The sequence below is a fragment of the Vulpes vulpes genome, chromosome 13, assembly GCF_048418805.1.
Source record: "Vulpes vulpes isolate BD-2025 chromosome 13, VulVul3, whole genome shotgun sequence".
Classification (NCBI taxonomy): domain Eukaryota; kingdom Metazoa; phylum Chordata; class Mammalia; order Carnivora; family Canidae; genus Vulpes; species Vulpes vulpes.
The window spans coordinates 88233789-88810504 of NC_132792.1; the positions used below are offsets into that span (position 1 = coordinate 88233789).

The 576716-nt window shown below is 40.0% G+C and overlaps 4 protein-coding genes and 1 pseudogene across 55 annotated transcripts; 4 read left to right on the forward strand and 1 right to left on the reverse strand.

Moving 5' to 3' along the window:
* Positions 1-92775: 92775 nt before the first annotated feature.
* EPB41L3 (erythrocyte membrane protein band 4.1 like 3) lies at positions 92776-320396 on the forward strand. 50 transcript variants are annotated; one of them, XM_072734943.1, is made up of 27 exons: positions 177089-177255; positions 233088-233287; positions 237532-237729; positions 268764-268868; positions 270029-270071; positions 277694-277769; positions 279860-280078; positions 280898-280985; positions 285812-285964; positions 290050-290147; positions 291007-291182; positions 294267-294487; positions 298205-298768; positions 303696-303749; positions 306278-306313; positions 306496-306561; positions 307053-307244; positions 311718-311792; positions 312170-312268; positions 313272-314003; positions 314515-314637; positions 315298-315690; positions 316472-316603; positions 317085-317183; positions 317611-317691; positions 317966-318082; positions 319269-320396. In XM_072734943.1, the coding sequence occupies exons 2-26, from the start codon at positions 233099-233101 to the stop codon at positions 318074-318076; spliced, it is 4323 nt and encodes a 1440-aa protein (XP_072591044.1). In that variant the 5' UTR covers positions 177089-177255; positions 233088-233098; the 3' UTR covers positions 318077-318082; positions 319269-320396. The 50 variants fall into 50 exon arrangements, with proteins under 50 accessions (XP_072591075.1, XP_072591081.1, XP_072591079.1 ...); XM_072734953.1 differs by lacking the exons at positions 177089-177255; positions 306496-306561 and adding an exon at positions 92795-93090 and having other exon boundaries at positions 233121-233287; positions 294321-294487; XM_072734944.1 differs by lacking the exon at positions 306496-306561.
* A 10278-nt stretch (positions 320397-330674) lies between these two features.
* LOC112925237 (glyceraldehyde-3-phosphate dehydrogenase-like) lies at positions 330675-331665 on the reverse strand (annotated as a pseudogene).
* A 73934-nt stretch (positions 331666-405599) lies between these two features.
* Positions 405600-408880, forward strand: LOC140595109 (uncharacterized). The gene is made up of 4 exons (XM_072733708.1): positions 405600-405621; positions 405749-406351; positions 406596-407718; positions 408750-408880. Exons 1-3 carry the CDS (start codon positions 405600-405602, stop codon positions 407633-407635), a joined length of 1665 nt encoding a protein of 554 aa, XP_072589809.1. The 3' UTR covers positions 407636-407718; positions 408750-408880.
* On the forward strand, positions 406261-413352 carry ZBTB14 (zinc finger and BTB domain containing 14). 2 transcript variants are annotated; one of them, XM_072734992.1, is made up of 3 exons: positions 406261-406590; positions 408935-409018; positions 410126-413352. In XM_072734992.1, the coding sequence occupies exons 2-3, from the start codon at positions 409016-409018 to the stop codon at positions 411470-411472; spliced, it is 1350 nt and encodes a 449-aa protein (XP_072591093.1). In that variant the 5' UTR covers positions 406261-406590; positions 408935-409015; the 3' UTR covers positions 411473-413352. The 2 variants fall into 2 exon arrangements, with proteins under 2 accessions (XP_072591093.1, XP_025861677.2); XM_026005892.2 differs by lacking the exon at positions 406261-406590 and having other exon boundaries at positions 407764-409018.
* Positions 413353-489517: 76165 nt separating this feature from the next.
* On the forward strand, positions 489518-539031 carry AKAIN1 (A-kinase anchor inhibitor 1). Of its 2 annotated transcripts, none has more exons than XM_026005889.2 (2): positions 489518-489681; positions 536961-537260. In XM_026005889.2, the coding sequence occupies exons 1-2, from the start codon at positions 489645-489647 to the stop codon at positions 537152-537154; spliced, it is 231 nt and encodes a 76-aa protein (XP_025861674.1). In that variant the 5' UTR covers positions 489518-489644; the 3' UTR covers positions 537155-537260. The 2 variants fall into 2 exon arrangements, with proteins under 2 accessions (XP_025861674.1, XP_025861673.2); XM_026005888.2 differs by having other exon boundaries at positions 489670-490108; positions 536961-539031.
* The last annotated feature ends 37685 nt before the right edge of the window (positions 539032-576716 follow it).

Sequence of the window (576716 nt, forward strand, 5' to 3'; positions counted from 1 at the left end):
ACTGAATCTATCTGGAAGAGACCCATCCATCATCCATCCATTCATTCATTTGTTCCTTTACAAACATCTATTATGTATTTATCATGTATCAAGCACAAGTGGGTAATAGTTTACCAAATGAATAAAGTGTCTTGCTAGAGTAGAAAAACACATACTTAGAACCAATTGTATGCTGGTAAACAGGCTCTCTGGAGAAAAAAATAATCCTCAATTTTAGTGTTTGCCTCATTCTACGATGTAAATATTCTCTCCGTGTCCAATGTTGAGATACCAGTGTGAAGTCACTGAACAGGAGTTGGGGGAGGATGCGGACTTGGCTCTGCTAAGTGGGCAGGGGTTAGCTCCAACACATCACTGTCTTGAACATATGGTTTTGGTGATGGGAAAAAAAATCCATACTTGGAACAAGATAAAGGCAACATAAACAGTATTGGACCTTCTTATCAATTAATTTAAAAAAAAAGGAATATATAGTCTAGGACTCGGAAAGCCCACATAAAAGGTGTCTCATTCAAGGCTAATAGAGCTAAAAATCAAGAAAGGATTTCCCAAGAAAAAGCAAGGCAAATGGAGTAATCACGGCAGGGCAGTGACTTGGAAGAGTGCCAAAAGGTCTAAGACCCAAATATCTCCCTGCAAAATTTCACCTTGATATGAAATTCCCACGGTTGCATCAGTTTTTTTTTTTTTAATCGCATCAGTCTTTAGAGTTAAATTTTTGTGTGTCAGAAGGGACTTGTCAAGATGCAAGCGTACCTTGAGAGAGGTGGCAAGCTGTGCCCCTGGTAAGCAGGCAGTTGGGAGAAGGGGAAAGAATGCTGACCAAGAGGGCATGGGTCGGCTCCATTCCCGGCCTGTGAATGACAAACTGTGTGACATGTGGTGAGCCCCTCCAGTTTCCAGCCTCCATCTCTTTGTGGACACCATGACATTCTCTCTCCTCGCCCTTGGACATGCTGCAAATCACCTCTGCATCAGGTAGTCCTCTGAGCCTGGACTCGGACAGCAGATGGTCAGTGGCTCTGTGCTAGAAGATCCCACACTTTGACAGTGTTGTCTCTCTGGAACGAGGACACTGGCGGCCGAGAGAGATGTCCATCTACTTCGACAAAGCTCATTTTTGGTAAACAATTTACACTAAATCTACCAGGAAACAGAACCTTCTTAGGGGCTCCTGTGAAGATCACCAGCTCTTTTTAATGCTTTATGGAGGTTTGCGAGATTTCCAAAGAAAGATGTTGTGAGCATCAAACTTTTTGGAGCCTAGGAAGAACATGAACATCGGAAGATTCAGTGCTCCTTGGTGAGTCAAACTAAATGAAGCGTAAGAGAAATACCCAGAATTTTAAATACTGTGAATCCAGGTTAACAGCTGGATTCAAATATTTTAATATAGCAAACTGGGCTTGGATTTTGGGAGGGAGTTTCCTGCCACTCCTTCCAGCACATCCACAGCCCAGGGTGTATATGAGTGTGTTTTTATCATCCTCCTAAGTATCCTAAAAGTTACAGCCTAGTTACCACACATCAGAATTCACTTTGGTCAGCAGTAATTGGCAAGCAAAGCTGCCCTAATTTTATACTGCTCGTCATAACTGTACCCCAACTCCCAACAGAGCCACACAATGCATCAAGCTGAGTTTGGGCAGGCCCAGGCCCTCCAAGTGCCCTTCCCAACCAGGGCCCCAGGTGTCCTAACCCATGCCTGCCGCTGCCATGCCCCTTACCTCCTTTTTGAAGAAACACAAATTTTGACAGATCCTAATTTTTAAACATTTGGAGGTTTTGTTTTGTTTTTTTAAAGCCTCTTGATAGTTTGCTCTTCAGCCATTTGTAGGCACAGAAATGTGTTTTTCAAAATATTTGCTCATTCCTAGTGAGGAGACACTTTTCTGTCAGAGAAAATTTCGTTGGGCTTTAAAACATGAACCAGCTAAAGCTGAGCATGACCCTCTTCATGAGCTGATGTCAGCAGGTCTCTGATAGCCAGTTGGTGTGAGGACCATTCACAGTAAATCGTCAGGGGCAGAGGCCACATGAGGTCTTGCAGCCCTAGCAGCGTCAGAGTTTTTCCAGAGACGGTACAGCATGTGGCTAAGAGGATCCATTAACTGATGGAGAAAATGGGCTTCCACAGGTGGAGAACCTTCTTCATTTAAATGCTTCCATTTGCGTCACATTCCTTTTCCGACTTTGAAAGAAATGCAAGTTTATAAAAATGCAAATGGTAAGAATATGAGAAATAAAAGCAAGTGTTCCCTGTAATCACATATCCCAGAAATAACCAGTTGCTATTTTATGTAGACTTTCCGACTTTCCTGGGTTTTTATGCACACATCAATATCTACATAATTATTACCATTATTTTAAAAAAATGAATCATAGTGTGTGTGTGTGTGTGTGTGTGTGTACTGTTTTACAACTTGTTTTTCCTCTCAGGTATCCTGGACATCTTTTTATCTCAGTCCATGCAGTTCTATGACCTTCTTTTTAAGCTCTGGACACAAAGAACCCTCCTTTAGGATATATGCATCATTGGGCTTTCTCTGGGAGGGAAACATGAGCCAGGCAGTGGGTGTTCCATTTCACAGATGGATAAATGGAGTTGCAGAGAGAATGCCTGCCCTTCTCGGAGTCCAAAACGAGATGCCACCCAAGCATGGCTGAAACCTTTACTCCTTGGGCTCTGAGACCGGCTCCCCTTCCCTAGTGTCAGTCCATTGCTTCCCGCCTCCTGCAATATAAGTTAAAACGATCACTTTTGAACAGGCTAAGCTGCGCTAACCATAGATTGATTTTGCAGGTTGCTGCCAAAAGGGATACTCAAATAATCATTAAACTACAGGGGATGGTCATTCATCCCTGTAAGAACTAAAAATAAACCCACTGGGTTTTCTCTGCTCCATTTTCTAGCAGAAACTCAGCGAACCAATGATACATTGACTTAGAAATGCTTGTGTATATTCCCTTAAGAGAAACAAGCTTTTGGAAATTATAGCTATTTATTGTTTCCTTTTAAGATGTGGAGACCAGGATAAGCCTTCCATTCTTTCTTGACTGGGAAGACAGCTTTCCTTTTGGGTTGGGGGACACTTTGGGCTGCTTCTGTGTGGAAGGGCTGCTGAGCTCTCTTTCTCACCCAGTTGGGGCTCTGGCTATATGACCTCCAGGACATGTGGTCCCCATCCTGCCCCTCCACCTAGAAGGCCTGTCCCTCCCTGTGCACCTGCTGATACACGGTGCATTCTATCAGACTGTTCAAGTCCCTTCTGCCCTTTCCAGCTTTGACCCTCTCCTTCTCCTGCCCAGATTCCCCAGGCTCCAATGGCTCCCATTTGCTCTCCTCCCCTCTTGCTCACCACTGCCATCGGGCTGACTACCTGGGCCTCGTATGTGGGCCAATGTCATCGTGCTCAGGCTTGGAGTCCTGTTGATTCTCCCACTGTGTCGAGCCTGCACTCTGTGCATCATCCCCAGCCCCGCTGCCTATCCCTATGCCCATGCCGTCTTGGCCTCCGTCTCTCTACGACTAGTGCCATGGACACCCACCTTCATGGTTCTCCTCCTTGACACACCACCTGTCCCCTCCTTCAGTACACCTCCAAGAAGCATGCTCCAGTCACACCCTTCCCTCATTCAAAAATGCCAGTAGAATGCCCTCACTTTCTCCATTAGTTCACTCAACGGCTGTTGGTTGGTGCTACGACTGCAGGGGCGCCGTGTCGAGCCCCTCTCCCCCCAGGCACAGTTTCTGGGGCAGTGGGAAGAACTGGCAGGTAAGCCATGGCAGGCCCGGGGGGTAGGGGTGTAGGATGAGTGCAGGAAGCAAGCAGCCCAGGGCTGTGGGGAGCAAAGCTCAGCTTAGGGCTCAGAGAAGCACTGATGAGGGATGACAGATCACAGCAAGTCCTAAGGAGGGATGTAATCGATCATGGTGACACAGGGGGTCACAGCCTTTCACAATCTGTCCTTGGCCAGGCTTCCAACCGCCTCTACCCCATCCAACCTTGGCCCTCCCCTATAGCATGTAGCTCCTATTAAGGCCTCACCTCTCCTCTTGGATTTTCTCTGCTTAGAAATCCTCCTTCAGGGGCACATATGTGGCTCAGTGGTTAAGTGTCTGCCTTTGGGCTCAGGTTATGACCCTGGGGTCCTAGGATCGAGTCCCACATCAGGCTCCCCACAGGGAGCCTGCTTCTCCCTCTTCCTGTGTCTCTGCCTCTCTGTGTGTCTCTCGTGAATAAATAAATAAAATCTTAAAACAACAACAACAAAAAAAAGGAAAACAATAAATCCTCTTTCAGGTGTGCCCGCCCCATCTCTCCCCTTCCAGTCTAACCCCTTGCGCACCACTCACTGGTCATCAACCGTCTATCCACGTGCACCCATGCGTTCATTCTCCAGTTGCAGATGTTCACAGCATGGCTTTGTGTCAGGTATTGAATTACAGGCTGAACATAGACATAAGGGGGGGAAAAAAGACTTAGTCTCGACCCTAGGAAAGCCCGTCTACTGTTTTAAGCAGCTAATTCCCGCACCTGGATGCCATCACCGTATTGCAGGTAAGGAATGCTTTTATGTCACGCTGGTTAAGGTCTGCTTGCTCCTTCCCTTCCTCCCTCTCTCTGTTCTTCTGAATTATGGTTGTAATTCAGGTCTTTATCACTCAGGCATTTGCCACATCATATCTTGTGTTACTGGTCCTCTCATATTGTGTTCTTTGCCTGACTCAGTTGTAAGCTCCTATAGGTCAGAAAATTCTTCTTTTACCTCTTATAATGTCAAGCAACATAAGTCCTCAGTACGTATTTGTTCTAGAGCACTGTAATGTGTAATGTGCTTTCCCAGTTAAGGTTCTTGGTCTCTAGGGTCTCCCGCCAGCAGACGCCGTGCCGCACAAGGCCCTGGCATGGAGAGCCTTGCATGTTATGAGTCACTGAGCCAGGGAACATCAGCACAGCAGTGCACAACCTTGGTCTGACCCCTTCTCACTTCCTGCCCTGGGCCTTCTCTGGATCTTCATCACTGATTGCTCATGGAGATAAGTGCTTCCTTCCTCTGGCACATTCTCCCCCCCCGTAAATGTGCTCTGGCTTTTCTGTTGTTCAAAGGCGGACTCACTAGCACTAGTTATCCACCTAATTCAATAAATGCCTTTTATTACTAAGCCAGAGCTGCAATGATTTATCTCAGAACCTCAAATCATTTCGACTCTAACATATACTTAAATTATAAACCATGTCAGGAAAATATCTTATTTTCCATAAGTGGTAACAGTCAGGTTTAAAAGTTACAGGATACTATTTTATAGAGAAAAAGTTGACCTCTGCCTTTTCCTGCCTAAGCCTGTAATAAGTAACATGAATATAATAGGTTTATTTTTTTTTTATTTTCCAGTGACTTTGGAAAACATAAGTGGGAACCACTTCCTATTCTCTTCACAGATGTAAATTAGGAAATATTTTTCAAAGTCTTCAGTTTGGTTTTGGTTGAGGATTGCTGATAACCTGCTGGAATCATATTTAATTGAAACAGAAATACCAAATTGAATTTCTTCTGGATGCTGTCCTATCTTGCCAAAATTTTAATGAGTTTTATATGTAAAACCTTGAAAGTGGATATAATAATAACTTCAGCCATGGTCATATTTTTCATGGGGAAGAGTTACCAATTCAGTGAATAATGAGAAATGTCCCTGTTACATACATAGTAAGACAAAAAATGAGTTGATAGATAAATCAAGTTGAAATAAAACAAAAACCTAATACTCACTGGGATATTTTGGCAATCCACCCACCCCCCGCCCCCATATGTCTTATTTTGATAATAAAATACTTACAAAATCAACTTCGGCAATTGTTCAAACACAGCAAACGCAAGATTAATGATAGATTCAACTTGCCCTTTACACTTCTTACCTTTACAGCAAAGGTAATTTGAAGAAAGCGGAGTTGCTGTAAGAGAAACATCTGTTTCTCTATTTATAAAGCAATTGAAAAAATAATAAAATCCAGCGGACATTATGCAAAAAATAACCTTTCCTTAAGAAAACATTTCAGTGTACCAATTTTATTTCATTACTAATGGGTCATTTCAACTGCAGAATATTAGAACTCATTTCCCATTATCACTGCTAATCAGAATCCAGAGTCCTACATGCTGATGATTTTGACAAATTTATGTTGCCAGTAAAATGAAAGTCCTGTTTGTTTGCAACCAAATCATAGACTATCACTACCTTCATAACTCGAGAGGTGAATTTCACTCATTTTCAAAACTCTGAAACTCAAAAGCTGGACTTTCTCTGTTCCTGAGGATCCCCATCAGCAGTGGGATAGTTTATATTGATTTGTAACACATCAGGATCACTGAATGCAGTTGGGCGCATGGCGCAAGGTTAATTGGATTGATACATGGCAATAGACAAATGGCCAAATATTTTAGCATTACATTTACTGGAAATCCAGAAGCATTCTTCATTTCCTACCTCTTTCCTAATTGGAAGATATCCTCTAAGTTTTATAGTTTAACCTTGTGAGTCTGACCTCTTCCCTCAAGCGTTTCATAGTCCCATTGCTACTGACCAGGACTCATTCAAATGGAGTAACAGTCTCACTTGGTTTTACGAGAAGAAAGGAGAGAGAGGATACTCCGTAGTGTGGCACTGTTTAATTTGTTTTTCCATGGCTTTTCAAAAGCTCTGTTCTTTTACTGCCCAGGAAAAAGAAAGGTTTATTTCTGTGCCTGACAGAAAAACTCATGTGCGATGGGCAATGCATGCTTCAGGTGCCCACTGGGCACGTCTACCCTCTGAAAACAAGCAGCCCACTACCACCAGGCATCTGCTCATCCAGTTTATGGTTTTGAAGCACGCACAAAGCACCCACCAGGGACAGCTTGCAATGAAAGTCTGGTTCTGAAGCCCACAGCTAAATCCAGGGTTCTCACCCTACCACAGCACTCTGGCCAGCAGACCCTCTTCATCCACATCCATGGAAACTTGCCAGCCCCACGTCCATGTCCTGTCTGAAGTGCGGGGGCCAGACAAGTTATTTTTTTTGCACTTACTGGCCATGCATCGAGTCAACATGTAGGGATGGGATTTAGGTTCCAATTCTGAAGACGCAACTGAACAAGCCCCAACCCCTCCCTTCCAGGAGCTTGCAGTTGGAATCGCTCAGACCAGTAGTACAGACGACATAGCTCTGCTTGTCACTGAGGCCACTGCAGGGTACTGTTCTGATGGGCATGGTGTTCTGGGGAAAGAGAGAGAGAGTGGGAACAGATAAGGAAAAAAATGAAAAGGAGCATAAGTAGCCTGCGGTGGAGTAAGGCAACAGCTGAGCTCCCACATCTTCCCCGGTGCTGGGGCTGAAGGATGACACAAGCCAATACAGTGGCCTCTGAACTGGGAGCTTCAAAGGTTTGATAAGTGGACTGTTATCGCTGTGATCATGTCTCATCTTATATGCCCTGAGTCGCAGAGTAACTGACATTTATTAAATGCTGACTATGCACGCAAGTTACATTACCTAATTTAATCATCAGAACAATTTTTCCAGTTGGTACTGTAATCTCATTTTACAGATTAGAAATAGATAGTTACTTGCCTGTGTCTCATACCTGGTAAATGTGGGAATCAGAATTTGACCCTAATTGTAAGCATTCATTTTTGCCTCTGAGCCGAACTGCCTTCCTGTGAGAACACAGTAGGTTCACAGCAAGCACTGAGCATTTCTGCTTCAGTTTCTGAGCACTGGGACAGCCCTATTTAGCCCTCCTTACCCCTAAGCCAGTGGATCAGCCCATCTGGGGTTTTCCCAAGCCACTCATGGCTGGACCAGTTTTGGTGTTTTGTAGTTGGCTCTTTTCTCTGCCACATGGGTGGGTGTGCTTGGGTTGCTGGGCCATCTGCTCTTCCAGCTTCTGCCAATCTAGAATTTCCCTCCATCTCACTCTAGCCACCCTGGCAGTTCCTAGTCCTCTGTTGCCTTTGACTTTCACTCTAGTGGCCGTTTTCATTTCACATCTTCCCAGAAGGTTGCTGGTTTCTTCAAACAGTAGAAGGCAAGTAGACTTCAAATAGTCTACTTACTTGCCTTCTAAAGGTGAACTTTACCAATATTTTAAGTTCACTGAGAAGTGATGTTTTGGAATCAATAGGTCTACAAATTATATCCCTGCTACTTACTAGCTGAATGTCTTTGGGCAGGGGCTTTACCTCTCTGAGCCTCGATTTCCTCATCTACAGAATGAACATAATAATGCCAATCCAATAGGGTGGTTGCAAAGGCTAAGTAAGCTTGCTTGTGTAAAAACCATAGAGTAACATTTGTCACCAAGGCCACCGTACTTCACAACACCAAGCTAGGATAGGAATAGTGTCTCCTGGTGTAATGCAGTTGTATAGTGCACAACCTGTACAACGGTATCTAACAGTCCTGCCTGGCATACAGTTAATAATTAGTAAACATTGTTGTTCTTTCCTTTGGAAAACAAATTGTAGGCCCTTAAACTCTTTCTTATGGGATTAGGAGAGCAGCTAGAGTCTACAGCATATAAAGTAAAATAGCTACCTCATCCTCCTCATCCATTTAGATGTTTAAGAAAAACTTTCATGTAGAAAAGCAGGTGCTGATAGCTAACTTCTGGTCTGTCTTCCTCCTCCCATAAAGTGAAATGGTTGAGGGCAGAGTCATTCAACCATTTATCTGGCCCAAGGGGAGCATGAAGAGCCTCTTCACAAAGGCATGGACATGGCGGCTCCTGGGTGATCGGCTCTCAGCCCATCTGGCAGACTAGCCGTTTAAACTCAGTGCTTTACTTCTACATACTGCCTTTCAGCAGTCAGTTCTTATATAGTGAATAGATATTGGCACATAAATGTATATTTCCCAGTATGTTTCTCTGAGTTCACTGTAGTGCCACTCTGGGAGTGGCAAAGTCTCCACAAATGGAGATCATTTGAGCCTTTCTCCACCCAAAGCCTCTACATTTCCAACTTAACATTATTATTTCCCTAGCCCATTGCCTGCTAATAAATATTCTTCCGATCTCTTGACCTAGAAATTATTGTTGAGAATTTCTGTCCCTTTCTTACCCTTGTCTTCATAGCCGAACCCCTTAGATACATGATCCATTCCTACTCTCACCATTGTATCTGCTCCCTGTACTTAGCCTCTATAATCTGGCTTCTATCTGTTTTAAGATCCTCTCCTGTCTTGTAAAGGCCCTTCCTTCCTCTTTTCTTGGCATCTCTCCAGACTCCCCATTTTTTTTCCTTTGGGATCACCAATGACTTTTTCCTCATCAAATGCTGGCCTTACTAGGCTCCAAAGAAGTGATGCAATGAAAGAAGTCTTCCCACAGTGGTGTCAGAACAATTGGAAATCAATTTGGGAAAAAAAAGAAACCTTAACTCCTAATTCATGATTGTAACTTTTTAAAAGATTGATTGATTGATTGATTGATTGATTGATTTGAGAGAGAACATGTGTATGAGTTGCAGGGGGAAGAAGGAGAGAGTGAGAATCCTCACGCAGACTCCCCACTGATTGCAGAGTCCTCATAGGGCTCCATCCCAGGACCCCAAGATCATGACCTGAGCTGAAATCAGAGTCAGCTGCTTACCCAACTGAGCCAGGTAGGCACCACATGATTATACCTTTTATACCCTAAGTTAATTAAGACCTAGACATAAAAGCCAAATCTACAGGACTGTAGAAGAAAACATAGGAGTCTTTTGGGCTTGAAGCAAGCAAAGATTTCTTAGACTGGACCTAAAAAGTATAAATTATAGAAGAAAAAATGATAAATTGGACTTAAATTCAAAACTTCTACTCAACAAGAAATAATCATGAAGAAAATGAATTAGCAGGCCCTAAACCATCAGGAAAATATTCCTCTTAGAAATAGTTGACAAAGGAGTTGTATACATAATACATAAAGAACTCATAACAACTTAATAGTAAGATGGAAAAACATCAATAAAATGCCAAAAAAAAAAAAAAAAAAACTTTTGGGAGGAGAATGGCCAACAAGCACAGGAAAAAGTATTTAACTTCATCATCACCAGAGGAATGAAAATTTAGAAGATTGACAATACCAGAGTTGGTAGACACAAAGCAGCCAGAACCCTCACACATTGCTGGTTGAGGTGTAAAATGATACGACCAGTTTCTTATAACAATAAGAATATAAATATTTTATACCCAGCAATGTTGCTTCTAGGTATTGCCCAAGAGAAATAAATAAAATCACGTACCAAAAATTTAAGGAGACTTATATAAGAACGCTCAGAGTGGCTTTCTTAATAGTAGCCAAAACTAGGCCATGAAGTGGCCATGAAAAGAAGAATAAATTTTAAAAGTGCAGTAGAGGGGATCCCTGGGTGGCTCAGCGATTTAGCGCCTGTCTTCAGCCCAGGGCGCAATCTTGGAGTCCCGGGATTGAGTCCCACATTGGGCTCCCTGCATGGAGCCTGCTTCTCCCTCTGCCTGTGTCTCTGCCTCTCTCTCTCTCTCTTTCTCTCTCTCATGAATAAATAAATAAAATATATTTTTTAAAAAGTGCAGTAGAGCTGTACAATGAAATGCCATCCAGACAAAAAAAGAAACAATCCAAATAGCAACATATTTGAGCTCAAAGACCTTCTGTGCTGGGATGCCTGGGTGGCTCAGTGGTTGAGCATCTGCCTTTGGCTCAGGGCATGATCCCAGAGACCCTGGATCGAGTCCCACATTGAACTTCTTGCATAGAGCCTGCTTCTCCTGTCTCTGTCTCTCTCTCTGCCTCTCTCTGTGTCTCTCATGAATAACTAAATAAAATCTTTAAAAAAAAAGACCTGTGGGAAAGAAGGCAAACATAAAAGATGTCAAATATTCTATGTGATTGCATTTATGTAAAGTTCAGGAACAGGAAAAAATGAGTTACAGAGATAGAACCCAGGACAGCAGTGTCCTCTGAGGTGGGGAACGAGATGGAGAGTAGGGATTGACCAGTCAGGGACATGGGGGAGATTTCCTGGGCAGGGGGGATATTCTATATCTTGAGAGGAATGTGATTTCCATGCATGTATACCTTTGTCAAAACTCATTGAACTTGTGCACTTAATATCTGCGATTTCTCTGAAAATCCTAATTCCCTAAAAGCAAACTTTATAAAAAACAAAAATTTCCCCCTTCTTGGCCTTTTTTTATTATCTTGTATCTCTTCAAACTATAACCTCCACTCTGAGGGCCCTGCATCTTTTTCCTACCCCTGGTCTGTGTGCTGCCAAAGAGCCTGTGTTTATTCCTCCACCCTTCTCCTTTGCATTCTCTCATTCATTCATTCATTCATTTACTCCCAGCATCCCCACTGTCAAGACACAATTCAACTAAATTCATAGATTCATTCATCAAGGCTCATTTCTCAGCAAGGTTGGAGAACATTTCCTCTGCAGCCTAAGAGAATGTGCCCTCCGTGATTCACATGCCATCCACCCTCCCCTCCTTTCTGCCCACCACTTCATACCTCCCTCTGAAACCAAACAAAACCAAATTGCTTACCTGGAAATATCATAAGATCCACAAATATCAAAGCCAGCTTGGCACACAGTGCCCCACAAGCCTGTGTCACGATGTCACCCTTGTTTTCCAGAAATAGGCTCCTCCTTCGCTTTGAGTCCTGTCATGCTCAGAGGCCGAATACACTGGAGAGTGACTGTAGCTAATTCTGGTGTCCCAGTGGCATCTAAGTGCAGGGCAGATGTTCGGTGAATATTAATAAGCAATAACAACTATATGCTTGGGTATGGGAGCTGGACCCCAGGCACAATGTGACCAGAGAAACAGAACAACAAATTCCAAAGCTTTCTATGGTCATTAATTAAGATTAGAAAGGTAGCAAAATACATGAGAAAAAAATGAAGTGATTTTTAGAGGCAGGCCTGACAATGCCCAGGATGATTTCATTTTACTGGGTTCTCTTTGTTTTGTTTTCCTTATGTTTGGAAAAGGACCCTGTCTCACTCACACAGCCACAAAGGAAAGACATCAGAGCAACTGAAAACCATATAGCTGCTATTGTCTTAGCCGGACTTTATTAGCCAGCTTAATACTCAGAAATACAGGACGGGGTAAAGGCTTACGGAGAATATGACAAGGGGTCTGGCTGAAATATTCTGTAAAAGAATTATCCAGATCAAAGTAATTTTCTTGTTCCATCTCTTTGTACCAAAGACATTGGATGACTTGTTCCATTTTCTAGGCGTATTTTTGTCTGATTTTCTGAAGCTGGTCCTATATGACTCTGGAGTAAAGTTATAAGGAGATATCAATACTACTAATGCTGGGTATCTGTTAATAGTACCCATTTCATTTTGTGGAACTGAAATCCCCGAGCCACAGGGCAGGTGTTCCTCCAGGCGAAAGGATGCAAATCCTTGGGGTGGGTAAATTATCTTGTAAGTTTAAAGGTGGAAAAAAACTACTTTTAATGGGAGATGGGGAAGAGGAGAGATAAAGATCAGGCAAGGTCTTGTGAAGTGTTTTTGAATTGGACCCAAACAGTGATTAAATCTGATTATGTGTATTGAAGACACATGCCTTGCATAGAAGGGCAAAAGCAGTAAACCTTCAAAAGGCTTTTCATTTTCCTACATTCTTGTAAATGACCTGTCCCTGAGTTCTTCCCCCCTGCTCTACTCTCCCACTTTCTCCTTGTCCACTGAGCTGAATTCACTCCAGCCTTCTCCATTCCTTGACATGAGATTTGTCACTGTCTCTGGAATGCTCTTCTCCCGGATATTTATGAGGTTTTTCCTCTTCACTTGATCATTCAGCCTTCCCTGACTAGCCTAGCTGACCCACTCAGACACTCTATCCTCTCACCCTATGAAGTGGTCTCGATGGCACACATCACTAATTTGCGCCATCTTAGGTATCTTAGCACATCTCCTGTAGGCTCCATGAGGACTATATGTTCTCTATCTTCATTTCTATATCTTCAACCCCTGGAATGATGTCTGCTGTAGACCAAGCACTCATTAAATGAATGAATGGATGGGTGAAGAAAGATGTTCTCATTCCTTGAAATTCCTTGGAAAATGCATGCAATGAATGAGGATTGAGTAACCCACCTTGCTTACAGATTAGGATGCAGGTCAGTGAGCTTGCAAGCTCAGATGGAGGGTGGCACCCAAAACAGGAATGCTACCATAGGCAGCAGTCGAGGCAACTACTACACCAACAGGGAGCAAATGTATGCTTTTGGCCTCAGTGGGGATATGAGCAAAGCCATGTTTAAGGATCAAGCCAGGGCTAGTGTGGAGGATGGATCTGAAGGAGGGCTAGGAAGAGGAAGTGAGAGTAGGGGTGTTCAGAACGACAACAATGACTACACTGTGCTGAGGGCTTCTGGCTGCCGGACCCTTTGCTATACACATTCACTGCACCCCCTTACGTGTGCTGACAGAAAGTTCATGGGATAGGTCTCAGAACTCCCATCTACAGAAAAGAAACTGAGGCGTGAAAAGGCTAAGTAACTTGTCCAAGGTCACACAGCTCAAGAGAGCCAACTGGGAGAAATCTGAGGGGAGTGTTATCTGGAGACGAGGAGAGTAAATGTTAGTGCTCCCAGCAAATATTCTTGGCTGTCATCTTTCCAGTCATTCTCCGAGTGGACTTGGCCATGGGACTTGCTAATGCCAATGGAATATAAGTGAAAGTGCTAAGTGTCACTTTTGGTTGGAGGTCTTGAGAACCAGTGTGCAATTTACCTGAGGTCTCCTTTCTTCTGCCAAAGAGACCAGTGCTGTGACTGTTGGAGGCTGGGTCCTGGAGTATCCCAGGTGGAGCACAGCCCTAGCCAAGCTGTGACCAACCCATGGCACAGGTTGTTTTGGGCCACCGAGGTCTGTATAATCCAGTCTACTCTGAATTCTTTATACAAGGAGAATCACCACAGAGTTCAGCAGGACAGGAACAGAATATCAGCAATTGCCCTGGAAGGACACCTCTGCAGAAGTAGTTTGCATAATAATTGAATCATGCTGAAGATGGGGCTACATCTTCAAATTTTGTCTCCTTTCCACAGCACCCTTTGGTAAAGAAAGTTGAGTTAATCTTCCACCTTCGGTGTTATAACAATCTTCAGTATTATCAACATTGGTTCATACAGGTACTTATTTTATTTTTTCCCCTTCATCCTGATTCCCAAATATAGTTATCTTTAAATGTGCACGTTTTTGTGAGTACGTGTTTTGAATTTACACAATTGGTATTGTGCTATAATTCTCATTCTGCCTCTTAAATTGTCTTAGGGTTATTTTTTTTTTCTGTGTCATTCTCTGCATATAGCTCTAGGCACATTTTGTTTGTTCCTCCTCCAAATTTCAAAGTATTCCATAGTAGGTGCCCATCACCTGTCACCTGTCCACAGCCCTAACGGTGGACACAAGGTAATCATCTACTCACCTTTCCCACCCAATGCCAACATGAAATCCAACACAGAATCCCTTATAAAATCAGCAAGAATTGCTCTGCGATCTGTGGGCAGGAGTCAGATGGCTTGGTCCTAAGTCTGGGCACACTTAATTCCATTAAATACTACCAAAATGCCACACATTTGAAAAGGCCAGTATAAATTTATACTGCTACCAGTGGTGCCAAGGGTCCTGATTTCCCATGTGGTTTCAGTGTTGTTTTTTATCCACATCTGTAAAGTGGTCTGGCCCCATCCTTTGCCTGGCACGTCCTCGGAGCCTGTGAGCTAGCTCTGTGAGGTGCCCTGAAGTCACCACAAGGGGATAAGGCATTTGCAAGGTCAGTTCTCTGGGACTGGTGAGCCCTGCCCAATAAGTGTCGCTGCACTCCTATACTGGTCACCTGGGGCTAGGGACTGAACCTGTGCCTTCTGTCTTGTCCCAGAGCCCAGCCTGGCACACAGCAGGTACTCAAGGAATATTTGCAGCTTTGTTGAATTTGCTGTGAAAGCATCAGTAACTTACTGTTTTAGGACTCCACTAAATTATTCAGTTGGCCTGAAAGCCAGGATAAAACTTCCCAAGATGCCCGAGTCCCTGGGTGAATCTTCTTCACCGAGAAATATAATAAGCCATAGATTTTAATTATTCCAAGGGCACTGCCTGGTCAGTAGCTCTCTGCATCATGCACATGCCCTGAGCCTGGATTATGTTTGCTTTTGGTGTATGAGATTCACCTGTTTCCCATTTCCTCCTTTCTGCCTTCGTTCCTCAGGGGATCTGAACCAAAATACCTCCTTTGCTTTACAAATTAGAAATGAACAAATTTAGTGTTTCAAATGATAAAACAAACAGCAGTAGCAAACAACACAAAGCCAGTCTCCTAGGAACAGAATATCTGACTTTGGGCTCCCTGAGGATGAGCCATCACCAGCATGGGCGGGCAGCCCGACTCTGTCCCCTTCAGTGGCAAAGGGGAGATTTGGAGGCAGCTCACCACAAGTTAAATGTGAGGATGCATGCTTCCCCATCTTGAAAATAACTAGTGCAAATGCCAGGTAAATAATTCTGGAAAGCTAATAGGTGCTGCATTTGGCTTCTTCCCAACCTCTCTTCCACGAGGACCTGCAGAGCCACTGGTTTATGTGCCCAGATCTGTTCAGCTCACAATTCACCCCTGACTTCTCCTCCATATTTGTCAGTGTTACCAGAATGATGCATTTGATTAAAAACAACAAAAACAACAACAACCAGCAAGTCTGGGAGCACAGCAAAAGCTTGATTAAGAATGATGTTTGGGCAATGGGGTAGTTTGATGAATTTTAGGTTCTGAGTAACTGAGAGTTAGGTAAGAAATCCTTTTTGATCCCTGTGACTGAAAACATTTCTGAAATGAACTAGTCCATTCTCCTGTCCTTGTAAGAACAGAGGAATGAACACAGTGGAATCTTTCTTTGAGGACAGGGGGTTCAGCAGGAATTCCTGGCCATCATTCTTAAATGCCAATTATTAGATTATTCAGGTAGATTTAGAAGGTATAGAAGCTGGACATGGACAAATCCTGATACCTTCTAGGAGCTGAGATTTATAAACAAGTCTTTTCCTTTCCTTTTTGTAATTTGCCATTGAGGGCATAAAACAGGTCTGGTTAATGGAGGACCCTGATTAGTTGGAACACAGGTAATTGAAGTTTTGGAGTTTTGTTCAGAATTGTAGTGAACAGTAATTTGATTCATTTTCTAATTAAACTAATACTGTTTTTCAAGTTCTTGAGTCCATAGGCTCATGTTCTTCTGTGGAAGAGAGTATCTCATAAAAATCATAAATGTTATCCAGAGAGAATTAAGTATAATTTTTGTCCAACATTGATTCATATCATACATGAAAGATAATTGTGGCTTTTGAAACAATCGTATTTTTAAAGTACATAACCTTAATTTATCTAAATGTGTTATAAAAACTTCTGTTTTGGGAAGACAGTGTAGTATAGTGAGCTCAGTTCTGGCTTTGAAATCAGACATGACCTGAGTGAAATTTTAGCCCCTGCCGTGTGACTATGAAAAAATTATTTAACCTCTCTGAGCCTGGACTTCCTCCTCCGAGAAATAAAGATAAAAATCGTTCTCTTACAGAGAGGGTCAGGCTGGAGATTAAATGAGAGGATATGTGAAAGTGCCTGATTCCTAGTGGTTGATGAAGAAAGTCAGATTTCCCCCCGATGATTTAAAAAAACAAATTGGGGCCCCTGGATGGCTCAGTTGGTTACACATTTGACTCTTGACTTTGGCTCAGGCCATGATCTCAGGATCATGAGATGGAGCCCCATGTTGGAGTCTGAGTTGCACATGGAACCTGCTTAGGATTTTCCCTCTCCTCTGCCCCTCCCCCTCCCCCTACCAGAATGCTCGCTCTGTCACACACACTCTCTCCCTAACAAACAGGTGACAAAAACAAAACAAAAGAAAACAAATCGTATCATATATTGCCTTGACCAAAACCAAATAATCTAGAAAACCAAATATATCTTAGAAGGGTAACATTGCCTCATCGAGTCATACCAGCTGCAGAATTTATTAATGATGGTTAATTTCATGTGTCACATTGACTGGGCCAAGGGATACCCAGGTGTCTGGTTAAACATTATTTCTGGGTGTGTCTGTGAGGATGTTTCTGGATGAGATTAGCATTTGAGTCTGTGGACTCAGTAGAGCAGATTGCCCTCCCCAGTGTGGGTGGGAACTGTCCAATCCCTGAGTACAAGGAAAGGTGGAAGAAGAGAGAATTTATCCCTTCTCTGTCTGTCTGCTGGACCTCTGACATTGGTTGCCCTCAGGATGGATACTTACACCAATAGCTCTCCTGTTTCCCAGGCCTTCAGACTCAGACTGAACTACACCACTGGCTTTCCTGGGCTCCACCCTGTGGACAGCAGATTGTTAGCTTCCATCATCTCATGAACCAGTTCCTTATGATAAATCTTTTTATATATTTCCTGTTTCTTCTGTTTCTCTGGAGAAGCCTGACAAATGCACCGTTTTCAGGAAGCAGATTCTACCTACTGACCTGAATTACAACTGCTGATTTGGGAAAATTTGAGCCTCCCCAGCCCACTTGTTCATGACTCTCCTCCTGGTTCTTTTAACCAATGTGGAAGCCACCCTCTCCAGAAGTGCCCATGTGGGAATTTTCAAGGTATTTTTACACAAAGTCATCTCATTTTTCCCTTCTCTTTTTCTCTCTTTATCTTTTTGTTTGGTTACCTCCCACAGTGGCAAAACAAAATTTCAATGTGATAGTGGAAACTGCAGTCTATGTTCACACAGGTTGGAAAGAAATAAGCCATGTAAATTATGCCTTTTTTTCTGCAGGTTTTAGAGACAGGTTACCTCATTCGATGTCTGACTACAGAGAGAAATGAGGCTGAACTGCTTTATAAATAGGTTTTAAATCTGTGGCCTTACACAAGTCCTCATGTCTCACTCCCTGCTCTGGATCAGCAAATTGAAGAGGAAGGGAAAAGTGCTCTTTGAGGGCCTTGGCCGCTCCACCGCAGAGGTAAGAATGCTGGCCGAGTCCTGGTGAGAAGCATTACTAGCTGTGAGGATGTACGCAATTTCAACTTTCTTCCTCTGTAAATGGAAAATTAAAATACTCCCTTGGTAGGGTTGTTGTGACATTTAAAGTAAAAATATTTACTAGGCATATAGAAGGCTTCCCATGAATGGCAAGTGTGTTCTTCAGGCACGTGGAGTAAACATAGGAAACAGACTCTCCATTGATCTTTCAAATGGCAGGACTTGGCTTGTCAAGGGTGTGGCACAACTGGAACTGATGACATGTCAAATGGTGTAACCATTTGGGGAAACTCTTTGGGAGTTTCTATAAAGCGAATCATGTACTTACCATATAACCCAGCACTACCACTCCTAGAAATGAATGTGTATGTCCCCAGAACACATTCTGTACAAGAACAACATTCTTGTACAAGAATGTTTACATCAGCTTTATTCACAATAGACAAAAATTTTAAAAGAGACCAAAAGTTCACCAGCTGGTGATTGGATAAACAGACTAGGGGGTGTCCACACCCTGGAATAGTACGGAGCCAGAAAAAGGAAGACACTAGTGATCCATGCGACAAGATGGGTTGATCTGAAAATCACTGAATCAAACAAAGAAAATCAAACACAAGGGAATATATACTATATAATCCCAAAGTTCAAGAATGCTAGTGATAGACGGCAAAGTAGTAGCTACCTGGGAGGGTGGAGTGGTGGTATTGACAGCAAAGGAACGTGACAACTTTCTGAGGTGACAGGCATCACCTAAGTATTCAGTGATGGCTGCACAGATAGGCACAGAATCATCAAGCTGCACCATTAAGATATGTGTGTTTCATATTTGTAAATTAAATCTTAAAAATAGACTGAAATTCCCCTTGGCAATTAATTCCTTGAACAAACCCACAAGCCATCAACGCAGCAATCTACAGGGGTCAGAGAAGCCTAAACACGCCCCGTGGCCCCCCCATTACTCCCCATGGACTCATGTATGGGCATTTCATGCCTCTCTGATAGGAGATATCTTCAGCCACTCAGCAGATATTGATCATATTTCTGCCATATAATGAGATAATGGGAAGAATACAATAGCATGTCTTCCTTCTGAATCTTATAACGTGCTTACCGGAAGTCTCTCATTTGGTATTGGGACAAGGATCAGAACATACATATTTGTAGGTGCATATTTTGGTCCAGCTGGCATTTTCTCTAAAAGCATGAAGAATTCATCTTGTATGACTCAGGGGACAGGAGCCTGGCACCCCCAGAGGAGGCTCTGCTTTACAAAGCAGTCCAAGTACAGCCCCAATCTGCTGGGGAGGGCAAGAAAGTCCTCACACCCTGAAACCCCAAAATGTGACTCAGACAGATTTTTCCTAACACATCATTTCACTCTTTCATCTGCCTTCAGAGTTTGAAAATGTGTTTATGAATTACTTACTTTTGTGGAACCTATTAAATTAGAAGCCTCATTTCTTAATAACAAGTAGATTAAAATGTGAGTAATTTCATGGTCTGCAAAGACAGTGAAATGTTTGTTTAATTCACTGAGGCATGCTATTTGTGTTCACAAAGCAAAAGCATATTTGTTATGAATGGGGAATTACTATCCCCAGGAGGGATGGTGGCTGCAAAGAGGGTGCTGGGGCCCCTGGCCACCCATCATGAGGTGACCTAACACTGCCCACATGCTCTGGGCCCCAGGCAGAAGCTGGTCCTGGCTGAGGGGAGCCAGGTAAGCTCTAAGAGGACGTGCGTCCTGAAGGATCGGAATCATCCAGCATTGAATTTTGCCAAACCTCAGGCGAAGAATACTTTACAACTGCTCCTGGAGAGTAATGAGCATGAGTTACATCTGCACCCTCCTGTGAGCTGGGAATCGCTGGTCACTTCATAAGCCTGATCTTCTTGAATCCTCACAACACCTCTGTGAAACTAAGCCCACTCCTTTAGGAGCTACTATTTAATGAACACATCAAAAGTCCAAGGCACTGGGGCAGCTGGGTGGCTCAGTGGTTGAGCATCTGCCTTTGGGCCAGGGTGTGATCCCTAGTCCCACCTCGGGCTCCCCACAGGGAGCCTACTTCTCCCTCCACCTGTGTTTCTGCCTCTCTCTCTCTGTATCTCTCATGAATAAATAAAATCCAAAAAAAGAAAAAAAGTCCAAGGCATTAATTTAATCCTCACGACAATTCCACGAAGAGAGAACAATCATTCTCTCCACTTTATTGAGGGCAAATTTGAAGTTTAAGAGGCTACACAACACACCTGAAGGTCATGCAGCCCATAAACTGTAGAAGCTGGATGAAAACTTAGTTTTGTCCAACACCAGGGTCTGAGCTCCAACAGCCCCCCTCCCAACCTCAGACCAGGTTTGCACCAGGGTGGGCAACAGGAAAAGGAAAAAACTGTAGTGTGCAAAGGCCAGTTCACTGGGTGTGGAGAAGGCAAGGGCTGGACGAATCTGATCACCCACAGAGACTGGCCCTGGAGGGGAAAAAGAAAAGGAAGTAGCTCAACCCCTAGTAGCCATGTGTGTGCACGTGTGTGTCTGAGTGTGTCCATGTGTGCGTGCATTTGTGATGGTGGCAGTGACTGTGAAGCTGGTGATGCGCCTGGAGGTGAAAAGGCATGTGGGGAGGGCTCCACAGTTTCTGTCCTAATTTTGGAAACAGGTATCCTGTTTCCATGGTGGCCAGTCTCTAATGGAAGTCTAGAGCCAAAGGCAGGTGGCTTTCTTTCCCAGAAAATTGAAGTGTTTGAGCACAAAAACAAAACCTGACCCAATGTCTCAAGATCACGCGGGAAAGTTTTTAACATGGCAATGTAATTTAAATGTTTAATGTTCTCTGTCTGCAGTTATTAAAACTTTCTGTGTGTATAACTTATATCTGCAAATGGAACAGAAGTTATTAGGTGTGTGTGCTGATGCCTGTTAGTGCCCTGCCCCCTTGGCCTCCCTTTCCAAACATCCCTGACCAACACGTAAGGTCCCAATTCTTGGCCTACTTGTGGCTGTCCTCTGACCCCAAGCCTGCCCTGCCTCGGCCACAAATATGGGCAGGAAAAACCCTCACCCACCAGCTGACTAGAGTAAGGCCCAGGTGCCCCCTCCCCAGCCCCCAACCGGGACAGCTTGGAGGCATGTGATGCGCTGTCTGCACGACCCCCCGGTGGAGTTCTGGGGCAGGCAGCCCCAGGTGGTCAGTGGTACAACGTCTATCTTCTTCCTTCCTTCATTTTCTTGCCCCTCATTCCTCTCCCAGGGCTTCCTGAGATCATATCCCACATAAACTCCCTGCTCCAGAAACTTCGCCTCTATTTTCAGCTCCTGGGATGGATTTAAATCTTCTGGCCTCAGCATCCAGATCAGTGATTCCCCAAGTGTGGATGCCAGGCTAGCAGCTTCGCCTTCCCCTGGGAATTTGTTGCAAATGCAAATTCTCAGGCCCTACTCTAGTCCTGCTGAATCAGAAACCTTTGAGGGATGGCCTAGAATTTTGTGATTTAACACATCTTTCAGATGGTACTTTTGTTTCTTTGTCTGTTTCCAGCTTTCTTGAAATATAATTAACATAGAACATTGTAGAAGCTTAAGGTATATAGCACCACGATTTAAGATACGTGTATATTGCAAAATAATCACCACAATAAGGTTAGTTAACACATCCATTGCTTCACACAGCAAAATTGTGTGTGTGTGTGTGTGTGTGTGAGAGAGACAGAGAGACAGAGACAGAGAGATAAGAACTTTTAAGATCTACTCTCTCAGCAACTTTCACATATACAGAACTTATTAATTTTATCACCAGACTGCACATTACGTCCCCATGGCTTATTCATCTTATAACTGGAAGTTTGTGCCTTCTGACCACCTTTCCCCACCTCCCCACCTCTGGGCCACCACCAATATGTTCTTTTTTTCTAGGAGTTCAGCTTTTTTTTAGATTCTCCGCATAAGCAATATCACACAGTGTTTATCTTTCTCTCTCTGACATTTCACTTAGCATAATGCCTTCCAGGTTCATCCATGTTGTCACAAATGACAGACTTTCCTTCTTTTCTTATGGCTGAATAATATTCCATTATGTTTATAAGCCACAACTTCTTTATGCATTTATCTCTCGATGGGAACTAATAATGTCTCTATGTCTTAGCTACTGTGAATAATGCTGCAGTGGCATGAGGGTGCAGATATCTCTTCAGGATTGTGGTTTTGTTTCCTTTGAATATATTCCCAGGAGTGGGATTATCCGTCCAGATGACTCTGTTGCACAGTGAAGTTTGAGAACCATTGACCTCCATGTAAAATAAACATTGGTTTATTGAATGAATGCGAGAGTGAAGGAGGGAAGAGACAGCATTTCAGTCATGACCAGTCAGCGTGAGAATAACACACCTCCAAACCTCACTGCGGTAGCCTGGAGAGCCTTTCAAGCTGGACAAGATAAAGAAGGACTCTGCCTCAAGTCAGACCTTTCCCTTGACTTGCCTGACGCTAGGCCAGTAGTGCAACCACAGTTATCCATGGCCACACTGAAGTGGTCAGCCCCTCCAAACACTCCACTTGATTGAACAAGTTCCCATCTTCACTCAGGAGTAAGTAGCCAACAGTCAAAGCCTGCATTCATTGTTGATTATCTTTTGAAGTTTTACAGTATATTTATAGTTTTCTAGGCATTGAGATCTTCCTTCAGATCTAGAAAATGATGATCCTGTCAGACATCAGGTGTGACTGTTGATTGATGTTAGAGGTGATCACAGATACAGCTCCCCATGATAGGCGGCAGGGGCACCCTGTGGCCACGGGAGCCTAGATGTTGAGTCTAAGATGCATGGTGGATGGTCCTGCGGTTCCCTCTGGCCAGTTTACATTCCCCTACCTTCCCTATCTATCATCCATCACACTAGAAAGAGGAGGTCAGAGCAGATGGTCAGGGCGGGATTTGAAGAGGATGGAGAGAGCTAAATGAAGAGCCCAGAAATAACCGAGAAATTTGGGGAAGAGATGGAGCAGATGAGGCCCATGCCAGTAGGTAACAAAGCCATGAGCAGCAGGATTCAATCACATGCTTCACTCTCATACCAGCAGCGGGCTCCTCTTTCAGAATGCTATCCTAAAAGGGGGGAAAAATTTAATGTGATCCATGCAGAGAGTTTTCTCAGTTGTGCTCATCATCCCATGGTGCCACGAAGTTTGACTGTCTTGCTTAATGGAACTAGCCCCCCGCATTCGTGTGATGTTGGGCAAGTCACCTTCCTCCTTGGACCTCAGAGTTGGGCCAGCAGTCCTCACCATATTCTTGCAGATCAATGATTCTTTACTTCCAGATTCTCTACCGCATAGCCTTCTTTATAAGGTAACACAGGGCAGCAGAACTCCCTGTGTGGCCCAGGGCAAGTTTGAGAATCTGTCTTGAGCTGTGGCTCCATCCCTCTCTATCACACTGCTCTGCTCTTTGGTCTCTGCTGGCCTTGGACCAAGGCCTGAGTGCTGTCATACTGGGATGACCTCCTGATCCTGGGTCTCATGTGTCCTGTAGCCATCAGGGATTATTAGCGACATATCTGCCTGGGAGAGAACCACTCACCCAAACCTCACTCCTTCTGGGACCAGGAGATCAATGATGAGCAGAACCTTGCCCTGAGCTAATGGGCTGATGGGAGAGAGCATTTTGCCTTTGGCTTTCTGACCACAGAGTCTCACATTCATGAGCTGGCCCATCAGTATGCTAACGGAAAGCTATACATTGCGTAAGGCCTACAAAATACATGCAGTGGATAGCCTCATACCTTACTCTTTCTGAACAAAGCCAGCGCTGCCAGGTACTATATATATGTGGCTTCTAGGAGAGGCTGGTGCAGTTGCAGGAAGGCAGTCCCAGGCTGTTATAAATGGAAGCACATTGTTCACTTGGTTTTTGTAAAGATGCCGGGGAGGGCCACCAAAATCCTCAGAGGTTACCTCTATGTGTTTTTCCCTGACCTTTCTTACCAGAAAGCATGTCATCCAAACCCTGTGATCTTCGGGAGGAAGCAGCTTTGGACTGCTCTGTGTTAACCTGAGTGCTTGTCTACTTTGGAGTGTCAAGGGCTGCCTGAGACACTTGAGCCATTTGTAATCCCTTCCCTTCAGAGCTGATCCACAGGAGCACTATGGAAGTCTGCATTTCTATTTCAAATTACAACCTTTGTCACTCCAACTGTCACCAACTCTTATTACCTTTTTCTTTGAAACTGTTCTAAATTCTGACGTACTTTTCTCAAATGCTTTGTTTTGCACAGTGTCTATAGCTGTGAATGTGTCTTTCAGACAAGACACTTAGAGAACAAATGACATACAGCTGTTGGGGTCACGAGAAATGGAAGTAGCAGCACACACAAAGGAGGAACATGTAATCCAATCTGTCTTAAAAGACCAGCAAGGCAGGGGGTTCCATTTGTTGAACAGAACATTATGTACTGTTGAGTCATTGTATTAGTTCATTTATCCTGTTCCAGAAATTTCTCATGACACACTGTACATTTGTTCATTCTAACACTATTCTCTAATTTCAATAAAGAGTGCAGGCCATTGAGTCTACCCGGCCAAGTTCAAATGCTACCCTCATCACTTGGACATACTTGCTCTTCCCGTGATAGCATCATTTCATTAGAAATGATAAGTTTCAATTTGTTGTATTAAAACACAATGGAATTGGAATTCCAAAGTAGTGAGGGGAAATTATGCCAAAGAAAAGTGGTGCCAGAATAACTAACTATTTAAATAAGGTATTTTAATGTGTTAAATATTAAGAAAGAATAAGGAAGAAGATTAACTCAAGAAAACATATTAGCAACATAGCTAGAAAGGAAGCATTTGATAGATTTGGTGATGTAAAAACTTAACTTTATCAAAAAACAAAATTTAAAGATCATTAGGAAAAAAATGACCTTTTCAAATTGGAAGTATAACAAATGCTTGCTATTCTTACAGAAAGAGCACTTCAAATCAGTAAGAAAGCAATGAAAACTCTACTAGGAGATGGACAAAAGAAATTCACAATACAAGTGGCTCAAATGAAAATGAAATCTATGATAAATATTTTATTGCAACAAGAATCAGGAAAATGCAAATTAAAAATAAAAATGAGATGTCTCTTCATATCTATTTAATTTACCGTCTTTACAAAGAACAGTGATAACTTGTATTGGCAGAGGTTTAGGAAAGCAGGCATTCTCATGCACGACTGAAAGGAGCACACATTTAGTAAAGAACTTCAGTTTTAGTACAACTTCAACAAATATTTATTAAGGACATATGATTATGTGCCAGGCATGGGACATAAGTCAGTAAGGTCACGAAGCATCCTACGCTTCTCAGAGGCTTCAATCTAGTTGCAGAAGGTTGAAGGGAAGGAGAAAAAGTATATACAGAGAGTAATTAGAAGATACCTAATATATGCTAGGATAATGATGTAAGAATATTCAAACTTCACAAATTGAATAGTTCTGCATAGCTGCAGAACTCCAGGGGAGATGTCCTACCTATAGTCACCTCCCCCACACATCAGTTTTTTTGGAAGGGAATTCCCAGGAGATTTCTTACATATTCCGGAAAAAAAAAATATTGTCATCAATATCTTTCCATTCCTATCTTCTCGTTTTCCTCCTCTTCTCCTAAACTAGTTGAGCAGCTACTTCACCATTGCCATGGCTACAGTGGCCTCTAAGACAAGCATTCTGCACTGCCCGTGGCATTCTTTCTGACACCTTCAAAGCCATAAAACCAGTTCCAAGGAAGGTTCTGCTCCGTTCAGGCCTTCCTTTCTCAGAGGAGTTGTGCTCTGTTCTATAAAGAAATACAGACCATCAGATTTCTGTGCTCATAAAGTGTCTGATGCTAGCTTTCTTCCCAGGATCGCCCTGAGAAAAGTTATAGAAGCTAGAGGGGGAAGTATAAACTCCAAGAATTTTTAAAACCAAGAAAAGCTCTGTGGCAACTGAAGGTAGTTTTGAACTGATGTAAATGGGGGTGGCGGTGGGGTGGGGCAGGTCACTGGAGGTGTCACCATGGAAAAGGAAGAATTAGGTTCTGCTCTCCTAATTTACTCACTTTCTCCTTGAGATATCCTGAGACAATCCTCGCCTGCTCCTTCTCCAAGTCAGCAGCAACAGTCCAGGACACTGGTATCAACAGGATTCTATCAGGAGTAACAGCTGATAAAAAAAGAGAAAATGGGAGAAAGACAATACCCATTACAACCCACAGCTAGAATTTCAGACAATAGTAACTTGATGGGAGGAATGAGGGAACCAAAGAGATATGAGAATGTGCCCAAATACTTACCAGTTAGTGGGAAAATAGAATATTGTTGAGTTTTTTAAACCAATAGGAGCAAATAACCACGAACAATTTTAGGTTTAAGGACACCTAGGGACAAAAATAGAATGTTTAGCTTTTAAAACATCAGAAGGAAACCCAATCCAAGGGAAAACAGGAAAGGAGAAAACAAGAACAAATAGAGAAAACAAAAATTTGAGTACATGAAGTACAACGGCAGGAACAATTTCTAATATAGTCATCAACAAATATACATGGGGCAAGCACACATAGTAAAGGGCAGAAGTTTTAGGTTGGATTCAACAGACTCAAAAGTTTACCATAAATTATCTGCAAGAGAATGCTTTAAAAAGACACAGAAAAATGATGGGAAAAGTTGAAACAGGTAAATCTGAAGTAGAAGAAATCTTGCTCTCTTGACAATAAAGAATATAAATCAAAAACACCAAAAGGGACAAATGGATGTCTGATAAGTGGAACAATGGGATAGGAAGATGACAGTCATATACACACACATGCCTAACTGTACCCTCCCACCGTATCAAGTAATATTGACAGAACATCAGCAAGAAACAGAGAAATCCACAATTTTCATTTTCAGGGGGGACAGAAAGGTTTTTTCAAAAGGCATTGGCCAAAATTTTCTAAACTGTAAAAACATCAAGCCACAAATTCAAGAATTTCTAAGAACCCTCAAAATAAACACAAAGACCTAATTCAGCTGAACCCTGAAAAGCAAAGAGCAAGAGAACAATCTCTAAACCATCTAGAGAAAAATGACAAAACAACAGCAGTATGATCAACTCCATATTCAGTTGGGAATGCAGGAAGCCAGATGAAAATGCAATGTTTTCATGAAGTGCTGAAAGGTCATAGCCTTCATCTAGAATACCCCACTTGGTGAACATGTCCTATCCAGAGTAAAAGAAAAATAGGCAAAAGATCGAAATAGACCTTTTACCAAAGAAGAGACATAAATGGTCGATAAGCACATGAAAAAAAAATGTTCAATTGTAAATGGGATTATTTATCTCTTTCTGTTACTTCATTACTCGTATATAGAAATGGAACAGATTTCTATAAATTGAATTCTGTATCCTTAAACTATACTGACTTCATTTGTTGGACCCAAACTGACATTTTTCCAAGGACATATAAATGGCCAACACACACAATAAAAAGTGTTCAACATCACTTATTAGGGAAATGCAAATCAAAACCACAATGATATATCACTTCACACCTGTCAAAATGGCTAAAATCAAAAACACAAGAAATAGCAACTGTTGGGGAGGATGTGATGCAAAAGGAACCCTCGTGCTAACTGGTACAGCCACTATGGAAAACAGTATGGAGGTTCCTCAAAAAGTTAAAAATAGAATTAAGTCTTGATCCAGTAATTCCACTCTTGGGTATTTACCCTAAGAAAACCAAAACACTAATTTGAAAAGATATATTCAATCATATGTTTATCGTAGCATTATTTGCAATAGCTAAGACGTGAAAGCAACCCAAGTGTCCATCGATAGATGAATGGATAAAGAAGATGTGATGTATCTAAATACAATGGAGTATTACTCTGCCATAAAAAGGAATGAAATCTTGCCATTTGCAACAACAGGTGGATGAACCTAAAGGGTATAATGCTAAGTGAAACAAGTCAGACAGGGAAAGATAAATACTATATGATTTCATTCATATGTGGAATTTAAGAAACAAAACAAATGAGCAAACAAAGAAAAAAAGATATAAACAGAAAAATAGAATCTTAAATACAGAAGACAATCTGGTGGTTGCCAGAGGACAGGTGGGTGAGGGGACGGGGGAAAAAGACTAAAGGGATTAAGAGTACACTTAATGAGATGAGCACTGACAAATGTATGGAATTGTTGTATCATTATCTTGCATACCTGAAACTAATGCAACACGTTATGTTCAATTAAAAAAAGAAAATGTTCTATGTCATTGGTGATCAAGAAAATGAGAATTAAAACCATAGTTAGATACAACTACACACTGACAGAATGGCTAATTATATTTTTTTAAATGTCAAATGTGTTGAGGTTGTAAAACAGTTGAAACTCATTAATTTTTGGTGGGAAAATAAAATGATACAACTGCTTTGGGAAAAGTTCTGGCAGTTTTTAAAAAACATAAAACTAAACATATAATCACATCTCAGCCTTTCCATATCTAGAGAAATGAAAACATGTGTTCATAGCAGCTTCGACTTAGACAAGAATGTTCATAGCAGCTTTATTCATAAAAGTCCCAAACTGAAAACAGCCCAAAGTGTCCATTAACAAGAGAATGGAAACACAAACACACAAAAACCTCATAAATTCATACAATGGAATAAAACTCTATAATAAAAAGTAATTAATTTTTAGTAGTACTTGCAACACATGGTTGAGTCTCAGAAGACATTATGCTGTGTGAAAGAAGCTTTACACAATATGGTATAACTGTTGATTCTATTATTCTATTTTTTTTTTCACCATGACAAGTCTTGCCCATTTGGAAGTTCTTGTATAAATGGTGTCCTTAAAAGAAAAACTGTAAATAAGCTGATTTCTTTTGGAGGATATTCACACTGAAATATTTATAGAGAAGTGTACTGATTTCTATGATTTACCTTAAAATGCACCCAAAGTGAGATCAATTAAAGTATGGATAAGAAGGATAGATGGATAGATAGATGAGGGGATACATGAGAAAAGGGCAAAATAAGATGTTAGTGGTAAGATCTAAGTGGTGTTTATACAGGTGTTCACTATAAAATTGCAAAAACTTTTCTGTATGCTTGAAAACTTTTCTGAATGCTTGATAAAAACTGGACAAAAATACATGACACCCTTAGGAAGCAGATTTTCAAACTTTACTAAAAGCCATAGAGGATTTTATTACTAAACAGAGAGATGTCCCATGCTTTGTCATGGGATGCTACAATATTGCAAAGATGGAAATTCTCCCCAAATCCATGTACAAATTAAATGTAATCTTTAGAAATTCCCAGTTGTATTTTTTTACCTAACCAACTTAGATTAAACTTTATATGAAGGAATACATATCCAAGAACAGTGAACTCAACTTTGAAAAAGAAAAGAATAAGAACTTGTCTAGCAGATTTCTCAAGATATTATCAAGCCATAATAATAGTAACATGCAGTAGTGGTGCAACAGCAGACAAGTTGGCCAAAGAGGGAGCTCAGAGCAAGAGCCACATGTGTGCACAGGAGCATCATAGATGGCAGGAATAGCCTCACAGGCCAGCTGGGCAAGGATGAGCTATTCAGTGGGTAGTGCTTGGAGACTGGCTCCCTAAATGGGAAATAGAAGATGGAATCCCTTCTGTAACCACATATTAAATGAACACCAGATGAGTGAAACCATAAAATTATTGTCCTTCTCCGATTGACTTTCTTCACTCAGCATCATACCCTCCACTTCCATCCACGTTGAAGCAAATGGTGGGTATTCATCCTTTCTGATGGCTGAGTAGTATTCCATGGAGTACATAGACCACATCCTCTTTATCCATTCATCTGCTGGTGAACACCGAGGCTCCTTCCACAGTTTGGCTGTTGTGAACATTGCTGCTATAAACATTGGGGTCCAGGTGTCTGGTGTTTCACTGCATCTGTATCTTTGGAGTAAATCCACAGTAGTGTTTCACTCATATGGGGAATATAAGAAATAGTGAAAAGGATTATATAAGAAAGGAGGGAAAAATGAGTGGGAAAAGTCAGTGAGGGTGACAAACCATAAGAGACTCCTAACTCTGGGAAACGAACAAAGGGTACTGGAAGAGGAGGTGGGCGGGGGGGTGGGGTGACTGGGTGACGGACACTGAGGGGGGCACTTGACGGGATGAGCACTGGGTGTTACGTTATATGTTGGCAAATTGAACTTCAATAAAAAAATACATATAAAAAAATGAACACCAGATGGATCACTTGCAAAACATAAAAACTATTGTGCTACCAAATGACTATCCAATAAATATTTTGTAACCTAAGGACAGAGGACTTCTTACCCAACTTCAGAGCTTCAAACAGGCACATCCAAGACTCTCAATTTCTCCCAATTTCGTGGTTGGCCCCAGTGCAGTGACTGACTCTTCCCCACTCACATCAGTTCCTGAAAACAGACGCCTGAGGGCCAGATGCCCATCATTTCAATCATCACTCGGACAGCATCCCAGTTCATCATCAGCTAAAATGTGCCATGCCTTCTGCAAAAAAACACAGAATAAAAATATTGTATGAAAATTGTAACATTATATTTAAAAACCACCAAAGAGCAAACGTCCCAGTATAAACAACAGAAATAACAGGTTCATTTTAGTGGCAAGATCTTAAGTCGTTAGTCTTACCTCTGCGCCTTTATAGATTTGACAACATGACTACATTGAGCAGACCTTTGTGATTAGGGGGTAAAACTCATTTTCCCCACAGAGGTCAGGAGATTGGGAGCATTGCTTTGAGTAGGTGTGTGAGCACATTGCTCTAGGGAAAAAAAGGTGTTGCCCGAGGGTGCTCACACAAAGAGAAACACCGAGTCTCAACTTTTTTTTTGCATGCTCCACATTCAAAATCATGCTAAACACTCAAGTACTGAAATGTTTCATCTCATTGACCCTGAAATCACATCCACTGGGGTTACAAAAGATAAACCTATCTGAAAGTGAATGCTTTTACTTTTAAAGTCAAGCAAATACACAGGTAGGAGCATGTACACACACACACACACACTCTCTCTCTCTCTCTCTCTCTCTCTCTCTCTCTCTCTCTGAGTTTGGGAAAGTCTGTGAGCCTGTAAATCTGTCCAGTTGATCTCAAGGTTGAAGGGGGCTTCCGTTTCTATTGTCACTGGCATCTCATTCCGCCAGTTTGCTCCTAGCTGGGGGCAAAGAGAGCATGGTTCTCACTGGGTTGAGAACGTTCCTCTACTTGGACTAGTTTTACACGGTCTCCCTCCTTAATAAATATATTCACATATTTCTGATGAAAATATTGTCAACCTTTGATTTTCAACTCTAAGATCGTGTTTCAAAAGTCCTTGTTATCAGTTGTGAGCTCTGACAAGCAACTTCTAAATTGGTGATGATGTGATTAACACGGGCATGAAATATGCGCTGTGCTAAAGCAGAGGCTCCTTAGCTCTGGAGGCTGTAGGAATGAAGATCATCAGCCCATGCACTGATGAGAAATTTTTTATTAGAGGCTTTGTTTTTTTAGTTTGCATTGGCATCCTTAGAAATCTGCATTTTGGAAGTGAGGCCTGAACAGGTACTTTCTATGTGTGATAAGATGAAGAGAACCAGAAGCAGCAGAAGTTGCATTTGCAACTTTAGAACAGTTTTGCAAGATTGAGTATTTCTGTATATTAATCAAGCATGTATTTTGCATCTATTTGAAGACAAGCACTCTACTAGGCTCTGGATTTCAGGAACATGGCCTCCCTTTCTTTATTTTTTCCTTCCCTCCTCCTCTCCCTTCCTTACCCCATTTCCATCTTCTTTTATCTCTTAACTTCCGCAATTATTTAACTAAGAAACCTCTGTGTGAAGAGCAATTTGCTACCAGTTTTGAGATATAAAGAAAGATCCTCCCCCTTGCTTCCAGGAACATGGAATCAGCCAAAAGCATATGCACTCACAAAGTCAAAACCCAATATAAAAACTTGATGCCTTAAATTACAAAATAGAAAAGATGTTACAAGATAACAGCATAAAACAGATGCAAATGAAATAGATGGTCTGTAGCCAGCCCAGAGGAAAAGGAGATGACATTGCTGGGAAGGCTTTTTTCTCTCAGTTAGGCAAATGAGCATTATGGAACAACTAGAAAGAGACAAATTGTGTTTCTTTGAAATGGGTCACGTCGAATGCCTAGGCAAGGTTAGATCCAAAGTGGAGTACAAAGGAAGGTTTCCATCAAGGTGGAGGTGAGCAGGGAAGGTGCAGGCTCCGGAAAGCAAGCTGTGTGGCTGGGGAAAGGACCATGGCATTCTGACCAGGACAGAAGTTCCTGCAGGGAAATGCAGGAGAAAGGCAGGCTTTCCATCTGCCTCCTCTGTCCCAGTGAATGTGAATTCAGACAGAATTTGGACAGGAGCCCAGAAAAGTGCACTGAAAGAACTCATTTAAAATATGGCCTCAGAGCATACCTGCCAGGCAGTGTTTCCAGGATGTTCGTTGAGGAGCACCTTTCCTGGACCCAACTCAATCGGCCAACAAAATTAAGGGGAAAATAAATCTTAAAGGGATCTGTGTCTGGAGCATGTTGTATGAGGCCAGTTTATTTCACTGGATGTGTATTGGACTCAAGGTTTAAATAGATCCAAACGTTGAGTTCATGTTTTCATCTAATCATATGATTTGCGTCGTTTTTCCATAGTTGATGCAAGTTGAACACAATAATCAGCTAACAGGCAGTATGAGACAATATGCTTTCTCCATGTCTGTACCTTAAATCTTTTTCTAGGGAGCCTAATGGTAGTTTCTGGAAGCTATTAAGTAGCCATGACTCCCTCAAGGAGTTCACTAATTTTAAAAATCTCTCTGGTGTCCTATCTGGCCCCTGCCCCATCTTAATATTGTAAATCAGTGTTGTATAAAATGTTTAATTTTTAAATGAATCTTGGGGGGGGTCACATAAAAATTATCTGCAGACTTGGAATAATTGATGGTCTTTAGATAAACAGAAAAAATCGACATGTGCAGAAGTTCTAGTGAAAGTTTTCCATAGAAGCCACTGGAGACCAGTAAGTACCCGTAAGTGGCCTCCAAAGTATACACAAGATGATATGGCTGCTTCACAGAAACAAGCAGCACCATGAGCTCATAACTGGGCAAAGGAGGCTGAGACCCTTTCCCAACCTATCTGACAAAACCAACAACATACAACAAAATTCATCAGAGGAGGAATGGCAAGTGCCTCACCCACGGAAGATCCTGCTGCTAATGAATCATGGGACTCTTTCTGCTTAGCCTGAATGCAACCTCAGAGTCCTTCTTAACCCAGTGTGTTAACAGGCAGTACCTGTTATTTATACAAGCTGTTTGTTATATGAGAGGGAATCTATTTGTATTCCTGACCTAGACTCATGCCTGCATGACGTGCAGATAATATATCGGCACAGTAAAACCTGAAATAAGAAAACTCCACCCTGTGGAAGACAGCATACCAAGCTTGTGTTACTCATTTTTTTTGTTGCTGTTCATAGACTTGATATATTTCAGCAGAGGACCCACCAAGTGCTGGAGACACAGAAATGAAGAAATGCTCACTACCTGCCCCTCTTAAAGCTTACCTCCTAATAGAATTCCTTGTTACTCTCTACCTACATATCTAATTGCAAATGAAATTACATTACATCTAGTATTTAAAAGGAAAAATCATATCAACAGTGTGGTGATGGGATGAGAGAGTGGTGGGGAGAGTTATTAGGTTAATAACATGAAGCTGCCATTTTTGTAAGTCAAGAAGAGCCAAATATCAACAACTTCATACTGAAGTTGAATCTATAGTTTAACAAGATGGTCAGGCAATCGCCTTCAAGGGGATGGCACGTGAGCTGATTATCCAACAAGAGGAAGATATGAGCATGCAAATACCTGGAATAGAGCTCTCCTGGCAAGAGAAGAGCAGGTGGGAAGGCACCGAAGCAGGAAATACAGAACTGAGGGAGAGGCTGACCAAGTGGCAGAGTCAAGGAGAGCCAAACGGAGCTGGGTGGGAGGCGTGGCTGAAGAGGCAGACAGGAGGCCACGGAGGTTAGAAGGCCAAGGTCTCTGGTAAGGAGTATGGACTTTCTTCTAGTTGGGATGGGGGTTTGCAGCAGGGGAGTCATATGATGTAATCAAAGGAAACTTTAAAAGATTGCTCTGGCTGTTGTATGGGAAAAGGGTAAGAAAGGGTGGAAGCAGGGCAGCCCCGGTGGCTCAGCGATTTAGCGCCGCCTGCAGCCCGGGGCGTGATTCTGGGGACCCTGAATCAAGTCCCACGTCGGGCTGCCTGCATGGAGCCTGCTTCTCCCTCTGCCTGTGTCTCTGCCTCTCTCTCTCTCTCTCTCTCTCTCTCTCTCTCTGTCTCTATGAATAAATAAATAAAAATCTTTAAAAAAAAAAGAAAGAAAGGGTGGAAGCAGAAAACCAGTTCAGAAGGATGTTGATGTGCTCAAGAGGGGGTTGATCAATGGCTTGGACTAGACTGGCAGCAGAGAGGCAAGGAGGCATGGCTAGATTCACATACATTTTGAAAGCAGAGCTGCCCAGCCTCGTGGTAGTAATAATGACAATCACATTAATCATAAGCAAAACCCAACAGTTATTGTCTGTAGAATACTTGCTATGTGCCAGGCCTATTGCTAAGCATTTTTGCTAAGCATTTTGCACACATTCTTTATTTTAATTCACACAAAAAGTCTATAAAGTCTATAAAGTAGAAATTATTATTACCCCCACTCTGCAAATGAGAGAACAACTCAAGAAAGTTAAAGAGCTTGTCCAGGAAACGAAGTGGTGAAACTGGAATATAAAATAAAGGGTCTGATTCCCAAGGTGAAGTTCTAGACTCCTGTAAGTTCTACGCATCAGATCAGAAGTCCACAGGGTGGTAAGCTTATGCAGTTGATGCGTAAGTGGCAGATGAGGTCAGGGAGATTTGCATAGAAGGCATTCCAGCAGAGAAGCAGGAATGGAAGATGGGATAGAGGTGTGGAAAATAACATAAAAGCTTTAGTCAATGACAGCTACCTAAGCTCCAAGATGTGTCTTTTCTTAGCCAACCCTTTGCCACCCTATAAAATGCACTGGCTTGCTAATCAAATGAGTGTATCCTTCACTCAGAGACCGTCTCTCACCCTATCTGCAGCTGGCCCATTTTCTACAATTTTCTACAAGGCTATAAGACTCAGTCACGTCCAAACATGATAGTTTTTTGCCTAGTCCTAACAGAATCTTCAGGAAAAGATGCTAAATTTTCCTAGAAGACAATAATCACCAACAGTGACACCCAGAGACACATCCCAATGACTTGCCTTAAATCTCTCTGTGCATCTACACAGTTCCAGTGGGTTGCACCTAGGATCATTCTGGATGAGTATGTTCCTTCACTCATTAAGAGAAATATTTTGAATTTACGTGAATTTGCAATAAAAAGCTTAAATGCGAAAAAAAGACCACTCGAAATGGGTGGACTAGTTGCAAAGCTAGTTGAACCAAGTTATCAAACGGAATAGTTTTCCTGAAAAAAAAAAAAAAAAAAAAAAAAGCAAGACTCCTTTGCATCAGAGACTTTAGGCCTTCTGAGGGGGAAGCAGAGCAACAAATGCCGAAGGATGCTGAAAACACAGCAGTGGCCAAAGAACATGCTGGAAGTCTATACCTACACAGGGTATGGACAAGATAAGTGCCTCTCCCTCTTGCTTCCTAGTTTCATCTTTGAATTCAAATGACACATTAAGTTTGCTCTCAATAGTCCATCATTGGAATCTATCCTAGGCAAGTCACTCATTGGCACATGCTCTACCCTTTTCATGAGCTGACCCTAGGGCGTGGCTTGCAGGGACACTAAGCGAAGCTTCTGCTAGTACCTGATACTAGTACCTGCTAGTACAGATACCTGGCACCTGACTCTACTCCACAGTCAAAGTAACACAGCAGGTATTTCTCTCCTTTGAGTCACCAGTGTCTTTCTCCTTGAATAAGAATGACCCTCAAGAGTTATATCCATATATAACTAAATACAGTACAACTTTCAGCATTTATCTGCTAGCCCAGTGCCTCTCTACTGGAACTAGAGAGAACTGCTTTGTTAAGTTGCGTCACTGTTGGTATTCTTAATAAAGCTTACTTAGTGTGAAAAATAAGGTGATTGCCAAACACTATCTTCCAATCAAGACTCCAGGCTCCATGTTTTGTATGTTCACATCAGACAGCAAAATTAATTAACTCACAACATTCAGAGGTCTAGAAACTTCATGAGTCAAGGGTCATGGAGAACCCGGGAAAACCCTGATTATAATGAAATGTTAACAGCTAATTATACATCTGAACAGGAAAGATCAATATGACACTGCCAAGCCTCATTCTCTAATTGCCTGCCGGAGCAGCATAACGCTTTGTAAATGAAAAGGTGGTTCACAAACTGATACTGGGAATGTTGGCTCTAAAGGCAATCAGGATGCAGAAGGCAACGTGGGCTGTTGAGCCATGTGGGTTTTTACCTCTGTTCTCCAGCTCAGGCAAGTCATTCGGTGCTGACTTCTTCCCATCAATTTGGTGGTTCGCAACCATCAATTATGGTCGTATTGCAGCAAGACGTTCCTTTCCAGGCTAATAACGAGGCTTCTCTTTCTGTTGTCTATAATGTTTATAAAATCAAAATGAACATTTTGAGTTTGAATCCATGGAAGAATTTGCCTTTTCTCACTTAAGTATTGAAATAGAGGTGGCACCATGACGTTAATCCCGAATAAAGCCTTTCCTCACAGGCAATTGAGATCAATTTGCCTCATGCTTTTCTAAGGATGGGAGTGCAGACTACAGGGAGACCCACTGTAGTAACTGTGATTCCTTAATAGCCGTAGGTACCTGCTTTCTGCCCCAGAGTCGGCTCTGATGCATAGCAACAGAAATGCATGAGGCTATGACAAATGTTTACTGCCTCTAATTGAAGACACTATTCTCATAACAATGCTAAGCTTATTTCAAAGTCTCTGAATAAAATGGATCATTCCAATAAAGCTTGCATAGGTGGGTCTACACAGCAGACCACCAAATCACTGAGAGACCTCAGTTCTGAGTAGAACTCTGTATTGCCAGGCAGGATAAGCTACCCGTTGAAACAAACAGCTCTCAAGTCTCAGTGTCTTCTACACACACACACACACACACACACACAAAGTATTTGTTGCTCTTTTCACAGTTCCATATATATCAGCAGTTGGGTTTGGGAGTGCTCTGTGGGAAGATCCAGGCTCCTTCCGTCTAGTGGCTCCACCATCCGTTATGATAGAGTTTCTCAAACTTAGCACTAGTGACATTTTGGACTGGATCTCTATTTGTCACAGGGGGCTATCCCAGTCATTACAGCATATTTAGCAGAATCCTTGGCTTTGACCCACTAGATGCCAGTAGCTTCTCTTAGTTATGACAACCCGAAATGTCTCCAGATATTGTCAAAGTTCATCTGAAAGCCAAAACTGCCTCCTCCCCTCCTCCCCTTCTGCCCTCCTCCCACCTCACCCTTAGTTAAGACCCATTGCTCTAGAACTTGGCGGCCTTCCACTTCATCCTCTACATTCAGCCAGCTAATAAAAGAAAACAGAGAAGGTGCATCCCCCACTTGGGTTCACATTTCACTGGTGACAACTAATCACGTGTCCCCCTCTAGAGTCAAGGAGGCTGGGAACTATTTGAGTGTCAAAGAAGAAAGGAAGAACTGAAAACTGATGAGTACTAGCTGTCTCTGCTCCTAACTGTCTAATAAAGAGAAATACAGACACAAAGGGGCATGTGGGACACAGAGAAGGTTATGAACAGACAGGTGTTCCCAGACTTTCTCTGCACACAGCCTTGGTTCCTTCACTTCTTTCTCCTCCCTTTGGAGATTTCCATCATGGACAACTGGGTTCTTTGTCTTTCTAGATGCAAAACTGAGGAAAGGGAGGGGGTGTGGGGCTAGAAAAGGAAGAAATAGACAGTCTCGGACGGTGGGAGAAGAAGCAGTTTCCAGGAAGTGGGAGGGAGAGGTCTATGGTATATAAAGAAAGTAGATGTAAGAGATAAAGGGGATTTTAAAAAAGCGTATGTGTCATGACATTTGAGAAATACAATTACAAATTTAATTTATGTTGAAATTACTAGTCGCTAAAACTGTGTTCCCTTGATCTCATGATATGCCTTCAGTAGGATTAGAAATAATTAGGATTTAGGTATATGTAGCTAGGGAAAGAGTTCTATACACTTTCCTAGTAGTGGAATGAAACCAGGGAAGGCTTGGTCTATGATTGGAAATTAATTTGCATTTCTGTGAGGTTACCAAAGAATACCAAGACAGACAATTGTACACCATCTAGGAGGGCAAGAAGACTAGTGCTTCTCAAACTTTCAGATGCATGTGATAGGGATCTCATTTAAAAGAAGATTCTGGTCCATTGTGACTGAGAGAAGGCCCAAGGTTCTGCATTTCTAATGAGCGTGATGCTAATGCTGCTGGTCTACAGACTACATTTGAGTATCAAGGAGGCAGGAAAGCACTATGTACTCAGAAGATATGCATGAAGTTGACCTTGGTGAAAAAAAAAAAGTCATTTACCCAAATAGACTCTGAAACTCCTAGGCCCTTAAGAACTAGCAGGAAGGTTAATTCTGTTTTACAATTTGTGTGTGTATTAGAGGTCATACCAAGGCTTATAAACATCTGAACCTCAAGGTGTCTAAAGGGAAAGGGGGAAGGAGTGGGCACAGAGTCTCCAAGGAGACTCTAGAACAGTGTAAAGCAGCTTAGAGCATTTTTTATGGTTAAGTGCTGATATGAAGTGTTCTCACATTTCCTCTGCCCCACAAAAGCGAGGTGTTATTGTCCCCTATAGCAAGATGGCATTGCTCCTGAACAAGTCCTTCTGCTTCCAGCCCCTATGTCTGAGGACTCACGCAGCCAGATAAGACCCTGGCAATATAAGGAACATTCGATATGGCCACATCTGCACCCTGAATTCTTGCATCGCTGGGACCTGAACCTTTAAAAATTTGCCATTAACGGAAAAATGTGCCCGCCATTTCTAACGTCTTTAACGATTAAAAGGATTTTGAAAAGTTAGAGTTTTTCACAGCTATAGACATTTGCTCAGGTTAATCCTTCTTTAATTAACAAAACTCTATTTAGTTGCAAAACAATTATAAAAGAAACACTGATATCCTTGAGATGTTTTCCCAAATGTACTCTGAAATTGTTCATGTTCAGGACTATTAAGAGAATTTCTGTTGTAAATATTATACTTTTTAAGACGCCAGCTCTTTATTTGCCTCTCGATATCAAGGGTGATGATGCCCAATTCTTCCTCCTATGCTAATAACGGATTGATTTGTGGCCAGGATAAATTGCAATTACTTTTGTTGATACGTTGTTACTGCTGTGCAAACGTCCCTCTTATTTATTTTCGGGTAGTGACAATTGCCTGGACAACATGGATGGGATAATATTGTTGCCACTTACCAGTATCACATAAGGTTAAAAATATGTCTTATAGGGATCCCTGGGTGGCACAGCGGTTTGGCGCCTGCCTTTGGCCCAGGGTGCGATGCTGGAGACCCGGGATCGAATCCCACGTCAGGCTCCCGGTGCATGGAGCCTGCTTCTCCCTCTGCCTGTGACTCTGCCTCTCTCTCTCTCTGTGACTATCATAAATAAATAAAAAATTAAAAAAATATATATGTCTTATAAACTCAGCAGAGTAACCTCCACACAGTTTTCCAGAGTGGCTGCATCATTTCACATTCCCATCAGCAGTGCAAGAGGGTTCCCTTTTCTCCGCATCCTCTCCAACATTTGTGGTTTCCTGCCTTGTTAATTTTCCCCATTCTCACTGGTGTGAGGTGGTGGTATACAATGGAATATTACTCAGCCGTTAGAAATGACAAATACCCGCCATTTGCTTCAACGTGGATGGAACTGGAGGGTATTATGCTGAGTGAAATGAGTCAATTGGAGAAGGACAAACATTATATGATCTCATTCATTTGGGGAATATAAATAAATATAAATAATATATAAATATATAAATAATAGTGAAAGGAAATAGAAGGGAAGGGAGAAGAAATGGGTAGGAAATATCAGAAAGGGGGACAGAACATAAAGACTCCTAACTCTGGGAAACGAACTAGGGGTGGTGGAAGGGGAGGAGGGCGGGGGGTGGGGGTGACTGGGTGACAGGCACTGAGGGGGGCACTTGACGGGATGAGCACTGGGTGTTATTCTTTCTGTATGTTGGCAAATTGAACACCAATAAAAAATAAATTTATTATTTAAAAAAAGAAAACAAAAAAATAAAGTCAGCAGAACACTGAAAATAAAAATTGAGAAGGCCTTACTGAAAAACAGAAATTCAACATTAAGTTCTTGGTGAAAAATGAAAGTGATTAGACACGTTGGAGGCAGATCAGCAACAGCTTGTGCCCTGAGAATGCGCCTCCGGTGTTCTGTGACAGCCATGCAAATAGGCAGGGATTGAGTTGTGTGCACTCTGAAGGGTCAGACCGCTACAGAAATAGCATAAACATACTGATATTTATGTTGAATCCTTGGGCTTCTCCTCCTCTCTCCTTTGATTGCCTTGAAAGATACACATTTGTGGTGGTTCCAGGCCTCCCACCTTGGAGTTACAGAAATCCCACCTTGGGATCCAGAGATGCTTCTCAAATTTGTGCATAGGGGAAATCACAGAGAATTGAGTTCATGTTGGGTTAGCCAACACTTAGAGAACCTTGGCTTTGTGACTGCTTTGCAATATCATCAATAATTTGGAGTCCTAGCTGTCAATGGATACTGATATTCTTGCTATTTACAATTATTATTTTATTTTTATGTTATTGACATGTAATGAACACTTTGGGATAAAGGCACCTAGATCTATAATGACTATAAAATAAGCTCTTAGATTTTTAAATAAATTTTCATATTATCTTAGAGAAATATAATTTGTTTTTTAAATTTAAAAAAATTCCTTAGCTATTTAGGCCCCTACTAAGAAAAATCAATCCCAGGATTTTGTAGTACCTTTAACTTTTGTATATGTAAGTACAATTTAGTCTAAGAAATAAAGTATCATTGTTTAATTTGTTTGCCAAATACATAAAAAGAGAAAGTACAATTAGTACATTATCAGGACAAAGTAAGAACCAAGGCGATCTTTTTGATGAACATAAATAAAAGCATAAGTACCCCGCTTTTGGACAGATTCCGTTTTTATAAGCAGATAAAACCCATAGGAATTTGCATGCTATCAGATGCTCCTCAAGACATCATAGTGCAATTCCAGAATGCTTTAGGAAATTGGGGATTTTGATTATCAAAGCTTTTTCCTATCCAATGTTATATAGACAGATGATAGATGATAAATAGATGATAGATAGATAGATGATAGAATAGATAGAAAAGGGGGGAGTGAGATGGCAGACTGGCAAAAGGAAAGGAGAGAGAGAAAGAAGAAAGAAGGAAAGAAAGAAAGAAAGAAAGAAAGAAAGAAAGAAAGAAAGAAAGAAAAGAAAGAAAGAAAGAAAACGGGGTGCCTGGGGTGGGTCAGTTGGTTAAGCATCTGCCTTTGGCTCAGGTCATGATCCTGGGGTCTTGGGATAGAGCCCCTTGCATGGGACTCCTTGCTCAGTGGGGAGCCTGCTTCTCCCTCTCCCTCTGCCTGCCACCCTCCCTGCTTGCATGCTCTCTCTCTCTGTCAAATAAATAAATAAAATCTTTAAAAAAATTGTTTTTTGAAAAAGACAAAAGGGAGAGGGAGAAAGAGAGGAAGGAAGAAAGGAAGGTAGATGTGCATATGTATTTGTGTGTGACATACATATGTGTATATATAATATATATTTTCTATCTCAGCAAGTTGAGAAGGGCTGCATGGAGGGGGAAAGACAAATAGTTGCAAAACAATTGGCTCAATGAATATTTCGTGATTACATTTGAATGATGGCTCCTTTGAGTGATTTCCATGTATTCCATCCACAATCCTTCTGTCCTCTTTCAGAAAGCAATCCAGTAATAAAGTAAAGAGTAAAGAGTAAAGAAAGCCTCTCTATATTTATTGTTAATACCCTTTACTCTCCTGATTCTGGGCTTCACTATCTTCAGTAAGAAGTCAGGATCTCATGATCTCATCAATTCCAAGACGGTACATAGGTGTGAAGCCATACATGGGGAGAAGTGAAAACTTGGCTCCCATGTTTAAGCTTGCCTGTGCTTCACGTGACCCAGAATACCTTGGCCTCTCAGTGTTCAGTGCTCTGGTGGGAGGGTGAGAAGACGTGCCCTTGACACTCTCCGATGAGCTCCCAGCCTGAGATAGGTAAGGGTGGAGAGCAGTTTTCAGGCACTGGCATCTTGATATAAAACATTATGAAATATTTATTGCATTTTGATGTTGTTGTTCTGGGTCTTCGGGGAGCAACCTCCAGGAGTACACAATCCAAGGAGGGACACGCATAAAATATTTAACTTTTTTTTTTTTTTAACAACTGAGATCTTAACTATAAAAATTTTTTTTTCAGGAAACTTTTCTCATGCCAGTCACAGGTCCTTTATTTCTTTTGGTTGATTCCAGATTACATGTACAGCTAGTGCTTCTTAAATGCCTATACCTGCAATAACCCCTCGAGGCTCCAGGGGTCTGTGAGCCAACAGGAGGCACAGATTTCTTCCTTGGAGTCAAAGGGATCTCTTCAAAGCTCCATCCTCATCAAATCATCTCCTGCTTAAGTCTTCATGGCTCCCTTCTGGCGGTAGGAAAAAAATCTGAACTCTGTTATCAGCCTGGCCTAGAAGAATCTAGGTGACGGACACAAGTCACCTCTTAAAACACCATTCCCACCCTGGATTCTCTACTTTGAGCCATGAGAAGCTTTGTGGAGGTCTCCCAAACCCCAAGGTCTCTGCACTGTGTCCTGAGCCCTCCTGTCTACTAGGAGGCTTGCTTCCCCACCAATCGCCAATCTTCATAGTCTTAGGCCACACCACCCCTCACTTACAACACTCAGGAGTAGCACCTGTCACCTGACCTAACAGCCCTTTTGGTGGCCTGTCCCCTTGCACCTGGGGACCCCTAGGGGCAAGGCTTGCGGTCTCTCTGATGTACAGCTCCCCACGCCCCACGCCCCAGCACAGAATCAGCACTGGTTCATTTGGCAAGTGCTTACTGAGTTGAAGCAAGGAGGTCTCACATACTTTCCCACTTGATGGCAGATGAGCTCATGTAGTAGTAAACGGTGCTGGGTCTGGAGTCAGGAGACCCAGGCTTGATCTTGTCCTGCGTATATGCCTGTGATTCACTCGTGTATGTCAACCTCCCTGAGTCCCATTCGCCCCCAGCCTTTAACACACGGATGGCAACAGTGAAGCGAAGAAAGGGGAAAGCACTTTAGATCTGTAACAGAAAACAAGTGAGTTCCACAGAGACAGCCCCATCAGACCTAAGGCTGTGCTCTGCTTTCTCTTCGGGCCTGATGTACACCCAGAGGGCTGTGTTCAGAGCTGCTGGCCCCTGCTGCCTAAAACTATTAAGAAGCATGGCACACTTGCCCCTCTCTGATCGCCTGTGGGATACATAAAAATAGAAGGAGAAACAGTTGTGGCTTATTTAGAAGGGGCAAGAGAGCATTTGCTGTCTGGAAGACGAACACCCAGAACATCAAGTCCTAGTCATCTAGTCATCCCAACCACCACATACCTTTTAGGCCAGCAAGCTCAGAGCTCTGGAGTCAGGAGGTATTGTGAGTCTGCTCCAGCCTAGGCATTAATTATTTGGTGGATTATTTCCTTTTTCAGCCAGAAGTCATATAGGCCTAGTATAAAGATTTACAATGAAGGTTTGAGATCCCCTTATGCATTTGAATGGGACTGGAAAAGCAATAAGAATGGATCGAGAGATATCTTACCTTGAGTTCATTTTGAGGTCTAGGTTTGGGGGAGTACAGGCCAAGATGGTGGTCATGCTATAAATCCTCAGAGAGTAAAAATAAAACAACGAATCCTCACATCCACGGAGGAGTAACAAGGAAAAGTCAGAAACAACCGAGCTTCGGGTGAAAATCGGGAGAACAGCCAGCTTCTTTCTGCTTTGAATGAGTCCATATCATAATTAGCACAATCAATGCACATTACTTTACAAGACTGGAACTGACATTTTTGGCTGCAAAGTATATCAGGCAGTTTGCGGACTAAATCTGCTCTTCGCTAAGCCAATCTGGGTCTTAGAGGAGCTTGTCTGCTTGGGTGAGTCCCAGTGGGAAAGGAGTCTTGTTAAATAGAAAGTGGTCAGGGCATCATATAACTGCATCCTCAATTCCTTGAGTACCCTGGCAGCTCATACCAAGGAAGCTGCACTGGAGAGCGAGAATGCCCACGTTTGGGTGGCCGTGACTGTCCTGTAAATCTCCCTTGGAACAGAGCTGACTCCAGAAGCACCCATCAGCCCAGGCTTGCTGGCGGAAAACCCTACATTTCGTTTTGATCACACTTCCACTTACGCAAATCTTGGCAATCACTGTCACTCTCTCCCCTGATCTCACATCTCCCAGAGCCTCAAAATTTGTGTTTTGTATGATCAAGTCTTCACAAACTCCATGTTGCCAAATATGTTGATCTGCTTTTTTTGCAAATGGGCTATGTTTGTGAGCTCCCAGATTGTCCAATGATACCCCCTTTCTAGCCTCTTCAAAGGTGAGGTGGCCCTGGGCCCTGCAGAGGCTCAAGGCCCCGAGGCAGGTGCGGGGAGGGCCCCGCGACAGACTGCACGGTGCTCCATGACCCCATCACTGCTCCTCTGAGACAGCCCAGAGCCTCCACAGGTCCGGGGGGAAAGCCCAGAAGCTCCACTGGGAAGAGATTCCTCCCCCAGTGAAGAACTCGGTACTGTGCAGCTGGCGACAAAGCCTCCAATAATCCCCAGATCTAGTCTGGGCCTGAACCCACTCAAGGCCTCTAGGATGAGGACTCTTCATCACCCCCAACCCAAAGAGGTATCATCTGCGCCTGACCCCGAGGTGGAAATGAGGGCAATTGATCTGAAAGGAGAGAGTGAGAGAAAACTTTCTTTTCCTTTTAAAACTGGTCTCCCTTCTCTTTTCCTTTTTTTCTCTTCTCTTTTCCATTTCTCCTCCCTGCCTCCCCTCATGCCTTCTCACCCTCCCTTCCTCCTTTCCTTCCTTCATTTCTCTTCCTTCTCATTTTGTTCTTCCTTTAAGCAGCAGAGCTGTTGATTCAAATAAAATTGCAGTTTTCAAGTAGATACGGAAAATAATCCAACGTAACAGCTCTGATAAACACGGTGAGTGGCACCTGCTCACGTTCCTTCCCTTCTGGTGCCCCCCACTGCAGGGCGCTCACCACACCGGTACACACATGTGGGCATGCACACTTGTGCACACACCCGCACTGACACACACCAGTACGCACATGTGGGCATGCACTCATTGCACATACCTGTACATGTGCACACCCCCACGCTGACACTCACATATGCACATACGTGCACAGACCCACCTGGACACATAGCTGTACATGCACATAGACACACACACATATTCACACATACAAACGTGAACACACACCTGCACACACATGCATGAACATACACACACACACACACATTCACACTGCATTGTGGGCCTTGCAGCTTCTGAAGGCCTGTGGGTTCCTTGACGTCTACTCTGGAAGCCACTGTTTCAGTACATTTCGGAAGCACCATGCAGGGTCATACCCACTGGAATTTTGGAATAAAAATTGTGAATGAACTTGCTGCGAGCCAGAGAGCCTACCCTCCATTCATGAAATCCACTCCCCCCTTAAACTTGAAAAGCAAAACCCCCAGGCTTGGGGAATAGCTGGAGCTATAGGCCCCACTTCCAGACTCCACAGGACGGTTGGCCCTGCACAAAAGCACACAGCCCTGTGATCACCGGCAAGGACTCACCCTTGTGTTGGTTTTCAGGAGTTACCAGTTTGACCGGGGGGGGGGGGGGGAGGATCCCTGGTGGGTTCCAGCAGCGTGCCCTTTCTCCCCCAACCCCATCCTCTCAGACCTGCCCTTGGTGGCCCTGAGCTGGGCAAGGTGGCCGTTGCGGCAGCTCAACTCCGTACCAGACCCGGAAGCGCTGCTGGCCACCTGCTGCACAGGCAAACTGAGTCTCCTTGTTGGTGTTCCAAAGCTCCATCTCTAGCCTGAGACAGATTGTGTAGCATCAAAAATGCCGCATGCAACACACAGTGAAGCTCGGTTCCCTGGGAAAGCTTATAATGTTGTGTTTGGCTCCTTTCCTTCCTCCCCGCAGAGAGAGCTCTGCAGGGACCATCTCTTACATTCTGGCTCAACTGCAGGCAACAGGTAGCCCGATGCCAAAAGGCAAGTTGTATCCTTGTCCAGTTGGCTGTGCTTGAAGACAATTTGCAGAATTTGCAGAAAGGTGACTTAAGGTCTTATTTTCATTTCACAAGAGTAGAGGGCTCTGGACCTGACCTAGCTGAAGGTGCAACCATCATAAAGCAAAGATAAAATTTATGAGGATGACTGAGACGGAGGCAGCAGAGTGGGTCACCCCAAGGGTATCCATCCCAACTGACATCACTAATAGCTCCCACATGACTGCTACCTGAATCTCCACACTTCCAAAACACAGTAGCAACCACCCATCTCTTTGGCTTCCCTCACTCTCGGCTATAGACTACCTATTTCCCTAGTTCACCAACAGACACATCCCTCTGCCCAACTCTGATTCCAGACCCTAGATGGCACAAGCTGGTGATAAGGAAACTGGGTTGGAGCACGGCTGGAGGCAGACTGGAGCCAAAATGCAAGGACACTCCTGGAAGAATCTGCAGGACGTGCACACACCCGCACTGACACACACACATTTTTGGAATAAAAATGGTGAATGAACTTGTTTATTCCAGAAGTGAGAGAGGGCCCGGGGGAGAGATGGGCTTGGGAAGAAGGGGAGAAGGCAGAGAATTAAATAGGCATATACATAAAAAGACTCTTCTTTAAGTTTCTCTCTGCAAAGCCAACATTTAAGAGATAAAATGTAAGAAATAATCAGGGATTATTTCTTGATCGTGGCAAGCATTTTCTGAAGGCTTGTGATGTATAGTGTGGTATACATATATTTTTTTAACTATCCAAGAACCACGAGAGAGGTGCAGGCCAGCACTTAGAGTTGTGACTGCGCCCTGCAGGGACTTAGGCCTTTGGCCTTGGTTTTGAAGAATGGATTCATCAGGGAAGCCAGAGAGTGGGGAGGTCTGTGCATGAAAGAACACCAGAAATCTGGGGAATGCGTTTAGGATACCCAGAGCACAGCATTCAGGGAGGAGGGTAGTGGCAGAAAATATAACTACAATGGTAAGAAAGCTTCTATAATCCTGCTGAGGAATTTGAACTCCTCATGAATGAAGTAGGTCTAATGACCCAGTGTACAGTTTAGAAATATAATCCTTAATAACTATAGAGTAAACATATGAGTAGGAGCAGCCAGTGGGAAGAAGACCATGGAAGAGGCAGCTGGGGAAGGTCATGTGAGGGATGACAAGGGCACAAGTCTAAGGCAATGGCAAGGTGAAGAGGCAAGGTTGTGTCTAAAAGTATCTTGGGAGGGAGAACTGAAAGCCTGTAGGACTTGGTGAGTGGGGGGCTTATGGTGGAGGGGAAGTCAGGAGTGATGAGAAGGCATGTGACTCCTAGGCCCAAGGAAAGGGAACCTGAGGGAGCCCGGTCCCCTTTTGAAAGCCATCACGGCAGGTCGCTCCTCTTGCTCACCCTTCCAGAGAGGGAGACATAAACTCTTTCCAGAACTCTCGAGAGATTCATTATCTTATTCATTCATGATCTTATTTCTAAGTGAGAGGCCAATTTAGGCTGAGGAATTAGCTTTAGTTATATCAGATGAGGATGGCTACCTAGCAAAATATATGTTACGGGCTCAGCCTCCTTCAGCCTATCATTTCATTTATGAGATGAGGGAAATGAACCAGAATCTTTTTCTGCTTGAAATAGGTGCGAGCTCTTCTCTTGGAAAGAGCTGATCAATAAACATTTAAAGATCAAGACTTTGTTCCCATCAATGTTACACCACCGATAAAGTTGGCACTCAGAAGGGACAGGGCCCTTCCTTCTCTGGGAGGCAGGGAGACCACATTTTCCAGTAATGTAGCCCTGTGCAGTGGAATGTGTCCCTTTTTTTGTTTAATTGTATTCTTTGGCCAAGAAATCCCACATTGCCTGGTATAGTCCTGGCTCATCACCAATTACTAATGGATAGTCCTGTGGCTGGGAGCCCATCACTGGCTGGTATGACTGGTCAAATTTTTTAGAGTTGACTTGCAAATAGGTAGAGGGGGATGTTGGGACTTGGGGTATGGACCAAATCAAGCATTATGAGCTATTTCTGTAACAGCACAAATATCTTTTTGGGTGGTTTTGAAAGTCTTTAAATCATTGGTTTGTAAAAATTCTATTAGTCCCTCAACTGTTCCATTTACCACAAACTTCTACATCTAATAAAACCATCTTTCCCATTTAAAAATCACTCTATCGTCTTTCTAGTTCATTATGCAACTCTGGGCTAATAGAATAGAAACATCTGTCTTCAGTAGTTGTGCTCAGAGTTACTCCACATGTGTAGATTTTCCATAAAAATAAGAGGAAATAGAATCTAGACCAATTTTTTCAAGTCTGTTACCTGATTTTTGTTGCACTTAGTCTGGATGTTTTTTAGTGCTGGGGGCATATTTATTTTTATCCATTGCACTGTAATTCTCAGTTATTTGGGAGGAAAAAAGAGCTTTTATATTTAAATTGATCCAGAAGTCATGGCCTGCTACAGTTTTGTGTTTCAATCAGTAAAGCATAGTTTAGATGGCCGTACATGTTTGCAAAAGTCTCTTAGATAATAAATCCTCTTCTCTTAAGAGTTCTGATGTTTTCAAAATGGAACAATCCTACCATGTACTTTTATACAGCCTAGTTAGGATTGCCAGATTTAGCAAGTAAAAACAGGATGTCTTGGGCAGCCCAGGGTGGGGTTCAGTGGTTTAGCACTGCCTTCAGCCCAAGGTGTGGTCCTGGAGCCCCAGGATCGAGTCCCTGCATGGAATGGAGCCTGCTTCTCCCTCTGCCTGTGTCTGTGCCTGTGTGTGTGTGTGTGTGTGTGTGTGTGTGTGTGATGAATAAATAAATCAAATCTTTAAAATAAATTAAAAATAAATAAATAAGTAAATAAAAACAGGATGTCCAATTAGATTTGAATTTCAGGTAAATAACATTTTTTAGTGTAACTATGTTCTATGGACTCTTTGGGACACTCTTACACTAAAAAATAACTCATTATTTATCTGATATTCTCACTGGGTGTCCCTCATCTAATCTGGGAAGCCAAAACCTTTTATAAGCTGAGAGTTAATATACAAACTGAATAACCCTGGCTTCCTTGATATTTCGTGTCTCTGCAGAAGACTATAACCATTGGAATATTTTATTTTGAACAATAGCCCCTCTCTATGTGTATTTACAGAGTGCTTTTGACAGGAAACTGTCATGCTAAATTCTTAGTAAATGAGCATATAGTCTGTCTTTAAGGGATAAAGTCTTTTTTAAAAAGGCAAAAAATGGTAAGGGAAAATAGGAATTTCTGGGTACATGTGGAAAGATGGTTCTCTGCACTTCACTCACAACATGTGAAACGGGATGGAGAGCCAATATTCTGGGTCAGGAGGGAGGTTAGATTTAGGTTTTTACAATCATTCAAATGTTCAGGCATTATTTCACACAATTCTGAAGTGAGGAAGATGCTAGCTGGGTCTGCATCTAGGACTGTTATATGCTCGAAATGCGGTCTTTTTGTAGCCATTTCCCTAAATTGCATTTGACAGAGACAAAGGATTCCACTTATATTCCAATGAAAATTGCTTTACTATTAGACAGACCCTCTTAAGCATGTGTCACTTCACAAGGGGAAGCTAAGGAGAGCACTTAGCATTCTTTTCATGGGTTTCCACATAGAAAAAAGCCTCCTATTTTTTCACTTCTAAATTCCTTTGGAAAGCTCCCAACCTTAATTTCCCCTTCTCTTCCAGGATGAGAAGACTAAGGAAAAACCCCACATGTGCACAAGGCCATTTAAAGATTGAGGACAAAAATAAATAAATAAATAAATAAATAAATAAATAAATAAATAAATAAATATCGAGGACAGCCCAATTAATAAAGATATTATATGGCAACCATGTAAATCCAACCCTTAATTTGCTTCAAGCCTACAATACCTTCCCAGTGGTGGTGAGGATAACTTGCAGGCCTTGGAGATGGAGGACAACCCTGTGCCTTCATAGGTGAGGAAACAAAGACCCAAAGATGGACACATCTTGCCCAAAGCTACACAAATACAAGATACTATTGTATCTCACACTCATGTTCCTTGAATCTTTTCAATCTGCAGTTATTTCTATCTTATCAATTGATATGTACAGGTGAAAAATCATCCCAGTATATTATTGTTTAAAAACAAAGGCCAGTCTACCTACCTTCAGAGCAGCTTTATTCACAATAGCTAAGAGGTGGAAGCAACCCACAAGCCCATAGACAGATGAACAGATAAACAAAATAGGGTCTGTACACCAACAATGGAATACTATTCAGCCTTCAAAGGAGTGAATTTCTGGAATGCCTAGGTGCTCAGCGGTTGAGCATCTACCTTTGGCTCAGGACGTGATCCCAGGGTCCTGAGATTGAGTCCCACATCGAGCTCCATGCACGGAGCCTACTTCCCTCTCTGCCTCTCTCTCTGTGTGTCTCTCATGAATAAATAAATAAAATCTTTTTTAAAAAATTAAAAGGAGTGAATTTCCAATACATGCTGCAACATGTAGCTAAGTACTCGAACTAAGTGAAATGGTCAGTCAGGAAAGGACAAATACTTTATGATTCCACTTCCACAAGGAACCTCCAGGAGTGAAATCCATAGAGACAGAAAGTAGAATGAAGGTTGCCAGGGGTGGGAGGAGGGGGAACCGGAAGTTCTTGTTTTATGGGTACAGAGTTTCAGTTTTCCACCAGATGGAAAGCATTCTGGAGACTGGTTGTCAACAATGTGCATGTACTAAACAAAGAAACAAAAAACCAATGTGCATGTCCGTACACTACTGAGCTGTGCACTTAAAATGGTTAATATGGTCAATTCTATGTTATGTATTATTTTACCACAATAAAAAAGAAGCCTCGTCAAAAAAGGAAATCCGATTCTGTGAGATTCTACAGTGCTGGCTACAACTGCTTTGCCAGTAACAACTGAAAATAGACCTTAAGTATTCAACTATGTAAAGGATACACAAGTGGTAAAAAAACAAAACAAAAAAACACCTAGGTCCAGAGCAGACTTTGGTGACCTTTAGAAGGGAGGAGGCAATGCTTCTCAGGTGGCTGGAGGCGGGTAGGGTAGAGAGCTGTGGGCAAGCTCACAGAGAAGACTGCCCTTCCTAGAGTACCTCCCAGCACTCTGTCATTCCACTCAAGAGATTCACCTTAAATATGCAAATAGCTCCAGAAGAGTTATATTCCAAAACCCTTAACACAACACATTGGCCTTCTTTTCTGGGCTTCCCAACTGGTGTTCACTCTCCAGTGCATTCTCTACACTGGACACCGCCCTGCTTTTGACTTTCTTAGCACCCCAAACTCTCCCCCCAAAGCACTTAGCTAAGGATATGATTTAAGTGCTCTAGTTATTTGCTTAATATCTGTTTACCCCAGCTCCCTGAAGGCAGGTGTGATTTCTCTGTTTCTCTTATGTTCATCTAGCAGAGCGTTTAGTACAGAGCAGGCTCACAATAGGTAATTTTAAGTGTCTGGTCAATCAATAACCAGCCTAGAAGATCAAGTGGCCTGTGAGGTTTACCTAAGCAGTGGCTAGGTGAGGTTGCATAAGCCATCACTGAAGCCCTCCCTCCCATCTGCTCAGCAGTTATAAAAAGGACAGTTCCACCCAGACTCCCAGTATGAAGTATAGTGTGAAGGAAGCACCAAAGATGTAAAATAAACCGAAGGATTAAATTTCCAATTTTTAAGATGGAAAACGGCAAAAAAAAAACAACAAAAATATCTTTTGATCATTCGTTGTTCAATTCTAACTATTTGATAATGGCAAGTAAAACACTGTAAATGCTTTCTCTTTGAAGCTTAGTGAGAATTAGCATTAATTACACAAAACAGAAACAGTATACCTTTCTTCTGGTAATTTAGCTGAATCTAACTGGTATATGTACAAATATGCATATTACAAAACACTCTTTGCCAATACCCTTAGTACTTGGCCTATTAGATATTCTGTTTGCATCTCTGAGCATTAAAATGTCAAATAAAAATCCTTTGTGAAATCTCTCTCTGTGACCACTAATGTCCTGTAGATCTTCTCTGCAGAAAAGACACTGCCAGGAGGAGAGACGGTGGGACTGTGTAAGATCTCAGGGCTGAGTTTTGAGATTCTGCAACAATGTTGTAAGTAATGGTATTATAGATCTGGTGAGCCACTAAAAACTGAATGTAGGCCCACATTGCAACCAAAATTTATTCACCAATGTCTTCCCCTATCCAAAAACAAAACAAGCTAATGGTTTATTGTATCACGAGTGATTTTAACAGAAACATTTTCCATTTGGTCATTTTTCTCCTATGAGAAATCAATTCTAAAGGTCTTCGTCTAAGGGCAAAGTGTTACAAAGTCATTCGAAAAGTCATTAGGTTGTTTTGGAAGTTAGAAGTTGAGATTTTTAAAATAAATATTCACCAGAAACTGAAAAATGTTTCATCCTCTACTTTCTTCTTTTCTGCAGAATAAAATATCCAAGGAGTTAACAAATATTAATACAAACCTAAAATTCCCCTGTAGGTATAGGAAACCGCTGAGGATGGAACCAACCAATCTTTCTTTCATAGGCCATATCTTACTTCAACACTATGATGAAATTTCAGATCAATTTCTGCTTGGAAAAAATAAAATGGTGGGTTTTCATTATCAATTGGCTTCATCCCTGATGGACATTTGGTATTTTCCCCAAGAATTCAAAAAAACTTCCTCTCTATGGACTTTCTGTTTCTGCTCCTTCTCATTACTACATACTTCCCATTTAGGCTATGTGCCACCATGAGACCCCAGGTAGAGCTTCCACTTGGAATTACTCTTGAGAACAAAGTTGGCAGTGCCTTGCCTGGAATATCAAAATTTGATAGCACAATACAAAACTTTCCAGTCTGCTTTTTAAGAAATGAAAGCTAACATCTGCTCTCCTTGGGGTCTAAGCTAATTACTCTTTACTCAGCAAAACTACCTTTTCATTCCTTCTCCCAGATAGCTAGTTTTTATAACTAACAAGGAATACTCATAGCAATATTTGTAAGGCAACAATTTCTTGATTGATGCTAATGATTTCCAGATGTCCTAGTGGCTCCTCTCTTCTTGATGCAGCATTTTAATATTTCTTTCAGCATATTTAGGTTTTTACAACCAAACGTCTTCCATCATGAAGTGACACAAAAATTAAAATTAAAATTAAGGTGGAGCTCAAGTATTGGCATCTAAGCTGGAATCTGGATGGTAGAAACGCAATACGCAATTATATAACTCATTATCAAAGTGAAAAATGGAATAAAATAAAACAAAAATAACTTTTATGAAAAAAGTTTTCCCTCAAATACAGTATGGCAGTTTTCCAAAAAATTAAAAGCAGAATTACCATATGATTCAGCAAGCCTACTTCTGGATATATACCCAAAAGAATTAAAAGCAGGGTCTTGAAGAAATATATGTACACCCATGCCCATAAAAGCAGTATTCACAACAGTCAAGAGGTAAAGGCAACCCAAGTGTCCATCAACAGAAGAATGGATAAACAAAATGCAGCACATACATACAATGGAATATTATTCAGCCTTAAAAAAGGAGAGTTAGGAGAAATCCTAACACATGCTATAGCAGGGATGAGCCTTGGAGACATTATGCTAAGAGAAATGAGCCAGTCACATAAGGAAAAAATGCTGTATGACTCCATTTATATGGAGATCTAGGGTAATCAAATTCATAGACAGAAAGTAGAACAGTCAATACCAGGGGCTGGGGGAAGGGGAGGAACAAGGAGTTTCAGTTTTGCAAAATGAAAAGAGTCTGGAGTTGGGCGGTGATGTTGCTTATGCAACAATGTGAATGCATATAATGCCACTGAACTGTATGTTGAAAAATGGTCAAGATGGTATATTGCCTTATTTTGATGGATATAATTGTACTGTTCCAAGGGAACATGACTGCAGGATGTACTGGGATGGAAGTAGAAGGATGGTAGAGGAAGATGCAGGGCTGGTTTAGGTTGGATCAGGGGAGGATATATCTGTGTGTCCTTGGCCATGGAGGTCAGTACCATCCAAATTGCAAAGTTCAAACTGGTATAGTACACTTAACATTGACACAGCTGTCAACATATAAGGGGATTGGGAGGAGAGAGTGGGACACAGTAGCAGAATTTTGAGATAACAGACAGCCTCAAAGACTGTGTAAGTACTGTGGCTCTGGGGTCTCCAGGTAGTGGCTGGGGCAGGGTTGAGCCCCTAGGAAAGGACTAGGATACGGGAGTATGATTATCAGAACCACTCCTAGCTTGCTGGCGTTGAGAGCTATAGTCCCCCAACAGGAGCTGCATGGAAATCAGGACCCACAACAGAAGTTCACGCAGTTAACATTTCAAATGTTCACTGTCTGCTTTATGTTCCTTGATGTTGTACTTAGCATGTGCCATACATAGTTAATGGTTTTCCACAGACTGGCTCATTTAATACTCATATGATCTGAGAGATAAATCCTATTAATACTATTTTACAAATAAGGAACCTAAAGCATAGGATGGCCATAATTCTGTAGATAGGGAATAGGAACTATGCTTATCTGCATCACAGTTAGAGAAACTGAGTGCTGAAGAGGTTGAGTACATTGAGTACATTGCTCAGGTCACACAGTAACAAGAAGAGTTGAGCTTTAAAGCTAGAATTCTGATTCCAGGAGCTGGATCGTAATCACTGGGCTATCCTGACTCTTGGGCAAACTCCAAGGAGACTCAGAAAATAGCCACAGCTCAATGCCCACAGAGACACCCCAGGGATGCCCCAGCATTGGGCTGATAGCTCCAGAACAAATTCAAGACTTGCCATTGCCATCCTCCCTCTTTACCCACCCAGTCCCCCAGTGGCTTAGAAAGAGTCCGTCTGATTGTGCCAGGACTGGCTCAGCATCTGGACATACTGAGCACACCAAGTGGGGCTGGAGAGATGGAAACTCACCATCACTGCTTAGCACACACAGAAAGAAAGCTGTGCACCTGTTCTCAGTAGATAACAGCATTAACTAGCTGTAGCAACAACATGAACTATCAATCTTACTTTATTCTGATTCCCTTTTCCATCTAGCATTGTATTCTTTCTGGTCTAGAATGGGTTCTTATTCCAGAAAGCAGATGCCTTGAAGCTGGCAGTGTTATACACTTTACTCCACTCATAAATTCTCCAACTTTAAGCACATACCCATCCAGTTGAACTCAGAGCATGAATCAGATGACAGAATATGCTAAATCTTGCTATGAAATCATTTTTAACACTACGTCACATCCTACTGAGCCTTAATGAAATAAGTCTCTGGATCTGGATTTTTGGCTAATCCCATATGATGATGCCTGACTCAGTTTATTGCCATAGAATGTAAGTCAAGGGAAAGCGTTAATGATAAGCAGATAATGCATGGTCAATGTAGAAATGACAAGATGTTCCTCATTTCCCTTATCTAACAACATTCTAAGGGCTATGAGATCAAATCCCTGAGAACTTGTGACCTGAACCCCTCTAACACTGTGATTGAAATTCAGTTTAAACAGAATAAGCTCAATACAGAGAATGTTAGCCGTGTTTAACATTTAGGAGGAATAACTTCTTTTAGTGGACAACAGATAGCAGTTAAAAATATTTTGTTCTGCCTCCCTATGTGTCATGAGTACTGATTTAAAATTAGAAATGCCTCACAAATATCAGATTAACATTGTTAATGTCATTTTGATTATGAAGGACGATAATATCTTGTATTTTGTCATAGATGTTGTCTACAGAGGACTATTAACTATTGTGCCATTAGAATAAAACTCATGGCCTTAAAGACATTAATTCAGCTTCACAAGGTTGTATGCAGATTTTGATAGAAGTTTATATAATATCTTCCAGTATTAGTACTCTACTTCCCCTGGTAACAAATTTACCAGACACTCTTAACACTGGAAAATGTAAGGTTGCTGGGGAAAAGATACAGGCTGAGAAAAAAAACATAAGGTAAGATTTTTTCCATATTATAAAATATTTGAAAGCTGTATCATTCTACACTTATGAAGTTTATGGGAATTATTTGTTTCTGATCTTTTCAGTAATCTTAGCTTTAGAGAATTTTCCAAATACACTACACTGAAAAGTTAATTCATCCATTTCTCAAGCACTGAATGAATATAAGAGATATTAGTCTTTGATGTCATTGGGCAAGAGCTTTGTCAGGCACGATCATTTGCATTGATGACTTTGCTATGGCACTCTATTATAATAAGAGCGACAGAAATTAAAATTTTGGAATATGAGGGCATCATTACTGCCCCTAAGGACATTACCCTTCTTTGTTCCTTGCTTTGCACTTGACTATCTACAAAGGAGCCAGCAACTAAATGCACCAACTCATGTAGCTGGCTCTTATATTCAAAAAACTTCACAGAGTGCTATCCTACAAATGTTTAAACTAAAAATGAGATGCAGGCTCCAGACGAAGAAGATATATGGGAAATAGGTCAAGAGTTGGTGTTCATCTTCATTTTTCACAAGGATTTCTTTCTACCTCTATGACTTTTGTCTGACTGTGATTCAGTTCTTAAGAAGTCTATTTTAGAATCTACCATCATGGCAAGAGCTCTTTCAATAAGCAGAACAAGAACAGCTACAATGGTGACATGATTTCAACCAGAAACTAGATTTGCCTCCAGGGAGTGAAGGCAGCTCTGTGCATATTAAATTCTGTATGTGGTTGAAATCTGCTTCCCATTTACTGGATCTGAAAGGGAATAAAATGCATGTTTGGATTTTTAAGTCCTTTATCTGTCATTAGAAGAATATTTTAATGCATCTTATGTAATTCTTTAAAGATGACACCAAGAATAACCCATAAAACTTATACTCTTAGATTTGCTCTATTTCATTAAATCCAGCATATAGCCTCACTGCATCTATCTTTTATGCCCTGAAACATTCCAAATTTGACTTCAGTGAAACAGTGAACATTCTTCTTTCTTTGGTTTTCTTACCTGTGAGTAACTATTTATTATTGGGTTCATATTGGCAGACTTTTCTTTGCAGTTCCTAAAGGATGTTCATAGAATCCCTGAGAGACCTCTTTAAAAATACAGTTGGTGTTCACATATAAATATATAGTGATATGGTCACTATTATCTATCTATCTATCTATCTATCTATCTATCTATCTATCTAGTTAAATGATTTTTGACAAAGGAGCAAAGGCAAAACAATGGAGCAAAGGCAATCTTTTCAATAAATGATGCTGAAGCAATTGGACATCTACATGCAAAAAAAAAAAAAAGAAAGAAAGAAAGAAAGAAAGAAAGAAAGAAAGAAAGAAAGAAAAAAGAAAAACAGACAAGACCAGTCTAGACAGGACCCTCCACCCTTCACAAAAATTAGCTCAAAATGGATCACAGCTCTGAATGTAAAATGCAAAACTATAAAATTCTTGCAGGACAACATAGGAGAATGCCTAGATGACCTTTGCTGTGGCAATGACTTTTGACATAGAATATTAAAAGCACAGCCCATGAAAGAGAGAATTGACAAACTGAACTTAACAGAAATTTAAAAATTCTGCTCCCTCAAAGACAAAGTTAAGAGAATGAGAAAACAAATCACCAACTGGGAGGAAATATTTGTAAAATACACATCTGATAAAGAACCGTTCCCCAAAATATACATAGAACTTTAAAATCTCAACAGTGGGCCAAACAACCCAGTTTTTTAAAAGATGGGCCAAAGACCTTAATAGACACCTCACCAAAGAATATACAGAGAAGGCAAACAAGCATATGAAAAGATGTGCCACATCATATGTCATGAGGGAATTGCAAATTAAAACAATAATGAGACCCCACTACACACCTATTAGAATGGCCAAGATCCAGAACATCAACACATTAATGCTGGCAAAGATGTGGAACAAGAGAAACTCTCATCTGTTGCTGGTTGGAATGTAAAATGGTATAATCCACTTTGGGTGACAGTTTGGCAGCTTCTTAAAAAAAACAGACATATTCTTAGCATGTGATCTAGCAACCTCTCTCCTTGGTATTTGTCCAAAAAAATTGAAAACCATGTCCACACGTGGATGTTTCTAGCTGCTTTATTCATAATTGCCAACACTTGGGATCAACCAACATGTGCTTCAGAAGGTGAGTGGATAAATAAACCAATATATCTAGACACTGGAATAATTTTCAGTGTTCAGAATAAATAAGATATTAAGCCATGAAGAAGACAAAGAAGAGCCTTAAATGCATATTATTAGGTGAAAGAAACCAAGCTAAAGGGCTCCATAATGTGTGATTCCAACTATAGACATTCTGGACAAGCAAAACTATGGAGACAGTCAAAAAATCAGTGGTTGCCAGATGGAGGGTGGGGTGTTGATGATAGGAATGAATAGATGCAACATAGATGATTTTTAGGGCAGTGAAAATACTCTTTATGACACCAAAATGATGGATACATGCCATTATACACTTGTTCAAATCCATAGAATGTACAACACCAAGAGTGAACCCAAATATAACTATGGACTTTGGGTGATTACAATATGTCAGTGTAGGTTCATTAATTATAACAAATGTATCATTCTGGTGGAATATGTTAACAAGGGAACAGGCTGTGCATGTGGGGGTAGGGAGTAAATGGGAAATCTCTGCACCATCCCCTCAATTTTTCTGTGAACCTAAAACCACTCTAAAAAAGTAAAGTCAATTTAAAAATATTTGAAAATGCATTAGAATGCAACAGATGCCCAAATCCCTCCTTGAGTTCTACGGAATCAGCATCCCTTTAAGTGGAGTTCAGGCCTGTATATTTGAAAAAAGACCCAACATAATTCTGATGAACATCTTGGTTGAAATCATTGGCATCTATAAATACCTGCTAATTAGAGTGCATTTAATAATGAGATTTTTTTAAACCTTAATATGGGTATTAAATGATGGAGATGATGGAAAAATTATAAGATTTTATTTCACCTCTTTCACATAAACCATGCTTCTTCTGCTGGCATGTGAAAATAAACAACAATGTGGGAATTCTATTGCAATCATATATCTGCTTCCTTAAGGTTCTAGTTTGAGATGTGATGCCACTTTTAAAAGCCCAAAACTGCTTTTCAGTATGACTAAATGAACTCTTTTTCACTTGTATCTCCAATGTCTATTTTCCAATTTCTGATTCTGTTTGCAGTTTGAACATACACAATATATTCTTAAAATCTCCTTAAAAAATGTTTCCAGACTCTGAACCAGACCCTGGAGAAATGCTACAAAATGTGAATCACAAGTTCTATACGATATAGATTTTCTTTTTAATTCCATATTACATCACTGGTTTTTGAAGCAGCTATCTTAAAAGAAATACTTTTTCCTTCTCTCATTTCAAATAAACAATGCTTGGAAACTGTCAAAGATGCTCAGAGATCTGGGGAAATAGGAATCATAGGAGCCTTAAGACCCCCAACAGTGTAGACTTTCTTAAAAGTAGAGTAGATAATTCAATTTTTAGAGATATTTAGGCATTGCAGATCACCCCAGTCACCTGTGCACCCCACCACACATGCATAAAATAGAATATTTAGGTTAGAGTACCACAATGAAGGTAAAAAGTATAAAGTGACCTTAATATGTGTACATAATAATTGGAAATTATAAAGTATTTATTGTCTATGTCATACTAAAGGATTAGTAAACTAAGAAAATATTTGCCAGAATTCCCAGTCCTTACAGCATTAAAATGAATTGAAATGAACAATCTTTATGTAAGATAAGGAAATTCTTTATTAAATCTAGTATTTTACAGACTCTGAGTTCTAGCTTCCTTTAATGGTGAAGTAGCTTGATCAGACTTAGCCTCTCCAAGATAACAATTATAAATCAGCACAAATAGAAAAGAAAATAACTATTTGAACTATTTGAAATGACCAAAAGCAGGCAGAAACCAGAAGGGAATCTATCCTTGAGAGAGCAACTACAGTGGTGGTATTTATAAGTTTGTGATTCTTTTGCTTGAATACACTTCTCAATTTCTGTGTACTTAGGCAGCAGAAATCTGCAACATTACTAACTTACGGTGCTAGCGAGCAGACTTAGAGGCTCACGGAGAAGCCAGCAAATTTCCAATTCCTGGAAGAAAGGGAATCTCAGAAGGTAAGCACAAAAATTTGTGTTCAAAAATCTGGTGAAATTCTTGGCAAAATTATAAATGAAACATATACGGAGGACATCACAGGAAGGCCCAAGCAAAAAGAAGTAGAGATTGAAAGGGCTGAGCAGTGGTTTCATCTTCTACCCACCATAGGGAGGTCATTTGGGAATTCAGATCCAGCCACGTCAATGGCCAACTAAAACATTGACACTCTTAGAAGAATGCTACAGGTTCCAGAGTTTCTACAATGTCATTCATAATGTCCACAGAAGAATGGACAGAATGCCACAGAAGCTATTCTTTAGAAGAATGCTACAGAATCCAGAGTTTCTACAATGTCATTCACAATGTCCATTATCTAATCAAAACTCGTCAGTCCTTAGATATACAGGAAAATGTGACACACATTTTTAAAAAGTAATCAATAGAAACAGACACTAAAGTGACCTAGAGATTTCAATTAATAGAGAAGGATGTTAGAGTAGCAAGTACAAATATGTTCAGTCTTCAAGTGAGATTTATCCCTGGGATGCAAGGATGGTTCAACACTTGTAAAGCAATCAATGTGATTGATCATATCAGCAAGAGAAAAAACCAGAACCATATGATCCTCTCAATAGATGCAGAGAAAGCATTTGACAAAATACAGCATCCATTCCTGATCAAAACTCTTCAGAGTGTAGGGATAGAGGGAACATTCCTCAGCATCCTAAAAGCCACCTACAAAAAGCCCACAGAAAATATCATTCTCAATGGGGAAACACGGGGAGCCTTTCCCCTAAGATCAGGAACAAGACAGCAATATCCACTCTCACCACTGCTATTCAACATAGTATTAGAAGTCCTAGCCTCAGCAATCAGGCAACAAAAAGAAATCAAAGGCATTCAAATTGGCAAAGAAGAAGTCAAACTCTCCCTCTTCGCAGATGACATGATGCTGTACATAGAAAACCCAAAGACTCCACCCCAAGATTGCTAGAACTCATATAGCAATTCAGCAGTGTGGCAGGATACAACATCAACGCCCAGAAATCAGTGGCATTTCTCTACACTAACACTGAGACTGAAGAAAGAGAAATTAAGGAGTCAATCCCATTTATAGTTGCACCCAAAAGTATGAGATACCTAGGAATAAACCTAACCAAAGAGGCAAAGGATGTATACCCTAAAAACCACAGAACACTTCTGAAAGAAATTGAGGAAGACACAGAGATGGAAAAATATTGCATGCTCATGGATTGGCAGAATTAATGTTGTGAAAATGTCAATGTTACCCAGGGCAATTTACACGTTTAATGCAATCCTGATCAAAATACCATGGACTTTCTTCAGAGAGTTGGAACAAATCATCTTAAGATTTGTGTGGAATCAGAAAAGACCCTGAATAGCCAGGGGAGTATTAAAAAAGAAAACCATAGCTGGGAACATCACAATATCAGATTTCAGGTTGTACTACAAAGCTGTGATCATCAAGACGGTGTGGTACTGGCACAAAAACAGACACATAGATCAATGGAACAGAATAGAGAACCCAGAAACGGGCCCTCAACTCTATGGTTTACTAATATTCAACAAAGCAGGAAAGACTATCCACTGGAAAAAAGACAGTATTTTCAATAAATGGTGCTGGGAAAATTGGACATCCACATGCAGAAGAATGAAACTAGACCATTCTCTTACATCATACACAAAGATAAACTCAAAATGGATGAAAGATCTTAATGTGAGACAAGAATCCATCAAAGTCCTAGAGGAGAACACAGGCAACACCCTTTTTGAACTTGGCCATAGCAACTTCTTGCAAGATACATCCATGAAGGCAAGAGAAACAAAAGCAAAAATGAATTATTGGGACTTCATCAAAATAAAAAGCTTCTGCACAGCGAAAGAACAGTCAACAAAACTAAAAGACAACCTACAGAATGGGAGAAGATATTTGCAAATGATCCATCAGATAAAGGGCTAGTATCTAAGATCTATAAAGAACTTATTAAACTCAACAGCAAAGAAACAAACAATCCAATCATGAAATGGGCAAAGACATGAGCAGAAATTTCACAGAGGAAGACACAGACATGGCCAACAAGCACATGAGAAAATGCTCCGCATCACTGGCCATCAGGGAAATACAAATCAAATCCACAATGAGATACCACCTCACACCAGTGAGAATGGGGAAATGTCCACAATAGCCAAACTGTGGAAGGAGCCTCGGTGTCCATCAAAAGATGAATGGATAAAGAAGATGTGGTCTATGTATACAATGGAATATTACTCAGCCATTAGAAACGACAAATACCCACCATTTGCTTCGACATGGATGGAACTGGAGGGTATTATGCTGAGTGAAATAAATCAATCGGAGAAGGACAAATATTATATGGTCTCATTCATTTGGGGAATATAAAAATTAATGAAATGGAATAAAGAGAAAGGAGAGAAAATGAGTGAAAATATCAGTGAGGGTGACAAAACATGAGAGACACCTAACTCTGGGAAACGAACAAGGGGTAGTGGAAAGGGGGGTGGGCGGGGGGTTGGAGTGATGGGGTGATGGGCACTGAGGGGGGCACTTGGCGGGATGAGCACTGGGTGTTATGCTATATGTTGGCAAATTGAACTCCAATAAAAAAACAAAACAAAAAAACCAAATATGTTCAGTCTTAAAGGAAGATATATGAGGGGCACCTGGGTAGCTCAGTTGATTAAATGACTCTTGATATCAGCTCAGGTAATGATCTCAGGGTTGTGAGATTGAGCCCCATGTCAGGCTCTGTGCTAGGGATGGAGCCTGCGTAAGATTCTCTTTCTCCCTTTCCTTCTGCACCCCCCACTTGTGCACATTCTCACTCTCTCTAAAAAAAAAAAAAGAAAGAAAGAAAAGTAGAGAAAAGAAAAGAAAAGGAAGATATGTGAATAATGAATAAACAAATGTGGAATCTTAGTAAAGAAATAGAAAGAATATAAAGGAATGAAATGGAAATTCTAGAGATGCAATTAATAACTTAGATAGAAAATTCATTGGATGGACATAATGACAATAAAGGAGCTAATGATTTTGAAAAAGAAATATTCATCATAAGCAACAGAAAGAAAAAGGTTAAAGAATAATGAACAGAATTGCAGAGACCAGTGAGATAATCAAGCACTAGAGAAGGAGAAGACAGAGAGTGATAGTGAAAAAAAAATGTGAGAATATAATGGCCAAAAAATATTCTAAATTTTATAACTGTGTTAAATGACAAATCTAAGAATTTCCACAAACCCTAAACAGGATAAGTACAAAGAAAACTATATTCAGCACATGATCAAACTGCTAACATTCAAACATGAGGAAAAAAACCTTGAGAGTGGGAGGAGAAAAATGACAATGATAGAGATCATAGTGATTTACTGTCAGCAACGATGGAGGTCAGAAATGATGGAAGGAGATCTTTGAGGTATTGAAAGCAAAAAAAAAAAAAGTATTTGTCGTTTCTAATCGCTGAGTAATATTCCATTGTATACATAAACCACATCTTCTTTATCCATTCATCTTTCGGAGGGCGGGTGTTGGAGGGGAATGGGTGACGGGCACTGAGGTGGACACTTGACGGGATGAGCACTGGGTGTTTTTCTGTATGTTGGTAAATTGAACACCAATAAAAATTAATTAAAAAAAAAAAAGGAAACTCATAATTCTATATACAGCAAAACTATCCATCAAAAATGACTATGCGGTAGATATCTTTATATAAAAACTGAGAATTCATTACAGCAGACACCATTGCAAAACATAGTGAAGAAATTTCTTCAGGCTAGAGAAAAATGATACCAGATGGGGATGGAGATTTAAGGAAGGAATAAACGATCATTGTAAATAATCTATATGTGGGTCATAGTAAAATACCATATCTCTATATATCTGTAGCTAAACAAACTTAAAGACACTCCTATTTTTTGTTTCTTTAAAATACATATAAATATGTGCAGCAAGATTTGTGACATGATTTGTTATTTTCTCAGTTGGCTAGATCCAAAGGCTCTTTTCAGAAAGTTTTACAGCATATTAAATGGATGCCATGAAGTTTCTACCTCTAGGTGAGCATTTTGTACTTTGAAATTTGCCATTCATTTGTTGTCCATATATATAGTAGAGTCTCTGAGAGCTAATTCAATTTTTAGTATAAAGAGATGAAAATAAATATTGTGGGTTCTACTTGGGAATTGTTAAAATTGTCAGAACAATTCCTTATGTTTCCAGTCTTAATAGAGAATTGGATGTTCCACACAAATAAGTTTTAAGTAACTGAAACTTTAATTGCACAACAGCAATGTTTCTAAAATATTTTTCTCACCATCCAGATAAGAACATAATGAATACATCTTCATCTTTCCATTACTTACGTTCATCTTTAAGGACATCATGCCAACAGGTATGTATGGTTTTGATCCTTTCAAGTAATGCCATCAGGCTCCTGTGCTTTTTAAGTTCACATATTTCATTCATTTATTCATCCCTCTAATCTACTAATTCATTCACTGAACAAAAATCATTCACTCTGCTAGTTGTTAAAGATAAAATAATGGATAAGAGTTTCCTTGCCTTAGAAAAGCTCACAGTGGAATGAGGAAGATGAACAAATGAAAGCACAGTTTTACTAGACTTTACATGATCTTCACATTTAAAAGAGTTGTGCTATTTTAAAATATGATTTGTCTCTTCTTAACTGTGTGGTCTTGTGTAAGTTATGTATCCTTTCTGAATCCAAGTTTCTTCATCTTTGGAAATGGGAACAGATAGCTCCTTGTAGAATTCTTAGGGCAAAGGTTGGAGCCTGTAACATATTAGACATTTAAAAATGTAGATATTATTATCAAGTATGATAATAACACAGCATACTATAAAAGTACTCAGGATAAACAGAAAATTTCTTAGAGATTGTGAAATTATGTGTTTCTTTGTAACATGTCTGTCCCTCTCTTGGTCAATGGGCAATTCTTATTGCTGTCAATACACTCACCTCTAAAAGCTCATTCTGGCCCTGTCCTTAGGACACCAGTGATATGAGGTACATGAGATTATCAGCATTAACACAGGAGAAAGGAAGCTAAAATCTGTTCTTTCCACTAACACAGGGTGTCTGGTAGTGGCAGGTATTTTCTTGGCCTTCTATAGTTCCAAGAGGCAGAAGAAGCAGAGCTCATAAGAAATCACACCGATAGGTCATGTTTGCAAGTATCATTATCTTCATAAGACTGGAGGAGAATATATTTTCTTTTTTTTTAAGATTTTATTTATTTATTTATGAGAGACCAGAGGCAGAGACAGAGGCAGAGGGAGAAGCAGGCTCCGTGCAGGGAGCCCAATGTGGGACTCGATCCTGGGTCCCCAGGATCACGTCCTGGGCCAAAGGCAGGTGCTAAACTGCTGAGCCACCCAGGGATCCCCGAGAAGATATTTTCTGCATTATCTTTGGGGCTGCCTACATCTATGAGCTTGAGAGAAATACAGGCTGAATGAATATCTCATACAAACAGACACACAACCATGGCCTGGATTCCTCCCCTACACGAACCCAGGGCATATATATGGGTACATACAGTGGTTGAGGATCCTAAGAATCAACCAACCATGGAGAAGCCTCTCCATCTTTAAGTGGAAAAATTGGATTTCATGCTACAGGCAAGTTATAGACACTAGAAGTCTGTGAACAGATCAAAATAATGTTTGAGGAATATTTCTCCCATGGTGGATGATGGAACAACTTAGGAAACTATAAATTGCTGCTGTAATCTTTTTAAAAAGGAGTAGTAAAATGCTCAAGGAAGCAGTATGGCATCACCACATTTCAAGTCAGCTCCGGTGCCAATAAGAGATTTCAACCTTTGGATGATAATACTGGTATTAACAATAGTTAAAAGTTACTGAGTACTAAATATATCCTCACATATATTGTCAAATTATTTTCAACAAGGATGCCAAGACCATTCAAAATGGGAAAGGACAATCTTTTCAAAAAATGGTGTTGAGAAAAGTAGATATCCATGCAAAAGGCTGAAGTTAAAACTTTATCTTAAAACATATACTCTAATTAACTTAAAATGGAACAAAGACCTAAATGTAAGATATCTATATCTATATCTATAAAACTACTACAACAAAACACAAGAGGAAAGCTTTATGAAATCATTTGGTAATGACTTCTTGGATATGACACCGAAAGTACAGGCGCCAAAAGGAAAAATAGATAAATGGGACTACATAAAAACTTAAAACTTCTGTGCATCAAAAGATACAGTTAATAGAGTTTAAAGTCAGCCCTTTTCATCCTGGAAATGGGAGAAAATATTTGCAAATCACATATCTCACAATGTGTTAATATCCAGAATATATAAAGAACTCTTACAATTCAACCACAAAACCTCCCAAATCATGCTTTTTTTAAAATGGTCAAAAAACTTGAATAGAAAAATTATCCAAATAAAACATACAAATGGCCAAGAAGCATGTGAAAAAATGCTCAACATCACAAATGATTAGAGAAATGCCAATCAAAATCACAAAGAGATACCACCTCACAGCCGTTAGGATGGTTACCATAAAAAAAAAAAAAAAAAGAAAGAAAAAAAGAAAATAGGAAGTGTTGGTAAGGATGTGGAGAAATTAGGATCTTTGCGCATCGTTGATGGGAATATAAATGGCTCAGATGCTAAAGAAAACAGTATAGCAATTTCCAAAAAATTGAAAAATAGAATTACCATATAATTCAGCAATTCTGTGTCTGAGGTGTCTGAGTATATACCCAAAAGAACTGAAAGTGGGATCTCAAAGAGATATGTATACACCCATGGTGGAAGCAAGCCAAATGTCCACTGCCATCTAGATGATTGGATAAACAAAATATGGTTTATACATGTAATGGAATATTATTCATCCTTAAAAAGGAAGGGCATCCTAATACTACATGCCACAACATGACCTTTGGAGACATTATGCTTAGTGAAATAAACAAGTCACACACACACACACACACACACACACACACACACACAAGTACTGTAACTTCCACCTATAGGAGATATTTGGAATAGTGAAACTCCTAGAGGCAGAAAGGAGGGTAGTAGCTGCCAGGGACTGAGGAAGGAAGGAATAAGGAATTATAGTTTAATTGGTATAGAGTTTCAGTTGGGGAAAATGCATAAGTTCTGGAAATTGGTTGCACAAAATGAATATATTTAACATTACTGAGCTGTACACTTAAAATGGTTATGATGGTAAATTTCATATTCTGTGCATTATACCACAATTTTAAAAAAAATTAAATAAAGATTAAAGATTGCACGTTTTAGCATAAGCTTGGACTTGCAAACAAAATTTCCATCAGAACACATTTTTTGTTTGACCCAAGTACATGAGTTACAGCCAGTGCCAAGGGAACCCTGTCATTAAATCTCATTACAGAGGGGTGCCTGGGTGGCTCAGATGGTTAAGCGTCTGCCTTTGGCTTAGGTCATGATCTCAGGATCCTGGAATTGAGCCTCCCATTGAGCTCCCAGCTCAGTGGGGAGTCTGCTTCTTCTTCTCCCTCTGCTTGTGCTCATCTCTCTCTCAAATGAATAAATAAAAAAAATTTAAAAATAAGTCCATCGAAAGATGAATGGATAAAGAAGATGTGGTTTATGTATGTAATGGAATATTACTCAGCCATTAGAAATGACAAATACCCACCATTTACTTCAACGTGGATGGAACTGGAGGGTATTATGCTGAGTGAAATAAGTCAATTGGAGAAGGACAAACATTATATGGTCTCATTCATTTGGGGAATATAAAAATAGTGAAAGGGAATAAAGGGGAAAGGAGAAAAATGAGTGGGAAATATCAGAAAGGGAGACAGAACATGAAAGACTACTAACTCTGGGAAACGAACTAGGGGTGGTGGAAGGGGAGGAGGGCAGGGGGTGGGGGTGAATGGGTGACGGGCACTGAGGGGGGCACTTGACGGGATGAGCACTGGGTGTTATTCTGTATGTTGGCAAATTGAACACCAATAAAAAATAAATTTATTATTAAAAAATAAATCTCATTACAGAAACATCCAATCACCCACACTAAAGGATTTAGGAAGAGAGGGGCTGCGGGCATTTTGACTCTCTATATGGCACAGAGAAAAACTCTAAGATGAATTTCTAATGGAAGAACAAAGCTTTATTGTATCTCTCTGAAGATGCAAAATCTATATGCATTTCTGTCTTTTTTTCTTCCTTTCTTACGTGTAAGAAACAGCAGCCAAACTAAGACAAGGAAATAAACACAATACAGCACAGTCCCATCCCCATGCCACACCACCATCACCAACTGGTCTTCAGCTGATAGAATGAGGAAGTTACTGCAGGGCCAGGGATCCAAACCTAGTGTGGACCTGGGAAGTAAACTTTGAGATTCTATTTTCTTTAAAAAGCTGTGGTTTTCAAGGAGGTGATCCAGACCAACAACATTGGCATCACCTAGGATCTGATCAGAAAATCTGAGTGGGACTCTGCAATCTATGTTTTAATAAGCTCTGCTCAAGTTCGAGACCCTGGTAAGTATGAATGCCATTACGACTCATGGAATATGAGTTAATGGAGGAAGTGGGGAGAGGGGTGGAATTTTCAAACAAGAAAGCAAAGTTAAAATTAAATGTTTACTTTTAGTGGCATGAAATGCTAAGTACAAATAAATCCAGGAAACAAAAAACCAGAGCAATAGAAAATTGTTATCTATATATTTTTCTTCAAAATTCATTTTCAAAGAGCATCTAATCCAATTAATATTTATATTTTGTTACTGTTTCAATTAAATTGAATTTTTATTAATTTTTTTTAAAAACTTGCGTTCTAACTATCTTTAGTCCTTTGCAAAAAACACTAAGTACATTATCCTATTCAGGCCTCACAATAACCCACCACTATGGGGATTACAAAACCCCATTTTACAGATGAGAACACAGAGTAAAGAAATGAAGGTATCTTGCCTTTGGCCACAACTAGAGTAAATAGCAAAGCTTTAATTTAAATTTAGTCTATCTAACCCAGAGTCAGAACTTACTCAGCATTTATTCTTCTCTGTTGGGTAGAAGATCCTGACTAATGAATTTGAGGACAAGCTCAGTCCCTCCCCCTGTGACTCACCTTGTCTCATTTAAATACAATCTGCTTTCACTTTCTGTGGTATTTTGACTGAAAATCCCTACCCCGTGCCTCCCTCTCTGTTCAGCCCAGGCTTCACTCAGGCTGGCAAGTGAGCTTTCTTCAAACAGGACTTTCAACCTGTCAGAGGGCAGGTCAGAAACTCCTAAGCATCAAATCTCTTGTCTTTATGTCCTCTGCCCCTCCCGTCTCCCCCTGCAATAATGGATTTGGATGCCTACCCATGCTCACTCTGGCGACAAACTTTGGTCTGTTATTCACTCTATTCTTACATACATTCCCTTCTCCCTAGACTGATCAGGGTCCTTCCAGCCTCAGGAAGGGTCTGTGGTCGCCCCAGCTCCATTCTTCAGCTCCTGTTGTCTTCTGGACTGGAATATTCTCTCTTCTCTCTTATACCGAATCAAATTCCACCCCTCATCACCTCTTGGCCTGAGCCTACATTGACCCTCTCGCTCCTCCCTGTCCTCCTTCAGCTTTCACTGCCTGCTGGAGTGGTCTCTCAACCTTATAGAACAAGGTCCTTCTCAGTCAAATATCTATGCACATAGATTTATACACTATGTAAATGTACTTCTTTATAGATATTGTAAATGTGCAGTTTAAATCTTCACAAAGGGGTGCCTGGGTGGTCCAGTCAGTTAAGCCACTGCCTATGGCTCAGGTCATGGTCCCATAGTCCTGGGATGGAGCTCCACATCCAGCTCCCTGCTCAGTGGGGAGTCTTCTTCTCACTCTCCCTCTGCCACTCCCCTGACTCATACTCTCTGACTCTCTCTATCTCTCTGTCAAATCAATCAATCAATCAATCTTAAAAAAAAAAGGAGAAAGCTTCACAAAAATAGAAATTAAAACATTCTGGTATTTCCTCCTCTCACTTCAAAGATCACCCTGAGGCCATAAGACACAAACCCTCCTCCACTATGAAGTCTCTGTGCCCTCACTCATGTGGCTACTTCATCTAATGCTGCCAGCTTTCCATGTCAGTTTGTTGTGTCCCTCTAATAGGTCTTCTTAAAAAAAATATATTGTATGTTCGTTTTTTAAAAAGGATTTTATTTATTTATTCATGAGAGACACAGAGGGAGAGGGAGAGATGTAGGGAGAGGGAGAAGCAGGCTCCCTATGAGAAGCCCAATGCGGGACTCGATCCCAGGACCACAGGGTAATGACCTGAGCCAAAGGCAGACACTCAACCACTGAGGCATCCAGGTGCTCATATTGTATATTCTTAAGGGGAACAAACTCTGCTCTCACTGACTAAAATGGAATACCACATGGTGGGTGCCCAATTCATTATTGATACAAGTTCATTGATGTTCACTGCACTCCGCTGACATGCTAAGCTTTCAAGACTGCTGGTTATTGTTGGATCATAGCCCCTGGTCATTGTGTAAAACAAGATGCTAGTGGCTTAGGTTTCTCTGACTTCAAAGGAAAGCCAAGCAGTTAATGGGGTCTGGTGTCACTTGGCCAGTTCCTGTGAAACAGGAGATTTCCAAAAGAATAGTCCAACTTGCAGCCCAAGAGAGAATAAAGAATAAAGAATAAAATATTTCACCAAGTCTTGGCAGGTAGAGAATGGTGTGACTTTTTTTAAGATGTAATGTATGTGATACAGTATTAAAAGCTATAATCACCATGCTGTACATCAGATCCTCACGTCTTGTTAATCTTATAACTAATATTTTGTACCTTTTGACCAACATCTCCCCATTGCCTCCATTCTGCAGCTCCTGGTAACTACCACTCTACTCTGTTTCTCTGAGCTCAGCTTTTTTAGATTCCATATATATGTAATATTGTATAATATTTATCTTCTTCTGTCTGTCTTAGTTCACTTAGTATAATGCCCTCAAGATCCATCCAAGTTGTTGCAAAGGGCAGGATTTTACCCTCTCATGGCTGAATAATATTCCATTATGTATATATCACATCTTTATCCATGCATCCATCCATGGATACTTATGTTGTTTCCACGTATTGACTATTGTGACTAATGCTGCAATGAGCATGGGAATGCAATTATCTCTAGAAAACTCTGATTTCAAGTCCTTTGGATATATACTCAGGAGTAAGGTTGTTGAATGATCATATGGAGTTTATTTTCAGGTTTTTGAGGAACCTCCATCCAGTCTTCCATGGTGGCCACACTAACTTACATTCCCACCAGTAGTGCATAAGTGCACTTTTTCTTCCACTTCCTCACCAACACTTATCTTTTTAAAGATTTAATTTATTCATTCACAAGAGACTTATTTATTCATGAGAGACACACAGAGAGAGAGAGAGAGAGAGAGAGAGAGAGGCAGAGACACAGGCAGAGGGAAAAGCAGGCTCCATTCAGGAAGCCTGACGTGGGACTCAATCCCAGAACTCCAAGACCATGCTGTGGGCCGAAGGTGGCACTAAACCGCTGAGCCATCCAGGCATCCCCCTCACCAACTCTTATTATTTCTTCCCTGTCTCCTTTTGAATCCTGCATATATGACCCCGGGGTCCCAGGCAGCATTTCCTGAAGTACCTAGCGAAGTGAAAGGTGACATCATGCACCCTGACCAACATTTAAAGAACAACGCAATGTTTTAAAATCATTCTTTCTCTCTAATAAAACTTTCGGTCTATCACTATTCAGAATAATAACCTTGGTTGGGAAGGGTGGAGCATCCCATTACTAAAATGTTTTTTTTTTAATCTTAAACTATCTTTTTCACAACTTTAAATGTAGTCTTATGTTATTAAAAACTTCTGAAACATGTCTCATTTCTTTCTGTTTTCCCCTCGTCTTTTACACCTTTGTTAATTATATTAGAGATGGAGAAAATAGCACATAAGTGAAATTTGCCAGTGCTGACAGATTAGATAGTTGCAAAGGGTTCAAAGAGAGGGAGGGCAGCTGGGTAGGACATAAAGAGTCACACCATTCTTAATAAGTAATGAGAAAATGTCTAGCCATTGCCATGAGTGATTCATCTGGAGCATTAACACTCTAACTTACACGTGCAATAATACTGGCAGGGAAGACAAAACTCACCAGCCAGACCTATTTCCCATATTCCTTAGGATAGAATGCCAGTAGAATTGCCATGTTTCACTTTCAGTGGAAGGCATTGGATGCTTTTATTGACCTTTGATGAAAGAAATTTCCCAACGAACACTGCGATCTTGCATATGATGTTGGAAGGCAGAGTCTGGCCAGGAAAGAACCACTTGACTGGCCCCTGCAGAGGTGGTCTTGGAGCGATTCCACAGTGTGAGCCCTCCCTGATAATACTCCAGGCTGATGTCATTCTAAGCACGGAGCTCAGCTGCACCTGCAGGACAACGGCAGGATCTCAGGCGATCAAGGCCAAATTGGAGACCTGGATGGCAGTGAAGTTGGTGATGCTTCCCTTTCCTTAGACCTTTGGGGGTCTGTGCAGCATAGAGTGTACAATCATCCTCATTGTAGTTACAGCGATGTGGCTTTTCATTTCCTAACAATCTTCTCTGCAATCACTTATTAATCAATGACATGTGCAGAAACTAAGGCACCTCCTCATGATCACCTGGTGAAGCAGGTACTAGAAAACTATTCCCCAGATGGGGAAATACATTCAGAGAGATGAAGTCATTTGCCCAGATTCCCACAATTAGTAGTAAGTAGACATCAAGACAGCCTGGCTTCGAAACCCAGCCATTTCCATTTCACTGGGCTACGACTTGCCTGCATTGCAGGGTGACTACTAATTATATGCTCATTGTGTATAAACATAGGTCTATGCACACATCTCCCTACATGCTAGCCCGACCCTTCTCATTCTTAAATCACGACCTTTCCTTTCAGTTTTGTTTTTATTGCTGTGACATTTCAGTCTTTTCTGGCTCCCTGTGGCTTCCCCTTCAGCAGCAAGTAGCTTTGATAGCATTTTCCCGAAACACCATCAATGTTCCCCACCCCCACCCTCAATCCCCATTCCTTGCAGAATGAGTGTCCAAGGGAAATATTTTTTTTTCCTTATTTTTACTGGATCTCAAACACAGGGCTCAAATTGCTACAAAGTCTGTCAACTGGACTTCAACACAGAGGTAGAAAGAAGCTTAGTTTTATGCATTTGTATGTATTTCTATACTAGAATTCTTTAACTATAACTGAAGATTCTAGTCTTGACAGAGGACTAACTTTGCGAGATGTAGGAGGTGGGAAAAAATAGACTTAATCTAACTATGAAGAAAGTATCTTCGAGTCAAAAAAAAAAATCTTTTTTTCCAAGCACCTTTCCCACCTACATTCCAAGTCAAGAAGAATGCTACCAAATATCGTTTCCTAAAATACGCCCTTTAGATTCTGTGTAATAGTAATGTTTTAAAAAGTATGAAGATCTTCTTTTAAAAAGATTTATTCTAGGAGAAGTGTCCTCAAAGTGTGATCCTGGGAGCCCTGAGTAGTATGTGAGATCATTGCAGGGGTGCTGCAAAGTTAAAACTCTTTTCACAACAAAATTAAGACATTATGCCTTTTTTACTCTTACTCTGTCATGAGAATACAGTGGGGTTTTCCAGAGGCTATGTGGCAATGGTAATGATACCATTGCTTTGACAACTTTTATTCTGATATTTTAAAAGTCTCCCATTTTTACTTTCTAATACAATAAAGATTAATATAATCTATTTGAGCAAAAGCTCTATGAGATCCCCAATAACTTTAAAGACCATAAAAAAGGATCATGAAACCAAAAAGTCTGAAGGCTATTCCAAGAAATACTTGGTCATCTGAAATTAGTATCACATGAAATATGCAGAAAGAAGGCACCACATTACCAGGATAGTGATGGAAATGGAGGAGGTAACAGGAGGAAAAGAAATGAGTTCCAGTATTCCCAAAGACTGCTCTGAGGACGTCAGGCTGGGACCCACACCTGCAAGCTCTGCATATACAGCAGCAAAACGAAGGTGTAAGAGCAATGACCTAGCTAGCCATGATCTGAGCACTCGTTCAGAATTAACACAGCAGGGGATCCCTGGGTAGCTCAGCGGTTTAGCGCCGCCTTCAGCCCAGGGCGTGATCCTGGAGTCCCAGGATCGAGTCCCACGTCGGGTTCCCTGCATGGAGCCTGCTTCTCCCTCTGCCCGTATCTCTGCCTCTCTCTCTCTCTCTCTCTCTCTCTCTCTCTCTCTCTCTCTCTCATAAATAAATAAATAATAAAAAAAAAGATTTAACACAGCAAAAATGAGTGGATCTAGATGAGGAATTCAACAGAAAAATTCAAGTCAAGATTGGTGTTCCCATCTTGGGTCAACTGCCCGGGTTCATCTGACCAAGCACAAATACATGGACAGCAATTTCAGCCGTGCTGGTCTAATCTACAGTGTCTGCCTGCACCCTTTGAGGAGTACAGAGAGGAAAGCTGAGGTAAGTGCCAGTCTGCTTAGCATGGACTCTCCTTGGATCCAAATGACAGATGCCATTTGGAGGAATGCTGGCTTTACAGAGAGCCCACCTGTTCAGTCTTGTCAAGGATGGCAGTCCCAAACAAGTGATTGGGTGCAGTCTCAAAGCTGCCTCATTGTGGGCCTTGCAAAAGCAGTCTGATTAGTTATTCTTTGTGTAATCAAACCCCACAAATGCTATGTTTTGTGGGTTTTCTCTGCACCCAAGTTTGCAATTATCTGATCACATAAGAAGAAGTAGCACTGATAGCCTTCAGAACTTTGGGAAGTTGAGAGGAATGAAGTGTCCACTTTTCAAAGGCCAAGTTCTGAGAAAGTTATGTCCTGGTTTTGATTGATGTACTTAATACTGGCAGATTTCTACAAAGCTCTATGCTTGTAAGCAATAGCTTTAAAACTCAGAATTATTCTAAACAGTCATTCAAGACAATATCAGGAAGTACTTTACGTAGAATAAAATTTCAAGTATCCACATCCCAGGTACTTCTGATTACTATATGTTCTCATCAGTCACTGCTGAACAGAGAAATGCATCCAAAGAAAAGTATAGTCCATTTTGCTGCTTAACTCAAAAGATCTCAAGCAAAGGATGTACAACAATGTGAATGTCCTTAATGCCACTGAACTATATGTTTAAATACAGTTAAGATGGTCACTTTTATGTTATGTACAGGCATACTTTGGAGATATTGTGGGTTCTGTTCCAGGCTACAGTAAAAAAGTAAATATCCCAATAAAGTGAGTCAAATGAATTTTTTGGTTTCCCACTGCATATAAAAGTTATGTTTACACTATACTGTATTCTACTAAGTATGCAATAGTATTATGCCTAAAAAATGTACATCTTAATCTAATAAAATTATGTTATTGCTAAAAAGTGCTAACCATCATCTGAACTTTGGATGAGTTGTAATCTTTCTGCTGGGGGAGGGTCTTGCTTCATGATGGCTGCTGAAGGTTGGGGTGGCTGTGGCAATTTCCTAAAAGATGACAACAATGAAGTTTGCTGCATCCATTGACTCTTCCTTTCAAGATTGATTTCCCGGTAGCATGAATGCCATCTGAGAGTATTTTGTCCACAGTAGAACTTCTTTCAGTATTGGAGTCAATCCTCTCAAACCCTGCCGCTGCTTTCTCAAACACGTTTAGCTAATATTCTAAATACTTTGCTGTCATTTCAACAATCTCCATAGCATTTTCAGCAGGAGTGGTTTCCATCTCAAGAAATCACTTTCTTTGCTCATCCATAAAAAGTGACTCCTTGTCTGTGAAAGTTTTATCATGAAATTGCTGTAATGAGTCACAACTTCAGCCTCCACTTGGAATTCTAGTTTTTTTTGCTATTTCCACCACATCTGTAGAGACTTCTTCCGCTGAAGTCCTGAACCCCTCAAAGTCAACTGTGAGGGTGGGAATTAACTTCTTCCAAAGTCCTGTTAATGTTGATATTTTGACCTCTTCCCATGAATCATGAATGTTCCTCATGGCACTTAGAATGGCAAATTCTTTCTGGAAGATTTTCTTTTCTTTTCTTTTCTTTTCTTTTCTTTTCTTTTCTTTTCTTTTCTTTTCTTTTCTTTTCTTTTCTTTCTTTTCTTTAAAGATGTATTTATTCGGGGGTGCCTGGGTGGCAAGGTTGTTTAAGCCTCTGACTCCTGGTTTCCGCTCAGGTCATGATCTCAGGATCCTGAGATGGAGCCCCGCATTGGGCTCAGGGCTCAGTGCAGCATCTACTGGAGATTTTCTCCTCTCTCTCTCTCTCTCTGCCCCTCCTGCTCCTGCTCTCTCTCACTCTCTCTCTCAAATAAAATAAATGACAGAGAGAGAGAGAGAGAGAGAGAGAGAGAGAGAGAGAGGGAGAGAGAATAGAATCATCCTGAATTATCCTAGTTATATCTGTTTAACTTGTTGCATTCATTTGCTGTTTGACCTTGCACTTTAATGTCATGGAGAGGCCTTCTTTCCTTAAACCTCATGAGCCTTCACAGAGCTGAAGAGAGTTAGGGTCTTGCTCTGTATTAGGCTTTGGCTCAAGGGCATGTTGTGGCTGGTTTGATCTCATATTCAAACCACTAAACTTTCTCCATACAGCAATGGGGCTGTTTTGCTCTTTTATCATTCATGTATTCACTGGAGTAGCCCTTTTCATTTCTTTTAAGAACTTTCCCTTTGCATTCACAACCTGGCTGTTTGGTGCAAGAGGCCTAGCTTTCAGCCTCTCTTGGCTTTTGACATGCCTTCCTTGCTAAGCTTAATCATTTCTAGCTTTTGATTTAAAGTGAGAGACATGTGACTTCTCCTTTCACTTGAACACTAAGAGGCCTTTGTAAGGTTATTAACTGGCCTGATTTCAATAGTGTCTCAAGAGGTAAGGAGGCCTGTGGAGAAGAGAGACATGAGAACGGGTGACTGCTTGGTAGATAGAACACAAAGGTGTACCCATTGAGTTTGCTGTCTCATATGAGCACAGTTTGCAGTGTCACAAAATAATTACAATAGTAACATCCAAGATCACTGATCACAGATGACTTTAACAGATGTAATAATGGAAACTTTTCAAATGTTCTAAGAACTGCCTGGTGTGACCCAGAGACATGAAGTGAGCAAATGTTGTTGGAAATATGGCACCTATAAACTTGCTCAATGCAGAGTTGCCACAAACCTTCAATTTGTTAACACACACACAAACACACACACACACCACACAATCTGTGAAGCACAATAAAACGAGAATGCCTGTATATAATATCACAATAAAAAAGTGGGTTTGAGAGGGTGTTCGAGCTGCAGTAAGGAAAACCACTCCAACCTTGCTCTGAGCTGTCTAAATCGAGACAATTTCCAGAGTTAGGCAGATAGAATGTGCCAAACTACATTTGATATAGCCTGATCTCAGCAAGTGGGAATCTATACTTGGGCAGTAAAATGGATATACATCTGCACTTTGGACATGAAGATTATTTTAATCACTGCATATGTAGGTGTTATAAAACTGATCAAATTATGAACAACAGACTTTTGCACCCTGGACTGTCCTTGGCTACTGGGGAGCTATTTGCAAAACCTAACGCTTTGCAGAACTAATACTTAGTCTCCATGTTTGACTGAAACATTTGTGCAGTTGTTTGAACTGTTTGGACTCATACCTAGATATTGATTTGCAGAGTCAGTATTTTAGCACTTGAGTCTTTGAGAAATATGACCTCAGAAACAGGGCTATGGTTCTAAAAAATAAGTATAAATTGTACTTACTGAGTGGCAAGATTTTCACAATACTTATTAAGTGAAAAGAATCAGGCTAACAAGCAATATCTGCAATAGGATTCTATTTTTATATTTTATATATATATATATATATATATATATATATATATATATATACACAAGCACAAGCTTGTTAGAAATTTAAAACAGTGGGGGTGCCTGGGTGGCTCAATCCATTAAGCTTTCCCTTCGGCTTAGGTCATGATACCAGGGTTCTAGGATCTAGCCCCATATCTCTCTGCACAGCAGGGAGCCTGCTTCTCCACCTGCCTTTCCCTGCTTGTGCTCTCAATCTCTCTCTCTCTCTCTGTCAAAGAAATAAATAAAATCTCTTTTAAAAATTTTTAAACAGTGAATTAAATAGTAAAATAATCTGGGAATGGGGAGTGGGAAGCTGTAGAAAGATATACAGGCTTATTTTATTTTATTTTATTTTTAAGATTTTATTTATTTGAGAGAGAGAGTGAGAACACAGGTGGGGGGAGGGACAGAGGGAGAGGGAGAAGCAGACTCCCCGATGAGTAGGGGGGAGCCCAATGTGGGGCTTGATCCCAGGACCCTGAGATCATGACCTGAGATGAGGGCAGACATTTAACCAACTGAGCCACCCAGGTGCACCCAAGATATGCTGGCTTATTTGAAATAAGAAATGGAACTTATTGAATAGCAAAGAAAATGGCCTTTAATATAAAATGATTCTATGCATCTAAATTTAGTCTGCCAAGGATAAACCAGCCAACAACTCAAGACATTAATTATGTTCCAATCTTCTAACCAAAATAGGTGTGGGTTTGATTCACTAAATTAAGGTGTAATTTTATGTACAAAAGCCTTTTTAAAACTCAGTAAAACAGGCAACTAACTCATGCCCTGAGAGAATCTGTAAACTATTTGCATTCTAAACAAGAGGATATTTTTCTTCAATATTCAGTGCAAAGTCTACACATACTTATATATGCTTTTTATAAAACAATAAGAAAAATCTATCGAAGATATGGTATGCGATACTGGCACTTACAAAATTCTCTGTTATTTTGCCCAATTCCAAGGTAATAATTACATATCCAAATTATGGCTCAGTATATTATTAGAAAAGCCATTCTAACAAAATAGGCTACATTAGCATCAGGGTCACACTTATTTTTTTCTAAATTTTATGGAGCGCAAGATGATAAATCTGTTGTGTTGAATGATGGGCTAGTATGGAAAATAATCATAAAGATGCAGTGAGCTTAGAAAGAGGCATTACAACCACAGAGAGCTAAGGTTTGAGCAGAAACAAACATTATTTTGCCACTGTTTTTTTTTAAAGCTTTTATTTATTCACTCATAAGAGACACAGAGAGAGAGAGAGAGACAGAGAGAGAGAGAGAGAGACAGAGACAGAGACACAGGCAGAGGGAGAAACAGGCTCCACGCAGGAAGCTCGACCTGGGACTTGATCCTGGGTCTCCAGGATCACACCCTGGGCTGAAGGTGGCACTAAACCGCTGAGCCACCCGGACTGCCCTGTCACTGTTCTTTCAATTCATGTAATGAGTATATTCATTTAAAGAAGAAAGGAAGACCAAACATATAGGTAGCTAATATTACTTGAGGCCAATTTTCCTGATATTGGTCAAGAGGTTGGCAACTCTTACATTTTCTCTATGGTAATATCCCTAATAAATACATCATGATTTTAGTAAAAATTACGGAAAATAGAACAAAATATCTCATTTTTATTTATTTGTTCATGAGAGACATGCACAGAGAGAGGCAGAGACATGGGCAGAGGAAGAAACAGGCTCCCTGCAATGAACCCCATGTGGAACTCAATCCCAGGGCCTGGGAGCATGCCCTGAGCCAAAGACATGTTCAACCGCTGAGCCACCCAGGGGTCCCAAACATCTCATTTTTATTAACACAGATGTTCTGGACCTTTCTTCTATTGTTCCATAAAAAGAAGTGCCAAATTTGGTTTACTGATTTCAAACTTCATTATAAATCTATAATAATCAAAACAACATGGTTACTATCATAAAAACAGACAGACCAATGGGACAAAATTGAGAACTCAGAAATAAACCCATGCATACATGGCCAACTAATATTTGACAAGAAATACAAGAATACTCAACGGAAAAAGTAGTCTCATCAATGAATGGTGGGAAAACTGGATGTCCACATGCAAGAGTGATACTATACCCCTATCTTAGATCACTTACAAAAATTAATTCAAAATAGATTAAGGACATGAATGTAAGACCTGACACCAGAAAACCTCTAGAATAAAAATAAAGGAAAAAATCTTGACATCAGTCTTGGCAATTATTTTTTTTAGATTATTACATTAAAAGCAAAGACAACAAGCAACAATTAATAAATGAGACCACATCAAACTAAAAAGCTGCTGCAAAGGAAAAAAATCAAAAATTAGAAAGCAAACTATGGAATGAGAGAAAGTATTTGTAAAGCATACATCTGATAAGGGGTTGATATTCAAAATATATAAAGAGCTCATACAACTCAAAAGCAAAATTAAACAACTCAGATTAAAATATGGGCAGAGGGCTTGAATTGACATTTCTCCAAAGAAGACATAAAAATGGCCAATGAGTATATGAAGAGGTGCTAAACATAACTCATCATCAGGGAAATACAAATCAAAACCACAACATTACCTCACACCTGTTAGAATGATCAAAAAGATGAAAGATGACAAATGTTGGCCAAGAATATGGAGAAAAAGGAGCCCTTGTGCACTGCTGGGGAGGATGTAAATTGGTGCAGCCACTGTGGAAAACAGTATGGAGGCTTCCTAAAAACTTTCAAATAAAACTACCATACTATCCAGCAATCTTACTTTGAGGTACATATTCAAAGAAAATGAAATTATTATCTTGAAGAGATATCTGCCCTCCTGTGTTCATGGCAGCATTATTCACAATAGCTAAAACATAGAAACAACCTAAGTGACCATTGGCAGATGAATGGATAAATATATAGAATATTATATATATATATATCTCATAATATAAATATATATATTTCATTGTATTCTTATTTGTGACAACATGGACAGACTATGAAGGTATTATGCCAAGTAAGGTAAATGAGACAGAAAGATAAATACGATATGATCTCACTTATATGTGGAATCTAAAAGATTGAACTAATAGAAACAGAGACTAGAATGAGGGTTGCCAGGAGCTGAGGGGTGGGGAAATGGGGTGATGTTGATCAAAGGGTACAAACTTTCAGTTATAAGATGAATAAGTTTTGGGGACCTAAGGCACAGCATGGTAACTATAGTTAGCAATACTGTGTTGTATACTTGAAAGTTGCTATGAGAGTAGAGCTTTAATGTTCTCACCATGACAACAACAAATGGTAATTTTATGAGGTGGAGGATATGTTAACTAATCTTATTGTGGTAAATATTTCACAGCATGTATGGTATCACACCATCATATTATACACTCTAAATTTACACAATTTTATATGTCAATTATATTTTGATAAAGCTTGGGAGAGAAAAAAAAAGTGCCAAATTTGGGATCCTGTATGAGTCATCATTATGGGCCTGGACTGTGAAGGAAAGGCAAAGAAAGTATCAAAAAAATATTCATTTCAACTTATGAATATGCTTATGTTACAGATTTGGCACTTTCAGTATTGTTTGTGATAGCCTTCTTGATGAAGGGACAGTTGTCATTCTTAATTACGTCAAGCGAGATAATTTTATTTTCTCTGTATTGTTTTATATCATTTAAATCAAGGAGGAATTATTCAAAGTGAGGAGGAAATCTGTGACCAAAGCTTTATGAATGAATTAATTCTATCAAAAATATTGAGTGCTTGCTAAAATAACTAACACTGTTTATCATAGAATTTTTCTAGCACTTTACACATATAAACTAAGCAAAGCCTCACAATTTCCCACAATGGTGGGGCATCTGGGTGGCTCAGTGGTGGAGCGTCTGCCCTTGGCTCAGGCCATGATCCTGGGGTCCTGGGATCAAGTCCCCCAACCGGTTCCCTGCAGGGAGCCTGCTTCTTCCTCTGCCTATGTCTCTGCCTCTCACTGTGTGTCTCTCATGAATAAATAAATCTTTAAAAAAAAAATTCCCACAATGGAAAAAAACCTATCAGAATTTCCATTTACAGGGAACAAAATCAATGGAGTAAGTATTTCAGTGGCTCCTTTTTGCTGACGAGGAAGTTGACAAAAAAGGCTGTTGGGTCACTTATCCCAAGTCAGAAGAACAGAGCTAGAATTTACCCCAGGCAATGTGATTCCAGATCTGGGTAATAGAACCACACAGAATAGCTTCTTTCTAGGTTGTACATAGAGACAAGAAAACCCTCCCTGTCCTTTTCTTCAGGGAACTTACAATCTTAGCAGGAAAGCACATCAGATCAATCAAACCTGAATGATAAGTGCCCAGGTGGAGGGGAGAGGCAGTGTCCAGAAGGTTGTGTGGAATCTAATTTAAAAGGAAAGACACAAAGGAAGGCAAGTCTTCTCAGAGAAAGTACATCTTACAATGGAGCTTGCAGGATGAATAAGCCTTAACAAGATGACGGACTGGGAACAGAGGGGTCTCTGAAGTAAAACAGCTTGTGAGGGAGGCCCAGAGGTGGGAGAGCTTAGGCAATCCTGAATCCCAAAGGGAGCCCACCATGGGGGCAAAGCAAAGTGGGAGGCGGTGCAGTTGCTGGGTGGGCAGTGGCAATCCCAGATAAGGTTCCCTGAGGCTTTTTAAACTTTTATCTGAGGTGAATGGAAGGTCATTGAAAAATTTTAAGCAAAGGAGAGATTCTTCTGGTTGGTATGAGAGGAATGTGCTAGAAGGCAGGAGGGCTGGAAACAAAGCAGAACAGCATTTAGGAGGGCTCTGATAGCCCAGGCAAGGGCAGATGTAGGTTTGAAAATGAGAAGTGATGGAAGAGGTGGATGCATTCAAGGTGCATCTGGAGGTAGAGCTGGTCACACTTGGCAGGTGTCCAGGTGACTCAAGACCCCAGAGGACTCTTTGCCATGTGTGCATAAACATGAGTTTACAAGTTAAAACACTGGAAACAATGCCATTTTTGTACACATTTTAAATCCTGGGTTATGCCTTAAAATATGTATTGTTTTTTTATGGTGACATGTGAAACAAGAGAACACTACCAGGTTTGCTTAAAAACTGATGATGGAGCAATTCTCTGGAGCAAATCCTTCCCTTTGAAGTGTCACTTGTACAGTATCTCCTTAGGAACTACTCATAGCCTATGTCCAAAGAAACCCTTCACAGGTCAGAGATGTCTGAGCCACACCTCTACCAAATCCCTTCTTGAGACATCATGGGTCTAGCAAAGTTCTTTGTGAGCTCATACCCTAAGGCATGACCTCACGACCTAAACAACTTGAGTACTAGATCACCAAAGCGAGGGCTAGGCCAGAGACAGAGACTAGCAAGGTTCTGGAGCCACATGAGCAAGCTTATAGAAATTTGTACTATCAACACTGGTCAGCCATTTGCCTTGACCTGAACTGACCCCAATGGTTTTCATGAGAGTATCCTAGAGATGCACTGAATGGGTACTAATTCCACTCATAGAATATCTGCTTTTGATTTACACAAAATCTATCCAACCACAAAGCCCTTGCCTTGGCCATTCTGTTTTGCCAAGCATTTCCTCTTCTCTTCCCCAGACATAACTGGAAGCAGAGGAAGCTCCAGCTGCTGCTTTAAGATAAACTTGGAGGTCCATTAGCCAGGATGGAGTTCCTGAAGACAATCAAAGCAGATACATGTTCATCATAACTCGCAACTCACTTCTTTTAGATTTCAGTAGGACGAGAACATACAGATTCTAACCTTTCAAGCTCTGAGCAGCACAAGGTGGCCAGCAACGGCTGGGATTCCGCCAGCTTCTTGCTCTGGTGCAAGATAGCTGTGTGCTTGCAGGGGTGTGTTCTCCTGGAAGGGATGTCTTTTCCTAGACTTTAGGAAAGGCAGTCTTTGGGTTAGCAGTGGTCTTGCACTCGAACCTCAAACACAATAGATGATAAGATCATTAGCCATCACCTTAACAAAAATGGAGCCCATAGACTCCAAGTTAATTGAACAAAGTGGTCGCTTTCTTTTGAAACTGGGATTCTGTTCTTAGGGTTCAGCTAACTGAAAGACATTTAGTGATCTCTTATAGTAAAAATAAAAATTCACTAAATCTCAGTTAATGAAAATAAATATCCCTACTCATCTACAATATGTGCATCTTCATGGCCAAGAAGATGGCTCTGATTTTAAGGGGAAGAATAGAAATCAGATTAATATTTGTTACAAGCATTGGCTTAAGGTGATAAAGATGTTAACAGCCAACTTTACATCAGTTTTATACTGTTTTGTGAAAGCTTCGTGCTTTGTAAGATTTGGCAAAGAATTCACTTTTCAGATAATTAACTTCTGCTTATTGCTGAATTTGCATGCTTTACCCCAGATCAGAAAATAACCTAAACAGTTTCTTCATCTAGAATGTTCTTTTTCATGGGCTGGCACGCATCAAGCAAAGAACAAGGAAACGTCAAGCCCTAAATCTTTACGATGAGTTTATGATCTGCAGTTATGTAGAAGGTTTATTGATCAGTCATTCTTGTTTGATATTTTGCTGCAAAGGGCAGAGCTTACTCTGGAACTCTCTGCTCTCAGCAACTTCGTTAAACTTTTATTATAATTTAGAGATGTTTTTAAAAAAGAAAAAGAAAGAAAAATCATTCTGGGGTTGGTTCATGCCATGGCAAACCCTAATGAGTTCTGGAGTACAGAGGAATCACTGAAGACTCAATAATTTTAAGAATTAGAACAGGGCTTCTCTTAAGAGAAAGCTGGTTAAAATTAGAGCAGTATCTGAATGTAAAAAAAAAGAAGAAGAAAGAAAAATAAAAGAAAAGAAGGAAAGAAAAGAAAAGGACAGGCTTCACGTCAACACCATTTTTAAATTTCTGCCATCATGCTATGTAAATAGCTTGATGAAGAGAAGGATGGTGGCATTGTCATTCTGATGGATTTTTGTGGTTCTTAAAGCCCTTCTGTCAAATTATTTCATTTAATCCTACCTATTCAATGCCATTCCCAATTTATATAAGGAAATGGAGATTCAGAGAGGTTAATGCTGAGATCACATAGCCAGTAAAGGAACAGCACTGAAGAGGAACTTGGAAGGCATTTCAAGAAATCATAACTTTGACTTTTTGCTTAACATTTTGAAATTTCAGCAGCAGAACAGCAGCAGGAGGAAGAAAAGATTTATGATTGAGAAGAGAAGTCTCCAGGTCGTGCATCAGTAGGCATGGGATGCCAGCAATGGGTTTTGCCAGCCATTGTGTTAGCAATGATGACTCCTTTGAGAAAACATGGAAAGGTCTTCCTTTCAAAAGAAACTTAATGCATAAACCGGATAGCTATTTTTGCAGAGTCCAAAAATTCATTTTGAAGGCTACACACTAATGAGATAAATTTAAGAGAAATAACTCTCTTTCCAACTATCTCATTTTTCTTCCATTCTGGATGAGCTGAAAACTTTTAAAAGTTAGGAAACCTAACATTTCTATTAGAGTTATATATTTCATTCAACTCACTGAGTTTTATGGAAATATCTACCTAGAAATTTGGTTTTTTTTTAACTACCTAGAAATTTGGGGGAAATTTATGGAAAGTGGAAACAATTATTTCTGCAACTCTAACTATAAATCATTATATCTTATGTGCTGTCTCCAAGCTCAGTCATTAAATAATTGTAGGATGGGCCTCAGTGAAACTTGCTTTCTAAAGAGTTCACAAATGTGCAGAACTGTTTCTAAAGCATGCAGAATAAGATGCATTAAAAATATGATGACCAATAGATGCTGAAAGTGTGTCTCATGTGTATGGCTTTCCATTTCATTTTACATAAACATTTTCTAAAGCTTATAAAGGACCAAGCTGGACACAGGGTTTCAATAATACAAGAAGGGGATTTATTTCCCCTGTGAGCCAAATTGCCACTGTAAAAAAAAAAAAAAAAAAGTGCTAAATTTGAACTACCGTGGGCTCCTTTAATTAGTTCTTTTTGTTCTGAGAGGCTTCTCTTTCACAAAAAGTGTCCAAAATCCTTTTTTTATTTTTAATTTTTTAATTATTTTTTAAAGATTTTATTTATGCATTCATGAGTGACACACAGAGAGAGGCAAATACACAGCCAGAGGGAGAAGCAGGCTCCATACAGGAAACCCGAAATGGGACTGGATCCCAGGTCTCCAGGATCACACCCTGGGCTGAAGGCGGCACTAAACCGCTGAGCCACCCTGGCTGCCCCCAAAATCCTTTTAATAGACTACATGATTTTAAAGAATATGTTTGGAAATATTTGCAGAACTTTTCATTTTAAGGCCTAGTGATATGTAATCTAGTCATTTGCTCAACAAATGGTCAACTGAAACCTAACAACACTTTTTTTCCAATTTGCCTACTCTACTTCATAATCATCAAACACAGAGCCTTTTCTCTGTCTTAGTTTTGATAACCCCTTGCTACACTCTGCCTTTATGCCTGTGAAACCTTTTAAGTTAAGCTATTTGGTTTCAATCTTTTCAGTTGTATTGGCAACCACTTAGCATGTGAAGATATCTGTCGTAAATGTATTTATATGTCTTCATCATTTCACCCATTCATTTAAAGAATATTTGTTGAGGGTCTATTGTATACCAGGCTCTGATAGAGGTACTGGAGATGTAGCAGTAAACAAAAGAGGCACAAATGCGCCTCTCCATGGAGCTTATAGTCAAAGGGGAGACTACATATAAATAAAGACAACACATTTATGTTGGATTGTAGTACATGCCATAGAGAAAAAACAAGTAGGGAGAGACAGAAGGTGGGTGGGAAGAAGGAAGTGTGATTTTAAATATGGTATCCTAGGAAGTCTTCATGGAGGAAGACACATTTGTGCAAAGACCTAGAGGTGGTGAGACTTACAGGGATACCTGAGGAAGAGTGTTTCAGGTAGAGGAAAGAGGATGCCTGGCATGCTCCAGGACAAGCATGGAAGCCAGTGTGCCTGGGGTGGAGGCTGAAGGTGGTGAACGGCAGGAGATGTGAAAAGGGAGATATTGAGGTCAAGGGGGCAGATCTGTTAGGATTTGGGCTTTTTATTTCAACAAGGTAGAAGCCACTGAGCAAGGAAGCAAAATACTACTTATATTTTTGAAAGTTATTATTTTGGTTGCTAGGCTGACAGTAGTCTTTAGGAAAGCCAGGACCAACACGGGGGAACCAGTTAGGGATTATTACAATAATTAAGACAGAGACAATGTTGACCTGAGCAGAGTAGTAGTGCAGAGGTAGTGACAAAGAGTTAGATTTTGGACCTCATGAAGGTAGAACAAATAGAATTTACTACAGATTAGATATAGGATGTGAGAGAAAGGGTATTATTAAGGCTGACTTCAGGGATTGACCTGAACAAGTGCAAGGAGAGAAATGTCATTGTACTGGTGAGTTATGGTCAGGAGCTGACAGCAGCACTAGACACCCAGGAGGCTGAGAGAGAAGAGGCTGCAGTGGATCCGAGGTCCCAGGAGGCAGCAAGTGCAGTGGGCAGCAGCTAGGGCAGAAGGGTGGAGGCGGCTGATGTGGTCAGAAGAATGTTACATAAGGCAAGCCGGAGCAAATAAGTCAATATGCTGAGGGTAATGGGAGTCAAGTTTCTCTCTATCAGAGAAGAGATTTATAAATATAGAAAGGACAAAGCCTATAAAGAATCCTGATGTGTTGGGTTAGAATTGGAGGTATTGGTGTGAACTCATGATATATATATATATATACATATATATATGTGTATATATATATATATACACATATATATATACACACAGATATAAATACAGATATAGAGATAGAGGTATGTCTCTATATATTTACATGGATATATATTCATAGATGGATCCATGGAGAAAAAGGTGTATAGACGTACACATAGAAATAGACATAAGTGTGTGTGTGTGTTTGTGTGTGAACATGTATTATTTATTTCCTTGTTCTATCCACTGAGAGAACCTAGAGGCTATGACAGGCTGGTAACAGTGAGCATGTTGGGTGCCCAGGTCTTGTTTCTAAATGTCATCACGACTCCACTAAAAGGAGCTAGGGCTCCTTGGGGAGCTGGATGATTCCAGGGCTGGGGCAGGAAAAGTACAAACTGAGCCTGGAACATTTTGATGTGCCAGAAAGTAAGAAGGTACCCAAGAATAATGGAGACAGAGGGACCTAAGAGCCAGGCTGAATTTACCCTCTGGCTAAATCTGAGGCCCTTTGAGCATCAAAATAAATAATGAAAGTAGCAGAATACAACTCACTGAATAAGATAGGAATCGATGAGTCTACACTGACACAACTAAATAAATGCAGGGAAGGGAAAGATTTCTACAGAAGAATGCCAATTCACAATTGGAATGATGCAAATGGAAGATTATCATTGACAATCATCATAGTGGAAGTTGATTCAAGTGGGAGTCATCAATGTCTCCTCAGACAGTTCAGTGAAGATTCAACAAGGAACAGAATACAGGTGTAGCCTCAGAATATATTCCTACAAAATGCCAAGGGGATTGATTACCAAGGTGAAAATGGTGACTCAAAAAAGGAGCATTCCAGAGCCCGCCAATCCAGGTGATCAAGGTTAACATCTCAATGGTGGGATGGTTTAACACCATTTGCCTTTTATCGGAAATGTAATATGAGCACGGCATCATCGTTTCATTGATATTCCTGACAAGAATGCATGGCCTGATTTGGACTTGAAGGAACATTAGGTGGATCCAGCTTGAGATCCATGAAATCTATAGAATGAAGGTCATATGGTTTTCAAAGCTGTCAGGGGCAAGAAAGACAGGGAAAGACTGCAGAACTGTAGCGGGTTAAAGGAGAGTAAGGACACATGCCAACTAAATGTATTGTGCCATCTTGGATTGGATTCTGAACCAGAAATGAAAAAGAAACATCTTAGGAAAAGTTGGTGAACTTTGAATGGATCCTATGGATTGGTTGCACACATTGTGCTTATGTTGGGAGAGAATCTTGGTTTGGAAGGAATATATACACTGAAGTATTCAAGGATGATGGGAGTCATGTCTACACTTGCTCCTAAATGGCTTAATAAAAGGATATAGATCATGAGTATCTCTCTGTCTTTCAAATGAAGTTGAGAGAGATCAAATGCGAAATGATAACAGTCAGGGAAAATAGGAGAGAAAGACATGGGAGTCCTTTGTACCATTTTCCCATATTTTTGTAGGTTTGGAATTATTTCAAGATAAATCATTAAGAAGTCACTTCATTGGTCGTTGAGTTGAATCTCATCCTAATGGAAAAAGTCAATGACAACATTATGACCCCCAAAGTTCTGAGCAAATAGTAACTGAAAAAAATTTATGAGTTAATCTGAAAATTATGAGTTAATCTGAAAAAAGATTTATGAGTTTTAGTTAATAGGCAACTCAGTAGGTTTCAAAAGTTAATCGCCCATTCGAAACATGTACAGAAGTGCAGGCTATACTACCAGCAGTGCATTGAAAAAAGGGTGCTGATTTTGTGGTTGTTGTTGTTTTCCCCCTGGAAAGACTGGGCTGGAGAGCTGTTCTTATTTTAAAGAGGTCAGAGGCAATTTGGAGAATAAGAGGGTGAAAAATTGTGAAACCCCAGTACTGAGTGGAGAGGCAGAAGGGGAGGGACATGTTTAGCTCAGACAAAAGAAGTCACACAGGGGATCTATTCTTTGTCTTAAGCAATCTGGAGGGCTCTTGTGAAATAGATTTTAGACATTTGTATGACAACCATGGATAAAAACAGAACCAATCAGTGAAAAGAAATGTAAAGTCACTCATCTCATTTTCAAACAAGGAAAATGAAATGAACTTGGTGTGAGTGAGGTTTTTATCACAGGGAATGCACAAGCAGGAGGAGTGCTTGATAGAAATATTCTGTCAAGGGACACCTGGGTGCCTCAGCAAGTGAGCATCTGCCTTTGGTTTAGGGTGTAATCCTGGGGTCCTGGGATTGAGTCCCACATGGGGCTTCTCACAGGGACCCTGCTTCTCCCTCTGCCTATGTCTCTGCCTCTCTCTCTCTGTGTGTGTATATATCTCTCATGAATAAATAAAATCTTTAAAAAAAGAAATATTTATCAGAACCAAATATCAAACGTGTTAGGGGATCCTTGAGGTCTTTTTAAACACCGCTTACAACAATATCTACTATTTATTGAAAGCTTAGGGAGTTGCAGAACATTGTGCCAAGCATTACAGATGCATGATCTCAGTTCATCCATCCTCTCCAGATCTCTATCAGGTAGGCACCCTTACCCCTGTTCATGGTCACACAAGAAGAAAATGAAGCTCAAAGCATGTGTCCCACATGCAAGTCCTGTGAGCAGGGTTCAGCCCTCTGCCTCCTGAAACCGGAAGCTACTGCAGGATCCTCAGCTTCCACACTTACTGCCTGGCAGTCTCAGCAATTCTCTGTTGTCTCCTCCTTCAGAATCTTGAGCCATTGTTATGTCCAATGGACCAGTGCCCATTGATTTCTCTCACTGTCCATAGACTCTCCAATTTTCTCTTTCAATTCTTTCTCATTCCTCTCCTCTTTCCATAATGCTTTCTCATTCACTTGAGTCATAGCTCCTTCCCTACTATTAGGAAAATGCATCTAGTCCAGTTGTTTGTGCTTTACCTGGTGTCAACCCATCAGATAGATATCTGGGTTAAGGACCACTACCTTCCACCCCCCTCAAATCACCACCCCACCCCAATCTTGATCACATAGCCTCCAGTTATTGAGTCAACCTGCACTCATATCTGAGCAAGCCACGCCTCCATTCTACTCCTTGTTTCACCCAGTCCAGGTCAAAGGGCAACTCATTAAGAAAGCACTTAACCTGGAGTATTGAAATATCTCTGTGAATGCTTTGCCTCTGAACTGTGCTACTTGGCCACGGTGGTGGGGGATGGGGGGTGGGGGGTGGTTTGCTATTAGTCCCCAAAGTGGACGCCAGATGTTTGGATCTGGACAGGTGCTATAAAGCCGCATCCCAACTTCCTTAGCAACAGTTGACAGGGAATGGCTTCTTTACTGGTCACAACTGTGCGGGATATGCCTTGTGAAGGAGCCACCTTCCGACTTCCTGTAGTAAAGCCCCTTTCCTCCTGCCTCACCCTGCTGAGGATTCTGCAGAGCACTGTTAGACATGAGATTACATCTGCGTGCTTTGTCACATTTAACGGTGCCACCCTTGCACTCACAAAACAGAGATGTTTCCCTAGTGGGCTATAAAATGTGCTATTTGGGAAGCTAATTTTGAAATGTTGTCAAGCTAATAGGCACTTGGCAATGTACCCCTTTCACATAGATTCACCAGGAGTGAGACGTCACTGGTTGATTGGATGGCTTTCCAGACTGGTACTTTTCATATTTTTATAGTTTTTCTCCTCTGGAAGGCTTTGCCAAATCATCTTTCCGGAAGGAGACTCTGTCTCTCATGAGTAAATAAATAAAATCTAAAAAAAAAAAAAAAAAAAAAAAAAAAAAAGGCCCAAGAAACAGTGGCTTCATACATGCTTCGGCGTGAGTTTTCATCGCGGGTCCTCGCAGCCCCAGGATCAAGCAAGCGCGTGCGGGGCACGCTGGCCCCTCGGGGACTACAGGCCACAGCGGGAGCAGGTGGCTTTTCAGCTGCTGGAACCCGACGGGATTCCAGGACTTACCTTCACACTGTAAGGCTTTGAGCGGGCTTTGTGCGCCGCTTAAGCGAAACAATCCCCAAATCACTTTGTAACTCACATCCCCGCGCACTGATTGCCGCCGTGAGGTTAACTCTTCTCAGAGATTGCACCAATTTCATACCAGCGAGAAAACAAAACCAAAGACCCACATCAGAAACAAGCCAGCAAGGAACCAGGTCCCCTTCAGGCACACGAAGGGCATTTCTCCTCTCCTCTCTCTTTCCTGCAATCCCCAACCTACACAAAATGTGTGTGTGTGTGTGTGTGTGTGTGTGTGTGTGTGTGTTTTCCAGCGTGCGACGCATTCTCGCTCTGTTTGCAAAGCCTGAGCAGCTCCCCAAAGCCGGGGGCTCTGGAGCCGGGGCAGGCCTGCGAGGAGACCCACTGGGCGAGCGGCCGCGCGGCTGCGGGGAGCGGGCGGGGCCGAGCGGGGGGACCGCCCAGGCGCGGGGCGCAGCCAACCAGCGGGCGGGGGGGCGGGCGGCGCGGGCAGAGCGGCGCGGGCTGTCACTGGCGCCCGACGCGCGCTGCAGGTGGCAACTTGGAGGTGCCGCCGCCGCCTTCGCTGCGGGAGGAGCCCGGGTCTGGCGGCCCCCTCCAGCCTCTGCCAGCCCTTTCCCGCCGCCGAACCCGGGCCCGGGCCCGGGAGAACCCGGAGGGAGAAGCCGCCGCGCGAGGACCTGCGCCGCGCTACCCGTCTTCTGCCCTTGCGCTACTTTTTTTCTTGGAGGAAGGTTGTGCCTGGGGGCTGCGGCCGGGCTCCGGAAGGGGCTGGAGAGGAAGGCTGCGGGTGACCCAGGTGAGCGCCTCTCCTTTCCCGTGCCCCGAGCCTTCCGCAGCCGGGCGCAGGCCGGGACAGCGGCTCGCGGGGTGGGCAGGGGCCGGGGCGCGGGCGCCTGCCCTTGGCTCGAGGTCGATGGGGGAGAAAGCGAGGAAGGGGCGAGGCTGGCCCGGCCGGGGGCTGCCTTCCGCGTGCCGCCTCGAATCGGCAGGGACTCTCGGGCGGGCCCCCCGGGGCGAGGGGCAGGCGAAGAGGTGCTCTGAGATGGCCGAGGGCTGTGCACCCCGGCTCGAGCCGGCGGGGGTCGCCCGGGTGCGCGCCGTGCGGGATCTGCGAAGCCCGGGAGAGCGCGCCTTGGGCCGGTCGAGAGCAGGAATCTTCGGTCCCCGGAGCCCAAGGCGCTGGAGGACGTCATCCCTCTCGGCCCGGCAACTCCACCCCTCCGCGCCGGCGGCTCAGCCTCTTCGGAGATTCCGCGCCTCTGCCAACGCGCCAAGCGGCTGCTCTTGTCACTACCCTCCCTGCTCTCACCGGAGTTGGGGCGCCCCGGGGTCCGGCTGCCCGGCCGTGGCCGCCTACTAGTGCTCCGGGGGCGAGCGAGGCCGCCAGCTCTCCGCGCGGAGGGCGAGGTGAGCGCGGGCTCGCTCTCCAGTGCTCCCGCTGTCCATCCCCCCCGCCCCCCGCAGCTTGAACCGCTAGCTCTGGGAGCGGAATCGCAGAAAGCCAGACCTCTTTTGCTCCGGGAAATTGGGGGGGGGGGGGTGGTGGTGGCAGTGGACGGGGAGCCCCTAGGATGGTGCAAGCTTGGAGGAGACGCGAGAGCCTCTGCCTCCATCTGGGCGTTTCAGCCCCTGCCTTAAAGTGGCCAGTGGCTCCGACCTCCGCGTCCCGGCTCGCGGGGTGAGGGTGCTGGAGGCAGAGCGAGAGAGCGAGCGTGTGTGCGTGCGGGCCAGCGTGTGCGATCCTCCGCGAGGCAGAGGCGCCGGAGCCCGCTCCCGCTGCTCAGCCGAGCCGCAGGGCCCTTCAGCCCCGCGCACGAGCGGCGCGCAGCTGCGTCCCGGCGACTCCGCGCTGCTGCCTCCGCTCCTCCCGCCCCAGAGCCCAGGCCCCTCCACCCGGGCGCGTCCCAGGGGGACAATCATCTGGCCAGAGGCTGCGGGTGGAGGATCGAGGGGCTCCCGAGGCGAAAGAAGCGTTTTTTCAAAATCCAGGGGAGCGCCCCTCGCAGGGCGTTTCATTTTCCCGCGGCTGGGCTGCAGGGACTCGGGGTGGAGGCTGGCGGAGGCTGCGCGCGCTCGAGGGAGGGCGTCGTGTCACTTGGGAAGCCGAAGTTGAGGCTGCAGCAGCCGAGCTCCCTTGGGCTCCCCTTGCTGCGAGGAGGGGAGCTCGGCCGGGGGGCTGGGGAGGCGCGCCGCGCGGAGGTGGGTGGCCGGGGACCCGCGGCGGGAGGGCGCGGCGGGGCCGGGGCCGGGGGGGGGGGGGGCAGCCTGCTGGCGCGGAAAGTTGAGGACGGGTCCTCGCTGTGCGGGGACAGCCCTCGCGGCCACTGCGGGCTGGGGAGCCGCAGCCACGCGGCGCGTGCGGCCGCCCCCTCGGCCCGCCTGCTCGGCTTTCGCTTTTCCTTCCGCCTCTGCGCGGGGAGAGCCTGGGGGCTGGTGGCGAAATCGTCTCGGGAGCGAGGGGCGGTGTCCACTACACGCGAGGAGGGGCCACGCCGCGATCCCGCGGCCAGGGCAGAAGTGTAGGTGGCGGCGAGCGCCCACGATGCCGAGGAGAGTCAGGACTGACCTAGTCTGGAGGTTTGCGGAGGGGCCCGCGTACTAGGGCCGCTAGAGCCCCTCCGAGCCCCCGCCCCGGGCTCATGGACAACTCCTGTGTAATTCCTTCCCAAGCGCACTGGATTAAAACTAGGCCGAGAGAGGGCTGAAATCCGCGAGATGAATGAAAGTAGAAATGACTGTAAATCCCAAATCTAATTCCGGTTTAAACCTAAATTCCATTTGATTAGAAACAGACTCTAATCTGGTAGAAAAGGGTCTGAGTGGAAGCCCCTATATTGCATTTCTCGAAATGACAGTTACTAAGGGGCCGAGCAAGATGTGCCCTTCCTGCGCTGGAATGCTGGAATGGTGCTGCTTGTGGAGGTGGGGGTGGGGGTGGGGGTGGGGGTGGGGGTGGGGGTGTATAGAAGTCTACGCTTAGTTATAGCAAGGAAGGGCTCAGGTTCGGGTTGGTTTTGAAGTGACCTTGCAGGCCTCCTTCTTCCCCTTCCTTTATCTGCCATTGGCATTTCCTAGCTGGATCGATTACAGTAGTGAGGAGTGACATCAGAGGGTTAAAGATCCTCTCTCCTAACATTAGTTTCCAGAGAGGACTTTTACATAGGCTTCTTAGAACCAGTCTTAACCCCAGGAAAACATTCTCTGTTCTGAGTAGCACACATAAAAAAATGAAATTATATAACTAGACTGTGACCCCTCAGTCCCAATAACGGAGACATTCCCTTCGCTAGAATGGAAACTATTGAGGGCAAGGCTCTGTATTTCTCATCCTTTTAATCCCTAGGGTCTGGCATAAAGTAGGTGTTCAGTTAACATTTATAGACTGATACTTATAATTGAGAACAATGGCCTGAAGACATTTAATAATTTCTGGGGTCAATCATTATTAACAATTAGAATATTAAGCTAATTGTAATAGCCATTTGAAGACTGGTATGCATTATTCAGTTACATGCATTTTTAAACTGTTTGGGATTGGTTTAATCACTTTAAACAAGAATGTCCTTAAAATATTAGGACATTTAGAAATAACAGAATGACAGCTGCGTGGCTGCAGTCTCTCTATAATAGTCTGGTTACATATGTCTAGAAACAGAGGTCTCACTACTTTGACAAGTATTCTATCTATTTTAGATACATTCATTATTCAAATATTGGGACCATAAAAGTGAACATGATATGGCCTCTGCCTACATATTCTAGTGGGTGGGCCAAAAAGAAAACACGATTTTGTTGCTATTGTATAGGGAGGTGAGAAAGGTAAAAGGTGTCAGCAGAGTGAACCCCAGCTTTGAGCAGCAACAGCAAAAGAAACTTCACTAAAGAGGGGTCCTATGGTTTGGATTTGAAGGAGAAGTTCTCCCTCAGGACTATATATAAACAGACTAATAGGAAGTTCCCTGAAGGACAGCCTGCCTAGCTACTCATCCCTTCCAGCTCCATCTCTTGAGTTATATAACACTCATCTCCCACATGCCCACCATTCTTATTTAAGAAGTCTCCATGTCTCCCTGTTATTCTCGAGGCCAGGGTGGTTGGCTGAGAATGGTTCATTAAAAAGATCCAGGGAGCCGAATGAGTCACAGTCCAAGCTGGGCAGCCACTTCCTCCTCTGGAAGGAGAATAATAATTTTCACCTGCCACACTGTGAGAATTCATTTATGACTTCAGAGTTCTCAGAGGTACTGGGAAGGAAAGTGTGAGACCTAGCACACGGAGCATATAGAATTTTCTGATTCAGAACTAGTTAACCAAGAATTGCAAGACACACAACTAGTTAGAAAGTATAACTTTCAGTGGAGAGCTAGAGGCTAGAAATGTAAGAGCCGCTTTAGCATGATCTCCATAGTAAAGATGGAGAAAGATAGACAGCTGTTAGAAAGCTTATGATTTGTCATTTTACCAGGGAGTCAGGGAAATTGCAATATAGAAATCACCAAATTGCTGAAGAGAAGAAAATTACTTTTAGTTGACTATCATGTGAGGCTTTTTGGGGGAGCATTTGGTGCCATCATGGCATGTTCCATTTAAAAAAGCAGTTTTTCTAGATGTCCAGCATGTGTTCTGAAGTGCTAGGGATCACATAGCCCAAAATTTACCCAAAGGATCATACCCTGGTGGAACTGTGGACAAGACTCAAGACACAGGAGCTGAAGAGTACACTATCTTAGAATCTCTATAATGAGCGAATAAGTAGCTAACTAGGTTAAGTTAGTAGCTAACCAGGTTATAATCCTCATCCAGTGATGGGATGTAGAATAGCACTGAATGTAATTGGGACTAAACGGGAGAGATGACAGACAGTCAAACAGAATGAATGATCAGAAGAGGAGAATAGATCTTAATGGACAAAGGAATGCATGGTAGTACTTATATGGGGAGTACTTTTATTTCAGGGCGAAATAAAAAGGAGGGAAAGAGCTATCACTTCTTAGTGTGGACATGAAACATGCAAACATGGATTCACAAGGATGTGAATCAGAGCTTGGCCACCCCACTGCTGAATCTAGCACATTATATAATGTATGAGCTACAGCATCCCTACCAGTAAAATGGGAATGGGAATGCTTCCTGGGGAGGGGTCAGGAACAGGTAAAACTCTTAGCACCTAGCCTGGCTTTTAGGTTAGCAACATGCCTCTGTTTTCTAGAAGTAGGAGTGGAGGCTGGCTGGATGGAGTAGGACCAGATCTTAACTTTTCAGCATCCGTTAGAAATCTTGTCTTGCATTACCACCTGCCAAGTGGCTATCTTTACCTAGCTGTTCCATTCAATCTGGATGTGTCTAAAATTCACTCATCAGTTTCATACTTTCCTCCCTCATCTCAGGGCAACATATCCTGAGTCAGTGGGCGTGGGGGGCGGCGGCGGGGGCTAGGTCATCATTCCTTGGATTTTCCTTTTCTCATGTTGCTCCTCCACAGACACACGCCACAGAAATGTTAGTGGCCATGTTGTGGTGACTCCCACTGTCACTTCCCACACTTCTGATTGCTACCCATTCTGCCCCAGGCCCTTGTTACCTCCTGCTTGGACTGTTGTGCTAATCAGCCGAACCCTCTCTCCTCCCACCTCCCCTAACTTCTGCTTGCACTTCAGTCCCTTCATAGTACAGCTTTGATTATATCACTCCCCAGCTCCAAACCTCGTCTTTCCTATTTCCTAAAATCCTTAGGTCTGTATTCAAAACCCTACATTCTCTCTCCTCCCTCTATACGTTCAGTGTTATAGCCCACTGGCCCCAATAGGAAACCCATCACACCTGTCATCATGTCTGATGCATCTCTTTAGGCTTTATTTTTTGTGTTCTTTACTCACCCAGTTCCTCCAACTAAAATGCCCCTCCTCACCCTAGACCTTGAAATCCTACCGGTTTTTCAAGGCCCAGCTCAAAGACCAACTTGCTCAGGAAGTTTTTCTTGGTCACGCTCAGGTCTTTCTCCCTCATCCTTGTTTCTGCAGCTCTTTGCTTTTTCCTCTCAATGGCAAATCCCATGTATTTATTCTTCAGTGTATTCCTATTGGTTGGGAGCTTATTCAGCTTTGTATTTGCTGCTAAGGAGTGCCCAAGTGGGGGCTCAATGACTTTTCATTGAGTGAACCATCATATAGGGATGCCTGAGAAAGGAAAAGATGTTCTAAACCCAAGTCAAGGAGGAAGTAGCCAACCCTTGACCAGGTTGGCTGAGAGGCAAAGAGGAGAAGAGGCAGTTGTCTGGAAACTTCATGAACCACCCTCTACCTCATTTTTGTTTTATTACACAAATAATTTAAGCCTTGGCAGGTGGAAGGGTCCATGTAATTCTTAATATTCTTCATGGTAGAGATGAGAGAATGATGAGAAACAGCAGACTTGCATGTGGAGAGCCAAGCTCATAGTAATTGGGCTGAAAGGAAAATGAGGCTTGCTGGGAAAGATGCCCATCAAGTGCTGAGGCATCCAGAAATATGTGGGAGAATTCTTAGTTCTGGGCTTATGAATTTGTCGGATCTAGAATCTCTTGTAGGAAGCTTTTCATCTGATTCCTATCGTGGCTCCTTGATTCACAAAATATAATCATGCCTTGTTAATTAGCCTGGGTAGTTGTTCCAATTCTTCTGATCCAGAAGAATGAAAAGACAGCCATTCCTCTTGTGTATACGACATGTTTGAGGACAGGTGGAGAAACAAATTATTATAAGAAGCTTGCCAGCTTCCATATTCCAGGAACAGAAATGCTTCCAAACAGTCTTTAAATATACAACCTTCAAACTTGAGGGTATAAATCCAACCTCATCAAATAGTTATAAAGTGCCCATGGCCCATGAGGAATGAACCAGGGCATGATGAGGTGCTTTGGGGTTTTGAATAGTTGGGAATTACACATGTTATTGTGATGTGTTAGGATTATATACTCAGATCTCTTCTGGAATATGAGAAATCGGATGGTTCTAAGTGAACAAGGGCTTTTGGGTCTATGTTATGTAGATTTTGACACATCATGTTTAAAAAGTTTACATAAACATGTTTCAAACCGGAAAAGACATTGGTCATCCACTTTGTGAAAACATTTGGCCACAAATGGCCAAATGTGATTCCTTATCAGGGTGGTGTTCCAAACCCAGCTCCTCTGACAGCTTGTTCAGCCTTTCTCAGCCATAGCTTCCTCCCTGGAAAGTGTATATAATAGAGGATAACTATCTCTACATTACACAGAGGATAAAAAAAAACTAAATAATATCGTAAAGCGAGACACAATATTTTCATTACTTGTCTGATAGGTTTTATTTTTTAATCGGCAAATCTCTCCATCTCTTTAAACTTTTCAATATAAAAGTACATCGTGAAAGATTCATGAGAACAAATTCAAATACATTCAAATATTTAACCAGAGACTCATATCCACCTTTACCAAGGGAACTTATTCCCCTCCCTCCCCATGGCCACAAAAATTCTGCAGAGCTAAGTCATCAAGCCAGGAGTCCGTGTGGGCAAAGACCACTTGAATAAGCTAGAGGTCTGATTTAAAACAGATTAAGACACATTTGCATTCCACCTAAAATAGTTGTTTCTTTGGATGCTGGTGCCCTTTTTCATTTGCATTGTAAATAAGAAAATATCTGTACATCATGAGAATGTTTAAAAAGATGTAGCCTGCAAACCCTGAAGAGCAGAACAAACGGTGATAGGATACAATGAGCACAGTAACCTGTAATATGTTCAGTACCCATCCCAATGTGTAAGGAGTCCAAGGGAAGTATCTTTTGGAAGAAAGAGGAAAACGTTCATATGTGGGTAGATGCAGGGGAGGGAACAAATAAAAAGGTTCCATATTTTGCCTATTTTGTTCCTCCATCTCTCCGTGTTTTGCTTTCATGCCAATTTCACAAATTCCCTTTCATCTTGGTCTTAACAATGACTTTTAACCTGGGTCCTTAAAAATTGTTGAAATACTGTCATTTTGGCAGTGCTGTCCCTGCCTTCATCTACCTTTACTCTCCTCTGAGCTAAGCTTCTGTCCCCCAGCCATACACACACGTCAGTGTCTGTGTTGTTTTAGTCTGGATTCTCTTGGAAACAGATCCTGAGATAGGATTTGGGTGCAAGTGGGAGGCATTCAAGCTGCCACAGTCACCCAGCTGCACTCCAGTACCAGTGAGATCTAGCTGAGTGTCTGGGGACAAATCACCTAAGTTTTCTAAGTCTTAATTTCTTCTTCTGTAAAACTAGCTTAGTAATACAACCCAGCCAGGATTGTTATAAGAAGTGGAAATAACATTTATAAAATGTCTGGCACATGGTAAGTGCTCAAACAAACACACTCATTCCTTTGTGTTTTGTGATGTGTATTTTTTAACAATTCAGCGTGAAAATTTATATTTAACCAATTGACTTTTACCGTTAATATTTATGTTTCAAGCTTTTGGTCCTGACTGTATTTGTTTATTTATTTTTAAGCTTAACTTATATAATAATATATAATAATAATAATTTTTAGTAATTAAAAAATAAACCTTAATCCTGAGGGTATTTCAATGTAATTTTCTCTTAGCCACTTTTCAAGTTTTTTTTTTTAATAGTAACCAAAGCAAAATTAGGAAGATAAACCTGATAATCCTACTGCAAAATGTTTCTACATTTCAAAATCAAATAGAAATTATCATTTTGTTAGACTATCCTCTCTATAGCTGTATCATTCATGTTGGAAAAATAATGAGTATCATGAACATTCATTTCTGTCTACACTAAAATAATCTGTGGCGAATTCATTTAGGCTCCTTGATCTTGAAGTGATCTACACTGATCATTTAATTACCAAGATAATTAGGTAAAACTGCTACACTTCATTTTTTTCAAATGGACAGAGCTGATCTGTTTTTTTCTTTTAATTTAAAGAGCACTTTAATTAATAGTGTATACAAGAGTAACCCATGTTTCCAAGGCCAGATAGCTTAATAACTGTAGTACAACTGTATTTCTTTGACTTTGTTACCACCTGCAACAATACTAATTCTGACCATGGTCAGATTTATCCTTACCAGCCTTTAGAAACCCTGGGGAATCCCCTGCTTGCAAAACCAAGCCTCCTCTGTGCTGCCTGAACCCTACTATTTTTACTTGCTCTCATTCTGGCCACCATACTGACATTAAAGATTCCAAAGGCACCAATGGATGCTGCTGAATTTGCTGTGGCCCGAACCTAATATGATGTTACCAGAATTACCAGTGAGTAAGTGATATGTTCCTTGGCCTTCCTGAAGTCTGGACTAGGTGCGAGTTGTGTGGGTCACTGCTCAGTGCACAGTTACCCCTTTGGCCTCATGAGGTCCAGCATTCACCTCTCGCCTTAGCGACACCACCACGCAATGATGCCACTCAGTGGATTTTGTGATTGAAGAGAAGCAGCTCTTTCACCCAGGACTCAGACACAAGCATCTAGGTGCTAGGATGGAGGATGGAGTATTCCATATCACATTCCAAGTCTGCTACAGCTTCTGTGCTTTCATATAAAATGCTTGCTGCATGGTAAATGCTTGAATAAGTATACCCAACTTGTCTGCATGTGAAATTTTGGAAGTTATAAGGTAGGCATTGGGGAAGCAAGGAAGGATTTTATGCAGAGATCCTTGGGGATTTAGATATACAAAGATTACCAGGGCTGCAAGTGGCCAAAGTTTAATGGCACAAGAGGACAGGAAGTTAGATGAGCACCTAGAAGGCTTTTGTACTTAACCAGTACAGCCACACTGACCTTGCACCGTGGTTTGTACCTTGATTCTTTCCTCCCTTGAACTCAATCATTTCTCAGGAGACTCTACTTTTTCTCTTATGGTTAGATATTGGAAAAACAGAAGATCCTATTTTTAAAAGGTTGGATGACTTAGATACTTTTCTGTCACAAAATTTATGAATCCCCGGGAATATTATCATGTTACAACATCATCTGCATTGTATTTATAAAGGATGAGTAATTTGTGCTATTCTGAGCTATTTGAAAAACATATTAAGATGAAAATGAATTAGGTAATGCAACAATGAGTAATGCTGTATGTGTGACCCAGTTGTCAGACCTTTTCACTAAGTAAAAAAGTAACATATTTTGTTTTGTCTTTTGTTTTATGTCCAGTATATTTAACATAAGAATATACTCTTTCTTATTTCATTTATTTTTATTTTTTTTAAAGATTTATTTATTTATTCATGAGAGACACAGAGAAAGGCAGAGACACAGGCAGAGGGAGAAGCAGGCTCCTCACAGGGAGCATGATGTGGGACTCGATCCGGATCCCAGGATCACGCCCTGAGCCAAAGACAGACGCTCAACCACTGAGCCACCCGGGTGTCCCTGAATATACTCTTTTTTTAAAAAAAGATTTTATTTATTTGAGAGAGAGAGAGAGCATGAGCAGGATGGGGGGGGGGGGTGAGGTGCAGAAGGAGAGGGAGACTCAGAAACCCCACTGAGCAAGAAGCCCAACACTGGGCTCAATCCCAGGACCCCAGGATCATGACCTGAGCCAAAGGCAGACCTTTAACCAACTGAACCACCCAGGAGCCCCGCATATGAATATACTCATATGTTTCAGGTTACTTCATGGCCTAATTTTGTCTTCATTTTATTTAATCAAATATATACTTTTTTTAAGTAAGAGAGAGCATGCACACATTGGAGGCATAGGGAGGGGGAGAGAGAGAATCTTAAGCAGACTCAATGCTCAGCACAGAGCCCTAATGCACAGGGCTCAATGCAGGGCTTGATCTCATGATCCTGAGATCATAACCTGAGCCCAAATCAAGAGTTGACTGAGCCACCCAGGTGCCCTGATGTCCTATTTTGTCTTACATGTAGCTTTGCTGTCCCTAAGATACAGTTAGGAGATAACCAGATGTGTTTCAGGAAAATAAGCACTGGTGTACTTTCCCAGATTGTGGGTTGATCGTCACTTAATTTCCCTGGATGACAGTTTACCCATCTTTATGATGGAGTTACAGCTGCTTCAGCTTTCAAATCTCCAACCCTAAACCATTATGATAGATTAAAAACCCTTTGTTTTTTAAACCTGATAGATAACACAGCATAAGCACCAGGATAGTTCCTACAGGTCAGTGTTATTGAAACACAATTTGACCCAAGGGAATGAAAATAGCACTTTGCTATATAAAAATCCTAAAGAATCCTTTAACAAGAAGGATTCATTATTATTAGCATCAAGTAATGTAATTTTCATTCTCTAGATAATTGATAAAGTAACCTGATGACAGTTAACCTGTTTTTCTGAACTGGCTCAGCACTTTGCCTGTTTGACTGTGTTACCTAGAATTTCATTTTATTTTCCTCTTTTCCTCTTCTTTTACTTCTCCTCACAAATTTGGGTGATTTTAAAGATATTCTTGGTAGGTCTTTGTCCCACTCTGTCAGAAAAATCCCAGGGCTGGGAACATGAGGCCTCGGAGTTGTAAGGTGGCCTGGAGGGCCCAGGGGGCTATAATTTGGGTACTCAAGAGAGGGCTGTGGGGAGTAGCAGCAGCCAAGGAATCAGCCAAGAAATCAAACCCTCCTTTTGTTTTTTTCCCCTCTGAACGTTAGCCTCTGCCATTTGCCTGACAACATCTTTCAGATTGCTGGCTGTTAGCAGACAGAGCATGTGCAGAAGAAAGAGGTAGAGCCACTTAAGGGGAAGCACTCCAGGGCCTGGGGCTCAACTCCACGCACAGGTGGGGAAGGACAGGTGGTTTTTAAATGAATAAATAAATGAATATTTAAAGAAATAAAGTTACTCTGAATAAACTTTATAAAGCCTAGCAAGATGCTTTATCTGTGTAGTTTCCATTAAAGTCTATTGATAAGATAAATATAGGCTAACAGCACATTTTTCCAAATGCTTTCTTTCTCCTGGCCTCCATTTGGCATAGGGAAAGGGAGTGTTGGCTATATCTGACTAGCTGTTAGTCTAGTGGAAGATAAAATCCTCCACGCAGGCCTGGAATGTAGCAAGTGGCTTTCACTGTGAGCTGCTTATATGATGCTGCAGAGAACAGCTGGGCTGAACCACCAGTGGCTTTCCATGGGAATGCAGCTAACTTACTACTTTGGAAATGAGTTGATTTGAGAAAAAGTGTCTGACCCATAAAATTACTGCTCTGACCAAAAGTATAATTTCAGCACGATTGAGGAAAAGAGTTGAGAATCTAAAAACAAATGCGAAAGGGAAAAGCATCAGTTCCTCCCATGACATTTCTCGGCGCTGAGTGTAGATGAAAGTGAATGCCGTGTATCATGGGCCTAAGAGAGAGCAAGCTGCATTGTGTTCCCAAAAAATTAATCAGAGTCAAATAAATGTGCTGTTCCTCTTTTTCTACCCATTGCTTCTGAACATCATTCTAGCACCAACCCCCCAAACCCCAAACCCTCTGAATAGCCAAGAGCTGGATTTTGTGACATAGTAGGTGTTCAGCAAATAAAAATAGTTACAGTGGCTTAGCATTATGAACTAGGATGGAAATTAAAACACATCTGTTCGTGGGTTTTCAAACACAGTTTAAGTGTCAGCGTTAATTAGAGTAATATTTTAAAGACTTCTGTTTCTATTAAACCTTTCCCTGTAACCTCCAAACAGAGTGCTGTGAGCATGTGTGTTCTAGCAGGGCTGAAAACACAGAATTCTGTTCCAAATGCACTCTCTTTATGACGGTTGGGTGGTTTTGTTGTTGTAGAGACAAGCTGGATTTGCCCATGTGGGGTTGCTTGCTTGAGATTTATGGTGTACTTCTTACCCACTTTTTGTTGACTCTTCTCCATTCACAAAGAGACACACTGAATTCAGGATGTTGTTTTTAGGTATTGACCTACTAAAGTATCAGTCTGCACGTGGTCTGAAAGCCAGCATCAAAGATGCGGACAGGACCAGGTCAATGACCTCTGAATACTTTGAAGCCTTTTATTTTCCACTGTATTCACATGGGGGTTTCAGGAGTATCTTGTGCCCTTTAGACACAGGTTGAGCAACACTGCTGACATAGTCTTCCTCTTTTTTGAGCCAGTTGTCTTCTTTTAAGCTTCTTACATTTGCCCCACAAGGAATGTATGCCTATCTCATCCTTTGGGAGGTTTGGGCACTCCTTTTCGGAGTTATTTTTCAAAGCAGAAGACAATGATCAAAGAGTAGTTTAATGGATGTTGTGCATTTTGTTTTTAACAGCATGGAAATGCTTCTTTTCTTTAGCCTCTGGCTTTTTCAGCCCTAGGGGTGAAAAGATGGGAGTGATAAAAGGCAGAGACCTACTTTCTGAACACAGGTATTCCCCATTTTACAGCTGAGTCATTTTTCCAAGAGTGTATTTGTCAGTAGTTGTTCAGAATTTTGAGTTCTTTATCCTGAGAGAAAATGTTAAAAATTATGGTTAGATTTCCACACTAGCCCAGACAACTATACTTAATCTATATCATAAAAAAAAAAAAAATTGAAACTATTAGCATCAGTTGTGAGACTTTGGTGCAGAAAGCCACATAGAGAGCCTAAGGTGAAGATCTTTGGATGAGTATAAAGTGCTTTGTGATTCCCTTCCCAAATCTCTTATTTATCTTCTAGTGCCCATTTCTCTGGGCTCTAGTGTCCACATCCTAAGTCACATTTCTTTGCTTATAGTCAAGCTTTCTCCTCTCCTTTCAAATTTATTACCTTCTCAAATGAAACTATAATTTTCTTAGTTCTTCTAATTTAATAGGAAAGCAATCTGATTGAATTAATCATTTTTGTGCAAAGGATTGATACCACCATAATCCTTCCATGCTATTTTCATTAAAAGGCAGAAAGTCTAGTAACTCAAATCAAATACAGGTTGTTGTGTTCATTTCAGTTTGGTATTCATTTATCATTTTTATAAGCATTTTTAAATAACTGATGTAGGCCATGGGAATAAACAGGTGAATAAAATATGATGGTTATAATCTTATCAAGAGATGAGTATTTAAATACCAATAAAGATGGTATAAAGTGTGATAATGATGAGTTTCAAAAGAGAACTTTATGAAAATGCTAAATCTTATACATTGGAGGAAGTTGGGTAAGCTGATACAACAATATTGAAAAACAATTATGCATTATCTTATAAAGGTATATATTGTACTGCTACATAAGTATGATATTAATTTAATATTAAATTGATATGATATGAAATATCTCAATAAACCATGGAAAAATTGTCACATATATGCATTGTGAAATGTTTCAAAAATATCCATAATAGCAAGAGATTGGAAATAGCATAAATGTCTATGGACAGGAGACTGTATAAATAAATCATGGCATATTCACAAAATAAGATATTATGCAGTGACAGAAATGAATAAACTACAGGTGCCAAGCAACCATGTGGATGGATCTTTAACACAGTTGATTTTAAAAATGTTACAGGAGATTGAATGATATTATGCCATTTTTTAAAGTCTCAAAATCATGCAAAATTTAACAGCATTCTTTAGGAAAACCTAGGCGGGGGAGCCAAGAAGACCAAATAGTAGATGCAATGATATTGGTAATATTCTTGTTATTAATATAGGTGACGGGTTCACAGATATGCGTTTTATTATTATGCTTCATAGCTGACCCTGTGTATGACATTATTACATGATGAAACATTTTATGTACATTTTTAAAATGACCACCCCAGTTTCGGGGAAGCAGTTAATTCTGACAGGGAGGAGCCGTTAATTCTGACAAGGAGACTAGGGAGGCTTCACAGGGGAGTTTGTGTTTACCCTGGATTTGAAGGAATAGTAAGGCTTCAGGGATCAGAAAAATGTTGAGTGGTGGAAAGTGATGAGGAAGAGAGAAAGAGGGAGAGGTACGCACATACACAGTGGGCTCCAGCCAGAGCCACGTGGGTGGACTGGGTGGGAACTGCAGGTATAAAGGCTAACTTTAGGAGAGGATGGGGTGAAGAAAGGGAGATGTCACAGTATTTCTATGCAAGGCAAGCAGGTGACCATGATGCCTATCACCCTCCTCAAAAACCTACAAGATTACCCATGCCTGGAATGAAAAAAGAAGCCACAGCTAGAACAGAGGGTTGGGGAGGTTGCTGGGGGAGGGCAGGAAACCCAAGTAAAGAAAACCAGGAAGACCCCTCGAAGGAAGGTTTGAGATACTGGAGGAGAACCAGAGGGCACAGAACCAGGACATCCTGGGCAGAAGGGTTGATTCTGACCGACAGAGGGTAGGATTCCATAGCACAGAAAAGAGGTTGTCTTCTAGCAAAAAGGAAGTAAGGAAAAGCCATCAGAAGAGGAGGGTAAATGAAATCTCAGAAAGATTCTAGACAAACATGAAGATGTCTGTAGAATATACACCTATCCAGTTACCACATCCAGTATCAGACGTCAATGGAGACGGGATTCTATTTTTAATATATTCATTAACTACAGGCATCCATCTTCTCCACTATATACATTTGCTCTCTTTCTGTGTTTCTGTTTGTTAGAAAATATCTTTGTGAATACACAGACATCATTGTTATCTTGGATGCCAGCTGAGATAGGAAGAAGAAAAGGGAAGAGATGAGGAAAAAGAGCTGCCATTTACTGAGCACCTACTGTGTGCCAGGTGTTCTGCTCTAAGGGCTGGCAGTGTCTATATCAGGCTTGCACCACTCGTGTGCAGTGTTAAGACAGCAAAATCCAGGTTTACGCAGGGCCAGTGACCCACCCAAACCAAAGTCGATTCAAAGGAAACAGACTGTCTCTGTGAAATCATAGTTTCCCTCCTTCTTTACAAACCACCCCCACCCCCCGCCACCAAAAAAGAAAAGGGAAGGAAAAAAAAAGGGAGAGAGAGAAACAAAGAAAACAAAAAAAAAGAAGCACCTTTAAAAATTTGTTTGCAATTACATACACTGTAAAGTATAATCCCATGCATTCTTTGCTCAGGTGGCTAGCATTTTTAAAGACCTGCCCCCATGTCTTGATGCTTTCCTGTCCCCCGAGTCTTGATGGAAGTCCAACACCTTATCAGCTGCTACCTTCAAGGTACAGGCTGTCCCCTCAGTCATGCTGTTCTACTAGAAGTCCCTGGAGAATGTACTTTGATAAAATTTTTTGCTGTAACTAGCCTTGTCCCCTGGCTACATTCCACAGTCCCTCTTCACACACATCCCCTTACCTTGACATGGCTCAGATCTGCCTCTTCTCACTGATTTTACTCATATACAATTATTTTCTTGTTATTGAAAATCATAATCACGCCTTCCGTTGCTATTTATTCCTGGAAACTGCATATTAAGATAATTATTTTTATCTTGCCGACACTAAAGTTACAACTCATAAATTTTATAGTCATGGTGCATGGATATTTAACTCCATGGCTTCCTGCCTGTAGCGTCTCAGAGAAGAGAGAAGAGAGGTTGTTTCCTAAGGGTGAATGGAATGCAGAAGGGACTTGACGATGGATAAAGTTCACAAAAACCTCTAAGGGGGGAGATGCAAAAGATCCCTTGAGGCAGAGAAGAGAGGGTTGCAAGCAGCACAGGGGGGCCTCACCATGTTAAAAAGGCCGTCTACCCCCACCCCACAGAGCATCCCCAGAATATGAGCTCTGCCTCTGAGTCTGGCTCCACTGGAATGTGGGCCACCTACCAGTATTGAGAGATAAAAGTACCTCATCTATTAACATTCCCCACTTCTAGATGAATCATAGCCTTGGTTTTAAGTGGTTAAGTGCAGTGTAGACACTGCATCTGACCATGTAGGAAAAATAGTTATTCTTTCAGAAAGCAAACTAGAGATTTGTTATAGGGTGATGAAGTTTTCTGATGGAGCTTTATGAATTCATTTTTTTAGAGAGAATCATGATAGGGTGGAAAAATAACTTGAACAATGAGTAATTCTGTACAACTATCCCAGAGAGAGAAAGGGATGTTAACCACAGCCTCCAATATGTATGGAAGAGCCTGACATTGCCCTCAGATAAAGACCAGAATCCTGCACATCACCACTGGGCTCTGTTCCTGCTCCTTGGTCTGTTCCTGCAGCCTTCTGCAGCCCGCTTCATATCATTTGCCCTCCTGCTATGTGCTCCAGACACAGAGATGCTCAAATAGTTACATCTTAGCACCTCTGTACACTCTTTAAAATGACTGAAGAATGCAAAGAACTTCTGTTGGTGCATGTTATACCTACTGACATGTATTACATTAGAAATGACAGCTGCGGCACTTTTAAATACTTATTTTAATTCACCTAAAAAGAACAATAAAATTAATCCATTACATGTTAACATAAGCATGTTTATGAAAGTTAACTGTATTTCCCAAAACAAAAATAATTTAAAGTAAGGGGACCTGGGTGGCTCAGTCAGCTAAGCATCTGACTATTAGTTTTGGCTCCAGTCATGATCTCATGGGTTGTTAGATCAAGCCCCATGTGGGGCTCAGCTGGGAGTCCGAGATTCTCTCTTCCTCTTCCCCTTCCTCTCCTCCCAAGTGTGTGTGCACACGTGCATGTGCTCTCTCTCTAAAATAAATAAATCTTTTTTTAAAAAAATGAAAAAATAATTTAGGGTAAAGAGTACCACTGCAAACCTGTTTAATGTCTGGCTTAAGACAGGAAAGTAGATTCTTATGTCTGCTTCCGTATGAAAAACTGAGGCTATGTGATATACGTCATGTAGCTTCTGGAAACTTCCACCATTCACTCCTGAGAGAATAAGAGTGAAAAGGCCAATAACGTCTTGGTATGATTAGGAAAAAGGTTTTGACCTCATTAGCCTCCTTTAAGAGTCTTAGAGGCCTCCCAGAGATCCTGGGCTACACCTTAAGAACTACAATTCCAGACTCATGGACCTTCATTTGGTTGGAAATAAGTCAGTAGGGTGACTGCCAGATAACAGAAAATAACTGGCAGCCCCGAGGGGCTCAGTGGTATAGCGCCTGCCTTCAGCCCAGGGCGTGATCCTGGAGGCTCGGGATCGAGTCCCATGTTGGGCTCCCTGCATGGAGTCTACTTCTCCCTTTGCCTGTGTCTCTGCCTCTCTCTCTCTTTCTCTCTGTTTCTCTCATGAATAAATAAACAAAATCTTAAAAAAAAAAATAAGGGTGAAAAATTAAGTTGAGGTGAAAGCATATCCTACCCTATTTGGCCATTCCCTATCTCCTAGGAAGGAACTAAGCATTCCTGCCCCAGAAGCAGACAACAATTAGGGACATCCCAAAATTACACACACACACACACACACACACACACACACACCAATTTACACAGCTTTGTATTTCTCAAAGGTCTTTTTCAAGCACCATTTTGTTTGATCTCTACCGTAACTCTGTAAGGAAACAAACGCAACTGCTAATCTCCTTTTCCACTCAAGTAAAGAGATGTTTAGAGGCTTTCTCAAGGTCACTCAGTTCCTTCAACGACCACTGAACTCATTCTTTGATTCCCTAAGGCCTTCCCTATGTAAGTTGTCTTCCTTCATTGTGAGGTCAACCCATGTACACAGGGGACCAGTGATAGAAATCATGGATAGAAAGTGATTGAAAGCAAATATTTAAGCTTCCTTCTATTATAGTGACTCACAGATGTACCAGCGTATTCTCTTTTCTGATTCTTTAGCAAAGAAAAATAGTTAATGTATGCAGAAGGATCAACTAGATCCTTGGGTTGGTACTATTAAAAAGTGTGCATGTCTACAATGAGAAGAAAATTCACGATTCATTACCAGGACCAGTGGCAGCAGATGAAACAAATGTTATCCACAAGCCAAGTCACTAAACTTTTAAAATACCCAAAGAACATTAGGAAGACCTTGCATGGATTCTTTTCAAAGTGTTCTGGTGCTACGAAAGGGCACTGTGGATTGAGTGCTGACAGGCTGGCTTATCTCTGGTTTTTACTGGACTATCTCATGATTTCTACCATAACTGTGAGAAAACCAGCATCCTTTAAGTAACTACTCTCATCCTACCATCTGCTGAGAGAAAGACCACATTTCTTCAGGTAAAATTGCTTCAGCAGGCTAGGCTGATTTTGTTCTATTACAGATTGCAATCTTATTAACATTCTACACTGAGTGTTGACTTATATCCTTGTATTCATTCTTTCCTTTGAAAATTGGGCCTGTCATTAGAAACTACAAATACCCACCATTTGCTTCGACGTGGATGGAACTGGAGGGTATTATGCTGAGTGAAATAAGTCAATCGGAGAAGGACAAACATTATATGGTCTCATTCATTTGGGGAATATAAAAAATAGTGAAAGGGAATAAAGGGGAAAGGAGAAAAAATGAGTGGGAAATATCAGAAAGGGAGACAGAACATGAGAGACTCCTAACTCTGGGAAACGAACTAGGGGTGGTGGAAGGGGAGGTGGGGGGGTGGGGGTGACTGGGTGGCGGGCACTGAGGTGGGCACTTGACGGGATGAGCACTGGGTGTTATTCTGTATGTTGGCAAATCGAACACCAATAAAAAATAAATTTATTAAATAAAAAAGAAAAAAAAAGAAGAAAAAAAAAAAAAAGAAAATTGGGCCTGCACAGTGTGGCCACGTAGTTTCAAAGAACCATTCTGACACTAGCTTTTTTGTTTTGAATTGTAGTAAAGTGCACATCACCTAAAATGTACCATCTTAACAATATTTAAGTAGGCAGTCCAGTAGTGTTGCACACATTCACATTGTGGTGCAACCAACCTCCAGAACTCTTTTCATCTTCTCCCTAAACAACAACCCTTAATTTCTCCATCACCCCCAATGCCTGGCAACTACCTTTATACTTTCTGTCTCTATGAATTTCACTACTTTAAGTACCTCATATAAGTGGAATCATACAATATTTGTTATCTTGTGCCTGGTCTGGTTTTTTAGCATGATGCCCTCAAGGTTCATCTATGTTGTGGCACGTGTCCGAATTTTATTATTTTTAAAGGCTGAATAGTATTCCACTGTATGGATAGATCACATTTTGTTTATCCATTCATGCGTCTGTGTACATTTGGGTTGCTTCCACTTCTTGGCTATTGTGTATAGTACTGCTATGAACATGGGGTCTACAAATAACTCTTTGAGACCTTGCTTTCAATTCTTTTGACTCAACAGTAGCTTTTGATGGAATGGATTAGTAGTGTAAGGCAGAGGCCCAGGAGGCCCCAAAATACCCAAGGATCACAGAATTCCTCTAGCATGACCTTGGCACAGCCTGGTTTTCCAAGGTGACTGCTCATGTGGAAAGTCTGTGACAGATGAGCTGTTTTAAATGAAGGCTCAGTTTGGGGAGTTCCATCTACTTGAAAATATGTTCTGTGTGGTTTTATACTGTGAAATTTCTTCCCAAATAAAGCAACCGTCATGGCAAATAGGATTGAAAAACATGTATGCTAGAATTTTTATGCCATGTAAAAATTTTTCCTGTGCCTTTATAAAAAGAAATAATTTATTTCCTTGTTCCTTTCTTTGAAGAATTTAAATTCTGTTCCATGGCTCCAACCTGTAGCACATCTAAAATGGGTTATAATTGATATTCTTTGAGAATGTGTAATTAGAATGATTTCAGTCAAATGCTTTTTGGGATGTGTAAATAATTTTACTGGGTTTTCTGATTATGATTTTGAGTCAGCTAAGTCTTTACCTCTCAGCAATCCTCCCCATCCCCCATGCTAATTCAGACTTGCTTTAATTATTTTTGTGTCCCTATATGTTCATACAACTCTTTCTTAGTCTCTTTCTGAAAACATCTATTACATATTCAAAAGTGGCTTGCATGTGTTTTCTCTTATTTGCAACTGCTAAATGAAAATGTTAATGAGAGATCCCTTTGGCTCTCTCATGAATTATCTACCTTGTTTTTCTACAGCAACTTTCTCCTTAATCCTCAGCATCTTGGCAGCGGGGCAGTTTTAGGGAAGGAGGGAACTCTAATTATCATGCTTGGTATGGGGATAAGTTACCAGCGGTTTTTGAATTATTCCTAAACAATTTTTCTTCTTTTTCCTGCCCACCCTTCCTGTCTCACTGCCTCTCGGAACGCGGAACGTGGATCTGCCCATCCATCTGGAAAAATGTTATCTCGGCACCATGGGACACTGATGATGTGGGTGAGTCCTGAAATAATGTTTAAGTTGTTGGTTTCTCTCTTTGTGGAAGAAGAAAACTGCCAAATGAAATTATTTGATGGGGAAATACCTTCAGCATCCCATTGCCCATATGCATGTACCCTGTGTGTGCCTTTATAACTAAAGGTTATAAAGTTAGTCTTCCTGCATTAAAGAGGGAGAAAACATGATGTGTATTATGAGGAGCACCCAAATTCAAATGAAACAAGGATGAATCATATGCAGTGACAAAAGTTGATATTTACATTTTTGCTGTTGCTATTCTTTTTGGAGGGGGTTAAAATAATCTTGAATAATAGCTCTTTATAACAAAGCAATTCAAAAATATCTCACATGGTTTGAAATGGAGTTTTCTAAGGCTCCTGCCCAGTTGTCTCTATAAATCACACACCTCAAATATTCACTGGTACCAATTGTGTCAGATACAAACATATTTATTTTTGTGGTGCTGACATTTCTAATATAAACGCATTGGAAAACAACCCAGTGGAAATTGTTCATTGTTGATGTATTTACATTAAATGATTGATGAATCTTGACGTGAAAACTTCCCACTTCAGTTGGTCCTTAGTAGACGGACAAAAACAAGGTAGAAAAACTGTTAAATATCGAACTTGTTGTTCTAAAACTGGACGGTAAGGATATAACAGGCACTCAGCTATGCTGCATGCAGGACCAGGGTTGAGAGAGAGGGTTTAAGTCTGTTGGTGGATTTCTTGCTATGGAATGGAGAGTAAAAAGCAGGCAGATTTTAAATACAAAAATTGGATTTTTAAATACTTTTTTTTTCTAGTTCTCAAGCACGTGGGAAGCTGGATTCCGAGAAGAGTCTTTAATTAGCATGATATTATAGAAGTGGCTGGCCCAGTAGCTTCTATATATTTCTTAAAGTACTTAGCATGGCCGATTCCCGGAAAAAATAAATTAGTTGAGGTTCACCTTCATTGGAAAATCATTGTCTTGGTTATCAATTCCACTTTCACACTGAGTCTCCCACTAAGCAGATTTCAAACTGCCATGTCATTGTCGTAGTCAGTTGAAGTAGCAGGATTTCACTTGCTGGGAGCAAACACATTTGTTGTTGCAATCTGTTATTTCTGAAATTTCTAAAATTATATTGAGTGTTAGCATGAAATTTGGCATCCAGGTTTGTAAGATTTTCTATTCTGGTGTAAGTAATTTCTGAATCTTTATCTTAGATGATTTACTTGCCCATAAATATCCTTAGGAATATGTGTCATTTGAGTTTAATCTGTGAGCTGTGAGTAGTTGATTTGACACAATTACCACCTAATCATCTGTTTTGCCTATTGGGTTATGTTATGATTCGTTGCTCCATATTAAAACCTCCTTCCAGGGATGGCTCCTGGGTGGCTCAGTTGGTTAAGCATCCAACTCTTGGTTTTGGTTCAGGTCATGATCTCATAGGTCATAAGATCAAGCCCCACATGAGGCTCTGTGCTCAGCAGGGAGTCTGCTTGAGATTCTTTCCCTCTGCCCCTTCTCTCTCTCTCTCTCTTTCTCTCAAATACATTAAAAAAAAAAAAACTCCTTCCAGAATTCACATTGTATGTTTTCCTCTTTGTATCTCTCTAGGTTTTTTATCTCCCTCCTTCTCAGAAACAATAACCAGATAGACCATCATCCTTAAAATCTCATTTTCCCTTCCAGTAGTGAATGATCAGTAGCCAGAACCTACTTATTTTAAATTTATCATGGGATAAATCTTGTGAAATCTTTTGTCTGGGACCTTGAAAGCCTTCTGAAGATAAGGCTTTATTTGTGAGAGGCTCTGAAAATCTTCAGAAATCTTTGATCCTAAAAGTAGCGAAGTGCAAACAAGGCTATTTTACTATAATTTTTCACCTGACTCTAGCAGTACATGTGTGTTCTTCACACCAGCCTCTCCCTCTCCTTGTTCTAAGGCCTCCTTCTACTGAGGGACTCTTGACTTGGGGGTCATTCTGGTTTTTGTTGTTGTTGTTGTTGTTCAACTTGGAGGGAGGGAGGGAGATAAGCTGGCTCTGCAGCATAAAGAGTTACTGGTTTGATTAATTAAGGACCATTTTCTAAAACAAAACAAAACAAAAACACATACAAAATAGCTGGCAGCCTTGCACACTGACAGTTCACTCTCCGTGATATGCACAATCACACAATCATCATCTTCTTCACATTAAGCAGCACATTCTGACTTCCTTGTCCCCAAGCACTGGTTTATGTACTTTACATGGGTCCCATTTAACTCTCCAAACAGCCTTATGATACAGGAACAATCTATCATCTAATTTTATGGGTTGAACAGACTGAGGTAAAACTTAACCTGCCAAAAGCCACCAGGGTCATCGATTCATAAAATGTTTTCTCTGGACACCTTGTCTCTTACTCAGTTTAATATACTTTTAGACTCTTCTGTGCCCCTAAAGATGGAATTTTGGTGCATCTCAGACAATAATTTGTCATGTACAACTAAATATGTCTTTTATCTGGCAGTTATATAAAGCTCTTTCATGAGTCAAAAATGACAATTCTGTGGTGGCAGGATCCTGGGGGCAAGAGTGATTATAGTAAAAAACATCTTAGTGGGGTGATTTGCCCTGTGGAAGTGATTTCTGTTTCTAGAGAAGTTGATATCTCTGACAGTATAATCGTATTTTAATAGAACTAAAAGTAGTTTTGGAGGAAAATAAGAGGCTACCTTTTTTCCAAATTCACATAAACCTTGTACCTGTAAACTCCATTTGGATTTCCAACTCTTGTTTTCGAGTGTTATTGAACACCTTGATCTAATCATGAGTACGTCTCTAATAGCTAATTTTCTGCTTTATTAGTTGGGGTAATAAGGCCTTCTCAAAATCAGAGAGACATGAAATGCAAAACATTATCTTGGTCAGCTAATTCACCTTGCTTGAATCTTTCAAGGTACTCCGTTGACAATATGGGAGTTAATGGAGCCAAGTATGGAAGGGTTTGGCCAGAATGCTGATGTTTCCAGTTGCTGAAGGTGTGCAGATCCCCATCCTATCATATTGGAGTTGTGCAAGTGCTTGCTAAGCTCTTTTCATCTTTATTCTATCCTCCATCTGGCTTCTGAGAGACATATCCAAACTACAAATCCCTTGTTTGAAGCACCCTGTGGTTCCATATTGCTTCTCATGGTGTTTTTCCATAGGATTGCTGCACCCTGCTGAATATTGATCACTTGTGTGGGTGACACAGTTAGGGTGTTACTCATAAATCAAGTACTAAAGTTTAAAAGGTATGTTTTCAAGATTTAATTTAAATTCCAGTTAGTTAATGTATAGTGTATTATTAGTTTCAGGGGTAGAATTCAGTGACTCAATGCTTGCATGTAACACCCAGTGCTCATTACAAGTACCCTCCTTAATGCCCATTCCCCTTTTAGTCCATCTCCCACCCATATCCCCTCCAGCTACTCCCTGTTTGTTCCTTAGAGTTAAGAGTCTCTTATGATTTGCCTCCCTCTCTGTTTTTATTTTATTTTCCTTTCCCTTTTTTCATCTGTTTTTTTTCTTAAATTCCACATATGAGTGAGATCATATGATAATAATCTTTCTCTGATTGACATATTTCCCTTAGCATAATACCCTCTAGCTCCATCCACATCATTCCAAGCGGCAAAATTTCATTCTTTTTGATGGCTGAGTAATATTCCAGTGTGTGTGTGTGTGTGTGTGTGTGTGTGTGTGTGTGTACATCTTTTTTATCCATTCATCAGTTGATGGACATCTGGGCTCTTTCCATATTTTGACTATTGTTGATATTGCTGCTATAAATATTGGGGTGCAGGTACCCCCCAAATTACTGTTTGCATTCTTTTGATAAATATCTAGTAGTGCAATTTCTAGATCATAGGGTAGTTCTATTTTCAACTTTTTGAGGAACCTCCATACTGTTTTCCAGAGTGGCTGCACCAGTGTGCATTCCTACCAGCAGAGTAAGAGGGTTCCTGTGTCTCCACATGCTCTCCAACATCTATTGCTTCCTGACTTGTTAATTTTAGCCATTCTGCCTGGTGTGAGGTGGTATCTCATCATGATTTTGACTTGTATTTCCCTGATGATGAGTGATGTTGAGCATTTTTTCACGTGTCTGTTGGTCATTTGTATGCCTTCTTTGGATAAATGTCTGTTCATGTCTTCTGCGTATATCTTAAATGGATATTTTGTGTTTGGGGTGTTGAGTCTGATTAGTTCTTTATAGATTTTAGATTCCAGTCCTTTATCTGAGAAGACATTTGCAAATATCTTCTCTCATTCTGCCAGTTGTCTTTTGGTTTTTGACTCTTTCCTCTGCTGAGCAGAAGCTTTTTATCTTGATGAAGTTCCAATGGTTCATTTCTGCTTTTGTTTCCCTTGCCTCCAGAGATGTGTCTAGTGAGAAGCTCATGCAGCAAGGATCAAAGAGGTTGCTACCTGTGTTCTCCTCCAGGGTTTTGATGGATTCCTGTCTCACATTTAGGTCTTTTTTCTATTTTGAGTTTGTGTATGGTGTAAGAAAATAGACCAGTTTCATTCTCCTACATTGGCTGTCCAATTTCCCCAACACCATTTCCTGAAGAGAATGTCTTTTTTCCAGAGAATATACTTTCCTGCTTTGACGAAGATTAGTTGCCCATAGAGTTGAAGGTCCATTTGGGGGTTTTCTATTCTGTTTTTGTGCCAATACCATACTGTCTTGATGATTACAGCTTTGTAATACAGCTTAAAGTTTGGAATTGTGATGCCTCCAGCTTTGGTTTTCTATTTCAACATTACTTAGAATTGTGTGTTTTAGCTCTGTGAAAAATGCTGGTGCTATTTTGATAGGGATTACATTGAGTGTATAGATTACTTTGGATAATATAGACATTTTAACAATATTTGTTCTCCCAATCCATGAGCATGGGATGTTTTTCCATTTCTTTGTGTCATCTCCAATTTCTTTCATAAGTATTCTATAGCTTTCAGAGTAGAGATCATTTGGTTAGGTTTATTCCTAGGTATTTTATGGTTTGTGCATCATAAATGAGATAGATTCCTTGATTTCTCCTTCTGCTGCTTCATTATAGAAATGCACAAAAGGTATATATATTTAAAAGTAAAATAGAATGGTTTCAGGTTTACCTCTAAGGCAACATTGTTTTCACTTGCTCTTATTCTGTATTATTTTTTGTGGGTAGGAGCGGGGTGAGGAGGAAGGATGCCATGGCTGATTAGGTACTGGTGGTTGTGTAAAATCATCAGCCTTGCTTATCGAGCCCATCACCTAACAGTTCCTGGTGTACAGCTAATAATTCTGTTTATCAAGAGTTTCTGTAGCACTTGTGAGTTGTGATTTTATAATTATTAACTTTGTCTATGTAATTTTATTTATGGATAAGTTCTAGGTAAGACAGAAGGCAAGGATAGATGAAGAAAGCTCCAACACTTGTATTATATGTAATGATATTGTGAATATCCTTTCCCATAATGACAATAGTTTATGATTACAAAATAAACAGCAAAATGATGATAAATGTAAAACTTGCAATAGGATAAGTCATATAAATAAAAGGTTAAAATATGTATAGTTCATTTGTTTCAATAACAATAAATAACATTTATTCTTCAATAGTCCATATTTATTTACCTTTTTAATATTGCCCATATAATGAAGGTCTGGAAAAAAGCCTTTTTCAAAATAAGGCAAAATATTTTGAAACATTTTATGTGTTAAAGATTTTTCTTATGCAATGACTGATGTATTGTATAATAGATAATATCATTACTTTTGGCTTGACATAAAGTGTTATCAGTATTGTGCTTGTTCTCCCAAAATGTCTGTGCTGCTCTTTGCTTTAGATCCTCAACAATTTTGGTAGAGGTGAGGAGTTGGAAAAATCTAGAAGTGTAGCTTGCATGGAAAAGTCATCTGTCTTGTCTCTCAGTCTCAAGAGGAAATGTCAAAACTGAAGTTATGATTACTGGCAAATTCTTCTCGGATCTGATTACTACTGCATTTGCTATGTCACTTGTGACGCCATCCTTGTCACTCCTGCTGTGTTCACTGGTGTGGCCTGCCTTCAGCATCCCAGAAACTCTCATGCATCTGTGATTTTTCTATCTTCTTTCTGACTCCAACTCTTTACCTCATTTTTTATCTAGCACCTCCTGCTTCTCTTTTACATACAGCTCTACAAGAAATCTATCCTGATAACTTTCCTCTCCCCTTACCCTGCTGGATGTAAGAACCCTTCAGACTTGTACCGCGTCCTTCATGTGCCTCCCTCACATCTTTGCTTATTGTGAAGGAGTGATGTGATGGATATGGATTTACCTGCATATCTCTCCTAATGTTTTCTAAAATCAGAAAGAGCTGGGACTTCATTCTCAACAATTTCTTTACGCCTAACACCTAAATTTTGTAGGCCGTCACAGGTTGTGTTTCTTGAGAAGTAGACTGTGAAATGGTTGCCCAACGTGCTTATTCACAAGTACTCCTGAGACCAACACCAAGCAAAAAAGCAGGACTGGGCAGAGGGAGAAGTTGGGCTTGCCTGTGATCCCCACAGAGGCATCAGCCTACCCTATGGGGAGCTCTGGAATGGGGGCAAACTTCAGGTTGTTTTTAGTTAGAGCAAGAAGACACGAGCATTTTTATCCCCACATAGACTGGACATGTGGGACTTTGGCTGCTCCTGGTAGAAGGGGTGACATGAGCAAGGCAATTGTCTTCAGTAGAGACAGTCCCCAAAGAGAACTAAAAGCTGAGGGCTGTCCTCTGGCAGTACTTTGAGCGGCTAGAGGATTATTGATTCTTCTCCCTGGAAGGGGATCTAGGCAGCTTACCATAGATAGCCATATGATAAAAAGTCCACCATATGATAAAAATTTATCCTAATATTAGATCCTAAGAATAGGACGCCATGACTATTTTTGTGAAATTAACCAAAGAGCAGAATGCCTGTGAATTAGGGGAACTGGGGATGAGAGAAGGAAATTAAACAGTGGACAACTTCTATCTGCTCTATTAATAGAAATGGCTTTAATAAAATGGATTTCTCTCTGGACTGTAGCTAATAACAATGTATCATCATTGGTTCATTAATTATAATGATGTACATAATAATATGAGATGGTATTAAGATTGGAAAATGATCTGGTCTACTTGTGAAATCCTATATCATCTTTGCAAATTTTCTAAAAATCTGAAACTATTTCAAAATAAAAATATATGAAACCACACTTTGTATTTTTAATACATATTATTTTTAAATTTTCTACTAAAAATTACTATTGAGTTCCCTGCCACCTAGTTCCATTTATTTCTTTTGTGAAGATAGGATTTATGACACAGAGATGTAAATAATCCAGGATAATACATAATTTCCAATAACACCTATTTTAAATATTTCATATAAAATTAATGCACACATATTTATTTATTATATATTATATCAATTGAGTGTGTTTTTTAGTTGTTGCCATTTTATTGATATGGCTATGACCTGGGTTCATTTTCTAAAAACCTTGTTACTGTAGATATAGGTCAAGATTTAGACCTTAGTAAGTCTATTATCTCATCTTATGGGTAAATATATTCAAAATATGGGTTTGTAAAAAAAAATAATTAAAAGACTGCTGATTTTTAAAAATGGACTTCTTTCTGAATAAGGAGATATGATTTTTAAAGACCCCTTAAACTTTAAGCCTTCCAACCTTAAAGCAGCAAATGCTTGTTTGTGACTATTCCAAGTATTTCAACTTCTGCTACTCTTTCTGTAAACACTTATTGCCTCCCCAAAGGGCACATAGCACTGTGGTAGTTGGTGTGGGACCAGAAACAATTTTTAAAAGTCAGATATCAAGATTTCAAACCATTGGTAGATGAGGACATTAAGACAATTGATCATAATACAAAGTAGAAGAAAACTTTGGAATGAGATGTCATATGAGCTGAGCTTTGAAACCTCTGGAGACTTGGGTCCAACTCATCCAGGAAATGTTAGCTTTTACTTTTCTGCCCGAAATAATATCTCATTCAATTTTTATAGCTCTGCAACCACTGACCTTTATGCAGTGGAAGGAGGAGCACTTTTATCCAAACCTACCATAGCCACCGAAATCAGAATTAGGGCTGTTTCTTTCAGTTTCACTCCTAAAATCCAAATAAAATGATCCCCAGGTCTTTTAGGTTTGGTTTCTGTAGGGGAACAATGTCCCCAAACATGGGATGGTATTTCAGTTCCAGGGTTGGGCTCAGAGCCTCTCATAGATCTTGCCTTCTGACATCATGTAATCACTTCCCCAGGCTCACTACAGGCCTCTGTCTTCCATGTGACTCTGAGCCCTGTGCAGGTCGGAGGTGTGCCTCTGCTCATTTCCACTGAATCTGTAAGAAAGCACCTTTGTTCGCTTCTCTCTCTCTCTCTCTCTCTCTCTCTCTCTCTCTCTCTCTCGCAAGGAGAGCTCCTCCTTCCTTTTAGTGGCTTCTGTATATATGGAGTTCCTTTGTTTTCTCTACCTTATCTTTAATTGCCAGGATGATGTCAGCACTGATGAATAAGACATTATGTCTCTCTCTCTCTCAGGGTTTAGTAAAAAGCAGGGGGGGGGGGGGGATGAAGCATACTGAATTACAATAGCAAAGTTCTAAATTATGCTTATGAGGCAATGTTGATGATAAGGAAGTGGTTAAACATTACTTTGCTTAGAGAGAAATTGTTCTCAGGACCAATACTGAGTGTCAGCAAAATGAAAAACAATTGATTCATCAAGTTCTTTTCTCCCTGCCATACAGAGAATGAGATTATTAGCTAGACAAAGTTATTCTAAAAATCTATTTTAGTCTGTAGCTTTCTTTATCAACCATTTTGTTCCTATCAGTCTTAAGGTATGATTTTTAAAAATTTTAAAACATTACTTACCCATTCTCCTCTTCTGACTCTTCTGAAGTTATTAACTCTGGAGATAAAGAGGGGAGGGCAGAAGGACTGTGAATCTCATGGATCTGTACCAAACCTTCCCTCTAGATTTGACATCCCCTCTCTTGCATCACTCCAGCAGCAGTAGATATGTGGTACCTGGCTCCTCTTTACCTTTTTTTTTTTTTTTAAAGATTTTATTTATTTATTCTTGAGAGATAGAAGGAGAGAGAGAGAGCCAGAGACACAGGCAGATACATAGGCAGAGGGAGAAGCAGGCTCCATGCACTGGGAGCCCGACGTGGGATTCGATCCCGGGTCTCCAGGATCGCGCCCTGGGCCAAAGGCAGGCGCCAAACTGCTGCGCCACCCAGGGATCCCTCCTCTTTACCTTTTAGACAACAATTTGAATATAAGCTTTACTCTGGAAGACTCTATTACCACATTATCGATGCTGGCTACAAGGGTGGCAGGAGAGATGGAGAAAGTACAGTACTGAGGGGAAAGTGTATAAGTGCATATATTCTATGCTGCAGGACAGGGGCCAGCCCCAACCACACTACCCCACCCCATTTGAAAAACTAATTGGAAAACTCCTATATTGCAGCAGAAGGGCAACTGCTTTACCATCAATATGAGAAGCTGGTATGAAAATATGTCAAGTTTAATGACTAATTTTACATGAAAACTTCTATCAGTTTTAAAGGTATTGACCAAGGCTATCCTGTCCAATATAATTTGTCCAATTTGCTTAGTCCTTATTTCAGCCAAATGGCTTGAGAACCCAAAGCTCAGTTTCTTTTCTTTATAAAAATTTACCCCTGTCATCAAAAAAGATTATCCACTCTGAAGTATTATTCTTCTTTACCACCCCCCCAATTTTGTTCCTAGAAACCATTTATGGCAGCAGACCAGTAATTTGAATCTAATGCAAAGCTCAAAAAGGGAAAAACAAATCAGCTTGCTTATGGAATATATGAGGCAAACATCAGAGAATATTTGTTTTTCATAATTGTTTTGGTTAAACAGGTGTAAATCCCACTATGTTAGCACTGGATTCTTGTGATAGCGTTAACTGCCTTCATGCCTATATGACCCTGATTCAGCCAGTTTCTTGGACTTTCTGGGGAAGAATTTATGTGAGGTCAATGATTTGTACTTGTTCAAAGGTTACTCTGCCACATAATTCAGCTGTCAGCAGAACTATGTCTTGCCTGGTCCAAGATTTTGTATAAATCTGAAGGGGAAAAAAACAAAAAGAGTCCACAAATCTATTGCCCAGGAAACCGACAGATCCCTGTCAGCTATGTCAGCACAAGTATTTGGGAATTAAGCAAGGGTTCTCCTTGCTGCTGATCTGAACTTTGCATTTGAAGCATTTTTGGATTGGAAGGACAACCCTGAGATAGCACAGAGAGAGCCAAACTAGCAACAGTGGAGGGAGATAGTTGTAGGGAGATAGTGGTGTGTTTATCTGCAGCAAAGAGTGATCACTGAGTTTGGCGGGTTATTTCACAAGGCTTATCTCCTGTAGCTCGAGTCCACTGTGAGGCTCAAGAGTACAGTTAGATACTATTTTTAACTGTAAGTCCTATGAACCCATAATTAAACATGTGGTTTGTTCAGTTCAGAAGCCCTCCCTCTGCAGATACCCTGAAATATCTGATTAGGGCTTCCTGTATTTCTGCATCATGGAAAACTTTAAGGTTTGAATGTATTTTGGATGTTTTGTCTTTTGCTAGAGTTCTGGTGCTTTTAAGTCTTTTGTTTGCTTTTTAATAAGTGTATCTCTAATTGGAATGTCATGAAGTATTTCAGACACGGAGAACATTAACCTTGTTAAAATATCTTTACAAGTATCCAGAAAAGATTTGATTCTTTGGGGCACCTGGGTAGCTCAGTGGCTGAGTGTCTGCCTTCTGCTCAGGGCATGATCCCGGTGTCCTGGGATCGAGTCCCACATTGGACTTTGCGCAGAGAGCCTGCTTCTCTCTCTATGTCTCTGCTTCTCTCTCTCTCTCTCTCTCTCTCATGAATAAATAATGTATTTTTTTAAAAAAGAAACAAAGATTTGATTCTTCATACTCACTATACCTTCTTTCCAAATGAAATTACTATTTGCATTGAATTCAGAAACTTATGGCTGTTGACTCTGTAGCAGCAGCAGCATTGCAACTAGTGCTTCTCTGTAGCAAATGTTAATGGTCCTATCCATTGTCAAGGTTTTAATTATTAGAAAGAAAAATTCTTTTCTAGTGGTACTGTAGATTTTGAGGATACATTTTAAAAATGAAAGAAGGGGGGGATCCCTGGGTGGCTCTGCGGTTTAGCGCCTGCATTCAGCCCAGGGCGTGATCCTGGGGACCCGGGATCGAGTCCCACATCAGGCTCCCTGCATGGGGCCTGCTTCTCCCTCTGCCTGTGTCTCTGCCTCTCTCTCTCTCTGTGTGTGTGTCTGTCATGAATAAATAAATAAAATCTTTAAAAAATAAATAAAAATGAAAGAAGGGATGCCTGGGTGACTTAGTTAAGCATTGGACTCTTGATTCGGCTCAGGTCATGATCTCAGGATCATCAGATTGAGCCTAGCATCAGGTTCTGGGCTCAGCACAGAGTCTGCTTGCAATTCTCTGTCTCTGCCTCTCACCCTGCTCACGCACTTGCTCTATCTCTCAAATAAATAAAATCTTTTTAAAAAATGAAAGGATGAAAATGCCTTTTTGGTTTTGCTTTCAATTGGTAATTTTTTCCTTTCCTTTTTCAAAAATCACTCCAAACCTTGGACAAGGGGCTCCACCTAGTGTAAGTTTTAGGTTAAAAAAATAGGAGAGAGCTAAAGAAAGGGCAAAAGCTCCTCCTTTTAAAAAGAATGTACTCCTTTATGATAAGAATGCAAGACAAAAGAGTGATATTTCATAAAACACTTTTGTGGTTCAGATGCTTCATGTAACTTAGGTAAATAGAGACATTCTTTCTCATTCCCTCATCGTCCACAAGTTCTTGCTTTTATACCTATTTTTAAAAGGCAAAATTACATTACAGATGTGTGTAAATACAGTTTTAGATTGTAAACATTTTCTTGGCCTATGGTAAATGGATTTAGATCCAATTTTCTGGTGGTGTAACAAAATAAGAATCTTAAATGAAATAGTTGGGGATATCTTCACAGTTAGTAAACCTAGAGCTGCTGCTTGAAACTATACATTCTTTTTGTTTCTTTTGCCTTTTTGCTTTGCTAAACAGGGGCTTCAGTTTTAGATTGACATTTTTATCTAATACTAATCACATTTTTTAACATGTTTGCATTGCATCCAACTTTAAGGTTCAGATTTTCTACTCAGCAACCACTAAGTGGAGTTGTGCTACTGTTGATAATGTAATTGTTTACAACTTTGAAAATATCACTGTGGTGTGATTGATGTTCAGTTTCTTTATTTTTTTTCTCATAGAAGGGTATTTCCAGTGCTTATATCTCTTGCCAGTGAGTTTTAAGAACAGAATGTATGTGTATCTCTAAAGGACTAAACGCTAGACTGAAGTGACACATACAGGAAAATGAGCAAACTGAATGATGAACATTAGTAGCCAGAAGATACAGAGAGTTGAGAAATTCACTTGAGAAAAGTGTCCCCTTAAGCATTTGGATTTGGGGATGTGCAACCTTTGCCCTGGAACTGACCCATCATCCAGCTGGGGTAATATTTCTTGTGTGTCTTGTTACTGAGTAACAACGGCTGTACATATATGATATATTTACTCCTCTTAACACCCTGAGAGCTAGGGACTCTGAGATAAGAAAACAGGCTCATAGAAATCCAGTAGCTTATCAGAATTGTGTCTGGATTTGAACTGAATCTGTTTCTCCACCGTACGTGCTTTTTACCCCTCTGCATCATATTACTAACCTACATATAAGGCTTATCCTTCATGATACCAACTCTTCTTTACATTTCCAATTAATCACTATTTTTATTCAAGACTCAATCTGTACTAGATTCCAAGGGAGTTATGCTATTGATGTCCTCAAAAAACTTCTAGTTTTTTGTGCTCAGGAGACTGAGCACAAGTGTGTTTTCTAAGATCATAAATTCGCTTGTATATTTAGCTAAGGTGTATGGTATAAATAATAGATGCAATAAGAGTTCTGATTTCTTTTTTTTAAAAGATTATTTATTTATTCATAGACACAGAGAGAGAGAGAGGCAGAGACAGGCAGAGGGAGAAGCAGGCTCCATGCAGGGAGCCTGACGTGGGACTCGATCCAGGGTCTACCAGGATCACGCCCTAGGCTGCGCTAAACCGCTGCGCCACCAGGTTTGCCCAAGAGTTCTGATTTCTTAAAGCAAGAGTGCTCCTTTCCACCTGCCCATCTCCAGCAATGAGAACTTTCCTTCTGGGAAGGGGGTGATAGAGTAAGTCAAAGCTGTATTATCTGAGAACAGTAGCTGAGGTTGATACTCCTTCTAGACCTTAAAAATTATTGAGGATCCACAAAGAGCTTTTGCTTAAGTAAGCTGTACCTATTGGTATTAAACATTTTAGAAATCAAAACCAATAATATTTAAAAATATGTATTAATCCAATTAAAAATATTATAAACCCATTATATGTTAACATAAATCACATACTTTATATGAAAAAAAATGTTTTCCAAAACAAAACAACGTAGTGAAAGGAGTAACATTGCTTTACATTTTTTTCAAATCTCTTTAATGTCTGATGTCGACTAGAAGACAACTGGAGTCTCATCTGTGTCTGCGTTCAGTTTGTGGCCATACATTTCAGTTGAAACACAGCAAGAAAATTCAGCTTTACACCAAAATATTATTGGAAAAAAGAGGAACATTTAAATAGCCTTTTCAGATAACTATTTGACCCATGAAAGGGGTTTGAGGAACCTCAAGGGGTTCCTGGACCTCACTTTGAGAACTGCTGGACTAAATAATCTGAGACCCAGTTTCAAATCTCAGCTTTTTCATTTCCCAGGTGTGAAGCCCTGAGAAGTTACTAAACCTTTGGCAGAACTGTTGCAAAAACTAGAAAGAATACACGTGCAAGATCTGAGATATAAAAGGTCCTCAAATAAACACTTATGAGGCCAATGTAATGTCAGGGATAAAATGCTGCTTTTCTATTGGTCTTGGATGGTGTGAAGGCCAGAGTCAGAAAATGAAGTCACATCCAACTTGAGGGTGTCTAGGAGTCAAACTATTAAGGCAGGAGTCATCTCCTTCCTAGGTTATATGGCTTCCATCAGGTGTTCCATCCTTCTCATCCAGAATGAAGCTGATTTGCAGGATTTGTACAACCTTCTTCAATTGTGATTATATGGCACTAGAGAACCAACTATGGTAGTTATTATTGGAAGACATGTGATAGCTACGGGGTTTTATAGTTTATATTTATATTTAATATGAAATTTGTTGTTTGAAGTATAATTAATAGTGGCAATCTTTCATTAAGAAAAAGTAGAAAATTATTTCCATATTGAAAAAAGTAAAAAAACACAAATTCTGGGAAGTCTTTATAAATGCTTTTAAGTAGTTTAATGCACTGTGATGTTGAGTAAAGGACATGTTATTTATAACATGTGTTGTGCTCACCTTTCCTTTTTTTTAAGATTTTTTATTTATTCATTTGAGAGAGGGGGGAGCACAAGCAGGGGGAACAGGGGCAGAGGGAAATGGAGAAGCAGACTCCCCTCTGAGCAGGGAGCCCCATGCAGGTCTCTATTAATCCCAGGACCTGGGGATCATGACCTGAGCCAAAGGCAGACTCTAAACCATCTGAGCCACCCAAGTGCTCCCCGTGTTCACCTTTTCTGTAACACTTTGGTAAGTGTTATGTCAGTCTGACATGTGACACGAAAGGGTTGTCGTCAGGATGAAATACAGAGCCAAGTCATAATTACAGGGTGATGAATTTTCATATTCTGAGTCAGAAAGGAGGTTATGAGACAGGTCTAGAATATGGGTCAGAGATCTGGGGAGAGTTTGATGCCGTTGGAGGAGAGATCGGGAACAGACCACAGACAGGAGACCGAAGCTAGACCCCTAGCCATCTGGGATGGGGCCAGGCAAGAGTATGAAAGGCTTTGGTGGAGGCCAAATCTTGCAGACCATGCTTTTCTCTAGGGTCTTGCTTACTTGTAGAGCTAGCTGGGAGAGAGATTCCAAAAATGCTAGAAAATACACTCTTTCAAAATAAGATTTAAAAACTTATTCAAAATGTTTATGAAAAAAACTCTGTCATTATTAGAACACTATGGACATGACCCAATGAAAAGAATCTCATTGCATTGTCAGAAGGATGACATAATGTTTTTGTTTCAAAAGAACATTTTAGCCACAACAATAAAATTGCCACAAGAGATTTATCATTTAGACGAAGGAGAAAGGAAAAAAACAAAAACAAAAACGTCTTTCTCAACTCTCTGCTTGGGATGAGCAGAATGAGTGATTCCTTTCTCTCATTATCAAGTATCAGGTAAAACCAGTATTGCCAAGTAGTTTGAATGTCACCAGCTGAGACACATTTTGGGGTCTGTGGTGGTCCTCTACATGTTTCAGAGACACAAATGTGACCCATTGGAGAGGATCCTGTTGATCAGAGTGTAGTTAGAACCCAGGCTCTAACTCAGCTGTGTTACTTTGGGTAGGCCTCACCCAGGCTTCTGAAGTCTCAGTCTACTCATTTATTACATGAGGAAATAATATTAGAGCAGTGGTTCTCAAAGTGTAGTCCATGGACCAGCAACATCATCAATGTGGAATTGCTTAGGAATATGTTCCTGGGCCTCATCCCAGACATACTGAAGCATGAACGGTAGGAGTGGAACCCCGCAGTGGGTGTCCTGCTATGCCCTCCACGTGATTCTGAGAGCCACTGGACTAGATGATCTCTGATCACCTTCTGGTTTAAATGCTTTCATATTCTAAGAGTCATGTGGCTCATTCTGGCTCTCAGGCAAGTCTAGAGCAGTCAGAACGAGAATTGCTGTTCTTTTGTAAATATCTAGAGGATAGAGACTGCCTTAGGTGGCTCATTTCATTGTTTAACCATTTCAAGAAGTTCTTATGCCTTATTGTTTGTACAAAAATATATTCAAAGCAATGACTTTTTCAAATTGAGTTTTAGAGTACACTCACCGTAAAGACTTGAAAAGAGCTATAAAGATTCTCCAGGGTCTATAGTTGGCGGGGGTGGGGGGGTGGGCAGGGACATAGTTTAAATGTATATACTATTTTAAGAGGTTCATAGATTCTGTAATGGTCCTCATGGACTTGGTTAAGAAGAACTAAGAAATTTGTTAGTAAATTGTTGAAGAATGTAAGCACATTTCCAGGGGTTCTAAAGCATTCTATACATTTTTCCCGGTTTTCATTTGTTCACCACTCTCTGTTGGGGAAGGTGCTCTTTTAGGTCCCAGGGTGGGCTATATCCTACTTTCTGTCAGCTTTCACACAATTATTTGTGAAAGTGGAAGAATAAGTACCAAATGATTCGAAGATTTCTTTTGCCAGAAAATATTCTGGGGAAAATTCTCAAGTTGGTCTTTTGGGGATCAGCTAGGGGAACATTTGTAAGCTAAGAGGATGGAAGCCTTGTAAGCAAGGCTGGAAGTGAAAAGCTGCTCAGGAGGCCCAAGTGATGGAGGAGTTGGCCATCAGGAACCTGTATCTTCCTCCAGGCTTTCTTCAAGAGCCACACAGAAGCCTTTAGAAGGATGTGAGGTGGATTCCTTTCTTCCCACACTTATGCTAACATGCAAAGTTCTCAGATGCCTGCTTTATCTCTGAGGATTCTCTTGGAAAGGAAAAATTTCTTCCAACTAAGGGTATTTAATCTTAAACAATTAGGCTGTTCTTACAGAGCAAGTCATAACTTTTTGCCCACAAGACGTTTCCTAGTGTTCAACTCTACAGAATCCAAAGATCAGTCATTTTAGAGAGCTAGTAATGAGGTTTCTTGCTCTCAATGTGCCTAGTGTGAATTGATTAATTCTGTAGTCTTAATAGGTGATCACAAGACATTGTCTTTTAGTGTTTTAACAAGATTTTAATTAATTCTTATAGAAGAGATAATTTTCTACTTATTTTCTAGAACCTTTCCAATTATAATTACAATAGTTCTGTCTTTACTTCATGTAGCCTGACATTTTTCCTTGGTTATTTAATTTCAGAAGAAAGAAACCTGTGTAACAGTGTTTTCTGATCCAATAGAATCTTTTCCTTGTATTCATCACTAGACTGTATCTGGACGTCACTACCGACAGAGGCTGCTTCCATTCACTGTGAGGGGGAAACCAGCAATTCACAAGCTGCTTTTTGAGGCTAACTTCTAAAAAAGTTGGGTGAAGGCAAATGAGGCTATTGCTGAGTCTGAAGGTAGAAGATACACAATCCATGATCAGAATTCAGGATGACGTAATTAAGAGTTAAATAGCCCACGTTAAAATCACCTAGTAAGGGCAGCCCAGGTGGCTCAGCAGTTTAGCGCCGCCTTCAGCCCAGGGCCTGATCTGGAGACCCGGGATGGAGTCCTGCGTTGGGCTCCCTGCATGGAGCCTGCTTCTCCCTCTGCCTGTCTCACTCTTTCTCTCTCTCTCTCCGTCTCTCATGAATAAATAAATAAAATCTTTTTTTAAAAAATCACCTAGTAAGTGAACTTTTATGAAAAACACAAATTATACATTTTTGTACATTTTATGACAGTATAAAGCCTTAAGGGAAAGTGTTTTCCTCTCGGCTTGATAGTACTGGTTCAGAAGAACCACGCAGGAAGTCTAATCTTACTTTGTGTGCATTGAAAGTCATCAAAAGGCCTTCCCTGGTGAAGAATTAGCACCAGCTAGGAGAAGTAGGTAACAGATGTTTAAAATGCAATGGGGGTAAATTACGCATTGAAACCGCATCTATACAATCCTGAAATGTCAGCAAAACAGTAGGTCTGCGGTGTTGTCAGTGTTTCCTATCATTGACAGTCACCAGGAGAATTAGAAATATTGGGGCTGGACCCCCTCAATGAAGTCCATATCTCCGGAGAATGGGCCCTAGCTAGCGCTGGTTTTTGAAGGCTCCCAGGTGATTCTCAAGTGTGATTAGAATTGAGGTGCCCTGGCCTCCACGACACCTGCATGGTGGTGACATTTGGCAATGACGTGATTAATGAAAAGATGCCAACAGATACAGCTTGAAGATATAGATGTATATCTTTCCAGAGACATGACTTTCAAGGCCCTGAAAGTCCCCCATGGTGATTTACAGCCGTGGTTGATTAAGCCTGTGTGGAGGGAGGATCTCCTGGGGGCAGGGGACATCACTGGCCTCTAACTCTGTCTGTGCTCCTGCCTCCTCCCTCTGCCTGTGTTCCAGGGAGCCTCATTACTTACTTGTTTGCCACTCAGAGGGTGCAGGTAGCCTGTGTGACACCCCACCACCACCACCACCCCAACAACATTCCAGAGTATGTATTGAAGGATTGAGGGAGGAACTCCTGGAGGCATCCCTCAGCCAGTCCAGGCAGGATCTCCAACCTTCTAAGGACTATTCCTACAAAGGCCAATTAGCAGTTTCTCTAACTTCTATTTTAAGGATTGGGATAATTTTTCTAATTAGTTTTTTTGTGGCATAAGTTTTTAGGTAAGTTATTTATCATAATCATTGATCAGCTAATTGTTTTTTCCTGTTTTTCAAAGATGAAAGATGCTAAGAAAATTCACCATTGTCTAAAGCATTTTTGTCTAGGTCCAGAGTATGCTTAGCTTAGTGTTATTTCATAGGAAGGAAATCTCGAGTGGCCTTCAAACAGCAGTGGGTCTGGCAGTTACTTGACAACTGTTTTCTCTTTCTGGGAAGGGTGTGGCTGTAAAGGGTTACATCACACATCTATTCCATGATAGTCTCACTTTCCTGAATACCGTATATTGAAATCTTTGAAAGTTTTTTATTTCACTTATCATTCACTCCTGACATTTCTTTCTCACCCTATACTTAGGGGTCAGAATAAAGGTGAGTTCCCACACAAGTTTTACAAAAGAAAAATGACACACCTAAAATTTTAGCCATCATTGCAAAGCTGTTGGAAATTTTATTTTCCTAATATTTCTTTTCTCTTCCCCCACTGCCCGCCCCCCAGCAAATGATATTTTCCCCTCCCAAGCCTGAAAAGTAAGATATTAGAGTGTAGAGATTCCATGAATGTTTATGGAATGGAAAGGAGAGGGAAAATGATGGGTGGATATTGTTTTCATTTTTTTTATTGATTCCAGGCTTGGGTTCTCATTCTCTCTCTCTCTCTCTCTCTCTCTCTCTCTTCCTCTATCTCTCTCTCTTTGTCTTTAAAGCTCCTTTTATTTTTTTATTTTATTTTTTAAATTATCATACAATACATTTGAATTTTACATGTACTCTTTGAGTATGTATAGATTCATGTAACCAACCGCCACAACCAGGATATGTAATGGTTCCATCACCATAAAAAACTCCCTTGTGCTGTCCCTTTGTAGTCACATTCTTCCCCCACCCATAGCCCTGGCAACCTCTGATCTTTTCTCCATCACTATATTTTCATGTTTTCTAGAATGTCATATAAATGGTGACATTTATATGACACCATACATAACCATATGTGAGTGGCTCCTTTCACTTAGCATAATGTCTTTGAAATTCATCCAAGTTGTGGGATGTTGTTGGATGTTGTTTTTTGTTGCTGAGTATTGTTTCAGTGTATGGATACAATTCATACAATACAATTTCATTTTGTGTTTATCCATTTTTCCCTGGAAGGATATTTAAATTGTTTCTAGCTTTTGGTAATTATGAATAGAGCTGCTATAAATGTTCCTGTATAATTTTGTGTGTGTGTGAACATAAGTTTTCACTTCTGAGGGTAAATGCACAGGAGTATAAGATTGCCGGGTCAGGGCAGCCCTGGTGCCTTAGCGGTTTAGTGCCGCCTTCAGCCCAGGGGGTGATCCTGGAGACCCGGGATCGAGTCCCGCACCGGGTTCCCTGCGTGGACCCTGCTTCTCCCTCTGCCTCTCTCTCTCTCTCTCTCTCTCTCTGTCTAATAAATAAATAAAATCTTAAAAAAATTTTTTTAAATAAGATTGCTGGGTCATATGGTAAGAACCCCATAAGAAACTGTCAAACTTCCAGAGAGGGTCTATCATGTTGCTTCCCCACCAGCAATGTATGAGAGTTCCAGTTGCTCCACATCTTTGGTATGGTCAGGTACTTTTGATTTAGCCATTGCAATAGACGTGAGGTGGCCCAGCTGAGGGTCTTATGGGAGGAAAGGAGTGGGCCCTTGGTACTACCTGGGCTCTGCATCACTCTGCAGAGTCAGAGATGAATTGGGGCCTCAAATAATGTCCTCAGAGACTGCTCTCCCTCCATCAAGGATGCCTACCCTCACCTCTCCCTGGCCAAGCTTTGCAATCCCAAGAAGAATTAGGAAGAGAACAGGAGGGATATTGTGAGAAGCAGCTTCAAAGGGATGGAGCAGTTTGTATTAGGCCTCCTCCTCTATACTGCCTTCTTTCTGCTACTCCCCCACCTCGTTTCTCCACAGTGGAAAATAAATGGGTCTTGCAAGTTGCTCCTTTTAATTCAAATTGATGCCCACCCTGAGGAACACATTTTACTTCAGTGAACAGTGATGGAAGAAAAAAATTCTAGCAAAAATAAGTTGAAATAATCAAAGGATTTCTGTGTTTTTATCCAGATCACTGTGCCATCAGCTGTGAATCTGATTAATGTCCTTGAAACATCAGAGAGTCACTCACCTGGCAGGAATCCTCATTTAGAATAGCAGCAGCCCACCCCCCACCTCCCCCACCCCCACACCCCACCCCACCCCAAGCCCCCAAACCAAGCAAAGTGTACATAGACTTGAGAGCTATACTTATATTGGAAAACTTTTTTTTCCAAAACATTGGAAGAGGGTGCCTTGGTGGTTGAGCATCTGCCTTCAGCTCAGGTCATGATCCTGGGGTCCTGGGATCCAGCCCAGCCTGGCTTCTGGCTCCCTGCTCAGCGGGGAGCCTGCTTCTCCCTCTCCCCCTCCCCTGCTGCTTGTGCTCTCTCGTTCTTACTCTCAAATAAATAAATAAATAAATAAATATTCTTTCTTCCTTTTTTTTTTTTTTTTAAAAAAAAGGCCAAAACATTGACAAAAAACATTGGCAAAATTTAGGATTTGGGAAACTGATCATTAAAACATGGAGAAAACTGGGGAATATACTAACTATAGAAAGGTCTTTGTTGCTGTTGTTCAAATACATTTTCTTTTTATAACAACTTCAGATGAGACTACACAGAGCCAAAGAGTTATCTAAGCATAATAAAATGTGTCTAATGGAGCTCCATATCTTTATATGTTTTAGAACCACATTATCAAAAAAGATGTATTACATTGCTTGCTGTATAGCTATATTTTATATTGTCAAGTCATGATTACCTTGAATAAGAGATAAATAACAACATTATTATAAACCAAACATCATCCTTATTAGTCTTTTACAAGAGACTCAAGTATGTTTATAGTGAGTATTTTTATGGGTGGGGTAGACTGAGAGGGTTTGACAGGGAAGGAAGTCTGATATGAATTGCTGAATGTTTTAATGGTTTCCTAGAATCATTAGCATTTATAAGAGTACACTGTAATGAGTTGACACTATAAAGACAGCTTTGAATTCTCCTCAATGGATAAAGGAAATTATGATACATTCTTTTTATGTCTTTATCTACAGTAAATGCATAGAATCAGCTGTCTACTCATTTAATTATTTATGGGAACATAGTGTGCCTATGTCCCTCTAAGTGCGATACAGCACAGGTATTTAAATACCCATCACTTAAATTAAATACACTTTCTTACTCTGTAGTAATACATATTTTATTGAATGAAGCAGCCATAAATACTTGGGTGTCTAGAAGTGCATCTTGTGATGACTTTCCTACTCTTCATTTTTGTTCAAAAAGTAAAGTCACATTTGTTAATGAATTCTACTTTGCAAGTCTCAAGATTTTATTTGGCCAAATTGATTTTTTTCCAACTCATCACAAAGCCCCTGGAAATAGGAACCTATTGCTTTAATTCTAGCAGAGACAATATTTTGATGTTAGAGGCTTAGTATCAGTAACAGACGCCTGACATTTGCTCACCAGTAAAACCTTTGTGACCTTGGCCAATGTCCTTAACTTGGAAATGTTCATGACGAAGGAACATGGGATGAGTACTTACATCTCAGGGATCTGAGAAAGTACTTAGCAATTTAACAGCTACTTATTGAATAAGTGAATAGATCTACTATTTTATTTCTACTTTTTTCACTCAAGACTGCTTTATAGATAACTTTTCTAGCATGTGCATACTTTGTGTGTTTCAAATGTCAAAGTATTTTATTTGATCATAATACCATATCATTTTTAACTTACTCATTTATAACTGGAAAAAGGACATTTCCACATTATAGAAGGCATGTTAATCAACATACGTACAATTTGCACATCCAACTTCCTTTTCCTTTTGAGTTGCATCTAAGGGTATCTATTCTAAAGTTGGAATTCTTACGTTCCAGGCTATGATCAGTGTTTTGTGTCTTGCTGACTGTTGTGTGGTTGTTCTTCACATTCATTGCATTCATTTACAGGAATTTGTATGAAGCCTGGTAACTCCTGCCAACGTTAGATTTATTATTTTCATTTGTGTTTCCTAGGTCAGTGAGTGCAAGATGGTACTTTATATTTATTTAAATGTGTGTTCCGTTCATTGTAGAGCTGAGTATTGTTTCAAAGTGTGTCATTTCAGTGCTCATTTGTGGCAACTGCATTTTACTCTTGGCAGGAAGAAGGGGGTGTTTTCTTATGGTATTTCTTATAGGCAGGTATTTCTAGTAGGCTTTTTTGCATTTAGAATATGAGGGAAATTATTGTGATAATTGTAGCTGTTTTTATTTTCAGCCTTGTTCTCATTTTTGTGTTATATGGAAGTTTATTTCAGAGATTTATTTCATTACATTAAGGGGATTAATAGATTATAAGCGCCGAAAAAACTCTAGGTCTCTCCAGAATTAAAATTCCTCTCTCATTTCCCCTCTCTCGCTCATCCTTTGAAGCTTTTTTTGGTTGCCTTTACATCATATGGAAATTTCTGTGGATGTCATAAGGAAGCAGAAGCAGGAAGGGAAAGGAATAGAATACTGTGGCTGTTCCAGTTCCATGTTACCAGTGTTTTTTGTCCAGGATGGCCTTTTTCCAATTATAAGGCCCAGGTTTGTGCAATTAATTTCTACCCTTCCCTGCTTCTTCCTGGTCACTGCTATTTCCTCAAAGTTGCGTGAAATTATTCTCCTTACTAATTAATTTCTGACAGGGATCATGACTTCAATGGGTTAATTTCATTCCAAGGTATATATCGAAACCTCTTTTAATGAATTTTTTAAGTGTCCTAAACCAAAATATGCAATATACTCATATCCACTCGAGGTATTTTAATGAATCAAGGTCTTACTGCTGTTTCTTATGCAGGTAAAGAACGAAATAATTATAAGGGTTCTGGATAGATTACAAAATGATGGCTATAACTACCTGTGACACCAACAATTCGAATATCAGCTCTGTTTTTCTAACACCTGCCTGTAAACGTGTCATGTTGTCAGGCTCCGTGGAGCACGCTGAATAACCAACGTGCCAAATCATTATCTTTGGAAATAACTTAAATTACCATATACAACTTCCTGTTTATCTGAAACAGTACCATATGTAGAAAAACAATGCAATAAAATTCACTGATATTTTTTAAAAATGTAGATGACTTACCCACACTATATGATCCCCTTCAATCTTTCCACTTCTCTCTCTAGTGTGGCTTGGTCAAATAAATGGATTAAAAAAAAAAAGAACAGCATATGCTAAAATACAGAATTTTGCTATCACTGAATTATTGGAAATGAGGAACAAATTTTGGTATTTATTAGCTTGTTTGTGGACCTATCAATCAGGATCATCCCAGGAAGCAGGAGGCATGTTCAGCTGTGAGTTTTGGAAAATGTAAGGCAAGAAATTTTACAGAAGCCAACAAGGAATGTTGAGTCACTTGGACCAGAATAGCAGGAAGACATTACCACCCCCAGGCTGAGATGTTAAGGGGAGGAAACTGTTAACAGAGCCCACTGTGAACTAAAATAGTAGGAGGGAGACCATCCAACAAGAATTGTCCTGGAGATAGATGCGGCCACTGGCAGACAGTAAAGTAGGGAGGAAGCCTGGGGAATATCTCTGCCTCCCTCTTTCCTCTACTGCTACCTTCCTGATGGCCAAAGCCAACCCAAGTAAGATGGTCAGGCAGCCTGAATGATGCAGTCCATAGGGGTAGACCCTCCCGGCCAACTCCATAGTACCGAGCAGAGCAAAGCAAAGTGGAAAATGGATCTGTGTTCCATTGGACAAGAATTAGCAATAATAGAAAGCATAATAGAATCTTGAGGTTCCCTTTGAGGATAAACAGAAGAGAGTGCACAACCCATTTATATTTTAAATAGATCTGTATGTGCATTACTTGTTTCAAAGACACATACTCAATCTTTCTGTATTCAATCTTTCTGTATAATTTCAGTGGCAGGAACAAGGAGAGAGATGATCACACGTTGGCAATACTTGTTCACCACAACCAACAGACAGATTCTATTTTCTGTAACTGACAACCGCAGGCACCAATCAGGCGAAATTATTAAGAGCCTAAAAAGAAAGAGCCTAAAAACCTAAAATGTAACCGCCGCATCTAGCATATGTATTTATTTTCTGCTTTTAATTTCCGTTGTTGAGTCTTGTTTCTTGAGAAGCTATACACAATTCCTGAAGGCATGAAAGGGTCATTCTATTAATTTGGGGAAATCTCACCCTTCCCTACACAAGGCAACCATTGACTGGTACAGTAAGAGTCACTCTGTAGTGGAGTCCAGTTTTCTGAGTCATCGTCTCATGCTGGACCCAGCATTATATTCATTTTTTTCCATTCAGGTCAGCCTTCTCTTTAAAGCTATGCACCTTTTGTTTCAACTTGCTACAGATTTTCACTTCAGCTTTTGAAGCAGATTAAATACTTTGGTATTTTGAAGTGTCTCACCATTAGTGGTTGCAAATTATTTTCATATATTTATTGATTAGAATGGTGAGATTCTCCTTTTTATGATAGGAAGAAGCATAAAATATTACTCAGGGAAGGTAACTAACATTTATTGAATTTATTGAACATATATTACATGCCACAATATTTTTACTTTTCATTTTATTTCACAAAGAAGTTTGGAATAATTTTTATTAAGAGGCAACAGTCTTTATAGTAGCTATATGTTGTTGGTGCTATTAACTCCTCCTTATAGATGAGGAAACGAAGATCCAGAGAGCTTAATTTTGTAAAACTGTGAAATTAACTGTGAAATATTTAAGTTAAACATTGATGTCTCCCTAGTGAAAATTAGATTATCTGCTAGTCTTAAACTCAGTGCCATGATGACAATGTATGCCTTGCACCCCATATTGGATGCCTTTGGATTGCACCTGTATCAAATGCAATGACATTCTGTTGCGGCCGAGCCATTCAAGGAAATTTGAATCTGCCACAGATAGGCCCAAGATGATCCTTAGTGACCGAATCGAGGAAATAAAGATCCCAGATTTTCACCACCTTTTGCTGTATGTATACTTTTGTTTCCAGTTGTATTGTAGATTGAAAGTCTGTATAGAAAAGGCATGGTTCCGGCCAGAAATGTGTTAGGTAAGCATTTAAGAATTACTTTCTAGGATCACACCTCTTACAATGGTTCATCTGAGATTTTCAAAGGCATTTATCCCCTAAAAATAAGTAAGATAGCTCTTCGATTCTCAGATGCTGTACAGCTACTCCACCAACTTAATAATAGCTTTGCAGGGGGAGAAAACGTGATCACATTGAATATAGGAATCCGTTCCACATCCTGATTCCAGAAATGTTGAAATGTTCAGAGAAAAGCATGAGTGAGAAATGAGGAAACAAGAGTTACTTGGGACATAATTTTCTTGAAATAACCTTTTTCTCCTATGTCAGCTGTATCCAGATGATATTCTGAAAACAAGGAGGAAGGAAAATGCCTGTTGATTTTGAATTAATCTATTCTGGATGACCCATTTAGATGGTGATTTGAGAAAATGGGTCACGATGGCGGCAGTGACTCTCCTGGGGTGGCTCCCAAGTTAGTAGACCCGGAATAAAACTATAACTCTGACACAGATATCAGAATTTCTCCAGGTTTCTCTGATGCAGTGGGTAGATGAAGGCCTATCGGGTGAAGCTGGAGAAAGTTGCGAAGAGCTAGCATATGCCGGCTGCCTGGCTCAGTGTTGGGGCATGTAGTCAGGACTATTGCCATGTGTTTGCCACAATGGTTTTATGACCTGTTGGTCCCAGCCATTCTGCCTGGGAGTTAAACCATGTGCTAAAAATAGAAAATACTACTTCCCTGACTCTTCTCTCTGGCTGAATCCCAAGAATTCCAGAATTCTTTCAGGTTCTCCTCCATTCACTCTTTGTCTCTGTGGAGTATGCCAGGGGCATCGCATTGGCATAGTGTTCCTCGTTACCTTATGGTGTTTGCACCTTCGTTTCCGCTGCTCTAATTCCCTGCCAGGATGTCCACAGTGGTCCCCATTTCTGGGAGAGGCCAGCGACTTCCCCAGGCAGCCCTTTACTTGCCCTGCTAAAATTCCAGCATCAGTGCTACCCAAGCTCATGTACCTCAGGGATCCCCTGGAAATGCTTTTAGTTCACACTTAGACTTTCTTAAAGGCTTCTGGAATTCCATGGAAGATTGAAGTTTTTATGAGGTTAACATAGCCAAAGTGAAAATTACCATTTAGGTCCTGCTTCCAGCTCAGTTGCAGACTATTTATGTTGAATCAATAAGTCACTTAACTGTCTGGGACTCAGTTTCTTCCTTCCTAAAAAGGAGGGCTACAGGAGATTATCTCTTTGGTCCTTTCAGGCACTGATATTCTCTGTTAGAACCATTTTGGCCATTGTAAAAAACAAAAAACAAAAACAAGTTGCATTTGTTGTATTTATAAAATGTTAGTTTTAGAATATATTTAAATACACTCTGTTCAGCATCTAAAAAGTAAGCATCTGTTCAGCATTGGGAGAAATTAAATGGTGGGCTCCAGATGCGATTCAGTTCTCTGTGGAAATATAAATCTGAATCATAGATCTCATAGCTGCCTTGAGGCAGCTGCGGAGACTCCTGTCCTCCCCACCTGTTTCTCTCTACCTGCTTTCTACTCTTTGTGGGATGAAGATTTGTGAAGTTGTTCTAGCTCCATTGGCTTCTCTATCTCTTTTGTGTTTAGCACTTTTTCTAGCCTGGTATCACATTACAGCCTCCCACTGCCATTTCCTCTCTGATGTATGAGCAAAATTGAGTGACTCTGGAGCCCCACTGCCTTGGGATTCAAAATGAGAGCCAACTCTGATGGCCCTTGGATTTGAAATCACAGTGGGAGGCAGGGTTTTTTTTCCACCGAGACACCAAAAAGCAGATTTTTCTATTTTGACTTAAAACTTCAGTATTCTAAATTTTTATTCTGTTTTTCTTTTCCTTTACTCATTTTTATCCGAAAGGTATAGGTAAAACCACAATGTCTTAGTCTCTTAAAAATTGAGCTTTTTTGTGCTTGGAGGACCTGAGTGGTGTTTGATGAAATGTGGCAGAAATAAACCATGGAGTATGTGTCTGAGTGGGGGCATGGGGGAGTGGGTCCTGTTCATGTTTCCCCTAGTAATAAATATACCTAGGTCCCATGTATTTTCGGGGTTCAGTAGGTTCTGCATCCCACTTCCAACTCTTATACCCATCCCACTTATTTATATCAACAGAACATGCTGAAAATTACAACCTATTTACTGTTTCATCATTCTCCAGAGTCCCTAGCCTCTTAAAATCCAATTTGAGAGAGTGTTCTTGTAACAGAACCTAAACTCACTGGAGAACTTCATATTTAGACACCAAAAAGCCCCAGAATTAAGATAACAAAAGCCAAATTTAGGAAAACTTGAATCTTTGTAAGTAATGATAGTGAGTCTTACTTTTTATAATAGAAATTACTACCATTCATCAAACACTGGTTACGCCCCAGACTCCATCCACTATATATCAATCTAAATAAAACTAGATTTTGGTTCATCGGGTTGTGTCACACCAAGAAGGCTTGATGGATTTTTCTAAATTTAGAGAGATCTGACTATAAATATTGACAAGTTAGCCCCTACCTAGTTTACTCTGTGAGGCCAGTCTCTGATGTGGGCGTTTTTCTCCAGAGCGGCAGGAAGGGAGGTCCACCTAGAGGCTCCTGTGCCTGCTAACGTGGAGGGACAGGCCACGCTGGGAAGCATATGCTGAAAAAGCGAACGATGGCTATACCTAAGAGATCCTGGATGAACGTCACGGGGCAAGGTCTCCAGGGGCAATACATCTGTTTTAGGTCGAGTTGCTTCTCACACGCCACTGTTTGGGATGGGTGCTGGAGGGAGAAGGAACAGGAAGTTTTTAACAATAGTTCATGAATCTCTCAAGCAGTGCTGGAAAAGCCAGGCAATATTTGCTGTGGGTGTGTTTGGACATGTGTGTGTGTGTGTATCTATATATTATGTGTCCATCCATATGTGTATCTGTATCTGTGTGTTGGAGTATGTATATCTGTATGGAGATGTCTGTGTGTCTATACTTACATGTAATGAATGTGTGTATGCCTACATGCATAAATGTACTATATACATGTATGTCTATACAAATGTCTATAAACCTAAGCATATTTATTCATGTGTGCATTTTGTGTTCATAGATATGTGGTGTCTATATGTTTGTGTATGTGTGTGTATCTTAGCTGATAAGAGCTTGGGTGACTAAGCAGGAAGAGCTGCATTCAGTACTCACCTATCCCAGTTTGACAACCCTGGAGAAGTTTTTGTTGTTGTTGTTAATTGAGATATAATATATCTCAATATAATTGAGATATAATATGATATATACATATATAAAGAAGTTTCTTAACTTCTTTTTCTTTCAATCACTTCATCTTTAAGCTGGGAATAATAACAATTCATGCCTTATAGTCTATAGTAAAGTTCATGTTAAATGATGTTGGTAAAACTACAGCTTATAAGTAACTAAAAGTATCAGTTCCTATGATTGTCACCTTTGCTGTCATCCCCAGTCTTCATACGCTGAGGACTCTGAGGCCAGGAGGATGGAACACTTTCCTCCAGACACAGTGGCATTATAGAGTAGGTCCAGGGGTCCAGACTAGGTCAGTTGGTGTATTGCCCAGAAGAATCTGTGAGGCGGGTAATATCTTTCTTGTCTTTCCACACTATCTGGAAGAAATAATTTGATCAGTTCTTGTTATAACCCTTCGACAACCTCATTCCATCACTGTGGGCGAACAGGAGAAACTCACTCTTGTTTTTGTGTCTCCAGTTGGGAAAGAAAGAGTAGCCCCTTCCCTGGTGGCAGCACAGACTTTGGAGTCTGGCAGACCTGAATTGGAACCTTTAATGCACCACTAATGATCTGGGCCTGGTTTGGGTTTATTTGTTGTTGTTTTTCTTAGTTCTGTGGGTGCTTTCAGGAAGTCAGGTGTATAAAGCTGGACTACTAATCCTTAGATAAGGAGATACTCTCATTGGTCTTTCTTGCTTGCTTGCTTGCTTGCTTTCTTTTGTCATTAGTCTGACATTTTAAGTAATGCAGTAAGCACCTATGAGACCACCTCCCAAACAAAAGCTAGTATTTTGACAGTCACCTTCATGTAACCATTTACCATTTGGGCCCCCACCACCACCACCATTTTGTCCCATCTCCACCTACAATGACCTCATCTGAGTCTCATGTTTGTTATTCCTTTACTTTCCTTTATATGTAACCTTATTCAATTCTTTAGTATTATGAAAAGGAAACTTTTGATTATAGTGGTTTTTAACTTTCTAAAAGAACCTAATACTATGTGTAATCCTTTGAGACTGTTTATTGAGAAGATTCATCTATGTTGAGATATTCTGTACTACATCTCTTCTGTTCTATTTAATATTCTATTGTGTAAAATATACTATATTTCCATCCTATCTTGCTGATGGGCATTGGGGTGTTTTCAGGATTTTACTGTTGTGAAAAGAGCTGTTCAGCATTATTGAACATAACTTCACGCACATGTGCAAGAATTTCTCTTGAGTAGGAGTTGAATTAGTGGATCATAGGGTGTATCAATGTTCAATATTAGGAGATTGTTGCAAATTGTTCTCCAAAGTTGGGTGCCCCAATTTTAACTCTCATTGGAATGTGGATCCACCATCTTTCAACTCTTGGAACTGTTAGATTTTTCATGTTTCCTAGTTGAATGTGTGTAACATGGTTATTTCATTGGGGTTTTAATTTACCTCGCTCTGACTACTAATGATGCTGAATGCCAGTTCTCATGCTTATTGGCACATGCGTTTGTTCAGCCATGAAATGTGTATTCATATCTTTTGATCGCTTTTATGTTAGGTTGCTTGTGATTTGCTTATTTGTTTGCAGAAGATGTCAAGCAAATTACATGATCATTTTGGGACCATTCTTGCATCTGTAAAGTGGGGATGATAATACAGCATTCATAGTGTTGATTTTAGGATTGAATTAATGTTTATGTATGGTACTGTGAATATTGGCACATAACATAATAGATAGTAAAAAAAAATGTTAGTTTTTACTCCCTACTCAGCCTCGCTTGCTCTGAAGCTATCATTTGGTGGAGTAGTTTGTCAGATTTTGCCCCATTTGCTTAGTGGAGAATCTTTGCTTATTGGTATGACCAGCGTGGTCCTGCTAATGTTGTACCTTAGGGAATAAAGCTATTTAGATGAACTCATACTGTTCGGGAGGAAACATAGAAAAAGAACGTGAAAAGGAAGAGCTTCAGTGAGGGTGCTTGGCAAAATGAAGGGAAAAATATCAGTATAATTATTATGTTGGTCTCAACAGCTGTCTGTAGATGTTTGAACTGTGTATTAGTATGGCAATCAGGAAAACTAAGGATTAATGAAATATCCATATCCATCATGAAACTGAAAATTCTAGCAAGCCGAAGATTCTCTGATGATGCTTGGGAGCCAGTGGTCAAGAAGCCCTATGCCACTTTAGGCTTTCTGCCTGCCTGCTGCTGGAAGCTACTTCCACAGCACTTTTGAGACTGCTGTGCAGTCACGCGGAAAAGCTACACTGGGGACCAGGGAAAATATTAGAGGAAGAATCTGAAGGGCACCACTAGAGGCCATGCAGTTACTGCTTCCTGTTCCTGCCTTGTCTTTTTGAGTGTTGAATTCAAGGAGAGAACCTGGATATGATAGTAAAAACAATCGCCTCTACCACCCTGGATCTTTGAGTGTCTCACTGAGAATATTCCTGGAGGAATGGAAGCTGGAATGTCAGTGCTCCAGTACTTCTGAAATTGCTGCACTGCAGCATGCCATCTTTCATCTGTCTCTATCTGTGTTCAAAGTCCCTCTTAGGATTTGGAGGTAACGTTTTTGTATTCCTACCATTAAGTATACCTATGACAAGTGACCATTTTTAGTGATGATAACTCTGAATTTGATAAATATTGAAGCAATAGTTTGTGTAAATTCAACCAGAGAAATGTGGAAATAATTCTTTGTGCAGGATGCTTCTTAAAATGTTTGTTCATTCAATGCTATGCTAATGGTTCTTTGGGTTTTTGTTTGTTTTTGTTTTTTTCTGGTTTGAATGCTCTCCTTTGCAGTTTTTAGGAGGATAATGTGGAATTAAGAACAGATGCAGGTTAGCTACAATGTCATCTCAGCTTTCCCTCTGTCCTTAGTACACATCAGTCTGACAGACCGATTCGTCTGAAATTCTTTGCTCTAAGGACACATGCTTAAGAGTTTGGAAACACCTTTTAGCTGTGATGGCAGCTTCAATTTAAGGAAGTGGTTAAGAGAAAAGTCTGAATGCTCTCCAAAGACAAGAATGCCCTGCACTTATGCTTAGCCTTTGCAATTCACAAATGATCATGTGTTTTCTTTTGTGCCAAGAATTACACAGAAGAATAGTGAAACATAACTGGAATATATTTTGTAAGCAATTGTAAAAACAGCTTCATGAAAACATGAACATGGATGAGACCTCAGAAGACTGGAGCTGCCCATCAGTCAACCTGGGAACCTATTTCAGGCTCAAGATTCTTATGCATGGCTCCCCCAGTGGCTTTGGTAGGCCTTTTGTTGATCATTGGGAAATGAATTTCAATCATTGGTATTGGAAGTGAGTAATGAGCAAAGTGTGTATACAGACACAGCAGTAAATTCAGAGAGATTTTTCAGTGGGCTCTTGAAACTTTCTTATCTTGATGTTGTTTTACAAAGGGAGTCCCTTGATGTTTGAGAAGGGGCTATTACCTATCTATGTCAGCTGTCTCATTATGAGGGACATGGGGCCCTGGCTGAACAGAAATTCAGCCCCTTTCCAGCCAACTCCTGGGTTATTAATTTCTCTTCATTCTTTTCTTTTCTGACAGCAACTTTCAAAAATAATACCATTACCCAGGCGATTTTGGTGATAGTTTGAGCATTATTCCTATTTTTGTAGTATATTTTCCTTTAAATCTCTAATTCTGAAACATTTCTCACATATTTTCCCCAGTGAATCCAGAAATTTTTGCCAAAAAAAATATAGTGCAAAAATTTTTCACTATACAAAAAGAACTTTTCATAGTGGAAGGTACAGAGAAAATAAGGATGCCTTAAAAGAGCAGTTTTGCATTACAATGAACCTTGATACAATGTACCTTTTAGTTGCAAATTGGTAAGAAATTATTTGTACAGAAAGCCAAAATCTTGCGCCGGGATATTGCGTTATCTGTAGTTTTGTTCACATTTTATGTGTAAGGATGTTAAAACCTAGAGAGGTTGTGGATTGCTCTAAATTAAATAGGGAATGGCAGGTCTAAGAACAGAAACCAGGTGTCTTCACACCAGGCCAAGAGCTTCCCCTACAAACTGCCATCGCTCCTGTGCCGGCAGTGATCTGTCGGAAGCAGTGGGTTCCCTTTGGAATCCAGTGGAAGTGCCTAGAGAAGTAATGGTAAAGGCAGGTTCTGAAGTGCTTTTACAAGGTGGACGGAGGAGGATAGAAATGATGTAACAGGCCATAAGAGTTGTGTCACCGGTGCTAGATTTGGTGCTTTGCTAAGAGGACTCATGGGATTCCGCATATAGTTGTGCTCCCAGCTAAGATGTATTGCAGTGAAATGACACAAGGCAAACTCAGCAACGGGAGAAGGTGCATGGGGCAACGTCCTGGAAACCCAGCAGGAGCTTCCAAGAGTCTTTTCCCAGGGTAGTCACATAGGATATGCTTCATTCCAACAGCAACAGACTGTGACAACACATGTAAAATGCTGTCTACCTTGGCAGCCTGTTACAGACTCTGCCCAGGATGTTTACTGGGGGCTGGTTAGAGATAGCCTCTACCTCGCACCTAGAAAAACTCCAGGCTTCCAGTAGAAAAGCACATGTGTGGCATGGACCATATTATTTTGTATTAAGAGTTTGGGTACAGTGAGCCACCCTCCTCAGTTGAGAAGCATGGGACTCTGCCCCAATCCAAGTTTCCAGACACCAGCCAAGGGTCAACCTTGCAAGGAGGACTTTCTGAGGACAGCATCTCAGGCCTGCTACAGTAACTCTGTTGCACAGGAGCTAGGGTCGTTATGGAACAGCTACAGCAACACTGAAAACAGTTGTTTCAAAGATTGTATCAGATTCCAACAGAGAGAACTGACAGCAAGAATAAACAGGTGGGAGGTAAGGAATGAGGGAATAGGAAGATAATTTCAAGTCTGGGAGATGAAATACATGGGAAGGGTGTGTGTGTGTGTGTGTGTGTGTGTGTGTGTTTCTCCAACCCCCCCCTCCCCCCCGAAAGTTTGATTTAGGACTGTGAATGCAGATAGAATCCAAAAAGTCCAAAGCAAACTAAATAGATTTTGGGAGGAAAAGCATTAAAAAACAATTGGCAGATAGCCCTCTGAGAAAGCTTATTTAGAGGAGCAAACCCCTTTGGGAAGAAAGGTATAAGAAGTAATTGGAGAAAGTTATGGGGAATCACTGCTACCTACTGCAGAAACACACTGGAAGACAAACATGGTCCAAAGAAAAAACCCTACTAAAAAAAAATGTCAAAAGTGGATTGTAAAACTAGTGCCCCGCCCTAAGGTTTATTTAGGATTATTTAGGAAGAGTGGCTGGATAGGAAGGGGAAACATTCTACATTCTGGGTATATTAAATATGAGATGACAAAGGAATCAAGTTAGAATTTTCTTTTTACCACAAATGAAATACATTCAAGATACTGGTAGATTGCATTTAAAAACCTGATTCTAGTATGACATTCACATCTGTGGTACATTCCTTGGTCATGCTTATGGAATTAGAGCAAATCACATAATTAAGGAATTAGTGTTAAGAGGGAATTTTGACTTTGTATTAGCTGTGAAGGACACGCTGTTAAAAGACATAATTTTAACATGAAAATACTATTAATGTTATTAAAAAGTATATACATTAGCAATTTTTTCAAAGGACCTGAACTAGCTTCTACTTACTACTCATAGAAATTAAGTGATTTGTTTTTTTTTTTTTTTAAGATTCTATTTATCTATTCATGAGAGACACACAGAGAGAGACAGAGACATAGAGGGAGAAGCAGGCTCCCTCCAGGGAGGCCGATGTGGGACTCGATCCCAGGACCCCAGGATGACACCCTGAGCCAAAGGCAGACGCTCAACCACTGAGCCACCCAGGTGACCAAAATTGAGTAATTCTTCACCCAAGTTGTCTAATCTAGTCTTGATTAAAAAACACACACACACACAAAATAAGTAGCTAATTTTTCCTTATTTGTTTGGTAAGAATTACGTGAATAATAAGAATTATAGTAAGAATTCCCTAGAGTTCCCTCCCCCTATAGGAGAAAGGTCCTCTGCTTCTCCCTCTGCCTGTGTCTCTGCCTCTCTCTCTCTCTCTGTGACTATCATAAATAAATAAAAAAATTAAAAAAAAAAAAAAAAAAAAGGGATCCCTGGGTGGCGCAGCGGTTTGGCGCCTGCCTTTGGCCCAGGGCGCAATCCTGGAGACCCGGGATCGAATCCCACGTCGGGCTCCCGGTGCATGGAGCCTGCTTCTCCCTCTGCCTGTGTCTCTGCCTCTCTCTCTCTCTCTGTGACTATCATAAATAAATAAAAAAATTAAAAAAAAAAAAAGGAGAAAGGTCCTGATGGGTATAGATTAAGCACAAGAACATTGGAAATGATGTCTTTGAGGGTAATGTGAAATGCTGTAGAGGCTGTTAGTATTTGCACCAAACCAGTGAAACAATGTGTGTATGTGAGCTTCTAAACATTCTAACATAAAACCTCTTTCTCACTGATTATCTTTTTTTTAAGGTTTTATTTATTTATTCATGAGAGAGAGAGAGAGAGATCGAGAGAGGCAGAGACACAGGCAGAGGGAGAAGCAGGCTTCATGCAGGGAGCCCGACGTGGGATTTGATCCCGGGACCCCAGGATCATGCCCTGGGCCGAAGGCAGGTGTTAAACCACTGAGCTACCCAGGCGTCCCTCTCACTGATTACCCATATAATCTGGGCAAATTTCAGCCATGTAGGAATATCTGTGACATATCACTAGCCCCACAGTGGCTTCTGAGAATCCACAGTTATATTTCCTTCCTGTAGTTATTAAATTAATTATTCAAATGCTGATTTTTGCTTTTGATCAGAACTGGCACCATTTTATTTAGCCAAAGCAACTTCTCTATGTTTCTCATGTGTGTGTGTTTTTTAAAAAGAAGCTTCTCTCTTTGTGAGGGTAGACAATCGAGTAACAGGTTTGGGGTAATTTTTTTTTAAGTGGGCTCCACACAAGGTGGAGCCCAACACAGGGCTTGAACTCATGTGTCTGAGATCAAGACCTGAGCTGAGATCAGGAGTCGGACGCCTAACTGACTGAGCACCCAGGCACTCCTGGGTCAATTTTTAAAATTGCATTATGTGTGTGGGACAAATGGAGATGCAATGGTTGTACAGAAATACGAACACAACTACTTCATAAATATGTATTGTGGAGATAACATTCTTGTTACACAAATAATTGGATGCATCAGGATTTTAAATGTCACCTTTGGATTTAATGCAAGTTCCTGACTGACATTTCCCTGATCTTCCTTAGAAGGCCTGGAGCCACAGAAACTTGCTTGCAGTCCCTTGCTATCAGAGAGTGAGGTTTCTCTCCTGCCCTCATCTGTGCCCTCCAGCTCCCACCTGCTCCTGTTCCCTTGAGCTCGTGATATCCCCTCTAGATGCCAGGACTCACAGCTGCAACAAGTGGGGGGATGGCACGGGGGAACCCTTCATTCCATGTAGAGTCACAAAATGGAAAATCAAGGACATGGTAAGAGGATTATCTTCTTTATCTTTCATTGCCTCTCTTGTTTGTTGTTGATTTTTAAAACTCAGATCCTAGGGCTCCTGGGTGGCTCAGTGGTGTCACTCAGTTGAGTGTCCGCCTTTGGCTCAGGTCATGATCCCAGGGTCCTGGGATCGAGTCCCACATGGGGCTCCCTGCAGGGAGCCTTATTCTCCCTCTGCCTGTGTCTCTGCCTCTCTCTCAATGTCTCTCATGAATAAATAAGTAAAATCTTTAAAAAAAATAAAAATAAATAAAAATCATATCCTGCATTGCTGTAAAGCACACTTGAAGTAGGCATCCCAGTTATTAAAATAGAATAAATAGTGGAGAAAGTCAGGCCAATACATGAGAGAAAAATAAAGCCAGGATAAGCTGAGTGGGACAAATGAAGACGTCAGGGCTTTGTGCAGTGAAGAGAGGTAGGCTGCAGATTTGGCTCTTTGGTTCCTAGCAATGAAAGTGAAGAGGGAAGCATGGTTGGTGACAGATTTGAAACACCTGTAAGATAAAAACCCAAGGTTTTCTAATATTAAAACCTAAGAGGAGTGCCTTCCATGGATGCTCTTACAGGGTAATGTAAAGGACAATGATCTCACCAGCTCCCTACAACAAAAGTAGTGAGACTCCCATGGCTATGTTAATGACCTCATCAATATGTACTTATTTACATACCGCACAAGCCTAATTGAGGAGCTGCAGTTCTAAAATACAGTGATTCCAAATACACAGCTCTGTCCAAAGGAAATTTAGAAGACTAGGCAATCCCCATATCCTTCAGGCAATTATATGCATGGATGTATTTCTCCCCACGGGGCTTTTCATAAGAATTATTCAACATAGACCTTTGGTTTGTAATCTCTGACTAAAACAGAGAGTGCAGTGTGGACAAAGTATTTGGGACTCCATCAAGGAAGGAGTTCATTTTCTCTAATGAAATTCAGGATGCGTCCCTGAATGGATGGCCACGGTGGCTTTGCTCAGAGATGAGGGACAACCCACTGGCAGGGATAAAGATCTTCCTCCAGAAATAATTCTGGATCCACTTCAAACCTACATAGATTGTGATTCTAATTCAGGTTACCTTACCTGCATAACAGTAATTTGGGGAAATTAAAAATTGGGGTTAGGAGTCATGGAACAACTACATTGCCTAGAAATGAAATATCATTAAAGGCATATGTGTTATGCCGACTGGAAAAGAAATCTTAAAATGCATCAGGCTGAAATGTAATTAACTATCCATGAGCTACGAATCCTTAGGGGGCCTAGCATTTGGTACACAACTGACTGAAAGAAATAAATCCCAGAGATGCTTAAATTTTGATCACGTTCCTTCTCATTTCAGAATAGAGACAAACAAACCTATAGAACATTTTGCATTCTTTTCTCTAAAGAGTAATTTTTTTTAATAAGCAGGCTAGTTGAAAACGGAATTTTATTCAACATTAACTAGTGGTTCAAAGTCAGGAAGTGTAGAGCCAATGTGTATTTCTGATACATCTTGGAATGCTTCTAAACATGTCCATGAGCACTTTCTGCCCAGTACATGACTTCAGAATGCCAGAAAATCTTCACTTTAACCTTTAGAGTGTGCTAGCGTGATAGAGAAGCCCATTATAAAGCAGTGTACATATTAAAATTCTCCCTGGTACTGGACTTATATTCAGAAAGAAGAGTCTCTAAAAAACTTGCATTTGATGAGAAACAAAATACAGACTATTCAATACAATGAAACCTATTTTATTTCAAGGATTACAAAGTTAGATGGAAAATGCTGATAAGGCTCGCTTTCCATAATAACTCTAGTCTGCTCCTTAACCTCTGACATCTCTCGCCGCATCTCTGTTGCCAGGCAACAGTGGAGCAATAAAACCTGTGTGAGTGAAAAAAGTTCCCAACATAAGAATGAGCTGTATTCTAGAAACTGGTGAGCCACTTATTTAGATTTTAAATACATTTGTTCATGTTAAAAATATTATAAATGGTAGTTCCATACCCACACTGGCCACTGTAAACCTACTCGTAATGCTCTTGAAGTATTGAAAGGCGGCACCTTTGCTATCCAGATCATTTCATGGTTCTCTTCTCCAAAATGCCAGATTCCAGAATATGAGAAAAGGCCACTGAATGGTCAAAATAGATGTTGCAGAGTCCTTGTATGAGAGCGTATTCTTAGAGGAACAGTAAAATGAATCTACAGCCACATACAAGAATACCATGCACTCTTTTTTAAAAAATATAATTTTAAAAGATCTTGCTATTTGGTTTGAAGAGTGAGAAAGGATGATATAAGGAGGAACAGGGACAAAATTCAGAAGCGATTGCTGACAACCTGAATGCAGAGGTAGACATAGAAAACTTGAGACAGCTCAAAACACAACAACGTACTAAGCTCCTTCTACCATTAGATGTCTTGCACTGTTTTCTACCTTCCTATAAGAATTATGATAACCATCCCATAACAACTAATCTGTGCATTTTAGAAAGTTTGAATTGTAAATAACATTAAGAAAACAGCACTGACTCTAAGTTTTGAAGGGGTACATCTTCAGCTCTAAACGAAGCTCGTGTAAAGTTAACAAAAACCTGAGATTTCTGTGTAGTTCAGTTTTTTATAGAAATGTAGCAATTTGGGGCACTTGAGTAGCTCAGTCGGTTAAGTGCCTGCCTTTGGCTTAGGTCTTGATCCAGGGGTCCTGGGATCAAACCCTGCATCCGGCTCCTTGCAGGGTGCCTGCTTCGCCCTCTTCCTCTGGTGCTTGCTCTTTCTTTCTCAAATAAACAAATAAAATCTTTTTTTTTTTTAAAGAGAAATGCAGCAATTTAATTAGACATATGATTTATGAGATGTTGCCATGGGGAAATGTATTAGGAATTTCAACTAGGGACACCAGATAAACATCCCCCATTCAGAGGCATTGAAATTTAGCCATCTGCTCTTGGGAAACATACAGAAAAGAGAAGAAATGTTTCCACCTTTATGTAAGAGAAATAGACTTCTCTAAGTTAATCACCAAGGTGTGAATTGTCTAGAAAACCCATTTGCCCCTAAAGAGGCCAAAAGCATGCTTCCCTTCTCACCCTTAAGGTGGGCTGCTCATTCACAATGGGACTATCCCCGATCTGAGGACTCATTTATATATTACACTTCAGCAACATTTTAATCTAATTGTTCACGAGCCCTGCTGGTTCTTAATTGCTGTTTTGGTCATGCACACAGCAGTGACAGTAATTCCAAATTAAAAGGTGAGTGATTGGTATTAAGTGTTGGGTTAACTTTACTCGGTAATTGCCAATACTTGCTAAAAATATCTGGAGGCAGCCACCACCTCTTTAAGATGCAACCATCTAACTAACATGTTCTGCTTACCCTAACTGAGCCTGCTGTCACTGTTCCGTGGCATTATTTCTTCCTCTGGCGTGCTTCTATATCTGCAGGACGCGTTTTGAGTATTCCCATCCCAGATTACTGAAAATTGTTCCAAAATGCTATGCAGTCTTTTTGAAAGGAAATGTTGCCCAATCAAATCTACAGATTATAATCAAGATACATTTTGTAAAACTGTATTTATGGAAATGTGCCTTAGGAGATTCCATAAGCCAGCACTGAACTTAATCTTCTACACAGTTCTTCAAGTTTTAATAACTGGAAATTTTGATATCCTTTCCTAATTTTTCAGTTTGAGTTTCTTAGAGAATTCCTTAAGTCCAAAGCCTGTTGGGGCTAATGCCAGGGCTCTTGGAAGAATCTGATAAGATGTGTTTAGCACGCAACATATTCAGTAACAACTTCTTAATTTGGGATTCAGGGGTGAAAATATGGACTTTAAGAGCGAAATGTTTAATGATTATTTATTTGTGAGAGACAGCATGAGCACAGAGGGAGAGGGAGAAGCAGACTCCCTAATGAGCAGAGAGCCCAACTCAGGGCTCGATCCCGGATCCCCGGACCCTGGAATTATGACCTGAGCCAAAGGCAGACACATAACCGACTCAGCCACCCAGGTGCCCCAAGAATAAAATATTTAACATGCTTCTCCCATTGTGGAGCGTGGGAACGATTTGAATATATACTGCTGGAAGATGCCTTGGGGAAAGTTTGCAACTTCGTTAGTCTCTCCTGTTGACAATCTGTATCACCCACAGATGTTGTGCATTTAATCAAGGCTTGAGTATGGGGGCAGCTAGCAAATGTGGCCTTACTCCTGGGAAATCTGGATCCATATTTCACGTTTAATGTTTCGAAACCTTCTTTGATATGTCAACAAAGCTTTTCTTTCCTCGTACCTGATTTTTTTTAAAACTATTCAGAGGACTTGGTAGAAGCCAGAGTGGAGAGAAAAGGGAAGCTCTTGGGTTTGGATGGGATGGTACTCCATTAAGGACGAATGGTCCTTGAGCTTTTTGCTTCTGTACCATTTCTTTTTCTTTCTTTTTTTTTTTTTTTAGATTTTTTACGAGGCTTCTGTACCATTTCTTAAAAAGTTTGAGAACTATGTAAACTATGTATCCCTTACACATTTTCAAGCTCACATCTAAAATATTTATCTTGAATTTAAATGGTTTCAGATATAATTTCAGATATCATGCATATATTGTGCTTTTTTATAATCAAATAAAAACATCACTTTTTTATATGTTCCTTTTAAATACCACAGCAATTGGGTGTTCATCATCATCTATTTCACAAGTACAGGAACAAACTTTTCTTTTACAGATATTTTGCATCATTTCTTTTCCTCCTTAAACTTTTATTTCCATTCTACTTCCTGCACAGAATCCTACCCTAATGTATTATTTTCATGCTTCGAAATATTTTATTGATTACCTATCAAAATTCTCTGAAATAAAATGGGTGCGTAAATTGAAATTTGAGCTTCATTTTTCATTTTATGTGGCCATAATGTTCTAAGTCTCACATCTATTTTTTGGACTAAGTGATCAGTATAATTATTACCAGTAAACACAAGTGTAAACAACACATTTTACAAACTATGATAAATACTAAACATAAAAAGTAATCTGTTACTGGAAATTAACCTCTTAGTAAGACAAAGGGAGCATTTTTTCCCATTAGTTCTTGAATTTGTGGGTAAATATTATGTATTGCTAAAATGAGACATGACTCAGTAACATCCTCCTTCCTTCCTCCCCATCTTCCTTCCCCCCTCCAACTTTTCTTTCTTTCTTTCTTTCTTTTCTTTCTTCCTATCTAATTTCTTAGATAATCACAGGAAAAATTATTTAGGTACAGAAGTGGATGCAAATGGAAGAAGTTCCGTACTATGGCAAATATCCCCCAATTCTTGGAACTAATGTAATAGCTATTTCATTCTGTCTTCAATAATTTGATTGAAAGGAAAAAACTAGAATTTACCTGAGTTGCAGAATAGTTGTTAATCAGTTACCAAAGCAATTCCAATCACTGAAGAAATTTCCTTTGTGCATCTTTTAGTATTCCCCGCCCCCCCTTTTTTTCCTCTGCAAAGGATTGCTCTCCTGGGAAAATGCACTGTGGAGATGGGGCCTGGGGGCTGGTTTGCCTTTGCACTGTCTAATGGGAGGAAGGAGTTGCTAAATGAGAAGTAAGAAAGGAGAACCTCAGATGGCTGTTGCTTTCTCGGGCAGATCAGTTTTAGGATCTAGAAGTTGCAAATTGAGTCCCTTAAAACTAATGCCAGCATATATACCTTAAGAAAAATTGTGTGCTCCCAGAGGTATCCATATTCTAGTTTAAAGACCATTATTGCAGAAAATGAATATTTTGCTATGTGATTGTTTGTTTAAGGGAAAAGTTCAGATTATCATAGTTGCCCTATAGATGTCACCATTATTTGGGGGGAAAAAGCCCCATTAGGTAGAGTTCTGATGTTTGTGTCCCACCCCACACTGTCTGATCTCTCCCCTCTTCCCTTATTACACAAGCCTTGATAGAGGCTGTGGGTGGCTGCAGGGGGTTGGGGTGCCACCAGTGGCAGGAAATTCAGTAGGGGTAAAGCAGCTAGAGAAAGGAGGAGAATTTTTATTTCCTTGGGAACTTAGATGCAAAACTGAGGTGATAAAAGTGGGCTATCTCCACTTTCTGACCCATTACTTCCAAACTTATTGTTATGTATATATACATATATATATCAGAGGAAGAGAGAGAATCTTAAGCAGGTTGCATGTCCAGCATGGAGCCCACTCGGGGCTGGATCTCACAAACCTGAGATCATGACCTGAGCTGAAATGAAGAGTTGACTGAGAAACCCAGGTGCCCCAAACTGATTTGTAACTAAACTCATCTTCCTGTCCTTCCTTCTCATTTCTGAACATGAGGTCCTTCATAGTTCACTGGTGTTCACAATCCCACCCTTCCAGAACTTTGCCCAGAGACCCACCATCTGTTCCACATTCCAACCTCCCCTTTCCTATGACTTTTTCCCCTTTAAGTATGATCATAATCAAGCCTATTTCTTCCTTTGTTAGCAAAAGCTTTTCCCTTATCCATTTCTTGCTAGCATTTTGTCTCTCTCCTTCCCCCATCTATTCCCTCATCTCTAAAATGGCAGTAATAATAGTAGCTACATTACAGAGTTCCTGAGAGAAGTAGATGAATTAATACATGCAAGATACAGGGACGCCTGGGTGGCTCAGTGGTTGAGCATCTGCCTTCAGCTCAGGGCATGATCCTGGGGTCCCAGACAGAGTCCCACATCAGGCTTCTTGTGCGGAGCCTGCTTCTCCCTCTGCCTGTGTCTCTGCCTCTCTTTCTCTCTCTCTCTGGCTCTCATGAATACATAAACAAAATCTCTTTCAAAAAATACATGCAAGATACAGAGCCCTATTTCCCCCTGCAAGATGGCAATAAGTTAGTTATTATTATCATTGGCTATGTTTATTGATATCTCAATGTCTGCATTTTTTTTACCTCTCAATTAATTGACTTATTTATCCCCCAAACTCAACTGAAATTGCTCTGGCAAGGCTAATTGTGATGGTTATATTCTCAGTCTAGCAGACTCTTCTCAGTCTTGTTTTCTGGATGATTTGGCTAGCTCTACCCAGGCTTTCTCCCTGACAATTCCTTTCCGGTTTTCCTCTTGGCAACCCTCTCTGTACCCAACCCTAACCAATAGCTCCATCTTTGGTCCAAGTCCTTATTTTTATCCATGTTGCCTCTGGATGGGGATTTTCTACAGACTGTGGTCTTAACTTCTCTATAATTCCAGTCTCCCCTGAGCTTCAAGCAATTATTCAAGCAAATATAAAAAAAAAACTAATTCTTAGAAATATGAACTAAATTGCCCCCTACACCAGAGTCAACATGTACACAACAGAATCTATCATTTCTCTATCACTCTTTCTTGTTTTCCCTCACAACATATTTCCTTGCCACCTGTCTCCTTGATAGGCACCACTACTCAGTTACCTAAGCTAGAAATCTAGATCCATTACAGACCCTTCCTTTCATAGCGAGTCAACTCAGTCAAACTTTGTGCATTGAGTGGGAAATGTGTCAGGAAATGGGACATTAAGTTCTGCCAGGGTTTTTTCTGTATATTTCTAAATCCCTCTCATATTTTTTCAACCCCACTATTAGTGCCCTGCTAATAATTTCAGAATAATAATTGACTTATTTGTATCAGTAGTTATTGTTTCTTGTTTAAAGGATAGCAAAACTCTTCCATTTGGCAGCCCTGATATAATCTACCCTCTATCTCTTTAATCCTTTCTCCCAAATATCATCAGAACAATCGCTCTAAAATACAAATCTAACCATCTTGCTCCCCTCACTACAAACCATCACCCACAGGTTAAAATTCAAGGACTTACCTTGATATACATAGTCATTAATGACTTATGCCTTACTTGCCTCTATTCAATTTTTTCCCATCTTCTCTTTTAGCACAGTTCCCCATACTCCTGGCTATTTCAAGGATCCTTTGCCTTTTCTAATTCAATTGTTCCTTCTGCCTGTAATCCTTATCTCATTCTTCCCCAACCCTCCCTTCCCCATCCTCATCTCATCCTTCTTTGCTGTGTAAACTCCCTTTCATCCAGAAACACTCAGCTCAGGCTGTGTTAGGTGGTCTTGTAGTATTACCTTGGCCTATCTCCAGCAGAACATTCCCTGTATTAAATGAATTGATTTATTCATGTCTGTTCTCCCATTAGACAAGCAACAGTCTATTTTTCCTTCCAAAGCCAGAGACCAGATCTCTTTTATCTGTTTTTGCTACCCTAATGAAAGTACTGAGTCATATAATGAGTGCTCAATAAACCTTTGAACAGAACTGGGTAGGAACAGGGCCAGGAAGGTATCTGGAGGTCTCCAATCCAAATTGGTGGTACGTAGGCCAGAGCTTTGATGATTTCTGTGGGTTTATGGAGGAAGAAGATTTGTGTAAGTGGCCAGTGTGTTCATCATCATCATTTCTAGTGTTGTTTCCATCATCACTGTCAGTACGGTTAACACTGACTGGGTTCATATAATAGGCCAGGCGTGTTACTCTCCTCCTATGTTTTATTTCACTTAGTCATTCCCTCTAACTCCATGACGTAGGTATCCTGCCTTGTCCCTTACTTATTGATAAAGAAACTGAGCTTTAGAGAAACTGAGTAACTTGCCCAAGGTCACACAGCTCATGATTGGTTGAGTGAGAAATGGAACCAGGTTATACGATTCATCCTTCTTCTGTCTAAATTGGTTGTGTTCCTCATTTTTGTTACTGAATCCTAAATTCAGCTGCCTGTCACTGGAAAGTCCAATATTCAAGAGATGCCTATTGACTGGAAAGGAATATGAGCTCTATTCAGGAGCCTGGCCACCTGGGGGCAAGGCTGACTCTTATCCGAAAGGCAACTCTCTGGTTCTGCCTCGCCAAGAGGGCTTTAAAGGGTCAGGGAGTCATTGATCAGTAAAGGGGCACAGTGGCCTCTAAAATTTCCTGATTCTCTATTGATTTAGTGATGCCTCTTTTCATCTTTCAGTGCTTGAGGGTTGTGCAAGCAGTCTGATTCCTGCTCTGTGAGGTGCAGGCCTTTCTATTCTCCTCCTAGAAAGGAATGTAAGATTTCTAGACACACAAGGAGGATTAGCAAGTCAATGAACTTAAGAACACCTATTACAGATCACCATACTGGTTAGGAAGATGAAGCCGGCCTCATTTTCATCATTTAACTTCTGTTCGTCCTTCTAGATACAACTCAGTTTGGATACAGATCAAGCAGCTAAACAATTTTTCAGTCACTTATTTAGTTTTTTTTTATTTTGAGATGCTTTACGACTGAACAGAGGAGTTGTAATAATGGAGAGTATAGCCCCCACCCAGCTACTCCTCACATTAACAACTTACATAGACGTAAGACAATGATCAAAACTGAAGAAATTGACAGTGGCACAATCCTATAAACTACAGACTTAGTTTATATTCAGCAATTTTTCCACCAATGTCCTTTTTTTGTTCTAAGATCCATTCTGAGATCCCTCTTGCATGTTAGTTGATTTGCTGGGATCTCCTTAGTGTCTTCTAATTTTGTGTTCATGGCGCTGACAATTTTAAAAAGTAATGTGTCAGGTGTTGTGTAGAATGTCCTCTGATTTGGGCTTGTCCCCTGTTTCCCTATTATTGGATTGAGGTTATTCGTTTTTGGGGAGGATCCGTGTAGGTTATGTGCCCTCTCCAAGCGTGCTCACAGCTATGTGACTTGTTATTGATGATGTTAACTTTCTTCACTTGGTTAAGGTGGTTTCTGCTGGGTTTCTCTGCTGGCTTAACTTTTTCTTTCTTTCTTTCTTTTTTTTTTGTAATTAAGAAACATTTGGGGGGAGATATTTTGAAACTATGCGACTTCAACTTTCACCCACTAACTTGAACATTCTCCAGGACTCTTGGCTGTAGAAGCTATTCCTGTGGTTTTGTAATGGTGAGTTTTCTCTTTCCTTCATTCATCATCATTAGTTGGAATTCTTCTGTAAAGCACAGTTGTTACTTTTCCTCCTTTTATTTATTTATCCAGTCATTTATTTACAGCAGTACAGTCCCATGGATATTTACTTTATTCTTTTGGTTATAATCCAATACAATCCTTATTTAATTTTTCGCCCAAATTGTTTCAGCCGTGGCCATTGGAAGCTCTTTCAGATTGGCTCCTGTGATCTTTCTACATGCCCTTCCCTTCTCTTTCGTGCTTTCTTGATTTATGGCACTACAGGATGCTCCAGCCTAGCCAAATGAAACAAGTTTTTTAAAAGTTATTTACAACTAAGTATCATATTTGAAAGACAAAACTTCTCATTGCACATCTCATTCAGTCTACCACTAACCTTTCAGAAGCCTGGCCCTTCTTATGAAGGATTTGCCTGCTATGGCCATAAGAAAACCACAGAAGATAGTAAGAACTTTGTTTTCTTTTCCCCCAATATAGTCTTGGGAATTACTATGTAAAGTATGGAATGTAACATTCAAGTCACATAACAACGCCTGCCATTTAATTTCCTTTCAGTAAATGTGCAAATGTTCCTTTTCCTGATCAGTGTACCCGAACAAATGTAGATTTTTGGAATGGTGCAGCAGGGCATCCTGCAGTGTTCTCTAGAACTTTTAGGATCTGTGTGCTTAATTCCTCCATTTAGATGAACTTGTATTTTACCTGAGGCTTTGAGTTAGTTTAGTAACTGGCTGTCTCTTCCTCCAGAGTGAATTAAGTTTGAAAAAGTTAAAATTACAGAGTTACTCTTATCAGGTAGATCATGCTGCCAGAATTGTTTGGTTTTTCTCAATGTTTCCTGGGGGAGCTTTTTCTGAAAAATTAAATTTTAAGGTAGGGATGAGAATTCTTCACTCTCAGAGCTCTGGAATCTAGATTAGTGTGAATTGGGATGTTCTCTACCTATCACTCATCACTGTTGCTATGCCATTAATCAAGGGAACCCATCTAATTTTAAACTTAGCTTTAATCAGCTCTTGTGCTATTTCCATTTTTATATCACCCATTTATACAAACACCTTAGATTACTTTCAGCATCTCTGTAACTCAGAGTTCCAGAGAAACCTAAACCAGTGCACAGATTCTGGGAGGATTTGTAGAGAGAAGCATTTTGGGGAAGGTCAATGGAAGTACAAACATTTTCACATTGGGATGGTATCATAGTGTTTGAGCTAAAGATTAAAATAAGAGGAAAAGAAAGAATGATGTAAAGTTAGGCTAAATAACATAGTTATGCTTTAAAGTGCACAAAAGCAAAATTATATATATAATAACCATTGTCATAATGTAGGTGTGGTGTAATGAATTTTCTTTGGTCTAACTAGAAAAGCTGTCACTTATGTGGTAGATGAAAAATATTTTATTTAGTCACATCTAAAGAATCTGAGATAGGAATAAAACCGTCAATAATTCTATTTAGTCTTCATAGGTTTTCCGGAGAGGTAACCAAGTAAATGCTGCATGATTGGCATGAACTGCAAGGTTTCAAATTAAACCAAATAACCATGAATTTATAAACAGTTACATCCATAAGTTCCTTTCCAGATTGATTATTTGGAACTCAGCAGACATCTTCCCACGGAAAGACAACTTTAGTGGTTGGCTTCCCAGGTAATTGGACAAAAGCCTATTTCATCCACAATACATTTAATGTCTGGATAAACTGTAGTATGTTAATTATACCAAATTGCCTTTTTTTTTTTTGCATTGGTGCTATGAAGTTCTGCCTTCGGGGTCCTACCTCTGGTGGCTGTTGAGTTAGCTCAGGATTTACAAAAAGCCCCAGTGTAACATTCTCTGACTTAATTCTCATTTTAAGATAGGGGCAAAGGCAGGACTCTGGGGGCCAAAGCAAAGGCTTCCTATTGTTGGTACATACTCCAGGGTACCCATAAGTTTGTCTCTCTCATTTTGCGTAAAATCAGCATCCTAAATTAGGAAACCAGGGAAAATTTCCCTCTCCATAGTTTATAAATAGGGCTGTTAATAAGTCCAGATTTAATGATATGAGAATATTCCATGGTAGAAAACATTGTCATCTCTTCTGTTGAACTGTGAATTTAGACTGTGGCTGCCTCAGCATCATAAAAATAAAACTGTAGGCAAATATTTTGAAGATCACAAAGTTCTCTACAGGAAAAAAAAGTGTTTATTCATCTTCATAAGGAGTATATGCCAAATTATTCTTTTTTGAGGGATTATACAGAAATGATCCTGGAAACTTTCCACTTTAGCAACTATCATTTAATTAATGTTGGCAAGGAAAATCCTCCTAAAGCTCCAAAAACTCCTACCTGATGTAGTCTAATTGAATTAAAGCACCACTGTCAAAGACTAAGTAACACTTGTAGAATACAAATGTTTGTCCTGTTGTGCACTCTCCCACATAATGATCCTTAGAAAATTAATGTATTTTTACATACATATTAATAGTAAGAGCTAACATTTATAATGTGCCTACTATATGCTGGGCACAACTAGAATAGCTTAACATATTTATTTGATTCTTGTGTGATCCCACGAAGAGGGTGATGTGATTATCCCCACTCTGCAACCAAGAAACTGAGGCCCTGAATGATAACGTACTACACAGCCTGTGATTCCAGAACCAGGTTTTAACTGAGCTCTTAAACACCTATGCTGGGCAGTTTTTATAGAATTAAATATAATGCATAATTGTTTTATGTATTACCAGCTTAAGTTCTCTACGTAAGCATAATGGTATCCGGATATGAATGCCATTATCTGTTGCTCATTTCCAGGTTCTTATTAGGCTCATTTCTGCTTCCTATTTGAAAGGGTCTCATAATGATTCCTTGGGCATTGGGAATTTTTGTACATTTGCAAAACCCTGTTCCTAGTGGTGTAGGCCCCAGGTTGCTGTATCTGTTGCAGTGTTCTGTTTTCGTGTCGATTAAAAGAAGCTTGAGTATTATTTGATAAATTTTTTAAAAATCCAAATATATCAGAGTGTATTCAAAGGAATGCTGACTTTTTGGAGAGGAGAGATATTCAAGTAAAATCCTCTCTGTAGATGAATACAGTTCTGTTGTTCACCTGGTTATGACCAAGGGCAGTTACCTAACCTCTCATCTGTGACATGGGTATAATAGACTTAAGCGTGTTTTGAATCTAGAATGATAGAATGTGTGTCAAGTACTGAAGAAAGCATGGCAGATAGTAAGCACTCAATAAATGATAGTTATTTTTGTGGGTGGATATGGTTCTGTTGCTCAAGATCTATTTGGAAGTCTTTTTTGATTTTCCTTCCAAATTAGCACATGAAACTATTCTAAGAATTCTGTTGAGTGTGTTTATAGTTAAAACTCAGGGAATCGTTTTGGTTTGTTTTGGTTTGTTTTTGACATCCGATGACTCTGACTCCAGTAGACCCCCCCTTCTTCATTGGCCTGTGCCGAATCATTTTGTTTCCTTCAAAAATATCCAATACATCCTCAACAACATGAGTACTTGCAGTTTTTGAAGTGATTCCCAAATAATGAGGCATATGCTCTTCAAAGAACTTCTCATATAAGTGCCTTAAAATTGCTTCTAGCAATGGCTACAAGATTGGAAAGAAAAAACAACATATGAGGACTAGGCCACATGGTCATATAGAAGTTTTTTTATTTAAAAATATGAGGTCGGGATTCCTGGATGGTTCAATGGTTGAGCATCTGCCTTTGGCTCAGGTCATGATCCTGGGGTCCTGGGATCAAGTCCCGCATCTGGCTCCCTGCAGGGAGCCTGCTCCTTCCTCTCTCTGCCTGTGTCTCTGCCTCTGTGTATTTCTCATGAATAAATCAATAAAATCTTTAAAAAAACAATATATGAGGTCTGTTACCTTGGAGCAGATGCAATTTCTTGTACTTGCCCCCTCTCCAGCAAGCAGGGTAACCAAGTCAGCAGCTCCAGCAGATTAGCTCTTACGGGCTCCTGGCTGTTTCTTTCCAAGCTCATCTGTGAACCATGTTTGGAAGTTCACCCCGCACCCACCCTCCTACCTCCTTCACTTTGGTGAACCGGCTGGCTCTCCAAGGGCACCCCTGCTCAGCTTAGGCATCCTGGAGTCCCCTGAGGTGAGATGGAAGGAGGAGGCCTCAGGGCCCTGCTGCAGCCGCCAGTATTATTGGTGAGCTGCTCTCATAACTGCAACAGCCTCCTATGACACTTACGCTCACTAAGTGCTTTTTAAATCAATTATTTCGTTTAATCCTCTCAATAGTCCTTGAAGCAGATTTAGTCATTCAGTTTAGGGATGAGAAAGCAGATAAATGGAAATGAAGCCACGTGGCCCAAGCCAAGGTGAGGGTGCTGGCGTACCCAAGAGCCAGCAGGCTGACTCCAGACCTATCTTCTGTCCCCCATGTGGGGCTATGGGCCAACAAAGAGACTCCCAGTTGGGCTTCGCTTTCCCTCGGCCCAACCCTGATGTCTGATGTCTAAATGTCTCATATTTCTGCCTTTCGATTTCTCTAACAAGATTCATCACTGTCATCCAGAGAGCAAATGGGACTCAGTAGTGAAGTACAGATGCTGATGCTCTGGTCCGAGGGACAGCTGGGTCATTCCCCCTCCTCTGCTGACAGCACTTCTGCTGTCAGATGTTCCTGCTCTAGCCACACCGCTAGAAAAATGACAAGGTTTTTGTTTTTCCTGAGTCCCCGTTCACAAATGATCCAGATCAATATTTGGATGCCTTTGTGAACCTTACTTAAGTGTCCAAGATCAGAAAAGCCTTGTTGATTTGGGGTCAATGCATTACTTTTTCCTTTGTGTCCAGCAGAAGTAGAGAGCCCCTCACTACCACGTGTACAAGCAGACACCTAAGAGTTATAGATCATACTATTTCCTATAATGACAGTCCACAGATGTTTATTTTTCACAGATGTTCACTGAGTGTCCCCTACGTGCCAGTCAGTGTGCTATCTGGGGACACACTGGTGAGCAGAAGCAACCCTTGTCCTCAATCTCATGAAGGGAGTCGGGTTCATCCAGTAAGCACATAGGCACAGTATGGAGTGGCAGTGGTGGTGCTGCTGGGAAACGGAGGGCCTATTGAGGACAGGGGACGTAGTTAGGGAATGGAAAGGAGACCAGTCTGCCCAATGCAGGGGGAAGGGGTATGGTTTAGGATCCTGGAGAGAACTTGGGGACCTTGAAGCTGCATTAGAAGGTGGTGTCCTTGCCCTGGGAACGGTGAGAAGGGAATGTGCTAAGCAGGGGGCCACAGCATTTTACATCGCTGAGAGTTTACACAGGTCCTGAGTCCAGGGCAGGAGGAGAGAGGTGGGGCAGGGGAAGCTGGATAAGAGTTCTGATAGGAGCGATGCCTGGGTGGCTCAGCGGTTTAGCACCACCTTCAGCCCAGGGCCTGATCCTGGAGTCCCACATCGGGCTCCCTGCACGGAGCCTGCTTCTCCCTCTGCCTGTGTCTCTGCCTCTCTCTCTCTCTCTCTTTCTCTCTCTCTCTCATAATTAATAAGTAAGTAAGTAAGAGATCTGATAGGAGTTTGTTATAGAATGGAGGGAAAGGAGGGAGCCGTGTGGACAGATCCAGGAAATTAATGTAAGATGAAGGAGTTGGTAATAGATCTAATAAAGGGGTTGAAGGAGAGGGAGGTACCCCAGGAAGAGACCAGGGTTTCTAACTTCTATGACTGAGGATTGGTGGTGTCATTCACTAAGTTCTCCAGTATCTAGTACTAGGAAGTTTTACTTTTCTTTTCTTTTCTTTTCTTTTCTTTTCTTTTCTTTTCTTTTCTTTTCTTTTCTTTTCTTTTCTAAGGATTAATGTGCCATGCTACTCATTCTGGAACATTAAAATACGAGTAAGAGATACTCGCTGCCCTCATAGAGCTTGCAATCTAGCAGTGGGGGGTGGAGGGGATGGTTAAGATATTCCATCTCCTAAAATTTGTTTAAATTATGGCCACTGCGTAAAGTTGGCAACAGTAATACAGAGATATTCCTTCCAGGGGATGGAAAGGGTTTAGTACTTGGGTGCTCTGGCAGAGGAAGAGGATGAGGAGACATTTTTGGCAGATGAGGGAATGGCCTAGTGACCCTGGAAAGGCACCATGAATCACAGAATAAAACCTTAAGGCAGACCAAATGGAAAAATACAGTACTGGCTTCAAGCTTGAAATTACAGAATCAAAAACTCATCTTTCATGGGTATGCCAAGTGTAATGAAAAGAAGTGAGCCATTTATTGAGCACAAGTGGGATGAGCGTGATTTGTGAAGACAGAGGGTACGTTGCAACTTCTTTTCCTCCAGGCGCCTCTTAAAAGTATTCACTGCCTGATTGTTGCTAAATCTTTGTAAGTATCACCACGGCAACCATTGATATGAAAAATATTAGCTTGGACACTTCTGCTTCGGTTGATCTGACATTTTCTGCCACAGTGGTCAATTTCATTGTTTGTGCAGATGAATAAAGAGGGTCCTGCTTGGATCCTGTCATATTTTCTTTGGTCCTGAGAAGATGAGTGCTGGTTAAATCCACCCTGATGTTAAGAAATGACCCAGTGGCATTTTGGGAGGGGTGGCTTTACCATTTTTTCATCTTTGAGGATGTGGTGGGAGATGCACCCAGCTGATGTCATCTGTGTTGGTTCAGGGGTGAGGATGGGGTGTCCTTTCAGGTGGTTGGGGGATTTTGCCCAAATCAGTTCCACCAGTGGGTGTGGAGGAGGTATACTGCATAGAACAGTGTACAGCATCGTTGTGTATCATCGGCCCACCGTTCTTATAATGTCTTCCTTCCAAATCTCTTCCTTCTGGTGTCTCATCCCAATCCTGGGCACCTAACTCCTCAATTCTGTATTTTTGATTCCTCTAATCTCTCTCCTCCCTCAGAGTCTCACATTTTATAAACCCTGCTGTTTTCTTCATTCTTTCGTCCAGCAAATGTACAACGAGTGCCTTCCCTCTGCCAGGCACTATTCTAGGTAGCTGGGTCACCAGTGAATAGGAGCCCAGAACCCCTGTCTTTGTGGGACCTAAGCTGAAAGGCAGAAGACAGACCATAAACATGATAAATAAAGAATTGACAGGTATAGTAGGTGAAAAGGGGAAACAAGTGACGGGGTAGGAGTGCTGGGGTAGCCCGGTCACAGGTTTAATCAGGTTATCAGGGTAGACCCCTTTGAGAAGGTACACGTAAGCAGATATGAAGGGGATGAGGATGTTAGCATGAGAGAAGCCTGGCTTATCTGAGGACCTGCAAGCCCAGAGTGAGTGACTCAGGGAGTATGGCTGGGAAATGTGCCCGAATGGTGAGGTCATATGGCATGAGGCCTGATGATGCAGGTCTGGAGGCCTTTGGGGGCTTTGAACATATTTGACTGATGTGATCTGGCCAGTTCTACTAGGATCACAATACCTGTTTGGAGAATGACTAGAAAGGACCCATGGGGGCAGAAGAGAGAAATGTGATGAAGCTGTTGTGGGAACCAGGTGGGGGATGGTGATGGCTTACACCAGAGTGCTAGAGGCGGTTGTGAAGAGAACTGGTCAGATTGTGGATATATTTTGAAAGTAGGGCACGTAGGATTTACCAACAGATTGGAGCATTCCCCTTTGGTCTTCTTCTCAAACTGTAAATAGTAGTGGAATGCTTTTCGTAGTAAAATAGATACATATTTATATAAGGATTCCACTCATGCTGCCACTTTTTAAACGTAATATTTCCTTTCCTGTAGAGGAAATTCCAACTGAACATCTGGAATTCTGTAGGAACAACCTAGCACCATGGTTAAAAGCACAGGTTGCAGAGTAAAATTGACTGGTCCCAGGTGTGTGACCAGGGACTAGTTACTGGCTGCTCAATGGCCTCAGTTTTATCCTAAGATACAGATCATGAGTTCCTGCCTCATAAGATGTGAGGAAAAAGAGAAAATACATACATGAAGCACTTAAAAATGTGTGGCACATAGTGTATTAAATAAAAATTAATAATAATGATCATTTGATTAGCATTTGCCTTAAGTTCTTTTAGGAGCTTCTTAAACTATTAATGACCTTAGTATTTTTCTTTAGTATTCTTTTTTTAAAGATTTTTATTGGGATCCCTGGGTGGCGCAGCGGTTTGGCGCCTGCCTTTAGCCCAGGGCGCAATCCTGAAGACCCTGGATCGAGTCCCACGTCGGGCTCCCGGTGCATGGAGCCTGCTTCTCCCTCTGCCTGTGTCTCTGCCTCTCTCTCTCTCTCTCTCTCTCTCTCTCTCTCTCTCTGTGACTATCATAAATAATAAATTAAAAAAAGATTTTTATTTATTTGAGAGAGAGAGAGAGAGAGAGAGAGCACATGCGCACAGAGGGAGTACCAGAGGGAGAAGGAGAAGTAGGCTCTCCACTGAGCAGGAGCTCTAGCCCAGGACCTTGGGATTGTGACTTGAGCTGAAGGCAGAGGCTTAACTGAGCCACCCAGGTGTCCCCCTATCTTAGTATTCTTAGAGACGTTTTAGCTCTCTAAAATGCCCATTGTAGTAGAAAGTCATTTCCTAACTCAGTGCCTCTGCATTCATAGCTGATGCAGTGTTTCCTCATTGGTGTGCACTATTGTACTGTAAAATTACCATTCTTGAAAGCCAAAAAAACAACTGAATACTGGCGATTTCATGAAATTTAACCAAATACATATGTGTGTGTATTTGGCTCTCTAGTGAGAGACCTTCCATGTCCAGCTGAGGAGTCACATCACCCCAGACCATCCTGGCTCTACCAGCCATCATGTCACTTGGACACATTGGTGAACCTGCTTCTGCCTCATTTCCCCATTCTGTAAAATAGTGATGATCATAGATAGAATCTATCTCACAAAGTTCTTGTGATGGTGAAATGAGGTAGCCTCATAGAACAAAAACTCATAAAACAGCTCCTCACACAAAGCAAATGATCGATACATTTTGACTCTGAGTATAAATAATGACCCCTGGGCTGGGCCCCATGATAGAGTATCCCAATGGAATACCCCTATGGAAGCACTTAAAAATGAATACCCCTATGGAAAATCGCTGGCTCCTATTCATAAAACATTAAGATTATATTTTTTAGACATGATTCCCTATAGACCTCTCCAATGTTTTCAAGTATGTTTATCTGTTTCATCAAAAAGTACATGCTGGAACCTTCTACTTATCACCGGAGAGAAACATGCATGCTTATGTGTATTTTCTCTATTTCACACAAGAACTTGGAATAAAACCATGATGATATTTTTTTCTTTGGAGTGTTTGAAGAGTTGTTGAAAACCTAGTCATGATATTTAGTGTGTTACAAGTTCTTTATGCCTGTTGTTAAATATGCCATCACTTTATTGACACATTACCAGGAAGTGGGCATCCAGCTACACTAAGAGGTTCCCCCTAAAGTGTGTGAGTACCAACAAATCTGATGATGGTGGGCACTGCCCAGGAAACCAAACGTGTGTTCAGAAACCAGCTAGCTTTATAAAGGATAGAGGGTATGTGCATGTTGAATCCAATGGCTGATATCAAATACTTGAGGTAATTTTTTTTAAGGATATAACTAGGTAGTCAAAATCTATTAATTGGTTAATTTTTATTAAGAATTTATATTCATGCTATTAACATTTACTTTTTGGCATCTTGCTTTTAAGGAATTATTAATGTTCAGTTTTGTGATTTGTACTCCTGTTCTTCCACTCTACCTACACATAAAAACCACTTGGAAAAGGTTATAAAATACTGATACCTGGGCCTCACTTTCTAAAGGCTGTGATCTAATTGGGTTGGGGTAGATCTCAAGGATCAATATTTTAAAATTATATTTTGATGTTTGATGTAAAATGTCAAATGTACACAGAGTAAAGAAAATTATAATAATAAGCCCATATATATCTATCACCCAGGCATGATACTCACCTTAAGTTCTGTCTTTCAAGTGTTCCCTTAAGTAATGCCATGGTTGAGAACAATCACATTATTCTAATAAAACAGAAAATGGAAGGAATATCTCAATAGATATTGATAACAAGAAAGGCTGAAGTTTGCCCAAGGCCACATAAAGATTTTAAGGTATCATCTAGTACTCTGTTCGTTGAGCCCTAATGGCATTCATGAGCATATATGTAATACGGTAGGTATATGCCTGCTTGTTTTTGTTGAATAGTGGAATAATTTGGGAATGGGCATTGGAACACCTGGAAAAAAAATTAGGAAAAGGCTTAAAAATAGAGTGGTTATACCTTGACTCAACACCTCAGCCTCCTAAGGCCAACTCAGTAAAACCTGGCTCAGAGATAAGAAAGGTCTGATGAGTAAGGGTTGGACGAGTAGATTTGATTGATAGTCCAGGGAAAACACGTGGGAGGGGAACAGGTGGTAGATATTGTCATCATATTTTATGGAGAAACAGCACTAAGCCAGTGACAAATCAATCTCAACCTGTAATGAAGAAATTTTGTAGGCTCTAACATAATATGTAAATATACATCTATCACTGTATCTTAATGAAGTCAATGCTTGAGTTTCTACCTCAACAGTGAAGAATTGTGGACAATTCCTGGTTCCTGAGTAGCAAACCCTTGGAAAGCAATTTGATCTCAGAGTTGGATGCAACTTTAAATATGATGTTGCATAAGTGCCCACCTGATAGAGGACTCTCCTCTGGGACCATACTGGCATTATGGTATCTCTTTAAGCATTCTAGGTAGAGAGCCTACTGCCCATAAAACAACCTGGTCCATATTACAATATCAGTCCTTTTATTGAGCTGAAATCACATTCTTTAACATTCTTTTAACAAAAGAAAATATTTCTGATGCCCCCAAGTTGTCTTGCTACTTATAAATATATGTAGACCTAATGCTAGAATAACATTTTTCGTGCTAATAGATCTCATCAATTATAAAATTAAAAGAACCATACAAATCCATATGAAAAATATAAGACCTTATAATAAAATTATCATTAATTGACTGGGATTAATGGTACCCTTTTTCTGAAACAAAATTCCTCATATTGTGTCTAAGTGTAGAAAGATACAGCCTCTGGTCAATTTCTTTATTTAATTTTGTTCATTAGTTTTCACTAATCAGTGCAAGGGGTGTCTCTTTGCATATGTATGTTTTACCAAAAGATATTAATAATTAAAGTCTCTATGTGCAGGGTTTGAGATCGTCAAATCTCACACTTAACCAAAACTGCCAGCAATTAGTTCTCCATTTCCTATTTTAATGAGACATCCCTTGGCAACTTTGTAAAGATGTTTTGTGCACTTGGAAATTAAGGTCAGAGTCGTAGTTTTACTACAATCTTCAGTAAATGGGCATCTAATCCAATTATTGCTGGAATTGGGTACAGAACAATCTTTCATTGTTATTTATTACTATACTTACTGCTAATGAACTGCTGTTGCAAATTGATGCATACGACAGGATCCAAGCAATAACTCTTCTTGCATAATGTGGGCTGACTTGTAGTGTCGACTCCCTATAGTTCTGCTCACCTATATGGCCGAATGAGGCTAACCTCCCACCACTTGTCTCTGTTCCAACTTCTAGGAAACATCTGTCTGAGTACAACATTAACTCTGTCACCTGTAGGATTATTGTATACTGGTCTCCTAGGTCCTGGGGACCTTGTTAAAAGTGCCTGCTCCCTGGACCCCAGGGGTTCTGATTTGCTTAGTCTAGGGCTGGACCAAGAATGGGTTGTATTAACAAGCACTCTGAGTGATTCTGATATAATTGCTGTGAATACTTTTATCACTTTCCAAGATTATTATTGACATGGAAGTATAAAATTTAAGCTTTTTTGCAAACAACCTGGATTGAGAAACTGTGGCATCCTTCTCAGATTTGTATCATCTGTAGATAAGCCCACCTTGCATGTTCTAAGTTCCTGATAAACATCTTGGACAGGAAAGAGTCAATAAAGGAAGCTTTTTAAAAAATGGCTTTGACTTATTAATTGCCAGATTCATTTAAAGAGACAGATATTCTAGATGATATTTTCATTGATTCCCAGAACATTCTGGAAGCTGCAAGCTAGAGTGGAATCACATTTGCCGGTTGTACTGTTGAAGTATGCAAGTATAGTGATGTAATTGGAAAGAGGGAAAAGAAAGTGCTGGAAAGCAGAAATCAGATTAAGAAGCAAAGCTGACTTTTTTGGGGGGAGTGTAGTTACAGCTGTACATTTCTTAGTTCATAAAGTTAACTATGGCATGTTTGCTTGAAGAGGGGAACAAAAACCTGGAGACAGAGTTAACAAGTTAATAAACCAGGCATCTGAATGTGTCTGATTACCTGGATTTTACTTCTTCAGCTAATTCTTTTTTTTCTCTTCAGCTAATTCTTGTTGATTGCTGTTAGAACAAAATATAATAGCTGGTTAGGATTATTTACAATTTTATAGGAGACTTGAGAGGCTTGCTGGCATTTATTTTATATCTTTTGGGGGAAAGTGATTGAAATGTTAAGTGTCCCAGTATAACCCAATACTGATCATGTTTGAGATATCACTGTGGTCTCAGATGGTGAATAGTTTGGGAGTTGAATTTGGTAATTTTATAGATTACCGACTTCCATTATTTGTATTTTGCCATTGTAAATAAACTGACCAAATATAAAAGTCTTAATGGATTTTAATTTTTACTCAGGGGAAGAAGAGAACATTTAAATTTTATAAAGAACTGATTGGAATGACTTTTTTTGTTGTTGTCAAAACTATTCTGTTTAAAAGTGCTGAGATTTCTGGGTGCCTGGGTGGCTCAGTAGGTTAAGCGTCTGCCTTTAGCTCGGGTCACGATCCCAGAGTCCTGGGATCCAGTGCCGCATCGGGCTTCCTGCTTTGGGGGGTGAGGAGGGTGGGCCAGGGGCATCTACTTCTCCCTCTACCCTTCCCCCCCACTCGTGATCCCTCTCTGTCTCTCTGTCAATATCTCTCAAATAAATAAAATCTTTTAAAAAATAAAAGTGCTGAGATTTCTAAAAATTTACTTGAAATGGAAAAAGTTAAAAAACCCATTAAGTGTATATTTGAATACAGTGAAATTTATACAATATGTATTGGCCCCACATTTATGACCAGTATTTTTACAAGAGCTTAACAGAGAGAGAAAGGAAGCAAGTATGAAGTTCTGATGGATAGGAATGATTTTATTAAATGAATGTAGGAATGTCTAAACTTGCTGCCTCTCATGTGTACATATTTTTGTACATTTTATGCTGCATTTATAATTATTGGTGGTTTTTTACTTCGTTTTGCATCTGTGCTCTGCATGTGTACAGACCCCTGAAATGATGTATACAAACCCTGAATGAAGACAGCATCTGGAAGCCTTAATGAGCTATAAAGTTGACAGTATTCTCAAACCCTAGAAACTCTTAAACATTTTTATCTCATAAGAATAAGCTTGTTGCTTTTGAATTAGGCATTCATCACCATATTTCTCTTATTTATGGTCCCTGGTAACGATTTCCTGATTTCAAGGACTTGATATGCAATTGAGGTGCCTGACATTATCCTGAGCATACAATATGCCTCTACTAGTTAACTGCAAGTGATGTTAACATCTCACTAAGGCATCTTAGGCTGAAAAACAGTCAATTTAAAGTACTGGAGAATATGGAAATGTTTAAAATATCACAATGCTTTATGTGACAGTAGTCTGAGATTGCCAAAGAGGGCAGATGAGTGCTGCAGGCCTTTTAGGGTTTGGATAGACTTCCATATTCTTCCAGTCTTCATGCTGGAGGGCAAGGTTCCGATGTATTCATTGGACGGATACTCTACCATTTCTTTCTGGAGCTTGGCGATGAAGCTGACAATATGGCTGTGATACAATCTGCAAATTCTGCTTTTGCCTTGGCTATCAGGTTGGAGTTATACCGCTCTAAGATAACAGAGTACCAGTATCAGTGAGTCAGTGTGCTGTGGACACTTGGGGTTAGGTGGAGGTTTGGGGGACAATCCTGTCTCTATGGTTTGGGATGAAGTTCCACACATGCATTATCTTACCAGAAGTTAGCTATGCCTCTTTTCTCTGTACTATGGCTAGAGTTCTAGATGGCTTGTTGGCCTTCAGTAATATATTTTATATACAACAGAATATTTCAGGAAGCCCATAAATAAGATTAGTATTGTAGGGTAAGCCTTAGTACCATGGTTGAAACCAGAATGGACATCCTGAGACTTAGGCTGGAGTCATGGAATCCTTCCCCATACTTCATGGATTATTTCAGTATTTGCCATGTAGATATAGTAAACTAGAAATCTGATGAACTGAGTTCTCAGCACAAATCTCACTAACTGGGCAGCCCTGGTGGCTCAGCGGTTTAGCACTGAGCCTTCAGCCCAGGGCGTGATCCTGGAGACCCGGGATCGAGTCCCACATTGGGTTCCCTGCATCCCTGCATGAAGCCTGCTTCTCCCTCTGCCTGTGTCTCTCATGAATAAATAAATAAGATCTTAAAATACAACAACAACAACAAACAAATCTCACTAACTCTAGTACTGTGTGAAAAGCATTCCCCCGAACCAAGGATTACTTTTCTGTAACTTACTGAAAAAAGCACCAGAAGGGATTTCATACTGCTAAGAATAAAGAATTCTCTGGGGCCTTAGGTGGCTTCATTTTTGGTAGTGAGGGGAATGCAGGGAGAAGTCAGCCTTTATGAAAGAAAGCAAATCTAACTATGATGGGATCATCATCTTGCCTTGTACTTAATTTTGTTACTTTCCTTCTCTTTTCCATGTAGAAAAGCTCATAATTTAATTTCCTGATAAGAGTTAAAAGGATTTTTCATTATTGCTTTTACTCAGTAGGTATTGAGATGTGATAATGTGTTTATTTTATAGACCCCTAGCATATTTGAAGCATAAGGAATTTTGGAAATAATTTCTTATTTTATACAGGAGGAAACTCAACTCTCAAATATAGTGACAAACTTAATTAGTTGACATCCATTCATTTATTTAGCAAAAAATGTTCAGTGCTTGGCTTGCAGTGTACTCAGTGAGGCACTGTGGGGAGACAGAGAGGACTCTGAGGTGCTCCTGCATGGTATTAATCAAATAGAATGAAAAGGATTTATTACAGAGATGCGGGCAGGTTACTGGTAGAGCTCTGTGCTGCTTCTGAGTTTTTGTTTGGCATTTCTTTTTCTCCATATCTGTGCTAGGAAAATCAAAAAAGAAGAGCTGAGAGCTTTGGTTAAGCCCAAAGATTTTCATAGTGATTGCTCCCCAGATTTACTATTTAAACTATGAAGCAAAAAAAAATCACACACACACACACACACACACACACACACACACACACACAAACTATGAAGCAGTTTGGTTTTACTCCAGATTTTGAATTCATGGAATATTCAGATAATTAGTGGCGTACTTCTAAAAAATAATATTTAGTATTCTAACATTTTCTCACAAGAAAATAGACATCTGAACATTTTTAATTTTTTTCCATCACCAGAAAGATTAAGATTCGTGAATCAGGGAGAAAAGAGTTTGCTTTCAATTAAAAAAATAGCAAAAATATGGCAACAAAATGAATGAAAATATGAAGCCATCTGTGTCTGAAATGAGAATGCCAACTTCATGTTTGTTGTAAACAAGACAATTTTTTCAAGTTCACTTTTAAAGGAGAGTGTTTAAGTGTGCACACAAACAAGGAAAAAAACCGCTTTCTTCATTCACAGATCTTGTACACCTCCCACATAGCCATATAAATACAAAAGTCATGTGCGTAGATATGTCTGTAATACTCCTGTGGTCCTCATAGAAAATACAGGCAATGCCCAGATTTTTCTTCTAGTATTTGAACTATCACCATTATCTGTCACATGACAGCTTAGGTCCTTGTTACCTGTAGTACTTGGAACAATGCTAAGATCTCTTGCTATCTGCTCCTCTATTTGCCCATCCATTCCCCCACATCACCAGATTCCCCCCCCCCGCAACAAAACTTAAACCACATTTTCTTGCTTAAAATTTCCCAAAGATGCACATCTTCTACAGAATACAGGTTCATAAATTCCATAGCACCACAGTAACCATGATTTTCCTATCTTCTCTCCCATGCAACCAGAAAAATGCCCCTCCCGTTTTCTACTGCCTATGCCCTGTCTTAAAAGCAGACCAGGTCTCCCCAGCCAGGGCCTTTACTGGCAGTCCCAACCTACTCATCTGTGCCACAGGCTTTTATTCTGCACCACAACTTTGGCACCCAATAGAAAATGCAGCATTTTTAAAAAAATATTTTATTTATTTATTCATGAGAGAGAGAGAGAGAGAGGGAGAGAGGCAGAGACACAGGCAGAGGGAGAAGCAGGCTCCACGCAGGGAGCCTGATGGAGGAATCTATCCCCGGTTTCCAGGATCACCCCCTCCCCCGGGGGCCAAAGGCAGGTGCTAAACTGCTAGGCCAAGCAGGGATCCCAAAAATGCAGTATTTTTGTGAATCTACCAGCACACCTTAAGTGAGTGGGTGAGCTCCTGAAAAGGTGACCCTGAATATTTAAAGCGGGCCTTAAACATTTTAATAAATATGACTTGGTTACTTGATTATAGAGTTAGGTTGTGAGATGACCTGGAATAATTTCTTTCACCTGTCCATCAGAGCGTGAGCCCCCCCCCCCCATTTCGGCTGAAAGCCTGATCAATAAAGAAGGACTTACTTCCTGATAGACAGGGAGGCTTGGGAGACCACCTGTAACTTTGGATCTTTATGGTGGGAAGGGGGGGGGCTGCCGAAAGACAGGAAAGCGCGCCCTTCGACCTTTAATTCAGGTGTGCCCCATTAACATTTCTTGGGCACCCACCCGGTGCAAGACGCCAATGTGAAATGGCTTCTTTCAAAAAGATTTTTAAAAAAAAGAAAGAAAAAAAAGCGAGGAAACACTGCAGTCCCTGAGCCAGTACGGTATGCACCTGAGGGCCAGGGACCCCCCCCCCCCCGTTGCAGGGGGTGTCGGGAGGCCTGGGGAGGGGGTCGGGAAGCCCGGGCTGTCCTCCCCCGGAGCGGAGACCACAGGCTGACGCTCTGGGCCGCCGTCTCCAGGCGGTGTCCCCAAGCCTGACCCCGCGCCAGGACGGAGACGCCTGTCACAACCCCAGTGTCCTGAAGTGCCGCGGCCCCCCCCCCCCCCCCCCCGCGGCCGCAGGACGGGCTCGGCTGCCTCTGCCTCTGCCTCTGCGCCGGCTCGGGGCGTGGGCCCCGCCGCAGCTCCGCCGAGCCGCCGAGCCTCCGAGCCGCCTGCGGGGGGGCGGGGGGCGGGGAGCGGGAGCGGGGAGCGGCGGCGAGCAGCCCGCGGCGCCGGCTCCCTCCGCACGCCCGAGCCTCCTGCGCAGCGCCCGAGGACGCCGGCCGAGCCCCGTCCCCACGCCGCGGCGCGCGGGCTGCCCGCCCGGCCGAGGTAACTTTCCTGGCAGCCGGGGCGGGGGGATCCGAGGGGGCCCCGCGGGGGTCTCCGGGGGGCGAGGCGCGGGCGGCCCGCGGGAGGCCGGGGGCGAGGCGCGCGCGGTGCGCGGCTGACGCGTGGCCCCGGCGCCGCACGGCCGCGCGAGCCGGAGCCGGAGCCGGAGCCCGAGCCGGAGCCCGAGCCGGAGCCCGCCGCCCGCCCGCCGGGACCCCCGCGGGCCCGCACCGCACCGCGCCGCGCCGCGCCGCGCCGGGGACGTGTGCGCCCGGGGACGTGTCCGCCCGCCGCGCGGAGGCTGAGCGCCGGCCTCCGGCCTGGGGGCCTGCCCCGGCGCCGTCCCCGCCTGCCTTCCCTGCCAGTTCGCCCCGATCATCCCCCGTTCGGGGCGCCATGTTTTGAGTTGCCCCGGGGCCGGGCCGGGGGCGAGGGCGAGGCGGGCTGCGCGGGGGCGGGCGGGGGGCCGGGGCGACACCGCGGCGCCGCCCGGGGCGGGGGGCGGGGGCCGGCGCGCCGCGGGGCGCCCCCGGGGGCCCGGCACAAAGCATCCCAGCCCGGGCGCGGGCCGGCCGCTTTATGTAACTTGTCTGCTGCCCGGGCCGGCGGCGGGGGCTGCAGCCCGGCGGCGCAGGGGGGACGAGGAGGGGGCGGAGGGGGCGGAGGGCGCGTCCCGCAGCCGGCGCTCGCGGCCCGGCACCTGCGGCGCCCCTGGGCCCGGCCTGCGCCCCCGCGGCAGCGGCGCTGCTCACCTGGCGCCGCCTCGGGAGGGGGCCGGGGCCGCGGCTGGGGCTCGTCCTGGGGCCGCGTCTCGCGCCGCTTCTTCCCCTCCCCGCCCCCGCCCGCCCCCGCCAAGTTCACGGCTTCTGCAATGCGGTGGGTGTGGTCACCTCGTAAATTGTAACGGGTCCCGCGCTGGGCGAGCAGCCGTGCCTTTGGGGTTTCCGATCCCCGGGCCCGAAGTTTTCCAGGGTTTTCTCCTGCAGTTGCAGCCAGGGTTAAAGTTGGAAGGAGATTGCCGGAGAACACACAGAATGATAAAGAAAACATGTGGTATTAATTACCGTGGAGGCTGGGCCGGGCCATCCCGCGAGGCCGGAGCCCGCCGTGCAGGGCTCCACTGCGCGGTCAGGGTGGTGGTTCCGTGTTTCCACGTTGGCCTCGCGGTCCTGCGGCGCTGCTCCCGCAGGGCTCCTGCCTGACCCTTCTGGGGGCCCTTCCTGGCTCCCTGAGGCGGCCGGGCGAACCGAAGTCTCCTTGGCGGCACGAACGCCCCTGCCCTGGTAGAAGAGTCCTCGCTCTGAGTGCTACACACATTCTTCTTGGGATTTTACTCTGATCCCAAATAGAGCCTCAAGGAATCCAAAATTATAAAATTCGACTTCTGTCTGGGAGCCCTGAACCCAGCACCAAAGACTGCAAATTAAGCAGAGAAGCCCCATTAAGAAAGGGGAACAGCACATCAAGCCTGAGTAAACTCTGGGGAATGGGAGGTGGTTTAGATCTCGGCCCTGACAGGGTTTTTTAAAAACGCATCTTAATTTTGGTTTCAAACTTTTCAAGCTTTAAGTTCGGGTAACCCAAGTTGTGAGAGGAAAGGAATTCTAGGTTGAGAAACAGTGACTTTAACTTGTTAATTTCTCGAGGCGCCGATGAAAAAAGAAAACTCTCTGAATACTGCCTGATTTGCATTATAATTTCCTGGTGATTTAGAGGAGCAAAATATATCAGATGCGTAAGGTACTGAATAAAAGTGCATCTAGTGAATCCACTTCAGGCAAATAAATTTTTTTTTTTTTTTTTTGCAAAAAGAACATGTTTTGTGAGTGATTTATCAGTAATGAAGAGGGTAGCTACATTATTTAATTCATAAACCCCTTTTAGGTGAAGGATTGAGAAGATACAGGTCAAAGGTCAGCGTCTGCAAAATATTTACATTGAATTTTCAAGTCATTTCTTTTGTATGAAAGTGATTTTTGGTTAAAGGCAGTTTTGTCAGCTTTTGTACTGGGCGTGGACTTTGGCCAACTTTGAATTGTGTTGAAATAGGAGACCAGGGATTTTTTTTTTTTTTTTTTTTTTTTTTTTTGGATCAGAAGCTATTTTACATGTACATTAGTTTTTTAAGAAACTGGTCACATGCATTAAGGGGCTGCCCAGATGGAAGACAGGCAACCCTTCATGCATTGGGAAATGTGATAGCGTCATCCTTTGGGAAATCTTTTTTGGATTCACTCTATGTTAGATTAAACATGGCAGGAACTTTTAGTCCAGGGTAGGGTCTTACATACTATAATATACATATTCATCTTTTAAGTCAGTGCGTTAAAAAAAAAAAAAGTCTTAAAATTCACAAATTAGAATTCACTCCCTCTCCGGTGAAGTAGAACTTAAGGAGAAAGCTGAAAAATATCCATTTCTCTGCTGTGAGAATTTGGCTGTAATGAAGAGAGAGGTTTCTTATTTACTTGACTGCCCTGGCCATATTTGGTTCCCATATTGTCTTCCAAATATCCAGCCGCAGTTCTCCCTCCCCCCATCCCCCCCACCGCCACCCCCACCTGAGTGTCAGCTTTATTATGGGATATAGACTTACTATTGAAAACCATGAATCAAATTAATCTTTAGCACCACTTCTTCATTAAGAGAGATCTTTAGCGATGCTATTGCTGCATCTATTTCTTCCCAAAGGCTTGCTCACAGCTAATTTGTTGGGAATCCATCAGACACTCTTGGAGGGTTCTGTTGTCATTTGATTTGCCTTGACAGCTAAGAATTATGTGCTCAGAAGCAAGGACCAGTGGACTGGACCAGTGAAGTCATTGCCCTGCCTGGTGTTGTGACATCACTATGGTTCAGAGGAAACAAGGGTGGGGCAGGCAAAACCAGCCGGTCTGAAGCATCTTGCTGCCTTTAACTTTGCCTGATAAATGAATGAGACTCTCCTTTCTCAAGTTGAACGGCACCATAAGGTATTGTTTGGAGAAGGGGAAGGTGGAGGTGAATTCAAGGCTGCGTAGGAAAATGTGTTTCATAGATCATAGGTTTTTTTTGTGAAATGGTAGAAATCATTGAATTTTCCTTTTATTGGGGAAAATACTGTATCTTTAAAAAGGGCCGTTTTAAAAATCATCCAGAGCACAAGAATGAGTCTATATTTTTGCTTATGCACAGAGCCAGTATGTTTTTTAACTATTCTTTGTTTTAAAATAGCATTCTTGCTACTAGATAATTAGTATTGTCTTTTAAAAGTATGTGTTGTCTGTAAAAATAGTGCATTTTCTGGATAGGCAGTGTTCTTTCTGATTTATTTTTGAGTGATGTGATTGCAATTTGGCAGTTGGCAACGATGAAAAAAGCTGGAGATCTCACAAGTTTACAAGATATCTTCAGTGATTTGGAGTAATTGATTACCATTTAAATTTTTGTTTAACAAATTATTTTATGATTTAACATTTTAATCCTAACTTAGATTTCTACTGCAGAGATGATAATAGACATGTTTCACCCAAATTAGTACTGAACAAATTACAAAAGGAAGTCTGAACTTCTGAAATGGTAAAGTACATTTCATGTTTTGATTTCTGCATATAATGTGATATGAGCATGAAAAAGTAAAGACCCATAGAATAGCTGCAGATCTTCATTGTCTTTTGTATACCTCCTTGGTTAAGATGACTGTCAGTTTTTTCATGTGAGTATATTATGCATGTAGAGGCACTGGGCAGTTCTTTTTTTTTTTTTTTTTTTCTTTTTCTTTTCCACTGGGCAGTTCTTAACTGTGTAGTTGTTCCAGAACAATTTCCAAAGCAAGGGGGAAAAAATGGGAAGAATGACACAAGTAGAGAAGTTGAAATTAGATACCAGCATTGCAGATCACTTGGTGGAAATGTCTTCAGGATTACATTTTTAGACCTTGCGGTGATTGGTTAAATTGCACGCTTTAGAATTATAAGCTTCCATTAGCACCAAACCTCTAATTCTTTTGTAATTTGCAGTATAGAGAAAAAGCTGACAACTTAATTTTTAGATGGGTGACGTTTTGATACATTGTTCTTATAGCCCTTCCTTACAAACTTAGAAGGAAAAAAAAAGGCAGAAAGATCTGTTACTGGACCTAGGAAACAAAATGCAGTATTTAACCTGCTTCAAATGTTTATTTTCCTCTCCAATTTTACCGAGTGAGTGAGTGCATGAAGTGAGTAGGAACTTATTTTTCTTGGAGTTTCAACCCCAAACGAAGTACAGGTCTAAAACACTTATAGCATTGAGTAAATATTTATGGGCTTGAATGAAAAATGAGGCCATTTGTGACTTATGCTTTACTACCAAAAATTTGAAAAGGCTTCAGAGGCACTGCTGCTGCTTCATTTAAAAATGAGAATTACTGGACCCATGTCTGCAGTCATTATTTTTCATGGTGTGATCCTCTTCATAACAAGCTTGCTGTTCTGCCCATAGCATGAAGGAGGTAGGTAGGTTCTGGAGGTTTTGCCGAATCAGAGAAGAGAATACTGCAGGTACCTAGAGAAACAAGAATGGCTCCTTTAAGGGAAGATCAGCAGGCGGCCTGCTTCCTTTCCTGCAGCTCTAATTGGTGTCCTGGAGGCCATCAGGAGAGAGGGAATTCTCTGAAGACTGCAGAGAGGGATGGGACTGGTGTGTGACCAGAGCTGAAAATGTAGATTAGGGCTGGGCGATGATATTGATCCTGACATTGGACTCAAAAGAGAAAAATTACTTTCTGTTGTGGATCTCTCCTCCCTAGTCATTTTTGTACGGAAGGTTTACATTCTCCCAACAGTGAACATCTGTATATTTGTGCAGGCCCCAAATTTCATCACTTCTATGACAAACTTCTGTTTGCACATTTTAACATGTCTGAAGTTGGGATAATGACTTATAATTGCTCTCAGCCACGTGGCAGAGAGAAAGCAGGCAACTGATGTCACCAATTGGAACACACATCCCGAATTGAGGATTGGATGTCAGCTGATAGGGAGAGAACCTAGGAGTAGTAACGGGCGCTGGTAAGAAGTGCGCCTCACCAATAAAGATGTGTAGGGGATGGCACTGTGGGAAGGTGTGGACGCCAATAACTGAGTCCTTCTGCAATTCAGAGTCTGAGCCTGACCGAGTAAAGAAGTTTTAGGAATTCCTTGGCCAAATTATTTTGTTTCTGTATTATTTATGCATAGACTACCTAAATAAATCTAAGAGTTCTGTGAATAACTAGAGAAGAAAAATTCTGATGGATAAGTCATAGCTTGATTGGCAGAGTACTGTGTACCGCTTACAATGAATGGTGTCATGAATTTTATGAAAGAGAATTTGTCACTTGGCTATGCAAACTGTTTTTTAGAAAAATGCTTTATAATGATGTCTGGTGCTTATTTATATGGCCCATTATGTGTCTTGGTAATTATCTTTTTTTTAAGATTTTAAAAATTTATTTAAAGAGTGCACATGCCTGGGGAGAACAGAGGCAGGATGTCAAGCAGACTCCCCGCTGAGTGCGGGGCTTGATCTCATGACCCCAAGATCACGACCTGAGGTGAAACCAAGATTCAGACATTAAACCGACTTGCGCCACCCAGGCGCCCCAGTAATTATGTTTCTTGTGTGCTTTACTTTATACGAGACATCTACTGAATAGTCTTCATATTCTGTTTTGGTCCTTGGAAGATGGCTGGACTTTGAGGTTAGTCCTGATAGGATACTCCAGAGGTCAGTAGGCCTAAATTTAGCTGGAATGTAGCCTTTACAGTGGGGAGCAGTAGGAGGAAGTGTGGCGCCTGCTTGTGGAAGATTTTTGGATATGAGACTAAAGGATATTTTGGATTTTACTAGATAGTAGGGAGCCAGTGAAGGTAATTGAATAGAAAAGAAGAGTGTCTGTCCAGTGATAAATGTAGGATATATTGTAAGAATATATGTCTGGAGATAGACGATCTTTTGTTAATGGCCTAATCCAGAATTCTTCAGAAATTGGTTGTAATGATTTCTGCTCTCAGTGATTGATATTTTGGCAACTCCTTTTTTTTTCTTTTTTTTTTTTTTTTTTTTTTTGCGGTCACATTTAGTTGGAGTTAATTGTTACTTTTGGACTGGTTAGGGTGGAAAATTAGATACATGGAAGATGGGAAGATTTTCATGCTGTTTACTTATCCTTCCAATGAAAAGATCTTTGTTATTTTAAATAAAATAAAAATATGGCATGCTTACTTTAAAATATGTTCTAGGGGTGCCTGGGTGGCTCAGTCAGTTAAGCATCTAATTGCTGATTTCAGCTCACATCGTTATCTCAGGGTTATGAGATTGAGCCCTCCACTGGGCATAGACCTGCTTAAGATTCTCTCTTTCCCCTCTCCTTCTGCCCCTCCCACCACTCTAAAAAAATAATAAAACATCTTCTAAAATAGTGAAAAACAAAAAGAAGAAATTTCCTGCTCTAGAGACAGCTGCTGTTAATATTTTTGGCAAACATCTTTCCAAAGCTGTCTCTTGGAATGTCTAGTATACTGTAGTGGGTCCCGGAATCAGACAGACTTGGATTGGGCTGCCAGTCTTGCTATTTAATCGTTTTGTGACCTGGGTCAGTTTTCAATTCCTTGACTCTGTTTGCTAATTTTTAAAATGGCCATAATGCTTACATCTCAAGGCTATGAGGATTCAGTGATACAATACCTGCAAAGCACTGAATGTGAACGTAGTACTCGGTATATCATTAGAACCTAGTAAATAGCAGTAGCTTTATTTTGTGTATGTACAGACTCAGGTAGATAATATTTTACAAGAACAGATTTCTAGCTTACACATTACCGCATTACTATAACTATTTTCTTTTTGATGTAACGGTATGCCCTGGGAAGCATTCTCATGTATACAAATCTATACATCATTGTTTTTAATGGGAAATAAATATTTTCTTCGGGTCCTATACAATACTGGTGAAGGACCATTACCTCAACGATGGTGATTATTTGAAGTCTTGTCATCCAGCCCCTCCTCCTTCTCCTGCTACTTGCTGCCTGTACTTTTCATCACTGTCTTGTAGCATACATATTGGGCTGGATGAAACAGGACATCAAGCAAAATTAAAATAACGAATGGCAGTTGTGTACATCTCAGGGTCATGTGTGCATATTTAGCCCTAATAAACTGAAAGAAACAGCCTTTAGCCATATAGTTTTTGATTTCTTAATTCATACCATGACCAGAGTCTGTTCACTGTTGAATAGAAAAGAGACAGATGGGGATCCCTGGGTGGCATAGCGGTTTGGCGCCTGCCTTTGGCCCAGGGCACGATCCTGGAGACCCGGGATCGAATCCCACATCGGGCTCCCGGTGCATGGAGCCTGTTTCTCCCTCTGCCTGTGTCTCTGCCTCTCTCTCTCTCTCTCTCTCTCTGTGACTATCATAAATAAAAAAAAAAAATTAAAAAAAAAAAAAAAAAAAAAGAAAAGAGACAGATGGCCTCCCCCCATACAGCCTAACCTTGAGATCCCAGGGATCCATCGTCTCCCCCACATGCATCCCGGCATCCCCCAAGAGGCAGCAGACACCTATAACTGACCCAGACTCTGAGTTCAGAGTTGAGACACTTCAGAGTCTTGGATAGTTTAGGAGGTGTGAAGGCATGAGGCTTCCAGGGATAGGAAAAAATAATAATAATAAGGTGCCCTGCTTGTTCTGATTTCTGAACCTTGCCCTTGTCTTCAGCAGCAGAGGGTTAGCAAATGTCAGACTCCGTTCCCAGATTTCAGTGCAGCTTCTCCAGGGATGTGGGCCACTCTGTTATGTTAGAGACGTGCCCATCATTTTGACTGTTTAGGTTTACTTGAAATCCATGTTGTTTTCCTACATTTATGTGGCTGAGGAAAATAGCTGTATGATCCCAAGATGCACTGACTGGCCTGGTGGACCTAGACTTCTGCTAGGCCGCCATGATGGAACCTGAACCTAATAATGGGCCTGGGAGTTGCTTGCTTTTATGTCATTTGTATCTAGAGTTACTCACATTGTGGAGATACAGTGTTTGGTAATTTCATTTGACAGAATTCTTGATTTTTGTGTGCTTTATGCCGTTATTTTGTGCTATAGGTGGTGGCTTTTATTAACTTGAGCTTAATACTGTTAGTGGACGAGGTATAGGGTTGGAAAAAGTATGGGAGTTGACTAGTTTGCTCAAGACATTTGGAAAGGTCTTCCCCTTAAATCCTGAAATCTAGATGGTAGTAATTCATGAGGAGGAGCTATGTTGTAGAATAAAGAGAATACAGAGTAGATATGGGTAGAAACATCTGCTTACCTTCAGCTGGGTAGCTTGGGATAGGTTGCTCTATTTCTCTGGGCCAGGTCCTCCAGCTGTGAAATGGCAGTGATGGTGCCAACCGGAAGTTTGAAGTGAGACCTGTATCTCCAAAGACCTCCAGAGCCATGTGTGATGAGAGTAGGCACACAGTAAATGTTTTCCCAATTAAGCTACTTTGTCGTTTGCCTGCTTTGCTTGTTCCCAGAGACCTCTTAGGAATTTTTAGATTACAAAGATAAAGCCATAAGGGAGTATGGAATTTTGGGATGTTCCACCACAAACTCCATAATCCAAAAGGTGACCTACAATGAGAATATAGAATTGTGTCAACTTGAAACTCCAAATGACAGTAGTAGTAGAGGTTTGCAAGGAATCAGCCACAGTGATGTTCACATTTTCTTATGTAACATTATTACCTGGGGATTTGTTAAAAAGCAGTTTCTAGAGACTCATCCCGAGTTTTCACTTAATAGGTCTGGAGCTGGGTCCAGGCATCTGTATATCCAACAGGTGCTTCAGTGGATTCTGATTCTGTGGCCCCAGGCCACTTTTTGAGATAGCCCTCTTAAAGAATCTTATCTCAACAACTTTGCAGTATGTTGGCTATTGTCTGGTAAATATGTAATATGGAAAGATAGGGACGCTTGGGTGGCTCAGAGGTTGGGTGCCTGCCGTCGGCCCAGGACAAGATCCCGGAGTACCAGGATCGAGTCCCACATTCAGGGTCCCTGCATGGAGCCTGCTTCTCTCTCTGCCTGTGTCTCTGCCTCTCTCTGTCTGTGTCTCTCATGAAGAAATAAATCTTTAAAAAAATAACATGGAAAGATACTACTCTGTCAATAAATAGTACTATGGTTTAAGAGAATGCTCAGCATGGAGAGCCCTGCCTGGTTTCACTATGACTGGTCCATCACGTAATCCCTTTTGTGGCCCTTCTAGGAAATTAAGTAAAATTTAAAAGATTAAGGAAGTAGGATTAAAGGTTAATTTTCTTATCTGTTAAATAGGGATGATAATAATTATGAGCCTAATGGTCAGGAGTATTAAATTAATAAATGTGAGGGGTGGCTGGGTGGCTCAGTCCATTGAGCATCAGACTATTGATTGGTTTTGGTTCGGGTCATGGTCTCGGGGTAGTGGGATTGGGCTTGGAGAATCTCCCTCTCCCTCTGCCCCTCCCCTTGTGCACGCTCTAAATGAATGAATAAATGAATCTTTAAAAAAAATTAGTAAGTGAAAAATATGTGGCTCAGTATTCATTTTGGGGGGTTAGTTTTCTCTATAATAATACAAAAATGGAGTTAGTAAAGAAGAAATGCCTCTGAGTACAGTTGATTCTGCTGATCAAAATCATACTGAGCTATTTGTGTTTTACAGATATCTTCTTAAGTTGTTGGGAAGTTCTTACATATGTGAAAATTAAATTGATTAAAACCTTTGTTTTCTTTGCAGATGTTAGTATTCTTAGTGATATTATATACACGGGAAATGGCCAGACGACATTATGATGTATGCTAATTAGCTCAATTTTTCGACACTTCTATCCAAAAGGGACACACTTCTCACTTTTCTATGTAGAGAGGCAAAAAAAACAAAAGTCACTTGTATTTCGAACTTGAATTACATTAATTTCTTAGGCTCTAAAGATGAATTCCAGAGGCAGCTTCCAGACCTCAGAGCTACAGCTGTAGTGCAGCTTTGTGGGTTTGAAGCAGCTTTCCTGACAGCATGGCTCTTAACAGAGAGACCGTGAGTGAAATGAGTTACTTAGCCATCTTCAGACACTGACTTTACTCCCTCTCACTGCAGTGTCTCCAGGTGTCTCAGACTTGCATATTGGAACCACTTGTAAGAGTACCTTAACATTAAAATAATATATGTAAAGGGTAAAGGATGGAATATACAAGTATTAGTAAATTAAATTTCATAATCCTTTTTTCTACATGATTTCCAGCGAAATGTTCCTCTGAAGCATTTACTAGTTTTACTGGTTTATCATCATACCTGTTATTTCTACATACTCCTATTTTAAAATTTAAATTCAATTAATTAACATATAATGTATCATTAGTGTCAGAGGTAGAGTGGTTAATCAGTTGTATACAACACCCAATGCTCATTCTATGATGCGTCCTCCTTAATGTCCATCACCAGTTATTCCATCCCCAGCCCCCTCCCCTCCAATGACCCTCAATTTCCTACAGTTAAGAGTCTCTTATGGTTTGTCTCCCTCTCTGATTTCATCTTACTTCCTATTTCCCTCCCTTCCCCTATGATCCTCTGTTTTTTTCCTTAAATTCCATATATGAGTGAAATCATATGATAGCTGTTGACTTATAATCTGATTGACTTATTTCAGTCAGCATACTACCCTCTAGTTCCATCTACATCGTTGTAAATGGTAAGATTTCTTTTTCTTTTTCTTTTTTTTTCTTTTTGATGGCTGAGTAATAGCCCATTGTATACATATCCCATATCTTCTTTATCCATTCTTCAGTCAGTGGACATGTGGGCTCTTTCCATAGTTTGGCTATTGTGGACATTGCTGCTACAAACATTGGGGGTATAGGTGCCACTTTGGGTCACTATGTTTGTATTCTTTGGATAAATACCCAGTAGTGCAGTTGCTGAGTCATAGGGTAGCTCTGTTTTTAGCTTTTTGAGGAACCTCCATACTCTTTCCCAGAGCGGCTATATTCCCACCAAGAGTGTAAGAAGGTTCCCCTTTCTTTGCATCCTCACCAACATCTGTTGTTTCCTGTCTTGTTTTAGCCAGTCTCACTAGTATGAGGTGGTATCTCATTGTGGTTTTGATTTGTATTTCCCTGATGCGGAGCGATGTGGAGCATTTTTCATGTGTCTATTGGCCATTTATATGTCTTCTTTGGAGAGATGTCTGTTCATGTCTTCTGCCCATTTCTTGATTGGTTTATTCTTCAGGTGTTGAGTTTGATAAGTTCTTTATAGATCTTGGATACTAGCCCTTTATCTTTTAAGACATTTGCAAATATCTTCTCCCATTCCGTAGGTTGTCTTTTAGTTTTTTGTTTTTTTTTTTTTTTTTTTGTCTTTTAGTTTTATCGACTGTTTCCTTTGCTGGGCAAAAGCTTTTTATCTTGATGAAGTCCCAATAGTTCATTTTTGCCTTTGTTTTCCTTGCCTTTGGAGATGTGTCTAGCAAGAAGTTGCTGTGGCTGCAGTCGGAGAGGTGGTTGCCTCTGTTTCCTAGGATTTTAACGGATTCCTGTGTCACATTTAGGCATTTCATCCATTTTTAGTCTATTTTTGCTACATGCTCTTATCTAAGAGTTGGATTTCAACCAGGTGATCTCCTTGCCTGCAACTTCTGGCTAGAATTATAAAGCTCCCTTAAGTGGTCTTCCTAGTGTACTGCAGAGCCCGTTGTGTTGCCAAAGCGAGGATAGCCACTGGAACAAGCCTCTACACCCCTGCCCCTGGTTGGTTTCCACCCACACTGTCACAGTGAACATTTTATTGTCCCCACCCCCCAACAGTGAATCCAGGTCTTCTGCACCCCAGCCAGCTGCTGTCCCACCTATGCCTTCTCCAAACGACTCTGGCTCAAGTGTCTGTCAGCTAAAGAAAGAAGTGAAATAAACCAGCCCTGTCTTTTGATTCCACTTCCTCTTCACGTTTTTTGCTGGTGTTTCTTGACTGCTTGGCCACAAGCCAGACTTCTTTGAAATTATGATTTGTCCAGGCAGGATGCTCATTTGGCAACAGTGATAGTTAATTTTAAAAGACTCACTAACATATACCAAAATACATATTTAGACTCCAAAGACCGATGACTCGTGCCAAAGCTTGGCACCTTGAGACCATGTAAGTTTTGTTCCTTTGTTCATTCCTTTACTTGTTTCTTTGTTTATTCTACAAATACCTCTCTGGAAGGCTCCTCATGAACTTGGCACCTCGCGTGGAGCTAGGATGATAGCGGTGAGCAGGACAGACCAGACCTCTGTGTTCCTGCTCACCCTGTAGTTTAATCAAGGCAATACACAAATGAATCTGATTTCAGAGAGGGATGAATGTCCTGCAGCAGGACCAGCTGACCATGACCATGGGTGTAGAGGGCTACTTTAGGTACTGCCGTTAGGGAACTTTTAACATGTTATTAAGTCCTTGTTTGCGCCCCTTCTCTTCAGGTATGATACTAATTCTGGATTGTGAGTCATCTGGGGCAGTGACTACATCTGTAATCACTGTGTGTCTTTGGGCCTGGTACAGTGCCTTACGTGGCCTCCTGTCACTGCTGAATAAATAGCTTTTACTCCTGTCGCCCCTCTCCTGTGCCTTACCTTTCTTGTGATATTATTTTGACTTCGAATACACACCCTCTTCTTTCTCATGTAAGTTTGATTTCTTCTGTCCCACTCAGATGTGGACTGGGAAACTAATGACATGTGTTACCTAAGTCTGAATTTGTGATTTTATAATCCTTTTCTTAGGGGGAATGTTCCCCAAACTGTAAAAAGCTTTAGCGCTTCCCAAACCTACCTCTCTGCTTCTGAGGCTAACCCACTTTCAGCTGCCCCTTGTCTGAGTTCCAACTGCAGCTCTTGTTAACCAGAATCCAGAACCTTGACCGTGTCCCAACTCATTCATGTTCTTCTGAAGTATCTTGCAGGCGTACGCAACATGTCCAACACCTTGTGTTTCTTTGTGATGCAATTAAAAAAAGTCACCGAGCCTCACTGAGCAAGAGTCTCAATTTGCAGAGCAGCTCCTTTCTTCTTCTTATAGAATTATTGTGATGACCCAGCATGTAATTGGTGGGCAGGCACTTTTCGAGCTGTAAAGATGCACATGATGATAATCTGCATCTTGGTAGCGCAGTAGGTAGATGGCAGACGTTAGGGGAAGGATCATGTTTGACTTCTTTCATGCGCTGCTGCCACACTTCTGTGCCTTCCCTTGCTCTCCTCACAGTGAAACGTATCCTGAGTACTTACGAAGTGCCAGCACTATGTGGGGACTGTCAATAGAGTGGCAAACCAAATGAACAGCGGTGCCCACTCTCCCAGGGCTCGTTGTCACCTGGGCCACAGAGATAAGTGATTGCCTGCTTAGTAGTTAGAGTCCACTGTGGCCAGTGCCATAATAGGGGGCTTGGGGGCCCTGAATCAGACAAAGGAAACTCCCCTTTGTCTCCCCTTTGTCAGGCTTGGGTATGCAGTCCTGGGAGGAGAGGGTAGGATGTCAGACCACATGCCTAAGCAGTGGCCCAGCATCGGCATAGGAATAGGGGACGGCCCGACAGGGTCTGGGGTTGGCTCCAGAGGTCTGGATGGCATGTACAAAGGCCAGGAGGAAAGAGGGACCTGAGTCACTTCGAGGAGTGGAAGGAAACTGCATCTGGCTGGGGAGCAAGCTGGGACGGTGGGGAGAAGGTGAGATGAGCCTTGAAGCCACTGGGGTCAGAGCTCAGGGCCCCATAAACCATGTCTCCTGAAGGGTGATGCGGAGGCAGCGAGGAGTTTTGCCCTGCTGGGCCTGGGATCAAATGTGATTTTCAGAAAAATTACTTTGGCTCGTGGAGTAATCTAGGGAATTTCCTTTGTAAGAGATACTTTCTCAATTATAGTTAAAAAGTACTGTTTTTGAGTCATTTGAGTGAATGAATCTGTAAACTTATTAATAAGTCTTGACGCCAGAGCAGTCTAGATTTATAACTTTGGGAAATACTTAGCCTTAAAATTTTCACTTCCTTTTTCTATAAACTAAAAATAATAACCCTTCACAATAAATCAGTCCTCCCAGCAACTCTGTGTCTAAGTCCTTTGGGCATAGTAAGTCCTCACCAGTAGCAATATTACTGACCATGGAAGAATTCAGGGCAGTTTGAAATAAGGAAGTGGTGGTAGAGATGGAGGGGAATGAATCATTCGGAAAATGTTGAGGTGGAATGGCGAGGCTTGGTGATGTGTCGGGTTTTGGGGGTCAGAGAGAGGGGAGCAGCCCCCCTTACTACCCTTGGGCTTACAACCACCAGGTGAGGCCTTGGGTTGATGGTGAGCGTGGTGATGGGGACATCGACGTCAGGAGTTGGTCCTGAGGGTCCTGCGAGACATCCAAGAAGCTTTACACAGGTGTCTGCCAGCTAGAGAGGTCTGGCTTCAGGGTCGACACCGAGTCATCAGAATACGAAGGTCATTAAAGCTGGGGAAGATGAGATCCTAGAGAGAGGACTTTATTACAATACAGTATCCAGGGCTCCTGAGTACCCAGGAGATACTCCTCCTGAAACAACTTTCCATTTAGCTGCCTCCGGGTTGACCAGCTCTCTGTAAGGAGCTCAGAGAGGTGCTCATTTCCCCGCTCACCTTCCCACTTCCCGGCTCTCCTTTCTCTCCCAGGCCCAGGGCATCCTGAGGGTGGAGTAGGTTGCAGTGGGTTAAGGAGAAGAAAGGAAGTAGTGCACACATGTGCATGGTTGGGATCCCTGGACGCTCTTTGAAAGACTGGAGGCATGGGAGGTGAGGTACGAAATGCAATCTGAGTTTCTATCCACAGTGTTTTATTTTATTTTTTTAAGAAGCATATTGAGAAGCAAAGGTGACATTGCTAAAAATACTCACCTCCTATGTAGAGAAGGGGCTGTATTTAAAATGGAGACAGGCAGCTTAGTTTAAAGCACTAAGCATAGATTTGCTGTGTTTCCTTTCATGCAGCCCTTTCCCGTAGACTGTGGAAGGCTCTAATGTCTACTTACATTGTGACCGGAACATGACGACAGCTTTATCTATTCCCTAAATTTGCTCCCTTGTGATAATGAATGATTTGGCCAGGGATGAAATATTCTTGATCATGGCTGAACAGAAATACTGGTGCCGTCTTTTCTATCACTCAAAAGCGAATGTCAGGATGACCCACAGATGACTAAGAAAGAGGAGGATGCTGAGATAGGTGTGAGGATTCTTTTCTAAAAATAGCACATATATTTCTAATACTCAAAAAGGTTGAGTAATAGTTTAGTGACCACCTGTAGACCCAACATCCAGCATAAGAAAATAAAACATTAGTTGAAAGTGCTGTATGTCCCCATGGTGCCTCCCTCTCTCCTCTGAGCAGCTGCTCTTCTGGATTTGTGTTTATCATGACGACCACAGTTCTTCATTCTTTTCCATGTTACTATTAATTGTATCACTAAATTATTTGTGGTGTTGTCTTCAGTGTTTAAAAAAACAATTAAATGGTGTGCTGTGTATATATACCCTTCTGCAGCTAGGGTTTTTCATTCAGCATTATGTTTGTGCTCATGTCTATTGACATCTGTAGTATTCCATGGTGTCTTTCTTATTAGGAAAAGGGTGGTGGCTTCCTCACTCATCCTTGAACAGGGTCATGCTTCCAACCCAGAGATACAGTCCTTGCTGTCTCCTCAGCCTAGAACATTCTCCGCCAGCATAATTACACAGCTTGTTTCGAGCACCTAAACCCCCACCACTTCTCACCCCTTCGACACTACCCATTCCCCTTCCCTGCTTACATGTCTTCATATTAAACATATTTTACTTATGTATGTTTGTTGCCATCTGCCCCACCCAGAGAATATCAGCTTTGTGAGGACTGGACTTACATTTATTTTGTTCACTGCCATAGAACCCCAGCTCTTAGAACAGTGCTAAGCACATGATATGTGCCCAAGAACTATTTAAATGAAGGAGTTGTTTATAATGTGAGACAATCCCTTGAATTTATGAAGGAAAAATCTAAGTCAATTTTTAACATTTAGTGGATCTGGTTTTGTTAAAAGTGATTTAACTTTAAGTTGTAAATATAACCTTAAAAAGTGAGACTCCCCGATGGGAAAGCTTGCTTGTAGAGCTAGCAGGCTTTTCTTGGGTTGTGAAAGAATTGGTATGTGTGCCAAGTCAAGACATACGTCACTGAGCCATGTCATGCTTCCAGACTGACAGTTGGGTTCCAGTCATTTTCAATTAACTTGGACTTGGGATTCTTGATGCTTGTTAGAATATAGTAATTTACCCCCTCTCCAAGAATTAACACTTCCACGTTGTCAGTATCTTCCCAGACATACCATCTGGCCTGCCCCCTTTTTTTTCCCTTCCAATTTCAGCACAGTCTAAGGTAAACAGGGTTTCTTTTCTTACCAGTGAATATTCCATTGTCTTGTAATTTAGAAAATAACTTGTACATTTTTCATTTTCACTCTTTGTGCTGGGAAAATCAAGGAGTGCTTGGTTTTTAATTCTGAGCTCTTCAGTGAAATATCAAGTAGATAACTGAGGTTTTGATTAGGCATGCATTCTAATTAAAACTGAATGATAATTTTTCATTTGGAATACAGTAGGAAATTGTGAGGTATATAGATAGATATTTTTGTTCTTATATATGGCAAAATCATCTATAACTTAGTTTTAAAGAATTTCTTATCCAAAAGAAAGTTTTCAATATTGCCTTATTTCTATTTCTTTATAGGAAATTAAATTTCTCTCTAAATCTAAGGATCATGTCTAGACTTCAGGAGAGTAGAAATCCAGAATTTCTCCCTATCTAGCTCCAGGTACTCAGCATTGGTGAAGTTGAATGGTCCCTTCTTTATTCTTAAATTTGTTTCCAATTACAAGTGACCTTTGAACAACACAGGTCTGAACTGTCCACTTAATGAGGATTTTTTTCTAATAAAGTACAGTATTACAAATGTATTTTCTCTTGCTTCTGGTTTTCTTTTTTTTTTTTTTTTTTAAGATTTTATTTATTTGATAGAGAGAGAGAGAGAGAACAGCAGGGAATGTGGCAGGCAGAGGGAGAAGCAGGCTCCATGCAGGGAGCCTGACGTGGGACTTGATCCTGGGTCTCCAGGATCAGGCCCTAGGCTGAAGGCGGCGCTAAACCGCTGAGCCACCCACGCTGCCCACTTGCTTCTGATTTTCTTAACATTTTCTTTTCTCTAGTTTTATTATAAGAATGCAGTATATGGTACGTATTACAAAATAAGTGTTAAATGACTCCTTATGTTACTGGCAAAGCTTCCAGTCAACAGTAGACTGTTATTTAAGTTTTAGGAGAGTCAAAAGTTAATATACAGGTATTTGACTATAGAGAGTGGTTGGTGCCCACAATCCCTTCGTTGTTCAAGTTTAAACTGTATATTCCTTTTCTATTGATGCCAACAGTGACTTATGCTACAAGGCTGTAAGATCAGTGTAAGCTGAGGAAGTCTGGTTAATAAAGAGGAGTTGACTGATAAAGAAGATACCAGATTAGATTCTCTAATAACTGAAGAACTGGGAGACCCACATCTTCCATAATCATTCTTCATGAAGTTCATGGCCCACAGGAACACGTTTGCTCAAGACATACAGATGCTCCACCTCCTAGGACCTAGGACCCGTCTGTAGTTGTCTTCACAGATTCTAGGATATCTGATAGCAACCACGACTCCTTTTGAAGCTGTTATTCTTTAGCATGAGTAGTTGGGATTCTGTCTCAGGCCCAGATTAGCAAATCCGATGTTTTGCAGCTCTCTAAAGAGATTTTGATGACATAGACAATTATTTTTATGGCCTTCTAGTGAAATGGAATTGCCTGATGGAACAGTCTTTTTTCTGAGTGAAGTTTTATCTGATACTGAAAAGAGGGTGAAGTTGAAAACATGTTAGTGGAAATACCAGCTTCATTATCCTCCTCATAAGCATGAAGTACACATTGGCTGTTTCTCCTATAGAAAGTATCTTTTTGGAAGAGGTATTAAGGACACTGCAATGATCTGAATGCATCTGCCTGATAAAGAGAAGTTGGGTGGTAAAGAAGAGGTCAAATTGAGGTTTTCTCTAATAATGGAAGATTTAAAAGGCCTGTGTGCTCTAAGATCATTCTTGTCATGCCTTTAAGTTCTGTGAAGATAGATGAAATATTCATGTTTTGTGTTGTATGTGTAAAGCTATATAATAATCATGTATAAGTATTGTGATTATACTATATAAATAATGTTTATATGTGTCATAATCATTGTGGGAGTTTTGGATCAGGTTTGTGACAGGCAGTTAGTTGTCCTTATATGTTATGAAGTCTATATGTTTAATCCCAGCTCAGGCACTTTTTCCTAACAGTGCAGTCGTGGGCAAGTTCTTTAGAGCTTCTTCACCACAGTTTATCTGCAAAGTGGGGATGGTAATACTGGCCTTGGGTTTATTTGACATTTATGCACATGCTGAGTGCATATCCAAAATGGGAATTGTAGTAAAGCTAACCTCATTGTATTGCTATAGAGGTTACCAATATTACTAATACTTCGTAGAGTTGCATTCAGAATGCCAGTCCATGGAACAGTGCTGATCCACGTGAAAGTGAAAGCTTTTATACAACATGTGGTTGCTCTTGGACAAACCTTCTATTGCTTTGATTGTCTGGGCTTTTATGCTGATCATTCAGGCCCCTGGGCTGTCCGGTCCTGCTCCTCTTGGACCCAGCCAGGAGCAAATGTTGAAAGGGCACAGTTAAGAAAGGGAACTTCAGTGACCTGGCTGCTCTCACTTTTGCATATCATTTTGAACAGAATGAAATGAAGTGTGGCATATCTGTGCTAAAACTGGGTTTTCTGCAACGCATGATTAAAAGCGAACAATTGAAATCAGTTAGACAAGTGATCCCACAGTGTTAATGTTTGTTGTGTGCATCTTTCATTCTGACCAGCACCTACTCCCCATTGCTTCGGAGAACTGGTCCTAACTCCTTTCTTGTGGTTATTTGGAGCTGCCAGTACTGGCTGCTTGTTCCCTGGCTGCAGTGGAAGGCTGGGTACCCGGGCCTTGTCATGCACGCTACTGCATCCCAGCCATGTGTGGTCCAGGCCAGCTTGGCAGATCTTCCCTGGGACTCATCCAAAGAGAAGGTGAAGAGGCCTTCACTTTCTGAACAGTTGAGATAGAAGAATGTGGCCTCCTTGCTTAGCCCATAGAGCTTGATGTCAAAAGGAGAGATAAGATTATATTTGAGCAGCAGAGAATCTCTGATTTGCCCTGTTTCCTGAAAATGACCAAAGGAAATATTTTGTTTATATTTGTTAATTAGGGATAGTGGGAAAGTAGGTGTTAGCAGTGTAATGTAGTTAAGAGCCCTGCCAATTACTGATCAGAGGAAAGTTAAATAACCTCTGCGTGCTTCAATTTCTTCAACAGGAAATAGTAATAGTACCCACTTTATAGGTTTGTTGTGAGAATTAAGTAGGTTAATGTTTTACAAACATTAATATTTTTATGTGCACATATATCCACATAAATCATATTTTAAATATCTATAGAGCATTATAAAGCTGTATACATATTTTTTAAATCTTTTTTTTAAAAAAAGATTTTTAAAGCCAAAACACCTAATAAGGACATGAAATTGGACAGTCTTTCTCAAAGAAGTCAAGTTTATAACTTAACAGGTATTAAAAATTGTTCTAAGTTTCATATATTTTGAAAATTTAAATGAAGAAGACGTAAATTTCATTTTGTAAAAAGTTTGTACCTAATCTTTTTAGATATAAATTTATTTCTATCAGTTTGATAGTATCAACCTGTTTCTGATTTGGAGTGCTTATTGTTTCAGTTGACAGAAAACCTGATTAACATAGTTTGAGGAAGGAAAAAGAGAATTCATCAGGAGGAGGTTGTGGTGGTCTAGAATGAGAGGAAGACATGGGGGCAACAGAAGAACTTGGAGAGATACACTCTGAATACCTTCTATTCAGAAACCATTGTGGATCATGTTTGGTTCAGTAGCCACATCTAACACCATTTCATGTTCAGTAATATCAGCTTACCAGTAGAAGTGTGGAAACCACTGTTTTCACTGTAATTGTGGCGCTTGTATAATGTACACAGTATATATGTCTGTTCTCATGGAAATTTTAATGGGAATTACTCCTTTTGTGTATACCATGATGTTTTTGATACTGGGTCCTTGATATTTCTTCTCTTCCAGTCTTGAAATACAGTCAGATAGCGACTGTATTTGGTGCATGGTAGTGGAATGGAAAACGTCTGTTATTTTCCATTGTTGCTTTGGTTTTTTATGTTTCATTGTTTACGATTTGGCTCCTATTAAGTTGACTTTTAGGAGCAATGTTAGTTGTTTATTGTTTTAGCTCATTGAATGTAGACCTAGGTCAAAAACCCAGGGAAGAGATGTATTCTAAAGGCTTTGAACTCTAATGACATTTTATGATAAGCAGGCTAATGAATGAATGCACTTGTGTGTTTTTTTAAGTAGAACATAAAATGATGAAACATAGTCTCTAACACATAGTCTATAGAGCATGCCTTGCATGACAAATACCTTCTCTTATACTTCTCTTATAAAGATCACCATTTATGTCTACAGAAATACATGGGTTATATTATTATACTGTAACTGTAAACTTCTATTTGGCATTGAAAGGAGTAAATATTCAAAAAAAAAAAAAAGGAGTAAATGTTTCTGTTCTACAAAGATAACCCTTTTACTTGTGATAAACTCCTGATATGCATTGTCTGATAATGTTTAATTATGTTCTTGCTACGTATTAAACTTTTAATTGTTAATATTACATATTATGATTAAGGCTTTTAGGGGCTAATGTGAGTCTAGTTGTCTGTATTTCAACATTTTAGGACTAAGTTAATCCAAGAATGTTTTGAATGCCAACTAAATTAGTTATTTATATTCACTCACTTATTCACCAAATTTTTCTTCAGAACCTATTATATGCCAGACACTTTACTACATAGCATAAGCAGAAACCAAAAAATTCTGCCCGCATGGAGCTTACATTCTAGTCTCATCTTCTGCTGTTTCATCTTCTGCTGTATCTTTGTTGGGTGGGTATTATGTCCAGTCTGAAAGTTCTTAGTGCAAGTTTGAGCTTGATACTCTTTGAACTTGGAAGGATGGGGGTGGGACGGGGGTGGGACAGTACATGGTGATGTTACCTGGAAGAGAAATAAAACAAAAGTTAATTCGTGTTGCATTTTCTAATTTTGTTCCCTAAGAGTGTTATGCTGCATGACGTAAGTGGAGAGAAACTAAAGTGTTACTACCTGTTTTACTATTAATTAGGTTTCACATGCTAGGTTTTAGATATTTAAGTAGAATTTTAACCATGGAAACATTGCATTTAAATTCTTGGAAAATATTGTAAGTGGTGGACAAGTTTATAATTTATCTTTATTTCTTACTTGATTGGCAGCGGCCTTAGCAACAAAATAATATTCATGCCGAAGATAGACTGTTGTACTCTGGCCTTTTCCCACCAGAACATTTTAACACATGGGGAGGTGCTTAACCACCCTGACCTGGCTCCCTTTCTTTCTAATATGAGGCAGGCAGTTTAATTGTCTCTCTTAGATTAATACTCTGTGACTCAGAAACACGTCCAACTTACACAACTCAGGAATAAATCTGTCCTAGTTTATTTGGCCTTGATTATTTTCTCCATGACTTGAAGTATATTTCTTTTGGGGGCACATCTGTTTTGATACTTTTGACATGTTGCTAATTACCGTGTATTGCTGTTAGTTATTGTATCATGGGGCCCAACAATGAAGGCGGAGATGCAGCCATATATCATGGACAAGATCTTTGACTTCCTCTGAGGACAGAATAATCTCACTGCTGAGCAGCATTTGCTGCTTTGATCCACACAGGTGTTTTTGGATTTTGGTTGTCCTGACCAGCATTTGTATAGTGCTATAGATAATGATAGTCATCATTCAGGTGGTTTCCATGAAAATGGACCAAAGTGAAGTTGTGGAATAATCAACTGAGGGTAAGATATAATAATTACTCAGCTAAATGTACCTCAAAGACAGGGAGAGGGATGGTGAAGGCTTTCTATGGAAAAAACAAATCCTGTCTGTGTGGTGGATAGATAGACCTTACAGTTAGAAGTAAGATGATCCTTCTGTCACCTCTGGTGAGAAGTTCTACAGTAATTTTTTTTTTTAAGATTTATTTATTTATCCATGAAAGACACAAAGAGAGGCAGAGACATAGGCAGAGGGAGAAGCAGGCTCCTTGCAGGGAGCCTGATGTGGGACTCAATCTCAGATCCTGGGATCACACCCTGAGCTGAAGGCAGGCACTCAACCGCTGAGCTGCCCAGGTGACCCTTTCTACAGTGATTCAGTGAGGATACACTGCAAAGATGTCCTCAGCATTGCTCTGCAGAGCCCCCTTCTCAATTCCAGGAGTGCAATAGTTAGGGCCACAGAGCCGGTGGCTTCACCATTTTTTTTTTTTTTTTTTTTTTTAGAAAGGCATTCACCAATTCCATAAGAACCAACCTTTGCTCATAAAACCTAGTAGGCACTTGATTTGTTGAGATACAGCAATTCTTGGGTACAACAGACAGCAAGGTGACTATTTCCCTGAGAATTTTGGAAAAGGAGAAAAATGAGAAACGAGATGGACACATCAGAAGTAACTGGGACATAGGCTGGATAGAAAAATGCAAGAGGGATCCCTGGGTGGCTCAGCGGTTTGGCACCTGCCTTAGGCCCAGGGCCTGATCCTAGAGTCCTGGGATCGAGTCCCACATCAGGCTCCCTGCATGGAGCCTGCTTCTCCCTCTGCCTGTGTCTCTGCCTCTCTCTCTGTGTCTCTCAGGAATAAATAAAATCTATTAAAATAGATCTATTTTAAATAGATCTATTAAAAGCTAATAAAATAAAATCTATTTTAAAAATGCAAGAGTTTCATCATAATTGATCTCCCCTTACCTTACTGGCAGCATCACTGAGCTGTTTTGTAGCCTTCAAGGACATCCTCGTGCATTTCTGCATCTGGACTGCGCTGCTAAGCAGGGCCACGTGCCGCCCTGCATCCCATGGCCGGTCTTTGCTGGGAACGTGATGTGTACTTTCCCCGAAAAACAACTGTTGGGGATTTGTTGTTGTTTCAGTCTTGTTTTCCTCTCCTCAAAGCTTAGCGTGAGCCGTTTTCCCTGCAATTTTTCTCTCTTATCAACCCTGTAATTTTATTGTAATAATTCACTGTGGGATGTCACTTGACACACATCTGAACCAACGTCTTTGCTGAGCAAACAGATTGCCTGCTAATTTGCCAAATAAACAGGTTCAGGCACTTTTTCATGAGCTTCTGCTTATTCTTTTTAACTTCTGAGATCCTCATACCAAAAGAAAAAGCTCAGATCTTTCCATTTGAATACTCCTTTTCATCTTCACTTATGTGTCCACATTGAAGGATATTTGTTGCAATCCTCCTCCTTTAGTGAAAATACAGGGAAACCCTAAATGTCCATCAGAAGGAAACTGGTTGTGTGTTTATAGCCCTACCATGGCAGTTGGTCAGTGTTAAATGTAAGGAGATCATTTTGTCCATCTAATAAGGAAACTGTTAGAAATAGTATTCAAAAAATGCTGCTCATTCATTAGTTCATTCAACAAATACTGAGTGCCTGCTGTTTGACTGCCAGGTATTATCCTAGGAACTAAAGATTGAGCAGTGAACAAGCCAGTACAAATCCTTGCTGTCCTGGAGGTTATATTCTGGAAGTGAGAAACAGAATAAACAGTAAATTCATATAGAATATGGGAGGCCCGATAAGTGCTATGGAGCGAGTAAAGCAGGGAAGAGGAATGGGAAGGACAATTTGAAATTTTGGAGAGCATAGGTAAGGTCAACTTTAGGGAGGGAGCTGCATATGAGCAGAGCCCTGAAAGGGGGTGCAAGCGAGGCCATGGGAGTCTGCAGGAGGCCTACAGTGGATGTGGTGTTGGGCTTGGCAGCCTTAGTTGCTGCAGGGATGCAAGGACGCAAATGTGGCCAGAATGGAGAGAGGGAGAGTAGTGAGAGGTGAGGTCAGAGAAGCAATGGGAACACACATGGCACAGCTTTGGCTTCCCCGAGTGTCATGGGAAGTGATTGGGAATTTCTGAGCAGAGCAGTCCCCTGACCTGATTTTATATTATATTTTACGAGATGAACTCTAGATGTTTAAAGAATAGAGTGTGGGGAGGAGAGGGAAGGCCAGAGAGGACTGTCAGGGGCTCAGTACAGTGATCCAGGGGAGGAGTGATAATGACAGTGTCTAGAGCCATGAAGCTGGTTTAGCCTGTCAAGACCGAGTGTAGGTAGAGAAGAGCAGAGCTCTCAGGCTTGTGCCCTGTTGTACTCTGGTGTCTACAGACCCAAGAACAGTGAGGTTGGGGGAAAGCCAGGAGCCTAGTGTCAAGACTCCTAAAGGATAAAGTGTTTGAAGCGGGGGAGGGGGTGCCTGTGCCCTGCGTTGCTGATAGAAAAAGCAGGATGTGAAACCATGTGTATTACATGTTCCCCTTTTGTTTAAAATAGGGGAGTTTATATCCACATGTGTACTTGACTATGCCCAGAACATCTCTGGGGGAATGTTCAAGCACCTTGACCTTGCATCCTCTGTAGAGGCACAGCGGGGCTTCAGTAAGGTGAGAGGGAGACTTTTGTAACTTAAAAATCACAGTTAATTGTTAAGTGCATATAAGCTATTTCTGGTATAAGAACATTTAAGTTGAGAGGAACCACTACCTGCCCCCTTCTTTTTTCTTCCCTTGGAGCTTTGAGTAGTTCTTCGTGTGGGATCATGTCAGACTCATCAATTGGTACATCGCTTCTATCCACTCACTCACAGGTAGTGAGTGCTTAATTGTGCCAAGGATTGCTTGACATTTTTGGTGACAGAGCCATGAACCAAATAGACAACATGATATTGCTTGTCTTTGAGTGATACCCAGCCCTCCTCCCCCACAGCTAATCCTGGCTGGGTTTAAGGAGTCACATACATCTTAAAGGATTCTACTAAAATATTGTTCACATGCGTCTGGCTTAGGTACTCCTTGAAGCCTAACAATAATTTATGACACTGTTTTGGAAATAATTGGCAGTTGGGAACTTCTCATACTCTAGTTTTAACTATTCCGATAAGATTTTGTATAATAATCAACTCTTGATGATCTCTGCTAATAGGTAGCAAATACATACATTTTTTTGACTGCTGAATTAAAAAAAAAAAAGAACCTCAAATTTTTCTCCCTAATAGTTTTGCTTAGGCCAATCTTAAAATGAGTTTACATTCCTCGAATGATACTAACTGACACCCAGGATGATAACCTAGCCACTTGTAGTGAAATGGAAACATTGGAAGTTCACAAGTGTTGAGCACTTCTGGTTTAAGGAGTCCTGGGAGTGAAAGACACAGTGATATTTCCATCAGAAGTGGGTTTTTCTTTTTTCTTTCTTTTTTTTTTTTTTTAAAGAGAGAATGAGTGGAGGGGAGGGGAGAAAGAATCTCAAGCAGACTTCGTACTGAGCTTTATGCGAGGCTTAATCACACGACCCTAGATCATGACTTGAGGAATCAAGAGGTGGACACTTAACTGACTGAGCCACCCAGGCACCCCTCCATCAGAGATGGTTTTAAAACCCCTTTTTGGTACTGGAAGAAATAAACCAGTTTATTGAAAAATTCACATGGGAAACAACTGATGGTGTCAGGAACTAGCATGGACATGCTGGTTTCCTATTGACCATGTAATATCTGCTTGAGAAATTTTCTCCCTCATCAATAGAATGAGTAAGAGGAACAAGCATTCCCAGATGTTTGCTTCATATAACAGAAGTGGCGAGGAGTCCTTGGTTGGGAAAGCTGGTCTTCACATCCATTCCTTAAATATTTCCTTAAATTATCCTCTTAATTTTATCTTCATTTTGGCATTTCAGAATCCACGAAATAGACGAGCCATTGGTCTCAGTTGTTACTATGTTCTTTCAAGTAGAAGAGCTTGTTCCCAGATGTGGCCAGGTGTCAGTTGCCTGGGAGGAGCATATCCATAGATTGTGTGAACACCCACCCCAGACTGAGGCTCTGAGTGTGATCCACAGACCAAAGGCATCTATTGCTCCTGGAATATTTATTAGTGAAAACCACCTTACCATCCTGAGAAGCCTGTACCATTTATTAGTTCTTGGGGTATCTGACTTTTTATGGGCACTTGAGATCTAGTTTATTACAATGGTCATTTTCTGAATCAGAGAAATGATTCCCAAGGTTGAGCATGACCTCCCACTGCAACTGCAGCAGGTCCTTCCCTATGGAGAAAATCTGCTTCTGTACATTTGTGCCTTGTGAATATTGGGACCAGAATCAGAGGGGTGGTGGATGGTGCTCTGTGTTTTGAAAATGTTTTCATTTTCTTAAAAATCGGACTTCTTTTTGTTTTAAAGACTTATCTCGATTTCAGGGGTGCCTGGGTAGCTCAGTCGGTTAAGCATGGGACTCTTGGTTTTGGCTCAGGTCATGATCTCAGGGTCATGAGGTCAAGCCCTGTGTTGGGTTCTGTGCTCAGCTGGGAGTCTGCTTCAGATTCTCTCTCCTTCTCCCTGCTGCTCATTCTTTCTCCCTCTCAAATAAATATAAATAAAATGTTTAAGAAAAAAATAGTCCAATTTAAAGCTTGCTTCCTCTTTTACTGTTTTGCTTGCTACTGTCTTGGACTTGCATGATGTTTCCGGGTACTATCAGCTGTGAGTAAGGATTTTGAAAGGGTGAGATTTTTCTTGCTCCTAGTTCCTTGATGAGGCTTCATTTTGGTTAATCTTGCTGATGGTGCCTGGAAAGGAGAATTACATAAAAGGATAGCAGAGTGGTTGTTTAATACTGACGTTCTCTGTAGCCTTGAATTAGGAAGTTTCTAGTATCATTTTGAACTTCCCCATTTTTTTATTCTTAGTCTCAATTTCCCACTCAAGTAGTTGGCTCAAGAGTTCATTTTAAAACCAGCCTCGCTTATAAAATGAACATATTCATAGCAAATGGTTGAAGAACTCCTATTTGCTCTCCAAGCTGAGCTCCGATCAATGTTATTCTAGCAGTACCATCTTGAAGAGAACTTTTCAGGGAGTGCCATAAAGCCAAAAACTCTCAGTTCCACCCAGCAGTGTTCGCTGTGGCAGCTGGAAAATCTAATTATAGACTGGGAAGCCCCTTAGGAATTACATAAAGTGTTAGCAGAAGGACTGAATGTACATGACAGCTGTTTGCCTTGGGCACCAGGGAGCCAAAGTGCATATAGAATAAAAATAAAGTGTCCTGTCCAGCATATGTTGGTTTTAGATACTTGTGAAAATCACCCTCCCCAGTGTTAGCAGTAATAAATTGATGGCCAATCACCCTAATAGTGTTGGCTTAAAAAAGCCCTGTGAGGAAGAGAACACATACATTCCTTCTGTAGATCAGAATTGTGTGTTTGAAAAATTGGACTATTCGGTGCATGTTGACTTAAAGATGACACAGAAATTAAATGTTATGTACCTGTAATTTGGAATATCAGAATATTCTGGGTGCAGCTGTGCTCTCTCTGTCCTAATGGATTGTAGGACCAAGGAAATCCCACCTCCTTGTCAGAAACATATGGCATGAGAAATATTCCGTCTGTTTTTAAAAAACAACCCTCAATTACCAAAGTAATACCAAGAAAGTGCTAATGATTCCTCTGAATATACTTCTCAGATTGCATTCTTTCATAAGTTCATTTGAAAATATATTGTTTCTTTGTAACTTTCATTAATATTTTGACACTTCTTGATAAAAATAAAATACATTAGTAACATTTTACTGCTATACACATGAAGAGTATTCAGTGCAAATAAAGCTAGGTTTGTGTGCTTGTCTTTGAAAGAGGAGGAAATGACTTTCAAAATAAAAAATAATTATTTACAGATGGACTATAATGCTTTTGTATAAATGGAGGAAGAAAATGTATTTCCGGAGTAATCGTATAACCTAGATTATCACCACTCATAATGTGATGTCTTATTTTGGTTTTATTTTCAAATTACTCTTCTAAAGAATGCAAAAACATTATGCCATTGTGATTGCCATCAGATATAAACTGTATAACAACTTTTTTTGTTGCTTTATCCTGTAAAGGGAAAATGGACCTCACACCATAATCAGTGGTGAGGATTATACTCTATTAACAGCTGTTCTGGTATTCTGTTTCAGTTAGGTTGGGGCCGGAAGGAAGAAGTGCTCCATACTGAAATAATCATTGCATAAGGGTTGATGTCAGCTATGTTGCTGTTGAGAGTTGTAATTTAATACATAAAACATACTGAGGAAAATGTTCATTTTCTTCTACTTTTGTAACCTTATAATTATGCTTTTTGCCTCTGTATTAAACAAACGAAAGTCATTATCCTTTTTAATTGAAGTGAATTTCAAGTTTGAAATGCAACTTGAAACTTGCTGTATTATTCTTATCAGATTTTTGTTAGGAAAATATGTGAAGATCATCATGATTTCCTACTTTGGATAAGCTGTTATTACTATAAGTTGTTATATCCTATACACATTGGGTCTAGGAATCTGAATATATGTGAAAAATGGCTAATGTTTGAATACTTAATATGTATTCATATGTGCCAGACTATAAATTATATGGATTATTTTATTTAATCTTCCTCCCTGGTGAGAAGACTCAGAGAGGTTAAGTGACTTACCCAAAGTTACACAGCTGATTAATTATGACCCCTTGAACCCAAACTGATTCCTTTGTCAGTTTATTCGCTGATGCTCTCTGTTGGACTGTGTCTCTAATAGGAGGAGACTGATGAATGGTGTGAACAGTTTCCTGACATAGTCTCAGAAGAGATACTCCATAAGTATTTAAATGAGAGAAAAGTCTGGCATTTTCTAGTGCCAGTTTAATCTGGCCATCCTCCCCTTATCTTTTTTCTAGCTCCTTCAAACGTAGCCCAAACACACCAGGCTTTCTCTTCTCTCGTTACACTAGACGTGGCTACCTCCAGTTCAGTCAATTAGGGTCAATAGGTTATGCTGCCATAAACCCCAAATCTCTGTGGCTTCACAGCAAAGATTCACTTCTTGCTTGATCTCTGTGTGCTCTGTGGTTTGACAGGTGGTCTTTACTCATAGTAATAACTGAGGGACCCAGACTAACAAGGACATGTGAACCTACTGTGTGCTCTGTGGTTTGACAGGTGGTCTTTACTTATAGTAATAACTGTCATAAAGAATGACAGAGATACCAAGAATAACAGACTAACAAGGACATGTGAACCTACTGAGTGCCTAGGACAAGGAGAACCAGAAATACTTGGGAGAGACCACTGTTAACTACCTCAATCACTAGACATGTTCCCCGACCAGGAGAACTTCCTACAGCACCTGAGTGGCTCAGCACCCTTTCACTTGACCCACTGCCTTCGGTGGGTCCCCTCTCTGTGGAGCGCAGTCTTGTCCCTTTTGCTGGTGGCTCCAGCATTTTTATTTAGGTGGGGCTTAGTCAGGTAGGCTCTTTAGGAATGTGGAGAATTAGGAGACCTGTCTGGCACCTGCACTTGCATAGCCAGCCATTTTTAACTCAATTATTTTTTGGCCTAGGGAGAGGTAGTTTATGGTGGAAGTTGTAACTGAAGGAGATAGTGGAGGAGAGCTGCAGCTCCCCATTCTCCCTTTCATCCCTAGGTCTACTCCTTAACTCATTCTCTCCTCTCTAGCCACTGTAGTATGTCTAAGCTACTTACTACTCCAAGTCTTAAAACCTCTAAATTGTTCTCTAGTACTCCTGATATGTATTGAGATCCCTTTGTGGTTAGACCCTTGCCTGCCCCATTAGCCTCCTCTGTCTTACCATCCCCAACCCCCATACCCAGACTCAGACATTCTTTTCTCCACCTTGCTATATCTTCTTTGAGCCTCAGATTTTTCTTTCTCTTGAAGGGAACTCCTGGTCTGCCCAGTCAAGGCTGAGTGCCCCTTCTCTACATCTCCTAGCATCCAGGACTTCCCCACCTTTTGGCATTTCTCAGCTCTATTTTATAACTGTTTGCTTATCTGTGGCCTCTCTAGACCATGAGATCTCTGAGGGTGGGGATTTATATCCATGACTTTTTGTATGTCATTATGTCCCTAGCATTAATGTACTGTGCTGTGTCAGTTGAAGGAGCAACCAGCAAGGCAATAGAATCCATGCTAATGGCCCTACAATTCCTCTTCTACTTCTGTTCCTATTTTCTTGTGTTGCTGAATTTGACCAGAAAGTTCATTCTAACTCTGCCTCATCTCTTTGTCTTAGTGAAATCTATTCTGAAATATTGCTTTGTTCAGAAAACCGTGATTTAAGATACAGAGTATTGTTTATACATTAATCTCTAGCAAGGTGGCCCTCTATTTTTCAGCCCTATCCCTGGTGCACATTTCTTCTTCTTCTTCTTCTTCTTTCTTCTTTCTTCTTTCTTCTTTCTTCTTTCTTCTTTCTTCTTCTTCCTTCTTCCTTCTTCTTTCTTCTTTCTTCTTCTTTTCTTCTTCTTCATCATCATCATCATCATCTTCTCCTTTTCTTCTTCTCCCTCTCCCTCCTCCCTCTCCCTCCTCCCCCCCTTTTTTTAAAAAAGATTTTATTCATTCATTTGAGAGAGAGAGAGAGAGAGAGAGAGAATGACAGAGATACCAAGAAAGAGCAGGGAGCCTGATTCAGGGCTCAATCCCAGGACCCTGGGATCATACCTGAGCCGAAGGGAAAAGTTTAACTGACTGAGCCATTCAGGTGCCCCCTTGGTATACATTTCTATCCAAGAGGTGTTCTGTGTTCTGGTAAATGTAGAAAAGTAACCCCCCAAAAGCTTCAGTTTAGTATCAAAAAGTAGAGATTACATATTTGACCAAAAATTATCTTGTTTGTATCGCTACTGAAAAAAAAAAAAAAAACATTAATCTGGGCCAAAGCCAAGTCTCCTCTCTTCAGAGATGGGAGAACCCAAAATTGGAGCCTTTGATTACCTTTGAAAGTAAGGGAACATTGGGTATACAGACAAAAGCCACAGCTATTAAAAGCAAAAATGAACTATTGGGACTTCATCAAGATAAGAAGCTTTTGCACAGCAAAGGATACAGTCAACAAAACTAAAAGACAACCTACAGAATGGGAGAAGATATTTGCAAATGACGTATCAGATAAAGGGCTAGTTTCCAAGATCTGTAAAGAACTTATTAAACTCAACAGCAAAGAAACAAACAATCCAGTCATGAAATGGACAAAAGACATGAAGAGAAATCTCACAGAGGAAGACCTAGACATGGCCAACACGCACATGTGAAAACGCTCTGCATCACTTGCCATCAGGGAAATACAAATCAAAACCACAATGAGATCCCACCTCACACCAGTGAGAATGGGGAAAATTAACAAGGCAGGAAACCACAAATGTTGGAGAGGATGCGGAGGAAAGGGAACCCTCTTACACTGTTGGTGGGAATGTGAACTGGTGCAGCCACTCTGGAAAACTGTGTGGAGGTTCCTCAAAGAGTTAAAAATAGACCTGCCCTACGACCCAGCAATTGCACTGCTGGGGATTTACCCCAAAGATGCAGATGCAATGAAACACCGGGACACCTGCACCCCGATGTTTCTAGCAGCAATGTCCACAATAGCCAAACTGTGGAAGTAGCCTCGGTGTCCATCGAAAGATGAATGGATAAAGAAGAGGTGGTTTATGTACACAATGGAATATTACTCAGCCATTAGAAACGACAAATACCCACCATTTGCTTCGACGTGGATGGAACTGGAGGGTATTATGCTGAGTGAAGTAAGTCAATTGGAGAAGGACAAACATTATATGTTCTCACTCATTTGGGGAATATAAATAATAGTGAAAGGGAATAGAAGGGAAGGGAGAAGAAGTGTGTGGGAAATATCAGAAAGGGAGACAGAACATGAAGACTCCTAACTCTGGGAAAAGAACTAGGGGTGGTGGAAGGGGAGGAGGGTGGGGGGTGGGGGTGAATGGGTGATGGGCACTGAGGGGGGCACTTGACAGGATGAGCACTGGGTGTTATTCTGTATGTTGGCAAATTGAACACCAATAAAAAATAAATTTATTATTTAAAAAAAAAGAGTGGGATTAAAATCCTTTAACCATATCTTAGTATTCAGCTCTGTTTTTCTATGGAGCTTTGGCAGGAGGTCAAATTAATTCACTTGAATGTCACATGCTATCTGTTTTTCCTTCCCTTGTAATGGAAGTGCTAAAGTATATTAAAATCAGCTAAAAGTTCATAGCAGTCAAGAAGTGGGAGGCACATGGATGATAATCCACTGATTGCCTTTGGATTTATTGGGAATGAAGGTGTTTGATCAACACAAATGATTCCATTCTTTGTACTTTCATCGCATAACCAGTATCCCAAAATTTCTGAAATGCTGACTGGTTTTACTTTCAAAAAGGTACAACACTCAAGTATGGTTGGACAACATACAAGTATCTCTCTTTTGGGGAGATTGATGTCTCCAATAAGTTTTTTATTCCTCTCCTAAATGAATACGCAAATGGGACTAGCACTTAAGTAAAAAAAAAAAAATACTGTTATAAATGTAATCAGACAAAATTTGAAGGTAATGGGGCATACTTTAAAATACAACTACTAGATTGATTTATTCAGTATACCTTTGCTGAACAAATATGTGATCTATGTGCTAGGCACTGGAATAAAAAGCTAAAAACTGATTGGTCCCTGCTGAACCCTGAAGGAGAACCCATGGTCAGTTTGGGTGAGTAACAGCTAGGCAGTGTTGCTCGTGTCTAAGCATGCAAGCAATGCCCCTGAGAATTGGTCTGGTTTTATGTAAGAGGTGAGGCTCCGTGTGGGTCCTTAAAGGAAGAGAATTGAAACCTCTGGGCCCTCTTATCATCAAGATGAGGCACAGTGTATCAGACCATACCCCCTTGGACTACATGATATGGGGGCCCATTCATAGATACCCTACAGATGGTAGAAGTTCTCTAGGTCCACAATCCTAGTTCCATAACAAAATTATTCAGTATATGTGTGGTCATATCACATTAATGGCTTTCCAGATGTGCAAAAGAGTTTTCAGAAGTAGAAGCCATCAGGTATTATTTTAAAACTGATATTGCAATACTTGTTTCCCTGGTTTCCATATTGAAATATTTCATCTACAAGATGGGGGGGGGGACACATGTGTTCTAGAAGTACAAGTACCTCCTGACCTGGATCTAGATTGATGTGAGCTGTAGGCACTCATTTGTATGTATTTAGCTATGTTAATAATTATAGTGTATAACATGTTGTTCGGTGGTAAAAATAAAAGTAGGCCAAATCAAAAGTGAGATATGAGAGTCTCACATCCTTAGGACTCAGCATATAACATACAGACGTTATTGAATGATGGATTAAATGGATGATTATGAATCAAGGGTGATTATAAAGAGAACCACCAAAATAATTATCTTACATACCAAAACAAAGCAGAATAATGGCAAACAACAAAAATCCTATAAGAGAAATTTACAGTGCTTTGGGGAAAAAAGGCAAAGCAGAACAATTTGAGGAAGATTCCAGTTTCTTTGTGTGAGCTGGTACCTTTGGTTTAAGCACATCTGGTTAGAGGCCTGTGGACTTAACTTTTTGATCTCCTTCAATTTAACCTTTTAGATTAGTGTGATTCTAAGGTAGCAAACCATGAAATAGGAAAATTAATGTCTTCACTCTGGTTTCAATTTCCAACCGTTTCTTTCTTCCTACCACATTTAACTATCTTCCCTCGGATCCCTGATGTCCTGAGCAGCTGCCACTGACTCGAATCACCAGGAATGGATTGGGCCCATTCATCTCCTCAGCTCAAGGAGATAAATGCTCACCAGGGGAGGGCATGAGGGGGCTGGTTTGGGCCAGAGGAGAAACTGAGCCCACTGCCTCCTTAAAGGCTACTCTTTAATCCCCTAGGGTTTATTTTCTCATCCCAGAATTAAAGCATCCTCTCAGGCAAATGCAAAACCAGTTTACATGTTGGTGAAGAATTTCCCAGCATTATATGGTGCCCAATTATGGACACTGTTGCTTCTGTTACTTTCAAGTATGTGTGCCTGACTGACCCTGAAGTCCGACCTCTCCTAGGTTGGTCTTTGTGACCCTAACAGGAGAGACTGCTCAGCGCTCCAAGACTGATGGCTTTGAGTAGAAATCTCTGAATGTCATCTTTATTCTCACAATTAAACACAGTATACTTGGGGCGCCTGGGTGGCTCAGTTGGTTGAATGTCTGACTCTTGGTTTCGGCTCAGGTTGTGATCTTGGTGATGGAGCCCTTTGTGGGACTCCCTGCTCAGCAGAGACTTGGCTTCCTCTCCTCCTTTTGCCCCTCCCCCTGCACACACACACAAACTCTCTCTCTCTCTCTCTCTCTCTCTCTCTGAAATAGATCTTGAAAAACAACAACAACAAAAAAAAAAACCACTGTGCTTTTCTATGTTTATGTGTAATCTTTGCTTAACTGCTCTAGGTGTTGGCATCAGACTTAAGTAAGAAGCAGATCAAATAGATGTGATTCTGATTAAATGCTGTTATGTATAAGAAGAAGATACATGGTGATGGGGAATTAAGAGGATATGTGGAGAAAATAGAAAAATGGAAACAGGAATGAATACTTTCCAAAAGTTTTAGAATAAATGGAATTCCAGTGGCAGATAGATCTTCTGTATTGGATAATCTTAAAATATAGAAATCTTACTGTAGTGAATAGTTGTCTTTTTCCCCATCACCAGGGGAAAGAACATAGTTTGGAAAATGGAGTATGTTTGTTTTATCATGCCTTTTGGAAGCTAAGTGAAGAAGACAATATTTATAGGATCAGATAAGGATTAGGGTATAGTTATTATGATTTTATTCTTGTGGTTTCTTGATACCCAGAAAATTTATTTTCGTCATCTTCCTGGTTAACCAAGGGCATCATTGTTCCATGTAACCTTTGTCAGAACTCTTTTTCCTTATCTCCCTCCTGAGAAAGCCCTGGAATAAGATAATTATCTCACTCGCTCTTTCAGCAGAGTTCACATAAGCACATTGCTTGAAATGGCAAGTCCGTGGACATGGTAGCTGCTGCTGTGAGTTTTCTGACAGAGTGGCAAGGAGTGAGTTCAACCTGCCCCTTGATTTGGTTTATTAACTATGATTATATCCACACTGGCAATCCTTAAGGCCTATAAAGTTCTAAAAGAGGAGATAGTATTTCATAAGCTTTAGGAACTTTGCCCATCATCGTCAGATTTTAACATAATGTTCATTTTCCCCCCTCACTAATATTGGAATAAATTCTAGCCAGGAGATAGTAAAGAAAGGGATTGCTCCACTGGTTTAAAAATAGTCATTGTCCATTTCTCGAAAGACTCCTATGTGTGTTGTGCTTCATTAAATGCTACCCTATGTGCATTATTTTATTTAATTCTCAACTATCATAAGAGATATTTTAACCACGTTTTACAACTGGCAGACATTTATTTTCAGGGAGTTTGAGTAACTTCAATTCACAGCGCTGGCAAGTGACAGCTAAAGTTTAAGACTTTGTCAGAGATCAGTGACTGATACCAACTGGCAAAAGTGATTAATGGCTCTTATTAATGTCTCCCACGATATCTTTACAAATAATGATCTTTTGGCTTTTATTGTCAATCCCCTTTTGAAAGAGACGAGTCTCATGCCAAAATGTGAGACTGCTATATGCTAAATATAAGCTAATGAGGTTATCTTAGGCCTCTTGGATCTTACGCTGATGTTTTCCATGTCCTTTGGTCACTGTGTTATTTGACAAGCCTGGACATGCTGTAGCAGAGCCTCATCATCAGGGAGACACCGCAGGGTCAGGAGAGGGGATGGATGGGTCATTCTTTGAAGTGCTTTTCTGGGTAATAGACACTTTTGCCTTTTTGATTTGACACCTAACGAAGTGCTCCTCTTTTAGGTAAATGTGGAGAAGGTGCTTTCTTCATGGCATAGGGGATAAGGTATTAATGTATAAGGACTTTTAATTCTGGCCCCACTCCCAGGGTGTGCTTGTGGCCTGGCTTTATTCAGCCCCAGTATCCAAACTGCCCTGCGGGTTCTGTGAACTTAAGTGTGGTTTGCAGTAGTTCTTAGGGCCCAGAATATAGAGACCCTTATGCTCTCAGCTCAGTTCTGGAGAGGCCCTAAAGGAATCCATCCCAGTGGAGGGCACATCTGTGACTAAGTGTGTCTGGAGGCTCAGGCACTAATTCCCTGATTTCTAAGGTTATCAGCACTAGAGATAACAGTGACTGCTTTTTCTGATAAAGGACCTGGATGTTCCTTTCTCCTATAGTGGACCAAACCCTTTAGACCTTTGTCCTATCTCCTGTTCTCTCAAAGAATAGCCCAATTGGATGATTTCTCAAAAATATTCTGAGAAATTAATAAGGAAAGCACCAATAATAATCATCATCACAGTAATAGGAAAGCTATAGTTTATTGGGGATCTGTTATATGCCAGATGTTTTATATGTGTCATCTCCAGCCTTCAAAGGAGCCTTCTGGGGTAGATGTTAGCTCATTTAAAGATGAAAAACCTGAGATTGGTAAGGTCACACTGTTCAGTTAATAGGTCATAGAGCTAGAATTCTAGCCCACTCCTGTCTGACATCGACGCCTAAGCTCTGTTCACCAGATCACACTTCTTTTTGTGAGAAATGATTCTAGGATTTCAATAAACATGTTGATTGTAGTGCCATTTTGTCTAGAATGACTGTAACAGCACAATTTCAAATAGCATTTCAGGAATTTAGCAGGTGGGTGTCCTAATTCAGCAAGCATAATCTAACAAGTGCCTGTTAAGTGCCTGACACTCACTGCTCAAGGGCCTGGACACCCAAAGTGGAGTCCATACATTCAACAAATATTCATCGAGCACCTGCTGTGTGCCAGACACTTCTAGACAATGGAGTTGCTGGGGCTTGGAGCTTCCAGTGGGAGGAAGAGATAAAGAGCCACATAAATCAGTGAAATATTTCTTATATTAATGTAATGGTCATTGTTATGGAGAAGAACAGAGCAAGAAAGAAGGAGAGGTAGTAGAGGGGATTAATAGGGAAGGCCTCACGGAAGTGGTGAATTTGAGCAAAGACTTTAATGAGATGGGGGATTGAGCCAGGGAAGAACATTCTAGGCCGAATAGCAGGCCCTGGAGGGGAGTGTCCCACTACTTCAGAGGAATGATGGAGAAGTCAGCCAGGTTAGCCAGAGCAGGTAAGTGGGAGAGAAGTAGAAGACGAGGGAGCATTTGTGGATATTTTCTTATTTTTTAGGTGGAATATGACTGCAGTTTACTCTTCGTGAAGTGAGGAGTCATTGGTGGAGTTTGAGTGGAGAGGTGACATGATTTGCTTTATATTCTAAAAGGATCAACCTGGCTATTAATAGGCAAGTACAGAGGTAGGGAGACCAGTTAGGACAGTCGAGTAACTAGCAAGCAAAGATGATGGACTGGAGTGCTAGTGCTTGCTGTAGGTGAAGGTGTGGCAATAGTGGTGGGTGGTTGGAGTGGCCATGAAGGTAGAGCCACAGGATTTACTGGAAAGTCTTAATGTGGACATTTCTGTTAGTTTTCATGATTATATTTTCTTTGGCAAGAGACTTCCTGAAAGATGGCTTGGCCAGTGGGTAAGACTCAGGGACAATGTGGTTTAGGGGAGAAAACTCAGGAGTTCACTTCTAGTCACCTTAGATTTGAGATAGACTTCTAGCACAGACTGAGAGCAAAGAGCATCCCTTGCCTTTAAGAATCATGTGTCTGGTAGCAGGGACACTCAGAAGCAAGTGTTTCTACAGATACAGTGAGATACATACAATGGTAGGACCACTATGCACAGGCATAGTGGTCACTCAGCTGAGACTGTTTCTGGGAAGGTGGAAACAGCATCCAAGTGGAGGTGGGGTCAGATCCAAGTGTTGAAGCATAAGGTTCAGCAGTGCTCAGGGAAAGTGGGTGGAGTGGAAGCTTATAGGGGCAGCACACCCTGGAGCCCTTGAAGCACATCCACACATCCTGGAGCTCTTGAAGAACGACAAGCCATTCAGTAGGTCATGATTGCTGAAGCTCCTGTTGTGAGGATAAATGTGAGGCTTGAGAGTCAGGAAGGCTCAGGATGTGGCTGCCCTTCTTGTTGAGTCAGGGAGAAGAAAGGGATGGGGAGCTATGGAAAATACTTTAAAGCATAGAAAGAAATAGCCTCTCATTCCAAACTTGTCAAGAATCCAGCTAGGATTCTACCAGTAGAAATACCAGTAGAAAACAATAGCAAGTAGGTTATAATCTGTGGCCTTATTTTGTTACTATTTTATACTCTTTTCATAAGCGATGTTTCTCAAGCTATAAAAATGCTATGTTCCTGATTCTCAGCTGGAATAGTAGATCACGGACTGAATTTGGTGAAAAGGCACTTGAAATCTCTTGGCTTGAAATCTGTTGTTGGCTCCACTCTTGTCCTTCTCAGGGGAAAGTTCAGAAGGGCTGCCAGGATGAAAAGAATATGGTCAAGATGTTATCAGAAAAGGATATGACAGTCTGCTTGACCTCCAGAATTGGGTAAATAAGACATTTGGCCATGAGGGGCTTTTTTAAAAAAATAAGATTTTGGTGTATCTTTGGTGTATCTGGTACCTTTTTTGTTGGTGACCAGGATTCTGACTCACGGGCAAGTTCTCAGCAGTTTTTGTGTAATTGAACCGAAAGTGTTGGGTGAGAGCTAGTTGGGTGTCCAGGTTGGAGTTGCCACAAAGGCAGAAACCGAAGGTGGCCTGTGAATTATAGTTGGCAGGGTTTTATTTTCCCTCCTTTCTTCCTCTGTTGCACTATTCTTCTCCCTCCCAATCGTCCTCTCCTCAGTAGAAACCCATTTCATTTTAAAAGAGGTACTCCCACTTTGGCATGATAGAAAATTAAAAATCTGAATTAAAATAAAAGAGGTACTTCCTTGGAAAGAAGAGGAAATACGGGTTTTTGGGTTTTTTTTTTCAACTTTGAGGAAATACGGTGTTCTCAACTTTACTTCAGTATAATCATCAGTGATAGAGGTAGATAATACTGTTTCTACCAGTTGTTACTTAATATCCTGTTGGGGGAAAGATTGAGCATGATGGAGACAGAATAGTATATCTATTTTGAACTATAGCTTATAACGAGTATTACATATTATTAAAGTGCAAAACATAGGGTCTGCATACATCTTTTGCATAAACCAGCAAAACCCCAAAATGTATGTATATACATGAAATGCAAAAACCAGCAGAACCGTGGACTTGATTTGGTGGCAGTAACCAAAATAGGCAGGAATTGATAGAGCCATGACCAGTGTCAGTGATTTGTTGTCATTTTTGTCTCCAAATGCAGTCAGTTCATAGCTTTGGGACTTTTAATTTCCTCGAAGAGCAGTAGTTAGCAAACTTTAGTGTAAGAACTCCTGGGTGCTCATTAAAAGTGCAGAAATGCTGTTCCACCATTCTCAATCCAGCCTGCATTTTAGAATCCCAGAGTAGCTTTTAACAACCTATGCCTGTAACCAGCCACCAAGGGATTCTGGATGAATTGGTGGGGGAGGAGTCCAGGCATCTATAGGCCAGAGGTTCTCAGCACCTGCAGCTAGGTCTGGGGAATATGCAGTTTTACCAGAGCCCCAGGTGATTCAGATCCAAGTGGCCTGAGTCTCATTTTCTACAACCTTAAACCTTCATTGGTTTGTTCCATCCACTGAATGGTGGCACCAAGTTATATTAGTGGAATATAAATAGGTATTTCAGAAATGTAATGTTAGAATTCTTTTTTTCTGTAAACAGTTTAAGTCAAAACATGGTCACCCAGCTAAAAGAGTATTTTTTTTTAAAGCTTTTATTTATTAGAGAGCATGGGGGGGGGGGGCGGAGCAGAGAGAGAGAAGCAGACTCGCCAATGAGCAGGGAGCCCAATGCAGAGCTCCATCCCAGGACTCTGAAATCATGACCTGAGCCAACCAACTGAGCCACTCAGGCATCCCTGAAAGAGTATTTTTAAAAAGGGATAAATATGTCTTTCCAAAGAAATATTTTGTTGATTTGTTTTCTTCTCCTTATAAGACATACTTTTGCAGAAAATCTGAAAAAGAGAGTCAACCATCCAAAAATGATCACTCTTAATATTTTGGTTTATCACTTAAATTTTGTCTTGTCATCATGAGTCTAGACGGTGAATCCACAGCCTTTCCAGAGTTTGTAGTTAGCTGCTCCCCTCTCCAATTGTATGGCCCCTGCTGACAGTCTCTCATCGCTTCCATCAGGAAGAATGGCCTCCCCGCTCTCAGGGAATAGTCTAGTCTGTCCTCATCTGTCCTCCTCTAGATCAGAAATACCAATGAGTGTCCAGGAAACCATCTGCCCTGAATCTTTGTGACTCTTTCCAGGAAGGATGGAGTTTCACTGGTAAATGTGTCAGAACCAACATCATCGGGATCCCTGGGTGGCGCAGCGGTTTGGCGCCTGCCTTTGGCCCAGGGCGCGATCCTGGAGACCCGGGATCGAATCCCACATCAGGCTCCCGGTGCATGGAGCCTGCTTCTCCCTCTGCCTGTGTCTCTGCCTCTCTCTCTTTCTCTCTGTATGACTATCATAAATAAATAAAATTTAAAAAAAAAAAAAAGAACCAACATCATCCTCTTATGGGTCCCAGGTTTGCTTTGTAACTTGTTCTCATCTTCTCTACCTGACTCTGCCCAAGTCCACTTTGGGGGAGCAGATGCTCCTTTCCCTGTCTGTTTGAGGACCCCTCTGAGCAGAAGAGTTTGAAAGGAAGGAATTAGCGTGGCTTCTTTACAGATAAAGCTTTCACGTGGACAGTTAGTTTACCCCCACTGTAAATGGACAGGTTAAAGGACTTCATATGAATTTCATTGTGAAAAGCTTAGTAATTAAAAAAAAAATTAACATAGGAAGTAAAGCAGGAATTGCTAGTTAAACCTTAAAAAAAAAAGAACCTGTAAAGATTTTCTTGAGATGAACTGCATTTCAGCCTTTCAGTTGTTCTTCAAATTTATTTTTGTCTGTAGGGTTTTAAGTTAATCTCCACTGAACTGGAAATGTGTGTATTTAAAAATTGAAAGAGCTGTTTATTGGCTTAGTTGCCCATTAGAGAAAAAGAATATAAATGGAATATCATACCTTAGCCATTCAGTCATTTTTAGTACAGTGTGTGGGAAATTCAACCCCCGTAATCAGAATATCCGAAGGCACCTCCAACCAGGGCTGTGTTTTCATCTACTGAGTCACGTCGGAGGCAGGAGGCAGGAGACAGGATGGTGGCCGGGCTGGGCCCAAAAACTTTCATTATGAAGACTTTGAGTGGCAAACAGGGGATGCTTTCAGCACTTCAGGCACCCAGTGAACAGCCCTGGAATAAGGAATCCTCGTTATCAGCACCTTCAGAAAATGTGATGAGGCACAGTTCTCAAGCAGCTCATTTGTGTGCCAGTGAGATCTTTTAAGAACATTCTTTGTAGTCTTCATCCATTACCAGCCTTGAGATAAAAGCTGATGCATTACAGTAAAGGCAGAATAATTAAAAGCTTGGCCTTGCATTTGTATTGACGGATGAAAAAAAATCAGTCTGTCAAAACCCCAAAGTATAGGAGGATCCAGACTGCCAGAGGAGCTCCCATTTCTTCTCTTTATAGGACTTGTGATAAGAGTCTGTGAATGCTTAATTAATTGTGGGGTGGCAGAGGTGCCGTGCTGTCTAACTTCAGGAAACACCAAATTCTGTTAATTTGGTTTTGGAGTACAGAAATGTCCTAGAACAGGTCAAGATTAAAATGGGAAACTGATCAAATTTAGCATCTTCTGTGTGGAGAAGCTGAGCGCTATTAACGTATATTCATTTCTGTTCAGTGCAATAGTTACGGTACTGCAAAACTGCCAAAGGCTTTAGGAAACAGGCTGAATTGGGTTTGATTTTCCAAGACCACATTTGTAGATCTGTGACTCGGCACACTTGGGTGAAATGAGGCTAATGTTTGCAACCCTTCATTCATTTATACTTTTAATGACCACTAGGATGCCAATAATGGTTACTTTGTATGATTTCATAAGTGCTAAATGGCAGCAATAATAGAAGGCCTAGAATTTTCCCATATATTTGATTTGAATCATTTTTCTTAGAAATAGAAATGCCTTTTTCCACCCCATATTTCTATCTTGATTTAATCAACTGTGATTCCTGTTGTGTGAGTCTTCAGGACTCATCTGAAGATTTGTATTTGTAAAGATAGAAATATTTCCAGGCAGCCTACCTTTCTGGGTTTTGGAAGGTCCCTTTCCTCCCTTGTTTTCTTCCTCTCACACTTACCCCCTGTCCTCCTGGGGCCTGGTTTTGGGTGCCTGCATGAAGCCTGATGTAAGGAGTGAGCCAAGGAGTGAGCCAAGGAGTGAGCCACAGGGATAAAAGCCGTGAGGCCTGCATGCAGTTACAGAAAACGGACAGGCCAGATCCATGTCCTGCCGTTCATCTGAATTTACAGGGCTCCCAGATAGAAGTGAGACACGCCTGTCTGTCTTGTATTTATGAAACTCAGAAACGCAAACTGATCATTCATGATCTGTCTGCTGTCCATTTGTATGCACCATTTCTCTGGACAGACCCTGAAGGACAGGTTATATGTTCTTTGGTCATTTTGAGACAGCCATTCTTCCTGCTTTGGCTGTCCTCAACCCTCTGCCATTGACACCCGTAAAGAGAAACCTGGAGTGTGGATTCTTGGCTGATAGTCCCAGATGTCAGAGGCTGTCTTGCCCCTCACTAAGGTACTGAGGTTGGAAGTCTTTGCCATGACCTTTCCCTTATTTTTAAAATAAATGGTTCTGTGGGAGAGAGACCATTTCAGAAAGTTGGAGAGTTGTTTGCTGGTAGATGACTGTATGGAATCTGACTCTGTTTTAATTTATTCACTGTCTCTATGGTTCACACCTCATTTCTCACAGATGCAGAGTCAGATGTTGGGTAATAGAAAAATATGCTCCCGCATTAAGGTGCCAAAGATATCTTTTTGCTAATACGTTCTTTCCAGAGATAGAATTGGCCAACAGTGCAGAAGAAATACACTATCTCCTTTTCTGTCTTTTGATTTTAGCTGTGAAATTCTTGAAAAATTTTAAACAGTGGCGTTGGACGTTTATACACTTGAAACGTATGTTACTGGATTCTTGTCAACTTGAGGCCTTCCACCAACACTTGCAAAGTTGAAACTGCTTAAAACCCAAGGCTTACCCATTTGAGACTTAAATTTAGCCACTATCAGTAGAAAGTTATAGTTAGACATCTTAGAAGCAGAGTCAGTACTACTCACATTTTCTCTAGAAGTGACAATCATTAATTTTTGGTTTTCCAGAAATAAAATAGCAACCTGGGACAGAATCCTAAAGGCTCATACTAGATTACAAACCTCTATTAAGGAAGAAACAAGTACTGTCATTTATATATATATATATATATATATATATATATATATATATGTAAAATAAAGTAGTAGGAAAACTAGTCTTTAAGACAAAATATAATTTTATAATTTATTACTTGACTTATGTTCAGTAGAAGTAAAAGCATATTAGCAATATGGAATTATAGATCATATAAAATAATAACCTGCAAAAGTTGTCCAGTTCTGGAATAAGAAGTTAAGAGCAGATTTTATTGGTGTATACAATAAACTTGTGTGGAAGAAAGAGCTTTTGCTCTTAGAGGCAGAAACTCAGATTGAACACTTGTCTCTGTGTTTATTATTATGTGACTTTGGGCAAGGTAGGCATGAATCTCGCTGTACCCACCTGTCCTGTGGGCCTAACATCTGCTTCAGGGTGGCCAGAGGAGAGCTTCTGTGAGAGAACATAGGGAAGGAGCTTAGTACCATGCACCTGTGGTGACCTGCAAACAACTTGCCTTACTTTCTCAAGCACCATACTCTGTTAATTTTTAAAAAAGTGAGTGAAAGTACAAAAGGTTTATGAGAAATTATTTCAGTGTCAAACTCATGAAGATCCTATGCATTTCGGAAAATTACCTGTCCTTTTAGGAAGCCACAGAAGGCAATATTTTATAATATTTGTGAAGTGTTCAGTTAAGTGAAATACTATGTTTGAATTATGATATACGTGTTTAGGACATAATGACAGGTTCTTCCTAAGAAAGTTATTTATGTTTAACAGAAAGTGGAGCTAATAGTTGCTATGGTTAGTTTATTCCCTCACAGTTTCTAGGATTCGGTTTGCCATAAGGGCTAAACACTCTGCTCTTTCCTTTGTATTTCATTGATGGTCTGAAATTTCCGTTTTGATTTAATTTTTTGCTTAAAACCTCAAGAATACTATGGGAATGCCTTTGGCTAGGGGAAATGAAGTCATAATCCATTCTGAACTTAGTTTGGTGATAGGGAACACTAATGAATGGCTATAAGCATAGCTATTAGGAAACAATTCAAGTATTCATGTTAACTCCTGAAAATTAATAGATATTTGGCAATTTCCTATCCCAGGAACAGCTCTGTAGAGTCTTTTCAGTGGATATCAAGTAATACATTAAAATGCTTGTCAAGAGGTGCCTGGGTGGCTCAGTGTGTTAAGCATCTGCCTTCGCCTCAGGTCCTGGGATTGAGCTCCATGTCTGGCTCCCTGCTCAGCAAGGAGTCTACTTCTCTCTCACCCTCTGCCTCCCCACTGACCACTGCTTGTGCTCTCTTTCTCTCTCAAATAAAATCTTAAAAAAAAATAAAATGTTTGTCAAGGTGACAAACATGTAAATACATAGTGGGGAAACAGTGCCCTGTGTTTTGTAAGGTGGCTTGCTTCTACATCCATCCCAGAGCAAGATAGAACTCATGTACGGACAATTAGAAATTTAAATAAAATGCTTTAATAGCATCAGCGGGATTCTTGTGTAAAGCCTGTAAAACCTCTAATGGCACCTCTTCATATTCCTGATAACAGCATCTCAGTGGTGATCATGTTAAAGTTTCATGGAGACTAAAATTCTCTGCCAGGTTATGTGTGAAATGAGCATATAGGTACAAATGCCATTTGGCCATTAGCTAGGTTCTCAGATCAAGTCTAGAAACATTCTGGACCCAAAAGGCCAAAGCTCTTCCTGTTAATGTTTGCTTTTTTTTTTTTTTTTTTAAACTGGAGCTGTCACTTAGACCACCAGAACACACAATTGTAAGTAAAGCCAGGCATTGCTTCTCACCTGAATGCGATGTTTTTAAAAAATGATTGCTGATGGTATAGGATTCACAGATGATTTCCCTTGTTGAAGGTGATGGAACACTGCCTGGAGGAATCATGATGGAAAACTGATGTGTTGTTGGCGGGCTCCCTCCCTCTTGGGGAATGCATTCTTTGCAATCTTTTAACTTACTTAAGGGATTCTCCTGTTTCTAAGAGACCTAATGCCTAACTGCCTGCACAATCCACTTCCCCTCTCTTCTCAAAGCTCCAGTCAGAGCTTCAGCTGGCACTAGAAGTGTGCTCCTCCTCTCCATCTCCTCTCCTGCTCCAACTTCTCATGCCCGACTGTTGCCATAGCCACTAACTGCTCTTACTCCTTTGGTCAGAGGCCAGAATGGTCTTTTAAGATCATCAATAAGACCTGACCATTCCTCACCTTGAAATGCTCCATTGCATATAAAATAAAATTAAAATAAAATAAAATAAAATAAAATAAAATAAAATAAATAAATAAAATAAATAAATAAAATAAATAAATAAAATAAATAAATAAAATAAATAAAATAAAATAAATAAAATAAAATATAAAATAAATAAAATAAATAAAATAAAATATAAAATAAATAAAATAAAATATAAAATAAATAAAATAAATAAAATAAATAAAATAAATAAAATAAATAAAATAAATAATAATAATAATAATAATAAAAATAAAAATAAAAATAAAAATAAAATAAAATCCAGCTGCGTTTACTGACTTTACCAAGACCCTCACCGTCTGGCCACACTCATATTTTCTACTACATCATGTGCTGTTCTCCCTTGTACCTGCTGGGTCCCAGCTACCTCTACCTACTTTTCATTTCTTGACCACACCACGCTATTCTGTTCTTTGGGCCTGGACACTAGTCTTTCTGGAAGGTGTTATCCCAACCCCTGTATCTTCACAGCAGATGCTTCTCAATGTCAGAATGTTGGCTTAAATATCCCCACCTTAGAGAAGCCCTCCCCACCACCCAATGGAGGCAGCCACCTATTTACTTTGGGTTGGATTATCTAATAACATCTATCTGTAGCTGGCAATTTCTTTTTTCCCCTTTGGTTAGAACATAGGCTCCACTGGAGCAGAGACCCATTTGTCTTTATCTGATGTATCCCCAGGCCTCAAACAGCTATTCAGGAAATGTTTGTTGAAGAATGTATGAAGAAATGATGTAGCCAGTATTTCTAACCTTAACTGTAAATTTCCAAGCATAAGTAAAAAAAAAAAAAAAGTTGGTGAGTGCATGCAGCCTGTGCCATTGCCGTGAATGTACACTTTGCTTTAAGATAGTGTGCATTCAGTGTGTACAATAGAGTAAAACAGACTCTCAGACCCATAGGCTCTCTGCCCTAGCCTCTGGAGTTTGGAAAGCCCAGTTTGGAAACTTAACCTCTTTAATCAGAGTGATCATAATGCAGACGTCCTAGAACAGAGCCTGAACTGGGTCTTCGGCCACCCTCTCTTATTGATTTAATTTGCAGGTGGCTTGTCCCCTCAGGAACCTACGTCTCCTACAATTAGTGCTGCCACTGATCTCTGTTCTTTACTAATACAAGCCCCCATATATAGAGCAGTCAGCTGATTCCTTGGTCTATTGAAAAGTATTTAAGGGGCTTGTGGGAACAATCAGATATTCTTGGCATATCAAAGGTACGTGAATTTTATGCCCTGGCCTTTGGCTCCAGTTGGATCAGGAAATATGAATACATATTGATAAGGTGGACATCATCATCATCATCATCTCTGTCTATATTCTAAACTGCATGTTAATTTTTCTGCTTACACGTAGCTGTAAACAGTTTTGAGCTCGAAAAGCCAAAGGCTTACCAAAAATAAAACCAGGTTTTTCCAATGTATTGTGTAAACTAAGCGTGTTTCCTTCAGCTTTTTCGGATGACCTGGGTGAAGTACTGCTAAAGTGTAATTGGCTCGATTAAGGAAGCCTTCCACAGACGTGGGGTGGTGGGGAGGCCAGCTTTCTCACTAACATACTCAGGACTGCCTGCCCTGATTGCATTATGCCCTTGGGGCCCAGTCCTTCAGATCAGTATCCGTCTTCTTTTATCTTAAAGGACAGAATTTCCGTAGATTTCATGCTGTTAATACAACAGTATCTCTGGCCCTCAGGAATCCTAGAACTTCAGAATTTTAGAACAGAAGAGAAGACAGATTCCATTGAGGTCACGGAGCGTGTGGCCTGCTTGAGGCTGGTCTGTGCCCTTCTGCCCCAGCAGGGTGCCTCTCCTGTACTTTGACTTATCCCTCATTTCCTTTTATCTTCCTGAAGTAGCCTGTGATTTTTTTTCCCATGCACTCAAAGCTTAAAAGTAGTCATTTCACTTGAGACAGAAGGTTAGTGATTATTTCTCCATCTGAGAAGGGTTATTTCCCGTAGAAGCTCTCTCCGCCCCTGCAGACGTGTGGAAAGCCCTCTTCTCTGGCCTTGCTTCTCACGTCTGGGGCGCTGTGGTTGCTTTGCTTCTCTGAGTCATCTGTCAGAATGTACACCCCTTGAAGCAGGGAACTGTAGCATTTTGTTTGTTTTGTTTTTGGTCTTGTTTTTGAAATTCCCGTCTCTGAATTGTAGATGTCCAGTGCTGTCATGAGATCTTTGTCTCAATAATGATGGATCTTGGTAATCCTCAGAAGGTTTACAGTTGTCATTGTGAAAGTAATTTTTGAATGGTCATGTCATCTTCACAGAAATTCCAGCTTTCTGCTTCTGTAAGCCTAAAGGCAGCCAACAGGATGACTCTTACTGGCTTATAAGAGTTGAAGTCAGTATGGCCAAAAAGCTTATTTAAAAACAAAACTATCCATCGTCCCTGCTGCTATTTAGAAACACTTAGCATCTCAACTCTCTATTGTCAGCTTTTCAAAGATACTTGGTAATGACCGGGCCTGAATTCCACTGTTTTGTGCTTTGAGGAGTAACTGGTCCACTGCTGCCCCATCAAGGCCTCCTTGCTTTTTCATATTAGTCTAATTTTAAGCTGAAACCATGAAGAAGTCCAGCTGACCCCTCCTGATGTTAGTCATCCTTGTGGCCACTAGGGTGGTGGTCTCTGTAATGCCACAGAGGCCCCTTAGCCTGATCACACAGCCTCGTAGGACCTGACTTCTGCTTGGCTCGTCTCCTCACCCCTTGTCCCTCCCCACACGCCCCTTATATTCCAGCCACAGCAGACTGCATGCTCCCTCACAAGTAAGTGTACCTGATTTTTCACACTGCTCTGCCTTTGTCTGATTGGTAACCTCAGTGGAGAGCTCTCCGCTGTCTTCCTTCTTCGTGCACAACTCAAGAGGTTCAGTAGACTGGCATGACACAGACTGACTTGGGAGTAAGGAGAGGGGTGCTGTTCCAGTCCCTGGCATGAGGATCTGAACAGATGCAAGCCTCCCACAGAAGTGGGAAAGACTGGCGGGCAGGGGGGACAGAGCATGGGGGCATCGAGGGTATGGATGGAGAAGTGTTCAGTCCAGGTGCCTCTGAGTAATCCAGTTAAGCGAGGTGGGGAGTTGAATTGTATATATGGATCTGCAGCTCAGAGAGGTTCCAAATCCAGGAACTTCTATTTTGGAGTTGTCATTATATTTGAAATGAAGTGGAGGAGCTCTTCAAGAAAAGAGGGTTTGAAGAGTGTGATGGACTCTTAGAGAGCTATCAAATTTTGAAAGAGAAGAATGAGAAACAGGCCATGAAGAGGCAAAGGGAGATTAGAAAGAGTAGCTGGAATAGATAGAAGGAAAATCAAGAGTGACCAAAGCAGAGAATTCAAAGATGAGAAAGGATGTCACCTGGGATTGATTGGCTCATAGAGAGTCATTGGTAACCCTCGTAAGGTGTTCTAGAATAACGGGGGGGCACTCTCAAGAGTGAGTGGGGACAACACGAAAAGACCATTCCTTCCCTAGTGAAGAGGCGGGACCATACCTCTACTGGAGGATGGGATGAAAGGCATAAGACTAGAGTGTGAGTGAGCCCAAGAATAGGCTGCTTGTTTCCTGTGATGTGATTTTGGTTTTGGTTTTTTAAGATGGATGATAGTAAGGCTTTTCTTCTTCTTCTAATACAAATAGTCAGAATCTGATAGAAGGGCAACAGGATATTACCAACTTGTAGTCTGCTCACAATTGGTGGTGGATATTATTCCACAGTCACAAGTATTGATGTATATATAGGTTTACTAGCCTCTTTTCTCCTATGAGTTTATACTTGAAATATAAGTGGAAAAAATTTGCTTTTTTTAAATCTGTCCATTTTGGCCTAACATCCCTGAAGGCAGGTAAATGGCATAAAGGGTTGTTTTTGTTTGTTTGTTTAAAACAAAATGCTTGGTTATTCAGTAGGAATCCTGTTTTATGCATAAATGATAGAGATTTACATTGAGCATTTTCCTGCACTAAGTCCTTGCTAGGTTGGTGTCTTTTAATATGACTGAATTTTAATATCAGCAAGAGAGGGAAGTAAATTTGAATAGAGAAGCTAATTAAGCAGTCATTTAGTTAGGAGACAGAGATTTTAAAATGCTACTTTTAAATGTGGAAAAGATGAGGATGAAGTGACTTTTTTCATCTATGGAATAGAAAATTAGAGCTTGAAAAGGAACAAAGGCATGACCAATTTTTGTAAGTGAAAGCGGTCTGGCGATTGGGACTATGACTTCATTTATACCTGCACAGGGCCTCTGTGAGAGCTCATCGCCATTCCTTTTGCTAGTCATTTACTAAATCTATCCCTGGGAGAGGCATAATGAATACAGTTCCTGTTTCTTGAAAAGATGGAGGATTCCTCCTGCCATCCCACAGGAATACTCAAAGTCCTTACCCCAACTTTTAGGATTCAGAGTTTCTGGCAGTCCAAGGCATGCCTTCATTCATTCATTCATTCATTCATTCATTCATTCATTCATTCATTTATAGCTTAAGTAGACCATGGCTGATACTGTAAATTTAGTTTGAAAAGAAAGGGCACAGTTTAAGTCAAAGCATTTTGTGTTGCTTTCTATTTGGAATTGCAAGTGACAAAGTTCACTTCCAGTAACAGAAATCATTGATAGCTATGTTTAGTCCCAAGTGAATATATCAGAAGAGGGGGCATTGGAAAATAGTCTTTAGTGAGCTGGAAGGGGACATATGCAACTTTAAGTGGCAAGGGTGATCCAGCAAAGGAAGGAGTGAGCATAAGAAAAAAGAAAAACCAAAGAATGCAAATATTCTACAGATCCATTTTAAGAAAATGTTCTGGCATTTGGGTACAAGACTGGAAACGCACACTGTAAAATTAGGAAAATAATGAGTTAAAGTTAGAAGTACTATATTTATGCTTTTCATTGTTTGCCATTTAAAAATCAATTTATCACTTGCTTGTACTGGCATGTGGGTAGGGGGAGGAAGACTTCAAGAGTCTTGAAACTGAATTTACTAATGTAGGCTGTCGATGCTGTTTTCTCATAGGCGCACTCTGAACTTATGCCCTTTTAGGTATGTGGAATTATTGATTCTAGTGAGATTCTAGAATTTAAAAGCATTACGTTTTTAAGGTTTATTACTATACTATCCCTCAGCAGCAATGAAAGTTTTATTACAATTAGTCAAGAAACAGGAATGATTTTCATTCATTATATTATGCATGTGCTGGGGAATATAATATACTTAAATATTTGACAAGTGCATAGGAGTTTATTCAGGGTTTGAGGTTCTGTGATTGATCTATGACAGGTAAGAGATTATATGGTATATCTGTAGGTAGAAATAATGTAGGTTATTTTATTATTTAAATAGTGGATAGGTGGTTGCTGGGTTCTATTTTGCAATTTTATTCAGCTTTTGTAGAGCTGACTCTGCCTTGGGGACAAGTCATGAAATCAAAGAGAAAAGCAGGTAGCAAAATGGTTTCATGACCAGAATAATAACACTGAAACTCAAAATTAGGATGTCCTTGTACTAATTTTTCTCTTTTATTTAGTTCATGTTTAGAAAGAGGCTAAGGTCATGTGTTTAGAAAGATTCCTATTTTAACACATATTGGACAACTTTTTAAAGTTTAGAGTGCATTGATGTGTCCACACAATATTACAACTACATTTGTGTAAAAACTCCTTATGTTTACAAAAAATGATGAAAGAGATGACAGATTTCTGGCTTAAACTGTCAAAAGTTGTGCAGTTTAGTATCTTTCACTCCCTTCCCCACATGCACATCACTCAGTCATCACTAATTCCTAGGCTGAACCCCTTGTTTCATGGAAGAGGAAGCAGGAGACAAATCAAGTCCATTATCCAGGCTCACACATGACAACTTATTTGCTACTAATTATTTTCATGTATTGGGTCTATAAAGATTATACATAGATTTTAAAGTGAAATGAACTAAAATGTTTAAATTTTGAGATACAATTCTGGTTCTGCTTCTCTAACCATTTTGACAGTAATTATTACATTAGAGCTATTATTTGAAACACACATAATAGACAATCTTAAATATGATATTCATAGAAAATAGATACTAAAGATATCCAGCATTTTAAAAATATGATTTATATGTAAGAACTGCCCTGAGAAGAAAAGTAAGCATCTTTTTAAAATGTACTTTTTCTAGTAGTCGTTTGCGTTTTCTTTTTTGATTTTATGATCTAGTGACTCTTTAGTTACTCTTATAGATTCTCTAAGCCACTTAAACATTTTCTGAGTTTTTGGAAAACGCTTTGTCCTACTGGTAAAAGCATTAGCATGTGATCAGACCAATAACATTGATTACCTCGTAGGGAGATTTCATCTCTGAAAGTTGTAACTGAGTTCTGTTTTCCGTTAAACATAGAAATGCCTACTTTTTGCTCACTTGAGAGATTTTAAAGACTATAAGGAAGAGTTATTCCACATTCACATAGATATGATAATAATGGGGTTGATTTTATTATTCTTCAAATAATTATTCAAATACCTACTATGGTCTAGGTACTATTTTGGTATTAGTACCACACACAGAATGTAAAAAGGGACTGCCTCTAAAGCTGACACTTGAGGAATGGGGAGTTGGCCACTTGAAGAGCAGAGGAAAGAATGTTCTCACAGAGAACAGCGTATAAAAACCCTGGAGGCAGAAAACCTTGCTGGGCTTTGCAAACCAAAAGGAGATCACCTGGCCTGATTTTAGTGGGAGAGAAGGGTAAGCAGTGCACCTGGGCAAGGGTAGGTTGTTGAGGCCTAGGCATGTGCTTGATGGCCATGGCAATCAAGAGCTTGGATTTTTCTTTAAGCACTTCAGAAAGCTATTAACATGAGTACTATGGCTAGATTTATGAAGATCAGAATAGAGGTGGGCAGGAATAGACAGAGAAGAGGCGGTTTATTAGGGAGTTCAGGAAAGAAATGATAGCTTGCATAATGGCAGGGGACTAATTAGAGATCTGTTTTGGAAATATATGTTTTTATATAAGTATGTGTAAAATTATATATTTTACAAAATATATTTTGCATTACTTTTAGTCCTGTAATAGAGAAAGTAAGGAAAAGGAAATGTCAGGGCTCATTTCTGGAATTCTGGCATTGTCATTTATTGGGATGAGGAAGAGGAGGGTGGAGAGGAACAGACTTGGGAGAGAAATATCTAGAGATACTTGTGAGCTACCAGTGAGGAATGTCAAGTGGGCAGTTCAGTTTTAAACCTCAGAACAGAGGTTCAGACCAGAGATTTAAGCAGTTGGCTTCTGGAAAGTATTTAAAGCCCTGAGAAAGTATAGCATTAGATAGAGAGAAAATGTCAAGTGAGAAGAGGAGAGATCCTGAACCGAGTTTTCCAGGAGATTCTCACATACAGAGGTTGGATAAGAAGCAGCCTGTGAAAGAGAATGAGGTGTAGCCTGAGAGAGAACAGAGAAGTAGGAGGGTGGAATCCCCAGGGAGGGCAACGGGCTGTCAAGGAAAGCCTTATCACCTGGGCTGGGGCTGCTAAGAGGTGACATGAGATGAGGACAGACAAGAGTGGGTAGTCCATGGCATTGTCCCCCCCTCAATATGAGAGTCCTTGCAGGGAGAGGAGAGGGAGGAAGTAGAAGACAGTAAAAGTCAACAAATTTTGGGGGGGAAGTTAGGAGTAGAAAGAGAAGAAATATGGTCATAGCTGATGCAGGATGTGAGATCCAGGGAGGGCTACTTTGTTTTACTGGGATGAAAACTGCTAGAGCATGACTATATTTTGGTAGAATTTTAGTCTGAAGAATATGTATTAGATTGGCCCCGAGATAGTAGTGATGTTCAAAGAAGACAGAAACGGATTTCTGCCTCATGGAACAATCCAGAGTAGCTGAGCTGTGCTCCATGAGTTCATCCAGGGGCCCAGGTTGAAAGGGGTGACACTGGCATCCTCCTGAATTTGGGGCCTCCATTACTGAGTCTGTGGTGACCATGTCAATCATTTTTTTCCTAGCCAATGAGAAAAGGAGGCTTAGAGCGAAGGCCCTTGCCTTTATGAAGATGACCTAAACACTGGATACATATTCTCTCTTTTCTCATTGGTCCAGACCTCATCACATGGCCTTAACTCATTGTGGTCTCAAGCTGGGTGGAGGAGTACCAGTTAAAACAAAATTTAATTACTAAAAGGAAGATGGAGAAAATGGATTCTGAGAAAAGCCCATTTCTTCCACTCCTTGGGGTGAGAAAGGGCGTTACAATATATTTACTTCTGTTTCTAAACCATGGGCAGTGCTTGACTTGTATTTGGTACTTAGAGTTCAGCAAGTTGAATTGACTATTAAAATTAACCCTCTTCCTTCTAAAATGTCAAATTTGATTATAGGCTCTGAATTACACAATACTGCCACCTTTCCTCCTCTCCTCTGCCTTTTCTGTGGACCTAACACTTTCTAGTAAAAGCATACAGACAGGAATATAGTATTTACTTTCAAGATTTGCTTAAAAATCTAAAATGTAAGAGGAAAAAAATTTGCTAGTTTTGTTTGGATCACTATCTTGTTCAGTGTTTGGTCTTGATGTTTACATATGCTTTGGGCAACTGAGCATATACCAAGTTGATATGTCTTTTATTCAATAGAAAGAATAGCTGGTGATTGTAAATAGTAACCCTCAATAGAAAATGTGGATGTAGCATTTAGTTTATAACATGGATTGGTATTTGTATGTTCCCCCTTCTTTCAAGTTATCAACCATATTCTGGTATGTATTGTCAAGATAGGAACTAAATGGTGATTTTACTGTGGAGTAGTATTTTGCATAACTTTGTATTATACTAATGGGTGTATCATTTGCTTAAAGTATTACACTAGCTCTTTGTTCCTGATATTTTTACCATAAAATTAGAATTAGGAGGGGAAATCATATGACAGTCTGGGATATTTGTTTTTGAGATATTTACCCTAACTTGAGATAAGAAATTACTTGAAATGACACGGTAGCTCCTGGCATAGCTCCTGTCTTGTTTTCGAGCAAAAAAAACAGCTTTAAGCATTAGTAAGGGGAGGAAGTAGTCCCCAGAAAATAAGTTCTTTGGATATGGTCAAGTTCACTTCCCTTGTTTGACAAATGTAGAAACTAAGGCACAAAATACCTAAGTGTCTTGACTTAAGCAAACCATTACAAGATGGTGCTTATGTTTTAGAAGGTGTTTTTTGGGTGTAAGAGAAGATTATTAAGATCTGTTGTTTGAGTCCCTTATGAGCTGAGTCCCTTGAACTGCCAGGGGGAAACAGGAGGAAGCCAGGAAGCAGCTGTGAATTTTCACTGATAAAGGAAGGAAAGCTAAGGCTCCCAGCCCTCCCTCCAGCCCCCCACCCCCACCCCATGGCTTGTCCATTTGGGGACAGGTTCCACCTCATGGTCAAAGCCTCCACCTTAGTTGTCACTATTCATTCAAAAGTATCTCACAGGGTTCTGAGAAACCAGAAGAAGGGTACCACCTGCCCATGGAAGAAAGGATAGATCCAGGTGTTCTTGAGGCAGAGCAGGAGCCCTTTGTAGAGATAGGGAAGGAGAAAGAATATCCACTTCCATTATTAGATCATCCTTCCCAGAGATTAAAATATAGATCCAGCTGATGAAGCAGATTCATTTTTTCTGAAATTAAATGTCTAAGTTATGTAATTATTATGACGTTACTTTAATGTCATTTTATGGCCATCTGTGGCGAAATCTAATAGGAATAAAACCTGTGATCCTTACAAATAAATTTTGACTTCTAGTTAAATGTTAATTTTGAACCATCTTTGTGGTCAATGTAAGTTGTCTATTGGATGGGTGCTCTAGGATTGTGTTTTGATTGCATGCCTGTTTCCCTTTTTTTAAACTGTGGTCTTGTGCAGCCTTTCATGGTAGCATCCTAGTTTTTGTGCCCAGGGAAGGTAATCACACCAAGTGATGGGACCTTGCCATTTTCTGTTTGCAGAACAATCAACCATGACGACCGAATCTGGCTCAGACTCGGAATCCAAGCCGGAGCAGGAGGCCGAGCCCCAGGAGGCAGCCGGGGCGCAGGGGCCTGTGGGGGCGCCACAGGGGCCAGGGCCCGAGCCTAGTGGGGAGGAGCAGCACCAGGTCCTGGAACAGTTCGAGGCCGCAGCACACAGCACCCCAGTGAGGAAGGAGGTGAGCCCTGGGACCCTGGCCACCACCACCATTCCCTATCCCTGCACCTGCTAGCATCACCCAGAAAACCAATGAAGGAATGTTTACTGATCTTTTCCAGGGTCTGAGTCAGCCTTGGTCTCTCAGCACTAGAGGGAACTATGAGGGTTCATGAGTTTCCCCTTTCTGGTCCCAGGCAGATGGAAATTTATGCAATTTTAAGACTTTCAATGAATGACATTCCACAACCTTGCTTGGTAACTCCTTCATTTGATTAAAGCACTTAAACCCACACTGAAATCTGGACTGTGGGTTATTGGTTTTATCTGGGTTTACAGGAGGGCTAGACACCACATCACTGACTTTAATTAGGCTCCTGATTGTTATTCAGGCCTCCGGGTTAGAGCTATTTTGATTCTTCCCCAGAGTCACTCTGATCCTCCTGTTGCCAGCTACTTTTACTGAATGTTCAGGTGATCTCTTTCCCTCTCTTATTTGTGTGTATGTTCAACTCTAGACATATTTAAGTTGTCACAAGTAATGTAATGTGACAGTTTAAATATTTCTTTTAAAACTCTTCATACAAACTATAAAGCATGGTTTATACTTGGGCTTTAAATGAATCCATCTTTAAATTAGTTTTAAATTAGTTTTAAAACTTCAAACCTGAAATCACCATGTATTGGGGTACTAGCTCACATGGTAAGCAAATCTAGGAGTCCTTGCAAACCATTGACCTTTACTTGGTTAAAGGTATATGTGTCAAGCTAGAATTTTAGAAGAGGTTGAGAGACGAGACAGGAAATCAACATGTTAGGGAAATTCTTTGGAAGGCACAACACATTATTAAAGCATTAAACTATATTTACAACCTGATTATTTCTTTTCCCATGGTATTTATATTCTGCTTTTAAGCAGTATTAAAAATAACATTTATTTTTATGCTCTGTAAATAGATGCTGTGTCTGATCTAAAATGTTTCGTGATGGGGAGCTGGGGGTTATCCTTCCAACTTGTTAAATAAAATCTAAGGAGCCATTCTTGTCATCATGGTTTTCCTTGATGGTTTCTTTTTTTAGAGATCTGAGGATGGTGGTGTTTTGATTGTTTTTAAACCTGCAGAAATTTAAAATTAGTAGACTGGATTTTTTTTCCAGTTATTTCCTCTTAACTGAAATGAAATAAATGTGCAAGTGGGAGATAATTGTACAGAAGAAAGAGTTTCTGTGCTGATACATGATACATGTACTTTATCATCTGGAAGTCAGATATCTGAAACAAAATGAGAGCAAGGATACTAAAGCCCTTTGAGAGAAAGGTAACTGGCTGCGGAGTCAGGAGAACTAGTTAATCCCACCTCTTCCCTAGTTATTTTAGGGATCTCTGAGAACTTGTTCAGCCTCTGAGCCTCAGCTTCCTCATTTACAAGATAAAAAGATCAGAAAAGGTTGTTTTATCAGGTCCTTCTGCTCTTGGCTTTGTTGATTCATACTAGGGGCCCAGTTATGTTGGAGATGAAATCAAGTACATTTTGGTCACCAGTGATGATTAAAATACGGCCTTGGCCGGATTGGAATTCCAGGTTACTAGTTTTCTCACCTGGAGGAAATTTGTGGAGATTGTGCCCTGTGCCCCTTTCTCTCTCCTGTGTGTTAAATGAGGCTAAGGAGACCTAGATGCCTACCTCCTAGATATATCATGAGGATTAAGTGAAATAGAGGGTTTGCCTAAAGGGATAATACTGATATTTTTAAATTGTAATGAATAATATGTGAGTACAATGGACATTTCATTTGAGGTTCTTGGTCTGCTCTTTTGAACTTGTTGAAAAAATGGACATGAGAGGCTCAATGATGGGTTTGTGCTTTAAGTATTTTGGAAACACCACCTCCCTTTGAACACTGGTGGTTTCAGGGGTGTCTGGAGTTGACCTGTAAGTAGCCCAGAAAGCTTATTTAGGGAGCTGGGGGTATACAGATAATTTTTATTAGAGGAAAAATGAAATTTTATCTTCCCTAATACAGAGAAAATGTTGATTCCAGGTAGTGAGATTTAAATAAAAACATAGCTTCTGTTGACTTTTCCTGTGATGAGATGAAATTGTAAATTAAAAGTGCAAAAGTCTTGGGGTACCTGGGTGGCACACTCAGTTAAGCATCCAACTCTTGGTTTTGGCTCAGGTCATAATCATAAGGTCCTAAGATTGAGCCCCATAGGCTCAGGGCTTGAGATTCTCTATCTCCTTCTTCCCCCTTCTCATGCTCGCTCTCACACACACACTCTCTCTCTCTAAATAAAATTTTTAAAAAGTGCTAAAATGTTATTTAAGTTATAAAGCACTTAGCAAATATATGATATAAAATTCCAAGGTTACCAGGGCACCTGGGTGGCTCAAGTCAGTTAAGCATCCCACAACAGATTTCAGCCCAGACCATGATCTCAGGATCACGAGATGGAGGCCCACATCTGGTTCTGTGTTCACCAGGGAGCCTACTTGAGATTCTGTCTCTCTACCTCTGCCCCTTTCCCCATGCTTGCTTGCTCGCTCTCTCTCTCAGTAAAATAAAGAAATCTTAAAAAAAAAAAAAAAAAAAAAAACCTCTAAGGTTACCAAACTTCTTTGGCTAACTTAAGACCAAAATTAATGCTTGACTTTTTTTTGGCAGTCCATCTTTATATGTTTGACTTTTTTGCAGTACTATTTTAATACTTTGATATGAAAGACTAACAGTCAAAAAAAAAAAAAAAAGTTGATTCAAGTTGCCAGAACAGGTTTCTTTTATTTACTTCTTTTAGCTACCTCTAGCCTTCTCAACTATTCTGGCCTTTGAAGTTGATTTTTCCATTTATTTCTTGGTCTCTTCACTCAGCAATTTGGACTTTTTATTCTGAAGAACTTCCCACAACTTTGCCCTGAATTCCTGTGCAAGGTAGTGGAAGAAAGGACTGTATAATCTGGGTGGAAAACCAGATAGAAAATGACATTACAAAAACAGAAATCCATACCTAAAATCCAAAATAAATCATACCAGAAGATAACTTGTGATTAGAGTATCATAAAATTGTAGCCACTAATAAGAAAGAAAAGTTGAAATGATAAACTGCAATCAACTTTTATTGTCAAGTTCATGTGCTTTTGGGATGATAGTATGTTCATGAGAGAAGCAATTTCATGCTCACTCAAGGAGCCTAGACTGAATTTCTGTAACATGTATTTCTTCAGTCTGTCAGTGTGCATTTGTGGAGTAGTGGAAATGATAGTCTCGCCCATGAGTTGAATTCACACTAACACTTTTGGTGATCATTTAATAGAAAAGGGCATTGTACAGGACAGATGCTAGCTACACTTGTGTGGCGAGTACAGCAATAAAGCATAGAGTTGTTTATCACACTTTGTCCATGTGAAACTGTTGTAACATTGAATCAACTGTATTTCAATAAAATAAATGTCTATAAACACACATATATAAAGATGGAGGATGTAAAGAGAATAATTGCACAGAGAGATTTTCAAGGATATTTATTGATTCAAGGGAGAATCTAACTGTTCCATAGGACATCCTCTGCAGTTTTGAGCCTAGCCTGGACTACACTGTTGTGCTTTGAAAGCAGATTAAAGCTTTTGGACAGATTTGATCTGCTCTTACACTGGCTCATTACAGTGTGGGGGGAGAACAGACCAAAGGGGATTACTTTGTGATGAATTTCAGTGCTGCTGGCTTTATTGAATTGATTTAGAGCTGAATTAAATATTTTAACAGTTGTAAAATTACTGTGAAGATTAATACTTGAAGCTCTCTTGGCCTTAAAGTTTATAAGATACTTTATATGGCGCATTGGAGGTCATGGAGTATAGAAGGAGCCGATGAATGAAGAAAATAGAGTACAGTAGATAAAATCTAAATGGCTTAAAGACCTGTACCATCAATGCCTTTTTAAGAAATCAGGAGTCCATTTGTATCCTCCTTTGCTTAGCAAAGTCTTGATGGCATTTGCTGACTCTGTGCTTCTAAATTAAATCCTGAGTCAAACTGAAATGAAGCCCTGTTAGTACATTTAAGTGGCAAAAGTTATTTAAGTGAAACCATTAGCATTGTAAATATCCATATATGTATACATGCCCATTCACCATCTCTTGATCCAGACATCTCTCCTGCTCTGGGAAATAGGAAAACCTATGTCTAAAGGGCTCTGCTCTTGCCTGAGCAATGCAATATTTATTTCCTGTCTTGCAGTGAAAACTGTTCATTGTCTGCTCTTCACAGGTCACTGACAAGGAACGGGAGTTCGCTGCTGGGGCTGCAAAACAGCTCGAATATCAGCAATTGGAAGACGATAAACTTTCTCAGAAATCATCTAGCAGCAAACTATCTCGATCTCCATTAAAGATTGTCAAAAAGCCTAAAAGCATGCAGTGCAAAGTGATACTTCTGGATGGATCAGAATATACCTGTGATGTGGAGGTGAGTGCATATTTTAAAACCTTTTTTTTTTTGTCCCAGATACAGAGAATTGGAGAATGTTGGTTTAAAACATACAAGACACTTTCTTGTTTTCAGAACTCTGGAAAGTTATTCAGACCCAGCTTCTAAATACAAAATTCTTTTCCAAAGTCTCTAGCAGGATCAAATTACTGAAAATACTTAAAATGTCTCCAAAATGTTATAATCAAAAGAAAAATGTGACCTTCATTAGAAACAAAATATCCAAAACACTTTTCCATGGTAGGAAAAAAAATTGCAGCCTTAAAAATCAAGTTTTCTTTAATATCTTATGAGCTATCATTTAGATGAATTTGCTTTTTCTATTTGATTAGTTTTTCTATTTGAATAATTTTACTTTTTCTATTTTCAGTTATTTGATGATATTTTTTGTATTTGAGTAATTGCAACTTTTAATTGGTATAAACTTGATAAAGTTGTTAATTTCAGTACATGGTATTGACTAGGATAATTTGAACTGTGAATGTGCTCCTCTCAGAGTAATTTTTTAAATGTACATCTTGGTGGGCATTGCAGCTTGAGTATAAAGGGGTATACTATTCTTTGTTCTTTCTGTAAAGAAAACTAAAATCCCTCTCAGAGAAGGAGCAGTTGAATGACTTTTGTCAGAGAGGCTAAGGCAAGGCTAAGTTCTCAGATGAGAACAACACAGCCTGTCCATAGCAGTGGAGATGAGTGGATTTTCGTGTGTTCACAGAGCACATGCACAAGGCGTGAACTGAAACCATAGGAGCAGGTCTGCGTGTGCTTTGGCCACAGCACCTTTTCCCTGCAGCTAGGAGGGAGCAGCTTTCTCTTTCAGCAAGGTGATTCGGTTTCACATTGAACATTTTTACTCCAAGAGATTGTTCCTCCCGTCTCAGCCCCCCTGCCTTTGGTCATACAGGGATGGCACACATCCCTGTCCACCATCCCCTCTCACTACATGTTTACACAGTGCAGCTCTTCTGCTCTGTGTGCTGCATGTCTCTCCTGGGCACTACCAGCAGTGTATGTCTATGCGTTTCTAGTCCTCCGAAGACACTGCCGGCACCGAGCCCACCTGATACCCACATTCCTCATTCATTCATCTCTGCTTTCTCTGTCTGTAACCCCACCTCATTCCTATTATATTCTGCATAATGCAGTCCTGCACTCAATCCTTTTCTTGGATCATAAGATTTTCAAGTCCGTTTCATGTTGATAATGTCATTTATGGTGGGGATGTGGTTGGTTTACTCATTTTAGATTTGCAGGAACATAGAGGGAAAAAAGAGTTTTTTGAAAATAAATTCTTAGATCAAAAGTTACTTTATCACACACTAATTGATAGAATTTTGATCACCCTGTAACCTGACAAATCCTGATGGGCTGCTACAGGGAGTGCGGTGCATGTTCCAAGGGTCCTACCTAAGGCACAGATTCATCTTTTACATTTTTCTGGCTTTGATTTTTGACTAATTTCTTAGCTTAACGTGTCTAATTACTGGTTTAGAGATTTATTCTGGAAACTGGGAGATCCAATAGTATATTCCTACCTGAGTTTTACGCTGAAGCTTAAAAGACTTGTAACCATGAAAGAGATTGTATTTTGCTAGTGTGAATCCAACTTTCTGGAAAAAATTGATCTAAGTGAAGCTTTTTTCTTAATTTTGAGGAATCTCTTTCTATTGATTGTCTCATTAATGGAATAATTAGGGTTACCTGGCAATTGTCTAGTTATGGCTACCAGAGCTTTCCAAAGAAAAATCTAGAAGAAAGTTTATAGTGTTTTTTTTTGGGGGGGGGGATAAATGCCTCAAGGCTCTAAGTTTGCTTAATTTATATCCCGTCCTTCAAATGTGTCATAGACATAATCTATGTTTTTGAATTCAGAATTTTTATGTTGTAATTAACTTTGGTTATGATTCAGCGTTACTTTTAACGTCATTGTGAACATTTTGAGTGACAAGGCAAAATTAGTTATTTTCTTACAATAATTTTTTTATAAAGTTGACAGATTTTTTTTAAGATTTTATTTATTCGTGAGAGACATAGAGAGGCAGAGACTTAGGCAGAGGGAGAAGCAGGTTCCCCACAGGAAACCTGGTGTGGGGCTCCATCCCAGCACCCTGGGATCATGACCTGAGCCAAAGGCAGACGCTTAACCGCTGAGCCTCCCAGGCATCCCTAAAGTTGACAGATTCTTAAGAATTTCAAATAATTTTTTTTTTCTGGGACACAAAATCCTTGGCTAGGATCTTCTCAGTTTTACAGCAGCCATTAGTAGTGGGAGAAAATGTGCTCACCACTGACTGATACACTGTTGAGAAAACAGAGAAATGAGGGCATGGTAAAGTGAAATGGATTTATTTGTAGCTGACTGATTGAATAAAAGAAATGGATTGTGAATCACTGGCAAGGTTCTCAAGGCAGCCACAAGACTGAGCTGAAAACACATATTCAGAGTGACTCTTACCTTGAGATACAAGCTGTGGAACAAGCTTGGCTGGTGAGGTGCATGGAGTTTAGTAAACAGTGGTTGAAAAACACTGCCCTAGGGAAGGTGTCCTTCAGTGTTGTTCTCCTCTACACTGAGTTTTTATCAGCGTCTTGGATGAAGGCACACACACAACAAACACCTAAACAATTTTTTTTTTTAAGTGCTACACTCCATGTGTCAGAATCTAGGTTTCTCATGAAGTGGACAGTGTGTGACACTGAACTAACGTAGCAAGATAATGTTTAGCAGGAACGAAGTCCAACCTTCACTCTGTTTTTAAGGATCAGATGCAAATTAGAAATGTATTGGGGGAAGGGTGGTCAGGCTTAAAAACAGTTTGGGTGAAACTAACCTTTGGGTTTAAGTTGATTACAAACTCCGCGTTAACCAGCAGTGTCAGAAACAGCACGCGGTCACAGTTGCTTCTGCAGAAGTGCAGCGTGTGGTTTACTGAACATGGCCAGCAGCCCTGAGCCAGAGAGATCCCATCTGCGACATCTTCTTCATTAGTTCATGCAGGATAATGCTCTTCGGAGCCACAAAACCCGGGTATGAAAACAGATTTATCCACTTACAACCTGTGTGATTTCAAGCAACTTTAGCTTTCTGAACCTCAGTTTCCTTACCAGAAAAATGAGGGTGAAAATACTTGCCCCAAAAAGCCATTATTGAGAATACTAAAGGAGATGTTTAATTTGAATACTTTCTGCAACATAGCATATTCTTGATAAATGATGGCTATTTAAAAATGAGAATAACAGTGAATTCTGACTTTAGTGTTTTCACCAGAGAGTTATAGGATGGTGAGTGGTCTGGAAACCTCTTATGAAGAATGATTACAGAAATAGAATGTGTTGAATGAAGAAAACATTTCTATGTGTCCCATCTAGATTTTGAGGAGAAAAGATAGCTACTTTCAGTTACTTGGAAAAGTTGGCATTGAATGTCTGTCATTAACATATGTATTTTTTTTAAGGTATCGAAAGTAAAACTAAAGTAGACTTTCTTTATAGAAAGTCCAATTTTTAAGTAAATAGAAAACAAATGCTTTAAAGTATTGCTGTCAACCTTGTGATATGCATTCTGCAGTAGGATTCCAGCAGAAACTAGGTGCATTTATGGAAACCATCAGCCCCTCAGATGCAGTCTCAGACCAGACGACTTCCAGTGCCCCTTCCTACTCTAAAACGATGGAGAGAAGAGACACAAAGAAATCTGAATTTAAAAAGCAGAATTGCCTACCTAATTCCTATCCCCAACACATTACAGTTGTAGGTAAATTAAAAACAAAATGCAGGTGACAGTAACAAGCGTAATTTTTTTTTTTGCATTTAATTTTTTTTAAAAGCATCAAAAAGAACTTTAATGAAATTTCTACACCCAAGTGTTTTTCCCCCCATGGCTGGCTGGCTGGCTTATTTATTTACTTAAATTTATTTATTATTTATTTGTCTGTTTATTTATTTATGATTTTATTTATTTACTCACAAAACACACAGAGAGAGGCAAAGACATAGGCAGAGGGAGAAGCGGGCTCCCTGCAGGGAGCCCAATGTGTGACTCTATCCCAGGACCTCAGGATCATGACCTGAGCCAAAGGCAGATGCTCAACCACTGAGCCACCCAAGTGCCCCTATTTATTTACTTGAGAGAGAGCACAAGCTGGGGGTGGGGGGGGGGGGGGAAGGAAGGGGAGAGGGAGAAGTAGACTCCCTGCAGAGCATGGAACCTGATGCAGGACTCTGTCCCAGGACCCTGGGATCCTGGCATGAGCCGAAGGCAGATGCTTAACCTACTGAGCCACCCAAGCACCGCTCCCTTCTGCCCATGGCTTATTTAATGCCTTCATTACTTCACCATCAAATTCAACATGGCTTACCTCTGCCATGACTTCGTCCTGAGAATTTCTAGTCACACATAAAGGACCCTCCCTATCAACACAGACACATGCACGCAGGCACACATGTATGCACCCACATACACATTCCCACCTTGCACTAGCACAGCTCAGGTCTCTTTTCTTTTCTTTTTTTTTTAAGATTTTATTTATTTATTCATGAGAGATGAGAGAGAGAGAGAAAGGCAGAGAGAGGCAGAGGGAGAAGCAGGCTCCATACAGGGAGCCTGACACGGGACTCCATCCCAGTTCCCCATCCCAGTTCCCCAGGATCATGCCCTGGGCTGAAGGTGGCACTAAACCGCTGAGCCACCCAGGCTGCCCCCCAGGTCTTTTTCTTTTGAAACCACATGGTAGCATTTCCTCTGCCCCACAGTGCTGGGGTGAGACAGAGCCAGTGACGTGAAAAAGCAAGATATGAGGCTTGGTTGTTCTCTGAGCACAATGACTGAACACTTAAGTCTTCAATTCCTGCCTCCTCATGTTCAGATGGAAGCCTTTTCCAGTTGTGTTGGTTTTTTCATACTTCTCTCAAGCAGGAGGCTTAGATCATTGTAGCATTTACTGGCTCTCCACCTGAAAAATTACTTCCTCAGTAATTTTTTAAAACTCTTCAATCTTGATTATCTAAAATATAACAAAATTATTATTAGTAAAATATAAGAAAAGATCTTACAATAGAACGCCATCTTTTAGCATCTTGATATATACATTTGGCAAATGTTTACACACTACCCTATTTTCATGTATACCAGCAGAATTACTAATACTGCCATTCCCTTCTTATTTTATTGGACCATTAGAACACCTGCAACTTCCTATAGCCAGTTTACTATCATTGTTGCTGTGTATTTCTCGGACATAAATTTTGAAAATGAAAATAAAGAAAACTGTCCCAGTCCCATGCAATGAAGGAAATAATCCTCACCATATTTTGTTCCCATTGCTTCTGTGTTCTGTGGACTCATCTGAGTCTGACTGATTAGCACACAATGTGTTTCCTAATGACCATCCAATTAGAAATGTTTTCTCTTGTTGGGGCACCATTCTAATATAGTCTGGTTTGGTTTTAGGAAAATAAGACATGATCTGAAATTTGAGCCTGTATTTCATAATACAAGTTTGCTGCTGCGTATGTAAAATGTTTAAGCCATTTTATGATGTAGTTTGGTTGGTTCTCCCCAAGAAACCCAGGTGGAGGAGGAGTCTGGTGCATCACTGAAACAGCCATAGAGGGTTTACCTTGCAGGTGTGACTTACAAGGACCCTGCTGTGTTTCTCTATGCATTTGAAATGTCACCATCCTCCACTTAGCCCCTAAATACTGCTGACCCAGTGATGAGAGAGACTTAGTGCTCCTGGACCCAGTTAAACCCACACAGGACTCGTACCTCCAGAGAAGATGGCAGTGAATTGGCCACCCTGGCAAGAGATTTCTTTTTTTTTTTTTTTAATTTTTATTTATTTATGATAGTCACACACACAGAGAGAGAGAGAGGCAGAGACACAAGGCAAAGGGAGAAGCAGGCTCCATGCACCGGAAGCCCGATGTGGGATTCGATTCCGGGTCTCCAGGATCGTGCCCTGGGCCAAAGGCAGGTGCTAAACCGCTGCGCCACCCAGGGATCCCCCTGGCAAGAGATTTCTTTCCAGATTGGGGCAAATCAAATGGAGCCACTTAGGTGCAACAGCAAGACCATTAAAGCCTGTCCCCCTGGTTTGGCCATATCCAGAGGTCCACTGGTTGAATGGGCTCCATGACTGAGTATCATTCAGGTCATTCCAGGGTGGTTCAGATTCCCAAACAAGCACAGAAATGGGGCAAGTTAGCTCCAACAAGCTTTCTTGATATGCTTCTAGAGATGCTTTTAAGGAGGCAGAGAAGGTGAGAAAATTGATGGCACCATGTCCTAAATGTGCTTTTTGCTACCCTCTAACTATTGGTCAGGAAGGGACTGTTTAAAAAATTTCCAGTTTTTGTGTCTTGCCCATGATTTGATTAATTGTCCAATTCATTTTTTTTTATTTTGTATTTCTACTTATATGGGATTTGGTTGGGAAAACAAATTCATGGTCTGAATTTTCCAATTTGTATAGGTTATTTTAAAATACCTGACAGGTGCTTTGGAAGTCCTAGACCAGACAGCAAGTAGAATTGCCATAGTCCAAAAAAAGTTGATTAAAGCACCTCTTGGTTTTCACAGATTGTAAGAAATCATAATTATAAGAAGTAGAAAATTAAGGTTTTTTTCCAAACTGGTACAAACATCATTCACTCAATGCTATATAAGTCACAGAGTTTTTGAGTGTATGTAACCATGTCAATTCCACTTTAACCTCTCAGTGGGTTTCTGCTCAACTGAATGCCTTACCATACATACCATCTGTCATGTGCTGTAGCTGAGGGCCCGGGCCAGCAGCAGCAGCTTTCCTGCTTGAAGATCGATGCCCCTGGGGACTCCTGAGGATGGAAGGACTGTAATTAACTCTGTTTCCTTGTGTGATGACTCTTTGGTGCAGCTATAGGAACACTTACATACAAGGACTGTTAACACACACCTTCTTACTTCCCTACAAAGCCAGTACCAAGTATTTCCACAGTGTTCAGACTTGCCCTCATTAAAGGCTTGGCTAAGGAAAAAGGAAAAGGAACACTTTTTACTAAAGTTGTTAAATCTTTCCTCCTGGTTTTCATTTTTAAAAAGTCATGAACTCTCATAGTGCATCATGAGTGTAGACATGGTCTGTTGAACACACTAAAAACGCTGTATCAAGGATAAAAATCACTGAGGAATTCTTTTTGCTTTTACTGCCAATTGTCACGTGGAGTCAAGGCCCAAGGGGAGATTTATTTTGCACGTGTCAGTAGTCTGCTGTTGTGATGCTGAAATGCTGGGTTTGCTTTTCAAGGTCACTATTCCTTCACTCTTTACATTTCCCCTGTGTTTTCCGACCACCTTGTGGTGCTGATTTGGTGAAATGAACTTGCCTGCTCTGCATGCAGGCAGGTGGGAGTCAAGAGCAAACCTGCTCTGGAGAATGGTCTTGTATATCATCTGCTGCTGACCACACAGAGGTTGACTTTCATGAGGATGTTCATTACATGTTTGTTTAATGAAGGGAACGATCTTTCAGGTTGAAAAATAATCCTGGTTTTCTACCTCTCACTGTCCTGGGATTAAGATTTCAGGATGTATTTCATGTTTTTGTATCCAGTTTACTTGTTTAAATGTCACCTCCTTCAGAATATTCCCCAGTTTTATCTCTGAGAGTTGTCACATGTGCCCTGAACAGAGCCTTTTAAAAGCCTTTTAAAAGCTCTGTGTGTGGCCTTATTGCCACAGACCCTTGAGAGATGGCAGATCGGCCACTGAGCTCAGTGTAAGGTTTGTTCTCCTGGCTACTTCTCCAGAAATAATCCCACTTAGCATACTGGTTTAGGGTTAACTTGAGGTTTAGGAGAAGACCATGTAAAAGAAAGAACACTTGTTACTCTAAGCACCATTCTTGGGTGTGAGAGACTGACAGGCATGCCACCTAGCACCCATCCTGTTTCCACATGCTGAGTGTCAGCTTACACCCCCTATAACTCAATCTAGCACCAAAAGCCAGGGAATTGCCTCCCTGCATTAGACAAGACATTCCTCATTGCCCTCCTCAGGAGGAGTCTCCCAACATGGTAGACGATCGGTCCCTTGTGTGGTGATTACAGCCTCCCATCCACACAGATTGAACTGGCCCCACGGCGCTAATTCAGGACCACCTGCTACCAGCCAGCTGCTCCAAGCTCCTTCCTAGCAGTGGACCTATATTACAGCTTCAAAATATCACTTAGTCACCTCATTAAAATCCATGTATTTTCCAGAATACATTGATCAGTTTGTACAGAGCAGGCACTAAGGCATTTTTTTTAACAAGAAAGTGTATCATTTGCGTTTTAATTATTATTTGCCTTAATGCAATTTTTTTTTCTGTTTGTAACAATTTCAATCCATAGAACTAACGTCACCCATGTGCAAAATCCCTCATGGAGTTTTATTAATTTTGCAGAGGCTTTCATATAAAGTATTTCCCGAGGGCCTGTTATGTCCCAGGCACTGGAAATCAAGTGAGCCAGACTTCAGGCTTCCTCAGAGGCAATTGTCTTACTCATAGAGTCACACAATCTTAAATCTGAAAGGGATACTGGGAATGACTTTGTCTTCTCCCTCATTTCACTGATGGGGAAACAGGCCCAGAGCAGTTAATGGTGTATCTGTGGACACACAGCCTGGCACAGGTAGAGAAGGGCTAGGTCCCAGACCTCTTGTCCTCTGGGCCAGTGGTCTCTTTACTACAGCTTCAGAAACATTGCAAGTCTATATCTATAGCTGCAGAAGGAACAAACCAAAACATAGTATTTACCTCTAGCTTGGGCTTGTGAAATGGTGGGATGAAAAGAGAAAAAGGAGAAAGATCTGCTTTTCAAATTCTTGAATAATAGATTATTGAATATCTCTTTTATTTGTAATTCTCCAAGCTTTTGACATCAAAGTCGATTGGTTTTTCTAAATCTTGCAGTTTATGTAGTTTTTAGGCAAGTAAGGAAGCAAGACTACCAAAGTGTCTCCTCTGTTGACTTTCTTGTCTCCTTTCCTTCTTTTTCCTTCCCTCTCTCTGCTGTGGCTGGAAGGCTTTGACACCTCCTTCCAGCACATCCTCAATAGACACTCTCATAGGTGTCTCCTTTTAATAAACAGGCAGCTCAACTCTAAGCCTGGAATGGATTGATTAGGCCTCCCTGGGTGCTACGACTGTGAGCAGATCCTGTCCGAGAGAGACAGGTCAAGTCAATGGAAAGAATGTCATTCTCTCAAAACTTCTTAAACCTAATTTCTAAAAGTGATTGCGGAGCCTTTGCTTCTGGTCATACTATCATGAGATAAGATAAAGATACTATGTGAAGAGTAGGCCTTAGAAGCAACATTGTTTCATTTTAAAGAAGAGAAAAAGAGCTGGGGATCTAATACAAAGGCTCTTCAAATGGGTATATGGAACAAAGTTCATGTTGGGCTCGCTCTTTACCTTAATATAGAATAATTTTAGGCAATCCTATGGTTTCTATGGTCCAGCTCAAAGTGAAAAGGCCAGAGGAAACTGAAGACCCTGACCATCCCTTCTGGAGAGAAGCACATTTCATTTTACTATGATTTTTCTTTCAATTTTCCTGATCAATTGCCAGTTCGTTTTATAATTATAGCATTTCCCCCATGAAAGACAGGTTATAATTTTCAAGATTATAGCTCATCTCCCCTTAGTTAGCATTTAAATTGATGCCTTTCTTTTCATGGAAATAGTCTTGGCCCTAAAGGAAGTTGAGGAGGGAGACTGTTATCAGCCACAAGGTTAGAAAATCTTTTCATAGATGAGGAATAACCTGGGACCTTTTCTCCACCGCGCGGTAGTCTCTTGAATTTGATCTCACTTTTTTGGATAACCTTCAATTTCAGAGGCAGGTGTCTTTTGACCTTGTCTTCAAGGTCAGAGGCCTAAGAGCAGCACCTGTGACCTCCTTTTGAATCCAGAATTGAAGTCCAGTAGAATCCCAGGTTCTTAGAGTAGGAGGAGAACATGAACTCTGGTTCCATCCCCACAAAATGTGTGTCCATGTGTGTGTACCCATGCACGTTTCTTTTTTTTTTTTTTTTAAAGATTTTTATTTATTTTTTCATGAGAGACACAGAGAGAGAGAGAGGCAGAGACACAGGCAGAGGGAGAAGCAGGCTCCATGCACCGGGAGCCCGGTGGGATTCGATCCCGGGTCTCCAGGATCGCGCCCTGGGCCAAAGGCAGGCGCCAAACCGCTGCGCCACCCAGGGATCCCTCCATGCACGTTTCTAACGAAATTTAGAAGTAGGTTCAGGGATGTCTGGAGTGCAGTATGATAATGAAGGGACAGGGTAAAATATTTACAAAGAACTAGGTTTAACATGACTACTGGCGTATACACATTGACTGATCCAGTCGATAAATGAAGCACATGGTCCGGCAGTACTTGGTTCAGGGTTTGGCTGGTACCTATGTGTTATGGTCCAATTTCTGATCAGCATGTAAAGGGAGGTCATTGTGGTACCATGTTACTCTGAAGAATATTTTTAACTCAAGAGGAGATAATTCGTTGTATTTATGAATAAGTACCTTTTTGTGGTTTTACCGTTGCTATGATCTTGTTACTTTTTATAGCAGAGGGCGAAGGGAAAATCTCATAGTATTTCAGCTCACTCACGTTTGCTGTTTGGGTATGGCAATTAAATAATTTAGCAGGAGATGGGAAAAATAGGAGAGAAAGCTCTCCTAAGATGTTTCATAGTGATACTGCATTACATGCCTTATTATTTTTTTGTTAGTAACATATGCTGTGGCTGATATTTATTGCAGCCACAATTAATAAATTACAGCAGCCAGTTTTGACACTTATTTCAAGGCTAATAGCGCATTTAGCTTTGAATGTAAGCCCCATTTGGAGCTATCAGTGACATGAAAAACAAATTGTTCGTCATTTTCACCAAGGTTTTATATTTTTCTCACATTTACACATTCTCTTAAGTTTTCCGTATTAGACAAATATATGCAGGGTATCCAGTACAAGTTACACCAATAAATAGAGGGCCAGTTAAAAATTCTTACGTGAATTGAAAAATTAGATTTGGCTTTGACAGATTTTAACTTGCTTCAATAGCCGGGCACTTTTGCTGAGAAACTTGCCCTGTCGGTTTTTATGCTGTGCTACTTAAAACTTTAGGGTTCATTAAAGATAGAATAGTGGAAATGTTGAACTGTAATTTAACTTTGAATCCATTCACTGAGTAGTGGAAGCAGCAGATCAATTTAAAGGATCGCTTTCATGCAGCTTTTAAAAGTGTGTTTATGAAATGCATAATGTGGAGATGCCCTACATATTGAACATATGAATATCTATGGAAGTATCATGCCTCAAATCAGACTGCAGGATTATGGTACAGTAGAATTAGCTTTCGCAATTGACTATATAAAGAATTGAATTTGGAGCCTAAGGGTGTTAAACGGTGGGAAGCACCATATCATAGTAGCAGTAGGCTCTGACATCTTGGCTTTGCCATTTGTTTGTAAGTTACTCATCCCCTGAAGTCCTTAGTTTTCTCGTCTGCAAACCAGAACTCACAGGGTGGTTGGGAGTGGTATCGAGACAATATTAACTGCTTGCAAGTTTCAGGGACCCTGTTAGGCCTACAGTGGCTGGCAGATTCGCAAGCTTCCCTAACTTTATGGAATTTCCATTCCCTAAACTATAAGTATATCCTTCTAGGCCTTGTCTGTAGCATACATAAAAATACTCTGTAGAGCAGTGATTTCTTAATATAAAAATAGTATCCTATCCTCCATACTATTTAGGGACTTGCTTTTGGCCTTCGGTAGGTGAATGGATAAACAAACTGTGTTGTAGTCCAGACAATGGAAATAAACTATCAAGCCATGAAAAGACATGGAGGAACCTTAAATGCATTTTGCTAAGTGAAAGGCGCCAGTCGGAAGAGCTGCATACACTATGATTCTGATTATATGAGATTCTAGAAAACGCAAAATTATGAGAGAGTTGAAAGATGACTTGTCAGAGAATAAGGGGGAGGGGAAGGGGCACATAGAGGGATGAATAGGCAGAGGGGGTTTAAGGCATTGGAAGTCCTCCTCATGATATTAAAATGATGATACACGTCAGTCTACATTTGTCTAAACCCAAAGGAGGTACAACATGGAGAGTGAACTCCAGTGGAAGCTATGGACTGGGTGATGATAATAACTCAGTGGAGGCTCGTTGATTGTAACCAGCCAGCCAATATTGATAGTGGAGGAGGCTGCGCCTGTGTGGGGCAGGGAGTATGCAGGGAATCATTGTACTTTCCCTTCAGTTTTGCTGTGAGCCTAAAACTGCTCTAAGAAAAAAGTTCAATTTTAAATAGCAACAAGAACAACTAAACCAGTTACCTAGAAACTCATTAGGATTGAAAAACGACCTGGAAAACAAAATTTGCTTTTTTTCCCACTGCCCGGCTTGAACCTGCTGAGAATAGAAGACACAGCTAAGGTGCTATTTACTGTGGTGTCAGAAATCAGTAGGTGTTTAACAAGCCTGAAGATGTTCTGAAAATAATTATACACACTCCATTTCTGGCTTTCAGTGCTAGTCTCTTATCCTGGAACTGACTCACATTTTATGGCGAGCAAGGAGGTAGTATTCCTTGGCTTCAGTAGTGAACTCCCTCAAATTATACAGGAAGGTCTGGCAACATCATCATCACCCTGTCCCTCCTTCATCTCTGGTCTCTTTGGAAGTTGGTGCAGAATGTTCTTTCTACTTCTACTAAGCCTTGACTCACTGTATTTTCTGATTTCTTACCTAGTGACTCTGAGTGATGTATTTCAAGAGCATTCTTTATTGTTCAGTTTTATTTTAAGTGTCTTTTCAAAATTCAGGTCATCCTTTCTATGCCCTTCTGTAGCATGTATAGGATGTGAGAATGGGTTTTTTTTTTTTCTTTATTTGTTTGCCTCTTACCATATTAGGAATTCTCTGGTATGCTGGGTTTTAATTAAATAGCTGGGGACACGTAGAAGTAGCCAGAAAAGAGGAAAGAGATGGGAGCCTACCCAACTCAACTTCCTTTTCATATTGGGACAGATCCTTTACTGCTGTAGGGAACTTCTCTCTTGCTTGAAGAAATTGGGAGTGGCTGTTTGAGGCCTATTTCCTGGACTCTTCTTTCTCTCTTAGGAACTGGGTTTTGCACTGAGGGGGGCACTTGACGGGATGAGCACTGGGTGTTATTCTGTATGTTGGTAAATTGAACACCAATAAAAAATAAATTTATTATTAAAGAAAAAGGAACTGGGTTTTGAGGCAGGGCTAGTGATAAAAAGCAAAACTGCAGATCTTCAGCTGGTTGTAAATACCTCCTTAGGAGTAAAGTTTTCTCAACCCTGGTTCATATTGTTAAAAATGATAAGCACAGCCATTACTATTTGGCAGGTAGATACTAATTATTAGAGAATGTTGGCAGACTGTCCCTGTGGTGGTATGTAAGGCAACCTAAAGACCAGTGGCATTCATGTATTTTATTTTATTTATTTTAGAATTTCCAGAATAATTCTAATTATGCTCAGGGTACTTATGTAATTCTGTTTAGAGCTTGAGCAGGTAAGGAAATGTGAAGAGCCAGCATCGAATATATTTGAAACATCAGGGGCACATGGGACAGATGATGCTGGAAAGGAAGGCCAGCGACCCATCAGGGAGGATGTGTTTTATGTGCTACCAAAGTTGGGTGTTGTTTAGATATTTTGATTTTCTTTTGCTGAGTAACAGATTACCATAAACTTAGCAACTTAAAACACCACCTATCTATCATCTCACATTTTTCGGCTGGTCCTCTGCCCTTGGTCTCATAAAGCAGAAATCAGGTTATTCACTGATTACATCTTCCTCTGGAGGCTGAATGGAGGAAGCCCCACCTTTGTGCTCTTTAAGCTCTTGGCAGGATTCATTTTCTCCTGATTGTGGGCCTGAGGTCTCCACTGTCTTACTGGCTGTCAGTTGGGGACCCCTCTTGGCTACAGAGTCTGTCTTGGGTCCTTGCTATGAGGTCTCCTCTGTCTCAGCAACAGAGAACCTCCTTCATTTTGAATCTCTGGACCTTCAGATCTGTCTGCCTCTCTTTGTTACCAGCCTGAGAAAACTCCGCCTTGAAGGGCTTATACAATGAGATCAAGCCCACCCGAATCATGTCCCTTCTTAAGGTCAGCTGTGTTGTATAGCATAACCTAATCATGGGAGTCAGATCCACTCTGTTCACAGTTCCAGGGTTTGTGCCAGGTGTATACACCAGAGAGACAGGGAATCTTGGGGCCATCTTAGAATTCTGCCTCTGACAAGAGGTGATGGGGTTTCCGGGGCTTTACAGTGGGGACCCATTTGGCCATTTGTGTTTTTTAAAACATATTTCTATGAAATAGTAATCGAAAAGGAACAGACTTGAAATGGGGACATTAGTTAGCTCTTCTAACATACCATGCAAGAGATGCTAAGGACCAGAATCAAGGCCGTGGCAGTGCGATAGAGCGCAGAGAATGCATTATAAAGAACTATCCTGAAAATGAGCAGTTGATTAACTGGATGTAGGTTGGGGATATAGGTAGTGATAAGAGACGGCAAGTTATAATGACTTCTGAATTTCTGCATTGAGTGACTGCATAGACAGATGTAGAACATAAGGAGAAAAGTTTTAGGGGAAGATAATGAATTTAATTCAGAAATATTGAATTTAAAGTGCCTGGAATATGAAAGTAGCAATCTACTATTACAATTGGATATATCGTTCAGCATTTGGAAGAGCAGGCAGACTGGTAGGCTTTGAGATAACCATTATCTTTCATACTAATTCAGATATGGGAATAAATGAGATCGTGTGGATAGTCCATGAATAAATAAGAAGAGCATCCATAGCCAAGCCCTGGGGAATACAGGGGAACGTTTAAAGCTGGAAGTGGGAGAGCTTTGTCAAATCTCCTTACAGCCAGTCCTGACCCATGTGTGCCATACCCTTCACTGATGCACTGGGTGTGCCTGAGCCTGTGGGGGCATTAAGTGTTGATTATAGTTGGCTGAGTAGCCCTCAAATAGTCCAAAGAGAAAGTCTGTGTAGGAAAGCATATCCTTTCCAAATGCCATTCAGGCATTGGTTGCACTATTGAATGTAGAAAACAGGAAGCTGGAGATTGTCTAAGGTACCATCCATTGAGGAACAAAGTAAGCATTGTCATTCCTTTGTGATGGATTCTTGTGTCTCTTTCCAGTTTGTTGTTGATTTTCCTTTTATTTCTTTAATTTGGCCTTTGCTGTCTTTTATACTTTGGACTCTCCTCCATTACACAAAGTGGTAAGAATCATATGCATTTCTTATAAGGAATGACTGATCCCAGATTTCTTTTAACAACTTAACAACTACTAGGAGTAGTTTTACATTGGTATACTGTATAGTTATGATTTTCTAAGGTATCATGACTATACTATGAACTATGAAGCAGTGGTGCTGTTCAGAAAGCGCTCTTAAAATTTTTATCTCAAATTAGAAAAAATAAACCCCTTATTCATAGCCTCAGGAGTTGTCCAGTTGGGGACTACAGTGATGCCCTGCTCCTCACTCAGATATTACTCCCTACCCCGCACCAACCCCCATCTTTCCTCCCTCCTGGTCCAGGATAGAAAGGCATCTAGTGCCGAACTCAGGGTTTGCTTCCCTCTCTCTACAGCAGAGAAGCAAAGGATTCTTTTCCTCTCCAACCCAGAGGTTGTTCTTCTGGACAGGGTCATGAATTCCAAGCTTTTTGTTGGAACACATAACATTTCCATCAATAAAGTTAAATTCCTATAGCTTGTTGGTATGATTTCCCTTATGTGATGACTTTTATGGATTATTTTATTTCTAGATAAATGAAATTTAGGTCTCTCTCTCACTTCTCCTGCCAAGGCTGCTCTGTTTTGTTAGTGTTGCCTGGTGACTGTTTCCTGAAATCTTGGTACAGGATATCTCTACGAGTGGCAAATTAAAATGGCCAGATTAGATATTAATTCACGAAATGCTTTGATCAGTGGAGATTTCTTCTTTTCAACAAATAAGATATCCTTGCTGTGTGGGAATATATTTTTTCAATGTAACAGACAGCTGTGTTTAACTGGTATGTACATTTATAGTCATTTTCTAATAAGAGTGAAAGAAAATCCTATCTCTAAGTCCTGTTGCCACTTAGGAATGCACCTCATTTTCCCTGCTGCCGCTTATAGAAATGAGTGATGGTGTGCAGATGTACAGCCAGCACAAGAAATTGGTTCTTATTATGGTGTTTGGAAAACTGGGAAGAATAAAGAGACTTGTTATTTCTTATGGAATGCCATGGTGACAGCAAATAAAGTCACTAAAGAGCCACCACATTCTTCAGGGAAATGCCATTAGACTGAGCGTGTTGAGCTTATGAATGGTCTTAAATGATTACCCCAAGCAAAATGCTTCAGTTAATGTGCCTAGTTATTCCTTTAGGGGAAAAAACTGTCCAGAATGTCATGATCTGCAGACCTTCTTTAATAGTACAATGGCAAAGAGTTCATTATAAGGGGAAAAAAACCCGCCAAAATTGGAAATGTATTTTTTTTTTCAAAAATACATTCTACTTGGGGCTTTTATTATTTGTCCCCTGCCATTTTCTAACAAGTATTCAAGGTGTTTTGTGTAAGTGCACAGAATGTAACAAGAAGAAAATAAATTCAAAGAAAGAAGCACCAAGAGAAAATGGAAGAAGCCAGGAAGGAGGTCAGTCCAGAAACACATGTTCTGAGCTTTCTTACAGGCCCTGGGGAGGAAACCTGGACTCTTGGTGTCTGCACAATAAAAACACTCCAGTTTCAAAGGTCTCCAAAGAAACGTTTTTTTCTGAGTCCGCTTGTTTGAGAGAAAAGCTCTCCTGCAGTTCTCTGCTAGCTTTTTCAAGGAGAAGATCATGAATACCCATCAGGAAAGCCTCAATGATTGTTGCTTCTCTCAATCTGACCTTCAATAATTAATGATTTGTCAGTTTGAGATTATGCTCCTCGTTAATTATCTGAGATTCAGTGCTTTTTATGTTTTCAGTTTATTGCAGAGCTGTATTTTTAATAGCAGAACTAGGGATGATATTGACATCTGCCAGGAGAGGTGAGAGTTTCTAAATATGTTCACAAAGAGAACATCAGTCTCCTTTGGCAAGGACATAGGCCATGGAAGTACTGGAAGTTAAGGAAATATTTGAAGTTAATAATGGATCCAGGCCATTGTAGAGACAAAAAGATGCTCCAGGCCCCAACACTATACTTTATAGAGCATGACTTCAGTGATTCCAGCTCAGAAAAACTTTAAAGCTTCGGGAATTTCTTGTGCATTCTTCAAGATAACCCCAAAGCAAACTGTGTGCCCAGATATGTAAATATTAATCATCTCCTTTATTGGGTCATTAACTATAAGCCCATTAAATATTGTGATTCCTACAAAAATACTGATTTCACTTTTAGAAAAGTTTTTAGGTAGCAGGACCAATTGCACACTTGAGTTAACTCTCCAGTCTGCTATTTACGCTTATCTTTCTACTCTCCTCTAGTTAGATGAGGGAGAAGAAATTATCCTTCTGACTTTTCCAGGAATTTAAAATAAAATTTTAAAAAGGGGATCCAGAACACATCCCAGGACGTGGGTCCCAGTGCATGTATTGCTGTCCACATTCATTGCCAAGACTGTACCTACTGTGCGTTTGGTGTGATGTTCAGGACTGTTGATGCCTGGAAGGTCAGGCTGATTAAGTACAGTGGAGTCAAGGGAGGTCCCTAGAAACCATGATCCACCTTATGTTTTTCTGTTTCAGAGTGATGGGTAAAGTTTGTATCAAATGAACGTAATGGAGCGGAACCACAGCTCCTTGAGGGAAAACCTGAGAAATTTATTAGCAGGTTAACCTGAAGCATTTGAAGGAGATTTTTAAAACTAATAGGTTTTTCATTTGTGGGAATAAAGTACTGCCTTCATGCAAAAATAGGAGGAAAAAAAATCTAACACTCTAGATCTGGCCAAAGCAGATTATACCCACGGGGTAGAAAAATATAAATAATTTGGTCATGAACAAATTTCAAAGATCAGGGCAGTTTTGGAAGAATTTGAAACAAGGAATCAACCTCGGATGCTTTTATTTAGCTTGCTTTTCTTTGCGATTAAGAAAAAATAATTCTATGCCAGGCATTGTGATACATGCGGAGAGTCCAGTCCTGAGTTAAAGCTGCTTGCCTGAGAGACTAACATTAACACTATTCAAATCGTGTAGAAACCAGTGTAAAACTGCCACCCTGACCCTGACCAGTGCAGTGCAGGTGCTGTATAAGCATATCTTCTGGGATTTGAGCTAGTCCTGGAGGTCAGGGATGGAGTCCTGGAGAAGAGAACTAAAAGACAAGTGGGTAGAACATGCCAGGGCCCAAAGATGGCTTGTGCAGCCTTCGTTTGGGAGAAGGGGCTGAGGGAAGGCCATATGAAGGAGTGTGGAGGTAAAGGGGTGCTTTGTAGGGGGGGAAGCTGAAGAGGTGTAGGGCCTTCTAGGTTGCACTGGGGTCTTACCACCTTCACACTTGAGCTGGCTGTGTCCCAGAGCATCTCTCACTACTGGATCTGATAGTCAGACACTGCTCTTGCCACATGAACTCATTCTCCATGACATTTTTTAAATGTAAATACAGAAGTTAAAATAAATGTGATAACGTCTCAGGGGTGACCCCTTGGGATTTGACTTCACATCATGGACCCCAGGCATTTTGCTGCCCATCTTATCCTTGTTAAACCAGCTGAGAGTGGGTGGGGCAGCTTTCTAGTACCAACAGTAAAGGAAGGGGGAACAGCATCACATGAGCCCCTGAGAACATCTCTAAGCCTCTCAGGCCCAGACTTCCCAGTTCAACCCTAAGTGCAGGGGAGCTCCAGGAAAGATAGTTACTTTCTTGTGACTGCAAGAAAAAGCAGAAAAATCAGAATGAGTGCATAGGATTTTCCTCTTTGCTTGAATAGAATGTTTTCCATTTTCCTGCCAAATATATTACAGTTGTTTCTTAGAGCAAAAGCCTGTACCGACTCGAAAAGTAATTTTTCTTTTTTTCTTTTTTTTTTAAGATTTTATTCATTCATGAGAATACACAGAGAGGAGAGAGAGAAGCAGAGACATAGGCAGAGGTAGAAGCAGGCTCCATGCAGGGAGCCTGATGTGGGACTCGATCCTGGGTCTCCAGGATCACACCCTGGGCTACAGGCAGCGCTAAACTGCTGAGCCACCAGGGCTGCCTGAAAAGTAATTTTTCTTGATTCATTTTGCTGGGTTGTTTCAGTTTTTATGTGATTGTACTTAGTACCACTTTCTAATGCTTTCTTTTTTAAACCACAAAACTTAAATAATGATCTTAGATTCAGTTAACAGCACTAACACTCTTTTGAGGTTAAGTGAGTACCTAGAACTGCTGCGAGGAGAGCAGCTCCTGCCCTCCTAAGTTTCTCGAACTCTGCACGCGTGTTTCTGCAGACCTGTCTGCAGAGATGGGGCCTGTCTGGTCCCGTTTAGAATCAGAACCAGGCCTCTCTTCTTAGCTGAGTTGAGCAGTCTCCTCCCCACCCCCTTTCACAGGAGTGAGGACTGACAGGCAAGGAGGATTAGTGCTGGCTTTTCAGGATTGGGAACTCAGGCAGTATTAAGCCATGATGCCCCAATAGAGTGGTGTCAGAATACAGTAGCAGCCTTTGGCACATAGATCCAGCCGTATCCCTTAGTGGTTCATACGAGGTATTACACGTGTCAGAAAAAGTTGAAGAAAATGTATTAAAAAATCAAGATATTTAAAGATCGAAAGGGTCTTTTCCCCCCTCTATCTGCTGGATTTTAAATATTAATCCAAATTACATGTTCACATAAAGACTGGACTGGGGACGCCTGGGTGGCCCAGCAGTTGAGCATCTGCCTTTGGCTCAGGGCGTGATCCTGGAGTCCCGGGATCGAGTCCCATATTGGGCTCCCTGCATGGAGCCTGCTTCTTCCTCTGCCTATATCTCTGCCTCGTGCTCTCTCTGTCTCTCATGAATAAATAAATAAAACGTAAAAAAAAAAAAAAAAAAAAAGGACTGGACTGCTTTCAGTATCACTTAGAATGAGATCATCTATTTCTTCCAGAGGCTTATTCATATTTCATTATAGGTCTTTCATACATTGTAAGATCATTGTAATTTATAAACTATTTAACTGGTAAAATGATATGATTACATTTTAAAATTATGTGAGTAGTTTATATAATAACCCTCATATCCTTCCTCTCCTGCTTTTACAGCCTTGCCCTAGTAATAGGCTAAAGCTGTTGATGGAAAGGACACAGGTTCACTTATTACCTATTTGTTTAAAGCCACGACAGTATTATTCTTACATTGTTTTGATCATTGATGCCTCCTAGATTTGAAAAGTTAGTGACAGTGGTGCCACTTTTTACTCATGAAATTGATATTATTAAAACTCTTTTTTTCATTGTCAACATTTGCATTTCCTATGGCTGTTTATTAATGAGTTATAAATCATGATTTGGGTTTTTTATTCATTTATTCATTCGTTTGAGAATTATCTTAGGAAAGAGATTAAGGACTTCCTCTCACAGGAAGGAATTCTCAAAGTTCCACATCATTCAGAATTAGACCCTATGGTTATTTTACATGATTCAAATTTGTTTCTGTTTCAGACATTCCTGTCTCTTAGGCCTCCTTTTCTGCTTTCATTTTGCGCACTTTGGCTTTAGTGACCTGAATCCTTAGCAGATTAACAGCAGGAAATGTTGTCTGATAGTTCACTGCCAACATCTCATATGTGTGATGTGAAACTCTTTGTAAAAAACTGAGCCCGATGTTTTTGCTGGCCAAGAAGAAGCATGCTTCACTGGAAAGCTATTATCTACCACAGTGCATGTCTGAGCACAAAAGTCTGATTTCAAATAGAGGCTGAAATTGCTTCAACAAATGAAGGCAGAAACAGATTGTGGCTGAGTAAAAAAGGCCTCTTTTTTAAAAAGTAGAGAGGCTTCCCGTTCAGGAAGGGACTCTTGTCACCAATGTGCTAAAAGTATCTATGTACTGAATCTCAGTCAAAACATAGGGCAGCTCTATTGCATTTGAACAATTCATTCTGGTTTTGCCAGGACTATAGGCCATATGTGTGATTATATATAACTATCTTATGGTTTGGCCTATGATGTGCCAAAATATGCCAGTATACTCAATATATATTAACCATTTAGTGTGTGTTTGTAAATGATGATTGAATGTACACTCAGTTTATGGATAATAATAGTATTTTTTTAACAATTTCTCAGTTTTATACAATGAGATTTGTTTTTTATGAGAGAAATGGGATGATTTCCCTGCATAAGGAATAGGCTTTCAACAGTATCTCAGTCTCTATACCAGATTTCAGCATTAGAAATCCCAATGTATTGGGCTCCCTATCAAAAGAGCCTATTCAAGCTAACCAGCATTGGCTCTTGCTTTCCATGAGCTAGGCAATATGCTTTCCTGTCTAACCCCACAGAGCCAGCCTCTATAGAACCAGGGTATAGCTTCAGAGCTGACATATTTCTCACTTAGAACAGAACAGCAAGAAAAGAAACTTGAATAGGTAGGGATGCCCATTTTAAAGATGTTTCAAGGGAAGCCTGGATGGCTCAGCGGTTCAGCGTCTGCCTTCAGCTCAGGTCCTGATCCCAGGATCTGAGATTGAGTCCCACATCAGGCTCCTTGTGGGGAGTCTGCTTCTCCCTCTGTCTCTGCCTCTCACCCTCTCTGTGTCTCTCACGAATAAACAAAATCTTAAAAAAAAAAAAAAAGGTGTTTCAATAATACTAGATGAATTCTAATCTCTGGATAACCAAGCCAGGGAAGGAAATCACTGGTTTTTTTTAAAAAGTTATCAAGACCAGGAAAGAGTTTCATACCCCTATTTTAACAGAACACTCCAGATCATCATTGCTAACTTAGCGAGAATGTGGCAGAGATGAGGTGATGTGATACAGTCATTGAGAAATGTTGGTTTGAATGAGGTGTAACTGTCATGGCTTACTGAAAATGACTGTGTATTTAAAGAAAGAGCTGTCCATATATGCAACATCTTGACCGAAGAAATTTTGTGCCCACCTCTCTTGTCAGCCTTCTTTGAGTATACTGCCTGGATAACATGTGGGATCAGCACAAAGGCTGTTAACATCCCATTAAATCCTACCCCTGTGGGAATAGATGCTGGCAGTGGCAATATGGGTAATACTGTACTAACTTACTAAACTGAGCATTAAATGTACATATAAGCCAGGAGGCCTGAAAAGGAAGTACTAGATGCACACGAGGCAACTGGTACCATATCTTGCTACTTAGACCTTCCCAGCCACAGATCTCTCGAAAGACTCTATGGGCTATTTTCACCAACCAGACACCGTAATCTTTTAGTCCTGGGTTGACCACAACCTCTTGGTATTTTCCAGGCTAGAGTTTTTTCTACCAAGAGTCCAAAAGAGAAAAAAGGAAAACCTAACTTCCATAGAGTCCAGGTGTCTGATTGGGGCTCAGGATCTGGCCCTTGTTTGCCAAGCATTTCAGATGTTCCTGAACTATGGATAAGTTGTGATGCAATCAGTTAGAAATAAAGAGAATTCTAATTGACCTTTGGAAGGAAGGAAAATAGAAAAGTACTCAGTGGAAAAATGCAATTAGGGAAGGAAGCATGAAAAAAAAATGATGGCATTTTGCTTTAAGATTAATCCAATATAATGTGAGGGAAAATTCTTCAAATTCCTGCCATTGGCACTTGTTAGGCACATGTGTTGAATGCCTGCTATATCTGGGAACACTGTATCAGGAGCATTAAAAAGATGGGCAGTTTGCGGTCTTTGGGGAGTAGAAATATAGTTTCACAGCATAGAACAATACATGGAAAATTTTAATTCCCAAAAGAAAATGAATGGTCTATTTGAGGAAGACAAATGGTAGAAAGAATAAAGTACTTCTAGCGTTGACACGTCGTCAGATGTCAAATCAGCTAAAATAAGGTACAAAAGTATCTGTTTTCTTAAACGTTGTCAGTATCATAAATTTTCCTTTATATTAACACAAGTGGTTTTAAGCCTAAGGCAGTATATGACAAGAGGGTTTTGGGAGTCTCCCCCTCCCATTTTTCATTATGGTAGTTTAAAGAAAGGCATATGTAAATTCTGAGCAGACTTAAAATACAGGCAAGTCCTGGTGCCAGTTTGGTCCCCATCCCCTCCTGAGAAATAGGGACTGATGATGAGCTCCTGTTCTCAGAGCGACTTGCTCTGCCTCATTTTATTTGTGATTGTGCAGCTTCAGATAGATAATAACTATAACTATCTTCCTGAGCCAGGAGATTATATTTGACTTCACAAATTTCTCTTATTTCAGCATTTAGCCTTTGCTGGAGGAGAGCTTCATAGCTTTGTGAGACTAAAGCAAAAAAAAAAAATTGCTTTAGAGTCCTCATATTTAAGAATTTCAGGTCATAAACATAATTTAACTTAAAGTGAACATTTCGACTATGCCTGCATGAATCCCCTGGGACTCTGGAAAATGTGAAAATACCATGGGCCCACTTCAGAAATTCTGGTTTGATGAGATGGGTTTCTGGGCATTGGCATTTTTTAAATCCTGCCAGAATCCGCAGTTGAAAACCATAAGTTTAAAATATTGCTTCTACAACATTGGTTAAGATATGCTGGTAAGAAAATTTTTTCATGAAAAAGAAGTTGCCTTTTTAATCTCTTAATGGTATTTGACCAAAATGAAACTCCATAAAATAAATACAGGAGGCATGACGCCACAGGGAATGTCTTTATATATAGTCAGTAAGGGTGTAAGGTACATGCACAGAGAGATAGCTGTGATATAAGACAGAATAGGGAAAGTGCCCTCTTCATTGCTATATAATGCCATAGTGTCCAAAGGGGGGAGAGAGAAAAAAAAAGAAAGAATCACCTGTGGCGGGGAAGATAGGAAATGCTTGAAAGAAGTGGCACTGGGAAAGCCTCATGAAGATGAGAGAGACTTGACAGGCAGAAGGCAAGGTGTAGAGCATATGGGGACATTTAGAGCATCAATATGGGTAGGGGCTGAAATGGATTGAAACACATCAAACCTGTTTGAATCATGAGTTCATAGTGATCATCTAAAACAAAAGTTCTAATTGGTGGCTGTGGATGATGCTAGAGAGGACCTCATTATCTTGAAATTGGATGAAGAAAAAGAGTGAGCATTGATCCTGACTTTTGTCATCAAACTGTGTTTATGCAACAAATAATACTGACAAAGAGAAGTATCTCCTCATAGACCTACTCCAGCTAATAAATGCAGGAGGCATGATTAGGATTCAGATATGCTTATCTTGCGACCTCAAATTAATGGATCTGGGGCATTGATCATCAGTGACTGCTAATACAACAAAAAAAGACAAGAGTCATTTGATGCCTCCTGATTGAAATTGCACAGCATCACTCAATGGAAAACAGTCAAACCAGAATCAGATCAAGGTTCTAGATTTAAATGCCAGGTTTCAGGAAGTACAGGAGACAGAGGAACACATTAAATTATACCATGGAGATGCAAACAGTAAGGTCTAGACTGAGAGGGTACTACAGACAAATGACCTGTTCTCTTAAATTAATTTCAAGGTTAAAACCAAGATAAATGGTGAACTTGCAGACTGAGGCTAAAGAATTGCATCAGCCAATTATAGTGTATGAACTTCTCAAACTTAAAAAGAAACAAAAATCTTTGAAACGACTGGGAAAATTAAAGTACTGACAGTCTCTGACTTACAGTGTTTAACTTAGAATTTTTTGACTTCTTGATGGTGTAGAAGTGACACATGTTCAGTAGAAACTGTACTTCAGATTTTGAGTTTGCATATTCTCTATGTGGTAGATACTCTCCCCTGAGGCTAGGCACAGGGAGCAGCTACAGCTCCCAGACAGCCATGCCACCACCAGGGTAAATAGTTGATACTCAAAGCCATTCCAAGTCCATGCAGCATTCTGATTGTTACTTTCGGCGCCTATTCACTGAACTACCTGAGATGTGCAATACTTAATTATAGAATAGACTTTGTGTTAGGTGGTTTTGCCCAACTCTAGGCTGATGGTAAATGTTTTGAGCATTAGGCTGAGCTGTAATGTTTGATAGGTTAGGTACATTAAAAAATGCATTTTTAACTAGGGTATTTTCTTTTTTTTTAACTCAGGATTTCTCTTTTTCTTTTTTAAACTTAGGATATTTTCAACTTACAATCAGTTTATGGAGTGCAACCCCACTGTAAACTGAGGAAAGTTTGTAATGACTAGATATTTGATGATATCAAATACTGATTGCTGATGAGTAGATATTTGATGATATTAAAGACCCACTTTGTTGAGATGGGATAAAGGTATTGAGATTATGGGTTTTTTTAAAGTTTTTTATTTATTTGAGAGAGAAAAAGAGTATGGAGGAGCAGAGGAGGAGGGTGGGGGACAAGCAGACTCCACGCTGAGCATGGAGCCCAACATCAGGCTTGATCCCAGCACCCTGAGATCATGAACTAAGCTGAAACCAAGAGTTGGATGCTTAGCTGAGCCACCCAGGTGCCCTGAGATTACATTTTAAAAAGAGTAGAGTTACAAATTAAGACATAAAGAGGTAATTATTTGCTGAAATACTTCAGAATAATCAGGGGAAGAATGAATTGAGTAGAACTCTAGATGACCCAAGGTGGTGGTCCTCCAAAAACATTTTTTGACACTGGGTGACAGGTTTGCAAGGCCTCATTATAGTGTCCCCTCTACTTATGTATATATTTGAAATTCCCCATACTAAAGCACTTGAAATTAATTTTTTAAAATTATTCTTCTAATGGGCAAATAAAAATAACAAATTTTACTACAGACTAGCCAGATGATGCTGGTTGGTACATTGAAAACCAACGTTTTACAAACAGTATTGTTAAAGATATTGAATGACCTTTGACTTGTGGGAAGTTTCACTGATGCTACAGAAAGGCTTATCCATTTGCTGTATTTGAGTGGTGATGGTGGATGTATCCTCTTGAATTTAGTGCCCAAAGAAAGCAAAGCCTTTGAATCCTTAGCTAATCCATCATTATCTTGTTCATAGTTTGGATTCCCTAATTGTGTGATGTAGATCTTGAGCAGTCACTTCCATCTGACACCCAGCCTCTGTTTGTTACTAGATATGTTGGGTTTGCATGCAGGCATTTCAGACTTGGGATTCCTATGTGTGTGTATACATAGGATGAGAAGCATGGCAGCTTTTCCTAGAATGATTTTACTTTTACCTTTAGTATGTGTTGTAACTATAAAGTTTTTGATTTCTCTAAAATGTTTAAGCTCAATAAAAATTTTAAGTTTTCATTTACTCATGATAAAAGTAAAATCGTTTGGAACTTTATTAACTTTTTAAAGCATTTAATAAATTATTAACAATTTAAAATAAGACATGAAATATTTTTGTCGGTGTTCCTCTCTTTTTAATTAATAGACCTTTTGTGAGCAGTTTTAGGATTACAGAAAAATTAAACAGAAAGTACAGTGACTTTTCATATAACCTCTTCAAACTCCCATCTCCCACCCCTCTTTCCGTGTTTTGTACTTTTATAGCATTTTATATCCATGTGCTACATTTATTATCATTACTGAAACAATGTTGTTACATTATTATTAACTGAAGTCCATAGTGTACATCAGGGTCCACTCTCTGTGGTACTTTCCATGGGTTTGGACAAATGTATAAGGACATGTATCCGCCATTATAGAACCATTCAGGGTGGTTTCACTACCCTGACAATTCTTTATGCTCCATCTGTTCACTCTTCCCTCCTCCCTAACCTCTGGCAACCGCTGATCTTTTTACTGTCTTTATAGTTTTGCCTTTTTCAAAATGTCGTATAGCTGGAATCATACATACAGCTTTTTCAGAGTGGCTTCTTTCACTTAGTAATAGGTATTTGAGGTTTCTCCTTGTCGTTTCATGGCTTGATAGTTCATTTATTTTTAGTTCCAAATAACATTCCATTGTTTGGATTGTTACACAGTTTATTTATCCATTCACCCACTGAGGGGCATTTTGATTGTTTCTAAGTTTTGGCAATGTTGAATAGAGCTGCTATAAGTATTTACACACAGGTTTTGGTATATATCAAATTTGTCTAAGTATCTTGGAATATGATGGCTGGGTCATATATTAAAAGTGTGTTTAGTTTTGTAAAAAACTGCTAGACTGTCTTCCAAAATGGCAGAGCCATTTCTACTACCAGGGAATAGGAGTTCCTGTTGTTTCACATCTTTGCCATCATTTAGTGTTGTTTGTGTTTAGAATTTCAGCCATTCTAATCGATGTGTAGTGGTTATCTTCTTTTAATTTGCAGTTCTCTAATAGTATATGATGAACATCTCTCCATATGCTTTTTCGACATCTGTATGTCTTTGGTGAAGTATCTGCTCAGATCTTTTGCACAGTTGTTAATTTGATTGTTTTCTTATTGAATTTAAGAGTTTTTTGTGTAGTTTGGATACCAGTCCTTTACCAAATATGTCTCTGCAAATATTTTATCCCATTCTGTGGCCTATCTCTCCATTCTCTTAAAGTTTTTCTCTTTTGACACACTTCTGCTAACATTCAACACTTTCATGAGTCAATTTGGAAAATTTTTAAATTAAAATAGTTAAGAAGGAAAGTTGTTCATATTGTTGGGGATTTACCCTTCTTTAGATATACAGAGTCTTTGACTGTTGGGCTGTTATATTCCCATTTATCAGAAACAGAAACCTAATGTTTTAGTGAAGAAAAGAGAGCAGAAAGAAGGCAGTCCATCATTAGTATATTACTCTAGGACAGCAAAATCAACTTTTCTGGATGTTCAAGGGTTAATAGTGAATGATAATCATGAACTGTTAATGTCCCTGAGTCAGAGACATAACTTGACTCACACAAAACAACAGACAAGACTAAAAACTATTATCTTCTCTGGTTAGGTAAATTATCTGTTAATTTATAAAAACCTCTGTCAACATTGTTTACTCAATTCTTGACTCATTATGGCTATATATAAATACACCCAATGAAGTAAAGAAACTAGATTTGATAATTTAATGAATATCATGTCTTCAGCCACCAAATATTTAAATTCTTTAAAAGTTTCAGTCTGATTTTAGTCAAATATGTTAGATGTTATTACCTAAAGACATACACTACCTTGTAAAGTTGGACAGTATGCAAAAAATGATAATAATAATAATCTGAGTTAGAAGAATCCAGAATTTGGGAGAGTTGGGAGTGATCCTCGCTAAGGCTGAAAGATAGATCCAACTCTATCCGCTGGCTGTCTTATCACATGTTGCAGAAGGGTGCTGAAGTCTAATCCAGCCTCCATGCGAAAGAGCCTTGTAATCATTAGTAATGTTTGCCATGACACAGGGGACCCAACCTGAAGCCCATGACAGCCTTGCTCCATAGAATCATATATCATCACTCCAGGGTGAGAAAATGCATCTAAAAGGCTTTTCCAGTGTCATCCAGCTAGCTGTGGTGATATTTAGTAGATAGGAATTCTACTGTTTACATATGACCATCTATAGTAGAGCCTAGACTACTGATCTTGGTTCTTAGGGGGGAAAAAAACAAACTCCAGTGTGAAGAACGGACCACTATGTAATTATCTTAAGATCTGTTTGTAGTGTTCAAAATATGTTTAAAATATTCAGTAAAAAAAATACCTCATCTATTTAAGAGAGAGCTATGAATCATTAATAGAAATCAAATTGTGAGAAGCCAGAAAAGTAAGATCTAGTTAGTATAGGGTCTGTGCCTGAGCTAATCCATACCACCTGTTAGACCAAAGGAAGAACACAGCAGCCAGAAGACAGCTAATTAAAACAATGCCCAAGGCAGCCTGCTGCGTATTCAGAAATAATTCCACAATTGAGGGGCTGCTGGGTCAGAGAATATATAAGGCTCTGTAGAGAAGAGTTTATTTATTTGTATTTGTATTTGTATTTGTATTTGTTTTGTTTTGTTTACTTTTACTCATTGAGAAAGTACTTGGGCCAGATACTGGTATGTGTTTGGGTGTGTGTATGGGGGTGGGGGGTGTAGGTGTGTGTAAATATTGTGGTCTAGCTAAAAGCACTTAAGTAGTAAGCAGGTAATTAATTTCTACAGAAAGAGCAGGATACATTAATCCTGAACTGCTTATTGGCTCCACAAGACAATATAAATGTGCTCCGACAGCAAAAACACATACATACCAAGTGCTATATTACAGATCCTTCTACTTGTTGGTCACTTGGGCTATGATCACTACTGTTTATGGAAAGCTTGATATGTGCCATTACTGGACCAAGTTTGAATACTTTATTTTATTGTCAACCATCCCAAAGAAGAAGGTGGTATCATATACCCATTTTATAGAGGAAAAAACAGGTTCACATAGCTGCAAAGAACATAATGAAGATTCAAACCCAGATTGATTTGCTAAAGCCACTACTCCTCCATTACATAATATTGCCTCTCTCATTGGACTGAACCTCTGGGTTCTTATCTGTAAACTGAATACCAGTAGAAGCATTGTAAGTACCAATTTTTTAATGAAAACTTTATAATCTGTTAAACATTCAGACATGATAAGCTGTTACTTAAAAATAAAAGATTTAGGCCAATGAGCAGCATTTTATTGTCCTACCACTTATTCGTATCCATTGAACAATGTTATTATGTAGTTTTGCCAATATGTAATTTATTTTCATGCATTATTAAACTTTTTTCAAACACATCATTGATTATTTAGCTGGCTACAATTTAGGCTTTACTTTTCTATCATAGATTTATCTTTTTTTCTAAACAGTCATGCTTCAGGGAGCTGAGCAATTAACTTCCAATATAATTACAGTTGTGTAATAATACATAGCATTTACAGGTTTCTGAAAACTTATTATTTTGGCATGCGTACTGTCTATCAGTTTTTACATCTCTCATTGTTACTACATCAAATCTTAAAGGCAAATATGCTTAATGTATTAGGAATGAAATGTTGGTACTATGCAAAAAAACGTGGTTTAGTTTAATTGTTGCCAGGTCATCCTCTCAGTCCCCAAGGCCAGGTTGAAAGACCTTTGAAGGATTCCATGGAAATGTGATACTGGGTCTCATGGTAAATTAAACCAATAGATTTTTTCTTCTCAGATGACTGCCTTTTTACTTTCTGCCGATGACTGCATTATGGTAAAAAAAATATATATATAGCATATATGTCTGTATCTTATATTTATAAATAACTAAAATCTTTAAACTTAATGAATATTTTATGTTTAATAGAAAGGATTTCTTGAAATTAAGAGAAAGTTGAACACTGTGATCAAAACTGAAATTTATAACAAAAAAAAAACCACAAAAATAAACTAACGAAGTTAACAGTCTTTAGAAAGCAATCCATAGCTAGAATTTCTAAATAAGGTTTGGAATACAAAGTCTTAAGGGGGAGTTTGCCTAAGATAAGGAGTAGGGTTGATTCTTCCCAGACTGCAAATCTGGTTGTGTGGGGACCAAGTTAGGGCATTCTGAAACACAGTTTTTGTTGGTCCTTTGTGTTCTTTCACTTTGTATATTTCACAAGATATTTCAGACTTCCAAGCCCCACATCATTTCCCCAGATACTTCTCTTTAGAAACCATCTGCAGGTTGCCTGTACTTACTCAGTGGCACAGGTGAGTTTTGGTTTTGTTTGTTGGTTGTAGGGACAGGCTTTTGTAGGTGTGGGCCCACTTTATTGAACCTTTTCACTAGTTACAGAGGAGATGGCAAAGTGATCACATTGAGCATCACATACTGAACGCTTGCAGCAAGCAGTGTGTTAAGTTTTACCCATTTTTATCCGTGGCAATTGAGAGAACTTCATATGTTTTGACTTGTTTTTCTATTTTGTTTTCCATAGAAACGCTCCAGAGGCCAGGTGCTGTTTGATAAAGTATGTGAACATCTGAACTTACTAGAAAAGGACTATTTTGGGCTTACGTATCGAGATGCTGAAAACCAGAAGGTGAGTGATTAAAAGCAATACAAAGCGTATGTCTTGAACTACTCATTACTGTGAGAAAGGGAATGAAAACTGAATAGGTAAATAATTTTCTCTGCTTCCACTCCTGTATTTACTCCTTTGAGTCCCTAAATGCTGTTAATCACCTAATTTCTTTATGAAAGCTATTATTGACAACTTCCTTTAATCTTGAATATTCTGGAAAGAGTAAGTCAGCTTTTCACCTGTAAGTTATTAATGGTTCTAGGAAAGCATTTTATATGGTTCTTTCCCTGGATGATACATTTCAGTGGATTTGAAAATCAAATAAATGATTTTGAAAATCAAATGCATTGATAGTTACATAGAAAATATGTTCCCTGACTGCTGTCTATTCTTAATTCATCTTAGTTTGCTTTCATATTCTTGGATAATCAGAATATGACATGGGTATTTGCTTACCAAACCCTTGTCCAATGTATTCAGCAGGTATTTAATGTTTAATGTAATAACCTCTATAGACTCTTACACCTGAGTAATACAGTCTGTTTGGGGCTTTGCCTCACTAATTCCCACAACTACCTGAAAAATAAAGAAGAAACTGTTTCCACTGTGTCCATGCTAGGAACTAAGTCACAGAAATTTTGCTCAAAGATGTTATTTGTTTTGATGTTGTGCAATGAATCATACTTAATACCTACCCAATTCACTGAACAATGTCTAACTTCATTATTAAACATCTGAGTTTTCTGGTGAGGAAAATAATAAATCTCAAGCAGGTGTTCATTTGTTAGCAAAGTGCCTAAGAATTTATAATCACAGAAATCACTTTGTGGGACTGAATGGCAAGGACATTGGTGGACATCATGTATCTTTAATTTGTTCATAACTTCTATGAACCTAGAATCCACTATTTTTTTTCCTCCCGTTTCTGTGCTGGCTTGAATCTTTGAAGGTTGTGTTGTAAAAGGAAAGAGTTTTGTCACGCATGAATTGTGCACACATACACATTTTCTCATTAGACTAGTGCAGGGCCTGAGGATGGGCAAGCAGATGTAGGAGAAGGACCCAGCTTGGAGGGACTGCCAGCAACCATTCCCTTTCAGATATACTCAGTGCACAATCATCATCAGGTTATTCTTATTCTTCTCTGGTTCAAATTCAAACTGTCATTTCCTTTTCAGAATTGGCTGGACCCTGCTAAGGAAATAAAAAAACAAATTCGAAGTAAGTTCTTTTGGATTATTACACATGATAATGTGAAGATTTTCAGAGAGCACGGTGGTCTGAATCCATGGCCCAAACCCACATGGCTCGTGTGAAAACTGCTTGTTTGTTTGTTTGTTTGTTTGTTTTAAAGATTTTATTTACTTATTCATGAGAAACAGAGAGAGGCAGAGACACAGGCAGAGGGAGAAGCAGGCTCCCTGCAAGGAGCATGATGTGGGACTCAACCCCGGGATCCCAGGATCATGCCCTGAACCAAAGGCAGATGCTCAACCACTGAGCCACCCAGGTATCCCAAAAACAGTTTTTTAAAAGCCATATTAAGATATCAAGTTTTATCTTTGACAGTTTGGTTTAGCTTAAATACCCATTTTTAATCATTACAGCTCAGGAATAAAATGACTGTGACATTTGACTTATTCCCCTGCTTGCACACACAGTGTGCAAGATGATTAATCAGGTGATGCTCCAATTGGCATTGGAGCCATTAAAATTAACCATTTGAAAGTTCCAAACTTAATTATTAATGTTAAATTAAGCCTGTCACAAAAGTATAAAAGTTAAGCTAAAGATAATAGTTATTAAATGGTTTAGAAATGGAATAACATCAGACTGAAATTTACCATTGGTAACAACCTCTTTCCTTGGTCCCTAATGCAAGTTAAGAAATCCATGTTTCCTAATAATTGCAAGAGTAACCCACAAAACTGAAATACACGTAGCTAGTAAGTACGAGACAAGTTGCTAAATCTCACTAAAAATTAAATGCAAATTAAAAATGACATCATTTTTCACTTATTTAGGTTAACAGAGATTTAAAAGTTTACTAATACACTGTACTGGCAACTATGTACACAACTGGTACAAGTATAAATTGGTACAATCTCTGAAGAGAGTACTCTGTCAGCATTTATTAAAATTTAAAATGTGCTTATTCCTTAACCCCTAATTTTACTTATACAAATTTATCCAGCATATGTGTAAGAGAAGAAAATGTGCAAATATGTACATGTATAAAGTCTGTTTTAGTACTATTTGCAACAGCAGAAAACCAGGAACAATGAAAATATCCATTTATAAAGAACTAACTAAATCAATCATGGAATAACCATACTTTGAAATACTAAGCAACTCTTAATAGAATGAGGTAGAATGTGTCTTAGTTCTCATTAGTGAGACAAGTCTTTTTTGTTTCAAAGAAGTTATGCATGTACATATATGTACATGTGTGTGCGTGTGTATTCCATATATATTCTACACATATTCCATATGTATATATGAAATAAATTTTGGAAGAGCACAAAAGCTGTCAATAGTAAATACTTTCAGAAGTGGCATCACAGTTTAAGGGGTTGAGAAAGGAATTGTTTTTCTTTTTCTTTTTAACCTTTTTCTTTTTTTTTTTTTTAAATTTTTTTTTATTTTATTTATTTATGGTAGGCACACAGTGAGAGAGAGAGAGAGGCAGAGACATAGGCAGAGGGAGAAGCAGGCTCCATGCACCGGGAGCCTGACGTGGGATTCGATCCCGAGTCTCCAGGATCGCGCCCTGGGCCAAAGGCAGGCGCCAAACCGCTGCGCCACCCAGGGATCCCTTTTTAACCTTTTTCTATAGCTCTTTTACCATAGACATTAATCTTTATATATACTAGTTAATTTTTTTAAGCAGTTTATTTTTTGTCAAGAAAATTGATAAATTTTTTCAAACAACTGATTTTAGCTGAAGAATGAACTTAAGAGCTGTTCATTAATAAGAATGCTATGCCCATGGAAGTTTTCAATAACTTCCTGTTCAAAAAAAGCAAGTATTTCCAGTGCCTTTGAATGTGCTGAGATAATTGAAACACATCAAGTACTAATAAAAAGTATAGTAGTGAGCTGTTTGAAATGGTTTGATACAAGATAATATCTTAACTTTTAGATCTTTACAGAGGCTGATGATATATACAACTAAACATCTTTACCATATTTTTGAGAGAAATTTGATAATCAAATTTGATAGAAATAAATTGGAATTGAAACTAGGGACATCTCCAGTTGTGAAAACACTCCTCCTTTTTGTTCCAAGAGTCCTAATACAAAGGGTAAGATGATGACTGTGTTCTAAGAATTCTTCTGTGGAGTTACTAAAAACAGATGTGTTGAATATATATCCTAACATGTGTGCATAAAGTCCTCTATATTCATCTAAATAATGAAATTCCGTTTCCTACTTGGGTGATTTATATTTGTAAAGCCCTTTGAAAATATATTAAATATTCAGGATAAGTCACAATATTGGCAGAAGAAGAGCTATATAAATGTCCATTTTCTTATCTGCTGTTGATGGAATCCTCCCCCGCCCCCCCCGCCTTAACTTCCCATTTATCCTATCTTGTACCTTCTGCAAGCTTGATCTCATGACCCTGAGATCATGACCAGAGCCAAACCAAGAGTTGGATGCTTAACCAACTGAGCCACCTAGGCACCCCTCCTAACTTCCTTTCTAAGAGAAGAAAGAGGACAATCAGAACATTTAAATCAGAACATTTAAAGGATATTTTCATCATGCGGATTAGGCACTATTTGTGACTGCAACGTAAAGAAAACTAAGTGACAATCCTGTAGATAAAGGAGGAAACAAGGACAATTGGAATTGTTTAATTGAACTTGATATTTTTATCTGTATTCCTTATCATTTCCTGTGTACCGAAATGCCCTTTCCACAAAATTTACATTCTATCAAGGCAGAGAACTATTATCATATCCAATGGAATTATTGTACCATTACCTCCTTTCCCTAAATATAAATAACAGGGAAATGCAGATCAAAACCACAATGAGATACCGCCTTAACCCTGTCAGAAAAGCTAATATCAAAAAGACAACAGGAGCGCCTGGTGGCTCAGTCTGTTAAGTGTCCAACTCTTTTTTTTTTTTTAAAGGTATATTTTTGGTATATACTGGTATATTTCTTTTTTTTTTTTTAATTTCTTTTTAATTTATTTATTTATGATAGTCACACAGAGAAAGATGAGAGAGAGGCAGAGACATAGGCAGAGGGAGAAGCAGGCTCCATGCACCGGGAGCCCGACATGGGATTCGATCCCGGGTCTCCAGGATCGCACCCTGGGCCAAAGGCAGGCGCCAAACCGCTGCGCCTCCCAGGGATCCCCAAGTGTCCAACTCTTGATTTCAGCTCAGGTCACAATCCCAGAGTCGTGAGACAGAGCCGTGTATTGGACTCTGCATTAGACATGGAGCCTGCTTAAGATTCTCTCTGTCCTTCTCCCTCTGCTTCTGCCCTCCCTCACCAACAAACAAGGGTTGGTGAGGATGTGGAGAAAAAGAACCCTTGTGCACTGTTGGTGGGAATGTAAGTTGGTGTACCCACTTGGAAAACAGTATAGACAGTCCTCAAAAAATTAAAAATAGAAATACCATATTTTCCAGTAATTCCACAACTGGGTATTTACCCAAAGAAAACCAAAATGCTAATTAAAAAAGATGTACACTCCCCTGTGTTCTTTGTAGCATTATTTGCAATAATCAAGATATGGAAATCACTCATATATATGTGATTATATATAATGGAATATTACTCAGCCATAAAAAAGAATGAGATATTGCTGTTTGCTATAGCATGGATGGACCTAGAGTGTACTATGCTAAGTATATAAGTCAGAGAAAGACAAATATTATATGATTTCACATGTGTGTGGAATCTGAAAAACAAACAAAAAAAGTAAAAACAGATCCACAAATACAGAGAACAAGCTCTGGCTGCCAGGGACAGGGAGACGGGTGGGCAGAGATGGGTGAAGGGGAGTGGGAGATACAAGACTTTCAGTTATAGAATGAATAAGCTACAGAGATGAAAGATACCAACCACATAAAAGGGACATAGTCAGTGGTATTATAATAATGTTGAATAGTGACAGATGGTAGCTGCACTTGTGAACATAGCATGTCTATGAGTTGTCAAATGTCTGGAGTTGTCAAATCACTATATTGTATGTCTGAAACTAACATTGAGTGTCAACTATAGTTCGATTAATATATATATATATACATACATATATGTGTATCAAAGGATGTTTCCATTCTTTTCTTGCTATAGGTACATAGTATGTTCCTAGAATGAGATCTTCAAGAAAATGGCAGTCAACCTGATAAAGCTTTTAAGTTACAAGTTGACGAGAAATAGAAAATTCTGAAACTGAAGAGTTTGTTCTTATGAAAAAAATAAAATTCTAGCTATTTTTGTGGAGACCCAGATGTTTAAATATCTAAGTTGCTGTATTTTGTGATATAAATATACTATATTTATGATATAATGATTTCATGATATAGAGTATATGATCTGTATACTATATATAGTAATTAATTTATAGTAATTTTATGCTGTGAATGCAGCATTCTCAAAATTTTTAAGATTTGGCAGCCATATAATACTAAAATTAGAATTTTTTATAAAAATGAACTTTCTTCAGTTTCATAGTTTTCCATCATGAATTTGTGATTTGAAATTCCATATCAAGGGTAACCGAGTGGGGAAAAAGGGAGAGAAACCATGAGAGACTCCTAACTCTGGGAAACAAAGGTTGCGGAAGAGGAGATGGGTGGGGGCATGAGGTAACTGGGAGTTGGGCACTAAAGAGGGCACGTGATGGAATGGGCACTGGGTGTTCTACTATATACTGGCAAATTGTAAATAAAATTTAAAAAAAAAATTAATGAAATTCTATATCGGCGTTATAGGATAGGAATATCATTTTAATGCGTTCAAGTGGTTTCATTTCCTGTGTTTAACCATGATCACCATCTGAGCAGATTCAGGCTTGCAAGACCATTCGTTACATAATCATGGCTTCCCACTCAATTTGTTTCTATCAGATTCTTTATGGGGATATATATTTGAGCTTTAATCTACTTCTTGTTAATTTTGAATCTTATGCTTCATTTAACTAGTTTTTTTTTTCCTTGATTGGGGCAAGTTTTCTTAAACTGCCCACTCTTTAAAAATAATACCCCACAAAACCTTGTCCTTATTTGAGTTACAACCTCATTAAAGTGGATTTTTTGGGATTAGCAATTTTCAATATATGGTCCCCAACCCCACCTGTACTCAAACCACACAGGGCTTATTAAAACCACAAATTCCTAAGGCCATTTTCCAAATCTCTGGAATAAAAATCTCTGGATGGAGCCTAGGAATTGACATTTTTAGCAAGCACCTCAGATACTTCCTTAAGTTATCTATAGATTGAAATTCATTTTCCTGCCATGAGGATTTTTGCTTTGAAATATCTTTCTTTAAAATATTTTCAAGATTTTATTTATTTTTTAGACAGAGTATGCACGGGCAACTGAGTGGAGGAGCAGAGGGGGAGGGAGAAAGAATCTGAAGCAGACTCCACCCTGAGCACAGAGCCCCACGTGGGGCTCAGTCCCTTAATCAGGTGATCATGACCTGAGCCAAAACCAAAAGTCTGACATTTAACCGACTGAGCTACTCAGGTGCCCCTCTTTCTTATACTTTTATTATGTCTAAGTTTATCTTGAATTTATTGTGAGATTGTTTAATTACATTGATAAACTACTTACTGGGTTCAAGGCATAGTTTGAAATGAATAAAAAATGATAAAAGAGCAATAAATCCATTTCCCATAACTAATCTGTTAGTTTTCATTCCAGTTGCTTGAGGGAAAGCCAGCTCTCATTCATGAACCTCACCATTGGCAAGCAGTAAAGGGATCCATTTTAGCAAAAAGTGAATAGGAAAGTAAAATCAAATCCGACCATTTTTTGAATAACAAGAGGATTTGGAAAAATAATCACTAGAAATATATTGGATTGAGAGATAGCTTATAATTCTTACAGCGCATGTTTCAGTAATATTTTCAGAGTGATTTAAAAAGGATATTAAGGGACGCCTGGGTGGCTCAGCGGTTTAGCGCCTGCCTTGGGCCCAGGGCGTGATCCTGGAGTCCCTGGATCGAGTCCCACGTCGGGCTCCCTGCATGGAGCCTGCTTCTCCCTCTGCCTGTGTCTCTGCCTCTCTCTCTCTCTCTCTGTGTGTCTCTCATGAATAAATAAATAAAATCTTTTTAAAAAATTAAAAAAATAAAAAGGATATTAAGCAGCCAGTGATACTTGGCTTTATGCCAGTTCCCTATAAGGCACTTCAGGTGGTGATCTTACCATGTGGAATTTTAAGTATATTATAAATGGTAGTGTTGAGAATAAATTAGAACTAATAAATGTACCTGTACCGTTTATGACAGAAATATAGGTAATCTATGCAGCTAAGTATTTGCCTCATACTTGAGAGAATAACCCAAAGAAAGAAGCTGGCATTTAAAATACTACCCCTTTCTTCTGAATGTTTGCAAAGGACTGGTGGAGAAAATGGAGTTTCCAGAAGTCATTTAATGGGGGAGGTGGGTGTGTTTGGGTACCTGAGAAGGACATTTGAAGCAGAAGGGCTGGACTGTGAGGTCACAGAATCAGTGAAAGGAAGTGGCTACAGCTTGGGGTGTGGATAAAAAAGGCTTCCAGTATAGAAGCCAAGGAGACTGGGAGGTATTTTTCAGTAGTGCATTCAGAATACAAGTAGGGTCTACACTGTGGCATTTTGTGGTTATTGCATGAAGAGAACAAATGTCCAGTGAAGGAACACCCAGAGTTTTATAAGTTACTGCATTAAAAGGCCAGAAGGAAAGGATGAAGTGAATATGAGTTAAAGGGGTGATCAGGTAAAGAGAGAGAGAGTAAATGGAGAAGAGAAGAAAATGTTTTTCCATGTTTATAATGATAAACTATACACAAGTAGAGACAGTATGGATAAAATGGAGAGCTTAGGAAGGCTCTGCAGTGTTTCAGGTGTAAGCATGGACAGTACAGAGAGTAGGTGACTATAAGCTGCCATCTGGATGATTCTTTTCATTGCTGAAGAGGAGGCCATAAGGAGATGCCATAGCATAAAGAATGGCAACGTGTAACTAGCACTCATCCAAGTCGTGGGCTCACAAGGAGATGTAGAATTTTGTAAAGCACGGTTAATATATTCGAGCGTCTCTTGAATCACAAATTTTCCCAAATAAGAAAAGAATTTTCAGCCTAGAGAGTAGCTCGCTTAAATAGTCACTACGAGAAACCCTTCCATAAAATAAAAATATCTTGAAAATTTCCTTGACATGTATTATAATGGGATTTGACCTGTAATAAACAAAGGAGAAAGGACAAAGGAAATGGGATTATGTCTCTACTGTTGGTATGTGAACTATCCAGAATTTCATAGCAGTAGATCCAGTCAATTCCAGACTTGTCTGATTGAGGATTATCCATATCATTTACACTTTTTTCCCTCTTGTAAAGGCTTACCTTTGTCCAAAAGAGGAAGTTTAGTCAATTTCCAAGCTAGTTAGAAGCACGAGTAATGGATTTGGGGAAAAGATTAAAAACTAGATGAAGTTTTCAGATGTATCTGGATTTCATTTCACTTGAGACTTTGCTGTTTTCCACCGAGGAGCAAATGTTGCCTGGGTGTTAGTACTTGGAATTATGGTAGCTCTATCAGAATAATAAGTATAAAGGTATTTTTCTGAGGTTTCATTCTAATTTTTCTCTTATCTCTGCAGGTGGTGCTTGGCACTTTTCATTTAATGTGAAATTTTACCCACCAGACCCTGCCCAGCTATCTGAAGACATCACCAGGTATTTGAAAGTTGGCTATGAAAAAGGCAGGCATAGCAGGAGCTTCTCTTTATTCTCTGAGGAAGAGCATGCTTACATCTGGTAACCTTTCAGTCATCCATGCCAGAAATGGCAAACCAAAGGCAACTGAGTGAGAGCAAACATCTGATGAGATGATTTGCCAAATCCTATCTGTTCACAGTTGAATCTATGGTGCTAAGCTGATACTTCCGTCTGCCTGACCCTTGCGGGAAAACATGCGGAATTGAGATGCTGTCATCCACCCACCTCAGTCAAATTGGATGGGATTCAGCCTTAAATGATATAGCAATTCCTAGTGCTCCTGCTCTAAAACTCAGAGTAAAAATGTGTCTTTGGATGCTTGTGCCTTTTATATAACCAATCTGATACACGACAGCTATTTAAAAAAAAAAAATCGTACACAAGTGCACACGGATACACATAAACATGTATACATTTCAGAGTTTACTTTCTCTATGCTGTCTGTACAGAGAAAATGATTCATTCATGTTGGGAAAGGAAAACATTTTAAGAAAGGAAACTAATGTAAAAATATTCTGGTGCCGTGACTGAGCTTTGGGTGTGAGAGGAGATCCCTTTATGAGGCTATCCTGGGTTTGCCATGTGTTCCTCTAGGCTTCTCCAAATCCTGCTTTGGAACCTTCCAGCTGACTTTCTCACCCTGTTTGGTAGTAAGTTTACAGCCAATCAGAGTGACATTGTGCAGTGTGTGCTGAATTTTCTGTGTAAGCCTCACATGCTGCTTGGAGGGCTTTTCAGAAAAGAGGAATTACTCAAAAAAACTCCAGTCACTGGCTATGAGTAAAAATAAGTTCACCAGACATATTAGGAGAAGAGTAAAAAATAGTTAAAAAAAGATTTATTTTATATTTGTATTAAATCAAGGGAAATTGATGATTTCTTATTTAAAGATGCTTTTTAAAAATATTAAAGAACCTCTTAATTGTGGCTACTTTATTGGTGATAGAGCCAATATACCTGGATTTGAAATGTTAGTGCATGGTTCCTTTCTATTTGTGCAGTATTTATAGAGCCTGTGGAATGCGTAGAAACTTTTGTATCTGTATTATGTGGAATTTACTTACATCATCAGCTTAAAATCACATTTAGAGGGGACCTTAAGACTTTAATCGTTGTCTTCATCTTCAACAGATTAACAATTTATTTCTTATATGAAAGGTGCAGGTGTATTTTATTATTATATCTATGTGCTTGGGCCAGGAAGGGTTTTATTAAAAGTCATCAATGTTAACACTTACGTTGGAGTCTTCTGCAGTTAGTATTATATCATAAATCTTAAAAAGCAAAAAGCAGAGAAGATAAGTCAGCTATCAGTGGATGGAAATATCTGTGTGATATTTTGACCATACTATAAGAAAATGTTTTCTATTCCTTGAGTATAAAGCTGTTTACTTGTTGTGATGAGGTTCTCAGATTTTAAAGTAGTAATTCTTCAGTTAGTCTTCATATCAATTGGATTCTAGGAAATTCTCTAAAAAAAGAAGACGACGACTTGAAATGGGAACAGTTGTTATCATAAAGAGACCACTGCATCAGGAATGCAGGAACTTGAGAGCAGTTTATGATGTGCAGTTGTTGAGTTACCTGCAATCTGTTGTGGTCATATGGCAGGACCTTTAACTGAGACATCAAAATGACACTTCCTTAAGGCTGGTAGAGACCTAATAATTGCACTTAGCAGCACCATTTTTGTATTATAATCCCCCCAACCAGAGATTTTAGGGAGTGTGTTGGGGTAATTTGAGTTTAAATGTTAGTTTTTTTAAAAGATGTTAAAGAAATATGTCTTGAGATATCTTTTACTCTGTGCTCTATTAATAAAATCTTGTTTTATTTGGAACATTGATTTGCCTCTAGATGCCCTTAAATATTATTTTATAGCCATGTATTTTCTCCTTACATCTAAAGCAAAATATAGATGCTAGAAGATTTGTCCTGTTGATATTATGCAGCAGGAAGAAATTGTTTACAGCACAATTTGTACCAAGTGACCTGTTTTTCACATGTCCTAATGCTGGCTTTTGGCTTTGTCTTTTGGCTCCCCGAAGGTACTACCTCTGCCTACAACTGCGAGATGACATCGTGTCTGGAAGGCTGCCCTGCTCCTTTGTCACCCTGGCCCTGTTGGGCTCCTACACTGTCCAGTCCGAACTTGGAGACTATGATCCAGATGAATGTGGGAATGATTACATTAGTGAGTTCCGCTTTGCACCAAACCACACAAAAGAACTGGAAGATAAAGTGATCGAGCTGCACAAGAGCCACAGGTGAGTGGCGGAAACCCTGAAAACGTCTGTTTTACTTGTACCTAATGGGTGAGCATCACTTGTACTACCTGCTTTTCCCAGGATGGATTTCAGTAGCATTAAGGCCAAGACTGTAGCAGAGTGAGGTTCTGTACTTGGTACAGTTCTGGGATAGTTACACTCTCATTCAGGTGTTCTTTTGGTAGTTGTTGCTGTTGTGGTTTTTGAGAGAGAAAGAGCTCGACGTGGGAGGACGGGGAGGGGCAGAGGAGGGGAGACACACACACACACACACACACACACACACACACACACAGAATCTTAAGCAGGCTCCATGCTCAGTGTGGAGCCTGACTTAGAGCTCAGTCTCAGGACCCTGAGATCATGACCTGAGCCGAAATCCAGAGCCAGATGCTCAATTGAGCCACCCAGGCGCCCCACTCAGGGGTCCCACTCAAGTGTTCTTTAAAAACCATTTTTTGGGATCCCTGGGTGGCGCAGCGGTTTAGCGCCTGCCTTTGGCCCGGGGCGCGATCCTGGAGACCCGGGATCGAATCCCACGTCAGGCTCCCGGTGCATGGAGCCTGCTTCTCCCTCTGACTATGTCTCTGCCTCTCTCTCTCTCTCTCACTGTGTGCCTATCATAAAAAAAAAAAAAAAAAAAAAAAAAAAACATTTTTCTTGTTATCCTCCCCTACCCCTATCAGAGCACAAATCTGCTGGTGCCTCTTTGGGGCTTGCTTATGAGGTAGCAAGGGGCTAAGTGGGAAATATTACAGCCCTGCCAGGGGAAGGAAAAGCAGCATTGTAACACACTTTTTTTTTTTTTTGTCTTATCAGAGGAATGACGCCAGCAGAAGCAGAGATGCATTTCTTGGAAAATGCCAAAAAACTGTCCATGTATGGGGTTGATTTACATCATGCCAAGGTATGCATTTTTTTAAATCCCAAACTTCCTATTTAATTTTATTTAATCCAATGTTGTTATTTCTATTAGCGAGTGATTTTTACTTTAGTTATTGTAAACCCAAACTTTGGGGATTCAGATCTGTGTTTGCTTTTAAGGCCTACCCAGTGGCAAAGCAAATTCACCACTCTGATATTTTAGCGAAGGGTTTGGTCTGCATGTCTCAAAGTCCCCTTGCTCCTGGCCTCAGCTACTGAAAGCCCAGACTAGGCAAAGCCTCAGATTGCCCGTTGATTCAGTTAGAAATTTGTTTTCATACAATAAGCTCCTAACTCAGCCCCCTTCCCTGTCACAGTTTTATCTCCAATTGTGCTAACATGTGCCCTTTGCTTCTGCCAAATCCTGTCTTTTTTCTCTGAATATGCCTGTCTTTGTTTGGGCTGTCCTCCCTTCTGTCTATCTGTCCGACTTTGGCCAGTTGTCCAAGACCCAATTGTCACATCTCTTATGTGCCAAGGACCGTTGATGCCTCTGTTCTGGGTGCTTACCAGGCACTCAGAAATTCATGTTAGATTTAAATAACTCTCTCTAGAGCTTAGATTCTCTGACAAATAATCAGTGCTTTGAAATAAGATTATAATTTTGAAGTTGAACTAAAATTAACCCCCAAAGCTAATGATTGCCTAGTTGATTGGTGAAATGTTAAAGCTGTATCTTGGCTGCAGTCTTTCCAAGAGGAAGTTGGAATTGGACTATCGGAGGATTGAGGTGGTCAGGATGCATAAAACATTTGACTCCAGGTCACACTTTTCCCAAAATCTCTGTATTTTTCCTCAGTGAGAGAGTGAGCTGTTAGTTTGTTATTTGAGCAGCTGTGAATAAAAGTACTATAGAAACACATGCAAGCTTTATGAAAACTTCCATCCAAAGCCTATGAAGTTTGTTGGTATCTTACAGATGGATTCTGGGACTTCGGTAACATGAAAAAGATCAATATTGGAAGTTTAAGGGTTGTTCCTCTGATTTTAGCTGTCAAGAGATTATCACTTCTATATAGAAATGTGCCTTTACTACTGATAGACTGCATAAGTCACCAATTTCATGTTTTGGGACCCAAAGAAACACGCAGTTAACCAGCTCCGAGGCATGCAAGTATCTTAAATAGTCAAGGTTGGAGCCAGGAGATGAAGAGAGCTTCAACTGGCTCTGTGCCAGCAAATAACTTGATAATCCAGAGGACACATCAGAGGGAAATCTGTGGTCTATAGACTCTGTTGACGCTGTATGTGAGGCCACTCCCTGGTTGGCTTTTGGGGACCAGACTGATCCACACTTGGTTAGGCAAGAAAATGGTGGCCATCAAACAAATACAGGTTTGACTGGTATGTGAATCATTTTGTACATCACACAGGATGAGCACTTCCAAGGCCTGAAGGCCTGTACACTAGCAAAATCTCAAGGACTTGGCTGGGGCATCCTAGGGATGCTCTGGTACACTGAATGCCAAGCTCTTTGACATTTGTGTGTAATTACAATGGCAGGTGTAGCTCTATTTACTTGCCAGTTCGATATCATATTTTTTCACTTATTTTTCACTCAGATAAGAAAGTGTTTTGTATTTTATGCTGTATAATGTAGGATAAGGATTTGAAAAAGAAAACAAAGACACGCACTAAGATTGTTTTTTTCTTAGAGTCTTTCCCTGGGTGGCTAACAGATAAGGAAACAAGAAGGAAATGAAGGTAACCTGAAAATTTGAGGAAATTGAAAGCTATTTTTGAGTTATATTACACACAGTGATTCACTTACCATCCAGGAAAAATAAATAAATAAAGGATTAGGGCATACATTTGGGAAGTGCAACTGAGGATTTATCAGTGTTCCTATCAGTACAAATAAAATCACTTAACATTGCTGTAGCTACTAAATTAAAATAGATCACTGGTTTTTCATTCACTAATATGATTTGAAATCATGCCAATTAAAAACAAGGAATTAAGGAAGCGCAAATGCAGCCTATTCTAGGATTTCATCTGAATATTAACTATAACAAATGTTCAGTGTGGACTCCCATTTTCTCATGCAGCCATACTCCATCATTTCAAGAAGGAAATTTACTGAATTAGATTAGAGCGAATTTCCGGTTGTGAGATGATTCTCTTTTCTGTCGATGGTATCAAAGGCCCTAACTTGAGCTGTGGGGCCTATTTAGAAATTCTGAATTTGATCTTGGACTCCATGGCTCTGTATAAAGAATAAATAACATGTTATTAGAGGGAGGTCCCTTGTTTTAGAAAACCTTTCCTAAATGGTTTTTTTTTTCCTTAGGGAGACTGTCTCTGCTTGTTTGTCATTTAATGTCAACCTGAGTAGGTGCTATCAGAGTCATTTATTTCATGTAAGATTCTGAAATGTATATTTAAATCCCTACCGGATATCCCATAGACCAAGTGATAAATAAAGGAAGGTGAAGTCTGAACAGTGATTTTTAAATTAAAGGGAATAGTACACTCATTTATTTTAATTATGATAGACTGAGACTATCCAGATCTTCCTCCAGTGCTCCCCACTAAAGGGAGCATTAAGTGTGTTTATTGATAGGAAACACACATGTCCCCAAGACAGACCGCTGTTACAGCTTTCAGTATAAAAGATTTATCAAGCTAGCGGCAGGACTGTGGACTCTGGCAGAAGACTTAATACCCAAAGTATTTTGTTGTTGATGCTGTAGATTAATGAAGTGGAAATATTTATTCAGTTTAAAACCCCACATATTCCTGACATTTTCTCCATTTGCTCTTTCTTAATAAGCATGTATGGCTTAATGCATGCTAGGCAGATGCTGTGCTGAGCAAGCGGTTAAAAGATAAAACAGAACTGCTCTCAAGCAGCATCTAGTCTTGAGGAGGAGGAGTGGGTGTTCATTGCAACAGCACTTGCTTGGGGTGTGCTGGCAATCACAGGGCAATATGGGGACACAGAGATGTGTGTGGTGGAGGCAAGCAGGAGAAGAGAAGGCTCAGAGGAGGCTTTCTGATCTTGCCCATGAAGGATCTGTCTTCTCATTATCCAAAGACACTAATGGATGATCTTAAGACAGATAATATTGAAAGAGGTTTTAAAATGTCCTTTTCTTCTGTAGGTCAAAGGCCTATTTTTCCCAAACTGTACTATTTATCAAATAGAAAGTGAATCAAGGAGCTTTTACTCAAATAGTCCTCCCTCATGTCTGCATTTCTGCTCAAGGTGCAAGGGGGTCACCTCTGAACAGCCCTGTGAGCAGATTGGCTGGTACTAAAGGATCAATAGTGCCAACTACTTGTCAGCATCAAGCTATAGCTCTTCCAATTACTCTTGCAGATTAAAGCTCTTGATAAATGGTGGGCAGTCTCTGGTCTTTGAATTCTCCTCAAATTTAATTATGTTGTAATATCCTGCCATCAAGTATTTCTACTTCTATAGAGCAATTTCATATCCAATGGAGTGATCCATTTCCAAGGTAAAATATTTCATTTTAATCCAGTTAAGTTGTATTTGTGGACTTAGATTTCCCAGAGATGGACCAAAATATTTATTTTTGATTCTGGAAATGTTCATTTTATGTCTTGCACTGAAAAGATTTAGGAAGTCAGTTCCCACAATATGAATGAGTCAGAATCTCCTGTCTGGATTCATCCATTTCTACAGCGCCCCCCACCTCCAAACACTGCCCCAGAGTGACTCAGTGCCAGAGACAGTCCTGCCAATTAATGTCACAAAAGACCTCAGCTTTGCCTCCTAGGTGCCCTCTGCTTCCAACATCCAGTCAGACAAGGGGATGAGGATGGAGACTCACACGCAGTCCTGCCTTCTGTCCTTTGTTTATCCTCAGGGTTACCACACATGTTCGTTTTACTCCAGTTTCACCCAAATACGGCATTTAGGGGGTATAGGCTGTTATGTGACATGTCTCCTGGGCTTTGGATGACCTCTCAAATGACCTCTGAGACTTCTCATCACACATCCCTAGGAAATGACCTGAGGAGTAGCAAAACAAGCATGTTATAAACAGAGTACGCTCCCCACTTAAAGAAGAAAACTATCTACATATAGAAAATGTGTCTGCATTTATGTATGTGACTCAGTTGTCCAAGGCAACTATGACTGGGCAGTGTGTGTATTACAGACAGTGGGCAAGTACACTCAGACTTTAAAAACCTATTTTATATTTAAATTTTACTCTGATACAAATGGTGTATAAAAAAGATCGAGGCTCTTTTTTTGGAACATACTCCAAACCACTCATTGGAAAGGACAGGGCCTCTGTGTTAGTATACAGATTAGCTGAAAGCTCTGCCTCTGGTACCAGGCTGCCCATATTCAACCAGGGTAGATACATAACCTCTCCATGCTTTTAAAGTTTCCTCATCTGTAAACTAGGAATAGTCATAGCAGCTGTCTCAGAATATCATAGTGAAGATTGAGAGAGTTAACATGACATATGTGAACCGGCAAGAGCCATGCCCGGAGCACAATCCTAACTAAGCCCTGTATCTATCATTTGCACTGTCATCAGCACATCATCTGGTCCTTCTTCTCTGTGCACCACATTTACATCGCAGGACATCCAGGTGAGCCAGTTCTACTCTGACAAATCTCCATAGTGATAAATACCTTCATTAAAAGTTGATTATTTAGTGGCAGCATTTAAAAGCAATGACTGCAGTATTTTTCTGATCAAAATTAGAGCCATCAGCAGTCCATCATGGGTTCCTGCGTGGAATGCTGTGGTGCATTAAATACCACACTCAGCTGTGAGTGGAAATAAGTGAAATACTGACCGTTTGTTTCTCGATGCTATTTTCCAGGATTCTGAAGGAGTAGAAATTATGTTAGGAGTTTGTGCAAGTGGTCTGTTGATATATCGTGACCGTCTGAGAATCAACAGATTTGCCTGGCCTAAGGTTCTCAAAATTTCATACAAACGGAACAACTTTTACATTAAGATCCGGCCAGGAGAGGTAAGTAGCCCTTAAGTTTTTGTACATACATTGGGAAGGAAGGTACGTGATAGCCAACAAAAATGTAAATTGCCAGGTCCCAAATCCTAAACATCATAGGACATGGCGAGTTATGTCTCCATGCCTGAGAGAGTTTATTGTAGATTTGTCTGATAAACAGCAATAAGTAAGATACTCTCTTCTTTTTAATGGTTTGGTTCTGATTTTGTCCCAGTGCATAGATGGAATAGCTTTTATTTTTGCAGGGTTTTTTTAAAAAAAGATTTTATGTATTTATTCATGAGAGAGACATAGGCAGAGGGAGAAGCAGACTTTCTGCGGGGAGCCCAGTGCGGGACTTTGATCCCAGGGCCCTAGGATCACCATCTGAGCTGAAGGTAGCTGCTCAACCACCGAGCCATTCAGATGCCCTTATTTTTGCAGATTTTAACGCAAAATCAAGATACATGAATAATGTTACCTTTCAAAAACAAAGAAACTCTGAGGTGCCAAACCTTTTGTGAATGAAAAATAGATTTCTGTCTGTCCCTGTTTTATGTGCTTATGCCCTTTCTGTACTCCAAATCTGCTGGCACCATAACACGAATAGCTTTGAGATAATGTGATCAAAGTACAAGAAAGATTAGAGCAAGAGACACCAAGGGTAAATTATGGAAATGTCTCATAGCCTAGTACATGTCTGCCTTTTTCTTTTAACCAGAAAGACTGATTAGAAAACTCAAAATTCTTAACTAATCCTTGTTCCCTGGGCAAAACCATGCAAATTTACTTATATCCTCCATAGTGGTTGACACCTAATACGTGGTAAATATCTCCTATTATCTGTGTAACAGATGATGAATACATATATCCAGTTTCATATATATATGAATATATCCAGTTTCTAATGCACATGGTTAATCTAATGGAGGCAGTCAGAGCTTTAAGATTGCAGCTCATCTGTGTCTCTGAACATTTTCTGGTACAATACAGAATTACCTCCTGTCTTCAAAATCAGCCTCTCCATTGGTATAAAATGTAATTTAAAAACCAGGTTATATGGGATGTAATGTACAGCATGGTGACTGTAGTTAAAATACTGTATTGTATGTCTGAAAGTTGCTAAGACAGTAGATCTTAAAAGTTATCATCACAAGAAAGAAAGTCTGTGTGGGGTGATGAATGTTACTTAGACTTACTGTGATCATTTCAAATGCATATAAACATTAAATCATGTCATACACTTGAAACTAATGCTCTATGTCTGTTACACCTCAATTTTGTAAAAGCTTAAAAAAAATCAGACTATAAGACAAGGAATCATATTTAAAGTAAATATAAAGCCCAGCCTGTCCATGAAGGCTGAAATAATCTGTAAGCTTTTCATGTAAATACCTGAACCCAATTTTTTTATCCTTAAAATTGCATATCAAACTTACAACCAATATAGATTCGATTCATCATTTACAAGTGAGCATTTATTTATTGTCAGGCACCATTAGATAAATATGACCTGGTTCCTGTCCCTAAGGAACTTTCTGTTGAGCAAAGAAATAGTGTCATGGACTTTGAATTATGTTGTGAAGATCTACTTATTGCACGTATGATAATATTCCACAGACGTGGGGCCAGCATGCTGTAGTGAGGTCCCAGATCGGAAAGTTGGAGAAATGCATCAGGAAACAACAGTGAGACATGGGAGGTTTTAAAGAGGATGACTAGACAAATAATTTGGAATGAACCTCAGCAGCTCAGCAAGGAGACGTGGTGATACCTAAACTAGGGCAGAGGCCGTGGGGATAGAACAGAAGGAGCAAATGTGAGCGAGGTTCCAGAAACTGAGCCTCCTGTAAGTGTTGGACACAGAATGGAGTCCAGGAGAATCAGAGGTCTTCCGTTGGCACAAGTGAAGCTGCTGGACATGGTATTATTAGACAACGGGAGAAAACAGGGAAAATTAAAAAAAAAAAGATTAAATTTCTTTGAGACATATTTTCAGGGAGTGATTCTTGCATAGAAGGAAATAGAAGTCTGAAGGAGTCCTCAGCTGCATCTGTAGAATCCAGTGCTGTGGGCTTGAAATAAATTACCCGAAAAATAAGGCAAGTTAGAGAAGAAGAGAGACCCCTAAAGCAGAATTTCTGGGTAACGTCACTTCTTGAGGAGGATGAACAAAAGCAGCCAGAGAAAGAAAAGGGGTAAGAACAGCCACAAATGACAAGGAGACGAGATTCTGAGCACGTGGCTAACCAGCAGGGCCAGATGCCACAGAGCCCATGTGGGCAAGGACTGAGACAGGTGCGTCGTACTTGACAGATCCCAGGTAACAGTGGAGAGTTCCAACAGGTGGTAGGAGCACCTGCAGGGGTGCAGTGAGGTGGGGAGTGAAGGGGCCAAGGCTGCTCCTTCCTTTGATTTGTCTAGGAGCAAGATGGGGTTGTGGTGCAGGCAGAAGCAGGTTCAAGGACAGTTGCATTCCCCCCTCCTTTTCTGCAGTCATAACTATAACAACTATAACTATAACTATAACTATATATATATATGGACTTGAGAAGAAAAAATGAGAAAAAATTATTGGTGGCACAGAAGGCTCTGAAGAGGTTGACGTTGGTACAAAGCATAGAGAGAGAAAGAAATATTCAAAAAGTGCAGGAGCCTCTCTCATCTTTGGTCTAGGGAGGATTGCAGCAAGAAAAATCTTCCCAGCAGAGGGCAGGCTGATTGTTTTTTTAAACCCCTGGCCTGGGGACACCTGGGTGGCTCAGTAGTTGAGCATCTGCCTTTGGCTCAAGTCGTGATCCCGGGGATCGTGGAATTGAGTCCCGCATCAGGCTCCCTGCAGGGAGCCTGCTTCTGTGTCTCTGCCTCTCTCTGTCTCTCATGAATAAATAAATAAAATCTTAAAAAAAAAAAAAACTGGCCTTAGTGTTGTATGTGGTACATATTAGATGCAGGATGAATAAATGGAGCACGGGTTAGTCAGGATCCATAATACTCGGGCTCGTCAATTGACTGAGGCTCTTGGCCAATAGCAATTGTTATGAGTACCACTACATGTGAACATCCAGAGTAAGTACAAAATTGGGAAAGACAGTCATAGTTGGAATAGCTTGTGATGTATTTCCCATTCTCCCTCCACTGCCACCCAGCTTAGTCCCACTCAGTAAGAAGTAGAAGTAAGCATCACTGTATCTCATATGCCACACACAGAGCTCCTCCCCTGGGTTCTTTGCTACATAAATCACTTTTTTTCTATTGACGGTATCAGTAGTCTGGTTATTTTAATGCTCTTTTAGAAAACTTTTATTGTTTAAAATGATTGCCCTCTGGTGGCCTGATGCAAATTTCTGTCTTCAGAAAATTTTTAAATCCCAAACATTTGCAATAATAATAATAATAAAATATATTACTCAATAAGTCAGATATTTCACCCTGAGAAAGCAAATGGCTAATAGATCATCATCTGAGCTCTCCATGCTGAAAGATATGAAATTGTGTTCTCCCAAACTATGATCATACATGTAATATCAAAAGATGTTAGTGTTTACTATGATAATCCAGATGAAATAATAATAATAATAATCCAGATGAGAATGCCAAAACAAAATCAGCAATATCTGATACCATGTCATCAAATACCTAGGAGACACACACATTTTTCTGACCAGATCCTGGGAGAAAACATCATCCTGAGAATGCTACAGACAATAAACATTTTACTCATGCCCTTACATTCCAGTTGAAGTCATGATGTCACAGAGACGACATGAAAATAAGGCTTAAAAATGAGATCGGGACAAATTGGTCTCTGGAAGGGATCCAGATATCCTCTTTTTTTGCATTTAGTTTTCATGAAATCCATACTTGTCCATAAAACATGTCCTTTACTACATGCATAATGTGATTATCCATGCCTACAGCATTTTAAGGAGAATAGGTACAAGGTTGTTTTTTAATGAATGTGTAGGGCATGACTTCTGCATATAGCGCTTGATTTCATAAGGAAAGGAAAATTTTGTGGGTGGCATGATTTGTGATTTACTTGCTTTCATGTTATTTATAATTCCAAACTTTACTCTTCATTATGTTTTTTTTTTTTAATTTAGTTTGAACAATTTGAAAGCACCATTGGCTTTAAACTGCCAAACCATCGAGCTGCCAAGCGTTTATGGAAAGTATGTGTTGAACATCATACATTTTTCAGGTACGTAAAGCTGATTTTCTTTAAGGAAGAATTAGAATGATTGGGATCACTTCTACTGCCAAAGTCTGTTGGGAAAAAGAATGTGGACGCATATCCTTTTTTGCCTTCAAATTCACTGTCACAAGATTTCTTGACAGGAAATCCTAAAAACTTCTGACTGAAGGATTTTCCTTAATTTGTTTCAGGCTTATCTGACCTGTCTCTCCTTTATTATCTTTAGTGTCCTTTCATTGTTTTTACAGGATGTCCACTTCAAGGATTCAATCCATACCTTACTATTTGAATCATCTCTCAGTCCTCTGGCCTCCTTTGCTTATATACAGTACTCAGACTGTCAGATTTTTGTCTATAAAATAACAAATTATCACTGTTCTTCTTCACCTACACTTATTGAAGCTCTGGGTTTCTAGAACCATAGGCTTCTGAGTTGTGTGAGATGTTAAAATTAAAGTCGCTGGGCAGCCTGGGTGGCTCAGCGGTTTAACGCAGTCTTCCGCCTAGGGTGTGATCCTGGAGACCCAGGATCGAGTCCCACGTCAGGCTCCCTGCATGGAGCCTGCTTCTCCCTCTGCCTGTGTTTCTGCCTCTCCCTGTCTCTGGGTCTCTCATGAATAAATAAATAAAATCTTTAAAAAAAATTCATGTAGCCCAAACCAACCTGCATTGTATTTATATTATAGCCTCTCTACAACACTCTGGGAGTTTGTACTATGGGAATTGTAAAGTCACATTTCTTTGTCATGTGATGTGTTAAACCCTTAGCACACAAAGCATTTTACCTTTGGCTAAAAAAGCTAAGATAGCGTTCTTAATATTTGACTTAATAGTCTTTCTGATATTTTTTCCTTAATATCTTTAGACTGTTGTTACCAGAAGCACCTCCAAAGAAATTCCTTACCTTGGGCTCCAAGTTTCGATATAGTGGCAGGACACAAGCCCAAACAAGAAGAGCCAGTGCATTGATAGATCGTCCCGCCCCCTACTTCGAACGCTCGTCCAGCAAACGCTATACCATGTCTCGCAGCTTGGATGGAGGTAGGCATTATTCACTAACCCTTAGTAATGATAATCATGAATGACTCCCCAGAAATAGTGTGAAACCATCACAAACTTTCCATAAACGTAGACCTTCCTGAATAGTATGAAACAAAAAGCACTCGTTGGTCTGCGGCTGAGTGACAAGTTTCTAACCCCCTCCCTCAAAAAAAAAAAACACACAAAAAAACAGTGCCTTTGTGAGTCTAATGTCTGTTATTGGTAGATTCATTAAAAATTCCATAAAAGAATAGCACTTTGGGAATGAAGAGCATAGCTTTCAGAAGCCAGCACCCCGATTTGGGGGAAAGATGCTCTCATCCTAAATACACTTATCACATACTCTGTAAGTAATTTGGTTCACTTGCTGGCAGATCTGAAGTGATTACCGTATTGTTTCAGTCCATTTGTTTCAGAAGGAGGACTGTAAGTTAAATTTATCTGTTTCTACAAAATTTTTACAGATAAAATGTGACTGTTGGTCAGTCAGTGCATGATAACTGATAGAAAGGATGATATTCAAATTATAGACCTGAAGGCTCCAAGTTAAATCCTCCTGGTTAATATTAATGACTACACCAGATGGACTGGGAAAGCACTGCCATGTAAATGTTCTCCACTGTTAAGACAAATGTGTAAGTTAAACAAGGAGAGAATCACTGAAATAACATTTCTGAGGAATGACATAATAATTTCTTGTGGGTTTTTGTCTTATGTGACAGTTTCGTGTTGCTGTCTATAGTAACACACAGATGTGCTTCCCACTACAACACATGGCAGCTGTAGTAATACTTAGAAAGTGAGCCATGGCCAAGTCTCCGTTTTCTAATTCAAAGCACCTGGAGATTAGTTGTGTTATAGAAGATCTATCCTACGTGTATAAAAAGAGAAGTTTCTAGCATGTGTGTGCAATTGTAATAATAAGCAAAAACATAAAAATAATTTTAAAAAAGTAAAAACGCAAACTTACAAAAATGTGGGATCACCTTCATCCTTACCTATTGTGCCACCACTTACCATAGTCCCAGGTCTCTCTTCCCTTTCACCAGACCCCAGTGTGGGTGGTAGGATGGTGTAACTCCCTGAATCCCCTAATTTAGAAGGTTGTATTTCTCTAATGGAATACTTGCTAAACAGTTTGTAGGAAAAGTCAGAATTGTGTCCTAAGTGCTGAATCACGTACATTACTCGTGAAGTGAAAAAACCCTTTGCTAGTAGGTAGATCCAGACTGAGGTCCATCTGCGTGGCGACTGGCGAATGATTTAAACTTCCCAGCTCTGGGTTTTCATCATTATCTGTAAAATGGGAATAAGGCCATTTGCAAAGAGTGAATGAGAGAGGTGTGACAGCCCTCTTGCTATAGGTGTGATAATAATTCTATTCATGATTATTCTATGTTTTTGTGAGCTGGCCTAGGAAGTCAGTTACCATTCTCTATCTTCCAATGGTTGCCTCTTTCAGGAATACCTAACTTGGAGCCGAACTTTTGGAATAAAATGTTTATTAGGACCGTTTGGGGTTAAATTAAGATACTGAACTATTCACTTTAATGTTGAAGCTTTTCTTACTACTTTGTTCCATTTATTCTTCTTTCTCCTTGAGAGAATCTCTGTAAACTGTGTATTCTGTAAGTCTGTGTTGGAGGAACTTTTTTGGAACCACCCCTATTTTCCCTGAGCATCATCCACTTTGTTCAGTGATGTGTACCCAAGGGAACACATGTGTTGTAACTGTTGTTTTCCTTATGGCCTTTTATGTGATAATAATTATTGACAAGACAGAAGACAATTGTGAAATAAATGTACTAATACCATACTGTCTCTTCCTCCCTGCCCAAAAGTGATGTTAGTATGTGTTGTCTCTCACTCTTTGGGGTCCTGCCAATTCTAGTATGTTTTCTGTGCTGTTGAGCTGGGTGCCATGGCTGCATGTTGGAACACAAAATGCTTTTTGCAAGGTTGCATCTTATGTAGAACACCCTAACTAGCCCATTGGGAAATCGCATCTCATATGAGCTTTTTCATCAAAACGAGGAAACATAAAATATCTTAGTGAAGATATTTTAGTGAAACAGTTTAGCTATTATAAAAGGATTTCAGAATATTTTCTTACATTTACATTTTAAACTTCCTAAACTATGAAGCTGATTAGATTTTGCCTGTGATTAGCTACTGTGTATTTGAAAAGTATCATTTATAAGTTCTAAATAAGTTGTATATATCTAAAACCGAAAATAATGAGTATCAAACTTTAAAAATGTAACTGAATTAAGCATCTTTCACTAAGACATTTTAGTTGGGATGAAAGGCTGTGTCTCATATCTTTTATGTTTGCATGCTTTGCACTTGCATGAATTTCATTAGCAACATTTGTCTTATCGTCCCAAAATATCAGAGATGAATGAGTCTGTGCATATCAGGGTAGTCTGTTTAAAGTGCAGTAGAGATTAAAACATCTCTGCACTCCAGCTGAACAGAGTCACCACCAAAATTGTACAGTCTTCCCAAATTTTATGATCCCATCAAGATGCTTCATTTTCATTATTACGCATGGGACTTTTTACATTGCAGGAGTGATGGACTTTCTAGCCATTATTAATAACAGTAATTGAAAACCCCAATTCAGTGCTCCTTGGTGAATGGCACTTCCAAAGATATGCTCAAAGTCAAGTGTAGGAGTGCAGTTGTTCACTGCAAATACCGCCATTAACTCTGGGACTTGGCGCCAGCGCCTGGCGCCGCTGCCCAGCCCATTACTCTGTCGGGTACCAGGCTTGTAGCAGCCCAGCATACTACCCCTCCGCTGCATCTGCTTGTGCATCCTCCTTCCCAGAAAGCCTGAGAATTATTCTGGTGGCTTCAAGAGATGAGCCTTTAAATCATTTTAAAACACTGGGATAGCAGAAGCTCTAGAAAGATGAGTCTCTGATAGTGCTAGGGTGCAGGTACCTGCAGCACTGCCTTGTCTTTGCAGACAAACGGGGGTAGGGGTACCTTTTTCATAATGGGACGATTGGTGGTGGTGGTCTGCCTTCTACCTTAACTATTTCAGACTTTTTTTTCTTCAATTGTATTTGCTTTTAGCATCAGTGAATGAAAACCATGAAATATACATGAAGGATTCTGTGTCTGCTGCAGAGGTTGGTACTGGCCAGTACGCCACAACAAAGGGTATCTCTCAGACCAACTTGATCACCACTGTGACTCCGGAGAAAAAGGCCGAGGAGGAGCGGGACGAGGAAGAGGACAGACGGAAAAAGGTGGAAGAAGCCACGCCGGTCACAGCAGCACGGCACGAGGGAAAGGTACATCTCCCAGGCTCCCTCTTAGGGCTTGCCTAGACCTTGAAGAACTACTTAATAATTTTGAGGCTATAAACCAGGAATGTGCTAAGACTTAGGGTAACTCGGGGCGCCTGGGTGGCTCAGTCAGTTAAGCGGCCAACTTGACCTCAGCTTGGGTCTTGATCTCAGGGTTGTGAGTTTGGGCCCCGTGTTGGGCTCCACTCTGGGTGCAGAGCCTGCTTTAAAAATAAAAAAAAATAAAATAAAAAGACTTAGGGTAATTCATATTTCAGCGTTAGTCACATCCATATTATCAGTTTCTAAATTCTGATTTCCTCTGTCGACATTTTTCTTCTGAAGGATTCCTTCTTGAAAATTTTTATTTTAACTGATGTGCTATGTAAGACTTTCAACAGCTGTCCTGTCTATATATCTTAAAAATACGTTTAGTGCCATATGACACTTTTCTGTTTGGGCTCACATTTCAGAACTATCACTAAAACTATTTTCTTTGTTTCTGGCCCCATTCTCCTATGCAAGTACTGTATATTTTTCTAGATATACAGTAGTCACATTGCCATTCTGCTGACTGCAAGTAACTGAGTGACCATGGCCTGTGTATTTATACACTGTTTGCTCTCTGAGTTTTAGGATTATAATCTAATCATCAAAGTAGCAAGCAGACATGTTTTGAAAACAGAGATTAAAGCAGACCATTGCAAAGGAAGATGGAAAGTGAATTTGGCAGCAATTTCTCCAAGGTGTTTGATTCATTAAATTTTTAAACTTCATTTCACCCCAACCTTTTTTTTTTTTTTGCAGTATGTTTATTTTTTGGTAATCTGGCATCCTAAAGCAACTTTGCAGAAAAATGGAAGTCAGAAAACACATAGACAGCCTACTTTTGGTTCAGGGTTTTATAGGTAGCAGAGCAGCTCCCTAAAAGTAAAACAGAAAACAAAACAAACAAAAAACTATATTGGGAGTTTTATATGTGATGATAATGGGAAAACAGAGTAGCTCCTGGAATGTACAGGTAAAAAGAACTAGTAGGATAAAAATGTTGCATAACTCATAAGTTATGCTAAAACTTGCCCAGGTTTGACTCAAAAGTGTTCTCTTGAACATGTGCTCTTCAAATATAGATTTATGCAGCAGGGACTCACCTGGGGCTCAAAACAAAATTGCTTCTTTTGGTAAGAGTTACACAGTGAAGGATAGACCCACAACATATTGTAGGTATGTGAGAATATTCCACCTAAAACCCTATCTGTCATTTTGTTAGGAGAAGATCATTTCTTTGCCAAACACAAAAATAAAGAACAAGATAGGAAATGACAGCAACTATATTGGACCATTTTTGCTGTTAAAACGTGCTTTGTTCTGAATTTTGTTTTTACACTCTAGTTTTTCCAATTAAATCAAGGCAGCTTTTGAGTAGGACATAAGGTAGTATGGACAAAAAGGTAGTATGCCTGAAAAGCAAATGATTTCCCTGACTTCCTGAAATCACCCATTCCATCCGACAATTCTCATGGATCGTGACTGTGATTAAAGCAACACATGAAAGGAAATGACTTTTTGCTTGAAAAATAGACCCTTGCAGTCTCTCTTTATTTAATTTGAAAAGTTCACCATGTATATAAAATATAGCACTAGAGATGCCTGGGTGGCTCAGCGGTTGAGCGTCTGCCTTTGGCTCAGGGCATGATCCCGGAGTCCCGAGATCGAGTCCTGCATCGGGTTCCCTGCGTGGAGCCTGCTTCTCCCTCTGCCTGTGTCTCTGCCTCTCTCTCTCTGTGTCTCTCATGAATAAATTTTTTAAAATCTTAATAAAATAAAGCACTAGACCATCATCATTTTTTCCACTTAATGGCATGGGAAAACAAAAAGACTAAAAACTATGATTTTCATTGTCTGAATCTCTGAGAAGCCAGTACTTTGACCCAAATGCCTTCAGCAAGGCTGTGGCCCAGGCCTAGTGCTTAGGTAGGGAGATGGTTGTCTTCATTTTCCACAGTGCAAAGCTGTCTTTTAAAAACCACTTGAATAAGCAGCATGGAAAATTAAACCTTCATTTTATTCTTCTCCATCTTCAAAAAGTAACAAAGAGGGTACTCATTTTTTAACCCAAATGAAAGTGTATTACTGAAAATAGTTCTTAAAAGACTGGTCCCCTAGATTCCTTTGAGAGGAGGCATGTTTCCCAGGCTAATGATCACCCCAGGTGACTGGGCAGCTGCATGCAGAAGTCAGCTTGTAGCTTTTATATTATTCTGAGTTGAATGGGATTTGTGCAGGGTCATGTTTAAAACCCAGCGCTTAATGTCAAATGCCAGTATTGAGAAAAGACATCCTTGCCTAAGGCCGGAAAAGAGTCTTCTAAATTCTAGAATATCCATGATGCAGTTTCATCTATGCATGTTCTTACCTTCTGTCTTTATATTTACCAGGTCAGGATTGGGATTTACAGAGCAGGATGGGTAATTTCTACACTACCAGGTCTCTAGGCTAACCACACAAGTATGCGTGTGTGTGCGCACACACGCACACACACCCAGAGTGTCACGGAGAGCAATGGAAGTCTATCTGCAGGCTCTGTGTGACCTTGAATTGAACTCCTGGGGCTGCCACAGCTCCTGAGTCATGCCAGGTCCCGTTTGGAGCTTGCTTGCTTCCCTCTTTCCCCTCCTGCCCAGCAGCCCTCCACCAACTGCAGAGGAAACTGGCTGTGATCACAGTTGCCAAGGCCAGAGAGAACGTTCAGAGCTTCCCCTTCTTCACAGAAGCCTGAACTCACCAGGAGCACCTTTGTGGGGGTGCCTGCCTTTGTCATTCTGCTAAGGATTCAAACCAGGGGTGTTAAATATAGCAACGACTTTTAAAAGAAACCAGAAGGCAGGGAAATTGTACCTTTCTGTTATTTATGGATCACAACTAATGCAAAGTAAATGCTTACGGGCCATATCACAAGAAAGCACATTCTTTTTGCTAGTGAGCTTGTTGAAACCCTTATTTGAGTTTAAGTCTGTTTACATCATGGAGAAAGGAGCCAAAGTAGAAGTTTTCAAAGGAACCTCAATTCTTTGGGGAGCATGAGTTCCTAAAATACTAATTGTTGACTTCCCTGAGTGGCGCTGCATCTCAGATAGGAGTGGGGCCAGAAACTTCTTGATTTGGAAACCCACCTGTTTTGAATATAATTGACTAAACGAGGAAAGATAATGCTCAACACATGTTTTTTAATAATCAAAATTTGGATTCATTTTTGTTTTTTAATCCAACCGAACTCTAGTAACAGATCTGTTAGCTGGAGATCAAGAGACGTTATTGAAAGTCTTGATTTGAAGTTGTCGGAGAGTTATGTTTGCTCTCGGAACCCTAAAACTTTCTAGAGTTGTTTGGTCTAAACAAATTTTTGGATGGTGTGAAACATGTAGACTTTGAGATTGCCCACCAATATCTTCTATTCTGACTTTAAAAATAAACAAACAAACAAACAAATAAATAAATAAGCCCACCCTGTATTTGACAGTCTAATGGGAAAACGGTAGCCATTCATGGCAGTGTTGGCATGCAGCTTAAATAATTTAATTACGTGAACAGCCCTAGTGCTAAAAAAATTCTTGTTTTACAATTTTATATTGATACCCATAAGAAAATTAACTAATTGCAGTTTTCTTTTTGTCCTTTTGCACCTCTGTTTGCTGCTTTCTCTCTCTGTCTCTTTCACATCAGTCACCTGGGCTTGGCACTGACTCATGTCCCCCGTCCCCTCCATCAGCCCATCGTCCCCCTGCATCCTCCCCAGAGCTCCGTAGGAGGTGTAAGGAGAATGACTGTCACCCCCTGGGTTTGGAACCAGCCAAAGGCACCGTGCGTGTGCATGGAGAGCCCACCTTGGACTCTGACCACAAAGGGAAGCCATCCCTAGGGGACCAAGATGTGGCTTTTAGCTACAAGCCACAGCCTGGCAAAGGGACCACCCTGTTTTCCTTCTCCTTGCAGCTCCCGGAGTCCTTCCCTTCTCTTCTAGATGATGATGGGTACCTCTCTTTCCCCAACCTGTCGGAAACCAACCTCCTCCCCCAGAGCCTGCAGCATTATCTCCCGATTCGCTCACCCTCCCTTGTGCCCTGTTTCCTCTTCATCTTTTTCTTTCTGCTCTCCGCCTCCTTCTCAGTGCCATATGCCCTCACTCTCTCCTTCCCTCTGGCTATGTGCCTCTGCTACCTGGAGCCCAAGGCGGCCTCCTTGAGTGCCTCACTAGACAATGACCCGAGTGACAGTTCAGAGGAAGAGGTGTGTACCTCGGCATAGAACACACTTCCCTGTCGTGGTCGGGGCTTCGGTCCGAAACAGTTGTTAGGTGCCTACTGCAATAGTGGTCCTACTTTCAGAGCCTCATTTATTGTCTGTGCCGACATGTGAGAGGTTTTTGTGTGTCGGGGAGTACAACCCGGCCCCAGGGTTAGGCACAACACCATGTGGATGGAGCAGTCTGCGCCCAGCCCAGAATCCTTCTGCTACCCACAGATTCTACAAGTGATAAATGACCGACTCAGAAGTCAGTTTTAAATAACCCATTAGCTATGTTAAAATTGGGGTTAGGTTAAATGGTTCTGGTCAGTTATTGTTTCATAAAGGAAGGGACACATAAGACTGAGAAAAAAGTTTGACCCAGATTTATGGGGTGTTCCCAAAAGGCATCCTGGCATAACGGTACACGGTGGTGATACCAGTAGGTAACTGATCCTCAAGGCGAGGTGGGAATGAACATCTGTAGGAGGTATGTCGTCATCATTTGGGTAGCTTTCCCCAACTATAAACACCTGTCCTCCTCAGAAATTCCAAAATGTCCCCACTGTGCTCTTCTGTTGTCATGGCCAGATTGTCTCTGTTACTCACAAAGGTGAGCCAGATCCCAACGGTGTGTTGGGTCAGAAAAAATGCTCGAGTAGTTTAAAAGGCCTGTGTGAGCTTAGTTGTCAGAAGGGCCACAAAGAAGACCAGAAGTAGCTGCAGTTTTCCCACACAATTGAGAGAAGACTCCTTGAAGATGTCTGCATGCTGTAAAAGTAGGCTGGAAGTCCATCAGTCCTAACTGTGCCAACGCATATACTGGATGGCAGTGATTCTTTCAACTCCAGCCTGAGCCAGAAAACACACACACACACACACACACACACACACACGCATGCATGCATGCACGCATGCACGCACGCACACATGGACAATCTGGGAAGGTCAGGGAAGCCAGACAGGCCCCTATGGCTCTCAGCCAGGCATGCGCCCAGTGGGGAAGGGATGGGCCTTCAGCTTGTGTCTGAGAAAGACATGCTTGCTACCTGTCCACATCTCCTGTCCCTCATCTGAGCCAGTGAGTGAGTTGACATGGTAGCCAATAGCTTTTCCTCCTAACGGCCCTGCCCTCCCATCACTCCACAGCTCTGTGAACAGCCTGGCAGTTCCCTTCAGAGTGCAGGGGAAGAGAACAGAAGCTGCCAACAGAGGGCCTGGCTGTCGCCCCCTCTCCTGCCCACACCCTCCCTAGGCCCTTCCAGCTCTTCTGTTCTCACAAAGCAAGATGTTTTGTGGCAGGAGACAGGCCCAGTAATCCCAACATTTATAAAAAAAAAAAAAAAAAAGTCACAAAGTCAAAGCAATGCGAAAAAGAAAAAGAAAGAAAAAGTCTATTCAATTTTCAGCTCAGCCAGAACTCATAATTTGAGCTGCACCTGTGAGTATATAGAATTGTGAGGGTGTGTAAGTATCTATATTTAGTGATATTATGACCATTTCTCAGTAGCAGGACAAAAATGGGAATGGTCTCCTAGATGTTTTAAATAAAAGTTTGCCCTTTTCCATTTGATATTGCATAAGAGCCCTTTCAAATCAAGGTTCCTGGGTCGTATGACTTAGCTCCAGCTATATATACATATATGTGTATTTGATGTAAAAATATTTTCATACACGTTAAGTATTTTGAGAGAATGACTCCTAGGCTTCAATATCACTATTTCTCACAATGGCAATATTGCCAAATAACATAGGACTAGAACATACAACATTAAGAACACAAGATTATCGACAGAGACTGTAATACTAGCTGGTTTCCAGCCTGGACACCTATTTTCCCTTTAGCAGTGGAGTTGTCCAGCTAACATAAAGCAAAAAGATTGCCATTCTATGCTTTTCTGAATTCTAAAATAATGGAACTTTTCTATAGCAAACCACACAGATCTTGTGCCTAATCCAGGGTATACATCTTGTTGTAATCAATGCATGGAAATTAATGTTAAACTTGGGCATGTCTGCATTACATCAGCAAAACAAATCACAGCAGTTCCCCGATGCAAGCCAGTGACACGTGACTGGAGCCTCCCAGCAGATCACTCTCGCTGTTACTGCAAACCTCTGAGCCAGCTTGGGCCTCTGGGGTCTTAGCCCTGCTCTCCAGCCCGGAGCGCCTACGACAGCTCTCCCGACACAAGACTTCACGTGTGGCCATCTGTTCTATGTCGTCTCTTAACCCAAGTGTTAAGAGCTATGCTCTCTAGTTCAGGCCAAGCTGGAGCACTCCTATGTAGGTCATTCCATTAAAAAAAAAAAAAAAGCCATTTGTTTACATGGCCTGTTTTATTCTCTGGGCCTCAAGCACTTTGGCAGCTACACGAGTGACTTCGTGTAACATACGGTTCAGCTCTGTCACGTTCATTTTGCAAAACCACTAATGAATGTAATTCTTTTCAAATATTTTATCAATGTTTACATTTCTCACGTGTTGGAGTAGCTTAATTAGCTCCAGCCTTTCTCAAGAGTGAAACCCAACGTAGAAAGACATAATCACTTCAAACTAGAAAGCTGTTGACCACTCTTTTTTTTTTCCTTTGTACCTTCAAGAATGGTCACATAAGGGGCACAGAATGTTAAATCATTTATCAAGAAACATAAGCTGAATTTAGCTCCCCATTCCATAGAATGTATTTGTGTGTCAGCTCGTAAGGAAATTTTTTGTGATACAAAAAAGATTCGAATTTAGAGGGAAAAAAAATGAATCAACCAATTTTTAACATTTTAAGTTGTGAAAATATAGACTCATATGATAGTCTGTGACATGTTAGACGTTTCATAGTTTTGTTTACTTGTAGTATATAAAGAACAGTTGCTATAAAAGCTACTTTATTCATCCTTTCTTCATTTATCAACGATTTATTGATCATGCACTATATTTGTTAAATGACTACATGCTCAGTAAGAATTTAAGGGAGTTAAGATATGGCCTAAGCTATTTTTTCATGTAGCAAAAAAATAATTATGTAATATTATAATGTGATACTAATATATATTAATGTAACATATTACAGTTATAGGCACTTTCAGGTCTGCATGCATGCATCAGGCCTTATAGAAAGCACTTAGTGTCCCATTACCTGATACCGTTAGGGCTGTTGCTTTTTCTCCATTTTACTGAAAGGAAATGAGGATTAAAGCATGAAACATGCCCAGTGTGTCAGAAACTTCAGTAGCAAGGATTTGAGCTCATGTTAGTCTGAGATCAGAGCTCTCACTCTCAACCACGACTGTGATCTAAAGCCAGAATGCTTTAATAGTTTTTAAAACCATACGGGTGATTATGTAAGAGGAGAAATACTTTCAAGCACCTTGGAAGTTTTTCACAAAACTAGTTAGTATGCCAAGCACTGATCATTCCTATTTATTCTTGAAAGCATAAGGTTTCTTTGGGTTATCATATACCTTAACAATAACTTGTCTCTCTCCCCCTATGTCAAATTGGCCTTTCCCTAGGCTACTAGTTGGGAAAGCCATGCTAACACCCTCATAAGAAAATGAAATAGTCACCCCTCCCCCCGACCAGGTGTATTGCCAAGGCTGTCAGGTCATGAAAATGTGTCAGGACACATTCTTTACCAAACCATTGAAAATAGCTGGCTACCTCAGGCACACATGCCAAACGTGAATTTTAATGTATTCTCTTTTAGGAATATATAAAATGGAAATTTGGAATAGCACCAAGAAATCAGCCCAGCCAGAGTTAGGTTGATATGAACCTCACTGTCCCAGTTGTCCTTCTTGACATTCCTTGTTGTTAGGATTGAAAGATTATTTGAAGAGGCAGGTTCACATGCTTACAGCCCCCCGTTTTTGTTTTCAAAATACCTATCGTGTGCCTTTGCTCAAGGGATTTTAGTAATGATTAGTTGACATTTGTGAAGGGAAAGTCAGTTAATATTACATTATGGCATTCAAATGTCCCACTTTCAATGGCAATGGTTCTGTTGTACTCCAAAGAAAATAGTTTGTTTTAAACCATAAACCTCAATGAAACAGCTTAAAAACCAGTCCTGAAATTACTATTATAATTCTCCCTTAAAAACTTAGGCTCTGTCAAATGCTGTGCTTTGTTTTATTTGTTTACAAGTAGATGTCTCTCTTTCTCTATTTTTTTATTATTATAATTTGCTTCATTTGGTTGTTTTGGAAAGAGATGTTTAAATACTTCCTTTATAAACTTCTTTATATTGGAGGGTGGGGCAAAATAAATACAACAGTTAGTCTATAACAAATCTAGTTAACATTGCTACTTGAAAACTGAGTTATATTTTTCACATGTAAAACATATGCCTGTGAGTCACTGGCATGTGCTTTTTATAATCAATAGGTAATGCAGACAGCCTGATGGTCATACATGAGTGTAAATTATCAACATGATATAAATGAGGGGCTGAAAGTCCAGTGACTGTTATAGTAGCTTTTTATTTAAATTTACATTTTAATTTAAATTTAATTTATTTAAATTTACCTTTCAAATGTGACTTATTAGAAAAACAGATATAAACATCAATTTTATTTGCATTAAACATTTTTAAGAGACCATTCTCGGGGTTTTAGTTAAAAGTGGGGGGAAAGAATGACAATTTGGTTTTCCTGAGACGTGAAATCAGACAAGTCAGCTTGGCTAATGCAGTTCTTGCGGTTCCCGCAGGCTGCATGCCTCTGGTCTTCCTCCGAGTGGCTCTGCTGATGAAACCTAGCTCTGGCCTTTCTTTTGCTTTTGCTTGAACCTGGCATTCATGTGGGAAGGTAGTAGGATACAGATCACAAAGAGAGTGAGCTGTTTGACCTGTGCCATGCCCTATTTGACCGAATGGGTTTGTTTTCTATTCCTGCCTTCCTCCTGGACCCTGGTCACTCCTGTGATCAATAGACCGACAGTGAGCGCACGGACACCGCGGCCGACGGGGAAACCACTGCTACTGAGGTTGGTACCATCACTGCGGGCGGCTAGTCGCCAGCCCAGCGCAAGCACCTCGTGAGCATGGCTCTGCATTATATGCATATAATGTTTGAAGCCTTTGAAGATTAGCTTCGATAGAGTAGAGATCAATTCTAACTCTGAAAGGAGGCAAGAAATATATTCTATTGCCTAGGCCAGGGGTTCTCAAATTCTGGCGTGCCTCAGAATCCTCTGCAGTCCCTTCCTCCTATTTCTCCTGCAAAATAAGGTCTGGGATGGGACTCCAGAATTTGCATTTCTAGCAAGTTCCCAGGGATGTTGACTCTGCCCATTTTAGGATCACATCTTGAGAACCTTTGGCTAAACCAATAATACTTAAAAATACGTACATATTCCCCTTTCCCAAATGAGAAGCTGTTTATGTATAATAGCCGTGTTAAGTGAAGAGGAGGGTCACAATTTAATTAGCTTATTTACTAGATATATTTTAGATCCCAAATAATAATTAAAATAATAATACATCTTTTAACTCCTGTTTGTAGACTTGATGAACATAACCTAGGTCACTCAAAAGAAATGAATTCTCTAAGGAAGAAAAAATTAGCAAATTACTCTTAGTACTCTATTTTTTAAAAAATGCTATCACATTGAACAGTGATAGGAAAAATACTATGCTATCATTTATCCTTTATAAGGATAAATAAACGTGTGCGCCTATGTTGTTGTTCAAATATTCTCTACCGTTAGCTAAAATTTCGGTAAAAACAGTATCGATGGTGATGGAAGTCAAGACATTCCTAAAGTCCTCACAGAATTTGTTTTTTACTTTGTGGTAGTATTTACTCTAAGTTGTTTTTTACATCATCCAGTTAGAACAGTCTTCTAGTAAGACATTCAGAACTAAAAATGTAAATAGTATCTGTATAATACTTAATTGAAAATATCTCCAGAAATACTTTTTAAAATGGAATTTTATTGAATTTCATCCTTGGGAAATACCAGAGTACAATTCAAAGTCTGGAAATCACAATTTTTCATTGAAAAATATATATTAATCATAATAATATTGTAGGGGCACCTGGCTGGCTCAGTCAGTAGAACATGCCACTCTGACTCCTGATCTTGGGGTTGTGAGTTCAAGCCTTGCATTGGGCATAGAAAGTACTTAAAAAGAAATTCTAAAAAATAATATTGTAAAACAACTTTCCAGATTCTTTTAAGCAATTACATATAAATTTATTACAAGTTAATAATTTTCTGTGCCAAATTATAACAAAATTACATCTTGATTTTATAACAATTAATAGTTACATGTAGCTACACGTTAATTCAGTAAGCTTCATCAGAATCTTAATGTGTGCTGTAAATGCAGAATATTTTAATAATACTCTAAATTTCTATACCAGTTTTAAAGGATGATATATAATGTTTGAAGCATGCAAACGTGTACATGCAACATAGGTAATTTGAAGCTTAAAAATAAAAGAGCTGTGAGCGCACCACACACTTAAGAATTAGTAGTGTTGCCAGAGTTAGAGTTACCTGTGCACTCTCACACTTTTTAAATACTTGCCCTTCTCTCCTCTCGGGAGCCAGGACCATAGTAGTGCCAGGTGAAATGTGCTGGGGCCAAGAAAGACTAATTGGTTGCAGGCCACCTGCTCAGGTGTCTACCTCTTCTCACGTGTAATTACACTGTGATCCTCCTCTGTGGACCTGGGTCCGAGTACCCCTGGCAAGACATGCAGCTTTACTACTGCCTGCAAATGAGGCTTGGCCTAGTTACCTAGTTGCTGGTACTCAGATACCAGTCCAAGGGCTAAACAGATCCTTGAAATAAGAAAAATAAAGATAATGAAGTGGCTTTTAGATAAATCTGTTGTATTTTTTAAAAACTCAACAGTGATCCTGTCTACATTTTAAAGAAATGCTGATAATGTCGATAGTAGTTGATCCTTTTTTTTTTTTTAACTTTCTTAACTTATATCAACCTCCTCCCTTCCCAAATTTATTTCTAAGTCTATAGGTTCTAATTCAAGGTTCCAAGAAATTCTTAAATGTGGGACCCTCTATGTTAAATTCTTTGAGCCTCGGTTCTCTGACCTATAAATTGGGGATAATAGCTATAACTTCATAGGGTTATAAAGACTTACAGATCCTAAGGGAGCTCTCATTATTGAGTAAGCATAACCACTCTTGTGGATTGTAGTTTGGGTGTGGCTCCCCACACTTCCTGAACCATTTCTAGTGTTCATTAAGGCCAGCCTGCCAAGTGCTGGCTGTCCCCTCCCACGTATGTGTGTGTGCTCATCGGCACTTAACTCCAGGTTAAAGTGTCAGAGACTCACCGAGCAGGGAATCTTTTACCCCGGTCTTCTTCATAAGCATCGTAATTTATGTGTGAGAATGTGGTGGCTTGCACATAGGAAAGAAATGACATCCATATTCAAACAAGAGCAAACTAGTGCAAGTTTCTATAGAGCATAGTTCTTCGATCATAGAGTCAATTACATGGTAAGACTTTATTTCCCACTCTTTCTTGATGCTGGCAGTCGGACCAGGAGGAAGATGCAGAGCTCAAGGCACAGGTAGAAAATTAAAACAAAAACCAAAACCAGTGTGTGATAAGTCATTGTTCGTCTACGGTGTCCCAGCCTTCCAGCATGCTCCGTAGGCGGTTACCCGTGTTGTCGGTGCAGTGTGGAGGATGGCATTTGTTCCCGTGACTACTGTGTCCCTTACCTTTCCCTTTCTTCTCCACTTTTTTCAGAATAGTCTGATTAAGCGAATAAAGGGTGAAAATGTGTATGTCAAACATAGTAATCTTATGTTAGAGGTTGGTATTGGTATATACCAGTGCATGTTTGTGTGTGTTGGCATTTCTGTTAGTGGCATACCTGTGGGCTCATATGATGGTGCATGAACTGTGTGCTCTCACCTGTGAATAAGTGGGGATACCTTCTTAGCCTACTTTGATTCCTTTCTGATTCCTTCCTTCTCCTAGATATAGATCCTTTTTCCTGTGTGTATTTGTTTTAATTTCTTGTTTCATGTGAGTTACACTCTATATTTATAGTTTGCCTTTAAAAACTCTTTTGATTTTTCTGCTTGTGTGAACTAGATTTTTTTTTCTTCTCTCTTCCTTAGAAATATCACATTTTCACCAAAGTGCTTGTAGTAGTGTCATGAGCCCTGATCAGATTCCTTTTATTTTGAGTACTAATGAGATTGACATTACTTTAGGAAAAAAAAAAAAAAAAAAAAAAACGCAGATAGGAAGGCAAATGTAAAACATTGACTGTTGGATTCTTTATGTTCTGAATATAGGAGCTAGATAAAACTCAAGATGACCTGATGAAACACCAAACCAATATTAGTGAGCTGAAAAGAACCTTTTTAGAAACCTCCACAGACACTGCCATCACGAATGAATGGGAAAAGAGGCTTTCTACTTCCCCAGTGCGACTAGCCGCCAGGCAGGAGGACGCGCCCATGATCGAACCACTTGTACCTGAAGAGGTCGGTATTCGGGCATTGGGTTGCCATCATCTTCTGTTCACTGGCATCACTCCTCTACAGGGCCTGCCCCTGGGGAACGCAGTTGGCAAGCTTCTGAGTAGACAGTCTTGCCACCTGTCTGCATATAACCTGAACTCATATACTTAGGCCTCCAAAGCAAAGCTGCAGAGTAAAATGATGTGGCGGGTGAGAGATGAGCAGACACATCACAGGGTGCTGGGAGTGAACAAGGAGGCCCAGGGAAACTACAGTGCATGCAAATTGGTTTATTCTAACCGCAAACCTAGATTTCACAGCTGGGAGAAATGGAGATATTGTCTTAATGAACTGACACTTTTTCTGAAAACGCTTTTTCTGCCGCATTCAGAAATGCCCTGAAAACCCACGAATGTTTCTCATCAGTTGCAAGATGAGGCGTAGAGAGATTGTCTAATGTTTGACTAAACACTGATCTGAAGTTGACAGAATTTCAGGATATGTTTCACTCTGAGAAACCAGTGTTTTTTACTGGTAGAACTAGCGTTCGATTTGATTTTGATTTTTAACTGATTTTTTAAAATAGAAGCAACTGGTTATTTTAACCGATTTATAATCAGTTTTTGATTTTTAATAAAGTAGAGGCCAGAATGTCTCTTCAAGTAGGACTGTTCCATATTGAAAAGCTCTCTTGAAATGTACAGCCAGACAGTGAGGATTCAGCTGATACTATTTCAGGGCTCCCACTGTGGGACCCACAAATGGCAGTGGTGCCCATCTGTCAACTATTCAACATCCTCTTGCTTTATCTGTCTTTCAAAAGAACTAGTTTTTTAATAACCAGATCTTTCTAGCATTATACTGATTAACTTCTTTCTTATCAAGTTCCCTTTATTGTAACATCGTTGTCCAGAAAGCTGAGACAGAAGAAAATCAAAACTTCAGCCTCTATGGGAGAAAAATCCGTTAAGTGGTCGTCTACATGCAATGCTTAGGTCCTTGTAGTGAAAAGAAAAATCTACTTAGACTCATTTTGATCATTTTCTAAACTTCCCTTAAAAGCTATCTATCAAAAGTGACAAAGTGTATATCCATTTGAATTACTTTGAAAGGGGCCCTTTTATGCAGAATAAATGAAAAGTACTGTTGCCAAAATATTCCTGTACTGATACACATCAGTTTCATTCAGATTACTTGAGTAATCTACAGTGGCTAGTAGTGGTGATTATATTCTAAAAATACTATGTATGTTTACTATAAAGTGTGAATTTTATTGCCAGTGGTTTCAACTTTCAAATAGTGATTTAATAGCACATAAGTTGCAAGGATGCCCCAAAGCATCTCCTCATTAACTTTGGAGCATAGACAAATCCACATACAGGGCAGGGCCCACCAAACAGGAAGGATAGATGTGTGGTATGTGAAGGGCTCCGCATATGTCTCCACAAATATTTCCCACAACAGCCTTTTACGATCCACCTAGGCTTATTAGTCCATGTTAGAAGTACATTCCCTCCTGGTCACTTGAATAGGTAAAGTTTCCAAATCCCAACCAAAATGAAATACCCACTAGCACTTGTGCAGTGTCAGTATCATCCTCTTTTTTAACATAGGTGGTAGTTTTACAGTACATAAGCTTAGCACAGCTGATCTTCTTCAATCACAGATTCCATATTTGCACATTCATCTACTCGCTGAAATTCACTGTAACCCTAAACTCAGTATTAATGGCACTTTCACAGTTGTCCGCAGACAGACACAGAGTGGTGAAAACTTTGAGTCTCAACCATGCACGTTCCCAGCTTTGGATGAACAAGGCAGTGCTCTGCCTTCCTGTTGAGTCCCCGTACTATGAACACATGTGCTTTTTGTGCCTATTCAGTGCTATGGTTTTGTGTGTCCATGGGTGATTCTGCTGTTTCAAATAACCCCCACACAGAGTGCCGAAGTGCTAGCTAGTGTTGCTCAGCGCAAGAGCACTGTGATATGCTTTTTGGGAAGATATGTTAGAGAAGTCTCATCAGGAATAAGTCATAGTGCTGCTGGCCATGAGTTCAATGTTAACGGATCAATAATATGTATTAAATAAGGAGTCTTTAAACAAAAACACATACAGAACAAGGGTATGTATTGAACAGTTGATGACGATACCATGACCAGAGGCTCACAGAGGCCTTAACCATATGTTTCCCATAAAATCAATGGTTCATTATTCACAAACTCATGTTCATGGTGATTCTATTGAACATAATCACCATGAATATCTGGAATCAACTCTATTTGTGCATTTGTATGCTTTCTAGTCCAGCTAGGATAGGCAGATCTTGCCTCAGCCTCGAATTAGGGGGGAAAAAAAAACATTCACTATGATCATCTCTTTCTGGATAGGGAGAGTTATCTTCTTTCTCCGAATCTGACTTCTGTGACTTTCCATCCAAGCCTTGGGGTGCGACTCTAGGTGCATATTAAAATTACCTACCAGAAGTTTAAAAATACTGATGCCTGGGATCTATTAATCAGAGACTGATTTAATTAGTCTGATCTGCAGCCCCACAGAGTACTGTTATTTAAAAGCTCTCCACGTAATTCTAATGCACAGTGCAGCTTGAGAACCCCTGACCCAAGGAGAAACAAGGGCCATGGCTCTGCACAAATCCCTGCTCCTCTGAGAGAGAGTAATACCTCTGTACATTTGCAGGTCAGTAAGGGCCTTGTTTCCTAATTATGACATAACAATGAATGTTTAAGTCACTAAAAATGTTTAGGGGTATACAGCTGACTCTGTTCTAACCTGCAACAAAAGCAAACATACCGATTATCAGCTTTTCTTTAGTTATCAGCATCTCATCACTTATCTTTAGCTAAACTAACTGCACTGAGGTTGACTATAGGATTTTAAGCTCCATCCCTTATGTGACCCTTTTCTCGCACTGGACATACACAGTTCAGAATACAGACAGTGTTGGTACTTTCATTATACACAAGGACAATTTTGAAATTAGTTGATGTCAGATAACAGGATATGCTAAAAAAAAACAAAAACAAAAACAAAAAAACACTGTTTTCCTGCTATTATTGGTTTGGTTTTTTTTGTTTTTGTTTTTGTTTTTGTTTTTAGACTTTCATCCTAGGAATAATCTTTAGCTCAGTGATTATAATTAGAGGCCTACCAGTGGTATTCTGAAAAGTACCTACAATTTTGACCTTTCCTTCCTGTTTCTTATTCCTCTGTGACAAAAAGGCCACCTTTGAGAGTAAAACAAAACAAAACAAAAATCCATATTTAATGATCCCACATGGTACATTTTGTCTTTTCCAACACCTTGCTCCAAAATGGGACAGGACAGGGTTGTTGTTTTTTTACCCTTCAGAAATATCTTTCTTGTTCCTAACTGAAAAAGGGGGATAGGAGATTGATGTTATCAAAATTTGCCAGTAAGACCTTCAGGGGGAATATTCTAGATGTCCCCTTACAAACTCTTATAGATAGACTATTAGGGGTCGTCCTGATTATTTGTACACACATAGGAATAGTAAATAACTCTCAGTAAATTACATTGTTTACAATAGAACTTATTTTAAAAGCTCTGTTCTAGAAACTTTGAGCTTTCTTTTTTTTTTTTTTTTAACTTTGAGCTTTCTATTAGGATTTTTTTAGATGAAATAACCCTTTCTGTCATTACTCTATGGAGCTATACTCTCGGCACAGGGATCGGCTTAGTGGCTAGTATATGGCCCCTTGAATTATTCCTATTTAATACTAAAGGAAATAATAAAAATATAAAAGGAAGAAGCTAGTTGCTAATGTGTCATATTTATTTACTTCAACGTTTCTTAATGGTACATGTTAAAGCATGATATGAAGCACTTAATTTTTCACTAAGATATTTTGAAATTGACTTTTTAAAGTTATTTGCCATCTTAATAAAAGTTCAAATAAACCTATAGATTTTGAATATACCTTGTGGAATAATAAAGGAATCAACCAAGGTCCAACTGAGTTTACTCAAACCAGTAGCTGATGCAATGGCCCTTGTGCATCTCGTTGCCCGGGATTAAGCCAGCGCTTCAGCAGGGAATGCAATCAACTATTTGTCAGATGTAGGAGTGAGGATCTTTTTCTCACTTAATTTTTTTTTTATCTTAACATCTTCTTTTTCTACTCACTTCTCCAGTTTTGCAGATGACTAGCCTAGACACTGTGCTAATGTCAGGGAGCTCTTTCTATTGCTCTTGCATGTTTTCTGTTGGTGGAAGTGGCAAAGGTGTGAGTCAAACACTGGAGCTTCAGGAAATAATCTATTACTTTTGGGAAATGATTAAACATTGAGAAAGTTTCGGACCATTTTTCAAATTCATAAACAATAATTTACTTCTTCAGAAAAAGATGAATGACTATTATATGTAAGACACAGTAAAAGAACTGTCTTCCTAACTTGCCTTTTCTGGAAACTGTCTGCTTCCTCCTCTCCAACCCAACCCCCTTTATTCAAACAGACCAATGAAGAAAGAGAAATTTCTGAAAAAGTTATATTTTTGCAGCAAGGAAGCTCTCCATTCCTTGAGTCTCAGGTAAAAAACAAACATAAAGGAATTTCCCAGAAGGGAATCGCTCTTCAGATTTCAGTGTCATGAAAATGTCTTTAGTTTTCATTTTCTTTTGTAATTTTGTCTTGCTTCCAAATAAGGTAGGTATTTTATTTTTGCTTAGATTCTGGGGAGGGGAAGAGGGAGCTTTATTACTATTTTAGTTACCAGTTAGCCATCATTCCTTTATGGCTCTTGCTCCTTGGTGATTATATCTGTGTATGGTCATTGAACCATGATGATTATGCTTTCTAACAATATTATTGGACTCTTTACTCTCTGCTTTCTCTATAGAGTGGTACTAATTTAGATGACCTTGACTGATTGTGAAAGTTCTGAACTTTTATTGGTTTTCCCACTAGCCGAGTCTGATAAAGAAAATGCAGGAAGGAGATTCTGCGGCCTCTGTGGTTACCTCTCATCAAATCATTTTCCAGAAAACTGTCCCATCGACCTTAGAGGTTATTTTTCAATTCATTTCATTTAATCCAGCACCAACGTGTAGACTGCTCTCTAACGTTTGTTCTTAAGGCACACATGTTTCTAGATTCAAGTGCTTAGACCAAGATAAATATGAAAGTAGAAAAACACTGTAGTTTAAAATGTAAATCAAGGTGCTCATCTGCCCCTGGTTTTGATTTGTCTTCCCTCCGTGATCTGTTAGACTAGTCCGCTGCCTGGTCTCAGCCTTTTAGCCTTCTCAAATAGAACTTTCTTAACTTTGATTTCTTCTGCTATATTGGAAGTAAGACTAAGGAAAGTGGCAAAAAAAAAAACTGCTCAGACGATGAACTTCACTTATAAATAAGATTGGAACACGATACAGACCACCATGACCTATTTCTAAGAGTCTCCAACAATGCCCCAGCCATAGGAGGCGCTTCCCTGCAGGGCCTGGAGTATAGGCACACTCACTGTTTATTGGATAGTAAGTGCTGTAGTGCATTTGATCATCCTATTTAAGGAAGTCTGATTTACAATCATGAAAAATGGTATTTATTCACAGAAACTTAATGGGATGGATGCTGGCAAGTTCTTTGTGAAAACAGCAGATAAGAAGTGAAGTGTGGTATTACAGTTACCCAGGAACCGTCTTTTTGTGTCAATACAAGCTACATGACTTGTACAACAACTTCAATCACGTCATTTAATCTTGAAATCTAAAATGATCAGAGAGTTTAGCATAAGGTCAAATATATTCTTGCAAAATTTTACCACCAAGGTAGGGTCCTGTTTCAAGAAATCTGAAATGGCAACTCCACGTGCAGACTGTATGCCAAGTGGAATGTCAGAGTTTATAAATTACAGACAGGAAGAGATTTGCAAGCATAATTATTAGATATTAACACCAGCCCCGTGCAGTCACATCACAGTGTAGCTTTTGCCCTGGTTTTCTTAGATGATTCTTATTTTAGAAATGAGACCATCAGAATGTCTAATTTAGCTTTTATATTTCAAATATAGGGCACAGAGGATTGGGTTATTGTAGACAAAGTACCCACTGAGGTAGTTGATGGTGATTCGAAAAAGATTGTGACTTACAAGGTCGTGACGGTGAGCAGTAGAACCGGTGACATCCCCGCCGATCTGTTAAGATCTGGTGCCATTGAAATGCAGAGCTTCGATGACTGGGCCCGGGAAATGCAGTTGAAAGGAGAAAGCAAACAGAAAATATACACTCTAGGAAAGTCCTACGACACCGTATCTGGAAAGATCGTTACCATGACTGGGAAAGCCAAGGAGGGGGAGAAGGGGGTGCCGCCCTGCAGTCCAGAAGCCTTCCAGAAAACAGAGAGAGGCTTGGCGGAGCCCATGAAAGGCTTTCCACCCACGGCCGATTTCGAGGTCCTGGACGCCGCCCCTGATGAGAAGCCCAAAAGAGCACCCGAGGTCCACACCCCCAAACGGAAACTGTCCGAATCCCTGGCTCCCATCAGGGAAGCCGAGTCCCGGCGGCCCAGCCCTGAGGAAGAAGATGCACAGAAAGCCTCAGGGTCGGGCCGGGCCACGGGGCCCCTCGCGGGCCTGGACAGCACGCGTCTCGCCAGGATGGAGCCAGCGGAGGGCGAGGTCTTGAAAGTGGGGCTCTTTGGTCCCAGGAGGAAGAGCCTGTCCGAGTGGAGATACTCCCAGGAACCGGCTGTCACCGTGGCCACTGCTCATTACGTTACCGAGTCGGCCACGTCCCGAGTTGTGGTAACCAGTGCCTTTCGTTTGGGCCACCGTGTCAGAGTCCAGCATGACCTTTTTTTGAGGCAGTGCCCTTCCACCCTAAACTTTTCTGTTCCTCTCGCTATTTGGCTTTATGTTGAGAGCCGCCAACCCTAGCTTTTTCATTTTTTTCATGGTTAGATGGATAGCGCAGTCCAGTGTAAGCATTAAAAACACTTTCCGTTTTATTTCCAGCTCCCCGATCCCGAGATGTGGTAGTGCTGCCTGGGGCTTGCAATGAAGGGGAAATGACCTGCTTATGCCGGCACCACCCACATCCTAATAACTCTCTCTGCTTTACCAAACCAGAGCTCATGGTCACCTCAAGTTGCTATTTTATTTCCCATTCTTTTCTGTTTCCAAAATCTGTATGGTAGATTCCCTCCTGCCACCTCCCGCCTTCCTCCCCTACAGTTTTGTCTAAGCAGCTGTGAATGTGACTATACCCGTCTGTTCCTGTCTCTGTGTTTGACTGTCCGTTTCTTTGTTCACCCAGACTAAACAGTCGTCTTCTGAAAAGCTCATGGATGGCTCTGAAATCTTCAGTTTGTTAGAGTCTGCAAGGAAACCAACAGAATTCATAGGAGGGGTTACTTCTACTTCTCAAAGCTGGGTTCAGGTGGCCAATTGCTCCCTCTTTGGTGTTCCTGACTCTGCCTATTTGCCTTTCTTTATGCCTCTTTGGTGTGTGTGCACGTGTGTGTGCATGCATGTTTTGCATCCAAGTGGCTTTAAGGCCTTAAACACCTGAGAGGTATCTTCAGGTGTTTTCCTTCGTGCCTGCTTGGCATAGCTGTGATATGCCTTTATTTGCATCACTAGAACATACTTCAGATATTCAAAAAGCAGTCATGTTGAAAAATCTTAATAGCATTTAATTTTTTAAGCATCTTATGTCATCCATTAGGTCTCAGAAAGCTGCCAGAATCAGTGGGAAAATGCTACAGTGCTTTCATTTTGTTTTGTTTTCTTTGCGTTTTATGCCGCATCCTGTTTCATCTGCAGATATCCCGACACAGCAGCACAGGCTTTGTGTGTGTGTGTGTGTGTGTGTGTGTGTGTGTGTGTGTGTGTGTGTGTGTTGGGGCAGAGGACGTGCCTCCGAGATTCTGGTGGGAGGAATGAAAGCTAATTTATATTTTCTGTAAGCGTTTCTGATTATAAGCACTTGACACTGGCTTTAGGTGTCCTGGTGAGTGGCTGCTTTTGTTTTTATTTTGGCTTTGTGACCTTTGGTGTATGGAAAGCCACACTGACACCCCAATCCTCTCCCATGCAGAAAACAGAAACCAAGACGGAGTCCAGCAAGACGGATACAGAAACAAGCCACTTAGCACCGAGCCCCCAGCCACTTAGCACCGAGAAGGTTGTGCAGGAAACCGTGCTGGTGGAGGAAAGACATGTGATGAATGTGCATGCAAGTGGGGATGCTTCTTACGTGGCTGGAGATGACATGGATGCTGCGACACAGGCAGCATCTGCTGATGCTTCTGGCTTGAAAGGGAAGGAGGGCTCTGCTCTGCCGGAGGGGGCTAAGGAGGAGAAGGGGCAGGTGGCCGATAAAGCTGTCCTCGAACAGGAAGAGACAGCTACTGCTTCCCACGAGCCAGAGGAGGAGCAGAGTACAACAATCCACATTCCTGAAACTCGGGAACAGAAACCTCATTTTGAGGTAACTAGTAGTTGACGTTACTTTCAGCACCAACGTAAAACTGACATGACTCCCCAAAATCTCGTTAAGCGTAAAGGTGGAACTAAGTTTAATTTTCTACCTTTTCCAAGTGCAATTTGTTTCTCCTCTTATTCCCCCTCTTGCACGGCGACAGGGCCTCCATGCTGGTTTCCATCTTTGGGTTCACATGCAAATGTATTTAATGATTATTAATTATGTGTGGTTCCAGGAAATGGTTTCTACCTTCACTATAATTATTGGCAGTAAACCTGGGGAATGCGTGGCCAGCCAAGATAGTAGAAAATTAGATAAATTTATTTTTGATCAGGATACTTATCCAGAAGGCCCAAAAACCATGCTCGCCCAGGTACCAAATGCCAGAACTTCGTTCTTTATCTCTTTTACTGAGATTCCTAAAGTATATGGAGTGAGGGGTGGCTAATGTCTTAAAATCTGTTCCTTCTTTCTAAGAAGTTATTAAATAAAAGGCAAATTGATTATTTTTGATCTATTAGTTTAGGCAAGACAGGAAAGGCAACATAAAAATAGTTTTTTAAACATTTCCTTCAAAATGCTTTCCTTTACCTGGAACATCCCATGTGAAAAACTCTCTGGAATTCTGAAAGACATTCCTCAAATAACCCTCCCCACGTTACACCTAACCATTTACTACATACTAACCTGTACTCATACATACCCACCAAGAGGGGAGGAAAAAGCCAAAATCATGTCTTTGTGCAAACTATTAAATAGCCACTCTACCTGCTTCCCATTGGTACAGTCATCAACTGTGAAGACAGAGAGCCTCAGTTTTGGCAGTGTTTCACCAGGAGGAGTAAAGCTAGAAATTTCTACCAAGGAAGTGCCGGTAGTTCACACAGAAACAAAAACGATAACGTATGAATCGTCACAGGTAAGACTGTGCATGAAGGTCAAAGCCCTGGCACTTTGCTTTGCCCCTCTCTGTGGCTCACTGCATTAAAGTTTGACCCCATGACATTTAATTCGTGAGACTCAGAGGACACAGCAGCCAAACTGTGTCTGTCAAGAGTGATAATGGTAATAATTATCACTTTATTACTGCTGATGAAGCATCAGGTGACTTACACTGGTCTTCGTATATCTCAAGAGGTAGAACGAGGCTCAGGGACCTATTTCCCCAGCCATAGATGAGGAAGCCTACCAGCTGGAGCAGACACTACTCCTATTTTGCAAGGCCCAGTTTTTAAAGATGATTAACCCTGGCTGTGTTTGGGCGAGCCTGTCCCCAAGGCCATGGCTCCCATGTGCTGATTGGACAACACGGCTATGGGGGGAGATAACTGAATCATCGTGATGCCCTGACCTAAGTGACGTAGGGATCTGAGTGCAGTGTCTGTTCCCTGCTTTCGTAGGTTGACGCTGGTGCAGATTTGGAACCAGGCGTGCTAATGAGCGCGCAGACGATCACGTCTGAAACCACCAGTACCACGACCACCACCCACATCACCAAAGTAAGTGGACTGGGAAGAGACCGTCCCAGTTGGGCTGCACAAAGAGTTTGGTGAATATCAGGACGCCCAGATAGGCGCCTTGGAGCTTTCAGGCCCACTCTGCTTACGGGGTGTGTGCTCCTACAAGCTCCTTTCTGTTTAGGAGTATGCATCCTGATAGCCTTTGCTTGCCTAACACGGAATTCCAGTCCTCAGCATGTGGTAGGTGTTCCAGAAACACGGGCCAGCCACGCCCGAAGGACTCCATTCTAGCTTCGCTTCTGGAATTAATGATTTTGAGTAATTGCCAAAGAAGTGTTTCAACGAATTCATTTCTTAACGAATGCTGTCAGTTAAAGCTCTGCTAGCGTTTTCTGCCATTTCCCCCACTGAATGATGATTGTTCCTCCAAGCGGGTCAGTTTGTAACACTTGTCTGTCCCTTGCAGACTGTGAAAGGAGGCATCTCCGAGACGAGAATTGAGAAGCGGATAGTCATCACAGGAGATGCGGACATCGACCATGACCAGGTAGTGTGCATGAGGCCGTAAATACCCTGGCAGAGGAACAGACATACACTGGTCAGCCCTACTCTTCCCAGTGTTGTTCTTCTAGTCCATCATGCCGTCTGAAGAGTTTTCTGAATTGAATTTTCAATATGCAATGTACAATTCCTTTTGCGGTCCTTGTACCTCATTTGTAAATTACATATATAAATCTAGCTCATAAGTCTCCACCTTGCTACTGATCATGCATGTTCCACCTCCTTTTTGTCTTTGCCCTTCTGTGATTTCCTGGGGATAGGCGCTGGCTCAGGCAATTAAAGAGGCCAAAGAGCAGCACCCTGACATGTCAGTGACCAAAGTAGTGGTCCATAAAGAGACAGAGATCACACCGGAAGATGGAGAGGATTGACCCCAGGTAAGAGGCGACGCTGATTCTCTAGGCTTGGCCTTGGCTGGCATGTAGCATGGGGCACTTCCCTCTGTCCTTCCCCTGCCACCTCCTCTTCCTTCTTCTCTCACTGGCATCAGCAGGGCTGCTCAGCAAGGGGACAGAAAATTGCTTTGTGGGTGCTGGTTTGTTTCATATCTGGGGGTTCCATACTGTGGATTTTGGCATATTCACCAGTTAAAGGCTCAAGAAAGAAGCAGTCTTTGCTTGCATGGTCTCGCTGATGTTTCCTTTTCACTCATGCCCTGTACCCTTCATTATCCAAATTCAGAGGGTCAGATTTGATTTCACTTGCCATGTGCCCTAATCAGAACTAAGGCCATTTTGTCCTAAAAGGCACAATTCGTGTATGCCAAATACTGGGGAAATAAAGTGTGCCCATTTGTACTTTTGACGACAGCATTATCCCATTCATTGTAAGCTTCCTTTGCGACTGTATTTGGTTATGCTTCTGATTACGCTCTCATTTTGCTTTGTTTCCAAACCTGGACACTCACTTTCATTTTGGTTGTCTTATATTTTCTGTATTCTTTGGGATGATTTTTTTTTCCTCTTTGTATAGCGTCTTGTCTCAGGAGGAGGCAAAAATGCAGTCTTGTATTCCAGCTTTCCTCAGGAAAGTGTGTGCATGCCTTTTCAAGGGCTGTTTGGCATCATGAGCATCTTCTGTAGTGCGCACAGACTTGTTTTGCCCACTCACCTGCCGTGCAAGAACTCACAGCCACCCAGCATCCCCAGAGGGCTTTGAATGCTGAATGCAACAGTTGAGCTACTTGCATATGTGATTATGTGATTAAAGTCTCATAAAAGCTTTACACATATAAATGAAATAAGGAAGTTCTCTAACATTGATTTAGGGAATATAGATTGAATAGTGGACTCTCTAAAAAAATACAAAAGTCACTCATTATGCTCAAATTAATAATATAATTTGGAAGATAGAAAGCAATAAAAGGTTTCTTCGGTGAGCTTCAGCAACTTGGGTAATGTAGTTATGTAAGAATGCATATCAGTGACTTATGCTGGTATTTTACAGTATCTTGTCAAAAAGTTCATTTGATAACCTGCAAGATACTTTTTTTGTGTGGCCTTAATCTGAGGAAAACTCTCAGGTGTTTTCCACTGAGTAACCAATCAAATCTCTTTTCTACAGGAATAATTTAGCCTGCACATGAATCCAGTCATGCAAACCATTAGGAAAACCAGAGCCTATATGGAGTTCCCTCTTCTAACCCAACTGACTTGTATCTATCTGCCCATGGAAAATTTCAATCCAGAAGAACTGACCTTGACCATTAATAAAGACACTGGCAGAAAGATCTTCCCATAATAAAACAATCCGAATCAGCATCACGAAACTGATATTGCATGAAGCAACGATAAAATTACAAAAGAGTAGCATTTTTAATTTCCACCAAGTGTCTAAGTTTTCAGCTATATCTGCACGTTCATAACCAACAATATAAACCGTGATCTCATGTAACACATAAACAATTCATGCCTTTCATAGTTTATTATTAAAGTCTAAACAAAACCACAATTTCTTAGGTGACAGATCTTTTGTTTACAGACAAATGAAGATTACCCTAAAATGCTAGAAGCTGTCTAGGTCCGATGTGTCAGGTTTATCCCAATTAGATGTGCCAATAACCCAAGTTTATTCAGTAAACAACTTGAATCTTGTACTTGTTTCACCTGGTTTTATTACTCTCACTCGTAAACAGCAACGACTCTCGATTTCTCTGGAAATATTTAATGCTTACAATCCTGCTTTGTGTATCTAATTTAATTCGTTATAAGGTAGTACTGATTTTAGCATATTAATGTGATTTCTTCCTTGTTCGCTTTGGTCTGCGTCCAACCTGGAAAGCTTCCAAGAGTTCCCTAACAAGTCCTAAATATGTAAATTGTCATTATTTGGGGGAAGAAACCTGTTTTTGTTGGCTTACAATATTATGAAATTTCACTCCAGAAAAATCTGTTGGGCTTCTGTTGCTTTGTTTTCTTTCTTCTTTTCTTTTTCCTTGTGTTTTTAAGTTGATTTTTCTTCTTTTACTTGAAAAAAAAGTGTTTTATTTTGAATCTGGTCCATATTTACAATCTAGTTAAGAGCCAAGCCTTAAACTGTACAGAATTTCCACTGTAATTAAACTATTTAGTGTTTAGTTATAAATAGCCTTCAAAAAGATATATTCTCCATTACACTGTCAACTGCATCACACAGCCCATGGTGAATGTATGTTTCTGCATAGCGAAATAAAACTGGTAAATGCATTTAAAACTCTAATTCTCTATGTGTAATAATTTCAGTATTGTATGTGTTTAGCCAAGAGGTAGCATTTTCAGGACATCAAAGACCTCATTATCTGCAATGGATAGAGCTTGTCTTTTTACAGGACAAAAATGTGTCTATGGTGACAGAGTGTATGGACCCTTCAAGGTATCAGAGATGGGAAACAATACATACACATAAATGTTTGGTTCCCTAGGAAGACCTTAAAAATTACAACTAGTTACCACAGAATCTCACTTTCAAAGTTAGGATTTTTTATTAAGAAAAGAAGTTATATAAACCCAGTGTTTCTGGGTGCTTTTAATCTTCCAGAGAGACACCTCTCTCTCACACATCAGCTCCGTTGCTGAACAGATTAGCCGGTGCATTCTACAAGGACCCATGCAGTGTGTTCCCACAGCTCATCGACATCAAACTCCTTCGGGCCAATCTGACACCTAAATGCACTTGCTGGCATTCACCATGTCACACTTTACCTAACTTGTGATTTTTTTTTAACTCTTAATTTTAAAAACAAATTTTTTTCCAGAGAATTATTAGATTTCACCATACATCTTGGTCTCAGTAGGGGGAACAAATTCTTATCATTTATCTGTGAAGAAGTTATCTGCTGTTCTATCAGTACTATATATTTTAGGTACTGAAGAATCATTTTGTATTTGAAGCCAATCAAAAAAAAAAATGTGTTGAGACCATGAACAAAAATAAACTCAAAATGGATTAAAGACCTAAATGTGGGAAACCATAAAAACCCAAAAGAGAGCACAGGCAGTAATCTCTCTGACATCGGCTATAGCAACATTTTTCTAGATATGTCTCCTAAGGCAAGAGAAACAAAAAAGCAAAAATAACTATTGGGACTACGTCAAAATAAAAAAGCTGCATAGGGAAAGAAACCATCGATAAAACCAAAACACAACCTACTCATGGGGAGAAGATATTTTAAATGACATAACTGAAATAGGCCTAGTATTTGAAATATGTAAAGAAATGATACAAATCAACACCAAAAAAACCCCCAAAAGTCCAATTTAAAAATGGGCAGAAGATACAAACAGACACTTCTCTAAAGACTTACAGATGAGGGGATCCCTGGGTGGCTCAGCGGTTTAGCACCTGCCTTCGGCCCAGGGTGCAATCCTGGAGTCCCAGGATCGAGTCCCGCATCGGGCTCCTGGCATGGAGCCTGCTTCTCCCTCTGCCTGTGTCTCTGCCTCTCTCTCTCTCTCTCTCTCTCTCAAATAAATAAATTAAATAAATAAATAAATAAATAAATAAATAAATAAATAAATAAATAGAAAAACAGATGGCCAACAGACACATGAAAAGATGTTCAACATCACTCATCATTAGGGAAATGCAAATCAAAACTACAATGAGATATTACCACACACCTGTCAGAATGGCTGAAACAACACAAGAAACAACAGGTATTGGCAAGAATATGGAGAAAAAGGAGCCCTCATGCACTTGGTGGGAATGCAAACTGGGGCAGCCACTGTGGAAAACAGTATGGAGTGTCCTCAAAAATTAAAATTAGAACTACCCTATGACTCAGTAATCACATTACTGGATATTTACCCAAAAATACAAAAACACTAATTTGAAAGTATATATGCACCTCTATGATTATTGCAGGATTACTTGTAATAGCCAAATTATGGAATCAGCCCAAGTATCCATTGATAGATGAATGGATAAATACGTGGTATGTGTGCATATGTATATATTGAATATATTGGAATTATATGTAATGGAATATAACATATATAATAAAACAATACTCAGCCATAAAAAAAGAATGAATTCTTGCCATTTGCAGCAACATAGATGGAGTTAGAGAGTAGAATGCTAAGTGAAATAAATCAGAGAAAAACACCATATGATTTCATGCATGTTTGGAATTTAAGAAATTAACAAAGAAAAAAAGAAACCAAAAAAAAACCAGACTTTTAACTATTGAGAACAAACTAAACTGGTGGTTAAGGGAACGGAGATGAGTGAGGGGATGGGTGAAATAGGTGAAGTGGATTAAGAGTTCACATAACATGATAAGCACTGAGTAATGTATGAAATTGTGGAATCACTATATTGTACAGCTGAAACTAACACTGTATGTTAACTAAACTGGAATTAAATATTTTTAATTTGAGAATTTTTTTAAATGGAGAAAAATTAACACTTTTTTGATATGAAAATGGTCAGGAGCCTCCCAAGGTTGACTGTACCCAATCTGTTTAGTTTATATCCATCAAGTTGTACCCATGTGTACTTATTTTTTTATTGAAGTATAAATGACATATAACATGTTGGTTTCAGGTATACAGCCTAATGATTCAGTGTTTATATATATTGTGAAATGTAAGTAGTTAACATCCATCACTGTACATAGTGACAGAATTTTTTTCTTGTGATGTGAACTTTTAAGATTTTACTGTTGTAGCAACTGTCAAATATGCAATATTGTGTTAACTATAGTCACTGTGCTGTCCATATTCAGGTTTTTTTTCATATTCACAGTTTTAATCTAAACCTAGTGTCTTCATGTTTCTCTCTCCCCAGCATTAAGTGCTTATTCATTTTTATAAAATTATATATTATCAGAGAAGTTATACATTTTCAGCTTTCTTTTCCTTCTGTTATATTCATAATTTTTCCAGCCTGCACCTGCTGTTACGTGGGGGTTCCAAAACCACTCCCACATACTTGGGTATTTATGACAGCAGTGCTGCACATCTAGTACCATCTAGTATTTTCTTTTACTGCTGCATAACAAATTACCACACAATTAGAAGCTTAAAACAACATGCATTTATTATATCTCAGTTTCTGTGGGTCAAGAGTCTGGGCATGGTCTTACTGGTTTCTCCAAAAGGCTGCAAAGTGTCAGCCAGGGCTGGGGTCTCATCTGCTAGCTTGACTGGGGAAGGATCCACCTCCAACTCTCTATAGTTGTTTGCAGAATTCATTTTCTTGTGATTGTGGGAGCCTTGGAAGCTTGCTTTTTTGAAACCAGAAATGAAGGAAGAGACCCTAGAGTATGTCTGCTAGCAAGACAGTCTTCTATAATGTAACATAATGAAAGAGGTGACTTCCCATTACTTTGCCATATTCTGTTGATTAGAAGCAAGTCATGGGGTTCTGTGGACAGCACCAACAAATTTAAATTTTAGATTGGGAAATTATTAATCACTAACATTCCCTAACTCAGCAATTTTAAAGCTAGATTCTACAAATGTATAAAATTGGCTTATGCTCACACTAAGCTCTCAGGTAATCTCAGGACATTTTTTAGCCTTTACTAATACAAAAAATGTAGCATTGCATTAAGTGTGAAAAAGATCCTGGAGATTACATTTTCAGAGACTGAAGAATTCCATTTAGTTCTTTGAAAAAGAAAAGAAACACTTTCTTTGAAAAGAAACACATGCCTCTCAGTTTGTTCTGAGATTGAGGTTGTAAGAAAACAAGAATCCATGGTTCTCTCAAATGAGCAGAAAAACAGCTTGCAAACCTAAAGGCAATATGGTGCAGCCATTGGTAACCAGCATTTTCATGTTGATCACCCAAGGATCTGAAGAAACATTATTGATGGAGTTACCAAGCTTAGAACAATCTGTAGGATACTTTCTCTGGAGTCATAGAGTGAATTTCTAGGTCCAGAGAATAGCCTTCCTTTAGGTAGAGTACTCCCTGCTTTCCAATGGAGCTCAGCCTGGGTGGTGAGTCTCCTCAGCTCGTGTGAACACCTTGCTCCTTCCTTAGTGTTGACATTGATGGATTGACCTGCATTGCTGGTGGCATGTCCACTGCCCCAGCAAGAAAGTTGAGGGCAATGCCAACAATGTGGGGATTTCATGCAGTTTCACTCCCCCAGAAGATTTTTCCAACCCCTTCTTAATATACTTTTCAGATTTTACAGAGCCCCCATGTCCCTTCTGCTTGGGCACAGTGAGTTAGATCACATACCTTGTAAGATAACTCAGCACCCCCCTTTATTTTACAATTGCAATAACCCATTTCAATTTTGCTTCTTTCTAGTACATCTACTAGGCTATTAATATCAACCCTAGCAATTTTTAGGAAATTAACATAGACTCTGGAACACGGATCCAAAATTACTCCTGCATTGTAAATGAGGGTTATATGTACCTTCCATTAAATGCTTTTCTATCTTTTGCACTACAGTGAATTAACCAGTGGTTAGAAGTGTCTGTCTGGGATTGCTATAGAGGTGGTCTCATGTTTTAATGAGCATTTACTCATTAAGTGAAGTTGGATTACTCATTTTTAAAAACTACATTTTGTGGCAGGCCATTGGTGCATGTACAGTTGTATTCTCAAAAATGGCATTTCATTTTGACAAATAGTTTCTTATCAGAGCTGATGAACCCTGAAGAAGGGTTAAGGAAAGGAGCTAATGCTCCCTGATGAGTGTGGTTACTAACACACGCACAAGCACACACAATAGTCTGTCATGTTACCTTGAGATAAATGTAATCTTTTATGAGATTGGCCAGGTTCTTGTATTGCAGGCTTAAGGAAGAACTTATCAGCCAAGATAGTATATAGAGCACCCGATGCTACCAGGGGGAGCTAGAATATTTTTGGCTGAATTTCAGGCTTATTCCCCTTGAATACTACTGAGTCAAAATGGTCACTGAAAATAAGCAATGACAAAGAAGTTCACATTTACACAGTATAATTTTCCAACAATCAGTTGGCCAAGGCATCATTTTAATTCTAGGCTTGGTGAGGATGCAAAGCAAAAGCCACTTCTGGTGGGAGTGTACGTTGGTAATTGTCTGGAGTAGGATCAATAAAACCTATTCCTAAATTTTTTACAAAGCTTTTGACCCAGCAAATCCACTTTTGGGGATTTTTCCTAAATAAGACAGTTGTACAGGAACTGATGTGCAAGGATGTTAAACTCAGTGTTGCTCATTAAAAAAAAAATGAAAATGTTTAAATAGTAAATACTAGCAGTGGGAAATTTGTGAGTAAATAATGGAAATGACATAAGATGGAGTACCGTGTGACCAGATGAAATTGTAAAATATGAACCTCAGAGAGGAGATTATCCTAATATGTTAAGTGTAAAAGTGGATAAAACAGTGTATAGATTATAGTGTTAAGTAAGTAAGAATATTTACACCTAGAAAATGCATACCAAAATGGTAGCAGTGACTTTCTGTCTCTGAAGGCAGAGCATAGAGTGATTTTTCTTTTTTCCTTGTGCTGTTCTTTTTCCAGTCTCATGGAATATCTGTCACCATTATTACATATTTTTAAAACAGTTTATGAAACAATATCAATCATTTTATTTAAAGCTTGAGAATAATGGGGAGTGAAAGATACGTAAATGAGAAGAAATTTGGAAAAGTGACTTTTCACTGGAACTTCAAGGCCATTATTACAATCACCAAATGTTACAAATGCCTTTGTTAAATACTGACTTCTTTAAGTCACATTGTAATTAGAATGGTGACAGATGAGTTTCTATTACAGATAATGAGGTTATTTATAGTAACATTTGATGCTGGATCTTTCCAAATGAATAAACTTTGCCTTGGATGCGCATTAGCAGTGTAGGCAGCATATTTGCTTTTAAAGGGCAGTAGTTTAGTAATTTTCAGTGCTTCCAAGTATAATTGAAAGATAATGCTTCCCTCTGCATAAAGCTGGCTGTCACTAGCCCCGTCTTTAAGCATGGCCTAAAAATAAAAAAAAAAAATTAAAAATCAATAAAAAAAGACCCTGGCCTCAGCAATCCCATGCCTTGCTCACTTTTGTCACCATAAGTGACTTAGACACTGTGAGCCTCAGTTTAATCTTGGTTATAAAGGGAACAATAGCCAGCAATGAAGGTTGTAGGTGAAAACTCTGTAGTTCCACAAGAAGGTATATGACCAAATAGGAATGTATGAGAAAGTTCTTTGTAAAATATGAAATGAACTCCATTTGAAGTGACTTATTTTTCCCCTGTCTTTTCTCCCCTCAACGCTGTGTACCACTTATTCTGTACATGAGAATCCAAACTGGTTTACCTCAGAAATAGCTAATTGCCTCTGAGAAAAAAAAAATGTCCAGCTTGGGGAAAGGGCCTGCAAAATCCTTTTGTTGTTATGATTCAAGTGATGTGAGTGACCACAGCTAGGATCCTTTCCTGTATCAGAGCCAATTTTCACTGAGAATTGAAGGGGGCACAAACCGAACACCTATATACAATTACCTCATGTAGGTGGTTTATGCTTTTCTACGGGGAGGATTTAGCTAATATTGTCAATGAAACTGTGAATATGAAGCAGCTAGCCCAACGCCTAGCAATATTAAGCATACAGTAAGTGTGCATTGAGTCTAAAACCTAAACGTGCAAGTTCTTATGAATATTACACTGCTTGTTGGGTGAAGTATGCATCTCTATAGGCATGTGTGTATTTGTGGATTAGCTGTATTAATTTTCTATTTCCTGGGTTTTAGATCTACTGGATAGTTTTTGTCTGAACACAGAGTAAGAGGTCACAGCATTCCACAATTCAAACGAACATTTGTGTCTTGACTAGGTTCGTGTCATACCTCTCCTGGGGATGCTTCTTGAGGAGTTATAAAGAATTCATAGGCAACAGAGACTCTGCATCATCCAGAGCCATGGGTTTTAAGTCTAGTAGCACATTATACTCCCTTGGGATTTTTTTTTTAAATGATACTGAAGTCTGAGCCTCTGAAGATTCTGAGCTAATTGGTCTGGAGGCAGGGCCTCAGCATTACTTTTTTTTAAAACTCATCACTATAAAAAAATAATAAATAAATAAAATAAAACTCATCACTAATCTAACATACAGCCAGTGTGGAGACTCACTGCCCTCAGGAAGCAGCTCTCAAACCTAAGTGTGCATCAGAATACATGGAGGACACATCGAAACCCTGGGCCCCACTGCCAGTGTTTCTGATTCCATATGTCTGGAGCAGGTTCTGAGAATTAGCATTACTAGCAAGTTCTCAGGTGCTGCTGATGCCACTGGTCTGGAGTGCACACTTTGAGAACTACTGGTCTGGAGGAAAGAACAATGACTTAGGACCACGAATTGCTGGGCAGCAAGTCTCTTAACCTACTGTGATTCATTGTTGATAAAAGGAAATTAACTCCATACAAATTATCATGGGGATTTATGGAGACCACATTCTGAAAGTCACCCATGGGATGCTTCTAGTGCTCAAGAAGTGCAGGGCAATATAGTTCTCTCCCTCATTTTGGGAGGCTGAGAGAAAGTGGAGGGATTCCTGGGAACACTGAGAGACCAAGGACAGCAATATGACAAAAGCAACAACTGGCAGTGCCACTAGTTAGGATGGAAATAACGGCACTGGGAAAAGGAGTTGTATCTTAAAGGCATGGGAGGAATGGCCTTGTAAACATCGATCAGAATAACCCAAGTGACAGTCGAAAGTTTCCACGGATGCACCAATAATAATGAATACTGTAGTGAGGCTCCCAAAAGTGCTTCAGCGTTTGTTTGTTGCCATCACCCAAGACAGGCCTTACATGCCCGCTCTTCCAAATGCCTTGAAATGAGCAGGGCTGGAGAAGAACCAATCACAACCATGCAAAGCCATTCATAAAGATGCATGCAGGCAGACCAACCAAAATGCAACAGCATGTGAGGGGAGATGAGTGGTGTGGGGAAATGAGGAACCCAGAAGAGAGAGTCCCCTGAGTGGGATATAGGAGGCGAGGCCAGAATCAATTCCTACAGGAGGTGTAGTGTCCACCAGACACCGGACAAAGGAGGTGGTGGTGGGGGGAGGAGCAGGACTCTCAGAAAACAGAAGCCTCTCCCCTAGGAAGGCACGCCTTGACTCCAAACAGCCGCCACCTGCCAGCCCCCTCCCCTGCTCTGGTAACTGCAGGAGCATGAACCTCACTGATAATTTAGAGAGACAAGCAGAAGTATAAGGGAAAGATCCCGGGAGAAGCAGGCCAGCGGATGACTGAGGGTCACCACGCCACCTGCAGCTCGATTGCAGACCCTTCTACTAGAGGAACCGGGTCTGAAGTCGGATGACAGGACCAGACAGGACCACAGTGGGGAGGGCGGGGCGAGGGAAGGGCTGTGAGGACCTGGAGCAGGTGCTGCAGGTGCCGGGAGCCTCCCCTCCCCAGATGGTGAAGGGAAGACAAGACGGAGAGCAAATGTCAGCTTTGCTGATGGTCTCCTGCAAGCGGTTTGGCAATGGGTTGGGTTTCTCATCAAGGTGCTCTTCCTGTTGTGTAATTCCAGATTTGTATCATCTAAGTGACATGTGAGGAAAGTTCAAAAGCGGAAGAGCAGATTCTTCAAGTGTGAGGAGAATAATCTGAGCTGTTGGAAAAGGCAGAAGGAGGAGTTCAGTGGAATTTTTTGGTTTTTTGGATTAAACCTCTCAATTATCAGAAATTGCTGGGAAGTAGTCAGATTAGTAGAGTTCATATGTGACCTAACCATGTGTAAAGACTGATGCTGGTGATACTATGAACAGCTCCTACTTTGATGATTCAAAACACCCTTTCCAGATTTTCCCACGTCTCAGAGTCTTCGTATAATGTTTCTTGTCCCCGTACAGGAGTTGAAGGAAACGGACACGACCTCAGAGTCTGAAAGTTGCTTTTGGGAAGAAATTCCTTGTAACAGCCTGTCTGGTATGTGACTTTCTCATAAAAATGTAATGCAAAACTCCCTTCAGGTGCAATCTGAATTTTTAAAAGCTTGGATTTAAGGTGAAGAGGAGTTTCCTGTGAATGGAAACGGGGATGATCCCCCAGAAGCATGCAGCACGACACCACCTCTCGCATTTAACGTTTGGAAAGCATTATCGGGGCACTTGTGCAAAGCTGGCCAGCTTTGGGTGTTTTCAGTATTGATTGGGGTGTTCTGAGATTCTAAAACAGAAGGAACTCTCTTTAAGATTGAAGACATCCTTGCACAGTCTGGCTTCCTTCCGTAGAAATCATTTCTCATGTTTCTTCTAGTCATTTCTGAGAAAGGACAAGTTGCCCACAGGTCCATGTCACCAGACAGGAGTCGGTGGAGGAAAGGGGCACACCGGGATCCCAGGGCCACCAGGAACGGGGGGACCAGCCTGGACTTCCTGGCGGGCTGGTGGGGCCAGAGTTAAGGGACAGTCACAGGTCAGATCACGTGAAGCTGTGGGTCAGAACAGCAGCAGAGGTTGGCGACAGACAGGTCAGAAGACAGGATTGGCAGAGGAGTCGGGCCTGACTGGCAGAGGCCGGGAACTCTGCACGCACTTGCTCCTCCAGGTGGAAATGGCCTTTAAAACTAATATTAGTGGTTGCTCGTCATTCCCCCTTCCTCGTAGGTGGGAGCTGGCAGGGAGCGAAGAGGAAGGAGATGCAGAAGCCTAGAGTCCTGGCCAGTTGAGTACCTATCAATTAAGGCTTGATGATAAATAGATGTTATTTATCTAATGACGAATCCCGAGCTGTCATTCTGCTGCATGGGTCCATGCTATGCCCACAGTGACGCCTACGGAATTTATGACGGGGACTGTGCGTTAAAAAGAATGAACACGGGGATCCCTGGGTGGCTCAGCGGTTTAGCGCCTGCCTTTGGCCCAGGGCGTGATCCTGGAGCCCCGGGATCGGGTCCCACGTCGGACTCCCAGCATGAAGCCTGCTTCTCCTTCCACCTCTGTCTCTGCCCCCCTCTCTCTCTCTTTCTATGTCCATCATGAATGAATAAATAAAATATTAAAAAAAAAGAATGAACACCTGACTCCAGCCCTTCTAGATACAACAAAAGAAAAATGCTACCACCATATGTAAGGCCACTCACGAGTGGCAGCCCTTATTGCCCTCCCCCTATGCACACACACCTGCACACACCCGCATGCACACCCTTTAGATTTTGGGGGGGGGGGGTGTATAGTATACTTTATTGATGGTACATGACAAGGTAGGGCTCCCCAAGCCCCTCCCCTTCCCCCGAGGTCTGGGATGTAAATTGGAGGTCAGGAGATTCTCAGTGTGTTGGGGGATTAAGTTGGGGCAGGGACTTCCCAGCAGCTGAGGGCCTCTCTCTTCCTCTTGTTCTTTCTTTTTTTTTTTTTTTTTTTTTAGATATTTTAAATTTTATTCATGAAAGACAGAGAGAGAGAGAGGCAGAGACACAGCAGAGGGAGAAGGAGGCTCCATGCAGGGAGCCCGACGTGGGACTTGATCCCGAGTCTCCAGGATCACACTCTGGGCTGAAGGTGGCACTAAACCACTGAGCCACCCGGGCTGCACTCTTCCTCTTGCTCTCACTGGGGCTGGTGGTCCAGGAGGCTCTTACTCCTTGGAGGCCATGTGGACCATGAGGTCCACCACCCGGTTGCTGTAGCCGAATTGATTTTCATACCAGGAAATGAGCTTGACGAAGTGGTCATTGAGGGCAATGCCAGCCCCGGCATCGAAGGTGGAAGAGTGGGTGTCACTGTTGAAGTCACAGGAGACAACCTGGTCCTCAGTGTAGCCCAGGATACCCTTGAGGGGGCCCTCCGATGCCTACTTCACCACCTTCTTGATGTTGTCATATTTGGCAGCTTTCTCCAGGCGGCAGGTCAGACCCACAACTGACACATTGGGGGTGGGGACACGGAAGGCCATGCCAGTGAGCTTCCCGTTCAACTCAGGGATGACCTTGCCCACAGCCCCGGCGGCGCCAGTGGAAGCAGGGATGATGTTCTGGGCAGCCCCTTGGCCGTCATGCCACAGCTTCCCAGAGGGGCCGTCCACAGTCTTCTGGGTGGCAGTGATGGCATGGACAGTGGTCATGAGGCCCTCCACGATGCCGAAGTGGTCATGGATGACTTTGGCTAGAGGAGCCAAGCAGTTGGTGGTGCAGGAGGCATTGCTGACAATCTTGAGGGAGTTCTCATACTTCTCGTGGTTCATGCCCATCACAAACATGGGGGCATCAGCAGAAGGAGCAGAGATGATGACCCTCTTGTCCCCGCCCATCAAGTGAGCTCCAGCCATCTCCATGGTGGTGAAGACCCCAGTGGACTCCACAACATACTGAGCACCAGCATCACCCCATTTGATGTTGGCGGGATCTCGCTCCTGGAAGATGGAGATGGACTTCCAGTTGATGACAAGTCTCCCGTTCCCAGCTTTGACCTTGCCGTGGGATTTGCTGTGAGTAGAATCATACTGGAACATGTACACCATGTAGTTGAGGTCAATGAAGGGGTCATTGATGGCAACAATATCCATTTTGCCCGAGTGCACATCTGTCCTTGTGAGAGCGCTGCAGCTGTAGAGCTGCTCACCAGCGTGGGGACATCGCACAAGGTGTTACCAGGCCTGTCAAATCTGTAAAGTGCTGGCGAACCGTGTCCAAGTGAGACTGTCTGACCAGCTCTGACGGACAGAAACGGCAGTTTCATGTGTGCTGTGAGACACACATTCCAGTGGAATGTAAAATGGTTCAAATGGTACCTGACCTACTGGAAGCAGTTACTCCGCTCTGGTTATGACGCTCAGACTTTTGAAAGATGTGTTTGCCCAAGGAAAGCAAGCCTATGCGGCCCTCTTCTCCCCAGTCCCAAGTAGACCCTGCTCATTTACTGTGGGACTCCTTTACACGGAGCCCAGGGGCTAATGGAAACCCTATGAAGGTAAGAGACCCTGCCTCCCAACCCCGTGGCCCACCTTTCCTGGTCTCCCCCCACCACCCCCTCACCCCCACAAGGGATTTCCACTCCCACCAGCCAGCTGATCTGGCCCCAGGGGCTCTCCACTCTCATTACTGTGCCCCTGGCATCTCTCAACAGAATTTTTTTCACAGAAATGTTCTTCTGCAGGACAACTGGGTCTTCATGACCTTAATACTTGATTCCACAGCAATCACTTTAAAGGTTCCGTGGGCTCACTTAGTTGCTCAAGAACTTTTGTGTCATTTTGTTTTTCTGGAACATTGATGTTCTGGATTTCAGACGTTTTAGAAATAAAAGTAACTAGGTTTGGGTGGGCGAGGGGAGGTGGTGATAAACTACCCGATTGGCTGAATAGTCCCAAATAAAACTAAAGCAGAGCTTAGGTTGTCTCTGGGTGTGTCTGGGGATAATTTGCCACAGAGAAGAATACTCCGAATAAACTAAACCATACACAAGTGCCTGTTTGCACCCACTGGCTCCGTTCTAATGGCAGCCTTGTCTTTTTTTTTTTTTTCTAAATACTTTTTATTATGAACATTTCTAAACTTACACGGAAAAAGAAAGGGTTTTTTTTTTTTTTTTTAGATTTTATTTATTCATGACAGACACACACAGAGAGAGAGGCAGAGACACAAGACAGAGGGAAAAGCAGGCTCCACGCAGGGAGCCCGACGTGGGACTCGATCCTGAGTCTCCAGGATCACACCCTGGGCTGAAGGCAGCGCTAAACCGCTGAGCCACCCCGGGCTGCCCCAGCCTTGTCTTTACAGCTCAATTGTCTCAGCTCTGTGCTTACTCTAGAAGTTGTCACTTCAAAATGACACCAAAACTTCTCAAGGTCATTCTTTACTGTTCCTAGGCTCATCATAAACCTTTGAAAATCCTGCTCCTCAATACTAGGTCGCAGCCAGGTCCTAGGTCCCTTCACCTTTGGATTGAATTTAGAACGTGTTCATGCAAATAAAATGTTAAGGAACTAAAGCATACATAAAGCTTTCAAGAATCAAGACAAGATAGTAAGGGTCAAAGATCTCCCTCCCCTTCTGAAAAGACAGAGGAGACAGGAGGTGGTATTTTTTTACACCTCATTTTTAAAAAACAAATGGCACTAATGAGGCCAAACTTCCCTTACTTCTGTTAGCTCTCACCAAAGAAACAGTCTCCAGCCACATATACTAAGCAGGTTTCCCGTGAGTGCAGCGAGCATCCCTCCCATCCTGCTCTTGCAATAGAATCTGTGCTTTCTCTGCCACGTCAGCAAAACATATTCCGAATTAACTGGTAACAGGAGAAGCACTGGGTTGAGGTAGCATATTAATTAATTTAAAATGGAAACACTCTTTCTGCGCTGTTGCTAAGAGATGCAAACCACCGGACGCCACCTCAACTCCTGGGTGTGGTGGAAGGAGGAGGGGAACAGCAAACCTAATTCAGACTGAAGAACGGGATTATCCAGCTGGTTCTAGGAATGAGATGAGGGCTGATAAAACCACTCACCCAATTACGTTTTTTTCCTTGTCTACTAAAATTAATTTAGTCGTCCTCCTATCAACGTCTTCATTTTGCACACAGATAATTGTATATTTGTAAGTTTGACTCCTTTTTATGCAGAGAAGGTCTGTGTGCATTTCCAAACTATATCCTAAATGCATACACTTAGCGCACTATTGTATTTAAGGGATATATAACTTCGTCTATGTAAAGTAATCCAAATAATGGTGAAATTCCTCAAGTCAGAGAAGAGAAAATACTAGTACTAGATGTTAGAGCCTCCTTAATGCATCTTCCATCTGATCCAGGATGAGCCCATGCAAGTATCACATGCATTCTAAATTTAAATGTCCCCAGATTTGTATTTCACTTCCCAGCATCTTTGCAGCGATGTTGCAAGACATTGCTATATTTCGGGGATCATTTTCTCTGCTTTCAACAGTTTTGTCGGGAGACTTGAATTTATTTTGGGGAATGCTACCTACTTTGATTTCAGAGGAGTTGTCCTCTGAGTAGCAGCAGCCACACAGCACAGGGCATGTTGGAACAGTGAGCTAGCCTCAGACTTTCAGAGTACCTGTGGTGACTTTAAGGTGAATTTTTTCATCAGCCTTAGCTGTTGGGCTATATTTAAACCACTGGCTCTGGAATACTACTCAAGAAGTGTGGCTCAAGTCCGATGACATTTTGAAGAGCATGAATGGAAAGAATCTATCTATCAGCAAACCTCATGGTTCTAATCACCAGAGTTCAACTTAAGACCACAGCCCTAGGCGTAGGCTGTGGACAGTCATCATGCTGTGTGTATGGGGAGCCTCAAATCCACATCTTGGCAAGCTCACCCAAATTAAGGTGGCCAAGATCCTGCTCAAAATACCTCAGTGGAGGCTGAGCAAATTCCTTTCCAGAACTCAACCCACTGCTACCATTCCTGGCAGGATCCATCATGGTTCCCTGTCAGCTAGAATCCCAGCAGCTGGTCGGTTTTGGAGAGGACACAAACTACATTATGTTTCGCATTCGCAGCAGCTAGTACAATGCCTGACATACGTTTACTAAACCACTGAAATGAGTACAGAAGTTGGATGAGATCTGATCCTGATTCCTGGCCAGAAATAAAGGCCCACCTGAGCTGAATCCAGGGCACTGGGGCACTGTGGAGAGAATCCAACTAGCTCTACACCTGGTGGGACCCATGGAGCCATCATCCTCCTTCCAGATCTTTCCATATGATCTAAGACCTAAATCTTCAGGTCCACTTTCAAGATCATTGCATGCTCTATGTACTGTGAACTGATGTTTTGACTTAGATTTCATATATGCACTGAGACCACCCTACATGTTTCAGGGTCACGATTGGCCAACATTTAATCAGTCAGCTTGATCATATGTCCACCTGGCTCCGCTCTGAGGTATATTGTCCTTCATCAGGAGTGCTCAGCCTATACATAACCAGCAACTACTCTCTCCTGAAAACTTTTCAAGTCTTTTGGATGGGACAACACTTCTAGTCGTCCTCTGTAGTACCTGAAATCTAGTGTTTTCCTCGGTAGAGTGATGTTTGCAGACTCCCTGCACCCATGGGTGATAACTCAAGTCACCAGCAAGTGTTAGGAATTACAGAATTCTTCAGTGCTGCAAGATTTAGGCCATACTTCTTTTCACCTCCTTTCCTTCGCCATGTCCTGATCATGAAGGCATGAGCTCCACTTGAAAGGGCCTCTTCTCCTTTTCTGAAACAAAATATCAGGAACTTTGATAATCACAGCGGAATTTACATGAACATCTTCCTTCCCAAACACAATCCTCAAGAAGAACAAGTAGCTTTGGCTTTCTGTATACCTGGCCCTCCAGATTTAAACAGGCTGTAATCAAGGCCTCCTTGACAAATTAAGGAGACAACTATCTCTATCAAGTTGATTTTCATGTGGGAGGTGACACAGTATAGAATAGGGGCAGAGAGTAGAATAGGGCTTACATCTCAAAGAGTGAGACCAATGAGGAAAAAATCCTATTCTATGCAAATCATGACCATTATGAATATGTTGATATATCATTTGGCCTTGAAATGCTATAGATGTGATCTAATGTTTTATGAACAGCATTTGCCACAACTTTTTCTACCCCCGTAAAATATAGGCTAAACTCCTCATTGTTGCATTCAAGGTAACTCATGCTGAGAACCCACCCACCTTTTCAGCATCAACACAAGAGACTTCCCAACTCACCTATAGCCAAGAGTGTGAACATTTTGGGTTCCCATCCCTTAAGCCTACGTTCACACTTTGGAATATTAGTTGATGGTGAGCCCTCTAGATCAGTGCTTTCTAATCCTATTTACTTAATAGTGTATATAGTATATCATAATTTTGCACGGCATAGGAGTAAAATGGAAGGATTTGGAGATGTATGTTGGGCTTTGAGAAAAAATATTAGTTGTTCTTTATATAGTTGTGATAAAATGCAAAGACAGCATATTAAGATAAGTAATTTTGATTTTTAAATAATATTTTAAAAATATTTTCAATGTTCATGATAAATTTTATATGATCTTTCTATGAATATATATTTTAATATCTGTTTTATGCTTGAAATGTTTCCATCTTATTCCTGAACAAGAAATTTTTTTAATTATTATTTTTTTATTTAAATTCAATTTACCAGCATACAGTATAACACCCAGTGCTCATCCATCCCATCAAGTGTGCTCCTTAGTGCCCATCACCCACTTGCTCCATCCCCCACCCACCTCCCCTCTCACAACTCTTTCTTTGTTTTCCAGCTGGACAAGAAGTTTTAATGATGATTTATTCATATTCTGACATTCTCCATTGATGAGAAATTTTCTTAAACAACTAGGTCATAAATATGTATAAGCCATTGATTTTTATAATTGTTCTAAATTTATAAGGCATTGATATTATATTTAAGTACCACAACAGCTCTCACATTGACAAAAGTAATTTTTAAATTCCTGTGATGATGAATTTTAAATCCAACTGAGCTTTATTCAATTATGCCAAAAATTTTTTACTTATTCATTCATGCAAAAAAGTGTTATCAATCTTTCATTCTGTCAAGTTCTCTAGGTAGTAATGATTCAGCAGTGAATAACCACAAAAAAATAAAATAAAATCCCTGCCCTCATAGAGTTTACATCCTGGTGAGGGGAGACAAACAATAAACCAAAAATGAGGGTGTGGAGCAATGGTAGTGCTGGCCAATTTTAAATAGGGTGGTCAGCAAAGACCTCACCAAGAAAATGATATTTGAACAAAGACCTGAAAAAGATGAAGGAATGAGTCAAATGGTTTTGTGGGGAGAAGGGCATTAAAAGCAGAAGTCAGAAGCATATGCAAAGTGGAGACAAGAATGTATCCAGCTTGTTTAAGAAACAGGATGGTAGCCACTGTAAATTGAGCAAAATAACCAGGGCAGGCAATAGCGTGATATGAACCAGAGAAATAACAGAGGTCAGATGATGGAGAGCTCTATTGGCCACTCTGGGAACTTTGTGTAAGTGAGATTGAGAAGCCAAGGCAGGTTTGACAGCAGAGGAGAGAGAAAACATATACATTTTATTTTTTTTAAAGATTTTTTATTTATTTATTGAGACACACACAGGGGGGGTGGGGCGGAGGGAGAAGCAGGCTCCATGCAGAGAGCCTGATGTGGGACTCGATCCCAGGTCTCCAGGATCACGCCCCGGGCTGCAGGGGCGCTGAACCGCTGCGCCACCGGGGCTGCCCAATATATACATTTTAAAGGATGACTTTCTCTTCTAAAGGCTATGTATTAGGGTTCTCCAGAAAAACAGAACCAATTAGATATTTAGAGAGATATAAGAGGAAGGTTATTATGGGAATTGGCTCACACAATTATGGAGCCTAGAAGTCCCACAATCTGCCATCTGCAAGCTGGAGAACCAGGAAAGCTGGTGGTGTCATTCTCTAAGTCCCAAGGTCTAAGAACCAGGGGAGTTGATGCTGTAACTGAGGTCTGAGGTCAAAGGCCTGAGAACCAGGAGCTCTGATGTCCAAGGGTAGGAGAAGATGGATGTTTCAGTTCAAGAAAAGAGAGGGAATTCACCCTTCCTTCACCTTTTGTTCCATTCGGGTCCCCAGTGGGTTAGGTGATGCCACTATATTGGTGAGTGCAGACCTCCTCATGCAGTCCACCGAATCAAATGCCAGAAACACCTGTACAGACACACCCAAGGTGCTATCTGGGGATCCCTTGGACCAGGAAAGGTGACACAAAACTAACTGTCACAGACTACAAAGGGTCAAGGATTGCAAAAGAGAGGACAGTTAGGATGTCTTTGCAATAATGCAGGCCACAGACGGTAGACTAGGAGAATCAACATTTCACAACACACCTTTTGGCTCTGCTCTGCAGCATCCAGAGACTGAACCAAAGGAAGGTACATCAGAACCATCAGATTTGAATTTACATATATCCCAAGAACACAGAATCAAAGTCTAAGCAACCCTAACCCCAAGTTTAAACAATCAAACCAGAATTCTTGAGCCTTGACATTATTGAAATGAGACGATTTTCTTGTGTCACAGCCTTAGTTCAAGCTGCTCATTCTCAAGTACAGGTGACAAGGGTCTATAACATGGGTTCAGCTGTGTCCTTATCCCTGAGGAGGCATAGACTCAGGCTGTGGTCTTTGCACTCTCTGCATTTGCACTTATCCCACTTGGAGAAGCTGCTCCTGTGTCATCCTCTGTGTGGTCCGCCCTATCTATAGCAGCAAGACCTTCAATCTAGGTGTCTGTCAACCCAGAGCCTGAGATAAATAGAATCTTCTGTAGATGTGAGTGTGGCATATGACTGGGTGAAGGAGAGGTTAGCACACCAAGAGTCCCTTGTCATCCTCCAAAGGCTTGATCCCCCAGCCCTGACCCAGATATATGTCCAGCATGACCCCAGGTCCTCACTGATCTGCTGCCCATGATCACCTGTCTGCCCAACAAGATTTATACCTGGCCCCACCCTTTGCCTACATTTATTCCATAGTAAATAGTTTATGTTCTCTACAGACTAATTGCCATCTCACACCTCTGTGACCTTATTCTTGCTGCTCCCTTTGCTTGGAGCCTCTGCCCATTTTCTTTAACAGGTGAACTTTTCCTCATTCTTCAGAGCTCACTCCAGGCATCATGGCCAACTGTCCATGGCTAATCCCCCAAAGTGCCTCTTTGCATTCTCCTTTTAGAGGCACAACATTATATTGAAGGCATTGCTGTGTGACTTTCTTTCCTGCCAGACTCTAAATTTTTAGTGGCCACAGCTGATACCCTATGTACCTCTACATTGCCATGAACTGCCACATTGAATAAATGCTTGTAAAAGTCAGACTTCCTTCATCTATAAAGCTTATTCAACAGTTTCCAATAGTCCAAATTGATCTCTTCCTTGTCTGAATTCTATGCAGAACCAAGTGACTTTGTAAGTTATCTGTATTCTGTAATTCTATGTTCTTCATCTACTGCTCAACTTGATCTGGGTTTCATGCAGATTAGGATCATGCATTCAACACGTAGCAAGTATTGCCCAGCAATACCTAGCACGGTGATCAACACAGACCATAAATGCGAAATACTCACAGAGGGTTCCACGAACTGTAGTTTTTACTCTACTAAATGAAGGAGTTGATGGACTTCTCTGCTTTAGGGAGTGATTATGAATGTTGTTTAATAAGCATTCAAGTTGAGATTTGATTCTTTGTATGAAATATGGTTAAATAGATACAAATAGGTGAAAGGGATGAAGAGGTACAAACTTCCAATAGTAAAATAGATATGTCAGGGGATGAGAAGTGCAGTGTAGGAAATAGTCAATAATATTATAATAACTCTGTACAGCAACAGGGGATAACTACACTCATGGTGAAGATTTTGTACATCATTCTCAAATTGCAATACTGTATACCTGGAATGAATATAATATTGCATGTTAACTATATGTCAATTGAAAATAAAAATGTTTCTAATACAAAACCTAATTATTGAAAACCTTTATTCCATATTATATTCCTGTCTTTCCAGTGAACTAAAGAGAAACCCACAAAAATGACATAGAGTAAATCCCAAAGGAAATGACATCAGTATATTTGATCATTCTTCTCCCTAAGCTGTGTGTGTCTCTTTGAAGCTTCGATGTTAGATTGTCATAAAAGCCAACATATTTCATGTTAATATCATTCTCACTTGCTCAGCTATAAATATAATTTGATGCCTATTACAGTCCCCTTGCTAACAAAGTTGCCAACATATAAAAGTGTTTATAATAAAATTAATATCCATATTTCATTTTTTATCTCTCTGGTTTGGGGTACAAAAGATCACTTTAATTAGTAATTCAAAGAAGAGAAATAGGTGTAAATTTGGAATATAATTATCTAATGACATTTATGTATACGGAAATTTCCCATATACAGCTTATTTAATAGTATTGGGAAATTCTTAAATATTACATAATAAATTTATTAAAGTAGAATATTTTTGCTTTTTAAAAAAACAGTTTGCTTTCAAACCATTTCTCACCTGGAAATAACTCAAACTCTTAGCAGCCTGCAGAGTTTGGGAGAAAGCTCACTTATGTAGTTATTTTTAGATGCTTTGATTATCGTGCCTTACTTTATATTTAACAACTGTCCTGTCAAGTCACTGTGCATGTTGTTTCATGTCACATACAAAGTGACAGGGACTTTATTTTTTAAAAATAAGCAACTATTATAAGTGGTAGGATAGAAGAATGCATACAACAAGAAAATTTACCCTGGAAACACTTTTGTAGCAACTAAAGAGCAACTAATGAATCTGCTCATATAATTCTATTTTTCGTGGGAGAAACTGTTCTTCCAAATGACTTAGCCTTTCAAACACGATGTTCTTATTCTTTATTCATATGTATGAGGAATAAAACATATTATCAGATAACAGTGTCATTTTGGCCGTTTATTTTAGATAATTTTAATGAAATATTTTAAAATTTAAAAATGTAATGTACTTTTAAGGAACAGATCAAGAACAATAAATATTCCCTAGGTTCAATCTAAATATTTTCTAAAACTCTCTGAAAAAAAATTCATGGCTCCTCAATGATTAAAGATCTATAGAGTGAATACATGGCATTCTATAATTCTATATACTAGAGTAGACCTTAAGTATTTTTAGTGCTGTTGGAGCTGTCCATGGTGTTATGTTTTATCATGTTCAGAGTAGGTCCTGAGCCAGTAATCCTCAAATATTTTGCTTTTATGACCTCTTCATACTCTTAAAAATAATTGAGAGCCCAACAAGAGGTATTTTGTGTCAGTTATATCTACTATTATTTATGTTATTAGAAATTTAAAGGATAAATGTTTAAAAAACATTTAGTTGTTTTAAAAATAATAAATCTATGGTATGTTCACATAAATAGCATATTTTAAATTAATAATAGCTCTCTTTTCCAAAACTAAAATGTTTAGTAAGGACAGTGGCATTGTTTTTCACTTTTAAAACTTTCCTTAATGTCTAGATTAATGTAAAAATAGGTGAATTTTCATCTCTGCTTTTGCATTCTATCTGTGGCAACATATTACTTTGTTAAAGAATACAAAGAGATCAGGTCTCATACAGATATATAGTTAGAAAGGGAAGAGTATATTAGCGGTCTTTCTATAAAATTTTGGACATTCTTAATATGACACCAAAACTCCACAAATGTTATATGTGGAATCTGAAGTCATATCATCATACTTCTTATATTATTTTACATCATACTGCATTGGCTTGTAGCTTGTCCTTATGACTTAATTTATGATTGTAAAATTATGCATTGGTCATCTGGAAAATATTGGTTCCTGGGTTATGCAAGTCTTTTAAGTGTTGACATATTTATTATACAATGCCAAAAATTCCCATTTGTTAGTATAACCACTAATATTAAAATACTCAAAATCTTTGAGTTACAGAGCTGAAAAGCTTACAGTGGCAAAGACAAGTTTTCTATTACTCTAATTTTAACTGGAAATCTTGAATTTCATCATTGGCAAAAATAATTTCCATTAAAGTAGCTTTCCTTGGTGTGGCCAGCTCTTTTCATTTGGTTTTGAGAAAAAGTCTGCCAAAACCCAGGTCTGAGTGAGTGTGGTTCATCTCTTGATCAGTCATATACCAAAACATAAACCAGTTAGTTTTCTTTGCAATTCATATGGCCACACAGGAGCTTTTCCTCAGGGCAACTATCGTATACTGGTAGGCAGCAAAAGTGCTTTTTACATACCTCCAATTTCACCATCAAAATACTAAAAAACATTAAAGGCCCAGAGCAAATAAAATTAGTAATTTTTACTGCTCTATCAAAGGCTCCTTTCTTCCTTCCTTCCTTCCAAGTGCATTGTGTTGAAGTTACTGCAGATACTTCCTTCCTTCCTTCCTTCCTTCCTTCCTTCCTTCCTTCCTTCCTTCCTTCCAAGTGCATTGTGTTGAAGAACATGGCTGCTAGGACAGTTTTGTCCTACTGCCTGGACTTGTTCTAAAGGGCCAGCCGTCTGTACCACTGTTGTTTTTGCACCTTCAGTGCACATGTCCACACTATTAAAAGGGTAAAAACATTTTAGTATTATTAGGAAAATACTTTGACTGAAAGTCCTTAGAGACCTCCTGGAGTCTGTGGGCCACACTTTGAGAATCACTGTCTGAAGAAATCACAGACTTATAGGTCAGTGGATATGCAAGGGATCCCCACATCGAATCACAAGTTTAGAAGAGGCATTGGGAGATCATGCAGTAAAATTTTACATATAAAAATATAATACAGGGTAGCCGAGTGGCTCAGTGGTTTAGCGCTGCCTTCAGTCCAGAGCCTGATCCTGGAGACCCGGGATTGAGTCCCACATCAGGCTCCCTGCATGGAGCCTGCTTCTCCCTCTGCCTGTGTCTCTGCCTCTGTGTGTTTATGTGTGTCTCTCATGAATAAAATAAAATAAAAATATTTTTAAAATTATTTTTTAAAATATAATACAGCTTCCATTTTACAATACCATAGATGAGTATTTTCAGTTAGCTATTTTTCATTCTGAATGCACAAATAAGTTATATGTAAATAAATAAATATTACTATACATAAAGTACATAAATATACATGAAGTTCTTCATCCATAGATTTCTTTTTAGAGGAGTGGGGGAGTGGAAGGAGAGAGATGATCCCAAGCAAGCTCCACGCCTAATGTACAGCCCAACCCTGAAATCTTGCCCAGAGCCGGAATCAAGAGTTGGATGCTTAACCACTGAGCCACCCAGGCATCCCCCTCATCCGCAAATTTAATCCCATCACCTTTTATTCTATTTTCAGTAGAGATGCAGGCTAGTTAGTCCAGTTACTCTGCATAAGATTTCTATTTGTAAAAGCATGTAAAGTCAGTCCTCTCTGCCTTCTCAATTTATTTAATCATAATATATAATCTTTATAGGCTTACTTTTACAAACATATGGATCACCTTTTGACCCCTTTTCACATGACCCTTTTTCGTGTATATCTATTCTTTTCTACCTATCCCTAATCATTAACTTTGCTACCCACATCTTCTTCCTCTAGCACTATACCTACAGTCTCTGCCTTAGGAATATCTGGCTTGCAAATGCCCTTCATCATGGAAAGCTGGTGAACAATCGCCAGCACCATCATCAGAGCATTTCTATGTGCAGGAGGAGTAGAAGACTAGAATTATGACGCACAAGGGAAAAGAGATCCGCTGTATACTGGACCAGCCTTGTCAGATCTTTCTGCAGTGAAAATCTTTCACAGCTGAGCTGTCCCATCAAATTACCACAAGCCACATGTGGCTTCAGATACTTGAAATGCGACTACTTTGACTGACTTAAATTTTATTTAGTTTTAATTCTAATTTAAATAGCCTTCTATGTGAGGTGGTTACCATGTTACACAGCAAAGTAATAGACCCTGCTGTGGTAATGAGAATGTTCCAGACAGCAGAGTCCGTGTGATTTTGAGCACTGAATAATTGTGAAGCAGAGTCTCTCTCTCTGCATTACAACTCACATGGAACATGGAACATGAGTAAGAAATAAACTTTTATGTGTTAAGTCATAAGTAATTTGGAATCCTCTTGCTGCTCCAGCATAACTTAGACCTTCCTGACTGGAAAGAGTCCACATCAGAATCTCCTGGGCACTCCTCCCAAGTTGGGACCTGGGCACCTGTATCTTTGGATCAAAACAAAAGACCTGTGTGGGTGAATTGGATGCATGCTTGCCTGATGAAGAACAAGAGTGAAAGCCAACATCGTTGTTACTGCAGATACTACAGAAGGGAGGCTTGGAAACACAGAGGTAAATTTTGCAAGGTCACTTGGCTACTAAGTGAGGGAAATGTAGTCTAACCTTGCTCTTTCCCTATGTTCCACTTCCTTTCCTCTTGTTCTAAGTTGGGGACATAGTGGGAGAAAGCAGAGTGATATTTCCTGGCTTCCAAATTGAATTTGTTAATGCTTTTATCCTTATTCTAATACTTTTACAAGTAGCTTTTAATGCCACATAAACCTCTCTAATATCAAAATATAGTTACAACTATATTTGCACACCCTGTGGAACAGGCTAGGAATCTGCTATTTATAAATAGTTTCAATAGGTCAACACATTCCATGTCTGAATAATATATCTAAAATAGACTTTTTAAAATAAAAAATCCATTTGTATTGAATTATTGGCTATGGAAAATAAAACAAGTGTAGTATATTACTTGATTACCAAAGAAAATGATGAGTAACAACTACCCCACTCACCATACCATATCTACCTTCAAATGTCTTTATTCATATTATGAAGTGATAAACCTTGAATGTTGGTTATTTCATTTATTCAGCAAATATCTATGGAGTATCTGCTGTGTACCAGGCACTGTGATATGCACTCTGTGTACAGAGTGGTGAAGAAAATAAACAATGGAGCTTACAGTGTAGCTTACATGGAGTTTATAGTGTGATCATGAAAGATAGAAAAACTAAGCAAATACATAGTAAAATATATACAATTGACCTTTCAACTTGAGCAGTGAGAGGGGCTTAGGGACGCTGACCCTGCACAGTCCAAAATTCATTTATAACTTTTGGCTCTCTTAAAACTTAACTACCAATAGCCTACCATTGATCAGAAGCCTGCCAATGACATAAACAGTCAATTAACGTATGTTTTGTATTTTATTGGTACTATATACTGTATGCTTACCATACAGTAAGCTAAAGAAGAGAAAATGTTAAGAAAAATCATAAGAAGGGATGCCTGGGTGGCTCAGTGGTGGGATCCCAGGGTCCTGGGATCGAGTCCTACATCGCACTCCTCATACGGAGCCTGCTTCTCCCTCTGCCTGTGTCTCTGCCTCTCTGTGTGTCTCTCATGAAAAAAATAAATGAAATATTTTTTTTAAAAAAAGAAAAATCATAAGATGGAGAAAATACATTTACAGTACTGTATTTATCAAAAAATACTATATATCAGTGGATCCACCAGCACAAACCTGCATTGTTCAAGGGCCCTCATTACAAATTGTGTCCATTTCCCTCGAATGAATATATAAATGTAATGCAATTAAATCTATAATGCCAACCTATGATTTTTATGAAGGAAACAATCCTGTAATATACTAATAATGCTAACATAGAAGAATAAAAGATGAAACTAGCCAAGAGAAGGAGATGCGGTGTAGCTGGGGATAAGGAGAATCAGCCTTAGGTGTCAGTGTGAGTCTTTGGAAAGCAGATGCTGAGACAGTTAGGAGTGAAGAGGTTAATTTGAAGAGGAAGAGAACTGCCTGTAAAGGGGAGGAAGCAGGGTTGGGTGGGGGAAGCCCGAGGCCTCAGATCAGATCTGATACCTGTGAAAGGAAAGAGCCAGAAGGAGCCACCACTGCCATGCAGATGTGAGAGTCTTGGCCAACCCAGTGGAGAGGTCTAAAGCAAAAATATTGCCATTAGTAGGGGCCCTCTCTGGGCAGAAATGGCCAGGTCCCAGGACTTCTGCTGCAACAGTCATTAGCCGCCTGACTCCAGCAAGTGCATTGTCAGCTCACTCAGCTCCTCACAGGTGAATGGCAAGTTCTTTCTGAGGCAGAACTGTGCGAGCACCTGCTGGCCACACCAGACCAGGTATTCATACAGTAAAGCCACTGCCACCAGAACAAGAAAGACGACGTTAGTGTAAAAATGGAAAAGAGGTCAGTGGGATAGAACAAGGAGGAAAAATTGCATCAGTGAATGAGAATTACTATATGAAAAAACTCTAATTCAGTGTGAGAAATGGGTTATTCAATAAACAGTGCTGGCATAAATGACTGGAAAATAAAAGTGGCCTCCAACTAAGGCATAGACAAAAATTCATGTGGGGTGGATAAAAGACATAACTCTAATTAATAAAATAATTAAAATATTACAAGAAAATCTATGAAATTTTACCTATACAATCCAGCAATGAGGAAGAACTTATTATCCAAGACTGGAAACCTGGAAGCTATTTTTAAAAAAGACTGGAGGGTAGCCGGGGTGGCTCAGCGGTTTAGCGCCGCCTCTAGCCCAGGGCATGATCCTGGAGATCCAGGATCAGTCCCACGTCAGGCTCCCTGCGTGGAGCTTGCTTCTCCCTCTGCCTGTGTCTCTGCCTCTCTCTCTCTCTGTGTCTCTCAGGAATAAATAAATAAAATCTTTAAAATAAATAAATAAAATTTAAAAAGACTGCAGAATATATAAAGCCTTTGTTGAGAAAAGATACCATAAACAAAGTCACAAGAGCAATGATAGAATAGGAAAATCATTTTTAGCCCAAATCAGAGAATTGGCTTCTTATATGGTACAGCCATAAGTTAAAGAGGCTGATTTCCATAAGCCAGGAATGAAAATCAGTTATATATTTTGTAGCCAAATAACATACCAACTATTGACATTTTCCATGAGAGATCAGTGATGAAATACAAATATAGGGACAAATTCTTTGACCTGAAACTTTTTTTTAAGAGTTTATTTATTTATTCACAGAGACACAGAGAGAGAAAGAGGGAGAGGCAGAGACACAGGCAGAGGGAGAAGCAGGCTCCATGCAGGGAGCCCAACACGGGACTCGATCCTGCGTCTCCAGGATCACATGCCGGGCGGGCCTCAGGCAACACTAAACCACTGCACCACCAGGGGTGCCCTGACCTGAAACTGTTAAATGATGCCTAAGGAGAGCCATGTTGACTTCCTCCAGTTCCGACCCTGTTGAGCAAATGAAAGTTGTGAGGAAATTGGACCCTCCTTGCAGGGGAAGCTCTCCCCACCACAGGCATACGTGGATATGTGACTCTTTTATGTTAACTGTGGGATTTTTGCATCATGTCCCTATAGAATATAAAAAATGCCCCTGCTTAGGAATACTCCCTCACTCCGTAGGGAAGTCCTAATCCACCCTAGAAGGTACAGTCATTTCCTAGATCAGAGATACATGAAAGAGGTTAGTCTTCTGGAAAGGAAGTCTAGAAAGGTAGGTCTCAAGGCCAGGAAAAAACCATTTTCTTTTTTTGAGGTTTTCTACCCTTGGCTCTAGAGTCCAGTGGAGCAGATATCTTTGAAGTGCCCCATGCCTGGTAGATGTAAAGATGGACTCAGTTACCAGACTTGAGAGGGTCTCAAGTACTAAGCCACCAACAGAAGATGCACAAGGTAGATTTACTAGGGTTTAGCAAGACATTTAAGCACCAAGTTTCTCCACAGCTCCTTCCCATTTGTTTCCCCCCAAGCGTTTCATTAGCATCTCAGCCCTGTTCCTGCTGCGCAAAGCTACTGGTGGCCCACAGCATCATAAGTCCTGGGAGACCATGACACCAGTGTAATTGTAGTCTTCACTCCCTTCACCTCCTGGGACAGTGTGACCTTAAGTTCACTATTCCTATGTAAAGGAATCCTCAGCTTGCTTCTTCAAGTTTCAAAGATATCCCCCCTTCTCCTAGGATGACAATATTTGTTGAATAATTCAAAGTTCCTCTCAATCTATATAAATTGTATTTTTATGTACAAACTCTAAGATCATCAATATGCATTTGAACCAAATTTGTTAGGAAATATTCGTGGGAGTAAATCATGTTGGTATCACAACCACTGCACATCGATATGTAACAATAATTTTCATTAGATTTTTCTTCCTCCAAAATGTGAAAGAGAAATAAATCTTAGCCATATCTGCGATGATTGCAATCACAATAGAGATGGTAATTTAATTTCAATATTTACACAAATGCATGAATATTCTGTATCATTCACATGATTTATGAATAGTACATTTTGTTGAGGCTAAAAGAATGTGAGGCTTAAAGGCACAATTAATTCTAATATCTTTCTAGGAGTTTTAATTTACATTACAGGGAACTGTCTGGATTTAATTTGACATTGTATAAATTGTTGTAAGGCAATGTGGGAAAGGGGAAAGAAAATGAGATCTGAAATTCCTAAAACAAGGTTGCACAGGCAGGGCCTGAGGCTTTGAAGCCAGCTCTGATCTGAGCTCTGCCATTTAATAGACATCATTTTACTTGGGCAAATCCCATCACCTCTCTGCACGCTAAGATTCCTTATTTGTAAAGGGGGGCTTAGGTGAGGATGATGGGAATGAGTGCGGCCAAAGCACTTGCTCTATTGTGTGGTCCGTGGCAGGTTCTCTTCACAGCCCTACTCACCATCGCTTGGCCTGTGGTTGTGTGATGCTAGGGTAGTCACAACCTGTAAGGGCGTCAGCTTCAGTATTTAGAGTTAACAGGTTAGATAGAGAGATCTGTAAATTCCCTTTCCACAATGTACTAGATATTCTTATGTCTCTATGTATTTTTTTCCCCAGAGTCATCTACTCCCTCTTTACATTTTTTTCTCTGCTAAGGCTTCCATAACCAACACCCACCACCATCTGCACATGCCAGGAAGGGTAAGTCCCTCTTCTCTGCATCCTCGGGTACCTTGTCTCCTGAGATGAAAAGGTCTTAGAAGCAGAGACGGTTTCTTTCTCACCTTTGCTGCCTCAGAATTACTGTGTATGATGCCTGGTACACAGAGAGCACTAAAAAAAAAAAAAAAAAAAAGACAATTGGATGAATAGGTCGATGAATGGATGGATGGGTGGAGAGATAGATGGATAGACGGATGGATGGTTTGTGAGTTTCCTAGGGCTGTCTTAATAAGTACCACAAACTGGGCTGCTCAAAACAACAGAAACGTATTGCTTCACAGGTCTGGAGTCCAGAAGTCTGGCATTGAGGTGTTGGCAGGACCATGCTCTTTCTGAAACTTAGAACAGGGAATCTGTCATTGTCTCTTCCAGTTGCTGACAGTTCGCCTGCAGCCCCTGGCATTCCGTGGCTAGTGTCTGCCTCAGGTGGCATCCTTCCTCTGTGTATCCGTGGGTCACCACCTCTTCTCTCTTTTTTTTTTAAATTTTTATTTATTTATTTATGATAGTCACAGAGAGAGAGAGAGAGAGAGAGAGAGAGGCAGAGACATAGGCAGAGGGAGAAGCAGGCTCCATGCACCGGGAGACCGACGTGGGATGCGATCCCGGGTCTCCAGGATCGCGCCCTGGGCCAAAGGCAGGTGCTAAACCGCTGCGCCACCCAGGGATCCCGCCTCTTCTCTTCTTATAAGGACACCTGCCCCCCTAGTCTGGTATCACCCCATCTTAACTAATTACATCTGTAAACATATCTTTTTTGAGGATACGATTTAATCTGTAACATGTTTATAGAACAGAGAGGTGACTTCCCTTATTTATTTTTTTTAATTAATTTTTATTGGTTTTCAATTTACCAACATACAGAAAAACACCCAGGGCTCATCCCGTCAAGTGTCCACCTCAGTGCCCGTCACCCATTCCCCTCCAACACCCGCCCTCCTCCCCTTCCACCACCTCTAGTTCGTTTCCCAGGGTTAGGAGTCTTTATGTTCTGTCTCCCTTCCTGATATTTCCCAACATTTCTTTTCCCTTCCTTTATATTCCCTTTCACTATTATTTATATTCCCCAAATGAATGAGAACATACACTGTTTGTCCTTCTCCGATTGACTTATTTCACTCAGCATAATACCCTCCAGTTCCATCCACGTTGAAGCAAAGGATGAGGAGGAAAGGGAACCCTCTTACACTGTTGGTGGGAATGTGAACTGGTGCAGCCACTCTGGAAAACTGTGTGGAGGTTCCTCAAAGAGTTAAAAATAGACCTGCCCTATGACCCAGCAATTGCACTGTTGGGGATTTACCCCAAAGATTCAGATGCAATGAAACGTCGTGACTTCCCTTTTAAAAATACCTTTCTGGAGCAGCCCGGGTGGCTCAGCGGTTTAGCGCCGCCTTCAGCCCAGGGCACTATCCTGCAGACCCGGGATCAAGTCCCAAGTCAGGCTCCCTGTATGGAGCCTGCTTCTCCCTCTGCCTGTGTCTCTGCCTCTCTCTCTGTCTCTCTGTGTCTAATAAATAAATAAAATCTAAAAATAACTGAATAAAATAAAGGCAGAATTTATTTTAAAAAATTAAAATAAAAATAAAAAATAAGTAAACTAATTAAAAATAATAAAAATACCTTTCTATAGCCCAAGTACAGTCTACTTCAAATATTTTTAAAGCCTTTCTTTTTAAATAAAGAATACAAGCTCAGCAAGAGAAAAGAAAGTGAAATGAGGTGGAAACCGCATTCCTAAATCTTAGAGTATAATTGGGGAAAAAGAAAGTAAAAAATCCAATTGTAGACTATCCCAGTGATATAGATCTCTAGAAGAGTCTCCTGTGGAATGAGCTTCTGGCAAGGGTTGGAGGATCCAATACAAGCTTTCCCTCTGTCCCACCACTAGAACCCCCCAGTTACAGATCTGGGGTCAGTGTCTCTTTGAAAGTTCACCACACTCCATCAGATGTCACTGAAGTTATTGGCAACAGCAATGGAGTGGAATGCATGGCCTCTAGCATTTCCTACTTCCCATGTATGTGTTATGCATGCACATGAATATCATAAAGTATAAAGTTGCCCTTGTTTTTAATTTGCTGCATCATTTTATAGCAATAGGAACTATGCTAGTAATTATTTTTCTTCTTGAATATCTTGCTCTTAAATTACACACACACACCCACACGTAATTTTATTCACTTTATTCTTATCTTTATCTTTATATCCATTTATAATCTAGGTCAATACACAATAGGAGAGTGTGTGATGCAAGAGAAAGGAACAAAGGCATGGACAGCTGGTGATGGAGGTAAAACCTTCAAGGCACCTGCCTCTGTTAACTCTGCCTTTTATAATAGTTCAAAGAACCTCTAGTTTTAATTAAAACCTCTATTGTGAAGTTTTATGTTATTTTTTTATGTTAGTTCTTTGGAGAGTATCAGAAAGGTGGACTGATAATTTACAATACAGTGAGAATTTGTCACATGGATCCATTCAGAAGTTTCTCCAGACTTGGCCCTGATCTCCACAGCATGTCCGACATGAGTGACAGGTTTAGGAGTGCAAGTGTGCTCCCCTAACTCCTCCATGCCCCCTAACACCAGGCCCTTCTGGAAACAGGATACCTTTATCATTCTATGCCAATCTGACGCTGGAACCCCTGGCGCTAAGAAGTCTGTTATTTAAAAAATGAATTAGTTAAAGTGTAAAATATCCTCAGAAATATGGGAACCTTATTATTTCTGCTAACTAAAATAAACTTTAAGTCAAATGTATGTTTTAAAAAACAATGGAATGTTTCCTAATTTGTGCTATTATTTAAATGTAGAATCAGGGGTGTACATCACTACAAGTCTTTGCCAAATAATTAAAAGATGGTTGGAAAATAATTTTTTTAATTTTATTTACTTATTCATGAGACACACACACAGAGAGAGAGAGAGAGAGAGAGAGAGAGAGGCAGAGACACAGGCAGAGGGAAAAGCAGGCTCCATGCAGGGAGCCTGACGTGGGACTCAATCCCTGGTCTCCAGGATCACACCCTGGGCTGAAGGCGGCGCTAAACTGCTGAACCACTCAGGCTTACCCTGGTTGGAAAATAATTTAATGCATCGCCAAATTCTGTCCATGTTGCCTCTATAACAGCTCCTGACTGTGTACTTCTTCCCATCCCACCTCCACCATCCTAGTCCAAGTTACTGGTATTGCTCACTAGGAAGTCTGCAGCGGCCCCTTAGCTGTGTCTGTGTCCTCTTAGGGACCCATATGTCTTTGCATACAAGGTGATGTTTAGAAGGTCAAATCTAATCAACATTACTACTGTTCTCCCTTCGTATTCTCCTGCTGCTGCTTCCTTCTTCCTTCTCATAAGAATGTGTGCTTGGAATCTGATGGTCTTCTTCAGCTCAAATGTTGCTTCACCATAACATCGTTCTATAAACATTTGCCTTAGTACTATACAAACATATAGAGTAATGACTATTAGGACTCTTTTCAGTTCAAGATTACCATAAAAAAGACAATAAAATAGATTTTAGGGAAAACTCTGTTATATATTTTTTTAAATTCTGAGAAGCACATTTTTCACAGTCTTAAAATCTCTTAATCAAGATATGCATTGGTGGGTCACAGCTTAATCAGCAAAATGTTTTCTGTCTTAAACTTTCCTAATAGGATCCCTGGGTGGCTCAGTGGTTTAGCGCCTGCCTGTGGCCCAGGGTGTGATCCTGGAGACCCGGGATAGAGTCCCACGTTGGGCTTTCTGCATGGAGACCGCTTCTCCCTCTGCCTGTGTCTCTGTCTCTGTCTCTCTCTCCCTCCGTGTCTCTCATGAATAAATAAATACAATCATTTAAAAAAATAAATAAACTTTCCTAATTATTCATCTCATAATCAGCGGTATCCTAAGTAAAATACAATACCTATTCCTTGAGGTCCCAGTGAGTTTTTATTGTGCCATCATAAACTTCTAACTCAAGTGACATCAGGTTTTTTTGCATAGATAATCAGATCAACAACTTTTATTATGTACTATATATAAGGTACTTTGTTATGTACTACTAGAGATAAAAGTCAATCATTCATTTTTTAAGCAAGTATATACAAATATTTACTATATGCCATATTTTATTATATACATAGTGGTGAATGGTGATTTAGGTAGATAAGATCTTTACCTTCATGGAGCTTATATTCTGGTATGACAGAGAATAAGAGGTAAACAGCACATATAAAAATAGTAATGACAAATTGTGAATATTGCTATGAAGGAATTCTATATTACGTTAAAAAAAAAGTCTTATGGATCAATTTTCTTTTTTTCCTGTCCCTGAATACATATCCTCAGTGGCCCTGGTTAAACTTTTGAAGGCAACATTCCCAGAAAGAGTTCAATACAATCTGAAGCTTCGAAACGTTTCTGAGAATTCTCTCTGGAAATCAATCTACTTCTTCCTGTTGCTGCATTTTCTTTTAGCTACTGATTATTTTCAAAATATGTTTAATTCTGGATATTTTGCATACATGCTTCTAATGCTTCCATAACATAAGTATGAGAATCAAACAATAAGTCTATAATATTTAACTTTCTGTTTTTATTGCTCTAGGTTGCAATTTAAAAATCAGAATGTTTAGATTATATAAAACCTCTGCATCTAATGTAAATGTGATACATGTCCTACTTAAAGAGAACTTTTTGTGTTACTTCATCAGAGAGAGTATACAACTCCTGGTCTTTAAATGATTATGTCCTAAACTGTACTTATAAGGTTACCTGCAATTTTTTTGTATTGTGGTAAAATAAACATGAGCTTTTACATAGTCCTAAACAGAAACACTCCCCATTAAGGAATAATTCCTCATTCTCTCCTTGCCCTCCACCCCCTGGGCAACCATCATTATCTTTTCTCCTCTAGAAATTTGGCTACTTTATGTAGCTTATATAAGTGGAATCAGATAGTACTTGTCCTTTTGTCACTGGCTTCTTACACTTAGCATAATGTCCTTAAGTTTCATCCATGTTGTAGCATATGTTAAAATTTGCTTCCCTTGGGGCACTTGTGTGGCTCAGTGATTGAGCATCTGCCTTTGGCTCAGGTCATTATCTTAAAGTCCTGGAATCAAGTTCCACATCAGGTTCCCCTAGTGAGCCTGCTTCTCCCCCTGCCTGTGTCTCTGCCTTTCTCTCTCTATGTCTCTCATGAATAAATAAATAAAATCTTTTTAAAATTTTTCTTCTCTTTCATGACCAAATAATATTCCATTGTACCATATATTTGTTTATCTGATCTATTGTTGTAGAATCGGGTTACTTTCAAATTTTGGCTACTGTGAATAATGCTGTTATGAACATGGTTATACAAATATCTCTTTGAGAGCCTGCTTTCAGTTCTTTTGAGTATATAACCAAAAGTGGAAGTGTTGGGTCATATGATAATTTGTTTTTAATTTTTTGAGGAACCACCATACTGTTTGCCATAGCAAATATAACATTTTACATTCCTACCAATAGTGCACAAGAGTTCCAGTTTTTCCATATCCTCAACCATGCTTGGTATTTTCTGTTTGTTGTTGTCTTAAATAATGATCATCATAATGGGTGTAAAGTGGTATCTGATTGTAGTGATTCGTGTTTCCCTAAAGATAAGTGATGGTTAAACATCTTTTCATGAGCTTATTGGCCATTTGTATGCATTTGGAAAATGCAGGTCCTTTCCCCATTTATCAATCTGGTTGTTTGTTTGTTGTTGTTGAGTTATATCCATTCTTTATACAGTCTGGGTATTAACCCCTTATTAGATATGTGATTTGTAAATCTTTTCTACCATTCTGTTGGTTGCCTTTTCTCTATGTTCATAGCATTATTTGATACACAGAAGTTTTTATTTTTGATGAAGTTCCATTTATCTACTTTTCCTTTTGTTGCTCATGCTTTTGATATTTTTTTAAAGATTTTATTTATTTATTCATGATAGACACAGAGAGAGAGAGAGGCAGAGACACAGGCAGAGGGAGAAGCAGGCTCCATGCAGGGAGCCCGATGTGGGACTCGATGCCGGGTCTCCAGGATCATGCCCTGAGCTGAAGGCAGCGCTAAACTGCTGAGCCACCCAGGGATCCCCTGCTTTTGATATTATATCCAAGAATTCACTCTTAAATCCAATGGCACGTGGCTTTCCTTATGTTGCTTTTCTTCCTAAGGGTTTTATAGTTATAGATCTTACGTTTAGATCTTTAATCCAATTTGAGTTAATTTTTGTGTATGTTATAAAGTGAGAGACCAACTTTTTTCTATCACATACGGATATCATTGTCCCAACATGTGTTGAAAAGATTGTCTTTTCAGCATCAAATAGTCTTAACATGCATGTTGAAAATCATTTGACCATATATGTGAGGATTTATTCTGGGTTCTCCAAGCTACTCCATTGGTTGTTACATGTGTGTTTATTCTAATACTACACTGTTTTGATTACTGTAGCTTTGTAATAAATTTTGAAATTAGGAAGGATAGGACCTCCAACGTTGTTCTTTTTCAAGATTATTTGATCTATTTAGAGTCCTTTGAGATTTCATACAAATTTTAGGATAAATTTTTCTAGTTCTGCAAAAAACATTATTAGGAGTTTGATAGGGATTGCATTGGATCTGTAGATCACTTTGAATAGTATTAGCATCTTTATTATATTAAATTTTCCAATTCATGAACTCAGAATGTTCTTCCATTTGTTTTTGTTTAACTTAATCCATCAATGTTTCATGTTTTTCAGGATATGAGATTTCTGCTTCCTTGGTTAAGCTTATTCCTAAATTGTTTTTTTTTTAATGACTGTAAATGAAATTATTTTTCTCACTTTTCTTTATAGAGATGCAAGCAATTTGCCTGAATTTTGCTTTGTTTTGTTTTTAGATTTTATTTATTTATTCATGAGAAACACACACAGAGAGAGGCAGAGACCCAGGCAGAGGGAGAAGCAGGCTCCATGCAGGGAGCATGATGTGGGACTCGATCCCTGGTCTCTAAGATCATGCCCTGGGCTGAAGTCGGCGCTAAACCGCTGAGCCACCCGGGCTGCCCTTGCCTGAAGTTTTTAAAGAAATTCTATCCAGTAGGTTAGTTCACCATCTCACCCTCTCTTCTGGCCTGCTGTGCCATAGAGAAACCATTTTGTTGAAAACACCCTTACTACGGAAGTGGTTTCTAATGTGATCATGTCGTATCTCACAGACTGTTTCCTTTTATCAATCACCACTTCATGTTATGTTTTACTTTTATGCTATTGGAAGAAATGAGTCCAAAGACATAAAAATGTACCTCTTGGCCTCATCATTGGACTACATGCAAATAATTATGTAACAGTATTTCTTATACGAGTTTGGCCTCCACTAAATTATTTTCATGCCCTGTGCCATGTTATTTATCTACCAATAGCATTCTTGTTCCTTTGGTGAAGGGCAGGGGTCAAGGGGAGTATAGTTTTTCACTTAACTAGAAACTTTAACATGACATGACATTTTTTCATTTTAACCTGTCACTAGAAACTATAAACCCAACACTTGAATGGAGTGGTTGTGGTATCACTTGTGGCATCAAGCTAAGAGATATCATCTGGGAATGCTAACCTGAATATCAGAAGAATTTGCCATTTTCAAGGGTCCAGAAAGACACTCAAGTACTTTTTGCTTTTGCTTTAATATGGTTTTCTTTTGAGCTTGACATATGTACTACAGATAAAATCTTGCATAACTTGATATTTTCCTTTGGACTATAACCTTTAGGTGACAGCCAATATTACTGAATAAATGATTCCATATAGGAATATTGCACAACTCATCTTGTGACATTTTGAGCATGAGTTGTCATTTTTCTGGGATGATTTGTTATTGAAAAAATTAGATTTCCTGAGAACATGGCCATTCCTTTTTTTTTTTTCTGAAGTAATAAAACACTTGCTTAACTTGCTTTAGGTAGCTTTGCAAATCTCCACTATATTACATCATTTTCCTCAAATCTCACAAGTCATTAGGTTTGAGATCTTGAATGAGGATTGTTCAAAGTAAACTTAAAGGCTCCAGAGTCCTAAAGCAATATTCTTCTGAGAGATATTTGGCCACATCTGCAGATATTTACTGTCCCTCCAGGTGTTTGCTGGGTGTCAGAATTCTTAAGACCTCCTGTACCCTATGGCCATGGTAAAGGGGCTTGTAGGAGCTCCTGAGCAGTACATAGCTTTGGAAGTCATATATTTTAGGTCAAGTTTCACTGCTACCTCTCAGGAAGGAGTATGACTAACAAACGTCATTTGGGAGCTACTGAATAATTCAGTAAATCACAATTTTGACTTTGAAGTATGACTTTGCCAGAATCAGATTGGAATGTAGGAAAGAAAGGAATGACAAGGCCAACTTGCAGACAGGTAAATAGCAATTCACTCTGAGCCCTGAACCACATGTGCGGTCAAATTGGCCAGGTAAATCAGCAGATTGCCACCTTCTTTACATCATCAGAATGTGACCCTACCTCCATGTCTTGATCTTCAAACATGGCAGGAGGGAGAACCCCAGGTGCTAAGTGCAATAGAGTAGGGAAGTATACTGCTTTCTGGCTATTAGAGGAAAAAGGGTCTAGCGTTGGATGATCATCCCCTGTCCCTCATTGGTGGCTGCTTGTCATTTTGCAACCATCTTCTTCTAGGATCTCATCTGCCTTCAAGAGGAGAGGCACAAGGATACGAAGTTTGTGACCCAGTATGCCCAGTACATTGTTCTGGTTTATTAAAAAAGTGCAATTTTGAGAAACCCAAATCAAAGGTGAAGATAATTTCAGTCATTTTATAAGGCAAGTTATTGCCTTTGAAATAATTGATCTATAGAAATGATCAAATTAGACCCTGTTAGATTATTCCTTAAAACGTATTTAACAATTAAGTACTGTATTAATGAGTGGAAAGAACAATTACTTTATAGCAAGAACAATTACTTTATAGCAAGAACAATTACTACAAGCTGACCTGTTCAGAATGGTCTTTAGAGGCTCATACTGGGACGAGGTAGTCAATGGAAATTCAGCTACGCCTAACTTACCAAAGGGAAGACGCTGGAGTTATTTTCTTCTTTGTTATCAGAATTCAATAATTAAACTACAATAGCAAGAAATGGGGATCCTTTAAAGCAACCATGACCAGGTAAAAAAAAAAACTGTGATTTACTTGAAGTTGTGGCCAAGAAAAAAATTGTACCAATTGTAAATCTGTCTAAGTAGAAGTATAAGTAGATGGAACAGAGTAAAATATAAGTAAATCTGGAATAATTCTTGTGTTTGAGTTTACCTAGACCTAACTTTATTGGTGCTACAGGAGCTTTTGTTATTTCCAGCTTTTTTCATGTTTCCCAGATGCAATGATCTCAGCCACTGAGTCCACAGCAGGGAGATGAGTCAGGCAGTAGCAGTCTGGCATCCCCTTCACACCCACCACATGGGCCTCCTTCCGGGTCTCTATCGTAGAATCCTCAGGAGGCTCTTTGAATTGAAAAGCCCTGGGGTATGGCCAGTCTGCTTTGCAATTAAGTAGACCATACTCCTCAGGGAAATTTTGGTGGAGAATAGAGCTAGAATCCTTCCAAGGAAGAAAGTATTCAATTTCCCAGGTGGGACTCGAACAGAAGGCCTGCTGTGGAAGGGGTCTGTAGGAGTGCTGACAACACTGACTCCACCTTTGGCTTTCCATTGTGTTTGTGCCCGCACAATGACCTCCCTCAGGGGTTCTGTGGTCCAGACCCCTTAGAGGTTCATGGTGCCCTGACTGGAATGTGGGAAGGCTAGTTCTGATCTAACCTCAAGTGGTACACAAAAGGTGCCACTTAAGATAACCAGTAGAGATGATCAGCACACAGATGGTTGCACTTTAGAAGCTACCCTTTGACCTCACCACCATGCCCCCCACTCTATGCAAGCTGTGGGTTAAGGTCCACACTAGGTGGAGAGTACTTGTGCAATGGTTGGATCACCCAAGGGCCAGTCCGCCAGCCCAGCCTGCCTGATTCGTCTTGTCAATAGTTACCCTGAATCAAACTGTGTGGACATTGTGGAGGGTCCTGCTTTGTTTCGGCCTTGAAGTGCCTTCCCAGTCTGGAGGATACTTACTGTGCCTCCCCCAGCTTCTAACAGGGTCCCTGCTCATTGGAGCCTGGGGCCACCTGTGGGCTTAAAGTGATTACAGAGGCACTTGTCCTTTTTCCCTTTATGCTGGTTAAGCAGTCATGCTGGTATCAGAAATATCAGTAACACTCCCCAAGTTGCTATGGCAATTTAAGCTTCATTTGCCATGCCAGGCACTGTCATAAATACTAGAGATACAAAGATAAACATCATATTTTTGGTGTTTCAGGAAGTCATAATCTCCTGGAGAGCTAAACATGTAATACAATAAAGAACATGTAATACAATAAAGGATGGATTGGAGAAAGAGTAAAAAGAACAAAAATAGAAATAAAAAAGAATGAAAGATGGCAGTGATCATGGGGTGGACAGGAAGAGGATGAGGGAAAGCATTGTAATGGAAGATGTGCTTGAGGTAGCTCTGGAGAGGAAAGTAGAAGCTTTCCCAAATACCTGGAAGAGAAAGTCAGGACAGAGCAATGGCTAGTGTGAATGGCCCAGAGGAATTCTATGTTGCTGGAACAGAAGCGTTATTGGCCAAGAGCGGAGGGAGAGGCAGGAACCGGAACTCAGAAAGCCTCCTGGATTGTGCTGACCAATTTGCACTCACCTTGCAAGTGCTGGAGTTTCATTCAAGAGTTTTAAGCAGGGGAAATGCTCATATTTGCATGTTAAAAGTTGGTGGTGGTGATGTGGTATGTGAAAGGCAAATTGGAAGCAAACAAGACCCGCATTAAGGAGGCCAGCTGGGAGATTAGGGACTGACTGACCCATTTGAGCCATGGGCAGGCTTGGGGTTATTGGGGTACAAGCGAGGGAATAAATGAGGACAGATGTCCAGGAAGCGTATGATCAAATCTCAGGATATAAGAGGCCATTGCCACCAATAATAATTTCCGTGGAATGTATGCATGTTGAGGTAGGGGTGGGGCAGGGGGTTGGAAGGCAGTGGGCAGAGGAAGAACTAAAGTTAATTCAGGAAATTTGACTTGGCTTTCTCACTTCCCACTCTCACCCCAGCTGCTCCACTACTTCCTCTCCCCTCACATGTCAGCCCACCGGGCCTCTGCTGGTCTCCCCCTCACCATTCCTCCAAACTGTTTCTGTCAAGGTCATCGAAGGCCCCCCTCTTGCTATAGTAATCTTGCTCACTCTCTCGTGCCACTCCGCAGCATTTGACACCACTGACCCTCCTTAAAATATTGTGTTCCCTTAGCTGCCACAACACCCACTCTTCTTGTTTCTCCCCCCGTTTCTCTGGGTGCTTTTACTAATTCTCTGTAGGCTCCCTTTTCACTCTTAAGGTTTATCTTAGGCCTCTTCTCTCTTATTTTTTTTAATTTATTTTTTCCGGATGTATCGAGATAAAATTGACCTATAACATGTAACTTCAAAGTACACAACGTGATGATCTGCCTCACGTGTGTATTGTGAAATGATTATCACAAGGTTAGTTAGCACCTCCAACCCATATAGTTACCATTTGGTGTGTGTGTGCTGAGAACACTTAAAGTCTATTCTCTCAGCAACTTTCTAGCATGTAATACAAAATTAACTGTAGTCACCGTGCTGTAACTTATATCCCCAGAACTGACTCATCTTGTAACTGGATGTCTGTATATTTTGACCAATACCTCTCCATTTTTCCCTGCCCCCAACCACTGGCAATCATCAATCAACTCTCTGTTTCTATGAATTCTGCTTTTTTAGATTCCCCATATAGGTGAAATTATACAATATTTTGTCTTTTTCTGTTTGTCTTATTTTACTTAGGCCCATCTGTGTTGTTACAAATAGCAGGATTTCCTTGTTTTGGTGTCTGAATAGTAGCCCATTGTATATACGCATAGCACGATTTCTTTATCCATTCATCTGTTAGTGGGAAAATGACATCCCTCTGTCAGTGAATACTTAGGTTGTTTCCATGTGCTGGCTATGGTAGATAATGCTACAATAAACATGGGAGAGAAGGTATCTCTTTAGTATCTTTTCATAGCATTTCCTTCCATTTCCTTCATTCCCCAGAAGAGGCATTGCTTGATGTTCTGAAACTTTTGAGGAAACTTCATACAGTTTATGAACTGCACTAGTTATTAGTGGCTGCACTAATTTATATTTCTAAGAGGGAATTCATGAGGGCTCCTTTCTCCGCATAACCTCACTACCTCTTGCTCTTATCTTTTTTATAATAATCCATTCTAACAGGTATAAGGGAGTATCTCTTTGTGGCTTTGATTTGCATTTCTCTGATGATGAGTGATGTTGAGCATCTATTCATGTACCTTCTGGTCATTTGGAGGTCTTCTTTGGAAAAATGTCTAGTCAGTTCCTCTAGCTCGTTTTTTAATCAGATTGTTTGATTCTTATGCTATTCTATAAGTTCTCTTAAATGTTGGATATTTAATCCCTCATGAGACAAATGGTTTGCAAATATTTTCTCCATTCTGTGGGTTGGCTTTACATTTTGTAGAACCTATAAACTTTAATTTGATGTTGTCCCATTTATTAATTTTTGCTTTCGCTGTCACATGTCAAAAAAAAAGCTCCTTGACAAGGAGTTTTGCCCTATGTTTTCTTCTAGGATTTTTATAGTTTTGAGTTTAATGTTTAAGCCTTGAGTCCATTTTGAGTCAATTTATGTAAGTGGTAAAATAGGGGCCCAGTTTCACTTTTTTGCACATAATTATCCAATTTTTCCAATACCGTTCATTGAAGAGACTCTCCTTTCCCCATTGAGCATTCTTGGATCCCTTTTAAATATTATTTGACTATATATACAAGGGTTTATTTCTAGATTCTTGGTTCTATTTGCTTAGTCTGTGTCTATTCTTATGCCAATACCATACTGTTTTGATTATTATAGCTTTGTAATATATTTTTAAATCACTCAGTGTGATGCTTCTACTTTTGTTATTTCTCAAGATCGCTTTGGCTATTCATGCTATTTTGTAGTTCCATACAAAATTTAGGATTGTTTCTTCTATTTCTGTGAAAAATGCCTTTGGAATTTTGATAGAAATCACATTGAATCTATATACAGTTTTATGTGGTACAGTGGTCCCCTGTTATCCATGATTTCACTTTCTGCAGTTTCAGTTACCCCACAGTCTACCATGGTCTAGAAGCAGATGATCCTCCTGATGTATCGTTAGATCATCACCTGGAGCCTGCACTATATCACAATGCCTACATCACTCACCTCCCTTCATCTCATCACATAGGCATTTTGTCATCTCATATCATCACAAGAAGAAAGGTGAGTGTGGTACAATTAGATATTTTCTGAGAGAGAGGAACTACATTCACATAGTTTTATTACAGTATATTGTTAAAACCATTCTATTCTGTTATTTATTATTGTTAATCTCTTACTGCACTTAATATATACATTAAACTTTATAATAGTTTTGAATATATGGGAAAAGCATAATATATATATATATATATATATGTTTGGTACTATCCACAGTCTCAGGCATCCACTGAGGGTGTTGGAACATATCCCGCATAGATTAGGGTATGGATATTTAAACAATATTAATTTTCCTGATCCATGAACAGGAGGTATCTTTATTTTGTATTTCTTTGATTTCTTTCATCAAAGTGGTACAGTTTCAGCATACAGATTTTTCTTTGGTTAGAATTATTCCAAAGTATTTTATGTTTTATTTCTTTTTCAGATAGCATGTCATTAGTATATCAAAATGCAACTCATTTTTGTATGCTAACTTTGTATCTTTCATCTTTACTGAATTAGTTTATTAGTTCCACTAGTTCTTTGTTTTTGTTTTGTTGGAGTCCTTTCGATTTTCTATATGTAAGATCATACCATCTGCAAACAGAGATAATTTTACTTTTTCCTTTCTGATTTGGATACCTTTTATTATTTTCTTTCCTACCTCCAACCCCTCCCCTTTCTTTTTTGCCTAACTTTTCAGACTAGGACTTCCAGTAATATTTTGGGGTTTTAAAAAAAGATTTTATTTATTTATTCATGAGGGACAGAGAGAGAGAGAGAGAGAGAGGCGGAGACATAGGCAGAGGGAGAATCTGTGCAGGAAGCCTGATGTGGGACTCAATCCTGGGACTCCAGGATCATGCCCTGAGCCGAAGGCAGACGCTTAACCGCTGAGCCACCCAGGCATCCCCCAGTAATATTTTGGATAGGAGTGGTAAGAGTGAGTGTCTTGTTCCTGATTTTAGAGGAAAACTTTTTAACCTTCCACCACTAAGTATGATGTTTACAGTGGGCTTGTCTTATGTGGCCTTTATTATGTTGAGGTATTTTCCTTCTATACCAATTGGTTGAGAATTTTTATCATGAAAGGATGTTGAATTTTATCAAATGCTTTTTCTTTATCTGTTGAGATGATCATGACTTTTATCTTTCAGTCTATTAATATGGAATATCATGTTGATCGATTTACAGATGTTGAATCATCCTTGCATCCTATGGACAAATCCCCTTTGACCATAGTGTATGATTCTTTTAATGTGCTATTGAATTCTGTTTGTTAATATTTTATTGACATCTTTGCATTGGTATTCATCAGAGATATTGGCCTGTAGTTAGTTTGGGAATGCTTCCTTCTCTTCTATTTTTGGGAAGAATTTGAAAAGGATTCATATTAATTTTTTAAATGTTTGGTGGAATTCACCAATGAAAATATCTGGTCCTGGGTTTTCTTTCTTGGGTGGTTTTTTTATTATAAATTTAATCTTCTTGCTATTGGTCTGTTCAAATTTAGTGTTTCTTCATGACTCAGTCTTGGTAAGTTGTGTATTTCTAGGAATTTATTCATTTCTTCAATGCTATCCAATTTGTTGGTGTGGACTTTTTCATAATAATCTGTTACGAACCTTTGTATTTCTGAGGTATCAGTATTAATGTCGCCTCTTTCATTTCTGATGTTACTTATTTGAGTCCTCTCTCCTTTTCTTAATCTTTAAATGCTCCCTTCTCTCTTCTTCTTCTGGGACTTCAATAATTCACAGATTGCTTGCCTTCATGGTTTCCCATAGTTTATATGAGTTTTCTTTGTTGTTTTTCATTTTTTCCCCTCTGACTAGATAATTTCAAAGGTCCTGTCTTCAACTTCCCGGATTCTTCTACTTGCTCCATTGTGATATTAATACTCATTATTGCATTTTTCATTTCATTCATTGTATTTTTCAGCTCCAGAATGTGTTTAGTGGTTTTATAATTCCTATTTAACTTTTTATTTTCTGTATTCTGGATTTCATTGAATTGTCTTTCTGTGTTTTCTTGTAGCACATTGGGTGTCTTTAATACAGCTACTTTGAATTGTTCAGTGGGTAAATCACAGATCTTATGTCTGGGTTGTCTACTGGAAACTATTAGGGTCCTTTGGTGGTGTTACATTACCTAGATATGTCATGTTCCTTCAAGTCTTGCATTGCTAACCTTGCATTTGAACTGATAGTCAATCCTTCCAGTCTCCACGGACTACCCTCACTGCCTATAATATTAGTCCATAATATAATTATGGAAATAAGAAACCCCTTATTCATCATCAAAGAATCCCACACAACATTGCTTCTGGTCAAAGAAAGAAATTTGCAGCATGAGAAGAGCAATGATGGAACTCACTGGTCTTACAATGTACCCTATTATTCAGAAACATCTAGTCTGATAGAGCCATTGGATAGCTTCCTAAAGTTGCACTATGGTCCAGTGAAAAGATAACATTCTATGAGATGGGACATTATCATACAGAATATGCTCTGAGGCAGCAGTCAGTATATGATGCATTTTTCTAATTGCTATAATATATGGGTCTGGAAATAAAGAGATAGGTATAGGATTAGCTCCTCTCATTATTAAATTTAATAACCCACTCCCAGGATTTTTGCTTCTATTTCTTACACATTTGGCTCTGGTTTAAAGGTTTCACTTCTCAAGAGAGGAATGCTTCTACTAGGAGACATAATAAAGAATATACTGGGTAAGAAGTAGAAAGTGCTGTCTGGCCATTTCAGGGTCCTCATGTCCCTGAACCAACAGAAACTGGTTGGGGAAATTGATTCTGATAACCATGCATGTGAAAAATTGGTTTCTATTATAAAATGGCATCAGAGAATAATATATGGGAGTGAGAAGATTTTTCTGGGGCATCTCTTACTGTTTCCCTGTCCATAAATAAAAGTTAACACAAAAATGCAACCCAGCAAAGACAAAACCATTAAGAACTCAGGCCCTTCAGTAATGAAACATCAGATTACTTTGTCAAATAAAAATTCCCAATTTGGTGGCTGAGGGCCCAGAAACCAAGGGGTTGAAAGTAGAAAAATGAAGGTTACGAGTTATGGACTATAGCCTTGCAACCAATAATAGAAATGAGGATTATAGCAGCCTTGCATATATTTCCTTGCTTGTTATGTATGAATTTGCATATTTAAATATTTTTCCATCATCTTTCTTTTCTCTATTACTTGGTATAAAGAATTTTCATGGTTGTTAACTCTACAATTTAGTCTTTGTGTGATAGAATATTCAGGTGGGGTTGTGAATGAGCTAGGAAAGCAATTAACAACACTTAGAGCGGCATATGCAGCTGGTGGGATTTTATGTCTCTCTTTTTGGGATATAGGTGATGTCATAGTCTGCTCACACTGCTGTAACACAATACCACAGACTGGGTGATTTAAATATGAAATATTTATTTTCTCACAGTTCTGAAGGCTAGAAGTCCATTATCAACATGTCAGAAAATTTGGCTTATGGTTAATGCTTTTCTGGTTCATAGATGGCTATCTTTCACTATGTCCTCATGTGGCCTTTCCTTGGTGCATGCATCGGGAGAGAGAGAATCTCTTCCTCTCCCTAAAAGGTCACCACTCCTATCAGATTAGGGCCCCACTCTTAGGACTTCATTTAATCTTTTTTTAAAAGATTTTATTTATTTATTCATGATAGACACAGAGAGAGAAAGAGAGGCAGAGACACAGGCAGAGGAAGAAGCAGGCTCCATGTAGGGAGCCCGATGCGGGACTCGATCCCGGGGCTTCAGGATCACACCCTGGGCCAAAGGCAAGCGCTAAATCGCTGAGCCACCTAGGGATCCCTTAATTTTTTAAAAATAAATATTTTATTTATTTATTCATGAGAGAGACATAGAGAGAGGCAGAGACACAGGCAGAGGGAGAAGCAGCCCCCCTGCAGGGACCCCGATGTGGGACTTGATCCTGGTATTCCAGGATCACACCCTGAGCCGAAGGCAGACACCTTAGCCGCTGAGCCACCCAGGTGTTCCAGGACTTCATTTAATCTTTACCTCCTAGAGATCTTATCTCCAAATACAATTGCACTGGGAACTAGCATTTTAATATATGAATTTTGAGGGGACACAATTCAGTTCATAGCAAGTATGAACGTTTTCATTCGTACAAAGAGCATCCTGTTGGGAAGAAACATGAAATTGTTATTATAGGGAAGTTGAAATGAAACTGAAGCATGTTGGGGATGCCTGGGTGGCCCAGTGGTTGAGCATCTGCTTTCTGCTCAGGACGTGATCCTGGAGTCCTGAGATGGAGTTCCACATTGGTTTCCCACAGGGAGCCTACTTCTCCCTCTGCCTGTGTCTCTGCCTCTCTCTCTGTATCACTCATGAATAAATAAATGAAATCTTTTTAAAAAATTTGAAGCATGTTGCATAGTCAGTATTTCTTATAAATTTGTATGTAAAATCCTAAACATAAAAGTTAGCAAATCAAATTCAAGATAAATGAAAATGATAATTGGGTTTGTTCCAAGGATACAAGTTATTTTACCATTTGAGAAATAATTATTTCAATTTGTTTCATTATTATAATAAAGAAAAAAATACACATATGGCCATAGGGAATAATACAGAATAATATATTTGATAAAACTCAACGTCTAAGATCATTGATTTTTACAAATTGGTAATAGATGAAAACTTCCCTAATCTATTGAGGAGTATCAAAACTCCGTGGTAAACACTATACTTCAAGGTAAAAGAAAGCTTTTCCTATGAGATTTGGAATCTTATTTGGTTCTCTTATTACTCTTACTACTTAAATTCAACATTGTAATGTGTCCTAGCCAGCACAGTAAGGCAATAAATAAGCAAATGAATAAATGAAATAAAGAAAAGTTATAGTGATTACAATAAAAATAGAAGTATTACTTGCAGGTGACACAATTATGCATGTTGAAAATCCAAAATAATACACAAACTACTAGCAAAGCCTAGATTTAGCAAAATCATCAGGTACCCAAATGTATTCCTTCATATATGCAACAAACAGTTAAAAATATAATTTTAAATTATAGCTTCTAATATTCAAATTCAAAATAGCATCAAATAGGGATCCCTGGGTGGCTCAGCAGTTTAGCACCTGCCTCTGGCCCAGGGCATGATCTTGGAGTCCCGGGATCAAGTCCCACATCGGGCTCTCTGCATGGAGCCTGCTTCTCCCTCTGCCTGTGTTTCTGCCCCCGCCCTCTCTCTCTCTGTGTCTCTCATAAATAAATAAAATTTCTTTAAAAAAATAGCATCAAATATATAAAATTCTTAGGAATAATTCAAATGAAAAATGTACAAAGCCATTTCATCAAATACTAAAGAAAAGTTAGTAAAACCTAAGAACCTAAGTAAATGGAAGGATGTAACATATGAAGGAATTAAAAACTTGGATTAATGGATTAAAGATCTACAATTCTTATTAATAAAGTTAAGGAAGTCAATTCTGCCCAAATTGATCTATATAGATTCAATACTATCCCAATAAAAAATGCCACCAGGTTTCTTCTGTATTAAGTAAATTCTAAATTTTATTTGGAAATGCAAAGGGCCAATAATATTGAAGAAATTGTTAAAAAGCGAGAAAAAAAATCATAGGATGACTTATTCTCGTGGATAACAAGATTTTTTATAAAGCTACAGTAATTAAGACAGCATAATTTTTCTACAAGGGTAGCCAATATACCAGAGGAATAGATTGGAATGTTAAAATAGTTCTATCACTTAAAACATACTCATTCTGGGAGGATCCAGAAGACATATCTTGCCTCTCAAGTGTGAGAAATAAAATTGTGAAGGGAGCCCCAGAATCCCTGAAGAGCTCTGTGATCACTATTCTCTGTAGGACAGAATTAGAGTGGCTTCTTGGTATATATCTGAAGGAAATGAAATAATTTCAAAGAAATATCTGGATCCCATGTTCATTGCAGTGTTATATACAATAGTCAACCTAAGTGTGGTTTAATGGATGAATAGATAAAGAAAATGTACATATATATGTGTGTGTGTGTGTATTGCATATGTATTATATGTGATGGAATGTTTGTTATATGGAATGTTTATATATAATATATATATATATTATATATAATGGAATAATTTTCAACCATAAAGGAGAAGAAAATCTTGCCATTTGTGACAACATGGATGGACCTTGGGGGTATTAAGCAAAGCAAATAAGTTAGAGAAAAGACAAATACTGTATAATCTCATTTATATGTGGAAGAAAACAGATTAGCACCAGGGACTGGTGGTAGGGGGAGGAGAGTGGTGGCAAGGGTTGATTAAATGAGAGAAGGTGGTCAAAGGACACAAACTTCCAATTATAAGGCGAAAAAAATCTGGGGCATAATGTAATGTAACTGTGGTTAACAAAACTGTGTTCTAAATTTTGAAAGTTGCTAATATGATAAATATTTTTTTACTATTGCTCTTTTTTAAAAGATTTTATTTATTTATTCATGAGAGACACAGAGAGACAGGCAGAGACATAGGCAGAGGGAGAAGCAGGCTCCCTGCAGGGAGCCTGATGCAGAACTCGATTCCAGGACCTCAGGATCACGACCTAAAGGCAAAGGCAGACTCTCAACCACTGAGCGACCCAGGCGACCTTAACACTGTTATTTTTAATAGTATATTTAAACTGCTATTTCTTGATTTACTGACTTTTAAACAGTGTCCATTAGCTCCGATACTAAAAGGTAAAGGAATGGCTTTTCATTTGTTCTGAGTTTCTCCTCCCTCTACTAAATTTTAGTAGTGCTATTATTTTGTTGTTGTTTTTCTTCTTGTAGTTATTTTTGTAACAGTTAAAAAATATAGAATCTGTTTTGACCCTCAGGGTTAAATAGTAACCCTGAACTTAATTGGGTTTATACCAGTGTTGCCTTGAAAAAGGATTTGCCTCTAATTTGATGAATGTAAAACCAATTTTTCTGGAAACATTTTCAAAAAAAAAATTTTTTTTTTTACAAAATGCATATCATTTTGATAATGAAGTCTTAAGTGTATTTGCATAGCTGCTTTATGTATTGCCTAATATAAAACTCATAGTCAAGAAGGAATGCAAAAACTATAAGTTAGTAATTCCAGTGACAAATAAATGATAAGAGCAGTTTGCCTTTTTTTATATTGGTTTCATACTCTGAGAAAAATTTAAGGCAACCTCAATAAATGAAGAAAACTCCTGAAGGTGAATTTGACACTGTTGCATAAATGTTAATTAGCACTCATTAGAGAAAGTGGTAATGACACCCAAATAACTGATGGAAAAATCTTTGTGTGACATACAGCCTTGAAGGGGCATGTGCACCCCAATGTTTATAGTAGCATTATCAACAATAGTCAAACTATGGAAGAGCAAAATGTCCATCAACTGATGAATGGATAAAGAAGATATGAGATGATAGATATGATAGATAGATAGATAATTGATAGATGATAGATATCATGGAATATTACACAGCCATCAAAAAGAATGAATCCTTGCCATTTGCAATATGCTTCTTATAGTCAGTAGAACAATGCAGAAACCAGAAAACCCTGACAAACTGCCCGCCTCATTTTCCTCACCCATCTCCCCTTGGAGGAGATCCCACCCAATATTGATAGCCTCTGTATAACGAAAGGCATTTTTAATAGAATGAGAATATTACTAGGCATCTTTCTTTTCTTATTTCAAAATGTATGGTGGCTATTCATCCTGGTCAATGAAGCTAAGTCATTTTAAAAGTAACTTCATGTGTCACCACACCAATTGCCGCCTACTCAACAGCTGTTCTCTCCATCCCAGCAAATGGAACTTTGATTTCCTTCAAGTATTAAGAGAGCAGCAATGTGCTTCGGTAAGGTCAGACTCCCCAGCTTCAGAGGGATAATTCATGATTGGTCTATAATGCAGGCTCAATACTAGTCATACTGACTCATTCCCTTGTTTGCTTGTTGGTTTCTATGCGGTTTTTATTAGAAGTATAACATCAATACATAAAAGTATCTAGACATCAGTAATGACCTTTACTAAGCAACATACCCATATAAACATTCCCCAGATCAAGATATAGCACATTACCTGCATCTCAGAAGCCTACCTCATGGCTCATCTCATGCATTAACCTCTGCCAAGGCAATCAGCATTTGCTGTTCATAACTATAGATTAGATTTGCCACTTTTTTTAATGCAATACAAACTGAACATACAGTATATATTATTTTCTGTCTTGGTCCTATTGTTCAACATTCTGTCTGAGATTAACCCATGTACTTACCATATACCATTATGTTCTCTCTTTCTCATAATCCTCTGTCTGGAGAACTTGAGGCTCTTTAGAGATCAGTTACTCCTGATTTCCCATATGAATCCTCCCACATTTGGGAGCAAAGCTATATCCAAACTTCTGAGGCCCCAGCTATGATGCAGCAAGCTGACTAGATATTCCCTCCTACCTTCCTGTATTGTTCACTGTCTCAAGCACAGGAGCACCTTCTCCCTTGGCTAATCCCCTATCCCTGAGCCATCGTTTATCTCTTCTGCCTTGTTTTACTTTCTCAAATAAGATATTGAAATATCATAGTTTGGTTATTTTTCATTAGGTTTCTGAATGTATTCCTCTATTTTTCCCTCTCTTCTCTCCCATGGAATACCTTTTAACTCACTTTGGCTCAAAGTCAACTCGAATACCTCTTTTTGGAAACACACCTGTGACAGGCACAAGTTAGTATATCCATTCTATATCCTAGAATCCATTTGCCCTCCTCTCTTTCCAATATGACGTACAGCTGCTCATCTACATGCCACATCTCCTTCTCTTCTATGCAGCTTGGTGGGGCCATGTGACTTTATTCTCACCAGTGAAGTGTGAGTGAACTATGTGCACAAATCACACATCACCTCCCTAAAAGGAAATAACTTTCCGTCTACCATCTTTCTTTCCAGTTTTTTGTTTTTGTTGTTGTTCTGACCATGTATTTGGTTCTATGAGCCAGCTTTTACCATTTAGATGGAGATAATATACTACATTATAAAACAGTTCTGTCCTATGGAAATATGTAAGCCACAAGCATAATTTTAAAAATAGTTTAAAGATTTATTTATTTATTTTAGAAAGAGAGTGCATGGGCAGCCCGGGTGGCTCAGTGGCTTAGTGCCGCCTTCAGCCAGGGTGTGATCCTGGGGACTCAGGATCAAGTGCCACTTCGGGCTGCCTGCATGGAGCCTGCTTCTCCCTCTGCCTGTGTCTCTGCCTCTCTCTCCTTCTGTGTCTCTCATGAATAAATAAATAAAATCTTTTTTTAAAAAAAGAGAGTGCATGTGCATGAGTGGAGGGAAGGGCAGAGGAGAGGGAGAGAATCCTAAACAGACTCCCCACTGAGAGTGGAGCTGGATGTGGGCTTGACCTAAGGACTGTGAGATCATGACCCAAGCTGAGACCAAGAATCAGATGCTCAATCAACTGAGCCATCCAGGCATCCCATAATTTAAAATATTCTAAACAAAAAAAATAAAAAGAACGGAGAAAATTAAATTTAATAACATATCTTCTTTATTTTTAAAAAATATTTTATTTATTTATTCATGAAAGACACAGGTAGAAAGAGAGGCAGATACACAGGCAGAGGGAGGGAGAAGCAGGCTCCACGTAGGGAGTCTGACATGGGACTTGATCCTGGGTCTCCAGGATCACACCCTGGGCTGAAGGTGGCACTAAACTGCTGAGCCACCTGGGCTGCCCAACATATCTTCTTTAACTCAATACATCCCAAATGTTATTTTCAGCACTTAGTTGCTATAAAGTCATTCATGAGATAAAGTCATTAATGAGATATTTTGAGTTGTTTTTTTTTCTTTTTTTTTTTTTTTTAATTTTTATTTATTTATGATAGTCACAGAGAGAGAGAGAGAGAGAGAGGCAGAGACACAGGCAGAGGGAGAAGCAGGCTCCATGCACCGGGAGCCTGATGTGGGATTCGATCCCGGGTCTCCAGGATCACGCCCTGGGCCAAAGGCAAGCGCCAAACCACTGCGCCACCCAGGGATCCCAAGTTGTTTTTTTTTCATACAAAGTCTTTGAAAACTGGAGTGTATTTTATACTTACAATATGTCTTAGTTTGGACTAGTCATGTTTCAAGAGCTCAATAGGAATGTCTGGGTAGTGGCTGCCATAGTGGATAGAACAATTCTAGAATACAGCAGGACAACAGGACAGGAGGAAGTTGGATCCCTGGTGTAGACTCTCCAGCCTCCCCAGACTGACTACACCTAATGTAAAAATAGATTTTTACATTATTAGAGCCAGTACTTTTTTTTTTAAGTTTCTTTATTACAGAAGCTTGACCTGTGTCTTTACTGATACACTCACACTTAAACTTATAATAATTCTAATACAGCACCTCTCTGAAAACTCCTATATTCAGGGCTGGGGGCTTTATACAATATCTAAAATTAAAGACATCCAAGCTGAAGAAGCTTTAGAGGAAGTACCTGAAGGGCTAGATATTCTGTAATAAACTATGCCCCACTCTCAACTAGTTTTCATTTTTCAACTGTCTATTGACCCCACACCTCCATCAGCTTCACTTTAACATATTTCTTTGGAAAATGTTTTTTGGTAACTGCTTAGGACAGAATTAAAAGTGACATATGTAGGATGGGATAAGACCCAAAGAACAAAAAGAGAAGTACAAATAATGTTGCTGTATGAAAGAAGTCAGGCATATCAAAATAGGGTAAAATTAATTGTTAAAAGAGAAAATCATTGAAGCAGTTCATTGAACTTTCCAAGATGTTTTAGAGTTTTTGCTATATTCCAGATACTGGGCTAGACCAACCTAGACTGAGGCAACAGAAAGACTTCTGATGGAGAGGACACAGGAGCTGAGTCGGCATGCAGCATGCATAGAAATAAGTCAGCTGACATGGGGAGCAAAGGAGTAGAATTCCAGTAGAAGGAGAAGCATGTGCAAAGGCCCTGGAGGAGTACCAGAAAGATGCATTTTGGAGACTACAGACATTTGTTTTGATAAAAATACTGATTGCAGCAGTGGAGAGTGGCTGGAGATGAAGTCAGTGGGATAAGTGAAGGATAGCTTTTAAAAAAGCTTTGAAGTCCCTGGCAAAGGGCTGTTGAGATTCTGGAACCTCTAAGGATTTTCAGTGTGGTGTCACAGACATGGCTGGTGGTGATAACAAGATCAGATCTGCCTGGTAATGAAGATGACATTACAGATGTGGAACAAATACTATATTTGCCAAAATGGTGAATTTAAGGATAGGGCTAAGATTTCTGATGTTGGTCATAAAATGACTGCTGGCCTCCCATGTTGAAAAGGACATAGAGGATTTAGAGTGTAGCATGACTTGTTCAGTTTTAGAAAAATGAAACATGTTAGAAAGTTGGTACGCAAATCCAACCAGGGATGAGGAGCCTGAGACACTATCCTGGGAAATATCAACATTTAAGGAATAGACTGAGAGGGAAGATCAGAGAGAGAGAGAGAACTCAGAAAAGCCAAGGGAAAGAAGATTTCAGGACAAATGCTATCAGGCCTGAGGGCTGGAGCATGTCCTCTGGCTCTAGCAGTATGGCCTGTGATGATTTCGGGGAGGCGTTCACGGGGGTGGCAGGGATGGAAGTCAGGTAGAAATGAATGAAAGAGGGAATTGGAATACAAAAACAGATATGATCATTACAGTCCCTCTTTTCAAAGAGTTTAACTCTTCTTTTTTTTTAAGATTTTGTTTATTTATTCATGAGAGACACAGAGAGAGAGGCAGAGACATAGGTAGAGGGAGAAGCAGGCTCCATGCAGGGGGCTCAATGTGGTACTGGATGTGGGACTCGATCCCAGGACTCCAGGATCATGTCCTGGGCTGAAGGCAGGCACTCAACCGCTGAACCACCTGGGCGTCCCTCAAAGAGTTTAACTCTTAAAGAAAGGAAACCACAACCAGGAGACAAAGGAGGAGCTGTGTGTGCGTGTGTGTGTGTGCGTGTGTGTGTGTGTTTAAAATAGATTATATAAATAATGCTGAAGAAATTGTCCAGTCAAATGGTAAAACATTATATCCTAGAGAAATGATGATCATTGGAGCATCATTAGGGCAAGATCCTCTCCTGAGACAGGAAAAGGAAAGCAGTTAGTGTTGGGGCTGTGAGTCGGTGAAGCAGGCAGAGAAATAAGGGGACAGGAGGGAATTTTCTATTTTCTCTAAACTGAGGGAGGCCCTCTGCCGAGTGAGGGTAGAAGCTGCTGGCTGTGGATCTGGGGCAGCACCGACCTTTCAATTGTGCTACTTGTGCCTGTGCTTTTCAGCTGCTTGGGCTCCACGATGCAGAGGTTAGGATGAGTGGGTGGGAAGGGAGGGCTTTGCCAGGGAGAAATGGAGGAAAAGATGAGCAAGGGAGGTGAGGGTTTGTGTGTGTGTGTGGGGGGGGGGGGGTATAAATTGAATTAAGTTTCATTGGAGTTTACTGGACAGGGATCTTCCAAGCTGAGTTTTATTCAACTTCTTCCTTCTATAAGGAAAGACTGAAGAACTTATCCAAAGGCACAGCTGGCTGCTGACAGAGTGGTGGCTAAAATTCAGAATTCTGATCCTATGTCTGGAGGTGCTTCTCCTCCCAGCTGTTTTTTTTGTTTTGTTTTGGTTTGGTTTGGTTTTGCACTAACTTTCTTGGTGGATTATTAGCATTTGGGAGAAGGCGAGTTTGCTTTGCCACTGACCTTGCCTTTGAGCATTACTAACTAGTTGCTCCGTGCAGCCATGGGCTGCTTGAATTTACCTATTAGCATTTGAAAACCTTTTCCCTTTCTGCAGTTTTCCAGCGGAGTCAGGGAAGTGCAGGGTTAGTACAATAGGAAAGGAAATTTTAGAAGAGACAAAGCCAGGGATTGTAGTTTGCCCCATGATGGGGAACTTTTAAAATATGTTCCTCTTCTTCTCCAATCACCATGCAATCTTTCCTAATGTCTGTTCCTTTCGTTCCACTTTGAATATTTCCTCTTTGATTTCACTGTCATCGTTGGGATTGCAATCTTTGTGAAATAGCAAGGAACTGACTCCTTGTGGTATGTCACAGGTCTTTCAGTTGCCACCTTCTGGATAATAGATGACACACTGAACATGCATTATCATACCTCTGATCCAATCATTTTCTGAATTGAATGTAGCCTCAGTCTCTGCCTCTCCGTGGGTATCAGGCTAATTCTGAAAAGGGCCTGTTCCCAATTAGAATTCATCTTAAATGTGGAGAATATATATTTCAAGGACTTTATTTAAGCTTGAACACAATTACACACATGATCTCAGATCAGTATTAAAATCATTTTCATTCCCACAAATGTAAGATATCATTGAAGTTTACGGATCCTCAGATAATATGAATTAGGAATACTATAAAATACAGACCTTTAATATAGGACAATGACTCTAAGAGCTGGATTGTCAGCAGTGTTTCAGTGCTTACGATGGACTGACATTTTATTTTGTGGGACATCATCGCCTAACTCAGGAGCAGAGTTAACCAAGTTCAGCAAATAAAAATACAGAATGCTTGGTTCAATTTGAATTTCAGATGAACAACAGATAATTTTTAGTATCATTATGCATACTTGCATACAAATTTATGCCTTGTTATCTAAAATTCAGATTTCATAGGATTGTATTTTATCTGGCAGCCATACTCAGGATCCATATAACTCTAACCTGCTGGGAAAACTACCTTCATCACCAGCTTGGGTGGGTCCTCAGTGTATACTCCTGAGGCATCTCCCCTTCCCTGTCCTTGTGTCTTTGGGCTTGTGTGAAATTATGGTTGGGCCAGTGTCTGCTGCCCGGACTGAAGACAGGGTGAGGAGTTCAGCAGCCTGCACAGAGTCAGTATAAGTGGAGAGTGGCCAGGAAGCTGCAGGGCAGGAGGCAGGGACCTAGGGCCCTCTTAGAGCTGCTTCACCCTTTATGGAACACCCTTTTTTTAAAAGAATTTTTTAAGTTCAAGTATAGTTGATGTGTAAAATTAGTCTTAGGTGTACATAGTCATTCAATAATTACATGCATTATGAAGTGCCCTCCGTGATAAGTGTATATAAATGCATCCTTTTAGTTCTGCCCAGATGGAGCTCTCTCAAGTCAGCAAATAAGGCTTTAATCTAAATATATTGCCAACTACTATTAATGCATGTGTATTAATGAAAGTTCCTCAGCCCCCTCCCAACCCCTTCCATGTCTTTATTTTATGTTCTTGGACTGGAAACCAACAACTTAACTGTGAGGGTTTTCTTTATTGTTCTGGCACGTGGTAGCTGGTGGGGAGGGGTAGGTCAGGATATTGGAAACAAGTTATCCAGTGGCCAGATAGAGGGCAGTAAGGTTTTCCTCAAACTTTCATGTTTTGCACAGTACCCTGGGGACTAGAGTGGGGAGTGGGCTGGTGGTGGTCTCCTTGAGCCCTCCTTTACCCTCTGCCCCATCTTAAATAACACCCAAGGGCCATTTCATTATTCACAGCCCTGTGACTATTATGGAGCAGTCCATCTAGAACTGCAGACCCTGTAAGTCTAGGGAAAAAAAATTATGAACCTCCCACCCCTCCTCCAATCTTCTGCCCCTTTAGTGATATGCGCAGCCTGGGATAAGGTTATGATTGCACCAAGTCCCTACCAGGAAGATACTGACTCCTAAAATATTATAAGTGTGTGTATATGTATATTCAATCACACCCACATACATACATAAAATACTTTGTTAAGAATAAATACAATGTATATTCATTGCAGAAAAGTGAGCAAATGCCAAAAAAGGTATTCAAAGGGAAATAAATCCCCACAATCCAGAGATAACAACTATTAATATTTTGAAATATTTTCTTTCAGTTTTTCTTGCACATGATTTTTTTTACATCTTTGAGATCATATTTTCTCATTTGCTATCAAGTTACCATTTCCCAGCATCCGGCCTTGCTTTAGAAGAGGATGCATAAGCCCTAGGACTCTGTGTGACATATTGAGAAATCAGGTATTGGAATTTTGTAATCCGTGAGTCTCTCCCAAATGATCTTTCTAGATGAAAACTGCCCTTCTCAGTGAGGATCTGTGCCTTCAAACCTGTAACCTCAAATTTTCATTAAGAAGGTCATTGTCTGGGGCATCCCAGGTGGCTCAGCAGTTGAGCACCTACCTTCAGCCCAGGGCGTGATCCTGTGGACCCAGGATCGAGTCCCACGTCGGGCTCCCTGCATGGAGCCTGCTTCTCCCTCTGCCTGTGTCTCTGCCTCTCTCTCTGCATCTCTCTGTGTCTCTCATGGATAAATAAATAAAATCTTAAAAAAAAAATAAGGTCATTGTCTGCAACTCCTGGGTGGCTCAGCGGTTGAACATCTGCCCACCACTCAGGGCATGATGGAGGATCCTGGGATTGAGTCCTACATTGGGTTCTGGGATGGAGTCCCACATAGGGCTTCCTGCATGGAGCCTGCTTCTCCCTCTGCTTATGTCTCTGCCTCTGTGTCTCTCATGAATAAATAAATAATTTTTTTAAAGAGGTCATTGTCTGGAATATTACTCAGCCATTAGAAACGACAAATACCCACCATTTGCTTCAACGTGGATGGAACTGGAGGGTATTATGCTGAGTGAAGTAAGTCAATCGGAGAAGGACAAACACTATATGTTCTCATTCATTTGGGGAATATAAATAATAGTGAAAGGGAATAGAAGGGAAGGGAGAAGAAATGGGTAGGAAATATTAGAAAGGGAGACAGAACATAAAGACTCCTAACTCTGGGAAATGAACTAGGGGTGGTGGAGGGGGAGGAGGGCAGGGGGTGGGGGTGAATGGGTGACGGGCACTGAGGGGGCACTTGACAGGATGAGCACTGGGTGTTATTCTGTATGTTGGTTAATTGAACACCAATAAAAAATTAATTTATTAAAAAAAAGAGGTCATTGTCATTTTTGGAAGAACACTCTTTATAAGAATTCATGAAGACCTGTTTGGTTTTTTTTTTTTTTTTTTTTTTAGGTTTTGTAACTTGTACTTAATATTGCATAAAAGCAGCATTCTCAAAGTATCTCTGCCACTTTCCTCCAGTCCTTCGTGTATTTAACTCACCATGTGAATATCTGAGGGGGAATTAAAGCCCCATTGAAGGAGCCAAACACTAATTTCATTATGACACTCTGCTTAAGAGCCAGCGAGGGCTGGCTGATATACCTGCCCTGTAACCAGCCCCATCCCACCTCTGCTTTGAACAAGGTGGGTAATCTTAGGCACATCTTTGCCTCTATGGACCTCGGTTTCCTTATCTATAAAAGAGAGGCATAGACTAGATGAGCTAAGCCTTCTTTCACCTCTGACATTCATGATTAAAATCAGAGTCAAAATCAAGAGGAACATTCTTTTTTTTTTCAAAGAATTTTTTTTAATTTTATTTATTTATTAGAGACAGAGAGTGCTCAAGCAAGGAGGAGAGGCAGAGGGAGAGGGAGAAGCAGACGCCCCACTGAGCAGGGAGCCTGATGCGGCGCTCAATCCCAGGATCCTGAGATCATGACCTGAGCAAAAACAGCTGCTTAACCGACAGAGCAACCCTGGGACCCCAAGAGGAACATTCTTGTGGCTTTTTCCCAAGGGTGCCAGGGAGTCTGGGATCAGATGCCTAGAAGGCAGCACTTTCTGAACATGTAACCCCGGAAGTCTGGCAGCAGTAACACTGTTGCCACTGATCTGAAGGGGCCTTTTCCCCCTTCCTAACACCTGCCATCATGAAATAGCTTGCCCATCACAGGTGTTCCCAGTTTCCAGTCTATTTTTTTTTATTTTTTTTAATTTATTATTTATGATAGTCATACAGAGAGAGAGAGAGAGAGAGAGAGAGAGAGGCAGAGACACAGGCAGAGGGAGAAGCAGGCTCCATGCACCGGGAGCCTGATGTGGGATTCGATCCCGGGTCTCCAGGATCGCGCCCTTGGCCAAAGGCAGGCGCCAAACCGCTGCGCCACCCAGGGATCCCCTCCAGTCTATTTTTAATTAAATGGATTCCAAGTTTACCTGAAGCCTACCTTTTTCCACAGTAACTGGAGACGGATCAGAAATCAAGAATGCGTGTTATAACTTTTGGTTGCTTCTTCACCTACAAACTAACCAGACTGCAGGAAGCCAGACACATAACAAGAACTCAATAAATGTTTATTTAATAAATGAATGAATGGTAACTAAGTAGGTATACTTCCGGTCATGCATCCTTTCAGAGTAAACCTGTACCCCTGAATGAAAGAATCCCTGTATTTTTCATAATTTTCTAAATGTAAGGTTTAAACTATTTGCATTTATAAATTACTAAGAAATTTATACACAGATTCCATAAGCTTTAATCCAAATTCATCTTTCTGATATAGATGTTGGACAAGATGAATATTTTGTTTAGAGAATGTATATGGAATTTAACTCAGCCTCATTTTGCCCTTATTATTCCTTTGACCATCCTTGTAGTGCACTATAATACAAAATAAGTAAGTAACCTAAATGTACACAGAAGATAGAATATGATTATGTCACAGGAAAGGCATTTATATTTGTAGATTAACTTCTCTGTGCCAGGTACTGTGCATATTCTGACTTAATTATCACTAAAAACTTCACAGCAATTTGATGAGGAGGTAAATTTTAATTCATCTACTCCTGCTAGGAGAGATTTTTCATGCTTTAGGTCACACAAATGCTAACAGAACTGAGCTTCAAACTTAGATGGATAAAATCTCAAAGCTCGTACTATTTTCACTGTCTGAAATAAAAGCAATGTTAGATGAAAGGGCATCTTTATCAAATGGAATTGGTTAAAGGAGTGGAAGAAACTCAGGGGGACTACAGACATCAAATAAAAGATAAAAATCCCTGGGTTTTTCACAGAACCAAACAAAATTGCTTGTCCATCCCAGCAATGAGATCCTTGTGTGAATTGTCAAATATATCACCTCTGTTTCCTAACCTTGTTGTTTTATTTGGTTTGTACAGTGGCCTATGGAGTGGGGAGCAGTGATCAGGGAGTCAGAGGGTTCTAGCATCAGCAGGGCCACCTGTTTCATCCTAGACCCATTCTGTGTGGTGGTCCTTCCATTTCTAAAATATCAACTCTCCCAACCTGACAGTGTTTTGTGCATGTAGGGAACCCAAGTGAAATAGACATAAGAATGTTAATTTCATAGCACCATACCAAAAATCATGAAGCCTCAACTAAAGACTCCTGAGACTAATATTGGTTTTTCAAAGACTGGCAAGAATGAGAGAAGGAAGGAATTGGGATGCATAAAGGATTCTAGAGATAATTTGGATTCTAGTTTAATCTGGCTGCTGTGGTGACTATAATGATTTTGGATATACTTGATTATTGTCCTTTCTACTCTGCAGGGAAATAAATCATTTTATGAGTCTAGATTGCATTTAACTCCTCGACAATAAAAATGAGGAATTTCACATGAAGCATTGATTTACTTGTGACTAGAGCTATAGCAATTCTGACCAAGTTACCGAATTTGACAGCAGAAGAAATATAAGCATCCAACAGTGGGTTGTTCCAAGTGAAAACAACCATGCTGCTTCCAGAAACATTTGGCAAGCAATTTGTGTGGGGAGAAAATAATAGCAAAGGCAAAAATGAACAAATGACAACCCAGCCATCAATGGATGCCCTGTGGAGTCACCAAAGCTAAGAAAGATTTCCTGTTGTGACTTCAGAGTCATAATTCCTTCTTGTGACTGCATGCAAATTAAGGAAGTGTTGGCTTGATGTGACCATATCAAGGAATTTATGAGTCAGCATAAATAAATAAAAATGCTGAGTAGAAGACTAAATTATTGCTTCTCTTTATGGCCTAACTGCCTACTCTTAAAGTTATATCAGAATCATAAATAATGAAATCTGAACAGCATGAATGCATACCTATTAGCTGGATTAGAAGTTTAAAATATAATCAGAATTCAACATGAAGATTTTTTGAAGTTGAGTTCTCAATATATCCTGATATTCCATAGACCTTATGCTGTACCGAAAATAACGTAATCTCTCTCTTGTTAGCAAACAAAAACTGAAGAATTATTTCTCGTTTAAAACTCAGGTACTGGCAGCCCCGGTGGCAAAGCTGTTTGGCGCCACCCGCAGCCTGGGGTGTGATCCTGGAGACCCGGGATCGAGTCCCACATCGGGCTCCCTGCATGGAGCCTGCTTCTCCCTCTGCCCTTGTCTCTGCCACTCTGTGTCTCTCATGAATAAATAAAATCTTAAAAAAAAAATCCTCAGGTACTAAAATATTTTCAGCTTCTAGAGATGACCAGAACATGGCAAGATATGTTTGGAAATGTTTATCTTTGGAATAAGGGGCCTGTTTGGGGTCAGAAGAACATGTATCTAGTCATTCATTTCAAACGTTTTGCAATTTGCTTCCTTTCAAATACAGATAGGATAAAGTGCTTTCTCTTTGAAAAATATGAAACAAACTTTGATGATTTTTTAAAAAGGAATGTTAAAAATCATCTTGCTGTTGGACAAGAAATGAAGTCAGTCTTACAAACTATTATGTCTTATATTAGCTGGTATTACTGTACTTAATTACTGTCAAAATCGTGATGACTATCTCTTCTAAAACAGTCCTACCTAATATTTAGTGGTATATTTATTAATACATTTGGGACAACTTTAGTCACAGCTGTAATCTGCTACTTGTTTGTTGCTGTTGTTTTTTTTCCAACAAGTGGTCCCTTTGCCTCTGGTATTATCAGAAAATTTTACCTCTACCTTCCTAAATTCCCCACCTCCCACCGTGACTAAATCATAACATCCTCGAGAGCAAGATTATGTCTGTTTTATTCATGGCTAAAGCCATGCATAGCATAGTAGATGCTCAGTATGTGTTTGGGACGTTGTGGCTTGACTGGATTGTTCAGTGTACTATGAAGGCAACAGAGGAGGGACCAGCATAAGGAGAAATTCAGCAACTATATCAACTGTCACAAGAAAGTGTTGTCATCTCAGCGCAGCTTGGCAGATTCTCCTCCACATTGATTACACCTATAACTCGAGACTTCTCTGTCTCCTAACCTCCTAAGGAGCTTCTCAAATATAATCTGAAACCGGCTCCCTTAAGCAGGGGGTAAGGAAAGACTGGGACACATTGGTTGGTGACAGTTTTTGTTGTTGTTGTTGTTTTAAGATTTTACTTATTCATGAGAGACAGAGAGAGAGAGAGAGAGAGAGAGGCAGAGACACAGGCAGAGGGAGAAGCAGGCTCCATGCAGGGAGCCCGACGCAAGATTCGATCCCAGGTCTCCAGGATCAGGCGCTGGGCTGAAGGTGGCGCTAAACCGCTGAGCCACCCGGGCTGCCCTGGTTGGTGGCAGTTTTAACAAACAAAGGGAACTTGCATGGGAGGTTTGTCTTGGGCAGCAGTAAGATGAATGGGTCCCTGCACTCATCTGCCAAATGTTAAAAGTTTATAGAGACCTTAACTGGGTTCAGTCACATATATGGTGCAGGTGTTTTCAACACCACACCCCTATCTCAAGGCTATATCCTTGGAGCAACCTCTGGGAGCAGGAAGGGCAAGTGGAACCCACATTCCAAGAACAGGGGAGGGGGCTAGAAGCTTCTGAGCCCTGGGGTCCAGCTCATGATTCAACTAGAAGTCACATCTCGTCAAGGACCTCTCCCAACATCTTATGAATGCTTGAAACAATAACAACAGTTTTAAGTTTCCTGTTCCTGCAAGAGCAAATAAAACTAAAAGGCAAGGAAATCAGCATTTTGAGTTAGGGCAATTGGTACAGCGGTTGAGAGATGCTGGCACCAGCTGTTCTGGGTTCAAATCCTTGGCCTGCCATTTGCTAGGTGTCTGATGTTTGGCAAACTGTTTAATTTTGATGTGCTCTCACTTCATCAGTTATAAATAGGGCTTCCTACCTCACAGCATGTTGTGAAGATAAATGAGTTAATACACGTGAAGTGACGTACTGTGTGTAGGCATTCATTGTTGCCTTATTACATACTCTGAAGCAGCCAGCAAGCAGCCTGGAGGATTAGGTGAGCGGAGATTTGTGCATGTTTTACTACTAACTGGCTATGGGTACTTGTTGTAGCATCCCTAGGTTTCTGTCCTCTCATCTGTAACATGGGGGTTGAGGCTACAAGGAAGGGCTTTGGGATTTCAAATCCTATAATGATGTATCCAGCCCTCCATTTTCCTTCCCTTCTGAAATAGAAGCTTACAGGGCATTTCAATGATCACATTGAATAACGAATGTGTGAGCTTCATACAAATGAAAAGCAAATGTAATGTCAGTTTTTAGTGTCAATATAGGCTGTACTCAGTATTGTATTCACTCACTCTGAAGACATTTTAATATTAACTTCTAAGTCCAGTAAGTCCCAGTTGCTCTGAAGTATAAGACTGAGTGCTATGAAAGAAAATAAGGCAACTACAAAATTGTTTTAATGAAATGGTTTGTCTGCTGACCAGTGATTTCCTGTCTGTCTTCTCTCTTTTCTTTGCCTATCTCTTTCCTCTCCAATTTTTCCTCCTCTTCTCACTTATGGAATCCTGGATTCCTTGAATGAGGAGCGTCTTTCTCATTCTTGAGGTCCCTATAATTGGGTACATTTCCACTTTTTTAAAAAAAATTGGATTTTTAATTATTTTCCTTTTATTCTAAAATATGCTTGGCCTCCTGATATATCTGCATCACATGGGTCACTTTAGCAAGGATGGAAATATTTAGGATACTGGTAAATCAGGCTTAAGTCTGTAGATGCTAGAGTTCCAGACAGAGCATGTGGCTCATGGGAGAAGTATAATGTTAATCTGCTCCAGCCAGTAGATTGATTATGCAGGCTTCCCTGTCTGCTTATCATTTGAGCAAATTTATAGACCAAAATTTACAAAATTTGTATTTGTTTAAAAAAATACATATATATATATATACATGTTTGCTTAAAAATCACAGGCTCTATAAAATATATGATCATAGAATTTTAGGACTGGAAAGGATCTTAAGCTTATTTAGTCCAAATTTAGTGGTTTTAAATAGTTGGATGGGGACGCCTGGGTGGCTCAGTGGTTTAGCACCTGCCTTCCCCCAGGATGTGATCCTAGAGTCCTGAGATCGAGTCCCACATCGGGCTCCCTGCATGGAGCCTGCTTCTCTCTCTCTGCCTGTGTCTCTGACTCTCTCTCTCTCTCTCTCTCTCCTTCTGTGTCTCTAATGAATAAATAAATAAAATCTTAAAAAAAAAAATAAATAAATAATTGGATGATAGGACAACAAGGTCACTTTGCCTCGTGGTATTCTTTTTTTTTTTTTTTTTTTTTTTTTTTTTTTGCCTCATGGTATTCTTTCTAAAATCCCATAACCGAAAAAATAAAATAAAATAAAATGAAATCCCATAACCACAGTATAATTATGAGAAAAACATCAGGTAAACCTAAATTGGGGGAACATTCCACAGGATACCTACTGGTGCTCCTTGCCAAACTCATGAGAAAGAAGAAACGACTGGGATGCTGTCACAGACCAGAGGAGACTGGGAGGCAGGTCAACTAAATATGGCATGTGTCCCTGGATTCGATCTGGAGCAGAAAATGGACATTAACGGAAAAAATGGTGAAAAATCCAAATAAATCTGAACTTTAATTAATAGTAATGCATTATTGCCAGTTTTTTAGTTGAGACAACTGTACTATGGTAAAATAAAATGTTAACAATGGAGAAACTAGGTGGAAGAGTATAGGGAAGTGCTCTGTACTATTTTTGCTACTTTTCCATAAGTCTAAAATTATTTCAAATTAAAAAAAATGTATTAAAATACAGGTAGAGGAGAGTCCAAGATGGCAGAAAAGTGGGAGACCTTAGTTTCATCTGGTCCCAGGAATTCAGCTAGATAGCTATTAAATCATTCTGAACACCTTCAAATCAACCGGAGATCTAAGAAGAGAATAGCTACAATTCTATAACTAGAAAAGCAACCACTTTCTGCAAGGTGGGAAGTGCAGAGGAATGAATCCCAGGTGGTATATGGGAAGATAAATCTGGGGGCTTCCTTTGGCAGCCCGCTAAGGGAAAGTGATAGAGCAGCAGAGTGCAAAATCAGAACTTTTGGAAGTCTGCTCTGGTGAGGGGCATCCTTGCCTGAAAGGTGCTCAGATGTCCAAGAGGCACAGAATCCTAGGAGGGACAGGGTGGTCTCAGGATTCTCAGGATCCCAGGAAGACCGGGGGTGCCGGAGTGCCGCAGAGTTCCCAGGAACAGGGAAGCTGGCTACAATCAGTGAGCCCAGCAGTGGGCTGTCAGCTGGGGGTTGCGGTAAACCCCCAACCCGAGCACAGTCCACGAGGCTGCTTTCCGAGCAAGGGCCCCAGCAAGCAGCAGAACCCATGCGAGCCTCCCCCCGCCCTGGGAGGCGCCCACTGCAGGAGTCTGCAGGGTGTGGGGACTCCAAGCAGGATCATGTGCCTGGAAGAGAAATGCTCAGTCACAGGCTGAGCGAGCACAGAGAGCTGCGGGGACCAGGGAGGCGGGAGGGATTGGCTGCTTTCCCCTGAGGGCGCACTGAGGAGCGCGGCCCCAGCTTTTGGCTCTAGCGCTGGATTTGCGAGGCCCATGTTCACTCTCATCCTCTAAAGCAGGGACCAAAGCTTTCAGGGAACAAGAGCCACCTAGAGCAATCCAGAGCAGATTACTTAGCCTGGCAAGGGTGGTACCATCCCACCGGTGGTAGACACCTGAGAATCAGCACAACAGCTTCTGTCCCCCAGAAGATTAGCAAGAACATCCAGCCAAGACCAAGTCTACGGAACACTGAGAACGGCAAAATGCCAGCGCTAGGGGAATATAGCATATAAAATTCATGGTGGTTTTTTTTTTCTTCTCATTTTCCCCATGAGTCTTTAGTCTTTTGATTCTAATTTTTTCTCTTTCATTTTTCAACCGGTTTTTTATTTTATCGACTCTTTTTTAAAAATCATTTTTTAATCTTTTTTATTTTTTATTTATGATAGTCACACACACACACACACACACACACACACACAGAGAGAGAGAGAGAGAGGCAGAGACGCAGGCAGAGGAAGAAGCAGGCTCCATGCACCGGGAGCCCGACGTGGGATTCGATCCCGGGTCTCCAGGATCGCGCCCTGGGCCAAAGGCAGGTGTTAAACCACTGCGCCACCCAGAGATCCCAAAAATCATTTTTAACTTTAATCTTTACAGTTACATTTTACCCTTCTATTGTATTTAATTTTATCGTGTATATATGTGTTTTTCTTTCTTTACAATTTTGGGATGTAGTCTCTTCTAACAGACCAAAAATACACCCAGAATCTAGTGTATGGCTCTATTCTCTTCATTGGTCTGATCACATTAACTTTCTTCTTTTTTTGTTTCTTTATTTTCCCCTGTTTTGTTAAAGTCTTTCTAAATTTTCATCTTTACAGTTACATTCTATTCTTTCAATGTTTTTAACTTTATTTTTGTATATATGTGCTTTTCTTTCTTTACAATTTTGAGAAGTAGTTTCTTCTAACAAACCAACCAAAATACACTCAGAATATAGTGTATTCTTCTGTTCTGTTTCCCTGTCTGTTTATATTCCCTTTTTGTCTTTTAATTTTCATTTTAAGTTACATTCTATCTTTTCATTGTATTTAATTTTTTGTACATATATGTTTTTTTCTTTTGTTACAATTTTGGGATCTAGTTTTCTAACACATGAACAAAAATACACACAGGATCCATTGCTCTATTGTGTTCACCTATCTAATTATATTCTTTTTTTTCTTTTGGTTTCAAGTCTCTTCTGATTTGTTTTCTTTTTTTTTTCTCTGAGGTCATTGTTGTCATTTTAGTATTTTGTTCCCTCATCCATCTATTCTTCTCTGGGTAGAATGACAAGACAGAAAAACTCACCTCAAAAAGAGAATAAGAGGCAGTACTGACTGTCAGGGACCTAATCAGTATGGACATAGTAAGATGTCAGAACAAGAGTTCAGAATAACAATTATAAAGATATGAGGGAGACTTGAAAAAAGCATAGTAGACACTAGAGAATCCCTTTCTGGAGGAATAAAAAAACTAAAATATAATCAAATTGAAATTAAAAAAAGCTATTAAGGAGATGCAATAAAAAACAGAGGCTCTAATGGCTAGGATAAATGACATAGAAGAGAGAATTAGTTGGGATGCCTGGGTGGCTCAGCAGTTGAGCATCGGCCTTTGGCTCAGGGTGTGATCCTGATGTCCCGGGATCGGTCCCACATCAGGCTCCCTGCATGGAGCCTGCTTCTCCCTCTGCCTTTGTCTCTGCCTCTCTCTCTCTCTCTCTCTCTCTCTCTCTGTCTCTCATGAATAAATAAATAAAATCTTTTTTAAAAAAGAAAAGAGAATTAGTGATACAGAAGACAAAATGATGGAAAGTAAAGTAGCTGAGAAAAAGAGAGATAAAAAACAACTACTGGATCACGAGAGGAGAATTTGAGAGATAAGTGATACCATAAAACGAAACAATATTAGAATAATTACGAATCCCAGAAGAAGAAGAAAGAGAGAGGCAGGAAGAAGATATATTGGAGCAAATTATAGCAGAGAAATTCCCTAGTCTGGGGAAGGAAACAGGTATCCAAGCCCAGGAGACACAAAGAACCCTTCTCAAAATCAATAAAAATAGGTCAACATCCTGACATATAATAGTGAAACTTGGAATCTCAGAGACAAAGAGAAAAATCCTGAGTACCTCGGGACAAGAGGTCTGTAACCTACAAGGCTGGAAACATTAGACTGGCAGCAGACTTATCCACAGAAATCTGGCAGGCCAGAAAGGACTAGAATGATATATTCAGGGTGTTAAATGAGGAAAATATGTGGCTAAGAATATCCGGCAAGGATGTCATTCAAAATAGGAGAGAGAAAAAAAAAATAGGAGAGAGAAAAAGCTTCCAGGACAAAGAGAAACTAAAAGACTTTGTGATCACCAAACCAGCCCTACAAGAAATATTAAAAGGGATCTTTTAAGCAAAGAGAGAGCCCAAAAGTAACATAGGCCAGAAAGGAACAGAGACAATATACAGAAACAGTAACTTTATAGGTAAAACAATGGCACAAAATTCATATCTTTCAATAGTTACTCTGAATGTAAATGGGCTAAATGCCCCAATCAAAAGACATAGGGTATCAGATTGGATAAATAGCAAGATCCATCAATATGTTGTCTTCAAGAGGTTCATTTTAGACCCAAAGACACCTTAGATTTAAAATAAGGGGAGTAGAAAACCATTTATCATTCTAGTGGACATCAAAAGAAAGCTGGGATGGCAATCCTTACATCAGACAAATTAGATTTAAACCAAAGACTGAAATAAGAGATAAGGAAGGGCACTACATCATAATTAAAGGGTCTATCTAATAATATCTAACAACTGTGAATATTTATGCCCCTTACATGAGAGCAGCCAGTTATATAAGCCAATCAATAACAAAATTAAAGAAACACATCAATAATAATACAATAATAGTAGGGGACTTTAACACCCCGCTCACTGCAATGGACAGATTATCAAAGTAGAAGATCAACAAGGAAACAAGGGCTTTGAATGACACTCTGGACCAGATGGACTTCACAGATATATTCAGAACATTCTATCCTAAAGCAACAGAATACACATGCTTCTTGCATGCATATGGAACAATCTCCAGAATAGATCATATACTGGGTCATAAATCAGGTCTCAACCAGTACAAAAGATTGGGATCATTCCCTAAGGAATTTTGGACCACAATGCTTTGGAACTAGAACTCAATCACAAGAGGAAATTTGGAAAGAATTCAACTACACAGAGGCTAAAGAGCATCCTACTAAAGAATGAATGTGTCAACCAGGAAATTAAAGAATAATTTTTAAAACTCACAGAAACAAATGAAGACAAAAGCACAACTGTTCAAAACCCTTGGGACGCAGCAAAGGCAGCCCTAAGAGGGAAGTATATAGCAATACAAACCTGTCTCAAGAAACAAGAAAGGTCTCAAATGCACAACCTAACCTTACACCTAAAGGAGTTAGAGGAAGAACAGCAAATAAAGCCTAAGCCCAGTAGGAGAAGAGAAATAATAAAGATTTGAACAGAAATTGATGAAATAGAAACCAAAAGAACAGTAGAACAGATCAATGAAACTAAGAGCTGGTTGTTTGAAAAAATTAATAAGATTGATAAACCCCTGGCCAGACTTATCAAAAAGAAAAGAGAAAGGACCCAAATAAATAAAATCATAAATGAAAGAAGAGAGATTACAACACCAAAGAAACACAAACAATTTTAAGAACATATTATAAGCAACTATATGCCAACAAATTAGGCAATCTGGAAGAAATGGATGTATTCCTGGAGACATATACAGTACCAAAAGTGAAACAGGAAGAAATAGAAAATCTGAACAGACCCATAACCAGCAAGGAAATTGAAGCAATAATCAAAAACCTCCCAACAAGCAAGAGTCCAGGGCCAGATGGCTTCCCAGGGGAATTTCACCAAACATTTAAAGAAGAATTAATAACTATTCTTCTGGAGCTCTTTTAAAAAGTATAAATGGAAATAAACCTTCCAAACTCTTTTTATGAGGCCAGCATTACCTCGATCCCAAAACCAGACAAAGGCCCCACCAAAAAGGAGAATTATCAACCAATATCCCTGATGAACATGGATGCCAAAATTCTCACCAAAATATTAGCCAATAGGATCCAATAGTACATTAAAAAGATTATTCACCACAACCAAATGAAATTTATTCCTAGGCTGAAAGGGTGGTTCAACATCTGCAAATCAATCAATGTGTTACATCACATTAATAAAAGAAATTGGATAGGGGATGCCTGGGTGGCTCAGCTGTTTGGTGTCTGCCTTCACCCCAGGGCGTGTTCCTGGAGTCCTGGGATCGAGTCCCACATCGGGCTCCCTGCATGGAGCCTGCTTCTTCCTCTGCCTATGTCTCTGCCTCTCTCTGTGTCTTTCATGAATGAATAAATGAAATCTTAAAAAAAAAGAAAGGACAAAACCATATGATTCTCTCAATGGATTCTGAAAAAGCATTTGACAAATTACAACATCCTTTCTTGATTAAAACTCTTCACAGTGTAGGGACAGAGGGAACATACTTCAATATCATAAAAACTATCTATGAAAAACCCACAGCAAATATGATCCTCAACGGGGAAAAACAGAGCTTTTCCCCTAGGGTCAGGACCATGACAGGGATGTCCATTACCACCACTGCTATTCAACATAGTATTAGATGTCCTAGCTTCGGCAATTAGACAACAAAAAGAAATAAAAGCTATCCACATTGGCAAAGAAGAGGTCAAATTCTCCTTCTTTGCAGATGACATGATACTCTGTATGGAAAACCCAAAAGACTCCACCCTCAAATTGCTAGAACTCATACAGGAATTCATCAAAGTGACAGGACATAAAAATCACTACACAGAAATTAGTTCCATTTCTATGGACAGAAGAAAGAGAAATTAAGGAATCAGTGCCATTTAGAATTGTACCAAAATCCATAAGAATACCTAGGAAAAAACTTAACCAAAGAGGCAAAAAAATCTGTACTCAGAAAACTATACAACACTCATGGAAGAAATGGAGGAAGACACAAAGAAATGGAAAAATGTTCCATGCTCATGGATTGGAAAAACAATGTTGTTAAAATGTTTATGCTACCTAGAGCAATTTCTACATTTAATGCAATCCCTATCAAAATACCATCAACTTATTTCACAGAGTTAGAACAAATAATCCTAAAATATGTATGGAACCAGAAAAGACCCTGAATAGTCAATGGAGTGATGAAAAAGAAAACAAAAGCTGATGGCATCACAATTCTGGACTTCAAGCTTTATTAAAAAGCTGTAATCATTAAGACAGTATGGAACTAGCCCAGAAACAGACACATAGATCAATGGAATAGTATAGAGAACTTAGAAATGGACCCTCAACTCTATGGTCAATTCATCTTCAACAAAGCAGGAAAGAATATCCAATGGAAAAAAGACAGCCTCTTCAACCAATAATGTTGGGAAAATTGGACAGCCATATGCAGAAGAATAAAACTGGACTATTCTCTCACACCATATGGAAAGATAAACTCAATGATGAAAGATCTAAATGTGAGACAGGAATCCATCAAAATCCTAGAGGATAACACATGCAGCAATCTCTTTTACCTTGGTTGCAGCAACTTCTTGCTAGACACATTTCCAAAGGCAAGGGAAACAAAAGCAAAAATGAACTACTGGGACCTCATCAAGACAAAAAAGCTTTTGCACAGCAAAGGAAACAGTTAACAAAACCCAAATACAACTGAGAGAATGGGAGAAGATATTTGCAAATGACATATCAGATAAATTATATCCAAGATCTATAAAGAACTTCTCAAGCTCAACACCCAAAGACCACATAATCCAGTCAAGAAATGGGCGGAAGACATGAACAGACATTTCTCCAAAGGAGACATGCAAATGGCCAACAGACACATGAAAAAATGCTCCATGTCACTCAGCATCAGGGAAATACAAATCAAAAATACAATGAGATTCCACCTCATACCAGTCAGAATGGCTAAAATGAACAAGTCAGGAAATGACAGGTGTTGGTGAGGATCCAGAGAAAGGAGAACCCTCTTGCATTGTTGGTGAAAATGCAAACTGGTGCAGCCACTCTGGAAAACAGTATGGAGGTTCCTCAAGAATTTTAAAATAGAGCTACCTTATGACCCAGCAATTGCACTCCTGGGTATTTACCCCAAAGATACAAATGTAGTGATCCAAAGGGGCACCTGCACCCCAAAGTTTATGGAAGCAATGTCCACAATAGCCAAACTATGGAAAGAGGCCAGATGTCCATCGGCAGATGAATGGATAAAGATGTGCTATATATATACATATATATATATATATATATATATATGTATATATATGATGTAATACTACTCGGCCATCAAAAAAATGAAATCTTACCATTTGCAACAGCATGGGTCGAACTAGAGGATATTATGCTAAGTGAAATAAGTCAATCAGAGAAAGACAGTTTTCATATGATTTCATCATATGTGGAATTTAAGAAACAAAACAGAGGATCATAGGGGAAGAGAGGAAAAAATAAAACAAGATGAAACCAGAGAGGGAGACAAACCCTAAGAGACTCTTAATCATAGGAAACAAACTGAGGGTTGGTAGAGGGGAGGGAGGTGGAGGAATGGGGTGACTGGGTGATGGGCATTAAGGAGGACACATGACGTCATCCGCACTGGGTATTATATAAGACTGATGAATCACTGACCTCTACCTTTGAAACAAATAATACATTATGTTAGTTAATTGAATTTAAATAAAATTTAAAAAATAAAATACAGGTACAAACTTCTAATGTAAATAGTTACCTTTTTTTTCAGTGGAGCATTACTCTAGTGTTGTCTTGTAATATATGGACTGGTTCAGAGGTCAAACAAACATATTGGTAAATATATAATTCCCTAGGATGGGCATACCTAGTTAGCATACCTAACTGCTCTACTTTTTATTTATTTATTTATTTATTTATTTATGAGAATACACAGAGAGGAGAGAGAGGCAGAGACACAGGCAGAGGGAGAAGCAGGCTTCATGCAGGGAGCCGGACGCAGGACTCGATCCCGGGGCTCCAGGATCACACCCTGGGCTGCAGGCGGCACTAAACCGCTGAGCCAACAGGGCTGCTCATGCTCTACTTTTTAAAAAGAATTTATCAATCACACATTTCCCTATGAATATTTGTTTAAGTTATTCTAAATAATATTTTGCAAATAGCAGTAGAATGAAATTATGTAAGTAAATTTTTCAAATGAAATATATACTGCTCCAAAAAGATCTGTTTAGAAAGATAAGTTGTTTCACTCTGACACTGAAGACAGAATGAGAAGCTAATGGACAATTTGATCATTTCCTTTTCCAGTTACTCAAATGGATTAAATATTAGCTCTGGAAAGATCTATGTGTCTTTATGAATTTCTTAGAACTTTGGTTGAATTGTTTCTTTTTTAACTGGAGATTGAGATCATAACTTTTATTAATATCCAATAAGAGGAACATGTGAAAATATATTAGCTTGTTCACTAACCATAAAGATAGTCATGCAATACTCAGGGTCATTTGTTACTTTTATTATTCCTCGGTTTGAATATATATATATATAGTAGCAGCTAATAAATTAACTGGCTTAAATTGATGCTTGGCCTAGTCATCCCGAAGAAAAAGTGGAATTTAGATCAAATAGGGTAGTTAGGTTTGCAGACAGATCTGCTGATTATCAAACTAATTATGAGGAGAAGAGGAACATTTCATTTATTCATCAGTTCAATCTTGTCTGTAGTCTCATTTGTAAGCATGGATGGTAAGGAATGACCAATTTTTTGGACAGAGCTTTGGCCTGATTTTGGAAAGATATGGCAGTGTTATAAAGATATCATCTTGGCTCGAATGAAGAATCCCCTGAGTTGTTTTTCTCCGTTCAATGTCGATCCCATCCTGCAGAACAAATACCGCCTTCTTACTTCTGCCAGAATTCAAGCATTGGAGTCTGAAGAAGGAAGTCCATAGCTGACCATGCACCGGGAACTGTGTTAATATCTTAAAAGTATCATCTTACGAAAATCTCTCATCACTCTGAAAGTCCCTGAATGGTCCCCTCACCTTTTTTTTTTCCTATAAAGAAATGGTTCTTGGGCAGCCCCAGTGGCCCAGCGGTTTGGCGCCACCTTCAGCCCAGGGCATGATCCTGGAGACCCGGGATCCCGGACCAAGTCAGGTTCCCTGCATGGAGCCTGCTTCTCCCTCTGCCTGTGTCTCTGCCTCTCTCTCTCTCTCTCTCTCTCTCTCTCTCTCTCTCATAAATAAATAAAATCTTAAAAAAAATGGTTTTTAACCATGGCTGTATCTTATGGTCAGCTGTTGTAACTCCTGACCATCCAGGCCACACCCCAAAGCAATTAACCAGAACCAATGCGGGTGGAGCTTCAGGCCCGGCATCTTTATTTTATTTTTTTAAAAGATTTTATTTATTTATTCATGAGAATACACAGAGAGGAGAGAGAGAGAGGCAGAGACACAGGCAGAGGGAGAAGGAGGCTCCATGCAGGGAGCCCGACGTGGGACTCCATCCCGGGTCTCCAGGATCAGGCCCTGGGCTGAAGGCAGCGCTAAACCATGATTACTATAAGCAGCTAAGGTTGATAAAGACTGTCCTCAGGAGTCTACAGGAATCTTAGCCCTCACCAGAGGCCATTGTGCTCATAATTTTCTCAAGTGGGCCTCCTCCTTTTATATTCCTGCCTGGAATAGAGCAGGTGTCCTCTTTCCCTTTCCAAACCTTTCCCCCTTTCTTCTCTATAAAAGCCTGTAGCTGTGATTGTCAGGTCATCTGACTATCAAACCTACCACCTGTCCTTTGGCTGTCCCCTTCCACCTACCACCCCCTTCAGACCACTGTCACTCCCCCTTATTCCTTATTCTCTGAAGATTTTAGTTCAGGAGCCTCTGAAGCCATGTTAGAATTTGTCCAGAAATACACCAAGTCATTGTTAAATTACAGGGCATTGACCATTGCATGTTCAATAAACATAAATATAGTGTCTCAGCAGCAAACTGAAACAAAACCTGTCACATTGTCACCTGTCCCTCCCAGATTGATGCAGAGTGGGGGCTGGGACATGTGTCTTCCCGTGCTTCTGTCCTTTACTTCTGTCTTTGCTTTTCTTCAACACAAAAAGCATGCTTCCACATCAGCCCTTTTGTGCTAGCTGTTCTTTTCTCCCTGGAAGGCTCTTTGTCATCATCTTCACTCACCAGGCCTCCTCACCTCCTTCCAACCTTGGCATTGGTGGTATCTTCTCAGCGAGGTTTTCCTGACAACTTCATTAAAAATTGCTCACCCATATTTCCAGCCTTCCTACACACCTCCACTGTTATACTTTTCTTTACGGCACTTCTCATTAGATGACATAATACACATTTCAATTATTTAATTGTTTCTTGTCTGCCTCCTAGGCAGGAATATTTGTGTGTTTTGATTATGCTGTATCCACAGTGCCTACAATGCCTGGCACAAAATGGATACTCATAACTATTGAATTAATCTGTTAACCCTAAGAGGTAGGTTCTATTTTTGTTCTGATCATACAGATAAGGAAACTGAATCTTGAACCAGGAGGTAACCTGCCTAAGAATATTGGCTGGTAAGGGGTAGCAGCAGGATCCAAGTTCAGTACTCAGAGACTGGGCAATTTCCCACCAATTACACTGCTTTTCTTTCATATGTTAAATGGAAGATTCACCTCCCAACTTCGTAAATGAAGGCTAAATTTTGAAGTAGATAAGAAACTAAAGAATATTATATTTAATGGTTGCTCTATTTCAATGACCATTTGACCAACTATTATAATTGTGTTTAGACAATGAGAAACTGAAATATTTTTTAACAATTCATCCTGAATATTGCAAGGGTACATGAGGTACTGAGAGGGAAACATGCCAGATGTGATTAAGGAACAGCAAAAACATAGTATTGGAGGGTGGAAGTGGTACAGAGAAGCAATAATCCATGCAAAAATCCATGAGTACAGATGCTGGTTAGATAAGTTTTTATTTCAATTTTTACTGAGTTATTCATTGTACTGAGAGTGAAATCTTTATGACTTAGAAAAATAGTTTTTGTACAAAAGAGGAAATGATAATTTTAGCTCACTAAAACTAAGAATAAATGCTTTGCAGGGTTTTCTTTCTTTTTTTTTTTTTTGAAAAAGCTTTAATAATATTTGGCATCATGATGATAATTTTGGTAAATTAAAATATTAATTCTAACCCAAACTGATGAGTCAATTCTTTGTATGATATGTACACTAAACAATTTACTAAACATCAGAAATAATATAACAGAGAGTTTACATATTTTACATAAGCCATAATGTCAATATGCTGGATGATCCATTTCAATAAAGTAGCAGGAAAATGATCCTAAGTAGTTTGGGTCACTGAAACAAGAATTCCACGTAAGTAGAATTTGGTAGATATTTGTATTTAGTATTAGTAATAGGAGATTTAACTTGAAATCCATTTGCAAATTAGAAAACTATCATTCTTTTGAAGTGGAATGGTTCAGGCTGGTGTGTCATGTGTCCAGGCATTGTCACAAAGTAGAAAAGTAATTGACAAGCATCAGCCCATATGATGGATGAAGATCTATTCCATAAATTGTAAGTGTTCACATTTTTATAGAAGCCCGGAGAAAGCCAATTTCAGCTCAGCTTAACATGCTAGCTCAAAGAGAATAAATATTTTGAATATTAATATAAGAATATATGTTTCACTCTCAAGGATGAAATATTCTTTGCTTAAGAACAAAAGTCAAATCTCAAGATTTGTCCTCTAGAAATGAAGAAAACTCTTGAGGGTAGATCAATACTTTACTCTGGTATAAATCAAGTCACTGAGCTGTGAAACTGATAAGAGATAGAAGAAGAAAGAAAGGAAACTAAAATTATTCTGAAGTTTTAGGAATGCAGGGCTATATGAAGATAACAATATTCTTTGGTAATCAGCTACAGCAAGGAAGAGGAGTCTTGCTGGTAGTGTAGTAAATTTAAAAGGATACAATACACTCTCATAGAAATGTTTTAGCAAAACAAAACCCACAGAATTTTAAAAAGGGCCAACCTTGGTGTTAAAGCATATAAAAAAGACTCAGGAAATAAATGACAAAAGAATAGCTCTTTGACAGCCAAATGTGACAAGGTAGTTCTGGAATGAATCCTGAAACCAGTTAGAATAAAAAAAAAAAACTATGCAAATATAAGGGGCATTATTGGGACAAATGGTGAAATTTGAATATGGATTGTAGATTATAGTATTGTATCAATGGTAAATACTTGATTTTTGTCATTGTACTCTGGTTATATAAGAGACTGTCCTTATTTTTAGGATCACACAGTGAGATATTTAGGGAAAAGAGGCATGATATCTGTAATTTACTCTTTAAAAATGATTCAGAAAAAAATGTGTGTTGCGTGTCTTGTATATGTGTGTAGATAATGAAGGAGAGAGAAAAAAGAGCAAATGACTACAGAAATGGGACAAAATGCTAAAATCTGGAAAAAGGTAAAATGCATATAGGAATTCTTTTTACTCTATTCTTTCAAAATAAGAAGTTGCCAAAAAAAGAGAACTCAAAAATACTCCCACATTAGAAACAAAATAATATGATTACATAATACTTGGATTATTAAATAACACTGGTTAAAAAGGGAAATAATAAATCTAAGAAATACATAGAACTGAATGTAAGTAAAACAACAAGGAAAAACCAGTCCTTGGGAGGAAACCTAGCTATTTAAGGTAAGTGTATTGGAAACAAGCAAGCTTATCACCAAACGAGCAGTAACTTTACCACTTTTTTTCCTTTCTGGTCCTCCCACCACTTGGTTCTAGATGCAGATTGTCATACATGTGCCCCAAATTTCTGACTGAAGAATAGGAAAAGGGGACTCCAGGAAGGCAGAAAGTACCAAAAAAAAACACAAAGAGAAAGGAGCCCAGAAAGCAGCCCCATAAAATTGTTTACAAATTGTAGGCTCACCTAGGAGCTGGACGGATTTGATGCTAATCAGCATATAAAAGATTTTGAGAACTGAATTAACTGATCACAGCCCACACCCTAGACTGGCTAATGCATGGAAAACACTTGAGAGAGATCCAGAGAGTACTCCAAAAATATCAAATCACAGTCCACAGAAAATATATTAAAATTTGTGACCAGAATCTAACCTGGTTGACTAAAATTATCAACATTTTCCATAGAATTTAGCAGTCTAGAATCTTATATTTCAAATGTGCAAGACACAATCCAAAATTACTCAGTGTACAAAGACCCAGGAAATCTCAACTCATTTGTGAAAAGACAATCAACAGAAGACAACATTATGTTGACAAACATGTTGGAAGTAAGCAACCAAAACTTAGTTTTGGCGGATTTTATTAAAATTCTCCAACAAGGGCAGCCCGGGTGGCTCAGCAGTTTGGCACCTGCCTTCAGCCCAGGGCGTGATCCTGGAGACCCGAGATCGAGTCCCACCTTAGGCTTCCTGCATGGAGCCTGCTTCTCCCTCTGCCTGTGTCTCTGCCTCTCTCTCTCTGTGTGTCTCTCATGAATAAATAAATAAAATCTTAAAAATAAATAAAAAATAAATAAAATTCTCCAACAAGTAACCATAAATACTGTTAAACAAACAAACAAAAATAGAAAGTCTCGGCAGAGATATAAAGAAAAATAAAATGTAAACTTTAGAACTGAAAAAATACACCTCATGTGAAAACACTCACCAGATGGACTAAGTAGCAGAATGGAGATGACAAAAGAACAAGTCCGTGAAGTTGAAGATAAATCAATAGAAATTATTCAATCTGAATAACAGAGAAAAAAGATTTTTAAAAATAAACTGTCATGATCCTATGAGAGAATTGAAAAAGAATCCCAACATTCATGTCATTGAAATCTCAGAAGAGATGAAAGAATGTGATGCTGGAAAAAATGTGAATATTAATGGCTGAAAACTACCTCCCGGGGCAGCCCAGGTGGCTCAGCGGTTTAGCGCCGCCTTCAGCCCAGGGTGGGATCCTGGAGTCCCAGAATCGAGTCCCACGTCGGGCTCACTGCATGGAGCCTGCTTCTCCCTCTGCCTGTGTCTCTGCCTCTCTTTCTCTCTCTCAATGTGTGTCTCTCATGAATAAATAAATAAAATCTTGGAAAAAAAAAACTACCTCCCAATTTTTAAAGTTTCTTTTTAAATTCAGTTAGTTAACATACAGTATTATATTAGTTGCAGGTATACAATATAGTGTTTCACACTTCCATTCAACACCCAGTGCTCATCACAACAACTGCCCTCCTAAGTCCTCATCACCTATTACACTCATCCTCCACCGACCTCTCCTCTGGTAACCATCAGTCTGTTCTCCACAGTTAGAAGTTTGTTTGTGTCTCTCTTCTTTTCACTTTGCTAATTTGTTTTCTTTCTTAATTTTGTTTCTTAAATTCCACACGAGTGAAATCATGTGGTATGTGTCTTTCTCTGTTTCACTTAGCATAATATTCTCTAGCTCTATCCATGTTGTTGCAAATGGCAAGATTTAGGTTTTTTATGACTGAATAATATTCCATTGTGTATATACACTGCATCTTCTTTATCTATTCATCAGTTGATGGACACTTGGGCTGTTTGCATATCTTGGCTACCATAAGTAATACTGCTATGAACATAGAGGAGCATGTATCCCTTTCAATTAGTGTCTTTGTATTCTTTGGGTAAATATGGAGTACCTTTACTGCTAGTTTGTAGGGTAGCTCTATTTTTAACTTTTTAGGAACCTCCATACTGTTTTCCAGAGTGGCTGCACCAGTTTGCATTCCCACCAACACTGCAAAAGTTGTTCCTTTTTCTCCACATCCTTGTTAACACTTGTTGTTTCTTGTGTTTTTTATTTTAGCCATTCTGATGGGTATGAGGCAATATCTCACCGTAGTTTTAATTTGCATTTCCCTGATGTAAGTGATAATGAACATCTTTTCATGTGTCTGTTGGCTATCTGGATGACTTCTTCGGAGAAATGTCTGTTTATATCTTCTGCTCATTTTTTAATTGGATTGTTTTTTGAGTGTTGAGTTTTTAAGTTCTTTACATATCTTGGATACTGTTTATTGGATATCTCATTTACACATATCTTCTCCATCCTGTAGGTTGCCTTTTAGTTTTATTGGTGGTTTCCTTTGCTGTGCAGAATCTTTTTATTTTGATGAAGTCCCACTAGTTTACTTTTGTTTCCCTTGACTCAGGAGACATACCTAGAAAAAAGTTGCTATGGTCAACATCAAATACGTTACTGCCTGGGTTCTCTTCCAGGAATTTTGTAGTATCAGGCCTCACATTTAGGTCTTTCATTCATTTGAATTTATTTTTGTATATGGTGTAAGAGTGTTCTAGTTTCTTTTGCATGCTACTGTCCAGTTTTCCTAATAGCATTTGTTGAAGAGACTGCCCTATTCCCATTGGATATCCTTTCCTGCATTGTATAAGATTAATTGACTCTATAGTGGGAGTTTACTTCTGGGTTTTCTATTCAGTTCCATTGATCCATGGGTCTATTTTTGTACCAGTACCATGCTGTTTTGATTTACTACAGCTTGGTAATATAACTTGAAGCCTAGAATTGTGATGCCTCCAACTTTGCTTTTTCTTCTTAAAGATTGCTTTCACTATTCAGGGTCTTTGTGCTTCCATACAAATTTTAGGATTGTTTGTCCCAGCTCTGTGAAAAATGCTGTTGATATTTTGATAGGGATAGCATTAAATGTGTAGATTGCTTTGGGTAATATAGACATTTTAACAAATATTCATTCTTCTAATTCATGGGCCTGGAATGTCTTTCCATTTCTTTGTGTCATCTTCAATTACTTTCATCCATGTCTTATAGTTCTCAGAGTATAGATTTTCACCTGTATGCTTTATCTTTAGTATCTTATTATTTTTAGTGCAATTGTAAATGGGTTTTCTTAATTCTCTTTCTGCTACTTCATTCGTTTGGTGTATAGAAATGTAACAGATTTCTGTATATTGATTTTGTATCCTGCAACTTTACTGAATTCCTTTATCAGTTCTAGCAGAAAGCTACCCAAATTCAGAGAAAGATGAACCTACAGATTCAAGAAGCTCAATGAATCCCAAATAGGATAAACTTAATGAACTCCATACCCAGAAATATCATAATCAAAATGCTAAAAACTAAAACGAAGATGTTGAAAGTAGCCAGAGAAAAATAATTACCTGTACAGAAAAACTGTTTTGAAATAATATAATATTTGTAGAGAATTGCCAAGATAGTACAGAGTGTTCCCATAAAGAGTTCACCCAGTTCCTTCTAATGTTAACCCAAGGAGATCATGAAGGAACTCTCTGGGTGACCAGATTTCAGAGAAAGGAGGAGCAACAGGCCATCTTGGCATAGGGATCCAGGATCTGGTGCTCAGAAGAAACCAGATGTTCCATGAGATTCAAACCCACACAGAAAGGATCCCTCCATTCAGCCAACTCCATTCTTATGCAGAAATTCCTACACAACTATAAAGAATGCTTGTTCTGGTGCTCCTTGCCTCGGCAGATGTTCAAGGCATTCTCTTGATTAACTCTCCCCCCTCAAAGAGTGGCTGCTGACCCAGGCTCTTCCTTCAGAGGTCAGATGTGACAGAGAAGTCCTAGGGTGCAGTTTCTGAAAGGAGGATATCCTGTTCTTTCCTTCTTCTAGAAAAAGAGAACAAACCTCCCTTGAAATTCACCATACCATGGGACTTCCTTGGTCCAGTATGTCCAAAGTTGGCAATAAAAAATGTCTACAGCAAGTGCTGGATTCAATCTTCTGTCCACAAAACCAGAAAACAGAAGCGAATCATATTCTGAGTATAACTTACCTTCCAAAAAGCAGAGTTCTGAAGATACAGAACTAACACAAGGTACTTTTTCCCCTTCCTACTAAGGTAACTTTGTTTTGTTGTCTTCTAGTTTTTTTGCTATTAATTAAGAGACTATCTAATGGCTTAAGTGGAAGTTTGATATAATTATACTTCTTAGAATAATGTTCTATTATCATAGATTATTTGAATGTGACGTGTATAGATTAATTGCTTCCATTTTATTCTATTTGTAGGTAATGTAATTACAGTATTTTTATTTTTAACAAGACCACTAAAATAATCTGGAAACACAGCAATAATATTTTTTTTTCTTCTAAAATAAGTTTGAGCTTTTCCTTTTTTGGTCCTACTGCTAATATTGAAGTGACTATAAAATAGTTCCAATGACAATTCATGGCAATAGAATCCTTAGGATAATGTTTTACAAATGTATACTTTATAAATGTGAGTCTTATTAGTAATTTGTTTTTTTAAATTTGGTTTTCAGATAGTGCATGGTATTTTCATTGTTGTTAATTAGCAAATTTCTTCTACTGATCCAGAAACAGTAATCCTACAGCTGTTCAAATGGAAGTTTGCCTGGAATTGTACTACTTACCATCGTGCTTAATAAACGTATTTACTCAAAAGTAAATTTCATGAATAAATTGTTAACTTTTCTATATGATAGTGAAGGATCGTATTTCTCTTGATGGTGTTTAAAACATGACCTGAACTGTGATAAGAGTTTCACCTGTGTGGTCTCAACATTGGAGATATTTGAAATTCAAAGTATATGTCTGGGGCAGCCCCAGTGGCTTAGCGGTTTAGCACCGCCTTCAACCCAGGGCAGGATCCTGGAGACCCGGGATCCAGTCCCACACGGGGCTCTCTGCATGGAGCCTGCTTCTCCCTCTGCCTGTGTCTCTGACTCTCTCTCTCTCTGTCTCTCTCTCTCTCTGTCTCTCATGAATAAATAAATAAAATCCTATTTAAAAAAAAAGTATATGTCTGTACTCCAAGAGCTGAATTTATTCTAGTTGTGAGACTAATAGATTTACCTAAGTCAATGTTAGTTTTAAAAGAAAAGCTCTCTGATGGCTGTCACTGTGCGTAGCATAAAAGCCAAGGCACTTCCCGCAGCCACAAGGCACTGACAAGTCTAGGTCCTGCTGTTCCCCCGGCCCATGCCATGCTCACTGTATCAGTGTACCCTGGTCACTCTGTCTTGTTGCAGAGCCTCACACACACCCTTTCATTCTTCCTATTCTCCCTGTGACTGAAATACCATTTCCCTCTTTTCCTATATCTTCCTCATCCTTCAGGTCTTAAATGTATATCTTTGGAGACACTTGTATCGGTTTCTCAATTAAAAATTTGTTCCTCTTTTCTATCACATCTTAGGCTTTTTCACGTTTATTAAAGCATGTATTACAATGTGCAATTGTAAGATTATTTATGTGATTATTTGTTGAATGTGTATATTCACACCTCTGTGTTTTTAGGGATGGGATCTATTCCTTGTCCATGGACTATATTCAGTGTTTTCAGAGCAGTGAGGGGAAGTTGCTGATTGGCCTGTGGTGGGAAATTTTTCCTTGTGCAGGCATATCAGGTCTGGCTGTGATAACAAATCACAAAACACAAGCTCTCAAGGATTTTTAAAAACAAGCATTTACTTCTCACTCATGGACTCATGGATGAGCTGTTACTCATCCTGGCTTACCTGGGCTCAGGTTCTGGGTCAGCATCATTCTTAGGTCTGCTTGTCATTGAAGAGCCCAAGTGGAAGAGGCAGTAGCAACACGGGCATGGTCTTCTCATTGTGGACCACACACAACACAGGAGGGAGAGCAGAAAGAGGCTGCTTCTCCAAGCCTCTACGCAGAACTTGCTCATCCTCCTGTCTGCCTACATTCCACTGGTCAAAACCAATCAGAGGGCCCAAGTCAGTGTGATAGAGAAATCAACTCCACCCATCTATGAGAACCCCAAAAGACTTAACCTTTCCAAACATCCCTGGGAGCTGCTCCATAACCACTCCAGATTCCATACTACAGACTCCATACATCAGGCCTCACAATCCTCAGAAGCAGATTCAACTCAAGAGGAGTCTGTGGGCATCCCAAGCGAGAAACTGGGTGCTCCCAGCAGAGTAGCTAGACAGAGAAACCCACATAGAGTTACTGCATTCCTGGTAGGGAAGACAAGATTTCCTTCAAGGGCCTCAGGTCTGTGCATTTCAGGAAGACCCTTGACCTCCTGTCAATCCCACAATGTGCCCGTGTAACTCCCCTTGGTATCAAGTTCTAGGTTGTCACTTATCTGTCATCAATATTTACTGAGGGCCTCCTGGGTGCTACCCAGTGCTGAGTTAAGGCTGGTGACCAGGCAAAGTGCCAGGTCAGGGTCAGGCCCTTCCTGTATGGTTTCTCATCACCATCCTCCTCTTTCCCATGGAGTGGCCCCTTTAATTTAGAACCATCCCCCATGACCCTTAGGAAGCAAGAAACACACAGGCAGAACCTATAGAACAAATGAGAAAAGGGGGTTAATTGATGCAAAAGCCAAGGTGTCAGGAATCTATCACTTGGGAAATGCAGGGTAGTGCTTGAGAACTCCTCTGAACTACTTCAATTTCATCAGATTAGTCAAATCTTGGGGAGACTTTACAGAGCCATATGTAAAAAGACTGTCTTTACATAGCAGGCTGATAATAAATATACGTAGAATGAGTGTATAAACCCATACAATTACGTGGTAATGAAAGCAGGAACAGTGCCAGACAGTGAACCCTAACTAAATGCTAGCCATGTCCACACACTGGTAAATGCACTGACAGCTTTACTGCTTGATAGCATAACCCTATGATATAGTACTATTATTATTCCCTTTAAATACAAAACAGGATTGAAATGTAATCTTAAAAGCCATGTAAACAAGAATAAACAAGCCCAGCCTATGGCGTTAGAAGAAATGAGGCCACATAGGTATCAAGTATGAGCATGAACTTTGGCCATTGCAGCCCTGCCCCTGCCACTTAAACCCACCATCTGTGGAGAGTGGGCAGGTCACTTAACATCATAGAGCTAATATTTGAGCTAAGCACTTAACTGAGCATCATTTCATTTAATCTGCACAACTGCTCTGTTAGGGATTTCCATTATCTCCATTTCAGAGAATAAGAAGCTGAGGTTTAAAAAAGCTAACCAGGGAACACCCGGGTGGCTCAGCCCTTGGGCGCCTGCCTTTGGCTCAGGTCCTGATCCAGGGATCTGGAAAGGAGTCCCGCATGGGGCTTCCTGCGGGGAGCCTGCTTCTGCCTCTGCCTATGTCTCTGCTTCTCTCAGTCCGTATCTCTGATGAATAAATAAATCTTTTTAAAAAATAAAATAAAATAATAAAAAAGCTAATCAGTGTACCTAATATTTGAATTGGATGTCTGACTGACTCTACAACTGGTCTATTCCGTTTCATTCAGTAGACCTACTAAATGCCATGCTTTTGTGAATATCAGAGGATGTACATACAAGTACCATTTGAACCATTGAAACTAATGTCAAAATTAATACTATAAAATCAACTGAGACCATCAACTGAGAATTTCTTTAGCATTGAATACAGCCCAACACAATATCATTTCTTCAATCTTTGCTGTGTAATCATCACATAGGACCAAGAGGAAGGTCCCACTCTAATTTTCAGATGTTAAATCATGCGTGTTTTTGTGAGATGCTGTTAAAGTGAGTGTGATAAAGCGGCATAAGCAACTCTGAGGTGATGCAGTAGTGCCCTGCACCTAGGAGCGGGAGGGACCTGCCAGGGCCCCAGGCCCGACACAAGCCCAGACACCATCACAGGGAAGGAACACGACGTGCGTGCTTTGAACACCAACGGAGACATTATTTTTACTGAACCTGAGTGTAAGAACCGTGCTTTTGTCAGTGTTCTCCGAAGGGGCTACAAATGAAGTCAGGTCTAATCTCACTAACGCCACAGACACGAGCTAGGGCCTCCAGCCCCCGTGACTTTCCCTTGAGAGTCCGGATGAATCAATGCACGGGCCCAGGTTTGGCGGGATCCAGGACGTCCCCGTTCTTCTGGGAGGCTCGGGTCACCCGACACGTTCCAAAGAAGGAAGTCAGGTTTTGCATTTGCTTTGCAAACGTTTTATTCAAGGCATGCCATTCTCCCAGTTTCCAGAACGCAGCGGCACCGCCGGCCAGGACCCCGCGGCCGAAGCGCGCGTCCCGGGTCCGCCGGTGCACGCGAAGGCCGAGGGTGCCCGGGTCCCCCAGCCGGTCGCCGCGGACTAACCCCGCAGCCGCGGCCGCAGCCGCAGCGCCGGACCTGCGCGCGCCCGAGGGCGGCACTGCCCCACGAACATGCACACGCACGGGAGCGCCGCGCTCCCGCGTCCCCGGCGCTGCGCCGGCGGCGGGCGCGGGCGGGAGCCCCGGCGTCGGAGCGGGAGGCGGGAGCACCAGACTGGGCGGGTGCCCGCGAGCGGCGCTCGCGCTTACGCTCCTCGGCTCGCGAGGCCCCGCCCCCGCCCCGCCCACCTCTTCTCCCGCGCGCGGGCTCCGCGCGCCCCAAGCCGCGCGCGTGCGCGCGCGTGCGCAGCCCAGGGCCCTCCGGGGGCGGCCCCGTAGACTCCATCGAAAGCGTCGCAAGGTCCCGGATTAACCCTTTCCTCGTTCGCCCATTTAGAGGCCCGCGAGGTTCCGTGCCTGCGCAAGCCGGCGGCGCGCCTTCCCCCCAGCCCGCACCGCGCATGCACGGGAAGGGGGGGGGTGCCGGTGGGGGTGTTCACGGCCGGCTAGACATTCTGTGCTCGTGCAGGAGGAGGGCTGCTACCATCAGGGACGTGCACGATTCCCTCCCACCCCGCCCCCTCCCCAAACTCCAAAAAAAAAAAAATTCCAAAATACACCGCCACCCACCGTGCCCCCGCGCCCCGCGTCCAACCCGCCCCCGGCCTGCTTGCAGTGAGCGCGGGGAGCCCACGGCGAGTGTCTGTGGCTGTGCCAGGCTGCAGGTAAGCGCGGGCCGGGGGTGCGGAAGGGGCCCGGGCCGTCCGCGAGGCGGGCGCGGGGGCGCGGGGGCGGCCGGCCGCCGGCGCGGCGGGGCGGCCCGGAAGAAGCGCGTTCTCGCCGCGCTCTGGGGCACCAGCCAGCTCCAGGAGGTGCGGGCGGGCGGCCGGAGGCGGTGCGGCGCGAGCGCGGCCGGGCGTGGGCCGAGGCCGGGCGGGCGTGGGGACCCGGCGCCCTGGGGGCCGCGCAGGCCGGCGAGCGGGCTCCGGCGGCGGCGGCGGCGGCGGCCCCGCGCGCGCGCTCGCCGAGCCTCGGCGGCGGAGTTCATGGCCGCCCCCGCTCGCACCGCCGCAGTGCACCGCGGTGGCGGTGGGGGTGGGGACGGCCCCGAGCCCGGCGCCGAGCGCGGCCCGCCGGGCGCCGCCCCTCCGAGCCGCGGGCCCCGCCGGGGAGGGGGCCGGGACCCCCGCGCTCGCACTCCCGGCTGCGCCCGCGGAGCTCCGGAGCCGGCCGCGCGCCGCCCCCGCCCCCGGCCGCGGGAGGGCGGGGGAGGGCCCGGCGCGAGCCGGCCGGGGAGTGCGCGGGGCGCGAGCTCCGGGCTCGCGGGGCGCGGCGCGGGGCTGCGGAGCCCGGCCGCACGCCCGCTCCCGCTCCCGCTCCCGCTCCCGCTCGCCGCCGCCGCCGGCCCTCCCGCTCGGGTTCGGAGCGGCGGGCCCCACTCTGCGCCGGACTCCGATTAGGAAAGAACAAGCGGCCCTTCCTCCTCCGGGCTCCGAGGCTGGGGCTTTTGTTCGGGGAGGGCTGCAGACGGCCCGTCCGCCCCCCGCCTCCCGGGCCCGGAGAGATGAGAGCGAGGCCGCAGGGGCTCCCGAGCCCGCCGGGGTCTGGCGCTGGGCCCTCCGCTTCCCGCCCATGCCGGCCGTGCGAGCCTGCCGCCGGGAAGTCGTGCCGCCGCCATTGTCGCGGCCGCTCCGGGGCAGGGGAGGCGGCGGCCGCCGCTTATGTAAGTCTGCCTTGGCGGGGCCGCTGCCGCTGCCGCCCGCCCGGTAACGGCGGCGCTCGGGGAGCCGCGGCACCGCGCAGCCCCGCCGCGGACGAGCAGCTGGGGCTCCGCCTCGCCCCCACCGACCCAGGTAACTGGCGGCGGCTGCCTTCCAGTTGAGCTCACCTGAACTTGGTAGGAACTTGGTGACCGCAACACCTCAGCAGAGGGAAACGGTCCTCGGCGATCTTGAGAGCACGGGAGCCAAATAGCACCCTGAGCCCCCCCCCCCCCCCAAAGCAGAGTGGTACAAAGTCATGGGTACCGCAGGGCCACTCCTCTCCCTAGTCCCGTGCACTTTTATCCCACCACCCTAGGAAGAGTTACAGTGGTGGGGAGTGATCAGGTAGGAAGGTTTTGGTGCCTGCCTCCTGGGATGACTGCAGGTCGAGGCGCACCTGGGGGACCCGCACAGTCCTTGAGGTGGGGCTGCCCCGCTCTCACGCCGTGCAGATGGGAAACACCCTGGTGTGTTTTTCTGTAGAGGGAACTCTTGAGGGTTTTCAGAGCGTTGGTCTGGAAGTTCAGGTCTTGCACCACGATTTTGGTGCAGCTCAGTCTCTTGGTCCTACCACACCAGAGTTTGTGTGGTCCCTGTTCAGTGGAGGAAACATGGTTCTCAGGATATTGGTCTGCAGGATGGAGCCCCTCTGGTAGGAGTTAAAACTCTCCTAAAGGGATGATTCTTTGAGCCTCCTGTGAGGATAGAGGTGAAAACACCTTGACTTCTCAAATAAAACCGTAAAGACTGTGTAGCCTTCTCTGCTACATCACAGAGAAGCAAGGAAAGCAGCAGCTACTGTTCCTTCTCCAGTGTTAACTGTTGGGGATGTACACTTCTATAACTTGATGTTTATTTAAAGATGCACACTCTATGTTTATGTAAGCCTAGAGATAAATGTGGAGGGCTACATCACCAGCAGGACACCGTGGTGGTAAGGGGAGACTTACTGGCTTTTTCTGTATCTATGTCGCTATCAATATTTGTGCACATATGGGCGTGGGCTTCTTTGGTGAGAACTTCCTTAGTGGTTCTCCAATCCATTCCTCCAATCCCAGTGTACTGCCCCTGCATGCCCCGAGTGCCACAGCCTTCATCTGTTCTCATTCATATCTGTTCAGAGCTGGACCTGATGCTGCCAGTCACCCTCCTCTCTGTTCCCAACCTGAAAATGGGTACATGTGCAAGTGGCAGGACAAGAAAGGAAAGTTTATTTTTTTTAAATTAATTCTTGAAAACATTCTTGTTTAGAATTTGGGATAGAGGGAGATCCTACCTTATTCTTGTTTGTCCTTTTCTCTTGTAGGACTGGCGTGCCCCTGATCAGAGTTATTCTGATCTGAAGAATTTGGTGTTTAAAGCATTAAGATAATAGCCTGAGTTGTTCATGGTAACTATAACTTTGGATAATAAGTCTTGGAAATACAGTTTGGTGTTTCCCTCTCTGTCTCTCTCTATATATATATTCATTAGCACTTCTATTTTTTTGGGGGGGGAATGCTCTGTTAAATAAAAAGACGATATTTCAAAAAGGAAACATACAGAACACATTATTTTAAAAAGATAATTCTTTAAAAAAAAAAAAGTTAATTCTTTAACATGGTCTTTTGTGCCATGTGTTTCCTGCCAGTTCAGTATTTCTTTTGCTTATAAACTACTCCAGCACTTGTCAAGTATATCCAGTCTTGATGACGCTTTCATCTGGATGGCATCCAGATGGAGTGAAGACCCTTACCACTGTCTTCCCAAATGCCATCTGAAGGTCATATTAAACCTTCATTGAGAAGTGGCCCAAAGCTGGTGAGGGAAAAAGCAGAAGACAACACTAAGTGGAGTATTTTGGCAATGATCTCCCTTTCTGGTTCTGCAACAGTGATTTATCTCTTCTGTCAAGGAAGTATAACACTGAGCACTATTATTTCGCTGAAACTCCTTTTCTCTACGTGGAATTAGAATAGACACGATAGGCATCCTACCTCCTTGCCTTGGCCCTCTTTCCTGAAACCTTGAAGTTATTTGTTATCACCTCCAGTTGTCAGGAAGCATAGGTTTTACAGGTAGTTTGCCTGGATTTGGGTCCCAGCTCTCCAGTAAGTGACTCAAATATCGAGCAGGTTCCTAAACTCATGTAAAAGGCGGGGCTAGCAACACTTATGTTTAAGGCTATTTGATCGGTACATTTGTAAAGACTTGCAAAGCACGTGGAACAGTGCCTGGCACGTATTATGTGCCCAATAAAAGTTGGTGTTACTATTACTAAGCAAATACTTCTTAGGTATTTTGAGTATTTTTAAGTATTTAAGATAAATAGAAGTAACAGTATGGCAGTCCCTTAGCTGGGATTAGTGTGTTATAATCTAGAATCACTTCTAGCGTTGATTTTCAGAAATTGTTAGGTACTAAAAATTGATCAGGAAGTAAAAGTCTGCCTATGTTTTCCTATATGGAAAAATATTGTTTATAATTATCAAACTTTGTTTTTGAAATTTTTTTGTAGGAGTTTTTCATCAGTATGTCTGAAACCATTAAATATAATGACGATGATCATAAAACTCTGTTTCTGAAAACGCTAAATGAACAACGCCTGGAAGGAGAATTCTGTGATATTGCTATTGTGGTTGAAGATGTGAAATTCAGAGCACACCGGTGTGTTCTTGCTGCCTGCAGCACCTACTTTAAGAAGCTTTTCAAGAAGCTTGAGGTTGATAGCTCTTCAGTAATAGAAATAGATTTTCTTCGTTCTGATATATTCGAAGAGGTCCTGAACTACATGTATACAGCAAAGATTTCGGTGAAAAAAGAAGATGTTAACTTAATGATGTCATCAGGGCAGATTCTTGGTATCCGATTTTTGGATAAACTCTGTTCTCAGAAGCGTGACGTATCTAGTCCTGATGAAAATAACGGCCAGTCGAAAAGTAAGTATTGTCTCAAAATAAATCGCCCCATTGGAGATGCTGCTGACGCTCAGGATGACGATGTGGAAGAAATTGGAGACCAGGATGACAGTCCCTCTGATGACACAGTAGAAGGCACCCCCCCAAGTCAGGAGGACGGCAAGTCGCCCACAACGACGCTCAGGGTTCAGGAGGCAATCTTGAAAGAGCTGGGGAGTGAGGAAGTTCGAAAAGTAAATTGCTACGGCCAGGAAGTAGAATCCATGGAGACCCCAGAATCGAAAGATTTGGGGTCCCAGACTCCTCAAGCCTTAACATTTAACGATGGAATGAGTGAAGTGAAGGACGAACAGACACCGGGCTGGACGACGGCTGCCAGTGACATGAAGTTCGAATATTTACTTTATGGCCACCATCGGGAGCAGATTGCCTGCCAGGCGTGCGGGAAGACCTTCTCTGACGAGGGCAGGTTGAGGAAGCACGAGAAACTCCACACGGCCGATAGGCCGTTTGTTTGTGAAATGTGCACAAAAGGTTTTACTACACAGGCCCACCTGAAAGAACACCTAAAAATCCACACGGGGTATAAGCCCTATAGTTGTGAGGTGTGTGGAAAATCCTTCATCCGTGCCCCAGACTTAAAGAAGCACGAGAGAGTTCACAGTAACGAGAGACCATTCGCGTGCCACATGTGTGACAAAGCCTTCAAACACAAGTCCCACCTCAAAGATCATGAACGAAGACACAGAGGGGAAAAGCCTTTTGTCTGTGGCTCTTGCACCAAGGCGTTCGCCAAGGCATCGGATCTGAAAAGGCACGAGAACAATATGCACAGTGAACGGAAGCAGGTTACCCCCAGTGCCATCCAGAGTGAGACAGAACAGTTGCAGGCAGCAGCGATGGCCGCCGAAGCGGAGCAGCAGTTGGAAACAATCGCCTGTAGCTAGAGGTGATGGGACAGGACCATTTTGCCTGAGCCCCGGAGACTGCATTGTTCATAATACATGAACGCCAGTCACTGTACTTTTGTGGAAACTTATGGAGCATTGTACTCACTGGACTTAAGGCAGTGCTTGGTTAGGTATTTTTAAAAACTTTGCAAGGAAATAGTGTTCCTTGGTTCTGACCAAACAGTCTCACTGTCCCGTCTGGTGTCTAGTAGTAATGTTGCCAGTAAGCCCTCCCCCACCCTCTCTTTTTTACGATTTTAATTTGAGAACTCCTGTGTCCAGTTCAGAAGTGAGAGACTTCTATTCCATTTTTAATTCCTCTGTACGCTTGCCGCACCGGCACGTGTACTGCACAGAGTGATAATTGAGTAAATTGATTTCCTAATCATCACGCTTATATGGGACTTATGGTCAAAACAGCATTTTTAATAACTTAATAAAAGTACTTCTTGTAGATGCAGAAAATACTGATGGGTGGTTGACCAAGAACACCCCCGCGGATATGAAAACAAGTTCCAGAATTGCAGAATGGTATTAGATTTATATTTGGTTTGTTAATTTTGTATCACTGTTTTTCACTGTTTTTGTGGACAGATAATGGTTGCTTTGCTAAAGTGCTTCTTCATTTTGATTGCCCACACCCCACCCCAAAAGATGTAGTCAGAAGTCCCAAGCAAAGGCTAAGCAAACCCACAGGGATGACGATGGTCTGGGGGCTGAGTTCTTTCTGTTCCTCTTTTTTGGAGCATTGCTGCTCTGCAACAGATGGGGTTTGTGGGATAGACCAGTTGTTAGAGGGATAGCAAAGGGGGAATAGGATCCTGGCTCTCAGGGACAAGGTTTTCACGTTTGCAACAATTCCAAGATTTTCTAGATCAAAATAATTCTTAATTGATTTTGAAATTGGATTTTTATTTAGGATCAAAATTAGGACAAGAATAGGTATGCTTCTTCAGATACACTTGTGTCACTTAAGAGAATGTCATCAAGCTTTTGGGCTCTCTGCAGCACATGATTTATCCATAAAGGAGATGTAATATCGTTACTTAAATTAATAAATGGAAAATCTTTTTTAAGTGTGTAAATAGTGTAGAAGTGTTGGTCTTATGTATTTCAAGTAAAAGTAGACAGCTGCACCTTTTTTTGCACATTGGATTAAAATAACTTCCATGAGCAGCAAACATCAGTCTGTTTTTTTAACCAATATTAAAGATTGTAAGACCAAATGTTTATTTTTTTGAAGTATATTTCATCATTGGTGGTTACAATTTTAAGTAGAATTTGATTACCATTTCATAGCCATAAACAAAATTATAAACACTTCCAATTTTGGTGTATGAAAACTTTTTTTAACCATTTCTTTAGGAATATATTGGAATACCAAAATAGTTTGAATTACTTTCTGTAACAAAGTATTAGTCAATTATTTCAGAATGTACAATTTTAGAAAAATGTCATTTTTTAAAACTTCTGTTTGATTCCTAGGAATTTTTTTTCAAGTTACATTAAAATAATTTCATTTCATAGCTTGTTGCATTAACACCTGTAATTACTGTTGTGGGAGAAATTTTATTTTTTAAATTGATGTATATGTTATGCCCAAGATTGTAGGATGAAGATGCTACCTTTTAAAGAGACTTATTTATTGGTAAAATGTTTAATTTAATTTCCTTTCTTAAAAGTTGTTTATTCTGTCCTAAAAGTAGTCCTGTCACTGTGTTTATATGCTATTAGTGGAAGGGGAACTGATTGGCGTTCCTTGGCTGTTTTAACCAAAGCAAAGGAGAAATAATTTTCACATCTTGTTGATAGCTCCTTCAACAAACCACTTTTTGGGACTTCATTTTTTGTATATAAAAGAAAATATACTTCTATCATTCCTGTTTTCATTTTTTCATAGCAACCTTTCACATCCAGGGCTCTACCAAAGCACATTTTCTATGATGTCTTCATCATGGTTTTACAGTTAAACCTGTGGTATTGAAACCACATAGTCATGGTGGTACCCCAGAAAAGAAAGCTTAATTTTCAGCACACTTGATTTGTATTATGTAAATATCTATCATGTGTCCTATTTTGCATGAGAAATGTATTTGTGGTTTACTGTGTCTACCACCAGTACTGGGTTTGTATGTGTGTTAGCATGCATGTTTTCTTTCTTTTTTTTTTTTTTTTTTTGGTGGCAGCAAAGTCATCACATGGTAGTTTGTCTTTCTTCTGGTCTTTCAGGCTGCCTCCTTCCAGCCAGCTGGCTTGAGTGGTCCCCTGGACAGTGAAGCCATCATGCTAGACCTCTAGTCTTAGGGAGTGAATTCTGAAATATGCTTACACTGAATCCATAGTGTGAGAGGAAAGGAAATTATAAATTTCAACATTACTACCTTTTCATTATTTAAAAATCACCCACTTTTTTCTCTTTGTACAAAGAGAATGTCTTTGATTTGACAGACTTGATTGTAACTACTTTCTAACTAATCATTGTATTGACAATGATTGAAGAAAAGAATTTAGGAAGTCTAAATTTTAGGTAATTGCCTGTTATTTAACTTGATCATGAATCTGGGGTTGTTAGCAATTAAAGAAGTCACTATCAGGCCATCTGGGTACTAACAAATTCCTACTATTTTGTTGCAAAAAAAAAAAATGGGGGTGAAGGAGAATGATGCAAATTTATACAGTCTCCCAATTGAATGGATTATGTTTTTTATAAGGTTACCTGTAACTCAGTCATTGGGAACCTGGAATTCATTTCCTGAGTAATCCTGTTAGTGGTGACTAGTTAGAGCAGATGGAAGCCTTTCCTGTAAGTGTGAGGAAAGGTTCTAGTCTCCAGTTCTCAGTCCTGGGAACTTAAGAGTTGAGGCTCTAGGGAAGCGAATGGAGAACTCTTGCTTTCCTTTCTGTCGTTTATTTACCTTTAACATCTACTTCCTTTTCTCTACTGCCTAAACCCTCTCCCTTCCCCCTACCACCATGAATGGAAGACAAGACATTAGGCTGGAGGCAAGGTGACCGCTGACAACCATCACAGAGGTGAGGGCTTGATTCATTCTGCTTCCTTCTGCTTAGATCAAGGAGCACTTTAGTGATAGGCAACTCCCTACCTCCCTGATGATACACTGCCATTTGTTTTGAGACAGCCCTAACTGATCATTATCTTGAATTTTGTGTTCGTTTTAGCACCCCCTTGTAGCTGGGAATTTCTCCCCCTTGGAACTGTTCAAAATAAGTTTAGTTCTTAATCTATTAGATAACGCTTGAGATGTGTAAAGGTAGCATATCATTTATTGAACATATATCAAGCATTATATGCGAGGGCCTGGGCTGAATCCCTGGAGATGAAAAGGCAGAAGAGACTTGGCCCCTGCCTAGCACAGTGTGCTTCCACTCTGGGTCTTAAGTGTTCTTTTTTAAAAATAATACCATTTGCCCATCACCTATTATCCATGTTTTTTTAAAGGTCACCATACTAATTTTATCTCAAGGATTGTAGATATAATTCATCTGGACTATGACAGTTTTCAGCAGTTGTATATTTTCATGATCTCTTCAAGAGAGATTCCCCATTACCAATATATATGCAAAAATTTTCAGCATAGGGATGCCTGGTGGCTCACCAGTTGGGCGTCTGCCTTTGGCTCAGGGCGTGATCCCAGGGTCCTGGGATCCAGTCTCACATCTGGCTCCCTGCAGGGAGCCTACTTCTCCCTCTGCCTATGTCTCTGCCTCTCTCTGTGTCTCTCGTGATTTATTATTATTTTTTAAAATTCAGCATAATAAGGCAATATGGTTTAGTGGAAAGACTTTTGGAAGCAAACTTGGATTGGATCCTGGTTTTGCGAAGCCATTACCATGTAAACTTAGGCCAAGTCCTGAATTGCCCTGGACCTTAGCATTGCCATTTCTAAAATAGTGATGGGGATTTCTACTTCACGGGCTGCTGTGAAGATCAAATGTGATAACTAGAATGAAATATTTAGCCCAGCACCTACCACTTTAGGTACACCATAAATGTTCACTTCTTCCCAAAGGACATTCTCAATAGAAAAGTAGAAGTGAAATTGCAGTTCTCATTTGACATCTGTTCGGTCAATAACCTGTAGCACCCAGCTGTAGACCTAACCTCATTTAGTCTTCTTGATTAGAAGTGTCTATAGAAGTTATGTGTATTTTAGCATTTCTGTAATCTTCAACCCATTCATGGCTTGGTTCTCACATACTCATCTATTCATCTTAGAGTTGTCCTGGGTTTTGTAATCTCCCATCATTTGAATGGGTCCTTGGCATGTGGTCAAGAATAAACATGCTTCTGGATGACTCCCTGCTTTATGGGGGTGGGGGGTTATCTGATGGCAGGGTCAGAATTGGAATTTTGAGATCTGGCCCTTGAGTTTCATATATGAAATCTACTTAAGTTTTTAAAATTTAATTTTACTTTTTAATTCTTTTTTTAACTTATTTTAGAGTGAGAGTGTAGGGGTGGGGAGAGGGAGAGAGAATCCCAAGCAGACTCCCTCATTGAGAGGAGAACCTGACACGGGGCTCCATCTCATGACCCTGAGATCACAACCTGAGCAGAAACCAAGAGTCAGCTGCTTAACCAACTGAGCCACCCAGGTGCTCCTTTTAAGTTTTATTTTTAAGTAAACTCACCAACCGAGTGGGGCTTGCACTTGTGACTCTTGAGTTTAAGTCATATGCTTTACTGACTGAGCCAGCCAGGCACCTTGAAATCACTTATTTTTTTTGATATTTTTATATTTGTTTTTCTAAAACCACACTCAACCTTTCCCTTCCTAGTTTGTATGAATCCTAGGATGATCTGTATCTTCCTCACCAAAGCGACTTAACAATATTCCCCCAAATTTTTGGTTTTACTTTTAGTTCCAGAATACCAGTTTCCTAAATCACTTCGCTCTGCTTTTGAGGATATTTCCATTAATCTTACATAGAACTCTTTCTATACAGTGAGAAAATGTTTATTGAATGCCTTGTATGTGCCAGGCATTGGCTCAAGTGCTGGGCTTGCCACAACGCAAGCCAGTCCCACCTCATGGAACTTAACTATTCAGGGTGGAGTTAAATGATTGCCTTTCTAAGTTTTACAAAACTTTATAGAAGATTTACAAATTATCACAAATAAGCAAGATGCTTTTTAAAAAACAATCTGCTGTGGTATGTATTTTAATCCAGTTCACAGAACATACTTTAGAAAGTTAGGGTTTTAGATACAGTCATGAAATGTGTGGTACTGAGAGGAACATTCTCAAATGACTTTTTTGAATATATACCAGAAACATATTTGCTAAATATTACCATTTCCATGGAATGACCATTTTTTCTTATTGGTAATTTTGGAAAACAATCTGGGCTTCCAGCAGTTTTTAATTTTTATTTTTATTTTTATTTTTTTTTTAATTTTTATTTATTTATGATAGTCACACAGAGAGAGAGAGAAGAGGCAGAGGGAGAAGCAGGCTCCATGCACCGGGAGCCCGATGTGGGATTCGATCCCGGGTCTCCAGGATCGCGCCCTGGGCCAAAGGCAAGCGCCAAACCACTGCGCCACCCAGGGATCCCTTAAGAAGTATATTAATAACTCAGAAGATTCTAATGGAGGGAGCTCCATTTTGCAACCCAGAATATGCTCAGCAGCAGCCTGAAAGGACAACTGAGAGTCAGTAGGTATTCCCTTAGAGCCCACCAACGAGTTAAGGATGACAAGGTGCAGAGGCTAAGATAGCAAATAGGCTAGTGGAAACCTGAATAGAAAAGGTTTCTTCTGTTGGTTTCAGATTGCCATGGGACAGCCCGATATCCTGATGGGCCCATTCTGCAAAAGTGTCTTATGCCATTAAAATTATTTGGAATGTAGTCATTTTCTGCTTATACAGATGATGTCTGATGGGTCTGCTGGGTTCGTGTTTGCTTGTTTGGTTTTACATCTCACTTTGAGCTTCCATCATCGGATAGTCAAGAGGATCAGGAGTTTAATAAATCCACCATATGTTGAATGTTTACCAGATGTCAGGCCCTATCTATACAGTCTCTTTGTATGCTTTATGACCTCTCTGAGGTTTGCGTTATTACCGACAAAGACACCAAAATTTGAAGAAGTTAAAAATTCTGCCAATGTCAAATTATTATCAGAGTCAGAACTGAAGATCAGGTCCATCTGCCCCCATACCCAGAGCCCTTAGCCACTTTGTCAATATGCTCTTAAGCCAGGAAAGGAGCAACTGTGGCCACACATATATCCTTGCCAACTTCAGCCTGCTGCTAAGGGAAGTGGCTGGAGGAGAGTGGCATTTCTGCCAACAGCTGCCCCTAGGTTTCTATAATAAATTAGTCCCAATATTTTGACCTCTCCAAGACATTTCCCATGCAAAGGACCAGATAGTGAGCAGCGAGCCAACATTGTTTTACCGTGCTTCAGATGTAGAGGCTGTGTCAAGTGATCTAGAAAACTGCAGATAGAATGTGATGGATGCTTGCAGTGTAGCACAAAGCTACCCACTGGCCTTCTTCACATGTTCCATTATCTGGTGAGCTGGAAAAAACCCATCAGACCAAAGGCCATCGAATTTGGTGCCAAAATTAACTCTGTAAAAATGGTTATCTGTGTTAGGAGCTGTACCCTACCACTCCTCTCCCCCCTTCCCTGAAAAGTTCTAGAAAACTTTAATTCACTTTCTAAATCTATCTTTCAAGCTATGTTATCACATTGGGCTGCTTCCATAATCTTTCTTAATTTCTTCAGCCAAAGTACAAATGGTGAGTTCCTGCAGTGTACAACACTCTTGCTTATTTCAAAAGATAAACTTGTTTTTTTCCATAAGTAATAGATAAGAAATTTAGCTTTCAAATGGTTCTTGGAATCAGATATACTTGATTTAAAATACTACTGACCTCAGAAAGGGTAACAGAGATGATTAGAAGATTAAACGTTGGGAACCTTAATTACCCGCATTCTTATGCTGTTTACATAATTAAATGTAAGTCATGGGTATGTGTGAGTGTTATTTCTCCTAAAATTTTGACTGCTTTAGCTATTCTCTTTCTGCAATCTTCCCTCAATCTTTCAGCCAACAAGAAACAGGAAATATTAACCAGACTGGAAGGTTACCAGATCAGTTGGCCAGATTAGTGCCAACAAGATTATATATAATAGGTTGGATACCCTGGAATAAAATGTGGGCTTGAGAAAAGAAGAGTGAAAATGGTAGAGATGAATTAATTTTAGGTACTATATGATTAATCATTATTTTCCCAAACTCACTTCTGTGAATTCTGAAATCATAAAGAGTTTTCTTTCTTTCTTTTTTTTTTTTTTAAAGTGGTATCTTAATAATGCAGAGGAAGCAGTTTAACTCTGGTGATAGGGTGGAACTAGACTGTATGTTAATTAATAAAACTGACATCTACAGATTGCCTTATAGTTTACAGTAATTAGTTCACAATAATAAGAGGTAAATATCATTTTTACTTTACAGGCAAAAACAAAATAGAATTAAATCTAAGTTCTTTGATTCTTCAAACTGCAGATAAGATTAATCCCTGAACTATAAGCAGCCTGAAATAGAATTATTAAATATAGACATTTAATAACGAAGTTAATTTACTTTAATAATTCAATTAATTATATAGACCCTATATACATATTATATTAAGGTTTAAGAGAAAGCTTTTTATTTGAACTAATTTTAGATTTACAGAAATGTAAAAAGAGAGTTTCCATAGGGTCTATTTAGTTTATACAAAGCTTTGGTTCTTTCTAAAACTTCCTAACATAAACGAGTAAGATTTGAAAGATTGGATTTAAAACTCCTGAGTTGTGCTCGCTTTGGCAGCACATATACTAAAACTCCCAGAGTTCCTAAAGTTTATTGTTTCTTTTCTTTCTTTTTTTTTTTTTTAACTATGCATGACTATCTATTAGTTATCTTCCAGTCTTCTTTCTGCTTTTGTTCTGTAGTGAATTTTATCTTGGATCCTTCTGACTAAAATCTCTGGAGCTAGTTTTGTGGAGATTTTTCCCTCCTAAAAAACTTTCAAACTATTTGTATGAGTGACACAATCTACTCTAGTAACTCAGTGTGGGCTTTGTACGTAGTAGACTGGCTTGAATCCTGGTTCCATCACGAACTGCATGACCTTGGACAAGATATTGAACCTTCCTAAATTTCGGTTTCCTCATCTGTACCGTGGGATATAACAAAGGGAGAATTGCATGAATCATCTATGGAAAGTTCTTAAGCATGGGAAACACAATTATCATTGCTTCCAGTCTATCAGCAAAAAGAGGGGATTCCTGGATTTCAGTCCTTCTTAGCTTTCAAATGGCTGTACAAACTTTGAGCAACTGAATTGATCTTTCTGAATCACCTCCCTGTTTTGAAAAGAGGGCTTGTACTAGACAGACTTTAAGGTTACTTCCGGATTTAAGTCTATTGTAATTATTTAATTAGTTGGGATAATACCCTGCAGGCATTTTTAATGTAATTGCTTGGTGTTGCCTACCATCTAACTCCAAATAGGCACCAAAGGTGATCACAACATCCAGGTTCCTCAATATCTATGAGAGAAAATAGGAGAGGGATGTTCAGAACTGGTGACCATTTCTCAAATTTGTGCCACTGTTCAAAATGAAGGGGACGTAAATGATTCTACACACCCTGTCACAACTCCCAGCAAAAGAACTCAAGCCACACTTGATGGAATCCAACTAACCTGGGCTTCCCTGCTCCTATTTTAAGGACATCCTCAGATTTTGAGATGCATCTAAAAGAAATGCAAATTTGACTGTAAAAAAGCATTCCTTTATCCCATGCTGTCCTTTTTTCTTGATTTACTCTCTGGTTTTGGTGGAGGAGCATATCCGCAATCTGAGGAGTGAACAGAAGGTGAACTTTTTGAGATTCATTTTACCTTCATGCTTATTGATGGTTGGCCTGGGGCTAGCATTCTAGATCGGAAAATAACCTGTCAGGAAGTGAATAATTTCATGTTCCTGTACAGTGCGAGCTTTTTGAGCAAACTTTTAATGGCAACTGGGCTGAAAAACTAGCCTTGGAGGCTAAAGGGTAATTGAATAGCCAGTTACCTCCAGAAAGACTTGGAGCTTTATCTCTCAGCGAGTTACCATTTGAAAGAGGGTGAACCAGCAGAGCCGAAGCCAGTCATTTACATTCCAAAGGATTATTAATGACTAGGGATCAAAAGCTTCTAAGCTCCTCTCTGAAGAAGGGTCAGTTTGCAGCCCTGTACAAACTCCTAGATTCATAATTTCAGACAGACCCTCTCTGTGCAGTGTGACATCTGGCTCTCATCATGTGACTCGTAAGGTACTGGGTATGGGGAGCTGATGCGGTTACTGCTGTAAGTAATAACAACTCTGATTTCTGTGCCAGAAATCTCACATCTGCTTTCAGGGTAAAAATGTGAATAAATACAGCTATTAAAAACTTATCTATCTTCAAAATTTTGAAAATATCTTGAGAAGCCTGAAGCCATTTCGATTTTTTTTAAAAAAAATATTTATTCACTCAGAGAGAGAGAGAGAAAGAGAGGCAGAGACATAGGCAGAGGGAGAAGCAGGCTCCATGCAGTGAGCCTGGCGTGGGACTCGACCCTGGGTCTCCAGGATCACATCCTGGGCCGAAGGTGGCGCTAAAACGCTGAGCCACCCAGGCTGCCCGCCATTTCAATTTTTTAAAAAAAAATGTGTAACTTACATATTTTTCTCTCTTTAAAGCTTGAAGGATTTTCTCTTCATCTTCATGTTCTGAAATATGATATGTCCTGGCACAAGTCTTTGTACTAGAAACTGGTAAATCCTTTTAATCTGGAAGCTATGTCCTTCAAGTTCTAGAAAGTTTTCTTGAATTATTTCATTTATGACTTTCTCATCTTTGTTTTCTCTTTCTTCAGCTTTCCTGGACAAATCTGCTAAAATCCTTGTTGTTCCTTATTTTCTCTGTCCTGAATCTAGTTTCTGAGCGATGTCCTTAACCTTACATTTTCAACATTTATATTAAGGTTTAAGAGAAAGCTTTGTTGTGCCCAAGATTGCGAATCTGAGAAACCACCAAGAAGCTGACACCGATGCAAGTACGCGAGGGTTTATTTACAAGCTCGAGCCTGGGTCCAAGTGTACTCCATACAGCAGAGCAGGGGCTTGGACTCCGAAGTGGGTTACAGCTGGGTTTTTTTATGGGCTGGTCTAGGGGATTTTCAGAAGGGGTGGAGGAATTTTTTCCATTCCAATGTGGGGGAAAGGGTGGGGGGGTTTCTTAAAATCTTATATGGGATTCTCTGCTGAGGGCATTCTGCAGTTTTTCCTGTAAAGTTCAGCTCTTATTCCCAGGGGCCTAAGATGGCTATACTTGTGCTAATGCTAAACTTGAGGTGGAATGGCCTTAATTTTTCTCGGCCTCCACAGCTTTTTATTTTAATGCTTTTAGATTTACAGAAATGTTTCAAAAAGAGAGTTTCCATACACCCCAGTAAACTTCCCCTAATGTTAACTTCTTACGTAACCACAATATGATTACCAGAACTAAGAATTTAATATTAGAACAATTCCATTAACCAAACTTACAGACTTTAATATTGAATTTCACCAGTTTTTGTTTTGTTTTGTTTTTCTAGTAATGTTTTTTTTTCCTGTTATTGGATAAAATCCAGGGTATCACATCGCAATTATTTGTTCTATCTTTTTAAACTCCTCTAATCTGTGATGGTTTCTCATTCTTTCCTTGTTTTTTATGACCTTACCACTTTTCTTTCTTTCTTTCTTTCTTTTTTTTAAAGATTTTATTTATTTATTCATGAGAGACACACTGAGAGAGAAGTAGAGACACAGGCAGAGGGAGAAGCAGGCTCAATGCAGGGAGCCTGATGTGGGACTTGATCCCAGATCCTGGGATCACGCCCTGAGCCAAAGGCAGACGCTCAACCACTCAGCTACCCAGGCATCCCGACCTTGCCACTTTTCAAAAGAATTTATTTGAGAGAGGTAGGGGGAGAAATAGTGAGAGAGAGCATGAGCAGGAGGAAAAAGGAGAAGCAGACTCCTGTTGAGCAGGGAGCCTGTTGTGGAGCTTGTGCCTAGGACCCTGAGATCATGACCTGAACTGAAGGCAGATGCTTAACCGACTGAGCCATGCAGATGCCCCATGACCTTGCCACTTTTGGACAGTACTGGTGTGTTATTTTTGTTGAATATCTCAATTTGAGTTTGTCTGAGGCTGTGCATCTTGTGGCAAGAATACCACTGAAGTAATGTGTCTTTCTCTGTGAATCATATCAGGGGGTTCCTGATGTTGCCCTGATGTTACTGCTGGTGATATGTAACTTATCCACTCGAGTAATCTAGTTTCTGCAGGATTTCTCAACAGGGTTGAGAAATTACTATTTTTCTCTTTCTGATTAATATCTTTGTACTTTGAGGATATGTAAACATCCAGTTTTTTCTCAAACACTTGGTCACTAATTTTAGCATCTGACTTTGATGGAAATTGCCTATAATAGTTATTATTATGGTATTCTAGTAGTGATTTTTCTGTTTTTTTTTAATACTTTCTAGATGTGTTCATTGAAATTCTTTTATAAGGAAGAAATGTGCCTTCTTCCCCAATTATTTGCTCAATTATTTATATCAGAGCTCATGAATGTTTATTCTGTGGGCTATATGCCAATGCTAACATTATTTTGTTACTCAAATTGTTTCAACTTTGGCCATTGCGCTATCATAATTTTAATTTCCATACACTTTGTTTTGTTTTTGAATGCCTCACATGGGCTCCATTTTCATAGCATCCTATTCTTGTTTTATGGTTGCAAAATCTTCTCTTATATTTCTGAAGATATTGATAGTTTGTTTTTGAATGTTCTTCTCCCAATACCAATCATTTGTTACTCCAAGCTGTTTTTCCCATTTGTTTGTTTGTTTGACTTGGTTTCTCTCTTCATGTTAAAGACTTTCCTCAGATGACTGACTGGTGGTATTGCTTTGTCATCTCATTTCTAAAACTAGGTTATAAAAGCTGATGGGAATCCCTGAGCCCATGGGGGAGACTTCATTCTTTGGTGATCTGACTGGCATGCTTGTTGGTTATCATCTGATGTCAACACCTTTTGAGATGCTCAGATATGGCAAGACATATTCTCACATCTCCTCTTTGGGGGAATTTTCTAGCTGGTAGTATTCTAGGAATCTATAGGAGAAGAAGGCTGAAGAATGCCATCATTCAATATATGTGTTATCCCTCTAGTCCTCCTGTTTTCTAAACTCCCACCTTCAGTTGGCTGTGGTGTCCCACAATCCAGAGACTTCCTATTTTACCCCATCTGGAGAATGTTTTTAAAAAACCATTTCACTGTCATTTAGTGGCAGTTAGGGATGGTAAATTAAGTAAACAAATACTCATGTTCATCTGTCAGAAGTTTTAGTAACTATTTCAGTATGATTTTTAAAAAAATATTTATTTGTTCATGAGACACACAGAGAGGCACACAGACATAGGCAGAGGGAGAAGCAGGCTCCCTGTGGGGACCCTGATGTGGGACTCAATCCCGGGACCCTGGGATCACGACCTGAGCCAAAGGCAGATGCTCAACTACTGAGCCACCCAAGTGCCCCTTAGTATGAAATTTCTTAAGGGAGTTATTAGAATACCTTAAACTAGAATCTGGCAGAAATGGGGGCTCCTATGTGGCTCAGCGGTTGAGCGTCTGCCTTTGGCTCAGGTCATGATCCTGGGTTGGGGATTGAGTCCCCACATCGGGCTCCCTGTGAGGAGCCTGCTTCTCCCTCTCTCTCTCATGAATAAATGAATAAAATCTTAAAAAAAAAAAAAAACTTGGGAGAAATGTATGGAGGCATGCCTATTAGCCTGTGGATTCAGTCAATAAGTCTGAAGTTCTAATGTCTTTCCTTCGAACTAGATTAACATGAGAACATTCAAATTCTACACTCTGGTTATAGATCTTTAATTTGTAAAATTTGGAAAGAAATCCACATACAGCTATGTTACTGGATTGACTGTCATGAGACTTAAATATATTATTATAAAAGTACTACTAATCTTTATCATTCCCAGGTAAAAACATTTTAGTAGGAGTTTTCCAAACAAAATATAGAAAGATATTTATTTTATTGGTAACAATAACTTATGGGTCTATGATGTTCACTGGCTTTAGTTCTCTATTTTTTTAATCCTATTCTGTAGACACTTGTGCTTTATTACAATCCAAGTCCTCTAACAGGTACTAGAGATGCAGTGAGAATCCTCGTGATCTAGTGGGGGGAGAAAAGATTCATAAATAAGTGCAGCTCATGCAAGGGTTGTAAATGGGGAGCTGGGGGTATGGGGGCAGTGGTGCCACACAAGGCAAGGTAACTAATTCAAATTTAGGGTGAGGGAGGGATTAGGAAAAGCACTTGGAAAGCTACTACATCATAAAAGATCTCCATTGTGATTTCTAGTAGGAATCTTGAATATAACATATCTAAAACCATACTCCTGACCTGACCCTCATATCCATTCCCCACATCTTTCCGATCTCACGAAATGGCAACTCTGACCTCCCCATTGAGGGTATAAAACCCATACTCTTTTGCAGCTAACATCCATCCACATACAAGCCACCAGCACCCTTTGTCGGCCCAGCCTTCAAAGTTGGCCTACCTTCTAAATTCTCATTGTCTCTTGCCCAGATATTGAAATGGCCTTCTGGGCTCCTTGTTTCTGCCCTTGCCCTACTCCACTACATTCTGTGTTAAATATAATAGCCAGAAAGATTTTTTTTTTTTAGTAGAAAATTTAACATCTCTTCCATCACATTCCTGGGGTCCTTTAGGGCACTGCTCAAATGTCACCTGATCAGTGAATGCTTCTGGACCACTTTATATAGACATCAACCTTGCCTACTTCCACCTGGGCATTCACTATCCGCTGTACTTATCACTGTATGACATATATTGCTTTTGTAAATTTACTGTTTTGTAAAATTACTATTCTTTATTTCCCCACTGGAATATGTACTCCAGAATAACTAGAATCCAGTTTATTTTGTCCATTGCAGTAGTCCCTAGATAATCCTAGAACTGTGTAAATTTCTCTTAACATTTTTTGTTAAGTCCATTTTCTGGACTTTTTTCTATGTAAATAAATCTATTTAAATACACATAGGATCATTTTATATATCCTGTTCTTATCATGCTGCTTTCACTAAACAGCTTGTAACAAACATTTTATAGTAACAACATTAGTCTTGTGCAGTAGATTTTTATTTCTGCATAGTAGTCCATTATTTGGATATTACCATAATTTATTCAAGCCTTAACTTTTACTCTTTTTGTATGTTAATTTTTTTTTTAAAGTAGGCTCCATACTTACTGTGGAGCCCAGTGTGTGGCTTGAATTCAGGGCCTTGAGATCAAGATCTTAACTGAAGTCAAGAGTCGGATGGTTAACCACTTGAGCCACCCAAGCGCTCTGTATGTTAATTTTTTTATGTGCATAAGGTCATTCTGACCAGAACCAGATACTTATGCGTATCTCTGCACACAGTATATATCCTTGGGATGGATCTTAAGATGTAGACTTTTTGGGTTGAAATCTATGGAAAATTAGAAAGCTTTCTTACTGACTGCCACATTACATTCCAGGAAGTTGATGTCATTTATCCTTCTACCAGTTGTGTCCTCCAATTTTTTTTTCACACTTCCATTAGTAGTTGTTGGAGGTATGGAATAGCACCAGTTTTTCAAGATGAAAGTTAATAAACCAGAAAGAATTGGAATCCTTTCTTTAAAGATCAAAATCAAGGCAGCCCAGGTGGCTCAGCAGTTTAGAGCTGCCTTCAGCCCAGGGCATGATTCTGGAGACCGAGATCGAGTCCCACATCAGGCTCCCTGCATGGAGCCTGCTTCTCCCTCTGCCTGTGTTTCTGCCCGCCCCCCTCTCTGTCTCTCATGAATAAATAAATAAAATCTTCAAAAAAAGATTAAAATCATCCCCTTTCAATCTATTGCTTAATCTGTCACTCTAAAACTTTGTGAAAGTCACTCAAACATGGGGAAATGACCTTTTCAGTCATTCCTGGAGACTAGCTTTATCTTCCATAAGACTTTCTCATTTCAATACATTTGCTGCGCTTTGCTTGTTTTCTACAGGAAATTTATAATAATAAAACATATATCCAATACTTTTTGGAAGGCCACCCTAAAGCAAGAAATAACTGCCAGTCACATGTAGGTCCCACATTTTAGATTTGTGTGTAGGAATGCACAGGAATGCACAGGAATACTACTACTTGTATTATCATGGAATAATTAAAACAGGATGAAGTTAGATTTAATATGTAAGAATTGTATTCTTGCAGATGGCATTGGCAAATAAAAGACTGATCACTGGCAGCCCCGGTGGCACAGCGGTTTAGCGCCGCCTGCAGCCTAGGGTGTGATCCTGGAGACTCTGGATCAAGTCCCAGGTCGGGCTCCCTGCATGGAGCCTGCTTCTCCCTCTGCCTGTGTCTCTGCCTCTCTCTCTCTCTGTGTCTCTATGAATAAATAAATTTTTAAAAAATCTTAAAAAAAAAGATTGATCACTTAGTCAAAAACATTGATAAAGTAATGTGTACCCTAAACATCTCAATGTAGATCACTTAAACATACATTTATTAACCTGCATTTTGATACAGGGTCAAAACCTTTCTGGTGGGTGCAATGACTAGACTGTTATAATCAATATCTTAAATTATTTATACCCACAATACCACTGTTTCTTTAAAATAGAGAACTTAAAAATACCGTGAAACAACAATTATTGCCTAGGTTTTCTTGGCCAATATTTTTTATTTGACTCATCTATACATACTATAACAATTTAGCCATTCAATTTTTAAAATATCTAAAGAACTTTTTAGGAAGCAGCCTTTCTCTTGATATGAATATTTATCAGTTTGTAAAATATTTGATTAAATTGCATACTTAAATTAAGAAGTACAACTAGCATAAACATGTCCAGGGTGGGCATGGGGGAACATAACAACTCTTAGTGGGCATTCAACTCTCTTGATAGAGGCAGAATCATACGATTGCCCTAGAAAGTAGCCCACAGCCATGAGCCTGCCCAGGGCTATAAGCTTCCCACGGGGGAATATAATGCCATTTATAATTAGTACCACATTCATGTTGTGAAGGAGTCATTTATTTTCAGTAAAGCCCATCATAATTTAGTTTGAATTCATGTTCATTTGAATTTTGTTGGTTTTGAAATTTAGTTTGTATTTAATTTGTAATTTTTAATAGTGGGTATAAGAACTATGATCATAAGGATTTCTAGTTGGCTTAATTTTTATATGCTTAAGTAACATTCTAACAAAAAGAATTGACACCATCATCAGGGATAGGTGATAACTCTTGGTTTTGATTTAATTTAATTTATTATTATTATTTTTAAAGATTGTTATTTATTTATTCATGAGAGACAGAATGAGAGAGAGAGGCAGAGGGAGAAGCAAGCTCCATGGCAGGGAGCCCGACGTGGGACTCGATCCTGGGACTCCAGGATCACGCCCTGGGCCAAAGGCAGGCGCTAAACCGCTGCGCCACCCAGGGATCCCTGGTTTTAATTTTAAAAAGGGATTTGTGCCACGCTCAAATATAAGAAACACCTGCCATGTAAGCTAGGAAGATATTGGTAAGAATTAATATAAAAATGGAAATGGCACGTATTCGTCTCTAAGACATATATACTTACATTGTTCTACTGTCATCCTTTAAGCCATTCCCCCTTGCTCAACGAAACTCTCAGTCGTTAAACAAAGAAACAAGGCTCCAAGTTTTAAGTACTGGGGTCCAGGATTTGAGGGAGTAGATACAAAGTTGTGTTAAACTTGATCCCTGCTTTCAAGACGTCAGTCTGGAAAGGAGAAAATACACAACATGTAATTACTCTTTCAGCCAAAAATTACTAGTTAACAAGGCAAAAGGATAAGTACGTGAAAAAGCAGAGATGGCTACTTTGCTAAGTCCAGAGCATGGTCTGCTCCTGCTATAACTTCATTTTGTGCATGAGTTTCAGCATTGAAAACTGATTTGAGGGCACCTGGGTGGCTCAGTGATTGAATGTTTGCCTTTGGCTCAGGTGCGATCCCCGGGTTCCTGGGATCAAGTACCTCCTGGGCTCCCCCTCAGGGAGCCTGCTTCTCCCTCTGCCTTTGTCTCTGCCTCTCTCTGTGTGTCTCTCATGAATAAATAAATAAAATCTTTAAACAAAACTGAGACTAAAAACAAAACTGATTTGAGGGACAACTGGATAGCTAGGTTGTTTGGGCATCTGACTCTTGATTTCTGCTCAGGTCATGATCTTAGGGTTGTGAGATGGAGCCCCGTATGTGTGGAGCTCTGTGCTCAGTGGGGAGTCTGCTTGAGTCTCCCTCTCCCTCTTTCCTCCCTCCTCACTCTCCTCTCTCTCTTTCAAATAAATAAATGAAACTTTAAAAACAAACAACCCCCTCCCCCCCAAAATCCTATGATTTGTACCTTCAAGGATTTTTTATTCTGAACTTACCTCTCTATGGTCTAACACCAGTATAATAGTAACAATTTTTTAAATTCTCAGATGTTATCATTGTTAATATTTGCCTTTATTATACCATATTGTTTGTAATTACAGATGACCCATGAAAAGTGCAGGGGTTGGAGTGCTGACTCCTACCCAGTCAAAAATCCACACAGAACTTTTGACTTACCAAAAAATTAACTAGAAATAGTCTAACTATTGATCAGAAGCCTTACCCATAACATAAAGTGGATTGAAGTCATCCTCTCTTCACCCCTCCTCACCATTATCAGGGAAGAATATGCAAAGTATCCACATAACCTAACCAAACCTGGTTGTCTCTGAGCAGGAACAGAATCTAAGGTGAGAGATTGATTTGGGAAATAGGCACAGTAATCAAGTAAACTAAACAATAGCGTTTGGTGTTAAGGACCAATTCAAAGGAATAGGGAATCAGATGGCCACCTGGCTATGGAGGGGCTTTTGATCTAAGACCTCCTTCAGCCAAGGGTCAGAGCAGGGCCACCCAGGCTCTAGGGGGAGCCCTTCACATGATTCAGCTTTAGGAGTTTGGGGAGATAGAAGTTGAGACTGATTTCTGATTAAGACATAAATGGAAATAGAAAATGTGTCAGAATCCGAGAATTAGGGGCACTTGGGTGGTTCAGTTGGTTAAACATCTGTCTTTGGCTCAGGTCATGGTCCCACAGTCCTAGGACCAAGCCCCCTAAAGCAAATGTCATAAATTATACTTAACATCAAAGCTAAATTATATTATCTTTGGAAGGAACTTTAGAAATAAGCCGTTCCACAATCTTGTTCAATAAAGAGGAAATCCCAAACCTAGAGAACTTTCTATTTCTTTTGTAGTTACTGACAGATCTAGAGATACAACTTTCTCATTTTTATCCTAGTGTTCTTTCCTTCATATCTCCAACATTGTATTTCTCTTAACATGAAATTTTATACAAATGACTCCATTGGTAATTAAATTATTTTCTTTTCTTTCTTTTTTTCTTTTTTTTTTTCTTTTTAAGATTCATTTATTTATTCAGCGAGAGAGAGAGAGAGAGAGAGACAGAGACACAGGCAGAGGGAGAAGCAGGCTCCACTCAGGGAGCCTGACGTGGGACCTGATCCCGGGTCTCCAGGATCACACCCCGGACTGCAGGTGGCACTAAACTGCTACGCCACCGGGGCTGCCCTTAAATTATTTTCAAAACACATACCAATTCCTCCTAAAAGAAAGTCCTGAAAAACTAAATGATACGTATCTTTGAAAGAGATTAAATCTGCTCTTCCAATATTAGGAAGGAATCTGTTACTCCTGCAGTCCTAAATATTTGGGGGGAAATGCCTGACAATTAAATAAACTGATCTAAATATTTTTGTCAGTTTGGAAATTAAAGAGAGACAATGATTCAGGTACCAAAAATCCTTTCATTGCTGAATAATAGAAATGGACTTTCAACACTTGCCTTAGTTCTTAAAAATTCTTTTGACTACAGGGATTTTCTTAGATCAAATGTCAAATTTCATATGGGAAGCAAAATCAATAAGGAGATACTCAAAATTAAGTTTTATGCATAATAATCTTGGAAGTATTATTATTATTATTTGTAACTGAAAACCCTTTGTTGTTGTTGGTTGGCATTCAGAAATAGATTAAAACAAACAGTAACTATCACCCACAATATATCTTACTTACTTTTGCTAAAAGCACAGGATTTTCATCCCAATAAGCCTATCATACATCTTTGCCCTGGCTTATCTTTTGTCCTTTGCACTATTAAAAATTGTTGTTTTTGTTTTACATGATCTCTCTGGTTTTAGTGTCTTTCTATCCTGCATAATGCACTCTCTACTGTTTACAAAATTTTCTGTCTTCTTAAAGGTTTATACTAAAATTATCTTTCACAAACAAATCTGATTACATCCTACCCTTCCTCACAGCACTTCAGGGAGTACAGTCACTCATGTTATTTTCTTGTGTTAGTACTGTTTTGTTATCAGTTATTTAATTACAATAAATATGTTGGGTAGCTTCATCTCTTTTTCTCATATCTTTGCTCATATCTTTAAATCATATGTCAGATTGACTATATTTTTTAAAGGTTTGAGAAAATTCAACTATGAAACTATCTGGGTCTGTTTGTGTTTATTTATGTATTTGTCTTTTTATGGGTTGGTTTTGCTGCTGTTTCAGTTTTTTTAATGGTTCTAGATCTATTCAAGTTTCATATTTCTTCCTGGATTCATTAAATTGTATTTTTATTTAAAATAATAAATTCCTGTAAGTCTTTAAATTTTTGTCATTGAGTAATTTATACCCTTCTCATAGATTTCTTTTTAAAACTCTAATTTGAAGCTATAGATCTTTTACATTTTTGTATGTATTTGTTTTTTCTTGTCTTTTTCTGACAGTCTTGGTAATACCTTGTCTTTTTTTTTTAAGAACCTATTTGCTTTTTTTTAATGATATTCTATTTTTCTTGGTTTTCTATTTCATTAATCTCTGTTCTTATTTTTTTTAACCTTAATTCTATGCCTGTTTATTTATTATCTATCTTTTTCTAGGCTCTTCAGTAATACAGAACTCATTTATTTTTATCTTTATTGTTTTTATTTTGTAAATTAAAAATTAAACAAGCTTTGATATTGTTTATATTTTTCAGTCCTAAATATTATACACATACATTGTAATTCCCTCCATGAGTTATTAAAAGTTCAAATTAAAAAATATTTTTATAGTAAATTTCAAATTTAATTACATTGTGGTTTCAAAAAATGTGGCTGTACAATTTTCATTCTTTGTAATTTACTTTGTGGTTTACTGAGATTTGATTATGACCTAGTAAATTTGAAGCTCAAAAAACACATAGTCTCTATTTGTTGCATGAGAGTTTCAAAATGCATGTTTTAGATAATGATTTTATATTTTGTTTTTCACATTTTCTATATAAATGCTAAAATTTTTATAACCCTGTATATTAGTTTTAATAATTATGCATATAAAAATACCACTATTTTTTATTCTAATATCTTATTGTACTTTGTTGCTTTTACTGTGTATTTTTACATTATTTTGTTAGGTGCATTAAATTTATGATTATTCAAGTTTAAAGTTGTATCTTTTTGGTAGACTTCTTGTTAATTGTTATATAATGTCTCTATTTTTTTTTTTTTTTTTATGATAGTCACACACAGAGAGAGAGGCAGAGACATAGGCAGAGGGAGAAGCAGGCTCCATGCACCGGGAGCCCGACGTGGGATTCGATCCCAGGTCTCTAGGATCGCGCCCTGGGCCAAAGGCAGGCGCCAAACCAGCGCCACCCAGGGTTCCCAATGTCTCTATTTTCTTAATGTGTTTTTGCTTAAATTATTTTTAAGAAATTAGCATTTCCTAATTAACTTTCTTTTAGTTGCTATGTACCTAAAATACCTCTCTTCATCCTTTAACCTTCTGAGTAATGTGTTTAGGTGTGAGTTTTATCACCATATAACTAAATTTAAAGAATAAATCCAGTTTGATAATATTTATCTTTTAACTGGTGGATTTAATTAGCACTTTTTATGTCTAATGCATTCATATTATTTCTACTATGATCTTGAGTCTTCCCTTAAGATTTTTCATTTCATCTTTTTTCTCCTGTTCACTTTCTGTTCAATACATATGTGTTCTCTAGTCCTCATCACCAACCCCTGTTCATTTCTTCCCTACTGTTTAAGAAACTGTAGCTTCTATTCACATTTTTTAGTGATTATCACTAACCATTTAACATACCCTAGGCTTAAATATAGAAGTTTCCAATGAAGGGATCCCTGGGTGGCGCAGTGGTTTGGCACCTGCCTTTGGCCCAGGGCGCGATCCTGGAGACCTGGGATCGAGTCCCAAGTTGGGCTCCCGGTGCATGGAGCCTGCTTCTCCCTCTGCCTGTGCCTCTGCCTCTCTCTCTCTCTCTGTAACTATCATAAATAAATAAATTTTAAAAAAAATTAAAAAAAAGAAGTTTCCAATGAAGTCTAAAGTTATTTGGAATCTCTATTGTGTTCTTGAATATAGTGAGGACATTAATTCATTTAAACTACCTATTCAAAACTTCTCCCATCAGTTATTATTATTATTATTATTATTTTTTTTTTTTTTTTTATTTATGATAGTCACAGAGAGAGAGAGAGAGAGAGAGAGGCAGAGACATAGCCAGAGGGAGAAGCAGGCTCCATGCACCGGAAGCCCAACGTGGGATTCAATCCCGGGTCTCCAGGATCGCGCCCTGGGCCAGAGGCAGGCGCTAAACTGCTGCGCCACCCAGGGATCCCCCCCATCAGTTATTTTTTATAAAGTTTTGGATTTGCCTTTTTAAAAACATACAAAAAATTATTTTTTTTAAACATTCAGTAGTAAATTAAATTTAGCAAATTAACTTATCAACTTTTCTTATCATTGTTTAGTGATGGATGAACTTTCCCTTTAATTCATTTTATACACACACACAGACACACACACACACATTCTTAAAAGTTCTTTTAGTGAGAGTCTGTGAATAGCAATCCTTCTTAATCTTTATACCCTTGGAAAGGTCTTTACTTTGTTTTTCCTTTGGAATAACAGTGTAGCAGGGTATATAATTCCAAGTTATTTCCTTCAACACTTTGTGGACACAAAGTGTCTCTTGGCACCTGTTGTGGCTGATATGAAGTTTACTGTTAATCAACTAGTTATTTCTTTGCAGATAATGTCTTTTATCTCTTTGATTTTAAGTTTCTTTTAATTCTAGATATCATAGTATAGACTATTTTTTTTTCAAAGATTCCATTCATCTAGTCTTGAGAGACACAGAGAGAGAGGCAGAGACACAGGCAGAGGGAGCAACAAGCTTCTCACAGGGAGCCCAATGTGAGACTCAATCCCAGGACCCCGGGATCATGACCTGAGCCAAAGGCAGATGCTCAACCACTGAGCCACCCAGGCATCCCTGGACTCAATTTTTCTGGCCTCTAGAGTGTACATTTGGCAGGAGGACTCATCTTTATTTAATAAAGGAAAATTGTATCCAGAATCTCCTAAATATTGCTTCTCCATCAATCTTTACATTCTGCTTTTATACAACTTCTCTCAGATACACACACACACACACACACACACACACACACACACACACTAGCTGTTCAGTCTTTACATTTCACAAATGCTTTTTCAAGTTTTGTTCTTATTTTGCTTAACTCTATTGCTCTGAGCAATATTCTGGGTGAATTACTAAGTACTATCTTCCAATTCAGTAACTTGTTCATTTCCAAGTCATCATTTATGCCATCATTTGCACTGCTGCAGTTTTCATGTATGTTAGTTTTCTATTGCTGTGTAATTACCACTGCCTTAGCACCTTAAGTCAAAATACATTTATTATCTCAGTTTCAGAGGGCTAAAGGTCTGGGCACATCCTAACTGGGTTCTCTGCTCACTATTTCACAAGGCTACAATGAAGGCATCAGCCAGGGCTCTGACCTCACCTAAATCTCCAGGCTCTCTTCCAAGCTCAGTGGTTGTAGGAAGAAAGGTTTTATGACTGAGGACTGAGGCCTTTGGCAACTACATGCTGCCTGCTGTTCATGATGGTCTCTTTCAAGACCAATAGGAGAGCATCTCTGCTGTTTCTGATCTCTTTAACATGGATCCTCTTTTAAATGGATAGCCTGATTAGGTCAGGCCCACCACTGATAATCCCTTTGATTAACTCAAAGTTACCTGATTTGAGACCAAATTGCACATGCAAAATTCCTTCATTATTGCCATAGATTGTAATTTAATCATAAGAGTGATATCCCAACATATTCACAGATCTTATCCACACTCAAAGGGTGAGATTTATACAGGGCATGTGCACCAGGGGGCAAAAACCTTGAGGGCCATCTTATAATTCTGATTGACATGCTTGATTTTTTTTCTCAGAAATTATAAATGAACTACTTTTATATGCTTTTTAAATTTCTGCTTATTTCCTAATAATTGTTTTATTATAGTTTTTGAAATATAATTGACATACAATATGCTACATAGAATTAAATGTATAATTTGATTAATTGACATATATATTATATGAAACCATCACTACATAAAAGATCATGCACATTTCTATCACTATCAAAAACTTTATTGCAAATACAGCTTCTATGAATATTTGTATACAAGCCTCTGTGTGAACATACGGCTTCACTCCTCTTGTATAGTCACCTAGGAGTGGATTGGCTATGTTGCATGGTGGATGTATGTTTACCTTTTAAGAAACCACCAAATTGTTTTCTAAAGTGGTTGTACCATTTAAAATTTCCATCAGGGAACCCTGGGTGGCGCAGCGGTTTAGCGCCTGCCTTTGGCCCAGGGCGCGATCCTGGAGACCCGGGATCGAATCCCATGTCGGACTCCCGGTACATGGAGCCTGCTTCTCTCTCTGCCTGTGTCTCTGCCTCTCTCTCTCTCTCTCTGTGACTATCATAAATAAATAAAAATTTTTTAAAAATTAAAATAAATAAATAAATAAATAAATAAATAAATAAATAAATAAAATTTCCATCAGCATTGTATAAGAGTGCTCATGCTTTGTATCCTTGTCAATACTTGGTGTTTCTCATTTTAGCCATTCCAGTAGGTGTAGTGGTATCCTTTTGTGGTTTTAATTTGCAATTTCCTAATGATTAACGATTTAGAGCTTTTCATGCACTTTTGGGCTATCTGTGTATCCTTTTTTCCTTGGTAAAGTATCTATTCGAATCTATTCTTCATTTTTTATTTTTATTGAGTTGTCTTGTTGTTTAGTTTATATATGCCAGAGACAAGTTCTTTTTCCTCCATCTCTCTTCTCATCCTAAGACTCCAACCTTACATATATGTTAATCTGCTTGGTGTTTCACATATCCATTTACTTTTTCAGTCTTTTATCCATTCGATTTCATTTTGTGTAGTTTCTATTTACTGTGTTCTCAAATTCACTAATCTTTTTTCTGTAGTATTTAATTTGTTGGTAACCACATCCAGAGCAATTTTTCATCTCAGGTATTATTATTTTCACCTCTAGAAATTTGATTTGGGTCTTTTATACTTCCCTTCTGTTTTCTTACATGCTTATGCTTTCCTCCACCTTTTGGAATGTAAATTTATAACAGTTGTTTTAAGCACCCTTGTCTACTAATTCCATCAGCTGTGTCACTTTTGTCTCTTTCTAAGAAAGTATTTTTCTCTTTGTTATGAATCATATTTTCCTGATTCTTTGTATGATTGATAATTTTTAAAAAATTATTAAGTACTTATTTTAATTCCAACATAGTTAACATACAGTGTTATATTAGTTTCAGGTGTACAATATGATGTTTCAACAATTCTATACATTACTCAGTGTTCATCATGATAAGTGTACTCTTAATCCCTATCACTTATTTCATCCATCCCCCACCTACTCCCCTCTGGTAGCCATCAGTTTATTCTTTATAGTCAAGAGTCTTTTTCTTGGTTTGCCTCTTTCTCTCTCTCTGTCTTTCTCTTTTTTCCTCTTTGTTTGCTTTATTTCTTAAATTCCACATATGAGTGAAATCATATGGTATTATTTTACTCTGATTTATTTTGCTTAACATTATACTCTCTAGCTCATCCATGTTGTTGCATATGGCAAGATTTCATTCTTTTTTATGGCTGAATAATATTCCATTATATATACACCCCCCCCCAATCTTCTTTATCCATTCATCAGTTAATGAGTACTTGGGTTGCTTCTATAGCTTGGTTATTGTAAAAAGTGCTGCAATAATCATAGGGGTGATTATATCCTTTCAAATTAGTGGTTTTGTATTCTCTGAGTAAATTAACAGTAGTGCAATTACTGTTTTGTAGGGTAGTTCTATTTTTAATTTTTTTGAAACTTTCAATTTTTTTAAAGATTTTATTTCTTTATTTATGAGAGATGCAGAGATAGAGGGAGGCAGAGACACAAGGCAGAGGGAGAAGCAGGCTCCATGAAGGGAGCCGGATGTGGGACTTGATCCCAGGACTCCAGGATCACACCCTGGGCTGAAGGTGGCGCTAAACCACTGAGCCACCAGGGCTGCCCCTCTATTTTTAATTTTTTGAGGAACCTCCATACTCTTCCAGTGTAGCTGCACCAAATTTGCATTCTGACTAATAGTGCATTCTCCACATTCTTGATAACATTTGGTTCTTTTGCTGGTAACTTTTTAAAATCACATTCAAAAAAAAATCAAAAAAAAAAATAAATAAAATCACATTCAAGACCGTGTAAATTTTACCTTATTGGACGCTAGACTTCTGTATTTCTTAAACTGCTTTGGGCTTCATTTTGGGGTGGAGTTAATTTACTGAATAGTTATATTTTTTCAAGGCTTGATTTGAAACTTTGTTAGATGGGTTCAACAAAGGACTAATGTGACTCCTCTGTGAGACAGTCACCCTGTAGACTTTCCTAGATGCCCCAAGTGCTGACCTTTCCACCCTGGCTGGTGGGAATATTCACTATCCCTAGCCCTCTCTGAGGTTCAGAGGTTGTTCTGTTTGCTTCTTTCTGGTAGTCTCTTTTCTAACCTCCATTGTTTCCTCACTCACACACATGGATCTGGACTCAGTGAAAGACCTGAGGGGATCCCTCAGCAGATGTCCAGAGCTTGCTCTTCTCTGCTACTCTGCCTTGTCAATACCAGCTGCCTTAGTCTCTGTCAATTCTGAACTTGGCTTTGATTGTTTTGATTGTGTTCTCCCTCCCTACTCTGTCATTGCTGCCTCCAGGCAGCAAGCTAGGGAAATCATGGGGCTTATGAATAATTTGTACTGTGGCTTATAACTCAATACTACACATTATTCCAGGTTTGACTATTTTGAGTGTTTTCAAGATGGCTCCCAGGTCCTCTTGACAGGCCTATCTTTTAGTCATTTTGAACACTTCCTTATTTTCTAGCATTACAGGATGTTCCAGGGTCATCTTGTATGTTCTGTGCTCCATCCCTGGAATCAGCCATTTCTCTCTGCTTCCTGTTATTGGAGAATGGTTTAAGAAATCAGGATCTGAGCACTGGGTGTCCATTTGCTTTTTAAAAGCAAATTTAATGAGCTACCAAGAGCCTAGATAAAACAATAATTTCCTGTTGATCTACATACTTTAACATGCAATGGTGGTATATAGTTGGATATTTTTAATGGCATTATGAAAATATGAAAATTTAAAAATGACAAGACTGTACAATTGAGGACAAGAATTAATTATAATTTGATTTAACAATAGTGTAACTTCTCACCTATTTGGTTACCAATTTTAATAGGTTGTGTATCAGGATATGAACAAAGTTGATTTTTAAATTTAAAATAATAGACTTTTATAGTGAAAGGTAATTGAACATTAACTTATGGCATGTAATCTAAAATAATGTAATTTCCATGTTTTATTACATTAAATGAGAGTAATCACAGAATAGCATTATTTAGTAAAGATTAATTTGAACCAGAAAATTAACTCCTATACTCATAAATAATGTGCTTCAAAATTGTTTCCCATCTTTCACTTTTCATATCTTGTTACTGATCTACATCCTTTGATGCTATTAACAGTCACAAGTTCCTTCAGTTAACAGTTTTTCAGTTATTGATTTTAGAACCAGGATTAATCCCAACCCCACACTAGCTGACCCTTATGAGTGTTGGGCTGGCTGAGAGACAGGGCACCCAAAATGGCAGACATCTCAAATTGGGTCAAAACGGCTGATCTTCCTGCCAAGGCAGCCGTGACCACCATGTCGTCTCCAGTAAATCGAAGCCTAGATGGGAAAACCGAAACTTTCCATCCAGGGCTTTCCAGCCAGGGACCACCCCCCACCGTCTGTACTATTCCCCACCCCCAGCCAATCACCTAGGGACACAGTGTTCCCTTCCCAGACCTGGAACCCATAAAGCTTAAAAACCCCCACACTCCCCAACCCAGGCTCGACTTCCCCGACTCGGGCCACCTCTCCGAGTCACGGAACCTCGCTGGGGAGCGCTCCCCATTAAAGCACCCTCGAACCTACTGCCTGGCTCTGCTGTTTTTTTTTAATTTCTCCGCCGTTCATTGTAAAAAAAACCTAACAATGAGTGTCACAATTCTACAAGACGTCATAAATAGCAGATCAGGAAAAGCAAAGCACAGCGCCTGAGCAATTGCTCAGTTGTCTGGAGCCTATTAAATGGATCTCCAAAAGAGGGTTGTGTTTAAATTATGTTTGCCCCCTCCCAGTTTTTTTTTTTTTAAACTCAGCTTTACCAAATCTTAAATATTGTTTATAGTCCCACTAAGTTTCTTAATTTCCAGGAAATAGACTCAGTGACTTCAGCCCATCTTCTTTTTCATGCTTAGTAATCATTATAATTAGTGTCTTCCATTTGGATCTTTGCTACAGCCTAATGTGTGCTTTATAATTTATCTTCTTTTATTCCACTAGGTTCCTTGGTTATTTATTATTTGTTTTCCTAACAAGTGAAGTTACTTGAGGCCTATAATTTATACATTTCTCCTTTTTATTAAATCTAGCCCTTAGCATTCTTAGGTTCTAATGGATCACTGGATATTTGTTGAAGAGAATTGATGTTCAAATATAGGGCTATTTATGACTTAAAAGATACGTGGCTCACACATTCTGGCAAATATATGCATTGAATTCAATATTTGAGTTAGGAAAGTCTGAAGTCAAGGTGTCCGTAGGGCTTGTTCTAACTGAGGTTCTAGGAAAGAATCTTCCTATGCCTTTCTCCTAATTTCTGGTGGTTGCTAGCAATCCTTGGCATTCTTTGGCTTGCTGCTACATCAATAAATTTCTGCCTCTGTTGTCATATGGCTTTCTTCCCTGTGTGTTTCTGTGTCTTCCTTTTATAAGGACACCAGTCATATTGGATTTAGAAGCCTATTCAGTATGACTTCATTGCAACCAATTAGGATTTCTGTTGCTATGGAAGATCACATTTGAGTTTCTGGGTGAACATGAATTTTAGGGGAACATTATTATTCAACCAAGTAAAGACCACTCTCCATTACTCCTTTATTTTTTTTCTTTTCTCATTGTTTCTTAGAACTTTAATCAGTTACAAGATAAGCAGTGCGCTGGTTATGTTCTTATTTGCTTTTGATGACCTTTTACAAATCATTCTTGTTATGTTTTTCTCATCATTCATGAATTATAAGATCATCAATAACTCATGAAGCTACATTATTTATTTTAAACATGCTCATTAGTCAAGCTTCATATATTTTCTTGGGCTTTTTGCTTGTCTTCTTTAATTATCCTGCTCTTTTTGGGCTTGTAGGAACTTCAAAGGTCAGTCAATGCATTTTTCATAACTTATAATAAAATTTTTTGGTTTCATTTTTAATAGGCCTTTCAAAAATGGAAAATATCTCTATCAGCCTATTCTTTTCCCATTTTGAAGACAACTGGAAAATCTACATGGCTTTTTTTTTTTTTTTTTTTTTTTTTTTGGATACAGGTATTTGTGGCTTCAAATAGTGAAGTCCAGTGAGAAAAATGTGAGACATATACAATATTATATCATAAAAATGTCAATGCCACTTCTGCATCAAAATGAACAACGAACTTGACTTGACTGGATATGCTTCTTACTACTGTTCCCATTGTTGTAGGCTAACCATAGATTTTTAAGATCTCTTCAGGTAAAAAAAAAAAAAAAATCTCTTCAGGTAAATCAAATGAGCTATTTGGGGAAATTAAACAAAATGTGTAATATGGCCAGTGTGGACAATATGCTGGAAGGGAGTAAGAACAGACTTAGGAGGGTGTTGGCATAATGCCATACTGCAGAGTGACAGTAAGCACCAGGGGACCAGCTGTGCCTGGGCACAGGAAGTGTGTCTCCCAATTCCATCCACAAAGAAAAAAGGATGTCCAAAGACTGGTGATATATGACCAGTCATGTCATCTCCTCCTCTGTTGGGGAGGAACAAGAAGGGGGATATTGAAAAATGGAAAAGTAGAACCTCCAATATTCCTGACTGGGGAAAGATGAAGAAACACTTCCCCTATCCCATTTATTTGTAAGGCCGGCCATTTCTATCTCAAAAACATACCTCAAATCTATCCCCCTCTTTCTACCTTGGCCACTTCTACCTTAGGCCAAAACCCTTTCATTTTGCATTTTTTAAAAATATTTTATTTATTTATCTGAAAGAGAATGATCAGGGGAAAGGGCAGAGTGAGAAGGAGAAGAAGGCTCCCTGCCCAGTCTCCTTGTGAGGCTGGATCCTAGGACCCTGAGATCATGACCTGAGCTGAAGGCAGACACTTAACCTACTGAGCTATCCAGGTGCCCATCCTTTCATATTTGGATTATTGCAATTGAGGGCTCTGCTCAGTGAAATCCAGACGAGAGGAGGTATGAGGTCCCATACTTGGAGTCTCCTCCAAGTCTATCAGAAGCCTTCATTATAGAGTGTTTTGCTAGGAATCAGCCAATGATGCTGCCTTATTTCCCTCGCAGGGCCTGCCCTATTATGTATGTTTCAAAAGATAGGTTCCCAGAAGGAAGAGAGGAAGGGAGTTGGCTCACACCTTGAACCCCAACCAAGCAGAATTTTTGCATGAATTCAGCATGACTAAACATCACTCCCTTTTCCTCTGTCATATGCAAAGTTTAGCATTAAGTCAGAGCCCAGATGTCCTGTCCCAGACTGGCAAACACCTGCCCATCCTACTTTGTCATTGCAATGTTTTTCTTCATCCATAATGTATCAGCTTGATAACATATGTATAATTATCTACATCCTTCATTGCTGCACCCTGTGGCTTAAACAAAAATAAATGTATGATTGCAGTTTCCATGGGTCCTGAATGCAGAAGCAGCTCAGCTAGCTGCTCCTGGCTCAGGGTATTCCATGCAGTCAACATGTTGGCTGGGGCTGTAGGTATCCGAGGCTAGACTGGGCTTGCAATCTGCTGCCAAGATGGCTCCCTGGTGGCAAGTGTATGTTGACCACCCAAGGACCCAGTTGCTCACCACATGGGCTCCTGTCTATATGGCATCTGATTCTGCCTAGAGCTAAGGATCAGAGAGATAGCAATGTGAAAAGCCAGGATATCTTTCAAACCTAATCTTAGAATCCATGCACCATCACTCAGACACATTCTACTCATCAGAAGCGAATCACTAATTTTGGCTCACAAATAAAGGAAAGAGAACTAAACTCCACCTTTTGGAGAGAGGAGAGTCAAGGAATTTGGGGGCATAGTTTTAAGTCCCTACCCAAATGTAGCTTCTCTTTCTGAAATCTGCTCCCTCCTTGCCAATTCAACCCCTTTGCCCTTTCCAAGCCACACCTCCCCACTCACCCACCCCAAATACACCCACATTCTCCGATCTATTTCTGGTGTCAGTTAGAATTGGTTTGGGCTGTAGAAACAGGAAAGTGCAAAATAGCATTCGCTTAAGTAACAGTAGATGTTTATTTCTATTGTGCTGTAAAAAAAGTTTGGAAGCAGGCAGTCCAAGGCTGGTAAGGTTGTGCCTTCATCCTCACAGAGCTGGGCTCTGGTGTCTCCAGGTTATGATCCTCATCCTCATGGTCTGACATAGAGGTTAGGGTTCCAGTTAATCACAACTGAAATCCAGGCACTGGGACCAAAGGAAAGGAGGAAGGAAAAGTGTGCTAACAGCCATTTAAGAATTTTCCTGGAAGCTACAATACTGCCTCCATCTCAATGGTCAGCACTTAGCTGCTTGTAAACACATGATACAAATCATGGGGGCATATGAATAAGGAAATATGGTGAATGAAGACTTTATTTGTAGATGGCCATATGCTCAGTTAAACAATCAGTTTTCTTGCTAAGGAAGAAAGAATGAATATTGGTCACAGCAAGTATTCCTTTGGCTATGCAAATGTCTCAGGGCTTTTTTTCCCCACATGGGGCTGCTTCAGTTCTCATTGTGTGGCAGTTGACATCCCCCAGACCTAATGATTCAAGACAAAGCAAGAACATACACACACAGAAAAAATTCACTCCTTCCCCAAGTGAGGCAGCTTCTAAATCGGAGTTCCTGCATCCTGCTCCAAGTCCAGCCTCTGTATCATATGCAATCTCTTCCTTTAGATTATACATCGCTTCTTATGATGTGAAAGCATATAAATTAAAAGATGTACATGGATACAGAAACAAGATATTACAATAAAATTCCCACTTGGGAAAGGCAAGGAGGAGAAACTGGCCTCAGTCACTGGTCATATCAATTATCAAATATCTCTGAGCAGAAGGTGAGCACCCTCTTGTAAAGGAGTGAATTCTTAGCTTAGTTCACTTGGTAGTCTCTGATTAAATTCTCTTGTCCATTGTCCTTTTAGGTCTCTGTCTCTGCTTTCTGGACATCATACTCCATAGCTGCATCTGAAGTCAGCACTGGAGCAGAGGCCCTTTGTGGTTTTTGCAGTTTTTTAAGTATTCTTCTTGCTGGTGTGGGTTTTCAGACTCAGGAATTCTTTTCTTTTCTTTTCTTTTCTTTTCTTTTCTTCTTTTCTTTTCTTCTTTTTTCTTTTCTTTCTTTTCTTTTTTCTTTTTCTTTCCTAGTTTGAATGGTCACAGGTCAGGGTTGAAATGTCTTTTATGAAAAGGTTCCTTAAAATTTGATAATTGGGATCCCTGGGTGGCACAGCGGTTTGGCGCCTGCCTTTGGCCCAGGGCGCGATCCTGGAGACCCGGGATCGAATCCCACGTCGGGCTCCCGGTGCATGGAGCCTGCTTCTCCCTCTGCCTATGTCTCTGCCTCTCTCTCTCTCTCTCTGTGTGACTATCATAAATAAATAAAAATTAAAAAAATAAAAATAAAAAAATAAAATTTGATAACCTTCTTATCCATTTGCTTTTAGTTAGTTCCAAGTGTATTAGTAACCACAGATAGTGTCTTAGATAATTTTTAAGCCTGAAGACAGGACTTTTATGTACAGACCTCTAGGCTCTGTGTATTCCCCCCTTTGTCTCCCCCAACACCACAGCTCTTCAAAAGATGTTGCCAATCCTGAGACATTTTGAAATAATAGACAGAACTTGGTCTTTGCCAGTGGTCTAGGTCCTACTGACTGGCAATTGCTTAATGGAAATACCCAAGAAAGGCTTGAGCTTGGGGTACTTTAATCATATTCGTGGCAAAATATTCCCCTATGCAAAATACACACTATATTATCTTATCTTATGTTATTATGTTATATATCTTAATGAAATAAAGGATGTGTAATACACAACTGACAAATAATGATACAATGTACAATATTCTGTATTGCAAATTCCTTATAGCCAGTTGATTTTTTTTTTTTTTATTATAGTCACACAGAGAGAGAGAGAGAGAGGCAGAGACACAGGCAGAGGGAGAAGCAGGCTCCATGCACCGGGAGCCCGAGGTGGGATTCGATCCCGGGTCTCCAGGATCGCGCCCTGGGCCAAAGGCAGGCGCCAAACCACTGCGCCACCCAGGGATCCCCGCCAGTTGATTCTTGCTGAATGCTTTCTTTGATTTTTACTTTAGGTCTTTTTTCCATAGCCAACCCATAGTTGTAATCGATGAACAATTGTAATTCCAACATGAACATTGGTTGATAGTTCTTTGTTAATGAGTAAAAGGAACGGAAATAGTGTAGAGGTAATTTGGAATTTCAATTGTTTGTCAGTGGGATGACATCTTGTCAGTTGTGGAACTGGGTAAGTTTCTGCATTTTGGGAGAATATTTCTGTATTTTTTTTTTGGTATTCATGATGTAATGGCTATAGATAAAACATAGTTTAAGTTTTAACCTGCATTATTATTTTCTCTATCACTTTCTTAAGTGTGGCAATCAGCAAAACAATAACTCAGCCCCTGATTTATACTGTTTGTCAGTTTCCATGATATAAACATTCTTAGAACAGTTGATTTCAAGTTCCTAGTGGCAACTGAAACATAATAGATTTCCAGTAGACACAAAAAACACAAACAACCTTAAGAACATAAACAGTAGTGAAATGGAGTAACTAAGAAGTCATGCATTTTCAGAATTTATTGTCATTGTTTTAATATAATTGAATTATAACAATTTAATCTGGGATCCCTGGGTGGCGCAGCGGTTTGGCGCCTGCCTTTGGCCCAGGGCGCGATCCTGGAGACCCCGGATCGAATCCCACATCGGGCTCCCGGTGCATGGAGCCTGCTTCTCCCTCTGCCTGTGTCTCTGCCTCTCTCTCTCTCTCTCTCTGTGACTATCATAAATAAATAAAAATAAAAAAAATTAAAAAATATATAACAATTTAATCTTAAATAATGGCTAAATTTAACAAATGGCCTGCCAAATTCCTGAAAATGTACAGTAGACTGGTGTAAGCTGGTTAAGAGGGGGCTGTAGCACACACCTGACTCTGTCCTCAGCTTTAATCTTAGGCTTGGCCATAAGATTTGCTTTGGCCAATGCTAGATATTTAATGTATCATGATTTTTAAGTCATTTGACCAAATCATAAGATGTGCACCTTGATATAATGGAGAAACATGACATGGTGGTATAATTAAGTGGATTTGCACTTAATTTGACACTGTTTGACACTGTTAAGTGTAGCAATCTGCCCTTTGCCTATTCTCCCACAGTGTTCCTTTTTTAAATTTATTTTTAAATTTATTTTTAATTTAATTTATTTATGATAGGCACACAGTGAGAGAGAGAGAGAGGCAGAGACATAGGCAGAGGGAGAAGCAGGCTCCATGCACCGGGAGCCTGACGTGGGATTCGATCCCGAGTCTCCAGGATCGCGCCCTGGGCCAAAGGCAGGAGCCAAACCGCTGCACCACCCAGGGATCCCTCCCACAGTGTTCCTAGACACCCCCAGATTTGTTGAGCTATCTCCAGTTCCCTAAATGTATCACATTCTCATACCTCTGGGTTTGGTAAATACAAATCCTTTGCCTAGACCAATGCTCTTCTCCTTCCCTCATGCTTACTCATCCTTCCCTTGTCAGCTTTGGCATCTGTCTTAGGAAGTCATCTTTGGCTCCCTGTCTTAGTCAGCTGGGGCTGCTATACCAAATGCTGCAGAATGGGTGACTGAGAAAAGAAACATTTATTTTTCACAGCTCTTGAGGCTGGGAAGTCCAAGATTAAGGCGCCAGCAGATCTTAGGTCTGGTGAGGGCCTGCTTCCGGGTTTACAGACGGCTATCTTTGGGTTGCATCCTCACAGAACAGAGAGGAAGCAAGATCTTGTGCCTCTTCTTCCATCGGCTCTCATCTCATTTACAAGGATTCTACCCTCATGGTCTAATTACCTACTACTACCAGGACACTGAGAGATAGGATTTTATTTTGGAGGGACATAAACATTTACTCCACAATACCCTCCAAGGCTGAGGTTAGGGGGCCCCCCTTTGTGTTACTACCATCACACTCTTCCTACCTCCCCACTGCAGTCCTGCATTACAATGGTCTGTTTCTTTGTCTTCCCAGCTGTAAACTCCTTGAGAGGCCTGTTTTGTTCATAATTGTGCCTTCGGCACCTAGCACACTATATGATATATAATTGATGACTAATACTGTGAGCACTGCATATTACAGGGATGTTTGCTGCCTCTTTTCAGAACTTACTAACGGTATGGAAAACATAAAACAAATTTATCAATTTTGTATATGATATAAAATATGGAGGATGACAGAATCAAAATTCAAAGATCCAAAAGACTTCACCAGGCTATGAGAACAGAGTGGAACTAACAAGGTGAAATTATAGACGTACATTTAGGTTCATATTGTGCAGTGGTGCTCACTCAAAGCATGGCACAGATGGATGTCAGGGAAATGTAATTACAAACAAAAGCTCTTGTTAACCTAGGAAAGCTGTCCATAAAATAGAAGAGAAAGAAAACAATTTTATTATTGAATAAATATTAAATCAGCACGTGATGTGGATCACAGGTAAGCTGCTAAAACGGTAGCAAAGACAGAAAAAAAATCCCACCCAAACTTTAGGCACACAAATAAAACCATCACATCCATGTTCTCAAGACAAACAGTAACTGATTTTCAAGTAAGAGGACTAATTGTTTCATACAAAGGAAAAATAAACTTCTCATACATTATGACAGAAGGTGGGTTTGTGATTTGGAGCCAAGTCCCTTCTGTGGTTAGGCTCCGATTCTCCCAGCAAACTGGGAAATAGGGGTGCTGTCTTCCCTGATGATTACATTTCAAAGTGATGATTACAGGTCCCATTTCAAAGAGAAATTCCTGGATTGTTAAGTGAACAAAGGGCCTATGTATCCTTTAAAAAGTTTCCCGCACGCACATTTCGTGAGGCAGAGATAGAATGTACAATGACAAATTTTCTTTTTTTTTTTTATCATCTCTGCAGAGGTGCCTTCATATGTGTAATGGCCATGTAAATGCCTTTCACGGACCGACCATGATTTGTATCGGAAATCTCTATTTTTAAATATTTATTCAAGTATAGTTGACACACAATGCTACATTAGTTTCGAGGCTACAACTTAGTGATTCAACAATTCTGTACATTCGTTACTCAGGTCTCCCCACGAGAAGTGTCATCACCATCTGTCCCCATACAAAGTTATTACAATAGTACTGACTCTATTCCCTAGGCTGTACTTTTTAAATTCCTGTGACTTATTTATTTTATTTTATTTTATTGGAGTTCGATTTGCCAACATATAGTATAACATCTAGTGCTCATCCCATCAAGTGTCCCCCTCAGTGCCCATCACCCAGTCACCCCATCCTCCCACCCACCTCCCCTTCCACTACTACCACTTGTTCGTTTCCCAGAGTTGTTTGTTTTTTTTTTGAATATTGTTTTATTGGAGTAATGACAAATTTTCTAAAGTGAATGCCCTCTTTCTTTTTTCCCTTTGCACCAGGGAAAATTAAATATTTTTCTTTTTTCTAATTTGTTTTATCCTTATGCCTACAGCATCAGCATCACCTAAGAACTTTAATTGGAAATGCAAATTTTCAGATGCCAACCCAGGCCTGCTCAATCAGAAACTGGTATCAGACCTAGCAATCTGCGGTTTTTAATCATCTCCTCAGGTGATGCTGATGCTGCCTCATGTGTGAGAATCACTGCAGAGGACTGCTGACAGCAGGCCATTTGAAAAGGGTCTAGGGAAGATGAAGGATTTTATTTTACTTGAATAGCTATCTGCAGTTGTCATTACTTGTTCTGCTAGAGAATTATCTTCAATTAATCGGCAAGAAATTAAGATGTCTGAAATAAAGCTATTAAATGAACCCAACTTTAGCTAAGTTAGTCAAATCTTAACAACTTGCATGAGAGGGAAATGAAAGCAAAAGCATTACCAAAAATAATTATGCTCATTTAGCTCAGAGTACATTCTCTAATTTAATATACAAAGAGTTGTCTGATTTTCTGGCAACTCACAAAATGCTCAGAATAGTAAAGCTATAAAAGCCAAACTCGAGAAAAACTAAACAATTGTGCAATTTATTCCCCATGGATCCCTTCTTAGTTCACCTGGCTCTCTAGGAAGGGTGGGGCAAATCTATCTTTTATCAGTATTCCTCAATTTTGGAGGTAAACTTGGAATCACTTGAAGATAAAAAGACACACTGTCAGAGGGAAGGGTCTCCAAAGCAGCAGGTGAGGTGAGAGTTTTACTCTCATGAACAGAGATGAGGAAAGCTTGAGGTTGGAGGTTGCTGGTACACTGGAAACCGTCCACTGTGGCCATCAGTGAACGTGGGCCTGAGGACTCATAGTCACATTACTTGTGCATGCTTACAATTTGTGTCTGTTTCTTTGTTTGAGAGACCTGCAAATAGACAGTAAACTGCAAGAGGGTAAAGACTGTTATCTTTATGTTCTGGAGAATTATCAAGGTCAAGAACAGTGTTTTGCATATTGCTGGTGCTGAATTAATTTTTGTTGAATTAATACAGTTCTAGGAAAAAATTATAATTCTTAAAGGAAAGATAATTTTAGTTTTGCTGTCAGATTCTTTTTTGGGGGGTCTTCAGACTACAGAGCACGTAACAGAGTTGAAAGCTAACTGTTTTATGATAAAGCAATGGGCAGACCGGTTATAGCTTGTTTTAGTCTCACATTTGACCCCTCTAAATTTAAGTTCATTGGTGTCAAATGTGCCTTCTGACATAAATTTGTAGTGTGAAGAGCAGAAGATGAAAACATCTAAAGGTACTAAGTGAAGTTGTTTTGTTTTGTTTCTTTTCTTTTTTTAGCTTATAGCATTTTGTAGTTTGCTGCTACTCAGAGAACTTAGGAAAATTGCAATGGATTTTCAAGCCAATAATTACATGATTTATACAAAACATCTTTTAAATTCTTCAGTTGAATGTTACTGCTGTGTTGATCCTGTGTATTTGTGCTCAGTCATCATACTAAGAACCTTCTAAAGCTAAGCCCCTAATATTAACTCTGAAGTGGCCGTGGAGACTGGTCAATAAATTCATTCTCCTCAGCGAGGTTTCACAGAAGGGCCAATGGATGAAATGAGAATGAATTGCTTTGCTTCTTCTCCTGTTGAAGCTAGACAGGATTGTAAAAGTGCTTATACTTTAAAATACTTTGGTCTCTATTGGAGGGAAGGTGCTGTGGTTCTGAATGGTCAAATAGGACTACTTTGGAAGTCTCAGGAATTGCTATTTAGGGCAGCATTCACACAATTATTTATGTAAAATATACAAGATGCATAAACTTTGATTTATGGCTATAACTGTAAAGTTTAATTTTTCTTCTTTAAGGGTTAGAAATGATGGGCAGAAAATTAACACTTGTGCTGCATGTGGTTTAGTGAAATTAGAACAACTCTGACCTCCTTGTTTACTAACCATGTATCCGTACGTCAGTTTTCTGCACTGCTAGCTTGTGTGTAAAAATCTCCCTTTCAAATCTCCCTTGTTTATGAAGTCACTTGTGTGTCTAAATTCCTCCTAAGTACTGCCTTTTGTCTGGGGGTGGGAGGGGAAAAGGGAGTTTCAGAGATTCAGCTGAAGTTCTAGCACGGAGATGGAGGTGAATTGTTTGGAGCAGTTTGAAATGTCTTTCACTTAAGGAGTCTGCTTTGAGAAGTCTTTTTTTTCCTTTTTCTTCATGTCATGTGTTTTTATTGGAAACTGTTTACCATGACTTCTGTTTGGTAGCCACTTTTTGTTCTTTTACTTTTTATTTATATTTTTTATTATTTAATCCAAGTATAACTAACATACAATGTTATACTAGTTTCAGATGTACAATAGAGTGATTCAACAATTCTATACATTACTCAGTGCTCATCACAATAGTGTACTCTTACGAGTAATAGTGTATTCTTACTCTTTAAAGAACAGTCCTTTATACTTCAGATTTAACCCGCTCCTGAAAGACAGCCCTAATTAATTGGTTTCTGTGGCCACTGAGACAAATAGCATTTCTTATGCCAAGCCTTCCTGAGGAAGTCCATCTCAAGTAAGGCTGGTGGCATTTGATTTCTTAGGAGCTCTGGATATTCCTGTGATAGACTCTCTCTCATATGTCCTTAGGCCATGGACCTGCCTCTGTCCATTGATCCCATCATAGATATACTACAGTTAAGCTAGAAGGAGCTGGACAGGACAGTTAACACCAGGTAAATGGAAAATCTGGCATTAAAAAGCAATATGAGGAGGGATGCCTGGGTGGCTCAGAGGCTGAGAGTCTGCCTTAGGCTCAGGGTGTATTCCCGGGGTCTGGGATTGAGTCCCGCATCAGGCTCCTTGCAGGGAGCCTGCTTCTCTCTCTGCCTATCTTTCTGCTTCTCTCTGTGTGTCTTTCATGAATAAATAAATAAATAAAATCATTTAAAAAAGGTAATATGAGGAGCTCCACATGAAATGCCTAGAGATGGGAAAAATTCTGAATGGATTTATAAGAACTCTACCCCAGTGACAGAGGAAGCAAAACAGAAGGAACTTGCCAAAGCTGAAATCTAGGTCTGAAAGAAAAAGATCAACTTACTATAGACACGAACTCTATGAACACATCATTCTCTGAACTTTTCAAGAGACTTGAAAAGCAGGTGATTAAAGACTATCCCAAGAATGAAGAGGTATACTGAGACCTAGGAATAAACCTAATCAAAGGGGTAAAGATCTATACTCTAAAACCTACCGAACGCTTCTGAAAGAAATGAAGAAAAACACAGAGATGCAAAAACATTCCCTGCTCATGGATTGGAAGAATAAATATTGTGAAAATGTCTATACTACCCAGGGCAATGTACATGTTCAATGCAATCTCTATCAAGACACCATAGACTTTCTTCACAGAGTTCGAACAAATAATCTCAAGATTTGTGTGTAATCAGAAAATACTCCAACCAAATAGCCAGGGGAATATTTTTTTTTAAGATTTTATTTATTTATTCATGAGAGACAGAGACAGAGGCAGAGACACAGACAGGGAGAAGCAGGCTCCATGCAGGGAGCCTGATGTGGGACTTGATCCTAGGGACTCAATCCTGGGGACTCCAGGATCATACTCTGGGCCGAAGGCAGGCGCTAAACCGCTGAGCCACCCAGGGATCCCAAGCCAGGGGAATATTGGAAAAGAAAACGAGAGCTGGGGGCAACACAATGCCGGATTTCGAGCTGTACTACAAAGCTGTGATCATCAAGACAGTGTAGTACCGGCACAAAAACAGACACATAGATCAATGGAACAGAATAGAGAACCCAGAAATGGGCCCTCAATTCTATGGTCAACTAATATTCGACAAAGCAGCAAAGACTATCCATTGGAAAAAGGACAGGGTCTTCAATAAGTGGTCTGGGAAAATTGGACAGCCACGTGCAGAAGAATGAAACTAGACCATTCTCTTACACCATACACAAAGATAAACTCAAAATAGTCGAAAGATCTAAATGTGAGACAGGAATCCATCAAAATCCTAGAGGAGAATACAGGCAATAGCCTTTTTGAACTTGGCCACAGTATCTTCTTGCAAGATACATCTAGAAAAGCAAAGGAAACAAGAGCAAAAATGAACTACTGACTTAATCAGGATAAAAAGCTTCTGCAAAGCAAAAGAAATAGTCAACAAAACTAAAAGACAACCTACAGAATGGGAGAAGATATTTGCAAATGACGTATCAGATAAAGGGCTAGTTTCCAAGATCTATAAAGAACTTATTAAACTCAACACCCAAGAAACAAAACATACCATGTAATGGGAAGAAGACATGAACAGAAATTTCACAAAGAAAATCTACACGTGGCCAACAAGCACATGAGAAAATGCTCTGCATCATGAAAACCACAATGAGATCCCACCTCACACCAGTGAGAATGGTGAAAATTAACAAGACGGGAAACAACAAATGTTGGAGAAGATGTGGAGAAGGGAGAGCCCTCTTGCACTGTTGGTGGGAATGCAAACTGGTACAGCCACTTTGGAAAACTGTGTGGAGGTTCCTCAAGATGTTAAAAATAGAGCTGCCCTATGACCCAGCAATAGCACTACTGGGTATTTACCCCAAAGATACAGATATAGTGAAACACTGGGACACCTGCACCCCAATGTTCATAGCAGTAATGTCAACAATAGCCAAACTGTGGAAAGGGCCTCAGTACCCATTGAAAGATGAATGGATAAAGAAGCTGTGGTCTATATATACCATGGAATATTACTCAGCCATCAGAAACGACGAATACCCACCATTTGCTTCAATGTGGATGGAACTGGAGAGTATTATGCTAAATGAAATAAGTCAGTCAGAGAAGGCCAATCATCATATGGTTTCACTCATATGGGGAATAAAAGAAATAATGAAAGGGATTATAAGGGAAAGGAGGGGAACTGATTGGGAAAAATTAGAGAGGGAGATAAACCATGTGAGACTCCTAACTGGAAAATAAACAAAGGGTTGTGGAAAGGGAGAGGGTGAGGGTTGGGGTAATGGGCACTGGGGGGGGGGGGGGTCACTTGATGGGATGAGCACTGGGTGTTATACTGTGTTGGCAAATCGAACTTCAATAAAAACAAATGAAGAGGTAGACTGAGGGCTACATATTATTAATTGAAATGGAAGGCCCAAGATACCAAACATTAGAGTCCCACACAGAAGAGCAACTCAATCTAGCAGATAAGGAAATTGCTCAGGTCTGGAAGAGAGGGCCTCAGTGGCCTGTTGGCCTTCTAGGTGAGATTGGTACCAGCCGGATGCAGAACTATTCCCTGGAGACCATGCAGCAGAAGGCTAAAGAAAATGAAGTGATCATGAACTGATCTGTTATGATCTGATTTTGGAGGTGGAAAAATCTGATGTGGAAGTCACTGACCTGTGGCCTCTCCCCACTGTGATCTCTCCGCGTAACTGTAAGCAAGCTTCATGTACTTTCTTCTCTCAATTTTTAGTGAAGATCTCAGTGATCCTCAAAAAAAAAAAAAAAAAAAAGGCTATAGAAAAGTATGAGATATTTTGACTTCTGAGTTACATTTTTCAGCCATATTTGACTAATTAAATGTTGATGCAGAGCTTTTATTATGAAGTTTTTGTATCCTATCAAATATGTGCTCTTGTGAGGTTTGTTGAAAAAAAATTTTGGTGCCATAACTAACAGATTTTTTTCTCTGTGGGAAAAAAAATACTGCTTTGAATTATCGATCAATATATCCAAGATTTGTTGTTGTTAGTACATGTGTGCTACTAAAACATACTGGAATATAAGAGATCACATTGAGGGGCCCAGTTTTCTTACACAATGCCTGTAATGCTAACTGGCAATAAAGGTTATAGCCTGTCTTTTAATCATATCTTGCAAAGATATTATTAGAGGTTTTTACTATGGTCTGGAGATATATAAATTGCCCATGAAAAAGGCAGTGATGAGTTTTTCTTAATAGGAAGATGTCTAACCAGGAATTCAGTAAGATAATTCAGTGAGACCATATTACCCACCAGAATGACTCACAGTCATTTAAGGAAAGGCTTTAACAGATTTTCCTCCTAGAGGGTTTCAAGAACCCCTTTGTTTAAATGGTCTTGGATCCTCCTTTTTCTTCCCTTTGGTCCCATAAGAGAATCACAGAATTTTGAACCTAATTTTAATAATCAAGTAATGTCTTTAATTATACAGGGAAAACACAGGTAAAAAAAATGTAAAGTAATATACCCCCCCCCCAAAGAAAGAAAGAAAAAGAAAAAAAGAGTGCTGTCATTTAATGTAAAGGAACAGTCATGTGGCTAAAGCTTGAAGAATGCACCATCCCCATTATTTTTTGGCCACAAGTCATATGCATCTTTAAAAATACCACCTTCACAGAATCAGTAATAAACCTAAAAACTGTTCAAGTTGTGTTCTTTTTCCTTTGTAAGCTGCATGTTTTTAACGTATAAATTATGGGGTAGAGGGGAATCCCTGGGTGGCTCAGCGTTTTAGGGCCTGCCTTTGGCCCAGGGCGCGATCCTGGAGTCCTGGGATCGAGTCCCACATCTGGCTCCCGGTGCATGGAGCCTGCTTCTCCCTCTGCCTGTGTCTCTGCCTCTCTCTCTCTCTGTCTATCATAAATAAATCTTAAAAAAAAAAAAAAAAACAAACTATGGGGTAGAAAGTTAAAAAGTCCATAAAACAAGAACCCAACATGCACTCTTTACACACAAAACCATGTTTTACCAGACTTAGGAAAAAAAAAAATCGTGTTGCTGAGGCCATATATTTTGTCTCATTCATTCCTTTCTCCTGGAACACCTAGCACTGGGCCTATGGTAATGCAAGATACATGTTTAAGGTCTTAAATGTAAAATCGTTTTTCCGTGTAGTGTCCAACGCCTGGTTTTCTCTGCCCAAAAGGCACAATCTGTGAGGCTTGTGGTTTCAGAGGAGAAAATGAAGGATGGAACCAGGACGGAAAGCTGGTTCCTGGGGCAGAAATGTCATTTTGGCTGCCAGGCACACCAACCCTGGAAGTGTCTGCCGCCTCCCGGCCGGAGCCAAGCACTTTCCACGGGGGGTGTGACACACGCAGGCGGCGCGCCGCAGTCTTGGGAGACGGCAGGTGCAGCGGCGTGATTCTGGGCGGTCCGCTCATGCCCGGCAGGTCCCCTGCCAGTGGCTGGGCTGCCGGGCAGGGTACGAAGGCAGGGGGGTGGCGAGAACCCACCAAGCTTCCCAGCAAGCGTCAGGGCCTGGCAGCGGGGAGCTGCAGAGCTTCGTGGGTCGCAGGCAAGAGCGGCGGCTCGCAGCCGGCCGTGCCCACACGAGGGGTCCCTGCCGGCCCGTCTTCCACCCGCTGCAGCGCGGCCACGCAGCTGGGCCAGGGTGCGGCGCTCCCCCTCGGTGCGATCCGAACGTCGCCGTGAGGTGTCGCTGGAGAACCTGGCCTGGAAGAGCCTTCTGTAAGGGGCTGCCCGGATCAAACACTCGGGAGGTCGGCGGAGTCACAATCAAACGACTCGGGAGGAGCCGCCAGGCAGGCCAGCGGACGCACCTGGACCCGCAGCGTGGCCGGGTCGCACAGCCGCCGCCGCACCTGGTCCGCGGGCTCCCAGGCGCCCCCGCGCGTGCGCGGCCCGACTCTGCGTCGGGAGGTCCAGCCTCGGGACCGCCGGGCTCCGCTCCTTCCGCTGCGCTGCCGGAAGTGCGCGTCGGCCTCGGCGCGGGCCGCCGCCGCCGGGAGAGTCGTCGCGATGCGGCTCCGCGGGTCGGTCCCTGCCAGCGCCGGACGTCCCGGCTTTCCCGGACTAGTGGTCGGAGGAGGGCGGACCGGGAGTCCCGGAGCCGGCGGGCGGGAGCGAGAGGAGGAAGTCCGGACGGCAGACGGGCGCCGGGGTCGGCGGAGGGATCTGGGTCCGGGGCGGCGCGCGTGAACCGCCGCAGGTCCTTCCGCGGGTGCGCGCGCAGGTGTTTAAAGGGAAGGCGGCCGGGCGGGCAGCCGCAATGGCCGAGGGGGCCGCGGGTTCCTCCGCTCGCCCGCGGGGTACTGTGGTCCTGATGCTTAGGGGGCGCGGTCCGCTGCTCTGGTTCTTCACGTGGAAGCCTGACAGCTGCAGGTTGCCGATTCCAATGAATCTGCCCGTGCCTCCAGAGGAGACTCCACCGGGGCGGGACGGGCCCTGGAGCAGCAGCTCTCTCTTCTGCCCCGCGCCTTGCAGAATCTCGTGCAGTCTTTCCGACTCTGAAGCCCATGCTGTGTGTGTGTGTGTGTGTGTGTGTGTGTGTGTGTTTTCCCCTTCCTTTTTTCCCTGGAGGTCAGAGGCAGCTCAGAGAGCACACAGACTTCGGCTACAAAATGGGTGGAATCCTGGGAGGATGCTGCCTCACTGTCAGGGCTTTGGACCTGAACTTTAAACGTGAGGTGGTGGGCAGGGTTCATAGATGGGAAAGGACCGTGTCTCGAGGACGTAACTGCCTCCTGCAGTTACGGCGATGAAGGGAATGTATACCTTCTGCTTCAATTCAGCCACTATTTACGGTGCGGGTCGTGAGCACTGCTGCTCCTGTCACAGGCTCTGCTCGGACCCCTTTCCTACCCAACCAGTCTCCGTTTTTTCCATCAGTGTTGTTTATAGTAGATAAAGAAGGCTTCAAATAAAGTAACATTTCCTAAAGAAACTGCAGGCATTAAATTCTGTTGCAATACTTTCAAAAGCAGAATGCTAAACTAGGTGAGGATTGAGGTCTTACCACCTGAAGTATATGTACCTTGAGAAAGAGAAATATGCAACAAAAAAATTATCTCTGGGTAGTAAAGGCTCTGTATGTCTTTATTGTGGACATTTTTTATGTCTCTTTTGAAAGTGATTTTATTAAAAGCAGTAAAATTTATTAAAATGAAAAAAAAATTATGGAAATGTGGAAGAAATGCTTTCGATTTTCAACATGCTAGTTATGTAAAGGGAATTTTGGAAACCACGAAGGATGGATATGGAACTTAGACTGCATTTCACATCTCAGGCTTAATCTGAAGAACATGTAGTGTTCTTGTAATCTTTTATAGCTAGAAATTGATTTTTTGTTGTTGTTGAGGAAAAGATAACGTCATCATATTCACTTTATCTAAAAAAGGAAAACCATTTATTGAGCCAGTATAATTTATTGAATTTCTCTGGAGCTATAGATAGTAACAAAATGTCACTTAAAGTTTCAGAACCAAAATGAACTCTTACTTTGGCCTCAATATGAGATTTATGAACACAAATACAAGACTGGGGAATCATGCTGAACATACTCAGGATGTGCCCGCTATTAACAGTGAAAGCTACGTGTATTTTCTTTTGCAAATAACATACATTACAAAACACATTTAAAAAACCTACATTGCCAGACACATGATAGATGCTTCATAAATATGTAATATATATTTTTAAGTTATTAAACCTGATGATAAACATTCTTGAGTCTATGACTCAAGATTAAGACTTAAATTGTGGAATTTCTGTGTGGTAATTCCCTATTCTTTCCTGAGCTAACCAGTATCTGGAAGTTTGTTAATCACCCTCTGACTTTTAAGAACATATAGTTTGGGATGCCTAGGTGGCTCAGTGGTTGAGCGTCTGCCTTTGGCTCAGGGTGTGATCCTGGAATCCTGAGATCGAGTCCCACATTGGGCTTCCTGTGAGGAGCCTGCTTCTCCCTCTGCCTGCGTCTCTCCCTCTCTGTGTCTCTGTCCTCATGAATGAATAAATAGAATCTTAAAAAAAAAAACATGGTTTTATATTTATCTGTCTATACCTATAGATCTATTTGCTTATTATTGCTTATTTCAGGGCCTTTTGAAAATAGTATCAGACTGCTTTAGATTTCTGTAACTTGTTTCACTTATCCAAAATTATGTTTCTAAAATTGCTTCAAATTGTGTCATTCATGCAGCATTAGTTTCTTTTTATTGCTGTGAAATATACCACTGTGCAAATATACCATAGTTCATGTGTGCATTTTCCTGATACTGGATGTTTGAATTGTCTCTAGCTCTTTGCTATTATAGATGATGACATGATTTTTCTTGTGTGTATCTCCTGGCCCATGCGTTAAGAATTGTTTTAGGGTTCATTTAGGTTTGGGAGTGGAATTGCTATATTAGAGGGCATGTGGATATTAAATTTTACATGATAATGCTACTACATTGTCTTTTAAAATGTACCCATTATACTTTCACCAGCACTTGGTATTTTCTGTTGTCTTCCATTTGCCACTCTAGTAGGAGTAAAATTATGCCTAATTGGTTCTTTTAATTTGCATTGTCTATATTTTTAAAAAATGTTTGAGTAGCTTTTCATGTATTTTTTGACCATTTGTATTTATTTCTCTCTTTTGTAAGATTTTATTTATTTATTTGACAGAGAGAGAGCCAGAGAGCACAAACAGGGGGAATAGCAAAGGGAGAGGGAGAAGCAGGTTCCTTGCTGAGCAGGGAGCCCAACATGGGGCTGATCCCAGGACCCTGGGATCATGACCCGAGTTGAAGGCAGACACTTAACTGACTGAGCCACTCAGGCGCCCCAACCATTTGTTTCTTATTGTGTGCCATGCTTGTTTATGCATTTTAGTCATTTGTGGAAGGTTTTCCTCCCTTCCTTTCTCGCTAAGTATAATTGACAACAAATCTTATTAGTTTCAGGTATACATCACAGTGATTTGTTATTTTTATACATCATGAGATGATCCCCATGATCTATCACTATCCAAAGTTATTTTAATACTATATTCCCAATGCTACATATTATATCCCCAAGATTATTTTATAACTGGAAGTTTGCACATCTTAATTCCCTGTACCTAATTTGCCCAACCCCTAAACCTTCCCCACTCTGTGGTAATCAATTTGTTTCCCATATTATGAGTCTGTTTCTGTTTTGTTTTTTAGAATCCATATATGGGTGAAATCATGTGGTATTTTTTTTCTCTTTATTACTGATTGACTTACCATAATTCCCTCAGATTTCATTCTTTTTTTGTGACTAATACACTATTGTGTGTATGTGAATCTATGGATTCATCTATGGATGGACACTTAGGTTGCTTCCATATCTTGACTGTTGTAAATGGTGCTGCAGTGAACATAGGGGTGCATATATCTCTTCAAATTGATGTTGATAAATACCCAGAAGTGGAATAGCTAGATTGGTAGTTCTATTTTTAATTTTTTAAAAAAGATTTTATTTATTTATTCATGATAGACATACAGACAGAGAGAGGCAGAGACACAGGCAGAGGGAGATGCAGGTTCCATGCCGGGAACCCGACACAGGACTCAATCCGGGACTCCAGGATCAGGCCCTGGGCCAAAGGCAGGCGCCAAACTGCTGAGCCACCCAGGGATCCCCTATTTTTAATTTTTAAAGGAATCTCCATACTGTTATTTTTTTAAAGCAGCTGCACATTTTAAATTCCTATCAATAGTGATCAATAGTTCTTTTTTCTCCACATCCTCATCAACATTTGTTATTTTTTTGTTTTTGATAATAGCCAATCTGAAAGATAACAGGTGCTATCTCATTGAGATTTTGATTTATACTTCCCTGATGATTAGTGATGTTGAACATCTTTTCAAGGGCCTGTTGGCCACCTGGATATCTTCCTTCAAAAAAATGTTTATTCAAGTTCTCTGCCCGTTTTTAAATCAGATTGTTTTTGATATGAGGTTGTGTAAGTTCTTCATGTATTTGGATAGTAACCCTTATCTGATGAATGATTTGCAATTATCTTCTCCCATTCCTTAAGTTCCCTTTTTGTTTTGTTGATTGTTTCCTGTGCTGTGCAAAGCCTTTTTATTTTGGTGTAGTCTCAATTGTTTATTTTTTGCTTTTGTTTCCCTTGTGTGAAGGATAGATCCATAAATATGCTGGTAAAATCAATGTGTAAGAGTTGCTGCTTATGTTTTCTTTTAGGAGTTTTATGGTTTCACCTCTCCCATTTAGGTCTTTAATCCATTTTGAGTTGATTTTTGTGTATGGTGTAAGATAGTGGTCCAGTTTCACTCTTTTGCATGATGCTGTCCAGTTTTCCAGCACCTTTGTTGAAGAGACTGTTTTCTTCCCATTGTGTATTCTTGCCTTCTTTGTCATAGATTAGTCAACCCTATGAATACGGGTTTATTTCTGGACTTTCTATTCTGTTCCATATTCTATATGTTTATTTTTGTGCCAATACCATACTGTTTTGATTTTTATAGCTTTGTAGTATATCTTGAAATTTGGGATTCTGATACTTCCAGATTTGTTCTTTCTCAAGATTGCTTTGGTTATTCAAGATCTTTTGTAGTTCCATACAAATTTCAGGTTTCTGGGCAGCCTAGGTGACTCAGTGGTTTAGCACCTGCCTTTGGCGGGGCATGTCCTGGAGACCTGGGACCGAGTCCCACATTAGGTTCCCTGCATGGAGCCTGCTTCTCCCTCTGCCTGTGTCTCTGCCTCTCTCTCTCTCTCTCTCTCTCTATGTGTGTGTGTGTGTGTGTGTGTGTCTTTCATGAATGGATGAATAAAATCTTAAAAAAAAATTCAGGATTCTTTTTCTAGTTCTGTGAAAAATGCTGTTCATATTTTGATAGGGATTGCATTGAACCTGTAGATTGCTTTGGGTAGTATGATTTGCTTTTAACAGTATCAATTCTTCCAATCCATGAGCATGGTAGATCTTTCCATTTTTTACTGTTGTCTTCAGTTTCTTTCATCAGTGTCTTATAGTTATCAGAGTATAGGTTTTTCACCTTCTTGGTTAAATTTATTCTTAGATGTTTAATTATTTTTGGTGCAATTGTAAATGGGATTGTTATAATTCCTCTTTCTGCTACTTTGTTATTCATGTATAGAAATGAAATAGATTTCTGTATATTAATTTTGTATAGTGCAACTTTACTGAACTCATCCATTAGTCTACTAGTTTTTTGGTGGAGTCATTAGGGTTTTCTATGTATAGTATCATGCTATCTGGATATAGTGACAGTTTTACTTCTTCCTTACCAATTTGGAGAACTTTTATTTTTTTTTTTCTTGTCTGATTGCTGCAGCTAGGACTTCTAGTATTATGATGGATAAAAGTGATAAGAGTGGACAGCCTTGTCTTGTTCCTGACCTGAGAGGAAAAGCTATAGGTTTTTCACCATTGAGTATGTTGTTAGCTGTAGGTTTTTATATGTAGCCTTTATTGTGTTATGTTTCCTCTAAGCCCACTTTGCTGTGTGTTTTTATTATGAATGGATGTTGTATTTGTCAAATTATTTTTCTGCATTTCTTGAGATGATCATATGGTCTTTATCCTTCCAATTGTTAATGTCATGTACCACATTGTTAGATTCGCAAATATTGATACACCCTGCATCCCTGGAATAAATCGTACTTGGTCATGGTGAATGATCAAGTGTATTGTTGAATTCACTTGGTGATTTAATATATTGTTGATTTTGGTTTGCTGATATTTTGTTGAGGATTCTTACATTCATGTTCATCGGGGGTATGATTGTATTTTTTGTTTCTAAAAGTTTATTTAATTATTTTTAATATAAGTCTATTTTGATAGTCTGATGTTTTGGATATATAGGTATAACAGTTAATAATCCTTTATTTCCTGGCTCACGTCACAGTTGTTAAATGGTAGAGCCCAGAGTTAAATTCACGTCTAACTACAAGATCTATTTCTTTTAATTATACCAGTGTTTTCTACTCTTCAGTATATGAATGGATCCTTATTAATCCTTATTAATGTGCATTAATATGTTTAAAGTCCTTAAAACAGTGTTACCAAATAATGTGTTCAATAAATGCTAGCTATTATTTTTAATATTTTTTCTTAAATAACTTACCTTTTCAAATTTATTTACTTTAGTCTTATGCCAAGTAGTACTATTTGTGACATTATCGTTTTGATATCAAATACATTTATTTTAATACAGTTTAAGGAACATACCTATTAAAATATTTATCCATATGTGCTTCAAATACCTTTTGTACCATCAATGTTATCAGTACCACACCGAAGAAAACACAATAGCTTCTCAATAAACTCTTTTTGAATTAATATTTCTTTAATTCTGTTGTTAAACTGAAGAATAGTTAGATGAGCTAAATGCTCATTTGAGGTCCATTTACCTCCTGTCTATGTGACTTTGGGCAATTTAATCTCTCTGTACCTCAGTTTTTCTTCTTTAAATTGAAGATAATTTTGGCTATAATTACGTTTTTTTTAAATAATTACATTTAAAGGAAGTATTGTATATATAACTTTTTGACATAATGCTTGATACATAGTAAGGACTCATGACTATTAAATAGCATTATGACCTTATTTTAAAGTTGTCCGAGGAGAAATTATAACACTTCAGAAACTGAGCATTTGAACAATCCTCCTGGAAGCTAATAATTTATATACAGGGTATTATTTTAAGGATCTCTCTCTTTTTATGCATAATCTTAAAAATTATGGTGAAATTCACATGTGATAAGATTAACCACTTTAAAGTGAACTATTGAGTGCCATTTCGTACAGTCATGATGCTGTGCATTTTCATCACTCCAAAAGGAAACCCTGTACCCATTAAGAAGTTGCTCTGCATTTTTTCCTTCTCCTGCCCCTGGTAACTACCAGTTTGTGTTCTGTCTGTATGAATTTTTCTCTTCTGTATATTTCCTATAAATGGAGTCATACAATATGTGGACTTTTGTGTTTAGCTTCTTTCATTTAGTAATCTGTTTTCAAGTTTTAGAAAGTGTAGCATATATCAGTACTTCATTCTTTATTATGATTGAATAATATTCCATTGTAAAGTATAAACCACAATTTGTTTATCCATTCTTATATTGATGGACATTTGTACTATTTCTACATTTTGGCTATTGTGAATAGTATTGCTTTGAACCTGTGTGTATGTGTACTTGTTTGAGTACCTACTTTTCAATTCTTTTGGGTATTAACCTAGGAGTGAAATTGCTAGGTCCATGGTAAACCTATGTTTGACTTTTTGAGGAACTGCCAAATGATTTTACACAGCGGTTGAACCATTTTACACTCCCACTAGCAATGTACAAGGATCTTTATACACACCTTTACCAACACTTGTTATTTTTCATTAAGAATAAAATATAGTTATTCTAGGGAGTACATATTCAAGTGATACATGATTGTGATTTTGATTTGCATTTCCCTAGTGACTAATGATGTTGAACATATTCTCATGTATGTGAATATTGGCACTTTAAATGTTGTCTTAGAGAGATGACTCAGATTCTATTCAGATTCTTTGCCCATTTTCCAATTGGCTTTTCTTTTTGTTGTTGAGTTATAAGAATTCTTTAGACGTTGAAGATACTAGGCTTTTTGTCAGATATATGATTTGCAAATGTTTTTCCCATTCTGTAGGTCGTTTTTTCACTTTCTTGCTAATGTCCTATAATGCATAAAAGTTTTTAATTTTGATGAAATCCAATTTATCCATTCTTTTGTTATTGTTGCTTGTGTGATATCAACAACCCACTGCCAAATCTAACATCATGAAGACTTACCCTTGTTTTCTTCTAAAAGTTTTATGGTTTTAGTTCTTGTACTTAGGTTGTTCATACATTTTGAGTTAATTCTTGTATATTGTATGATATAAGGGTCCAACTTCATTTTGTGTGTGTGTATATCCAGTTGTCTCAGCATCATTTGTTGAAGAGATTATTCTTTCCATGTTGAATGGTGTTAGCATACTTACAGAAAATCAGTTGGCCATGAATGTATAGGTTTATTTCTGGACTCTTAATATTATTCCATTCATCCTGTATGTCTGTCTGTGTGCCAGCACCACACTTTTTGATTACTGTAGGTTTGTAGTAACTTTTGAAATCAAGAAGTATAAATTCTTCAACTTTATTCTGCTTTTTAAATACTGTTTCACCTATTTGTGGCCTCTTAAAACTCCATAGGAATTTGATTTTTGGCTTTTGTAGTTCTTCAAGAGTAGCTATTGGAATTTTGACAAAGTGCATTGAATATGTAGATCGCTTTGGGTGATCATCTTAAAAATATTAACTATTCCCATTCAGAACAAGGGGTAACTTTCCATTTATTTAGATTTCTTCATTTTCTTTTAGCAACATTTTGTAGTTTTTAGTGTACTGCATGCTTGATTAAACTTATTTCTAGGTAGTTTTGGATGTTATTGTAAATGGAATTTTTTTCTTAAATTTTTTGGTTATTCATTGCTGGTGTTTGGAAATACATCTGATTCTTGTATCCTTTAATTGCTAATTGATAAGTTGTAGTTTTTCTGTGGATTCTTTGGAGTTTCTATATGAAGTATTATGTCATCTGTAAATACAGGTAGTTTTACTTTTTATGCTTTTGTTTCTTTTTCTTGCCTATTTCTCTGGCTAGAACTTCCAGTATAATGCTTCAGAAGTGCTGAAATTAGGCATCCTTATCTTGCCCTGATATCTGGGCGAAAGCTTTAGTCTTTCACTATTAAATATGATGATCATTGTGGGTTTTCCATATGTGTCCTTTATCAGCTTAAGACGTTTCCTTGTTTTCCTACTCTATTAAGTGTTTTTTATAATCATTAAAAAGGGTTGGGTTTTGTCAAATGCTTTTTCTGCATCAATTGAGATGATCATGTGTTTTTTCCCTTCATTATATTAATGTGGTATATATAGCATTGCTTTTCACCTATTAAATCACCCATGCATTCCTGAGATACATCCATTCTTTTAATACGCTGCTGGATTTAGTTTGATAGTGTTTTTTTCCTGAGGATCTATGTATGTATATTCATAGGGAACATTTCTTGAGGTATCTTTGGTAATAGGGTAAAATTGGCCTCATAGAATAAATTGGGAGTGTCCTCTTCTGTTACTTTGGAAGAGTTTGAAGAGTATTGGTTTTAATTGTTTTTTTGTTTTTAATGTTTGGTAGCATTCACAAGTGAAGCCATTTGGTCCTGAACTTTTCTGTGTTGGGAGATTTTCTTCCTTTTTTCCTTTTTCTTTTCAAGTCACTTATTTAATCTCTCTCCTTCCATTCCTCCTGAGCCAGTTTTGGTAATTATGTGTTTCTAGGACTTTGTCCATTTCATCTAGGTTATCTAGTTTAATTGGTGGACAATTTATAGTATTTTATTTAAAAAAAAATTTCTGGAGAGTTGGTTGTAATGTCCCCATTTTAATTTCTGATTTTAGTTATTTGCATCTTCTCCTTTTTCTTTCTCGTCTAGCTAAAGTTTGTCAGTTTTATTGATTTTTCCCCCTTAAGAACAAACATTTCGTTTTATTGATTCTCTTGTTGTTTCTATTCTCAATATCATTTATCTCTGCTCTAATCTTCATTATTTCCTTCTTTTTGTTAGCTTTGGGTTTAATTTGCTCTTCTTTATCTAGTTTCTTAAACTGTGTTATGGACTGAACTGTGTCCCTCCCAAATTGATACGTTGAATCCCTAACCCCTCAATGTGGCTGTATTTGAAGATTAGGCCTTTAGGGAGGTGACTAAGGTTAAACGAGATCATAAATATTTTTCTGTTTCTTTGGAGCACCCTGACTAATACATTCTCCTTTTGTTTATTTCCAAATCTTCAATCAAGGGTATATTCATGGATATATTCTTACAGAAAATATCTTTCAAGTGTTTCCCACCAAAAAAATTCCTCAACAAATAAGAACAAGGACAATAATTTCTTTTATGAGTGTGTGGTTCTGCCACCTTCTCAAGATGTTTTAAAAGGCTTACGAGAAATACATTGAATGGCACTACATGGCTACTTTAGACAGCAACAATGTTTGAGTAGAGGATGTTAAATATATAGAAAGGGACTTTACCCGTATTTTAACCTCTATCTATATTTTAGGCTAGACTCTTCCGTGGCTTTAGTAGCTTGGAGTCTTGAGGTGGGGTTGAAGTAGGGTAGGATCATTTCTTCACTATCCTGATGGTGTGTGGGAAAATTGGACTAGCAAGTTCAAAATCTGGAGGGCAAGCTAGCAGGCTGAAGATTCAGGTATGAATTGATGGTGTAGTTCTGAGTCTAGAGGCTTAAAGCTCTGGTGGGATTTCTATGTTGTAGTCTGGAGGCATAATTCTTTCTTTGGCAAACCTTAGATTTTGCTCTTAAGATCTTTAGCCAATTGAATGAGGCCTACCCACATCATGGAGGGTAATCTGTTCACCTTAAAGTCAACTGATTTTCGATGTTGATCACATCAAAAAAATACCTTCACAGCAACTAGTGTTTGACTAAATAACAGTCACCATAGTTTTGCCAGCTTGACACATAGAATCATCTGTGTAGAAATTTGGTCATTTTAATGGCACTTGAGTGGCTCAGTTAAGAGTCTGACTCTTTTTTTTTTTTAAGATTTTATTTATTCATGAGAGACAAGGAGAGACAGAGACAGAGAGAGAGGCAGAGACACAGGCAGAGGGAGAAGCGGGCTCCCTCCCTACAAGGAGCCTGATGGGGGACTTGATCTCGAGTCTCCAGGATCACGCCTGAAGATGGCGCTAAACCGCTGAGCCACCCAGGCTGCCCAAGTGTCTGACTCTTGATCACATCTCGGGTCTTGATCTCAGGGTCATGAGTTCAAGCCTTGCGTTGGGCTCCACACTGAGTGTGGAGCCTACTTAAAAAAAAAAAAAAGAAATTTGGTCTTTTTAGAATAATATTTGAAGTTAGAAGAGATGGCTTAAACGAAAGTGGGAATTTATGAGAACTCATCTGAAAGTTGGTTTTATTTGACTTGTACTTTTATTAGAAGACAAGTTAAAGGGCACCTGCATGGTCAGTTGATTAAATGTCTGACTTTGGCACAGGTCATGGTCTCGGAGTCATGGGATGGAGCCCACGTCTGACTCTGCACTCTCCACTCAGTGAGGAATCTGCTTATCACTCTCCCTCTGCCCCTCCCCCTGCTTGTGCTCTCTCTGTCTCTCTCTCTAATAAATAAGTAAAAAATCTTTTTTTTTTTTTTAAGACAAGTTAAATCCGAAATATTTCAAAATGGCCACTTCCTTTAGGGAAGTAAATGCATAACTGTGCCCCTATCTGATGGGGAGTTAATCAGCATATATTTGAAAGCCATTATGACAAAGGCTGCTGCAACTATCAAATAAATGATTGTTTCTGCAGTCCAGGATGCACCTTTTATCACTTGCTCACTCTCTTTGGGGGATCATTGACAGTGACTCAGACTGTGAGTCAGGAAGCAAGATGTCCACTGATGTCACATTAAAAAGACTGGTGAGACTTACAAACTACAGGGGCTTGATGAATAATGAAATAGCATTTTTAAATGGGTACGCTTTTCTTGCAGCTATCCTCGGAAGACAGTTATTCTGTTTCCTGGAATGGGCTTTGTTTTGACATGGGCCCCATAATAAGGTAACAGTCCCTTTTGATCATTTGTCAGCATGTCTGGAGCTCCAGCTGCATTCAACCTTATGGATTTGTTAGGGGCATCAAATGAATAACGCATGTGAAAGCATTTTGAAAGAGATCAAACATTAGAAAGTTGATGACAGGATAGACAAGGTCTGAACCAAAGAACTTATAAGACGTGTCAGAATTCATCAGGGGCCACTTGTTGGTTTCAAAGCTTTTACAGTATTTAAGTTAATTTTGGCATTTTAGGCAGGAGGGATGGTTTCATTGGATTTTAGAACTTATGGTGAAGGAAGCAAAGCATTAAGGAATTCATTGAATTCAATCTTAATAGCAGAGGCAGTAATATGGCTTATGGGACTATCAGTTTAACAAGTCTAAGTCTTCCTTAGAATTTTAAGAGCAACTATTTTGGTTTATTGTATAAAGTAAAAGTCAAGAAAATTTTGAGAAGGTATTCTCTTCTAATCCCTCTTTTTTTTTTCTGCATTCCTGTACATTCAGATATTCTTCATCCTGTTGCCATATTGGATTATGTAAAAATTAAAGATGAAGATTATGCCTGTGAATTTCTGAATCTTTTATGGCTGGTACATGGTACATACTAAATAAATTGTTACTGAATTCACTGAAACAGGTTGTATGACACATGAGATAAAGTTAATGAGGATGGTTGGCTTAAGATGGGAGTAAGAAAGTTGTGATGAAAGTATTAGACATATACATGCAAATAACACCATTATTTATTTATGGAAAAAAATTTATGATTGCCAGTTATGTGTCCGAATTGTCCTAGATGCTAGAGTCACAACAATGAATAGAAATAGCTAAGATTGCTGCTATTCTGGAGTTCATGATCTACGACTAAAGAAAACTGGGGCAAGCATACTGAAAGAAAATTAGCATTGAGAGAGCACACGACAAGGCACCCAACTTCCACTGTGGAGTCAGGGAAGCAGTCCTTGAAGAAAAGGAATTTAAGCTGAGATCTGAAGTATATGAAAGTATTAACAAAATGGAAAGGAGGGAAGGGTGGACTTTCACAGAGGCAATAGGCCAAGTCTCTGTTAGAATAAGTATGGTATGTTTGAAGATTCAAAAAATCCTAGCATATCTAAAGCACAGAGAGTGATGGGGGAGCAGTACAAGGTAGGGGTGGGGGGGAAAGGTAGGAACTAGGCAGTGGGCCATGTTGCAAATTTTGGTCTTCATTCTAGGAACAATAGAAAGCCACTGAAGTTTTAATTAATGGGGGATATGGTTACTTATTTGTTTTGAAAAGATGACTGATTACAGTTGGGATCAGAGCAGATGTGGGGAGACCAGTTAAAAGGCTATTGCAGTTGTCTCGGCAAGGGATGAAGGTAGCTTGGATTAGGAGAGTAGTAACAAAGAGGAGAGAAATGGGTAGTTTTGGGAGTTCTGTAGACAAGATGTAGTAATATATTGCATACAGTGCAGGAACACCTTCTCAGTTTCATTTACTAAGGGAATATTGGAAGAGCATAATAGTTTCATTTCAGACATGCGGAGCCTGTCATTACCAATAACTATAACACACTCCCTAATTCCCAGTTTCAACCACCCTTTTACACCAGTTCCTAATGTTTCCTGTTCACTCTAATTCCCCTACTCCAATGTTGCTTTTCCCATCAGAATCTATAATCCATTGATCACTCACTGTTTCCCTGCTTCTCACTTCTTTTGTGATCTTATTGAGCACTTTATTCAATTTATATTCCTTCCATTACAGCATTATAATCACTCTTTCACAAACATTTATGCTTGATTCCCTTGACTTTCTCTTGCTGCATTCTATCTTCTTGGAGAAAACACAACCCTATTTACATTCACTTCCCCCTCTGCTCCTCACCTACCCTTGTGCTAGAGAAAAACTCAAAAAGCGTGCTGAATGGGCTCAATGTATGTGATTACTAACATCAAATGTGGCCGTGATACTGCTTGGAAATCATACTGGCTTTTACTAAATACTCAGTCTCCATCTCTTCTTGATGACTGTTTCATACTGATCACACCTCAAATCATTCTTCTATAGTCCTCACTCTACACTGAGGAGCTTGTATCCATTGCATTGAGAAACAAATGCAATCGGAAGAGAACTTCCACAACCTCCCACCATTACATCTACCCACTTGCAGGTGTTTGTATCCATTTAGGTTGTCTTTTCTTCTCTTTATAGGCAAATTACTTATCCCTGGCATAGACTAATTTCCTCATTTGTCTCATTTCCTCTTAGAATGGGACCACTCAAGGGGAAGGGCAATGCTCTGTAAACTCTCTTCCCTCTTCCCTGCATCATCATTCTCTCCTCACCAAAATCTTCTTTTGACCTCACTTTTCCCTCTAGCTAATGTCCTTTTCCTTCCCTTCTCTTAATAGTGAAACTTCTCAAGAGTTGTTTGTAATTCACTTTCTCTATTTTATCTCCTCCAATCCTCTCTTGAACCACTCAGTCAGACTTTTATACTTGCTACTTATCCTGAGTGTATCAAGGTTACTGTGACCTCCATGTCATTTTTCAATCCTCACCTTACTTGATGTATTGGCAGCATTTGGTATAGGTGATCACTTTTTCAACCTTGAAACTCTTTCTTTTGGTTTTCAAGTGTCATACTCTCTTAGTTTTACACCCATCTCTCTAAATGCTCCTCTCAGTCTCCCTGAGTTCTAAATACTGAGAGCCTATATCTCATTTCTTGGACCTCTTTTCTCTTTTCTTTAGTGATCTTATCCGGGCTCATGTATTTAAATAGCATATACAGAACTGAAGCCTCCCCAATCTTTATCTCCAGCCTAGACCTCTTCTTGAACTCTAGACTTGTATATCCATCTGGCTCCGTGACAGCTCCCCTTGGATGTCTAATATGTGTCTCAAATTTAACATGTCCTGAAAAGAGTTTCTGTTCATTTCTTAACCTGCTTCTTCTGAAATCATCTCCAAGTAAGAAAATGGAAACTTCATTTTTCTAATTATCCCAACCAAAAACCTGGGAATTATCCTTGACTTCCATCTTTCTTCTCAAACCCTATGTCTAATCTATCAACAAATTCTGTTAGCTCTATCTTCAAAATATATATAGAATTCTGACCACTTTTTATCACTTTACCTCTTAATGCTCTTGTCCAAACCAGCTGGATTGTTGCCTTCTAACTAGTTGCCTTCTAACTAGTTGCCCCATTTCTGCCTTTATTCCCCATCTGGTCTGCTGTCACCCCTGCATGCAGCCAGAGTGGTACTTTTTTTTTTAAGGACTTTATTTATTCATTCATGAAAGACATACAGGGAGAGAGGCAGAGACACAGTCAGAAGGAGAAGCAGGCCCCATGCAAGGAGCCTGATGCAGGACTTGATCCCGGTTCCCCAGGATCAGGCCCTGGGCTGAAGGTGGCGCTAAACCGCTGAGCCACCTGGGCTGCCCCTAGAGTGGTACTATTTTATTTTATTTTATTTTATTTTATTTTATTTTATTTTATTTATTTATTTTTAGAGTGGTACTTTAAAACATAAGTCAGATCATTTTATTTTCTCTGCTCAAACTCCTCCAGTAGCTTCTCGTTTTATTTAGTGTAAGAGTCAAATTCTTTACCATTGCCTACAAGGCCCTATATGATATAAACTTGTTAAAATTCTGATTTTATCTTTCTGCTTTCTCCTTTATTCATTCAGCCTCATATATGTGACCTGATTGCTGTTTCTTCAAGATATTATGCCTATTGCCACTTATAGGACTTTGCGCATTTTGTTCTCTTTACTCGTGTCCACTTTCATTACTTTACCAACTTTTCCAGAAAAGTCATTTTTCACATGTCACCTTCTCAGTGAAGCTTTACCTGATCATACTACTTAAAATTTCCAACTTTCTCTCAATACTATCTGTCCCATTATCCAATTTAATTTTTCTTCATACCATTTATCATGATGAAAAATATGTATTTGTGCTCTTATTGATTTCCCCTCAACTAGAAAGTAAACTTTATGAGGACAGGAGGTTTGTCTATTTTGTTCATTAATATATCATCAGTTCCTAGAATAGTGCTTGACCTACAATAGATAAGTAATTGTTCAATGAATGAATTGATGAATTCAAGTGCACATAGTGAGTAGGCAATTCAGTTTATGAGTCTGGAGCTCAGAGAAGAGGTCTTCACCGGGGAAATAAATTTGGGACTCATATGTGGGGTGACCACATATCCAAATTGGCTCTGAATATTGTAGGCAACATTACTGATAGTCCCCTTCCTTTACTTTTGAAAGTGGTCTGGTTTGAATGATAGGTTATGTAGTTCTCCTAAAAATACACGATAATTGAAACCAGAGGACTGGATGGGATTGCCTAGGGAAAGCCTATAATGTGAAAACAGAAGAGGACCAAGGAAGAGCTCTTAGGTTCTCTAACTTAAAAAGGCTTGAAGAGAAAGAAGAATCTGAAAATAAGATTGGAAAGGAGCAGTCTGAAAAAAAGGAGAAAAACCAGAAGAATGCACAAAAGCTAAGAGGAAAAAGTAGTTCAAAAGGGAGGAGGGTTATAATAATCTATTGAAAAATCAAATAATATAAGGACTGAAAAAATACCTGTTAGATCTTGGGAGTCAATGACAATCTCTACTTTTGGTGGAGTGATTAGGGCAGAAACCAGACTGATGAAATGGTGGGAGGAAAAATGAGGAAACAAAGACAGCAAATTATAGAAAACTTCATATTTTGATGTCAATATGAGAAGGAATGGGCAAATTCTGGGTTATGCAATTAGCAGATAGGCCTCAGGTAAAGCTCCTAGCAAAGCAGGAACACCAAAATAAGACACATTTGGAAACAATTTAGTACTTGATATTTTGAAAACATGGAATTAAAGGAGTTCTAATCAAAACTCATAATTTTATTTGCTTTCTGTGAGTTTCTAAATGTTTGCACTACATATGGAAAAGGATACATCAATACTTAGGTCCTCCAAACAATGTAATCCGAATATGGTCATAGGTGCCAGTTTGTGTGACATCAAGAAATACTATTTAATATTTTTGTTTGAAAGAGATTTGAGCTTGTTGAAATGTTGATAGAGAAGGTCCAGATGAGAGGGACCAGCAGAATACTCTGCTGGGGAGGGAAGAGATAATCAATGGTGGCATTTTATCTGAGAAGGCAGGAGAGGACTGGATCTGCAGACAGATGGAAGGATTGGCTTTAGGTAGGTTAAGAAATACCTTTCTACTGTAACTGCAAGGATGAAGGAAAGGCTGGATGCATATATAGCAGTGTTTGTAGAGTTGGATAGGGAGGGAAAGAGCATTCTATCTGAGGTCTTCAATTTTTCTGAGAAGGAGGCAAGACCATCTGGGAATGAGGGAGATGTCTGGGGCTTAAAGCAGTTTGAAGAGTGAGAAAGAGACTAAGGAAACAATGTAAAAGGCTCTTTTGAGGTTGGTGATCATGAATCATGAGTGAACATTTCCTGTTACCTAGGTGATTATGGGAAATAAGAGGCTTTTTTCTTTGATCAAGCAAAAATCACTAAGGGAAAAACAGTTAAGAGATGGCATTATCTTAAGTGACCAAATAGCCACTTCCTTTTTTGCTATATAATGAGTCAACATATGCATATGGGTAAGTAGGGATAGTTTGGAGAAAAACTCTCAAGAAGGTACTTAGTCTGTTTCATTTTATTTCTCTTTCAGGAATGAATGAGATGGAGTAGATTAAGGTTCTCACTGGACTGGGTGGTAGTCAAGACACCTGATTCACAGTTGTGGCTCTGCTGCTGGCTAGGTTCTCTCTCCAGGTGTCGGTTTTCTCATCAAAATGCTGTGAACAGATGATCTTAATTTTCTTTCTACATTTAAAATCTCTGAGTCTAGATTTAGCTTTCAGCTGTCAGGCAGGGATGTAAATCATGGACTTCTTTTGGAGTTGGAAGTATTCTTACAGATTACCTGACTCTGAATTTGTGTTCCATGATATTGGCTTTCAAGGGGGTCTGATGAACTTGAACCTTCTTGATGGCCAGAGTTTTGAATCAATTAGGAGATAAGGCAAAGGAAGCAGGCAGACATAAGTTAAAACATTGTCTTTGTTACTAGTAAATCTGATATTGGAGAATGTGGCTTATAGCTATGTAGATGTAGGCTTTAAAATACTGAATTCCAGAATCGGAAGACTTACCCACTAGAGGCATGGGAAGCACAGAATTTCACATTGTCCCTGAGCATATTATCACACATGGAAACAGAGCAGAATACAGGCTTTCTGCAGGCAGCCAGCTCCCTAAAGGTAAGAAAAGAGGAAGGAGTGGAGCCATCAAATATCAGGTTCTCTCATAAATTTCCCAACCAGTAAGTTACTCCTCCTCGGGGGAGAAATTCAGATGGACAAAGAGAGACAGAGGCGGAGAAGGGCCAGAAGTATGAAACTTCATTGGCTTCTTCTCAGTCTTGTCTGCTGATTTCTCTTCATCTTCCTGAATTCCAAATATTGGAGTGTTTCATGGTTCAGTCTTGAAAACTCCTACCTACCCTGTTCTCTTCCCATTTGTCTCCTCTAGTCTCATAGCTCTATATACTGATGATTTCCAATTTTATATTATCTCCAAACTGAAATACTTCTTTGAACTCCAGAACCTCATCATCTTTAGGTCTTTGCTCAAATGCACTTTTCTCCATGCAGCTTTTCTTGACTACTCTCTATATAAGACCTAGAATTCTCTGCCCAGAACTGTTTATCTGTTTATACTTCTTTATTTTTCTCCACAGTACTCATCACTCTGAGCTGTCGTATATGCTTAGTACTTTGCCTATTCTCCACAGGCAGTGTCTATATAGTGGAAATTTGATGAGAGTAGGGTCTAGAATGTGCCTGGTATATAGTTGTTAATAAATTTATGTTGGTTGGATAAATGAGTGAATGAATGTTATGTTGCTTCTCCTACTGGGAAGGAAACATCAAGAATAGGGAAGAAACATTGCTTCTTCGAACACAATAGGATCCTGGATGCAGCCCAATGACTGAGGTCCAATTTGAACTGGGCACTAAGGTGAGGAAAGACTGGTCCTGGTTGGGAATACATCTGAGAGCCAAGTGTTCAGGAATAAGATCAAATGTGAAGACCAAGTCATCCAAAGTAATTGCCACTGGGGCTGAGTCCAGGTATAGGTCAACAAAGCACCTAGAATTCTGTTTAGTCATCCTGTTCAAAGAGCACTACTTAAGATATTCTGGGAAGTTTCCCTTTCTTCTCCTTTTGTACTTGAAGGCAAAAAGAAGAGTGGAGCCACCCCTTTTCAAGTACTCACCTAACTTTACAAATGGAATAAGTCATTCCTTCCCACAGTGATGCCCTTACCTTTGGATACGGTGGATTATATCACCACTTTATTGTGCTTCTTATGCTGGTATCATTATTTCTTTATTTTTTAAAAAAAGATTTTATTTATTCATGAAAGACACACAGAGAGAGGCAGAGACATAGGCAGAGGGAGAAACAGGCTCCCGGCAGTGAGCCCAATGTGGGACTTGATCAGGGACTCCAGGATCACACCCTGGACTGAAGGCAGGCGCTCAACTGCTGAGCCACCCAGGCGTCCCTCATTATTTCTTTAAAATGATTTCCTCCACCATATGGTGAATTTCTTGAGTGCAGAGATTGCCTATTCATTTTAGTATTTCCAAGGCTTAGTATACATGTACTCAGGTAATGTCATTGAATTGAATGAATTTTGGCTGGTTGTATAAAAGAGGAGGGAAATGAGCTAGGGAGGGGCACCTGGGTGGCTCAATGGTTGAGTGTCTGCCTTCAGCTCAGGTCATGATCCTGGGGTTCTGGGATCCAGTTCTGTATCAGGCTCCCTGCAGGGAACATGCTTCTCCCTCTGCTTATGTCTCTGCCTCTCTCTCTGTGTCTCTCATGAATAAATAAATAAGTAAATTCTGTTTTTTTTTTTTAAATCAGAAATGAAGCTAGAGAGCAAAGGTAGCTCAATTCTGTGTTCTATATGGAAATTCCCAAGATCCCAGTTAGACTTCCACTTTCAGTGACAACCACCTGGTTTAAAATCTAGTTCAACTGAAGTGTGAAGTTGTGTAGGTAGATGAAAGGCCTGGAGAAGAGACAAAAAGTAAAGTCTTATTTAAAAGAAAGGTAGTATCTCATCTCTCTTATTGAAATGTTATTCTTTATTCTTTCACGCCAATAGTAGTTTTGGTAAACAGAGAATCTCCTTGATTGGGAGCTAGGATATTTTTTAGCTATGGTAAGTCACTGTTTGTGATGGGAGCTTGTTTTCTCAAGAGTTCTGGAGAAAAGGAAAGAACAGGTTCAAGAGAGGTGTAATTGCATAAGTTGAGGATAAAGACTTTTGAAATCAGGTGGCATAGGAGTAATGGGGTGGAGAAGCTGTTTCCTTCACACCATTCAGGGTTGATACTGTCTGGTTGGCAGTGGGCAGCATGAACCTGAATTAAAGGACTATTCTGTACATGTGTCTGAATCCCACCTGTGTGATAGAGAGCAGCTTAGAGAAAAGCTTCATCCTTTGTGATGGATTATGCCAACCCAGCTTCTGAAGCTAAAGGCAAGTTACAGATGGAATCATACAATGCCTCCACTTTAAGCACAGACCCCCATCTACATGTATACTTATGGCTTAGTTTGTCCTATTTCAGACAGTGCAATGGACACATCAGAAAGTGTCAAATGGTTATAACAAAGTACCAGATGGCTTTTGTCAGGAAAATGTGCATAGTAAGGATATCTTATACAAATCTGAAGTAGGCATCCCAGAGGCAAAAGTGTCAGAAACTTTAGGAACTGACCTATCTTGGGCCATCCTCCATCTCTACACTTCAGCTGAACAATCTGAGACTTTCAGCTGTTGGTAAGACAATGAAGATGCTAATTTTGATTAATTTTAACTATGGCTAAGAATCATTTTTTTAAAGGCACAACAATGCAATGATTCTATTAAAATGTTTAAATCCTTAATTTTTAGAGATACTTATTGCAATAGTTTCACATGAAATGATATGCCTGAGATAGGCTTCAAAATATCTAGAGGTAGGAGGACTAGGGGTGTGGGTGCAGGTATAGTAAAACAAAATATGCCATAAATTAATATATATTGGCACTGAGTGAGTAGGTAAGTAGGTAAGTGAGTAGGTCAAGTTAAGGAGTGTATGGTGGGGATGGAGTTCATTAAGAACAAGAAGTTCTTTTGTACTTCTGTATATGTTTGAAATTTTCCACAATAAAATTGTTTTAAATATCTATAATCTATCTATCATCTATCTGTAATTTTTTAAAAAGATACATACATACATGCATGCACATTTAGAAATATAACTAAAGATGTGTATGGCAGACAATGCAAGTATTCAAAAAGTCCTATTTCATTTACATAAACTCTTTAAAATATCAGACAAGTTTAGTGCATTCATACATTCACTTATTTAATAAATATTTTAGAATATTTATAGTTTCTACTATGTGATAAGAAAATGCTGGGCATTGAATTGAAAGGTAAATGAGACACAGGAAAGCTCTATGGAGGGACTTACAGTTAATGAGGGAGACAGGCAAATAATTATGATCAAGTGCAGTACTAGAAATGACAGAGATAAACAGAGAGCTTCCTGGGAGACAGGGATCTGTGTGGATTATGGAAAGCTTCCAGAAGGAGGCCTGGGTCTTGTCAGAAGAATAAGCAGGAGTAAGCCAAGTGAAGAGGAAACATGAGCAGGTCATTTCAGGTAGGAGGAAGAGTGTGGATAAGGATGTCAGACTAGAAACATCAGGGACAACGTTTGTGTGCAGAGAACTAGATATAGTTCGGTGTTACAGAAATGTGAAGTGAAAGGCAAGAGGTGGTAAGATAGAATGTTAAGATAGTAGGCAGGGACCAAATCAAATGCATAGGCCATATTTAGAAGTTTGGATCTCTCTCTTTTTTTTTATTTTTAGAAGTTTGGATCTTTTATAGACAATGTGGCATGATCCAATGTTTTAAGATTTTCTTTGGAGAGAAATGATACAGTTACATGGTTAGTGCTGTATTCTCTATGGATAGCTCTGATAACTACCAGGTAAATCTGTGGTTACTCTGACCCACCACCTGCCTTTATAAATAAAGCTTTATTGAAACACAGCCACATCCATGCATTTACTCACTGTCTATGATGGTTTTCCCACTGTGAAGGCAGAGTTGAGTGGTTGTGAAAGAGAGGAACATAAAGCAGATGAATGTAAATAAGCAGATGAATATAGAAACATGAGACCAGAAGAGTGGTTACAATGCTATTGCAATAGTCCAGGCGAGAGACGATGAGGGTTTTATGAGGGCAGGGGTGATGAGAATGGAAAGTAGTCGGTACATTTAAGTAAGAGAAATTTAGAAAATAAAATCAGCCAAGTTAAGGGTCACTTGTAGACTTCTGGCATAGACTGAGAAGTTGATGCTAACGGAGAGAGAACATGGGAGAATGTTAAAATGGAAGGAAAGCTGATGAATTCAGTTTTGAATAAAGTGAGTCTAAAATATCGTACCCAGCTGACTTCATACCTCATTCATGAACCTCAGGGTCAAGGAGTTCTGAAGTTTGGGATTGGGATAGGATGGCTGTTGCAGTATGGTAATTAAAAAAATATTCAATGTTTTGTATTTTTAAGCTATGTGGAAGTATCCCTGAGTAAAAAAAAAAAGCCCCATCTCATCGTCCTCCCATGTTGCCTATTCCCCTGTAGACCCTAGGTAACATCAGAAACCTCTACTATGGCAACCTCTACTATGTACCCTTGGACTGAACAGTTCCTCAGTTCATTAACTCTCCCAGAAATGAAGTGGAAACTGTCTTGGCTTTGGGATGGGTTCACTGGTCACTGTCCTCCCCGCACTACCAGGATGGTGAGGCCCAGGCCATTGTCTTCTGTGTTTGGAAAAAAGGAAAATATTCAGTAAGAGACAAAGAGCATGCTCTCACATCAGTCATGCTTTTTTTTTTTTTTTTCCTTCTCCTTTTTACTTGGGTACTTGGGTTTAAATTCTGGCTGTATCATTAAGTGGCTTTGCAAAGCTACCTAATCTCTCCATGGTTCACTTTCCTTGTCTTTAGAATGAGGACAATAATAGCATCCATCTTAAGAGTAAATAAATTTAGGCAAATTACAGCATGTAGCTTGGCACAGTCACCTAACATGAGTTTATTGAATTGCTGTTATATAGTGAAGACCATACTAGGCACTGCAAGTACTGCGATAATAAAGCAGGAACAGTTTCTGCCCCTATAGAGATAACAGTGTAGCACTAAGCAGGTAATTGTACAGACCTTAAAGAGGTAATCAAACAAATAACTATGAAATAGCAAGTTGAGGAAAGTGATATAAAGGAAATGAATCTAGGACCCTGACAGAGAATAGACAGTGTGTATGTGTTTGTGTTTGTGTGTGTGTGTGTATGTGTGTGTGTAGTGGGATGGGTATTGGGCCTACTAAGGCTGGTCAGACAGGAAAAACCTCTCAGGGTAATATTTAAATTCAGATGGCATAGAAGCTGCTATGTGGAATGGAAGTGATAAGATTTCGGGTAGCTGGAAATGCTATGTGAGTGCACTAAATAAGTACTCAGAAATATTACAGAATTTGGTAGAACCGTGCAATTTTCAAGAGACTTTAAAAAAAACAAGATTTGTCTATAACTAATGCTAATCTTTTTATCATATTCAATAGCAGAATACTTAATCTAGTAACTTCTGGTCAAACAGTCAAAATGGCTGATTACTCTCATTTCAGAAACCTTTGAGTAAAACTCAGGATTTTGAATAGCTAATAAAAGATTTCTTTTGTGCACTTTTGTCTTGGGGTTGTGTACAAACTCAAGGGGGTTAGGGTATCCAGTTTTCAGACCCTAGCCATTCTCTAGCAGTTACTGAGATGGGACTTTGTCCTTTGCTTATGGAGCTTGATCCTTGATCCATCATCTTAGATGGCCGTGTCTCACCAAGGCCTTTGGTCCCTCTGGAGCCTTTTTTTTTTTAAGATTTTATTTATATTCATGAGATACACAGAGAGGCAGAAACACAGGCAGAGGGAGAAGCAGGCTCCCTGTGAGGAGCCAGATGTCGGACTTGATTCCAGGACCTCAGGATCACCCCTGGGCTGAGACACTCAGGTACCCCCTCTGCAGCCTTTCTTATTCGGACTTCAAGACTGCTGCTGGCTACATGTTCAATCCTTCCCAGTCATTAAAAGATAAACTGACTGGGCCCTGCCTTCGGCTCGGGTCATGACCCTGGGGTTCCGGGATTGAGTCCCGCATTGGGCTTCCTGCAGGGAGCCTGCTTCTCCCTCTGCCTGTGTCTCTGTCTCTCTGTGTGTCTCTCATGAATAAATAAATAAATCTTTTAAAAAAAGATAAACTGAGACATACTAAATATTTTAAGAGTTTGAGCAAAAATTGATTCATATCAGGCAGCAATCTAGCATATAGAAAGGAGGTGCACAAAATAAAGGCTTTTATAGGCAGCAGAGAGCAGGAACAAGGAAACTCTTCTAGGCAAAAAAGCAGGTTAGTTTTTGCTGGGTTACTTTCCTTTAGGGGCTGGCAGGGGTCTGTCAGGAGCATTACCTAATTAGTGCTGATTAGGCAATTCCTGACTGGTTTAAGATCCAAGATTAGCCTGTAATTAAATCTCAGTTTGGTGACTTGGGGCTTAGCATAAAAAGTTCCATTTTGGACCTGTTTTCTTGTTTTTCACAGATTCATATGAGAGTTCTCTGGGGTTAGGAAGGACCTAGGAGCAGGCCCTAAGTTTCATCTATCCAGACAACTCACTCTGTTACCGGTATTTATCCCTCCAGCATCAGCCTGGAAAATTTTCAAGAGGCTAGAGGTCTTTTGGAGCTATATATATCCTTGAGAGTCAAATGAAGGTCTCACCCTAACTCTGTTTAGACTTTACAATTTTAGCCCTGGGGCCTTGAGGCTAGGACGCACCCCCCCCCCACCCCCCAGCAATAAAGTAAAAGCCTTGGCTTTCAAGATTTTAGTCTCCATTCTGCATTTCAAGCACTTATTTTAAAATTCAAATGCTAAGAAATTGCTTGTTTATTTTCTGAACTCATTTCAGTGTCTTTATAAAGCAATAGGATTCAGGAGCACATGGGTAGCTTAGTGGGTGAAGCATCTGACTCCTGATTTTGGCTCAGGCCATGATATCAGAGTCCTGAGATTGAGCCCCAAAAAGAGCTCTGCACTCAGTGGGGGAGTCTCTCTCTCCCTCTCTCAAATCTTAAAAAAGAAAGCAATAGGGTTCATCCTAAATGTCTACTATTGTTACTTAAATTGGTGTAAAAAGGAATTACTAACTAGGAAAACCATCCATTTCAATTTCAAAAATGGCATCATTCTGAATACTTAAGCATTATTAGCATATTCAAAGAACTTTTAACTAGTTCCTCCTTAGATTTATGTGGTGACATCATCTCAGTACAGCTGACTCTTGAACAACATGGGAGTTAGGGTACAACAACCTCCCTCCTCCACAGTTGAAAATAGGTGTATAACTTTTGACTCCCCCGAAACTTAACTACTAATAGCCTACTGTTGACCAGAAGCCTCACCATAACATAGTCAATTAATATATATTTTGTGTGTTGTATGCATTATATACTGTATTCTTTACATTATATACATTATATATTATATATATTATATAATGTATATACTGTATTCTTACAATAAAGTAAACCAGAGAAAAAAATGTTATTAAGAAAATCATAAGAACAAGAAATTACATTTACAGTTCTGTAAAAAAAGTCCATGTGTAAGTGGACCCATGCAGTTCAAATCTGTGTTGTTCAAGGGTCAATGGTATTTCTAACTTTCCAACTCCCTCTCCCACTGATAGAAACCAAGCTGTGACATTTATTATCTTTTCTGCCCTATGTACACCTACCATCCAGGAACACTTCAACAGCCTAGATACTTCACTCTCAGAATTCTTTCACCTTCTTTCTGCTGATTTTTCACTAGTTACTTACGGAGCTGCTCTCAAGACCAACTTAGAAATCCTGCCTTGGTCCTGCCAGCTTTCTTATGCCTTTCCTCTCATGGTGCTAGTCTTTCAACCTCATAATTCTAGTCCAGAATGACCTCTTATTTTCCTTCTCTCTTAGTAAGTCCCTCATGCCTTAATTTCTTTCCCTCTCCAAATTGGATTACATTGGTTTAGTGGCATTCTCATGTGTTAAAGGAAAAATCCAACAATCATAAATTTTGAAAAGATCATATCACCTTTATGCAGTGATTTATGAGTTGGGCAGCATCCAGTCTAGCAGGATAGAAAGCTCTGAAGAGGGGGCACCTGGGTGGCTATGTTGATTAAGCAGCTAACTCTTGATTTCAGCTCAGGTCATGATCTCAGGTTGTGAGATTGAGCTCATGGAGCAAAGGGAAGTCTTGAGTCTGGTGAGGAATTGTGCTCAGCAGGCAAGTGCTGATTGGTTGACCTAGGCATGCCTTTTCTGGGAGAGCCAAGCATAGACACTTAGGTAAGTTTTGGTCGGCTGACATGGGGACTTAGCATGCATGACTCCATGTCAGGCTTACTGTAGATATTTTAACACATCTCTACCCTGAATTCATATAACCGTGACATCTGACACCTCTGTAGATGTATATTTGCAGACCTCAGCTCTGTTTGTGTTTTTCTCTCCCTTTTTCTTTCCTTTTCCCTGTCTTTTTTCTATCAGACTGTAGGCTACTTGAGAGCATACCTGTGTCTTATGCTTCTGAATCTTTAATATCTGATACTATTCTTAGTATTGATCCCCTGATGCTTATTGTATAAATGCATGAAGAATAATGTGTATTTGTAAAATAAATTGCAACATTTTATATCAATGTACTCCTTCAGTCATTCATATTGACTAAATACAATAATTCAAAATGATTGAATAGAAAATATGAAGCTGGGATCCCTGGGTGGCGCAGCGGTTTAGTGCCTGACTTTGGCCCAGGGCGTGATTCTGGAGACCCGGGATCGAATCCCACGTCAGGCTCCTGGTGCATGGAGCCTGCTTCTCCCTCTGCCTATGTCTCTGCCTCTCTCTCTGTGTGTGACTATCATAAATAAATAAAAAAAATTAAAAAAAAAGAAAATATGAAGCTATTTTAGGTTTAAAATATTTTTAAAATATAAGAAAAATTGAGTTAGCATATTTTATAGTTAATTCTAGTTCTCAAAAATTCCATTTTTAGGATATTCACACCCATATTTCTATTTATGAGAAATATTGGATTGCTACAAACTGTCTTTTAGATAAACTTATGGCAGTATACTTTACATAAAGTAAAATGCACTCATTATACGTATACAGTCCAATGGGTTTTGACACAAGTACACACCCAGGTGACTACCACTAAGAGTAAAGATATAGCACATTCCATCATCCCAAAAACTTCCTTTGTATTTCTTTTCAGTCATTCCCAATCCATCTTCCCATGTCCCCCAACCCCAGATAACCACTGAATTGCTTTCTATCGCTATAGCTTCTTAGCCTTTTCCAGAATTTCACAAAAATGGAATCATACAGTATGTACTCTATTATGTCTGGCTTCTTTTGCTCAGTATGTTTTTGAGATATATCATATTATTGTCTCTGTATGCCCACAGTTTGTGCATCCATACAATGTTAATGGACTTAGAGGTTATTTTCACTTTGTGGCTATGATAAATAAAGCTATTGTCAATGTTCATACATACATCTTTTTGTGGACACAGTTTTCATTTCTCTTGGATAGCCAGGTAGGAGTGGAATGGATAGACCAGTCCCAGGGTAAGTATATATTTAAGGTTATAAGAAACTATGAAAATGTTTTCCAAAGTGTCTGTAACGTTTTACATTCTTACCAGCAATATAGGAGAGTTCTAGTTGCTCCATATCTCATCAACATTTGGCATTACCAGTCTTTTTCACTTTCCCCATTCTCCTAGGTATGTAATAATACTTCACTGTGGTTTAAATTTATATTTCTCTGATGACTAATTGTACTGAGAAGTCTTCATATGCATATTGGCCATTAGAAATACATTCCTCTTATGAGGCGCCTATTTAAACATTTTGGCAAGTTTTAGATGGGTTGTTGTCTTACTGAGTTGCAAGATATATGAATATAGATGTCAGATAAACATATTAACATATTATAAATATTTTCCCCTAGTCTGTAACTTGAATTTTTATTTTCTTAGCAGCAGTTTTCAGATAGACGATAACTTTGATTTTGATGAAGTCCATTCATCAATTATTTTCTTTTATGATTTATGCTTCTGTTTTCATCTAGGAAATTTTTTCCTATTCTACAGTTGCAAAGGATATCTCTTATGCCACAAGCTGATTTTTATTTTTAAAAATTTTATTATTTTTTAAAAGATTTTATTTATTCATGAGAGACACACAGAGGCAGAGACACAGGTAGAAGGAGAAGCAGGCTCCCTGTGGGGAGCCCAATGCAGAACTCCATCCCAGGACCCCGGGATCACAGCCTGAGCCACCCAGGCACCTCACAAACTGATTCTTAAAATAGGTTAAAAAGTAACCAGAGTCAGCATTTCTACGTTCTTAGCTACCATGTTCTAAAAAATAATTCTTCTCTGATAACAAAATCCCTGTGTAGTGTAGTAGGACTCTGCTAATTCTGAACTGAGCCTTTGAATAGAGATGCAGTGAGTGCTTTGGGCAATTGTTTAAAAAACTAATAAGTGTTTCTTTCCTTTTAAAATATTTATTATTAAAAAAATAAAATATTTATTATTGAAATATAGTTGACATACAATGTTAAATTAATTTTAGGTATACAACACAGTGATTTGACAATTCTGTACATTACTCAGTGCTCACTACTATTAGTATAGTCATGATGTGTTACCATATCTTATTACAATATTATTGACTATATGCCCTATGCCATATTTTTCATCTCCCTGACTTATTTATTTTGTAACTGAAACTTTGTACCTCTCAATTCCCTTCACCTATTTTGCTCATCCCACCCCATGCCCCTTTGGCAACTACCGGTCTATTCTCTGTATTTGAGTCTTTTTCTGTTTGTTCATTTGTTTTGCTTTTGAAATTCAACATACACATGAAATCATTTGGATTTTTCTGACTTATTTCACTTAGCATAATATTCTCTAGGGTCATGGCTCTTGTCACAAATGGCTAGATTTCTTTCTTTTTTATGGCTGAGCAATAAAGTTATTAAGTATTTCTAAAGGTAATGATTAAATTTATTCCCAAACATACAGCCCAAGTGAGCCAGATATAAGAAGAGCACTCAATTTCTCAATTTGGACTGTATTGAGGATCTAATCTTTGTCATTATACTTTTAAAAAGTTTGTTATTGTTTATTTTTCTTGTTTTGTTGAAAAGTCTTTTTTGACTCTCTCATTATGCCAGTTTTCCTGTCTTTAGTGTCTTTCTTCCTTTATATATATGCTTAGTAGGAAACTCTGTTTTGATTTCCTGCCACTTTTCTTTCCCCTTCTCATTTCCCTTTCCTATCTTTTACTTTTCTCTTCACCTCTTCTTTCCAGATATTTTTTCTCATTGATTTTTCCCTCCTGCAATTGACTTAGTGTGGAATTTATCCATTTTATTTATTTATTTTTATTATTATTTTGGGGGGGGGGTGGAGAGAAGGGGGAGAGAGAGACAGATAATCTTAAACTCAGTGTGGAGCCTGACCCAGGGCTTGAACTCACAACCCTCAGATCATGACCTGTAATCGAGAGCTGAGTGCTTTAATAGACTGAGCCACCCAGGTGCCCTGACTTAGTATGCACTTATATATAAACAGATAGATTTTTACATTCAGAACTTGTTGAATAAGATTTATATCTATTTACAATTTTGAAGTTCAACATTGAGTTGCATACTTTGTGCTTCTTTTTAAAAACCAAACTGGTTTTAATTTGAATGTTCTGCTCAACTGATTCTTCCTCTTCCTCTCCCATCATCTAGTAAAAACAACTGTGTGTATGTGTGTGTGTAACTAGGGAGAACTTTTTGTACAAAAATAGACATGGATACATAGTGCTTTGGTGGGGAAAAAAGGTCTCAAACAACGTTAGATTTTTTCCCCAGGAAAATATTCATTGTGCATAAGCACACAATAAAATTTTAACTATTCTAATTTCCTTTTTCCAATAGAGAAGTTTTGCTGATATTTCCCTTAAAAAAATACAGCTTGTTATAGTACCTTTTAAAGCATCTCACAGGATTCATAAACTGCTTCACAAAATGCAAGTCTACAGAGACACTGTCCTATATTCTTTAAGCCTGTAAAATTCTTAAAAATTTTCCATTTCTTTTCTTACAGCAGTATAGTTATTAATTTTATTTTCCCTTCCCTTTTATTCCATGTTCTATCTTCTTTTTTTTGTTCAATTTATGCCATTTCCCTCTCTAGATGTATTTTTACCTCGCTTTCTTTAAGTCTTTACAGATTGGATAACATAAAGATTAGTTTTTTAATGTCTTCTTCCTCATTCAGTTTTTCTCTTTTCATGTCTATGCCACATCCTCTCATTCCTTTTATTATTATTATTATTCCTGCTTAATTCACTTCTACAGGCTTCCCTTAGGCCCAATTCAATATCTTAGAAGGAAAGAGTTCTTTTCCAGCACTTCATTTCTGTAATCATTTGAAACCTACAGCCATTTGGAAAAAAATTATGTTTTAATGCTTCATAATGAAAATTCTTCTTTTCAATCTATTTCAACTGTCCTCAGAGATACTAAAAATTGTTTGAAATTATATTTGGTTGAATAATTCATTAAAATGAGTATGGAGTGGGAAGAATCAGGGTATGGCTAGAGCCAAGGTGAGCTGCAAATAATGCAAACAGTGGAAATATTTCAAGATGGGTTTTCAAAATTCTTCTACTTTTTAAAGCTCAAAGAATGAGTAGAATAAAGTAATGTTAGAGAGAATAGATGAGAACTTGGGGGGAAATCCGAGAGTTATAGCTCTGTCTATTGTAATTTCTTTAGCATCTCTAATGTTTATATGTCACATTAATGTTTATAAATCACTACGTCATAATGTGACCATGTTCATTTTTGTATAAAATATTCTCCCAAGTTTCCAATTAAAATAGTTGATTCTATTAGGTGACTTTTTTTTTTTAAAATGTGCCTTCCAGTTCATCTAGCACCTTGGTCAAGTATCCATAGGTAGAAGGGCCCAGTTTGATAAGCTCAGCATGAGAGCAGGAAAGTTGGGACATCTAGTTCAACCTGTTCACTGTCTTGCTTCCTATCAGTATTCCCATCATTCACTGGAAATGATGGTACTAGAATGAGGTAGATGGTGGAGGTGGAGGTGGTGGCTGCCTCTCTGATAGATGGCTACGTAAAAATGCAGTGAATTGTTTGGCTAGAGGATGAGTTGCCTTAAGTGGAGGGGTTTAAACAGTGACACAATGAGGTTATATTGGGAACTTAAGCCTCAGTTGTTGAATAAGACTGTTTCTATCAAGAAATCTGGCTTTTATGGTAGAATAAAAGGAAATTTTTATTTTCCTATGAGACAGTCTGTTGTTATTAAATTGACCATATACACTAAGATATAAAAAATCTAGTAGTTTTATTAGGGTACTTAAATCAACAGAATAAGAACTCCAGTAGTAGCAAAAATTGGAAATAATATTCTTGAATATTATCTAGTAGTTTTATTAGGGTACTTAAACCAACAGAATAAGAACTCCAGTAGTAGCAAAAATTGGAGATAATATTCTTGAATATAAAATTTACTGATAAAATATTTATAAATAAAAATGTATTAAGTGCTTGGGTTTTACTGGGAATAATATTAATTGCTCTTACGAAACTATAAACAAGCAAAAACTGAATTGGGAGTATATTGTCCTTTGGCTAAGCAGCCATAATGTGTTGGGTAGAGAAAATGAAGAGTTCACTGGGGACAAAAGGGCAGAGAAGAGCTCAGAATAGGCTGAGAAGTTTTTTCTTCTGTCCTTGACCTGTTGCACTGGTTTTTACTGGATCATATTACCTGTTACTGCCACAGCAAGCTAATCAAAGGTGCCCTTGGGACCATTTTCAGGCCTTCTTTATTTCTACTACTGTCTTGGCTTCTGTGTAGCTTGGGAGTCTATGGGAATACGTCTGTATTCATTCCTTATTTATCATTCAGAAAGACATGCTCTGAGGTTAGAGGTGGTATAAATTGTTTCTCTCTTGGCGCCGCCTGCAGCCAGGGTGTGATCCTGGAGGCCGGGGATCGAGTCCCACATCGGGCTCCCTGCGTGCAGCCTGCTTCTCTCTCTGCCTGTGTCTCTGCCTCTCTCTCTGTGTGTGTCTCTATAAATAAATAAATAAATAAATAAATAAATAAATAAATAAATAAAATCTTAAAAAAAATAAAAATAAAATGCTGATACATCTAATACCTTGCTACTCAAAATATAGTCTATGGACCAGTAGGATTCTGCAGCCTGGACATCATCTGGGAGCATGTTAGAAATGCAGAATCTCTCTTTTCCACCCTGATCTACAGAATCATAATCTGCATTTTAAGGAGATCTCCACGGAATTTATATGCATGTTAATATTTGAGAAGTACTGATTTAACATATTTAGTTCCCATTCCTGTAGGGTGTATTCCCAGTGTGTCAGCAATTTCCTGGAAAGGGTTTAATTGGGGCTGTGTTCTCTCTTAATTAATCTGTTAATACATTATCACATTTAGTCCCCACAAAAAACCTTCACAATACCTTAATCCTTATATTGCAGATGAGACAGTTAAGTAACTTGTCCAAGGTCACACAGCTAATTAATGGTGGAGATGTTCTACTTGAGTCTGACTTGTTCTCAGATCTTTTTTTTCCTATGCCACACTGCTTTCTCTTGAACTTAATCATTATTAACTGTTTATGCATTAAGAGAATACAACCCATAAAAAATTAAAGGTTTTAAAGAGAGCTTTTAAAGAGGACTTTCAATCATTCAAAGATTATTTCAAAGACTGTATCACGTTTCTGGTGATAAAGCAAAGAAGACAGAATGAAGTGCCATTGGTCCCTAGTTTTTGGTGTAATTTGGGGGAAGTGAGAGGACTGTACCTTGTCATGCACATTCCTTGTCCTGCCCATCAGCTGACCTGCATCTTGTTGCTGCTGAGGCAGGTTCCATCTGTTTAAGGCTGTGTTGAGCCAGGTGCTAAGAGCAGTACTGATTGTATTATGTTGAGGCTGCCCATATGCCTCCACACAAACTGTAGTTCAAGAGCTGTAAAACTGTTTGCATTCTAAATCCATCAGATGGCTTTGAACAGAACCAATGCCAATAAGGCTATTTGAATGCTTTATATTTGGCAAAAGAGTGGAGAAATTATGGCCACCAACCAAATTATTCGGAAATGTTGTATTTTCAGAATAGCTATATTTTCCAGGGAGAGGTGCAACTGAAGAAACCCCATAAAATACTGGAGATGGCCCAGGTCACCTTTTGTTCTTGGAAAACTCCAGCTGCAAAAACAGAGAATAAAATCTAAAGTAACTGACATCTGCTTTGAGACCGGAGGATCCCGTGTCACCTTAGCTCTGGGCTTGTAACCCAGATGGACTTGTTTCAAGCTGGCTAACATCTACTCTGTGCTATCCACACTACACAAACGTTTGTTCTTGGAACTAGATAATGATCTAAAAATGAGCAGTGAATTAGAAGCATGAAGTGAGTGTGGGACATGTCCCAGTAACTTTAGAACTCCGCCTGGATGGGGAGGGGGGGCAGTTTTCAGTGGGATCAAGGTAGGGGAAGCGCTGTTTCTTAGTCAGTCTCTGCGATTCTCACAACCGAAGGGGGCTCTGTTGGCTCAGAGCGTGTAAGCTTGTCTCAGAGCGAAGACATATCTCACTGTGGTCTCTTTCTTGTGCATTGGCCAGCTTTGCTTTCAACTAAAATGATAACCTCGAGGAGCTCTCAGAGGGGACTGGCCGCCTTAGGGCGGGGCCTGATCGGGCGCCCTCCTCACGTGCTCCAGTCACCCCGTCCTTCCCTCTAGCTCTCTTCCTGACGTTAGCAAAGACTGAGTGAGAGAGGAGCCCCAAGGGCTCATTTACTTGGAGGCCCCACCCCTCTATTCACAGTCACTCAATCCGGAGAACTCGGAGTCGTCCTCAAGAGTAAAGTTCTTTGAGTTATTTATATATATATTACAAAAGGGCAAACTCATCCTAAATGTCAGTCCGGTATCCACGGAGGCGAGAGACAGCAGGTAATTAGAAGCAATTAGTCGTCCCCCTGCCGGGAAGCCAGCAATTACCTTTTTCTCTCTTCCTCTTCCGTCCTTCCTTCTCCCGTGGAAGCGATACGAGTGTTTTGCTCCCCAAGCAGCAGCGTGCGCCGAGCTGGCACGGGAATGAGGGATGCACCGAGCGGGATTCGGTCTCCTCCTCCCGCCGCCGCGGTAGCCGCGGGCAGAGCAGTGCATTGTGCAGGCCGAGCGCGCCGCGGCGGCTGGAGCTGCGGCCCCGGGATCGCGCGCCGGGAGCTGTCCGCGGTGCTGACCAGCCCGGCGCACGCCCGCGCGCCCCTCTGCCAAGGACCCCAAGTCCCGGCCTTCCTCCCACCCTTCCGTCTGCGGGTCTCTCCTCCTCGCCTAGGGGCGGAGCGGCTGGAGGAAATCATGGTGTTCGCTCCAGGTATCCCAGCACCTTGCTTTTTCACCAGGTGTCCAGGCGGGGAGCGGGGAAGAGAAGGGAGAGCATATAGGGAGAAAAGGCCTTTACCTTGCCTCCCGTCCGCGCGTTTGGGAGTTACTGTCCCTAAGCTAGGGGCGGGAGAGTGCCTCTGTGCGGAGTCGTCCCCCCTCTCCCCAGGCCCGTCCCATCTGTCCTCTAACCATCCCCAGCAGCAGTCCCGTCGCTGCTCTAGCCGCCTGGTCCCTCCACATCCCATCCGAGCTCAGGCACCTTGAGAACTGGGACCTTTGCCAGACACACAGGCGCCTACGTGGGCTGGAGAGTGGAGAGATCCGGCCAGGAGTCGTGGGCTTCAGGATACTTCGGTGGGAACCTTCTTCCCTGCCACTTCCCCCTCTGAAAAAGTGGCAGAGTGACCCGGTCCCTCCCGATGTCCTGAGGAACGAAGTGGGGAAGCCCACGGGACTGGGACGAAGGGCGCAAGAGTGTTACTCCTCAAGGAATTAGACCTGAAACTCTGGCTGGAGGCTGCAGCGCGGAGGCTGCTACTGCGGCGCCGGCGCCGCTGGCTGTTGCAGTGTCTTTTTGGAGCTGGCGGTGAAGGACTTTGGTCCCTTTGCTGCTATCTCTGGCTACAACTTGGCGAAGAGTCAGATTTACCTGTGGTTGCTTGGCTTACTGGTGTGTGTGTGTGTGTGTGTGTGTGTGTGTGTGTGTGTGTATTTGAGTGATGGGTGTGTAAGTTGAGCAGCGGGGGGGAAAGCATGGTCGCTGTTAACCTACGAAGCTCTTTCTAGGGGGTAAATACAAGGTCTTTCTCTCAAGTTCCAGGCTCTGCTTTCATAAAAGACTGCTGTGGGGGGCAAAAGGGGAGTATGGAAAAGAGTAGAGGGGATGAAAACTTAAGTTTGTTATGGTTCTTTCCCTTGAAAGGTTCTTTTGCATTTGCTATAGCCATTGGACCTCAGATAGCTGGGGAGGAAAAGTGTAATGCAATTTTAAAAGGGAAGAATTGAGTCTGGGTTTCAAAACAATTCAAATAGCAAGACTTAACATCCCCCGGGATGTCAGCTGAGGCAGGAGTGAGTTTCTGTCAGTTCTAACACTCACCACAAGGCAGTGACTCAGAGGATGACTTAGAGGAAAGTCCAGAGGCCCTTCTGCTGACCATCCCAAATAATTCAAGGCAAGGGGAAGTCCTTTTGTACAGTGAAGGACATTCAATCAACACAGGATCTGTGAAGTTGAAAAACAACAGTTCTTTGTTACATTTATAAACTGCTTACTTACCACTTTATGAAGCACTTTTATGCCATTATTTCATTTGATCTTCAAATTATCCTCTGAGGTAAGCAATATCATTTCCCCTTTTACTAGCCCCAGGAGGCTAATTTCAGGTAGTCTTGCCAGCCTCAGCTGGAGTTTTCTGAATCCTCTGAATATCTTTTTTCCTATACCTCAGAACCTATCTGCTTGACAAAATGCCTTTTCAGTTTCCAGGATAGCTGCTTTTTGGTCCAGGCTCAGATGTATCCAAAGGGAATTGTCCTTCACTTCTGAGGTGAGGATGGGCTAGTGTTGTCCCCAGTTAGTGTTGTTGGGTGAAATCAACTAGGCATTTTCTAAAGGCATGATTGTGAGTGAAAGACTGTGTAATGAGCAGTGAGTAATTCCTGGAGTGGATTGAGCTGACTTAAGCAGACTACTGCTTGGACCGGACATTAGTTTTCCATTTTTCTTCTAAGTTTTGTGTTAGTTTTTCATTCCCTGAAAGGAAAGTAGAAGTTATTCATAACTGTCAGAGAAGGCATAAATTGTCCTGGATAGGATACGTTACAGAAACCTGTGGGGAAACACTTTTTGGGTCATTTCTTCAATTTTGACTTTCTCTTAAAAATTATAAGCATTTGGGGGCAATAAGAATAGAGTGCTTAAAGTATTGTGTCAGCTTACCTTTTCATTTACAGATCACATGTCTTCCAACACATATAGTGATATTATTCTATTTTTAAGAGATTTTATTTATTTATTCATGAGATACACACACACACACACACACACACACACACACACACACACACACACAGAAGCAGGCTCCCTGCAGGGAACCTTAGGTGGGACTTGATCCCAGGTCTCCAGGGTCACACCCTGGGCTGAAGGCGGAGCTAAACCACTGAGCCACCCGGGCTGCCCATTTTGATATTATCCTAAAAGAATACTGAAACAATCAATTGTTTTTGAACTCTGCCAGATTTTCATCATTACTGTCTCATGTCTAGGACTATTGCTTTTCTAAATCTCTATAATCAGAGATACAGATGTTTTGTACTAGTCAAGGCAAATATTCCGCCCCCCCCCCCATTTTCTCTAAGCCCACCCCGGAAGGGAGAGAACAGAGGCGTGTGCTATCATTATTCCAAAATTAGTAAAGTAAATTAAAGTAATAATCCCAAATGAATATAATAATAAATTAACATCAAGCTGTTCATAAAATTGGGTCAGTGGGTACTGTGCCCTTCTAAACCCATTGTAGCTCTTTGGATTTTAGCAAAGGGAAGCAAGAACCCTGAGCTTTACTTCTGGCTTTGCCTCTGCGATTGACCTGCCTTGAATGATTCTACTGCTCTTTGGTTACCTTAAAGGCAAAGGTGAAAAGTGACAGAGATTCAGGAAGCAAATTTCAGCCCAGAAGTACAATGTAATGAGGGAGAAATGATTGGGAATCTATATGACTGTAGTTAGGATTCACTCTTATTACATGGTATAAAACAACCTTGCATTCTCTTATTTCAATTAGTCTACAGAATATAAGGAATATGGCTCAAGTTGGGCAGGGTTTTTGAGTGGTTTCTCAGCTTACATAGGGCAGACAACTCAATTCTGTACTTTTCCTCCTTCTTATACCATTCATAGACTTTGTAACTTAGGAGGATTTTAATTTTGTGCATTTTAATATTTAAACTCCTTAATAGTAAGGGACTATGACTACTAATTATTTAAGGATTCAGTTATCTAAAACCTATCATGCATTTCTTCTTCCCTCTAAAGGAATGATGTAAAATTAATAACAGTTAAATGAGGAATAAAGTATAAATATATTAATTCCTATGTAAGTACCATCTATCCCTACATAGAGGTTAAACCAAGCTGAGGCACATGGCTGAGGTAAAAAACAAACTGAGGCCCCTTGCTTTTCTTAAATCTCTTATCTATTCCTCCTCCTTCATTTCCCCAAAACTGAAGATGGAATCTTTGTAGAGCAATGTGAGAAGATTAAGAAGCATATCAACAGTGCCAAAGGAAAGAGGATAAAACAGCAGATATGGAAAAATTTTTTGGCTCTGGTGCATAATACTTAACTGACCCAGGTTACTTAGTCTGTGGCTCTGAAAAAGCTTCCTTTTGAGAGGAAAAAACGTTTTGGGATATCTGGATTTTATATATGGTACTTCTGTTTTTGTGGAGGAAAATCAAGGCATTATTACCAATTTTTGGACAAAGTCAAAGTAGAAGAAGGGAGGAAAACCACTGGGCATTGGTGTTGAAAGTGAAAAAGTATAGAAGAAAATTTCAGGATATTTCTTGGCCTGTTCCAGGATGAGAAAGGGTATGTTCACAGATTCAAGTGTTTTTTCAGTGCCCTGGTTTCATCCAAAGAATTCCAGATTCTGAACAATCAGATTAGCAACTCCTCCCTTGAGGAAGAGCTAATAAAAAATAGACTGTGAGGTATAAAATGAGAACAGAAGTTTCCTTATCCCCGGGCCATTCCACATATCCTCGAATGACTGGTATATACTTCAAGAATTAATGTACTTCTTTTTGTGGATGGATCTAAGATATACTTGACCTGTTTGAATTGCCTTCAAGTAAGATGTATTGTCAAGAAAAAAATCTTTTTTCTCTTGTACATGAATTAGACAAGATATGATAACAAGGATTTCAAGGTGAGATAAAAATGGTATAATTGCAAGCAATTGAATAGCCAGCTTCTTGACTTCTAAGATTACTTTGAATAACATTTAGCAACAATAGCTCTAAGAGAGTTATAAAAATATCTAAGAAAATATTTAGTGCAAGGTAGTTATAGCTTTTGCTTATTTATGTAAGCCTCTTAACCAGTTCTTGAGAGATAAATGAATAAATAAATTATATGACAGACAGACTGTCTTAACTCTGAGGTTTGCCATCTGCAAACTGGGCAGCTATTTATTAGCATAAATATTTTTTTTACTTTTATTACTTTAAAATTTTAAAAAACTTACATACAGTTAAATGGACAGGTTGGCTTTCCAATATGTTGTGAATTATAGGTTAAGGTTTTTTTTTTTTCATGTGGATGTTCAATTATTCTAATACCATCTGTTGGCAAGACAATATTTCTCTGTTGAATTACCTTTGTAACTTATTAAAAGTTAACTGGCTATATTACTGTAGGTCTATTTCTGGACTCTATTTCATTCATCTATATATCTGTCCTTTCACTAATATCAGCCCATCTTGCGTACTATAGCTTTATAGTAAGGCTTGAAATTAAGTAGTGGAATCCTTCAATTTTGTTTTTCTCTTTCAAAATTATTTTAGCTGTAGTAGTTCCTTTGACTTTCCATATAAATTTTAGAATCAGTGGCGTGTGGGTGGGAAAGTCAGTTAAGCATCTGCCTTTGCCTCAAGTCATGATCGCAGGATCCTAGTATCAACCTGAAGCATTGTGTGTGCGTGGAGTCCTTGCTCAGTGAGGAGTCTGCTTCTCCCTTTGCTCCTCACCCTGTTTGTGCTTGCACATGCATGCTCTCTCTCTCTTTCTCAAATAAACAAGCAAACAAACAAATAAAATCTTTTACAAAAAAGTTTTAAAAGTTTGAATCAGCTTGCCTGTATCTACATAAAATGAAATCGATCATAATAGATTTCTATCTATTTCAAATCTATCATAAAATGATGAGTTTGTGGAGAATTAATATCTTAAATATGTTGAGTCCTCCAGTCCACGAAAATGATTGGTCTCTTCATTTATTTAGCTTTTCCTTGATTTCTCTTATCAGTATTTTGTAGGTTTTAGCACAGAGATCCTATGTATGTTTTGATAGGTTTATACCTAAATATATTTTTGAGAAAAGATACTCTTTCATTAAAAAATTTCAATTTCTGAAAGTTCATTACTATATAGAAATATAGTTGGGTATCTTATGTTGACCTTGTTCCCTATGATCTTGCTTACCTCTCTTATTAGTTGTAGGAGTTATACTGTAGATTTCTTAGGTTTTTTTTTTTTTAAAAGATTTATTTATTTATTTATTTATTTATTTGACAGAGAGATAGAGAGTGCGAGCGCACAAGCAGGAGGAGCTGCAGAGGGAGAGGGAAAAGCAGACTCCTCCCGCCAAGCAGGGAGCCGGATGGGGGGCTCCATCCCAGGACCTTGGGATCATGACCTGAGCCTAGGGCAGATGCTTAACCAACTAAACCACCCAGGCATCTCTCTTAGGAGTTTTTATTTAGGCAATCATGTTGTCTGTAAATAAGGACCATTTCATTTCTTTTCCTGTTTTATGCCTTTTTGCATTGGGTAAAACACTAGCATATTGTTAAATAAAAGTATTTAGAGTGGACATTCCTTTTTTATTTTGTTTTTTAAGATTTTATTTATTTATTTATTTATGAGAGAGAGAGAGAGAGAGAGAGAGAGAGAGAGGCAGAGACACAGGCAGAGGGAGAAGCAGGCTCCATGCAGGGAGCCTGATGTGGGACTTGATCCCTTGTCTCCAGGATCACACCCCAGGCTGAAGGCAGCGCTAAACTGCTAAGCTACCAGGGTTGCCCTAAAGTGGACATTCTTGACTTATTATTATTATTATTTTTTAAAGACTTTATTTATTTATTCATAGAGACACAGAGAGAGAGAGAGGCAGAGACACAGGCGGGAAAACATGTAATCTTTTACCATTAGGTATGTTGTTAGCCATAGAACTTTTCATAGATGCTCTTTATTAGATTGAGGAAGTTCCTTTCTATTCCAAGTTTGCTGTGAATTTTTATCATCAAAAGACATTGAATATCATCAATTTTTTTCTGCTTCTAATGATATGATAATGTTGGTTTTCTTTTTTTGAGTGTTAATATGATGGGTTACAATGATTTTCAAATGTTGAACAAGCCTTACATTTCTGAATAACACTCATTTGGTTTTGATGTATTATTCTTTTCATGTGCTGAAGGATTCAATTTGTTAATATTTTTTGAAGGATTTTTTTGTTCAGTGTTCATGAGATATATTGATCTGTAGTTTGCTTTTCTTTCTTTTTTTTTTAATTAATTTTTATTGGTGTTCAATTTACCAACATACAGAAAAACACCCAGTGCTCATCCCGTCAAGTGTCCACCTCAGTGCCCGTCACCCATTCCCCTCCAACACCCGCCCTCCTCCCCTTCCACCACCCCTAGTTCGTTTCCCCGAGTTAGGAGTCTTTATGTTCTGTCTCCCTTCCTGATATTTCCCAACATTTCTTTTCCCTTGGGGAATATAAATAATAGTGAAAGGGAATGTAGTTTGCTTTTCACACACTATCTTTATCTGTTTTTTTTTTTAAGATTTTATTTATTTATTCATGAGAGACAGAGAGAGAGGAAGAGAGAGGCAGAGACATAGGCAGAGGGAGAAGCAGGCTCCATTCAGGGAGCCGGACGTGGGACTCGATCCCGGGTCTCCAGGATCACACCCCGGGCTGCAGGCGGCACCAAACCGCTGCGCCACTGGGGCTGCCCTTTTATCTGGCTTTGATATTAGTGTAATGCTATCCTTATAAATATGCTAAATATTTCTGCTGATTATTTTTTTTTCAAAGAGATGATGTAGCCTAGTATAATTTCTTCCTTAAATGAATCATCACTCACTGAGGAGGGAGACCATGTGCGCCTAGAATTTTCTTTGTGGGAAACTCTTTAAACATGAATTCAATATCTTTAATAGATGCAAGACTATTCTGTTAGTTTTGAGTTAGTTTTGGTAGTTTTTATAGTAATTGGTCCATTTTATCTAATTTACTGGTTTTATGTGAACAAACTTGTAATACTCTCTTATTAACTGTTCAGTATATGTAGGATTTATAGTGATGGCTTCCTTTAATTCCTGATGCTGGTAATTTGTGGCTTCTTTGTTTATTTATTTATTTTTGCCAGTTTGGCTGCAAGTTTGTTCATTTTTTAAAATTTTTTCAAAGAAACATCTTTTTGGTTTCATTGATATTCTGTATTGTTTTTCCGTTTTCAATGTCATTGATTTCTGCTCTTTATTATTTCCTTCTTTCTACTGGCTTTAACCTTATTTTGCCCTTCTTTTTGTGGACTTAAAATTAAACTGAGATTGTTTGTTTTAGATTTTTCTTTCTTCTGATATAGACAGCACTATAAATTCCCATCTAAGTGTGTCTTTAGCATATTTTACAACTTTTAATATTGTATCTTTATTTTCATTCAGTACAAGATATTTTGTAATTTCTCTTGATACCTTCTCCTTTCTCCCATGGATTATTTAGAAATATGTTGCTTAGTTTCCAGTTACTTGGGAATCCCCTACCTATCTTCCTGGTATTGATTTCTACTTTATTTCCATTATGGCCAGGAGATTATCTTTCTATGATTTTAATTCTGTTTAATTTGGGAAGGTATGTTTATGAGACAGAATATGGTCTACATTGGTATGTTTTATGTCCACTAAAAATGTTTATTTTGTTCTTTTTTGGGTGGAATACTCTGTAAATGTAATTTTGATATGGTTGGTTGCTAGTATTGTTAATTTCCTCTATTTTAGCTCATATTCAGCCTACTTGGTCTATTGATTATTAGGTAAGGAGTGATGAAGCTCCCAGCAAAAAAAATTGTGGATTTTCCCATTTTTTCCTTTTGATTTAACACTTTTCGCTTTATGTGTCTTGAAGCTCTCTTATTAGAGAGACAACAATCTAATAGACTATTATGTCTTTCTGAATTGACTCTTTTACATTAAGTAATGTCTTTATCTCTTGTAATTTTTCTTGCTCTACAGTCTATTTTGACTGATAATAACATAGCTACTGCAGCTTTCTTTTGATTAGTGTTTGTATGGCACTGACAATCCTCATTATTCACAGACTCCATATTTGCAAATTTGCCTGCTCAGTAAAAACTATTGTAAAATAGATCAATCAAAAGTAGTACTTGCAGCATTTTCTCTATCATTCAAGGACATGTGCAGAATGGTAGAAAAATTGAGTTGCCTGGCATGCATGTTCTCAGCTAAGGTTGAACAAGCAACACTTACTTTCTTGTTTCAGCTCTCATACTGTAAACAAGTGTGATTTTTGTGGTCTTTTTGGTTTTTCACATATTTGTACTTTTTGTTGGTGATGTCACTATTTAATGTGGCCCTCAAGTGTAGTGCTGAGGGGTAGCCCGATGTTTATAAGTAGAAAAAGATGGTGACATACTTTATGCAGGAAAAATGGTAGATAAGCTCCATTCAGGCATGAGTTATAGTGCTGTTCACTGTGAGGTAAATTTTAATGAATCAACAACATATATTAAATATAGTTTCCTTAATCAGAAACACACAGAAAACAAGGTTATGTATTGATCAGTTGACCAAAATGTTACAACCAGAGGCTCATAGGAACCCAACCCTGTATTTCCCTTAGGAGCAATGGTTCCCTATTCGCTAATTCACTGAACATAACTTTTGCGAATAATGAGATTAGACTGTATATTGTTTCTATTGTTTCCCATCCTTTTGCTTTTAAATCACCATGATCATTGTATTCAATGTGGGTTTCTTGCAGACAGCATATTGTTGGGTCTTGCTTTTTTTTTTTTAAGATTTTATTTATTTATCCATGAGAGACACACAGAGAGAGGCAGAGAGAGACAGAGGGAGAAGCAGGCTCCCCATGGAAAGCCCAATGCTGGACTCAATCCCAGGACCCTGGATTCACGCCCTGAGTCAAAGGCAGATGCTCAACTGCCTGAGCAACTCAGGCATCCCTGGGTCTTACTTTTAAATCAAATACATAGTTTTAAAAGGTTTAGTTAGCAACTGACTGCCTGTATGTCTTTCTCCTATTATTACTGCTTTTTCTAATTTTCCATTATTGTTTAAAATTAAGTAATATTGGAGATCCCTGGATGGCTCAGTGGTTTGGTGCCTGCCTTCAGCCCAGGGCATGGTCCTGGAGTCCCAGGATAGAGTCCCACATCAGACTCCCTGCCTGGAGCCTGCTTCTCCCTCTGCCTGTGTCTCTGCCTCACTCTGTGTCTCTCATGAATAAAGAAATAAACTCTTTTAAAAAATTAAATTAAGTAATATTTTACCATTTGAAAATTTCTGTTAGAATTTTAAAATTTTAGTAAGCATAGATAGCCAAAAAGAAAATTTTAAAAATCACATTATCCAGAAGTAACCACCGTCAATATTTTACATATAACTTCTCAAACTCTTCAGACCTTGTCTCTATGAACATAGCTCTTTTTAAAACAAAAATGTTACCCTGACATGCATACTACTTTTTGACACGATTGTTTACACATGTACTGTTATCATCTTTTCGTGCTATTCAGTTGTCTTATATCTATCATTAAAAAAAAAAAGACATAGAGCAAATGGTGTCATTATCCTTGTTTTTACAGATGATAAAAGTAAGGCTCAGAATGCCTGACCAATTTAAGGTTACAGAACCAAGATTTGACATTGGATCCACTTATCTTCTATATACAACATAGTTTTTTAAAAACATAGCAAGCAACACGTAATTTGCACACTAGGATTAGAGACAAAGAAGAAGAGATAAAACTGTTCTCCTGTGGAGAAAATCTTATGTATTTTGAAAACCCCTTCTTCCAAACTGGACTTTAAAAAGTGTTCTCTCAACCACACAGAAATGGGCTTTGTCCTTTCACACTTCCTGGATTCTTCATTGACTCCAGACTGCTGCTATTAGTGATAGAGTGAAAGGATGGATAGACAAGATTGCCAAAAGTTGACCAGGAGACAAAAAAGAGCCAACAAATTTACAAAGTGCTTGATAATTCTCAATGCATTTGTATTAACTCGGTGCCATATGCAAGATAATCTTTGAGTTTAAATAAAAGGCCTGGGACTAAGTATAGTCTTTTTCTTCTCTGTACAACTGATGAGAATATTTCAGTTATTCCAGAGCAATTCAAATATGAAACAAAGTTGGTTGCTGCAGAAGCATGGATTTAAGGACAGATAGGCCTGGGTTTAAAGAGCCATGTCTACACTTAGTGCAGTTGGGAGAGCCATCCAATCTTGATTTGCTGGATTGTAAAATGAATTCATAGTATCTATTTTCCTAAGTGTTAATGAAGATAAAGATGAAGTGTCTGGCCTGCAGTAGGCTAAATGGTAAGCTATTATTGATGTTATTGTTTTGAAAGGGAATGAATTATAATGTGTTTTTATGTACATATGCATGATTTTGATTTCAGAATTGGACCATCAGTCTTGGAAAGTTATACAGTTGATTTTCTTGTTTTGGAAGAAGACTAACTTACTGGTTCAATATGTTACCTGAGTAGAGGTTATTAAATGTTAAAGCCAAATGCTATAACAAGCTGAATTGATGATAAAGCAGATGTCTGAATGTGTCCTGGGATGAATAAGTTATGAATCATGAAAAGTTGCCGTTTAAAGGCTAGCAGCTGCATGCTTGAAAGCAGATGGCCATCTTGCTGATCTGAATAATCCTGATATTGTCTAAATTTAAAAGCTGGATGATGATTTTCTAGGGGGGTATAAAGCATTATATTTTAATATTTAACTATTTAATTAGGTAGATTTGTATTTTGGATATGAAATTTTGTTTCACATTCTCTTTACCTTTTGTGTGTATGTATGTATGTGTGTGTGTGGTCTTATGTCATGGCCACACCAGCATTCTTAGATACTATTCTTTGAATATTATCTTTGGTCCTACATGAATCTTTTTAGTAAGAAAGCTTTTTCTTTCTTCTTATAAAGATACTTTGTTGGTGAGACAGCCACACAATCACTAACCAGAGATTGGTAGAGGCATTGGAGTTTTCCTTCAAAAGTTTGTTTTGACTTGTAATATGACTTTGAATTAGTTAAACTGCTTCCTGTGCCTCTTTCCCAATCGTTGTCTAAAAGTCTTCCTCAACATCTTAGAGATTTAGCATCTTGGTTCTCAGTACATACATTTACTGGGCAGAGGGGATAAACGTAAGAAAAGGCAGGGGAACTACATTTGTAGAAGATGCATGGCATGCTGCATGTATCACATGCACTTTTCTTAGTGCAAGGAACAACTTTATAAAGTACATGCCAAATTGTTTTTCTTTAACTTGTAGCTAAAATACCGTTTCATGTCTCAAACAGTGACAGATGATCTATTTGCTGAAACTAGTAGGAAAAATGCAATTTTTTCATTTCTTTAACATTTTTTTTCTTTAAAATGAGAGAAATAGTGTTTATGGTACTCAAGAAATACACTCAAATTAGTAATATTATATCTCTGTTCTGGACACCTCACATAAGCCATGTATGATGGGTCTGTTTGGTATTTAGACAGGGAGCCTCCATGGAATCCACATCTTGTATTGTCTGGAAGAAGTTGTTAATTTTTTCTTCATGGAATTTATTTCTAACATTCTTGTGTACTTATTTCTGCCTCTCCATTTTAATTTTACATTTTTTGTGGGAATGAAAAATGAAATTATATGTTTATTGCAGCACCATAAATGAGATTTTGATCACCCCTGACCAGGAAATTTAGAATGAAATTCCCTATAGCTTTAATTGCAATCTGACTCATGCTATAGAATAGATTATTTCACCACATCATTAGGCCATGCTGTACGAGTCAATAAATAATAGTTGTTTTGCTCTAAAAATAACTTATTTTAAGAAAGACAAACTTTATAGCTTCGTTTTTCTTGCCATTCTTTCTTGCGTCTATAGGGTGATACTAGTTGGGTGGTGCCAGTATTCATTAGACTGGAACTAACTAAAAAGAATAAATATGACACTCCTCTACCCAAAACCTTGGACCGCAGCAGATACCTTGGTAAAGGTCATGTGCAGATTGGCCTGGGAAGGAGATGGTAGCTGCCTTTCTGGGAGCAGAGCTGGGGATATCATAAATATTCACTAATGGAGAGGTGGTGTAAATGCTTTAGATATTTTCAATCATTTATTCAACAGACATTCACTGACTCTCTTCTCTGAGCCAGGTGCCCTGCTATGTAGTGATCACTAGGATTTTAACATACAAAGGTACACCAAAGGATCAGGGTCCCTTAACTGAAGAGTAGAGAGTAGCAGGGGATGAAGAGGAAAAATGGGTCAGTTCTGTGTGGAAGGAAGGGACTGTCTTGTCTGGGTCTTATTCCTCCTGGGGAGCCTGCCCTGGGAATGGATAAAGCCTTACTCCAAAAGAGAAACCCTCCTGTTTGGACCATTCTGTAGTGCCACTGGGCCATGCATGAGAGCCCTGTTTGTGAGTGCAGGAATGTGAGACCGGGAGACATGACTACCAAAGTAGAAAGAGAGGGTCTTTTTTGTCTTGATATTTTAGGTCCAAATATGCACTTTATAAAGAAATGGTCTCTATTGCTCTGAAGTGACAATAAGGATTCTCTCAAGGCAGGAGCATATTAGAGATCTGAAAGTAGACCCTCTAAGAGAAGCAGATGTATTGATCTAGGCCTGACTCTGACCCCCCAAATTTATCTTTACTTGAGGTCATCTCCCTTAAATGACCACTGCCATCACCAGGATGGGATGAAAGTGTGCTGTGCTCCCTTTAAAGCATTGCCTCAAGCATGGGTACACATGTATTTTCCTGTTTTCTAAGCATAGCTAAGGTGGACTTTTATTAAACACTAAGGGAAAATCCAAAGGAAATTAGCATGCAAACATATTAAAAGGATCAGGATTTTGATCTGGTCATAGGTATTTTACTTCTAGGTCCCTATTCCTGCCCATCCCATTACTATCTGTGCTGAAGCTCAGGGATTCTCAATGCTGGCTATACATTAACATTACCAATATTGGTAATATTACCAATATTAACCAATGTTACCAATATTAACCAATGTTAATACCAATATTACCAGAGCAATATATTGTTGCTCTGGGTCCTACTCAGGCTGGTAAAATAAAAATCTCAGGTGGTGTGCCCTAAGCATAAGTGATTGTTAGAAGCTCTCCTAATGGTTGATTGTGCGTTTGGGCTGAAAATCACTGATCTAACTTCAAAGGGCAAGCACAACAGGTGGGCAGCTTGCCCAGTTCCTTACCCTCCTGTTCCTTATGTATCTTCTCTACTCAAAACAGGGCACATACAAGCGCTTCGTACATGTTGGATAAATGAATCAATGAATGAACAAATGGCCATCTTTCTTTTCACCTCATAGTCATCCCATTAAATTAAAAACCAAGAGAAGATTCTAACTCTTCTGCTCACTTGGGGCCTTCCCATCCAAGTCTTGCTCTGGTTTGAGGAAGAGACCTCTTCTGGTAATTGACAGCACTGTAGGATTGTCAGTGATTAAAGTCTGGTGGTGGTCTTGTTCCACTTGTTCACAGTGAGATCTCAATCACTCAAAGGTCATAGCGGTCATACAACCAGGATTACACACGTCAATTAGCAGGAGGGTCTATATATCCACACAGAGGGTCTGTATATCCACAGGCAGATGAGTCCTACTGTAGTTAGGCTAGGAGTCAAAGTTGAGTTAGCACAGTATTCCCAGTATAGGGCAGAAGGCAGACACATAAGGCAGGTCATGACCCTAGAGGGACATTGACCAGGGATTTGCACTGAGGGCCTTGGGGGTGATACCCCTCTTGCCTGGTGGTTTGTCTACAGGCATGACTCTGAGAGATGATTGGAGTCACAGTTGAGGAAGGAATAGGGCAGAACCAATGACATGTATGCCAGAGATTGCTCAGTGTAGATTCTGTGTCCTTCCCAATGACATTCTAAGCAGTTTTTCATGTTCCTGCAATAATCTGGGTCAAATGGAAAAATGGGTATAGTTTTCTTGGGTCCTCATTTCAGAAGGGCACGTTACTGCAAATTTCAAACACTGAAGAAAAGAATCAAAGCACGTATATAATCAAATAATTTTCCTTTAGGCTTAAGGTGTATTTTTGTTATATAATTTAGCTTAGAATCAATTTATATATGGTAAAATAAGAATAGCTTATTTATTATTTATAGAGTATTACTTACAATGCATGAGTCTGAAAATACATTTTTAATGCTATTTAATATGCTAAGTGTCCTACTTTGTTTTGGAAATCCTGGGATTGAATTGCCTAAATGTTTTGTTATACTATCATAAAAGGCAATTATATATTTTTAATCTTTAAAATGATTTGTCTTCAAATCTTTTAGGAAAATATAATTCAAAGTTAGCATATAAAGTATACAGGCCACAAGGCATTGGAAAACATTACTTGGCTTGGAATCAGAAATTTGACTTTAATACCAACCAGGATTCTCTACATACCTTCTATATAATTTGGAGAAAGTTACTTAGTCTTTCTGAACTTCAGTTTACTTAATAGTAATAATAATGATCTTTCTTATGATAATGATTCATAGAGAAATTACTATAAAATATGCTTAATAGATTATAAATCACATGAAATTTGAGTTCTAATTTGTATTTAAAATTTTTAACCTGAATGAGATATTCACCTTGCCTGAATCTATAAGAAAAAAGTCCCATGATATCCTTAAGCGTTTTCCACCTTTTTGTGAGCTCTCTGCTGCCTCTGAACTAACTGAGATCCCAACTGCATTTGGTGCTGGCCTTTGGGAACTGCTGTGTTTTGTAGCCTTGGTCTCTGCGTAGAACTAGATAAATTCCTGGAAGTATGTGAAAACTTTCCAAGGGGTTATGTGCTTATGAGGAGAGTTTTAAGGGAGTCAGTTTCTGTGTCCTTATTTTATTTATATAATCTCTACACCAAGATTGGGGCTTGAACTCATGACTCCAATATCAAGAGCTGCATGCTCTTCCAACTGAGCCAGCCAGGTGCCCCTCTATGTCATTATTTTTATTTTTATTGTTTTTAAAGATTTATTTATTTATTCATGAGAGACACACAGAGAGAGAGAGGGAGAGAGAGGCAGAGACAACAGGCAGAGGGAGAAGCAGGCTCCATGCACGTGGGACTTGATCCTGGATCCTGGGATCACGACCTGAGCCAAAGGCAGCCACCCAACCGCTGAGCCACCAGGTGTCCCTGTGTCATTATTTTAAATCTATGTTCTCAAAGTTGATTTGCTTGAGAAACCACCAATGGTGTGCAGTTTCCATTGTCCAGCTACCAAAGTGCATAACTGCCCTTTTCTCCTTGTACAAAAGAAAGAGTTATGTCTCCCTCCCCTAATCCTACAATGTCCCCAAATGAAAAAACCCCAGGAGGCATCAAATAGGAAAAGATCTTAAGTTTTAGCCTCTGATCCAGCACTTGGCTCCTATAGCCTACAGAATTTAAAGCACTAGGTTTCATAGCATTCATAGCAGTAGGTTGGCATTCTGTCTCCAAAAAGCATCTGAGGCCTGCACACAAGGCCAGCTGTCTCCTTTTCAGTAGAATATTCCCATGGGAGGGGGGGGCTACTCTGTGTTTTATAATGTCATGCTCATTACACTAAAGATAACCACTTTCTGCTCTTTGAGGGGCTGTTTACTCTGCAATGGTGGTCGGGCCTCTCAGTGCCTTATCTCATCAGGCAGTTTTGCTTACTGCTCTTTGCTGTCAGTTTACTGATGAGGCCAGACAGGGTCTCCAAGGTGGACCTTGACTGCTTCTAGATGTACTACATGACCTCAGTGTTTCTGTAGGCAGGGCTCCCTTGAAAGGGAAACCTCAGAGCACTGCTTCTCCCCTGGGGATAGACATTGGGAGAGGCAGCCCTCAAGAGTTTGGACCTCCTTATGGTATGGTTCCCAGGGTTATCTTAGCCAGGGTGGACCATCTTCAACACCAGAGTCCACAGCACTATTGCAACTTCCTTGTAAGTCTAGTTTAAAAAAAAGTTTGTGGGAGAAAAGTTGCCTTAAGTGGTCTGGAGATCAAGGGCAAGCAGCAAAAAAGCAGGCATGGAATAAATGCATCAGTGAGGGGAAGCTCTGGGCAAGTGTTTGGAGCATATTTCTTGGATTTTGGTCTTCATCTACCAGGAGGAGTACTAGGAGTGGGTGAACAAAATATACCAGACAGCTGAGAAATAATCCTGCAGCCCCCTTTTCTGGTTGTAATGTCATTTCTACATCTTAAACCATGCACGGCAGATGGTAGAGGAGGGCTCATGCCAAGGAAGGCCCAGGTGGGACAGGTGCCTGCCGCTTACCACTACTGTGGTCAAGTGTTTAGTGATCACCAACCCAACTATGCTTCTGTTCTCTCAGAGCTCAGGATTGTTCTTTGAACCTAATCTCTGAATTCCTCAGAGTAGAACAGAGTTTGTGTCATATTAATTAATTATTTATTAGACAGGCATTATGTGCCAGACCTGGACTAGAGCTAAACAGACATGACCCCTACCCTCAGGGGACCTAGCATGTTTGGGCAGAGTCTAGAAAAACACCTGCCTGTAGTCTGGACCAGGTTTTCTCCTCCAAAGGAAAGCACCTAATTTTATTCCAAGTACAATATAACAAAAGTCGATCCATCATTTTTTGGCTCACAGTAGAGTTGCCAGCTGCTTTTGTTGGGCTTTCATGTCACTGATGGCTGTTCTTTTTGGACATGGGGAAAATGTCAGTATCTTGAATCAATGATTTGGAAAACAAAATATATACAGGAATTGGGAAAGCTACAAAATGTAATACAACACACACACTATACCAACTACAATGCCCCATGAGCTGATATTTAATTTTTGTTTTGTTTATTTCTAAAAAAGACTTTTAGCAATTGCATTTATCAAGGAAATTCACATGAATTATGCAGCAGTGTTGTGGTCAGTGAAAGCAAGTTCTCTCTTGGGAAGGGATTTGAGCATTTCACAGTTAGTAGTAACTAGGATGGTTTATTACATTTTTTATTTTGCACATTACAATATCTACTTGCAGTATTTTAATGATTAAATACTTTTTAACCAGTTGTGAAATAAAACATTTTTCATGAATCCTAACTCAGACAATGTTTAAATACAACTTTTCACCAAATCATTTATCTGGCTTCACAATATCTAGTTACACTGTAAACTTTATTTTTTTAAGATTTCATTTATTTATTTGACAGAGAGAGAGAGGGAGGGAGAGCGTAGCACAAGCATGGGAAACAGCAGGCAGAGGGAGAGGGAGAAAGCAGGCTCCTCGTCAAGCAGAGAGCCATCTGTGGGGCTCAATCCCAGGAGACTGGAATCATGACCCAAGCCAAAGACAGATGCTCAAACCAACTGAGCCACTCAGGTGCCCTTTCACTGTAAACTTTACAACAAAAGGTATATAATTTAGATACCATCTTCTTTTCTTCCATCATAGCTATTTTCTTCTTTGGAAGGACCCTGATCTTTATAATCTTAATATTTCCCTCAGAGGGGGTTTTATAGATATGGTACAAGTGAAGGGAGTCAGACTTCATAGAAATTTCTTCTTCTAGCAGTAAAATTTCAGTTTCTTATGTTCTTGGGAAGTACAAATAGAAGAGGCCAAAAATCCTTTTTCTTTTCTTTTTGAGAGAGAGAGAGTGAGCAGGGGAGGAGGGACAGAGAGAGAGAGAGATAATCTTAAGCAGGCTCCACAGCTAGTATGGAGCCTAATGCGGGGTTCCATCTCATGAACATGAGATCATGTCCTGAGCTGAAATCAAGAGTTGGATGTTTAACCAACTGAGCCACCCAGGCACCCCGAAAAACCTCTTTCTTGATATAGTTTTTTTCTTCCTAAGATATTGTTATTAATTGGTAACATGATTTCTTTGGGGGAATACAACTATATAAAACTTATGTGAAATATATAATAGTAAATAATTTGGTTAGGTGAGATGCGCTGTGAAACATCACAGGGGTAAGTAGGGCTATGAATCAATGACTAACTGTTCTTTCATAATTGTTAAGTGGAAGGATAGCATAGTGTCTAAGAGCCCAGCCTGTGGAGGCAGATTACCTGGGGTCAAATTCCATGTACAAGTTGCGTGACCTTGGCACAGTCCCTCCTTGCCTCTGTTTCCTCACCTGTAAAGTGTAGATAAAACACATTTTTGTTATATACAGTAATAGGTATCAGGTATTGTTCTAGTTACCTATTACTGTATAACAAATCACCACAAAACTTAGTTGCATCACAATATGACACCATTCCTTTTGGCCATGAATCTTCAATCCGGGCCACGCAGGGTCAGTGGGGGGGGAAGTTGGCAAAGACAGCTTGTCTCTGCTCCACTGGATGTCAGCTGGGATGACTTGATTCTAGAGGTTGGAATCACCTGAAGGTCCATTCACTTCCACAACTGGTGGTTGATGCTGGCCATCAGCTAAGATCTTAGCTGGGTTCTGTTGATTGCAACACTTCTATATGGCCTCTTCATGTAGCCTGGGTCTCTTTATAGCATGGTGGCCAGGTTCCAAGACAAATATCCCCAGGGAGAAAAAGCCAGGTGGGGGCTGTATCATCTGTCCTTGGAAATCATGCCATGTCCCTTCTGTCATATTCTATTAACTGAGGCAGTTACAAATGCTTACCCAAGTTCAAGGGGAAGAGAAATAGACCCCATCCCTTGATGGGTGATAGCAAGTTTCTGAAGAACATGGAGGACCAGACATATTGCTGTGGTCAATTTTGGAAAACGCAGACTACTACTTAATGTGGTTTTCATGAGGACTACATGAGTCAGTGTATACAGAAAATGTTTAGCACACATTAAATAATAAATGAATGTGCTAGTGTTATTAGAAGAGTATGTAAAATGTGCTGGGGACTGTATAAATCCTTTGGTTAGCAGAAACTCAGAATTCTGGAGTCGCTAGTCTAACTTCTAATTTAAACATAAGGCAACTGAAGCCCAGAGGTTAAGTTGTTCACCCATGCAATGAAAGAACTAGGGCCATGAGACCAAAGTTGTGAATGCTTCTTACTTAAGGTCAGACTAAGGAGTGTGGAAACTTACAGAGCTGGCAATCATGGAAATAAACCTCTAAGCAGTTAATGTAGTCCAGTATTGAGTGCTCTGTCTCCAGAGATGCTTAGAATCAAACAGACCTGATTATAAAAGGAATAGGTCTTCTTTATATTTCTGGTATATTTGTGTTCAGTGACAAAGTCCTTTTTCTGGTTTTATTTTGTGATTAATAGGATCAGATGAATTTCAGCTGAAGTTGCTAGTACCACATATTTTGCCACATAATGCATACTAGGCAGTATTTTTGTTAAATATCAGAATATTTTTGAATATCCCAAATATGTGAATTAGTAATACACAGGGTATGCCAGTCTTATCTATGAATATAATTGTACCCAATGTAAAATTTCAAATTGTTACAGTTATTAGAACTTTAGGCTAGTATAGTACTGACAGGTCACAGGCAGGTGAAAGTTAACTATAATTGCTGGACATTGCTGTAATGATAGATATCACAGATGAGGATATCTGGATAAACAGACTTTAATAAGATTGTATTCATTTCTCTCCTAGGAAATTATCCAGGTAGTTTGTTATAATGCTTTACCTTTTTGCTCAGAAATACATTAATTGGGAAAAAGTGTTTTTCTCACATTCAGTTTATCTAGATTTTTCTAAATCTGTCCATTAGGGATCTCTCTAGGAATCTCAGAGGAGACTGGGGCAGCCAGGTTAGTTGGGAGTGGGCATGTCAAATATGGTCCATGGCAGTGGTGCTGGTGTGAGGAAGGATGCTACCTATACTACCTTGTAGGCCATGGGTAACAGTAGATTCCATTTCATATTCCAGTTCAGACTGGCTTTCTGAAGCTGAGCTGTGTAGAATTTACTGGGAACAGGGCTTTGGCTGATGAATGGTATCTGTCATGGTCTCAGGCAGATGGGATGGCTGCAATGTCATGGGGTGTACTTGGTGTCCTTGCTGTGAATTTCACCCAATTGTCCTGTACTGGTTAATTCTATGTGTCAGTTTGGCCAGATTTTAGTCAAATGCCAGTCTGTTGTTGCTGGGAAGGTATCTTTTAGATGTGATGAACATTTAAATCAGTAGACTCTGAGTAGAGCAAATGGCCCCCATAATGAGAGTGGACCTCATCCAGTCAGTGCCAGGCCTTAAGAGAAAGGACTCAGGTTCCCTGAGGAAGAAGGAATTCTTCCTTCGGACTGTCTTTGGACTCAAGACTGCAACATCATATCTTCCCTGGGTCTCTAGGCTGCTGACCTGTCCTATAAAGGGTGGCTTTGCCGGCTCTCACAATTGTAAGAACCGATACTTTAAAATCTCTCTCTCTGTCTCTTACTAGCCCCCTCATCCCTACCCCTGTCCCTAATCTCCTTCTATGTCTCTATCTAACTGGTTCTGTTTCTCTGGAGAACCCTGACTAATACACCTCCTTTAGGTCCCTTATGTACTTCCTCCCCACCTGTTTGAGAGTTGCCTCGTTTCGAGATATGGACACCTGTTTGTGATCCATGTTATCCAAGTGCCATGCTTCTAGAAACTTGAGACTGGGAGGCATGAACTATAAGGAGAAGGGTTCACATTAAGATAAAAGTTCAAAAAGTTGGTGGTAGATTTCAAGATAAAGTAGCATTTCAGACAGTAAGAGATTTGGAAAATTGGAGACAGTGTGGTGCTGAGGAGGAATGGGCATGAGGTTTGGAAGTGGGCAGCTTGGATTTGAACTGTGATCTGGCTGTATTATCTTTGGAAAGGCACTTAAACTTTGTGAGTTTCTGCTTTCCTCATCTCTAAAACAGGGGGAATGATACCTACCTGCCAGGGCTAATAAGTGATGACTTTGGTTATTAAGGAAGGCTATATGAAGGCGGTGGTAAAATAAGGAAGTGGGTTATATTTTTCCTTATTGCTTTTATTTTCTGCTCTGTAAAACAATTTTTTTCAAGTTCCCCTCCTGCCTTTACTTTATCTTATCTGACTTACAGACTGTTCATTCCTATCGAGACATACATGATAAAAAAGAGCATACATTGTTACCCCTTTTTGGCAATAAGGCTTAAGAATAAGAAAAAGGCTTCCAGTTATGAAATTAATAAATCATGGGAATAAAAGTCACAGCATAAGGAACACAGTCAATGATATAATAGTGATGTAATGGGACAGACGATAGCTACACTTGTGGTGAACATAGCATAAGGTATAAACTTGTCAAATTACTAAACAGTACACTTGATACTAATGTAACATTATGTGTCAACAATACTTAAAAAAAAAAAAAGAGCCCAAGTGACAAAATTCTGCTACCAACCACAACATAGGGGAACCCATATTCGGGTTGGGTTGGGGAATAGGGAAACAGTGATCTCTGCAGTCAGTTGTGCACCTGACCCTATCCTTCTGCCTACATGTAGGGAGCACAGTGACACTTCCTAAGGGTGCTTAAAGGAATAAATGAGATAATCCACAAGATGTGCTTAACTGTGCCGGGAACCTAGCGAGTGTTCAATAAGGTTTAGCTAGAAACAGTCTCAGGCAGCAGGCCCAGTGGCGGCAGTAATTTTATTACAGAGATTGGCACAGAGCCCTTCAGATGGATGAGGGTATAATAGAAGGCGAGGTGGGGAAATAAACGTGGTGTGTATCCTCAGCACCAACCAGACTGAGGAAAAAGTTTGTGCTGGCGATTAGTAAAAGATATAACATTTAAGGTAGAACCAGGAGACTATCATAAAACTCAAAACAGTTATATGGTTATTTTTACCACCGTTAGCAATGGTTTTTAGGAGAACCTGCAAAAATCACTCCTGCTGTAAATTCAATTGTTATAAACTCTTGATGGGATCATGTTGCCTGGTATTTCTGCAAAGCCAATAACACTGATGCGGCAAACATTGATGCTTGCCGACGCAAAACCAACTCCTCTTCATCTGTGTGAAAGAGTCTGGATTTTGTCCTGGTATCTACCTTTCACTCAACTGACTCACAAAAATGCTGACTAGTCTATGCTCTGATGATTGTTCCACGGCTGTTGCCAGTGATTGTTTTGGCCCTGCGACCAAAGAAGGAAGAAAGGAAGCCTGTTGGTTGAGTTGGGTGTGGAGAGTGATGGGAAGGCAGGGGAGGCACCTAGTAAAAAAATATCCCACCTCATGGCAATAGTCATTAGGAGAAAGGAGTCCACACTCTGCCTTTGCATGTTGCTTTATGAGGATCTGATATGTGGATCTATTGCAGCCATCTGTGGGCATGAGGTAGAGAATAGCTGCCATTTTATTATGTTGTTGCCTTACATTTGCCTGGGGAGAAAATACTGTCCTGTTTTTATTCAAGATGAGGACTGGGCTGGAGAAGGAGGATGAATGCATATTGCAATTGTTTTCCATCATTCTGTCTGATGAATCCTACTTCGTATCTCTACCTCCACAGTACTGAGCATTCTGATCCCATATGTATCCCAGAATTTCTCTGATCTCTTGGACTGAGTGTGGCTTACTTTCTTGGCTGTCCTCTTCTTGTATATTCTAGGCTGTAGCTTTTTCGGACAATTTCCTATGTCTACTCAATGCCATATGCTTTCCTTCTTCCAGAAATTTGTAGAGCTCTCCCTTCATAGGTGCCTTCAGTTTCATTCTCCCTTCTTGTCATGGTTGTGGGTTCATTCCTTTTTGTGTTTTTATACGTTGGAAGGTACACAGGCTAATGCTTGTGCTTCCTTAACCAGTTTGACTATTTCTTCTGTCAATTAGTCATTATAATTAAGTCATGTTTGTATTGGGGTTGTTATTGATTGGCAAGACCCATTTATATATTAAGATATCAACCTATTTCATACATAGAGGAAATATATCCTCCAGTTTATTGCCTTTTAAAATTATTATGGCTTTCTTGACGTATGGAAGATTTTATTGTAGTGTAGTAAAATTTATCAATCTTCTTGGTGATTTCTTTCTTTGTTTTTATTCTGAGAAGGACTTCTTCCCAAGATCAGATATATATTCATTACGTTTGATCCTCACTTCCTCCTTTTCTTTTTTTCTTCTGTCCTTTTAACCTCCAATGTGCTGGATTTAATTGATCACCTTCTTCAGATCATGACACACCACCATCATTGACCCACACAGAGCCCCTGTCTTTTATTTTGTTATTTTCTATTCTTTCATCTTCTACCCCCAGAGCCATTTCTCTCCACTGCATTTCTTCAGCCACATGCATCTACTCTAGTGTGCATGGTTTATGTTCTTCGTTTTTAAAAAAATTCACCATTTCTTTCTCTATCTGGAGCTAGAATCTTATTTTATTTTTTTAAAGATTTTATTTATTTATTTGTTCATGAGAGACACACAGATAGAGAAAGGCAGAGACACAGGTAGAGGGAGAAGCAGGCTCCATGCAGGGAGCCCAAAGTGGGACTTGATCCCGGGTCTCCAGGATCACAGCCTGGGCTGAAGGCGGCGCTAAACCGCTGAGCCACCAGGGCTGCCCTGGAGCTAGAATTTTAAATGAAAAAAAAATCATTTATCAAATTTTATCAGTATCTGTCTCTGTTCATGTGAATTACCATTTTTGTCAAATTCCAGGTACCAGGCTTTCTAACCTGTTCCATTTACCCAACTGTCTACTTTGGTGCTAGGATCACACCACTTAAATTATTATGTAATTTTAAAAATACATTTTAGTATGCAGGAATGAAAATCACACTCAATGTCCTTCCTGATCATTTAATTCTTTTCCTCTTTTAAATATGATTGAGAAGCAGAGCCATTCTTTAATAATTAGCACGTCTCTGCATGTTAGCATAGCAAATTGCTAGTCACTCACTGTCACCTAAACCAATCGTGCTACGTTTTGCACATGGTGAAAAACACTATGGAAGATGTGACTTAAGGAGCAGAAACATTTAAAAGAAGTGCCTGTAACCAATTGAAAAGGAAACAGATGCTCACAGGTTTTTGGGAACTCTGGTTCCCAGTGACCCAAGATGCTTACTGTGATTAACATTCTTGCAACCTTAAATCACGCTCTGCCAGTTTCTAAGAAAACAATTTCAAATGTCATTTTGAGCCCCAGTGAAATAGGAGCCAGGAATGAAATCAGATTCTGACCTTCTTTTTATCTGTGTTGAGCAGATTCTTCTATCTTGATTTGATTTTTATCAACAACTCTTGTCTTTTCTGTAAGTTTATCAAGATATGGTTTAAATATAGTTCATACTCCATCAAGTATGCACACAGATTGTGGTGATGCCAAGAACTGGACACAGAATGGTGCCTTGCTCCTTGCAACAGCAGTGGATGGTGATTCTATGTGCCTGATTTGGGGGAGCAAAATAAAGGAGAAACATAGCAAACACACTGTCCCTGCCTCCTAGGACAGATGGAGGAGAAATGTCAACTCACTAGGGCCTGAAGAGCCAAACTTAATTAATTCAGAAAAATACAAATTCTAACCATTTTGTGGTGGCAAAAGAGCAAAAACCAAATGCATTTCTATAAGACATGAGCATTTTTTAAAAATTATAATTTAAAAATTATAAAGTTGACATACAATGTTATATTAGTTTCAGATGCACGACATAGTGATTTGATATTTCTGTACATTACACAATACTCACCAAGATGTGAGCATTTTAATTCCTCCCCATCATCAGCAATATAATGATGAATTGGAGAGGAGCTTACACATAGACAACGATATAACAATTAGTAGGTAATTTGTTGTTTAGTTTAGGGAGCCTTCTCACCAATAGATGCTTATTATCTTTCTGGAAACTGCCTACTTTTGATTAATTTGCTAAAGATCAGATAGTTCAAAAGCAGTGAAAGTAATAGTTTATCAGGGTCATTGCACAGCACGTTTTGGAATGTTGAATGTTAGAATTTCCTTTTCAGAAAGGGAAGCTTGAGGCAGGTAAGTCAAGTGAATTGTCAAAGTTACTCGGTGGCCTGGTGACGATGCTGGTTGTCTCTCAGCCTCGTGCGGGTTCTGTGCCTTGAAACTGCTGGCTCTTTTCTATGAGGATCGGTTCATTGGCAAGGGCTGTTTGGAGCACTGAGTGGAGAAGGTTCCTGAGGGTCAGCCAGGCTCACTTACAACAAGTGACACAAAGGCTTGGCAGTACCAGCCTTAGAAAGAGGAGTGGAGAGACATGAGGCCTGTATCTGCTCTTCCTGTGTAACACCTTTCTTTTACGTAGAGAGACCAGCCTATAGATATCCTTAGCTTATATTTGAAGGATTTCGTTGGATGTGTAGGTGAAGCTCCTTTGATCTGACTTAAGGGCGGCATGAAGGGAGAACAAGAGCTCAAATCAGAACGCTTGGCGTCTCATCTTTGAAAACTCTCATGTCTGCTTAATCTAAAACCTGGATACAGCTCCAAAATGTTATTATTCTCTACTGATTTTCAGAGTTTGAGTTCATAGTAGAATTACACAGAGGACACCAGGAAGTGAAGTGCTTTGTCGTGGCTGCTGTTTCTTCTTGCAACCTACTCCTTGTCACCCTTGGAGTGTTAACAGGTGTCTGCCGGGCAGGCCTGGCCACTCTCCAGTTATGAGCTGAGTTTGGGGTGGAACCAGTGGCTGATGATCCATTTTATCTGTTCGTATTATGCACCAATTAAAGTCTTGGATGGCATCTCCCCTTGATAAGTACAACACACAGTTTGAAACATTTCAATGGCATGTTTTGCTGGGTTCATCTTTCTTCTTTAAGGGACACTTGCACTGATCCATATTTCTGTTTACCTACTGGGGTGGGGGATTAGAATAAACATATGAGAGACACCAGCTGTATAGTATCTGTATAGTATGAGTTGTATGGGTTAAAATGATGGGTTGAAATTATCCAATTAATGGGCTGGAAAGGTACTGATAGAGTATATTTTTCAACTTTTATCACCTTGCTATTAATTAACTTATCCCTCACTCTCTTCCTCAAGGTAACATGATTTTATATAAAATCATATCCATGTGCATGTTATTTGTTTTTTTAAAGAAATAGCCTTTTATTTATTTTTTTAAAGATTTTATGTATTTATTCATGAGAGACACAGAGAGAAAGAGAGGCAGAGACACAGGCAGAGGGAGAAGTAGGCTCCTTGTGGGGAGCCCGATGTGGGACTTGATCCCCAGACTCCAGGATCAGGCCCTGGGCTGAAGGTGGCGCTAAACCCCTGAGCCACCAGGGCTGCCCTCCATGTGCATATTAAATTGAAATATGAGTTTGAGGTTTTCTTTCACCATCCTTTTTCATCTTGATCTAGGTTGTCTGCACATGATTAGAGAATATTTTCCAAATACAGGAGTCCTCCCCCACCTTTATCCATGGGGGATACGTTCCAAGACCCTCAATGATGCCTGAAACCACAGATAGTACCAAACTCTATGCACCATGTTTTTTCCTATACACACATAACTATGATAAAGTTTGATTTATAAATTAGGCAGAGTAAGAGATTAACAATAGTAACTCAAAATAAAATATGACAACTGTAACAATAAACTGTACTAAAAGTTATGTGACTGTGGTTTCTCTCTCTTGAAAAATTATACTGTATCTACTTTTCTTCTGATGATGTGAGATAGTAAAGTACCTATAGGATGAAATGAAGAGATGTGAATGATGTGGGCATTGTGATGCATCATTAGGCTACTATTGACCTTCTGAGGATACATCAGAAAGAAGACCACCTGGGGCACCTGGCTGGCTCAGTCAGTAGAGCATGGGATTCTTGATCTTGGGACTGTGATTTTGAGTTCCATACTGGGTGTAGTAATTACTTAAAAAAAAAAATCTTAAAGAAAAAAAAAGAGGACCATCTGCCTTCTAGACCCTGGTTGACTGTGGGCAACGGTGGACAGTGAAAACATGGGTAAAGGAGGGACTTCTGTATAGGTGCAATCACTGCTTGTGATATGTATTCAAATGCATAATGTTTTTTTTTCTTCTGTTCATCTGATAGTAAGGATTACATCCCCCTGTTTTCTAAAAAGGCATAATTGTTGTAATATTGGATTTTTAAAATAAACTGCCCAGTACATTATGTGACTCACATAAGCCTACCAGATGGATCCAAAAGATAATAAGTCATATTGTTCAGCCTTCTAAGCACATATTGATAACATTATCTGCCAGCATTTCTTTTTTATCATTTGCAAATGTTCTACATTGATTTACTTGTGAATGTTTCATGAGATTTGGAAATGGGTCTTCTAATTTTCTTACTTCTTGGAACCCACTTTAATTCATACTGTTTAACTCCAATCAAGTATTGAAAGAAATACCTTGAAGGCTGCCAAGAAGACAATATGACTTTAACATACAAAGACTTTAGAGTGTATATATATATATATATATATATATATATATATATAAAATCTCAGAGGCAAATTTTCCATAAATAAGAACTTCTTTTCTGAAGAGTGTTCCTGGCCAATGATGCCTTTGGCCTCACAACACAGTAGACTTTGAGTATTTTTCACTTATTTCCATCTCTCAGTGATCCAAAAATTACAGAAGCAGCTCCATTTTCCCTCAGCAAAAGGTTTTTTATATTGTCAATAAATCTGAGTCCTTTGACAAATTAAACTATAATGAAAAAGGAAAGCCCTGAAAATGATGCTAATTTCAGAACTCCAATTTGAGACCTAGAGAGAGGGTAGATGAAGTAATAGGATTTTGAAATTAAGATTAAAATCTTGTTGAAGGCTGATTTGTTTCCCAAAGTATAGCACAGATTTGGCAGTTAGCTAATTTAGTAAATGGAAAAGGCCATCTTGCACTCTGGAGCCTGTGTCATCTGCTCAATTGTCCCCTTTAATTAAATAAATTGTGAAATGGTCACTTATTCATTTAGTTTCCTCATGCTCTGTAGGCATAGGCTGAAGGTGAGCTTTAAATAACAGGGCAGCCGACGTGAAATCTCTATTAGAATTACCTGTAGTCACAGTTAAATATGTAAATTTCTAAGCTGCATCCCATAGTCATTGCTATAACTATTAACCCCGGTGGTGCTTACGTTGCCAGAGTTTGAGAACCACAAATCAACCAGGTGCTCAATGACCTGCCTGCAGGCTGGTCTCTCCTGTACCAGGTCATCCTCTTTATTACTTCATTCTCTTTGTACTGCCTGTGCCAGTACAAAGAGGAAGTCCTTTCTTCTTTACGTCCTCTTCAGGCCTTTCTAAAGACAAAACTCTGAAATACAAGAATTTTGAACTCATGGCAGAATTTGAAAGAAGCCCATCAGCCTTATCTATAAATATATTAGTGATGTAATATGTATACATCACATTCATACATTTGAATTTTATAAATTTTTACCCTCATATTCATCCAATGAAATCTAGCTGGGAAGACATTTCTACGGGAATTTGTAAGATGAGTTAAACCAGGCTAAGGGGTTAAGAGGCTTGTTCATAGAACCAGATCATATCTCATGTCTTCAATGAATATCTCAAGTGCCAGTAGATTATCTCAATATCCCTAATGCCTAGCACATTGCCTGGACATAATAGATGCTCAATAAATGTTTGAATAACTCCATGTGGCATTGGGTCATCTTGCAGACCCAACCTTTCAGGGCAAAGGCAGACAGAGCCACAGAGCAAGGGATTGCCATCTTGTTCTGATTCCTTACACACGGGCCAAGAGCTGAGACCCACCTGTGCTAGCCCTGGGTTCCTGATTCCTGGGGTTTCTTTCTAAGAGAAGCTGCTGGTAAAGAGGCCAGGTGAGACAGTGTAGCTGTGAAACTACATAATTTGTTATTTTCGCTCACTTTGACCTGAGTCCCTAACATCTCTTTAGAGTGCATAGACTCAATTTAGCCCTTTTACACATAAATCCTTTCCTTATTGTTTTGACATAATATATTGTTTTTAGTCCATGGCACAACCGCCTCTCAGATCTCCCCAAGCTTGAATGGCTCCATCTTTTATGACTGTTTCCTTCATCTGCTTGTGACTATCCTCATTATAAGTTGGTTACTATAAGTTGGGGTCCTGTGCCAAGGCAGACCTCAGTGCTATAAAGCAGTCTGCTTTGGATCCTCTACCATACTTTATTATTCCTTTTGGGATTTCTGGCTACCATCACTCTTGTGGTTAAAATAGTATCAACCAATTAACAACCCTACTTTCTTGCCTTGTTTATCTGCCACACTTATTTTTTCTGGCTCACTTTTCAAGATATAGCTGAACTGCACAATTTCTTGAAAGTTTCCTTCTCATGCGTGGCCTTTATCCTATATTCTAGAACCCTGTTCTGATTAGTACATTCCACTCAATGACAAAAGCAAAATGAAATGCTTGTGCCTTCCTTTTTCTAAAGAAATAATAAACACACTGAAAGAAAAATGCTTTGGCTTCTCACTCATGTTTCCCCTCACCAAAAACAACTTGCTGAGCTCAGGAGTGAGTTCAGACCACAAAAGAAATCACTGAACAGAAATGAAAAAAAGAAAAAAAAAGATAGATTTGACTATCTTAAAATAAACAACTTCTGTTCAGTAAGTGAACCACACACAATTAAGAGGAAAAAGAAAAAGGCCACAAAGAGGGAGAAGATATTCCCTGCACATATAACTGACAAAGTGGTTGTATCTAGAATATACACAAGACAATAAAGAAAAGGAAAACCACTCAGTGGGAAAATGGGTGAGAAGGTAAATAGAATAGGTGCTTCATAAAAGGGGGAAATCATGATGATCTCAGAAAAGATGCTCAAACTCGTTAGGTATCTGGGACATGCAAATTAAATCCAGAAGATAAACATTTTTTTTCAAAAGATAAAAGTTCATGCTTACCAGGTTGGTATTAAAAAAACAAAAAAGACACATACTAGGTATTGACCAGGATTTTTTTGTTTTGTTTTGACCAGGATTTTGAACAGTGGGAATACTCCTAGCTATAGGGATTGTAAATTTGTACTACTCCTTTCTTTTAAGGTTTTTTTTTTAAATTTATTCATAAGAGACACAAAGAGGCAGAGACATAGGCAAAAGGAGAAGCAGGCTCCCCATAGGGAGCCTGATGTGGGACTGGATCCCCGGACCCCGGGATCATGCCCTGAGCCGAAGGCAGACGCTCAACTTCTGAGCCACCCAGGCGTCCCATGTACAACTCCTTTGGATAACAAGTTGGCAATGCTTAGGGAATTTGAGCATGATTATTCTCTATAACCCAGAAGTCTACTCCTGCTTCATGGTCTTGGAAACTCTTGTGAATGTGCCTTATTAGACAAAAATCAAGAATGTTTGCACCAGAATCATTCATAATAGTGTAAAACTGGAATCGAGCCAAGTGCTATTAGTAGGAGAATAAACATTTTGATCTGGTCATTAAATGGGATGCTGTATAGCAATGGAAATGATCAAACTAGAGCTGTGGGTAACACTATGTAGCCAAATGTTAAGGAAAAGCAAGAGAATGATTATCAGAAAATTTGGGAGATTACTTAAATTTAGTAGGAAGGAGAGGATGTGTTTGGAGAGGGGACTCAGTGGCCTCAGAGACGCTGCCAATTCTTAGTTCTCATATGGAATCACTGGTTAAACAAACTAAAAAATTATGGCGGAAGAATTTGTGGCTGAGGATTGAGATTTCATAAAAAAAATAAGATGAGAGGAATGGTAGGGTATAAATCTATCTGTGCTAGCCCATGCACTTATACTATTTTCACTAAATAAGGCAAAAGTGAGAGTTACCTCATAAAAAGTATACCAGTGTGAAGCCTTACATCTTAAACTGGTTATAATGTGTCTTGTATAATTAATTTCTATTTACTATAGTTTGCTTGCTAGAAACTTTCAAAGGCACTATCTACAATTTCAATTAGATGCATATCATTTGATTTTATATGATTTGCATCCTTTGTTTTTTTTTTAATTTTTATTTATGATAGTCACACGCAGAGAGAGAGAGAGAGAGAGAGAGAGAGGCAGAGACACAAGCAGGCTCCATGCACCGGGCGCCCGACGTGGGATTCGATCCCGGCGCCAAACCGCTGCGCCACCCAGGGATCCCTGATTTGCATCCTTTGAAATACTGTTTCTTATTTCCTCCTGACTCCACCTCTCCTTCCTCCCTTTCTTCTTTTTATCTCCTATGGGATCTTAGATGGATGCTCTGTACTGATGCTGTGCTCTGACTTGGAGTTTTTGGTGCTGGCAGCCGTAACTCCCCAAGACACAGGGAGAGACCAGGAGATTAGCCTCCTGTCACACAGCTCTAAGAACACACACTCCTGAAGTCTGGGTTTATTTTCCTTCAGCTTCTTTCTCCTTCTGAAATATCACTGGAAAAGAAAAAAAGACAAAACATCTGATCTTGTTCTTCATTTCCTTTTCTATTTCCAGCCACCTGTTCTTTTTTTCTAATTAACCCCAACACAGTAAAGAAAGCCAAGATTCTTACGGTTACATAAAAAAAAAGGTGTAATAAAAGAAAAGCTACATATAGTAGAATTTCGCCCAAGGAAACTCATGGTTGAAGAAGGAGTTGTATATGTCTTTGTCCAATTTGTAGATGACACAATGGTGACTTGTCTCCTCATTCCTCTGCTTTAAAGAAACGAACCAAATGTTTCATGTGTTACCCATTTCACCTGTATTATATGATTTAAATCTGACAAAGTCAAGGCTTGTTCAGACGAACTCAGGGTGGCCCAGAGGTGGGAGTCACACTTGGTGCCTCTAGGACTGGGGCTTCCTCAGCACAAATGGATGGCTACACAGCCTCCAAGAGTCTGGACCCGAGATGTGCAGGGTTCAGGGAGTTTATAAACATGGAGACTGTTTGCATGGCAAAGAGCCAAAGGAGTTGAATCACCTGGAAACATCACTGGATCCCACGAAGGGGGGTTGTTATCATGTTGCCTATTCTAAAAAGCAGTTGATATCAAAAGGAGGGAGCTGAAAATTGATCCTTGGAGGGGCTTGTAGGTATGCAAAACAGGAAATGATGAAGTTTAACAGGGAGATAGGAAAAGAGATATGACCTTATTGTAAAGTTTCTAAATGCTGATTGTCCTAGTTCTCTGTGACCTGGAAATTGGAGCAGACTTTTTGATATTCTTACTCTAGGCTGCTTTCTGCACTCTTGTTCACATGGAGGGTCTGAGCTGGTACCAAAAGAGCATCTCTTCAGCTGTTTCCTCCCAAACTCTAATTGCAGAGGAGCAGCAAAAGAGGCCAAGAGGAATAAATTAATGGGAGCACAGAGAAAAAGGGAGAGAAAGCTAGAACAGGAAACTGGAAAACTAGTGCAATCATCATTCTTTGCACCACTTCTGAGTGTCCACTGTGAGTCATTGCTGTGCTCAGTCCTGGGGACAGAGTGCTGAGCAAGACAGATGGGGCTCGTGCCCTAGGGAGCCGATGCCCTGGCCAGGAAGGTGGACACCAAGCACAGGCATGTGATCAGCAGATGGGACGTGTTGGGCTGCATTTCTGGCAGCTGCAGATTCTTAAGGAGAGGCTTTGGAGGAGGTGTTGCCTGTGGAAGGATTTCTTCTCGGTACTAATGTCAGGAAGCTAAATGCAGTATGGCCACAATAGTTGAATCCATGTGTAGTTGTTTTACCTTTTAGATGAGGGCTGCTTGGAAACCACGTGGATCCAGACTTTTCATTTATAAAAAAAAATTTTAATAGGCACTTGGGTACTGCTTCTCTTAAATCTTGGCTCCAAGCACTTTACAAATACTTCTTTAATCAGAATGATCCTATAATGGAGGTGCTATTATTGTCTGCATCTTATAGGGGAAAAATAGCTTGCCAAAATTCCCACAGTGTTATGGACTGAATGTGTGTGTCATCCCCAAATTCCTATGTTGAAATCCTAACCATCAAGGTGATGGAATTAGGAGGTGGGGCTCTTGGGAGGTGATTAGGTCATGAGGATGGAGCCCTCAAGAATGGGGTTAGTTCCTTAGAAAGGAGAACCCAGTGAGAACTCTTGGTCCTTCCACCATGTGAAGACTCAGGGAGAGGGTCATCTGTGAACCACAAATCTGACCCTTACCAGACACCCAATCCATTGGCATCTTAATCTTGGACTTCTTAGCCTCCAGAATGTGAGAAATACATTTGATGTGTAAGCCACGCAGTCCATGGTGTTTATGTTATAGTAGCCTGAGCAGGCCAAGACACACAGTAGGGCCCACTAGGCTATTCATACTTTCAAACTAGATGTTGTTTGTGATGAGCTGAATACAAAGCCAAGTGAGAGGAGGGACGGTGTGATGTTGGACCTGAGACAGGTGTCTGGCCATGAAGGCCATGATAAGAGGTTGAGCTTTCATTCTAAATGCAAATGGGAGGCCAAGGAAGCAATTAGGAAAGGAGGGCATATGTTTATGTGTCTTCCATTTTGTGCAGAGAAGGGAATAGTCTTTGGGGTCTCTTAATGGCTGCTGAATCCTTGCCTTCTTGCAGAGTAGACAGCAGCTGGAATGTGCCATGGTGAGGTCTACAAAGCCTGGGTTCTAGTCTCAGCTCTGGGACTTACAGAGTGGGGCCCCAAGGGGGAGACTCCATACTCTTCCACTTAAAAAACTGAGAATTGATTCTCAATTTCTGTTAATCTTTTAAGTCTTCAAATATTTTGTGGTCCTTAAAAACTCTGAAAAATCGTAGTCATTGTTTCCTTCCTGAAGGTGAAAAGTTGGTCTGTCTTGTGCAAACCTGACACATTTGGACATTGAATAGATGTTTCCCAAGCGACCATTTGGGAGAGGGGAGAATTTGAGGCTAGCTGGTAGAAGGCTTCTAGTTCTGCCCCATGCTCTCGGCTCTGTCTGCATTCCATCATTGGGAATTGATGGTAACATCTGCCTGCCTGGTATTGCTTCTAGCAGCACTAGTCTGATGTGGGACCAAGAGGGACCCTGGGAGCTGAGTAGCTGTTTCAGGAGACAGGATGGCACATTGGCACTGCACTCTTTCTGTGGTTGGAATACACAGTCTCACATAACTCCTGCAATTTTTCAAATGGATGTGGAGGCTGTTGTGATTAATAACATTCAAATTCATCTTAAAAGCACTGCTGAATTCATGGCCTCTTTTTGTCATTGTCAGACGAGGGGATATGTGAAATATTTTGACATTGCAAAGGCATCATCTTCAAAAGGTTGGGAGCTGCTCTTTAAGGAGAATAGACAAGATTTTACTGTATGTCAGAGTGTAATTTTCTCCAGTTAGCCCCCAGGGACTCTTGCTATACACTTAGATTCTCCAAGGGTGAGGAAATACTTTTGAGAGATTATTTAGTTAAGTTCTAGACTTGTACTTTCTGATGACTTGTTGCAGGTGGGAATTTGATTCCTTCTTTAGCAGAAAAAGGTGATTGTGAGGATTATCTTATTCATGTTAGGGAGGAGGATGGGAGAAGAGTTTTTGTCTTTGTCTTTTAGGGTTCCTTTAAAATCACATCCTTCCTTTCCTCCCTCCCTTTCCCAGATGGGTAGGAAGGGAGAGCTTGTGGCTAGTTTTGCCTAGGAACTCAGAATCTTTCCTTAAATAGTTAAGAGATCTGGTAATTCAGTCAAGCAATTTTCATCTGAATGAGGATGGGAAACCTCTGGACTGTGTTTCCAGCTGCTCCAGAACTCTTGGGAGGACAAATCTGTAAATGGCCTCATGAAAGTTTTTGTGATCAGAAACTAGCATGGATGTGCTAGTTATTCTGTGTGTCTTATAAAGTAACCAGTCCTGTATCATGAGTCAAGGATTTCCCCCACCCCCACACACTATCCAGGAACCAGGGCACACAGCACCCTCCGGAAGGCTGTCTGTCCTGGGTCTGTGGCAATGCTAGGAGTCGCCACCAAGGGGCAGCAGAGGCTGCAGAACTGAACCGTGGCCCAGCTGGGGAGGTGGTGAACTGGAAGCTGAGCCCTGGGGATGGTAGTACTTGCCTAGGGGCAAAGATCCAGTTCGGAATGTGGGAAGAGAGCACATGATCCCCTGGGTTCCAAGATTTATTTTGCTATCTATTCAGATCTAGTATTGTCACTTTCTTTAAGACAGAGGCTCACATGGTGCTCCTTTCCTCTGTTCCCTTAACACCTGACTCCCAGATTTCCAGAGTCGCTGTCTGGGAGGAACTGCCCCCACGTATGTGGCATATCCCTGGGCAAGGAATGCAGGAGCCAGGAGTTTGGGCTTGGTTTGGTGGCTCTGGGAGGGGAGAGCGGACACTGGGTGACACGCCTGCTCTGCAGAAGTGAGCTGGTTAGAAAAGGTGAGGAGACAGGCAATCACTGTCACAGGGTGGCCCCATCTCTTCCTTCCCACCCGTTGTTGTTTGATATGGCAAATGGACATTTTATCAGTCCTGTAAAAGGTGCTGCGTTTGCCCTAGATTCAGGAAAAATTCTTCTTTTCCCCTTCTTCTGGATTGCTGTTCCTTAATCCTTCCTTCATAGAAATTCTAGAGCTTCTACTGACTGCAAGAAACGAGGGATTTGGGGAGAAATTTCATTTCCCTAGTCTTTTGGGGTGAAAGGAGGGAAGCCCGTAGCTAAGGTTGGCAGAAATCTGTGTGGTGGTCAGAACAGCTTTGTGGGTGTCTCTGAACTCTTAACCCAGTCTTGGTTGAGAATTTGTTATCCAAGTATTCAGAAAATTAAATACTTAAAGCATCTCCAAGATGGCATTTCACATTTTCCTCACCTCGACTTCCTGTCAAAAGTAGGAAGCCTTTTCCTGTGGCTCTATTTCCATGATAAAAAACACTTGGTTTAGTATAGTCTGATTTATCAATGTTTTCCTTTATGGTCGCTGCTTTTTGTGTTCTGTTACAAAATCCTTGTCTACTCCCACATCAGAAAGATACCCTTTTATATTTTCTTCTAAATGCTTGATCATCTTTTAAAGACTGTTTTCGTTTAGAGCAGTTTTAGGTTCTCAGCAAATTTAAGGGGGAAAAAACAGAGACTTCCCATATCTCTCCTACCCTCTCCAACCTACCCTCATTATCAATATCCTGAACCACAGTAGCACATTTGTTACAATTGCTGAACCTACATCAACACATCATAACCATCCACAGTTCATAGTCTACATTAGGGTTCACTCTGGGTGTTGTACATTCTAGGGCTTTAAAAAAATGTAAAATAACTTGTATCTGCCATTATAGTGACAGAGTAACTTCACTCTCCTAAAAAACCTCTGAGCTTCAGATTTTTTTTTACATTTCAAATGTAGATATGAAGTCCACCTGGAAGTGATTTTCTATGTATAGTGTGAGGTAGCCAAAGCTCCCTATTTTCCCTCATGAATAACTATCAGCCTCCACTCCATTGCCTGAAAATACCATCTTTTCCCCACTGCACTGCTGTGTCATATTTATTATAGATCAGGTGACCTGGAATATGTAGGCTGTTTCTAGACTTCCCGTTCTATTTCATTGGCCGATTTTTCTATTCCTATATCAATATCACACTTTGAGAATTGTTACTGATAATTGGTACTGATAGCTGGTAAATTTTTTTTCCTTTGTTGTTCTTTTTCAAAATTACCTTCGTCTTGGCCAACACACTCAAATTTGATTTCTAATTTAAAATGGTCTTTTCCTTTTCGAGTTTTATTGACACTATTCCTTATGGCTGTCCTAAAAATAACACATGGCAACCCAGTCGTATAAGTTAAATTATGTTCTAAAATAATGAGGTGGCTCTGCAAGATAAAAGCTTTTGAGGACACTGAGTCAGTGAGTCAACTGTCTGTTGTGCCCTCTGAGGCCAGGGAAAGAATTCCCTTCCTTTTCCTGTTGGCCTTTCCAAATCCAGTCTGTCTTTCTAGACCTGCTCCAAACCCCATGTGTTCCCACTTCGGTTTTATAACTCCCCTCTGGCGTCTCCAGCTACCATGTGTGGTGCAGATTTGGTGGTACAGTGCAGCTGTACCCACTTTCCTAGGCACTGTCTGGCTGGCCCACTTTCCTAGGCACTGTCTCTAGAGCCCCCTTCCCCCAAGAGGCACTTGGCCCCTGAGGCTGCTCTCAGTTCCCCACAGGGCTCTGTCCCACACACACTGGTGAATTTCCACATGGATTTGATCTTCCTGCATGACATGTTCTCCCCGTCCTGTTCCTGCCACTTTCATTTCATTGGTTAATACCTTGTTTACTTCAGAATCCCCCTGCCTGGGCATCATTCCCTGATCCCAGACAAGATCAGTTTCCCTTGTAATGCCTACCATGCCCCTTCACAGCATGTGCCCTGGCTCGAAATGATAAGCCTGTTTGATTATTTGATCAAAGCTTGACTCTTCCACTGTATTGTAAACACCAGTAAAGCAGGATCCGTGACTGTTTTGCTCAACATTTTAATCTCTTATACCTAATCTAGCATTTGCTTTATAGTAAGTGCTCCGTAATTTGTTTAGAAATGAATGCACACATCAATGAAATGCTTTGCCCTAGTGGCCTATGTCACTCTCCACAGGACCCTGCATGTAGATACTCAATAAATATCTTTCATCTCTTCTTGCTCTATGGGACAATTCAATAAAGAGCTCTGTATAGTTTATGAGAGTAGCTTGCCTCATTATAAAATGACCAGCCTGACCACTGCAGGCACAGTCAGTTGTGTTTCTTCATGCCCTGTTCTTGCTTTGATGTGGGTGATGGTGGCATTGGTGGGGCATTGCTCAAATGTGACTTAGAGGTGTCCTATACCTGCCAATACCTGTCTTGCCTTCTGATTCTCACATCTACCTTCTAGAAACCCCCAAATGCTGCTTCTGATTTGGTTATGGTGCACAGGAAAGCAGCGCTGGTTTGGTGGTGTTAGCAGCAAGCTGGAAGCTTAGAGGCTGTGACTTTCCATTGCTGAAGTCATATAACTTCAGCTTGCTCAGTGGCAAAGCAGGGCAGCCAGGACAGCTTCGTTAGCAGTTGGCATAAATGAGTGAGAGCTAACATCTGGTCCTTCATGGAAAATTCTTGTACTTAGAGCCAGAAAATAGACTATCATTCCATTAATAAAAGGACCAGAATTAGTTCTTGTCTCTGTGTTCCACATGCTAGTCATTGATGAATGATAACACTGTCCTGATAGTCTCAAGCAATGAGAGGGGAAGATAAAAAATATGGTCCATGGTCACCATTAGCAACACTGTGCTTTGGAGAGTATGGGCAGGCAGTGGTGATGGAACCCTATCTTGCCTGAGAGGGACTTCTATAATTTGCATAGTTAGTAACCCAGTGAGGAGATACCAGAGATACAGATGCTGCTTATGATACAACCTCTGCCACACTTTCTGTGTGTCAAAGGAAATTGATCTGATAGAAGGAAAATCATTAATCAGATTCTGCCTCAAAATGAGAACACTGACCTTTCCTAAAACACACCTCACTGGAATCTAATAGGGTTAATGTAATAGAGGCCAATGGCACTTAGGTTATTAGAGGGAGAAAACTGGAAATTTTTACCAGAAGGATCTTCCTATGGTCATTGGAAGCACGGTTTTAATGGATACAAATAAAGAATTAAGACCAATTATTAACCATATTGCATTGAGTTCCAGACAAGTTCCACTGGGGCAAGTGAGGATGACATATGGAGCAGCAAGCTCTGAGGAGCGGAGGAGGGTTGCTGAGCTCAGTGTTATCTGCAGAAGGCTGGTCCCCATGGAGTAAACTGGGTGTCACAGGGAAGCATGACCGCGGGGATGCCTGTGTGTGCCTCTGAGTGTGTGGGCGCGTGGACACGTGTAGGTGAGTAATGATTCGAGGTGGAAAGACACTGAAGATAAATTTAGTTACATCACATTTTTGACTTGGATGTATTTATATTGGGCATTTAGAGTTGAAAGCTAATTAAGTCGATTCATCATCTTTTGTGAAATACCAGAATGATTTTGTAAATGCTAATTAGGCTAGAGGACATTTGCATCATTTAAAACTAGGCAATTGGCCACCTACAACATGTAGGTGATTCATTAATTTCAAATAATGTAATGCATGTAAGTAAATGGCAAGACTCTGAGGATTTCTTTGGTTGGTTCTGCATCCTGTTGGGTCATAATGCACTTTTCACACTCTACTTTTATTAAGAGTCTCTGTTAGGATATTCTTGAATGCTCTATCCTTTCAAGTGAATGTCATAGAAACACCAGTTACTATACAGGATGGGGCCAATCCTGTGAGGGACTGCTCTGCCCTTAGCACCTTGCCCATGATGGAGTTCTAGGTGGTTCCTTCCTCATACATAGATGGTTATCACCTCTTGATCCAAACTCTGAGGCCACAGCTGATTGGGCCAGAATGAGCCCCGCATTCAGTCTATGGCTGGCCTAGGAGGGGACCTAGCATGAAAGTTGTGTTTTTCAGGGATAGTGGTAGTATGCTGAGTCTTTCAGTTTCCTTCTCAGGAATTTCAGCTGATGCTATGTCAAGAATTAGGCAGTTACCCGCAGAACCTTAACTGAAAAGCTCTCAGAAAGAAGGCAGTATGTAAAATCATGAAGCACTTTAAGTCATGAATAAACAGAAACAAGGGTAAGTAAATGCTGTGACTTGGGAAGAAAGGGAGTTCTGCGGGCAGACAGCTGAAACTCTCTAACAGCAGAGAATAATCTAGATAATCCAATTATTGGGGTTATATTGGATGACTCCAATTTCTGAATTGTACTATGAGACTCAGCCAAATATTTCTAAGATGTCCAGCTAAGACATGTGTTTCCTCATGGTAATCACACCCCAAGAAGCCCCCCAACTTAAACTAGCAGAAGGATATCTTTCCTTGCATGCCAGAGAGTCTAACACACAGTATGTATCTATGATTTTTTTAATAATAAATTTATTTTTTATTGGTGTTTAATTTGCCATCATACAGAATAACACCCAGTGCTCATCCCGTCAAGTGCCCCCCCTCAGTGCCCGTCACCCATTCACCTTCACCCCCTGCCCTCCTCCCTTCCACCACCCCTAGTTCTTTTCCCAGAGTTAGGAGTCTTTATATTCTGTCTCCCTTTCTGATATATCCTACACATTTCTTCTCCCTTCCCTTCTATTCCCTTTCACTATTATTTATATTCCCCAAATGAATGAGACCATGTAATGTTTTTCCTTCTCCGATTGACTCATTTCACTCAGCATAATACCTTCCAGTTCCATCCACGTTGAAGCAAATGGTGGGTATTTGTCGTTTCTAATGGCTGAGTAATATTCCATTGTGTACATAGACCACATCTTCTTTATCCATTCATCTTTCGATGGACACCGAGGCTCCTCCCACAGTTTGGCTATTGTGGACATTGCTGCCATAAACATCGGGGTGCAGGTGTCCCGGCGTTTCATTGTATCTGTATCTTTGGTGTAAATCCCCAACAGTGCAATTGCTGGGTCGTAGGGCAGGTCTATTTTCAACTCTTTGAGGAACCTCCACACAGTTTTCCAGAGTGGCTGCACCAGTTCACATTCCCACCAACAGTGCGGGAGGGTTCCCTTTTCTCCGCATCCTCTCCAACATTTGAGGTTTCCTGCCTTGTTAATTTTCCCCATTCTCACTGGTGTGAGGTGGTATCTCATTGTGGTTTTGATTTATATTTCCCTGATGGCAAGTGATGCGGAGCATTTTCTCATGTGCATGTTGGCCATGTCTTCCACTGTGAGATTTCTGTTCATGTCTTTTGCCCATTTCATGATTGGATTGTTTGGTTCTTTGGTATTGAGTTTAATAAGTTCTTTGTAGATCTTGGAAACTAGCCCTTTATCTGATATGTCATTTGCAAATATCTTCTCCCATTCTGTAGGTTGTCTTTTAGTTTTGTTGACTGTATCCTTTGCTGTGCAAAAGCTTCTTATCTTGATGAAGTCCCAATAGTTCATTTTTGCTTTTGTTTCTTTTTCCTTCGTGGATGTATCTTGCAAGAAGTTGCTGTGGCCGAGTTCAAAAAGGGTGTTGCCTGTGTTCTCTAGGATTTTGATGGAATATTGTCTCACATTTAGATCTTTCATCCATTTTGAGTTTATCTTTGTGTATGGTGAAAGAGAGTGGTGTATCTGTGATTTACCTTTTTTTTTTCCTTTCAGCTTTATTGAAATAGAAATGACAGAGATCACTGTAAAAGTTTAGGGTATAGATCCAATATAATAACTGCCTGGTGCTTCTCTGGCATTCACTTGAAAGGATAGGGTGTTCGAGAACATCCTGGCTGAGACCCCTGATAAAAGCACTGTGTGAAAAACTATACTATGACCCGAGGGGAGGCAGAACCAACCAGAGAAATCCTCCTCAGAGTCTTGCCATTTACTTACATGAATTAAATTTACTTGAAATTAATGAACCACCTACATGTTGTAGGTGGCCAATTGCCTAATTTTAAATAACTTCACTTGCATCTATTATGAAGTGATTACCATTCATAATCTCATATAGACACAAGGGAAAAAAAGAAAAAAAAATTTCCTCTTTATTTACTTTTCTGTCTTAATACCGGAAGTTTGTTCATTTTGACCACCTTCATCCAGCTCCTCTACCCTCTATCCCCCACCTCTGGTAACCACAATTCTGAGCTCTTTTTCTTTCTTTTTTCTTTTTTAAGGTTTTATTTATCCATTCATGAGAGACAGAGAGAGGCAGAGACACAGGCAGAGGGAGAAGTAGGCTCCCTACAGGGAGCCCGATGCAGGGTCGATCCCAGAGTTCTGGGATCACGACCTGAGCCAAAGGCAGATGCTCAGCCACTGAGCCACCCAGGTGCCCCCTGAGCTCTTTTTCTTATGAGTTTGGTTTTTCCTGTCTTTCTTTCTTTCTTTCTTTCTTTCTTTCTTTCTTTCTTTCTTTCTTTCTTTCTTTCTCTTTCTTTCTTTCTTTCTTTCTTTCTTTCTTTCTTTCTTTCTTTCTTTTTTAGATCCCACATGGAAGTGAGATCATACAGTATTTGTCTTTGTCTGTCTGACTTACTTCACTTAGTACGATGCCCTCAGGTCTGTCCATGTTGTCACAAATGGTAGGACCCTGTTTTACATATAGGGACATTGAGGATTTAAAGATTAAGTAACTAGTCATGGCCATTTTGTTTGGGGGACAGAAATTTAAAGCCCATTTATTCTGATTCCAGAGCCTTCATTGAACCATTGCCTTATATTATTCATGTGTCCCCAAATACACAATCAGTGCATAAACATTTTTCTTTCATATGCTGTGTACACATATCACATTTTCTTCATCCAATTAATCTGTCAATGGACACGTAAGTTGTTTCCAAGTCTTGGCTATTTTAAGTTATGCTGCAATCAACATGGGGATCTAGACATCTTTCAAGATAATGATTTTGCTTCCTTTGGATATAAATCCAGAAGTGGAGCTTCTGGATTATATGGTATTTCTATTTTTAATTTTTGGAGGAATCTTCATACTGTTTTTCACGATGGCTGCACCAATTTACAACCTCCTACTGTACCAAGGCTTCCTTTCCTCCACATCCTTGCCAGCATTTATCCCTTGTCTTTTTGATGCTTACTATTCTAACAGGCATGAAGTGATATCTCATTGTGGTTTTGACTTGTATTTCCCTAATGATTAGTGATGACCTCCTTTTAATGTACCTGTTGGCCATTTATATAGTTTTTTGTTATAGAGTTGTATACTTTTTAAAATATATTTTGGATATTAACCCTTTTCAGAGATATGATTTGTAAATAGTTCATCCCTTTCTGTAGATTGCCTTTTCATTCTTTTTGCTGTGCAGAAGCTTTTTAGTTTGAGATAGTCTGCTTGTTTATTTTTGATTTTGTTGCTTGTGCTCTAGGTGCCATATCCCAAAAGGTGTTGCTGAGAAGCTTTTTTCATATGTTCTTTCAGGAGTTTTATGGTTTGAGGTATTCAAGTCTTTAATCCAGGGACTGGTGTAAGGTAGAGATCAAGTTTCATTCTTTTTCATATGATTATTCCATTTCCCTATTACCATTTAGTGAATGTATACTGTATTTTCTCCTGAGAAAATATTGAGTATTCTTGGCTCCCTTGTCAAATATTAGCTGACCACATATGCATGGGTTTACTTCTGGATTCTTAATCTGTGCCATTGGTCTGTGTGTCTATTTTTAGGCCAGTACCCATGTTTTGATTTTTGTTTTATAATATAGTTTGGAATCAGGATGTGTGATACCTCCTGTTTTGTTCTTTCTCGGGACTGCTTTGGCTATTGGGGTCTTCTGTGGTTCTCTCTCTATATATATTTGGTTGTTATTGTTGTTGTTTACTTGTTTGTTTTGTTTTGATTTTATTGTCCACGTGCTGTGCGTGGCTTTTACCCTCATTTTCATTCCTCACTTTCTCTGTCCCAGCTAGTTGCCACTCTTTTTGTCCTATACTCTTCTCTTCAGATAGATATTCATGACCCAGAACAATGTGGTGATGAGGGCCATGAGGGTTACCAATCTTGCAAGTCACCAAAGGGATACTCTAGACAGCATGGCACAGGCTGTCTTTGACTTTTTAATCAATTTATCTTCATGGTGGTTAGATGAGGATATGATAATGTAGGTCAGATATTGGGTCACAGCTAAATTTAGAATGTTTCTCTCTCTCTCTCTCTCTCTCTCTCTCTCTCTCTCTCTCCTGTTAAGGAATCAGCTTACTCTCATCCTTACATTTTTCCTTCTTCCATCCAAAGGCACAAAAATAGCTCTACAGCAGGAACATGTGTACTACATATGTAGTTTGGCTAAGATACTCTTTCCAGGATCAAACAAGAACTTTTTTTTAAGCTTTTATGTATTTATTCGTAACAGACACAGAGATAGAAGCAGAGAGAGACACAGGCAGAAGGAGAAGCAGGCTCCCCGCAGGGAGCCCAATGTGGGACTCAATCCTGGGACTCTGGGATCACACCCTGAACTGAAGGCAGATGCTCAACCACTGAGCTACCCAGGCATCCCACAAACAGGAACTTTTTAAACTTTTCTGTTTGCCTACACATTTATGCTCTATAGTGGTAGTAGACAGGGCTCCCTGGGTATCATAATGACCTGCTGTAAATTTATACTCTTCCTCTTCAAATTAGCATTGACGATTCCACAGAAGTAATTTCAAAAAATCTGTAATTGCTTCTTGGTGTTAGCGTTAGAACCTCCCTGGTTTTAGGAGGCCTTATGGCTGTCCAGTTTGCAACTTACTTTCCAGCCTTCCATGTGGTCAGGTGTGGCCTTGTAACTCAGTTTCCCCCAATGAAATGTGAGCATAGTGATGTTTGTGACTTATATGATGATCCTTTTAAAGGAAATCACCTACCTTCCATTTGCCCTTTGACTGCCTTCTAGCCCCAGATGGGATATTGGTGAATCAGTTCTATTCATGCAGATGAGGTCAATATAGTAGGAGATGGCAGAGCAATAGGCTAGAAGGAGGCAGACCCTTTAGGTAACCTGGTTGAGCAGGGTCACCTACACACCAGAGCACCTCTGGGCTGCTACAAGAGAGGGCAATAATTATCACTTTCTTGTGTGAGTTTTCTGGTGGATTTTTGAGTTTCCTTGTTACAATAGCCGAGTCTATGCCTTAACCAAAAGATGGTGGTGGACACTAAGTACTCAGGAGCCACACTGAGTGCTGAATAAACGTCATGTCACTTAATTTTCTAGCAACTACCCTAAAATAGATACTAATTGCTCATTTGACAGATGTACAAACAGGCTTACAGAGTCTAAATGACTTGCCGAAGATTGGAAGTCTATAAAGTGGTAGAAAGAACCCGGACTCAGCTCTGAAGTGATTCAAAGCACAAAATCTAAATCATCGTGCCCTAGCCTTATTATTACTGTTCACTCTTTTTTTTTGCAGAGCATATTTGAAGTATTCTTCTCAGCTAATTTAAAGTTTCTATCTGTTATACACTGTAGCTTTTGCTTCTTTCTCTGCTTACTTTGGTGCAGATTGTTCATTTTATTCTTTTTTTTTTTTTGAGGGGAGGGAGATGAGGATTGTCCCTTGGTTTTGAATAGATTCATCTTACTTTGTTCATTAAACTGTAAATCCCACAGGAAATGGTGCTAGTGATACAAATGCTGCTAAATAATTGACAACTCCGTCTCAAGGGATAAGAGCTGCCTGGTCTTCTGGAATGACTCCGTATTCTCTTATGTGATGTTTTTCTCCTGGGTATATACATTCTGTTGTCAATGAATCAATCCCGGTGAAAAACCCCCAACTTTAAATACATTTTCATGGCAGCAGCATATTTGAATAGAGGAAACATCAGAAATGATGGTTCTGAATAACAAATGATGACCATTCTATTTGTCACTCTAAATATAAGCAGGTGGAATTTGAAATTTTCATGATTGCACTTTAGTCAAATGTTAGATTCATGATCATTCTGCCATGCATGAGTTAGCAATAAGTGTGCTGCATAATAAAAGAAAGTCCAAAATAACAGTGCATGAAATAAGATACATATTTTGTTTGAACATGAAAGAGTCCTGAAAGTGGGCAGCCAAGGACTGATATGTGGCTCTTGGTCATTGGGTTCTTAGGCTCTTTCTGAGTTTTTCTCTGCAAATACCTGAAAATGGTTTCCATTCTAAAGATTCCCTCATGGTTAACAAAAGCCTCTGTAGAGAGAGCCATTGTGTCAAGTCACAGGGGATGGGGAGAGGGTACAGGGCCTTTGTCTACTTATTTACTTTTAAAGACCTTTTCCAGATATTTTACTAAATGAACTTTCACCTCATTGACCAGACCTTAGCTATACCTACTTACATAGCTGCCTGAATAAAATCAAAGTTTTGTCTTGTTTTTAATAAGGAAGAGAAGACTCAATTATGGGTAGACTACCTGCCTTCTAATTAGAAAATTCCCACCATTCTTAGACTAGGGGTTGGCAAACCATGGCCTAAGGGCCAAATCTGGCCCACAACCTCTTTTTTCTAAGTAATGAGTTATTGAACCAAAACCATAGGCATTCATTTATGTATTGTTGATAGCGCTACAGTAAGCAGAGCTGAGTAGTTGGGTCATAGAGACTGTATGGCCCACAAGTCTAAAATATTTCCACTCTGGTTCTATTGAAAAAGTTTGCCAACCTCTGTTCTAGGTCATGGAGGACAGATTCAGATGAACAAAAGGCTTCATTCCTCAGGATGTTATTATAGGAGCAGGGTTGAGCCTAAAACAGATTCAGTAGTAATCCATTCTTTTCCAGCCCTGGTGAAATTAAATCGATTAGGCATACATTCAGTTGCAAATAACATAAAACCTGGCTAATGGCAGATTCAACTACAAGGAGTTTATTTATCTCACATACAAAGAAGTCCAGAAGTACAGGGTCCAGGGCTGATGTGGATGCTGAGTGATACTTTCAAAACTAGACTCTTTTTTTCTCCCCAGCCATGGCCAGAATGTTGGCTTTCATCCCCATGCTTATTGTAATTTGGGTGCAGCACCTAAAAGCATTATGTCTGCATCCTGCATAGAAAGAAGGGGTAAGTGTCAAAGGCCCAAAGAGGCATGAATTTATCTCTCTCCAGAACTTTCCCAGAGGTCCTAATTGGCCGGGACTGTATTCTCATGACACCTGCTGGCAGCAGAGGATTCTGAGAAGGTGAGAATATATGTTGGGCACACGACTGGGGCAAACAAATGGAAAGGGAGACAGTAGCAATTAACCAGGCCACTCTAGCACCTTCTTAGTTCTCACCTATCCCGCCTGCCCTTTCCAAAGTAACAGTTCCTGAAATTGATTTTGTTCTTTTTACCTCCCTTTCATATTTTTGGCTAGGTGAGAAACCTGGAAATGAGCCTGAAGAGGTGAAGCTGCAGAAAGCCAGCAAACAGATTGTGCAGAATGCCATCTTGCAAGCTGTGCAGCAAGTCTCCCAGGAGAGCCAGCAGAGGGGAGAGAGAACCAGTGACAGCCGGGGCAGCCTCCAACTGGGCGTGGGGGAATTAACCAAGAAGCATGAAAAGAAGTAACACAGTGGATTTGGCTCTTGTCATGTGCTTGGTTTCCAGCCTTCCTCTTAGTATAGGATGCGTTGCCAAAATGTTGCCAGTAAAGCAAACCAAAGTGTCATCGGCACCTAGCAGTAGAATGAATTTGTGCTAGCCCTTGGCTGGGAAACACTGTGTTGAAAAAGTGCATTAGACGATTCTGTTTATATTAACGCAGTGCCTCTGAAACATAGCGGGGCCAAACACGACACTGTAATTGCAAAAGTAGTTTTGCAGCACAATTTATTTTTAAAGTTCTTTTTTCCTGAAGTTTCTGTCTTGTTTATTTACTTTTGCCTTTTATGCATCTTTTTTGCAAGTTTAACCAGCAATCCTTCTTGCTGAAATATTGTTATTGTGTTCTCTGTAATATTTTAAAAAAGATATGCCGGATATGTGAAGGAATGGAGTTTGTCAACTTCAAATATGGATTCAAAGGCTTCACTGGGTTCAGGTCCAAGATCAAGTTGAGCAAAGGCAAATTCTAAGACTCAGTCCCTCAGGATCTTTCAAGGCATATATTTATATTACTTTTTAAAAAGGAGGAATTTAAGTTTTTAAGAACTCTTTTTTTTTTCTCTCCATGGTTAGCTGGTTTTCACTCTCTGTGCAAAAGTCCTTTAGAAATATGGATTTCTTTTTCTATCTCAAATTAAAATAAGACAAATGATGGGTATATATGCATGAGTTGCCAATGATCCAATTTTTTTTAGCAGCCCCATGAGGAGCAACTAGAACTATAGATTCCACCTTGGGGATACACTGGAGTCTGATTATGGGGTACAGTGTCCCTGGAAAGAGTTTTGGGGCTTTTTAAATACTATGTTGTCATCAGGCTCTGCCATCCCACTAGTACCTTCCTAATAAGAACTTTTCCCTTCCCACTCACAAATTAAAATTATATTTTTGAGATTATGAAAATCATACATATCAGGAATAAATAACACTGAAAATGGGGAAACCATTTTTTTAAACTCTCTGAAGCATGAAAATACAGTAGAAATGATAAAGTAGCAGTGTTTTGGACACTACAATAATGGAGATACATGTGCATATGAAAAAAGCTATCGTTATTGTAATAGTATGACTTCTACCCCATATCAGTAAGGCACATATTTCTGGGGTCATTAGAACCCCACTGTCTGGGTTTCACAACAGTCATTGAGTTGGTGCTACTGAAGACAGAGAAAGAATCTGACCATTAGTAAAAACCCTTTGGCTTCAGAATATCAATGTCTATGTTTGTTTTTTTTAAAGCCAATATCAGTACATATGATATAATCGATATTAAGATTTACTTCTGGAATTCCAGAATGTTACACTTTCCAAGATGGATACTATTGATAATATTAGATAAATGAAAACACTCTCTTATCAGCTTTGTTAGACTGTCTCACATGATGCATGGCTGGAAGAAATTCACAGGAAGAATGGCTGTGAGAGGGAGCAGAGGGAGTTAAAATTTAAATGTGCTTTATTTCTAAATATTTTTTAGCAGAACTTATGACAATTGGAGAATGAGTTTAAATTGATCTGAAGTCATATAATCAATATGATATGATTGTATAGTATGTGGATAATGGGAATGAAAGTATTAAGGGAAATCATTCAGAAAGATCTACTATAAAAATAAACCCAATGCTTATAGTTTGCAGGTGATCTAGCACCATGTCTATCTACTAAGATGCTGGTTATAACCAGTCCTGGACCCTGCTGTCAAATCATGTGGCAGAAATATAGAAATGCGCTATCTTTCTTCTCTGGTGTGTCTGTGCTAATACATTGGGGATCTTTGAGAATATCTGATTAACTTCTGTATCTAAACATTATTTGTAAATAAAATATATCCAGCTTTGAAATACGTTGTCATTATAAGACAAGTTTTCTACCGCCTACTTTTTGGCTCATTTCATATGTATACCTTACATTCATGTGGCACCAGGAGGCATCCCAAGTTTTCCAAATCCCTAGATATCATGATCCCGAGAGTGTTTCTTCCATGGGTCTTTATTGTAAGTCTGTGGGGTGATGGTTCCTGAGGCTTGAACAGAAAAGGACGTGTGCTAAGAAGTGGCCTTTTGATCTCAGAAAGTAAAGGTGAGTGTGGATCTGGAAAGTTGAGTGTCCTTCATGATCAATCTGAGATGGAACATCTACTGTAAGGAACAGAGATATTGAGAAATTCTTGGAAGAAGAAAAGGAAGTTGAGCAACTTCTGCACTCAATAGGTTGGTGCCATATTGGCAGAATCCTAAGAAAGCTTGGCCATAAACATAAATCCACCTGTTAAACTTGCTGATCTCTCAGTATAAAGATAAGGTTATTGGCTTTGAGAGGGGCCTATGGACCTTCATTTGGCATCAGATTAAGGTGGGTTACTGCTTGGTTATTATCATAAACCAGCATACAGCTTTTGGTTTTAGGAATTCATATGAATATTTATTTCATGTCTTTTATCTTCCTGATTTACTACACAGTGAAGCATTCATGGGCCTCCCAGTGCTGTGTGTTCAGCTGTTCATCTTTTACTTTGCCTGGCCATGGAGTAGACCAAAGAGAGAAATCGTTTTATGTTACTTTGCTCTTCTGTAATAATCTATACAGTGTGAACAGTATTGTCAATAGATACAAAACAATTTGCTGCTTTCTGGGCTTCATCCTTCCTACATCCCTCTTTTTTAGCTGCATCATTTCCCTTATGGTAGGATTTTAAGTCATAAACAAATGAATGAACCACTTAACAGTAACCATGTTATTTATGCCAATCAAGAATGAATAACTGCCTATTTTCAAGGTTTTAAGGTCTCCATGAAAAAGACTTTTAGAAAAGGGAATTTTTAATTAATCTACTATAACAGCTATTCCAATAAGATGCAATTGAGAATAAAATCTCTGAGTTTAGCCACTATAGTACCCAGACAGATGAAAGACTTAAACACTCGAGCAAATGCTTCAGTTCATAAAAGGAGAATGTGGAAACCACAATAATCACATCTTTTCTCTTGAATGTGAGAAAGTTTTCTAAAATAGTAGCTCATTTTTCTCATTGCCACAACTTCACGATATATAGCATCTCGGAAGATCTTATTTTTCTCTTGCAAATAAAGTCACACTGAGTATATCCTAAGTGTGATAAGTATATCCTAAGTGATGAGTATAAGGCAGGATAAGTATATCCTAAGTGATAAACAGCAAGTATTATTGGGCACAAGAATACATGAATCACTGATCTTGAACTTTGAGAGCATATGAATTAGCTCAGGAGAAGAAATATAAATTCTGGGGACATCTATATTAAGATGGGAGAATAAAACTGTCTTCTAGTAAGAAATGTCATAAAAGTAGGAAAAGGCCAGAAAAATCATCATCAATAGAAATAGCTCAATGCTATTAACATCAAAAAGTGGTAGCTAAGGAAAGAAAAAGGAAATTGCAGAGGAAACAAAATAGAAGGTCACAACAGAGCATGGCAAGTTCACTTATCTTTGTTTCTCAGAGCCACTTGCAAAGTCCATGGAATCCTGACCCAGGTGTGGGGCTAGATGAATGCAGTGGGTGACTTTGTCATTTGTCTGTCAAGGACAGTGTAGTAGAAATGACTCGTATGAAGAAATAGACAAAATTGGAGAAGGTACTCCTACCACACAGAAGTGACAAGCTTATCTTACAGAAATGAAGAAAGGAAAAGATAAATGCATATTAAAGAATCTCTTCATCGTGTTCTAGGAAAATGGATAAAAAATGTTCAATACCAATACTCCTAGAATAAGAATAATATCCTAGAAATTTTTAGGCTGAGAGCAAGCCGTTTAGGAAGGTAAAAACTTTAGACTGGCATCAGACTACCTCATAGCAATATTCAATAGGTTAACATAAGGGAGAAGAGGCTACAAAGTAGCTCTGAAAAGGAAAGTATGAAGTAAGCTCGCTATTCCCAGCAGCCAACATGTCATTGGAGAATGAAGGCAAACAAGCAAAAAAAAAAAAAAAAAAAAAAAAAAAGAAAGAAAGAAAGAAAGAAAGAAAGAAAAAATATCCTAAGGGTTACTGGTGGCTTGAGTCCTTCTTAAAAAAAAAAAAGTTTATGCCTTTTTTATGGTTTATGCTTAGCCATAAACTTCAGCCAACTAAAAGATAAATCAAAATAGTCTAGGGACGCCTGGGTGGCACAGTTGGTTAAGCATCCAGTTCTTGATTTCAGCTCAGGTCATGATCTCAGGGACATGGGATAGAGCCATCCTTCAGGCTTGCACTGAGCGCAGAGTCTCCTCAAGCTTTTCTCCTTCTCCCTCTCCCTCTGCCCTTCCCCTTATTCTCTATCTAAAATAAATACATAAATCTTAAAAAAATAAAAGAGTCTAGCAATGGAGGAGCTACAGTAAAAGGACTAGTGGGGAGTGCTGCCTTCACTTAAATATCAAGTAAATATTACATAATTGTGAAAATTAGGTCAAAGAAAAGAATGTAAATTGTTATATCTTGACAGCATAAAAATATAACTAACAAAAATCACAAGATGGGACAGAGGAAATGACATCATGCTAATGACTTCATCTGTCAGAGAAAGAGAATTGGTGTGATCTTAAGTTGAATGACTTAGTTAAAAAACCTAATGACACAAAATTCTTAATTGATCTTATAATTTCTTTTCTTAACCTGAGAGGAATGTTTTAGAAAATAACACACGATGCTGAAGAAAGATGTATTTAAAGTTAACAATACCTTTACTTTCATTTAGGTTCTTTTTCTATCATTAAATAAAAAATAGGGGATGCCAGTGTGGCTCAGTGGTTGAGCGTCTGCCTTTGGCTCAGGGTGTGATCCCAGGGTCCTGAGAATGAGTCCCACATCAGGTTCCCCGCAGCAAGCCAGCTTCTCCCTCTGCCTATGTCTCTGCCTCTCTCTCTGTGTGTGTCTTTCATGAATAAGTAAATAAAATCTTTTTAAAAAACTAAAAAATGTATTAAGAGATGTGTGTGTTTTATATATGTATAATTTATCTCATATCTATCATTCTATCTCTCTCTATAGATATATCTATCATCTATTATGTATCTAAATTCCCCAATGCCATACATGACCACTATTGGCTCATTCTTCCACTGAAACTGAACAGAAAGACTCTTACAGCACATGATGACCCAGGGTGATCTTCCCATTGAGAAAAATAATTCCTCTAATCACTGGACTTAGGCCACAGATGGTCCACAGTCTAAGTAATAAGTGAAGAAAAGAATAGCTTTATTCCTACAGTGCTTTACAATTTTTAAAGCAAGTTATAATTGTACAGCAGATTCCTATCTGACTTCTACTTAACCAGTTAATCAGTGCTTTTCTTACATGCCTCATTGTTGTGTGTAAGAATTGACGCTCTTGCATGCCCCACTAATTGAGATATATGTCTAGTTGACACTGTTGGTGGCCATCGTACGCTCTTAGCATTTGCCATTTCTCTGCGCACAGATGGCTTCTTACTGCAAGTAGCTGTTATTTTTTGCCTGTGGGCTTTTTCTGGCTATGGCTGTGTGCTCAGCCCACACAAGGGGCAGCTGGAAGCACCAGGGAGCCATGGCCCTAGGAGCAGCCCTCTAAGGGTGATAGATGGGAGCTGGTGCATATGTATCCCAGCCCTGTCACCCCTCAGGTGGCCTGATGCTGAGGCACAGCCTGCAGTCTCCTAGCAGCTGCCGCCCTGATGAGTCCCAGGTGTGCACGGCCCTCGCCTTCTCTCTCCTACTTTGCCATCGTTCTTCCCACTGGTGCTTCCTAGGGTGAGCTTCCAGCTGAATGACTTTCATTCACATCTTTGCTTCCGGGTCTGCCTCTCAGGAAAGCAAACTTCAGACAGTGGTAGTATGGTTGTTTCTTATCAAAGAAAACTGAGATTACTAATGACCTCTGCTTTGTTGCAGGAAAATCGAACCAGCCTTTCTGCAGAGACAATCCGCTCCAGCCAGATAGTGAGCAGAAGCTGGCATCTTTCAAAACAAATCTCCAAAGCAATAGACCGTGAGTTGGTTAAGATATCAGATGTGTTGTGTATTTTAATTTTATTACGGATATCTTGGTTGTCTTGGGATTGATTTATCTCAGTTCTGTTTTCTAAGTTGGCTAATTTATAACCACTGGATCCAGATAAATATCAAATAAATGGGCACCAGACGCTGCTCCGCTAAGGGAAAGTGGTTGAGAGACCATTGCCAGGCCATAAATGTGATGAATCTAAAGAACTGAAATTTAACAAACGGGAAACAAATTTTAAGTCCGATAATTTTGGCAGTGCCTCGTCTGATGAAATTGGGTCTTTTCTGGCAAGACTTGAGAGAGAATCATCCCTTTACATTTATTGTTTTGCTTATGCTTTACAATTAAAAGTTGCCCTTTAAATCTGGAGAAACTGTAATTCATGCTTAGTTTTTAAAAAGCTCAGATTATGGAAAAAGGCAATGTTGTTACAGTCAGGAGAGGACGAACTTGTTAGCCAAGTGAGCTGGTTTTCAGCTCCAGGTACAATCGCTAAAAACACCTCGTGGTGCAATTCAATACTTAGGTTATCTGTTTAATTTCTGTTTCTACAGCCAAATCGTAGGCTTTATGAAGATGGCCCGTCTTGTTTAGCTGTCTTGTTCAACTCCTGTCTAAATACAGTCTCAGCAAAGAGTGAGCACCTATTACTCCTTGAACAAATGGATGGATACATTACCTGGGGGACATTTACAAGCTTCAGTTTTCTGAGCCTTGGTTTCCTCACATGTAACATAGAAGCTGGCCAGGGTGAGTCACTAAGCTGCTTCCTAGTTCTAACAGTAAGTGATTTTATTTTATTTATTTATTTTTGGTCCTTTTTATTGGAGATTCATATTAAGTGTATAGTTTGGTGAATTTTTATATGTGTTTATAGCCAAGTAAGTGCCACCAGACTAATACAGAAAATTATCAGCACCCCTACAGGTTTCCTTATGCCCCCACCAGGTGATACCACCCCAAAGCTATCTACTCTTCTGACCTATATAATCATCCGTTTGTTTTGCTCATTTTTGAACTACATATAAATGGTATCACGTAGTATACCTTATTCCTTGGTCATCTTTCCTCAACATTCTGTTCATGAGTTCATTCAGGTTGGTTTCAAGAGGGGTGATTTTTCATGTTATTTGGTGTCTATTACTGTGTATAAATATACCACTACTTACTCATTAATTCTACTCATCAAAATTCCCCTCAATTTTGGCTATTACAAATAAAATCATTATAAATATTCTCTTTTTGAGAGAGAGAGGGAGAGAGAGAGAGGGAGAGGGAGAGAGAGAGAGCATGTGAGCCAGGTTGGGGGAGAGGGAGATCTTAAGCAGGATCCATGCCCAGCATGGAGTCTGTCACAGAACTTGATCTCACGACCCTGAGATCATGACCTGAGTCAAAATCAAGAGTTGAATGCTTAACCAATGAAGTCATGCAGTGCTCCGTAAGTCACTATAAATATTCTTGTACAAATCTTTGGGGATGAGCATATACCATCTCCTTTGGGTAAATACCCAGGAGTAGGATTGCTGGGTCGTGGCAGGCATTTATTTACTACATTCTGCCAGAGAGGCTTCCAGGGCAGTGGTACTAAGTTAGCCTCCTACTAGTAACATGTAAGAGTTCTAAGAGGTCATAGCAAATGTTACTCTGCCTTTCAAAGCCTTTGGTTCCCCAGCCTCCTACTCACTAATCCAGAATTCAGCAAGAATTCCCCACCTTTGAAGGGTGGGAAGCTGGCCTCATTTTGGAGACTCCAAGTCTCCGTTCAATCCACCTGGCTGCCAAAATCCTTGCTGATTTCACTTTCCACCAGCCAACCACCTCCTCCCAGCAAGCAGACAGCTGGTGATAGCTCACCCTGGAAAGATTTCCCCTAATCTGCCATTCCAGTTCATTTTGTTCCCGTGGCATGGATGCCACTCTGCCTTAATTAAGGTATGCTTCTTGTAATTCATCCACTCTTTCCTAGATGCTGCTAGTGGCAGCATTGGGCTACACCCTTCCCAGAAGCAGAAATCCTCTGATCTGTGAATTATTGATCCAGACATGTTGGGTTCCATAATATCGTACCAGTTACAGATCACATCTGTAATCCTGGGATCAAATATAGGAACGAACATCTAGTTTGCACCCTCATTTGTTTTAGAATCACAACCCTGGAAGCAACCTGGAATAAACTTACTCTACTGATATTCTTGCTGGTTCATAGTGAGGGAATTTTGATAGAATTGTAATCACTTAAAATTATGCTTGAGTGGGTAAAAAGAAGGCCAATGCTATTAGATAACAATGCTTTTCATCTCCTGTCTTTTTTGTCCAACTTTCTGTAAATATGCTTGTACCTTCCACAATAATCTCTTCCCTACGTCCACCAAGCTTTGGCCTTATCACCATCCCTTAATTTTGAATCCAACTATGAAAGGAGAAGAGGTGAGAGAGAGAAGGAAAAAAGAGAAAGAAGGCAACAATCAATCAGGATTGTGCTTTATACTCAGGGTAGAAATGTACGTGTGTGTGTGTGTTCGTATGTGTTAGGGTGTGCTTGTGTCCTGACTCTAAACCTATATTAGGATGAAATTAAGCAAAATTTTCTGGTTTTAGTTCTAAATGAAAAGTAGGCCTATTTTATAATAACAGTTCATATAAATGATAAACAGAAATAATTTGCATAGAAAGTAGATACTTCAAACTTTCACTTTTTTTAGAGACTAGAGTTCTGTGGTATGAGGACAAGTAAAGGTGATCTTCTTCAGACGTATGACCTCTTGATTTCCTGGAAACTTGCCAGCTAGACTTCCAAAGAGAATTCTTTCATTCAAATTTAACAATGAACTCAGAGTCTTACCACTGTTTTAGAAAAACAACATGAAACTAAAACCCCACACAACAAAAGTATTCTTTATCATTTTGTAAAATATTTTCATTTAGGGCTAGCTTAATATTCCAATTTGTCTTAAATAACTTATGTTTATTTTTGTTAAATGCTTATTGAAAATTAGAATTCAGGTTGAGATAATTATTCAATTATCATAAATCACCCTGGTGCTGATATTTGTTCACAACTAATTAGGTTTGTGACCTTAAGCAAATGAGTTTATCTTCCTGATGCTTGTTTTTATTATTTCAGAGAAAGAGGATCATTATACTAATTCTACTTATTATTAGTCATGTTGGTATGTGATCAGTTTCTGAATGTTGGTGTCACTAAATTCAGTCCTGGGCATCCCAAGACCTAAATGAATGGAAATTTCTTTCATTCTAGATAAACATCAATGCCATGACCACTATGTGGTTTCTTAATCTGATGGAACAAGCAGGATAAATCTTTTTACCTAGACGAGTAAAAGCCCCAAGTATCTTGCTGTACACCTGCCTTTGTGTATGTGTTGTTAAGTTCTTATTTATTCTTTCGTGGCTTCCAAAGATAAGAGTAATCCTTGGTAAGGTCTTTTCATACCAGATAAGAGAGTGAGAACCTTTGAAAGATTGGTCCTTTGCAGAAAAGAGTTCCAAGAAAATATAATTTTTTTCTCCAATCCATTTCTGTTTATACTACCCATCAAAGCTACACCTCATCTTTTATAAGCTATATCCTGTGGTTAATGATTTGGGTATCTGAGGATTTTTGTCCTTGTCACACAGGAGAATTCTTAAGAGGTAGAATGAAAGGAAGTTCCTCGGCTCCCTCTAGAGGGAAAAGTGTGCTATTAACATAACTTCTGAGGATTGGTTCAAGAAAATGTGTAAATGACTAGGTTTCGAAGATTAGAAAAGTTCAAAGTATCACACAAATTCTTTCAGTTGAAAACCTGTGATGCCAGGCACCATGTGAAACCCTAATTTGCAAGACGCTTTTAAAGTGTAGGAAAGAGAAAGGAGATAAAATATCATTTGTGCAAATGGATGTAATATATAATAGAAACAAGTTTATTAAGATAGATACAAAATGGTGCAGGAGATCAAGAACAGTTCTATGAAGGAAAGGATTGTCAGTGAAAATCTTTCTGGACTAGAGAAATGGAAAAGGGGAAAGGAAAAGTCATTGTTTTATTTTTTAAAAAGATTTTATGTATTTATTTGAGAGTAAGCATAAGCAGCAGGAGGGGGAGAGAGAGAAGCAGACTCCCTGCTGAGCAGGAAGTCCCCACAGGGCTGGATCCCAGGATGCTGGGATCATGACCAGAGCTGAAGGCAGATGCTTAACCGACTGAGCCACCCAGGTGCCCCAAAGTCATTGTTTTAAATAAAATTTCTAAATTATCTTAATTTTTTGAATTTCAAAAATACAAATTTTTTATACATTCAAAAATATGTTGTAAATTGTAGCCTTCTTCTACCTGCTTAGGTCATCTCATGCCACTTCCACCAAACCCTTTACGTTCTAGTTGTTCTAAATTAGTTGCAATTTCTCTCTGATTTCACACTTTAGTATCTGTGATCACGTAGTCCCAGCTGCCTAGAACACATCCCCCAACCTCTTTTATCTTAGAATCTTTTATTCACTCTTAAGAATCAGTTCGAGCATATTATCTTGCCTAAAGTATTTTTCACACCTGTACACTTTCATTCAGCCAATGAGACTGGTCTGAACACAGTCTCCTGTGTGTCCAATGGTCCCAGGGGTGCCACTCGCTTAGTATCTACCACATATTCTTGGAATTGTCTACTGAAGTATCCATCTCTGCTGGTAGATTATAAATGCTTCTAGGGCAGGGGCCAGGTCGTAATCATTCTTATACTCACGTGATATAGTACAGTGCTTTGAATATGGTTTGTACTCAGGTGATGTGGAATTGAGTTGTACTTTGACTTCCAGGGTATATTCTAAACTGTGCTGCATTTTAGGGTTGGGGCACACATGAAGGGATCCTGCTCAGTCTGGACTGTCTTTATTTTGTATGTGTGATGAAATGGGTGAGGGGATTTTATTACCTCAAATTGTAATGATCTTTGGCAGCTCTTAAAAGGTGTATGAAGATTAAGATTTACATTATTTCATGTCAGGAATGACTTATTACAAAGGGGTATTCAATAGCAGCCATTCCTCAAATCAGTAAATCAGAGAACTCTCAGGAAAAATGCCAATATTCATGTGTATAAAGGAATAATCATTTTTATGTATTATTACAATTGAGAGTTACCTGATTCCCAGTTCTTCAGCAGCCATAGAGAGAGGTTTCAAAAGATCCTCAAATCTTATAAGGAGTCTACTTTCTTGAATTATCTCCATAAGTCAGCTTTCTTTATATTGCTTTACCTGTCCCCAGCTCTTCCGCTACTATTAAAGTCACCCCCTCAAGTGTGCCAAAAGCATTTCCAGAAGGGAAGAGCAAAGGGAAGAGCAAGATTGCTGAGTAGAAGGTGAAAAGTTCTCAGCAGGGAGAATCTCAATTGGGATTTATAATAAGGCCCCTCAAGACAGAGGCCAACCAAAAAAAAAAAAAAAAAAAAGATGTGCCAACAAAGGTTGAATTAAAACAAGCTTGTTGAATCTTTCAAAAAAGCTATACCTACACACCCAAGACCTAGAGACTACTTATGATTTTCCTGTGGTATTTTCCCAAGCTTGTGGATGTCCCTCAGATTTTTTTCCTCTCTGTAAATGAAAATTTAAGATAATGGTTTAAGTAACACATTCCTTACATCTAAGTGCATGATAGAAATTCTGCTACCAGGAAATCAGTTTGAAGAGATAAATGGAAGTTTTGGAAAATAGAGGCATGAATACTACTTAAAAAGTATTAATAAACTTAATTTTTCTGCTGTACCTGGGTGCCTCAGTAGGTGAAGCGTCCAACTCCTGATTTCAGCCCAGGTCATGGTCTCAGGATTGTAAGATGTTGGACTCTAAGCTCAGTGCAGAGTCGGTTAGGGATTCTCTCACCCTCTCTGCCCCTAACCCCTGCACACACACACACACACACACACACACTCTCTCTCTCCAAAATAAATAAATAAATCTAAAAAACCCCACAGCCCTTAATTTTACTGATTTATTACTATTATTTAAAAATACTTTGGTCTACCTAGATATATTCCATGCCCCTAGCATGGAGTAGTACTACTCCTGTTTCATGGAGTATTATTACTCCTTAGTCTTCAGCTTTCTGATCTCTTCATCTGTTTAGTGCTATTATCAATTAAAATAATCATACTAAAATAGCTACGAAATCCATGAGGGCAATTTCCACGACTCCCTTGCCTTGGCACAGATTATGTGTTTTGGATGGATAAAAGAATTAAGTAATCAGTAGACCTTATAATTAATTAATTTGCATTTATTATGAACCAAAATCTATGGTTTGTTTCTTACATGCACTAACCAGTTTAATCTTCATCTCTCGATAAAGTATGTTTCAGAATATGCCCATTTTACAGTTTGGGAAGTTGAGCTGTAGAGAAATTAATTTAAACCTTCCCTCTAATAAATAGTGAGATCAAATCTATAGAAAAGCATCTTGCTGTTTGCAAGTTGTGGCCACAGACTACTGTGGGGCTATGGGGCAGAGTGGAAGCAGCATGGAAGCAGCCAGAAGGCAAGGTCTTGTTCCCTCTACTGTGCATATGACCTTTCCCAGTCTGGGCATCCTCACTTGTTTTTTTTTTTTAAGATTTTTTTAATTATTTATTTATTCATAGACACACACACACACACACACACACACACACACACACACACAGAGGCAAGAGACACAGGCAGAGGGAGAAGCAGGCTCTCTGCAGGGAGCCCGACTTGGGATCCCGGGTCTCTAGGATCACACACACTCCAGGCTGCAGGCGGCGCTAAACCGCTGTGTCAGCGGGGCGGCCCTCGGCATCCTCACTTGTAAATGTACAGGCCAACAACCTGATTATTGTGAGGATTAGATTAAGACCAAGGTGATAATGAACTGTCTGGCCAAGAAATAAAGGCATTACTAAAAGGCTAAGTAAATAGAGAAGTGGGAATCATGAGTGTAGGAAAGAGTGGAGAGGTTGTCTTCTCTCAAGAATTTACCAAACTCAGGAACTCAAGGGCTTAGGAAGCCTGAGTTTTCCCTGGAAATACTGATCAGTCAAAAGTAGGATATGGAATCAAAAGAAGATGAATCTTTTTGTTGTTGTTGTTGTTAAATACAGAGATTGGTATTTGCAGAACCTATATACATATATAAATCATAGATATTAATTGGCCTTAGAAGGTCTTCATCAATACTTCAAAAATACTTCAAAAAATCAAGTATTTTTTTAATAAGACTTAAAGTGCACATTAATAGTTTAAATGTGATTGGAGAATGTTTTTGGTTACAGAAGGATACTGTTTGCTAAAGCTTATTCCTTTTGTTCTGTATCTGGAACGTATCTCAGGGTTCTTTCAAATATGGAATATAGTTAAAAGGTTTTTCTCATCTAATTAAGGATTCAGGATTATCTAATTGAATTATAAAGGGCTGATCTCTCTCCATTCCTCCTCCCCTGTCCTGCTTCTTTTTATAAGTGAATTAACATCCAATTTAAATTGAATGAATGATAGCCTATCAGGAGATCGGCTTTAATAGCTCCCGAAACAAAAAATAATAGGAAAACAAGCTTAGCTGAATCTAAAGTTGCCTTAAAATTTAGTTGCATCACTTAATGTTTAAGTTCCAGAGTTCAAAAATATGTATTTCATTGTTTCAGAGTTTTCATTGTTTTTGTGTATGAGTGTGAAAATTTAACACAATGTTTCTAAACCATGGAGTTTAACTATATTAACAGTGACTATATTGACTTTAATAGTTTATGATTAACCGTAAACTGTTAGGACTGGAGGGGACTTTGAGAATAGCAGTTCTTAGAGTTCTGCAGAAGCCTCGTCTTATTAGATGCTCTGGAAAAAAATTGTTCTTTGTGCAATGAAGTTGGGAAACATTCACACAGTTGCTCACTCTTGGAAATTGACAATGCAATGACCTTATTAAAGACTGAGGATTCTGTAACAACGAATCTTATTGATCTCTGCTTAACTGAATGCTTCTGCAGTGTATTTCGCCACAGAACCTTTCTTGATAGACAGTTATTAGTGACTTATAAGAAAAACACCTGGGGACATTTAGTCCCAGGTCAAGTGACTTTGCTCATGGCCACATAAAGTCATATGGATCTGGATTCCCAATCTATTTCAGCTAGCTAATGTCCTTACCAAAAAGAACAGAAAATGTAGTCGTTATGGTTTATTTTTAGAGAACATATGGTTACTAATTAGTGACTTTTTAAATGTTCTCCAAACATCTCTCTCTTTAATAACCCATTGTGAAATGTTGCTGGTTATTAACTTTATCAATCTGGAATCAGTACTTTCTGAAACTTGAAATATTTGCAGTTTTCAATCCTTTGATATATTTTATATTTGTTTTGTTCCCAAAGATGATTAATAATGGTTCTGTAAACACCTACTCCAGCCTCATGATCTGATTCATCTGGCTTGGATATTTAGAATCTTTGGAAGCAACAAATTACCCTGATGCTATTACCGTATATGTCTTGATTTCTTTTCCTCTTTAACCATTGTTTTTCCTTTACTAATTCTTCTCCTTCTTAAAGAAATTGAAGGTAAATTTTATTTCTCTTTATTTCTGGTTGTATACAGCAACAGTAGGGGTGTATTATTTAATATGTGGTATTGTATGATGGCTTTTGGAGCTTTAGACAGGAAACAAATATTTCAATATATTTTGCTTGTGATATGCCCATAATTTGAATTCAACCCTATGATATTTATAGACTTTCCCTGGAAAATTTAACTCACACATTTGGATTAATTCCTAATTCATTGGCTACATTAGTGTCCCCATTCCCCAACAAAAAGGGAAATGAACACAACACTGATATCACCTGGGTTAAAAACAAAACATAACCCTGTGTAAATAGTAGTGAGTTCATATCTAGGGTATTTGTGAAATTCTTAAGGGAAAGCTTCTCTATAGAGTTAAGAGAGTCCACAACCTGGCAATATAAAATGAGAATTTGGAGGAGCCGGTCTCAAACAACATTTATTAGTGAGATGACATGAAGCCCAGAAAGGGCCTGATGCAGCAAGTCAAGCAGCTTGGAGGAGGTACAACATGTTTAACAGGCCCAGAATGTTCCCCCGAGTATTGATAATGGTCAACCATGGAGAAAACCTTTCTTTCAGAATAGTTGAGAGCTTGATATCCTGGAGGGTTGTATCCTTTGTGAAATGTGGAGGCATGGAGGTGCTGCAGTCTGGTGAACCTGAAAAAGGAGCTGGTTAAAGAGTGGGGAAGGTAAAGGATGAGGACGCAGACTCAGGTTTCAACTAAGAATTGTTTGAGACTTAGGGTGAAGCATGATACAAGGCAAACCATAGATTCCAAGCAGCACAGCTACATAGTGCTAAATAACATTTTTGAAACTTCTGCTATTCAGTGTATTTTCCAAGTAGATTTTCATGTCATCCTCAGCACAGCTATATGAATGAAGTATTACCATTATCCTCACTGTGCAGATTTGAAAGGTAAGGCTCAGGGCTGTTAATGGGTTTGTCAAGGATCCTGTGGAGTGGCAGGGCCGGAATCTAGAGCTGAGTCTGTTGCCTCCAGAATCCAAGAATCCCACTTCTCTTCTTATTTAGATTTTTTTTCTCCTGTTAAAGAAAAGAAATTAATTCTATTTTTATTGCAAAAGCAATATACATTTACCCCCCTCCCAAAAAAAGAGAAAAAGTCACCTTAATTCTCTTACTGTTAACCTCTGAGGTATTATATACAAGAATATGCATTTTAAAATTTTATACAAAATCAAGACATTCTCTGTTTTATGTAGCTTGTTCCCCGCCCCCCAGCTTAGGATATCCTAGATGTTTTCCCAGTATCATTAAACATTTTAACTTTTGAGTTGCATAGTATTTTGTTGAAAGGATATGTCGTAAGTTATTTAATCCATTTTCTATCAGTGGATATTGTTTGACCTTTATTGTAATGATTCTCATCCACTTCTAACCCAAATTTGCAAATAAATATCTAATATGCCTTGTCTGATTATTAAAAAAGAGTTAAGTTTCGCCATGATTCTTACCATTGTTCATGCTGGTGACTTCCTGTTAATATTTCTGACATGACAGGAGCCAAAAATGGTCCATTTTAACTAATCTTCAACAAGAAGGATGTGAAGCAAAGAAACGTTCAGGCAGTTCTCCCCTTGAGAACCACCTTGCTTCTCTTTCTAGACACTAGATGTCACTTTAGTTGTTGAAAAGGATTTTTAGGCTTCGTTAAAAACAGAAGTTCTTCAGAGTAGACTTGTTAGGTTTGATTTCTGCCTAATCTTAACGTGATGATTACTCACATTCTTTCTACTTTTTTTTTGAGGTTTCTCTTCCCTGATCACCCTGTAGCACCACTATTAGGCTGGCATGATCAGAGAAATCCATTTGTGCCTTATTTTATCTGCTTTTCTTTTTTATTCTCCAAAATATTAGTTTTCCTTTCTCTCTCACCCTGTGAGCTTAAACTAAAAAAGCAAAACAAACAAAAAAACACCCCCCCCAAAAAAAACCAAAAGAAGCAGAAACCATCAACCAAAAAACCTCGATCGAAAGAGCTACAGGATCTTAAATTTGAGGAGTCTCAATTCAGTTGTAAAATCCTGCTTTAAAAAGTTTTCTTTCAGTCTTCTGTGAAATGATGAATATGAACTTTGAAAAACCATGTTCATGAATTATCCATGCTTTGAGGATCTGTGGGGCAGGATTGAATCCAGCTCAGTTTTCTTGTCATTGTCTTGTTAAGTACTACACTCCTGGGGGTGTATTTGTATATACAGAGAAGGCGGCTTGCTTCAGGGACACAGTAAGAAGGCACATGCTATTAAACTCCTTTTGAGTCCTACAAGTGGTTAATTTCTTGTATTAGATGACTAGACGGATGATGCTGAGTTTCCTTTGCAAAAGGAGAGACCACTGGGAATTGGCTTTTGTCTTAACTTAAATTTGACATTAATGGATGTACCAGTTCCCCAACCAGCTTGCTTACCTCTTTTGTTGGGATAACTGGTTTAATTCCAATTATCTCTGTGTTTAGTTTTATTCTTTTCAAATTCAGCTTTTTCCCAAGGATAAAGTCCAATGAATGAAATGACCAGGTCAAAAGGTTTGTGCATTAAAAAAAAATCTTAATACACATTACATAATTGATTTTGATACAGATCAACTGATTTATAATGTAGAAGGGTCATAAACTTGTTATTCTGTGGCAGATTCTTAATTTAGTTGTGGTTCAATTACTTATGATATGGCCATTTCAGAAGTATTTAAAAGCTTCTCTCAGTGCAGATTTATGGGGTGATCTCTTTCCTTTCAGAGAAAATTAGATTTCTCTCTTTTTTCGCAACTTATATATTACATTCAATATGATTGTTTGCACTGAATTATAAAGGTTTTTGTAAACTCACTTGCTAGGTTGTTTTTTGTTCTTTGTTCTTTTGGAATTTGTGCCACAGGGACCTGCTGGCTTTATGTTTAATCAATTTCCAAACATCCTTGTAGACTTTCATTTTTCTTTCTTTCTTTCTCCTTCCCTCATTCCCTCCCTCCCTCCGTAGTTTTTTCTGACTTTGTTTTCTTGGAATTAAAAAGTGACTTGAAATATTAGTAAAAGGACAATATTTAAATTAATTTAGTCTGTTTTCATTCCTTATTTGCTTTGTAGAAGTTGAGACACAGACATTATTCTTGGCTTTCTGGTAATCTTTCTGGAGAAAGCTGTGGGGTTGGCATCTAGAATATCTGAAAAATCCTATCTCTTTAGAGGACTAATGGACTGGGATGAGTCAGACAATCCTCTGGACTCTGTGATCATATATCTGGGCTCTCTGCCTTGCAGACAAAGTTAGAGGACTGTACCCTGATAGGAGAAAATCTGGTTTATTTCTTTGATGCTTTTGAGCCACTTATACAAGATAGACTCACAGGGTGCTATCTACTAGAAGTAAGAAAATAGTGCAGTAGTCTAGTTGTAATACTTTAATAGTCAGTACAATTCTAGCCAGAATTTTTGACTTGCCTAGATAATTACCTTTGTAAATATGCTATCAATATCCGATTACTAAAGCAATATATATTTGCAATAAAAATGTGAGAATTGAAACAAGTACATAAAAGTTGCATTAGTCTGGAATCTCTTGTTATCAGGTGACAGAAGCCCATTCAAAACTAATATGAACACAGCAGAAGTGTATTGCTTACATAAATAGAAAGTCAAGAGGTTGAAGTTTCAGAAAAATCTGGATCTAATGGTGGTGTTGCATCTGATGATGTATCTCTAGAGAGATGTATCTTGAGAGAACTTTTCTCTCTTTCTCTTTTTCCTCAGTCTGTTTCTATTTTCCTAGGTCCTGGCTGCATGTCTAAAGGTTGTCTTAATCAGGTGGCAAAACATCACCAACAAGAAAAGTTCCCACTGGCAGCTCGATATTAACAGTGGCTTTACCAGCTAATAGTGACCCAGAGAGAAGATGGGAGCTCTTTTTTTATATATATATTTTTTTCTTATTGGAGTTTGATTTGCCAATATATAGTATAACACCCAGTGCTCATCCCGTCAAGTGGATGGGGGGTCTTTCCTGATGGCTCGAGGGAAAATGCTGGTGGGCCAGGTTCAGAGCTTATGCCCATCACTGAACTAACCACTGTGACCAGTGGTTTACTGGCATCCTCTGGCTGAGCCTGGGTCACAAGCCTGCCTCTGCACTCAGGAATGAGGTCAAGTTACCTAAAGCACATAGTAGGGTTAGCCATAAGTTAGAGGGGTTGTGTTACATGGAAAAAGTGGAGAGAAGATGTTTCTTGGTTGGGAGAGTCATAGCTGCTCCAGTTATCTATAGAAGAAAATGATGAAGAAAGAAGCTTGCAGAAGAATAATGGGCACCTGAACACAAGAACAAATGGTTTCATAGGACATGCCTGACTGTGAATGGGAGCTGATGGTAGTAGGCTATCTTTGATTGCAGGTCCCAAACACAGGCAAATGGTAGGAGGGGTCACCAGTAAACGTATGTTCCACTCTCCAGCTCCCCACCATTAATCTTCTTTGTCTCTGGAAGACCAGGAAACTAATTCTAGGGAAAAGAAACTAAGGTCTGCGTTGTTAAAGAACTCAAAGCCTAAAAGTGCACAATGTAACTGAATCTGATACAAGGAATAGGGAGCATCCAGCTGATCCTTGAACTTACTTCTCACATTCTGACATTTTAAACCCCAGTAGTTATTATTTGGGCATTTAGGACATGAGCAAATGGAGAAAAATATTTAGCAAATTAAAGATATTTGTGTGTAGAAGTTTTTGCCATGATTAAGCAAAAATGCCATATATTTCTTCAGGGCAGGGACCCCTTTATCTTGTTCATCCTGTTTATCTAACATTTGACAGAACGGCCAGCATATTGTAGCTGCAGTTTAAACACTTGGATGGATTTAAGTGATTCTTGCTGGATACCTACCACCAGGGGATCCCAAATGTCAACTGTTCCTCAAAGATTTATGACCCACAGATGTTCATGCTGGTTTCAGCAAGGGCACAACTTCCTACAGCATGAAGTCTTGGGCATTCCTTTGTAACTCCTACCCAGAGAACAGCAGGGGAAGCAACGCTCCAGAAACAGAAGGTGCATATCGCCTTTTCCTCCTTCCTAGTCATTGGAATTCCATCTATTTTAGTGGGTAATGTGGGTGATATTTTTGCCCTGAATGTAGTAATGGATCAGCTGCTGATGTGCTCTTCTATTTTGGTGGTGTTCATGGACAGAGGGAGTTTGAAAGGTGAGAGAGGTCTTTGTGGGGCACAGGGAAGTGAAGGAGGGGAAGACCAAAGAGAGGAAAAGAGGAGAGAAGGAAAGAAATAAGGGTGATCTTGCACATTATAATAGAGGCTGATATTAGCTTACGCGTATATTTCAGTAGTGCTGTGGTCAAAAGTCGTTTTCAACCATTTCTATAATTTTTTATCTGAGTTTCGATGACTAAATTTGGGTGAGGATGGGACAAGACTTGAAATAATAGTGACTCCAGAATATATTCTTCATTGAAGTAAAGTGCTTTGCAAAACATTGTCCTTCTCTAGCCCAGACTTAAAAGCATAAGAGCGTTCTAGTGTGTGAAATTTGGGCTCAATTAGTCACAGAAGACAGAATTAGTCATCACCTAGAAACAAGAATTTTCTTTTGGGGCCCTACATGGTTGTTTGCATTTAAACCTTATGAAGGTTTTGAAATGGTTTACACTTTAAAGCGAGAAACCAATTCTCAAGAACTGGATTTCTGGGTACAATAAAAAGGATAATTTTATTTGGTATTCCTATATTAATACCCTGCAAGACAAAAACCTCATTATAGGCTGATCTGTGTGCTTCTAGCTCATGTGCAGCTGCTGTGGATATTGATGTTTTGAATAATGAATAAGCACATGGGAATTATATACAAAAAAACACCACAGTGCTTAAGCTTTCAATCTACCCACAGCAGCTATTTACCTCCAAATGCTTTAATTGATTTTGGTTTAGTAACAAAACTATATGAAAACTGTGTTTTATGGTCTTATACCACAAGCAAGCTCGTGCAGGACCTCTCACCTCCTGCAAAGTCACTTCAGGGATTTCTGAGTGTCTCCAGATGGTGTCCAAGTCCTTATGGACAGGTTAGGTCAACTACCACAAGGAGATGGATCCTTGGCAACCCATTGTTTGTACCTGGCATCGCTGCTCTGCTGGGCACTGCAGCTGCCATTTATTTTAGTGGTTCTTTTGTAGTATGCAGCTTAATCCTAAATCTAGTTTGGTGAAGATTAGAATGTAGGATCTGTATCTTGGGTTTCCTCATTTCTGTCATTTTGGGCTGTAAACACATCCCCAACTTTCACGCCCAAACTGTACTCTTGGAGCTCAATTGATGAGTGAATTACTCTTCTGCTTTGCAAAGAAAACTTCCTACTGATGCTGCTAACTCTTCTCTGTCCAGGTCAGTTCTTTGACAGACTTTTTAAAGTAAACTGCATATGCCTAACAGGGTGCTTGAACTCATGACCCCAAGATCAAGAGTTGTATGCTCTATTGACGAGGCAGCCAAGCACCCATTAGGCTTTCCCCCTTAATCTCTTAGTTTTATGAAATTGCATTATTTTAAAACCCTTCTAGTTACTTCCTTTTTATTGAATTATCCCTGTATCAGCCAGGGTTCTCCAGAGAAATAGAACCAATGGGGGAACAAGAGACACAACAGCTATGGGGGAGAGGGAGAGAGAGGGTGGTTAACAGTGTGATTGATTTGTTTTTAAGAAATTGGCTCACAGGATTGTGTAGGCTGGCAAGTCCAAAATCTGTAGGGCAGGCTGTCAGGCAGGAAACACAAGGAGGATTTTTTTTCTTACATCCTCATGACTTACTTACTTACTTAATTTATTTATTTACATTTTTTATTTAAATTCAATTTGCCAACATATAGTATAACACCCAGTGCTTGTCCCATCAAGTGCCCTCGTTATTGCCTGTCACCCAGTTACCCAATCCCCCCACCCACCTCCCCTTACATAACCCTTTGTTTGTGTCCCAGAGTTAGGAGTCTCTCATGGTTTGTCTACCTCTCTAATATTTCCCCACTCAAGGAGGATTTTTATATCACAGCCTCAAGGTAGAATTGTTTCTCAAGGAAACTTCAGTTTTTGCTCTGAAGGCCTTTAACTAATTTGATGGCACCAACCCACACTAAGGACAATCTACTTTAAGTCAACTGACAGCAACTGTTATTCACACCTACAAGATGCCTTCCTGGCAACATCTAGACTGGTGTTTGAACAAACAGCTGCCCACCATTGTCTAACCAAGCCGACACACAAAAATAACTATCAACCCCCTTCTAATATCCTTTTCCTAAGCAAGCTGCTACTAGATGTCCCTCTGAAGCACACGTTTATTTACTTCATTCGGATTTCATTTATTATTCTGTCAATCAAAATTCAGACTCTCGTGAAATTAGCAATCTCAAATACACATGTCTTCAACTGTCTTCAAATTACTACACCTTCCACAGGAAGGAATACTTGAAGAACCACCATTATTATTATTATTATTATTATTATTATTATTATTGAAATATAATTGATACAATGCTATACTAATTTCAGGTGTACAATATATTGATTTGACAATTCTATGCATTACTCAGTGCTCACTGTGGTAAGTGTAGTCACCATACAATATTATTACAATATTATTGACTATGATCCCTATGCTGTACTTTTTATCTCTGTAATTTATTTGTTGTATAACTGGAGGTTTGTACCTCTTAATCCCCTTTATCTATTTCCCCCATCCCCATCCCATTTCTCCTCTGACAACCACTCATTTGTTCTCTGTATTTGAGTCTCATTTGCTGATTTGTTTTTTAAATTCCATATGTAATTGAAGTCATATGGTATTTTTCTCTGTTTGACTTATTTCACTTAGCCTAATGTCCTCTAGCTCCATCCATGCTGTTGCAAATGACAAGATTTCATTCTTTTTTATGGCTGAGAAATAAATATACCACATCTTATTTATCCATTCATCTATCAATGGATACTTGAATTGCTTCCATACGTGGCTATTATAAAGAATGCTTCAATATACGTAGAGGTGCATATATCTTTCCAAATTAATGCTTTTTATTTTCTTTGGGTAAATATCCAGTAATGGGATTACTGTATCATATGTTATTTTTATTTTTAATTTTTTGAGGAGCCTCTACACTACTTTCCATAGTAGCTTCATCAATTTATATTCCCACCAACAGTTCACAAGGCTTCCTTTTTCATTTGTGGCTTGTTTTCCCCCTTTTAACTCTGTGGTTCTCTTAATGAACATAAATTTTTTAATGCAGTCAAATCTATCATCTTTTTTCATTTCTGGTCAGTGATTTTTTTTTTCTTGTCTTGAACTCTCCTGAGCTCATGACATCATCTTAGTGAAGGGGAACATGAGTGAGAAGCCAGAGGTTTTTAAATTTTTTTCCCTTCTGTGTGTACGTGTGTTTGATGTAAGTATTGTGGCATTAGAAAAAAGAAGGCACAACATTTCTTTTTTTTTTTTTTTTTTGTCATTGAGTGGAATGTGTTAATCAGAACAAAATTCTACAAAATAGGATAGGCATCAAAGTAAACTCTGGAGAACTTGGGCAGTTCAGAAAACTGAGCCAGAAAAATGTGTGGGAGAAAAACAAGACAAGAAAGCAAAGAGAACTGTGGATTGATTGACATTACTTAACACAAGAGTGACAGTAGCTAGAAATGCAAAAGGAATCTAGAGTAGACTAAGGGTTCAGAGCAGACTGCCCTACAGCACTGAAGGCTGCATAAGGGTTCCTTTTTCTCCACAACCTCACCAACTCTTGTTATTTCTTTGTGTTTTTGATGTTAGCCATTCCCACAAGTATAAAATGGTATCTCATTGTGGTTTTGAGTTGCTTTTCTCTGATGACTAGTGGTGTTGAGCATCCTTTCATGTGTCTGTTGGCCATCTGTATGTCTTGTCTGGAGAAATGTCCATTCAGTTTCTCTGCCTATTTTTTGAAGTGGACTGTTTGCTTTTTTGTGTCAGTTCTTTACATATTTTGGATACTAACTTCTTATGGAATATATCATTTGCAATTATCTTTTCTCATTAGGCAGATTGCCTTTTTGTTTTGTTGATAGGTTGCTGTGCAAAAGCTTTGTATTTTGGTGTAATCCCATTAGTTTATTTTTGCTTTTTGTTTCCCTTGCCTGAGGAGACTTGTCCATAAATATGTTGCTAAAACTGATGTCAAAAGATTACTCATGTTTTCTTTTAGGACTTTTATGGTTTCAGGTCTCATATTTAGGTCTTTAACCCACTTTGAGTTTATTTTTGTGTGTGATGTAAGAAAGTGGTTTGGTTTCTTTTTCTCTTTTCTTTTCTTTCTTTCTTCCTTCCCTCCTTCCCTTCCTTCCCTTCCTTCCTTCCTTCCCCCTTCCTTTCCTTCCTTCCTTCCTTCCTTCCTTCCTTCCTTCCTTCCTTCCTTCCTTTCCTTCCTTCCTTCCTTCCTTCCTTCCTTCCTTCCTTCCTTCCTTCCCTCCCTCCCTCCCTCCCTCCCTCCTTTCTCTCTTTCTACCTTTTATGCCTTTAGCTGTCCAGTTTTCCCAGCACCATTGAAGAGACTGCCTTTTCCCCTTTGTATATTCCTGCCTCCTTTCTTGTAGATTAATTGGTCATACAGTTGTGGGTATATTTCTGGGCTGTTTGTCTTGTTTCATTGATTTACATGCCTATTTTTGTGCTAGTACTACACTGTTTTGATTACTATAGCTTTGTAGTATATCTTGAAACCTAATATTAAGACACCTCCAACTTTGTTCTTCTTTCTCGAGATTGCTTTGGCTATTTGGTGTCTTTTATGGTTCCATACAAATCTTAGTATCCCAGTTCTGTGAAAAATGCTGTTGGTATTTTACTTTATTTATTTATTTAAAAATATTTAATTTATTTATTCACAAGGGACACACAGAGAGAGAGGCAGAGGGAGCAGCAGGCTCCATGCAGGGAGCCCAACATGGGACTCGATCCCAGGTCTCAAGGATCACACCCTGGGGTGAGGGCGGCACTAAACCGCTGAGCCACCTGAGTTGCCCTGTTGGTATTTTAATAGAGATTGCATTGAATATATAGATTGCTTTGGGTAATATGGACATTTTGATTGTATTCCTTCAATCCATGAGCATGATATGTTTCCATGTGTTTGTGTTGTCTTCACTTTCTTTCACCAGTGTCTTAAATTTTTCAGAGTATGGGTCTTTCCTCTCCTTGGTTAAATTTACTCCTAGGTATTTATCCTTATTGGTCCAATTGTAAATATGATCATTTTCTTAATTTCTCTTTCTACTACTTAATTATTAGTGCATAGAAACACAATAGATTTCTGTATATTAATTTTGTATTGTGTGACTTTACTGAATTATCCGTTTCAGTTTTTTTTGGCAAGTCTGTAGGGCATTTATCTATTTCTCTGTCTCTCTATCTATCATCTACCTAATCTATCTATCATTTATTTATCATCTATCTATCTATCTATCTATCTATCTATCTATCTATCTATCATCATCATCTATCATCATCATCTATCTATCTCATTCCATCTGCAAATAGTGATGGTTTTACTTCTTCCTTACCAATTAGAGGACTTTTTTTTCTTGTTTGATTGCTATGGCCAGGACTTACAGTAGTAAGTCTCTGGTCTCTCATTCCTTTACTCTCCACATTCATCATTTCCACACTCCCCACTGCCACCACATCTTTGGGTTTGGCATCTTTGGTTCCAATGTAGGAGCCGATGGTGTCACATGACCAGGGAGAATACTGGCTGTAGTCATTTCCTTTGTATTTCCCAGCTACCTTCAGGTCTTCATCCATAAATTCCTCTTGATGAAAGGTAGGAGGCAATGTTGGTGAAGGTGCAAAAGGAGGTGGAGAGATAACCTTCCTTTCCTCTAGCTGGGCCATTATTTCCTTTCGTCTGCGATGTAGCTCATCTAGGCTAGGATGGGGCTGAGGAGGAGGAGGAAGCCGGCTATAAGGAGGGTCTCTCATGTACGAAGGTCTGATCTGAGTTGGATGAGGAGCCACTGGATAGTAACCCTCCATCTGTTGGTATCTTTCTCTGGATTCTGGTACATAGGATGGCACTGCTGCAGGTGGAATCTCAATGGGTATAGGACTTTCTCGGAAAATCTCCTCTCTTGTATAAGACTGAGCAGGGTATACTTGGCGGCCATCATAGTGTGGTGGGTACATAGGTGGGTATTGTGGCTGTGTGCCATACTGAGAGTTTACTACACGATCTTGGAGATAGGGTGGATAATGATCCAAGTAGGGAGGACCAGGTTCAGGAGCAGATGGTGGAGGTCTGACAAAGCGAGATACACACTGTGGTGGTGTAGTATAGTACATACCCTGCTGATAAGGTGCTGGTTCAAATGGTGGAGCAGCTCCTCGAGGATCCTGATAATAAACATCTGCCTCTTGCGCTGGATATAACTGAGAACCTCGTGGTACCATCTGAATTGGTTTGGTGACAGGCATAGGAGGCAGGTCTGTTGGCCCCCTTGGAGGTATATTGGACAAGTTTATGAGGATCTACCGCTACCAGTCCCACGACTACGCCTTCAGCAGCGTTGAGAGGCTGCTGCACTCCCTAGGCGGGGACGAGTTCCTGGGAATGCTTAACCGGACACTCCTGGAAACGCTGCAGAAAGCAGGCTTCTCTGAGAAGTTCCTCGATGAGATTGTCGCGCCCGTCATGCGGGTCAATTACGGGCAAAGCATGAACATCAACGGCTTTGTGGGCCCAGTGTCCATGTCCTGTGCGGATTCCGGCCTGTGGGCAGTGCAAGGTGGCAATAAGCTGGTTTGTTCAGGGCTCCTCCGGGCCTCCCGAAGCAACCTCATAGCTGGCTCAGTTCTGTACATAGAGGAGAAAACAAGGACCAAGCACACAGGAAATCCTGCAAAGATGTATGAAGTCACCTACCAAAGTGGATCTGAGACCCGTTCAGACTTCTACGACATTGTCTTGGTGGCCACTCCATTGAATCAATTTTGGTAGAATTCACTTGTAAAGTCATTTGGTCTTAAACTTTTGTTTTTTTGAGAGTTTTATGAATACAGACACAACATCATTCATTGTTAGTCATCAGTTTGTTCCAATTTTTTATTTCTCCTTGATTTCAGTTTTGGGAGATTGTATGTTTCTAGTAATTTAACCATATCTTCTAGGTTGTCCAATTCATTGGCATATAATTTTTCACAATCTCAAAATTCTTTATATTTTTGTTGTGTCAACTATATTTATCCTCTTTCATTTCTGATTTTAGTTATTTGAGTCTTTTTTTCCGTAATGAGTCTGACTAAAGTTTTATCACTTTAGTTATCTTTTCAAGAACCAGCTTTGATTTCATTGATCTTTACTATTGTTTTCTTAGTCTATATTTCATTTATTTCCACTCTAATCTTTATTATTTCTTCCTTCTACTGATTTTGGGCTTTGTTTTTCTTTTTCTAGTTTCTTCAGGTGTAAAGTTAGGTTGTTTGAAATTTTTGCTTCTTGAGGTAGAGCTGTATTGCTATAAACTTCCCTCCTAGAGCTACTTTTGCTTTTACTTTTCCAAAGGTTTTGGGCTGTGATAATTTAAATTTTAATTTGTCTCCATGTATTTAAAATTTTTCTATTTGATTTCTTCATTGGCTCATTGGTTGATTAGTAACCTGTTGTTTAGCTTCCATGTATTTGTGGCTTTTCTGGTTTTTTTTTTTTTTTTTTTTTTTTAATAATTCTACTGTTATACTCTTGTGGTCAGAAAAGATGCTTGAGATGACTTCAATCTTCTTAAATTTATTGAGACTTTTTTTGTGACCTAAAATGTGGTTTATCTTGGAGAATATTCCCTGTGTACTCAACAGTAATATGTATTCTGCTATTTTTGGGTGGAATGTTCTGTATATGTCTGTTAGGTCTATCTGGTCTGATGTATCATTCAAAGCCAGTGTTTCCTTGTTGATTTTCTCTCTGGATGATCAATACTTTGAGGTGGATTAAAGTCTCCTACTATTATTGTATTATTACCAATTTCTCCCTTGACATCTGTTAATATTTGCTTTATGTATTTAGGTGCTCCTATGTTGAATGCATGGATATTTACAGTTGTCATATTGTCTGTTGGACTGGTCCCTTTATCATTATGTAATGCCCTTTTTGGTGTCTTGCTACAGTGTTTGTTTTAAACTTCATTTAAAATAATATATTGATAAATATGTGTTTATCGCCATTTTGTTAGTTGTTTTTCGATTGCTTTTGTAGCTCTTCTCTGTTCCAGAATCTTGCTTTATCATTTATTCCTTTTCTGCCCTATTTCCGATTCTCATCTTGTTTCTTCCTCATAAACTAAGAATGCTTACGATTTTCATCAGTCTAAAACACTTAAATTTTCCTGACCCTGCATCCTACTCTTCTTCTCTTAATATCTCAAAACTGTTTCCATTCTCCATCCTCATTCACCCTAATCTGTTGCATTTGGCTTCTAGAAGCAAGACTTGACTAAAACCACTCTCACAATGGAATTCAAAGGCTTCCTGTTTCCAATGTCAAATGCACATTTCAAGTCTTATCTTGCTGGATCTCATCATTGCATTTTTCTATTTAAATTGTATATATTTCTTTCACCTTAGGCTTCATCTTGCTAAAGCTTTGAATAATATTCCTATTTAATAAATACTCTGTATGACCTAATTGCTCAACCCATATTCCTTATAATAATTCTGAAGGATAGATATTATTGATTTCATTTTACATAGAAAACCGAGGCTCAGGAAGGTTAAGTGACTTGCTCATAGTACCTAGAGGTGAAAGAGCCAGGTTTTTTTTTTTTTTTTTTTAAGATTTTATTTATTTATTTGAGAGAACAGAGAGCACAAGTGGGGAGTTGAGGGAGGAAAGGGTCAGAGGGAGAAGCAGACTCCCTGCCAAGCCAGGAGCCTGATGTGGGACTCAATACCAGGACTCTGAGATCATGACCTGAGCTAAAGGCAGATGCTTAACCAATGGAGCTACCCAGGCACCCCAAGCCAGGTTTTGCACCATGATCTGAATCCTTCCTGGCAAGAAGGAACCCACTTCCTTCTATGCTCATGAAATATAACCCAGGGATCACTTCTTCCAAAATGTCATCCATTACCACTCCTTGGGTTAGATGCCCCATTTTATGCTGCTATTATGTTTCTACTATTTCACTGAACACTTTATGTTTTAACTTAGTCATTAGTGTCATCCTCTCTGGCCAAAGGCTTCTTCACTGGGGATAGATTCATACCTTATCCTTGTTTGGTTCAGTGCTGGCATATATGTAACCCAAATGTCCCTTGATGATAGACAACATATTTATACTTCACATTCCCCAAAATGTGACACAGGGTCCTATCCATGCTCACACTGTTTATTCAGTTATTTGAGCGGATACAATATTTCTTATTAAACGCCCAAAGGCCTTACAATGGCCGGTACTTTTCCAATACCCTTTAATAATTGAGGACTGTTCTGGCTGAATGTCCATTCCTTGGTCTCTCTCCTTGATATGACAGAGCAGATTTTATATCTGGCTAAAGATGATGTATAGAAAGACCTCCAGGGCACTATATTAGTGCCGACTACCACCAGGAAAGATGATTCTTTGGATAAATGACACTGTATCTCTACCCTCTTGTCTTATTTCCCCTCCAAAGCATTCCCTTGTGTGTGTCTCTTAGGGATAAATTCTGGGCTTGTGGCATATCAAGGATTTTCTGCCACTTGAGGAAATAGTCCATCTTCTGTTTCCATTTCCATTATGCAGCAGTTAGAGCATCAAGTATTTAGGGTGGCCCTGTGGATTTCTACCGAACTCTGTGATCTCTAAAAGTCTATGAACACCCTTGTCTGGGACCCTAGTGCTCCAGAGTGCTATGGAAACCAGTAGAAGGCAGCACCTCACAGCTGGCAAGTTCAGATGGGCTGCATGAGTGATTAAACTCTTGTTCTTTCTTCTGTAGACACAGTTCTTTATGTTGTAGCATCTTCACCATTGAGTAAGGATACTGTGGATTGGGACATGAGCAGAAATAGATAAATGGCCATCTCCATAAACTTCTGATCTAAACTGTGGCCATAATTCTTGGATTGGGATTGAAAATTTCAATTTCAAATTTCAGTGAAATTTCTGTTTTCACTGGCAGGGTATTTTTCCTACACTCACTCTAAATGTTTAAAAATGTGCTGAATGTCCTATTTATTTTGGGATAGAGGCCAAAGTGAATTGCTTCTCCATCAGTTATGCTAAGCAGTGTGTAATGGGGTAAATTGATAAAATAGCCATGGCTGGTGATATGATTCCATTTTCAGAACATGACATACTCCTTGGATCAAAGGATGTCTTTGGAAGCTGGGCGTGCAAATAAGTCATCAGGAACTAGCAGCTTGGCCCACTTTAGACTGCACACAGACTTTGGTATAGCAATATTGCCAGACATACTAAAGCACTGGCTAGTAGAGGGCTTGCCCTTGAGCTAGCAGAGTCCCCTTAGACAAACCCTGCTGTTATCCCCTGGATAACGCTGCATGGACCCACTCAGAACAATTAAAGCTGCTTGTGTTGGCCTAGCTGTAAGCACATTTTTACAGAGTGCAAATGAAACAGAATGCTTTCCTCACAAATCCACCCACTGTTCATCAGGAGAAAAACACAGGGGAAGACTGGGAAATGCAGGCCAACTTCCTGTAAGTAGAACAACACAGAATTACCACTGTGATGTTCAGGGAAATGGAGCAGAAGATGGGTCAGGGCACTGCCTCCAGCCAGAAAGCCAGCTACATGGCAGCAGATAGCACTCCAAGTTGTTTCAGGGACCAGGGACTGGAGAGAAACAGTTTGTAAGGAAAGATATTTTTTAAAATAAAATTTAATTTTTTAAGAGCATTTCTAGGTTAATAGAAAAAATGAGTGGAAGATAAATAGACTTCTCATATACTCCCTGCCCCCACACATGCAGAGCCTCCCCCGTTATCAGTAACCCCTACCAGGTGGTACATTTGTTACAGTTGATGAACCTTCATTGACACCTTATTATCACTCCACTTCTTTTTAATGGACTCTTTTAAACAATCCTTTAGTGGTTTGGATTTTTTTTGTTTTTTTTAGATTTGGAGAGGGAAAATTAGGAAAGAATTTTCCCTCCTATCTTATTCTTGATGGATTTTTCTGCTGTTTCTGTTCACAACTAGCCTTTACTAAAGTACTCATGAAGCCTAGTCTTGTTTCCCTGAACTCCCATATAACTTAAAGGCCTTGCTGATTCACTGAACATACCTAAAAGGCTTACTGCTATTTTATGTGCATTAGTCTTTGCTTTTCAAATAGATTGTGAGTTCTCATTGCTGAGTTCATGTGCTCTCAGTAGAATACCTGTTGCCTGTTGCCGCACAGGAGTTTGTTTGGGAGGAAAAACACCAGAGGCATCTGAACACCAGGATAGTTCTGAAAGAATTCTGTTGTTATGATCATCCATTTTGTAATCACACTGCTAGAATAATGGAAGGACAGTCTGTTTTAGGGCATGACAATAGTGTAATATGCCAAGCTGTGCAGATAGAGGGTGGGGAGCTATGTCCCAGTGGCCCAAGTTACATGATCCAGATGGTGTGGTGGTGTTGGTAATAGACGTATGAAAAATGACCCTGTCAGATGTTGTTCGATATTATGAAAATCTTATAAACCACATGGAACAAAGGTCATTTATTCTAGAGCAAGAGATATTTTAGGTATATAGTCAAACAGAATTTGTAAAGGAAGATGTAGCTAGAATAAGCGGAAGACATTGATGGATCTTTCCAGAGATGTCATGGATCTCACGGTGATTTTTGCCACACCTACTCACAGGTCAAAAAAAGATTTCTAGAAATACAAAATTTCCAAATATATTTTATAGTTTTCTTTACCTTTTAAAATAAAATGAATATATAATACTAGTTTTGATTTTTGTGCCAAAATTATGTTAAATGTATTCATTATGTTAATAGTATTAAATATTTGGAATATTACATGATTTTATTCATGTGCAGAAATAGCCATGTATTTTAATTGATATGAATTGATTATAGATACTCAATACTTTAATTGACTTGTACTAAATCAAAGACTTTGTAAATTTGAATTCTAATTAAACTTTATATCTCATTTTTTCACATCATTGGCTTATGGGCCAGAATCTTTATTTTTTTTTAAAGATTTTTATTTATTTATTCTGAGAGACATAGAGAGAGAGAGAGAGGCAGAGACACAGACAGAGGGAGAAGCAGGCTCCATGCAGGGAGCCCGACGTAGGACTCGATTCTGGGTCTCCAGAATCATGCCTTGGGCTGAAGGCGGCGCTAAACAGCTGAGTCACCGGGGCTGCCCTGGGCCAGAATCTTTCTAAAGTATTATGTTATTTTCATGTTAAGATATCTAAAGTACAGAAATACCATTAACTTGGAAGCAGGCAGTTCTCTGACATGTTGAATAAACCTGCCACTATATATCTATGATTATCAATAGACTTAAAAGTCCTCTTAAAATCATGGTGACTAAAGATGCCTGGGTGGCTCAGTGGTTAAGCATCTGCCTTTGGCTCAGGGTGTGATCCTAGAGTCCCGGAATCAAGTCCCACATCACGCTCCCTGCTTCTCCCTCTACCTATGTGTCTGCCTCTCTCTGTGTCTCTCATGAAAAAATAAATAAAATCTTTAAAAAAAAATCATGGTGACTTGAGTTATCCTCTTTATGTTATACACTAGCAAGTTAATTAGGTAAACTTAAATCAGAAACTTAGGACTTGTCCTTGACACATTCTTTTCAACTCCATGTCCAATTGCCAAGTCCTATCAGTTTGAATTCCTAAATATCCCTCATGTTTTCCCCACCTGCCTTGCATAGGCCCAAGCTCACACAGCTACCTGGATGTTTTCCTTTGGAGCACTAACAGCAGTCTCCAACTTCCACATGAGTTAGTACTGGATTGGCTCACTACTTTGTTCTTAATCCCAGCAGAGTGCCAGACAAGTACTAGATGTTGAATGAAAATTTGAAAGAATAAATGAATGAGTTCTATGTAGTTTGAACTATCAGAAATTCTAAATTAGTAAATTCCAGCATATGTGGTTCAGTTAAACCTGACAATTTATACTAGGTAGTGCCTATCTAGGGTGTAAGCAATTCTCTAGGGATTGCCTTATGTGCCTGAATTACCTACTTAATTGGTTTACAGTACACTCTTTGGTTATGATTATTGAGATTTGTGTCTTCTGAAATGAATTAAAATACTGGCTTGAAATCACTATCGTGTCAAGGTTGTGGGCATGTGATATTTTCCTCAAGAAGGGGAGAGTGACAATTGGTTATTATGACAATGAGGTAATGACATAACAGCTGTGTTATCTTTAGTTCAGGAGAAAAGGTAATAATAAATCCAACATGGATGTGCTAGGGTCATGAAAATATATCCTATAGCTCAGGTTAAGCCAAAGACAGAATCAAAGAGGTCTATAGAGGTCATGGAGATTTGAGATCTCACTTGCCTCCTGCCCTTCTCTCTCTCTCTCTCTCTCTCTCTCTTTTTAAAGACTTTATTCATTTATTCATGAGTAAGAGAGAGAGAGAGAGAGAGAGAGAGAGGCAGAGACACAAGCAGAGGGAGAAGCAGGCTCCATGCAGGATGCCAATGTGGGACTCATCCCCGAGCCCCAGGATCATGCCCTGAGCCAAAGGCAGATGCTCAACAGCTTGAGCCACCCAAGTATCCCAACCTCCTGCCCTTCTCAATCCTATCAAGGGAGCTTGGAGAGAATTTTAGAATGCAAATCTTTCTCTCCTAGTGAGATTTTTCTAGTGTGCATGTTCGTGATCCAAAGGAAACCTCAGAGGTGTTAGAAATAACATGCCACTGTCACTAGTACTTTTAATGATCACTCTTTCTTTAAATAGCTTCCATAGAAATTTCATCTTTCTTTCTCTTTTTTTTTTCTTTTGCATGTGTGGGTGTTATGTTCTTTCCTCTTGGGTTTCCTCACTGAAAGGAAATTTGAGATTGTGAAATGATACTTTGTACTCACAGCTCTTTATAGGTGGAGTAAAGTTTTCTCTGTTACTAGTACTCATATATCATAGCATATATGCCCCTTATTCTCAGTGTGTAGTCAGAATGTTTTGCACTGGGAGAAAATGCACTCAAGGTTTTAGTTCCCTTCTAATTATAAAAATCCTGTAGCACAGAGCCTACATTCATAGTGGGAATTTCTATACAGCATTAATCTTGGGTCTAATTTCTCTGAGTCACTATGGCTGGGTAGCACCTGTTAACTTTACTGAGAATCAAGTGGGTGCATCAGGGGCTGACTATTTTCACATTTAATGCTCTAGGCTGAAGGCAAGCAAGAGGGTCCTTGAAATCCTCCTTTTGATGTGGAAATTGTCCAGACTTAGAGGTTTTAGAGTCTAGAAGTAGTTGAAAACAGAGAAAAAATAAATCTGGTGTGTGAGTGAAAGAAGTGATCTCTGTTCAGAAAAGTTTCATAGGGTTGAAAGTCTTGCATCTTTTAAGAGAGGTTTGAGGATCTAGGTTGAGTAAAAAGTATTTTCACAGTTTTGTTTACATAGGAAGGGCTGAGAAACTACCCATTTTGAAATAATCAACTATTTTTATTGCTAAAGTAATATTTTTCTGAAAGGATCATTCATGAATATTAAAAATATGCAAATACACATTGTTTATAAATCTCTAAATTGACTCCAACAGCAAAGTCAGACAGAAACCTCTGAAGGCCCTTAGCAGTAAAAATATTTTTATAGCCAACCCCAACACATGGAAATTGAGATGAAATCTATTTTAAATGGTAAAAGAAGTATAAGGAAGTCAGAGAAGTTCTGACTTTTTTTTCCAAAATGACTATTTTAAAGTGTTCTTTTTTTATTTTTATCTTTATTTTTAAAAAGATTTTATTTATTTATTCATGAGAGACACAGGCAGAGGGAGAAATAGGCTCCCTGCAGGGAGCCTGATGTGGGACTTGATCCCAGGACATTGGGTTCATGGCCTGAGTTCATGAACCTTGAGTTCAACCACTGAGCCACCCAGGTGCACCAAAATGTTCTTTTTTAATTTGAAAGATCAAATTAAATAATTGGGAAGGGGTGGTGTTGTTGTACTACTGTGCCCCAAGCTTACAGACAGTCTGCATTTTGGATAATTCTGTGTTCAGCAGAATGCCTGTGGGAGAAAGATACTTGTTTTTGTAATAAGCACATGGGTGGAATTTCTTGGTGGCAAAATATGTCCTTGAAGACCATGTCAAAATGAAGTACGATGCTGTCACCTGGTGACCACATTCTGAATTACATTAATAATCCTCTAAGGCTCCTGTCTTTCTGCTTCCTGTACCCTCTTCCTAATGTTAGGTGACATCATAGAATTTTAGAGCTAGACCAACATTAGAACAAATCATATACAGCTTCTCCAGCTTACAGATGGGAAGCACGAGCCTAAGAAATTAAGGTGACACAGTTTGAAGGTGGGGTGCTTGGTATGTGCCTAGTTGATTTAGTGGTAAAAGTGAGCACTTGAAGTCAGCCAAGTTAGATTTAAGATTTAAATAGCCATTCTTCAATTCTGGTTGTGAGGTCTTGGGAAAATTATTAATCCTTGCTGAACTTCCATTTCCTCACATGTAAAATGAGAATTCTGTTAGACAATACCTCATGGAGTGATTAAAAAATTGAATTCATAATATGTATAACTTACCTGCTACATAATATATATAATTTGCAAATATGATTGAGACATGCCAGGCAGAGGACAGGATGATGTCAGAATAAATGTGATAATGGACTTAAGGGCGACTTCAAAATTTACAGAACTGTCCAAATATAGGATGGTATGATTCATGATCAGTCGAAATCAAATAATGTGGAATAAAATGACACTATTTCTCCATTTCCTTCTTTCCCTTTGGGAAGATACCAAATTGCTCTTGATTCATTTCACTGTTTTATTCTACTGTCTCTCTTCTAAGTTCTAAAGCTGTGCTTTGTTGATTTTTCTTGCAGAGTTTCAACCCTTTGAGATAACGAGTGTGCCTGTCACTATTGTCTAAACTGAAATCTCTGAGTGTTTTGGATCCTGGAGTGACAAGACAGAGTTAACTTGGTGATGCTGATGTTAGCTGCTCACTCAGCTACGTAAGCATAACAAGTCCAACCAGGCATAGCCTGAAAACTTGCATTAAGCTTCCTCTGCATTTTGTGAGCTTGAGCATACAAAGCCTGGAGGTCAAATATGGAAAATCTAATCTGACCATCTGAGCTTGACATGTAATGAGCTTTTTCTGTGTGTGTGTGTGTGTGTGGTTTTTTTTTTTTTTGTCTTATTGATTTAAAGGCTGGCCAGGCAAGTGATCAAGTGATCTAATGCATTTGATCTCTTTTCTACTTGTCAGGTCACCATGAAGTACATCAGGATTATTCCATTTTATTTTAAGTACAGAAAAGCGTTCATGTTTCTCTTTGTAGTTACTTCTAATGCCTGAAAATGAAAACTGTTTCACTATATAATGAATGCCTGTAAAATTTGTAGAGGAATGCAGTGTGCCTGGCGGATTCTAATTCAACTACATTTATTGAGCTCTGGCTGCATATTAGAGACAGACTAGATACATTACATCCATTACGTGAGGGTGGATGCAGCGGATGTTGTGGCTGGTAAGAGCTATGTTGAGTCTGTTTGAGATGGAAGAAAGAAGCCTGGTTTGTGTTCACACAGAAGCAGACCCTGAGACAAAGATCTGATTGCAAATCATTTATTTGGGAGGTGATCTTAGGAAACAACATAAGGAAAGGAGTTAATTTAGGTAGGAGAAGGAAGCTGATAAAGGGTATATAAACAAAGAGGTTTCTACTGTTGGCAGATAGAGTTTAATTCTGCTAGGGGACTCTGGAAAACAGAACACGTGCCTTAGAATTATCTCACTACATCTAATTAAGGGACAAGAGAAAGAAGCAATTTCAAGAGGGATATAGAGTTAGACCAAATCTCTGGCTCCATAATTGATAAGTCTTCTTGATCCTGTACATTCTTTGGGGACAGTGAGAAAGGGAAAGGAGACGGAGAGAGGGAAAGAGAAAAGGAAGGGGAAGAGAGAGGTTTGAATCCCACCTATAAGTTGGAATGTGCCAAAACTATTCTAATGGGTGTGTGTGTGGGGGGGCAGCTTTAACCCTATATTCATGTTGTGTTTGTAGAGGAGTTTTAAAATTTTTAAAGTGCTCACCCCCACCTTTCAAACTGTGAGCATTTTTTGGCATATACGGAGATGGGATTTCAATCTCTATCAAATAAACACAGACCACTTAAAAATGAGATATCTTCAATGTTTCAATGCATTTGTGTATATGTACACACATATATAAGTGTGTTCATTGAGGATGCTTGCTCCCAACCTATTCTTTTTTTTTAAGATTTTATTTATTTATTCATGAGAGACACAGAGCACGAGAGAGAGAGAGAGAGAAGGAGAGAGAGAGAGAGAGAGAGATACAGAGAGAGAGAGAGAGGCAGAGACACAGGCAGAGGGAGAAGCAGCCTCCACGCAGGGAGCCCGATGTGGGACTCCATCCCGGGTCTCCAGGATCACAACCTGGGCTGAAGGCGGGGCTAAACCGCTGAGCCACCCAGGCTGCCCAACCCCCAACCTATCCACTCATAGGATAAAAAACCCCAACTCATCCTCCACTCCCCACCTTCACAGGTAAACACTTTTATGAATCTCTTTATATACACTTCCGGAGTTTCTTTATACAAATGCAAGCAAGTATGAATATATTTAAAATTATTTCTTTCTCAAGAGATCTTTAAAATGGATAATAATCATAAGTAACACGTTATTAAGTATTAGCTAGATAGTATCCATTTTACATGCATAGACCCATTCTACAGATAAAGAAATTGTGCACAGAAAATTTATAACTTTCCCAAGGTCATAGAACAAGTAAGTTAGGGACAAAAAATTTGAACCTAGTTAGTATCTAGAGTCTGGACACTAGTCATTATGCAATACCACCTCCTAGAAAGTAACTAAAATTGATAAGTCAAATGGTACAAACTTTTAGTTATAAAATGAGTAAGTCATGGAGATGTAATGTACAGCGTGGTGATTATACTTAATAATACAGAATTGCATATTTAGAAGTTTCTAAGAGAGTAATCGTAAAGTCCACATCAGAAGAAAAAAATTTTTTGCAATTGTATGGTGATATAATAACTAGACTTACTATGGTGATCACTTCTGAATGTATACAAGTATCAAATCATGTTGTTATACATCTGAAACTAATATAATATTATATATGTCAATTATACCTCAATTAAAAATAAACTAACATTCATAGAATTTTACTCTTATCTCCAAATAGGCAGTCTTTAAGTAGTTTTCTGCCCAGGAACTGTTCCTTTACAGCCCAAACTTTTAGGACTAAAGTCAGAATTCCTAGTGTCTTAAAAAACAAGTGAAATCCCTGGGCACAGGGATCAGTTGCAGACTAAGTGGCCCTTACTGCCAAAGTCTGGTCCCGACTTCCAGGTATCCAATCAGACCAGTGGGTTAGCTTTGTGTGAGACCAGAGCTAACCATGGGCTGTGTTCAGCATGTGGAGAAAGAACTTACAATTCTGCTATCTTGTGCAGAATAAAGGCCAAGTTCCTCAAATAAATCTAATACCTTTACCTGCATATTGTTCACCAGCACATTGCTAAGCATCACATTTTTATTCTCACCAGCAGTGTTCTTATGGAACCACCTTAATATTCATATCTATTTAAATTTTCAGAAGTACCCAGGCATTATGGTGGTGTGGTAGAGACGTGGAGTTTTTTCTCCAGCCTCAATTGAACGGAATTTTAGACCTCTCGGTCTCAAAGCCAACAATAATACCTACAACTGATAATTCGGAAACAAGAGTCTGTAAACCATTACCTGGGTCAGGTCAATCTTCCAAAGTACATGGGTATTAGACTTGCTTCTGTCTTCCTGGGGTATATAAAAGACTGGTTGCTGGCCTCTGTAAGTTATAGAGCTGAGGAGCATAAACTGCCTCTGGAGAGGTTTATACTTAAAAGACCTCTCATAATTATTTTAGTCTTAAGCTTTTCAGTAGGTTAAGTGGGTGAGGACCTGTAGTCACTGTTTCCATTTCTTCTCTTCCCTTATTACCCTTATATCCACTTTGGGCAGCTCTCCTCATCTACTTAATTTCCTCTCCCCTTTATCTATCAGAAACATTCCACACCAAATCTCTTGCCGTTCTAATTTTTCTTTATTTTACCACCTTCACTCATTCCCCTACTCCTCATTTCTGGCAGCCACTAATCTGTTCTCTGTATCTATGAGGTCGTTGTTGTTGATTATTATTATTATTATCTTTTCAATTCTACATATAAGTGAGATTTACAGTATTTGTCTTTCTCTGACATTTTCTTAGCATAATGGCCTCAATGTCCATCCATGTTGCCATAAATGGTAAGATTTTCTTCTTTTATTTTTTAATTCTTTAAAAAGATTTTATTTATTCATGAGAGACAGAGAGAGAGAGAGAGAGAGGCAAAGACTTAGGCAGAGAGAGAAGCAGGCTTCATGCAGGGACCCCAATGTGGGACTTGATTCTGGGACTTCAGGATCACACCCTGGGCTTAACCACTGAGACATCCAGGCATCCCAAAATTTTCTTCTTTTAATGTGTGAATAATATTTCTCCCTCTTTTCCCTTTCTACAAATTTATATATATACATATACCTCATACATCTTTTTAATCCATTCATCCATTGATGGACACTCTGATTGCTTCCATGTCTTAGTTAAAGCATGTAATGCTGCTGCAATAAACATAGATCTTTGTTT

What these genes read in the sequence shown, in the direction of transcription:
- EPB41L3 (XM_072734943.1), top strand. Translation starts at nt 233,099, where the DNA reads ATGACGACCGAATCTGGCTCAGACTCGGAATCCAAGCCGGAGCAGGAG. An exon ending in ATGCAGAGCTCAAGGCACAG is followed by an intron (nt 306,314 to 306,495) that starts GTAGAAAATTAA and finishes CACTTTTTTCAG; the next exon opens with AATAGTCTGATTAAGCGAAT. An exon ending in CCACCACCCACATCACCAAA is followed by an intron (nt 317,184 to 317,610) that starts GTAAGTGGACTG and finishes TGTCCCTTGCAG; the next exon opens with ACTGTGAAAGGAGGCATCTC.
- LOC140595109 (XM_072733708.1), top strand. Translation starts at nt 405,600, where the DNA reads ATGAATCAATGCACGGGCCCAG. An exon ending in GAATCAATGCACGGGCCCAG is followed by an intron (nt 405,622 to 405,748) that starts GTTTGGCGGGAT and finishes CCATTCTCCCAG; the next exon opens with TTTCCAGAACGCAGCGGCAC. An exon ending in CGGGAAGGGGGGGGGTGCCG is followed by an intron (nt 406,352 to 406,595) that starts GTGGGGGTGTTC and finishes GCTGCAGGTAAG; the next exon opens with CGCGGGCCGGGGGTGCGGAA.
- AKAIN1 (XM_026005888.2), top strand. Translation starts at nt 489,826, where the DNA reads ATGAGGGATGCACCGAGCGGGATTCGGTCTCCTCCTCCCGCCGCCGCG. An exon ending in AATCATGGTGTTCGCTCCAG is followed by an intron (nt 490,109 to 536,960) that starts GTATCCCAGCAC and finishes ATTTTTGGCTAG; the next exon opens with GTGAGAAACCTGGAAATGAG.